The sequence below is a fragment of the Anomaloglossus baeobatrachus genome, chromosome 5 (genome assembly GCF_048569485.1).
Source record: "Anomaloglossus baeobatrachus isolate aAnoBae1 chromosome 5, aAnoBae1.hap1, whole genome shotgun sequence".
Classification (NCBI taxonomy): Eukaryota; Metazoa; Chordata; class Amphibia; order Anura; family Aromobatidae; genus Anomaloglossus; species Anomaloglossus baeobatrachus.
In genome coordinates this window covers 402,302,415-402,792,165 of record NC_134357.1, presented here as the reverse complement: position 1 = coordinate 402,792,165, position 489,751 = coordinate 402,302,415, and the positions used below count along the sequence as shown (strand labels likewise).

Below are 489,751 nucleotides of genomic sequence, written 5' to 3'. Positions count from 1 at the left end.
TATATATATATATATATATATATATATATATATATATATATATATATATATATACAGAAAGGCATAAAATAATGAATTATTGCAATAAACCCTGTCATGTGTGAGCAAATAAAGTGAAAGAGTATACACAGTGGGCTAAAGAGCCTATAATGTCACCAGTGGGATATATTACTGCACAACCCTGGATAAAGTGTCCTAGTCACACAGTAATGATCAAATCTTTATATGCTGTAAAGTATACATGAGTTCAAACCTGATGGAGAAAAGGCACCCGGATGATAGATGCCGGCAACTCAATGAGCATTTCACCCTGCTTCCTCAGGGTGCAGAGTGAGGAAGCATGGTGAAACACACATTGGGATGTGGACAGCTATCATCCAGGTCTCCTTTCTCCATTAGGTCTGCACTCGTATACTTTACTGCATATAATGATCACTACTGTGTGACTAGGACACCTATTCAGTGTGCGCAGTATTTAGGGACGGCTCCAGGTTTTTGTGGGCCTCGAGTGAGTCTCAGTGGGCCCAATTCACATGTAGACACGCACATCCACAGATACGTACACATACATATGTAAAGAGAAATTCAGAAAAACACATATATATATAGACATAAATCTATACATAGTCATGTATACTGATATACATAGATACCCACAACATGCACACAAAAACACATTAGACATATTTCTAATTTGAGGAAGCCGGCAGCAGCCTCACTCACCTCCCCCGCCTATCTCCATCCAGCTCCTCCCGGGCATGTGGCTGTGCCGCACTGATTGGTGACCATCACTAACACACATGGATTCACATTGACACTACTGTGTATACATCACAGGAGAGGCTGGGGACATACACATTACTGGGGGGCATACACATTACTGAGGAGGCGGAATGCAGCAATGGGGGACACACAGCTCCAGAGGGTGGCATACAGCTCTAGAGAGGGGAATTAAGCTCTGTGGTGGGAGGACCATACAGCTCTGGACGGTGGCATACTGCTCTGGGTATATGCAGCACTGGGGTGGGGGGACAAACAGCTCTGGGAGGTATATAGCAAACAGCTCTGGGAGGTATATAGCACTTAAGTGGGGGGTGTCATACAGCTCTGAGGGGGTATACAGCACTGGGGTGGAGGGGACATACAACTCTGGGGGTATAGTAGTATGCATCCCCCATATTCCACCATATAGTGTTAGGCAGCCCCATATTCCTCGTTATAGTATAATGCACCCAATATTCATCCATGTAATATAATGCACCCCATAATGCTCCACATAATATAAAGCACCCTCATATTTCTCCACATAGTAGTATGCAGACCCCATATTCCTCCATATAGTATAATGCACCCTTTATTGCTCCACATAATTTAATGAAGCCTCATATTCCTCCATGTAGTAATCTGTAGCCCCCATATAGCATTATGCAGCCCCCATATAGCATTATGCAACCACCATAAAGCACTATGCAGTTCCATATAATATTATGCACCCTCATCTAGTATACAGCCCCCATATCATTTAATGCACCCTCATAGTCCTTTAGCCACCGTGATTAAATACATACTCACTTCTCTTCGTTCCCCTGCTGCTCAGGTGGGCTCAGCGTGTCCACTGTTCTGCCGTTCTGCACATATCTCAGCAGCACAGAGGCATGAAGTAGTGATGTCATCACACTCTGCTGTGCTGCGGTGTCAGAGCGCAGACAGCGTGACAATACTGAGAGAGGGAGCTTCTCACTTACATCATTGCCTTCAATTATATCGGCAACTACGATGCCAATACAATTGAAGGTGAAATCCTCATTGGAGGGCCCGGTGCCAGCACTGGCACTAGGCCCCCCTGACTCACTGGCCCCATATGCCACTGGCTGCCGACTGCGAGTGGGTCCCCATGGCGGTCCAAGGGCCTGGAACTTGTCCAGGTGTGCCAGGTGCTGGCGTCGACCCTGGCAGTAATATATCACACTGGTGACATTATAGGCTATTTAGCCCACTGTGTATACCCTTTCACTTTATTTGCTCACATATGATAGGGTTTATTGCAATATTTCAATATTTTCTGCCTTCTAATTTACATGTATAGGTTTATAATTATATTGTTACTTGACCCATGCCATTGTCCAACAGACATAATCTAATTTACAGTAGAGGTAGGTTATCCCAATTGTTTCTAGTTCCTGGAATGGTATGAGGAGTTTATCTGAGCCCCGTGTGATACGAATCTAGGTTATTATAATATCATTTTTGGGTATACCACCTTGTACAAGCTTCCGGTTGTAAATATTTATGGATCAGAAAATAACTTTGGATCAGAAAATAATATAGGGAATATAACTGCCTTTTTATATAAATTGGTCTGTGCAGTATCAAAATAGGGTTTCCTACCTTATCCCTATATTAGGGTCAGGGAGAGGGAAAGCCGACGTGGAACGGGGGCGCCCGGTAACTTATGGCGTCATACCCTCCGTTGGTAGGTAGGGATACACCCCTTATCTAGGGCTGTGATAGGCAGGGGAGCGGTGCTAAGTGAGAGTATCTATATATATATATATATATATATATATATATATGTATATACATCTCCTTGTATGATCTTACAAGGTTAATCTGATCCATTTTTGTCATCTATATGTTTGTGTGTCTGTTTGTCGATATTTGGTATTTTAATGAATATTAATAAAAATTGGATATTTTAATTAGGGTTGAGATCACATGTTAGTCCTCTGAGTACTCTACACACCTATAAATTTCTGTTAATTTTTTAATTTCAGCTTGTATTTTAATTTTGTCCAATAAAACATTACGACTTTATTTACGACTCTCGGGTTTCATGTACCTTTTGTATTTGTAGTGGATAAGTGTTTTGATTATTAATAGGCGTGGACCCTCAGTTGTAAATATAATAGTCATATATATATAAATATATATATATATATATATATATATATATATATATATATATATGTAATGGAAAGATATATGTTTATGTATCAATACATTATATGTTGCGTAGCTAAATGAGAATAAAAATAAAATGCACATGTGCCACAACAATTCCTCCCTTTTTCTCATTTACAAACATTTCTTCCGTTAGCCATTTCTCACTGCTCTAAGGGGTACTTTGCACGTTGCGACATCGCTACTGCGATCTCATCGGGGACAAATCGAAAGCGACGCACATCCGGCGCCGGTAACGATAAACGATCGCAAAAGCGTCGAGTATCGTGATTTGTGTAGTGTCGATCATTTTCATAATGTCGCACCGATAGGAGATACGATGTTGTTCCTCGTTCCTGCGGCATTACACATCGCTGTGTATGAAGCCGCAGGAGCGAGGAACATCTCCTTACCTGCGTCCCATCTGCAATGAGGAAGGAAGCAAGTGGGTGGGATGTTTACGTCCTGCTCATCTCCGCCCCTCCGCTTCTATTGGCCACCTGCCGTGTGACGTCGCTGTGACGCCGCACGACCCGCCCCCTTAAGAAGGAGGCGGGTCGCCGGCCTGAGTGACGTCGAAGGGCAGGTAAGTGCGTGTGAAGCTGCCGTAGCGATAATGTTCGCTACGGCAGCTATCACAAGATATCGCATCTGCGACGGGGGCGGGGACTATCACGCTCGGCATCGCTACAATCGGCTAGCGATGTCGCAGCGTGCAAAGTACCCCTAACAGTTAGGAGGGGTTTTACCATGCACTGATAAATATTTTGTCAGTAAATATAACCATATTTATATTTCATTACAGCAAAATTAATAATTGTAACCACTATGTAGAGTGCCTTGAAAAAGTATTCATACCCTGTAAATTTTTCCACATTTTCTCATGCTACATACTGTAGTGACATAGGTTGAAAAAGCCTTAAGGCTACTTTACACACTGCGATATCGGTCCCGATATCGCTAGTGTGGGTACCCGCCCCCATCTGTTGCGCGACACGGGCATATCGCTGCCCGTGCCGCACAACATCGCCCAGAGCCGTCACACATACTTACCTGTCCGGCGACGTCGCTGTGACCGGCGAACCGCCTCCTTTCTAAGGGGGCGGTCCGTGGGGCGTCACAGCGACGTCACTGAAACGTCACTGAACCGCCTCCCAATAGCAGCGGAGGGGCGGAGATGAGCGGGACGTAACATCCCGCCCACCTCCTTCCTTTCTCTTAGCGGCCGGGAGGCAGGTAGGGAGAGCTTCCTCGCTCCTGCGGCGTCACACGCAGCGATGTGTGCTGCCGCAGGAACGAGGAACAACCACGTTACTGCTGCAGTAACGATAATTGAGAATGGACCCCCGTGTCGCCGATTAGCGATTTTGCACGGTTTTGCAACGATGCAAAATCGCTTATCGGTGTCACACGCAACGGCATCGCTAATGCGGCCGGATGTGCGGCACAAAATCCGTGACCCCAACGACTCCGCATTAGCGATGTCGCAGCGTGTAAAGCCCGCTTTAGGCCTTTCAGCTTCAACCCTTGCTCCAACAATTGTAAACAAATGTTGTCACTAAATTGTCTATAACCCACAATGTTGTGTATACTGAGGAAATTATCTATTTTTCAATTCTTTTTATTGACCACACATGTACCGTATTTTTTGGACTATAAGACGCACTTTTTCCCCCCCAAATTTTGGGGGAAAGTGGGGGGTGCATCTTATAGTCCGATCGCTGCGGTGCGGTGGTGGTGGAGTAGGTGAAGGCGGGTGCGGTGGTGGTGGAGCGGGTTATCAGATGCAAGAGCAGGCTGTAGCAGCGATACCCTGACCACGTGGGCCTGCTCATTTGATATGCACGCCCATCATCCTGCCCATCATCTCTCAGCCCTTTATCAAAATTGGGGGAACCGCACGCCCATTTTTTTTTCTTTTTTTTTTTTTAAATTACCCCCATACAGTGTCAGCAGCAGATCCTCATCCCATAACAGTGTGTCATGACCACATTTTTTGCTTAAAAATTTTGTTTTCCTATTTTCCTCCTTTAAAACCAGGGTGCGTCTTATGGTCCGGTGCGTCTTATAGTCCGAAAAATACGGTATTTATACATATAAATGAGATCTCCTCTGAGATGTCTTTTTTTCTAAGCTAAAGAAGCCCACTCATCATAATCTAGTTAACCACCTTTGAACTGAAACTTAAGAACATCTCATATATAAAGCTGAGTGTATGTGTACATGGCCACTAAAGGAATCTGCACCGTCGCATTTACAATCACAAAATTTTGCACAGACACCTCATTTGACTCATCATAGACTATGTTTTGAGGGGGAAATATTACCCCGCACTTTACAGTTATTCACCAAAAACCTGCTTACATTAAAGTCAATGGAGCTGGGAGTTACAGGTCATTAATAGGAGCTCTGATTGGTTGCTATAGGCAACGAAGGACATTCTCAGTATAAGAAGCTTATGTGTGAGGTAATATGATTTCAGTGGAGAGATAGACAGGAAAAGAGACAGACAGACACAGAGACACATAGAGATAGAAACACACAGAGGCACACATACAGAGACACACCCAGAGACAGAGACACACAGAGACAAGGACACACACAGAGATAGAGACACACAGAGACACAGACAGAGACACACAGAGACAGAGACACAAAGACAGACACACAGAGACACAGACACATAGAGACAGAAAAATAGAGACAGAGACACATAGAGACATAGACACATAGAGACAAAGACACACACAGAGACACAGACACCCAGAGATAGAGACACACACAAAGACACAGAGACAAAGACACACAGAAACAGAGACACACACAGAGACACACAGAGACAAAGACACACAAGGAGACAAACACAAAGAGACACAGACAGACACACAGAGACACAGACAGAAACACACAGAGACACAGGGAGAGACACATAGAGACACAGACAGACACATAGAGACTGGTTACTGTAACCATGTTGGCTACTGGAATTACTGTGGTCAGCCGCAATGTGTCAATGGGCCTTATATAAGACCTGGTGATGTGATGCTTGACCCACTGTCCTCTGGAGTCAGTTTAGGGAGAGTTCTTGTAGGAGGGATAATTGACTTTTGAGCAGGAATAGACAGTGTTTAATTGCTATTCAACTAATTGTATACCGCTGCTGCAACATTAAAATAAAAGTCCATTTCAGGGCTACATACTTTCCTTTCTTTAGTAAAACCCCTGTTACCTGCATTCAGAGTAGGGATAGCTGGTGGAAGAGGGAACGTTAAGGATGATTAGAGGTATATACAGTAGGCAAGGTTTATTGCCTTACAGTCCTTCTATAATTATAATGCTGCTGCATTCAAGATGGACATGCTGTTCCAGTAGTTTTGAGGCATAGGGGAGAAGTGATATGGGGCGATAGTTTGACACAGAGGAAGGATCAAGGGAGGGCTTTTTGAGGATGGTTGTGATGGAGGCATGTTTAAAGCATGAAGAGAATACACCAGTTGTTAGTGATAGGTTGAAGAGATGGGTTAGGGTCGGGATGAAGACTGTGGTTAGATTGGGGATGAGGTGGGATGGGAGTGGATCAAGCAGGCAGGTTGTGAGATGTGATCTTGAGAGTAGAGTGGAAAGATGATCTTCCGTCATGGTGGAGAAGCTGGATTTGGAGGAAGAAGGCTGAGTAGTTGTGAGGAGTGGCTGTGGTGATTGTGGGCCAAAGCTTGCTCTGATGTTGTCAATCTTCTGCTTGAAGAAAGAGGCAAAGTCTTCAGATGAGATGAGAGGAGAGGGAGGTGGTGACGGGGGGCGGAGGAGAGAGTTGAAAGTGTTAAATAGCTGTTTAGGGTTGTGGGATATTCCCAACTTCCTCTGTACTCAGTCGCTCAACATAGTCCAGAATACAGACCAATGGGTTTTTAGGCACTGAGATTTATATGTCATTTCAATAAGATTAAGGACCACCACCCAGAAGGCAAATAAGCGAGGGCATTACCAGAACATATGAAGTATCCCTGCTTTCTCTCCAAAATTGCGGAGACAGTTTCAGTTAGTTCTTACCGTAGGCCATCCTTAAACATTATTTCTGGAGATTGATAGGCTCTATGAATGATATATAACTGCAAGAGTCTACTGGGCTCACTAAGTGAGAGGCTGGGGTCATACGCCAGGATCAAAGACCACCTTTCCTCAGAGATGTCCACAATCTCTGTCTCCAATTGATGCTTCACCTACAACGGGGATTTATCCAGAACAATATGTAACAAATTACTATAAATACTGGAAATTACTCCCTTGGTATCTCCATCCAAGCATATATTATCTATTACAATAGCTTTCTGTACTATCATGATTTTGATTCTACTCTGAGCTCTGTAGGCTTGCATGATTTGATAATATTGGAAGAGGTGACTATGTGGTAAAGGGAACTCCCCCTGCAGACACTCAAATGTTTTAAGCTTAGTGTCACATATTAGATCGGTACGGTACTGTATACTTGTCTTCTTACAGTTCTTAACCCTAGTCAACTTCAGAATCTCAGGCAGACTCACATTAATCCAAATAGGTGTGTATACTGTAGGATGTTGCGCTCCTCTTATCTGTTTAACTTTGGACCAGACTTTATTTAACAAACTCAATGTAGGATAGTCCCATAGCCCACTGAACCTGCCCGCCTCCAGGCTACTCATTGGCAGCCCCGTCCCCACTACCTTCTGGATAATGTTGCATACAGAACTGTCTGCCATGATCTCTCTCCAAACTCTCATATGCTGCCATTGAGTACATGAGAAATACAGCAATAGATTGGGAAGAACTGAATCTCCTTCATCTTTGGGTCTCTGCAGAGTCTCCAGCTTAATTCTAGCTTTACCCTTTCGCCAAACAAGATCATAGAATAAGGCATAAATTTTGTGAAATATATTTAAGAGTAACCATATCAGGGTATGATGTAATATATACAAAATGGGAGGCATGACTACCATCTTAATACAATTCACTCTGCCTACCACCAACTGTAATTTACACTATGCCACTATCTTCAATATGGCCATTTCCAATAAGGGGAATAAGTGACATTTTTCGAATTCAGCAAGAAAAAACGGGAAATTGTTATACCTAAATATTTAAACTGAGTAACCACTTCCAGCTGGGTATGTTGGACCTCTGAATGATCTACAGGGCCATCCAAGGACAACAATACTGATTTCGCCCAGTTTATGATATTGTTCAGTGTCCCCCCACAGTTTTCCAAGAAGAGTAAAAAATCATCTGCATATAATGCTAAATCTTCTTCAATATCCCAGTACCTGAATCCCACCAGCTCTGAAGAATTCCTAACTACTGCGACCAAGGGCTCAACAGCTAAGGCAAATAGCAGCAGGGAGCCTGTAAATGGGAATTTATAGTGCAGTAAGGGACAGGGAAGTGGGTGTGCTGATGATGGTGCACGCAGAGACTGAGGTGAAACTATGCCTGCTCCGGGATCACAACCAAAATGCTCATTAACGAGACCTAGCTTTCTGTTCCATTTTGCAGGGGTTGCAAGACACCACTTTTGAAGCCAGAGCATTGCAAACAGGTGGTCATTTGGATGGCAGATAATGCTTCCAGTATGTCTACCAGCATCATCCTGTCTTCTATGTGGTAACCTCATGTAGTGCACAGTAGGGGTTGTGCTCCTGGTGGCCTGTAATCCACCTGACAGTGGTCGAGCACTTACTGTCATGGTGGACACCCTTCAAGTTGCAAACACAGAAAGTTCTCCGATTAAAAGGGAATATAACCATGGGATATACGGTAGTGTTTTTTTCCTACTGTGGCTGCCCCTTTTGGTACATTTTGATGTTGGTGATTGTTGGTGAAATTAATCTTTAAATATAAAGCAACTCCGCTTTGATAATGAGCAAGTTTTTACTGGCGACAACAGACTGAATAACTATTTACAGGTACTGATAGCTGCTCAGTGTTTTCCATGCTAACAGTTGAGGATTGACCCACAACAGACAGGCAGACATCTGAGGGCAAAGTTTTCTTATTAGATCTCTGTATCTCTGGTGACGCTCACTCACTTCTCCTTATTTTGGACTGAGTTATACTTCAACTTTAAGGCAACTTTTCCTTCTAGTGATGCCGTTAGGAAATCCTCTCAAAATGGAGGACGTCAACTCCCTCTTTTTCCTCTCAACCGCCGTCTCCCATCTGACTCTATCCTTCACCATGTAGCCGGAAGTAGCTCCTCCCACTAGCATGTGACTCATACAGCTGCAGTCATTGGCTGACTGCACATGGGAAGCTTAACCCTCTGAGTGCTGCCTGTAGGCAAGTTTTCACAATATGCTACAGTATACAATATACATAGAAAATTACAGCATTTGTGTAATCTATACTTCTGATATCCCATGGAGATGGCCAGTTTGTGGGATACCACATCTACACACTTCAGTCTCACTAGCCAAGAGTCTGGACCTTAAAATCCTCACCCTGAGCCTCCTTCCTACCACTCTGAAGAGCTCTTTACATTTCCATGCATGCATTTTGGCCTCTCACCCTGCAGATTTCAAGAGAGAATTTATGACATGGTTTGTAGTATTGCCCAAATATTTGAGTAGCCACAGTCAGAAAAAGATGATGGTGGGAAGCAGCAATTAGAGTCTCAAGAGGTAGGTGAAGATGAGACACAGTTGCCAACAAGTGATGTTGTTAAGTCAACAAGTCAGGAGGACCAGAGTGTGAAAATGGAAGACGCGGTGGTGGACAATGAAGTCACTGACTCACACTGGACAGGTGCCATGCAGACCGAGGACAGCAGCACACAGCGGGACAGACCTGCAGCCCTGCTACAGTCAGGAAGAGGCAGTGAGGTGGCCAGAGGGAGAAGGCAAGCAAGTGTTCCCCATAACACCCAGTCTGGCGCTTTTTTAAAGAATGTGCAGACAATAAAACAATGGTCATTTATAACCTTTGCTGTACCAGGATTAAAAGGGGCTTTAGCACTACCAGCCTGACCACCACAAGCACGCTCAGGCACAAGTTATCAAAGGTAATAATACATACACAAGAGGAATGAAAGCTATTTTCCCTCAATATACTATACAAACTTTATTTAAATTATACAAACATGAAATTATATTTGGCATGAAAATAATCCCAATTTCAATAATAACCCAAACATTTGATCAACAGCTAAACAGTGGGCCACACAATTTCCATGTAAGAACATATATCACATGTCTCTATAGTAGTTGCAACATTCCATATCTGTATGTCCTGGGCTGGACAAACAGAAGCCACAAAAAGGCCTTTTGATGAAAATTATATTATTAACTATATCTATAAATCACTTGTAAGGCCGCATCTGGAATATGGGATCCAGTTTTGGGCTCCACATTTTAAAAAGGACATTCAGAAGTTAGAGTCAGTTCAAAGGCAGGCAACTAGACTACTACAAGGAATGGAAGCCTCCCATATGATGAGAGGTTGAAAAATTTAGGTATGTTTAGCTTAGAAAAAAGACGTCTCAGAGGAGATCTCATTTATATGTATAAATACATGTGTGGTCAATATAAAGGACTGGCACATGACTTATTCCTTCCAAAAGCAATACTTAGGACCAGGGGGCATACACTGCGAGTGGAAGAAAAGCGATTCAGGCAGCTAAATAGGAAAGGGTTCTTTACAGTTAGAGCAGTCAGACTGTGGAATGCCCTACCACAAGAGGTAGTAATGGCAGATACTATAACAGCTTTAAAAAAAAGGGCTGGATGATTTCCCCAGTACACAAAACATTGTTGGTTATAAATGACTTAGTGACAAAATGTAGAACTGGTGGAGGAAGGTTGAACTAGATGGACCTAGGTCTTTTTTCAACCTAAGTAACTATGTAACTATGTAACTACCAGATGGCAGTACAGATAACCATAAATGTTGTCTATCATATACAGTGGAACCTTGGTTTACAAGCATAATCCGTTCTGGGAGTGTGCTTGTAAACCACACAAACACACACACATATTATGCTCACCTTACCTTCCATTCCATCGCCGGCCTCCCGGTTCTTATAGTTCACCGATACAGAATGTGTATCGGGTAACCATCGCGACTGATGCCGGAGCTTCCACTGCCAGAGCACTGACGTCAAAGGCAGGAGCCGCTTGCCTTTGATTGGCCAGCGCACTGCCTTTGAGTAGCAGCTGACAGCGGAAGTTCCTCCCTTTTGACGATGGTTACCCGATCCACATCCTGTATCAGCGAACTACAAGAACCATGAGGCCGGTGATGGAACGGAAGGTAAGGTGAGCATAATATGTGTGTGCTTGTGCAGACTGCAAGAGCGGGTCAGAGTGCGGTTAAAGTATGGAACCAGAAGTGTGTGCGGAGAGTATTTCCTCGTACAGCAAAGCTTGCTCGTAAACTGAGTTACAAATTTACAGCAAGCTTTGCTCGTATAGTGAAGTGCTCGCAAACCGGGTTATTCATAAACTGAGGTTCCACTATATAGCATTGTAGAGAAAATAAAGTGCATGTGCTCTGTTCAAAATATTTGCTACTACAATAAGCCTATAAATAGTGGTATCTGTAGTCAAGCCCGTATGGAATATTATAACATCAAATTTAGACCATATCAGAATCCATTTTTATTATTACTGATTGCCCTCTCATACATAATCAGATCCACACGTGTGGTAAAAATAAGGGCAGCAATAATTACTTATAGTAAGTTCAATCTTCCAGCTGTTGACCCCAATGTGAATCGCTTTTTTAAGAGGCATAATTAAGATCCTTATTTCAGCATTTAATTATGGCTCCATTTCCTGACGTATATGCTATTTCAGCCAAATAGCGCTACCATGGGTGGGGCATGTGCAGTTGGAACTTAGCCACGCTCAAATTTTAAGAGGGTAAACAGGCTGCCCTCAGTCAAAATCTTTAAAAGAGTCATCAGGCGGCCTATGTTTCATATTTTTAAAGGGTCATCAGTAGACCCTTGTTCCAAATTTTAAGAAGGTAAAGAGGCGGCCCTCACTAATATTTTTTAGAGGGTCATCATGCAACCCTCGCTCTTAATTTTTCTAGAGTGTGTATGAAGCCCTTATTCATAATTTTTTCAGGATATTTATGAGGCCTATCTCTATAATTCTTTTACGTATGATATATACCCCCAGGGGTTAAGGTTTTTCCTCCTTTGCAATAAGTGCATAACCATAACTTACAAATGTGAAAAAAATGTGTATTGCAGTCCTTCATTCCATTTTTTTGCAGAACTTGCACCTAATGTATAGGCTTTTATCAGTCTAGGTGTCACACTACCTAACAATTTTAACAGAACATGTATGAGACCCTCATTTATGTATAATACAGGGTGTATCAGGGTCCCTCTTGTTCTAATGTTGACAGTTTCTGCATTGTCCGCATGTGTTTTGTGAGTTTCAGAGTCCCTCCTTCAGTTTCTTTTGTTAGAATTGTTGCTCTGTGTGGGATCTCTTCCAATATAGGCTGTCTGGGAATGCAGGCTATGTAGGGGCCTTATGTTTAAATTGCTGATCTGTGAAAGAACTATGCAAATCTTGACTGCTGGACTGTTTGGGTGAACTGGGAATACAGGCTAAGTAGGGGCCTTTTGTTAAAATTGCTTCCCTGTGGAAGAACTCTGCAAATCATGACTGTAAGGGTGAACTGCAAATGCAGACTATGTAGGGCCCTTTTGTTAAAATTGTTGCTCTGTTGTGGAACTTTGCCAATGTTGGCTATTGGGTCAACACTGAAAACCGACTACATAGGGGCTTTTTGTTAAGATTGTTGTTCTGTGCGGGAACTCTGCCAATCTTGAATGTGTGGGCGAACTGGGAATACTGGCTCTGTAAGGGGCATTTTAAGAATTGTTGCTCTGTGGGACAATGCTAACATTCTTGACTATGTGGCTGAACTAGGAATACCGGCTCTGTAGGGGCATTTTTTCAGAATTGTTGCTTCGTGGAAGAACTCTGCCAATCTTGGCTGTCTGGGAGTACTGGGAATAAAGGCTATTTAGGGAGTTTTGAGATGTGTTGCCCTGTGGGGGAATTCTGACAGTCATAACTGTGTGAGTAAATTGGAAAAATAGGCTATGTAGGGGCCTTTTGTTAATCTTGTTGCTCTGCAGGAAAAATATGTCAATCTTGATTGTGTGGGTGAACTGGGAATTTAGGATATTTAGTGGCCTTTTGTAAATGGTTGCTCTGTTGGAGAACTCTGCCAGTCTTGACTGTGTGGGTGCACTGGGAATATAGGGTCTGTAGGGTCTTTACAAAGAATTGTTGTTCTGTGGGAGAACTCTGCCAATTTTGACTGTGTGGGTAAACTGGCTGTACAGGCAATGTTGCTTTGTGGAGGAATTCTAACAATCTTGACTGTGTGGGTGAACTGGTAATACAGGCGGAGGGGGCTTTTTGAGAATTGTTGCTCTGGGGAGGAACTGTAACATTATTAACTGTGGGTGAACTGGGAATACAGGCTCTGTAGGCCCTTTTTCAGAATTGTTGTTCTGTGGGAGAACTCTGCCAATTTTTACTTTTTGGGTAAACTGGATATACAGGCTATGTAGGGGTATTTTTGAGAATTGTTGCTTTGTGGAGGAATTCTGACAATCTTGACTGTGTGGGTAAACTGGGAATACAGGGGCCTTTTTGAGAATTGTTGCTATGTGTGGGAATTATAACAATCTGGACTGTATGGGTGAACTGAGAATAGAGGCTCTGGAAGGGGATTTTTGATAATTGTTCCTCTGTGCGGGAACTCTGCCAATCTTGACTGTGGGGGTAAACTGGGACTGTAGGCTATGTAGGGGCCTTTACAAAGAATGGTTGCTCTGTGAGAGAACTCTGCCAATTTTGACTGTGTGTAACCTGGCTATATAGGCTATGTAGGGGTGTTTTTGAGAATTGTTGTTGAAGTAGTCTCTGCCTTGTAGGAATCTTCCAGTCTGTAAACATAATTTTCCATGTCTTCCCTTGTTGGCATGACCTTTATGTGGGTTCTAGGGTCCTCCTACACCGTTTCTTGCTGTAAGGGTGTTTCATGAAAGTCCTTTCCTTGAAAACAAGGCAAGGAATTTCACAGGACAACAGAAGAGAAATCCACTGCTGGAGAAATGGAAGAATCCATTGCTGTCCATGCATGTTGGAGAAAGGGAGGAGATGCCAAACATTTGAGTCAAAAGTGCAGTTGATTGAGGGCTATTTTGATCTTGTGTATGCCGAAGATCGTCTAACTGCTATCTTAGGTTCACACTTACAATGTCATCAGTCGCCGATGCTGGAACGGTCAGATACCATCAGTGAAGACAACACCATCTACATGGGTGACAAGGGAGGAGGTGTGTCCCCGGAGAACCTCACCTCATCATTTGAAAGAGAGAAGGAATGCTGAGACGGGGATCCTCCAGCGCGAGCAGCGAGGAGGCTGTGCTCTTAAGAAAGTGTGTTATGCCCACTGGTACGGCTGAAGACAAATAAAAATAAAGGTAAATAGTAGCTGGCAATGTGCTCTTCTTCCTTTTTGCTGGCATTCGCAATAGTTTAGAAGTAAATACAGGACCAGGAATGATGTATAACCGGTCCAGGGACAGGAAGTGTGGTTCACGCAACCTTACTCCTCCATAGCCAGGCCACACCTCATAATTTGATAATCTACATTCATAATCACCAGTTTCTGTAACCCTATTCCAACATGCACAGCGGCACTGCTAGTTGTGCAGACGCAGTTCGAACTGCGCCTGTGCAAGTGACATACACATCACCGCAGCTTCTGGGCATGAACTGTGCATGCGCAAGTAGCGGTGATGTCACCGCTCTTCCCACACACGTGAAGTAGCAGCAGCGACTGGTACTGCGCCAGCACGGTAAGAGTGGTGACGTCACCGCTACTTACGCACACGCAGTTCGTGCCCGGAAACTGCGGTGACACACGTCACCGCAGCTTCCGTGCACAGATGTTCATTTCACTGCACTTCCGATGTGATAACATCGAGCCTATTTCTAGTATGTCAATATTTACACGGGTATTTTAGGAAGGTTAAAAGTAGAATGTCAAGCTGAGCTGGACCTCCACATTTACATTTTCCTATAATACTTGCTAAAATAATAAGTACAATTAGTTACAGTATCTCTCATGACAACCACCAATACATCTCTATTATTGGATTCCAATTTGAAGGTCAGAGGTAGGAGGCACAGACAATGGAAAAAAAATGTTTGTTTTAATTTTATCCCATTAAAATTAACTACAAATATATGTTAGGAACAAATCTATCTGGCTCTTGACTACAAGTTCTGGAGGATGAACATCATGTGTATTGTGAGCAACAGTCATGTCCCAAGCATCAACCACAGCAACAGGAAGATTTCTGAAGATATCTTTCAAAATCAGGTTGTTGATATAAGCATGGAAGTCACTGAATCGCTCTGAATCAAGACCATCATTTCTTGTATTTTCATTTTTGATGATCACCTTGGTATCTGGACTCCTCAAGAAGAGACGAATCAAAGCTTTTTGCACATGAATAACTCTCCTGATAAAAAGCTGGACTGGGAAAAGCCTGAAGTGTTGACCCAAACAAATGACAATTACATAATGGGAACCTCCTGCTAGTCGGTCTATCTGCTCATGGACATAAGCCTCATCTTTGACTGTGTAAATCTGACTTGAAACAATTGGATGGCTGTGCATCTTCCACTGTAAATGAATATTTCTTTTTTGATCCATTGCTACTAACAAAGTATCCAGTCCTTCTCTATGTAGATCAAATGTCTTGAGATCTGTGAAAAAGAGACAGAAAAAGTTTACATGAAATGAATTAAGACCACATAATACTACAGTCATAACCATGTTGTAAGAACAATATATCCAGTATAATATTAGCCTTTTTGTTTTTCAAAGTCAAGTTGGATCATGACATTACTTAGCTCCGGTCTCTTCTTCAGGCTCAATATAACACAAAATTTTATATATTGAGCCTGAAGAAGAGACCTGAACAGTCTCGAAAGCTTGCTATTAGTACCAACTTTTCAGTTAGCCATTAAAAGGTATCAACCACTGAGGACTTCAGTTCTTTTAAACAATTTTTTATCTCTACTGGCTAACACGGTACAAAGATATATATATATATATATATATATATATATATATATATATATATATATATATATTACTTAGCTCTACAGATGAACAAGTCAATTTGATGTGAATCAAATTTGTTTTGAATTTTAAGAAATTTGCTTGATTTGGTATATTAGAACAATTTAATTAGGAATTGTCAAAAAATGCCAATTTCCATTTTATACAAAACAGAACATTACATAGACTTAATGCCTTACAACTATTACATCACATTTAATCTATGTACCTAAGTAACTTAAACTGAGAACAAAGGACATCTGAAGCAGCATCTTCAAACTAGATTTCACATATGCCTGTGGTGTTGTGTACATTGTACAATATCAGCACCTTTGATTTTCCTGTTTATTTTCAGCTCTTGCTTACTTATACTATGTCTGCCATTTTCTGGTTTCTCGACATGTACATAGACATGATATTTGCTCATACTGAGGGAAGGAGGTTGTTGGCCAAAATCTCTTAATACATGACCCCATCTATGCTCCCTTCAATGTGGTGCAATCCGTCCTGTCCCCTTTGCAAAAAAGCAACTCCAAAGTATGATGTTTCCACCCCCATGCTTCATTGTTGGGACGGTGATCTTGGGATTGTACTTCTTCCAAACAAAGCGAGTGGAGTTGATACCAAAAAGTTCAATTTTGGTCTCATCTGACCACATGTCCTTCTCCCATGCCTCCTCTGGATCATCCAAATTTTCATTGGCAAATTTCAATTGGGCCTGGACATGTGCTGGCATGAGCAGGTGACCTCACGTACCCTGCAGGATTTTAATCCTTGATGGCGTAGTATGTTACAATCGGTAATCTTTGATTCTGTGCTCCCAGCTCTCCTAAGGTCATTGACCAAGTAATCCAATGTATTCTGGGCTGATTCCTAACCTTTCTCAGAATCATCCCTACCTCACAAGGCGAGATCTTGCATGGAGCCCAACCCAGATTGAGTAAGATTGACAGACATCTTGTGTTTCCTCAATTTTCTAATAATAGTGCCAACAGTTGTTGTCTTCTCATTAAGCAGCTTGCCTATTGTCCTTTAGCCCATGCCAGACCTGGGGAGATCTTTAATCAGTTCTCGTGGTACCCCAGCTGTGACCTCAGGTGAACTGACCTGAGGTGAACTCATTGACCTCACCTCAGGTGAATTCATTGAACTCGATGCATTATTAGGCTATGTCCGCACTTTGCGTCGAGGTAGTTGCAGTTCTAAATGCATTCTTTGGCAGAAATGGTTTTTGCCAAAGTTGCTTTTGAACACAAAAACTCGGTAAATACGCGTGCGTTTTTACCACGTTTTAGCCGTGTTTTTAGCGCTTTTTACCTGCTTTTCCATTGCTTAAAGTCAGATTCGTTTTGATTTAATAGACACTACTAAATAAAGTTTTAACATACAAAAACTAAGAAAAGAGGAAAAAAAAATGAAAACAAATATAATTACTTAAATCATAAAGATAATAGATATATTTAATATGATTATAGCGTTTTTATACTATTTATGGCTAAAATAACAATAAATTAATATTTTTCATTAATTTAATTGTCGGACTATGTGTGTGTGTAAAGGGACATATCATTCCATTATTTTGATGTCATAAACGCATGCGTTTATGTAGACCAAAACGCATGTTTTCAACAGTTAAAAAGCATGTAAAACGCTGGAATTTTGATGTAGCTTGATTTTTGCAACTTCTCATTGACTTCAATGTTAGCAAAACGCAGCCCAAATGGCAAAATCAATTGACATGCTGCTTCATTGAACGCTGAGTTTTTGCCCAAAATTATACAAATTAAACACAGCATTTTGAACGGCAAAGTGCGCACAATAAATCCCCTTTTCCCATAGACTTTGCTTGAAAATCAAAACGCATGCCTTTTGGCATGAAAACACTGGGTTCAAAACGCTGCGGAAACGCAGGTAAAAACGCAAAGTGCAGACATAGCCTTATTGAATTAGGCTATGTGTACACATTCCGTATTTCATTGCAGATATAACCCCTGAAATTACCTCCATTGCCACCGCACCAGGGCAATCGGAAAAAGAGGGGTAAAGCACCAGAATTTGCGGATCTAATGGATGCAACAATCCTGGGGTGGCTGCGGGCTGCAATTTTTAGGCTGGGGAGCACCCAATAATCATGGGCCTCTCCAGTCTGAGAATACCATCCCCCAGCTGTCTGCTTAATCTTGGCTGGGTATCAAAATTGAAGGGTCCTCACAATGTTTTTTAATTATTTATTTAAATAATTAAAAAAACACGCATGGGATCTTTTGTATTTTGGTACACAGCGAAGATAACAGACAGCTGGGGGCTGGCATTCTCAGTCTGGGGAGGTCCATGGTTATTGGGCCCTCCCCAGCCTAAAAATAGCAGCCGCAGTCACCCCAGAATTGTCATATACATTAGATGCTCCAATTCCGGCGCTTTACCCGTCTCATGACTATAGCGGTCCACTTTATCTGCACTGGGTATTAAAATATGGGGGACCCTATGCCATTTTTTCCAATGATTTATTGATTTTTACACTCCACTCCAGGAACGCAGACAGCTAGTGTGAGGGAAACCAATCACAGATGCCGACACAGAGAGTGGGCAAGGGATGCAGGACTGCAACCATTCACAGACGCTGTTACAGAGCGTGGGTTGAGGAAGCAGTGCATATTCATGAACTGATCAGACCAGGAAGCAGTGTGACAGCCGCAGGAAACTGTAAGTATAATTCTCATGCTTTAATGACCACACATAATTTTATTTTTTTTTTCACTGCACCTCCCAATTACAATAATGCCAGTCGCAAAGGTGGCTACGGCATTACTGTACTTGGCAAGCAATCCCCGCATGTTTAGTGGCTGAAAATCAGGTGCCAAACATGCTGGGAGGGGACTCAAAACTCACAAGGCAAGAACCAAAATACTCATTGAGTAACGGATATCTCGAATACCTTAATATTGGTGCGAGTAACAAATAACTAATAGTGCCAAATATATTTGATGATCATTAGTCATTATTAGTTTATTTTCTACATTTCTATGGGCAAATTAAAATAAATCTTAAAAAACCTGTTTAAATTGGTTATCCCAAGTTTGAAAGTTATCCCTTGTCTCCTGTACAGGGGATGACTTTCCTTTGCTACGAATCTGACTGCTGGGACACCTACTATCCTGAGAAATGTATTTTTGAAGATCATCTTGTAAACTGAGCCGTGGTCAATCATATGCACGTCGTCATTCATATGTGGCTCTTCAAATAACTTTTTTAAGAGTGTCGTAAGGGGCATAACAATGTAAACTCAAGATTCACTGATTGGAACTGAAAGGTATTATATAGTGTGTGGGCTGATGGGGATTGTATGCCAGAGCTGCTTTTTGGTCTCAGTCAAGCCCTAGGGTGTAGTGATCGCATCTTCACTTACTGTGAGTACAATTCTGGAGTTACAGATCAGTGCATGCTCTCAGCCATAATGCAGACAAACAGCTGCATAGGACATCGATGTGGCCTGCTCAGCCAGGGTCTGACTGTCTGCTATAAGAACTCCACTGTCTGCCAAGCGCCATGTGACGGATATGTGTGTTCTCCATCTGAATACTAAAGATATCATCTGTGCATGCACTGCCATCGTGGAAAAACTATTCTGATGGACGAATTAAGCAATTTAAAGCTAAATAAAAGACCATTGATCAGGCTGCAAAGGTATGCCTGTTGCAGAAAAATGTTGCATTTGTGAAATTCAATTGTATTATTTTTTCCAATACATTTTAGGTGGGATGCTTTATTTCGTTTGTTGTGATAAAACTTTTTAAATAAGCTTGCAACATCTAAATCGCTTACATGTCCTCCATGTACCAATCTCATATGTGTAATTAGTTAAAAATCATTGATTGTAACTTGATACATACTTAATATATGTAAATATTAAGTAACAAGTACTTGATATGCTTAATATATATATATATATATATATATATATATGTACAGTGGATCCTTGGTTAATGAGAACAATCCGTTCTGGGACTGTGCTTGTTAACCAAGGTACTCGTTCGGCAAAGCAAGATTTCCCATAGGAAATCATTGCAATGCAGACAGTTAATTCCACAACTTGATAAATGTCCCATCCTGGTCCCCTATTGTGCCATTCCACACACATACAAAAATGCACAAACACACACAAGCACACACAAACACGCACAAGCACACACACACACAGATTATGCTCACCTTACCTTCTGTTCCCTCGCCGGTCTCCTGGAACTTTGAGTTCGCCCGTACAAGATGTGTATTGGGTAACCAAGGCGACCGATGCTGGACCTTCCGCTCCCAGTGCGCAGACGTCAAAGGCAGGAGCCGCTCGCCTCTGATTGGCCAGCGCGCTGTCTTTGAGTAGCGCCTGACAGGGGAAGTTCCTCCCTCATCGTGATGGTTACCGGATACACATCCTGTAATGGAGAACTACAAGAACCATGAGGCCGGCGATGGAACGGAAGGTAAGGTAAGGTGAGCATAATATGTGTACCTTCCGTTTGATCGTCGGCCTCATGGTTCTTGTAGTTGGCCGCTACAGCATGTGTATCGGCAAGCATCGCAACGAGGAGGACCTTCCCCTGTCAGCCGCTACGCAAAGGCAGCGCACTGGCCAAACAGAGGCAAGCGGCTCCTGTCTTTGACGTCAGCGAGCTGGGAGCGTAAGGTCCAGCATCGGTCGCGATGGTTACCCGATACATGCAAGTTCCAGGAGGCCTGCGAGGGAGTGGAAGGTAAGGTGAGCATAATATGTGTGCGTGCGTGTTTGTTTGTGTGCTTGTGTGTGTTTGTGTGGACTGCAAGAGCGGGTTAGAGCATGGTGGATGTACGGAACCGGAAGTGTGTGAGGTGAGTATTTTGCTAGTATAGCAAAGCTTGCTCGTAAACTGACTTACAAATTTACAGCAAGCTTTGCTCGTTAGGCGAAGTACTCGCTAACTGGGTTACTCGTTACGCAAGGTTCCACTGTGTATACATATATATATATATATATATATATATTTAATAATAATAATAATCTTTATTTCTATAGCGCCAACATATTCCGTAGCGCTTTACAATTCAGGAGGATCATATACAAACAAGTAACAGTTATAGAAATACAATATTTAGAGGGAAAAAAAAATACAACCCTGCTCGTGAGAGCTTACAATCTACAATGAGATGGGGGGAGAGGCAAGGTTCAAATGCTTATTTACAATGACAATCCAACCATCTCACGGAAATGGGGCTGGATAATGGTTTCCTGGACCAGTGGGCCCGAGCCTTGAGATGCCTTTGGGTGCCATGGAGTTTGATGTGGAGCTATGTTGTGAGAGGTTGTAGAGGGACTATGTGAATCGAATCTGATTAGGGAGTGTGATAGGCCGCCCTAAAAAGATGCGTCTTTAGGGTGCGTCTGAAGCTGAGTAAGTTGTGATTTGTCCTAACTTCTTGGGGTAGAGCATTCCAGAGGGTTGGTGCAGCTCGGAAGAAGTCTTGGATCCGGGAGTGGGAGGTTCGAATTAGTGTGGATGTTAGTCGAAAGTCGCTTGCAGAGCGTAGAGAACGGGTGGACTGATAGACAGAGAGGAGGTTGGAGATGTAGGGGGGTGCTGCACTGTGGAGAGCTTTGTGGGTGAGAACAAGCAGTTTGAATTGGATCCTATGATATATGGGCAGCCAGTGCAATGACTGGCACAGAGCAGAGGCATCCGAGTAGCGGTTAGCCAGATAGGTGACCCTGGCTGCTGCATTAAGGATTGACTGTACAGGAGAGAGTCTAGTTAGGGGGAGACCAATTAATAGAGAGTTACAGTAGTCCAAGCGAGAGTGGATCAGGGCCACGGTGAGGGTTTTTGTCATTTCCATAGTGAGAAAGGGGCGGATTCTAGAGATGTTCTTGAGGTGCAAGCGGCAGTTGCGGGCAAGAGATTGTATGTGGGAGGTGAAGGAGAGATTATTGTCAAGTATAACCCCCAGGCAGCGGGCTTGCGGCCTAGGACTTATCGTTGTGCCACACACAGAGAGGGAGATGTCAGGTTGAGGAAAGTTGGAAGATGGAGGGAAAAGAAGAAGTTCAGTTTTGGAAAGGTTAAGTTTCAGATAGAGAGCAGACATGATGTTACAAAGTGCAGTCAGGCAGTCACTGGTGTTTTGTAGTACAGCGGGGGTGAGCTCAGAGGAGGAGGTGTATAGCTGTGTGTCATCAGCATAAAGATGGTACTGAAAGCCAAATCTGCTGATGGTCTGACCAATATTTATACATACATATACACACACAAAAGTATACACACACAAAAGAACAACTATTATAATTGGCAAGCGGTAAGTGATCGTTCCAACCAAGTGAACGATCTGTTTTGACTTTACTATGCACTAGTTTGTGTAAGACAAATACCTTATTTTTCGGATTATAAGGCACACTTTTCCTCCCCAAAAAAATGAGGGGTGTGTCTTGAAATCCAAATGCACCTTACCGGCAGGTGGTGGAGAGGGGTCGCAGGAGGCAGGCACTGTGCTAGGGCCTGTGCGACAGCGGGCTGTGCTGGGGCATGTGCGTCGGCGGGCTGTGCTAGGGCCTATGCGACGGCGGGCTATGTTGGGGCCTGTGTGACGGCAGATTGTGCTGGGGTCTGTGCGATGGCTGACTGTGCTGTGGCCTGTGTGGCAGTGGGCTGTGCTGTGGCCTGTGTGGCAGCAGGCTGTGCTGTGGCCAGTGCAGTGGTGCGCTGTGAGGGATGTAATCCTGAAAATGTCGTCGGTGCAGGGTTCAAATAATAGCGCCCATAGACAGTCCATATGCAGATGGAGCTCTCGGCTCAAGATCTCATCTGCAGATGCACCTCCTCCGGCCCATTGATCTCCCAGCAGCGGACTAAAGGAAAATGGTCCCCGGAGGTGGCGTGTTAATAGATAAGATCTCGACTTGTCATTGAGCCGATAGTTCAATCTGCACATGCGCCGACTCCGGGTACCATTTGTTTGAAGCCCGCATGGCCGACAGTTTCTGGAAGTTGCCTAGCTCACAGCATTTGGGACACTTGCCGCCTGCAGCATCACCCTGCTCCACCACTGCCCTTGCCTCCTGTGACCCCGCTCCACCACTGCTGTCATCCCCTCACCTAAGAAACCACTGGATTGTAAGACGGACCCCTTTTTTCTCTAAGTTTCAGGGGCATCTTATAATCTGGTGTGTATTATAAATTGAAAAATACGGAAGTTTATCAACTGCTGTATCTGGTAATTCCAAATCACCTTCAATTATATTCCAAAAAAGGTGTTGAAAAATATTTTTTTAAAGAAAGGCCGACTTGCAATTAAACTGGAATAATTATACAGATCTCCTATCACATCTACCTTTTCCTGTGATAGCACAGATCAGATTTTCTCATTTCATAATACTAGCTTTGATCTATTTCAGTTCATTTCAGTATGGTGTCACTGTAAAAACTGTCCATAAAGGACTACTTTATTAACATAAAATGGGTAATATCTATGGGTAATATTGTTACTCTATTGATCTAAAGGGTGCTTTACACGAGAGGATCTATCGTGCGATAGATAGTCAGGGTCACGGTTTTTCTGACGCACATCCGGCATCGCTTGTGACGCCGGGCTGTGTGACACCTCCGAGCGACGCAGTATCGCTTACAAATCGTGAGTCGTGTACTCGTCGCTCGGTTTCATAATCTCATTTAATTAAAATGGCGCCGTTGCTCATCGTTCCCGGGCCAGCACACGCCGCTCCGTGTGACACCCCGGAAACGATGAACAGCAGCTTACCTCCATCCCGCGGCACCCGCCGGCTATGCAGAAGGAAGGAGGTGGGCGGGATGTTTACATCCCGCTCATCTCCGCCCCTCCGCTTCTATTGGCCAGCCGCTGTGTGACGTAGCTGTGACGCCGAACGTCGCTCCCCCTTCAGGAAGAGGATGTTCGCCGCCCACAGTGATGTCGCACAGCAGGTAAGTGCGTGTGACGGGGGTTAACGACTTTGTGCGCCACAGGCAACTAATTGTCTGTGATGCACAAACGACGGGGGCGGGTACAATCGATCGTGAAATTGCACGATAGATCGTACCGTGGAAAGCAGGCTTTAGAGTAGCAATCACATCCTTAAGTTTTATTTTCACTCATTCTTAATATTCACTGGAATTTATAATACTCTTCCAACTTGTGACAATCCCTCATCCTCACTAACTCACTACTGTCAGCTAAATCTGAAGAAATGCTTCCCATTAGAGGACGAAATACTAATGAAGATATTCAGACAGTGAAACAATAAGATCTTACTGAGAAAAGTACCACTTAGGGGATGTTGGGCTTAGAGGAAATAGGCATTCACCTAATACTATTCCGCAGTATTCTTGAGTAAAAAATGTAATTAGTAATTAGTCATGGAATATCTATTTTGGGATTCATACACATTCTGAACCCAAAATGTGATGACTTAATTTAAGCATAAAGTTATAATTACAACATTACTGTCTTTGTTTACCGATGTGATGACTTTTTATCATTGCTAAGCAGGTAGCTCTCATTAACTCAGACTATTAATATCTTATATGTACAGATGTGCGAATATATTAGAGTGAAAGTGTATTCTACTTGAATTGTACAAAAATCCACGTTCAACAAAATGTGAATTTTTTTGTAATTCGCTTAGAGCATGTCAAATACCATCAACAAGTTAAAAAATATTACGAAAAACACTTAAACTCACCATACGGCTCACCACTTCTCTACAAATCTTCTGATCTCTGCCAATCACACTGAGATCCCTAGGATGGTTCTGTGTTTGCAAGTTTGTGACATCCTAATTTCATGACCTTTCAAGCTTTCAAGAATTTCAGTGCGAGTGGCTAGGTCTAGGATTAGATGGGTGATGGTGAGAAATGGAGGGACAGAAGTTATGAGCAGCAAGGTGGTGCACCAACAGAGACCTCAGACCACAAAAAAAGACATTAAGACTTCCGGCTCCTGCGCTGATCATGTAGGACACAGGACGCCTGAGCTCTGTCATTCCCTGCAGCTCTGACATATATACCGGACAACCCACCAGCCTCCCCCGCTCCATACCACCGGTGAGTGAAGTTGCTACATGCAGGGAAGTTCATGGGGAGCCGTGGAGATAATCACTTGAAACAGCGCGGTGAACTTCGCTCTCCCCCTCCCTCTCAAGATCTGGCAGCGTGATAAAGATGGCGCCGGAGCCTGCCCTGCACTAAAATCAGATCTGTACACAGAGAGCAGGACGCAGCTGACGGCTTACCTTGCACTCACTCCCCCAGCACTAAACAGTTAACCGGCAGCAGAATAATAAATCTCCTGGAGTCCTGATAAGATATCAGCAGCAAACAAGGCTACTGACAAGTTCTGCAAAGAGCAGAGTTATTAAAGCAGGGAATCCCTGGGCCCTTACCCCATCCTGTCCAGACCTGTGCATAAGCAGGTGCTGAATCTCTAGGCATACAGAATCAATGCAAAGCTCTGGAGAAAGTAAAAGAAGCTGAAGGAGGGAAGTTTAAACATACATCCCTGCAAAGTTACAGGACAGTGAGAATTCATATAACTCTGGCAGGGGGGAGAAAGGGGTGAAAGTGAGAATAAACAAAAGGGGGAGCAGAATCAAGATTTGTCTGACAACCCACACTAAATCAGTGTCAAAACTTACGTCCCTTCATTCACTATTTGATGGAAAGATACCTGCTGCGCAGCAGCTCCAAAACACAAAATCCTCATACATCCAGCGTACAGTGTGAAAAAAAGATTGTGACTGCCCATACAGAATTAAGTGTCCCTTGGTCACCTGAAAATACTCATCAGATGGAGATGGAGGATTCCCAGGGGACCCCGAATGTATTCAAAACAATGGAGGGTATGGATTATAAGCGTCTGGCTGATGAAGTCGCCAATCGTTTGCTACCTGACATCTCCGCTACAATTAAAGCATCAATAGCAACAGCTCTCAGTGCCATACAGAACCAACTTGATGAGACGGTGGAACAGGTTGCGGCTATGGAAACCAGAATGTCGACGTTAGAGGAGGACTTCAGCTCTGACCACACTACAGTCATGCGTCTGGCCAGGGAGAATCTGATCCTGAGGGACCGTGTGGACGATCTGGAGAACCGCTCCAGAAGAAGCAATTTGCGCATTGTCGGCCTGTCTGAAACATACCCGGTTGGTGAGCTACGTACATTGTGTGAATCCACTATTCCTACAACCCTGGGAGTAGCAGGAAGGAGAAAAGTGGAAAGGGTGCACCGCACTGGTCCGCCAAGGAGAGGTGATGAGAGTGAAAATAACAGACGCCCAAGACAAGTCATAATGAAATACTTGGACTTCTCCGATAAACAGGAAATATTACAGGCATACAGGAAATTGAAACATCCCTTGGAGGTGAAAGGCTCGCGCATCTTGCTCTTCGAGGATTTTTCTGCGGAGGTCACACGGCAGCGGAGGGCATTCTCATACATATGCTCTGCCTTATTTAAGAGAAATATACGCTTCCAGTTAAAGTACCCGGCAACGTTGATTATCAGACATCAGGATGGATCCTACAATTCTTTCTCAAGTCCAAAGGAGGCAGAGGCCTTTATTGAGCGGATCAGCAGTCCTCGTGACCTCAGGAATTCTCCAGTACAAGGGCGCAACGACTCACTGAACCAGAGAGTGACCAAAGGGAGCTCTGTGAAGCTCGCTACAGCTTCCCCGAAGGACCGGAGACAGCAAAACAAGGAACTTAAGGGACCCTGAGACAAATAGACAAATGTCGGATGTGTAAAGTTCAAGGTGGGACACCTGTTTTTGATTTAGGCTGGAGAAGCCGCAGTGGAAAAAGTTCAAGAAATCTGAGGCGGAGGAAAGGAAAGAGAACTTTTTTTTTTTTTTTTTTTTCCTTCTCTCTTTCTTTGTAGGTGGGACAGTCCTTTATATTGGTTAAATGCTATACAAGTATAAGGTTGACTGAGCTTGGAAAGTGATCAGAAAAAAGTGAAGTCTGAGTATTTTGGTATAGTTGGGGGGGGAGGGGAGGGAGATGTTTGAAATGTTTGGGGATTTTGGATTCAAGTGAAGTAGCAAAGATTTTACACAGAGTTATTATTATGACTACTACTCTCATTATTGCAAGTGAGCACTATGTTCAATTGTCTAATTGGTTGAATTTTTTTTTGGCAAGGGAGGGCAGCAAAAACATGGTAAACGAAAGGCAGGATTTCCATTTATTACATGTGCTTTATGAGAATAGTCACCTGGAATGTTAAGGGGTTACGTTCCCCCCAAAAAAGAATTAAGATATTACGCCACCTTAATCGCCTCAAACCGGACATTGCGCTCCTTCAGGAAACTCATCTGGAAGGTTCAGACATGCAGAGGATGGGGAAATTGTGGGTTGGAGGAGTCTATGGGTCATCTTCAGTTAAAAGGAAAGCAGGGGTTATTACATTAGTCAGTAGGAGATTACAACATCAAGTCCTGGAAACATATGCGGACACGGAAGGTAGGGTTCAGATGGTCTCAGTGGAGATTCCTGGAGGAATTTATAAAATCTTTAATATTTATGCCCCGAACGAAAACAACAAATCATTCTTTCAACGACTTGAGGCCAAAATTTTAGAACATGCCCATTTTAATCTAATAATTGGGGGGGATTTCAACTCGGTGGTATCTGTGCTAGAGGACAGGAAAAATGCTAAAGGCCCCCCAAATGTACCGCGTGGCCATGATAAAGTTATGCATCCTCTGTTAAATGCCACGGTCTTATGGGATGCGTGGAGACTATTGCATCCTCAGGATAGGGAATTTACGCACTATTCACATGCTAATAGCTCCTGGTCTCGCATTGACTACTTCCTTATTTCAGGGAACCTGGTACGTGCGCTCCACTCAGCTACTATCCAGGATTTGGTGATTTCTGACCATGCCCCGGTGGTGCTAGACCTAGCAAACATTTATCCCAGAGGAACGGACTATCTGTGGAGATATCCTTCCTTCCTTAAAGATAACGAAGATTTTTCCTTGAAATTAAAGGAATGGTGGACGGAATTTATGGTACATAATGATCAACATAAAGACACACCTATGTTATTATGGGACACGGCGAAGGCAGTGTTACGGGGCAGAACGATAGCACATGTTTCCTATTTGAAGAAAAAGGCTCATCTTAAATTTACTGAAACCTCCCATAAATTGAGGGAAGCATATACTTCTTTTCAAAAGCATCCTGATAGGGACCATAGAGATAGATGGGTAATAGCCCAAAGAGCTTTTAATGGGTGGGCGGAAAAACGGGAACAAATGGCTAGGTCAATGCAAGAAGCTACATTACATCGCTTTGGAAATAAAGCAGGGAAAATACTGGCCAACTTAGCGAAAAATAGGATTATAACTCAGGGACCCATGCAAATAAAAAATCAAAAGGGGGAGATACACAAAAACCCTAAGACAATAATTGAGACTTTAGGCACGTATTATAGAAACCTTTATTCGTCGGAAAAGCGAGACAAATTTCCCGATAATAATCTTTTATCTAAAGTGACACTACCTCGACTCACAGAAGAGCATCGCACTTTTCTGAATGCCAAAATTACGGGGGAAGAAGTATTGGGGACAATCAACTCCATGCATAATTATAAAGCCCTTGGCCCTGACGGATTTACGGGAGAATTCTATAAAACAGTAAAGGAAGAGATCTTACCTACATTACTAGAGCTGTATAATAGCATACTAGACGGTAATGCGTCTTTCCAAAATAATAACCAGGCATATATAAAATTGATCCCTAAACAGGGGAAGGACCCGAAGGATCCGGGTTCGTATAGGCCCATATCACTTATCAACCTAGATATGAAGATAATGTCAAAGATTATGGCAAATCGTCTAGCTATAATTCTTCCCCAACTGATTTCCCCAGCACAGGCCGGTTTCATTCAGAAAAGATCAGGGACACTAAATATTAGAAAAGTTCTTCTTGTCCTGGATAGGGTTAACCTTCGGCCTCTGAAAGGAGAATCTCCCGCTTTGCTTACAATAGATGCCGAGAAAGCCTTTGACAATATTGAGTGGTCATGGCTTTATAGAGTTCTAGATGAAATGCGTTTTTCGGGGTCATTTTATACCTACATTAGAGAAATTTACACAAATCCGAAGGCTCAAGTTTACATTCCAGGATATCTGTCAGCCCCTTTTCCGTTACTGAAAGGAACCAGACAGGGTTGCCCCCTTTCCCCATTACTTTTTAATCTGGCTCTGGAACCATTGGTACGATTGTTATCTACACATAGCACCTTCCAGGGTATTTCTGTAAATAATAGACAAATTCAGTCAGCTTTTTTTGCGGATGACATTTTGCTTTTCCTTTCGAATCCAGCTCAGCAGGTCCCCGAGATTTTACATATTTTGCGAGAGTTTGGAGCGTACTCAGGCTTCAAGATTAATGCGTCAAAGTGCGAGCTCCTATACCTGGGAGGGACAAATGTTCAAACACGGGAGCAGAACCCTTTTGAAGGAATTACAGTGGCTAAGTCATATATCACATACTTGGGAGTTAAAATAGGTAAGGTTCCGGCAACCCTTTATAGTCTAAACTATCCACACCTTCTGAGCCAAATAGAGCAAGATCTTAAAAGATGGCACGACCTTCCATTGAACCTAATTGGTAGAGTCCACCTAATTAAGATGATGTCGATATCAAAATTAATGTATCATCTTCAAACACTTCCCCTGCTTCTCAAGCATAAAGATATTGTCCAGCTAAATAGAGCTTTTTCACACTTCATTTGGAGGGGAAAACGCCCTCTTATAGGGCTTAAGAAGTTGATGGCATCTAAGGTTCATGGAGGTCTGAGTTTGCCGAACATTCGGGGTTACAATATAGCCTGTTTGACTAGATATATATTGGATTGGATTAAAGGCTCTAGGCATTATTCAGCGTTGGAGCTTGAGAGAGACTATGCACAGCCTTGGGATCTGGTGGCATTGCTTCATACTAGGCAGGCTAATCTCCCAGTGAAAGTCAAGCACTCTTCCTTATTTAAAGACACGATTGCAGCGTGGAAGGCGTTGAGGAAAAATTACAAACTTCCCCATAAAATATCCAAATACTTGCCTATATGGGGGAATCCAGAGTTTGTGCAGGGGACAAGCAATAAGCTGTTTGAAGAGTGGAAGGTGAGGGGTATAAGGACTGTTGCTCATCTCTTGCACACCTCAGAGCCTAGATGGTTGAGTAGAGACGAAATTATAGCGCAGTATGGCCTGGGGCCTAACCAAGTAATCCAATATGACCAAGTGAGATATAGTATTATGACTCAGTTGCATGATGTGACCCAGGAGGTAGTATTTAACTCTTTTGATTGTCTGGTAACGAACTCAATAACTTCATCATCCATCTCTTTTCTTTATGGAGCCATGCGTGATCTATTAATAGGACAGCACCCGGAAGGTTTATTTAAACCTTGGGAAAAACAATTTGAGGACCCGTCTATGGGGGTAAAAATTAGGGGAGGGTGGAATGCTCTTCGTAAATCAATTTTAAATGAGAATTGGCGAGAAACCCAATTTAGAATTATGCACAAGGCAATTTATGGTTTTAATCTCCCTCCATCAGCAACAAAGCCAGACAGGCTTACATATTGCCCTAAGTGTAAGAGTAGTGGGACTGATCTCCTTCACGGGTTGTGGTCCTGCCCCCATTTGAGTCCATTATGGTCACAGATCAAAAGTTGTATACAAAAGGTGTGGGGTCTTGAAGTTCGGCTCTCACCTGGGTTCGCTATTTTTCACCATTGGGAGGAGGGGAACGATACCAAAGGGAAGATGACTAACCCACCCAGACTTATACATGTGATACTTCTGGCAGCCAAGAGAGCGATACTAAACAATTGGTTGGAGTCTAGGGTCCCCGCGATTGAAGAGATCTTGGGTCAGCTCATGCATCTTCTTGAAATTGGAGAAGGATTGGATGCAGAAAGGAGGGCGGATAGAATTTTGACAGCACTTTAACAAATGGAAGAAATTCATACTGGCCTATTGTACTCGGGAGGAGATAGTCAGGATTATGTCACCTTTCAAAGACACAGTCTGGTATCATACTGAAAAATTGAAGGATACATTGGATGGCTTGGAGGTGGGGGAGGAAAGGCTGAAAGCTGACTAAAAGGAGAGGGGGAAATAACCGATTTGAGTGGGACTTCTTTATTGTATGTCATTACCATGTTCACAAGGGTTCAATGGGGGGAATGATAAGAATGATGGGTTAAGGGGTCGCTGCTTTCCTTTGCTTTATCTTGCCATGTTACGGTTATTGATTTTAAAAATTGGTATGGAATTTGGGATGATCAAACATGACAATGTAATGTTGAATTTGCAATGCTGAATTCGCTTATGCCAGTGTTATGTTATTGAAAAATTTAAATAAAAATATAGTTAAAAAAAAAAAAAGACACCCCCATTAAACCCCCAGTCTGTTTTCACCTTTTTGACCAGGCCAATTTTTTCAATTCTGACCAGTGTCACTTTACGTGGCAATAACTCTGGGACGCTTCAACGAATCTCAGTGGTTCTAAGATTTTTTTTTTATATGACAAATTGTACTTCATGACAGTGGTAAATGTAAGATAATATTTTTTACATTAATTTGTGAAAATATCGCAAATTTGGCAAACATTTTGAAAATTTCACAATTTTCAAAATATGAATTTTTATGTCTTTAAACCAGACACACAAAATAGTTAAGAAATAACATTTACCACATGTCTTCTTTACAACAGCGCTATTTTTTAAACTTAATTTTTGGGGGTAGAAAGTTAGAAGGGTTAAAAGTTTATCAGCAATTTCTCATTTTTCCAACAGAATTTTCAAAACATATTTTTAGGGACCACGTCACATTTGAAGCGACTTTGAGAGGCCTAGGTGACAGAAAATACCCAACAATGACACCATGCTAAAAAATGCACCCCTCAAACTGATCAAAACCTTAAGTGTATTAACCTTTCAGCCCTTCAGGTGCTTCAAAGGAATTAAAGCAATGTGGTAGGGAAAAATAAAAAAGTTTACTTTTTCCCATAAAAATGTTATTTTAGCCCCAAATTTTACATTTTTATAAGGTTAACAGGAGAAAAAACACTACACAATTTGTTGTACAATCTCTGTTGAGTATGCAGATACCTTGTATGTAGAAGAAAACTACTGTTTTGGCACACAGCAGGGCTTGGAAGGTAAAGAGCACCATTTGACTTTTGGAACAAAAAATTGGCTGGAATTCTTAGTGGATGTCATTTCGCGCTTGCAGATCCCCTGATGAGCTTAAACAGTGTAAACGCACACAAGTGACCCCATTTTGGAATCTAGACCCCTGACTAGAATGTTATCTGGCGGACCACCATATAGCAATGTTATCTGGCGGACCACCAGCTGGATACCAAAAACAGGCTCTGTGGAACTCTTCCAATCTTGGCTGAGTGGGTCAACTGTGAAAACAGGCTCTGTAGGGGCCTTTTTTAAATTGTTGCTCTGTGAGAGAACTCTGAAATCTGTATCTATGGGGCACTCTTAAAATGTTTAGTTTATTGATTTACTTCCTATGTAACTGTAGAGCCCCTGAAGCCATCAGGGACCTACAAGATTCTGCATCCCCACCAGGATGCAGTGCCTACCCCCTAGGGACCCGGAAGACCAGTGCCGGTCACAAACAAACACTCCAGGTAATCCCAGTTTTCCGCAACAATCCACTATATAATAGTACAGGGCTAGGGTCAGACCAATGAATGGCCGCCTAGAGGTGGAGCCAGTCCAGTCCACTAGTTTACCAGGTTGGAGGGGTGGACTGAGGAGAGACAGTGAGACAGTGAGATAGTCTGAGGGTGTCGAGGAGTAAAGGTGGACAGGAGGAGATGCACTGACACGGGGGTTGACAGTAACCTGGTGCCCAGGAGGGTAGTTGACGGTAGAGTATGATGGAGTACTCCTGGAACTACACACCAACAGGGTACAGGACCCTAGGACAGGTAGAAGCTCCAGGCTAGCCTGTTAACACCTGCATAGCGAGGGGACCATCAAAGACCTCGCTGACCCTAAGAATCTGAGACTCAGTAGCAAAGAGAGAGCCGGGGACGGATCCAGAGACTCCAACCCCATAGGTGTAGATAGAAACTCCAGCAGCAAAGTCCAATGGATAATAAAATCAAATTTTCTTTATTAATTCATTTTAAAAAAACATAAATAAAATATCCAGACAGGGTCCTATGCAAGAGAGGACGCGTTTCGAACCAGATGGTTCTTAGTCAGTCTCTGAGACTGACTAAGAACCATCTGGTTCGAAACGCGTCCTCTCTTGCATAGGACCCTGTCTGGATATTTTATTTATGTTTTTTTAAAATGAATTAATAAAGAAAATTTGATTTTATTATCCATTGGACTTTGCTGCTGGAGTTTCTATCTACACTTACTTGGATTGCCGGTTTTCCTTTCCGTGCACAAGTCCTGGATGTGGTGGTTCCCTCTTCGGCTACAGGTGAGCGGACATCGTACTTTTCTCTTGGTTCCAACCCCATAGGGTTCACGATACTGTCAGGTGGACAGCAGTGGAAAGAAACACCACCGGACGGGGACCATCAGTTGCTCTATGCCACGGGGATCCACCAACCAGAGACAGGTGCAGGGCAAGAAGGCACCAGATTACTAAACTGGCACTGGGACTATGGAAACCTGGAGGTGAAACCAGCCGGCCTCGGGTAACCAGTTAGCACCAGCAAAAGTGAGTAAAATCCCAGTTACACTGAACTCTTGTGTGGACTACCTTCTTCCGACACCTGTTACATTGCCTACCCTCTGGGGCCTGGCTCTGCCTGCGGAGGGCCTATCATCCAGGCTGCCATTAACACCAACCCCAGTAATGGACATTGTGCAGCGGCGACTCCATCCACATAGCCGCAACATCGCAAGTGGCGTCACGTATGAACACTAATCTAATCCCCTGTAAATATTCCCCTTTTACAAAAAGGGCCCAGGGCATGGAACCGGGCAACAACCACCAAAGTGACATTCCACAGTTATACACCGCCCGGGACCTAGTACCCCATAACGCTGGGTGCGACATAACCATGATTGCTATGGTGACAGAACCCCTTTATGTTATTTCCATGTCCACATTTGTATTTTGCTTCCTTTTGCATCCTCCTAGCCCTTATTACAACCATTTTACAGCCATTTTACAACACAGAAGTTTGGGTCTTCATTAACTTATATGGGTTCGGGGTCCGGGGTCAATTTCAAGAACCAAACAAACTTTTAATTAATGTCCGTCCGAACTTGGCAAACCTGAACATCCACTTGTTCGCTCATTCTTATCAAAATGTCTTGGTGGGCCTAGTCACTGTGTGAAGGAGACCTTACTCTTGAGAAGACCTCATAAGGTTATGGGTTATTCAAATTGTACCTCTTATTTGCCCACTTGATTTATAATCCAATTTTACATCCATCCACATTATCTTACCTGTAAAATTCTGTACTAGATATGTAAACCATTGTCGTACAGTTGAGTCTCCCATGAAGTAGATCATTTTGTCACTTAAACAATTGTATCTCTGCTCTTGGGTAGTAAAGTTGGAAATGCTGCAAAACACAGGTTTCCAGATATTTTGTAGCACAAACCCACTGGGAAACGGCGACTCCATTCCAACCTTACATTGTTCCAGAGCCAGGGGAGAGGAAGCTGAAGGAATGATAAGACAAAAAAATCAACGGGAAATCTTTAACCAATTCAAGCTCTTGTACATGTATATCAGCATGCATAGATAAGGAGGCTGGTTTTACTACTGAATAGTCTCTCTCTGGTCACTAAAGGCCCCTTTACACACTGAGACTTCCTAGCGATCCCACCAGCGATCTCGACCTGGCCGGGATCGCTGGAAAGTCTCTGGTGAGCTGTCAAACAGGCAGACCTGGCCAACGACGCAGCAGGGATACGGACCTGCAGAACGACCTAGCTGGTCGTTGGGGACGTGTCAAAGCAGCTATTTGAAAGGGAAGTCGCTAACGAAGTCGTTGTAACGGTGTCAAACATACCGATGCATGCTGCGCAGTGGGAAACAAAGGACCAAAAAATGTTCCTGAAAGATTTGTAGCGATCAGTGACCTCACAGCGGGGGCCAGGTCGCTGCAATGTCACTGGGGAGGTTACTATTACGTCACAAAACTGGTAACGTTACAGCGATATCGCTAGCGATGTTGCAGTGTGTAAAGGGGCCTTTAAACCTTGCTACAGATCCTTGATAGAACAATACGATGCAATAAGGATGTCAATCCACACAATGTAAAAATTCGAATTTCCTCCATCTTCCTATTTGTTTAAGAGATATAATGGGTATCACCATGTCATTAAAAGTCTGAACTGTTAAAATATTGTTATTTATCCTGCACAGTGAAACACAATAATTAATTTTTAATGCACAGGAAGAAAAAGCCATTAAAATAACTTGAACATTAATGGCCCAATTGAATTTTTTTTTAATTGCAACCCAAATATATCATTAGGGTTTGTTTACACATACTTAAAGTCTTTTTGTAGCATATTTTTTGCAGCATATACAAATGAATGAAAAAAAATAAGTAAAAAAAGTGCAAAAACCAATTTAAAAACACTTAAAAAACACATTTCCTTCTAACACCCTGGTTTTTGGTGCAAAAAAAATGCTGTAATTACGCCCCATGTGAACATACACTTGATTAACTTTTTTTTGTGAATGTTATATGCAGAATTAAATGATAACAATGAAAATGACAATTAGTCTGATAACAATGAAAATGACAATTGGTAAAATACAAAAAATATGGCTCTGAAAGAATAAAGGAGTTTAATAGAAAAAAAATACAGAGGTGGACATTTGGAGACATTATAAGATAGAAAAATCCCTTTAATTTAAGGCATTCCATATTACATGAACTGTATATGATTTTCAGGAAAATGTAAAGGAATTTTCTAAATCCCTGAAGGAAAAGGCTATGAAGTAACTTAGAAAAGTAATCCTCGGTTATTCAATTCCCCATAATTCCAGCGCAGACACTCAAGAGGTTCCCGTCAGTCTTTATGGTCATGCGCTGTACTAGCATGATAGGTTCACACTGGCATGTGACCACTGAGCTCACTGATTGGTTGCAGCATTCAAGAGCTGGCACTTTTGCAAAGAAGAACTGGCATTGATGACCTCCAGACTGTCTGCCCTTGATCAATGTTTATTTCTAGTTCAGATTCAGGTAGTTTTTCCATCTGTTCAAACAGTTGAAACTTTGGTTCCCAAAATACAAGAACCTTTACTTACCTACCCTGCAATAGAATGGAAAACGTCAAAGTTAACAGTAAATGCATATTTTTTAGAAACTATAAACATAATGTATCTAAAAATGCAGACTTTATTAAAAGGAACCTGCCACTTTGGATATTGCTATTAACTTTCAGATTTAGGGTTAACACTATAAGTACCAGAGAGGGGTCATTTAACATTTATACCTTTGCAACCCAGAGACGGGTCGAATGACCTGAAGGATTTTAGCTAACATCCTATAATCACCGTCTTTTGTTCTGTAATTAAGGCCATTTCTGTCACACCACAGGAGGTTGTTGTTTACCATTGAGTTTAGCCATTTAGTTTCTAGTTAGTTCTATTCAGTTTGGACTAAGGGTAATTTGACCCTCATTCGGGACTTCAGGGGGGAGCTCAAAATTTCTGGGACTTCTAGTGTTAATCTGTAGACTGATAGTGTGAGAAAGTTGCCCGGCTGCAATACCCAAATGGCACTTGGAAGAAAATTAACTTTAATACTCCCAGGAGCCACCAGCTTTTAGTCACCACTCAGTACATTCTGATTTTTGGCTATAAGCATACTCTTACACTTTGACAGCTTGTGGTGTGGTGACCAAAGCTGCGCCAGAAGACCTGTTTGACCGAATGCTGGTGGCTCTTGAAAAAATAAAGTTAAAGGGATCGTCCACTACTTGGAAAACCGATTTTCATTTCACATGTTTGCCACACATTAACATGAAAAAAGCATATACTCACCTCCGGTGCCGCTGCCATTCCAGCGGGCTCACGTGACGTTACGCGAGACCCGCTGCAAATCCCCGTCGGCTTCACTGTCCCCACTTTCAGATGTATGAATAATCAACAGGAAGTGAGAGCTGTGACTGGCCTCCTCCTTGGTGCTGCACTTTCATTATAGCAGCCAAGCAGCTTCATAAAGCTATTAACCTGTAGCGCAGGGGTCTCAAACTCGGCTGGGTGTATGGGCCGCACATACAAAAAAAATAATTTAGACTACAGGTCACAGATTACAAAGTGACATTTTTATTAGTACCATATATTTTTTCCTCTACACCAGGGGTCTCAAACACGCGGCCCGCGGGCCGCATGCGGCCCCTCAGGGTAGTTTGTGCGGCCTCCAGGCCCGTGCCCCTGTTCACTATAGCGGCAGGTGCAGGGGCCGCAGCCACTGTCTGCACTGTATGTCAGATGAATGTGTTGCAGGCACTGCACTCTCGCGCCGGCAATCCAATCATCACATAAATCACTGACAGTGACACTCACCTGCCGCGATAGTGACCAGGGGCACGGGCCTGGGGGCCGCACGAAGCAGAGATGAGGCAGCGGAGGGAGCGCGGGACAGGTGAGAAGAATGGTGTGTGTGTGTGTGTGTGTGTGTGTGTATGTGTGTGTTGGACGTTAACCCCTTAGCGACCTATGACGTACTGGGTACGTTATGGCTCCCTGGTACTTAAGGACCCATGATGTACCCAGTACGTCATGGCGAAATCGCAACCCCGGTGGCTACGATCGCTGCAAATACCTTAGATTCGGGAAGGAGAAGACCTCAGGAGGGGTGGTGTCTCCTCCCCGGACCTACGGAGACTGTGATTGGCTGACGAACACCGCTCAGCCAATCACAGCCACTAATGTTTCAGCCATTGAAAATCGCTGAAACATTGAAATCCAGCCAAGATCAGTCCAGCTGTAGCCCTGATCATTGGCTGGAGCTGGGTGACCTGTGTTTCACCCGCCCCCAGCTCTGATTGGAGAGACCGGCCTTGTGACCGATCTCTCCAATCACTGGATCTGGGGCCGCAGACCACTCCCCTCAGCTTCACTCCAGCGTCTGTGGAAGGTGAGGGGAGCTGCTGACCCATTACTACAGGATGGGGAGAAAGTGCGCACATTACTATGGGATGGGGATAAGGCTGGAGACATTACTATAGGATAGGGACATTACAAGGATGGGCACATTACTATTGGATGGGGACATTATTACTATAGTATGGGGACATTACTATAGGATGGGGACTAGGATGGGCACATTACTATAGGATAGGGACTAGGATGGGCACATGACTATAGAATGGGGACAAGGCTGAGGACATTACTATAGGATGGGCACAATACTATAGGATGGGGACATTACTATAGGATGGGGACAAGGTGGACACAGTACTATAGGATGGGGACTAGGATGGGCACAATACTATAGGATGGGAACATTACTACAGGATGGGGACAAGGTGGGCACATTACTGTAGAATAGGGACATTACTACAAGGGGACAAGGATGGGAAACATTACTATAGAATAGGGATAATGCTGGGGACATTACTATAGGGTGGGGACAAGGTTGGCACATTACTAAAGGATGGGCACATTACTATAGATTGGGGACAGTACTATAGGATGGGGACATTGGTACAAGGGGACAAGGATGGGGAACATTACTATAAGATGGGGGACAAGGATGGACACATTACTATAGATTGGGGACATTACTATAGGATGGGGACAAGGATGAACACATTACTATAACATGGGGACAAGGATGAACACATTACTACAAAATGGGGACAGGGATGGGGAACATTACTATAGGATGGGGACAAGGATGAGCACATTACTGTGGGATGGGGACTAGGATGGGGTACAATACTACAAGGGGACAAGGATGGGCACATTACTGTGGGATGGGGCACAATACTACAAGGGGACAAGGATGTGCACGTTACAACAATATGGGGAACATTACTAAAAGATGGTCAAAATTTCTATATAGTGCTAATTGTAAGACTATTAGTTACAAGAAAGGGATAAATGTGCACGTTTGCTATAATGAACAAGTGAAAATGTTCAAAATCAGTGATCCCAAGGTGTGTAAAAAAAAATATATTATATATGGTACCAATAAAAATGTCACTTTGTCCTGCAAAGAATGCGGCCCCCCAAATTATTTTTTTTCCTCTGTGCGGCCCATACACCCAGCCGAGTTTGAGACCCCTACTCTACACCTTTGGATCACTGTTTTTGAACATTTTTTCTTGTTTAACAAACGTGCACTTTTTGGTTTAAATATAGACAGTGGATGCGGAAAGTATTCAGACCCCTTTAAATTTTTCACTCTTTGTTTCATTGCAACCATTTGGTAGATTAAAAAAAAAATCATTTTCTCATTAATGTACACTCTGCACCCCATCTTGAAAGAAAAAAAAACAGAAATGTAGACATTTTTGCAAATTTATTAAATAAGAAAAACTAAAATATCACATGGTCATAAGTATTCAAACCCTTTGCTCAGTATTGAGTAGAAGCACCTTTTGAGCTAGTACAGCCTTGAGTCTTCTTGGGAATGATGCAACAAGTTTTTCACACCTGGATTTGGGGATCCTCTGCCATTCTTCCTTGCAGATCCTCTCCAGTTCTATTAGGTTGGATGGTGAACGTTGGTGGACAGCCATTTTCAGGTCTCTCCAGAGATGCTCAGGGTCATGGGGCTCTGGGTGGGCCAGTCAGGAATGGTCACAGAGTTGTTCTGAAGCCACTCCTTTGTTATTTTATCTGTGTGATTAGGATCATTGTCTTGTTGGAAGATGAACCTTCAGCCAAGTCTGAGGTCCAGAGCACTCTGGAAGAGGTTTTCTTCCAGGATATCTCTATACTTGGCCACATTAATCTTTCCATCAATTGCAACCAGTCGTCTTGTCCCTGCAGCTGAAAATCACCCCCATAGAATGATGCTGCCACCACCATGTTTCACTGTTGGGATTGTATTGGGCAGGTGGTGAGCAGTGCCTGGTTTTATCCATACATACCGCTTAGAATTATCACCAAAAAGTTCTATCTTCGTTTCATCAGACCAGATAATCTTATTTCTCATAGTCTGTGAGTCCTTCATGTGTTTTTTTGCAAACTCTATGCAGGCTTTCATATGTTTTGCACTGAGGAGAGGCTTCCGTCGGGCCACCCTGCCTTAAAGGCCTGACTGGAGGAGGGCTGCAGTGATAGTTGAGTTTGTGTAACTTTCTCCCATCTCTCTACTGCATCGTTCGAGCTCAGCCACAGTGATCTTGGGGTTCTTATTTACCTTTCTCACCAAGGCTATTTTCCCACAATTGCTCAGTTTGGCTGGACGGCCAGGTCTAGGAAGAGTTCTGGTGGTCCCAAACTTCTTCCATTTAAGGATTATGGATGCCACTGTGCTCTTAAGAACCTTGAGTACTACAGAACTTCTTTTGTAACCTTGGCCAGATCTGTGCCTTGCCCTAGTTCTGACTCTGAGCTCCTTGGCAGTTCCTTTGACCTCATGATTCTCATTTGGTCTGACATGCACTGTGAGCTGTGAGGTCTTATATAGACAAGTGTATGACTTTCCAAATCAAGTCCTATCAATTTAATTAAATACACAGCTGCACTCCAATGAAGGAGTAGAACCATCTCAAGGAGGATCACAAGGATATGGACAGCATGTGATTTAAATATGAGTGTCTGAGCAAATGGTCTGAATACTTATTATGACCATGTAATATTTCAGTTTTTCTTGTTTAATAAATTTGCAAAAATGTCAACATTTCTGTTTTTTTCCTGTCAAGATGGGGTGCAGAGTGTACATTCATGAGGGAAAAAATGAACTTTTTTGAATTTACCAAATGGCTATAATGAAAGAAAGAGTGAAAAATGTAAAGGAGTCTGAATACTTTCCGTACTGTATATAAAAACGTATTTGATGGTAAAAAAAATAATGCTTTATTTTTTGTCTACATTTTATCTTTCTTGTAAGTCATATAGTTTTACAATTAGTTTTACCATATAGTAATTTTTGCCAACATCTTTTAGTAATATCCCCCATCCTGTTCCTGTTCTTGAAGTAATGTACCCATCCTGGTCCAAATTCTGTAATAATGTACCCATTCTTGTCCCCATCCTGTAGTAATCTGCCCCATCCTTGTTCCCATTCTGTAGTAATGTGCCCATCCTGTAGTAATGTGCCCCATCCTTGTTCCCATCCTGTAGTAATGTGCCCATCCTGTAGTAATGTGCCCCATCCTTGCCCCCTTTTAGAAATGCGCCCCATCCTTGCCCCCATCCTCTAGTAATGTGCCCCAGTTTTGTCCCCTAATGTGATCCATCCTTGTCCCAATCCTGTAGCAATGTGCCTATCTTGTAGTAATGTGCCCCCTCCTGTAGTAATGTGCCCAATCTTGCAACCTTTTTACTAATGTGCCCCATCCTTGTCTCCATCCTGCAGTAATGTGTCCAATTCTGGTAGTAATGTCTTCATTACTGATCCTCTTCTTGTAGCAATGTCACATCCTGGTCCCCTATTGTGCCATTCTTCACACACACACACACACACACACACACACACACACAGACACACACACACAGACACACACACACACACGCTAGCAATGTCCCAACCTGGTATCCCTATTGTGTCATTCTACACACACACCAACGTTCCATCCTGGTCCCCTATTGCTACATTATACACACACACACACACACACACACACACACACACTGACACACACACACACACTAGCAATGTCCCATCCTGGTCCCCTATTGTGCCATTCTACACACACACAGACACACCCACCCACAAAACATTCTGCTCATCTGTCCTCTATTCCCTCGGTGTTCTCTACCCTGCTCTTTGGGGCCCGCAAGCATGAACCCCCCTTGACAATCACAGCCACTGTCAGCGCTTGTTATAAAATTCAGATGAATGTTTTGCTGCTTGTCTCTGATTGGCCAGTGGCTGCCATTGGAGTAGTGCATATCAGGAAAAAACTGTGGAGGAAGAAAGCGCAAAATAGGGTCTTATCTGGTGGACAAGAGATTAAAATGTAAAGAGACAGGTACTCACCTGTTTCAGTTGTGACAGGCACAACTCCTCTGCGAGCATTTAGGCAGAAAGTGCATATGGTGGTCAGCTGCAGCCCCGATGGGAAGGTAGATCACAAGATGTATGAGAAAAACGGGTTTGATGCTGCGCTAAAAACCACAACTCCAGGGGATTTGATGAAATCCTTTTCTTTATTTGCACGGGTCAACGCGTTTCGAAGGCACAGCCGCCTTCTTCATCAGGACAATACAAAGCAAAAAAGAACAGCATAACACATGTTGCTGTACACAGTGAGATATATAGTAATGAACAAGCAACAGGAATGACGTCAGAAGACCAGTGACTAATCGCCACGTGGAGTTCTCAGAGTAGAGAAAAAAAAAGGCGGGTGTAACTGTGAGATGAGAAAAAAGGAAAAAAAAAAAAAAGGGGAAAAAAAGGGAGGGTGTAACCAGTATTGGTCTCAAAGGTGCTGGAAAAATACATTGATAACATTAAATTAATGAAAATAAATTGTGAAAAATATATATATGCACATGTATGTATATCTGCAAAAAAATACACATGCATAAAAAGCTGCAAAGATATGAATTTATATAAATAAAAATGAATTAATAAGAAATATATGAAAAATGTACAGTGAACACATGAAGGTATCTGATATATCCATATTCTTCTTCAAAAAGGAGTGATAACTGTTAGATAAAAATATTGTTTAAGGGGTTTAATTTATTAGATTCATTAAAGTAACCGATAAAGTATATTTGGTGCAGGACTATTGTGGTTGAACAAGTGTGGAGAACCCTTATCTAGATCGAGGTGAAGAAAGTTCAAACAAGACCGTGGGAAAAAAAGATACTGAGCATGTGTGAGCTGACCCAGCTCATTATCACAGGGACCCGCTCGCAAGGGTAATGTGCGGACAGAGCGTGGGAAAAAGGAAAAAACACATGTGTAAAAGGAAAAAATAAACGCAGCAAAGGGAAGGATTAAGAAATATGCCTGCGAAGGCTAAAGATAGGGAAAAAGGGGGGGGGAGGAGGAAGAGAAGGTCCTACATTGAATCAACTGTAGGAAACCAGTTGAGATGTGTTCGTAAAATGGTAGGACATGTCCTGCAGAAATGTGGCCGACAATAGTAAAATGAGCACGGGGAGCTATGAAGGTGGCAATGCAAACCTCAAATTTAGAATAATGACATATATGTCTACATAAAAATATATCATATAAAAATATAAATATATATAAATATATCATATAAAATGATTTCATCCTTAAAGAAAACACACTAAAATGTGGAATAAAAGGGGGGGGCAAAAATATGGAAACAACTTACATAAAAACTATATATATATCCATGTGCACATAAATATCGTGTATCCGCATGTGCTCCTATATGCTAATTTCGGCATATAGTAGTGAAAAATGATAAAAATATTATTATTATTATAAAATTCAGGCGATGAAAAATATATATATATGGATAATGAAACATGTAAAACATGAATACATATATATACATATAAAAACATACAAAAACGCATAAATGTATAAAAATATAAAAATATAAAAATTGATGTTAGGTTAAATTAATAACGAAAATTAATAAAAGAGGTCCGTAAGTTCATTGAGGCCATGGGGTTTCAAAGTATCAAGTTTATGAATCCAGAATGTTTCTTTTTTACTAAGTAGTTCCATTCTGTTGGGTGTATCCGGTGGAATTTGTTCAATGGGGGTGATCTTAAAGCACATTGCTTTATTATGAAACACGGCACAATGCCTTGACAGGCCATGCAACATGAACCCTATCTTGACATTATGCCTGTGAGAATTCAACCTACAGTGTAAGGGCTGGCAAGTCCTCCCCACATATTGTTTGCCGCAAATACAATCTATCACATAGATAACATAATTGGACTGGCAGGATAAATGGTCCTTAATGGGAAAATTCTCAGTCCCTTTAAACGAACTGAAGGATGACCTGTTGGGACAGATGCTTCTGCAGCATAGGCAGTTCTTTGTATTACATCTGAAGGATCCCGAAGGGGAAATAACAATTTCCCCTTTCTGTACTTTTTTCAGTCTACTTGGAGCAATGATGTTTTTTATAGTCGGGGCTCTCCTAAAAGTAATACCAGGATGGATTGGCAGAACTTTTTTGAGGATGGGGTCATTCAGAAGTACCGCCCAGTGATTACAGAGAATCTTTTTGATATTGAGGTTGTCGCTGCTAAAGGTGGTGATAAAGTTAAAAGCGAAAAAACTCGCTGGCTGATCTCTGGAATCTGGCATTTTATCCAATTGCAGGGATTTTTTGGAAGCGAGTAGATCATTCTGTTCAAGCAATTTGGTGGTATTATAAGCTTTATTCAGTAAATAATTGGGATATTTCTTTTCAAGAAAGCGGTTTCTCAAGATATCTACTTGGGCTTTAAACTCTAACCCAGAGGTGCAATTTCTCCTTATCCTCTTATACTGGTTTACGGGTATATTCTGCAGCCATTTATTATAATGTTCACTGCTGTAATCAATATAACTGTTGGCATCAACCTGCTTGAAAAAAGTTTTTGTACATATTTTCTTGTCCTGATGGTAGATAGTCAGATCCAAGAAATGAATCATGTTCTCATCAATAGTAGGTGCAAACTCTAAACCCCATACGTTATTTTTCAAGGAGCTCAGAAATAGGTCAATATCACCGAGCTCCTTATCCCATATAAGGAACAAGTCGTCTATAAATCTTTTATAGACGACTATGCCTTTAACGAAGTCACCATCCTGTATATGTAGAATTTCAAACAGTCCCATGAAGAGGTTTGCATAAGAGCAAGCTGCTTTGGACCCCATCGCCGTACCAAGCCGCTGATGGTATAACTGCTCAGAGAAGGTGAAATAATTATTTTTCAATATAAAACCCATAGCCTCTATAAGGAAATCTTTCTGTAAGGCAGGGAACCTATCATCATCTTTGAGAAAATATGCAAAGCTAAAAAGCCCCAAATCATGGGCTATATTAGAATATAAAGAGGCCACATCTACAGTGACAAATAAGTAAGAGCACTTCCAGGGTATGTCCCTAATGATGTCTATGAGATGTGAAGAATCCCTAAGGTGGCTACTAAGCTTCAGAACTTGCGGTTGCATTAGCTGATCGACGTATGCCGCTAAATTTGCTGTCAAAGAGTTGATGCCCGAAATTATGGGGCGACCTGGGGGATTACAGGGGTTTTTATGCAGTTTGGGTAGATGATAAAAAAATGCTACATTATGATTATTATTCTGCAGGAATTTTTTCTCAGATGAATCCAGTATATTTTTATCAACAGCCCTCTGTATCAGGTTTTTATATGCTAATACCGCATGCTCATAATCATCCCATTCAACAATATGATAATAGGTGGGATCGGATAATATCCTTAGCGCTTCCTTGACATAGTCACCCCTGTCCTGGATGACTATGCCCCCCCCTTTGTCGGCAGATCTAATTACAATGTCTTTATTTTCCTTCAGATTTTTTAGTGCTAGTCTCTCTCTTTTATTCAGATTGTGTTGTAACACTTTTTTTGTGTTCATGAGTTTTTTAAGGTCAGTCAGAACCAAATCGCTAAGGTTTTAATGTGGTGCCCTTTACTGCTCGTCGGGTAAAACCTAGATTTGGGTTTTACACTGGCGTGGAAAAATGGGGGATCTACCCGTGGGGTGGATACATCAGTATTGGAAATTGGCAAAACATTACTATTTAATAAAAAATGTCTTTTCAATGTCAATTTTCTGATATAATTTTGTACATCTAAAAACACTTCAAAATCTTTCGATCTTTGGGAGGGACAAAAAGAAAGTCCCTTGCGTAATACTGAGGTTTCCCATTCATCCAGATGATAATTAGAGAGATTGAAAATATTATTGGTGGTTTCTGTAGATTTTAGTTTTAATTTTAAATTAGCCTGATCTCTTTTTTGCTGGAGCCGGCATCCTGCTCGGACTCCTCTAGTGTGTTTTTTCGTTTTTTTGTTGTTACAGATTTTGGAATGAGGAAATCCGTTATAAGACTCTCCTTGTTGGTTCTGGCTGGGGGTAAAAAAGGAACCAGTGGTGAGATTTTCAGCGTGTTATCAATGGTTACAATTTTATTGGTAGGGGGATTTTGAGATGAAAGGGCTGGAAAGCTCTGTACACCCGATATATCTGGCATCCCCGGTGATGATGGTAAATCTTCATAAGTGGAGAAGCTTAATAAATCAGTAAATTCATTACTTTGAGTGTCCAAGTTATTCTGCTCTGATTTATTAGCACATTGCAGATCAAAGAGATCTCTCTCTTTTCTGATCTTTTCAATTTGTAATCTGATCCTTGCCAGATGTTTTCGTGTCTCTTTGAGATCATTAACAGAGGAGTCATCATGCGAAACACTGGTGCTATTAGCATCGCTGGTGACAGATAGGGAAGATGCGATAGTATTAACACACTGAGGAACAGTAGCACGTGTAAATACTTCATCTGCCAACTGATCAATCGTGTCTGGAATTTTTTTGTATGATTTAATATTAGCAGTATGATTTTGGACACCAGGTAAGGGGGGGTACCATGGTTTTGTGAGGGTCAGATCCCTTGGTTGGGTGTGATTTGGAAGGCTTGCGGTATTTACTATTAAAATAATTTTTCCCATTTGTGGAACTATACCTCCTAGAAACGGAACCTCTGTCATTATCAGAAGGGTTAGAAAGTGCCTCTGTATGTGTAGACATACTCTACACATACAGAGGCACTTTCTAACCCTTCTGATAATTGATGTTAGGTTAAATTAATAACGAAAATTAATAAAAGAGGTCCGTAAGTTCATTGAGGCCATGGGGTTTCAAAGTATCAAGTTTATGAATCCAGAATGTTTCTTTTTTACTAAGTAGTTCCATTCTGTTGGGTGTATCCGGTGGAATTTGTTCAATGGGGGTGATCTTAAAGCACATTGCTTTATTATGAAACACGGCACAATGCCTTGACAGGCCATGCAACATGAACCCTATCTTGACATTATGCCTGTGAGAATTCAACCTACAGTGTAAGGGCTGGCAAGTCCTCCCCACATATTGTTTGCCGCAAATACAATCTATCACATAGATAACATAATTGGACTGGCAGGATAAATGGTCCTTAATGGGAAAATTCTCAGTCCCTTTAAACGAACTGAAGGATGACCTGTTGTGACAGATGCTTCTGCAGCATAGGCAGTTCTTTGTATTACATCTGAAGGATCCCGAAGGGGAAATAACAATTTCCCCTTTCTGTACTTTTTTCAGTCTACTTGGAGCAATGATGTTTTTTATAGTCGGGGCTCTCCTAAAAGTAATACCAGGATGGATTGGCAGAACTTTTTTGAGGATGGGGTCATTCAGAAGTACCGCCCAGTGATTACAGAGAATCTTTTTGATATTGAGGTTGTCGCTGCTAAAGGTGGTGATAAAGTTAAAAGCGAAAAAACTCGCTGGCTGATCTCTGGAATCTGGCATTTTATCCAATTGCAGGGATTTTTTGGAAGCGAGTAGATCATTCTGTTCAAGCAATTTGGTGGTATTATAAGCTTTATTCAGTAAATAATTGGGATATTTCTTTTCAAGAAAGCGGTTTCTCAAGATATCTACTTGGGCTTTAAACTCTAACCCAGAGGTGCAATTTCTCCTTATCCTCTTATACTGGTTTACGGGTATATTCTGCAGCCATTTATTATAATGTTCACTGCTGTAATCAATATAACTGTTGGCATCAACCTGCTTGAAAAAAGTTTTTGTACATATTTTCTTGTCCTGATGGTAGATAGTCAGATCCAAGAAATTAATCATGTTCTCATCAATAGTAGGTGCAAACTCTAAACCCCATACGTTATTTTTCAAGGAGCTCAGAAATAGGTCAATATCACCGAGCTCCTTATCCCATATAAGGAACAAGTCGTCTATAAATCTTTTATAGACGACTATGCCTTTAACGAAGTCACCATCCTGTATATGTAGAATTTCAAACAGTCCCATGAAGAGGTTTGCATAAGAGCAAGCTGCTTTGGACCCCATCGCCGTACCAAGCCGCTGATGGTATAACTGCTCAGAGAAGGTGAAATAATTATTTTTCAATATAAAACCCATAGCCTCTATAAGGAAATCTTTCTGTAAGGCAGGGAACCTATCATCATCTTTGAGAAAATATGCAAAGCTAAAAAGCCCCAAATCATGGGCTATATTAGAATATAAAGAGGCCACATCTACAGTGACAAATAAGTAAGAGCACTTCCAGGGTATGTCCCTAATGATGTCTATGAGATGTGAAGAATCCCTAAGGTGGCTACTAAGCTTCAGAACTTGCGGTTGCATTAGCTGATCGACGTATGCCGCTAAATTTGCTGTCAAAGAGTTGATGTGTATGTGTAGAGTATGTGTAGACATACTCTACACATACAGAGGCACTTTCTAACCCTTCTGATAATGACAGAGGTTCCGTTTCTGGGAGGTATAGTTCCACAAATGGGAAAAATTATTTTAATAGTAAATACCGCAAGCCTTCCAAATCACACCCAACCAAGGGATCTGACCCTCACAAAACCATGGTACCCCCCTTACCTGGTGTCCAAAATCATACTGCTAATATTAAATCATACAAAAAAATTCCAGACACGATTGATCAGTTGGCAGATGAAGTATTTACACGTGCTACTGTTCCTCAGTGTGTTAATACTATCGCATCTTCCCTATCTGTCACCAGCGATGCTAATAGCACCAGTGTTTCGCATGATGACTCCTCTGTTAAAGATCTCAAAGAGACACGAGAACATCTGGCAAGGATCAGATTACAAATTGAAAAGATCAGAAAAGAGAGAGATCTCTTTGATCTGCAATGTGCTAATAAATCAGAGCAGAATAACTTGGACACTCAAAGTAATGAATTTACTGATTTATTAAACTTCTCCACTTATGAAGATTTACCATCATCACCGGGGATGCCAGATATATCGGGTGTACAGAGCTTTCCAGCCCTTTCATCTCAAAATCCCCCTACCAATAAAATTGTAACCATTGATAACACGCTGAAAATCTCACCACTGGTTCCTTTTTTACCCCCAGCCAGAACCAACAAGGAGAGTCTTATAACGGATTTCCTCATTCCAAAATCTGTAACAACAAAAAAACGAAAAAACACACTAGAGGAGTCCGAGCAGGATGCCGACTCCAGCAAAAAAGAGATCAGGCTAATTTAAAATTAAAACTAAAACCTACAGAAACCACCAATAATATTTTCAATCTCTCTAGTTATCATCTGGATGAATGGGAAACCTCAGTATTACGCAAGGGACTTTCTTTTTGTCCCTCCCAAAGAGCGAAAGATTTTGAATTGTTTTTAGATGTACAAAATTATATCAGAAAATTGACATTGAAAAGACATTTTTTATTAAATAGTAATGTTTTGCCAATTTCCAATACTGATGTATCCACCCCACGGGTAGATCCCCCATTTTTCCACGCCAGTGTAAAACCCAAATCTAGGTTTTACCCGACGAGCAGTAAAGGGCACCACATTAAAACCTTTAGCGATTTGGTTCTGACTGACCTTAAAAAACTCATGAACACAAAAAAAGTGTTACAACACAATCTGAATAAAAGAGAGAGACTAGCACTAAAAAATCTGAAGGAAAATAAAGACATTGTAATTAGATCTGCCGACAAAGGGGGGGGCATAGTCATCCAGGACAGGGGTGACTATGTCAAGGAAGCGCTAAGGATATTATCCGATCCCACCTATTATCATATTGTTGAATGGGATGATTATGAGCATGCGGTATTAGCATATAAAAACCTGATACAGAGGGCTATTGATAAAAATATACTGGATTCATCTGAGAAAAAATTCCTGCAGAATAATAATCATAATGTAGCATTTTTTTATCATCTACCCAAACTGCATAAAAACCCCTGTAATCCCCCAGGTCGCCCCATAATTTCGGGCATCAACTCTTTGACAGCAAATTTAGCGGCATACGTCGATCAGCTAATGCAACCGCAAGTTCTGAAGCTTAGTAGCCACCTTAGGGATTCTTCACATCTCATAGACATCATTAGGGACATACCCTGGAAGTGCTCTTACTTATTTGTCACTGTAGATGTGGCCTCTTTATATTCTAATATAGCCCATGATTTGGGGCTTTTTAGCTTTGCATATTTTCTCAAAGATGATGATAGGTTCCCTGCCTTACAGAAAGATTTCCTTATAGAGGCTATGGGTTTTATATTGAAAAATAATTATTTCACCTTCTCTGAGCAGTTATACCATCAGCGGCTTGGTACGGCGATGGGGTCCAAAGCAGCTTGCTCTTATGCAAACCTCTTCATGGGACTGTTTGAAATTCTACATATACAGGATGGTGACTTCGTTAAAGGCATAGTCGTCTATAAAAGATTTATAGACGACTTGTTCCTTATATGGGATAAGGAGCTCGGTGATATTGACCTATTTCTGAGCTCCTTGAAAAATAACGTATGGGGTTTAGAGTTTGCACCTACTATTGATGAGAACATGATTAATTTCTTGGATCTGACTATCTACCATCAGGACAAGAAAATATGTACAAAAATTTTTTTCAAGCAGGTTGATGCCAACAGTTATATTGATTACAGCAGTGAACATTATAATAAATGGCTGCAGAATATACCCGTAAACCAGTATAAGAGGATAAGGAGAAATTGCACCTCTGGGTTAGAGTTTAAAGCCCAAGTAGATATCTTGAGAAACCGCTTTCTTGAAAAGAAATATCCCAATTATTTACTGAATAAAGCTTATAATACCACCAAATTGCTTGAACAGAATGATCTACTCGCTTCCAAAAAATCCCTGCAATTGGATAAAATGCCAGATTCCAGAGATCAGCCAGCGAGTTTTTTCGCTTTTAACTTTATCACCACCTTTAGCAGCGACAACCTCAATATCAAAAAGATTCTCTGTAATCACTGGGCGGTACTTCTGAATGACCCCATCCTCAAAAAAGTTCTGCCAATCCATCCTGGTATTACTTTTAGGAGAGCCCCGACTATAAAAAACATCATTGCTCCAAGTAGACTGGAGCAATGTTATTTCCCCTTCGGGATCCTTCAGATGTAATACAAAGAACTGCCTATGCTGCAGAAGCATCTGTCACAACAGGACATCCTTCAGTTCGTTTAAAGGGACTGAGAATTTTCCCATTAAGGACCATTTATCCTGCCAGTCCAATTATGTTATCTATGTGATAGATTGTATTTGCGGCAAACAATATGTGGGGAGGACTTGCCAGCCCTTACACTGTAGGTTGAATTCTCACAGGCATAATGTCAAGATAGGGTTCATGTTGCATGGCCTGTCAAGGCATTGTGCCGTGTTTCATAATAAAGCAATGTGCTTTAAGATCACCCCCATTGAACAAATTCCACCGGATACACCCAACAGAATGGAACTACTTAGTAAAAAAGAAACATTCTGGATTCATAAACTTGATACTTTGAAACCCCATGGCCTCAATGAACTTACGGACCTCTTTTATTAATTTTCGTTATTAATTTAACCTAACATCAATTTTTATATTTTTATACATTTATGCGTTTTTGTATGTATTTATATGTATATATATGTATTCATGTTCTACATGTTTCATTATCCATATATATATATTTTTCATCGCCCGAATTTTATAATAATAATAATATTTTTATCATTTTTCACTACTATATGCCGAAATTAGCATATAGGAGCACATGCGGATACACGATATTTATGTGCACATGGATATATATATAGTTTTTATGTAAGTTGTTTCCATATTTTTGCCCCCCCTTTTATTCCACATTTTAGTGTGTTTTCTTTAAGGATGAAATCATTTTATATGATATATTTATATATTTATATTTTTATATGATATATTTTTATGTAGACATATATGTCATTATTCTAAATTTGAGGTTTGCATTGCCACCTTCATAGCTCCCCGTGCTCATTTTACTATTGTCGGCCACATTTCTGCAGGACATGTCCTACCATTTTACGAACACATCTCAACTGGTTTCCTACAGTTGATTCAATGTAGGACCTTCTCTTCCTCTTCCCCCCCCCTTTTTCCCTATCTTTAGCCTTCGCAGGCATATTTCTTAATCCTTCCCTTTGCTGCGTTTATTTTTTCCTTTTACACATGTGTTTTTTCCTTTTTCCCACGCTCTGTCCGCACATTACCCTTGCAAGCGGGTCCCTGTGATAATGAGCTGGGTCAGCTCACGCATGCTCAGTATCTTTTTTTCCCACGGTCTTGTTTGAACTTTCTTCACCTCGATCTAGATAAGGGTTCTCCACACTTGTTCAACCACAATAGTCCTGCACCAAATATACTTTATCGGTCACTTTAATGAATCTAATAAATTAAACCCCTTAAACAATATTTTTATCTAACAGTTATCACTCCTTTTTGAAGAAGAATATGGATATATCAGATACCTTCATGTGTTCACTGTACACTTTTCATATATTTCTTATTAATTCATTTTTATTTATATAAATTCATATCTTTGCAGCTTTTTATGCATGTGTATTTTTTTGCAGATATACATACATGTGCATATATATATTTTTCACAATTTATTTTCATTAATTTAATGTTATCAATGTATTTTTCCAGCACCTTTGAGACCAATACTGGTTACACCCTCCCTTTTTTTCCCCCTTTTTTTTTTTTTTTTCCTTTTTTCTCATCTCACAGTTACACCCGCCTTTTTTTTTCTCTACTCTGAGAACTCCACGTGGCGATTAGTCACTGGTCTTCTGACGTCATTCCTGTTGCTTGTTCATTACTATATATCTCACTGTGTGCAGCAACATGTGTTATGCTGTTCTTTTTTGCTTTGTATTGTCCTGATGAAGAAGGCGGCTGTGCCTTCGAAACGCGTTGACCCGTGCAAATAAAGAAAAGGATTTCATCAAATCCCCTGGAGTTGTGGTTTTTAGCGCAGCATCAAACCCGTTTTTCTCATACATCTTGTGATCTATTGGAGTAGTGCAGAAAGAGCTTCACTCAGCGCAGTGCCAGTAAAACGTTCATCTGAAATAAAGCAGTGATGGTTGCAGCCCCTAAACCGGCCACGATCATCAAGAGGAATACGTGCCTGCAGGCTGCAAGAAGCAGCCTGAGCGGCTGTATATGGCGTGCAGGTGTGTTTGAGACCTCTGCTGTAGAGTAACACTATATCTAACTGCGGGTTAAGAGCAATATTCAATATTGCGGGTTCCTTTTCAATTTATATCTGCAGCGGCCTCGAAAAGTAACCCACTGTAAATTATATCTCTGTTCCAACAAATATAGATTGAGCCATCAATTTAATATGAACGTGAATTGGTTAAATTACATATGGAAATCTAGGTAATTTACAAAACACAACATACTTACTGGTACATTTCTGTACATCAACATAATCAGGGTTTGGGGGAATTTCCATTGCAATGTTTTCTCTGGGGGGGAGAATTATAAAGCAAGATTATTAAGAATATTGCTGAGCTCATATTTAGCAAAGTAAAAAGCTATAACATTTTTATTTTTTTAACTTTTTTACAATCCAAACAATGTTAAAAATATCCACAAGGAAGTACTAAATTAAAATTCTCATCCCAAAAAAATTGTACAAATTTGTGAGAATAATATTTAAAAAATAAAACAAAACAAAAAAACCACAACCCAATATTGTCATGGCACACGTGGCCACATATTAGTTCTCTGAGACCTGTAATTTTTTTTATATACCACAATATATAATATTGTGATACAGTATATATTGCAATTTACAGAATAAGTGTTCAAATAATTGCAGGTTCAAGTCCCCTCAAAGTTAAAAAAAATACAAAAGGTCAAATTCAAACTATTTTTCCATATTAAAAATAAATAAAAATAGTATAAAGTGAGCATTTTTTCCCATATCTGTAAAGGTCATAGTTCTATGGGCAACTAACAAAGAGAGACAAGGGAGACACACATCAGATACTGTACATCAGAGGCAAGGAACAATATCAAAGGTTTGGGACAGTTTCATTAGGCTGCTTTCACACATCCGTTTTTTTCTGTGCGGCACACTCCAGCGCTTTGGAGAAAAAACGCAACCGTTTTTTTTTGCCGCCGGTTGCGTTTTTTTTTGCATAGACTTTCATTAGTGCCGGATTGTGCCGCATAGGCTTGCGTTCGGTCCGGTTTTTGCCGTTTGCGGCAGATTTAGCCGATGCGGCGGCCAGATGGAAGGTTGCCTGGTGCGTTTTTTTGTCCGGCAAAAAAAAAACGCATTGCGCCGCATCCGGCCAATGCAGCGCAATTTGCAATGCATGCCTATGGACGCCGCATGCAGCGTCCTGCGGCAAACACTGCATCCGGCCGCCGCATGCGTTTTTTTCCACTACGCATGCTCAGTAGCGTACCACAAGTGGCAAAAACCAGACGGGCCGCATGTCAAAAACTTATGCAAAGGATGCGGTATTGTCGCCGCATCCGTTGCATAGGTTTTAGAGCCAGATTGGCCGGCTCTGCTAGAACCGGATGTGTGAAAGCAGCCTTAGACACTCCCAATGCCCAGGCCCTGATGCACAGGCTACTCTGACAAGGAGGGAAAAGTTTTGGAAGATGGTGAAGGAGTACCAAGCTGACCATACCACCATCTTCCGTGATTCCTCTTTGCTGTACAACTCTTCAGTATCTAAGTTGGACATGTGATATGAACTGTCCCTCTGCACCTTTGAGGTGCTGGCCTGTCCTGCCACTAGCGTTTTATCACATTGTTTTTAGTGCTGCTGGGGGCATAATAACTGACAGGTGCATCCTCCTGTCAAGTGACAATGCTGAGAGGCTGACTCTTATCAAAATGAACAAGGACTGGATTGACCCAGATTTCTCAATCCTACTGGATGACAGCAGCCAAACATCAAGTCAACAAAAATGTTTTTTTTGTGTTGCATTCCCATGCACCCCTTCCCACCCAAACAAGGGTCTTCTTGTTATTCTCTTGTCTCATGTCGCCCTCCTTTCCTCCACTATATCAAGATGGTCATGATGTGACCCTCACTCTTATGTGGTTCCCAACAAGTTTGATACCCAGCCATGATAAAACCTGACAGCTGGGGGCTGGTATTCTCAGGTTGGGGAGACCCATGCTTATTGGACCTAAAAATGGTAGCCTGCAGCTGCCCAGAACTGTCGCATCCATTAGATGCAACATTCCAGCACTTTACCAGGCTGTTCCCGTTGCCCTGGTGTGGTGGCAATCGGAGTAATAAGGGGTTAATGTCAGCTCACAGCTGCCACTAAGTCCTAGATTAGTACTGGGAGGCATCTATGAGACCCCAAAATATAATCTGTAAGTGAAAGTAAATAAACACAACATTTAAAAAATCATTTATTTGAAATTGAATATATAAAAACACCCTCTTTCACCCCTTTATTAACCCCCACTGCAGTTCCGATGCAATTCACAAGAGGTCCCATGATGATTCCAGCTCTGCTACACCTGAATTCACAGCGAATGTCATAGAACATGACCACCCGCTGCGTGCTTCAGGCAGTGACTGAGTGAGCGGCACGATCAGCTGTGACATCACTCAGGTGATTTGCCATCACAGCTGGAGGTTCCCATGGCCCTCCACCTGTGTCCGAATTTTCACTTTGTTATTCTGCAGCATTTTTATTGACTGTAAAAGTCCGGATCCACGTGGTTTCAAAGATATCCAGGTGCTGAACCCGGATCCGGGATTCCGGTTGCACGATCCGGATCCGGCACTGGGGAAAATAATTGAAAAATAAAGAAAAACAGAAATAAAACAGCTTTTCATACTTACCGAGTCTCGGTGTCATGGCGGCACACTGCTTCAGGGTCGCGCATTCACTTCCTGTACTGTGCATTGTATACACACAGCTTTCCGTGTTTTCCCCACCCACTGGCCATCCTCTCATCTGTGATTGGTTGCAGGCAGATGCACCCCCAGCCTGTGACAGTATCTGCCTGCCGTGCAGTCATCGCAGCTCAATCATTGTATGCACAGCCAGCGGTCGTGCTCTATGGCTGCTGGCTGTGTTATGTAGCAGATCTGAAGTGGCGTGGTACATCGTGTGGATTACGTCGGACCTGCAGGGTGTTGGGGGTTAATAAAGAGGTCAAGTAGGGTGTGTGTTTTGTACTTTATTCCAAATAAAGGATTTTTCTCTGTGTTATTTACAGGTTAGTGTCATGCAGGTATCTAATAGACGCCTGTGCTATCACTAACCTAGGGTTTAGTAGCAGCTGTGCACTGCTATTAATTCCTTATTACCCCGATTGGCACCGCTCCAGGCCAACGGGAAGAGGCGGTAAAGCACCGGGATTGTCACATCTAATAGATGTGGCATTATCGGGTGGCTGCGAGCTGATAATACCAACCCCCACCTGGTTTTATCTTGGCTGGGTATCAAAATTAAGGGGATCGTACATTGAGGTGTGAAGATCTCTATTAACTTTAATTAGTATGCGTGTGAACGTGCCTCCTGTAGGTGTGACAGCGGACATGACAGGGACAGGTGTCATGGAGATGGGAAGTAGGTTTAAGGGCGCAGCCTAAAACTTCTTGGATGTGATTTTGAGTACTTTGAGGGTTGCCGTTTTCAGAATGGTGTCCCTTTTGAGGTATTTTCTGTCACCTAGGCCTCTAAAGGTCACTTCAAACGTGATGTGGTCCCTAAAAAAATGGTTTTGTAAATTTTGCTGAAAAAATGTGAAATTCTTAATGAAGTTTGAACCCCCAACTGAACTTCCTAACCCCCCCAAAAATGTTTAAAAAATTGTGCTGTTGTAAACTATACATGTGGGAAATGTAATTTATTAACTATTTTGTGTGACATAACTCTCTGGTTTAAAGGCATAAAAATTGAAAATTGCAAAATTTTTATCAAATTTCCAATTTTTTTACAAATAAAAGCAAAAAATATTGTTCTAAATTTACCACTATCATGAAGTACAATATGTCATGGAAACCAGTCTTAGAATCACCGGGATCTGTTGAAGTGTTCTAGAGTTATAACTTGTCAAAGTGACAGTGGTCAGAATTCTAAAATTCAAAAATTTGGCCCGGTCATTAAGTACAAAATTGGCTTCATCCTTAAGGGGTTAAACAACTTACTCATCATGTCTGAATTTAGTTTCCATGATTACATTTTTTGCATAGTTGGTGACTATTTCAGCTCATAGTGGATCAAACAATAAAATCGTCTATTTTCTAAATACAGCTATTTACTACTTGGAAAATATTATATTTTTGCTGTTTCTTGTTTTCTAATGGACTTATGACCAGGCAAATGTTTTTATGTTTAATATGTATGCACATTATTTTTTCTATATTTTTCCAATAATTTAACATTTAGAGAGTTGAGGGGATTTTCATATATATAAAAAAAATTATACTAATTAACTACATCTATCCTCCTGCATTTATTGGTGTACTTATTAGGTTTGGATTGTTTGTGTTACTATTTTTAGTAATCTGTCAGGAGGTCTGGGAAAACCCAGAATGGAAGCACCAACGTCAGCAAATTTACATCCAGTATATTTGGGTCATCAATACCCTAATCTGTATACTTCTCAAGTTACTGTAAGTTAAGAATAATATAAATATATATATATATACATATATATATATATATATATATATATATATATATATATATATATATATATATATATATATATGTGTATATATATATATATATATATATATATATATATATATACGGGATATATATATATATATATATATATATATATATACACACTGTATATTAAAAAACACATCTGTACCTTTTAAATAGGATGTTTTCAAGTGGATTTAGAAATGAGAGATTCCTATTAAAGTACTGGAGGAAGGATAATGATCCACAGCTCAGAGAATCTGGTTTGTAGCAGTAAAATATTTCATGGTTTCCATATTCACAAATGTTTTTATCAGAGTCCAGCTGGAATCCACATTCACTTTTGACTTGTTGACCTCCATTCACAAAGGTTCCTATGAAGTACACAAGACCATAGTCCTTGTTCCTTGCTCTCCATAGAGCTGCAACTGCTTCACTTGGGTGGTAGAGTGCAATAGAAATATAAACTCTCCCCTCCCAAAACAAGGTGAAATAGACATGATAAGTTCCATTATTGAAATCTACAACTTTTCCAGATGCCGCTGCCTTGAGATTAGGTGTGGAGATCCTTACTTTCATGAAGTCTCCTCCATAAGATTTCCTGTTACTTAAATTGTCAAGCATGTCAACTTGGACAATAATGGTGTCTCCAACACAGTATTTCTGCTTGGGATGGATTATGGAGGCTCTGCTTCTACTGGCATTCGATGTTTTGTCAAGATCATTCAAAGTAAGGTTTGGAATTAGGGTGGATATCATATAGAACATTTCCGCACTTTTAAGTTCATCTTCTGATGAGGTTGAGGTGACCACTGAAAGGTGATTTACTTGATGCCTTCCAGGTTTTTTATGTTGAGTACATGTGGTTTTAAGCTGAAAAAAAAAAGGATTTTGGCGTTATCAGAGAAATCACATGTGATATAAGTATATATATATATATATATATATATTCAAAAAAATTGCCAATTACTGAATATTGGAGCACTGTACAAATTGTAAGGAATGATAGAACACAAATACAAATCAATTGGAAATTACTAAATGTAATTGAAATTGTGCCCTGTTACCATCAAATTCAGTAATATGGTTATTGCTTCTAGTGCTTGTAGCGCCCCTTAGACTGGTCGCTACAGGGTATTGTATTTTATGTATTCTATAATGTCCTTCCATCCTGGGCAGGAAGAGGTTAAGGTCTGGTACGTTTCGTTTTTACATCACACAGCCTTGCAAACACAGACAGCAGGTGCCTCACATAGAGACAAGGGGAATTTCCGGTGACCATAAAAACGGGCTGGAACATTCCTCAGGTGGGGTCATGAGCAGGAGTGAGTTACAAACAGACAGTTTAGTTTCACTTTACCTCAGAGCAGCTTGAGAGACCAGACAGAGAGGACGCACAGTGAACAGCTGTCTGTGGGAGCTCCCTCTCAGGGAGGAAGAGCAGCAGAACAACAAGGTCTAGACCGGATCCAGGTGGGTACTGGATTCTGCCAGTTAGGAGGTTCCCGGTCCATTAGCCAGCAGAGACTTGGAATGGGAGAGGTGGCCAACCGGGAAGGAGTTGAGAGCCTGGGACCGGTAGTCGTGGGGCATGGAGGAGAAGAGGATTACTGAGGTGAGGATTTCATTGCCCCCTTGAAGCAGCACAGCTTTGGGTGGCAGAGTAGCGGGTTCCAATTAAACCAGGGACAAGGAGAGGACAGCCACACAAGAGCTAAAAAGGAGAAAGCCCACAGACTGCCCAACCAGACTTTGACCTCTGCCCTGCCTGGGATCAACCAGAGCCCATCATAATAAGGACTAGCATCCTGGGTGTGACACAAAGACCTTTGAGTAAAAGATCTGAAACCTGCAACCCAGTGACTCTGACTCTGTTTGTCATCGCCTTGCGCTCCGGCGATTCCCAGTTCCCCGTTCTCCCTCCTGGGGGCTGCTCCGCCTGTGGGAAGTGATATCATTCTGGCTGCTCCCCAACATCTTCCCCGGCGAGGTACCCTGCAGCAGTGGCCTTATCCCTGGCTGCATACCACAGGTGGCATAGTCGACATCATCCGTTCCACCCTGGGAGGAAAGGTCATTGGAAGGGTCCGCAGTGGAGGAGGCCGGGACCCCAGTCACCACCATAACCGGTGACATCCTCTCCAGGAACAATTGTTGCTTGCCCCGTTTACTGTGCACCACGGGTAAACTGAATCGGGCCAGGCCACAACGTCTGCAAACCACTGGCCCGGCGACGGGTATACAAGATTCGGATTGAAGCTCCTAACTTGGGTCCTGTGGAGTGTCACATGCTCATAGCAAAATGAGTTGTAGCAAAGTAACTTTTCCATTTCTAATGTGCACTGCAGTAATTTACCAGGCAGCAACAATGTTGTGTGGGTTGACATATATGACCACTGCACACAACTACTGGTGCATAAGTGACATATTGACCTTACTGATGAAGCCATTGATTGACAAAAGTGGTCACTTGCTGAGATATGGCCATAATTAAATCGTTGGCTGAACACTCAGACATTGTAACTGTCCAGGAGACCATATCGCCAAATTAAACGAGACATTGATGGTCCAGAAAAAAACTCTACTTAAAGAGTATCTGTTAGCAGGTTTTTGCTGTTTAATCTGAGAATAGCATAATGTAGGGGCAGAGAGTCTGAGTTCAGGGATGTATCACTTACGCTATGTGTTGTCATTTCAATACAATCAGTGTTTTATCAACAAGACATTATCACTAGTAGACTACATGTCTTATGGAGACAAGTCAGGCTAATCTGTGTACTCCACCGCAACCACTCATTGTCAGCTTACTGAAAATTTACAGTATGCAGGAGGCTGAAAGTGAGGGATATACACAGCTCAGAAGTCTGAGGGGTACTTTACACATTGCGACATCGCTAGCATCGGCTAGCGATGTCGAGCGCGATAGTCCCCGCCCCCGTCGCACATGCGATATCTTGTGATTGCTGCCGTAGTGAACATTATCGCTATGGCAGTGTCACACGAACATACCTAGTCGTCGACGTCGCGGTGACCGCCGAACAATCCCTCCTTCAAGGGGGAGGTGCATTCGGCGTCACCGCGACGTCACCGTGACGTCACTAAGCGGCCGGCCAATAGAAGCGGAGGGGCGGAGATAAGCGGGACGTAACATCCCGCCCACCTCCTTCCTTCCGCATTGACGGTGGACACAGGTTAGGAGATGTTTGTCGTTCCTGCGGCTTCACACACAGCGATGTGTGGTGCTGCAGGAACGACAAACAACATCGTATCTGCAGCAGGAGCGACATTATGAAAATGAACGACGTGACACAGATCAGCGATTTTTGACTGTTTTGCCCTCGTTCATCGTCGCTCCTAGGATTTACTCATTGCGATGTCGCTACCGGCGCCGGATGTGCGTCACAACAACCGTGACCCCGACGATATTTCGGTAGCGATGTCGCAACGTGTAAAGTACCCCTTAGTTCTGCTGCATCTACATCAGACAAAGCAGGGATTCCATCAAAGCTGCACAAGCAGTCTAGTGAATGATACATCTCTGGTATTAGGGTCTACATTACGCTGCTCTCAGATTCCATAGCAAAAACCTGGTGACAGGTTCCCTTTAATGCAAATCCCAAAAAGTGACTTTATTACAATCTATTAAGATTATTTACTATGGGTTTATTATACACCAGAGTAATGCTGTTCGCTGCTTACTCAATAAGATCAAGAAAGGAAGGTGCCTTTCATATTCTTGAATTAGAGACATATATCATAGAGGTTGTCTAGTCTCATACCAATCTGATGATGTGCCGTTTCAGTCATTTGACTGCTGCAGCCAATCAATGGCTTCAAAGGAAAAGTGACCAGAGAATAAAACACCATCACTTCCACCCCGGATGCAGACTGCTCAATCATGGAGAGTAACACCGGTTACATACATCTTATGCTTAAGCCATTTGTTGCTGCATATAAAGTTTTTGATCAGCCTGAACATCCCCTTTAAACCTAATACCCAAAATGAAACTTTTAATTTCCACTGCACAGATGCAAAATCTTTGTAAATGCCTTCACCCAACAACCATATGAATCTAAATGTGCATAAATTTATTATAATGATCTGGATACAACAATTTTAAAAAGCAGAATAAAAATATAGTTTACAAAGCAGAATTTTATTTTCTTAAAGTATGACCCTAAAAAAAAGTATATATACCGTATTTTTCGTTTTATAAGACGCACCGGATTATAAGACGCACACCAAACTCAGAGCAGGAAAAGGTGAAAAAAATGAGGTCTGTCTTGTAATCTGGTGATGTCTTACCGGAGGGGGCAGTAGCGGTGGTGGAAGAGGCTGTGCTGGGGCAGCGACAGAGCCTGGGATTGAGGCGGAGGCTTGGGCAGTGTCGGAGCCTGGGGCTGTGGCAGAGACTGGGGCTCGAGCTGTGGAGGAGGCTGGTGCTGCCGTGCTGAGGCAGCTGTGCTTGGGTTCGGGCTGCGGCGGCTGCTGCAGCTGCGGCTGTGGAAGGTGAGGGCTTCAAAGAAATGGTGCCCGGAGTCAGAGTAGATTCATCTGTATGCTCAATGGCAAGCCGAGATTTCATCTGCGCAATCGCCACCTCCGGGTGCCATTTTCCTGAGGTCAACTGAAGGGAGATCAATGGGCTGAAGGCGGCATCTGCGCAAATGAAAGCTTGAGCCGAGAGCTCCAACTGCGCACGTGCCGACTCCGGGTGGCATTATTTGAAGTCCTCACCACCCGACCTGCAGCGCCTGTAAATCCACCACAGACCCCGCGCAGCAGCCCCAGGACCAGCCGCCGGAGACCACGCACAGACCTAGCACAGCCGCTGCAGCAGCTGGTAACCCCGCACAGGAGCTGCTGACACTGCACAGCCGCTCCAGCAGCAGTCTCCGCAGACCCCGCACCAGCCCAGCCACCACAGCCCCTGCACAGCTGCCGCAGCATTCCCCTGGCCCCTTGAGACCCCTCTCCACCACCCAGAAAATAAGATGCACCCCTCACTTTCCTCCCAAATTTTTGAGAGGAAAAGTGTGTCTTATAATCTGAAAAATATGGTATTTTTAATCTTTTTTTTGTTTGTTTTGTTATTACAATTTTAGATACTGTACAAATCTTTATTTAACATGGCAGACTTCTACAGTATTATGAATAAACAGGTTTTAAAAAATAAAAATAAATAAGGAAGACCCAGGTTGAGCAGCTAAGTTAGTAATCTGAAGCTATTGGGCCGAAGCCCTACAAAGCGCTTCATACCGGCATCCAGGGATGGTCTTTGCACCAGGCTAATCTAAAGAGGGGATGGGGATGTCTCAAGTAGTCAGTTCTCAGGGTTCTTGAGTCCCGTCCAACAACTATAGAAAACTGAAGTAGATCGCTGGACCAGGATCCTGCAAATAGATACACTCCTCTCTAAGAAGGAAGAGAGTTTGTCTAAAAATGTTTTCAAATAAAATCATATAAAATTGTCTGTTCTACAGTCATGGCTGAAAGTGTTGGTACCCTTGAAATGCAGTTAGACATCTTGTGCTAAACACATTTTTCTTTTGTGTGCATTGGCCAAACAAAATTGTTGGCAGCCTCAATTTATTTGGTTGCACACTCTTTGGAATAAATAACTGCAATCAATCACTTCTTATACCCATCAAAAAGCTTCTTACATCTCTCAACTTGAATATTGGACCACTATTTCTTCGGAAACTGCTCCAAGTCTCTCATATTTGAAGGGTTTCTTGTCCCAACAGCAATTTTAAGATGTCTCCACAGGTGAGCAATGGGATTTAGATCCAGACTCATTGCTGCCACTTCACATCTGTCCAGTGCTTTGTTTCTATCCATTTCTGGGTGCTTCTTGAAGTATGTTTGGTGTCATTGTACTGCTGGATTACCTTTGATGCAAACCCAGCTTTCTGACACTGGGCACTTCTACATTTTGACCTAAATCCTTTGGTAATCTTCAGATTTCATGATGCTTTTCACACAGTCAAGACACCCAGTGCCAGAAGCAACAAAACAAGCTCAAACATCTTTGAGACGCCACCATATTTGACTGTAGGTATGATGTTCTTTTCTTTTTAGACCTCATTTCATTTTTGATAAAAAAGTAGAATTATGTGCTTTACCAAAAATCTCTATCTTGGTCTCATCTGTCCAAAGACGTTTCCCCAGAAGGATTTTGGCTTACTCACAGATGCTTAGCACTTGTTGGCCCTTTTGCCTTCACTCTGCGGTCCAGCTCATCCCAAACCATCTCGATTGGGTTCAGGTCTGGTGACTGTGGAGGCCAGGTCATCTGGCGTAGCACCCCATCACTCTCCTTCTTAGTCAAATAGCCCTTACACAGCCTGGAGGTATGTTTGGGGTCATTGTCCTGTTGAAAAATAAATGATGGTCCAACTAAACGCAAACTGGATGGAATAGCATGCCGCTGCAAGATGCTGTGGTAGCCATGCTGGTTCAGAATACCTTTAATTTTGAATAAATCCCCAACAGTGTCACCAGCAAAGCACCCCCACACCATCACACCTCCTCCTCCATGCTTTACGGTGGGAACCAGGCATGTAGAGTCCATCCGTTCACCTGTTCTGCGTTGCACAAAGACACGGTGGTTGGATCCAAAGATTTCAAATTTGGACTCATCAGACCAAAGCACAGATTTCCACAGATCTAACATCCATTTCTTGTGTTCTTTAGCCAAAACAAGTCTCTTCTGCTTGTTGCCTGTCCTTAGCAGTGGTTCCCTATCAGCTATTTTACCATGAAGGCCTGTTGCACAAATTCTCCTCTTAACAGTTGTTCTAGAGATGTGTCTGCTGCTAGAACTGTGTGTGGCATTGACCTGGTCTCTAATATGAGCGGCTGTTAACCTGCGATTTCTGAGGCTGGTGACTCGGATAAACTTATCCTCCACAGCAGAGGTGACTCTTGGTCTTCCTTTCCTTGGGCGGTCCTCATGTGAGCCAGTTTCTTTGTAGCATTTGATGTTTTTTTTCCACTGCACTTGGGGACACTTTAAAAGTTTTCCCAATTTTTTGGACTGACTGACCTTCATTTCTTAAAGTAATGATTGCCACTCATTTTTCTTTACTTAGCTGCTTTTTTCATGCCATAATACAAATTCTAACAGTTTATTCAGTAGGACTATCAGCTGTGTATCCACCAGACTTCTGCACAACAGAACTGATGGTCTCAACCCCATTTATAAGGCAAGAAATTATTAAACTTGACAGGGCACACCTGTGAAGTGAAAACCATTTCTGGTGACTACCTCTTGAAGCTAATCAAGAGAATGCCAAGAGTGTGCAAAGCAGTAATCAAAGCAAAAGGTGGCTACTATAGATGAGCGATGTTCATTTCGAACCATTTGCCAATTTCAAATTCGAGTTGTTTTGGGCGGTGTTCGAGTCGTTCGACGAACTCCAACGATTTGCTTCACATTCGACAGTTCGAGTTAACGTTCGATAACGGTTTGATCACCAAAAGCGTGGCTTTTCACAGTAAGGCTATGTGCGTACGCTGTGTATTTGCATGCGTCCTGTGTCCACAGCACAATCCCTCTCTCTTTCCTACTCACCGATCAGCTGCACGGCTGTCACAAAGCTCCAGCGGCTTTTCCTCTTTTGAAAATGGATGCCGTTCATTATTCAATCTGGTATTCCCTGCTTTCCCCGCCTACCGGCACCTATGATTGGTTGCAGTCAGACACGCCCCCACGCTGAATGACAGCTGTCTCACTGCAACCAATCACAGCCGCCGGCGGGCGGGTCTATATCGTGCAGTAAAATAAATAAATAAATAATTAAAAAAAAAACTAAATCTGCGGTTCCCCCCAATTTTGATACCAGCCAAGATAAAGCCACATGGCTGAAGGCTGGTATTGTCAGGATGGGGAGCACCACGTTATGGGGAGCCTACCACCCTAACAATATCAGCCAGCAGCCACCCGGAATTGCCACATCCATTAGATGTGACAGTCCCGGGACTCTACCCGGCTCATCCCGAATTACCCTGGTGCGGTGGCAATTGAGGTAATAAGGTTAATCATGACAGGCGTCTCCCCGAGATACCTTCCATGATTTACCTGTAAGTGAAAGTAAATAAACACATACACCCGAAAAATCCTTTATTTGGAATAAATACAAAAAAACACCCTCTTTTACCACTTTATTAATCCCCAAACACCCATCCAGGTTCGAAGTAATCCACATGACGCTTTCAGCTCTGCCACATCAAGCTGACAGGGAGCGCCGTAGAACATGACCACTCTGTGTCAGCTCCACGCAGCAACTGAAGTGAGCCGCGCTGTCACCGGAGACTTCACTCAGGTAGTGCCTACGTGTGTGCGAGGATGATGATGGGTGTGGTAGTGCCGGTGTCTGTGCGAGGATGATGATGGGGGTGGTAGTGCTTGTGTGTGCGGTGATGATGATGAGTGTGGTAGTGCCGGGGTGTGTGCGGTGATGATGATGATGAGTGCGGTAGTGCCGGGGTGTGTGCGGAGATAATGATGAGTGTGGTACTGCCGGGGTGTGTGTGGTAATGATGATGAGTGCGGTACTGCCGGTGTGTGTGCGGGGATGATGATGAGTGCAGTACTGCCGGGGCATGTGCGGGGATGATGAAGTGTGCGGTAGTGCTGGGTTGTGTGCGGTGACGATGATGAGCGCGGTAATGCCGGGGTGTGTGCGGTGATGATGATGAGTGCGTTTGTGCCGGGGTGTGTGCGGTGATGATGATGACTGCGGTAGTGCCGGGGTGTGTGCGATGATGATGATGATGAGTGCAGTAGTGCCGGGGTGTGTGTGGTGATGATGATGAGTGCCGTAATGACTGCGTGTGTGTGGGAATGATGATGAGTGCGGTAGTGCTGGGGTGTGTGCGAGGATGATGATGGGGCGGTAGTGCTTGTGTGTGCGGTGATGACGATGAGTGCGGTAGTGCCGGGGTGTGTCCGGGGATGATGGGTGTGGTATTGTCGGGGTGTGTGCGGTGATGATGAGTGCGGTAGTGCCGGGGAGTGTGCGGGGATGAGGATGAGGATGAGTGTGGTAGTGTCGGGGTGTGTGCGGGGACGATGATGGGGGCGGTAGTGCCGGGGTGTGTGCGGTGATGATGATGATGAGTGCGTTAGTGTCGGGGTGTGTGCGGTGATGATGATAACTGAGGTAGTGCCGGGGTATGTGCGATAATGATGATGAGTGCAGTAGTGCCGGGGTGTGTGCGGTGATGATGATAACTGAGGTAGTGCCGGGGTATGTGCGATAATGATGATGAGTGCAGTAGTGCCGGGGTGTGTGCGGTGATGATGATGAGTGCCGTAATGACTGCGTGTATGCGGGAATTATGATAAGTGTGGTAGTGTTGGGGTGTGTGCGGGGATGATGATGAGTGCGGTAGTGCCGGGGTGTGTGCGGTGATGATGATGAGTGGGTGAGTGCGGTAGTGCCAGGGTGTGCGGTGATGATGATGAGTGCGGTAGTGCCAGGGTGTGTGCGGGGATGATGATGAGTGTGGTAGTGTTTGGGTGTGTGCGGGGACGATGATGGGGGCGGTAGTGCCGGGGTGTGTGCGGTGATGATGATGGGGGCGGTAGTGCCGGGGTGTGTGCAGGAACTATGATGGGGCGGTAGTGCTGGGGTGTGTGCGGTGATGATGATGGGGGCGGTAGTGCCGGGGTGTGTGCGGGGATGATGAAGTGTGCGGTAGTGCTGGGTTGTGTGCGGTGATGATGATGAGCGCGGTAGTGCCGGGGTGTGTCCAGGTACGATGATGTGTGCGGTAGTGTCGGGGTCTGTGCGGGGATGATGATGGGGGCAGTACTGACGGGGTGTGTGCGGTGATGATGATGAGTGCGGTAGTGCCGTGGTGTGTCCGGGGATGATGGGTGCGGTAGTGTCGGGTTGTGTGCGGGGATGATGATGGGAGCAGTAGTGCCTGCGTGTCTCTCTCTATCTCTCTCCCCTCTCTCTTCCCCCTCTCTTCTCTTTCTCTTCTCTCTCTCTTCCTCTCTCTTTCTCTCTCACTTCTCTCTTCTCTCTCTCGCCTCTCTCTCTCTCCTCTCTCCTCTCCGTTCTTTCTTTTCTCACTCTCTTCTCTCTCTCTTCTCTCTCTCTCTTCCCTCTCTCTCCTCTCACTCTTCTCTCTTTTCTCTCTCTCTTCTCTCCTCTCTCTCTTTTCTCTCCTCTCTCACTTCTCTCTGTCTTCTCTCTCTCTCTTCTCTCTCTCTTCTCTCTCTACTGTCTCTCTTCTCTCTCCTCTCTCTCACTTCTCTCTGTCTTCTCTCTCTCTTCTCTCTCTTCTCTCTCTACTGTCTCTCTTCTCTATCCTCTCTCTCTTCTCTCTCAGATCTGTTAATGATCAGCTGATGCAGTCACCTGACGGCATCAGCTGACACTATAAGTCGAGCGGTGAGGCCGGCTTTTTAACCGCCCGGCTAAACTATCAGCTGATGCTGTCGGACAGGAGTCTGCACAGAAGTGTGTAGATTTTTTTTTGCACTGACGCATCAGCTGCTGGTATGAAAGCCGTTTATACAATAAGCTGCTGTGTCATGTGATTCAGGCCCTTGAACCTGACACATCATCTGATCGCTTTGCCTTCCAGCAAAACGATCAGATGATATTGGATCCGGATTGGATGGGGCGGGACCCTTGACCCAAAATTAATGTGGAGGAGGATTCTTTATTTCAATAAAGATGGAGTCACTAATTGTGTTGTGTTTTATTTCTAATAAAAATATTTTTCTGTGTGTTGTGTTCTTTTTTTTTTATCTGTACTAGAAATTCATGGTGGCCATGTCTTATATTGGCGTGAAACCATGAATTTCGGGCTTAGGGCCAGTTGATAATATACAGCTAGCCCTAACCCCATTATTACCCAGCAAGCCACCCGTCACCAGGGCAGCTGGAAGAGTTGGATACAGCACCAGAAGATGGCGCTTCTATGAAAGCGCCATTTTCTGAGGCGACTGCGGACTTCAATTCGCAGCAGGGGTGCCCAGAAAGCTTGGACACCCTGCGCTGCGGATTCCAATCCCCCGCTGCATAGTTGTACCTGGCTGGACACAAAAATTGGGCGAAGCGCACGTTTTTTTAATTATTTCATGAAATTCGTGAAATAATTGAAAAAAAGGGCTTCCCTATATTTTTAGTTCCCAGCTGGGTAAAAATAGGCAGCTGGGGGTTGGGGGCAGCCCGTAGCTGCCTGCTGTACCTGGCTAGCATTCAAAAATATGGCGAAGCCCATGTAATTTTTTTTGGGGGGGGAAACTCCTCATACAGTCCTGGATGGAGTATGCTGAGCCTTGTAGTTCTGCAGCTGCTGTCTGCTATCTGTCTGTATGGAGGAGAGCAGACAGCAGCTGCAGAACTACAAGGCTCAGCATCCTCCATCCAGGACTGTATCCTGGAGGGAGAAGCAGGGGGAGCAAGGCTCAGCATATTTCATCCACTAGTCTATGCAGGAGAGCAGACAGCAGCTACAGAACTAAAATGCTCAGCATAGCATGCTGCATCCAGTAGTGTATGCTGGAGGGAGAGACAGGGGGGGAAGAACTACAAGGCTCAGCATGCTACATTCCCTAGTGTATGCAGGAGAGCAGACAGCAGCTGCAGAACTACAAGGCTCAGCATACTTCATCCAGGACTGTATGCAGGAGTTTTTTGCCCACCAAAAAAATGACGTGGGCTTTGCCATATTTTTGTATGCTAGCCAGGTACCGCAGGCAGGTATGGCTGCCCCCAGCCCCCAGCTGCCTATTTGTACCCGGCTGGGAACTAAAAATATAGGGAAGCCCTTTTTTTAATTATTTCATGAATTTCATGAAATAATTAAAAAAAAAAACGACATGGGCTTCGCCCCATTTTTGTGTCCAACCAGGTACAACTAGGCAGCTAGGGATTAGAATCCGCAGCACAGGTTGGCCCGAGCTTTCTGGGCCCCTCTGCTGCAAATTGCAGTCCACAGCCGCCCCAGAAAATCGCGCTTTCATAGAAGCGCCATCATCTGGCACTGTATGCAACTCTTCCAGCAGCCCTGATGCCGGGTGGCTTCCTGGGTAATAAAGGGTAATACTAGCTTTGTTTTACTAGCTAGTATTAAGCCAGAGATTCTTAATGTCAGGCAGGTTTGACGCGGCCATTAAGCATCTCCAATAAAGGGTTAAAAAAAAGACACCACACAGAGAAAAAATACTTTAATAGAAATAAATACACAGACACACTTAGAGACATGTTTATTACTCCCTCTCACCCCTCGACGATCCTGGTCTTCTTTCTCCTTCAACCCATGCAGCTCTGCTACATTAGACAGCACTGCATGGGAGGAAGACGCTGTTGCTCCCATGCAGTCTAATCACTCTGTAAGTGAGCAGAGGCTACGGGTTTTAAGCGGTGACATCACCGCTGCCACCGTTGCAATAGTAACCTGACAGGCGGGTTACTATAGCAACGGTGATCTCCGATCACCTGATTCCCGGCGCCGCTATTCACCGGCTGTGGCCTCCAGTCCCTGCATGTTGGCTGACTCTCTTAAGAGTGCCGACATGCAGGAACGGGGAGCCAAGCATGTGCCCAAGCATCTCGCTGGTACACGGAGATGCTCGAACCGGAGAGATGCACTGACAGGACCTAGCATGATGTCTAGCCATGTGACTTGTCTGTAGCTAATGAGATAATACCCACGTGACTGGTCACATGCTATTGCTATGAACGCACGGAAGGTCCTATCATCAGTACTGGTTACCGGGAGGGTGATGATTGGAAGGAGAAGCGGCAGGAGACAGAGTATGCAGGACGCGTCGCGGGGACCTGTAAGTATAATGGCAATGTTTATTAACTGTATGTGTATATATATATATATATATATATATATATATAATGTGTTTGTATGTGTTTGTGTTTGCCTGCCATTGTTTTCAATGGGGTTCGAAGATGTTCGTCGAACGTTCGACGGACAGACCTGCCGTTCAACGAATCGAACCAAACTCGAACACTAGGGGGGTGGCTCATCACTAGTGGCTACTTTGAAGAACCTAGAAAATAAGACATATTTTCAGTTGTTTCACACTTTTTTGTTAAGTATTTCATTCCACATGTGTTAATTCATAGTTTTGATGCCTTTAATGCGAATCTACAATTTTCAGAGTCATGAAAATAAGGAAAACTCTTTGAATGAAAAGGTGTGTCCAAACTTTTGGTCTGTACTGAACATGTGCAGTTCCCTTTTTGACCCACGTGCTGTTTTTTTTCTTTATTGGTGTTTGTTGGATTTCATATTTTGATAGATCGGGCATTCCTACAGGCAGCGATACCAAATATGTGTATTTCTTATTTTTTTAATTGTTTTATTCTCAATGGTGCGAAAGGGGGGTGATTTGAACTTTTAGTTTTTTTTATGTCTACTGTTTTTTAAAACTCTTTTTTTACCATGTTTATTGATTTTACTAGTCCCACTAGGCGACTTTATGAGCACACTTTATGTATCGCTTCTCCTGATCAGAGCGATGCCTCACCAGTCATGGCCTCTCATGTGGCCTCTAGGGAAAATTAATTGCCCACCCCTAATCTATACATATTAAGGACAAATAACAAAATGGATGGAAACTGTGCTGATTTACAATGCATTCATCCAAAGGAAACAGCTTGCAGTCCATATAGAAACAGACACACATGTAGATAACAATAAAAACACAGTTTACGAAAAGGGGAAATGAAAAAGCACTATGCAAACATGAGTATATCTTAGTAAGATAAGTTGCTCTGCGGATATACAACAGACAATATTTCTGTCTATGCACATTAACCCAGGACACTGATCCTCCAGGAATATGTTAAATTCTTGGATTGTCATACGACAGAAGGCAACAAATTTCTCCAGATGCTTGAGAGGTTCATACACAGACAGTGAAAGTGCGCTTTGGAAGACTATGGGATGAACCTACAACTTTCTCCTCCTTGCTAGAGATGAGTGTATCCATGGAAGTTCGGTTTGTCGTGGACAGCTGAACTTCAAATTAACATCGGTTTGAGACCTGGACTTGACCTGAACCTCAATGGAAGTCACTAATTGGGCAGTTCAGGTCACCACAAACATGTATCCAGCCATAAACAGATCACTTGAAGGAGCGGGTGGGTGAGGTTTATCCATTTTTGTCTTGGTGCACACGACTTCCAATCACGCTGTTGTTACCCCCAGTGTGAGCCGTTCAAACACGACAAGTGGCTCACACTGGGCTGAACACGAAGCATACCTGAGCACAGCAATGTTTGCGCAGTTGTGTTCATATGTAAGGCACCCAAACTCCGAATCCAAACTCTGTTTTTTTAAAAAAAAGTCTGTGTTTGGTACGAACACTAAGCACCGAACCTCGGGTTTGCTCATCTTGTCTGCTGCCTTTCCTCGCTAATTCCCAAACAGTTACAGCACTAGGTGTCATGGTGTAATTAGGCATTTTCCAACAAACAGAAAAGCCCAGTGTTGGAGCAAACATAAACAACAACATGTCAAGTGATTGGTGACAGGAGAAACTAACCTGATTGTTTAAATATAAACCGCTCCTGACACTACCTCAACCAGCAGCTGTGTGAGTAGCATTATCACATTTGGTGCTAGAGTCCGGGCAGCGTCCCAGAGGACACATGTGAGTAGTATCATCACAAAGTATAGAAGGACTGTTTTGAAGTTAACCTATATAACTGCTCTAATCCACACTATACCTCCTCCAGCAGCTATTCCTACACTCAATGCATGTGTGGCGCCCCTGAGGCTTCAGTCACCACAGAGAATTGCACTCTAATTTGGGTGTAATGCTAAATCCGGATCCTGAGGAAGTCAGTCCCAGTTTCACCATTTACATACTTAAATACACACCAGGTTGCCCTGTTCCCACTGGGTTAGGGTCGGGTAATAAAGGGGTCACCAACAGAGTGGCATTTACAGGATGCCCTCAAACAGCTTAGTACCTGGGTACCTGGGAGGGAGGAGGAGCAGCCAGCAGGGGGAGTCAGGAGTCAACACAACAGTTAGAGAGTTCTCCAGAAGAAGAGGAAAGGAGCAGATGTGTCACACTGGTGCTCCGGTGGGAAGGAGGAAGAGTTCACACGGTTGCCATGGGGAGAGGGCATCTGCTCCCCTCGGAACCGGCACCACACAGAGCGGTAGGACCCTAGGGAAGATCATACTTCACATTGGTTTTTCAGAATCTGCCTGAACGGAGAAAGTTTCAAGCTTCCCTGTCCACACAGCACCCGAAAGCCCAGTGCCAGATATGTGAGGCCCCGGATCCTAACGCCGGACCCCATATCGGAACCGTGGCACCTGCATGTAGGGACAAGAGTACTACTCTTGAAAACCCGGGTCCCCATGTAGCTTCAAGCCAGGGGATCCACTGACAGGCGCTATAAGGAGGGAACCCATCGAACACCACACTGGACTGATCTCTAAAGGGATTCGGGTTCAACGGAGCCCATCATAGTAAGTAACCAGTATTACTTGGATGAGCGGCACATTACAAAAGTGAGTAAACAACCTGGAACCGCAGCCATAGACTCTGTCTCTTTATTACCGGTACTGCCGCTCCACGCCTTGGCGCACGCCATTACTACTCCCCTCATCAACCTCCCCGGGGCCCTCCCTACCTGTAGGGAGCGATACCATCCAGAGCTGCTACCACCATCTGCCCCGAAGGACAGTGACAGCAGCAGCTGCTGATTCCCTGTCCGCATACCACAGGTGGCATCACGACATTCACCTCACTACTACCCCATCATCTCCCCAAGCCATCTTCTGTATGCCTTGGGGCAACGGAGCCGGGCTAGGCCGTCCGTGACAACGACAGTCGACGGCTCGACGTCGAGTAGGTTAACCGCTTGCCCCGTGGGGTGCTACACATGTAACAGCGGTTTTACTAGAATAAAGAACAGTAATTAACCCTTAAAAGGATCTTTTGGTTTTAGGTTGCAACAGCAGTATAAGTATAGAAGGACTGTTTGGCAATAAACCCTGCATATATGTCTGCTGTAAAATAAGTTGTCCATCTAGATCAACACTTCCTAAACTGCAGTGTGATGAGCATTGATTGCGCCCCCAGGTCTTATATAAGACCTGATGATGCAATGTGGCCGCAAATCACAATAATGACAGTAGTCAACATGGCTACGGCATTACAGTGAATGACAGGGATTCTCCGCATCTGGTTTGGCTATTAAAAAGCAGCAAAACATGCTGGGCGGGCCTCGAGCATTCGATCGAGCACGTGCCATACTCGATTAAGTAACAAGCGTGCTCGAGCACCCTGATGCTCAGTCGAGTATCGAGCAGTGACGAGCATGCTCGAACATCACTATGGGTATTACATTTAGAGTGTAACGGTCATTTCAATTTGTATTTCATCAATCAATAGTTGACATAGAAATAGGAAACTTTGTAGTATATCTCATTAGAGCCAGGGGCGTAACTACCGCGGTCGCAGGGGTCGCGATTGCGACCGGGCCCGCAGGTTAGGGGCCCGTGCAGCAGATCAGCAGCCGGCTTCTGTCAGTGAGAAGAGCTGCGCTGTTCGTGCATTTTCAGTAGCAGCGGCCGGGCAGCGTGAGCTCCGCCCCCTCCTGTTTCTGCATGGGATTACTATACACTGTGCTGCCGTGCCGGCCTCTGCAGGAGATAGATCAGGTGAGGGCAGCAGTGCAGTGACCGGCAGCACTTACCGTGTCCCTTTGTCCCAGCAGCGCAGGCTGTATATACTCTGCCTCCCTCCCCCTTGCTCTGTGCAGTCACCGACAGCGTCCGATCGTATATATAGTTATGTGCGACCATGTGGAGAGGGCTGAGCTGTGGCAGGAAAGTGCATCTGACCTTTACGTTCTATGTTATCTTAATGTAAACCGTTCAGGTGCTGCTTTGGACACTTTGGGATTTGGGGGGGGGGAGGATGAGGCTGATAAGGTGATGGGGGCCAGCCCACAGAATCAGTCACACTGTGGGCAGTGGGGGAAGTGTGCAGCAGTTTGATGAAAGCAGCACAGCCAGGTCCTGTTCCTAAATACAGCTAAATTACTGTGCACTGCTCTGCTACATACACAGATGACCTTGTGCACACGTGGCTTTTTTCATGCGTTTTTCCTTGCTTTTTTAATCATAAGCAAAGAAAAATCATCCCAGCAAAGTCTGTGAATCCTCACTTGCTTTGCCCATGCTGTTTTTTGCAGTTTTTGTTGCTGAAAATAGAAGCAGTGTGTCAGTTGTTTCTGTATTTTTTCCTGGTTTTTCACCAATTAACTTCAATGGAGTCAGTGAAAAATGCAGGAAAAAAAATGCATGTGTAATGCCCACGTTGAATATTTGTGTGTTATCTTCTTTTTTGACGACACTGGGGCTCCCTGCAGCCATTTGCTCATCTCAGTCTTTACTGCAGGATATTGCTTCTGGGAAGTCTGGTGATATCACACGGTGAATCGAGTTCATGCCTGCGGATCACCAGGGTGTCCTGCAGATCCGCTGCCATGAACTCAGTTCACCTTGTGATGTCACCAGGGTTTCCTGCACCTAGGCCATGTGGTCTTTACCGCGGGACCTTGTTGCAGGGAACTCTGCTGACGTAGGTGCCCTGGTCTGTGAGGCGATGCATACCTCAGTAAACCGGGGTCATCATGGTGATGACCCAGGGTTGCCATGGCAGCAATCGGGTCCCTGCATCGATTGCAGCATTTAGAGGGTTAAACTGCCGAGAGCGGCACGGGTACTGCTCCTGGCAGCGAGAGCCAGGTCCTGGCTTTGAGATCAGGTGACCGCAGGGGATACAGCTCTTGAACCCCCATGATCGCCATGACTAAAAAACGCTCAAAAAGAAGTAGGTGAAAAAACACGCAAACGCAATAAAAAATGCTTGTTTTTCAGTTGCTTTTTTCATTCCAAACATGTGTTTTATGTGCAGATTTTCTGCACATAAAAACGCAATGTGGGCACATAGCCTAAAGTAGATTTGATGCAATATGTCCTGGGAGCGTGTTTTATCTTTACAAAACATGAGCTGACTTCAGCAACCAATAGTTGGTGGATGGAGTGATGAGAGCAGGCAGGGGCGTAACGATCACACACGCAGAGATTGTTACCAGGTCCAAAGGTACAGGGGACACGCCAACCCCAGCTCCTACTTCAGCTGGATATGCATCTGAGGGCGCACATCCAGCTAAAATGCATCACAGCACATAGACCCTCTGGGTCCCTGCACTGTGATACACGCTGCCAGGCAAACAGTGGCTGGGAGCTGACATCCATACAATGACTGGGGGCAGCGCATGGTAGTACTGTCATGCGCTATGACACGCACTCCAATGTCAGCTGCAGGCCACTCCACGCTCGCTACAGAGGACAGTTAGTGATGTGGGAGCAGAGGCAAGATGAGTAGAATTTTTTTTAAATTATTAGAGACAGTCCCAGACCATATATACCAGGATGAGGAACATATACTGTATATCAGGATGGGAGACATATATTAGGATGGGCCCAGGATGTGCAACATTTTTACTAGGATCGGCCCAGGATTGGATAAATATATACCAGGATGGGGACGTTATATACCATGTATACCAGGATGGGGACATATATACCAGTATGGGGGACATATGTACCAGGATTGGGAACATTACTGCATAATGAAGGGGGGGAAGGGGCAATTAATATGTCTTTATAGGATTTAGAACGCTACAGGTACCCGTTCATCTGACCAACGTCCGAAGGGGGGCCCAGGTCCAACTTTCGCACCGGGGCCCATCGCACTCTAGTTACGCCACTGATTAGAGCGATATGCTTTATATACTGATCTTTTATATTGAAAACTCTCAATTCATCAGCTAAACCTGTCTTCAGTGGATACAGACTTTCCTGTTAGTGAGATATGACATGTGGGTTGCTATTAATATCATTCTATGTGAAGGGGAAGTGAGGAGATTTGCTTCTAGATCTTCTCTCTCCCTGTTGTCATAGAATCTTATCAGCAGCAACTATCATCTCCTGTCTCAGTAATGGGATAGTTTGTACTCACAGAAGAGAGATTTCTCTAAGATAAACTACAAAGTTTCTTATTTTCATGTGTACTATTGATTTATGAAATATCATTTAAAATGATGGTTACTCTTTAACCCTTTTGTTCCGAAGCCTGTTTTCACCTCCTGATAAGGGCAATTTTTTTTCAATTATGAACTTTGCATGCGGTCCCCCAAGTTCAGAGCAGGGCCCTCACACACAGAGCTGGTGTACACATAGATTTTGCTGCCGGTAGCTTCCTTCTGTATAAATCCAAAGCCCTACTCTAGGTCTACATGCCAAATGATCCTATGAGTAACACAACCGCCCACCATTAGGGAGCGCCAGCTAAGCTCAAATCCAAACTTCCCTCTGCTTCTTCCTCCGGATCACCCTGGCTAACCAGTTCACCTGTTCGGTATTCGGGGATGGAGACTTCTCCACATACACGGGGGTTGGAGTCTTTTCGTGGCCAAATGCTCACTTATGCTTTACAATAGCCTCGGAGGCACTTCCTGTCCCAGCACATCTTTTTGGGGGTCTGGTCCCTTCATGACCATTAACACCTGCAATTGTTTAATTCACGCTCCCCGGCTGCAGGGCCCAAAGGGTTGTGGCAGGGCCGCCGCCACTGCCACTTCTTTTGGCCGCAGGGACCAATCTTCCAGGGCTCACTTCTAGAGCTTCAGACCTCCTGGCCACTCTTAATCAGCCTCAGTAGTCATTTAGGTGAGCCAGTCTTGCCAGCTGCTTTGGCTGCGACCACCATGGGTGTGTAACCCGTACCAGCGGCCGTTATTCCATGTACTGTTCTCTCCACATCTCCCTCAGTGCTTGCTTCAGAAATGATGCTGGTCTGTGCAGATGGGGGGAGTCTCAATTTTTTGGTTCACACCTTCCAGGGTGGGACCTCTTCTGGTTCCTCTGCCTTTTTTTCCAGAGCCGCCGCCAGTTCCCCCTCAGTTTTCTGGGACTGGTCAGCTGGTCTTCAGTGTGTCCACCAGGGACGAGCTCCACTGACCACTGGGCATCTTCTACCCATAAGCCCAAGCACAGGCGGGACTCATCTGCATGCCCTTTTCTCATCCCAATGCCAATGATGGGCGGGACCATGGTGCCATGGTCTACCATCTTTGTTTTTACATCTATCACTAGTCCTTTCCGTCTAAGCCTCTTTCCTGCATCTGCCTCCATCTTGACCTGCTCACAGCACCACTTGAAGGAGGGAGGTGCGAGGTCGCACAGGCGCTGCGCTCCTTCACTAAGAGGTTCCTGACTGAATATGTGCATGTACCTGGAAAAGATGTGTGACACCCAGCTACCCCTCAGGGGCTCTAACAGGACACAGGAGTGGTACTTGCACCTAGGCCCATGTTCTCTCCTTCCCTTGCTCGAAATCACTCTGCTGCTCGGCCCTCAAATATAGTTGCACCACTCTCTTTTCTCCTATTCCAGCTACTGTTAACCCTATCTTATCTAAAATTGTGGCTAAAACTCTTTCCCATGTGCCTGTGTTAACCTAAAATATCCACTAGATGGCAAAATTTCTATATTACTTCTTTATACCATCTCACTAGTACATATAATTTATAAATTCACATCGCTCTATCATACAGTCATATGAAAAAGTTTGGGCACCCCTGTTAATGTTAACCTTTTTTCTTTATAACAATTTGGGTTTTTGCAACAGCTATTTCAGTTTCATATATCTAATAACTGATGGACTGAGTAATATTTCTGGATTGAAATGAGGTTTATTGTACTAACAGAACATGTGCAATCCGCATTTAAACCAAATTTGACCGGTGCAAAGGTATGGGCACCTCAATCAATTTCTTGATGTGAACACTCCTAACTACTTTATACTGACTTACTAAAGCATTAAATTTGTTTTGTAACCTCATTGAGCTTTGAACTTCATAGGCAGGTGTATCCAATCATGAGAAAATGTATTTAAGGTGGCCACTTGCAAGTTGTTCTCCTATTTGAATCTCCTATGAAGAGTGGCATCATGGGCTTCTCAAAACAACTCTCAAATAATCTGAAAACAAAGATTATTCAACATAGTTGTTCAGGGGAAGGATACAAAAAGTTGTCTCAGAGATTTAAACTGTCAGTTTCCACTGTGAGGAACATAGTAAGGAAATGGAAGATCACAGGTACAGTTCATGTTAAGCCCAGAAGTGGCAGGCCAAGAAAAATATCAGAAAGGCAGAGAAGAAGAATGGTGAGAACAGTCAAGGACAATCCACAGACCACCTCCAAAGACCTGCAGTATCATCTTGCTGCAGATGGTGTCAATGTGCATCGGTCAACAATACAGCGCACGTTGCACAAGGAGAAGTTGTATGGGAGAGTGATGCGAAAGAAGCCGTTTTTGCAAGCACACCACAAACAGAGTCGCCTGAGGTATGCAAAAGCACATTTGGACTGGCCAGTTACATTTTGGAAGAAGGTCCTGTGGACTGATGAAACAAAGATTGAATTGTTTGGTCATACAAAAAGGCGTTATGCATGGAGGCAAAAAAACACGGCATTCCAGGAAAAGCACTTGCTACCCACAGTAAAATTTGGTGGAGGTTCCATCATGCTTTGGGGCTGTGTGGCCAATGCCGACACCGGGAATCTTGTTAAAGTTGAGGGTCGCATGGATTCAACTCAGTATCAGCAGATTCTTGACAATAATGTACAAGAATCAGTGATGAAGCTGAAGTTACGCAGGGGATGGATATTTCAGCAAGACAATGATCCAAAACACCGCTCCAAATCTACTCAGGCATTCATGCAGAGGAACAATTACAATGTTCTGGAATGGCCATCCCAGTCCCCAGACGTGAATATCATTGAAAATCTGTGGGATGATTTGAAGCGTGCTGTCCATGCTCGGCGACCATCAAACTTAACTGAACTGGAATTGTTTTGTAAACAGGAATGGTCAAAAATACCTTCATCCAGGATCCAGGAACTCATTAAAAGCTACAGGAAGCGACTAGAGGCTGTTATTTTTGCAAAAGGAGGATCTACAACATATTAATGTCACTTTTATGTTGGGGTGCCTATACTTTTGCACCGTTCAAATTGTGTTTAAATGTGGATTGCACATTTTCTGCTAGTACAGTAAACCTCATTTCAATCCAGAAATATTACTCAGTCCATCAGTTATTAGATATATGAAACTGAAATAGCTGTTGCAAAAACCCAAATTGTTATAAAGAAAAAAGGTTAACATTAATAGGGGTGCCCAAACTTTTTCATATGACTGTATATACATAGAATACAAGGCGATCACAAATATGTACATCACTGAAGGGGGCGAGGTGGCCACCTCCTACAAATCCTCAGCCAGTTTTTAATCTTTATTATTTATCTTTTCTGGCCAGTCTTTACCAATTGCGCTAGTCACATGATCTCATGTTCTATTCTCCTTTACATCTCTCTATTACACTTTTTGCTCCTTTGTCCAGATTTCAACCTTTGATTTCTTTTTTCTTCTGGCTTTCTTGGGAGTCACTCTTTTCCTTCACTTATTTTTCATCTTTTACTTTTTCATTTATTAATTTTTTCATCTTTTCATTTCATTTTATTTTTTACTTTTAATTTTATGTTTATGTTGCTTTTGTCCAAAAATAATTAACAGAAAAAGGACATAAATTCAAAGAAAAAAATAAAAAAAGGCAAAAAAACTCACCAGAAAAAAGCCTCCAGCCAGCTCAGGTCAAAATAGCAAATGCAGTCGCAGGATGCAGCCGGCCCCTATGATAAAGATATGGGTAACACAAGAGCAGAATACCGGTTTTAACAGCCACCCTCAACCTACCAAATCATGGAGGAGATGGTTGCTGGTATTGAACATGCAAACTAATGAGGTTTTACATAGGGTACCAGTCACACAGATATGTGCAATGCACAGTGTCCGTCTCACAGCCTATTGATGATGCCCTTCTATTAGATCAGGCGGGCTGCCCAGCACTATATAACTGCACCACCCAGGACTGACACCTTGGAGGGCCCGGCTGCATCCTGTGAAAAATTGTGCAAAAAAAATGATATACAGTAAAATGATAATAAATGTGAGGTATTGGTCCATATTTTGTCCAAAATACATAAGCTCGTAACCGAAACGTCAAGGGTCTCCATGCTTACGAGTCCCTATACTATATTCAAAATAAATCACCAAAAATGACATAAATTCAAAGAAAAAAAAATCACAGCCCTCTGTTTATACAATGTGTATGTTTTTATTTTAAGTCTTTCCATGACATTTATATAAGATTTATTTACATATCTTTTCTTTTGTACACAGTGAACTGATGAAGGTCTGTTTGAGACCGAAACGTTTTCATGCTATGTTTTGGATTGCTAGTATATCATTAGAAAATCACTATTGTTTTTTTCACAACATTGGAATGCCTGGTTTATACCTTTTAAATTTTGTGCTTCTAGGGAAATGCACTCGATAAACTCACCTCCTCACTACAAAAGTGCCAAACATGTGGATGCCGTATGTGGTTTAGGAGGACTGTGGAGCTCAGAAGGGAAAGGGGCATTTGGATTTGGGAGCACAGATTTTTCTTTTTTGGGGGAGTCATAGCACTTTTCCAGAACCTTTGTGCTACCAGTAACATGGAAGCCCCTTATATTTCCATTTATAGATGACGGACCTGAGTGGGGACTTGTTTTGGGGCACATTTTACACAAAATTTTGGATTACATTTATACCGTGCTCTACGCTAAATTGGGAACGAAAGAGTGAAGGAATGGCATCTTCCAAGGAGCGATAAGTAAGATTTAAAAAAAAAACAACAACTTTATTCAAAGCATTTTAAAATCATTAAAAAAGCTGCAGCATGACAACAGGTGTTATCATGCGGCATTTTTTTTGTGATTTTAACCTCTTCACTCTTGGCGATTGTCCGTTTTTGTTTTTTGCTCCCCTTCTTCCGAGAGCCATAACTTTTTTATTTTTCAATCAATCTTGCCATATGAGGCCTTGATTTTTTTATGAGAAAAGTTGTAATTTTAAATGAAACCATGAATTTTACCATATAGTTTACTGGAAAATGGCAAAAAAATGTCAAATGCGGGAACATTGCAAATACAGTGTGATTGCACGATTGTTTTGAGGGTATTTTATTCAGCGTGTTCACTATATGATAAAACTGATGTGTCGGTCTGATGCCTCAAGTCAGTATGACATATACACCAAACATGTATAGGTTTACTTTTATCTAAGGAATTAAAAAATTTCAAAAGTTTGTCCAAAAAAAGTGGCGCACTTTTTGCGCCACTTTCCGCGACCCGTAGCACTCTCATTTTCCAGTATATAAAGCTTAGTGATGACTTATTTTTTGCGTCTTGTGCTGATGTTTTTAATTAAACCATATTTGCACAGATGTGCTGTTTTGCATTTTGTGCAAAATTTACAACGACCAACAAAAACTTAATTTTGGCATTTGGAATTTTTTTGCCGCTACATTATTCACCGATCAGATTTTATATTTTAATAGATCGGCCATTTCTGAAAGCGGCAATACCAAAAATGTGTATATTTTTTATTTTTTTTAAACCATTTAATTTTCAATGTCAAATGGGGGGTGATTTGAACTTTCAGGTTTTTTTCATTTTTTAAAATTTTTTAAATCTTTTTTTTACTTTTATTTTTACTAGTCCCTCTAGGGGACTATACAGATCAGCAATCTGATCGCTGATTCATTTCTACTAATCAGAGCTGTGCAGCTCTGATCAGCAGAAATGCAGTGTTCCTGTTACAGCCGCTGCTCTGTTGGCTGTAACAGGAACAATGTCACAACAACAGGAGTCATCAGATGACCCATCACTACCATGGCAACCATCTGCTCCCCCTGATCGTATCAAGGGACCTCAGATGGTGGAGGAGAAAGGTGATTTCCCTGCCGCAGCAATATAAATCGCGCTGTCAAATTTTGACAGTGTGAACTAAGAGGTTGACAGGTGCGAGTGGATTGCAGGTCCGAACCTAGGTTTTCTCTTGTACCCGCAGGGCTACTGTCGATAACTTTAAGCTGCAAGTTGACAGGAGTTGCTCTAAGCCCATGTGACTCTGCATGCAATGCAATCCTGTGGAACCACCGGTCCCAGCAAACTTCACTTTGTAGAGCACCAATGCTTCTGCAAAACGTGGGGCACTTGGAACCAGGCCAGTTCTGTTTCAGGAGGTTACGGCGGCAGGGCCCGACTCCGTAACCCTGGCGATGTCGTTTAAAATGAGTGCAGTGGGGGACATTTACATGGGATGAGTCGTGACGCCACCCTTGGTATGCGGCAAGATATGTTGCCGTCGCTGCCATTCAGTTGCTCTGGGGTCGATAGTGAGGCAGCTGAGTTGGTGTTGCTCTCCACAGGTAGAGCTGGGCCCCAGGGCTGTTGGTGGTGCATGATGTGTGAGTAGTAGTAGTCGTTAAGAGGGACAGCGCGGGACTGGCGGAGTCGATAAAAAGTCCACAACATAGGTGGATGCAGTCACAAGTTCTTTACTCATGGTTTGTCAATTCCAGGTTGTTACAGCCGGTCAGAGACTGCCCTTGGAGTGCAGAGTCCTGCTGTGATGTGAGACAGCCGATCCCGGGTGGTTCGGAGGCCTAAAACTGATGTTCCTTTCGGTAAAAACCTTCCCAGGTCGTCTTCCTGCGCTGGCTTCGCCCTCCTGCCCTGCGCCCACACATAGAGAGTTCCGAGCCGGTGTCCGCGGACCCTGTTATGGGTAGCTTGTTTGTCCTATCCCTTGGCCCTCTGTGGTCACCTTTTCATGTATGTGGATGTGGCTTCGGTACTTGAAGTTGCCGTAGCCTCTGGTTTGCTAGCTGAGCCTGGTTGTTCTCCACTAGTCTAGAGGCCAGTCTCCTTTGCGGCCTAGTGCCTCCACAATGGTACCACAGCTGTGGATGCAAGCCCACGGCTGGATTTCTCACTTCCCGTGACTCTAAGATCCCTCTGATGAGCTCCTGGCGCTCCATTTCTCAGGACCGCTCACCTCCACTGCTCCTTCATTCTGCACTCACTGTACCTAGTCTCCAACCCCTCACTAACCAACTCCACCTCCAGACTGGTTTTGGGACTGAGCTCTCCCAAGGAAGCAAATCACGCTCACCACGGCCTAATGGAGTGTAGCTAAATCAGGAGTGTGTGTCCATGCAAAAGTCTGTAACCTCATCCTTACCAGGAATGGGGTCCCAAAACTCTGAACGAGCTGCAGTACCTCTGTGGCGACTGGACCCTCAGGGGCGCCGCATATATTGTACAATGTTTTCAAAGTTTTCTTTATACTTTTTTACCTTGTGTGACACCCTGGCAAAACCAGGTTGTCACAGAGGCTGCACAAATCTTCCAGGTGCCGGACTCCATCCTCCTTGGCATACCACCAACCCACACCCAGGTACAAACACAAAGGATGTGCTGTATTCTACCAAGGGGGAATGTGACGCCCTGGCAAAACCAGGTTGTCACAGAGGCTGCACAAATCTTCCAGGTGCAGGACTCCATCCTCCTTAGCATACCACCAACCCACACTCAGGTACAAACACCAGCCAGTAAAGCCTAGTCACCCCCCATGACAATAGGGACACACCAGTGGGCGGGACCAGGCGGATTGGAGCGCCCACCTAGGGGTCCTGATGTGTTCTGGGAGGGAATAAGACAGTCTAAGTGTGGAGAGTTGAAGTGAAAGGAGTGTGGAGTGAAAGCGGAGTCAGGGGTTGGGGCCCCTGCACTACCGGACTACGGACTAGGTGGCAGACGGCAAGCAGGACCACAGGCGACGGAGATCAGGTTGCGGGAGACCTTAAGTGGACCAGGGCAGGGTTGTAGCCCGCAGGTGCTGACAGCGGGAATCCGGTCCAGAGGCCGTGCACAAACGGGGTGCCTGGACCCTAGGGCAAGGAAGGTTGCAAGACCCTTGTCAATTAGCCAGCCGAGGGCAAGATTCTATGTCTTGTCGCACCAGCAAGCCCAGAGAGCGAAACGGAAGCCCAATGCAGGTGATAGGGTGTCGGTCAGACCCCACAGAAATCCCAAGGGTCAGATTTCGCGGGCCACAGCTCCCAACATTCAAGGTTACTGGGAGTGGACTTACACCGTTTCAAATGGAGTTGTCCTGTTGAAGACACAAACACTGAGTGCAGGAGGAAGGGACCCCTGTTTGCTGTACCAGGGTGTGGGACCTGAATACAACCGCTGGAGGTTACCGGTCACTGGCAATTTGTTTTACTACTGGACTCTGTGTGAATTTCCTTGGAACTGGAGTACACCATCCTTGCCCGGTCCAACCCTGCATGACACTCTCCGCAGCGCATTTCCCCGTTCACCTGGGCCCCGGGACAACACCTCCTCTACCCGTAGAAGAGATACCATCCTGCTGCCCCACTCCATCAGCCCCAAGCGCCCCATCTCCAGGCAGCGGCGATGCTACCAACTCTCACCGCAACCCACGAGTGGCGTCACTGACAAACTTTCCCCCTGTAAATACATTCTTTCTACGGTTGTGAGGACGGACGGCTGCATGAGCCTGGGTCCGGCTGCCACTCGAGCCACAGTAACAAACCCAGATCCGAGCACACCCTTGCAGTGGTCTGGCCCCCATCTGCAACAACCCGAACTTGGCGTCACGAACAGGATATTTGCCCCATCCACTAACCTGGGTGAAGTGCGCCTTTCCTTGACTGTTAAACCGCGAAACGCTGAAATTTTCGGACCGCCGCCATCTTGCCCACCAATTTTGGTGCCAAAAACAACAACCTCGCCATCTTCTTCCCCAAAAAGAGCGCAATATATGAAGCCCCGCCCTCTAAGAACGCAGGCGGAACATGGTGATTCCCAAAGCAGTAGGTTGAAAAGGAAAGTGGGTCGAGAGATTGCTGTTGAAAACCAAGGGGGAGGGCAGGAAAAAGTGGCATGTGATCGGAGAAGATAAAGTGCAGGGACACCAGGATTCTGCAGAAGTCTGTTCCTGAACACCAACGCAGCAAGATGTCTCAGTAGCCTGGCAAGCGGAGAGCTCCGAACTGCAGAGTGGATTGAGGAACAGACAGAGAGGATGTGCCGGAGGATCCAGGCCCAAGCCCACTTTATCTTGGCGAGGTGGACGACGGAGATGAAGGGTCTGGCTGCAGCTATCCAGACGCGCTAGATGGAGATGGCCTCGGAGGAGCAGGTAAGCAGTCACCCACGCCCCTATGTTCCCCAGGAACCAGCCTGCCCAGCTGAGGGGTCCAGCCTGCCTCCGTCCGCCACGTCGCCTCCCTCGTCACCCGTGTCTGCAGCCAACGCTCCGACCGACCCGTTGCCTCGACCGGTGGCAGCGGAACCTGTATCATCTGCGGAGGAGGACCCAGTAACTGGAACCTCGGGACTTGCATGCACCACCGCCTCGGCACCTGTCCCGGCCCCGAGCCAGTCCGCAACCCCGATGACATCTTCCCTGGCCCCGAGCCAGGCCGCAACCCCGATGACATCTTCCCAGGCCCCGAGTCAGACTGCACTGGTGATGGCGTCGGCTTCGGCAGTCCGCCTGGCCACAACGGAGGCAGCACCCGACCCAAAGTCTACCCCGGCAACAGATCCAGCCACTCCCAAGTATCCCGTCCTGGCTGAGGAGCAGCCGGAATGTACCTGCAGAGAAGCAGAGCAGGCCACTGATCAGTGGGGCCCACGGCAGTACGTGAGGTCGGTTGTAGCCGGCGCCGAGGGTATCCGAGTGGGCCTGCATCCTGAGCAGGAGGCGGAGCATTGAACCCATGCCCCGTACTGGGAGCGGCAGCAGCTATGCAGGGAGATCGCTGCTAGAGAGAAACGCAAAGCAGATGTGCTCGCCCGCACTTATAAAGAGAAAGACCACCTGTGGCAGGCTACCTTCTGGGTCTGGGGCCCGACATACCGAGGGTGAGTCCGCCATTTCGATCCCCAAAAAGGATGGGGATTCATATATGAGCCGGGACTGGAAGCTGAAATTTTCGTGTCCTGGAGGGATGTAGCCCCTCACCTGCCAACTGGCCATCCAGACAGGAATCTGGAACCCGGAGATATGGTCAGTTACACCAGGCATTGTGGAGAGCGGGAGTGGTTTGCCCTTGATGTAAAGAAGTGGATCGTGGTCAACGAGAAGCCATGCCTCGCCTCCCACCGTCACCTTTATGAGCAAAAAGATGAGTAGGTAGCGGATTCGGCTACCCCCCTTTCCTGTTTAAAAAACAGTTTATCCCCATTTATTTGTTGAATGGACCAAAGCCTCTGGACTGGTAGAGGCCACCCAAAAACTCTGTTCGGTCTCTGTACATAACCCCCATCTACCTTCTTGTTTATCCCACCACCAGAACTGCAACACCAGCTGGAGAGGACTGGTTGGAGGAAGAGCCTGCGGTAGAGTCGGCCGAGGCCCAATTACCAGCAAAACCGGTGGCTAACCTCCAGGCCAGAGGGTTCTGGAACTTTGGAATCCTTTGGGGTGGACTGGTGGGTAAGGAACTTTTACCCGGACACTAAGGACACCAACAGGAACTCGGGGCGGTGTGACACCAGTGATAGTGTATGCACCGGGGGGGTTCAGGTGTTTTGGGTGGCGGGTCAAAGGGAGAAAGAGATATTGTTTTGCAATGTTTAAGAAGTGTGCCTCCCTATAAGGGAAGAAATGTTCATGTTTTACTATGTGTTTTACCGTTTTTTACATTTTCTAGATGCAGTAAAATAAACATCAGTGGCCGGACAGCCCAAGGATGGGCTGTATTCTACCAAGGGGGAATGTGACGCCCTGGCAAAACCAGGTTGTCACAGAGGCTGCACAAATCTTCCAGGTGCAGGACTCCATCCTCCTTAGCATACCACCAACCCACACCCAGGTACAAACACCAGCCAGTAAAGCCTAGTCACCCCCCATGACAATAGGGACACACCAGTGGACAGAACCAGGCAGATGGGAGCGCCCACCTAGGGGTCCTAATGTATTCTGGGAGGGAATAAGACAGTATAAGTGTGGAGAGTTGAAGTGAAAGGAGTGTGGAGTGAAAGCGGAGTCAGGGGTTGGGGCCCCTGCACTACCGGACTACGGACTAGGTGGCAGACGGCAAGCAGGACCACAGGCGACGGAGATCAGGTTGCGGGAGACCTTAAGTGGACCAGGGCAGGGGTTTAGCCTGCCAGTGCCGACAGCGGGAATCCTGTCCAGAGGCCATGCACAGACGGGGTGCCTGGACCCTAGGGCGAGGAAGGTTGCAAGCCCCTTGTCAATTAGCCAGCCGGGGGCAAGATTCTATGTCTTGTCCCACCAGCAAGCCCAGAGAGCGAAACGGAAGCCCAACGCGGGGGATAGGGTGTCCGTCAGAACCCACAGAGATCCCAAGGGTCAGATTTCGCGGGCCACAGCTCCCAACATACAAGGTTACCAGGAGTGGACTTCCACCGTTTCAAACGGAGTTGTCCTGTTGAAGACACACACACTAAGGGCAGGAGGAAGGGACCCCTGTTTGCTGTACCAGGGTGTGGGACCCGAATACACCCGCCGGAGGTTACCGGTCACTGGCAATTTGGTTTACTACTGGACTTTGTGTGAATTTTCTTGGAACTGGAGTACACCATCCTTGCCCGGTCCAACCCTGCATGACACTCTCCGCAGTGCATTTTCCCGTTCATCTGGGCCCCGGGACAACACCTCCCCTACCCGTGGAGGGGATATCATCCTGCTGCCCCACTCCATCAGCCCCGGGCGTCCCATATCCAGGCAGCGGCGGTGCTACCAACTCTCACCGCAACCCACGGTTGGCGTCACTGACAAACTTTCCTCCTGTAAATACACCCTTTCTACGGTTGTGAGGACGGACAGCTGCACGAGCCCGGGTCCAGCTGCCACTCGAGCCACAGTAACGAACCCGGATCCGAGCACCCCCTTGCAGTGGTCTGGCCCCCGTCCGCAACACTTGTCCCTGATGAGACATCAACTTTCTCTGCCCTGATCACTGATCTAATGCTCCAAAATGCTTTGGCATTGCAGGGCATCAAATCAATGCCTCATACACGGGCAGAAGGCGTGTCAGGTCTTAATCGTAGAAGGACCTCACAGGCTACCATTCCCGGGTTGGCTTGCAGCCATATTAGTCCTAGAGTCACCATGTAGACCACCGACACAACACGATTTCAATCACGTTGCGCAGAGTGAAGGAAAGAGGGGGGCCCCTCCCTCTACAAGCTGTTGTCAATATTGGCAGCTACATTAGAGAGGTTAAATGCTAGCATTCATCATGGGTATAATAGCAGAGTGTCAGCTGCCTGTGAGCCAGCACAATCATATCGCTGTATATGTACAGCAGTTTGAAGGAATGCACCTCCCACAGCGCCATACATGTATACATACATGTATGTACATCCAATGTTGTGAAAGGGATAAATATGTAAAATCCACCATTATCGCCTTTATCGACCAGTTCTCCGCCTGGCTTCTACACTTTCTCTCTGCTGACATCCCCACTATCATCATGGGTGACTTCAACATCCCCACTGACACCCGCCAGTCAGCGGCCTCCAAACTCCTCTCCCTCGCCTCATCTTTTGGTCTAACTCAGTTGTCCGCCTCTGCCACCCACAAAGATGGCCACACACTAGACCTTATCTTCACCCGTCTCTGCTCTCTATCTAACCTCACTACCTCCCCTCTCCCCTTATCTGACCACCATCTGCTGACCTTTTCAGCCCTGTCCTCCTCACCTGCCCCCCCTGTCCAGCACATATCACACCCCCGCAGAAACCTTGCACACATCAACATACACACCCTTTCTGACTCTATCCTACCGCTGTCCTCCATATCTTCACTCCACGACACAAACAGTGCCACCATTTTCTACAACGCCACTCTCACATCAGCTATTGATTCAGTCGCTCCTCTTGTGAACGGCAGAGCAAGACGAATCAATAGACAACCCTGGCACAACAGCCTCACTAAAAAACTACGGCAAGTGTCTAGAGCCGCAGAGCGGCGCTGGAAGAAAACGCACTCCCAGGAAGACTTCACCACATTCAAAAATGCAATTCACACATTTCGCTTGGCCCTTACCTCGGCTAAACAGAATTACTTCAAAAACCTCATATCCTCTTTAACACACAACCCCAAACAGCTATTTAACACTTTTACCTCCCTCCTTCGCCCACCGCTGCCCCCTCCAACCTCCCTCATCTCCGCAGAAGAATTTGCCACATATTTCAAAGAAAAGATCGACCAAACCAGACAAGTCTTTTCTGCTGAACCACCACAACCCCTTTATATAACAGACCACTGCCCCTCCCCCATAAACTTCCTCCCCACTATCACCGAAGGAGAGCTTGCACATCTTCTCTCAAAAGCGCACCTCACTACATGCGCACTTGACCCCATCCCATCCCACCTCCTCCCCAACCTCACCACTATCCTTATTCCCGCCTTATCCCATCTCTTCAACCTATCTCTAACAACTGGTACCTTCCCTTCTGCCTTTAAGCATGCAACAGTCACACCTATCCTAAAGAAACCTTCCCTCGACCCAACCTCTACTACCAGCTATCGACCCATATCGCTACTCCCACTTGCCTCAAAACTCCTGGAACAGCATGTCCATGCTGAACTTTCCTCCCACCTCTCCTCTAACTCTCTCTTTGACAACCTACAGTCCGGCTTCCGTCCACATCATTCCACTGAAACTGCCCTGACTAAAATCACAAATGACTTACTTACCGCCAAAGCTAACAACCACTTCTCTGTACTCCTACTTCTAGACCTATCCTCAGCCTTTGACACTGTTGACCACTCCCTGCTACTACAGATCCTCTCTTCCCTTGGTGTCAGAGACCTCGCTCTCTCTTGGATCTCTTCATACCTCTCCAACCGCACTTTTAGTGTCTCCCATTCCCACACAACCTCTTCATCCCGCCATCTCTCGGTTGGTGTCCCTCAAGGCTCTGTCCTGGGACCCTTACTTTTTTCTATCTATACATTTGGCCTGGGACAACTCATAAAATCCCATGGCTTCCAGTACCTCCTATATGCTGATGACACTCAGATCTACCTCTCTGGTCCAGATGTCACATCTCTGCTGTCCAGAATCCCAGAGTGCCTATCTGCTATATCTTCCTTCTTCTCCTCTCGCTTCCTAAAGCTCAATATGGCCAAAACTGAACTGATCATCTTTCCTCCATCTCCCCTGCACTCTCCACCTGATCTATCCATTACAATTAATAACATCACGCTCTCCCCAGCACCCAAAGTTCGGTGCCTCGGAGTGACCTTTGACTCTGCCCTGTCCTTCATACCGCACATCCAATCCCTCACCACCTCCTGCCGTTTTCAACTCAAAAATATCTCCAGAATCCGCCCTTTTCTCAATCCCCAATCTACAAAAATTCTAGTGCACGCCCTCATAATCTCCCGCATCGACTACTGCAACATCCTCCTCTGTGGTCTCCCTGCTAACACACTCATCCCTCTCCAGTCCATCCTTAACTCTGCTGCCCGACTGATCCACCTCTCTCCTCAATACCACCCCGCTTCTCCTCTCTGCAAGTCCCTCCACTGGCTCCCAATCTTCCACCGTATCCAATTCAAATTACTAACACTGACCTACAAAGCTATCCATAATCTGTCTCCTCCATATATCTCTGAACTAATCTCTCGCTACACTCCAAAACGTAACCTCCGGTCCTCCCAAGATCTCCTTCTATCCTCCTCTCTCATTCGCTCCTCATGCAACCGACTCCAAGACTTCTCCCGAGCATCCCCAGTCTCCTGGAACTCACTGCCTCAACACGTCAGACTATCTACTACACTCGCAAGCTTCAAACGGAACCTAAAGACTCATCTGTTCAGAAATGCCTATAACCTTCAATGACCTCACTGCTTCACCACCGTGCGGAGCTGCCGCCCCACCACCGTGCGGAGCTGCCGCCCCACCACCGTGCGGAGCTGCCGCCCCACCACCGTGCGGAGCTGCCGCCCCACCACCGTGCGGAGCTGCCGCCCCACCACCGTGCGGAGCTGCTGCCCCACCACCGTGCGGAGCTGCCGCCCCACCACCGTGCGGAGCTGCCGCCCCACCACCGTGCGGAGCTGCCGCCCCACCACCGTGCGGAGCTGCCGCCCCACCTACACCCCACCTACTGTCTCCTCCCCAAAATCCTTTAGGATGTAAGCCCGCAAGGGCAGGGCCCTCTTCCCCCTGTGCTAGTCTGTCTATTGTAACGTGTACATGTATTCTGTATGTAACCCCCTCATGTACAGCACCATGGAATCAATGGTGCTCTATAAATAAACAATAATAAATAATAATAATACATAGTTACATAGTTACATAGGTTGAAAAAAGACCTAGGTCCATCTAGTTCAACCTTCCTCCACCAATTATACATTTTGTCACTAAATCACTTACAACCATCAATGTTATGTGTACTGAGGAAATCATCCAGCCCTTTTTTATAAGCTGTTATAGTGTCTGACATCACTACCTCTTGGTAGTGGTAGGGCATTCCACAGTCTGACCGCTCTAACTGTAAAGAACCCTTTGCTATTTAGCTGCTGAAATCGCTTTTCTTCCACTCACAGTGAATTTCCCCTGCTTCTTAGTATTGTCTTTGGAAGAACTAGGTCATATGCCAGACCTTTATATTGACCACACATGTATTTATACATATGAATGACATCTCCTTAGAGACGTCTTTTTTCTAAGCTAAACAAATCTAACTTTGTCAACCTGTCATAATATGGAAGGCCTTCCATTCCTTGTAGTAGTCTAGTTATCCGCCTTTGAACTGACTCTAAGGGATACTTTGCACACTACGACATCGCAAGCCAATGCTGTGATGCTGAGCGCGATAGTCCCCGCCCCCGTCGCAGCTGCGATATCATTGTGATAGCTGCCGTAGCGAATATTATCGCTACGGCTGCTTCACATGCACTCACCTGCTGTGCGACGTCGCTCTGGCCGGCGAACCGCCTCCTTATTAAGGGGGCGGGTCGAGCGGTGTCACTGCGACGTCACACGGCAGGCGGCCAATAGGTGCGGAGGGGCAGAGATGAGCGGGATGTAAACATCCCGCCCACCTCCTTCCTTCCGCATAGCCGACGGGAACCGCGGTGACGCAGGTAGGAGATGTTCCTTGCTCCTGCGACTTCACACACAGCGATGTGTGCTGCCGCAGGAGCAAGGAACAACATCAGACCGTCGCGTCAGCGTAATTATGGAATTCGCCAACGCTACACCGATGATACGATTATGACGATTTTGCGCTCGTTAATCGTATCATCTAGGATTTACACACTACGATGTCGAGAGTGATGCAGGAAGTGCGTCACTTTCGACATGACCCCACCGACATCGCACCTTCGATGTCATAGTGTGCAAAGCCCGCCTAACTTCTGAATGTCCTTTTTAACATGTGGAGCCCAAAACTGGATCCCATATTCCAGATGTGGCCTTAGGCGGGCTTTGCACGCTGCAACATCAGTAACAATGTGTTACCGATGCTGCAGCGATAGTCCCGCCCCCGTCGCACGTGCAATATCTAGTGAAAGCTGCCGTAGCGATTATTATCGCTACGGCAGCTTTACACGCACATACCTGCCGTGCGACGTCCCTCTGGCCGGCGACCCGCCTCCTTCCTAAGGGGGCGGGTCGTGCGGCGTCACAGCGACGTCACACGGTAGGCGGCCAATTGAAGTGGAGGGGCAGAGATGAGCAGGATGTAAACATCCCGCCCAGGCTCCGTCCTTCTCATTGCAGCCGGCGGCAGGTAGGTGAAGTTCCTCGCTCCTGCGGCTTCATACACAGCGATGTGTGCTGCCGCAGGAGCGAGGAACAACATCGCACCTGTCGCTCCACCGGCATTATGGAAATGTCGGAGGCTGCAGCGATGATACGATAACGACGCTTTTGCGCTCGTTCATCGTATCAAAAAGGTTTTACACGTTGCGATATTGACTGCGACGCCGGATGTGCGTCACTTTCGATTTGACCCCATCGACATCGCACGTGCAATGTCGCAACGTGCAAAGCCGCCCTTACAAGTGATTTATAAAGGGGTAACAATATGTTGGGATTACTGGATCTAATCTCTCTTTTTATATACCCTAAAATCTTGTTTGCTTTAGCAGCTGCTTTTTGACATTGAGTACTGCTGCTCAGCTTATTTGTAATCAGAATACCCAAGTCCTTCTCCTGTTCCGTAGTCCCGAGTTTACTTCCATTTAATGTATACGCAGCTATAAGATTACTCCATGCTAGGTACATTACTCTGCATGTATCAGCATTAAATCTCATTTGCCAAGTATCTGCCCAGTCTTACATCTTATCCAGATCGTTTTGTAATATTGTGCTATAAAGGTCCGTTTTTAACATCCTACTAGAGATGAGCGAACCAGTCGCGGTTCGGCTCGAGGTCGGTTCGCCGAACGGAGCTCCCGTTCGAATTCGGTTCGTCGAACGTTCGACGAACCGAACTCGAACTGCATAGGAAACAATGGCAGGCAATCACAAACACATAAAAACACCTAGAAAACACCCTCAAAGGTGTCCAAAAGGTGATAACCAACTCACAGCACAACACAAACACATGGGAAAGTGACAAGGACATATACTCATGCGAAAACAAAAGAGCTGGACAAGGAAAAAGAGGAGGAGACACAGATATATGAGTATATGCAAGGAAACATCGATGCCATTACTGTGCAACTTGAGCCCTGCTCATTTTAGGCTTCCAGTCTGGATAAATTGCCTGAGCTCGACAAGTACGCCTTGGGGATCTTGTCGTGTCCTGCAGCCAGCGTTCTCTCGGAACCTGTCTTCAGTGCTGCTGGGGGTCTGCTGGCAGATAAGCACACGTGTCTGTCCACTGACAATGTGGACATGGCTCTCAGAGTCTCAGAGGACTTTTCTTCCCCTGGGTCAGCCAGGGGAGGCGAAAGGCACGCGTATTTTTGAGAGTGCTTCATGCAAAGCATCTTTTTCATTTTGAATAGGGGTGTCAAGTGATGCCAGTCAAGTGGGGTGTGTGTGGCCCAATTAGTGGCAACGAGGAAGACTGTGGTTGGAGTCCCCTCGCTGTGTTTCTAAAAGAACCAAGATGAACAAGTCATGGCTCTCAGAGGACTTTTCTTCCCCTGGGTCAGCCAGGGGACGGGAAAGGCACGCGTATTTTTGAGAGTGCTTCATGCAAAGCATCTTTTTCTTTTTCAAAAGGGGGGTCAACTGATGCCAGTCAAGTGGGGTGTGTGTGGCCCAATTAGTGGCAACGAGGGAGACTGTGGTTGGAGTCCCCTCGCTGTGTTTCTAAAAGAACCAAGATGAACAAGTCATGGCTCTCAGAGGACTTTTCTTCCCCTGGGTCAGCCAGGGGAGGCGAAAGGCAAGCGTATTTTTGAGAGTGCTTCATGCAAAGCATCTTTTTCTTTTTCAAAAGGGGGGTCAACTGATGCCAGTCAAGTGGGGTGTGTGTGGCCCAATTAGTGGCAACGAGGGAGACTGTGGTTGGAGTCCCCTCGCTGTGTTTCTAAAAGAACCAAGATGAACAAGTCATGGCTCTCAGAGGACTTTTCTTCCCCTGGGTCAGCCAGGGGACGGGAAAGGCACGCGTATTTTTGAGAGTGCTTCATGCAAAGCATATTTTTCTTTTTCAAAAGGGGGGTCAACTGATGCCAGTCAAGTGGGGTGTGTGTGGCCCAATTAGTGGCAACGAGGGAGACTGTGGTTGGAGTCCCCTCGCTGTGTTTTACATGATTTTCGAAGGGCATGACATGCCTAAGAGGTTGAGTTTCATCATCTGCAACTTGTTGGCAACAGAAAGGCTGCCTTTACACCCTTTTGAGATTGAGGATTTTCGAGACCTTATGCCCATTGCAGTGCCCCAAGAGCCGATGGCCAGTCGTCACTCCTTCTCCAAGAAAGGCGTGCCCGCGCTACCACAGCAGGTCGCACACAACCTCATCGATTCCTTGGGAAGCTCTGTGTGTGACAGGGTGCATTTCACCACAGATACTTGGACCAGTAAGCAGGGACAGGAGAGTTACATGTTGCTGACTGGGCACTGGGTAACTATGGTGAGAGATGGAGAAGGGTTTGCTGTACAAGTCTTGCCGTCCACACGACTTGTGTGTCAATCCTTCATCTGTATGTACAAGTTCCTCCACTGCTTCTGCCTCCTCAACCTCGTGTGGGTCCTCCACCTCAGCCCAAACCCTGTGTGGTCAGGCCACCTGCGTTGTAACTGCGCCCAAGGAATCCCACACACCTCCTTACTATGCTGGCAGCAGAGCTCAAGGCCATCAGGCGGTCAAATGTTTACTTTGAAATGTAGGGGAAATGTGAGACACCGCTGAGGAATTGTGGACGGTTAGCTCTGGAGAGTGAGACCGAGTTTCATCAATGGTTGTCTCCACTCAACCAGCAGCCAGGGAAGGTCGGGTGCGACAATGATGCAAACCAGTCTGCGACCCTTCTTCAGGGCAATGTGGCACACGTGCCTTGTATGGCTCACGTGTTGAACCTGGCTGTCCAGCAATTTTTAAAACACTATCCCGGCCTACATGGCCTTCTGCAGAGGGCACGGTGTAACACCTGCCTGGATCGACACACTCAGATGGGCTGTAAAGGATAGGCTAGAGGCAAGCCACTCACCAAGATGGACACCCAGAACCCTGAAACCCTTTAACCCCTATACAGTGATTTGGAATTACACAGGGCCCAAGTTGATCAATACCTGTGGAAGGCTGCAGCTCCAGACAATAGTAGTCATGCAGGGTCAAAAACATTAATTGAGGACGAGGAACAGAATGGGATGGCGAGGACTTAATCACAAAACAAGCAGAGGTGAAATGCGGATCGGCCAACGAGGTACATAAACAGCAAGCAGGAAAAGTAGTCAGGTAACAAGCACACAAACTCATAAAACTGAACTGGGGGTAACAGTAACAAGAGGTTCATAGCTTTGTCTGGCAGTGGTCTGCAGACAGGAGGGGCCTAAAAAAGGGTGTGGTGTCTTCCCATTGGTTGTAGCTGAATGATGGTACTTCATCTGTGAGATACCCACCACCTACATTCAGCCTGTGGTTCTGTATCTGTCAAGGTAACGCAACCCAGTGGGTGACCATAACCTGCGTCCACCTGCGCCGCTGGCATCGACTCCTTTCCCATCATCAGCACTATGCACGAAAGGAACACGTTGTCACCTGGCAACCGGAGTACAAATTGATTGAGTGGACTACGTTGGTGACTTAACAGCTGTGTGCGGCAATGATGCAAACCTGTCTGCGGCCCTTCGTCAGGGCATTGTGACACACGTGCCTAGTATGGCTCACGTGTTGAATCTGATTCTCCAGCAATTTTTAAAATACCATCCCGGCCTACATGGCCTTGTGCAGCGGGCACGCTGCTATGTGCTCACTTTCATCCTTCGCACCCAGCAGCTCAACAACTTTCATCGCTCCTGAAGTCTTAGGGTCTGGCGGTTAAATGCCGGAAATGCGATGTTCCGACACGCAGGAATTGGAATCTGCACATGTTGCAGTGTCTGTGGCAGCACCGCAGAGCCCTGCTGAAATACGGTATGATGTATACCCTGGGCTAACTTGATCCAGAGGTGGTGCAGATCACCCTGCTGGAGTGGTGTCAGATCAAGGACCTATGCACCCTTCTACACAGTTTACAAATGTCGACGAAGATGTTTAGCACTAGCGATGCCATTCTCAGCGTGACAATTCTGGTCATCTACAAGATGGAGCACACTGTAAGCATTATTCGGAGTCAGGTGTTGGTCCAAGAGGAAGGGGAGGAAGTACAGTAGGAGTCATATGCAGAAGGGATAATAAGATGTACAAGGTCCATGCGTTGAGCGGCACCTAGGCGGCAGTCATGGTGGGGGATAGGGGTTAACAAGGGCGCATAGTATCAGCAAAAATTGTTGAGGAAGGTGCAGGAGCCCATGAAGAAATGGAGGACGAACTTGCGATGAGCATGGAAGACTCAGCAGATGAGTGAGAGCTTGCTCACATTTCGGTTGTGCGAGGTTGGGGGGAGAGGGCAGAGGAAGGAGGCACGATTCTCACCTCTCTGCCACCAACAAACCAAGGACTTGGTCCTCCTGGATGCACAAGACACATGAGCGCCTTCTTGCTGCACTACCTACAACATGACCCTCGGATTGTACGAATTCGAAGTAATGCTAACTACTGGGTTGCCACACTGTTAGATCCCCGGTACAAGACAAAATTTGGCGAAATAATTCCAGCCATAGAAAGGGACGCACGTATACAGGAGTATCTGCAGAAGGTGGTACGGATTCTTAGATCTGCTTTTCCAGTAAACACCAGTGCTGCACAGAGTGAATCTCAACGCTTTGTCATGGATAGGAGGAAATGGGCTTTTACTTGTCCACATCTGAGGGACCGAGGGCTGGCTGCTGGGCTGAGATGGCATTGAGTTCGGTGTCCCTGCAGAGTTGCACTTTTGGTCATATACCAAATGAGTTGCAAAAGGACAAATGCTGGTGGAAAGGGGAACAGGTGTGTTGGAAAGGGGAAAAAATTTTTTGTCCGTGGGTTTGGTGGTTAAGCAAAAGTAACATTTGATGAAGAAACACCATCTGTTACGGTGGGACTGGCGGATTTGGATAAGGTGGTATATACTATGTTACCGGTATATAACGAAAATTAATAAGAAAAGAAAGAGAAAGGTAAATATCCCCATCAGCAGTCAATGTCCACCGTGCTCCCAGATGGAAAAGGAGAGGTTGGCAAATGGAAGGTTAGGTGGAGGATACAGATCTGTGTGGCTATGAAACTAATAGTTGCCTGAACCGAGATAGACGCCACTCGGATCTTGAGACTGCGAGCCCTGTTAGCGTCACAGGGTCCACACGCCCACCCAGCCCAGGAACTCCCTGTTAACATCACAGGGGCCATTCAGTACGCTGACCGTGTGCATTGGGGCCACACCTGTGGACAGCAGGCGCATCAGCAGCAGCAGGCCTGTTAATGCCACTGGGCTGCACAAGCAGGACTTGTAGGACAGGAGCTGGTCTTAACCGTTCTGCGTTACCAACTGTGGTGGCGGCCTGCATCGACGCCCTATCCCTGCCTACCTCTGGCCTAAAGCCGCAATGGGTTCAACACATGGAGGTGTGCTCTTTCGGAGCATAATAGAAGACTGCGCACCTCCTTGTTGGCTCCAGCCCCTTTTATAACCTGGGTCCGCCCCAAACCAGGGTGGACCACAATGCACCTCCTGGAGACAAAAGCAGAGTGACACGTCATGAGTGGCATAACTAGCGTCCTATTTGGAACCGCAACTTCAATAATGACCTCATGGCTGCCACGACACAAACACCTCACTAGTCATCGTCTGACCATCAATAATGAGGTGACAAGTCATAGGGGCGGGCGTGGGAGTGGCCTGGCCACATCGTCAGGACACCTGATGCCCTGTGGTCTATATGGACCCCCCCACATCAGGGGCAGGGCCAAAGAGTTCATTACCGGACCTAGTTTCTGATGCAGTAAGTGCCTGAGCATGGTCAGTTGCATGAAATAGAGTCTCTGAAAAAAGACTATCAGCTTTAGCATGGTGTCTCGGCACAAAACAGGACTTAGACCCGGCACGGAATGCAAGTACCTGTGCAAAGAGGCTTTTCACACTAAGTGTGGGAGCATGCGCTGTATCCCGAAATGAAGACTTAGCCTCAGGAATGGCACAGTCAGGCTGAGCATACTCACTAGGCAAAACACTGTAGTTAGGCTGCAGCTGGGGTAAATCGGCACACGCATGCGCACTAGCTGCCTCTCCACACTTACACGTGGAGGAGAAATTGCTCTTCGGGTGTGGACTTGGAGATGCTGTCTATGAACAGAAGGAAAAGCTAAAGGAAGCCTCACTTTCTATCCTTCCGAATTATCAAATGCAGAAATGAATTCCCTGAGTTTGCTATAACATTAGCGTAGCAAAATGTGCATGAGGGTGTCATGTAGAGGTGCTAGAAATAGCTTGGCACCAGTGGGACAATAATGAAATACAACATCCAGTTCTATGATGCCACTAAATGGCAGTATTTTTTGCTATCATTATAGCTTATTAAAAACAGAGCAGGAGGGTGTCCTGCACAGGTGCTAGAAATAGCTTGGCACCAGTGGGACAATTATGGAATACAACATCCAGTTCTATGATGCCACTAAATGGCAGTATTTTTTGCTATCATTATAGCTTATTAAAAACAGAGCAGGAGGGTGTCCTGCACAGGTGCTAGAAATAACTTGGCACCAGTGGGACAATAATGGAATACAACATCCAGTTCTATGATACCACTAAATGGCAGTATTTTTTGCTATCATTATAGCTTATTAAAAACAGAGCAGGAGGGTGTCATGCAGAGGTGCTGCACATACATTTACACCAGTGGGGCACTAATGGAGTACAACAGCCACTTCTTGTATGCCACTAAGTTTACTCAATTTTTGGTATTATAATGTCTTAGTAAGTAACAATGAGTTTGAGTGTGCAATGCAGGCAGACGTACTGCAAATATCTTTGCACTAGTGGGACTATACAGAAGTCCAATAGCCACGTTTAGGATGCCACTAAGTTCACTCAGTGTTTGCTAGTATAATGGCTTAGTAACAATGAGTTTGAGTGTGCAATGCAGGCAGACGTGCTGCAAATATCTTTGCACTAGTGGGACTATACAGAAGTCCAATAGCCACGTTAAGGATGCCACTAAGTTCACTCAGTGTTTGCTAGTATAATGGCTTAGTAACAATGAGTTGGAGTGTGCAAAGGGCAGGAGGGTACAGTGGCAGGGTTGTGGGTCTCTGAGTAGAGGAAAGAAAGCCTGCCTTTCTATCCCTCCTAATGGGGAAATGCAGAGAGGAAATCCCTGACCTTAGCTACACAGACGCTGTCATCTTGTGTAGCTGTTAAACTCTGTTTTCACGGACCTGTCACCTATGGCTCTGACCCTGCCGGTATTAGCCCTTAAAAGGACTGATAGAAAGTGCTATTCCTAAGCTGTCCAGCGTTGTGTATGGAGCGTATACAGCAGTATCGGCGATAGGAGCTGCGCCAGTGATGTCTGACACCAAGGACGCAGAAGGCAGATAATGGCGTGCTGGAGGAAAATGTCCGGTTTTATAATGCAGGGACATGTGACATGGACATCCTATCCCACATGCCGTTGCTTCTCTGGCTAAAAGTCCACTTAGCTGTGTGTGTGTCTGGGATTGGCTGACATGCTGGCCCTCCCCACTACACGCGCGCGCTTAGGGAAGGAAGACAAGGGAAAAAAAAAAAAATGGTGATCGCCATTATCCAAACAGCAGTGATCTGAATGCGCTGTTCCCGCACACTATACACTGAAATGTCATAATAGTGTGAGTCACAGCGTGACTTACACTATTACAGCGGAAAGCCAGCTAGGAATTAGCTGGTTTTTTTGCTGCTAGAACCGTTTTCAAACGTATCTAGAACTATCGAGCTTTTGCAAAAAAGCGCGAGTTCTAGTTCGATCTAGAACAGCCCCCAAAATCACTCGAGCCACGAACTGGAGAACCACGAACCGCGAACCGCGCTCAACTCTACATCCTACATAGTTTGGTGTCATCAGCAAAGAATGACACTTTACTATCAATCCCATCCACAAGGTCATTAGTAAAGAGATTAAAAAGATTTGGTCCTAGCACAGATCCCTGCGGCACTCCACTGCTGACTATAGCCCATTTAGATAATGTACCATTTATGACTACTCTTTGTTTCCTATCTTTTATCCAATTCATTACCCAGTTGCATATAGTTTCTCCTAGTCGTTGCTTCTGTTACAAGCGAGTCTAAAGGCCCCGTCACACTAAGCAACATCGCTAGCAACATCGCTGCTAACGAACAACTTTTGTGATGTAGCTAGCGATGTTGCTGTGTGTGACATCCAGCAACAACCTGGCCCCTGCTGTGAGGTCGTTGGTTGTTGCTGAATGTCCTGGGCCATTTTTTAGTTGTTGCTGTCCCGCTGTGAAGCACAGATCACTGTATGTGACAGCGAGACAGCAACAACTAAATGTGCAGGCAGCAGGAGCCGGCTTCTGCGGAGGCTGGTAACCACAGTAAACATCGGGTAACCAAGAAGCCCTGTCCTTGGTTACCCGATATTTACCTTTGTTACCAGCCTCCGCCGCTCTCACTGTCAGTGCCGGCTCCTGCTCTGTGCACTTGTAGCTGCAGGACACATCGGGTTAATTAACCCGATGTGTGCTGTAGCTAGGAGAGCAGGGAGCCAGCGCTAAGCATTGTGCGCTGCTCCCTGCTCTGTGCACATGTAGCTGCAGCACACATCGGGTAATTAACCCGATGTGTGCTGTAACTAGGAGAGCAGGGAGCCAGCGCTCAGTGTGCGCTGCTCCCTGCTCTCTGCACGTGTAGCTCCGTGCGCTGGTAACCAAGGTAAATATTGGGTTGGTTACCCGATATTTACCTTAGTTACCAAGCGCAGCATCTTCCACTCGGCGCTGGGGGCTGGTCACTGGTTGCTGGTGAGCTCACCAGCAACTTGTGTAGTGACGCTCCAGCGATCCCTGCCAGGTCAGGTTGCTGGTGGGATCGCTGGAGCGTTGCAGTGTGACATCTCACCAGCAACCTCCTAGCAACTTACCAGCGATCCCTATCGTTGTTGGGATCGCTGGTAAGTTGCTTAGTGTGACTGGACCTTAAGAAGATGAGATACAGCGGTCTGTCGATTACTGAGCTCAATGCCCTCAATATTCGTGGATGAATGCCATCTGGCCCGGGGGATTTGTCAATGTTTAATTTACTCAGACGAAGGCGTACTTCTTGTGTTAAATTAATTATATCGGGTGGTGAACTTTGATTTTTGACTTGTTGAATGATCCCTGGAACAGTCAGTCAGTTCCTTGGTGAACACGGATGAAAAGTGCCTGTTTAATATCTCAGTCTTTTCTTTGTCCTCTATAACTAGCTTGTTATTATATTTTAAGGAGCCAATACTATCCTTTGTTTTCCTTTTGGCATTAATGTATTTATAAAAGATTTTGGGATTTATTTTAATGTCTTTGGCGATTTTTGTTTCAGTCGCTAATTTTGTTTACTTGATTTCTTTTTTACATTTCCTATTGATATCTTTAAACTTCTGAAATGCTATTTCTGTATTCTCAGCCTTCAAGATTTTAAACACCCTTTATTTTTGTTTTATTATACTTTGTACAGTCTTATTTATCCATAGTGGTTTTGGAACTGTACGATTTGCCAAAGCCCTTAGCTCACTTATTTGCACATCTATTCTGTTTGGTTCAGTTGATGAGGTTGATGTTTTAACTTGAACCCACATACAGAGTCGTAATAGTTGTGTAAAATGTTAACGTTATTAGGCTGTTGAATGATAAGTAATATTTCCTTGGTTAGACAGGTTAAAAAGTTGTTGAAAGCATGTTAAATTATCTTGTGAAGAACTTACCTGAAAATGAAGGATGAAGCTGAGTAAGGTGATGAAAAGGACTGTAAAACCCAAAATTATCTTAAACTGTTTCAAGTTAGATTTGAACATTCTATAGATTTTCCTAAAAAAAAGAAGAGATTAGGCAGTTGTTAAATAGTACAGAGAAGGCGAAGCAGATGTTTCCTTGCAAAATCAAATAATTATTTAATAAGGAGCTGAAAAACTTCAGTAGCACCTAGTCTCTTAGGCTATGTGTCCACGGTAGAATGTTGCTGCGGATTTTTCTGCATGAAAATACGCGACTTTCGCGGCAAATCTGCACCTTTTCTTTGCCGCGGATTTATCGCGGATTTACCGCGGAATTGCCGCGGATTTTGATGCAGATTTTTTTTCCCCCATTCTATAGCCAAAATCCGGATCAAAATCCGCAACAATAATTGACATGCTGCAGATTTTTCCGGATCAAAATCCGCGGCAAATCCGCCGCGGAAAAATCCACAGCATGGACACAGCATTTCCAAAATGCCATTGAAATGGCTTGGAAGTGCCGCTGCTGCAGATTTTCGGAAAATCCGCGTCTTTTCCGCGAGAAATCCGCGACAAAATCCGTGCATTTTCCGCAGCGTGGGCACATAGCCTTAGATTTTGGGCAGTGTCATGCCTGCATGGTGGCTGGGATGTGAATGTCACTTCATTCTGTACTGCTCCTCAGTCCTCACACAATTGTTTAATTTTGTAGGGTAAGGACTGAGTTCTTTAGCAGCTTTGAAATGCTCATTTTATTAAAAGGCAAAGAAGCTTTATAAAAGGATTATAGTGTTCTGACAAAGGTTTTCAAATTAAGTACACCAGCCTTGTCAGATGTAGTTTCTCGTCCATCCAACATGAACCTTATAACGCTAGAGTTGCTGGCAGGCTGTCATTCGGTGTTCAGCTTTGCACTCGCTGGGTGTCATAGCGGCACCAGACTCTATTCACACCACAGAGTCTGACATACAACCTGAGGTCTCTTAGTCGCTTAGCCTGACTCGGATGTCTTCTATCTTAGCTTCACTACTATCCAGTCCAGCAGGGGTTAATTCCTGCTGGCTTTGTGAACTGCTGTTAGGAGCTCAGACTGCTTTGACCACTCATAGCCACCTTCACGTTTTATAAGGTACTAGATCCGGTTGCTCCTAATTGAACATAGCTCAGTGTCGCTTCAGCGATGATCTGTCATGTGCTTTCTTGTGTGGTGTGGAAATATCCCTGTTGGTAGTTTATTTCTTCCCTGTGTTTTATTTCTTCCAGGGCTCGTATTGTCTTTCCCCTGTGTCTGATTGCAGTGTACATGTGTTTTGGGTTTTCCCTTGTCTGTGGTATTTGCGGGCTTTGCTTTTCAGGTCCCTGCCCTCTCCTGGGGTGAGGGAGAGTGGATGTTAGAGCAGGGTTCGGACAAGAGTAAGGGGCACTTTGCACACTACAACATCGCAAGCCAATGCTTGCGATGCCGAGCGCGATAGTCCCTGCCCCAGTCGCAGCTGCGATATCATGGTGATAGCTGGCGTAGCGAACATTATCGCTACGGCAGCGTCACATGCACTCACCTGCCCTGCGACGTTGCTCTGGCCGGCGACTCGCCTCCTTATTAAGGGGGCGGGTTGTGCGGCGTCATAGGTACGTAACACAGCAGGCGGCCAATAGAAGCGGAGGGGCGGAGATGAGCGGGACGTAAACATCCTGCCCACCTCCTTCCTTCCGCATAGCTGGTGTGAGCCGCAGGACGCAGGTTGGAGATGTTCCTCGCTCCTGCGGCTTCACACACAGCAATGTGTGATGCCGCTGGAACGAGGAACAACATCGTAACATTGGTCATTTCCAAATTATGGAAATGACCGACTATACACCGATGATACGATTACGACGATTTTGCGCTCGTTAATCATATCAAAAAGGCTTTACACACTACGATATCGCCTGCGACGCCGGATGTGCGTCACTTTCAATTTGACCCCACCAACTTCGCACCTGCGATGTCGTAGTGTGCAAAATGCCCCTTAGGGTCACGATGGCGGTCCAGATCTAGGTACCATCAAGCTTACCTCTGGGATAAGGGATAGGGCAGAGTCCCTAGCCTGAGGGAATATTTAAGGGACCCTGCTTCAGTTACCCTTGGTTGTCAAGTGCTCCTTTCTAGAAATGCTAGTGTGCATAAGTTACAAAGTTCCTGCATTGGATTCTGACAGTCACAAATGACTACTTCCAAGGACTTTACTACATATGTGTGAGGTTTATACCCATGAAAGTGATTGACAATTGTTGCTAAGGTGGGTATTGGATAACTTTTAGTACTTTTGTTCTTGACTACTGTCTGCCCTCGCCAGGTGTCTTGAACTGCTTGAGTCTAGGGGCAGATGTTTTGCTACTTGACTATATTATCCTAAGAATTAACCCCTTCACGACCGTCCGATTTTGCGCTTTCTGGGGGTTTTTTTTCACAGTTCTTCCAAGAGACGTAACTTTTGTATTTTTCAGTCAATATGGTCATGTGGGATATCGTATTTTGCAGAACGAACTGTACTTTTAAATGAAACCATGAGTTTTACCATATATTGTACTGGAAAACGGCAAAAAAAATTCCAAATGTGGAAAAATTTATGGTAAAACTAATGTGTCAGTGCGAGTTCGTCGACACCAAACATGAATAGGTTTACTTTTATCTAAAAGGTTAAAAAAAATCAAAAGTTTGTCCTAAAAAGTGGCGTACGTTTTGCGCCATTTTCCACGCCCCGTAGCGTTTTCATTTTTCAGGATCTTTGCCTCAGTGATGGCTTATATTTTGCGTCTCAAGTTGATGTTTTTAACTGTACCATTTTTGTGCAGATGCTACGTTTTCATCGCCTGTTACTGCATTTTGTGCAATCTTTGTGGCGATCAAAAATAACTAATTTAGGCATTTGTAATATTTTTGCCACTACTCCATTTACCGATCAGATGATTTTACAGTATATTTTGATAGATCAGGCATTTCTAAATGCGGCAATACCAAATGTGTGTATATTTTTTAATTTTTTTAACCTTTTAATTTTCAGTCACTATCAATATATATAATTGCCTTATTCTGCATGTCTGTCTGTCTGTCTTGCTCCAAAATGACGTCATTACAGTGACAACCGTCGCATTGGCCACTCGGCTCTACCTAGCCCCGCCCCCGCACGCATTGGCCGCTCGGCTTGGCCCGGCCCCGCCCCCCGCACGCATTGGCCGCTTTGGCTCGTCCGGGCCCCGCCCCGTAACATGTTGCCCGCTCGGCCCCGCCCCCGGCACACGTTGGCCGCTCGACCCCGCCCCCCCGCACACATTGGTCACCTATTAGACACCTCCCCCCAGGACTACTCCACCTGTTAGACAGTTCCCCCCAGGACTACTCCACCTGTTAGACACCTCCCCCCAGGACAACTCCACCTATTAGACACCTCCCCCCCAGGACTATTCCATCTATTAAACACCTCCTCCCAGGACTACCCCACCCATTGGACATCTCCCCCCAGGACTACTCCTCCTATTAGACTCCTCTCCCCCTACTCCTCCTATTAGACTCCTCTCCCCCCAGGACTACTCCTCCTATTAGACTCCTCTCCCCCAGGACTACTCCTTCTGTTAGACTCCTCTCCCCCAAGACTACTCCTCCTATTAGACTCCTCTCCCCCCAGGACTACTCCTTCTATTAGACTCCTCTCCCACCAGGACTACTCCTCCTATTAGACGCCTCTTCCCCCAGGACTACTCCTCCTATTGGACACCTCCCCCCAGGACTACTCCTCCTATTAGACACCTCCTCCCAGGAATACTCTTCCTATTATCCTCCACTCCCCCCAGGACTACTCCTCCTATTAGACTCCTCTCCCCCCAGGACTACTCCTCCTATTATACTCCACTCCCCCTGGACTACTCCTTCTATTTTACTCCTCTCCCCCCAGACTACTCCTATTATACTCCTCACCCCCCAAGACTGCTCCTCCTATTATACTCCTCTCTCCCCAGGACTGCTCCTCCTATTATACTCCTCTCCCCCCAGGACTACTCCTTCTATTATACTCCTCTTCCCCCAGGACTACTCCTCCTATTATACTCCCCTCCCCCCAGGACTACTCCTCTTAATATACTCCTCTCCCCCCAGGACTACTCCTCCTATTATCCTCCTCACCCCCCAGGACTATTCCTGCTAATATACTCCTCTCTCCCCAGTACTACTACTCCTATTATACTCCTCTCTCCCCAGGACTACTCCTCCTGTTATACTCCTCTCCCCCCAGGACTACTCCTCCTATTAGACACCTCCTCCCAGGACTACTCTTCCTATTATCCTCCTCTCCCCCCAGGACTACTCCTCCTATTAGACTCCTCTCCCCCCAAGACTACTCCTCCTATTATACTCCACTCCCCCTGGACTACTCCTTCTATTTTACTCCTCTCCCCCCAAACTACTCCTATTATACTCCTCACCCCCCAAGACTGCTCCTCCTATTATACTCCTCTCTCCCCAGGACTGCTCCTCCTATTATACTCCTCTCCCCCCAGGACTACTCCTTCTATTATACGCCCCTCCCCCCAGGACTACTCCTCTTAATATACTCCTTTCCCCCCAGGACTACTCCTCCTATTATCCTCCTCACCCCCCAGGACTATTCCTGCTATTATACTCCTCTCTCCCCAGTACTACTACTCCTAATATACTCCTCTCTCCCCAGGACTACTCTTCCTGTTATACTCCTCTCCCCCCAGGACTACTCCTCCTATTAGACTCCTCTCCCCCCAGGACTACTCCTCTTATTATACTCCACTCCCCCTGGACTACTCCTTCTATTTTACTCCTCTCCCCCCAGACTACTCCTATTATACTCCTCACGCCCCAGGACTGCTCCTCCTATTATACTCCTCTCTCCCCAGGACTGCTCCTCCTATTATACTCCTCTCCCCCCAGGACTACTACTCCTATTATACTCCTCTTCCCCCAGGACTACTCCTCCTATTATACTCCCCTCTCCCAGGACTACTCCTCTTAATATACTCCTCTCCCCCCAGGATTACTCCTCCTATTATCCTCCTCACCCCCCAGGACTATTCCTGCTATTATACTCCTCTCTCCCCAGTACTACTACTCCTATTATACTCCTCTCTCCCCAGGACTACTCCTCCTGTTATACTCCTCTCCCCCCAGGACTACTCCTCCTATTATACTCCCCTCCCCCCAGGACTACTCCTCTTAATATACTCCTCTCCCCCCAGGACTACTCCTTCTATTATCCTCCTCACCCCCCAGGACTATTCCTGCTATTATACTCCTCTCTCCCCAGTACTACTACTCCTATTATACTCTTCTCTCCCCAGTACTACTACTCCTATTATAAGCCTCTCCCCCAGGACTACTCCTTTTATTATACTCCTCTCTCCCCAGGACTACTCCTCCTGTTATACTCCTCTCCCCCCAGGACTACTCCTCCTATTATACTCCCCTCCCCCCAGGACTACTCCTCTTAATATACTCCTCTCCCCCCCAGGACTACTCCTCCTAATATCCTCCTCACCCCCCAGGACTACTCCTGCTATTATACTCCTCTCTCCCCAGGACTATTCCTCCTATTATACAGTTAGGTCCAGAAATATTTGGACAGTGACACAAGTTTTGTTATTTTAGCTGTTTACAAAAACATGTTCAGAAATACAATTATATATATAATATGGGCTGAAAGTGCACACTCCCAGCTGCAATATGAGAGTTTTCACATCCAAATCGGAGAAAGGGTTTAGGAATCATAGGTCTGTAATGCATAGCCTCCTCTTTTTCAAGGGACCAAAAGTAATTGGACAAGGGACTCTAAGGGCTGCAAATAACTCTGAAGGCGTCTCCCTCGTTAACCTGTAATCAATGAAGTAGTTAAAAGGTCTGGGGTTGATTACAGGTGTGTGGTTTTGCATTTGGAAGCTGTTGCTGTGACCAGACAACATGCGATCCAAGGAACTCTCAATTGAGGTGAAGCAGAACATCCTGAGGCTGAAAAAAAAGAAAAAATCCATCAGAGAGATAGCAGACATGCTTGGAGTAGCAAAATCAACAGTCGGGTACATTCTGAGAAAAAAGGAATTGACTGGTGAGCTTGGGAACTCAAAAAGGCCTGGGCGTCCACGGATGACAACAGTGGTGGATGATCACCGCATACTTTCTTTGGTGAAGAAGAACCCGTTCACAACATCAACTGAAGTCCAGAACACTCTCAGTGAAGTAGGTGTATCTGTCTCTAAGTCAACAGTAAAGAGAAGACTCCATGAAAGTAAATACAAAGGGTTCACATCTAGATGCAAACCATTCATCAATTCCAAAAATAGACAGGCCAGAGTTAAATTTGCTGAAAAACACCTCATGAAGCCAGCTCAGTTCTGGAAAAGTATTCTATGGACAGATGAGACCAAAATCGACCTGTACCAGAATGATGGGAAGAAAAAAGTTTGGAGAAGAAAGGGAACGGCACATGATCCAAGGCACACCACATCCTCTGTAAAACATGGTGGAGGCAACGTGATGGCATGGGCATGCATGGCTTTCAATGGCACTGTGTCACTTGTGTTTATTGATGACATAACAGGAGACAAGAGTAGCCGGATGAATTCTGAAGTGTACCGGGATATACTTTCAGCCCAGATTCAGCCTAATGCCGCAAAGTTGATCGGACGGCGCTTCATAGTACAGATGGACAATGACCCCAAGCATACAGCCAAAGCTACCCAGGAGTTCATGAGTGCAAAAAAGTGGAACAGTCTGCAATGGCCAAGTCAATCACCAGATCTTAACCCAATTGAGCATGCATTTCACTTGCTCAAATCCAGACTTAAGACGGAAAGTCCCACGAACAAGCAAGACCTGAAGGCTGCGGCTGTAAAGGCCTGGCAAAGCATTAAGAAGGAGGAAACCCAGCGTTTGGTGATGTCCATGGGTTCCAGACTAAAGGCAGTGATTGCCTCCAAAGGATTCGCAACAAAATATTGAAAAAAAAAATTTTTTTTTTGGGTTTGGTTTATTTGTCCAATTACTTTTGACCTCCTAAAATGTGGAGTGTTTGTAAAGAAATGTGTACAATTCCTACAATTTCTATCAGATATTTTTGTTCAAACCTTCAAATTAAACGTTACAATCTGCACTTGAATTCTGTTGTAGAGGTTTCATTTCAAATCCAATGTGGTGGCATGCAGAGCCCAACTCGCGAACATTGTGTCACTGTCCAAATATTTCTGGACCTAACTGTACTCCTCTGCCCCAGGACTACACCTCCTATTAGACTCCTCTCCCCAAGGACTACTCCTCCTATTATACTCCCCTCCCCCCAGGACTACTCCTAATATACTCTTCTCCCCCCAGGACTACTCCTCCTATTATACTCCTCACCTCCAGGAAACTCCTCCCATTATATTTCTCTCTCCCCAGGAATACTCCTCCTATTATACTTCTCTCCCTCCAGGACTTCTCCTCTTATTATACTCCTCTCCCCCCAGGACTACTTCTCCTATTATACTCTTCCTATTATAGTACTCCTATTATACTCCTCTCTGAGGAGTGCACAACATGGGGGATGGAGCATGATGGGGGGTGCGCAGCAATCGGGGATGAAGCACGATGGGGGTGCGCAGCATGGGTGATGGAGAATGATGGGGGTGCGCAGCATGGAGGATGGAGCACGATGAGGGATGCGCATCATGGGGGGATGAAGCACGATGGGGGGTGCAGCATGGGTGATGGAGAATGATGGGGGTGCGCAGCATGGAGGATGGAGCATGATGGGGGTCCACAGCATGGTGGATGGAGCACGATGGGGGTGTGCAGTATAGGGGATGTAGCACGATGGGGGTGCGCAGCATGGGGGATGGAGCACGATGGGGGTGCACACCTCCCCCTAAACACAGACACACACACACCGCCACACACGCAGCGCACAACACACCACACACACACTGGGAACCACAAACACCACCCTACACAGGCACCCACACACACAGACAACACCGCACACACACAACACACCCACATACACAAACACCGCGGTACACACAAATATATGCACACACCGTGCAACACATACACACTGCACAAAACATACCTCCCCAAAACACACACACGCACCCACACACATACACAAACCGCGCAACACACACAGCACCACACACACACAACGCTGCAGACACACAGCGCTCCACAAACAACGCAACACACAACGTAATACACAAACAACACCACTCTCACACACCCCCACACCCAGACAACACCCAGAACATTTACAGCGCCCTACACAAACACTTGGCAACTATACACAACAACATCTATATATATATATAACAAAAATCATACATTAACTACACAATAAATTCTAGAATACCCAATGCGTTAGAATAGGGCCACCATCTTGTTCTATACATAAAGTAAAAAAAAATCAACAAAAACTGCCATTAGCCAACAGGTCAAAGAGCAAATGCACTACTAGCAGGATGTAGCCGGCCCCCTATGATAAAGGTAGGGGCAACACAGGTGCAGAATACCAATAAGACAATCACAATCAGCCTACCATATCATGGAGGGGGTGGTTGCTGGTATTAAAGCTGCACACAAATGGGATTTGCATAGGTCGTCAGTTACACAGGTATGTGTGATGCACAGTGTCTGGCTTATAACCTATTGATGATGCCCATACGATTAGATCAGGCGGGCTGCCCAGCACTATATAAGTGCCTCAACACACAAGACAGACACCCCAAAGGTGATATTAAATAATAAAGTGAGGTATTGGTCCATATTTTGTAGGTTCAATTTTGTAGGTTCAAGCAAAACAATTATATATGGTGCTGACCTGACATTACATTTGTTCTGTCCTATAGTTGGTGCTGAATACATGGTTCTGGTGCTTTATTTACGTAATGACTGTGCTTCTGGCACTGCATTCATGTAGTGACAGTGGTTCTAGCATTGCATTTAAGTACTGACCGTGGTTCTGGCACTGCATTCATGAACTGACGGTGGTTCTTGCACTGCATTCATGTACTGAATTAAATTCTGGTCCTGAATTCATGTACTGATGGTTGTTCTGTAATGAGGATGAGGTATCTAGATGTAGCGTTCTCCCAGGAGTGAATTCAGAACTAACAATGTAGTTTTCTAGTAGGATTTATTAAAAACTTGATCCAATTGATACTTGATCAAAGCCAATGGAGGTTAAAATGCATTAATATTAAAATATAAAATGTTTCAGCTGATCATCGTCAGTATACTTCATGAAAAACACATCTATTTATATAGTTACGTCCATTTCCTTCCTAGTTCACGTCAAAATGTGATTTTAAGGGGCGAGATACTACTGCTCCTTAATTATGAAACTACAAGCAGCTAATCTCATTATCCAGACATTTTTATAGTGACAAAAAATTATTAACTTGTCATATATATGCTAACCCATATAAAGAGCGGAAACAATTTTCTCAATGATATCCCACCAGCACAATTAAAACTATATACACAAATATAAAACATATACATGTAAGATTTTATTATTAAAAATAGTGTTTTTTTAAAAAAAAAAAATACAAAAAAGATTATTTTTTTTCTTCTTCCCAAATTTCCTCTTTCCTCTTCTTTTTCACCTTTTGTATTAATATGAATTGTATATGTATGCTCTTCATAAAAAATATATTAAAATTATTTTTACAACTGCTCTACTACATCATTAAAACCATATGGTTTCAGGCTTTCTATTTAAAGTTTTCTTCCTATTTTGGACCTTGCTGGAAATTCTAATGGTGTTATTTTAATTGCCTCAAAATTTCACTTTTGTTTTATGGTTAAATGTCTTGACAGACTCTGTAATAAATAATCATTTTTTTGTATTGTGACAATGTCCATTCATTCTTGCTCGCAGAGTTTCTGTTGTGCGGCCAACATATTGTAGACTGCACATACAATCAAAAATGTAAATAACAATCAGAATTTCAAAACAATTTTTGATGAATTTGGAAAATTCTCCTATACTATTGGATTTTAGAGTGTTCACCTCATGGTTGATTATTTTACAACAGCAACATTCTTTTTAAATTAAATTTTTTCACTATCTTCTGTTCATTTTCATTGCATATATCTAAATTGGTGGATTACCTATCTTTTTTCAAATTTCTTGGGGCAATAATGTTTCAATAGTTGTGCCTCTGTAGAAAGTAGTTGAATGCAGTTGTGGCACAAAACTGCAAGCAAATCCTTATGCCAGGAAAGTCAATGAGAATCCTGAAGTGTGGTTTCTCCTTGCAGATTTGGTGCAGAAAATAATCTGAAGCATGTCAATTTTGTCAGCATTTTTGCCTGCATTTTTCACCCTTTGAATTCAATAGAAAAATGCATGAAAAATGCATAAAAACTAGGCAAAAACTTGCATTTTTGTGCTGCATTTTTCCTGTCATGAGACGAAGAGATTTCTGCAACCAAATACTCAGCATGTACACATACATTTAAGCTCTAATGATAGGGATATGACAAATGAAAGACTGTGAAACTCACATATAATCTAAATAGACTAAAGGGAATTTAAAAAGTTTGTCACAGGATAAGATCCTTCACGCTTTTGTGTAAACAGCAAAAATGCATATTGTATTGCGGGAGGGTGACCAGTGCCCTGCAGCTCCCCTGAAGACGTCATGGTTATTTTGTATATTTATATAAAGGAGAACTGTTGTTTATATGTGTGTGCTCTAGGGTGCACTGTTTTCAGGCACCACTAGGTGTCACTGCTCCCTGGTCCCTTAACGTGGGGTTGGGATGGAGAACAGGGCTGAAGCAGTTAAAGGTTAAATCTGCCCAGCAACAGTGAGTTGACAGTTGCAATTAGTCAGATAGGGACACCGTGGAGTAGACAAAAGAAATTGTACCTGGGGGAGGTATAGTTAGAGAAGCCTAGAGTAATTTGGCCAGCCCCTCAGGATCACCCCAGGAAACACAGATCAAGTGGGAAAAGGAAACGCTTCAATAGCCAGGTGCAGAAATAGGCACAGACCGGCCCTGAAGTTGTGAGCCTTGATTCTAGTGGAATTTCCAGGAGGTAACTGACTGCAATAGGACCGGTCTAGATGTGAGGTCACATAGACGTGGGCGAGCGGGTCGTCACAGATACAGTGGTGTAGGAACTCCGTCCAGTGGTAACTCACATATCTGTGGGAGGGAATGCGGCTAAAGCCATGTGGGACTCCATGATTTTACTAGCTGCCACTGTGGTGTTGCTGGGGGAAACAAGCAGTCCGATAGTAGATGGAGAGATGTGCAAGAAAATGTGAAATGAAACCAAACCGTAACATGCCTGTAACGTTCCAGCTATGTGCCTGCAGTGGATGTAACATGCCTGTAACGTTCCAGCTATGTGCCTGCAGTGGATGTAACATGCCTGTAACGTTCCAGCTATGTATTTGCAGTGGATGTAACATGCTTGTAGCGTTCAAGCCATGTGCCCGCAGTGGATGTAACATGCCTGTAACGCCCAAGTTATGTGCCTGCAGTAGATGTAACATGCCTGTAATGTCCAAGCCATGTGCACACAGTGGATATAACATGCCTGTAACATCCAAGCCATGTGCCCGCAGTGGATGTAACATGCCTGTAACGTCCAAGCCATGTGCCTGCAGTGGATATTACATGCCTGTAACATCCAAGCCATGTGCCTGCAGTGGATGTAACATGCCTGTAACATCCAAGCCATGTGCCCGCAGTGGATGCAACATGCCTGTAACGTCCAAGCCATGTGCCCGCAGCGGATATAACATGCCTGAAACATCCAAGCCATGTGCCCGCAGTGGATGTAACATTCCTGCCTGTAACGTTCAAGCTATTTGCCGACAATGGATGTGTTCCACAGAAACTGTGTGAGGTATTCAGTAAAGAAGTGTTACACATTATCCTGCACTTCGTGTCTGAATTTGTCCGGAGGAGGAGACGCTGCGGTGTCCCTGGTTGTACTGCAGGGGTGGCAGGAGTGAAGCACTGAAGAGAGACGCTGCCTGGAAGCAATGGCATGCCTCTGCCCACAACTACAGCCCCCTGCCACCTCCACAACATTATACTAGTATAACTTCTGATTTTCAAGATCACATGAAGAGGTTATGGCTGAGTCTAAGAAAATGTTGACACAAAACAAAAATATTTTGTTTTCTTCTAACAAAATTCTGTCAGCTTTTTTGGTCAATCAAATAAAAAAAATAATTGATGCAAGTTTGGTATTGCAGTAATTGTACACATGGATAGTGAATTTTCCAGTTTTGACTGCACAATAACTGGCTTAAAAAAATCCAATCTTTGACGTCAAAATTACATATTCTTTTTTCACCATTTCATTCCACTTGGACTTTTTTCACTACTTTTCAGTACTTTGCATAGATGGGTAGTGTCCCATGATATCAATATGCTGTGTCTTATATACAGTGCCTACAAGTAGTATTCAACCCCCTGCAGATTTAGCAGGTTTGATAAGATGCAAATAAGTTAGAGCCTGCAAACTTCAAACAAGAGCAGGATTTATTAACAGATGCATAAATCTTACAAACCAACAAGTTATGTTGCTCAGTTAAATTTTAATAAATTTTCAACATAAAAGTGTGGGTCAATTATTATTCAACCCCTAGGTTTAATATTTTGTGGAATAACCCTTGTTTGCAATTACAGCTAATAATCGTCTTTTATAAGACCTGATCAGGCCGGCACAGGTCTCTGGAGTTATCTTGGCCCACTCCTCCATGCAGATCTTCTCCAAGTTATCTAGGTTCTTTGGGTGTCACATGTGGACTTTAATCTTGAGCTCCTTCCACAAGTTTTCAATTGGGTTAAGGTCAGGAGACTGACTAGGCCACTGCAACACCTTGATTTTTTCCCTCTTGAACCAGGCCTTGGTTTTCTTGGCTGTGTGCTTTGGGTCGTTGTCGGAAGACTTGTTGGAAGATGAAATGACGACCCATCTTAAGATCCTTGATGGAGGAGCAGAGGTTCTTGGCCAAAATCTCCAGGTACGCCGTGCTATCCATCTTCCCATGGATGCGGACCAGATGGCCAGGCCCCTTGGCTGAGAAACAGCCCCACAGCATGATGCTGCCACCACCATGCTTGACTGTAGGGATGGTATTCTTGGGGTCGCATGCAGTGCCATCCAGTCTCCAAACGTCACGTGTGTGGTTGGCACCAAAGATCTCGATCTTGGTCTCATCAGACCAGAGAACCTTGAACCAGTCTGTCTCAGAGTCCTCCAAGTGATCATGAGCAAACTGTAGACGAGCCTTGACATGACGCTTTGAAAGTAAAGGTACCTTACGGGCTCGTCTGGAACAGAGACCATTGCGGTGGAGTACGTTACTTATGGTATTGACTGAAACCAATGTCCCCATTGCCATGAGATCTTCCCGGAGCTCCATCCTTGTTGTCCTTGGGTTAGCCTTGACTCTTCGGAGAAGCCTGGCCTCGGCACAGGAGGAAACTTTCAAAGGCTGTCCAGGCCGTGGAAGGCTAACAGTAGTTCCATAAGCCTTCCACTTCCGGATGATGCTCCCAACAGTGGAGACAGGTAGGCCCAACTCCTTGGAAAGGGTTTTGTACCCCTTACCAGCCTTGTGACCCTCCACGATCTTGTCTCTGATGGTCTTGGAATGTTCCTTTGTCTTTCCCATGTTGACCATGTATGAGTGCTGTTCACAAGTTTGGGGAGGGTCTTAATTAGTCAGAAAAGGCTGGAAAAAGAGATAATTAATCCAAACATGTGAAGCTCGTTGTTCTTTGTGCCTGAAATACTTCTTAATACTTTAGGGGAACCAAACAGAATTCTGGTGGTTTGAGGGGTTGAATAATAAATGACCCTCTGAATAAACTTTTCTCAATTTAAAAAAAAAAAAAAGAAATAACATTCTTTTTTGCTGCAGTGCATTTCACACTTCCAGGCTGATCTACAGTCCAAATGTCACAATGCCAAGTTAATTCCCAATGTGTAAACCTGCTAAATCTGCAGGGGATTGAATACTACTTGTAGGCACTGTATATACAGTTGACTAATATAAATGCATGCAATAGTATTTAAGTGGTTTTTCGAGAAGAACATGTTCCATATGTAGCAGAGTTAGGACTATATACTAGGTTACCAAATACTGCCATCTAGTGGTCGGCTTAGGTCAGCGCTAGAGGTAGTTTTAGATAAGACAGGGTTAAGGTAGTAAAAGGGAGGAGTTCCAGGTGGCAGGGCAGATGGCTAGGTGAGAGAGCTTCAGAGCATAGAGAGTCAAGATGTTGGTTCAAGAAAGAGGACGTGTCCTCGGTGCTAGGGCCAGTCAGAGAGCACTGAGGTAACTTTTGGGGGTCTGGAGCCTATGGCTCACCCTTGAAGGTTTAGAGAGTCATCTGGCTAAAGAAGCCGCCGAGGCCCAAAAGCGGTAAAAGGTGTGGGGAATAAGGGAAAAGAACTATTGTATACAGCAAGAGGGCACCACCTTAATTGCCCAGGGATCGCCAATATAGTGCGTAAAACCAAACTGTACAAGACTAAAGAAGATGTACTACAGAATACGATCACCACATCAAAATAATCATAAATATATTAATCTTTATAAGAATAAATAATTATAAATTCAACAAGTCACACCAAAATCGTTAAAAACAACTAAAAACACACACACCATTGTATCAAAACACCCTTTTTTTCCCCTCTTTGTATTTAACACATCATAATACCAATCACAAAAAATGAATTGATTGAAGTATATAGGCATGCATAAAAAAGCACAATAACGGCTATATGGAATAAATACGTTGCCTGCTTGCCCTCTAGGCTGATAGTTGATGCCACTGTGGGGCCCAGAATGAGGCCAACCAGTTTACCACACAAAACTGTCAAGCAATCATGATGTGTGTAAGGTGAGACAATTTAAGGGCAATACAATGAATATAAAGCATAACAGTAAATAAATATTGCAGACTCAAAAGTCTCCCACCTTAAACCTGGCAGCCAACAGCAATCAAGAACACGATACGTGTATTAAAATCCTAATGAATAACATATGCTGCCAAAATAGGCCACATGCTAAACATAGGAAAAATTCTCAAATTAAAGTAAATTATATTAACAACAATGTTTTAATCAGTGTCATACACTACTCATACCATATAATCACGAGAAAACCAGAGTATAGTGTGCAAACAATAACAAATTTTAACAACTTTTTGAAAAGCTCACAGACAAAAATCATTAAAAAATTTGTGTTTTAAAAACAGCCATGTAAATGGGGATATGGTGATTCATCATATATAGGTAAGTATGCTGATCCAAAATAGCACATCGGTAACAGAGCAAGGGGAAAATAAAGAGATAAAGTAGCAAGAAATAAACACAAAGTGCAACATAGACTGTCAATGACCCCCCCTTTCCCTTCTCTCCTCCTTGCTTCAAATGGAGATAGCACATGTAACTAGCAAGGAGGTTTGACTATTAAAAAACACTTCCATAAGGTTATAGTACAAATTAAGTACATACCAAGTATTGTAAGTATAGGAAGACATGAAACCCTAGTCCCTCAAAGTAAAAAAGGAATATAGATAACAATAGGAACAGAAAACACATTAGCTAAAGTGCATTGTGCAGGGCAATATTCAGGGCAAGTCCCGCTACATGAGAGCCTCCCCATAAAAGGACCCATGGACCCCCAACGGACGTTTCGCTAGGGTATTGTTGCTTCTTCTCGTGTGGTCCTAAGGGAATTTTGATCATCAGGAGTTGGCATATATTAGGGTTTTTTGCATCCTGCACCCAGTGATATATTCTATCCTTTTGTGTCTTAGTTAGCCAGGCCTCTCTTTGCTAAAGTCTTTTCCTAACCAACTGAGTATTGTTTGCTTCTTACATCATCGTCAATATATATTGGGGGCTGCTCTGAGGTAAGTTAGGATTCCTTTCTTCATCTTTAAGGCTAGCTAGTTTCTTAGGTAGTGATGAGGTATCTAGGTAGAGTAGGCACGTTCCACCGCTATTTCTAGCTGTGTATATATAGTCAGGGGGTTTCTGCCAGTTAGTTTCCAACCACTCTTGTGCTCTATTTTTGGGGTTTACCTGTTTTTTTCTTCCTAGACTCTTGGGGTAGTAGTTCACAGTTCTTGGGTTGCCTCTATCCCTGGATAGAATGGAGTTTGCCCTTGAATTAGATATTTAAGGGAATGTCAGCGGTCTCCTGACCATAACAGATTCCCTTTCCTTTAGGGAGGAGAGGGTTAATGCCAGTTTGCCTTCCAGCAGCTCCTGACTCCTGGTCAGGTGTTTCCAGTTGGGTCCACGCCCAGGTCATATAAATACCCTCTACTTCCACCAGAGGGTGCCAGTTATTTTCATCATTTGGTAGCTTGGCCACAAGGAGAAAGGAGCTGGTGAAACCCTCTCTCTGAGACTTGCATTGTGGGCTGCAGCATTGGTGCTTGCTGCAGCAGTTCTAGGTGTGCTGGTTGTACGTTATGAATGTTGGCCAGTAGCCTGTTGTCTTTCCCCCCCTTTTATGTTTTTTCCCATTGTGCACTGTTAGTGGCTCCTTTGTGTGTGGTTGCCAGGTGTACGAGTTGTTGTTGTTGTTGTTGTTACTCCTTTTTTGTCTGTATTTCTCAGTGGGGTTGTATACTTTTGTTCTTGCCCCTACCCCCCCAGTTGGTGGGTTGTGGAGGGGGGCTCTTATAATCAGTGACAAGGACAGGAGATAAGGCCTAGGTTGGGGGCCTGGACATACCTATATTCAAGGGAACCTCCAGGTGTTAGGCTATGTGCCCACATTGCATTCTGTCCCTGCACAAATATCAAATCGCTGCAGAAACAGTCCGTAATGTAAAGCCGATTTCATGTGCTCTGGATGCAGCCTCTCCCATAGACAGAGCGGGACCTGCATCCAAAGCGCATGAAAGAAGTGACATGTTGCTTTTTAGAACGCAGCGCTTCAGCAGCAGCCGAAGCGCTGCATTCTAATACGCAACGTGGGCATGGACTAGGCACAATCTTCATAGATTTTTCTGGGGACACAGTACGCATGCAGTTACGCTGCGGTGCAGAACGCAGCGTAACTGTATGAAAATATGCTACGTGGGCACATAGCCTTGGGGTGAGCGCAAGGGCCCCAGCCTTAATTCCAGTATAGGCTTCCCTGTGTTCCCTTGTCTCTTCGTGACAGACACCAATAATCTGTACAATTTAAAAAAAAAAGTTTGGGTAGAAAAATAAAAATAAATAACTTATAATGTGGTTGCCTAAATATGAAACACCCTAACCAAGACTTCGTTGAAGTAGCCTTTTAGTTTGTGACAGCATTCAGTCTTTTTGGGTAGTCATTTAACAGTATGATACCTATAGGCCCTCCCACTGTTCCTTGCAGTAGCATTCCTAATTTTTCACATTATGAAGGTATCTCTTGCATACAGCGCCCTCTTCAGGTCACCCACAGATTTTCAGTTGGATTCAGATGTGGGCTCTGGCAGCCATTCCAAAATTGTGATATTTTTCTTACTAATGCTGAATTTGCATTAAAGAGTTTGAAATGAGTAGATTAAAGTCCTAGCAGATCTCAGACTGTTATATACATCATTTCAGGGCAATTGGAGAACTTCTGATTCATCGTGAAGCAAATTTTAGGGAAAAATTTTGCAAAGATTCACTTATCTTTACTTAGTGTTCCAATAATATATTAGAATTATCAGTAAATCCCCAACATATTAGTTATCCCTGCACAATGCTTAGATAAATGTGAGAGTACTAATTATACCTTTACAAAACACCTTGTCATTAGATTTACTAGGCTTAGGGCTACACCCTTCTTTTATTATATCATACGATGACTGTTATATACTGTATTATTAACAGAAACACTATAAGGTCAATGACGTGAGACCTGCTTGTTAAATTCTAAAACAAAATTTAAGGCGGCGTCATGGTGACTTAATACATGTGATTTCTGTGATATATGGGTATGTAATATAAGAATAAAAAAAAACAAAAAAAGAAAACACAATATCGCATTAGATTTTCATATGATTTTATGGATAGAAAACCAAATAATTAAAAAGCTATCCCCAATGAATTAACAGGCAAAAAAATATGCTGTAGTTGCACTAAATTACATAGGTATATTTGGGCCACCCAACCAGATAAATAATCAATTAGGTCTAAAAAGAAATAAAGCCTAGTCTGAAGGGATGGCTGTGAAGTGGACATCCAAGGGGTCTGCCGTAGAGGCCATTACAAGTGTGTTAGAGGCCACATGATATTTCATTGGGCCAGCTGGATCACGTGAACACGAAAGTCAATGTCTTGAACGTTTTTTTAATGATCTTACCAAACATGGAAATGACTTTACACTGTGCAAAATAAAAATTCAATATTTAGCTTTAGAATTCCAGATGTTATATTCAATACAGTAAGTAAAGCTACAATTTCTATTACAAGTCACATCCAAATAGCAATGTGTTATATTATATTTGTTTCTATAATTTTTTTTGCAGAGTGTTTCTTATTTAAGTAGCTGGAAGCTGTATTCCATTCATATGTACAGTAGTGATGAGCGAGCATGCTTGTAACTACTCGGTACTCGCACGAGTATCGCTGTACTCGGGCTGCTCGGCGGGGACCGAGTAATCTCGCGATACTCGTGCTGTACTCGTGGTCTTCATTTCTGCATGTTGGCGCTCTTTTGAGAGCCAGCCCTCATGCAGGGATTGCCTGGCAGACCACTGCAATGCCACAGCCCTGTTAGTTGTGGAATTGCAGTGATTGGCCGGCCTGCACAGCGTGACCGAGCCTTTATATCGGCCGGCGCGCTGTGCTCTGCTCACAGCTATCCAGACTGTCAGTGCAGGGAGAGTGTCGCTGATTCAGGGAAAGCTTTGCGGCCCTTTATAGCTTTTTCAGTTGCAGGGCTGCAAACAGTGTGACCAAAAGTCCTTCTCAGGACTATTCTAGTTGTATACAGGCAGGCAGGGTATAGCCAGGTCGGAGTACAGTAGCAGAGTCCTTCTCAGGACTATTGTTGCTATATACAGGCAGGGTATAGCCAGGTCTGAATACAGGCTAGTGACCAAAAGAGTCCTTGTCAGGACTATTGTACCAGTATACAGGCAGGCAGGCAGGCAGGGTAGTGGTGACCGTATACCAGCCTTCATCATATCTGGGGCTGGTGTACACAGTGTAAAACAGTCCAGATAGTGTCTGACTTGTCTGTAATTGTCGCTCCCCAAAAAAACCTGTTAGGTTCTTATTGCGTCCGTGCTTGGTTTTTAAAACCGCACGTGTGTGCCTGTTGGTGGCAGCGTACAGGTGCACTTGTGTGCAATTTCCAGAAACTTTGATATAACGCACAAGTAGTGAATATACACGTCAGCAGTGCACAGCATTGCAAAATGCGCAAGGGCATTGGCAAGGAACAAGGAAGTGGACGTGATGGGGGTGCAGGCAGAGGCCGAGGTCGTGGGCAAGCTCTAATTTCGCCACAACAAAGGGCCACATCTAGTCGCTCGCACGTCCTGTCCCAAATTCTTGGGGACCGCAGCAGTACACCGCTCTTGAACCAAGACCAGTGTCAACAGGTTGTTAGTTGGATAGCGGATAATGCTTCCAGTCAGATTGGCACCACCACAAACACTCTGTCTTCCACACGGTCAAGTGTCAGTAGCCGTGATACTGCACCGCACATTTCTGAACCTGATCCTCCTTCCTACCACCAGGCTGAGTACACGTCCTCCTCGGACATTAATGATCCCACACTTGGACACTCGGAAGAGCTGTTCACGTTTCCATTCACACATTCTGGCCTCTCGCCAGCTCATATTGAAGTGGGTCATGAGGAGATCGTCTGTACAGATGGCCAAATATTTGAGCAGCCACGTTCTCACGAAGTTGGCAACGTGTCTCAACAAGTGGTGGACGATGATGAGACACAATTGTCAGGAAGTCAGGAGGAGGAGCAGGGTGCGGAAGAGGAAGACGACGTGGTGGATGATCCAGTAACTGACCCAACCTGGCAGGAGGATATGCAGAGCGAGGACAGCAGTGCACAGGGGGAGGGAGGCGTAGCATCACAACAGGCAGTAAGAAGCAGGGTGGTGGCCCCAGGCAGAAGTCAGGCAACCGTTCCCCGGAACAACACGACGACACAAGGTGCCTGTACAAATGTTAGGTCTTCCCGAGTCTGGCAGTTTTTTAAGTTGGATCCAGATGATTCAAAAAAGGCCATTTGCAACACCTGCCGTGCCAGCATCAGCAGGGGTACCAAAACTAGCAGCCTGACCACCACCAGCATGATCAGGCACATGTCAGCCAAGCACCCGACTTTGTGGGAAGTACAACAGAGTCGAGGAGCAGTGCTTGCTGATGTCACTGCTACGTCTTCGCTGGTTGTGCATGCGAGCCAATCCTCTGTCCATGCTGCCTGCGAACAAGCCTCCTCCACTCCTGCACCTGCAGTTGCCTACGCAGAAAGAACACCATCATCAAGCACGTCCTTGTCCCAGCGCAGCGTTCAGTTATCCATTCAGCAAACCTTTGAACGCAGGCGCAAATACACTGCCAACACCCCACATGCCACAGTTCTAAATGCTAACATTTCGCGACTGCTTGCGCTGGAAATGTTGCCTTTTAGGCTGGTGGAGACAGAAGCATTCCGTCACCTGATGGCGGCAGCTGTCCCACGTTACTCGGTCCCCAGCCGCCACTATTTCTCCCGGTGTGCCGTCCCCGCGTTGCATAACCACGTGTCACAAAACATCACACGTGCCCTGAACAACGCTGTTTCACCCAAGGTCCACCTAACCACAGACACGTGGACAAGTGCTTGTGGGCAAGGCCGCTACATCTCGTTGACGGCACACTGGGTTAATATTGTGGAAGCTGGGACCCAGTCTGAGCGAGGGACGGAACACGTCCTTCCCACACCAAGGTTTGCAGGCCCTACCTCAGTCAGTGTTTCACCCACACTCTACAGCTCCGGAATGTCATGCTCTTCAGCCTCCTCCTCCTCCTGCGCATCCTCATCCACTGTGCCCTCCACACCAGTCACAAGCTGGAAGCACTGCAGCACTGCCTCGGCGAAGCGGCAACAGGCTGTGCTGAAGCTAATCTGCATAGGTGACAAACCCCACAATGCAGAAGAGCTGTGGACAGCTCTGAAACAGCAGGCAGATCACTGGCTCACACCTCTGAACCTAAAGCCAGGAAAGGTCGTGTGTGACAATGGCCGGAACCTGGTGGCGGCTTTGAGGCGAGGCCAGCTGACACATGTTCCATGCGTGGCCCATGTGCTCAACCTCGTGGTTCAGCGGTTTATAAAGTCATACCCAGAGCTGTCTGATCTGCTGGTAAAAGTTCGCCGCCTGTCTGCACATTTTCGAAAGTCACCTACTGCTTCAGCCGGCCTTGCCGGCTTTCAGCGCCGTTTGCATCTTCCGGCTCACAGACTGGTGTGTGATGTCCCCACGCGTTGGAATTCAACTCTGCACATGTTGGTCAGGATATGTGAGCAGAAGAGGGCAGTTGTTGAGTACCTGCATCACCTAAGCCGTCGGGAAATGGGTCAAACTCCACACATAACACCTGAGGAGTGGAGATGGATGTCAGACCTATGTACCATCCTCCAAAACTTTGAGGACTCCACCAAGATGGTGAGTGGTGATGACGCCATTATTAGCGTCACCATACCGCTACTCTGCCTTCTAAAACGGTCTCTGCTGAAAAACAAACATGATGCATTGCAGGCGGAGCGCGATGAGTTGCAGCAAGAAACAGTAGTGGGTGTGGGTGATAACACACAGCCCAGCCTCGTCTCATCACAACGTGGAGGACTATGACGAGGAGGAGGATGAAGACATGGAGCAACTCTCCGGCCAAATTGAGGATATGACATGCACACCAGTCATATCCTCGGTTCAGCGTGGCTGGCCAGAGGACAGGGTAGATGAGGAGGAGGAGGAGAAGGACAGCATGTTCAGTCATCTTGTTGGTCAGGCTACTGAAGTCCTGGCTGTTAAGAGTCTGGCGCACATGGCTGACTTTATGGTAAGCTGCCTGTCTCGTGACCCTCGCGTTAAGAACATCTTGGCCGACAATCATTACTGGTTGGTAACACTGTTAGACCCACGCTACAAGGAGAACTTTTTGTCTCTTATTCCCGTGGAGGAGAGGTCAACCAAAATGCAGCAGTTCCGGAAGGCCATACTCACGGAAGTAGGCAAAGCATTCCCCTCACAAAACGCTAGCGGCATAGGTCAGGAATCAATGGACAACCGAGGCGTACAGCCGAGAGAGGCACAAGTCCAATCCGCCAGAGGTAGGGGAACAGTCTTTAAGATGTGGGACAGTTTTCTCAGCCCCTCACGTACCACAGCCCCTGAGGTGCGGGGTAGTGCCACAAGAAATCCTAAGTTTGCCCAGATGCTGAAGGAGTACCTTGCAGATCGAACAACTGTACTCCGACATTCCTCTGTGCCTTACAATTATTGGGTATCTAAGCTGGACACGTGGCATGAATTGGCTCTCTACGCCTTGGAAGTCCTGGCCTGCCCTGCTGCTAGCGTTTTGTCAGAGCGTGTTTTTAGTGCCGCAGGTGGAATCATTACAGATAAACGCACCCGCCTGTCAACTGAAAATGCTGACAGGCTGACTCTGATCAAGATGAACAAGGGTTGGATTGGGCCAGACTTCACCACACCACCAGCAAATGAGAGCGGAATTTAAAGTTTGCCATGTACCTCCACTCACCCATGGGTACACACTTCTGGACTTTGGATAATCGCTGGACTGCTCCTCCTTCTCCTCATGCGCCACCATGATGATGACCGTTACAAATTGCAATACTTAGGCCTTTGTTTCAGGTATACCCCCAGTGGTAAATTTTTTCGCCCATTCTTTGCAGAATGGACATTACAACGACAGGAGACCCGCTCCTTTGCAATGGGAACAATGTTTTGAGGCCCTCATGCACGTCTCTACCCAGGGACAACATGGAGCCTCCCAATTTTTGGCTGCCCTGCCTAAGGGCTATACTATAATACACCCACTTCCTTAAAATGGACACTTAATGTTTTGAGGCCCTCATGCACGTCTCTACCCAGGGACAACGTGGAGCCTCCCAATTTTTGGCTGCCCTGCCTAAGGGCTATACTATAATACACCCACTTCCTTAAAATGGACACTTAATGTTTTGAGGCCCTCATGCACGTCTCTACCCAGGGACAACGTGGAGCCTCCCAATTTTTGGCTGCCCTGCCTAAGGGCTATACTATAATACACCCACTTCCTTAAAATGGACACTTAATGTTTTGAGGCCCTCATGCACGTCTCTACCCAGGGACAACGTGGAGCCTCCCAATTTTTGGCTGCCCTGCCTAAGGGCTATACTATAATACACCCACTTCCTTAAAATGGACACTTAATGTTTTGAGGCCCTCATGCACGTCTCTACCCAGGGACAACGTGGAGCCTCCCAATTTTTGGCTGCCCTGCCTAAGGGCTATACTATAATACACCCACTTCCTTAAAATGGACACTTAATGTTTTGAGGCCCTCATGCACGTCTCTATCCAGGGACAACGTGGAGCCTCCCAATTTTTGGCTGCCCTGGCAAAGGGCTATACTAAAATAGACCCACTTCCTTACAATGGGCACTTCAGGTTTACAGGCCATCATGCACGTCTCTATCCAGGGACAATGTGGAGCCTCCCAATTTTTGGCTGCCCTGGCAAAGGGCTATACTAAAATAGACCCACTTCCTTACAATGGGCACTTCAGGTTTACAGGCCCTCATGCACGTCTGTATGCAGGGGCATTGGTGAACCTCACAATTTTGGACTGCCCTGGCAAAGGAAAATACTACAAAGACTCACTTCCTCAAAATGGGCACATTAGACTCAAGAGGCCTTCATGTACGTCTCTTCTCAGGGACATCGGAGTGCCACACAATGTTTTCACGTAAAATCTTTCATGTATTAATCTCAAAAAGTAACATACACCAGCTCTATCTCACTAATGGGTATGTGCCCTTAACATTTCTGCCATGAAAAATCATTTTGGGGTCATTTTGGAAGGTTTTCTGGTGAGTCCGTAAAAATGGCGTGAAACGCGGACAAAATTGTTCACAGCTGTGACTTTTGAGTGATAAATGCTTCAAGGGGTCTTCCCCATGCTGTTGCCATGTCATTTGAGCACTCTTCTGAGACTTTTGTGACATTTTTAGGGTTTCTCCATGCTGCCGGGGGGTCATTTCACAAAAATACTCGGGTCTCCCATAGGATAACATTGGGCTCGTTGCTCGGCCCGAGTACACGAGTATCTTGGGAGGCTCGGCCCGAGCTTCGAGCACCCGAGCTTTTTAGTACTCGCTCATCACTAATGTACAGTAAATGTGGTAAGGAGTAACTGAAGAGCATGCATTAGTACACATTTATAGAAAACCTGGCACTCACATTATTATTTATTATAGCGCCATTTATATAAAACGAAAATCAACTTGGCACCTGCGCATTACAGCAGTGGATGCCTCGATGCAAACATAGCGCTTGCTCTTCCTAGGGCTCTTCCTTAAAGGTTACCAATGCACACTGATGAAGGTCCAGTGAGGACCGAAACGATTGTGCTGGTACTGTTTTGGATTTCCTCAAAATAAGTTATCAAGTTGATTTTCGTCTTTTCTGAGTGCCAAGATCTCTCTGCTCAATTTATTGGACTGGATTCTAGTTGTGCACCACCTGCAGAAGTGCCATATTTTCTATACCATTAGTACACATTTATTATATGATTGTAGCAGGGTATACAGTGCCTTGCGAAAGTATTCGGCCACCTTGAATTTTTCAACCTTTTCCCACATTCCAGGCTTCAAACATAAAGATAAAAAAATTAAATTTTATGGTGAAGAATCAACAACAAGTGGGACACAATTGTGAAGTTGAACAAATGTATTGCTTATTTTAAACTTTTGTAAAAAATAATAAACTGAAAATTGGGGCGTGCAATATTATTCGACCCCTTTACTTTCAGTGCAGCAAACTCACTCCAGAAGTTCATTGAGGATCTCTGAATGATCCAATGTTGTCCTAAATGACTGATGATGATAAATATAAGCCACCTGTGTGTAATGAAGTCTCCGTATAAATGCACCTGATCTGTGATAGTTTCAGTGTTCTGTTTAAAGGACAGATAGCATCATGAAGACCAAGAAACACAACAGGCAGGTCTTCAGGCTCCTCTCTTCTTCTTGTCCTACCACTTGCCCTACTGATCCCTTTCCCTCACACCTACTCCAGTCCCTCTCTCCGGTTGTCACTACTCACCTAACTAAAATCTTCAATCTCTCTCTCTCCTCTGGCATCTTCCCCTCCTCCCTCAAACACTCTATCATTACTCCATTATTAAAAAAACCTTCCCTTGATCCGTCCTGCACAAGCAACTACAGACCAGTCTCCAATCTCCCCTTCATCTCCAAACTCTTGGAGCGCCTGGTCTATTCTCGCCTCACCTGCTACTTTTCCACCCACTCTCTTCTAGATCCTTTACAGTCTGGCTTCCACCTTTTACACTCAACAGAAATTGCCCTTGTCAAAGTGACCAATGACCTATTGACAGCAAAACGTAACAGTGACTAGTCTCTGCTTGTCCTTCTTGACCTCTCTGCCGCCTTCGACACTGTTGATCACCATATCCTCTCTATGCTCCATTCTATCGACCTAAAGGACACTGTTCTTTCCGGGTTCTCTTCCTATCTTTCTGGCCGCTCATTCAGTGTATCATTTGCTGGCTTCACATCTTCTCCTCTTCCTCTCACTGTTGGGGTCCCTCAAGGTTCAGTCCTTGGCCCTCTTCATTTCTCCCTCTACACTGCCCAATTGGAATGACCATCAGGAGATTTAGCTTTCAGTACCATCTTTATGCTGATGACACACAACTATACACCTCATCCCCTGAGCTCACCCCCGCTGCACTACAGAACACAAGTGACTACCTGACTGCAGTTTGCAACATCATGTCTGCTCTCTATCTGAAACTAACCTTTCCAAAACTGAACTTCTTCTTTTCCCTCCATCTTCCAACCTTCCTAAACCTGACATCTCCCTCTCTGCGTGTGGCACAACGATAAGTCCTAGGCAGCAAGCCCGATGTCTGGGTGTTATACTTGACACTGATCTCTCCTTCACCTCCCACATACAATCTCTTGCCCGCTCCTGCCGCTTGCACCTCAAGAACATCTCTAGAATCCACCCCTTTCTCACAATGGAAATGATAAAACCCTCACCGTGGCCCTGATCCATTTGTGCCTTGACTGTAACTCTCTATTAATTGGTCTCCCCCTAACTAGACTCTATCCTCTACACTCCATCCTTAATGCAGCAGCTAGGGTCACCTATCTGGCTAACCGCTACTCGGATGCCTCTGCTCTGTGCCAGTCATTGCACTGGCTGCCCATATATCACAGGATCCAATTCAAACTGCTTGTTCTCACCCACAAAGCTCTCCACAGTGCGGCACCCCTACATCTCCACCCTCCTCTTTGTCTATCTCTCCACACTAATTTGAACCTCCCACTCCCGGATCCAAAACTTCTTCCGAGCTGCACCAATCCTCTGGAATGCTCTACCCCAAGAAGTTAGGATGAATCACAATTTACAAAGCTTCAGACGCACCCTATAAATGCATCTTTTTAGGGCGGCCTATCACACTCTCTAGCTGAACTAAAGTCACATAGTCCCTCCACAACTTCTCAGAACATAACCCCACGTCAAACTCCATGGCACCCAAATGCATCTCAAGGTTCTGGCCAACTGGTCCAGGAAGCCATTATCTATCCCCCATTTCCTTGAGATGGCTGGATTGTCATTGTAAATAAGCATTTGTACCTTGCCCCCTCCATCTCATTGTAGGCTGTAAGCTCTCACGAGCAGGGTTGTCTTTTTTCCCTCTAAATATTGTATTTTCTATAACTGTTACTTGTTTGTATATGATTCTCCTGAATTGTAAAGTGCTGCGGAATATGTTGGCGCTATGGAAATAAATATTGTTATTATTATTATTATTAATATTGGTGTGGAGAAGTATAAAGCCGTATTTCGTTACAAAAAGATTTCCACAACTTTAAACATCCCAAGAAGCACTGTGCAAGCGATCATATTGAAATGGAAGGAGTATCATACCACTGGAAATCTACCAAGACCCGGCTGTCCCTCAAAAATGTCATCTCAACGAAGGAGAAGACTGATCAGAGATGCAGCCAAGAGGCCTATTATCACTCTGGATGAACTGCAGAGATCTACAGCTGAGGTGGGAGAGTCTGTCCATAGCACAACAATCAGTCATACACTGCACAAATCTGGCCTTTATGGAAGAGTGGCAAGAAGAAAGACATTTCTCAAAGATATCCATAAAAAGTGTCGTTTAAAGTTTTCCACAAGCCACCTGGGAGACACACCAACATGTGGAAGAAAGTGCTGTGGTCAGATGAAACCAAAATCAAACTTTTTGGGCACAATGCCAAAAGATATGTTTGGCGTAAAAGCAACACAGCTCATCACCCTGAACACACCATCCCCACTGTCAAACATGGTGGTGGCAGCATCATGGTTTGGGCCTGCTTTTCTTCAGCAGGGACAGGGATGATGGTTAAAATTGATGGGAAGATGAATGGAGCCAAATACAGGCGCATTCTTGAAGAATACTTGTTGGAGTCTGCAAAAGACCTGAGACTGGGATGGAGATTTATCTTTCAACAAGACAAGGATCCCAAACATAAAGCAAAATCTACAATGGAATAGTTCACAAATAAACGTATCCAGGTGTTAGAATGGCCAAGTCAAAGTCCAGACCTGAATCCAATTGAGAATCTGTGGAAAGAGCTGAAAACTGCTGTTCACAAATGCTCTCCATCCAACCTCACTCAGCTCAACCTGTTTGCAAAGGAAGAATGGGCAAGAATTTCAGTCTCTCCATGTGCAAATCTGATAGAGATATACCCCAAGCGACTTGCACCTGTAGTCGCAGCAAAAGGTTGTGCTACAAAGTAGAAACTTAAAAGGGGATGAATAATATTGCACGCCCCAATTTTCAGTTTATTATTTTTTATAAAAGTTTAAAATAAGCAATACATTTTGGTCAACTTCACAATTGTGTCCCACTTGTTGTTGATTCTTCAACATAACATTCAAATTTTTGTCTTTATGTTTGAAGCCTGAAATGTGGGAAAAGGTTTAAAAATTCAAGGGGACCGAATACTTTCGGAAGGCACTGTATTATTCTCTGAATTGCTCCAGCTTGTCAGAACAATTATACTTAGCAGTTCTGTCCAGCTAGACTTGTCCAGCTCCTTGTGTGACCGACTCTTCTCAGCGCTACTAGAGTGTCATGCGCTATCGGGATCTGCACACACGGATTACTTCTATTGCATCAGACACTGTTCATATTGCAATGTCAGACAGGCAACCTGGTCTCTCTGAAGTGCTCAGCTCGGCTGAGTTGTTTCACTTCTCCCAGCCTTGCAGGAGTTAATCCTTTTTGGAGCAGTGTGCTACTCTTCTGAGAGCCAGATTGCTAATTACCTTCCTTCTATTTTAGGCTGGAGTGTATAGTAGGAGACTGCAGAAGATAGTCTCTGCTTGCAGTTGTTTTGTTTTTTTGATTCGTGATGTTTGTGAGTACCTGATGTGAATTTCTCCTAACCCTTTTGGTTTATTCCGTTGTTGTTTTGTCTCTCCTCTGTGCTTATTTGCAGTGTGAGTGTGTTTCACTTTGACACCCTCGTATGTGTCTTGGGGAGGTTGTTACTTTGGGTCCAGCTCATCCCAGGGTTGAGGGTACGGGGTAGGTTTTAGGGCAGGGCCCAACAGGAGAAAGGGCCAGGGTGAAGACCTAGATCTTCCTACCATCAAGGGTACCTCCAGGGTCAGAGTGAGCGCAGTGCCCACAGTCTTAAGGTCAGCTTAGCACCCCTTGACATAGCGGTGATTGATAGGTCTCTCCCTAAGTATACGTGAGGGAGAAGCCAGTCAATCACCTGCAGCAATGCTGAGAAGAGCCAGACTAGTCTTCTCTCTGGCTATGGTCCCAGCCCAGATTTTCTCAGTATATTTTCTATGAAACAATGACACATTTCAGAGAATAATATGCCTGGCTCCAATTCTGAAGTCAGGCTGCGATTCATGCTGCCCAAAGTTTGGAAAGCATGAATCGCCTGACAGGTTCCCTTTAACCCCTTACTGCTAAAGTCTGTTTTCACTTTCCTGACCAGGCCAAATTTTACCAGTGTCATTTTATGTGGCAATAACTCTGCAACGCTTCAAGAGATCCCAGTAATTTTGAAACTTTTTGTGTGACACAGAGTACTTCATGATAGTGGTAAATTTAGGTCAAAATTAATTACGTTTATTTATGAAAATATTGTAATTTTGGCAAAAAAATTGAAAATTTTGCAATTTTTAAACTTTTAATTTTATGCCTTTAAACCAAAAAGTTATGTCATATAAAATATTTAATAAATACTGTAACATTTCCCACATGTCTGATTTACATCAGCATAATTTTTGATACTTTTTTTTTTTTTTTAGGAAGTTAGAAGGGTTTAAAGATAATTATCAATGTCTAATTTTTCCAACAAAAGTTCCAAAAACAATTTTTTTTTAAAGCCCACAACACATTTAACGAACCTATATGCCGTAAAATACCCAAAAGTGATAACATTTTAAAAGGGTATTCCTCAAAGTGCTCAAAACCACATTTAATAAGTTTATTAACCCTTTAGGTACTTCACAGGACTTAAAACAACGTGGATGGAAAAAAATATAAATTTTACTTTTACTTACTAAAATGTTAATTTAGCTCCAAATTTTGCATTTTCAGAAGGGTACCAGGAGAACCTAGACCATTCAGTTTGTTGTACAATTGCCCCTGAGCACGCCGATACCTCATATAGTGGAAAACTACTATTTGGGGACACAGCAGGGCTCGGAAGGGAAGGAGCACCATTTGACTTTTCGAATGCAAAATTGCCTGGAATCAAAAGCAGACACCTTGTCACATTTGGAGAGCTTGTGATGTCCCTAAATACGGGAGAGCCCCTACAAACTGACTCCATTTTGGAAACTATACAACTCTAGGAATTTATTTAGAGGTGTGGTAAGCACCTTGAACTCACAGGTGCTTCACAGAATTTTATAACATTGAGCCATGAAAATGAAAACATACAATTTTTCCACAAACATGTTGCTTTTGCCCCAAATTTTTAATTTTCACAAGGGTAGCAGGACAAACTCACCTGAGTACGCTTAAATCCCATATATGGTGGGAAACCACTATTTAGGCGCATGGCAGGGCTCAGAAGGGAAGGAGCTCCATTTGACTTTTGGAGTGCAAAATTGTCTGGAATAGATAGTGAACGCCATGTCACCAGTGCAGAGCAGTGATGTGACTAAACATTGGAAATCCCCTACAAGTGATCCATTTTCGAAACTACATTCCTCAAGGAATTTATTTAAAGGTGTGTTAAGCACCTTGAACCTCCAAGTGCTTCACAGAATTTTATAATGTTGAGCCATAAAAAAAGAAGTGTTTCCCACAAAGATGTTGCTTTTCAGCAAAATTTTTAATTTTCACAAGGGTAGCAAGATAAAATGGACCATACAATTTTTTATGCAATTTCTCCTGAGTATGCTAATACCCCATATGTGGTGGAAATCTACTGGTTGTGTGCACGGCATGGCTTGGAAGGGATGAAGCACCATTTGACTTTTGGAACTCCAAATATGCAATCCCCTGATGTGCCTAAACAGTGGAAACCTCCACAAGTGACCACATTTTTTAAACTGCATCCCACAAGGAATTTATTTAGAAATGTGTTGAATATCTTGAACCCATAGGTGCTTTATAGAATTTTATAATGTTGAGCTGTGAAAATGAAAAAAAAATACATTTATCTCACAAAAATGCTGGTTTTGCTCCAAATTTTTAATTTTCATAGGAGTAACAGGAAAAAAATTGACCATACAATTTATTGCACAATTTCTCCTGAGTACACTGATATCCTATATGTGGCATATGGTGGAAAACTACTTTTGGGCGCACGGCAGAGTTCAGAAGGAAAAGAGCGATATTTGAATTTTAGAATCTCATTATGGCTGGAATAGATTGAAGATGCCATGTTACATTTGAAAAGCCCTTGACATGTCAAAAAAGCAGAAACCCCCACGAGTAACCCAATTTTAAAAACTACACCTCTCGAGGGATTCATCTAGGGGTGCAGTGAGCATTTCTAATTATCAGGCGATTCACAGAATTGTATAACAATGGGCTAAGTAAATAAAAATGTCCCCTTTTGCATAATTAAATGTTGATTTGGACCCATTTTTAATTTTAAAAAGGGGTATTAGGAGAAAATAATTGTTACAATTTGATACACAACTTCTCCTGAGTTCGCCAACACCCATATGTGGTCAAAAACTACTTTTTATACACACGGTCTTAATTGGATTCAGAGAACCACACGAAAGGAGATGGGGTCAGCTGATAGAAAAGCACTGTTTTCCCCTCATGAGGCTAAGTAGTACATTACTACTTAGCAAGTCTGATGACTGGTCTAATGTATTGCAATGCACATGTATTGCAATAGATTAGGTCTGTCAGTATGATACTGGCAGAACACCTGTTAGACCATGATCTTGGTATAGTCTAACAGGCTACCGTACCTGACAGATCAGGAGGTCATTATTTGACCTCCTGTTGTTATGGTAAGGATATCATAATGTCACGACGAGGAGGAACCGATTGAATAAGAAAGGGAGCCTCTTTTCCTCTCTCAAGCCTCTAAATGCTGAGATCACTATTGCCCAGCATTTGGGGGGCTAAACAGCCAGGGGCGGTGAGGGCACTGGCTGTGACAGCCGTAGCACAGCTATCAGTTATGCCTAGCTTCCGGTGGTGATCACACCGGAATACCCATTTGCAGAAACGCAGTGGAAAGTAGGATGTAACATTATGTCCAATTTTGGGAATGGCTTAAAGAAATTTTTCTGTATCTATTCTATAACAACATTATCTAAAAGTTCATTTTCCTCTGAAATTAAATCTTTTAGACTTTCCAGTCTTTGGCTACATTCTGACAATGAGGTTCTGGTGAGTTTTCGATGTTGCAAAATTTCTGGATAATTTGTGCACCTCTTATGTAAATTAGGTTCCTTTTTATGTATGTTTTTGATTGCGTATTTTTACATGTTTTGAAACTTAGTTTTTTGCCACTTGTTGGTGTGTTATGTTTTCAACAAAGCTGCTTTGCCTTTGATACTTCCTGGTATTTGGTTTTGACAGAACTTTATTGATATAGTTATGTGCGCATTATATGCACTTTTTATTTCAAAGATATGAGTTTTTTCTGGCATGTGTCACACGGATCACACCACTGTGTGATCCATTGGACATCAGTGATGCTGGAGAAAAACGGACTTGTCTCCGTGCGGAACACACGGACACGCGTATGCACCGCATGGAAACATGTCAGTGAAAAATCACTGATGTGTGTGCAGACCCATTGACTTTAATGGATCTGCGCTTGTCCGTGATTCCGGTGCGCATAAAAACAGTAACACATGTACCAGAATCACTGACGTGTGAAGGGGGCCTTAGGCGGTGTTTTTTCTGAGGCGTCTTCTTTGACATCTTTGCAGTCATTTTTCCAGTAGTTTTTTTTTCTTTTTTTAACTGTATATATCAACTAGGGAACGGAATTCAAATCGAAGATGCCTCAAGAATAATCAGGTCACTTCTCCAAAAGGCTTTCTAAAGTGGGCTTTACACACTACGATTTTGCTACAGCGATGTCGTTGGGGTCACGGAATTTGTGACGCACATCCAGTCGCTGTAGCGATCTCATTGTGTATGACGACTAGGAGCGATTTTGGATCGTTGCAAAAACGTCCAAAATCGCTCCTTGTTGACATGGGGGTCCGCTCCCAAGTATCGATGCTATCGCTTTGCCGAAGTTGTTCCTCGTTCCTGCGGCAGTGCACATCGCTGTGTGTGACCCCCGTAGGAACGAGGAACATCTCCTTACCTGCCGCCGGCCACAATGCGGAAGGAAGGAGATGGCCGGGATGTTCGTCCCGCTCATCTCCGCCCCTCCGCTTCATTGGGCGGCCGCTTAGTGACGTCGCTGTGACGCCAAACGGACCGCCCCCTTAGCAAGGAGGCGGTACGCCAGTCACAGCGACGTCGCTATGCAGGTAAGTATGTGTGACGGGGGTGCCGGATTTTGTGCGCGACGGGCAGCGATATGCACATTTCGCACAAACTATGGGGGCGGGTCGCATGCTAGCGATATCGGTACCTATATCGTAGCATGTAAAGCCACCCTAAGCCTGAAGCAGTTCACAGAAGCTCAAAAAGTCTGAACATATGCACAGCAAATCTTTTTGATATTATAGTGGTTTTCACAGTTCTTTTTAGCCTTTTCTGAAGCAATGTTACCTGCAGATTTAAGGTAAAATCCACTGTTAAAGAAAGTTACGTGCACATACTCTAAAGGGGGCTTTACATGCTACGACATCGCTAATGCGAAGTCGTTGGGGTCACGGAATTGGTGACGCACATCCGACCGCATTAGCGATGCCGTTGCGTGTGACACCTATGAGCGATTATGCATCGTCGCAAAAACATGCAAAATCGCTCATCGGTGACATGGGGGTCCATTCTCAAATATCGTTACTGCAGCAGTAACGAAGTTGTTCCTCGTTCCTGCGGCAGCACACATCGCTCCATGTGACACCGCAGGAACGAGGAACCTCACCTTACCTGCATCCCGGCCGCTATGCAGAAGGAAGGAGGGGGGCGGGATGTTACGTCCCCTCCGATTCTATTGGGCGGCGGTTCAGTGACACAGCTGTGACGTCGCTGTGACGCTGAACGAACCGCCCCCTTAGACAGGAGGCGGTTCGCTGGTCACAGCGACGTTGCCAGGCAGGTAAGTACGTGTGACGGGTCTGGGCGATGTTGTGCGGCACGGGCAGCGATTTGCCCGTGCCGCACAACAGATGGGGGCGGGTACCCACGCTAGCGATATCGGTACCGATATCGCAGCGTGTAAAGCCCGCTTTAGGCTATGTTTACACAGGATGTTTTTGCTGTATTTTTTTTGTGGTAAAACTGTAGCAAAATCTTGTATCTTGGCAGGAAATAACCTGCAGTTTTGATGTGGTTTTTACAATGTTTTTGCACTTCCTCATTGATTTGTATGGAGGTAAAAATGCGGCAAAACAGCTGAAAGAAGTGACAGGCTGCTTTTTTATAAAACACAGCAAAAACCAAGCAGGTTTACATTTCAGTCAAGAAGACAAGCGTAAGTGTTTGTGTGGCACCCCTGAGGCTCTGGTCGCCACAGGGTACTGCACCCCAATCAGGGTGCGATATCTATCTCAGGTAAGGAGGGGGTTAATCACCGGTGTTCCCCAGTCACACACTGCACACAGCTTAGGAACCTTTACAAAGCGTGGGTTGGCTCAGGGTAGGCAGGGTGGTGGCCGTATGAACATGGACTTCCCGGTCCCTGAAGCCAGCCACCTGGGGGGCGGGTTCCACTTGTAGTATAAATAGGCACTACACACGCACATCATGGCCAGTCAGACCCGTTAGGAATGTAGTTCTGGCGATACATCTCTGGAGAACTTGGACTTCACAGGGCCTAGGAGCTTGGAGTGGGAGCTCAGCCGGGGTACCTAACTGTGGAGGGGGACACCCTCGAAATAGGAATCTCACTCTTTCTCTCTCTCAAAACACTGGTGGTGACCCATTTACCGTATCTGGGATGGACCAAAGCCCATCATGGCAGTGACCAGTGTGACCGGGCTGGCAACTGAAGTTGTGAGTAAACTACACCCTGAACCCGCAGAGACTGTGTTGGCTCGTCCTTACTGGTGCCGCTGCCCAACGCTTAGGCGCCAACTGCCATTACTACCTGTCAAGGGGTCTTTCTCCCATATCACACAATCAACAGAGTGAGAGATGGTGGTACAATCCAAAGAGCATTTATTCCAAGCAAATCAAAATGGTCCATAACATAATCCACAAAACAGAGGGTAAAATTGTCCAGTAGTGGCATAAATGTCCCCATCTCTCTGAGAAGTCTCAACTTTTCCCAGAGGATCAATCCTTCTTCCTTAAAGTTCTCAAATAGACTGGCCGAATCTCCCAGGTAAGCAAAAAGGTTACAGTATGTTGACTCTAGGCCACATCCAGGGACGGAAGCACCTCAAGAGGCTATAACCTTGCACTATAGGGGGTGATTACTTAAAAACAATAGAAATGTACACAGAAGCAGTACAAAAAATGGACAGTGAACCAGGCTAAAATAGGAATATGTACAGCAAGATACACCTCCCCCATATCCCACCATCACAACCTCTCCCTCCTTCTGAATAAGTGAGTATGCCATGAGGTCTACATAGATCTCTGGACATCTCTCTTAAGTCCATGTTTCTCAGCTGTGAATAGTCTATGGTTCTTCTTGCCGGGACAGTCCATCAGCATTCTGGTGTTGACTTCCACGCTTGTATTGGATGGAGAAGCTGTAGGTAGCCCCTTGTACAGTGGTAGGGTTAGAAGGACAAACTTCCCTTTGTGTCCTCCTTCACTCAAACTGTGTTTCCTGCACCCACAAATTGACATTGTAGATCTTCCACTTCATTTCCTAGAAGTATCTGCAGGCAGGCCACTCATCACCCCAACCACACATTGCTTGATCCCAAAACCAAAGTACAGATCTACAGTCGCCTTTTGGGATATTCCTCCTTTGTCCTCCAGCCAATTCAATAACAATCCCTGGTCCATGATGTATTGCCTCTGGCCGAACCACTCGAGGATTAGCTATTGTGAGAAATGCCCCGGAGTCAAAAAATCCAAATCTCTCTGTCCATCCAGCACAACCTTCTGTAAGTGCTTACTTTGATGGTAGTTCGGCTGTAGAGAATGAACAGGTCGATGGTATCGCTCCGCCTGTGGGAGCAATACCATCCCAACTGCCTTAACACCTGCCCCGGAGAGGAACCCGGCACCATCAGCTATTCCCTCGCCGCATACCACAGGTGGCGTCACGATAAACTCTTTTCCAATCACCCCGCTTCTCTTCCCCACCATTCAACTGTAAGCCTCGGGGCAACGGAACCAGGCAAGGCCACCCCGTGACAACGCCTTACCCAATCCGAAATGGCCCGGCGACGAGTAGGTTTAACCTCCTGCTTCGTGGGGTGCTACATTTGTGCATGAGATTTCTGGAATCTCATAGGCTTTGCTGGTACTGTAAAAGCACAGTTTTATTTGCATGAATCTGCATAAAACTAATGAAATAAAACATACAAAATAAATGCCCTGGTGAATATAGCCTTATTGTGTCTACCGTAATAAAAAAATCCATCTAACAATCTTTGTTGACATTTTTATATTTTTATATGGCTCATTAAAATAACATGTTAAGCTGAGATTTGGCAAAAATTCACTTTAAAATCCAAAACAACAATGTTCAATAAGAGCAAAAAATATATCTTGGATGCTTTTTGCAACAATGTCTCCAGTACTTAGCTAGCTCGCTAAATCTCTTTTTAATAATATGACTAGTTATAAAGTTATAATGTCTGAAAACTTTGCCTTTCACCCTTTGAAACTAGTTTAATAATGAAAAATAAATAAAATTGTTCCCCATAATTTGCTTCATAAAAAAAACATGAAAGAACTGAGGCTATGTAGTAGAATTCATTGTGGCATCGCTGTTACTTGCAACTTTCTATAGGACTATAGGTAAATTACCAAGTGGTTTGTTTAGAGCATTATCAGTATACAGTGCCTGTGCACTGGGAATATAACTATATGGGCAAAAACAGAAAACAATATCACTCACCTGTCGGAGTCAGATGGAAAAGTCTTCAGAGTGAAGGAAAATATTATAATAGAATGGTATGCTGATTTATACAGACAGGGAGGTGCAACTACAACTCAGGAATGTACACTGTTGGGCGACACTCATCAGGCTTGTAAAATGTGTCCTAATTTAAACTTTGTATATTAATGTAACATATGATTTGTCAATATTTTCCTAGAATTTTATTTTTAAACTTTATTTAAAGGGAATCTGTCACCAAATTTTTGCTCCCCCATCTGAGAGCAGTATAATGAAGAGACACAGATGCTGCTTCCAGTGATATGTCACTAACAGGGTTGTTTCCTAAAATCAATGTTTTCTCTGCTGCAGATCTAGCAGTTAAACAGAGCTCAATATTATGCTGAACTACCTACAGCATGCCAAGTAGTCCTCTAATGATAATCTTCTGCTGCTTAAACAGTGATTTTATCAAAGCTACACTAAACAGCTCAGTAAGTGACACATTGCTGGAATCAAGATCTCTCCATCTACATTATTCTGCTCTCAGATTTGTGGCAAAAACCTGGTGACAGATTCCCTTTAACCCCTTCACGACCTAGGACGTAACGGTACGTCCTAAATCATGAAAGGGTGATCACCCCTGGCTTCTGCGGTGAGCCAGCGGTGATCCCCACACATGTCTACTGTTTTGAACAGCAGACATGTGTGCCTCGCAGGTGCAGGTGGATCCGCCTCACACTCCTCACACTCTCAGACGCTTGGGAAGAATTCTCTAGGGTAAGCCAACTCTGTTCCCACATCAGTTAGGACTAACCCATTACGTTGATGGTTAGGGGCCTGGTCACTAAAGTCCTGTCCTCCGACTGCCTTCAATTTTCTAAGCCGACTTCGTTTGAGGGTCAGTCGCTAGTATTCACATCATTCACATTGGTAAACACTTGTCATGGTAAACACTCAAGGATAACGCTATCTCATCTCCAGTCTTCTCTGCTGCCTCAAGTCATCCACTGTATGTGAGATTCATGGCCTACAGACTATCTTTATCAAAGCTTTTGCTCACTAGGTGTCACAAGGACTATGGTGATAGCAGGAAATTGTGGCTCTTTAGCTTACTCTCAGGCTAGGAGCCCTGTGATATCCCTAATCTCAGGGATACTCCTAAAGGTGAGGATGCCTAAGTCTCCTTCTTGGCCCTACTCCTGACCAATGATGATCTTGTAACCCCTCCCCCATGGGTACCGAGATAGGAGTGTGATTTAACCAACAGAAACCAAATTGGAAACCAATACTCTGTCAGACAGCGTGCACATAACAGAAAACAGTAGAAGATCGTTTTTTAAAAGCCGCACTAATAGACCAAATTGGACTGATGATAGAATTAATGTTTCTTTATTTCATGCAGAGGTCCCTTCATCAGGACAACAGGCAAAAACATCAAATCTGCTGTTAGCATGGACAAGTCAGCATTTTATCCCATAGCGTTGTACAGTCAGGTCAAAAGCTGCAGCCCCGGGTATGGCAGATAACAGAAAACAGTAGAAAACGGGTTTTCAAAAGCCGCGCTAATAGACCAAATTGGACCGATGATGGAATTAATGTTTCTTTATTTCATGCACAGGTCAACGCGTTTCAGGAGTGCTCAGCTCCCTTCATCAGGACAACAGGCAAAAACATCAAATCTGCTGTTAGCATGGACAAGTCAGCATTATATCCCACTGCAGTGACGTAATAGAAACACCCACATCGAAAAAAACTTGGCGGATCTTTCACATTTAAAATAAAACGTGAAATATTATTATTATTATTATTATTATTATTATTTATTATTATAGCGCCATTTATTCCATGGCGCTTTACAAGTGAAAGAGGGTATACGTACAACAATCATTAACAGTACAAGACAGACTGGTATAGGAGGAGAGAGGACCCTGCCCGCGAGGGCTCACAGTCTACAGGGAATGGGTGATGGTACAATAGGTGAGGACAGAGCTGGTTGCGCAGTGGTCTACTGGGCTGAGGGCTATTGTAGGTTGTAGGCTTGTTGGAAGAGGTGGGTCTTGAGGTTCCTCTTGAAGCTTTCCACGGTAGTGGAGAGTCTGATGTGCTGAGGTAGAGCGTTCCAGAGTATGGGGGATGCACGGGAGAAATCTTGTACACGATTGTGGGAAGAGGAAATAAGAGAGGAGCAGAGAAGGAGATCTTGTGAGGATCTAAGGTTGCGTGCAGGTAGGTACTGGGAGACTAGGTCACAGATGTAGGGAGGAGACAGGTTGTGCATGGCTTTGTATGTCATGGTTAATGTTTTGAACTGGAGTCGTTGGGCGATGGGAAGCCAGTGAAGGGATTGGCAGAGTGGCGAGGCTGGGGAGTAGCGAGGGGAGAGGTGGATTAAGCGGGCTGCAGAGTTTAGGATAGATTGGAGGGGTGCAAGAGTGTTGGAAGGGAGGCCAGAGAGCAGGAGGTTGTGTGTCGCCCTGGGCAAGCCAGGGGACACAGGTCACAACACCACCACACCCCACACTCCAGGTAGGCACATCTGCTAACCAGAAATCCTTGTTGCCTTGCTCCAGGAGTCTGTTGATGCACACCAGGGGGTGGGCCAGGCGGTTGGCTCCGCCCTTCGAGGAGCTCACAGCTCTGGAGGCAGGAAGTAACCAGGCAGTTAGAGTCCAGCTAGGGACATGAGAGAGTGAACAGGAGTTCTGTCAGGGAGGAGGAAGTGGAAGGAGTGAGGAGCAGCCCAGGCAGGGGCTAGAGTAAACAGAGAAGTGAAAGTGGTGAAAGTAGAGAAGTGCAAAGGAGAAAAGCAAGTAGAGTGACAGAAGGAAAGAAAGCCTGAGAGCCCAGCTTTGTGAGGGCCAGAACAGCAAGGTCAGCAACGGCGGTGACTGTTTGGAGGGGGACCGTTTGGAAGTTCCTGGAAGGACCCCGTTGGCTGTGTGCCCGGTGGTCTGGAGCAGTGTTCCGAAGGACAGTCAGCACCAGGGCAGGGGCCTCTCGGACCCCGGCAAGGCTAGGAGTCGCCAAATTTGCCAAATCCGTCAGTGACGGGGACGCAGATCCCCCAGCAACCAAGTCCCGATTGACGGCAACAGCCCGACCATTACCGGGGAGACACCGCCACCGCCAAGGCACAAGTTTCCCCAGGGCCAGCGCCTGCGGGCAAAGTGTAGAGCTCCTCCGGCCCAGATTGCAGTCGGGGAGCGGGTAACCGGAGGGAATCCACCGCTACCATCAGACAACATAGGTGCAAGGAAGAGAAACGTCACCGTTACCTACCGGGAGTGCAGGTGCAGCCGTCTGTGGGACCGTCCTACCAGCCGTTGGTTTACCGTACAAACTGTGTCCGTGTGTCAGGCTGAGTGAGTACCATAGTGCCGCAAGGCACAGCGCTGCCCCCGCATCCCTGCGCCCTCCAGGCCCTACACTCCACATCTCATCACCGGGCCCCGGGATCACCAACCCCTACCCACGGAGGGGCAACACAACACCTGGCTGCTCCGCATCACCATCCCCGGGACCCCCACACTGAGCAGCGGTGGTGCAATCACCACAACCGTGGGTGGCGTCACGAACTATAACAATCCCCACACCCAACAAACACCCCCTTTCACTCACGGGCGAGGAGTGTCGCTCGAGACACCCCGGGATCCGGCCCACCGCTCGAGCCACCAAGGAGCAGCTGCCGGACCCGAGCAGAAGGGGTGAGCGCGGTGTGCTGACACCCTCCTCCCCGCCCGCGACAGTTGCAGTAGTCGAGGCGGGAGATGATGAGGGCATGCACTAATGTTGTTTAAAATACATTATTTTAAATGTGAAAGATCCCGCCAAATTTTTTTTGATGTGGGTGTTTCTATTCCTCCTGGCCGCAACACCATTTTGGACCAGTATATTGACTCATTTAGATACTCAGTAGACTGCTGAGACCCCACAACCAAACCAACCCCCCATGCCCGAACAAAACACACGTTTGTAATAAAACAAGTAAACTTTATTGGAGAGATAATCAAGTGCAAACATATAAAACTCTCATCTTTTGCTGGGTTGAGGTCGGTCACAGCTTTTACATTAATTTGTGCAAATGTCAAAGCCAACTTATACTGCTGTCAAGACGAGGCGTAATGCCAGGCCGGTCACCCGGCGCAATCAGCCTTCGCTTGACACCACCATTCCAGAACTGACCGCCACGGAGGAGCAAAGTCCCTAGACAGCGCTCCGACCCCCACCCATTAAAAGAAGTGCCTGCTCAATGCCATCTTGAAGGCCTGATAAAAAAATATCGATGCCAATGTCCGACAAATGGACGCCATCCGGCAACATGAGGCTGGAGTTGTCCCCTTCCAGCTGCCTATGTCTGACGACTACACCACCCTTAAAGCGGATGAAACGGGACATTCTCGCGTTTAAAGTACGGCGTGACCGCTCAACCGCTGCTGCGTCGCGAGCCCCCTGCCATGCAACGCGGGGAATTACTTCTGACCAAATGAGGACCAGCTCGGGAAAGAAACCGTGGAATTTATCCACATCAGACCTCATAGTAGTCAGGAGCTCTGCAAGCCAGTAGGAACAAAGATCATTGCCCCCGGCGTGTATGAGAAGAATCACCGGGGACGCAGCAACTTGAGCAATGCCGACTACCTCCGGGAGAACCTGCGGCCACATCAGGCCTCTGATGCCCCTCCAATGCACGTCGAGGCCACGAAAGCCGAGATGCCTTCCACCCGGACGATACGCCGCTCTCTGGCCAGCCCAAAAAATATATGAGTGGCCCAACAGCCACACCGCCGGCCGTGCACCGCCTATGGAAAGAAACAGAATTAGTAAAGCAATAAATCAGGTCGAATGTAGCGCGCAAAGCAAGAAGAACGCCATCTACCAATGCGCTGAATCTCGGAATTGGACAAACCAGCTCTCGCGGCCTCGGTAGCCGCACCTATCCGAAAGGAGTGTGTACCAAATTCAGTAGGCGTCAAGCCAAACAATTGCAGGCATTTACGAAAGAGGGCCAAAAACTGGAACTTTGTGAGTGGTGAACCATCCTCGTGAGATAAGAAGGACACACCAGAGCGACGCACAGCTAGATAGTTGTTTACCAAAACAATGGGGCAGACAGGGCCAGGGATAGCGAATAAGGGGATCCAAGAGCCCCTGCCAGATGGGTCCGTTTTGGACTTACGGATGCGGATACGCAAACCCCCACTGCAAACTGTAACATCATTGTGCCGGAGGCCACCGGGACGGTGCTTCGACAAAGACAAAAGCTCACCAATTCGCAAAGCGCCAAAAAAGGCCAATCCAAAGGAAACCGCGAAAAGGGCGGATTCAAAGGGGGATGAGCAAAAATTACGGACGGCCCCAATGAGGCGAGCCAACAGTGCAAAAGAAATGGGCTGTCTATGCTCCCGGCGGGGGGTCAACCGACACCAACCACGAACGGCCCGACTGATAATAAAAGATTTTGTGACGTCCGACCAGCCGCGAAGCTTGAAATGGAAGGCGATGCCAGTTAAACGATTCCGAGCCACGGACCCAGAAAAACCAGAATCACGCAAATGAATCAAGTACCGAACTGTAGCTGCCAAACGGGCAGGTTCTGAACTGTCAATCGGGGGGTGCCCCGCAAAATTCAGCCATTCCGACCATGCCTTACCATAAGCTTGCCACGTCGCAGGAGCCACAGAAGCTCTCACCAACGGAATCAGTTGCTGAGAAGGAGGTTCCACATACTGACAGGGCAGGGCAAGCTGTCCGGCTGAGCGCGAGGGCAAAGCTCTCGGAATTTCTGTAAATGAAAATGAGAAAGAGCATCAGCAGCGGAATTGCAAAAACCAGGGACATGACGGGCACGAAACCAGATGTTAAGTTCCAAACATCTAAGGACTAATGACCTGAGTAATTTTATGACCGGGGGGGACGAGGAAGACAAATGATTAATTGCATGAACTACACTCATATTGTCAGTCCAAAACAAAATGCGCTTATTCCGTAGAACAGTTCCCCAAATAGCGACAGCCTCCACTATGGGAAAAAGCTCAAGCAAGGTTAAGTTGGAAACCCAGCCTAAGGCATGCCAGGAATCTGGCCATCGTTCAGCACACCATTGGTCATCAAAAATCACTCCAAAACCAAGTGACCCAGAGGCATCAGAGAAAAGGGATAGCTCCTCATTAGTTATTTCCTCCTCCTGAAAGCATGTATGACCGTTGTACTGAGAGATAAACTCAGTCCAAACAATCAAATCAGCGCGCAGCGGTGCCGAGATCCGAATCCGGTGGTGGGGGAGCCTGACACCCCTGGTGGCGAGGGCCAGGCGACGAGAAAAAATACGTCCCATAGGCATGACCCAGCATGCAAACACCAGAAGGCCCAGTAAAGATTGCATTTGGCGTAAAGTAACGCTACAAACTGAACGAAAACCCTTGAGCAATGAAAGTAATGCAGAAACTTTGTCAGATGGGAGGCGAAAAATCATGGCCTCAGAATCGATTTCAATCCCCAAAAAGGATAGTGTTGAAACCGGACCAACTGTTTTTCCTTGTGATAAGGGGACGCCAAATTTTTCCATGAGCCGGCAGAAATTATCCAACAAAAATTGACAGTGTGAGGAATCACCTGGTCCTACAAAAAGAAAATCATCCAAGTAGTGAGTGATGGAATGGGAGCCAGACTCCCATCTCACCACCCACTCCAAAAATGAACTGAAAAGTTCAAAATAATAGCAGGAAATCGTAATAATAAGAGCCATCAACAAACCATCCCAGTAAATGGTGACAGTCGGGGTGAACGGGGAGGAGGCGAAAGGCCGACTCAATGTCAGATTTTGCCATCAACGCACCCCTTCCGGCCTGTCGAACTAGCGAAACCGCTCTATCAAAAGACACGTAAGTCACGGTGGCATCTGCTTCAGATATGCCATCGTTTACTGATGATCCTTTGGGGTAGGACAAATGCTGAATCAGGCGAAATTTGCCCGGTTCCTTTTTGGGAACAACACCCAAAGGAGAAACCCTCAAGTTGAAAAAGGGGGGTGAAGAAAATGGGCCTCGAATCCTGCCTTCTGACAATTCGCTTTCCAACTTCTGTAGTAACACATGATGAAACTCAGTAGCCGATTTTAGGTTCTGAGCAAACGAGGGGTCCCTACAAAAATTAAAAGGGATGAAAAAACCGAAAGTAAAACCAAAACTCAGCTGGGCCGCCGCCTCTTTATTGGGGTACTGGTCGAGCCACGGCCCCATCGCGAGGACGCTCACTGACGTCCTTATCCGGCATGCTGGATGTTTTTGCAGGCAATTTTGCGGATGGACGGGTACACTTGGCTGCGGTATGAGGTCCACCGCAGGCGGAGCACTCGTGCTTGAATTTACAGAGGCCAAAGAAACGACAGTGGCCTTCATTGAATGACCAGCACGCGCCAGGTCTACGACTGGCCACTGAGCCGGAGCCGGCGGTGGTGCTAGGGGCCGCTGAATGAAAGGGCTGATAAGCCTTCTGGGCCAGCATCAGTCGCAGCCATGTGTCCGTGGCTTTGACCCCCCAGCCTAGCTGGGGTTGGAGGGCTAAACGACGACGAAAATCTTCGTCGTAACGCCACCAGGCAGATCCCCCGTGCGACTTGTAAGAATTGTATATGGTGTCGAGATAAATGAACATCTCGGAACAGCGCTCAGGGTGCTTCTGACCCATTACGCATCCCATAACACAAAATGCTTGCAGCCAGTTGTTAATAGACCTGGCTACTTTTGGCCTCCTTTCAAAAGGACGATCCGCCGATCACCGCTCTTTATCAACTGTATGTTGATCGGTGGAAACCAAGGACCATATATCAATATAGTCATTGGCCCATATTTTTTGAACAGTCTCCTCGCTCAAGTGGGATCCCAAAGGGGTAACGCCGCAGAAGAAAGCGTCTCTGTGAATATCCGCGCGAGGAGGGGGGAGAAGGAGGGGGGTTGGGTCAGGTTGTTTTGAAATTTGAGTATTAAATGAAGGGTTAACTAGTATTTGTCCCCCCGCCGCAGGCTGTAAATTTGCTAAAAGTGCTTTAAGGGCTGCTGACATACCCGCACCATCCCCCCATGCCCCAGAGTAGTGGTACTCACCAGCATCTTGAATAGGGGCAACATAAGGCTCCAGTGGTGGATCAACGAATTCCACGGGCTGCGAACGCGCTGTGGGAGGACCCGACTCCCTCTGCGGGTGATGGTGACATCGGCGATGATGCCCATGAGGCACGACGGAGGCGTCTGAAGAATCTGATGAGGCGGAAGGAGAGCGCCACCTCGATGAGCGAGAGCGGCGGCTCCTCCGAGAGGACCTGGAACGGCGGGAATGGCTATGTGTTCCATGCGACCTAGCAGGGCGCTCGTATCGCTCGGGGGTGTGCGATGACGCAGATGAATGTGTTGCTGAGCGTTCGCGGCGGCCGCGGCGGCTACGACCGCGGGCCAGAGCTTCAGCATTCATCTGTTCCAGAGCAATCATGGGGGCCTGTGAAGTGTGGACTAGTGGGAACAGATCAGATGGGGGGTGGGCAGACACAGCTGGCTGCACACCCGCAGATCCCTGCATCATGGGTGGCAAGACCAGCATCTGGGGGTTAATGTGTGCTGAAGGGCTTATTACTGCCCCAGCACATAAAGCAGGTTGGCTTTGAACAATATTTGCCTGTGCTGTTTGTGAAGGCTGGGTGGGAGGGGTAGGAGGCAGTGGGGGCACAGCGTCTGCAGTCTCCTCTATGGATGAGGAGCTGCAGCTGTGATGTCCTCCCATAGTTGGTGGCAAGTGGAATAGTGGTGGTTCAGGGTGGCAGGGGTTAACAGCTGCCGACCGCGGGTCCGCGTTACCGGAGGGACAGAGTCGGCGTGCGGCAGCCGCGGTCGGGAGCTGGGAGGAAGTGGGCGGAGCTTGTCGCAAGGCGCGCGCACGAGTGCGCATGCCCCGTGACGTCATTGTGGATGGACTCAGGCGCTCCGGCGGGCGTGTACGCCGAGCGGATCGCCTGCCGCCGGAGATAACCGCCCGAGCCTCAGGAGGGAGGGGACGCATCTCAGCTAGGATGGAGGTAAGCCATGCATCCCCTTCCCTCCCGATCCTGTCCCTGATCACAGCGGCAAGCGCGTCGGCCATCTCTCACCAGAATTACTGCTGTGTCTGGGTAACCAGCAGCACAGCAGCTTCCAGGTCTCACGGATGAGGAGAGACCGAAACCAGGAAATAGGGGGATTTTATATGGGAAACTGGAGGAGAAGAAAACACTGGGATTGGACACGGACAAGGGGGCGGACGGTTCGGGCATGGGAAGGAGGAATTAACCCCTTCAGACCGGGCTCAGCAGTCAGGGTGCATCCAGCTCAATATTACTGATATGCCCCACACAGTCCACGATATTGGACAAAAAAAGCAAAAGAAACATCTAATATCAGTGTGCAGGACAGAAGGGCAATTCACAGCCTGAAGAAAAACAAGGAGATCACTATTAAGCCAGCAGATAAAGGGGGCATCATTGTTCTCCTGAATACAACGGACTACATTAAAGAAGCAAACAGACAACTTATGGATATACAGTACTACACCAGACTGGATGATGACCCAACCCCAAAATATATGAGGGAGTTGAAAAAAGTCATCAGATGTCTGGGTACAGATTCCACAAACCTTCTGGATCTAATATCTGAGAATCCAAGGATGGGAGTTTTCTATATGCTACCCAAGATTCATAAGCCAGGTAACCCAGGGAGGCCGATCATCTCAGGGGTGGGAACGCTCACTGAAAAAAATCTCTGGGTGGGTAGAAAATGTCCTTAAGCCACTGGTAAGGAAGACCGCCAGCTATATACAGGACACCACTGACCTTTTAAAAAATCTATCTACAATAGGTCCTCTACCCGAGAGTACCATCTTAGCCACCATGAATGTGGAATCCTTATACTCTAACATCCCACATGAAGATGGACTAACCGCCTGCCAAATGTTTCTTGAAGCTAATGGGATCCCTTCTGAGTCTGTATTACGACTCGTCAGATTCATCCTCACACACAACGTTTTCTCTTTTGGCGAGGAGCTATATCTACAACGCACAGGAACTGCTATGGGGAGCAAAATGGCACCACAGTATGCCAACCTTTTCATGGCTAAACTGGAAAATGACTTTTTAGCATCCTGCAACCTCAAACCATTGGCCTATTTCCGTTTCATCGATGACATCTTAATAATCTGGACCGAATCTGAGCAAGAGCTTCTAAAATTTCATGAAAAACTCAATGCATTTCATCCAACCATAAACTTGACATTGGACCACTCAAAAACAGAAATCAACTTCTTGGATACCACCATCAAAATTCAAAATGGCTCAATCCAGACATCAGTGTATCGGAAGCCTATTGACTGTCCCACATACCTCAGATGGGACAGTTTCCATCCCAAACACATTAAAAAGTCCATTGTCTACAGCCAGGCCCTCAGATATAATCGTATCTGTTCCAGCCCTGCAGACAGGGATGAACACTTAACCCATCTTAAAAAGACATTTCTAAACCAAGGCTACCACCCCACCTCCATTGATGATCAAATCATTAGAGCCACAAGGACCCCTAGAAGTGAACTGCTTCAATACAAACAAAAAGAGGAAAATAGTCGAGTACCTCTGGTGGTGACCTACAACCCACAGCTTGAGGTGCTGAGAAGTACGGCCAAGAAACTTCACCACATTCTACACAAGGATGACCGATTAAAAACAATATTCAAAGATCCTCCATTGCTGTGCTACAGGCAACCTCCTAATTTAAGGAGCATCATGATCCGAAGTTCTATGCCCTCAGACACACCAAGAGGAACTTATCCTTGCAATGTAAAGAGCTGCAAAACCTGCGCTCACGTAGAGACCAAAGACCAGATACAGATCCCTAAAACACAGAAGGACTATAAGATTCCTGGAACATTCAAATGCTCCTCTTCCAATGTGGTGTACTTAATCCTGTGCACTATATGTCCTATTGGGGGCCTCTATGTTGGAGAAACAGGACAGAGACTAAGAGCAAGGATGAGATCTCACCGCCACACAATTACGGACAAAAAAATCCATTTACCTGTGGCCAAACATTTCTGTGCTCCAGGACACAAAATAAACCACATGAAAGTTGTCATATTAAAAGGCAACTTCAGATCACAGAGCCATCGCAGGGTCTGGGAATACAAATTCATCACAATGTTTAACTCTGTAGACACAGGACTCAATCTCTCAGAAGGATTTATGACTCATTATAAAATCTGAGAGGTCAGCTCCAGAGACTCACCAGACCTCTGATCCCACATGGATATTGGGACAATAAAACTCACACCACTAATTAAAGCTATTTTAGGGGTGCTTCACACACAGCGAGCTAGCTGCCGAGATCGCTGCTGAGTCACGCTTTTTGTGACGCAGCAGTGACCTCATTAGCGATCTCGCTGTGTGTGACACTGAGCAGCGATCTGGCCCCTGCTGCGAGATCGCTGCTCGTTACACACAGCCCTGGTTCGTTTTCTTCAAAGGCGCTCTCCCACTGTGACACACAGATCGCTGTGTGTGACAGCGAGAGAGCGACAAATGAAGCGTGCAGGGGAGCAGGAGCCGGCGTCTGGCAGCTGCGGTAAGCTGTAACCAAGATAAACATCGGGTAACCAAGGTGGTTACCCGATATTTACCTTAGTTACCAGCCTCCGCAGCTCTCACGCTGCCTGTGCTGCCGGCTCCGGCTCTCTGCACATGTAGCTGCTGTACACATCGGGTTAATTAACCCGATGTGTACTGTAGCTAGGAGAGCAAGGAGCCAGCGCTAAGCAGTGTGCGCGGCTCCCTGCTCTCTGCACATGTAGCTGCATTACACATCGGGTTAATTAACCCGATGTGTACTGTAGCTAGGAGAGCAAGGAGCCAGCGCTAAGTTAAGCGGTGTGCGCTGGTAACTAATGTAAACATCGGGTAACCATACCCGATGTTTACCTTAGTTACCAGTGTCCGCAGCTTCCAGACGCCGGCTCCGTGCAATCGCAGCGTCGCTTGCACGTCGCTTCTGGCTGGGGGCTGGTCACTGGTCGCTGGTGAGATCTGCCTGTTTGACAGCTCACCAGCGACCATGTAGCGATGCAGCAACGATCCTGACCAGGTCAGATCGCTGGTCGGATCGCTGCTGCATCGCTAAAGTGTGAAGGTACCCTAAGGATTCACTTTCCAAGCTCAGTGTTTGTTTATTTAAATGTCCTTTTACTATGCATCGCTCTGCCCTGTTTTGTGTATATATTTGTGTTTCTTCAGATATTTTGTCATACCATGCCTGAGGAAGAGACCTGAGATGTCTCGAAACCTTGCTTTATAACATCATATTTTATTTTAGTTAGCCATTAAAAGGTATCACAACTACAAAATTTTAATTTTGTTTCTCTCACTGAGAGCAATCAATCATTTTTCAACTGGCTAACACGGTACCAAAACCTTTTTCTTTTAACTGTTTCTATTACGTCACTGCAGTGGGGTATAATGCTGACTTGTCCATGCTAACAGCAGATTTGATGTTTTTTGCCTGTTGTCCTGATGAAGGGAGCTGAGCACTCCTGAAACGCGTTGACCTGTGCATTAAATAAAAAAACATTAATTCCATCATCGGTCCAATTTGGTCTATTAGCGCGGCTTTTGAAAACCCGTTTTCTACTGTTTTCTGTTATCTGCAATACCCGGGGCTGCAGCTTTTGACCTGACTGTACAACGCTTTATAGGAGTTGTGACTGGCACAACTTCTATAGGTGAGTTTAATATTATTTATTACTCCTTTCTATTTGGGGTAAGACCCTATTTGCGCTTTTGTCCACAGTTTTTCATATAGACAGCATGCACACACAGAGGTATAAGACAATAAGTGATAAGAAGGAAAACAAGACCAGGGTGGAAACAACAAGACAATGGGGAAATTCCCAACAACTCTAAGAATCTCTTTCTCCCGCAAGTCTGGGACACCACAACACACAGAGACCAACACAGAATAGACTGTAGTTGATGTGGGTAGAAGATTTCCTTCGGCATAAATATGAAAGTAGCAGATGTGATTTGCTTCCTTACAAATGTGACCAAAAAAGCCTAACAAGCAAACTAACAGAGGTTAACTTTTACTAGCCTGTCTATGAGCGGACATCAGTTCGACGCCCAAGTCGGCTTGTGTTGATTACAGCCACCAGAGAAATCATCAGATCACTCTTCCAGAATGAGTTATCAACTAACCCGTCCCATTGTGGGCAAGTCTTAAAACTTAACCACTGCTTACCCTATAGTCTGGTAACTTCCTATATAAGTGCCATACAACACATTACTTACTGTACTGCACATTACACATCACATTATCAACACCACATATCACTGGAACACATTACATTCACAGTCCACATGACACATGACAATATGTGTAAAATGACAAAAAAAGATAGCTGCACTCTGAAATACTAAAGCATGCAAACTGTGAATGTAAGAATATAGACTTGCTTAAGGAAACCTAAGAAAAAATTGAGATATTTAGCATACAAAATGGCAATTTCTATTTCGGCTCAGTAGCCTCATCAAGGCAATTTAATATTACTGGGAGCCTACACTGAACTGAAGCCACTTTCTGGGTTTAAAAACCTCCATGTGTATGGACGAATAGTAACCTGCCAATAGAGAATAAAATCACCTGTGACTTATGGGGGAGGGTGCACAGTCAGAAAGCATAACCCCGTAATCTAGACAAAAACACTGACACTATTCCCAAAATGCAGTCTGAACAGGTGCAAAACTGAACATGACATATAATGACAAAATAAACAGTTGCACTCTGAAATGCTAAAGCATGCAAACCATGAATGACTAATTTACTGTGCAAAAATCCCTTCACTTGGTGTTGAGCTCTTTTGATTTGAAGAGGGTATATTCCATATTGGAAGTTCCTGATTATATCCGTCTTTAAGAAAGCAAAATGCAACATTTTCTGGTTAATAGAACAAACAAAATTCAATTGGTTGGGAACATTTTACATTACAAAAACATAAAGTGTAAAGTATTCTAAAAACAAAATTAGGTCACACTGCAGATCCTGCCATGTGCATAACCTTGTAAAGTTAAACGTTTTCATAATTGCCATAATTATTTGGCTCTCTTTTGCCTATATGATTATCATATCAAAAATAACCAGCAGACAACCCATTATACAACAATCATCAGAGTAATTATAATGATTTGACCAAGGAAAATCGCTATAAATACAAGAACAAAGAAAAAGGAAAAAGCGATCAAATAGCCAATTATTGAAAGTGAAAAAACTTTATTAGTCAGGTAAAAAATAGGGATGATGACATGTGACACAAAAAGACAAAATTGGGGCACAAACTAGGGGGGCCCAGATTATAATAAAGTCATAAATTGTGCCTTGTTACAAGCAAGTGTTAATGCTATTACAATTATACACATATATTCCAAGGAAAATCATTTGAAAATTCATATTGAATATCAATTAGCAAGACAAGGTATACAGGGTACAGCATATACAGGTGGAGCCACAAAAAATAGGAGGTTGGATAAACAATCTGAGTAGATCTTGAACATGTGGCCATAAGCAAAAAACATGCAGTGATATTTACCAATTCAAATAAATAGTGGCCCACACTGATATATGGTGTACAATGCACCAAGAAAAACACCAGTCAAAGAGCATAGAATTAACACATAAAGGTAAACACCAAGGGTTTAGAGTAGTATATAAGAAAACCTATTCATAAGACGATCGCCCACCAGATAGGTTAAATAATGTATAAACAACCCATTGAGGAGATGACTGCTCACCTAGCAGACTGGTATAGGGAGGCCATGTGGAATGGCGTCCACCCCAACGTCTGTTTTGGCTAGGGAGCCTTCATGAAAACCAGTGCACAGGATATCCAGTACACTGGAAAGAGTGTTGGATCCTGTGTGTCAATGGTGTTGATGGCCATACCCGGGGCCTGGCACACCAATGCAGTGAACAGAGCACACAGTCTTTGGGTGTGCAGTGGTTAACTCTGTTTTTACTGTCGCCTCTCGTACTGGTGTTCTACAGTATTCCCCATGGTGTTGCTGTAGTGGAGGGAAACTTTACTTATTTAGCAGGCAAAAGGTACACAGCCATAATTGGTATAAAATTGTTCAGATGACTTTGCTCCACAGACAAGCAGATAGTGACAGATGCAGAGAAAACAGTCACATATGAGGTATGATAGACAGCAAGTGCATTCAGAGCCTATCCTGCTGTCCAAGCTGACACAACAGAGCTTTCGTCTATCCCACTGAAGTGGCATTCTCCGGCAATCTCCAAAATTCCAGTTCCGGCTAACCTTCATGGTGTTGTAGGTTTTCCTGTGGTCCCAGCTTCTTTTTGGGGGACCACTCTACCACTCCCATACTCCTCGTACGTCCACAACTTATAGTTTCTTGTAGGCTAAGAGTTCTGTGCTGACCAGGGCATTCCATCTGCCTAAAGAGGCGCAAGTCTTTAGAGATCCTACAAGTTGCTTCAGACAAGTCTGTCTCCAATTGGCCAACTGGAGCTGGGGTTAGAGTTTACCTACATATTTATGGTGTGTTCACGTGCTGATCCCTAACTGTATGCTAACCTCTTAATAACCACTCATACATCTTTTAATGGCGGCAGTTAGGGGTATTTACCAGGGATGAGCAGACCCGTGGATGTATGGATTTAGTCAAAGTTTTGGTACCCGGACTCGAACCCGGACCCAAACCCCATATAAGTCAATGGTAACCCTCCATACTTAAATGCTGCAAAATGGTCCTAGTAAGAGATAGAGGGCTGCAAAAGGAAGTGAATGGGGTAAGAGCAAGAAAACTATACATACACAAACATAAGACGGCCGTCAGACTGCTGTACTCACCCTCTGTTTAAACAATATTAATATTCACTGTTTCTCCCACCCTCTGTGCCAGCATCTGTGATTGGTTGCAGTCAAACTGCTTTACACGGCCCCCACTGTTTAAAAAAAAATAATATTCATTGCTTCCCCCTCCCACCCACTTTACCAGCATCTGTGATTGGTTGCAGTCAGTCTGCTGTGTTCATCCTCCTAACCCGAGTGTGACAGCTGCAAGTGTAGTTTAAAAAAAAATAATTTTAAAAAATGACGTGGGGTCCTCCCTTATTTTGGTACCTAGCCAAAGGTAAAGCAGCAGCTGCGGGCTGATATCAGGTGGAGAAGGGACCAATATCCATGGCCCTTCCCACTCTGATAATACCAGGCCCCAGCTGTCAGCTTTACCTTGGCTGGTTAACAAAAATGAGGGGACCCCACATATTAAATAAATAATTGAAGAAAAAAAATGGATCCTTTTAGGTTTGATGTCAGCTTACCAGCTTGATATCAGCTCCCAGTTGTTGCTTTACCTTTGCCTGGTTATCAAAGTAGGAGGGACCCCATGTAATTTTTTTTATTATTAATAATGACTGGGGATGGCAGTGTAATGCTAGAAAACCATACTCAAATTAATGGGGACAGTAAAGAACAGCTGTTAACATTTGCTACTATAGCTGAGCACAGCGTTTAGGCGCTGCTCTAATGAGAGTATTAGTAAGTACCTCGCAAATGTTAATAGCTGTTCATTACTGTTTCTATTAATTTGAGCAATGTTTTGTAACATTTACTGATTTCCCTGCCCTCTCCAGCCAATAATAACAATAAAAAATTAACTGTTCAGCTGGGAAATCCGTGTTCGAGTTCAAGGCATGGATATTAGGTGTCCGGTATGAACACCGAAATATACCATTCGGGTTCGTTCATCATTAGTATTTATTCCTCAGCTCCACATTTTAATGGCGCTGAGGAAAGTGAGATAGCTGAGACCCTTGAGAACATGATCGGGGCCAATTTTCACTCCGTCATCCCAACAGGGCTCCAAGGTACGGTTTCTGGGACAAAAGCGGCCATATCACCAACTTTCCAGACAGGTAACAGTTTCGGAGGATAAGGAACCATCTGCCCAGCAGAATGGTCAGGGAGTTAGGTCAGGGGCATCACTGCAGTGGCTGGGGAGATACAGAGGAGCCAGCCCACAAACCTGCAACTAAGGATAGCTCATTGTTGTCTCTGGGAGGCCTGGAACACGAGCCAATACATACTGTTATTCCTACGCAACGACCCTCTAGTTGCAAGGATTCTGACCAGTACTGATTAATGGGTGGTGACCATGCTTGATCCGCACTACAAAGACCATGTAGCATCACTACTTTCGCCTCTTGAGTAAATATAAGTCCAAGCTGTGTAACACTGTAGTTATGCTATTCTCATTAAACATTGGGGGCTCGGTGGAACAACCAGGCGAAGAAGGAAAAGTAGAAGAAGGAGGAAGTGAACAACTTAGCGGTTGAACCTGTAGCACCCAGGGGGTGTCAGGCACAGGGGTGTCTTGTACCTACGTTACTCGTCACTTGGCTGGTGTCATGATCCGGAATGTCGCAGTGGCCTGCCCGGCTTCGTGCCCCGAGGTGTACACCAATAAGGAGGGAAGATGGTGGGGGTAGTAGTAGGGTGAATGTCATGACGCCACCTGTGGTATGCGGTCAGAGATTTAGCCGCTGCTGCTGTCCTCCGGGGCGGATAGTAGTAGAAGCCTGAGATTGTATAGCTCCTCACAGGTGGAGCGGGCCCCAGGGAGGATAATGAGGGGAGTAGTGATGGCATTTCGCACCAAGGCGTGGGGTGGCGGCGCCAGTAATCAAGAGTCAGAGCCAATTGCTACGGTTCCAAGTGTCTTTACTCACTCTTTGTGCTGTGCCGCTTACCCTGATAGTACTGGTCACCCGCTGTGATGGGCTCCGTCGAACCCGAATCCCTTCAGAGATCAGTCCGGTGTGTTGCTCGGTGAGTCCCTTGCTCCTAGCGCCGTGTGTGTTGGATCTCAATGGCTTAAAGCTATTTGGGGACCCCAGTTCGTCTTGTGTAGTACTCTTGTCCCTATTTGCAGGTACCGCAGCTCCGCAGTGGGACCTGGTCCAGTCCAAGGCCCCGGATCCTATCTGGTACTGTGCTTTCCGGCTCTTTGTGGCCAGGGAAGCTTGAAACCTCCCTGTCCCGGCAGATTCTGGAGAACAAACTTGAAGTGTGATCTTCCTTAGGGTCCTGCACCCTGAGTGTGGCGCCGGTTCCAATGAAGCAATGAAGCTCTTCCCTCAGCAACCGCGTGAACTCCTGTGTCCCACCAGAGCACCTGGGAGACACGTCTGCTCCTTAGCTCTCCTGCTGCAGAACTCTCTCTAACTGTTGTGTTGGCTCCTAACACCCCCTAAGTGGTTGCTCCTCCCTCAGGTCCATGTCACTAGTGGATGGTGCCCTCCATGTTTGAAGAATACCTTAAGACCCTACCCTAGCCTGGTCCCCATTGGGGAGGGCAACCTGGTTGTGTATTTGAGTGTGTAAGTGGTGAAACTGGTACCAACCTCCTCAGGATCCGGGTGCAGCATTAAGCATTAAACCTTAAATCTGGTGCTATACTTTGTGGCGACTGAAGCCTCAGGGGCGCCACACACCGGCCACACTTATGGAGGGAGGGTCATCATGGTCACAATTTGGCAACAATTCATGTGCAGCCCTCCACACCATCCAGCAACATGCATTTCCAGGAGACAGCGTTTAGCAAACATGGTAGAAGAGTGCTGTCTACTGGTTCTGCACCATTTAATTTCTGGGTGGCATAATTGAATACATGGCATGAACTTGCACAACATGCCTTGGAGGGGCTGGCCTCCCGTGCTGCAAGTGTACTATCTGAATGTGTGTTCAGCATGTCAGATGGGGTTCATCACAAACAGGGCTATCTGCCTGTCCTCAGCTAACGTGGGCAAGTTGACATTCATTAAAATGAATATCATCTATTGCACCAGACTTGTCCATACCTTTGGCTGAGTAGACAAATAGACCACTCACAAACAGATATTGCTATACTCTATTTGCCATGCCCAGTGTTTTGGAGAAAAATACAGTAATCTCTAAATAGTATATCCCATTCAAAACCCAAATAAATAAATGGTTTGCTGCTTCCTCCTCCTTCTCCTCCAAAAATCTATTGTGCAACTGTATCTGTGCCCTTAATTTTTTAGGAAAAAATACCTATTGCCACTTCTCACCTAGGTTTCTGGCCTTAATGTTTTGGAAAAACTATGTAGCGCCCTAGAAAACCAGGTATAGGTGCAGATTTAAGCCCCCACACTACACCAGTCCCCAAAGGGTTACATCAGCCAACCTGAAACCCTAGTCACCCCCCTCAGGGCAAGACAGGCACATCAGTGGGCAGGACCAGGCGGTTAGGAAACGCCCACCTAGGGGTCTAGACAGCCCAGGGCAGTCAGTTTATGTGAGTAGTTTAGTTAAGTTGGAGGTGAAGTGCAGAGTGAAGGTGCAACTGACAGGTGGGAAGACGGCTAGGGGATCCAGAGTGGACCGGGACAGGGTTGGAGCCCTCCGGTGCAGCCATCGGAGAACCGACCAGAAACGCACAGAGGGGGTACTTGGACCCTGAAGTCAGGACCGGCACCTATCCTAGCTAACTAACAAATTGAGGGCAGGATTATAGGTCCTGTCCCAACCTAAGTCCCGAAAAGTAGACAACCACCCACCGAGAGGGATAGGGCAACCTCCAGGTCCCATAGATCCCACGGGTCAGGGTCTGACGGGCACGGCTCCCAACAAAAGGACCGGGAGCGGACTCCTGCATTACACACCAGGGAGTCCCATCACACAAAGCAGTGCAGAGGAGAAAGACTTTAGCTACCATACCCGGGTGTGGGACCAGATACACCCGTCTGCGGAAGCCGGCCACCATCACCTTGGTTTACCACAGGACTTGTGTGCTTTCTTCTACTGTGAGTAACATCCCCGGCCAGGCTGGTTGCGCCGGCCCCTGCACTCCCAATACTCGGCACAGAGACACTGGGCCCCGGGGCATCCATCCCTACCCTCGGAGGAGTTAACATCCAGCTGCCATCACACCTCCCCGGGTCTCCCATAACTGCAGCGGTGGTGCCATACTTCACCACACACCGTGGGTGGCGTCACAGACAACCTACAACCAACCCCGTACAAAAACGTCCCCCATTTTTTATTCGGAGTGACTGCATGACCCCCGGGTCTGGAGAGCCCCTCGAGCAGTACCGTGAGACCCGAATCCGAGCAGTGGCGGTTGCTGGTGTGGGGGCGGCACAACTACCGCTCGCCATTTTTCACCAGAGTCTGTGGCCTTACTTTTTGGGAAAAAAATACCTCTTTGGAACAATTATCTCTTGCCACTTCTTACAAGGTTATTTGGCCTTAATTTAAAAAAACAAAAAACAAAAAAAAACTACCTCTCGCCACATCTCACAAGGGTGTGTGGTCTTACATTTTTGGAAAACCTAACTCTTGCCACTTCTCACTAGGGTCTGTGGCCCTAATTGTTTGGAAAAACTACCTCTCATGACTTGTCACCAGGGTCTGTAGCCTTATTGTTTTTTTTTATCTACCTCTTGTCACTTCTCACCAGAGTGTGTGGCCTTAATTTTTGGTAAAAACTACCTCTCACCACTTCTCACCAGGGTCTGTAGCCTTAATTTTTGGTAAAAACTACCTCTCACCACTTCTCACCAGGGTGTGTGGCCTTACCTTTTGGGAAAACTATCTCTTGCCACTTTTCATCAGGGTACTTGGCCTTAGTTTTTAACAAACTTCTTCTTGTCACCAGTCTTCAGCCAGGTCTGTGACTTTAGTTTAATTAAAAAAAAGGAAAAAAAAATAGTCACTGTGCACCAGATATTGTGGGCTTTATCTGTCAGAAACCTATAACTGAGCTGCAGCAGGCACAGTGTTGCAGAACTCTGAAACATCTGTATTACAGCACTGTACATTAGGGTTGGAACTCGGTTAATGTTGACTGTGAGGGTAAACCGAGTAAAGAGGATATTTTGGGGCCTTTTTAAAATAGGTTGTCTAGAAGGGGGGGTCTGAACATGTTAAACGACAATACTCCTCCAACTGATGACAGCTTGTTGTTGCCTCTAGGCAGTATGGCTAACGTGAGCAAATCCTTGGTGCATTTCGTGCTATTACATTAAGGTGCCATGGTTACTTCCATCACTGAAGCATGGCCAAGTCACTTCTTCATCATGACTACAATACCACCAAACCCAAAAATAGACACAAAGTCTTAAGGGTACTTTACATGCTGCGATATCGCTAACGATTTATCGTCGGGTCACGGTGTTTGTAACGCACATCCGGCGTCGTTAGCGACATCGCAGAGTGTGACACGTACGAGCGATCTTAAACGATCGCAAAAGAGACAAAAATCATTGGGTTTGGAGAGGTCGTCCAAACACCAAAAATTGTTGTCTGCTTAGTAGCGATATTGCTCCTCGTTCCTGCAGCACTGCACATCGCTGAGTGTGACACCGCAAGAGCAACGAACATCTCCTTACCTCCGTCCACCGGCAATGAGGAAGGAAGGAGGTAAGCGGCATGTTCCAGCCGCTCATCTCCGCCCCTCCTCTGCTATTGTACAGCTGCCGTGTGACGTCGCTATGACGCTGCACGATCCGCCCCCTTATAATGGAGGCAGCTCGCCGGCAACAGCGACTTCGCAGGGAAGGTGAGTCCGTGTGACGGGTGTAAACGATGTTGTGCGGCACGGGCAGCGATTTGCCCGTGTCGCACAAGCGACGGGGGCGGGTACACTCGCTAGCGATATCGGTACCGATATCGCAGTGTGTAAAGTACCCTTAAGTCCATCATTCAAAGCTATCGTATTCAGACAGAGCTGCCCGCTTTGAACAATATTTTTTCAAAATAAATGCTTTGCATTCCCAGGATAGATATTGAACAGCATGGGGGAGCGGCTTCAAGTCTAACAAACAAGACAGTGTGTGTACGTACAGCATGCCACATCTGTGAAAGCTAATACTGTGTTGCATCATGCAGCTTTCCGTATCTGTCCAAAACTGCTGCGTACAAGCAGCGTAATACTGTTCCCACACTACAACAGTACTAAAAAAAAAAACAAAAATGGAAATGGAGTCTTAAGGCCGCTTTACACGCTGCGATATCTGTGTCAATATCGCTAGCGAGTGTACCCGCCCCCGTCGGTTGTGCGTCACGGGCAAATCGCTGCCTGTGTCGCAGATCATCGCTAGGCCCCGTCACACATACTTACCTGCCTAGCGACATCGATCTGGCCGGTTTACCGCCTCCTTTCTAAAGGGGGCGGTTCGTTCGGTGTCACAGTGGCGTCACTAAGCGGCCGAACAATAGAAGCAGAGGGGCGGAGATGAGCGGGCCAAACATCCCGCCCACCTCCTTCCTTCCTCATTGCAGACGGCCGCAGGTAAGGTGTCGTTCCTCATTACTGCAGTGTCACACATAGCGATGTGTGCTGCTGCGGGAACGACGAACAACCTGCGTCCTGTAACAGCAACGATAATAAAGGAATGACGCGTCAACGATTAGGTGAGTAATTTTGATCGTTAACGGTCGTTCCTGCGTTTCACACGTAACGACGTCACTAACGAGGCCGGATGTGCGTCACGAATTCCGTGACCCCAACGACATCTCATTAGCGATGTCGTTGTGTGTAAAGTGGCCTTAAATCCATTTATTCAAAGCTGCTGAATTCAGACAGATGTGCTGTGTTGCGGACAAGGGACAGACCACGGCAGGGGGGATGCTCGAGACGCTCGGATCTGGGGTCGTGGCGGTGGCTCGAGGGGAAGCCGGACCCGGGCCTGAACACCCGTCTGTCGCCCACAAGTGAAAAGGGGGGTTATTATATAAGGAAGGTTTTGTCAGTGACGCCACCCGTGGTGTGCTGTGATTGTTAGTGACATCGCCGCTGCCGCTGGGGGTGATGCCCGGGACTGATGGAGTGGGGCAGCTGGATGTTATCCCCTGAACGGGTAGGGGAGGTGTTGTCCCGGGGCCCCAATGCAGGTGGGATGCTGCTGTGGAGCGCAATCTGCAGGGTTGGACCAGATGGTGTTGGTGTACTCACAGTTGCTGAAAAAATTCACATAGTGTCCAGATGGTAAACCAAATTGCCAGTGACCAGTGACCTCCGGCGGGTGTGTTCGAATCCCACACCCTGGTACAGCAAACAAGGGTCCCTTCCTCCTGCACTTAGTGTTTGTGTATACAGGTAGGGGGATGCCCCGGGACTCGATGTGGGATGCCGTGGGATGCAGGGGTCACTCTCGTACCCGTTGACAACTGGGTAAACCAACTCTCTGGGTGCCGTTGAGGGGTGAGGGGAGCTCGTCCGGGTCCCGTCCCCTATAGTGTTGCCTGGTGATCTGTGACCTGCCTCCTGGCACTAAGTTTAACTTCAATGTGGTGGCCCAGTAGTCTGAAAATTGCCGGGCCCCGCTCCCCACTGTGCCTAAGTGTGGGAGCTTGCTATCAGGGCTCACGCTTGGGATTTTCTGGACCGTTTTGGGTTGGAAAGTCCTATCCCCCTCGTTGTTCTAATGCACCGATTCTGGAGCGGGTGGAAATGGATCATAAAGGCTCCGTTCTCCTCAGGTGAATTGTCGGGTTGCCTGAATCTTCTCCCCGACCTAGGGTCCGTGTACCCCGTTGTGCCTTCGGTCCCAGAACGGTGATAGTGCTAGGCTGCCGGCTGTCCTCCTAGACAGTTCCAGGCACCTTGCCACAATACCCTGTGACCGGGGGTTCGACTCCTCTAGGTTTAGACCACCGTCTGCAATCTAGACAGCTTCTCGTAGGAGCCACCGCTCCCGACCTCCTCTCACTCATCCTCTCTGACTACACACTCTGACTACACTCCTCACTTCCCCTCCCTGACCCCCCAGGTGGGCGACTCTATTCCACTCAAACTGTCCACTGGTGTGCCTGGTGGGTGTAGTGCAGGGTGTATCTAGGATTTGATTTGCTGTTGGAGGCAACACCATTAAGATAGGGACCCAGAACCAACAGGGAGGTGGAATACTGCATGGGAGGATAGGTTGTGCAGTACCCTGTGACGACCTGATAGTCCAGGGGCGTCACATTCCCCCTTGGTTATACGTAGCTCGTCCTCGAGCTACAGGACATCCCGAGGTTTATTTTTGTAACTGAAAGGAAAAAGGGGTAACATTTTATTTACAGTTTACGTCCCACATTAGGGAGGCACATCACTTAAACGTTACTTTAACTTTTAGAGTTCATCTTTTACCATGGAACGCTACCGGTTATGCTAGTAGTGGAGGCTCAACCTGCTCTGTTGCAGCCTCTTCCTGCGACAGTCCAGTCCCAACGTCCTGGATTCCATCAACCCGCCACCCAAACAACCTGACCTGCTGCATTCCTATTGTGGGTCTGTGACCAGGTGAAGGTCCCGGGTGTTGAAAAGGCGACTCTGGTGGGCACAGGAGATGCAACTATTGACAATAACACAAGTCCGTGCTGGCCGTTACCAGTCCCGCAGCCATGGTCCATTTTTACTGCTAAAATATATATTAGGGAAATGAGGTCCTTGCACCTGGTGAAAACATTATATAAACTTTTTCTAATCTGGTGAGATTCTCTGTTGATTAAGCGTGATATAATTATTCAGCATTTTTTTCTTTTTTTATAAACACCATTATTCATTATTATTATTATTATTCAAGAAAAATAAACTATAAAAAGTAATAAAGGAAAACACAGATTTTTCTTAACATTCCTAACTTTAAATAGCCGAGTCCCGCAGCCATGACTCCCTGTGGCTACGCACTAGGGACGCCGGCAAGAACTTTTCTTCAACCATCATGTGCTTGGTGACATCCAGGGCATACCAGCCCCGCTCTCCATAATGCCGGGTGTTCGTAACCATATCTCCTGGCTCCAGGTTCCGCCCAGGGTATCCCCTGGGGAGGTGCTGTCCCACATCCCGCTGGGACACAAACACCCCAGCTGCGAGGCACGCTTCCTGGATGAACCTCCATCCCTGGTCGGGGTTGAAATGATCCACAAAGCCACGGTACTGCGGCCCTCAAACTCGGGAAGTGGCACTTCTCACCTACTCCTTCTCTTTTTGGGTACGTGTGGCAATCTCCCGTCGTCGCCGGTCTCGTGTTGTCATCTCCTGGTGTAGCTTACACTGGTGTCGTTCCCAGTAGGGGGGCGTCAGCGTTCGGCCTCGCCTCCCTTGCTGGCATGGGTTGTAGGTGTACTCCTGCAGCCCTAACAGGCGCTGGGATGCCGCGCGGCAGCGGAACTGGTAGCGGAACTGGTAGCTCCTTAGGTTCCGCCTCTGCCATTACAGGAAAAGGGACCGACTGCTCCACAGCTGGGGGTGCAGAGTCCGGGTGATGCGGCCAGGTCTGGTCAGGCCTGTGTCGGGGTGACCGCTGTCGTGGCCTGGTTGGGTGACGGGGTCGGGAGCTCTGCAGCTGGCTCCTCGTAGATTGGGGCTGAAGGTTCCGCTGCCGTAGTTGGGATAGGTAGCTCGGCGTCCGCCTAGGATGGGGGTGGCGGTGGTGAAATGCTTGCCGTGAGCGGGGATGGACCGGATCCCACAGCCGCATCGGCCGGATTAGTGGAATTGTAGCGCCCTGGAGAATCAGGTAAAGGCACATTTAAGCCCCCACATAACACCAGTCCCCAAAGGGTTACATCAGCCAACCTGAAACCCTAGTGTCGCGGGCGGCAGGGCGCTGCGCTTGCTAACGCTCGTGTCCAGCGCTGCTGCTGCTGCTCGGTGGCTCGAACGGTGGGCCGGATCCGGGGACTCGAGCAGCGCTCCTCGCCCGTGAGTGAAAGTGGGATGGTTTGGTTTGGGGATTTTGTCCGTGACACCACCCACGGTTGTGGTGAGGTTGGGACACCACCGCTGCTCTGGACGGGGATCCCGAGAGCGATGACAGGGAGCAGCTGAGATGTTTTTCTCTCCCCTCGGTGGGTAGGGGGATTTGGTGGTCCCGGGGCCCGGTGATGGTGACTGTAAGGTGGATGGCGGGGTTTGGCGAGGTGCAGGGTCGCGGGGGCGGCAGCGCAGTGCCCGGCGGCATGGTAGTACTCACTCAGCCAATGACGCAGACGGAGTCTAGGATAAAACAAACGGCTGGATGGACGGGTCCCGCAGCCGGCTGCGATGGTCACTCCCGGTAGGTTGGCGGTGACTGTCTCTCCCTGCACCTGTACTGTGTGTTCGGCTCCGATGGCTTCCCATCGGTAACCCGCTCCCCAGCGGTGTATTTGCCAGAGGAGCCCCTTTTTGCCCGCAGGCTCTGGCCCTGGGAACTCTAGCTGTGGTGGTAGCTGTATTTCCCTTCACGGTTGAACGGTTGCCTTCAGTCGGGTCTTTGCTGCTGGGAAACCCCAGAGGTTCCCGTCGCTGACGGATTTGACCGGTTTAACGGCGACTCCAAGCCTGGTCGGGGTCCGTAGGCCCTGCCGAATAGTGCTGGCTTCTCTTCGCTCCCCGGTCCGGTACCGGCGGGCCACCGCCCGTCCCCGGTCCTTACGGTTGTGCATCAATCGGCCTCGCCTGCAGACGGTCACCACCGTCTGCCAACCTTGCTCTTAGGTGCCCGGGCCACGTACCCGGACACGGTCAGTCTGCTCCACTACCACTTCCCTCAACTCTCTACTTCAACTCCCTAACTCCACTCTGACTTCCTTTCCCGCCTCCAGGACTGTGAACTCCTCAGTGGGTGGGGCCAACCGCCTGGCTCCACCCCACCTGGTGTGGACATCAGCCCCTGGAGGGAGGCAACAAGGATTTGTGTGTGACTGATGTGCCTAACCGGGGTGTGGGGTGTGTTGTTGCAGTACCTGTGAAATCCTGGCTTGTCAAGGGCGCCACATTCCCCCTTGGTTAAACGCAGACCGTCCGCGGGCTGCCCATCCATCACCGGTTTTATTTTGAAAAAGGGTAAACCATATAAAACATTCAACATAAGCATGTTATAACTCTTCCCTTAACGGGAGGCACTTCCTTTAACGTTACTAAAATACATTTTTATTAACGGCAACGGCTTCCGTTCTCTCCCGCCCAAACAACCTGGCCCTGATGCTGCCCCTAAGAAGTGGGCAGCACCCCTTGCCCCAGTCCATCACCAAGCTGCCCGAGCGGGTACGGTCCCTTTCAGGGGACCCACGTCCATGGGGGACCCCGGTCCAGGTGGTGGCCGGGCCCCAGCCTACTCCACTGCGAGCCCTTCCTCCAATCTGCCTCTCCGGAGGCGGTAACGGATGTATGCCAACAATTATTTACATGCCACAAGTTTGTGGTTGCCCTGCAAGTTCTCGGGCGTGTCCGTAAGTAGTTCCTTACGCAAACGGTGCAGAAAGTCCCAACGGGGACTAGTTGCCGGCAACGGCCGGTTCAATCACAGTTGCAAATCAGATAACATCTTTGGCTAATTTAATCTTATCATTCGGTTACTTAACGGTACTGGTGATCCCAATGGGGATAACTTGCGGCGGAGAGACCGCTGACATCACTACTCACTTTCATCCCCTTCACCCGGCCTCGGGTAGAAGAACACGGGTACCAGCCCCTCCAGCGCATGGCAGGCGCGACGGGGAAGGGCCGCCCGGTATCCGTTATTTCCGCTCCGTGGGATGTAAGTGGCCTCCATGTCATACAAGGCGACGACTCCTTCGTCTTCCGAGACAGGTTCGGTGTCAGGCCCGGAGTCACTATCGTCTGCTCCTGCGCCAGGCGGGTTGCCGCCAGCTGCCGCAGTCTCCGGGCTCGCCACTCTTTCTGTTGCCGCTACGGGGGGCCGCAAGCCAGATGGACCAGCAGCGGCGGGGTGCCCAGGCACCGAAGACGGGGATAGTATGGGGGCCAGGGGTAGACTGGGTCCCTCAGTCGCAGCGGCCGGTCCCTCAGGGACACAGGGGCGTGGGTCACTCACCAGCTCCTCCATCATAGCCTCCATCCCGTTCACCCAGGCGACCGCAGCCACCTCCTCCACCTCCGTGGTCCACTGCTCCATCAGAAGGCAGATCTGATTCTGGTAGCGCCGGCAGATTCCCGCAGTTCGGGCCCTAAGCCAGGCCGCTGTTCCGGGCACCGTCTCCGTCTCTGCGTACCTGGACGGGGCGGACATGTTGGCAGCAGTACCTTCCAGGAACCAAAGATGGCCGCAGAGTCCTGGTGTCTTTGCTTTTATAGCCGTGTCCTACATGCGGCCAGACGCCATCCGTCCCCCATTGGATCTTTTCGGCACCTCCTCTTTAGGAGCGGAGCTTTGGCTTTCGCGCCTCCATTGCTCGGAAAGACGCTCGAGCGGGGAACTTTTCGCGCCCAAGATGGCGGCTTCCGAAAATTTTCGGCCGGACACCTCCGGCGGGACACAAGGTGCACTTCTACTGGTAAGTAGAGAGGTCCGATCCTGTTCGTGACGCCAAGTTGGCGCGGGCGGCGGGGCGCTGCGCTCGCTAACGCTCAGGTTCGGCGCTGCTGCTGCTACTGCTCAGTGGCTCGAGCGGTGGGCCGGATCCAGGGACTCGAGCGGTGCTCCTCGCCCGTGAGTGAAAAGGGGATGGTTTGGTTTGGGGATTTTGTCAGTGACGCCACCCACGGTTGTGGTGAGGTTGGGACACCACCGCTGCTCTGGACGGGGATCCCGGGAGCGATGACAGGGAGCAGCTGAGATGTTTTTCTCTCCCCTCGGTGGGTAGGGGGATTTGGTGGTCCCGGGGCCCGGTGATGGTGACTGTAAGGTGGATGGCGGGGTTTGGCGAGGTGCAGGGTCGCGGGGGCGGCAGCGCAGTGCCCGGCGGCACGGTAGTACTCACTCAGCCAATGACGCAGACGGAGTCTATGATAAAACAAACGGCTGGATGGACGGGTCCCGCAGCCGGCTGCGATGGTCACTCCCGGTAGGTTGGCGGTGACTGTCTCTCCCTGCACCTGTACTGTGTCTTCGGCTCCAATGGCTTCCCACCGGTAACCCGCTCCCCAGAGGTGTATTTGCCAGAGGAGCCCCTTTTTGCCCGCAGGCTCTGGCCCTGGGAACTCTAGCTGTGGCGGTAGCTGTATTTCCCTTCACGGTTGAACGGTTGCATTCAGTCGGGTCTTTGCTGCTGGGAAACCCCGGAGGTTCCCGTCTCTGACAGATTTGACCGGTTTAACGGCGACTCCAAGCCTGGTCGGGGTCCGTAGGCCCTGCCGAATGGTGCTGGCTTCTCTTCGCTCCCCGGTCCGGTACCGGCGGGCCACCGCCCGTCCCCGGTCCTTACGGTTGTGCGTCAATCGGCCTCGCCTGCAGACGGTCACCACCGTCTGTCAACCTTGCTCTTAGGTGCCCGGGCCACGTACCCGGACACGGTCAGTCTGCTCCACTACCACTTCCCTTAACTCTCTACTTCAACTCCCTAACTCCACTCTGACTTCCTTTCCCACCTCCAGGACTGTGAACTCCTCAGTGGGTGGGGCCAACCGCCTGGCTCCACCCCACCTGGTGTGGACATCAGCCCCTGGAGGGAGGCAACACGGATTTGTGTGTGACTGATGTGCCTAACCGGGGTGTGGGGTGTGTTGTTGCAGTACCTGTGACGTCCTGGCTTGTCCAGGGCGCCACACTAGTCACCCCCCTCAGTGCAAGACAGGCTCACCAGTCGGCGGGACCAGGCAGTTAGGAAATGCCCATCTAGGGGTCTAGACAGCCTGGGGCAGGAAAACAATCAGTTGAGAGTTAGTTGGAGTTCAAGTGTGGAGCTTAGACCTGTGTTGGGGTCTGAATCTCAAAATCTGACAGGTGCCAGGGTCGGAGCCCTGACACCTTGGCTAGGCAGCAGACGGTAGCCAAAGTCTGCAGGAGATGGGAAGACGGCTATGGGGATCCAGAGTGGACCGGGACAGGGTTGTAGCCCGCCGGTGCAGCCACCGGAGAACCGACCGGAAACCGTACACACAGAGGGGGTACTTGGACCCTGAAGCTAGGACCGGCACCTACGGCCTAGCTAATTAACCTATTGAGGGCAGGATTATAGGTCCTGTCCCAACCTAATGGCTGCTTTACACGAGTCGATCTATTGTGCGATGCATCGTTGGGGTCACGGATTTTGTGACGCACTTCCGTCATTCGTAACGACATCTCCTCATGTGACAGCTCCTTGCGAGTCCAACCGATGCCTAATCGTTTGAAATTCGGCCATCGTGTACTCATCGTTTAATTCCATAAAATCGGTCAGTTTAGTCTTAATGAACGACACATTGCAAAGTGTGACACTGTGTAATCGGCCATCCTCGTAGTTGTTTGTGACGTCAGTAAACGTTCAGGGCGTATTTGTGGTTTTAAATAATCACGCCTAATCTAATCGGATTGGTTGTAGCAGATGCGTTGTGATTGGTTATTACTGTTATAAAATACGCAGCTGTAGTCATGATGTGTGAACATTCAGCCTTGGCGTCATGCACAGTGTTTTATAGTGCATTATTCCTAATTTGTCTTACGTTTGTTTGTTCGCTGGATTTTCCGCCCTCACTCCTTGTTATCCCTTTTTTGTGGTAAGTTGTTATATGCCAATCTTTCCTTTTTGGATCAAAATCGACATTAACCAGACCACAAACAACAAACAAGAATGATGCTAAGGACACACGAGGCAACAAAGACAGACGCAGAAGAGAAACAATATATATGGGATCTAACCAATAAACCACATTAGCAGAACTGGATTGAGCAGGTCAGAAGAACTCAGGGCGTGCAACAATCCAGACAACGTCACGGAGGGCTGTATAGTTTGCCTAATTACGCCCATACAAAAGACAGATTGACCAAAGGAAAACATGTGTGAAGCCTTTTGGACGTCCGCCATGGCCAATCAATATATCGATGAGCGCTTTGTGGTCGTTTGACAACACTCAACGTGTGACACATGGACAACTACCTATCAGCGATACAAACAAAAAAAAAAAAAAAGACTTTGCCAAAGAAATCGCACGATGGATCGACTCGTGTAAAGCAGCCTTAAGTCTCGAAAAGTAGACAACCACCCACCGAGAGGGATAGGGCAACCGCCAGGGCCCTTAGATCCCAAGGGTCAGCATCAGACGGGCACGGCTCCCAACAAAAGGACCGGGAGTGGGAGTCCCATCTACAAAGCAGTGCAGAGGAGAAAGACTTTGACTGCCAAACCCGGGTGTGGGACCAGATACACCCATCTGCGGCAGCCGGCCACTATCACCTTGGTTTACCACAGGACTTGTGTGCTTTATTTCACCGTAACATCCCCGGCCAGGTCGGGTGCGCCGGCCCCTGCATCACTAATCCTCAGCACAGAGACACTGGGCCCCGGGGCATCCATCCCTACCCATGGAGGGGTTGACATCCAGCTGCCATCCCACCTCCCCGGGTCTCCCATAACCGCAACGGTGGTGCCATACTTCAACACACACCGTGGGTGGCGTCACAGACAACCTACAACCAACCCCGTACTAAAACGTCCCCATTTTATTCGGAGTGACCGCGCAACCCCCGGGTCCGGAGAAATCCTCCAGCCGTACCGTGAGATCCGGATCCGAGCAGCGGAGGCTGCTGGCGTGGGGGCGGCACAGAATCAATTGGGACTGGGTAACCGCTTACCCGCTCCTCACGTGCGATTTTGATCTCACGGGCTCGCACCGCCACTGCCAGGCTCCTCATCTCTTCCCTCCAGTGGTCCAGTATGAAGAGGAATTGCGTCTGCATCCTCCTGCAAAGCTTCTCCGTCTCTTGCTCGATCCAGGTCGCGGTCCCAGGAGCAGCACGCTCCGGTGACCAGTCTCGCGCAGTCACCATCTTTCCTCTGCGGGGTCCAGGAACGTTATGGCAGAGTCCTGGCATCCCTGTTTCTCTTCCGCTGCTACATGCCGTCACGCCCCTCGGTTTTTGCCCACCACTCACTGCTGTGCTGTGGCCCTCTAGGAACTTCCGGCTCCGGGCAGACTCTCAGGACGAAAGGCGGGGCTTCTGCCTCATGCGCCCTTGGTTGAGAAGACGGCGTCCTGGCACCATAGATGGTGGAAGATAGCTTAAATGACGGGAAACGGGATTCTTGACTCGCAGTTTGAACTCTCAAGGCGCACGTCACCCAGGTAAGTGGGTCCTGCTCGTATCCTGTTCGTGACGCCAGGAATTTGAGGTGTGCCGCCCCCAGAGAAGCAGCCGAGCTGCTCGGGTCCGGGTTCGCTGTGGTCTCCGGACCCGGGGTCGTGCGGCAACTCAAATGAAAGGGGGTATTTACAGGGGAATTAATATAGTTCGTGAGGCCACCCGTGGTGTACAGTAAATTGGGAGTACCGCCGCTGCCGTTGGGAGTACCCGGGGTGGTGAAGTGGGGCAGCAAGGTGTCGTAACCCTCCACGAGTAGGGAGTTTCCCCAAGATTCGATGTGGGATGCCGTGGGATGCAGGGGTTAATCTCGTACTCACTCAGTCAATAAGCAGACGCTGACAACCGGATAAACCAACTCTCTCGGTGCCACTGCCGCTGAGGGGAGCTCGTCCGGGTCCCGTCCCCTATAGTGTTGCCTGATGATCCGTGACCTGCCTCCTGGCACTAAGTTTAACTTCACCGTGGTGGCCCAGTAGTCTGAAACCTGCCGGGCCCCGCTCCCCACTGTGGCTAAGTGGGGGAGCTTGCTCTCAGGGCTCACGCTTGGGATTTTCTGGACCGTTTTGGGTTGGAAAGTCCTATCCCCCTCGTTGCGCTAATACCCCGATTCTGGAGCGGGTGGGAACGGATAATAAAGGCTCCATTCTCCTCAGGTGAATTGTCGGGTTGCCTGAAGCTTCTCCCCGACCTAGGGTTGTGTACCCCATCGTGCCTTCGGTCCCGAAGCGGTGATAGTGCTAGGCTGCCGGCTATCCTCCTTGACAGGTCCAGGCACCTTGCCACAATCCCCTGCAACCGGGGGTCCGACTCCTCTAGGTCCAGACCACCATCTGCAACCTATACAGCTTCTCGTAGGAGCTACCGCTCCCGACCTCCTCTCACTCACTCTCTCTGACTACACACTCTGACTACACTCCTCACCTCCCCTCCCTGACCCCCCAGGTGGGCGACTCTATTACACTCAAGCCATCCACTGGTGTGCCTGGTGGGTGTGGTGCAGGGTGTATCTAGGATTTGATTTGCTGTTGGAGGCAACACCATTAACATAGGGACCCAGAACAAATAGGGAGGTTGAATACTGCACGGGAGGATAGGTTGTGCAGTACCCTGTGACGACCTGATAGTGCAGGGGCATCACAGATATTTGTGGTAACCATGAAACAAATGGATACCACACATACTGGAACATGGATGTGTAAAGGAGAATTTAACCTGTTCCTGTAATTGTTTTAATCTCTACTTTTTGTTCCCCCGTTTAAGCCGTTCCTTTGACCTCATGATTGTCATTTGGTCTGACATGCATTGTGAGCTGTGAGGTCTTATATAGACAGGTTTGTGCCTTCCAAATCAAGTCCTATCAGTTTAATTAAACACAGCTGGACTCCAATGAAGGAATAGAATCATCTCAAGGAGGATTACAAGGAAATGGACAGCATGTGACTTAAATATGAGTGTCTGAGTAAAGGGTCTGAATACTTATGACCATGTGATATTTCAGTTTTTCTTGTTTAATAAATTTGCAAAATTTCTACATTTCTGTTTTTTTCTGACAAGACGGGGTGCAGAGTGTACATTCTTGAGAAAAAAATGAACTTTTTTGAATTTACCAAATGGCTGCAATGAAACAAAGAGTGAAAAATTTAAGGGGTCTGAATACTTTCCGTACCCGCTGTATATTAGGGCTGAAGAGAGTGCCTGTAGTTATAGCCTGTGAGCATCAGTCAGACAGAAAGAAGATTCTACCAGACAGGAATCCAGATAAAGAGGCATAATTATTTCCCGGGAAGTGACTTATAATTAGTAACAATAGTGGGGCAGTGTAAAGGCTCCGTCACACACACAGATAAATCTTTGGCAGATCTGTGGCTGCAGTGAAATCATGGACATAATGTTCCATTTGTACACAGCCACAAAGCTGGCACTGATTGTCCACAATCTCACTGCAACCACAGATCTGCCAAAGATTTATCTCTGTGCAGTGCTTTTGTTTGTAAAAAAATATTTTCCGGTACTCATCTCAGAGGTGAGGAGCGGGGGTGGGGTTCTCGGGTGCTGTCAGGCGCCGCCGGCCGAGATTGAGGCGCGGGAGGGGGGTGCCGGTGCCAGTGGAGAGAGTGGACGATCATGTGAGCACAAATATGAGATTTGTATACTTGTGGCCACATTCTGGTTTGATGTGTCAGCAGTCTTTTGTTACAATCAATGAGGTGGATGTGCAGTACCCGGCCGCAGACACCATCAGAGGACGGAGCAGATCCAGAAATAAGCATTTCCAGCCACCTGCACCATAATCAGCTGATCAGTGGGGGTCACATTGCGCTCGCATCAGAAGCAATGTGCAAGTGGGACCAAAGCCTAATGATAAGACATTGTCAGTATCACAAATAAATATTTACATTCAGGTACCTTTATAGATGACTTGTCTTTGAGTCATTTCTTTCTATTCTTCATCTTGTCCTGATGCCATGATGACTTTTCACATTCACATCTCGTCTCTGCAGATTTCCATCTTCTCCGGTCTTCTGCAGCACATCCCGAGACGATGCCCCTAAAAGTAGCAGAGTGATTATAATATAAATATCTGCCCTACACTGTGCCCCAGAATGAATAATGGCCCCTCATAGTGTTCTCTGCACAAAATATGACCCACACTGTCCCTCTTATGGTACGTGCCCTCCATATTCCCTCTCTTTCCAAACTGAGCCTACTGTTTACATGCCCTTTACACTGTGTCCCCTTATACTGCCCAGTCTTTATACTGTGCCTTTATCACACTCCCCCTCCTTGCTATAACCTAACACTGTCCTCCCATTCTGCCCCCTCTCCATACCGCCCCTCTCCACTACCCAGTCTTTGTTCTGTGCCCCTCACATTCTTCTCATCCCTTACTGTATCCTCACTACCTCCTGTGTGTCCATATACTTTTCCTCCTCACTCCCCATCCTGCCCACTTGCTCCTCAGACCATGTCACTCTTTATTCTGTGACCTCAAAATTTCTTTCCAGTTTGCTCCACATCCTCTCTGTCCCCATGCATCACCCCTCATCCTCTCTGTCCCCATGCATCACCCCTCATCCTCTCTGTCCCCATGCATCACCCCTCATCCTGTCTGGCCCCATGCATGAAACCTCATCCTCTCTCTCCCCATGCATGAAACTTCATCCTCTCTCTCCCCTTGCATGAAACCTCATCCTCTCTCTCCCCATACTGTGTCCAAAGATACTTCCCCCTCTCCATCCTCTCTTCCCACCACACTCTGTCCATACCTGCCATGAATATTAGGAAAAAGGAGATATTTAGCAATCGCATTGATCAATGTAACTGAATGTGAACACAGCTCCGCCCCTTTCGGCCATGTTTTTTCCATCTCCTATATAAGAAAGTCCTTGGTTACCCCTCTCCACACACAGCAGTTTTTAATTGCAATGAGATGACACACAGTTAGGGTCATAGAGCTAGGGACCCCAATATAGAGATATACCTTGATGAGGTTTTGGGTCTCAGTTACATTGATCAATGTGATTGCTAAATATCTCCTTTTTCCTAATATTCATGGCAGGTATGCAATTCATTATTCACATGTTCAAGTTAGCAAGTGGCATTTTTCATTGTATGCTTCAATATTTTTAGGTATGCTTATAGCATTATACTATTATCTAAGTTTGATGTGCAACATGACAGCATGTGACCAGAGCTTGTCGCGCTGCCATTGTACTGTATACACTGTACTGGCGTGCGCCGAACCAACAATCCGGAGAAAAGACGGATGTGTGAAACTAGCCTTACTGTTAGTCCTGAGACTGCTGTGGGCTGGACAAGATCACACTGTATCGGTGGTGGATTGTGAGGTGTCAACCCAGTGTAGAAGATTTCAGAGAAGGAATTCTATGTCTTAGGCCCGCAACACATCCGTGCCTCTGGTACGTGTTTGATACGTTTTTGTCCGTGTGGTTATTACGTGTGTGAGTTTTCCCACATGGACAACATGTCCGTTTTTGGCGGTCAGCACGCAGGCACGGACCTGCTAAAGTCTATGGGTCCGTGCCTGCACAGATGGCACACGGAGCATATCCGTGTTCAGCACGTTTCGTCCATAAGCGTTTTTAAACGAGCGATGTTGCTCTTTTTTTTCTTTTTTTTAAAGTCAGTATACTTACCTTTTTTTATGATGTTCTCAGTCATACTTACATTGGCGCTCGGTCTGTTTATTCCCCCGGCTCATACTTACCAATCCCCGATCATCAGCGCGGCGAGGAACAGCTTTGCCAAAGTTACGCGGCTTCAATTAATTTGAAAATGCTGGACGCTCATTAATCTCGTATTCCCTGCTTACCCCGCCCACAGGGGCCTATGAATGGTTGCAGTTACACACACCCCCACATTGAGTGGCAGCTGTCTCACTGCAACCAATCACAGCAGCCGGTGGGTGGGTCTATACTGTGCAGTAACATAAATAATTAAATAATTAAAAAAAGGCGTGCGGTCCCCCCCAATTTTGATACCAGCCAAGATAAAGCCATACGGCTGAAGGCTGGTATTCTCAGGATGGGGAGCCCCACGTTATGAGAAGCCCCCCAGCCTAACAATATCAGCCAGCAGTAGCCCAGAATTGCCGCGTACAATAGATGTGACAGTTCTGGGACTTTACCCGGCTTTTCCCGATTTCTCCTGGTGCATTGGTAATCGGGGTAATAAGGAGTTAATGGCAGCAACCCATAGCTGCCATTAAGTCCTAGATTAATCATTGCAAGCGTCTATGAGACACCCCAAATGATTAACCTGTAAGTTAACGTTAATAAACACACACAGTGAAAAAATCCTTTATTTGAAATAAACACTAACAAATACCCTCGTTCACCACTTTATTATGCCCCCAAAAACCCATCCATGTCTGGAGTAATCCTCGGAGGTTCCGCGTCGCTTCCAGCTCTACTACATGAAGGTGACAGGAGCGGCAGAAGAACACCGACACTCCTGACAGCTCCACGCAGTAACTGAGGTGAGTAGCGTGATCAGCGATGACGTCACTCAGGTTACTTGCGGCCACCGCTGGATCCTCCAACTGTGACAACAAGTCGCCCGAGTGACAGCAATGAAGTCACAGGTGAGTTGCGGTCTCGGGTGGAGGATCCAGCTAGCCGCGGGTAACCTGAGTGACTGCAGCGCTAATCGCGCTGCTCACTGCAGTCACTCAAGGGATTAGCGGTCACCAGTGATTCCTTCACGGGTGACCGCTAATCAGTACGCGACACAGACAGAGCCGCGGTATAACAATGAAGTCAGGTGAAGTTCACCCGAGTTCATTCTCATCGCGCAACTCTGTCTTCTGTCAGTCGACATGTATCAACGACATTGTGCATCACACACGGAACATTTCACACGGACATTACACGTACGCATACACAGCCATTCCACACGCACACACGGCTCGCATACGCCATCACACGGATGTCATAAGTATGGGAGAAACGCCCATAAAAACGGAACACGGACCCAAAAAACGGAACGTGTCACACGTACGTTTTTTAAGCGGAAGTATGTTTTAGGCCTTAGGAACATCAACTGGAAAGAAAGCTGCTGCAGTCTGTTTGCAGGAAGTAGTAAAGATTGATTTTGCTATAATGGATTCAAATGATTTTGTGATCATCATTAAGAAGAAATGTAAAAGGGCTATGTATAATCATCTAAAAGGAAACTCTTTCAATGTCATCTGTAAATGCCGTCCAGTATGATGCTATTTATGCTATTTATTGTTTTTTCAAACTTCAAGTACCTCAGTAAGAGAATATAATGGCCTCTTGAACTTCCTTGCCAATTTTTTCCATCACCCAGAGGCCAATGCAATGCCACTGACATCATCGTTGGGGTCACGTAATTCGTGACGCACATCCGGCCTCGTTTGCGACGTTGTTGCGTGTAACACATACGAGCGACTGCTAACGATGTAAAATACTCACCAAATCGTTGATCGTTGACACGTTGTCCATTTCCCAAATATCGTTCCTTGTTCTGGACGCAGGTTGTTCGGCGTTCCTGAGGCAGCACACATCGCTACGTGTGATAACCCAGGAACAACAAACAACACCGTACCTGCATCCTCCGGCAACAAGGTGGGTGTGACTTTCCTGCGGCTGCTCTCCGCCCCTCCGCATCAATTGGACGCCTGCCATATGACGTCGCTGTGACGCACGAACCGCCCACTTAGAAAGGAGGCTGTTCGGCGGCTACTACGACGTCGTTAGGAAGGTAAGTATATGTGACGTGTAGCAGCGAGTTTGTCTGCCACGGGCAACGATTTGCCCGTGATGCAGAAACGACAGGGGCGGGTGCGAACGCTGCCGACATTGCTAGCGATGTTGCAGCGTGTAAAGCCCTCTTTACACTTATATCCCCCTCAAAAATGATCCCATTGCTTTCTATTAAAAAAATTAGACACATTGTTACAGGAGGGTTTTAGGGAAGGAGTGTTTGATCAGAAAACTTATGATTATTTGGTAGATAATTCACCTGTTATTCCAATTTATCACTCCTTGCCAAACATCAACAAAGGTGTCCCCCCCCCTTTTTTAGGCCCATTATATTGGGTATCGGGTCTTTAGGTGAAAAAGTGGGGGAATGGATTGATTTCCATCTTCAACCGTTTGTAAAGGAAATACCGGGTTTCATACGAAAGACTAAAATCTTAGTATCTAGTTTACAAAATATTAAAGGGGAACCGGTTTTTCATGGTTATCTTGTGACATCGTAAATGTGTACCCAGTGGTGTAACTAGAGTTTTATGGGCCCGGGTGCAAAGTTCAGACCTGGGCCCCCCCTCCACATACACCGACACTTGGGGTACAGGATAATGACACTGACACTCAAGGTACAGGATAATGACGCTGACATTTGGCTCTTACCCACAGCACCCAGATTTCCCATGATCTGAAATCCCTCTATCAGCACCCAGCTTTCCTATGTTCTGATATCCATCTTGTCCTCGGCACCCAGCTTCCCCATGCTCTGCTATACATCTTTCCCTCAGCACCCAGCTTTCCCATATCACAGCATGGGAAAGCTGGGTAGCTGAGGGAAAGAGCCCTTTTCCCTCAGCACAAAACGTTCCCATCCCGATTGTATCTTTGTCCCCCCTTGTATATAGTTCTCCAAAGCCAGCCTCTCCAGGCCTCCATGTATAATATAGCAGCCAGCCCAGGCCTCCATGTATAATAATGCATCCAGCTTCCCCAGGACTCCATGTATAGTAATACAGCCAGCCTCCCCAGGCCTCCATGTTTAATATAGCAGCCAGCCTCTCCAGTCCCCCATGTATAATGTAGCAGCCAGCCTCTCCAGGCCGCCTCGATGTTTAATATAGCAGCCAGCCTCTCCAGGCCTTCAGGTATAATTTAGCAGCCAGCCTCCCCAGGCCTCCTTGTATAATATAGCAGCCAGCCTCCCCAGGCCTCCATGTATATTGCAGCCTCTCCAGGACTCTATGTATAATATAGCAGCCAGCCTCTCCAGGCCTCCATGTATAATATAGCAGCCAGCCTCTCCAGGCCTCCATGTATAACATAGCAGCCAGCCTCTCCAGGCCTTCATGTATAATATAATAGCGAGCCTCCCCAGGCCTCCATGTATACAGTAATGCAGCCTCCCCAGGCCTCCATGTATAATGCAGCCTCCCCAGGAATCCATGTATAATGCAGTATCTCAAGGCCTCCATGTATAATGCAGTATCTCCAGGCCTCCATGTATAATGCAGCCTCTCCAGGCCTCCATGTATAATAGTGCAGCCTCTCCAGACCTCCATGTATAATGCAGCCTCTCCAGGCCTCCATGTATAATAATGCAGCCTCCCCAGACCTCCATATATAATGCAGCCTCTCCAGGCCTCCATGTATAATAATGCAGCCTCTCCAGACCTCCATGTATAATGCAGCCTCTCCAGGCCTCCATGTATAATAATGCAGCCTCCCCAGACCTCCATATATAATGCAGCCTCTCCAGGCCTCCATGTATAATAATGGAGCCTCTCCAGACCTCCATGTATAATGCAGCCTCTCCAGGCCTCCATGCATAATGCAGCCTCTCCAGGCCTCCATGTATAATGCAGCTTCCCCAGACCTCCATGTATAATGCAGCCTCTCCAGGCCTCCATGTATAATAATGCAGCCTCTCCAGTTCTCCATGTATAAGGCAGCCTCTCCAGGCCTTCATGTATAATGCAGCCTTTCCAGGCCTCCATGTATAATGCAGCCTTCCCAAGCCTCTGGCCACAGTGTACTCACTAATTTATATAAAAAAAAAACAAAAAAAACCCCAAGTACTCACCCTCTCTCTACCTTCCACCACTGCTGTCCTCACCTCTCTCCTCGTTCCCCAGCCGCTGCTCTGTCCTCACCCCTTTCCTCTTCCACTGCTGCTCATTCTCTCCTCTCCTCATTCTCCCGGTGCTCCGGTCGGCGTCCTCCGGTCCTGCGCACTGTGCACTCAGCACAGCAGTCGCACGGGAGTGACGTCACCGCGCAGGTACAGGGGGAGAATGATGATGCATAGCGTGGCACCGGTCCCCGGTGCCGCCGCTGACAACAAGCAGGGGGCCCCGGTGTCGGCGGCGGCACCAGGTCATATAGCGGCTGCGTGGTCTGTGACAGATCAGCGCAGCTCCTCTCTCACTTAAAGGAGATGGCTGCTGAGCTGCCTGGTGGCCGCCGGACCCCTTACCTCCCGGGTTCGGTCGCAATGGCGACCTCTGCGACCGCGGTAGTTACGCCTCTGTGTGTACCCTTCTTTACCACATCATATTGCTTTATTAAACAGTTTGAAGTCTTTTTTTTTTTTTAAAAAAAAACATAGTACCTATCCAGATGAGACTCAATCCTTTATTGTCCAAGCCACTAGTTTTTTACTTACACATAATTATTTTTCATTTGATAATAGTTTTTACTTACAAAAGTGTGGCGTAAGTATGGGGGGGAAATGTTCCCCCTCGTTAGCAAACATTGTGGTGGCCATATTTGAGGAACAGTTTATTTTTAATGAAAATAATATTTTTTGGGATAAAATTTACTTTTTTTGTCAGATATATAGATGATTTAGTGTTAATCTGGATGGGTACAGAAGAGGAGGCAGTTATGTTTATTAACTACATCAACATTAACCCCTTCAACTTAAAATTTACCCATGTTTTCGATAAAAATTAAATTAATTACTTAGATGTCACCTTAAAAGGTAATCATGATGTCATAAGTGTGTTACCATATAGGAAAATAACCAATAGCAATTCAATCCTGAGAGCTGACTCTTGTCATCCACAACATCTGATCAATAATATCCCGTTAGGTGAGTATATTAGAAGTAAAAAAAATTGAGATTTTTCTTATTGAAGCTGATAAAATAAAAAAGCGCTTGCGGCATAGAGGCTATAAGACCTGGAGTCTGAATAGGGCACAAAATATTGCTTGCAATTTAGATAGAGAAATCCTATTGCGAGAAAAAAACTCTAAAAAAAAACACTTTGAGAAGTTCAAATAATATTGCATTCACAAAAGAATTTTCTCCCAAATATAGCGATATAGTGAACATCATAAAGAAATATTTCCCCATTCTTAAACATGATATGGTTTTCAATAATATTCTACAAGAAAATACAGTCAGATTTGTACCTAAGCGTGCCCCCACTTTGGCCAATTTACTTTCACCTAGTTTACTGTTGAGTGACAACAAACGTAGTAAACATACCTGGTTGTCCTGCATAGGTTTCTATGGCTGTGGACATGCACAATGCACTGCCTGCGGTTACGCTACTAAAAGTAAAATTTTTACATCTAATAGCACTGGAGAAGTGTTCACATTGAGGAATTTCATAAACTGCAATACATGCAAGGTGATAAATTTGATTGAGTGCATTTCATGTAAATTGCAATATGTGGGTTGCACGGTTACACCGTTAAAAAAACGTATCAAATGACACTTCTCTGATACTACCAATGTGATTGCAGTTAATGTGTCAGCAGTATCATGGCATTTTAAATTTTGCCATAATAGGGACATTTCTAATTTCAGATTTATTGGTATTGAAAAAGTTTTTAAACCTATAAGAAATGGGGATATAAAAAGGAAAGTTCTCAATCGCGAATCTTATTGGATCTTTAGGCTTAATACCAGGTCACCTAATGGATTGAATGTGAGACAGGACTTAATTTTGCAATAATTTTGTGTACAATATCTATGCTAATTTAAGATGTATTTATCATCTTGAGTTATTTTTTTCATGGTTGTAACCTTTTCTCTGTGTGTTTTATTAATACCCACAGTTTCTTTATTCAATTCCCATATACCTGCACAAATCTGCACTTTGGATATGCAAATTAAGGGAGTTTCTACTTACCAATTAATGACTTCACAAATTAATTAGCTCCCGCAGCAAGATGTAAGAAATATAAAGTTTCTGTGTTTTTTTATTTGTTATCCATGACTGAGGCTACCTATAGCTGAAACGCGTAGGATGGTTGTTCCTATAGCCTAGCCCTGTGGCTGCAACATGCTGTACTGTATTTTAACCCCTTCAGCCCCAAGCCTATTTTGACCCTAAAGACCAGGCCATTTTTTGCAATTCTGACCAGTGTCACTTTATGAGGTTATAACTCTGGAACGCTTCAGCGGATCCCAGTGATTCTGAGATTGTTTTTTCGTGACATATTGGGCTTCATGTTAGTGGTAAATTTAGGATGATATTTTTTGTGTTTCTTTGTGAAAAAAATGGAAATTTCGCGAAAATTTTGAAAATTTTGTAATTTTCAAACTTTGAATTTTTATGCTCTAAAACCAACGAGACATATGACACAAAATAATTAATAAATAACATTTCCCACATGTCTACTTTACATCAGAACAATTTTGGGAAAAAAAAAAAAATTTAAGGAAGTTATAGGGGTTCAAAGTTTATGAGCAATTTCTCATTTTTACAACAAAATTTACAAAGCCACTTTTTTTAGGGACTACATCACATTTGAAGCGATTTTGAAAGGTCTACATGACACAGAACACCCAAAAGTGACACCATTCCAAAAACGGCACACCTCAGGCTACTCAAAACCACATTCAAGAAGGTTATTAACCCTTCAGGTGCTTCACAGTAACTAAAGCAATGTGGAAGGAAAAAATGAACATTTTACTTTTTGCAACAAAAATGTTAATTTAGCCTCAAATATTGCAAATTCACAAGAGTAGCAGGATTAAATGAACCCCCAAAATTTGTTGGGCAATTTCTACTGAACACGCAGATACCTCATATGTGACGAAAAACCACTGTTTGGGCGCACGGCAGGACTCGGAAGAGAAGGGGCGCCATTTGACTTTTTTGAACAGAAAATTAGCTGGAATCGTTAGCCGCACCATGTTGCGTTTGGAGAGCTCCTGAGGTGCCGAAACAGTGGAGCTCCCCCACATGTGACCCCATTTTGGAAAATAGACCCCTCATGGAATTTATCTAGATGTTTATTGAGCACTTTGAGCCTCTGGGGGCTTCACAAAAGTTAATAGAGTTGAGCCGTGAAAATAAAAAACATTTTTTTTGTTTTTACTACAAAATTGTTACTTCAACCAGGTAGCTTTTTTTCACAAGGGTATCAGGAAAAATTGCACCATAAAATGTATTGTGCAATTTCTCCTGAGTACGCAGATACCTCATATGTGGTGGAATTCAAATGTTTGGGCGCACAACAGGGCTCGGAAGGCAAGGAGCGTCATTTGACGTTTCAAACGCAAAATTGTCTGGGATAATTAGCGTATTCCATGCTGTTTGGAGACCCCCTGAGGTGCCGAAACAGTGGAGCTCCCCCACATGTGACCCCATTTTGGAAACTAGACCCCCATGGCATAGAAAAAAAAACCAGCGGCAGATGGGGGGGCAGATGGGGCGGCAGCAGATGGGGGGGCAGCGGCATATAAAGGGAGCATCTGTGATTGGGAAAGGGCGCAGTGGATGCAGGAGCGGCAGAGGATGGGGGGAGGGGGGATGGGGGGATGGGGGGGATGGGGGGGGATGGGGGGGGGGGGGGATGGGGGGGGATGGGGGGGAAGGGGAGTGGGAGGTGAGATTGGGGATAGTTACCCTACAGGATGGATCTAGGTAGCTGGATCACAGGAGATGAAGGAGGCAGCAGATCGGGGAGGGTGAGAGGTGGGGGAGGGAGCGCAGCGCAGATCACGGAGGAGACAGGTGAGGGAGCGCAGATCACGGGGTGACAGGTGAGGGAGCGCAGATCATGGGGTGACAGGGGAGGGAGCGCACATCACGGCGGTGACAGGTGAGGGAGCGCACATCACGGCGGTGACAGGTGAGGGAGCGCACATCACGGGGGTGACAGGGGAGGGAGCGCACATCACGGGGGTGAAAGGGGAGGGAGCGCACATCACGGCGGTGACAGGGGAGGGAGCGCAGATCACGGGGTGACAGGTGAGGGAGCGCACATCACGGGGTGACAGGGGAGGGAGCGCACATCACGGCGGTGGCAGGTGAGGGAGCGCACATCACGGCGGTGACAGGTGAGGGAGCGCACATCACGGGGGTGACAGGGGAGGGAGCGCACATCACGGGGGTGACAGGTGAGGGAGCGCACATCACGGCGGTGACAGGTGAGGGAGCGCACATGACGGGGGTGACAGGGGAGGGAGCGCACATCACGGGGGTGACAGGGGAGGGAGCGCACATCACGGCGGTGATAGGGGAGGGAGCGCACATCACGGCGGTGACAGGGGAGGGAGCGCACATCACGGCGGTGACAGGGGAGGAAGCGCGCATCACGGCGGTGACAGGGTAGGGAGCGCACATCACGGCGGTGAAAGGGGAGGGAGCGCACATCACGGCGGTGACAGGGGAGGGAGCGCACATCACGGCGGTGACAGGGGAGGGAGCGCACATCACGGCGGTGACAGGGGAGGGAGCGCACATCACGGCGGTGACAGGGGAGGGAGCGCACATCACGGCGGTGACAGGGGAGGGAGCGCACATCACGGCGGTGACAGGGGAGGGAGCGCACATCACGGCGGTGACAGGGGAGGGAGCGCACATCACGGCGGTGACAGAGGAGGGAGCGCACATCACGGCGGTGACAGGGGAGGGAGCGCACATCATGGCGGTGACAGGGGAGGGAGCGCACATCACGGCGGTGACAGGGGCCGGGCAGCAGATCGGTGGGGACCGGTGGCACTGTGGCAGATGGAGGGCGGCGGCGGCGGATCGGGAGGTGTAGGGGTGAGTGTGCGGGCAGCAGATACGAGGGGTGGGGGTGCGGGTGGCAGATCGCGGCGGAGGGCAGCGGCGGCGGCGGATCGGGAGGTGTGGGGGTGAGGGTGCGGGCAGCAGATATGAGGGGTGGGGGTGCGGGTGGCAGATCGCGGTGGAAGGCAGCGGTAGCGGCGGATCGGGAGGCCGGTTTCATACAGTGCAATGGCAGCGCGGCAACTTTCGGGTCCCATGCTCCGGTCTCATAACAGCATGGGACCGGAGCTTGTCGCCCTGCCATTGCACTGTGTACACTCACTGTGCTGGTGTGCTGCAGGGACGATGACGGGGGCAGTCACCGGCAACAGGTCCACTGTGATTGGAGAAATCGGTCACAAGGCCGATCTCTCCAATCAGAGCTACTGGAGCTGGGGGAGGGTGATCCAGTGAGGTCACCCAGCTCCAGCCAATGGCCAGTGCTATAGCTGCACTGGCCAGGGCTGGATTTCAATGTTTCAGTCACTTTAAGTGGCTGGAACATTACAGTGGCTGTGATTGGTTGAGCGGCGTTCGTCAGCCAATCACAGCCTCCGTAGGTCCGGGGAGGAGGCACCACCCCTCCTGAGGTCAGGTACAGGTCCCCTCCTCCCCGAATCTGCGGTTTATGTTAACCGATCGCAGTCACCGGAGGCTCCGGTGCCGCGATTACGCCATGACGGAAAGATCCGTCCTTGGTCGTTAAGGCCCAGGGCACCATGACGGATCTTTCCCTCCATGGTCGTGAAGGGGTTAACGTGTCTACAATAAATGGGACGATTTAAGAAAAATTCTCCTATCCACAGTCGCTGGACTATCTTCTGTTATTTTGCGTACAAGTCTATGGGTGCGAGAGAAACATTGCATTACACTTGCATTACACCGCATCACCTTGCAATGGAGGAGATAGGGAGATTACTCCCTCCCTCTCCTCCGCAGCGCCGCCCCCCTCCTGTGCAGCTGTGCTGTGATCACAGGATTGCAGCACAGTGGAATGACAGTCGCATGACTCTCGGCTTACACTCCAGAAGAGTGAGCGCTGAGTGTCATGTGACTGATTCGCATTAATTTCCGTGTGGCCACAGCCTAACAACCAGACCATATTTTATACATCCAAATGGTCATTAAGTTTATTATAAACCTGAAAACTTGGTTGAACTAGTTACATCACACATACATGTAAGATATTTAATCATAATTATGTACAATACATATTAAATATTATGTGCATGCCATGTAACTGATCTGTATAGATAAAGTTCTCTGAGTAATAATATCTACAACAAAACAATATGAAATTCCATTATTTGTGGCCATAGTTCCAAATATTGGCATCCAGACTTCTTGTATTTAACAGAGGTCAATCTGATATGTGCATCCTGACTGCAGAAAGTAATATCATGCTGTAAAGTCTTGAGTTACGAGATTAAACACATTGCTTTCCAGTGAAGTTTGCCACTTTCCCCAATGTCGCTGGATCTCAGCCTGTACCTGAAGGAAATACAGATAGAAATAGGATCAAGAGAGAAAGATGACAGAGAATTGAAATATAGTAACAAGAAGGAGACAGTTGCACACTGCAGTGCTAAGATATGTGGAATAATGGAATATAGACATGCATTACGTACTACTCTGAAAAAACATGTAAAAATTGAGATACTTAGCACCCAAAATTGGCCAGATTTTATGTGAGCCCAACAGCCAGCAACAAGCAACCTAAATTTTGTTGGGCCCCTGTCAAACCAATGCCTCTGTTTGGGTTAAAAAAAAAACCTACAGTATATGCGTGAACAGTAACTTGCAAATGGATAATTAAAATCGCCTGAGGCTGAAAAGCAGGACTGCTCAATCAGAAGGCATAACCCTGTAATCTAAGAAAAAGACTGATGGCACATCATACCCTTCTAATGTGAATAGGTGGAAACTGAACATGAAACATAGCAACAAAAAGGAGACAGTTGCATACTGAAGTGCTAAGATATGTGGAACAATGGATATGGGAATATAGACATGTTTTACTGCTATGAAAAAAGATGTAAAAATTTAAATACTAAGCACACAAAATTGGCCAGATTTTATGTGAGCCCAACAGCCAGCGGCAAGGTGACCTCATTTTTGTTAGGTCCCTATCAAACTAATGCCTCTATTTGGGTTAAAAAAAACCTTACAATTTATGGGCAAACAGGAACCTGCAAAAAGAGAATTAAAATTGCCTGAGGCTGAAGAGTAGAGGTGCTCAATCAGAAGGCAGAAGGCCCTGTAATCTAAGAAAAAGACTGATGGTACATCATCCCTTTCTAATGTGAATAGCTGCAAACTGAACATGAAACATAGTAACAAAAAGGAGATAGTTGCACACTGAAGTGCTAGGATATGTGGAACAATGGATATGGGAATATAGACATGCATTACTGCTATGAAAAAAACATGCAAAAATTTATGTTTGGACCCATTGTTGTGGAGCTGAACCGTAGGGATCAGAAGTCAGTAGGGTCTAATAGAAGTGTCACAAGCCTGAAAGTGAATGCCTGAGAAATAATGGACCTCAAGAAGTACTGCAGCCAAAAAGTCCTTCAGCAGTAGCATATGAACACAAACTGATCTGTAGGGGATGAAAAGGAGGCTCCCTCTCAAGAATACAAGGGACAATTGTGGTAAGTGACCAACTGCAGTAGAGAAGAATTAGAGGTGAAAGAGGGAGGCTTCCCATTTGTTGCTATGGGAGAGGAGCAAGAGCCAGTTGAGCAGATGTGTTTTTCAAGTGACAGGGAAAGTATGGCATACGATGCGACAGACTACAACACAAGGGGTACACCAGGGACACTTTAACAATGGTGGGCCCTAGCGCTAGTGAGAGGGAAGATGGACATTTCCTCCACTTACCTGCAACTGTACCCTGCACTCCTAGCCAATCCTTGTACAGGTTCCCCATTTGTCGCTCAGCAGGAACCTGAAGCCATGAGTGACCCTACAATACTCCTGGCTAGTGAGTGGGCAGGTAAGAATCACTAGTCCCACCACTGCACTAAAACAATACATCAGGGAAGGAAGACAGAAAGGGGATAACACAATGACAGAGCCGCAGTCAGCACCAGGACTGCAGCCTACACAGCAACTTTCAGAGAGGGCTCCACCAGCTCCTTCCACCTCCAGGCCAAGCATCCAAAGGAGTAAGAGAATAACCGGCACCCTATATATAGGGACTAGGAGTGGTCCAAACCAGATACACCTGGGAAGATAATGAGCATGCTTGTTGGCAAGGAATACTGACATAGAACCTGTCACTAGTCTCTACAACAGAGAGACAACTGTGGCAAGATGCTTTCAAGAATAATAGAGCACTTCAGAGCCAACACTGATTGGCTGCAGGGATCACATGACCTAAAAATGTCATGAGTTCCCAGGGATAGGTACTGTCAACACTGCTGTAACTGCGTCGGCACTGGAGGTGGGTGTAGGTGTTATTTTGTTGGGGGGGGAAACATACAGATTGAGAAGGGCTTCTCCGAGTAGAGGGCAACCCCTTTAAGTTTGGAAGTACAACGACAACAACTGACAATGGAGGACTATTTGCATAAGGTTATGGAGGCCAATAGGAAGCTTCAAGGAATGTTCCCTTTACTTATCAGTTCTTCTAACTTTAAGGGCTGTCAATATTACCTTTAAAAGCATATGGGACATTATCAGAGGTGGTCCCCGGTTGGGATGCTTCTCTGTGGTCCAGAACGGAGAGATCCTTTCTTAAAGCCTGCTTTACACGTTGCAATTTTCCATACGATATCTTATGCGATTTGCAACGCCCCCATCGTATGTGCAGCACATTCAATTTGTTGAACGTGCCGCACATACGATTAACCCCCGTCACACATACTTACCTACCATACGACCTCGATGTGGGCGGCGAACGTCCGCTTCCTGGAATGGGAGGGACGTTTGACATCACATCGACGTCACGCGGCAGCCGGCCAATAGAAGCGGAGGGGCGGAGCTGAGCGGGACGTAAACATCCCGCCCACCTCCTTCCTTCCGCATTGTGAGCCGGGAGCCGCAGGAGGCAGGTGAGATCTGTTCATCGTTCCCGGGGTGTTACACACTGCGATGTGTGCTTCCCCGGGTACAATGAACAATCTGACGTTCAATTCGTCAGGAATGAACGACGTGCATGCGATGAACGGTTTTTCGTTCAATCGCAATTGCACGTCGCTGTCGCATGCTACAACATACCTTACGATGCCGGATGTGTGTCACTTACGACGTGACCCCGCCGACACATCGTAAGATATCTTGTAGCGTGTAAAGTGGGCTTTATACTTGCTCCCACTGGCACATCAATGCATTATATGTTTAACCATTCATTTAAATTGTCACCAAGTTTACAGCAAGTCTATTGTATTTGCCGCTTTAGTAAAAATATATGGTTAGACACGATTTCCCATTGATGATAATAACTGAACTGCCTTCTATTTTCGATGCAGACAGACTTTCATGAAACAAGTCCTATCCAGGATCCCATACACATACAATTTATGCAGCATTACCTGCCTGGTTTGTAAATGATAAACGTACTGCAAATTATTTAATAAAAATTAGAGAAATGCACTCCAAACAGCATTACTACACTATAAACACGTTTTACTGTGCAGAATTTTTAAAATACAATTTCAATAGTACCATATTTTTCGCTTTATAAGACGCACCTGATTAGAAGACGCACCCCCAAATTTGGTGAAGGAAAAGAGATTTTTTTTTTAATGTTACCGTAAATGGAGTCTATCTTATAATGCCAGTGTCCGTCTAAAAAATCATATAGGGTATATGTCCCTCATAGCCCCCCATCCTAAAATTAGCCCCCTCAATCTGGATATGGCCCCCTTAGATTGAATATAGCCCCCTTGTGCTGGCACACGTTCCCCTGTGCTGCCTATGGCCCTCTATGGATTTCATACGTTCCCCTGTGCTGCCTATGGCCCCCTATGGATTGCACACATTCCCTTGTGCTACCTATGGCCCTCTATGGATTGCATACGTTCCCCTGTGCTGCCTATGGCCCCTTATGGATTGCACACATTCCCCTTTGCTGCCTATGGCCCCCTATGGATTGCATACGTTCCCCTGTGCTGTCTATGGCACCCTATGGATTGCACACATCCCCCTTTGCTGCCTATAGCCCCCTATGGATTGCATACGTTCCCCTGTGCTGCCTATGGCCCCCTATGGATTGCATATGTTCCCCTGTGCTGCCTATGGTCCCCTATGGATGGCACACGTTCCCCGATGTTAGATATCGCCCCCATGCTGCTGCCCATAGTAAAATAAAACACTCTTTCCTTACCTCCTCCAGCGCTGATCTCCCTCCTGTCTCCCTCCGTGCATCTGTTCCTCCACTTCCTGGTTCTTTGTGCCGGTCATGTGAGCAGCACAGCATAGTGAGATCATCGCTGCATGCCTGCCTGATCACAGTGGAAGCAGGGACACCGGGGAGAAACGCTGGAGGGGGTAAGTAAAGCTTTTTTATTTTAGGATGAGCAGCAGCATGGGGGCCATATCTAACACAGGGGGGGCATGTGCAATCACAGGGGGGCGCAGGCTCATATAATATGCACCGCTCCCCCAGTCCGTCACTGTGGAGTGATTTTAGCACCATGGTGATGGACAGCGGCAGTGTATATTATATGAGCGGGAGCAGGAGATCAAAGGCTGCAGCCCGCAGCTTCACCTGCCCCCAGCAGCACTCCAGAGCGGACCCTGCAGTGTATATATATATATATATATATATATAAATATATATATATACACCCCCTCCCCCCCCCCCGGATATTCGGCTTATAAGACGCACCCCCTACTTTCCCCCAAAATTTGGGGAAACAAAAGTGCGTCTTATAAAACGAAAAATACGGTAATTTTATAGTTCGTATATTGCAATATCCAAATGAACTGTCCTTAATCCTTTTGCGGCAATTATAAGTATTGTCTTTGAACACCGCTATCTCCAATATCAAATCCAGACTCCAAGACGTAGCAAACGCAGACGTAGCCAGTTCCAAGCCAAGTGAACTCCCTTAGGCAACATTTCGGGGCAATGCCCCCTTTCTCAAGCATCATTCCCTCGAAGTTGGATCTCGCTGCTCCTGTGTTTTTTCTTGGAGTCTGGATTTGATATTGGAGATACAGTATCTGTGTTCTAAGAAAATTGCCTGTAAAGGATTAAGGACATTTCATCTATATATTGTAATATACTAACTATGAAATTACTGTTGAAATTTTATTTTAAAAATTCAGTGTTTCTAGCATTTAATGCTGTTTGGAGTGCATGCCTGTCATTTTTGCTATGCTTTATGGTTAGGAAGAATCCATTGCTCCTATCCTTAACTCCTATGTATTACCTTTCAAAAAAAAACTATTTAGAACAAATTATTTAATGACATTTAAATCTCAAATTATTACACAACTGAAATGAATTAAGTGTTTAGCAATGCCAGTTCTTACCTCCCCATTAAGGAAGCAGTATAATAAAGCCACAATGAAACCCTGTGGGGGGAAGCATAAAAAAGTTATTTTTAGCAAGAAAAAAAAAAGGAATAGACACAACTCCATGCAGTTCAACCTCTTTCAACCTCTATCAAACTTGCCAATTATACAGCCCACTTATAGATCAATTATAGTTCAAATTGCTCTAAAGAAGATTATATAAAAAAGTTTTTAAAGGGAACCTGTCAGGTGCAATATGCACCCAGAACCAGGAGCAGTTCTGGGTGCATATTGCTAATCCCTGCCTAACTGTCCCTGTATACACTAGCATAGATAATGGGATCTTTAGAAAAAGTATTTCTAAACATCTTTTATCATACGCTAATGAGCGCAGGTGTTGAGGATAAGAATTGAGTAGCTAAAAATACTTAACTCAGCCATTTCATAGACTCAGGTATATAGTTTAGTAGATGTAAGCTAACACACATATTTATGAATGCTTTGTTTCTTACTAACACGTATATAAGTATATTGCATATTTAGTGATTTTCCTTAACACAGTATATACCAGCATATGTAACTTAAAGATGGCTGCCACATCCTGTCTACACCCAAGATGATGAACAAAGGAGAATTCCTAAAGTATTGATTGACCAATCCAGCAGAGATTATGCAAATTCCTATACGTCCTGAGTCCAGCTGGTGATACTTGATTGGACTATACTTTGTCTACACCCCTTACTTCTCCTGAACTGAATAAAGTTTCAAACAATAAAGAGAGCCAGAAGCTTATGCGTCTGTCATGGAGACAGTTATAACTGACTTGTAGTCCGTTATTTAGTCTCGTGTGCACACATGACATTATAATTTGGAACAGCAGTCAGATCCCGAGAGACCCCTTGAGTCTCATTATCATCATCTCAACACAGGGACTAGACGCAAGGGCATTAGTTCCTGTGTTAATTCTGCCCTCTTAGCATGGCAGCACACCAACAGGGTCGTACTAACATGTTATTCAATGCAGCATCACCAGCGGTGACGAGCGTATCCGTGTCCACTATCACCGCTGATCAGAAGTCCTGTCACTTCCGGTCATACACACTAGACCTCTCTGAAGCTGGGACACATACACCCGACTTCATACTGCGCATGACCGGAAGTGCAGAGCATTCAGATCAGCGGTCATAGTGGACACAGGTATGCACGTTACCACTGGTAATGCTGCATTTACTAGCAAGTTAGCACACCCCTGTGGGCGTGTTGCCATGCTAAGAGAGCAGAATGAGCGCAGGAACAATTGCCCTTGTGACTAGTCCCTTTGCTCATTAGCATATGATAAAAGGTCTTTAGAAATACTTTCTCTGAAGATCTCTTTATCTATGCTAGTATATACAGGGACAGTTAGGCAGTGATTAGCAATATGTACCCAAAACCTCTTGTGGTTCTGGCTGTATATTGCACCAGACAGGTTCCCTTTAAACCATGCAAAGGTAGTCAGATAATTTCCATGAATCAGTTCTAATATCCTTTCCCATTCTTGCTATTTATAACTTAATACCGTTAGTTAAAACCTCTAACATGTACAGATATATAGTATATCACAAAAGTGTATACACCACAGGGTCCACACACCCAAACCAGGAAATCACCTGTTAACACCACAGGGGTCCTGGGGTACACTATCCGTGTTCATAGGGGGCACACCAGGTCAGTCGGCGCAGCAGCTGCAGCCCAGTTAACTCCACTGAACTGCTATAACAGGACTTTAGTGATAGGAGAGGAAGCACGGGCGCCTGACCCTAACGTGCTGAGTCACAAAGTCTTGGCGTGACAGGCACCGGACGCCTAGCCCTACCTACCGCTTCCAGAAATAGTGGCTGTTGCCACAATGTGGCTCTATCATGTAAGAACATGTAAAGACTGTGCACCATGGTGTGGTCTCAAGGCCCTTTTAACGTCTAGGTTCCGCCCCAGACTGAGTGTGAGCCACAATGGCACCTCAAGGGGCCAATAGCGGAGTGCCACGTTATCAGTGATGTCACCAGTGGCCTATCCGGAACCACCACGTCACTGATGACACAAAGGTAGCACCGCCCCAAACACCTTACCAGTCATTGTCTAATGACCAATGATGGGGTGCCAGATCAAAGGGGCGGGACTCCGCGAGCCAGTCCGAAGTGGTCACGTTATCAGGACACCTGCCGCTGTCCAGCCTATTAGGACCTGCCACCTCATGGACATGCCCAGTGAAGTCCTTACCTGACTTAGCCTCTGATCCACTAATGCGGGCATCACACGGTACGATATATCGGGCGATATGTTGGCGGAGTCACGACGTAAGTGACGCACATCCGGCATCGTTTGATATATTGTAGCATGTGACAGCTACGAGCGACGGTGAACAAGCAAAAATACTCACCTTATCGTTGCTCGTTGACACGTCACTCATTTTCAAAAAGTCGTTCCTCCTTCTGTGCTCCGGTTGTTCATTGTTCCCGGGGCAGCACACATCGCTCCGTGTAACACCCTGGGAACGACGAACACAGCTTAACTGCGTCCCGCCGGCAATGCAGAAGGAAAAAGGTGGGCGGGATGTTTACGTCCCGCTCATCTTCGCCCCTTCGCGTCTATTGGCCGGCGGCTGTGTGACGTCACTGTGACGCCGAATGTCCCTCCCCCTTCAGGAATTGGATGTTCGCCGCCCACAGCAAGGTTGTCCGGGAGGTAAGTACGTGTGACAGGGAATTAACGACTTTGTGTGCCACGGGCAACTAATTGCCTGTGATTCACAAACGACAGGGGTGGGTACGATCGCTCGTGCGATTGCACGATAGATCGTCCCGTGTGACGCCCGTATAAGTGCCTGAGCATGCTCAGTAGCCTGAACAACAGACTTAAGGGGGCTTTACACGTTACGATATCGTTAATGTTTTGTTGTCGGGGTCAAGTTGTTAGTGACGCACATCCGGCGTCATTAACGATATCGCAGCGTGTGACACTGACCAGCGACCTTAAGCGACCTCAAAAATGGTGAAAATCGTTAACCAGGGAGAGGTCGTCCCAAACTCAAAAATCGGTAAGGGTTGTTTATCCAGGTGATTCATCGCTCATGCGGCAGCACACATCGCTATGTGTGTCACTGCAGGAGCGAGGAACGTCTCCTTACCTGCCGCCGGCCACAATGCGGAAGGAAGGAGGTGGGTGGGATGTTACGTCCTGCTCAACTCCGCCCCTCCGCTTTGATTGGCCGGCCGCTTAGTGACGCTGCGGTGACTTCGCTGTGATGCCGAACGTCCCTCCCCCTTGAAGGAGGGATTGTTCGGCAGTCACAGCGACGACGACGACTAGGTAAGTATGTGTGACGCTGCCATAGCGATAATGTTCGCTACAGCAGCGATCACAAACAATCGCATGCGCGACGGGGGCACGTACTTACACGCTCGCTATCGCTACAAATTGCTAGCGATATCGTTACCGTGTAAAGCCCCCTATAGTCTCAGAAATAAGACTATCAGTCTGACTATGCTCAGAAGGCAATACACAGGACTTGGACACAGAACAAAGTCCAAGTACCTTAGCAAAGAGGCTTTTCGCACAAAGTGTAGGAGCATGTGTAGCACCCCAGTGGTCATGGGAGCCACAGTGGCATTGTTCTCTTCACATGGAGGACAGTGCTATGCCTGGAAGCAGTGGGGCAGGTCTCAATGTCAGGTACCATTGCACACAAAACTTCCTGACTCAGACCAGAAGGGGGAGCTCAAGTCCTGGTTGGGACGAGCCTCCCCTGTGCATTCTGACATTCTGGGATGGGAAGGAGTTAGTCAGAGGAACAGGAAGAGAAACCTCAGAACCCTGGAGGAGAGGAAGGAGACCAGTCGCTGTAAGAGAGCTGTCTACAAGCTTTCCAGGATTGAGCACATTGTACAGGACACAGGAGTCCTAGATTACTGGGTACTAAAGGCTTAGTAGTAAAACCCGGAGGGCAGGAGATTCCATGATTTCTGGCCCACCAACAAAGCCCTAAGGTGAAGTAGCAAAATAGAGCATGGGGCCGCGGAGGAACACGTGGGCCCCATATCCGGCTCCCACTGCCCGTCAGAGAGGGACATAGAACTAAGCAACCAAGAACCAGGGTCCTAAAGTAGCTGTAAGCCACGGACATCTGACATCCAAAACGCATAAAGGAAGGCCTCCAACGTACCTGGCATAGAGACATTCCTTCCTGCTACCAGGCTGACTGGACCACAGTAACCTCGGGACTACAACCTGTTACCAGTAAAGGTAAAAGAAAAATACCAATCTGTGTCATCTGGTTTCTGTCGGCGCCCTCAGCCCTGCACCCCAACTCACCACTACTACCTCTATCATCTCCCTGGGGCCCGCTCCACCTGTGGGGAGCAGAAACATCCCAACTGCCACTACTATCTGCCCCGGAGAACAGTGACAGCAGCGGCAGCTGTCCTCTGGCCGCATACTGCAGGTGGCGTCACAAAATTAAACCTACATTACCACCCCCTCCTTTATTGTACACCTCGGGGCCACGAAACCAGGCGAAAGGGGCCACCCCATGACACCCCCAGACCCGACATCACCAGGCCTGGCGACGAGTAATTTAGCCTCTGCCCCGTGGGTGCACACATGCTCAGTAGCCTGAACTGAGGACTTAGCCTCAGAAATGGTACTAACAGGCAGAGCATGCTCACTAGACGAAACACTTGACATCAGCTCCGGCTGGGGCAAATCAACACACGCATGCGCCCTAGCCGCTTCTCCACACTTAGACGTGGAGGAAGAAGCAGCCAGCTGCATGACCCGAGGCACGGCCAAAAATGGCAGCCGATGCATGGGCGTAACAGGAACTACGGTATGAGGAGATCATGACAAGATTAAGGGGATTGGCAGAGGAGTAGTTAAGGTCACGGTCTGGAGTCAGAATACCAGGAGGGTAGCGGATCAGAGAAGAGGGACAAGGCAAAAAGAAAGATGAAACAAACTCAATGATCAGATATCATGGTATGTATAGTATCATCCATTTAGCCGATATTATGTTAGAAGGGTTCTGTTGGCCTTCTGGTGATGTGAGTGAATGTGTTCTGTTCATCCCTTTGCTACAACGCCAAAAATCTATCTCTTGTAAACATCGGATTTATGAAGAACCCCAATATTCATATCTGGACACCGAAGTTACAGTGTCTACCAAAGAAAATTTTATGAGAGGAAGCTTATTCCTGGGAAAGTAGTTCTCCTCCTCTACGTAAATTAATCTCAGTCTTGCTGTCTCTTTCTCAACCACTGATGTTTTAATTACCTGTCCACAACAGGGGATTCTAGTCAAACAGGGACCATATGTAGTGTTATCGCTCCCTTTCTTCCTACAGTCATAAATAGTTTCTCTTTCCTTAGCTATACATAATTCCATATGTTAAGTGTGGGGGTGGATATGTCCTCTTTAGAGACCAGAAAGATCTCTTATGAATTTTATTATTTTTCTATGACAGGCAGAATGAATTACTGAGAAATTACATCTAAATTGTTTTTGTTTTAACTGGGTAGTATCTCATGGCCACAAGAAAGCATCAAAAGTGTTCATTTATACAGTAGGTCAAAGTGAGTGAAAATTTCTTACCTGTTGTTATGGATATGATTGCAAATCTATAAGATGTCTCATAATTATCATTATGAATACTGAAGCAGGCAAACACTCAACCTGTAAATTAATTCATTATTCCCATATAATTTTTTTTCTTTATTCATTAGGTATATATAAAAAAACACCACAGTGTAAATATAAATACGGAAAGTGACCAAAAAGTCAATTCACAGTATCAATTGAACGTGCATAAAAACACAATACATAGATTGATTGTCACAATACATAGATCGATTGTATAGGGTTCACATAGCAGGTAAACACAGCTAGCAAAAACTTAGCTTGAGGACTGTAATCAGGCTGTGTCATATACTGGATGATTCATTAAACTGTACAGTCCAAAAGAGGTCCAAGTTGCCATATAAATCCAGGCGGTTATATGCTAGTATTGTCCATGCATCCTCAATTGCAGCGTGAACCATCAATCATCACATAAGTCTCCACCTCGACGCGTTTCCCCACATATATAAACGTGGTTCATCAGGAGGCTATAAGGTAAATGCAGTCTATCAGAGATCTGATAATGAATATAGTACAAGCACAGTAATTCACAATTAAATCTACAAATCAAGTGGCATGGATATAGAGAGACAAAACAATAAGGTACTTGCCCATATAGGTATAACATCAGATATGCAGGTCCATGGCGCCAGGAATCCACCAGAATCAGCAGTGGTGCAGACAATGCTGCAGAGATGAACACCACCACGGTCCACAGAGGCGTCATGGAGCTGCATATCATGGTGGGGTTTAAATAGCCCAAAAACCTCATATTCAGGTGTGGGCCATTCAAACAATCAACCAATCAAACAGCGCCGTCAGAATCGCGGGCGCGCATGCCCAGTACACCGCATTCAATGCGTTCGCGCGTGCGGTACGGAGGCAGAGAAGGATCACACTAAAGAGATATAGAAGGCATTACAGCGCACGCGCAGGGACCTGAGAAGATGTAACGCCCACTGCCAATTGCGGAGATCACATGGCACAGGGGGAAGATAATGTAAAAAGAATCCCGCGCATGCGCAATCACATGTAAATGGGACTTAGGATATCCAGCAACATATTGAACATATGGGCTGTTTGCGGTAAATCAATCATTTCATACAAAGATATAGTAGAATCACCTGTGTTATAGGGCATTAGCGCTACATCCAATGGGGTTCCCCGCTTACAACGCTGATCATATCAAACAATCAAACAATCATTGCTTTAAAGATACAGATGACATTAAATAAGATTTACAATACAAACTAATAGATGAGAAATAGGCCTTTATATAGGAATTAGATGAAATTTATAGTACCCTATACAGTGTCCACCGTCCCAAATATTAATCCCCAAGGGCAAAAAAGATGATACAGAAATAATGTCCATCAATATGGACTATTCCCAAAAAGGGAAATTTTCTTCCAGAGTAGGGCATTTACTTTATCTTCTCCCTGTGTCATGTGATCTCCGCAATTGGCAGTGGGCGTTACATCTTCTCGGGTCCCTGCGCGTGCGCTGTAATGCCTTCTATATCTCTTTAGTGTGATCCTTCTCTGCCTCCGTACCGCGCTCGCGCATTGAATGCGGTGTACTGGGCATGCGCGCCCGCGATTCTGACGACGCTGTTTGATTGGTTGATTGTTTGAATGGCCCACACCTGAATATGAGGTTTTTGGGCTATTTAAACCCCACCATGATATGCAGCTCCATGACGCCTCTGTGGACCGTGGTTGTGTTCATATTTGCAGCATTGTGTGCACCACTGCTGATTCTGGTGGATTCCTGGCGCCATGGACCTACATATCTGATGTTATACCTATATGGGCAAGTACCTTATTGTTTTGTCTCTCTATATCCATGCCACTTGATTTGTAGATTTAATTGTGAATTAGGGCTGGTTCACACTAAGCGACAGCGACAACGAGGTCGCTGTTACGTCACCATTTTCTGTGACGTAACAGCGACCTTGTAAGTCGCTGTTATGATCGCTGCTTAGCTGTCAAACACAGCAGCCGAAGCAGCGATCATAACCGCGAGAGCAGGGAGCCGCGCACACTGCTTAGCGTTGGCTCCTTGCTCTCCTAGCTACAGTACACATCGGGTTAATTAACCCGATGTGTAATGCAGCTACATGTGCAGAGAGCAGGGAGCCGCGCACACTGCTTAGCGTTGCTCCTTGCTCTCCTAGCTACAGTACACATCGGGTTAATTAACCCGATGTGTACTGCAGCTACATGTGCAGAGAGCCGGAGCCGGCAGCACAGGCAGCGTGAGAGCTGCGGAGGCTGGTAACTAAGGTAAATATCGGGTAACCACCTTGGTTACCCGATGTTTACCCTGGTTACAGCTTACCACAGCTGCCAGATGCCGGCTCCTGCTCCCTGCTCGCTTCATTTCGTCGCTCTCTCGCTGTCACACACAGTGATCTGTGTATCACAGCGGGAGAACGGCTTTGAAGAAAACGAACCAGGGCTGTGTGTAACGAGCAGTGATCTCGCAGCAGGGGCCAGATCGCTGGTCAGTGTCACACACAGCGAGATCGCTAATGAGGTCACTGTTGCGTCACCAAAACCGTGACTCAGCAGCGATTTCGGTAGCGATCTCGCTATGTGTGAAGCACCCCTTACTGTGCTTGTTCTATATTCATTATCAGATCTCTGATAGACTGCATTTACCTTATAGCCTCCTGATGAACCACGTTTATATATGTGGGGAAACGCGTCGAGGTGGAGACTTATGTGATGATTGATGGTTCACGCTGCAATTGAGGATGCATGGACAATACTAGCATATAACCGCCTGGATTTATATGGCAACTTGGACCTCTTTTGGACTGTACAGTTTAATGAATCATCCAGTATATGACACAGCCTGATTACAGTCCTCAAGCTAAGTTTTTGCTAGCTGTGTTTACCTGCTATGTGAACCTTATACAATCAATCTATGTATTGTGACAATCAATCTATGTATTGTGTTTTTATGCACGTTCAATTGACACTGTGAATTGACTTTTTGGTCACTTTCCGTATTTATATTTACACTGTGGTGTTTTTTATATACCTAATGAATAAAGAAAAAATGTTATATGGGAATAATGAATTAATTTACTGGTAATATAATATTCCTGAGACCCTGAGTCTAATTCCTAAAAACACTCAACCTGCACATGAACCCCATGCAGCTGACCCCATCTTGTGAGAAACAGGTAATTAAAGAGATGAATTAATTATATCAAGGGAAAGAAAACGACTTCTGACCCCTGATGAACAAGGATGCCCTGGTGTGGACAGGTAATTTAGCTGATGCATCTGCTGTAAGCAGATGAAAAACCTGGGCTTTTTATAATTAGAGGAGAAGCATTCTTCTTCAGGATTCAGCTCTCCATATTCAAAGCATATTTGGTAGACACTTGGCCACCGGTGGTCAGTGATGAATATTGGACTGTGCATAGAACCTACAGTTATGAGAGATATATTTTCAGCATTGTGACAAAATGACGAATGTAATGTATATTTTAAATATAATTCTAAGGCCTGAGCATCAGATCCAAATTAATATCGAGCAGCAGGATGATAATATGCATATATTTCCTATCTATAGAAAGGTAAAATCGTGATAGAAAACATGACCATGATATCTTCTGCCTGAGACCTCCAGGGGTGAAGATATCCTGAAAGTTGGGGGATCTCATAATTTTCTGGAGACTGAAGCCACATTCCATGACCAGCCCTATTATGAGTCACCAGAGGGTAGGAATATGTGTGTAACTTGTGTGAATAAAAGCAAATGTCAAGTTATGATCATTGTTCAATGCCAGGAAGGTACATTGCCATATGGGGTTATTTCACATTCCATTGGAGTCTTTCACTCCATAAATCTGAAGATATTGCAGTGATATCAGTTGAGTAACTCTCTTTTGTTTATCCCTTTTGTTTTATGCAATTGTACTGTGTTGTTTTGTCCCCCTTTGAAACACTTTTTTATATTTTTATAAAGACTTCCTACTTGTCATAGTAAATATATAAAATGTAATAGTTTTGTTCCTCTTCCTCTATAACTGCATCCCCAAAGTCATATGCTATCTTAAGTGGTGTCCAAACGACCTGTATAAACAATTGGTGGTGGAAACTAATATTTTCCTTGGACTATTGTGGAGCTGAGCAGTGACCATACTGAGGTGCGTGTGTATATATATATATATATATATATATATATATAAAATATTCTTTGAAATCGGTTGCATATATACTGCGCTCACTGTCCATTCCCCAACACTCAGCCTAGTAGTGAAAAAAGATGCGGCCTAGTCCATTACTCATGAGTTAATTGCTGCTTCAAAAGAACCCTACTGCCTGACCCGGAGTTCTCAAGGAACTGAGATCTGGCAACTTAGGAAATATAAAAAAGTAAAAATAAAGAAAACAAGAATAAAGCAGGTTCTTTATACTTACCAGACTCCGGAACGGCTATGACTGCTTCAGGGGGCGCTCACTCTACTTCTGGTGCCACTCATTATCACTCATCCATATGCACTTCTTTCACCACCCATGGGCAGTCCTGGAATCTGTAATTGGTTGCAGTCAGACATGCCCCCAGCCTGTGCGACAGCGTGTCTGACTGCTTTCAATCACAAACCCTGTCTGTGGGTCCCTATTGTGGTGTAAAAAATAAATAAATTTGTTTTAAAAAATTGGCGTACCATCCCCCCATATTATGATACCCAGCACAGATAAAGCATATGGCTTTAATAATCTGTAAGTGAAAAGAAACAAACACAAACAATGAAAAAAAATCCTTTATTTGAAATAAAATATAAAAAAACACCCTCTTTCACCAATTTATTAACCTCTAAAACTATTCTAATGTAATCCACACGAAGTCCCACAAAGATTCCAGCTCTGCTACATATGAACTGACAGCGGTCAGGCACAGAACATGACCACCCACTGTGAGCTTCAAGCAGAGAATGAGCCGTGAGATCAGCGGTGATTAGAGTTGAGTGAGTACCTAACTATTCGTACTCATTATACTCATAACGAGAACTGTCTAATACTCACGTATTCATTCCGAATAGAGTGTGCAATGCAAGTCAATAGGGAAAAAGTTGCAAAGTAACGAATAACCCGAATGCTGTACTATTCATGCGAGTAGCAAGTAGCGCGGTGGCATTTGGGTTACACGTTAGTTTGCAAGTTTTCCCCATTGACTTGCATTGCACAAGCTATTCGGAACGAATACGCAAGTATTAGACAGTACTCGTTATGAGTATAGTGAGTTTGAATAGTTAGGTACTCGATCAACTCTAGTAGTGATGGCCCTCAGGTTATTTGCAGTTACAGCTGGAGGTTCCCATGGTCCTCCACCTGTGACTGCAGGTATCCTGACCCCAGCTAGCCTCAGTAAACTCAGCCACCTCACCTTAGGTGAGGTCACTGATTTCAAAGCTTTGCATCTCATGACAGAAAATCATTATTTGTTTTTTTTTTTGCTAAGAGATGCAGATTCATATTCCTGCACCCAATCTACACCTCTTGGCAAAAAAAAATGCATCACTACAGCACTATGATATCAAACAGAGCTATGGAGAAAAAGCGCAAATAGGGTCTTAACTGGTAGACAGGTGGGTATAAACGGTAAGAAAGGTACTCACCTGTTGAAGTTGTGACAGGCACAACTCCTTTGCAGGCATAAAGCAAAGTAATGCATAAGGTGGTCAGCCGCAGCCCCGAAGATGCAATAGAAATCACAGAGTAGGTGAAGAAGTTGGGTTAAATGCTGCGCTAAAAACCACAAATCCAGGAGATGTAGTAAATTCTTTCCTTTATTTTCACAGGTCAACGCGTTTCAAAGGCATCTCCGCCTTCTTCATCAGGACAAAATTATGCTGTTCCCCCTTCACAGCCACAGAACCACATAGCTAAACTGCATTGTGCTTTGCTACATGAAGGACTATGGGGTGCATTAGATGATATGGAGGATTATGTGAGGCCCATTAAATTTTATGGAGGACTATGGTGAAGCATTATACTACATAAAGGGCTATGTGGGGCCCATTACTATATCTAGGACTATGTGAAGCCCATTATATTATATGAAACGCTTTGTGGGCCCTTTATAATATTTAAAGGTCTATGAGGGAGTCTTTATACTTTATCTAGACTTATTTGAAGGTCATTATACTGTATGCAAACAATTATACAGTATGAAGGTTTGTGTGTCATCTATCATACTGTGCAGAGGGCTGCGTGGAGGTCACAGTTGGGGATCTTACTCAGTGCACCATTTATTGCTGGGGTAGTTGAAGGAGGGGTACAGTAGGGCCATCATACTGGGCCTGTGGAGGGTACTGTGGAGGAATTTACAGTAGGGTATCATACAGTACTTGAGGGGCACTTTTGTTGCCATCGTACTTTATAGCTGTAATGAAAGAAGAATCTAGGGGCTTCAATAGGAGAAAAATTACTTTGTTAGGGTTGCAAAGTAATGAAATTTGCTCTTCCGTGACCCAGCCGAATATTTATTTATTTATTTGGGGGGGGATAAGAAATCATGGGGCCCCATAGCAGAATTTCTATGTACGTCCCTGGGAGTATAAGAGTAAGGTCAGGGACCTTAGATGAGAATCCCCACTTCAGTGGTAAAAGAAAAAAAAACTCTGGGGAGGTTCTTTAAGAAGTATATTACCTTGTATTATACCCTGATATTAGCACATTTTACCATACAATTGGTGGTCTTATATTTATTTTTGTGTAGCTACATAGTGAACCCCAAGAATGATTTTCGCTGGTGGGCCCAGGATACTTCAGACTGACACTGGCGGTAGTGATGCAATTTTTTTTATCAGGTGTAGATTGAGTGCTGGAATATGCTGTAAAAATGTCAGCCCCTATGCTGCGTCAATGGATAAAAAAAAAAAATCGCAGTTTAATGAGGTCAACTGAGGTCAGGTTACCTGCGATCACAGGTGGAGGGCCGTGGGAACATCCAGTTGTGATCGCAAATAACTTGAGTGGCGTCACTGCTCATCGCGTGGCTCATTCTGTGCCTGAAGCTAAAACCAGACGGTCATGTTCTATGGCTGCTTGCTGTCACTTCAGATGTAGCAGACAGGGTCTGTAATTCTAAGCAGTCAGACATGCTGTCACACAGGCGGGGGCGCATCTGACCGCAACCAATCACAGATGCCAGGCCTGCTGGTGGGCAGGGAAAGCAGTGCATATGCATAAGTGATAATGAAAAAGCACCAGAAGTAGAATGAGCGGCTCGGAAGCAGTTTCAGCCGCGCTGGAGTCTGGTAAGTATAACGCGCTTACTCCAATCCCTCTATCCCTTTTACCACCATTTTTAAGCGTGGGATTCTGGCCCCCATAGACTTACAGTCATATGAAAACGTTTGGGCACCCCTATTAATGTTAACCTTTTTTCCTTATAACAATTTGGGTTTTTGCAACAGCTATTTCAGTTTCATATATCTAATAACTGATAGACTGAGTAATATTTCTGGATTGAAATGAGGTTTATTGTACTAACAGAAAATGTGCAATCCGCATTTAAACAAAATTTGACCGGTGCAAAAGTATGGGCACCTCAACATAAAAGTTACATTAATATTTTGTAGATCCTCCTTTAGCAAAAATAACAGCCTCTAGTCGCTTCCTGTAGCTTTTAATGAGTTCCTGGATCCTGGATGTAGGTATATTTGACCATTCCTGTTTACAAAACAATTCCAGTTCAGTTAAGTTTGATGGTCGCCGAGCATGCACAGCACGCTTCAAATCATCCCACAGATTTTCAATGATATTCAGGTCTGGGGACTGGGATGGCCATTCCAGAACATTGTAATTGTTCCTCTGCATGAATGTCTGAGTAGATTTGGAGCGGTGTTTTGGATCATTGTCTTGCTGAAATATCCATCCCCTGCGTAACTTCAACTTCGTCACTGATTCTTGCACATTATTGTCAAGAATCTGCTGATACTGAGTTGAATCCATGCGACCCTCAACTTTAACAAGATTCCCAGTGCTGACATTGGCCACACAGCCCCAAAGCATGATGGAACCTCCACCAAATTTTACTGTGGGTAGCAAGTGCTTTTCTTGGAATGCCGTGTTTTTTTGCCTCCATGCATAACGCCTTTTTGTATGACCAAACAACTCAATCTTTGTTTCATCAGTCCACAGGACCTTCTTCCAAAATGTAACTGGCTTGTCCAAATGTGCTTTTGCATACCTCAGGCGACTCTGTTTGTGGCGTGCTTGCAGAAACGGCTTTTTTCGCATCACTCTCCCATACAGCTTCTCCTTGTGCAAACTGCGCTGTATTGTTGACCGATGCACATTGACACCATCTGCAGCAAGATGATGCTGCAGGTCTTTGGAGGTGGTCTGTGGATTGTCCTTGACTTTTATCACCATTCTTCTTCTCTGTCTTTCTGAAATTTTTCTTGGCCTGCCACTTCTGGGCTTAACAAGAACTGTACCTGTGTTCTTCCATTTCCTTACTATGTTCCTCACAGTGGAAACTGACAGTTTAAATCTGAGAAAACTTTTTGTATCCTTCCCCTGAACAACTATGTTGAATAATCTTTGTTTTCAGATCATTTGAGAGTTGTTTTGAGGAGCCCATGATGCCACTCTTCATAGGAGATTCAAATAGGAGAACAACTTGCAAGTGGCCACCTTAAATACCTTTTCTCATGATTGGATACACCTGCCTATGAAGTTCAAAGCTCAATGAGCTTACAAAACCAATTTAGTGCTTTATTAAGTCAGTAAAAAGTAGTGTTCAAATCAAGAAATTGATAAGGGTGCCCATACTTTTGCACCGGTCAAATTTAGTTTAAGTGCGGATTGCACATTTTCTGTTAGTACAATAAACCTCATTTCAGCCCAGAAATATTACTCAGTCCATCAGTTATTAGATATATGAAACTGAAATAGCTGTTGCAAAAACCCAAATTGTTATAAAGAAAAAAGGTTAACATTAATAGGGGTGCCCAAACTTTTTCATGTGACTGTATATGGGAACCGGCGTCCAACCAGATATCCGGGATCAATTCTGGGCTGGAACTGTTTTTCTCTTTTAATCCAGTTAATCCTGCGGATCCTGGTTATCTGCGAGTCCGGTCATTACTAGTATCAACATGTTATAATGGATATCTGTGGCTGCTATTTGATTTTGCACCTTGGTCTGTTCATTTGTTTCCACTGGCTTAGTTCCTTCTTTGGGAGACTCTCATATTTTCTCACCTTGGACACTCATTATTTAAATGTTATTTATAGAACCAATGTAAAGATTTGTTTCAGACAATGTTTTTACTTTGTGACCTGGGTCTGTTTTTTACATGCTACACATTCCCCTAATTTCTCTTTTGAATATAATTTAATATGTACGGTATATATCTTTGAATTGATGTACCAATACAAGGATTTTTATATTAATGATTGTAAAAGAGACTTTTTATTTCAGTCGGATCTATACAGATAGATAATAGATAGAGCTAGACAGAGTGAGCAACAGACATATCATAAAATTGCACACTGTAGAGCTAAATGGACAGCTTGTTATGATTAAAAAAATAAATAAATAAAACGCTGTGGGGTCCCCCCTTTGTTTGATAACCAGCAAATGTAAAGCAGACAGCTGCAGGCTGATATCGCCTGGCTGGGAAGGTCCATGGTTATGGGGACCTTCCCAACCTAAAAATACCAGCCCACAGCCGCCCCAGAAGTGGTGCATCATATTAGATGTACCAATTCTGGCGCTTTGCCTCGGCTCTTCCAGATTTGCCCTAGTAAGATAGCAATCGGGATAATGGTAGTTGGATTTGACATCAGCTTTGTAGTGTCTCCTGGCACCAACTCTGGTGTTAGTAATAGAGAGGTGTCTATCAGACACCCCCATTATTAACACAGTAAGTGAAAAAAAATACACACACACGCAAATACTTAATTTGAAAGAACATTCCTCCACACTTTCCCTTGTTCACCATTTTATAAAAAATAAAAATAATAATAATATGCAGCTCCACCGTAGTCTAAAGCTTCCGCTGTAGTCCATGGAATCCGTTGAAGTCCACAAATGGAAATCTGAAAGACATAAAAAGAGAAAAATAAAAACAAGACACTGTCCCTCATTCACAAATTTATTAGAAATCCAAATTCCCAACTCCGACAAAGTTCTGTGGTTCCCATGGTGTTCCCTGATTACCAACATTAAAGACTATGGAGCCTCAGAACGAGGCTCCATAGGATTTGAGCAGCATTCAGTCCCAGCTCACGCTGAGCTCCATGAGTTCCGGGACCCTGATGAGCGATGACATGCCTAACATCACCCCTCATCAATGTCCCAAGTCTCCCCGACGTCTTCACCTTTTAACAATGCTGCTCCACTCCTGTGCTGTCATCTTCTGATCGCAACTTTTGACTGGTCAGATGTCAAAAGTTACATCACAAGCCCTGAATGCAAGTCTATGAGAGTCAAAACAAGGCTCTCATAGACCCACATTGAAACGTGACTTCCAGCTCACTACATGAAACACTGGAGCATCTAGCAGGTCACAAACTGGGAGAGATCGACTGGTGTGGCAAGGTAGAAGATGAAGATGGCGGCAGGTAAGTATGTCAGTAGAATCAGGTAACTCAGATTTAAAGCACTACTCCAGCGTGAAAATAATAAAAAAAAATACTGCAGTAGAGCTTTAAAAATAAAAACATGGCTCTCTGAGACCTTGCATAAACTAATGGGGCTTGAATAAAATCACTCTGAAAGACCATAATCCATTACCCCTCATTTCTGAACTATTTAAAAGGATTACAAGTGAATACTAAGTTGGACCTGCATGGTGCTTGTAACCTAATACGCATCAAAGAGGGAGATGAATGAAAGACAGCGTTCAACACCTGCGATGGTCACTATAAATATCTAGGAATGTCTTTTGGTTTGTGCAATTCACCAGCTGTGTTCCACCACTCTGTGAATGAGATATTTCATAATGATCTGTATCAGTATGTATGGAACAGGTCAGAATCTGCTGTTCAAGTCATTCAAGAACTCAAGTCTTATTTTTCGACTGCTCCAGTCTTGCACCAACCTGATGGAGGGACCATTTTTCCTAGAAGTGGATGCCTCTGCTGTAGTGAGCAGTTCTCTAGGAAAATTCATCTACAGCAAGAAATCATCCCTGTGGATTCTTCTCCAGAAAATTCTCTCTAGCAGGGCAGAATTATTGCATTGGTGACCGTGAAGTCTTAAGCCGGCTTTACACGCAACGACATCGCTAACGAGATGTCGTTGGGGTCACGGAATTCGTGACGTACATCCGGCCTCGTTAGCGACGTCGTTGCGTGTGAAACACACGAACGACCTTTAAACAATCAAAATTACTTATCTAATCGTTGATCGTTGACCGGTCGTTCTAATCCCGATTATCGTTGCTGGCGCTGGACGCAGGTTGTTCGTCGTTCCTGCGGCAGCACACATCGCTACGTGTGACACCGCAGGAACGATGAACAACATCGTACCTGCGGCTACCGGCAATGAGGAAGAAAGGAGGTGGGCGGGATGTTACGGCCACTCATCTCTACCCCTCCACTTCTATTGGGCGGCCGCTTAGCAACGCCGCTGTGACGCTGCACGAACCGCCCTCTTAGAAAGGAGGCGGTTTGCCGGCCACAGTGACATCACTAGGCAGGTAAGTACGTGTGATGGGTGTTAGCGATGTTGTGCGCTATGGGCAGCGATTTGCCCGTGACACACAACCGACGGGGGCGGGTGCTTTCACCAGCGACATCGTTAGCGATGTCGTTGCATGTAAAGCTCGCTTAAGCCTTAAAACTAGGCATTAAAAAATGGTGGCATCTTCTTGAAGGAGCTCAGTTCCCAGCGACTGTCTATAAAACCTGGATTATCTTCAGTCTGTTTAGAGGCTGAATCCCCACCAAGCTTGATAGTCGCTCTTCTCACAATTTGATTTCATCCTCGCCTATTGCCCAGCTAAGAAAAAAAGCTGAAGCTCTATCCAGTTTCTTTGATTTGTTTGATGTTGCTGCTGATGATGCACCCTCACATGTAATTGTACCTGATCGTATACAGTTAGGTCCAGAAATATTTGGACAGTGACACAATTTTCGCGAGTTGGGCTCTGCATGCCACCACATTGGATTGAAATGAAACCTCTACAACAGAATTCAAGTGCAGATTGTAACGTTTAATTTGAAGGTTTGAACAAAAATATCTGATAGAAATTGTAGGAATTGTACACATTTCTTTACAAACACTCCACATTTTAAGAGGTCAAAAGTAATTGGACAAATAAACCAAACCCAAACAAAATATTTTTATTTTCAATATTTTGTTGTGAATCCTTTGGAGGCAATCACTGCCTTAAGTCTGGAACCCATGGACATCACCAAACGCTGGGTTTCCTCCTTCTTAATGCTTTGCCAGGCCTTTACAGCCGCAGCCTTCAGGTCTTGCTTTTTGTGGGTCTTTCTGTCTTAAGTTTGGATTTGAACAAGTGAGATGCATGCTCAATTGGGTTAAGATCTGGTGATTGACTTGGCCATTGCAGAATGTTCCACTTTTTTGCACTCATGAACTCCTGGGTAGCTTTGGCTGTATGCTTGGGGTCATTGTACATCTGTACTATGAAGCGCCGTCCGATCAACTTTGCGGCATTTGGCTGAATCTGGGCTGAAAGTATATCCCTGTAAACTTCAGAATTCATCCGGCTACTCTTGTCTGCTGTTATGTCATCAATAAACACAAGTGACCCAGTGCCATTGAAAGCCATGCATGCCCATGCCATCACGTTGCCTCCACCATGTTTTACAGAGGATGTGGTGTGCCTTGGATCATGTGCCGTTCCCTTTCTTCTCCAAACTTTTTTCTTCCCATCATTCTGGTACAGGTTGATCTTTGTCTCATCTGTCCATAGAATACTTTTCCAGAACTGAGCTGGCTTCATGAGGTGTTTTTCAGCAAATTTAACTCTGGCCTGTCTATTTTTGGAATTGATGAATGGTTTGCATCTAGATGTGAACCCTTTGTATTTACTTTCATGGAGTCTTCTCTTTACTGTTGACTTAGAGACAGATACACCTACTTCACTGAGAGTGTTCTGGACTTCAGTTGATGTTGTGAACGGGTTCTTCTTCACCAAAGAAAGTATGCGGCGATCATCCACCACTGTTGTCATCCGTGGACGCCCAGGCCTTTTTGAGTTCCCAAGCTCACCAGTCAATTCCTTTTTTCTCAGAATGTACCCGACTGTTGATTTTGCTACTCCAAGCATGTCTGCTATCTCTCTGATGGATTTTTTCTTTTTTTTCAGCCTCAGGATGTTCTGCTTCACCTCAATTGAGAGTTCCTTAGACCGCATGTTGTCTGGTCACAGCAACAGCTTCCAAATGCAAAACCACGCACCTGTAATCAACCCCAGACCTTTTAACTACTTCATTGATTACAGGTTAACGAGGGAGACACCTTCAGAGTTAATTGCAGCCCTTAGAGTCCCTTGTCCAATTACTTTTGGTCCCTTGAAAAAGAGGAGGCTATGCATTACAGAGCTATGATTCCTAAACCCTTTCTCCGATTTGGATGTGAAAACTCTCATATTGCAGCTGGGAGTGTGCACTTTCAGCCCATATTATATATATAATTGTATTTCTGAACATGTTTTTGTAAACAGCTAAAATAACAAAACTTGTGTCACTGTCCAAATATTTCTGGCCCTGACTGTAGTTGCTGAAATATCTTCTATCTACATTTCATTACTTAAGTGACGTTCTCTGGTTTCAAATGCACGCCGCTGGATGGTCTTATCTTGGGATCATTCATCTCTCCTCTGTAGTCACTGGGAGATAAATGTACCACTGAACTTCTTTCCCATTTCTACTGGTGGCCCAAATGGGAACAAGACATCAAGTAGCTCATAGCATCCTGCCATCAGTGTGCACAGTTCAAACTCTCTCCTCAAGCACCTCTTGGTCTTCTTCAGTCTCTTACTATTCCACAAGAGTCTTGGACTGATATCTCTATGGACTTTGCTACTGACCTTCCTGAAGTGCAGGGTTTCACTACTATCTGGGTTGTAATGGACAGATTCTCTAAAATGTTTCTTTTGTGGAAGGCGATAGCATGGGCAGGAGGAATGTGTGAGGCGACACTATGGGTAGGGGGAATATGTGTGGACACAGTATAGGCAAAGGGGGCTGAGAGTGTGTGAGGAGACAGTATATACAGGGTGGCTGTGAATGTGTGTGGAGGCAGTATTGGCAGATGGAGCTGAAAATGTTTGAGGAGGCAGTATTGGAACAGGTATTATTATTATTATTTATTATTATAGCGCCATTTTTTCCATGGCGCTTTACAAGTGAAAGAGGGTATACGTACAACAATCATTAACAGTACAAAACAGACTGGTATAGGAGGATAGAGGACCCTGCCCGCGAGGGCTCACAGTCTACAGGGAATGGATGATGGTACAATAGGTGAGGACAGAGCTGGTTGCGCAGTGGTGTACTGGACTGAGGGCTATTGTAGGTTGTAGGCTTGTTGGAAGAGGTGGGTCTTGAGGTTCCTCTTGAAGCTTTCCACGGTACCGGAGAGTCTGATATGCTGAGGTAGAGCGTTCCAGAGTATGGGGGAGGCACGGGAGAAATCTTGTACGTGATTGTGGGAAGAGGAGATAAGAGAGGAGTAGAGAAGGAGATCTTGTGAGGATCTGAGGTTGCATGCAGGTAGGTACCAGGAGACTAGGTCACAGATGTAAGGAGGAGACAGGTTGTGGATGGCTTTGTATGTCATGGTTAATGTTTTGAACTGGAGTCGTTGGGCGATGGGGAGCCAGTGAAGGGATTGGCAGAGTGGCGAGGCTGGGGAATAGTGGGGGGAGAGGTGGATTAAGCGGGCCGCAGAGTTTAGGATAGATTGGAGGGGAGTGAGAGTGTTGGAAGGGAGGCCAGAGAGCAGGAGGTTGCAGTAGTCGAGGCGGGAGATGATGAGGGCATGCACTAATGTTTTTGCTGATTCTTGGTTAAGGAAAGCACGGATCCGGGAGATATTTTTCAGTTGTAGTCTGCATGAGGTGAAGAGGGCTTGGATGTGAGAATTGAAGGATAGAGCAGAGTCGAGGGTTACTCCAAGGCAACAAGCTTGTGAGACTGGGGAGAGTGAGCAACCATCAAGTTTGATGGAAAGGCTTGTTGGAGGAGATGAGTGAGGAGGAGGACAGACAATGAACTCTGTTTTGTCCATGTTAAGCTTTAGGAATCGTGCAGAGAAGAAGGATGAAATAGCAGACAGACATTGTGGAATTTTGGTTAGTAGAGAGGTAATGTCAGGTCCAGAGAGGTAGATCTGTGTGTCATTGGCATAGAGATGATACTGAAAGCCGTGGGACTCTATGAGCTGTCTCAGGCCAAAGGTGTAGATGGAGAACAGCAGGGGTCCAAGAACTGAGCCTTGGGGGACACCAATAGATAGGGTGCGAGATAAGGAAGGGGTGTGAGAATGGGAGATGCTGAAAGTTCGGTCGGTTAGGTATGAGGATATCCAAGATAGGGCCAAGTCTGTGATGCCCAGAGATGAGAGAATCTGTAGTAGGAGGGAATGGTCTACTGTGTTGAAGGCAGAGGACAGGTCCAGGAGGAGGAGGATAGAGTAGTGTCACTTGGCTTTGGCGGTTAGTAGATCATTGGTGACTTTGGTTAGGGCAGTTTCAGTAGAGTGATGTGGTCGGAAGCCAGATTGTAGCCGGTCAAAGAGGGAGCAGGAGGAGAGGTATGAGGACAATTCAAGATGGACATGCTGTTCCAGTAGTTTTGAAGCATAGGGGAGAACGGATATGGGGCGATAGTTTGACACAGAGGATGGGTCAAGGGAGGGCTTTTTGAGGATGGGTGTAATGGAGGCATGTTTAAAGCATGAGGGGAATACACCACTTGTTAGTGATAGGTTGAAGAGATGAGTTAGGGCTGGGATGAGGACTGTGGTGATGTTGGATGTGATCTTGAGAGTAGAGTGGAAAGATTGTTTTCTGTCATGGTGGAGAAGCTAGATTTGGAGGAAGAGGACTGAGTAGCTATGATGAGGGGCTATGGTGATTGTGGGCCAAAGCTTGCTCTGATGTTGTCAATCTTCTGTTAGGTAGCTGGGAATGTGTGAGTAGACAGTATGAGCAGGGGTTAATGTGTTAGAATACAGTATGGACAGAAGGAGCTGGTGATGTGTCATGAGAAAGTATAAGCAGGGGGGCTGGAAATATGTGAGGAAGCAGTAAGGAGGTATGTGGATGGAATGTCTCAGGAGACAGTATGGACAAAGGTGACTGGGAGTGTGTTTTGAGATAATATGGGAATGGGGGCTTGGAATGTGTGAGAAGACAGTATGGTCAAGAGGGCTGGGGGTGTGTGATGAGACCGTATTATCAGGTTACCTGGGAATGTATGAGAAGGAAGTATTGGCAAAGGGAGCTGTAAATATTCGAGGAGACTGTATTGGAAGAGGTGGTTGAGAATGTGTAAGGAGACAGTATGGGCAGGGGTGAATGTGTTAGAAGACAATATGGACAGAATGGATGGCAAAGTTATGTATGGGCAGGGGGCTCGTGATGTCTGAGGAAAGAGTATGAGTAAGGATCTTGGTAATGTGTGAGGAGACAGTATATGTGTGGTGGCTGAAAATGTGTCAGTATTGGCTGAGGGAGCTGGCAATATTTCAAGAGACAGAATTGACAGAGGTGGCTGGGAACGTGTGAGGAGAATTGTCTCCATACTTATAAGCATGGGAGGGAGTGTGAAGAGACAATAGGGTGGGGGATGTATGAAGAGACTTGACTCTATAGTGAAAATTGAGGGTGATGTGTGAGGAGACAATATGGGTAAGGGGGTTGGAAACCTGTACAGACAATTGTCTCCGTACTTATAGACATGGGAGGAAGTGCGAAGAGACAATATAGGCAAAAGGATATGTGAGGAAACTTGTCTCTATAGTTATAGGTGAGGGTGATGAGACAGTGTGGGTGGGAGGATATGAGAGAACAGTATTCGGAGAAAAGTGTTAGAGGGCACAGTAAAGCGACTGGGTAGTGTGGTGGCAGTATACAAAAAGGGCGCTATAGAAAGAGAACAGCATGGGGGATAATGAGGGCACTGTATGGATGGTACAGTAGGTCGAAGAAGGGAAGAAGTGTGAGAAGGGGGCACAGCATAGTAACTGGGAAAAATATGGCAATAATGGGTGAGGTGGCCAGTGTGAAGAGGGACAGTATGGAAAGTAGAGGACAGTATAAAGGCCATGTACCATACAAGGGATAGCGTCGAGGTCATATGTTGTGCAGAGAGAAAAGTGAGGGGCAATTATTCGGTGGCACATCATAGGGCAGATATTTGTCATGTAGGAGCATTATAATGACACTATTATTTTTAAAGGCACCATGTCAGGATGTGCTCAAGAAGATCAGAGATAAGAGAAGTCTGTAGAGATGAACGGTGGATGGGAAAAGTTATCATGATGTCTACCCAAGATAAAAAAGAAAATAAATAGAACTACTCCAAGCAGATAAGATTTCCCCGTTAAGATACATGTATGTAAATGTCTATTTGTAATACTAACTATATTTCATCAGGTGCTGTTGTTCCTGTATGATTTGTAGTCTGATGATGACTGGTAACAATAACTCCCAGTATCACTTTGCATTGTTAAGGACACATTAGATGTTGAAGGTTCATGCAACTCAATTTAGTATGGGACTGACTTGACATTATAATTGATCGCTGTACAAAGCTTGGTGCTGTAGTCATGTACTCATGGTGGTTCTGGTGATGTATTTCTGTACCGATGATGGTTCTGTTGATATATTTCTGTACTAATGATGGTTCTGGTGATGTATTCTTGTGCTGATAATAATTCTGGCCATTTATTTCTGTATTGATGTTAGTTGTGATGCTGTACTTTTGTACTGTTGGTGATTCTGATGCTATATTTCTGTAATTTTGAGGTTCTGCTGAAGTATTACTTTACTGATGGTGGTTCTCATAATGTATAGCTGTACTGATGGTTGTTCTGGTGCAGCATTCCTGTTCGGCTATTGGTTCTGATCCTGTACAGGATGAATCAATCCATAATTTGTCAGATAAAGTGGTATATGGCAATCTTAATAAATAATTGTGCTGTCTGACAAGTTATAGATTGCTACGTCTATATTTGTTAGGACCAATAATGATAAAATTCAGCACTGTAGCATGCCACTAATATACTGTCAGGATTCAGTTTTGCTAGCAAGTTCCAGCCCTCATCATATGACCACTCATGCATTTTTCATACACAGACACTTGCTGAAGAGCTCCCCTTACTGCTTCTCTCAATGAAATAGGGACTGTAGCTTACCACTGAATATCGAGAAAGTCAGAAAGAGCAGCCAGTCTGCACATGACTGTAAATGTGCAAATCATATATGAGTGGTCAGAACTACTCAAACCACTTAAGCTGTGTATAGGAGGGGGCACCAAACTGATTTTTTTACCCCTGGTGCAGGAAAATCTATATTCGCCTCTGATCTACAATCGATAAATATGTTATCCTTCTAAGGAGAAAATTTTAACCCTTTAAAGGAAACCAGTCACCAGGATTTTCGCATATAACCTAAAGTAAGTGCTATATTGGCACTATCAGGCAGATTCTCTACGTACCTTTAGTGGTCGGATTGGATGTTTAGGTTTTGAAATCCAAGAAAGTAAAGTTTATAAAATCAGCATCTTTTTGAGTGACAGCAGCTGAGGATCAGATAATATCTGGGGGGTATTCATAGTTATCCCCTCCCCGTTAGAATTAGCCTAAGTAATATACAATCAATTTCCTTTTCCACTAGCAGGACTTGTGTGAGGTCATTCCCATGTGACCAGAAGGGATTGGGCTTCAGCCAACAAAGCTATTATCTAATCCTCAGCAGCTGTCACTCAAGAAGCTGCTGATTTTATAAACTTTACTTTCTTGGAATTCAAAATCTAAACATCCAAGTTGACTACAAAAGGTATCTATAGAATCAACATGATAGTGCCAGTATAGCACTGGCTTTAGGCTATATAGGAAAATCCTGGTGATCGGTTCCCTTTAACGTGTTTCCAAAGCATTCTATGAAAAGTTCATACAACTGATCATGAGAATAATCTTTAAATCAAAATATGTTATTTAGAAGGTTTGGCATTAAGATCACTATTGTCTTTCAGGATGCTTACTTAAAAAAAAAATATGAGAAATATGAAAAATGTTATTGTATGAAAAATATCAATATGATCATAATTAATATTTAGTACATCCAAAGACATTGAATATAGCCTACAATCACAATGCTATATTATGTTATGATGATCACAAAAATAATACTAAACAAAAAGAATCACCTGATTTGATCCGAGAACAAGTTCAAAATATAATCTGGCCCAGACACCAATGTGCTCAGGAAACAAGGCAAAAATTACATAATGAATTCCAAACAAAGGGATCAGTAGAAGGGTAGATTTTGCCAGTCTCCTATGAAAGAGAAGACAAAAAATAAATAAAAAATAAAGATATTGGAATTATCATCATTTTAAAAATAGCAACTGACACCAGAAAACATACCACAATTTAAAATACATTTGTCCCTACTCTCCCTTCAACCAACACAAAATCTTATACTGCATGAACAGACCATCTATGTGAACTACATACCCAAATTGATGCAGATAATATGGGTCACAGCCAGACAGTCCCTCTAAGCCGACGTACGTTTTGCAAAGCTTCTTCCAGGGGCGTGTCAGAGTGGGGGATTGCCCTTTTATGCAGCCCATTGCCAAATGGAATTCCGATATACCGAATTATGTGATACTGAGGGGTAATGCCCTCATTCAGGTCCTAACATCCACAACAATCTCCGTTATGAGAGATATTCTCAGTGTATGCCCCACTTCACAGGTCCCTCCAACTTCCTCTGATGCACGTATGGGGACCGCACACGTGGAACGCATGCGGTCACCTAATAGGCATGGTCAGGGAGTTCGGAGGCTCTTGCCCAGCGCATGCACACAACCCATCACAGGGAACTCAGTACAGAATATCATAGCACTACAAGAAAAAAACCCACTCGAAATTCATGTACAGCATTCTATGTACCATACAGAGAGTAAGTTTATTGTGAAAAGTGTAATCTCATAAATAAACTAACTATAAAAAGCACATTTTAAACATCAGGCACGGCATCTCCTTCCATCCCGGGACATTTAAACTCACTGTACATCAGCAAATCTCCAGTGCTCTACCCCATAGCGCACCATACGCTACTGAACCCAGCACTTTGCCTCACCTGGTGTCCCTGGGCTCTTCTCCTGTGGTAAGTAACAATGTGGTACACGAGGTCTCTTGTTTCTTTGTACCGCAGTTCTTACCATTCTCCTGCCATTTGATTTCATACGCTTACCGGCTCAATAGTTTCTATGTTTTCATATGTTTTACTGGTTACCTGTACCTTTGTCACTTAGATTGTGCTCACAGAACATTACCGCCCTGCTGTACCTTCTTTTTTTCATTTTCATACCACCATTTTATATTTTTATTTTTTGTAATATTGGGTGTGCTAATGCTGTACTTTTCAAACTTACCTTACCTTTTCAATCCACACCTTGCTTTGTCTCACTCTTGCGTATATATATATTTGAATATATGGGACGCCCTGGCCTATCAGGTCGTCACAGGGTATTGTGCAATCTGCCCTTCTGCACGGTGTCCACTCTCCTTGGTTACGGATCCTGGTCCTTTGGTGTTGCTAACAGCTTGGCAAATCAAAATCCTAGGAACACTTCCGACTTTAACCTACCAGACACACCTTTGGGGGGTCTGAAGGGAATAGGGCCGCCCACATGGGGGGTTGGTGAGGGGAAAGTGAGGAAAGTGACAGTTGAGCTTGGAGAGTTGAGCAGTGGAGAGTGAAAGGAGAGGAGGTGGAGTGGTGACTCTTGTGAGGAGAGACCACGGAGGAGAGCTCCTGTCTACTAGGTGGCAGACGTTGGTCTGGGCCTGGTAGGAGCTGGAACCCCGGTCACAGGGGACAGTGCAAGGGGCATGAACTGCCTAGGTGGGCGGCCGGCAGCCTTGAGCTATCGCCGGTCAGGGGCCAGGGCACGACGGGGTACGTGGACCCTAGGCCGGAAAGTAGCTTCATGCGTTCCGGTAATTTACCCGACGGAGTGAAGACTTCAAATGTCATCCCCAACCCGCCCCAGAATCGGGGTACTAGCGCACCGATGGGATATGACTTTCCCAATACAGTCCAAAGAAATCCTACGTGTGAACCCTGAGAGCAAGCTCACTCCGTTAGCCATACGGGTGAGCGGGACCCAAAGAGTTTTACACCCATGGGTCCAACAGAGACAGAGGTGCCAAGGACAGGGCCACAGGCTGACAGCAACACCAAGGGCACTGACCCAAGCGTGCTCCCTACAGGGCTGCAGTGGTGCTCAGAATTCTGGTTTACAGGCTGTCAGTGTTGTTATTCCTGGACCGAGTGAGTACACTGAAATACCCCTGTTCCTACCCCAGCAGCACCCATTCACCAACCATCCGACGGGCCCCGGGACACAAACCCCCTACCCATGGAGGGGTTAAAATATCAGGCTGCCACACCATCGCCACCGGGCTCCCCAACCGCAGCGGTGGTCCCTCACATTGCCACGCACCGTGGGTGGCGTCATGAACTTCCAATCCCCCTGTACATAGTCCCCCTTTCATTGAGTGGCCGCACGACTCCCGGGTCCAGAGACCCCTCGAGCCACCGCGGATCTGGATTCGAGCAGCCCGGCTGCTGGCACGGAGGTGGCACATATATATGCACAGTGGGTACGGAAAGTATTCAGACCCCTTTAGGTTTTTCACTCTTTGTTTCATTGCCATTTGGTAAATTCAAAAAAGTTAATTTTTTTCTCATTAATGTACACTCTGCACCCCATCTTGGCAGAAAAAAACAGAAATGTAGACATTTTTGCCAATTTATTAAACAACAAAAACTGAAATATCACATGGTCATAAGTTTTCAGACCCTTTGGTCAGACACTCATATTTCAGTTACATGCCGTCCATTTCCTTGTGATCTTCCTTGAGATGGTTCTATTCCTTCATTGGAGTCCAGCTGTGTGTTATTAAACTGATTGGACTTGATTTGGAAAGGCACACACCTGTCTATATAAGACATCACAGTTGACAGTGCATGTCAGACCAAAAGGGAATCATGAGGTTAACGGAACTGCCCAAGGAGCTCAGAGACAGAATTATGGGAAGGCTTAGATCTGGCCAAGGTTACAAAAGAATTTCTGCAGTACTCAAGCATCCTAAGAGCCCAGTAGCCTCCATGATCCTTAAATGGAATAAGTTTGGGACCACCAGAAAGCTTACTAGACTATCCAGCCAAACTGAGCAACCATGGGAGAAGAGCCTTGGTGAGAAAGGTACATAAGAACCCCAAGATCACTGTGACTGAGCTTCAGAGATGCAGTAGGGAGATGGGAGAAAGGTCCACAAAGTCAGCTATCACTACAGCCCTCCACCAGTCAGACCTTTATGGCAGAATGGCCAGATGGAAGCCTCTCCTCAGAGCAAGACATATGAAAGCCCGCATAGAGTTTGCAAAAAACACACGAAGGACTCCCAGACTATGAGAAAGAAGATTCTCTGGTCTGATGAGACGAAGATAGAATTCTTTGGTGATAATTCTAAGCGGTATTTATGGAGAAAAAAAGGCATTGCTCATCACCTGCCCAATACAATCCCAACAGTGAAACATGATGGTGGCAGAAGACAAGAAGACAATGACCCTAAGCACACAGCTAAAATAACAAAGGAACAAAGGAGAGACTTCAGAACAACTCTGTGACCATTCTTGACTGGCCCAGCCAGAGCCCTGACCTAAACCCAATTGAGCATCTCTGGAGAGACCTGAAAATGGCTGTCCACCAATGTTCACCATCCAACCTGACGGAACTAGAGATGATCTGCGAGGAAGAATGGCAGAGGATCCCCAAATCCAGGTGTGAAAAACTTGGGTTGGTTGTTGCATCATTCCCAAGAACACTCATGGCTGTACTAGCTGAAAAGGGTGCTTCTACTCAATATTAATCAAAGGATCTGAATACTTTTGACCATGTGATATTTCAGTTTTTCTTGTTTAATAAATTTGCAAAAATTTCTACATTTCTGTGTTTTATTATGTCAATATGGAGTGCAGAGTGTACAACATTAATGAGAAACAAATGAACTTTTTTTAATTTACCAATTTACCAAATGGATGCAATGAAACAGAGTGAAAAATTTAAAGGGGTCTGAATACTTGCCATATCCACTGTCTGTATGTGTGTGTGTATATATATATATATATATATATATATATATATATATATATGTACAGTTAGGTCCAGAAATATTTGGACAGTGACACAAGTTTTGTTATTTTAGCTGTTTACAAAAACATGTTCAGAAATACAATTATATACAGTCAGGGCCAGAAATATTTGGACAGTGACACGAGTTTTGTTATTTTAGCTGTTTACAAAAACATGTTCAGAAATACAATTATATATATAATATGGGCTGAAAGTGCACACTCCCAGCTGCAATATGAGAGTTTTCACATCCAAATCGGAGAAAGGGTTTAGGAATCATAGCTCTGTAATGCATAGCCTCCTCTTTTTCAAGGGACCAAAAGTAATTGGACAAGGGACTCTAAGGGCTGCAATTAACTCTGAAGGCGTCTCCCTCGTTAACCTGTAATCAATGAAGTAGTTAAAAGGTCTGGGGTTGATTACAGGTGTGTGGTTTTGCATTTGGAAGCTGTTGCTGTGACCAGACAACATGCGGTCTAAGGAACTCTCAATTGAGGTGAAGCAGAACATCCTGAGGCTGAAAAAAAAGAAAAAATCCATCAGAGAGATAGCAGACATGCTTGGAGTAGCAAAATCAACAGTCGGGTACATTCTGAGAAAAAAGGAATTGACTGGTGAGCTTGGGAACTCAAAAAGGCCTGGGCGTCCACGGATGACAACAGCGGTGGATGATCGCCGCATACATTCTTTGGTGAAGAAGAACCCGTTCACAACATCAACTGAAGTCTAGAACACTCTCAGTAAAGTAGGTGTATCTGTCTCTAAGTCAACAGTAAAGAGAAGACTCCATGAAAGTAAATACAAAGGGTTCACATCTAGATGCAAACCATTCATCAATTCCAAAAATAGACAGGCCAGAGTTAAATTTGCTGAAAAACACCTCATGAAGCCGGCTCAGTTCTGGAAAAGTATTCAATGATGGGAAGAAAAAAGTTTGGAGAAGAAAGGGAACGGCACATGATCCAAGGCACACCACATCCTCTGTAAAACATGGTGGAGGCAACGTGATGGCATGGGCATGTATGGCTTTCAATGGCACTGGGTCACTTGTGTTTATTGATGACATAACAGCAGACAAGAGTAGCCGGATGAATTCTGAAGTGTACCGGGATATACTTTCAGCCCAGATTCAGCCAAATGCCGCAAAGTTGATCGGACGGCGCTTCATAGTACAGATGGACAATGACCCCAAGCATACAGCCAAAGCTACTCAGGAGTTCATGAGTGCAAAAAAGTGGAGCATTCTGCAATGGCCAAGTCAATCACCAGATCTTAACCCAATTGAGCATGCATTTCACTTGCTCAAATCCAGACTTAAGACGGAAAGACCCACAAACAAGCAAGACCTGAAGGCTGCGGCTGTAAAGGCCTGGCAAAGCATTAATTAGGAGGAAACCCAGCGTTTGGTGATGTCCATGGGTTACAGACTTAAGGCAGTGATTGCCTCCAAAGGATTCGTAACAAAATATTGAATCTAAAAATATTTTGTTTGGATTTGGTTTATTTGTCCAATTACTTTTGACCTTCTAAAATGTGGAGTGTTTGTAAAGAAATGTGTACAATTCCTACAATTTCTATCAGATATTTTTGTTCAAACCTTCAAATTAAACGTTACAATCTGCACTTGAATTCTGTTGTAGAGGTTTCATTTCAAATCCAATGTGGTGGCATGCAGAGCCCAACTCGCGAAAATTGTGTCACTGTTCAAATATTTCTGGACCTAACTGTATATAATATGGGCTGAAAGTGCACACTCCCAGCTGCAATATGAGAGTTTTCACATCCAAATCGGAGAAAGGGTTTAGGAATCATAGCTCTAATGCATAGCCTCCTCTTTTTCAAGGGACCAAAAGTAATTGGACAAGGGACTCTAAGGGCTGCAATTAACTCTGAAGGCATCACCCTCGTTAACCTGTAGTCAATGAAGTAGTTAAAAGGTCTGGGGTTGATTACAGGTGTGTGGTTTTGCATTTGGAAGCTGTTGCTGTGACCAGACAACATGCGGTCTAAGGAACTCTCAATTGAGGTGAAGCAGAACATCCTGAGGCTGAAAAAAAAGAAAAAATCCATCAGAGAGATGGCAGACATGCTTGGAGTAGCAAAATCAACAGTCGGGTACATTCTGAGAAAAAAGGAATTGACTGGTGAGCTTGGGAACTCAAAAAGGCCTGGGCGTCCACGGATGACAACAGTGGTGGATGATCGCCGCATACTTTCTTTGGTGAAGAAGAACCCGTTCACAACATCAACTGAAGTTCAGAACACTCTCAGTGAAGTAGGTGTATCTGTCTCTAAGTCAACAGTAAAGAGAAGACTCCATGAAAGTAAATACAAAGGGTTCACATCTAGATGCAAACCATTCATCATTTCCAAAAATAGACAGGGCAGAGTTAAATTTGCTGAAAAACACCTCATGAAGCCAGCTCAGTTCTGGAAAAGTATTCTATGGACAGATGAGACAAAGATCAACCTGTTCCAGAATGATGGGAAGAAAAAAGTTTGGAGAAGAAAGGGAACGGGACATGATCCAAGGCACACCACATCCTCTGTAAATCATGGTGGAGGCAACGTGATGGCATGGGCATGCATGGCTTTCAATGGCACTGGGTCACTTGTGTTTATTGATGACATAACAGCAGACAAGAGTAGCCGGATGAATTCTGAAGTGTACCGGGATATACTTTCAGCCCAGATTCAGCCAAATGCCACAAAGTTGATCGGACGGCGCTTCATAGTACAGATGTACAATGACCCCAAGCATACAGCCAAAGCTACCCAGGAGTTCATGAGTGCAAAAAAGTGGAACATTCTGCAATGGCCAAGTCAATCACCAGATCTTAACCCAATTGAGCATGCATTTCACTTGCTCAAATCCAGACTTAAGACGGAAAGACCCACAAACAAGCAAGACCTGAAGACTGCGGCTGTAAAGGCCTGGCAAAGCATTAAGAAGGAGGAAACCCAGCGTTTGGTGATGTCCATGGGTTCCAGACTTAAGGCAGTGATTGCCTCCAAAGGATTCGCAACAAAATATTGAAAATAAAAATATTTTGTTTGGGTTTGGTTTATTTGTCCAATTACTTTTGACCTCCTAAAATGTGGAGTGTTTGTAAAGAAATGTGTACAATTCCTACAATTTCTATCAGATATTTTTGTTCAAACCTTCAAATTAAACGTTACAATCTGCACTTGAATTCTGTTGTAGAGATTTCATTTCAAATCCAATGTGGTGGCATGCAGAGCCCAATTCGCGAAAATTGTGTCACTGTCCAAATATTTCTGGACCTAACTGTATATGTATATGTGTGTGCACATTGTGTACTTATCATTTCTAGTGTAATTGATCCATCATTATTATAGATATTCCAAATAGAATATGTGGTCGACTTTGATACTAGAATCTATTTGCGTACAAAAAAATATTTTTTGTGTCTACTTACCTTATTCTTGTGTTCCTTTTTGGCTTTATTTCAACCAACTGTCTGATTTGTATATGAGGTTTTTTGATTATATATTTACTGATTTATTTTTACATGTTTTTTTACTGTACTGTCAGTTTGATAAGAGTCAGATAGACCAAAGCGCCATATACTTGGCACACTTTACACTTGAGCTGCGTATTAAAGATTTAATTTCCATCGCAATTTGAGTGTCAGATTCTTTTTGCACATTGACATGGATTGGATCCTATCCGAGCACCACCATTCAGATTGGAGTGCCGTATTTCTCTTCTTCTCTACCAGTAAGTCTACAGTTAAAAAGCATACAGCAAAAAGAAATAGTTTATTTGAATAAAGACTCCCAAAGACTTCCTTGTCCACCAATTTATAGAACGAGGCTCCATAGGATTCAATAGGTATCATGGGACATTACACCACTGGATGACATCAGAATTAAGAGGATTTCTTTGTAATTAGTGAACTGGTAAACGAGGGAGTATGGGGGAATCTTAATTCACCATTGGATTACTTTGGAACTGCGAGGATTATTTAATTTATGAATTTGTGAACAAGGAAGTGTGGGGGAGTCTTTATTCAAATAAACTATTTCTATTTGCTGTGTGTGTTTTTTTAATTGTACACTTAACGGCTTAGTAATGGGGGCATCTGGTAGATGCCTCTCCATTACTAACCCCTAAGCTTTATGCCAGCTGTCAATTCACAGCTGACATCAACTTCAGAAGTATTACCCTGATTGCAATTTCACCAGGGCAATCAGGAAAAGCCAGGCTAAGCACCAGAATTAGTGCATCTAATGATTGCGCCACTTCTGGGGCAGCTGCAGACTGCTATTTTTAGGCTGAGAAGGGCCAAATACCCATTGGCTTTCCCAACCTGAAAATACCTGCCCCTAATGTCTGCTTTATCTTAGTTACTTATCAAAAATAGGGGGATCCCACACCGTTTTGTTGTGTTTTTTTAATTTTTCATAACCAACCAAGCAAAAGCAGACATCTGAAGTCTGGCAGTCTGCTGTCTGCTTTACCTGTGCTGGTTATCAAAAATAGGGAGACATCAAGTCATTTTTATTTATTTTTTAATTTATTTTGTTCACAGCAGTGTACAGGCTTTTTCCCCAAGCCGAAAAGCTTGTTGATTGGCTGCGCTGCAACTCAGTCACAGACTTCCATGAAAAGTCCATATTCTAGTTTGAGCCCCAGACACTAGGTGTCCGGTACAAACCCCAAACTTTACAGTTCAGTTTCGCTTACCCTAGTACTGGGGAAGCTTTTTATTTTATTTTATAGACCACATATTAAATCTTAATTAGGGATGAGTGAGTAGGAAAATACTCGGACTCACTATACTCGTAACGAGTAGGTCCTAATACTCGGGTACTCGTTACGAGTAGCGAGTCCAATGCAAGTCAATGGGAAATGCGAGTAATTGTGTGCTGGACTCTATAAAGCAGTCTGGCAGCTGAGTAAAAGGCTGAAATGGATGCATGATTGTTTAAAAGCTGGGCGGTAAAAAGATGCCGGCTTTTTTAAGCAATCAGCTGATGCATGCTCCCCGCCCGGGCCCTTCACTCACCGCTCCCTGGTGCTGCGCTCCCCGCCCGGTCCTAACTTAGGATCAGGCGGAGAGGTGGCGGGGGAGCGAAGCACCGGGCAGCGGGGAGGGAAGCACCAAGTGGGGGACCGAGGCAGCGGGGAGGGAAGCATTGGACGGGAAAGGCATCGGTGAAGTCTCTCTCTCTCTCTGTCTGTCGGTCTCTATCTCTATTGGTCTCTCGCTCACTCTCTGTCGGTCGGTTTCTCCCTCTCAACCCATCTCTCATACTCACTGTTCACCGATGTGGTGCTGCACAGCTGTCACACTGCTTTTACCTACAAAAAATGTTACTTTAGCCCCAAATTTTACATTTTCACAAGGGTATCAGAAAAAATGCTTCATACAATTTGTTGTGCAATTTCTCATGAGTATGCCTATACCCATATGTGTATACTATTTGGACACAATACAGGGCTTCGAAGGGAAGGAGCGCCATTTCACTTATTGAACTCAAAATTGGCTGGAAGAGATCCATTAATGTGCCAAAACAGTGGAAACCACCCACAACTAACTCGATTTTGGAAATCAGACCTCTCAACTAATTTATCTAGATGTTCGGTGAGCTCCTTGAACTCCCAGGTAGGTGCTTCACAGAATTTTAGAACATTGAGCCATAAAAATGAAAACATACTTTTGACTTTCAGGCTCTATACAAGGGGCTACTGATAAGTCTTTGGCTTTGTGTTCTTTTTTGTTTCTATGGTAACGAATGTTATATTACATGACAGCCTTATGTGTCTAATATAGGTTTTCAAACTTTTGTGTTTGTTGCTTATGGCAACAGTGTGCTACGCACGCGGGAAAACAAAATGGTGGAGTTTAATGCAATATGCACAGCAACTGAGAACAGAGGACTGATAAAATTATTGTTTCTGCAAGGAAAGTCCGCAAAGGATATTCAGGGTGATATGTTGCAGACATTGGGGTATCAATGCCCTTTATATTCCACACTTAAGAACTGTGTTGCCAAATTTAAAACAGGCCACTTCAGCACCAATGATGAGGAACGTCCTGGATGATGAGAGTGGTTGTTGTTCCAGAGATCGTCAATGCTGTGCACAACCTCATCATTTCCAGACTGATAAGAACTTCCTAGATTGACTGGTCACTATGGATGCGACCTTGATTTATTTGTATGACCCTGAAAACAAGGAGCAGTCAAAAGAATGGAGACACACTCGTTCAAAGAAGTTCAGGGTGCAAAAATCAGCCACTAAGGTGAAGGCGTCTGTGTTCTGGGATAAGGAGGACGTGCTGCTAGTGGACTACCTTTAAAAGGGTTCCACCATCAATGCAAGGTATTACATTGTACTTTTGGACCAATTGAAGACAGCGCTGAAGGCCAAAAGGCGTGGCAAGCTGTCCAAAGGAAACTTGTTCCTTCAAGATAACTCCTCCTCTCACACTGCATAAGCGACCACAGCAAAACTGACAGAGCTGGGCTTTCAGCTGGTTGATCACCCACCTTATTCACCAGATCTAGCTCCTCCAAACTATCATCTGTTTCCAGACCAGAAGAAACACCTCAAGGGTACCAAATTTCACACCATTTCTGATGCCGTGGCTACAGATGCCTGGTTTTAGGCACAACCAAAATCTTTCTTTTTGCTAGGCTTACAGAACTAGGAATACCAATGTAAGAATTGTGTTGACATCAGTGGAGAGTATGTGGAATACATGTAAAGTTTCATCATCCTATCTCGTTTCTTTTTGGGTAAAGCCAAAGACTTATCAGCAACCCCTCGTATCTCACCATCCTCTGCAGCTTTGTGAGACTACTTTCAATTTATAGATAATCATCTTGGCTATCTCCTACATAAATTTGACTTGCAACTACTTAGCATATGTGTAGTTATGCAGATTCTTGTCAAGTCACTTCACTGTTACTATTTTGTTTTTTTTAAATCTAAATTTAAATGTTTATTATTTTATTAGTTTTTTTTAATCCAACTTTGGCTTTCAACATTGCCTGAATCCTTCTTGGTATTCTCTCAAATGCTGAATTGTCCAAGCACTTTGAAATGGAATCCCAACGAAAGGATGAATTGAGTGAATGGTCTCTAGATAAAAACAGTGATAGGAAAATTCCCCGACAGAGAGACAACCGGTGGATTTAAAAGTAGGAAATGTTCTGTCAGCTCGATGCTGAAGAATCCTGATAGTAGCCCCCGTAGCATACTTGATAATCCATAGTCAGACCAGACAGGAGATTTTAGTGTATAGGCCCTGTCACACTAAGCAACATCGCTAGCAACATCGCTGCTAACGAACAACTTTTGTGACGTTGCTAGCGATGTTGCTGTGTGTGACATCCAGCAACAACCTGGCCCCTGCTGTGAGGTCGTTGGTTGTTGCTGAATGTCCTGGGCCATTTTTTAGTTGTTGCTGTCCTGCTGTGAAGCACAGATCGCTGTGTGTGACATCGACAGAGCAACAACTAAATGTGCAGGCAGCAGGAGCCGGCTTCTGCGGAGGCTGGTAACCAATGTAAACATCGGGTAACCAAGAAGCCCTGTCCTTGGTTACCCGATATTTACCTTTGATACCAGCCTCCTCCGCTCTCACTGTCAGTGCCGGCTCCTGCTCTGTGCACATGTAGCTGCAGCACACATCGGGTTAATTAACCCCATGTGTGCTGTAACTAGGAGAGCAAGGAGCCAGCACTAAGCATTGTGCGCTGCTCCCTGCTCTGTGGACATTTAGCTGCAGCACACATCGGGTTAATTAACCCGATGTGTGCTGTAACTAGGAGAGCAAGGAGCCAGTGCTAAGCATTGTGCGCTGCTCCCTGCTCTGTGCACATTTAGCTGCAGCACACATCGGGTTAATTAACCCGATGTGTGCTGTAACTAGGAGAGCAAGGAGCCAGCGCTCAGTGTGCGCTGCTCCCTGCTCTCTGCACGTGTAGCTCCGTGCAGTGGTAACCAAGGTAAATATCGGGTTGGTTACCCGATATTTACCTTAGTTACCAAGCGCAGCATCTTCCACGCTGCGCTGGGGGCTTGTCACTGGTTGATGGTGAGCTCACCAGCAACTCGTGTAGCCACGCTCCAGCGATCCCTGCCAGGTCAGGTTGCTGGTGGGATCGCTGGAGCGTCGCTTAGTGTGACATCTCACCAGCAACCTCCTAGCAACTTACCAGCGATCCCTATTGTTGGTGGGATCGCTGGTAAGTTGCTTAGTGTGACGGTACCTTAAGTGTATCTGACTACAGTATTAACCATAGGAGGTGGTCACAGAGAGGGAGGTCTGACAAAGTTACTTATCTTTTAAATGGAATTACTGAATCAGAGATTGCATCAGTAACTAAAAAGGGATTGATGACAGACAGACTGTGTTTTGAGGCAGAAGTTCAAAGTCGATAGAGAAGATTCTATGGTCAGGTTCTGAAAGGTGCGGGCAGGGCGGTATGTAAGATGGTGATGCTGGTACCGGTAGTACTATGAGATTCATTAGGGTGTGTCTGCCTATTCACATACCTCTACTCATGGGTGTGTCACTTATGTTATAATGGTGTCTGTTTGTTTAGTACATGGTCAGTGTGGGAAGGCTGTGATGCCTTTAGAAGGAAGCATTAGCTTGCCCTGACCAGGGCAATGTGTACAGGTTGTGACAGCCCTGGAAGGAATCCTCTGAGAGAAGAGAGGGTTTGCTTCTTCTGACTGGGGTCAGTATGTGGATACTGCTGCATCTCCTTTCGGATACTTCTAGGGAGAAGTAGTATCTACACCGAAGCGGGGGTACTGCAAGTGAAACGTACTGAAAACCGTATACATTTTCCTTTAAGCCGGAAGAGGATTTGTGCTATGTTGCTGAAAAGTGGCTTATATACTTGTCATGCCTTCATAGAAATGCATATAATTATTTTATTATGCCATGTAATAAGATAACATTTAGTAATTGACATTGATACTGATGCTGTGATATCCAACAGCGCCATCTGTTGACAATGCTGTCTTACTGCAGTTACTTTAATATTTCACTGGTTACTGGGCAATGAAAATTGTTCTACCAAGGCTTATGTAGTTACCCATCAGACTTTGCATAGGCTCTGCCCCTTCTTCTCCTTCAGCAGCCATTTCAGTTACATGGACATAGACATTTGCATGCTGATTATCTCTCCAGATTTCTGCTCCTTATGTTTGCCTCTACATAACACAGTCGGTGAGTTATGATCCCCTGGTGTGGGCTCATCAAATTATAATGTAGTTGCTCTGTTCTGCAAGTATTATCCTGTCATTAAGCTAATATGTATTCGCCATGTAGTGCATTTACCCTGCATGTCCTGTATCAAATGGAATGCTATGTAACTCCTCAGATATGTTGTATGTTGTACTTAGTATTTTCATTTATTTCTTATAGTTTTACACTGATCTCATTAATAAAAGTTGTAAAGGACCCCCAGCGTCCGAGTCAATGCATTGATGGGAAAGAGTTAAGCTGTCTGTCAACTCGTCTTCCAAAGCACAGATTGAGGGTGCCAGAACAATACTGTTAAAATATACAAGCAGAACTTTTTAAGATAAAGTGCTCCTGTCACTATTTTAAGAAGCAAGCTAAGTGAATAACCCCAACAATTTCTTCTTTGCGTTATGGACAGTTCACCATTTTTATTGGTTATCCTGATATCTTGGTTCTGCTCACCAAAAAGTTGGATCTTTGGGTTCCTACTTCATTATATTTTTAGGATTTGGGGACCTATATATATATATATATATATATATATATATATATATATATATTAGAGGTCGGGCAATCAAAGTTTGCTATTAAGCCCCATGATTTTTATGATTGCCCCTGATTATAATCCACCCATACCATACTTCTATGTGCTGTACAAGGAGATTTAATTGTCTTCTGTCAACCGCTTGTCAGAGCCAAGAATGTATTAACACCCCATAAGTAATCTGTTACATTATATTGCTCTTTTTATAGAGGTGAATGTTCTTGCACAATAATATAAAGACGCATATTAATTATATGTTATACTTTCCACAAATGTATTGAGTATCTTCCTAATTAGTTTCATATTTTTATAGTGTGCCCACATCATCAGCCCTGCGTAGAGGTGACGTAAATCCCGTAAATCCATCTAGCTATTATTTTTCTGTAGGATGATGAATATAGTAAGGGGTATTTGTAGTGTAGAGGATTATAAATATACGCCGCCCATCACTCCCAGGGAGTCACACAACTTTCTTACATTAAGGGATGAGAATCCGTGAACAAGCAAACGTTCATTAGCGGTTATAGGCCCATCAATCGATGTGTATATAGTCAATTAGCGCGCGTTAACAGGCTGAGATTGGACTGTGTCAATGAATTATACATTGCATAAGATTTTTAAAGGGAATCTGTCAGTGGGATCATAGGAAGCTGAATAAAATGATACTTTGATATCTGTGATCCGATGTCTTATTCAAAAGAAATCCATATTCTTAATATGTAAATGAGCTGTTAAGATCTATGGGCCAAAAACTGTCTTATTTTTTGGTGGTCATTTGAAGTCGGAATCCGCTAAGGAGTGGGTAACAACTCACCTGCCGCATCAACTAGCCCTGAAGGGTTAAAATATTGGGGTCAAAGTGTTGCCTTGGGCATGAAAAAATACTGGATGTAAAATTCACACTGAGTGAACTACATATCTTCCATTTTGTCTTATCTATATATATATATAATTGCCTTAGTCTGTCTGTCTGTCTGTCTTGCTCCAAAATGACGTCATTACAGTGACAACCGTCACATTGGCCGCTCGGCTCGGCCCGGCCCCGCCCCCCACACGCATTGGCCACTTGGCTCAGCCCAGCCACGCCCTCCACACGCATTGGCCGCTTGGCTCAGCCCGAAAACGCCCCCCCGCACACTTTGCCCGCTCAGCCACGCCCCCCACACACTTTGCCCCCTCGGCCACGCCCCCCACACACTTTTCCCGCTTGGCCATGCCCCCGCACACTTTTCCCGCTCGGCCACGCCCCCGAACACTTTGCCCACTTGACCACGCCCCCACACACTTTGCCTGCTTGGCCACGCCCCCCGCACACATTGGGCACCTATTAGACACCTCCCCCCAGGACTACTCCACCTATTAGACACCCCCCTAGGACTACTCTTCCTATTAGACACCTCACCTCCAGGACTACTCCTCCTATTAGACTCCTCTCGCCCAGGACTACTCCACCTTTTATACTCCTCTCTCCCCAGGAATACTCCTCCTATTATACACCTCCCCCCAGGACTACTCCTCCTATTAGACTCCTCTCCCCCAGGACTACTCCTATTATACTCCTCTCTCCCCAGGACTACTCCTCCTATTATACTCCTCTCCCCCAGGACTACTCCTCCTATTAGACTCCTCCCCCCAGGACTACTCCTCCTATTAGACTCTTCTCCCCACAGGACTACTCCTCCTATTAGACTCCTCCCCCCAGGACTACTCCTCCTATTAAACTTCTCCCCCCAGGATTACTCCTCCTATTAGACTCCTCTCCCCCCAGGACTACTCCTCCTATTATCCTCCTCTCTCCCCAGGACTACTCCTCCTATTATACTCCTCTCCCCCCAGGACTACTCCTCCTATTATACTCATTTCCCCCCAGGACTACTCCTATTATACTCCTCTCTCCCCAGGACTACTCCTCCTATTATACTCCTCTCCCACGAGGACTACTCCTCCTATTATACTCCTCACCTCCAGGACTACTCCTCCTATTATACTCCTCTTTCCCCAGGACTACTCCTTCTATTATACTCCTCTCCCCCCAGGACTACTCCTCCTATTATACTCATTTCCCCCCAGGACTACTCCTCCTATTATACTCCTCTTTCCCCAGGACTACTCCTTCTATTATACTCCTCTCCCCCCATGACTACTCCTCCTATTATACTCCTCTCCCCCAGGACTACTCCTCCTATAATTCTCATTTTCCCCCAGGACTACTCCTCCTATTATACTCCTCTCCCCCCATGACTACTCCTCCTATTATACTCCTCTCCCCCAGGACTACTCCTCCTATTATACTCATTTTCCCCCAGGACTACTCCTCCTATTATACTCCTCTCTCCCCAGGACTACTCCTCCTATTATACTCCTCACCTCAAGTACTACTCCTCTCTCCCCAGGACTACTCCTTCTATTATACTCCTCTTCCCCCCAGACTACTCCTCGTATTATACTCCTCTCTCCCCAGAACTACTCCTCCTATTATACTCCTCTCTCCCCAGTACTACTTCTCCTATTATACTCCTCTCTCCCCAAGACTATGCCTCCAACACACACACACTGCACAAAACATACCACCCCCCAAAACACACACACGCACCCCACACACACACCCACACAAACCGCGCAACACACACAGCACCACACATACAACGCTGCAGACACACAGCGCTCCACAAACAACGCAACACACACAATGCAACACACAAACAACACCGCTCTCACCCCCCGCCACACCCAGAACATGTACAGCGCCCTACACAAACACTTGGCAACTACACACAAAAACATCTATATATATATATATAACAAAAATCATACATTAACTACACAATAAATTCTAGAATACCCGATGCGTTAGAATCGGGCCACCTTCTAGTATAATTAAAACTACATATAGTGTTAAGTAAATGTTACAGTTCGTAACACATACACATATGTCATACTGTCACATGTGAGATATATTGGTAAATCCATTTGTATACCCCATAGTGATATATACTTTTCCTCTTTCAGTATGCTGATATTTATTGGATCTAGATAAAACAACTTATGGTTGATTGATTTCATAATGATTGTGATTTTGTGATTTATTCTTGATTGTAAAGTTGACTGGTGGAGCGATATAACTATTCCCTCTTTTTAGAAGAAAAATCCAGCACTGGGTATAAATTTAAAAGTCCATCTTTTTATTTAGAATTCATTAAAATCCAGCCCATGAAGTGCCATCACAAGGAACCATATAGGAGCAGAACAACGTGCTTCGACGCTCAGGTCTTAATCATGTTCTTATTCATATTCCCTCTTTTTGGGATATACCGCCGGCTGGGCCACTAAATTGTGAGATAATTTGTAATTTAGACCCTTAGGGTTTCCTTTGTTTATTTATATAGATATTTATTTAAATAAATTTTTCGAAACCAATAAAAATTAAGATTTTAGGAGTATTTTTTCTGTCCTTAGTCACTTCCTTACCACCAGCCTACCGACCCCTAGGTGGACAGCCCTATTCCAGCTAGACAGCCCACTGATGTGTCTGACAGGGTGTGGTGTGAGGTGCGATTGGGATTTTTGGATGCGGATGGAGGCAGTACCATAGGTTGGAAACCCAGAACCAAAAGGGGTTGAGTCCTGCACCACAAGATAAAGAGGGTGCAGTACCCTGTGACACCCTGACTAGTTCAGGGGCGTCACAATCACATTGCCGCTCCACTCATATGCAAGTCTCATATTTAGTCATGTGACAATTCACTTCTCTTTCTACTTCTGTTTTTCAGTGAAGACTGAGAGAGTTAGGCTGGGGCCACACGGGGCACTACTGCGATGCTCGCATGAGACTTGGCTCGCGCTGGTAGCACAGCAGGAGCCGAGTGTCATACGAGTGTGCCTGCATCTGAGGTCCGATCATGTGAGCAGACCTCAGCTGCGGGGGGGCGGGCTGGCACGGAAGAGGGGAGGGAGGGATCTATCTCCCTCTCTCCTCCGTAGTCAGCTATTGCCATTCTCGCACTGCACTGGCAGTACACCAGTGTACCGCGAGTGCAGTGCGATTTTTCTCTCGCCCCATTCACTTGAATGGGTGCGAGACAAAGAGTCTCAGCTTAAAATCGCAGCATGCTGTGATTGTTTTCTCGGTCCGATTAGGGCTGAGAAAATAATCGCTCATGTGTGCTGACACACAGGCTAGAATTGGTCCGAGGGGAATGCAATGTTTTATCACACTCCACTCGCACCGATATTCTCGCCGTGTGGCTTAGGCCTTAGGAAGAGCAGCTTGTCAGCACCTGTCTAATATGCAAATCATATATGAATGAGCGGTCACATGATGACTACCCAAACCGCGGGGCGGGGGGGGCCCAAACAGGATTCTTGCCCCGGGTGCCAGAAAGCCTAGATGCACCTCTGGCTAGAAGGGCTACAACCGCATGAAAAACCGCACCAACAATTGACATGCTCCAGGTTTTTTCTGCACCAAATCTACAAGGTAAAAAAGAAGCCATATGAGCGCAGCACTTCAGGATTCTCATTAACTTTACTGGAATAAAGATAGACATGAAGATTTGGGCAACAAACTGTAAGATAAACCACCAAATCTCCATAAAAAAATGCACCATGCGCACAGGGCCTAAGAGGGGCAATGGCCTTTGTGTTTTGGGTTAAGACACACTGGTGAATATAGAAAGAATCTGTGTATATTGAGTAGAATAAAAAAAAACCCTATATTTCTTGTACTATATTAGTCACAGTCCCACTCTGCTACTCACTACTTTGACTACATTACACGCACAGCTCTGCTATGCACAGATTACACTCACTTCTGTTTCTTAGGCACCTTCACACGTAAGTGATTATGGTACATATGTGACAGTTTTTAGACGTACCAGAATCACGGACATACGCAGACCCATTAAGATCAATGAGTCTGCGCACACATCAGTGATTTCTCACTGAGCGTGTCTCCATGCGGCGTACCCGCGTGTCCGTGATTTCCTTACGGAGACAAGTTCCTTATTTTCTGGCATCACTAATGTCCCAGTCCACACTATGGTGTGATCTGTGAAACACGTACCAGAAAAACACGTACATTTAAAATGAAAAGCTTTTTAAACTCACTCATCTCCAGCGATGCTGTGTTTAGCCGCTGCTGTCTCTGCTTCCAGGCCGACTAATTATACTTATACATATGCACTGCACCGCCGACGCGGAAGTAGCTGCAGCAGTGAGACAACAGCAGCCGGACACAGCATCATGGAAGATATCAGCACCACGGACAGCAGGAGAGTGGACAGGTGAGTATAATATAATAATAATAATATTTATTCATTTATATATATATATATATATATATATATATATATAGTATTGATAGATAGATATATATATATAGATATATATATAGTATAATAAGTGCCTGTTCTCCGTGTATTATCACAGATAGCACACGGAGATCACACGTGTGCCAAAATCACAGCACACGGAGGGACACACGCACCTTTATCACATCAGTGAAAACCATCTGTGTTCTTCACTGACGTGTGAAGGGGGCCTTAAGCCTGCTTTACATGTTACGATTCTGCATACGATATCATATGCGATCGTAACCGCCCCCATCGTATGTGCGGCACGTTCAATTTTGTTGAATGTGCCGCACAAATGATTAAGCCCCATCACACGTACTTACCCGTCCATACGACCTCGATGTGGGCGGCGAACGTCCACTTCCTGGAGTGGGAGGGACGTTCGGCGTCACATCGACGTCACGCGGCAGCCGGCCAATAGAAGCGGAGGGGCGGACCTGAGCGGGACATAAACATCCCGCCCACCTCCTTCCTTCTGCATTGCTGGCCGGGAGCTGCAGGACGCAGGTAAGATCTGTTCATCATTCCCAGGGTGTCACACACTGCGATGTGTGCTACCCCGGGTACGATGAGCAATCTGACGTCCAATTCATGAGGAATGAACGACGTGCATGCGATGAACGTTTTACCGTTCAATCTCAATCGCACGTAGCTGTCACACACTACAATGTACCTTACGATGCCGGATGTGCGTCACTTACGACGTGACTAGCAAAAGTATAGAAGGTTATAAATAGCATAATCTTACAGGTAGATAGAAGAGCGACCAAGATTATTAGAGGAATGGGTGGGCTGCAATACCAAGACAGGTTATTAAACTTGGGGTTAGTTAGTTAGGAAAAACAAAGGCTTAGGGGGATCTAATCACAATGTATAAATATATGAGGGGACAGTACAGAGACCTTTCCAAAGATCTCTTTACACCTAGGCCTGCGACTGGAACACGGGGGCATCCGCTACGTCTTGAGGAAAGAATGTTTAATCATAATCACAGATGAGGATTCTTTACTGTACGAGCAGTGAGACTATGGAGCTCTCTGCCGTATGATGTTGTATTGAGGGATTCACAAGTAAAATTTAAGCAGAGCCTGATCGCATTAATTGAAAAATATAATATTACCAGTTATGTATATTGGATTTTATGACAGGGTGTTGATCCAGGGAACTAGTCTGATTGCCGTATGTGGAGTCAGGAAGGAATTTTTTTCCCCATTGGAGCTTATTTGACACATTGGGGTTTTTTTGCCTTCCTCTGGATCAACATGTTAGGCTACGGGTTGAACTAGATGGACTTAAGGCTACTTTACACACTGCGATATCGGTCCCGATATCGCTAGTGTGCGTACCCGCCCCCATCTGTTGCGCGACATGGGCATATCGCTGCCCGTGCCGCACAACATCGCCCAGAGCCGTCACACATACTTACCTGTCCGGCGACGTCGCTGTGACCGGCGAAACGCCTCCTTTCTAAGGGGGCGGTTCGTGCGGCGTCACAGCGACGTCACTGAACCGCCGCCCAATCGCAGCGGAGGGGCGGAGATGAGCGGGACGTAACATCCCGCCCACCTCCTTCCTTCCGCATAGCGGCCGGGAGGCAGGTAGGGAGACGTTCCTCGCTCCTGCGGCGTCACACGCAGCGATGTGTGATGCCGCAGGAACGAGGAACAACCTCGTTACTGCTGAAGTAACGATTTTTGGGAATTAGGACCCGTGTAGCCGATTAGCGATAAATCACGCTTTTGCGACGATTTTACATCGCTGAACGCTGTTACACAAAGCTATATCGCTAACGATTGCGGAAGTGCGTCACCAAAACCGTGACCCCAACGACAAAATTCGGGCGATATCGCAGTGTGTAAAGCCCGCTTTAGAGTCTCCCTTCAACCTTAAAAACTATGAAACTATGAAACTATGAAACCCCTCCGACACATTGTAAGATATATTGTAGCGTGTAAAACGAGCTTAAGACACAGTTTATTAGCGAACACATTACCAACACAGCTCTCCTGTGCTTACATCATTCTACACACATTCTAACTTTTGTCAAGAAATATTTGAAGTAATATAATGGCAACACAGCAGAGCTAAGATTGCTGCACATAGAAAACATAATATATCCATCAGCTCTGTGCTCTTTAATGAACACTGGTTCTGTTTGTGAAACAATAAAAGCAGCTCTGACTTCCCCCCCTCCTCCAGTGACTGATGGAGCTTCTGGTCAGTTAGTAGTTTGTGCACATTGTATACACCCTAGTGTAACTAACTTACCGGCCATTGAAACAAGAAGCACAGCTGGATTTCTCACTCACTCAGCCTCTTCCTCCTGATTGCCGACTGCTGTCCACGGTTGGAGCCAGAGACATCTTGCTGCTACTACAAGATGCCTGGAGAGAGGAGTCAGAGCTGCGCCTCCTTCTTTTGAGCTGCTCCCGTCCTGTCACAACATCAAAGGGCCTTCAGAACTGCTTAAGTGGCCCACATCAGGGAGCGGCCCCTCTGACAAATGCCAAAATTGCCCTATGGCCAGTCCGGCCTTGATTAGGCGGCATTCATGCAGGTAATTGTATAGGATTATACCTGACACTTTTCCTGATGCTCTGAGGACATCATCTGGAATTCTGGATACTTTTTTCCATTTACCAATTCTACCTCAATCTACCTTATTGTTTTACTCTGAGTTATTATTTACCCTGACTTTAAATTATTGCCTAGAGGCATATTTTAACTGTATTATTCATCTGATAATATGTATTCTGACTGAATATTTTGTAAAAAGATGTACACAGGCAGAAATACCCTTGTCATTGCTACTTTTCTTAAAGTGGGACAAGTGCTCATTCCATACCTTAGGGCTTATTCAGACGACCATTCCATTTGTCCTGCTCAGTTCCTTTATTTTTGCGGACCTACTGACAATGACAAGACCATGTTTTCATTGTGTTTTGTGTAGGAATGGATGGGACACGGAAGAGCTTCCGTGTCCATATATCTCTTCCGTTATTATGGAACATGTCCTATTCTGTTTCGCAAAATGCGGACTGTGACCCAGTACAAATCAATAGGTCCACAAAATACATGGAAGCCACGCATAAGCACTCCATGTGGCTTCAGTCTATGGGTGCCCCTGCTAGCCCGGCAGCGGTCACACATCAGTGTGTGAGCAGCTGCGGTGATGACAAGCGCGAATGTCAGGAGGTCAGCTAAGTTCATTGCCTGTGTTGATGAGCTCTGCTGAACTCGTGACGTCAGCGCTCGTCACTGAGTTCCATGGTCCGCTGTGTTCTCACATCAAGTATCATGGGCTGAGACTGGTGCTAACATTCGCGTGAGAACACGGCGGTCATGGAAGATAAGTGCTGACATCATGAGTTCAGAAGAATTCATCACCTCACGTAATGAACTCAGATAACCTCATGACGTTGGCGCTCGTCATCCCATGCGGTGACCTGGCCTGACCTAATGATGTTAGCTCAGGTCACTGCACTGCTCTCCCAGCCAATGTGGAACATTCTGTTTTTCATTGACTGGAACAGTGAATATGGATCATCGTGGGACCTTCAAAATGGATTACGCCGGACCCGGATTTGTTTTATCTTTTAACTAAATTGGTGAAAGAGGGAATGTATTGGGGATTATTTTTTCAATAAAAAATTTTTTGTCGTTCATTTTTTTTCTTATTACTCATTTGGTTAGTGATGTTGGGTATCAGATAAACGTCATGACACCACTAATGCAAGGGCTTGATGCCAGGTGACATTACACAACTAGTATCATCCCCATATATTACCCCGTTTGCCACCACACCAGGGCAACCGGATGAGCTGAGGCGAAGCGCCAGGATTGGCGCATGTAATGAATGCGCCACTTCTGGGGTGGCTGCAGAATGCTATTTTTAGGTTGAGGAGGATCCAATATCCGCGGACATACCTACTCTGAGAATACTAGACCACAGCTGTCTGCTTCACATGAGCTGGCTACAAAAAATAGGGGTGGACTCCACGTCGTTTTTGGGGGGGAAAAAATAATGAATTTGTGGCTAAAACAAGGATAAACACCCTTTAGAGCCACATGAAAGGCACTAAAGGGTGCAAGATTACAAAATGTATGGGAGTGGGACATTATATCTATCCATCTATCTATCTTTCTAGCTTTTGACTGTATGTAACCCTCCTTCCATTTTTTTTGCGGATGGCGCAGAGCCCGTATATGGAACAGAACAGAACAAATGCGGTTATCAAACGGATGCATACATATGTGGAAAAACAGGACCGTTTTTTGCAGACCGCAAAAACGGGACAATCGTGTGAATGTAGTTTTAGCCTGTATGGTCCTGGTGAATGTAGAGTGGCTTTCTGGTAATTCTTTTTAGAACCCAGCACCAAGGACACATGCTACATCACCACCCTTGTTGACAGCACCGTAACTTGGGTTGCCCAGGGCATGGCAAATATTTGGAGCTCCTTAACCAATGAACTGTTGGCACCATCTGAGACGCTTCTGTAGCATCCCAGGGGATCGGTGAAGATACTCGTCACTGGGCCGGTGAGGATCAGAGGATGTCATGGGTGTCCCTGCCCGGTTTAGTGACCCCGAGGTGTACACGGAGAAGGATGGGTGGAAATAAGGATGATGGTAGAGGCTGTTGTCATGACGCCACCTGCGGTATGCAGCCAAGTAATTAGCCGCCGCTGCTGTCTCTATCCTTCGGGGCAGATGGTAGTAGCAACCGAGGTGTTTCTGCTCCCCATAGGTGGAGCGGGCCCCGGGGAGGATGATGAGGGCTGTAGTGTTGGCGGGCACCGAGGCGTGGGGCGGTGGCACCGGAAATGACAGGCAGACACAGTGTTTGCGGGTTCCAGGTGTTTTACTCAAAGTCTATGCCGCTCGCCTTGGAAGTACCGGTCACCCACTGTGATGGGCCCCGTTGACCTGGGGTAAGTTGGAAGAAGCCACCGGTGTTTGGAAAATATCCTTTCTAAGAGTTGCCACTACTGTAGTGAGGAACCCGGGCTGAACGTTCCGTGGCAAGCCACATGCCCCGTGAAAGAAGAAAAAGGAAGAAGGTAGTGGTGGTGTCTTGTCGCCAGAACAGAAGTCCGGGGTAGACTGACTGAAGATTGTGTATAGTGGCTCCTACTTCTACCCCAAGTGGAACCCACCCCCCAGGTGGCTGGTTCAGTGGCCGGGAAAGTCCCATGCTTCGTGATGGCCACCATCCTATCTACCCTGGGCATCCCCCCAGTTGGAAGGCACCTTACTGTATGTAAAGTGTGAATGTGGAACACCAGTGATTAACCCCCTCCTTACCTGAGGTGAATACCGCATCTTAAATAAGTTGCAGTACTCTGTGTCGACTGGAGCCGCAGGGGTGCCACACTTCCACCAGCCCAGTATTGAACTCCTTACCCAAAAGTACATATATTGTAATTTGAGAAATATACTTATGTGGTTATATGTTGAGGTTTAAAATCCCATTTTGTCTGTTTTGTTTTGCATAACCAGTTCCAATAAGGCACTCAGTGAATTTCTCCAAGAATTAGTGACACTTATCGCAGGTGTCCATCACTTGACAATGGGGTGCTGTGAGCGAAATTTTGTACCACTATGGACTTTATCTCACAGGGCAATTGTCCCCTCTGCCCCTCCCCGATTCTTGTGACACTCCTGGTTTGCTTGAAACATGAAGTTACATTCTATGTGTAAATGTAAGTTGTCTCAATATTACTCACATGTACTGCTGCTTGTAGTTTTTACTGATATCTGGACATCGAATTTTTTGCAGAAGAATTCGGATCACATTTAGAAATATGATGAAATTCAGCTAAAGAGTAAGAGAAGACAGGAAGAAATGATATCCCTGTAGATTGTTCATTCTAATTCTCGGTCTGCAGAATTACATTTCTTTAGTTTTTACTTTCAGAACTTGGAATTAGCTACTTCCTTTTGTTATGACTCATAAAACATGGCTCCCTTTATTAAAAAAAAAATTAAAGCACCACATCTATCTATAAATTGTTTATCACTAATGATGAGCAAGCACTGAAATGTTGAAGTGCTCGTTACTCGAATTGGGCAAGTCGTCTGTTCAGACGTGCGCAAATTGAGTAAAGAGTATAATGAAAGTCCATGGGAAATTCAAGCATTTTTCCAGCAGACCCTCCCAGGAGGTGAAATGGATAAAAACAGCAGTGAAATGGAATGGTAACAGCAGGTGGAAGATATCTGAATGCATCTCTGACTCCCAGGTCGTTGACAGGAACAATGTTGTCACTTTTGCGGAGTTACAATAAAATATACAAAACCAAAGGTAAAATAGATTTTACAGGAAAAAAATGTTAGAGAACATTATTTCCTGTATAATGATTTGTATAAAAGGCAAATTTAAAAAAAAAAAAAAACAAACCTTCTCTATCCCTTAAGCAGGCTTTACACGCTGCGACATCGCTAATGCGGAGTCGTTGGGGCCACGGAATTTGTGACGCACATCCGGCCGCATTAGCGATGCCGTTGCGTGTGACACCGATAAGCGATTTTGCATCGTTGCAAAAACGTGCAAAATCGCTAATCGGTGACATGGGGGTCCATTCTTAAAAATCGTTACTGCAGCAGTAACGAAGTTGTTCCTCGTTCGTGCGGCAGCACACATCGCTCCGTGTGACACCGCAGGAACGAGGAAGCTCCCCTTACCTGCCTCCCGGCCGCTATGCGGAAGGAAGGAGGTGGGCGGGATGTTACGTCCCGCTCATCTCCGCCCCTCCGCTGCTATAGGGCGGCGGTTCAGTGACGTTTCAGTGACGTCGCTGTGACGCTGCATGGACCGCCCCCTTAGAAAGGAGGCGGTTCGCCGGTCACAGCGACGTCGCCGGACAGGTAAGTATGTGTGACGGGTCTGGGCGATGTTGTGCGGCACGGGCAGCGATATGCCCGTGTCGCGCAACAGATGGGGCGGGTACCCACACTAGCGATATCGGGACCGATATTGCAGTGTGTAAAGTAGCCTTTAGGCTATGTTCACACATACAATTTTATCAATTGCTTTCAATGATGAAAAAAGCATTCACTGGTAAATATAATTTTAACATTTTACTACCCTATCTGTGCATGTGGTGAGTGTGACATGGTCAGACACATCCTGTTTAATATAAGAAGGATGAACTCTGACATTCACAAAGCCTATGCAGACAATGCAAGAACTGACAAAAATCAGAAGGAAGAGGGATTCCGATACACACTGTATTAGACATAAAGAAGGGCCTCATAAACATTTTGTTAAAATTGTTAGGTATTTAGACTCCAGACTCATAAACCCTATGCACTCAGTGCAAGGGCTGCCATAAATTAGGAGGGACTGCAATACACCCTGGAAAACATGTAAGGGAATTTTAGAGGTAGGCCTCTAAAAATTATGTAGTAGAGCATCATAAACACCCTGGAAAAATTTAATCAGTCAGGGCCGCATCATGACCCTGTTGATATGGTGGACGAGGACATCAAAAACAAAAAAAAACAAGAAATGTATACCCTTGTCTGAGTGGGAAGGGGTGCATGGGAATACATGAGGAAAAAAAGGAACATTTTAATTGGCTTTAGGTTCCACTGCTGTCGTTCAGTGAATTTGAAAAGTTTGGGCCAATCCAGGCCTTGTTCATTTTGATTAGAGTCAGTCTGTCAGCATTTTCCATTGACATGCGGATACGCCTAGCAGTTATTATTCCCCTGGTGGTTCTAAAAAACAGCAAAAAGCTAGCATCAGGGCAGGCCAGCACCTCCAAGACTTAGAGGGACAGTTCATGCCACTTGTTAAGCTTGGATACCCAATAATTGTACGGCACTGAGGAATCAGGGAGGAAGCTGGTACGATCTGCTAGGTACTCCTTCACCATTTTCATAAACTTTTACCTTTTTTTCAGAGTATCCCGCAAATCAGGGCCTTGGCGCTGGGAGGGTCTAATTAAACTGTCCCAGAAATTTGATAGTATTCCCCTGCCTCTGTTGGTCCTGCTCAGTGTCTCCCTCCTCTCTACTCCTTGGTTGTCCAAAGAACTATGACCTCTGTCGCCAGTCTTGTCAGATGGGAATTTTTTGAACAATTCTTGAACTATGGCCTTCGGACATAGCACTATTTTAGTAGCCCTCTCTGCTGCAGGAAGGAGATATATCTAGTTCTCCTTGTAGCATAGGTTGAGAAATGTGAACAACCAGTAATCCCTGTTGGTCAAAATGTGTATAACGCAAGGGTCATGTGACGCCCTGGACTATCCAGGTCATCCCAGGTAGTCACACACAACACCACACCCCCTCCCGGTTAGGTAACACCAGCCAAACTAAAACTCTTGTCACCACCCTCCAGGTTTGATGTCCACAACAGGGGGGTGGAGCCAAGCAGTGGGCTCCGCCCACCGAGGAGTTCACAGGCCTTGAGGCGGGAAACACAGGAGTCTAGCTCAGGCTCTAGAGGAGTCAAGTTCAAGGAGGAGTGTATAGCAGACAAGTTCACAGGCAGACCTGCGCTCAGGCCTGCCAAAAACTACTCCGGTGGCTGGGTCGGAGCCCAGTCACCATTGGCAAGGAGGCAGACGGTGGTGGCTGCCTGCAGGAGACCGGAAAATGACCGGTGGAACCGTAAGGGACCGGGACAGGGTAGTGGCCCACCGGAACCGAACCGGGGAGCCAACTGGATACCGGAGCACCAGGCAGGGTACTCAGACCCAGTACAAAGCCCTGAACTGACAAGGCAAAGTCGAATCAACTGATTATGGGCTGGACTTAAGGACCTACCCCACACAAGTCCCTTTGGAAGACAACAGCCCAACCATACAGGGTAAAGACACCGCCAAGGCACAGAGACCCAAAGGGCCAGCGTCTGCGGGCAAACGGGCTCCTCCGGCATATACAAGTCGGGAGCGGACTACCGGTGTCTAGGCATTGGAGTCAAAACATTTACACACAGAGGTGCAGGAGAAAGGCGGAAACCACCAACCTATCTGGAAGAAGCTGCAGCCGGCTGTGGGCCCCGTTAATCACTCCATTTGGTTTACCAGAGACTCCAGTGTCTTGTGTCAGAGTGAGTACACCACTGCCATCAGGCACCGCACCGCACTGAACCGCACCGCACTGCACCGCAACACTTCACCCTGCACCCCGGCCGTCGCCTACCGGGCCCCGGGACCAACACCCCCTACCCACGGAGGGGTCAACACCTAGCTGCGCCATTACATCATTCCCGGGAGCCCCCATGCCTTCACCGCAGCTGTGGTGTCCATAATCACCACAACCCGTGGGTGGCGTCACAAACTATCATCCCAAACTAAATACCCAAATCCCCGTGTGTAGCGCCAACTCCCTTGCAGAGCGACGTGAGAGGCTTGAGCCACCACCCGCAGTACGGGCACGGATCCGAGCGGCTCGGCGGTCGCAGCCGAGCCCGCGGGGCGGTACAGTCACAGGAAAACCAATGGGACATAAAGTCTGCCATGTGTGCCAGACTCACAACAGACAAGACTTCCCTCACCCCATTTCGAGGACAACTCTCTATTTCCTCCTCCACCTCTTTCTCTTCCTCCTGCTCCTCGTCTTCAGGCCATCCACCCTGAACAGATGAGAAGTGGGTGTTGGTAGTACCCTTTGTAGCACAGGCAACCATATCCTATTCCTCCTCCTTTTCCTCAGCCTTCTCCACCTCGTTATCACCCAATCCGAGCTGAGAAGATGAGATGTGGCTGGGCTGGTGAGTATCACCCTGTGTACTTTCTTTCCCCATCTCCACCTGGTCCACATGCATAGCTTCCTCTTTGTGAGTAGCAAGCATTTCAGTAGACGCAGAAGCAAGATGGTTACGCTAATTATGGTGTCATTGCTGCTCACCATCTTGGTTGATTCCTCAAAGTTTTGAGAACTGCACAGATGTCAGACACTCATCTGTTCTTATATGCGAAGGCTGACCGGAATAGCAACGCTGAATGTAGCCAGGCACTTTGGTGTTGGTTGGGTGAATTGGAGTGTCTGTCATTGTGGGGTGCAGTCATAGTGCTCGGCAGCCTGATCTAATACTATGGGCATCATCAATAGGCTGTAAGCCAGAAAGGGCACCATTCTTACGATGAGATCACCACCAGAACATCCAAAACAGACTGGAACACAATAAGAAAAAGAAATGTGTCAAGAAATGGGCGATCACCATATAAATAATATGATTTTATTAGATAATATTACAAGTAATGAGCCAACAAACATTTTAAATCACTTAAAGGGAACCTGTCAGCAGAAATTTCCCCTAAAACCTAACAGATTCCCCCTCTGCAGCTCCTGGGCTGCATTCTAGAAAGGTCCCTGTTATTATTGTGCCCCCTTTCTGACCAAAAAAAAGAGTTTATAAAGAGGTACCTTTTTGGCTTCGGATTCTATAAATGTGACACGGGGGCGGGCAGCCTGATGGCCGTTATTCTGCCCCCTGGTCCTGTATGCCGCCCCCATCGCTGATTTCCATACTTTTGGACGCCGCCCACTGCTCCAGCCATCCCCGCACATGCCCAGTGCCAGTCTCAGGGGACTGAGCACTGTGACTGCTGGTGACGTGTGCGCAGGCAAGTGATTATGGGCGGGACTGTGACTGTTATCAGCAAGTACCCGCCCATAATCTCGTGAGCGCGCAAACCTCTCCAGTGGTCACACTGTGCTCAGTGTAGATGCTAGACTGTATGGGCTGCTTCCAGGGATGACGTCCCTTTGTCACGTGATAGGGGCGTGTTCAAAATACTATCATGTGACAAAGGGACATCATCCGTGGAAGCAGCCCATACAGTCTAGCATCTACACTGAGCACAGTGTGACGCTGGAGAGGTTTGCGCGCTCACGAGATTATGGGCGGGTACTTGCTGATAACAGTCACAGTCCCGCCCATAATCACTTGCCTGCGCAGACGTCACCAGCAGTCACAGTGCTCAGTCCCCTGAGACTGGCACTGGGCATGCGCGGGGATGGCTGGAGCAGTGGGCGGCGTCCAAAAGTATGGAAATCAGCGATGGGGGCGGCATACAGGACCAGGGGGCAGAATAACGGCCATCAGGCTGCCCGCCCCCGTGTCACATTTATAGAATCCGAAGCCAAAAAGGTACCTCTTTATAAACTCTTTTTTTTGGTCAGAAAGGGGGCACAATAATAACAGGGACCTTTCTAGAATGCAGCCCAGGAGCTGCAGAGGGGGAATCTGTTAGGTTTTAGGGGAAATTTCTGCTGACAGGTTCCCTTTAAAAAGCCGAACGACTAGAAATGCATGGATATCCCTTTACGCAGCTTGTATGGGTCATTCAGGCTACGTACAGGTCCTCCTGATGTTACAGAGTTATCTCCTAGCACCGTTCTTTATCTTTGGTAGTAGCTAATTTTATCATCCGGCCTGACTCTAATTCCATATATTGTCTATATTGTCATGTATTTACATGCCTATTTTATTGGAAATGTATCTTTTTTTGGTGGTGTCAGCAGCTATCATTCCATTTTTTTGATGCTTCAGGGGGGTCCATTCAGCAGCGACATACCATTGGTGCAAACTGTGCGGCTGCACAGGGGCCCAAGAGGTCAAGGGGAGCATTTCTACCTCCAAAGTAGGAGGAATTGTGCATTATGAGGAGCTTTTGGGCTGAAAAGGGTGACTCGCCCACCCCAGGGCCTTAGGTGACTCGGTGTCAGGCCGGACTAGTCCGGGGTAGTCAGCGGTGGCGGGGCCCGATTCCATGGCCCTGGTGGGGTCAGTTAATGTGGCGGTATTGGGGGTGATGATAGAGTTAAAGTTTATATAAGATTCGTGACGCCACCTGTGGTAATTTGCAGCTATGGAGCCGCAGCTGCTGGAAGGGACCTCCGGGGCTGTTGTTATGGCAGCTAAGGTGTTTCTTGCTCTCCACAGGTAGAGCGGGTACCCCGGGTGAACCTTTGGTGCTTGGTGAAGTCTATGGTGTTTGTGGGCGAAGTGCAGGGCCGACAGGGCAGTGGAAAGGAACAGACACAGACAGTAATTTCCTTTTACCTTCTCCTTTACTTGTCCAACCAGTGAAGTCCAGGGAGCCTGTTACAGGTGGTAATGGCGATCCGGTGGCCTGGAAGCAGTCGGGGGTCTCACACTGGCCAGGTGAGTAATGAGGCCTGCTCCCTACGCTCTGTTGGTGTAAACTGGGTCCCACTGTTTCATTATACTGAGACCCGTTCTGCTGCTCTCTGAGGTGATTTGTTACCTCTCCCATATGGTGGGCTGCGTGGACTGTCAAGGGTGCCGTTCTTTCTTTCTGGGCTCCCACCTCCGGTACTTGAGTGGCCCTGAACTCCGATATTCAATTTCTTTAGCTACGACGTCGGGGTGAGCTGGCTGCGCTCCACTCCCAATGTTCTCCTCCTTTTTGCCTCTCTGTGGATGTGTTTTCCTGGGCCGAGCGATCCGGCTCAGCTCCCAGCTCACACACCATACTACTCGAGTCCTTGTCTCTCTGAACTCTCCTCACAGACTGACTAACTCCTCCCCCAGGTCAGGGCTTAAGGAAGGCTCCCTGGAACTCCAGGTTTAGAGCTCCCTCTGCTGGCCTGGGAGAGAAACTGTGTTGAATGATGGTACTTACTGGCCAATGGATTTCCCCAACTACCTCCAGGCTCAGCATTAACCCTTTTGAGGAGGGCAACACTGCAGTGGTGACCAGACCGCTGGGGCGCCACAAAGGCCCTTATAAAATTCTTGCACACTCTTCTGTCTCTTACCGCTAATGAGTCCATTATTCTAAGATGTCTGTGTTATCTTTAATTCCTTGTTTCTGTGGGTTATGTTGGCATTGTAAATTTATATCCATATCCGACCCTGTATTATCAACTTCAGCTATTGTTCATGGGATACCGTCATTTGCACTTTATTATGAGTGCTTTTCAGGATTCAGTTCTAGTCCTTTGGCCCTTTAAGTGATTTTACATGTTAAGTAGCTCTTTGCTTGTTATATTGTCTGATAAAATCATGTTATTTATATGGTGATCCCCAGTTTCTTGACACATTTCTTTTTCTTGTTGTGTTCCACACGTACAGTTAGGTCCAGAAATATTTGGACAGTGACACAAGTTTTGTTATTTTAGCTGTTTACAAAAACATGTTCAGAAATACAATTATATATATAATATGGGCTGAAAGTGCACACTCCCAGCTGCAATATGAGACTTTTCACATCCAAATCGGAGAAAGGGTTTAGGAATCATAGCTCTGTAATGCATAGCCTCCTCTTTTTCAAGGGACCAAAAGTAATTGGACAAGGGACTCTAAGGGCTGCAATTAACTCTGAAGGCGTCTCCCTCGTTAACCTGTAATCAATGAAGTAGTTAAAAGGTCTGGGGTTGATTACAGGTGTGTGGTTTTGCATTTGGAAGCTGTTGCTGTGACCAGACAACATGCGGTCTAAGGAACTCTCAATTGAGGTGAAGCAGTACATCCTGAGGCTGAAAAAAAAGAAAAAATCCATCAGAGAGATAGCAGACATGCTTGGAGTAGCAAAATCAACAGTCGGGTACATTCTGAGAAAAAAGGAATTGACTGGTGAGCTTGGGAACTCAAAAAGGCCTGGGCATCCACGGATGACAACAGTGGTGGATGATCGCCGCATACTTTCTTTGGTGAAGAAGAACCCGTTCACAACATCAACTGAAGTCCAGAACACTCTCAGTGAAGTAGGTGTATCTGTCTCTAAGTCAACAGTAAAGAGAAGACTCCATGAAAGTAAATACAAAGGGTTCACATCTAGATGCAAACCATTCATCAATTCCAAAAATAGACAGACCAGAGTTAAATTTGCTGAAAAACACCTCATGAAGCCAGCTCAGTTCTGGAAAAGTATTCTATGGACAGATGAGACAAAGATCAACCTGTACCAGAATGATGGGAAGAAAAAAGTTTGGAGAAAAAAGGGAACGGCACATGATCCAAGGCACACCACATCCTCTGTAAAACATGGTGGAGGCAACGTGATGGCATGGGCATGCATGGCTTTCAATGGCACTGGGTCACTTGTGTTTATTGATGACATAACAGCAGACAAGAGTAGCCGGATGAATTCTGAAGTGTACAGGGATATACTTTCAGCCCAGATTCAGCCAAATGCCGCAAAGTTGATCGGACGGCGCATCATAGTACAGATAGACAATGACCCCAAGCATACAGCCAAAGCTACCCAGGAGTTCATGAGTGCAAAAAAGTGGAACATTCTGCAATGGCCAAGTCAATCACCAGATCTTAACCCAATTGAGCATGCATTTCACTTGCTCAAATCCAGACTTAAGACGGAAAGACCCACAAACAAGCAAGACCTGAAGGCTGCGGCTGTAAAGGCCTGGCAAAGCATTAAGAAGGAGGAAACCCAGCGTTTGGTGATGTCCATGGGTTCCAGACTTAAGGCAGTGATTGCCTCCAAAGGATTCGCAACAAAATATTGAAAATAAAAATATTTTGTTTGGGTTTGGTTTATTTGTCCAATTACTTTTGACCTCCTAAAATGTGGAGTGTTTGTAAAGAAATGTGTACAATTCCTGCAATTTCTATCAGATATTTTTGTTCAAACCTTCAAATTAAACGTTACAATCTGCACTTGAATTCTGTTGTAGAGGTTTCATTTCAAATCCAATGTGGTGGCATGCAGAGCCCAACTCGCGAAAATTGTGTCACTGTCCAAATATTTCTGGGCCTAACTGTATTTAAGTGACTGGCACCCTCTGTAAGTCTCATCTCTGAGTGGCTATTTCATCAGTATTTTCCACCTGTGCTGCCCCCACCTTTATCATGTGGTCTGCTGCATCCTATTAGTGCATTGGTAAGCTGACCTGATGTTGATAGGGCCATTTCTTTTTCAGTGATGTTTTTTTTTTTACTTAATGTCCTATGAGAGCCATAGTAACAAACAAGTATATATAATCTGTTTCACCAATTGGTACTTACAAATATAGCAACTAATATTGGGGTCTTGATTATCCACCAGTAAATGTTTTCATAGTCATCCCAGCACCTACATGACAGAATGAAGCAGATATTAGAACTAGAGATGGTATGATACCAAGCACCAGAAGATGGCACCATTAATTCTGTTATGTTCCATGTGATTTAAATAAAGGCTAGATAATAATTTATCATTTTTCCAAACTCATCCATTTTTGCCAACTCCCCTGGAGACTGCTAGAAAAAAAGATGTCCTCTTCTCGTAACAGCAGGCAGATCTACCAGGTGCATTGTGTCCTCTTGTGTTATCTTCGTCTGCACCCACGACTGAGGGGCAAAGCTAGGACAGGCGTCCGGGCATTGTGTCTGGGAGTGTCCAGGAATGAAGATGATGGCAAACTGTCGGACCAAGGTGAGGAGAGTTTCTCCGGTCTGGACTCAGTGTGAATTATTTTAGGGGGCCAGGTCTGGGAGTTTGCTTCCGTGTGGAACGTTTGGGGTCTGTATTACTTTAGAGGGTCATTATAATTTTAGGGGGACTAGGATCTAAATTTAGGGGGTCTAGCCTGTGGTCTGTATTATTTCAGGGGGTCTAGGGCCTGCATTAATTTAAGGGTCATGGTTTCGGGTTTTCATCTAAAAAGTGTTCTCTGACGTCTCTTAGTTTAGGGGTCTGTATATACTTAAATAGGGTCTAGTCTGTTCTATTTAATTATTTATGAGGAGGATATGGTGTCGGGTCTTAGGTACGTTTTGGGGTTTGAAAGCATATCTCATATAACATTTTTAACAAGGCACATCTACTTAATATTTCTGCCAAGCCATTGGTTGTTTCGGGGCCAGGTCCCTCTATGCCCTTTGTTCATTCTTGACATTCTATTCCCTGCAATCTCGAGAGAAGAAACCGTCTGGAATTGCTGGCATACAGGAGGTTAAAGGTGTTTTTGTCTTTTTCCCCAGAGATTTGCAATGACCTCTGCTGAGGTCAATCCCATGTGACCAGAAGGGGCAGGGTCTCCACTAACATAGCTGATACCAAGAAGCAACATTATTTTTCTAAGTTCATGTGGGCATGGAGTTGATTATAAAAGAAGCAAGTGTCTGGGGGTAAGACCCCCAGATGAGGAGGTATGGGGGGGGTGAAGCCCCCCTTTGAATCATTATAGTGGGTAGGAGGAAACATCACCATGCCCACCAACCAAGCAGGACATGCCCACTAACCAAGGTGGTCACACCCAAGGTCCTTCTAGCCACCGGGATATACTCACAAACATTAGCGCTATATTGGAATTAGCATGAATAAAAGATAGGAGGAGGAACAGGCAGAGGGGTGGAAATAACTATGAAAACCCACCCCAGCTATTATCTGCTCAGCAGCTGCTGCCAATCAAAAAGCTACTGATTTCACAAACTTTAGTTGCTTGAATTTCAAAAACTCAACATCCAATCTAACAAGTAAAGGTATGTATAGAATTAGCATGATAGCACCAGTATAGCACTGGCTTTAGTTTATTTAGGAAAATCCTGGTGATTGGTGCGCTATAAATTTGTGGATTAAAAGAAAAAGGTTTTGGTACCGTGTTAGCCAGTTGAAAAATGATTGATTGCTCTCAGTGAGAGAAACAAAATTACAATTTTGTAGTTGTGATACCTTTTAATTGCTAAGTAAAATAAAATATGATGTTATAAAGCAAGCTTTCGAGACATCTCAGGTCTCTTCCTCAGGCATGGTATGACAAAATATCTGAAGAAACACAAATTATTATTAATTATTATTATTATTGTTTATTTAAATGTCCTTTTACTATGCATCGCTCTGCCCTGTTTTGTGTATATATTTGTGTTTCTTCAGATATTTTGTCATACCATGCCTGATGAAGAGACCTGAGATGTCTCGAAAGCTTGCTTTATAACATCATATTTTATTTTAGTTAGCCATTAAAAGGTATCACAACCACAAAATTATAATTTTGTTTCTCTCACTGAGAGCAATCAATCATTTTTCATCTGGCTAACACGGTACCAAAACCTTTTTCTTTTAACTAAAAATGGAGGATACCAGAATGTACCGCAGAACTTTGAAACTAAAAGATCTTCTGAAGAAGCTGGCACAACTGGACAGTGACATCTTCTTTTTAAACAGATGCAAGAAAGAACATTTAATACCCAAAGGACTAAGCTTAAGGAATCCTATTCGGAAGCTAATTAAGGATTCACTTTCCAAGCTCAGTGTTTGTTTATTTAAATGTCCTTTTACTATGCATCGCTCTGCCCTGTTTTGTGTATATATTTGTGTGTCTTCAGATATTTTGTCATACCATGCCTGAGGAAGAGACCTGAGATGTCTCGAAAGCTTGCTTTATAACATCATATTTTATTTTAGTTAGCCATTAAAAGGTATCACAACTACAAAATTTTATTTTTGTTTCTCTCACTGAGAGCAATTAATCATAAGTTTGTGGATGTAACATGAAACAATATGGAAAACTTCACGGGGCACAAATTATTTTTCAACTCACTGTACAGGTACGTGCACATGGTCTGGAGACACTGCGAAGCAGTGTCAGCCATCCTGCGGGGCTGTCCGCAGGAGACCGCAAAGGCCCATGCCTATGATCAGCGTTGGGCCGCTGTGGTTTCTCTATTCTCCCTGCAGAGAACATTCGTGGCCCCGCAGCAATAAATTGACATTCTGCAGCTCATGAAGCTCAGATCAGTTTATGCTGTGGGCAAATCAAGGGCAGTGGGAATGGGATTTCTAGAAATCCCTTTCACTGTGCTTCTATTATAAAACGCAATGTTTTGGACGCTTCTATTATAAAACGCAACGTTTTGGGACACTTCTATTATAAAACGCAACGTTTTGGACATAGAGATAAAACACTGCATCCATAACGCTGTGAACCCTGATCATGGGCACGCAGCCTAATAAGAAGAGTACAATCTCAGAGACACTCCACTTAAAGGTTTTCCCATGAACAAAGTTCATTTTAAAGTTGATTTTAGTCAATAGATCTTGGAATAATAATAATTTCCACAATTCGATGTGTAAAAAGAAAATGTTCCTGTTCTGAGATTATCTTATACATGTGTCCCTACTATGTACTGTGTAATGGATGTGTCATGTGTATGGTCTGCTCATACCAGATCTCCTGGGCCAGAGTGGACACTAAATAAAGTATACAGATATCACAGCATGGGATCACAGCTGATAAAAATTTTCCTGCTTGTTTTTATAAAAAGTTTTACCTTAAAGAAAGAGTAATTTGAAATCGCAAGCTGTAATGTATATATACTTTATTACTTTCTCCCCAGCCCAGAGATCTGGTATGATCAGACCATGTTCCTGTACGGTCAGACACGGTCATTACACAGTACATAGTAGGGGACATATACTGTATAAGATTATGTCCGAACAAGAACGTTTTTTTTTTAAACACATCTAATTGTGTAAATTATTAGTATTCCAAGATAGATATATTGATTAAAATGAACTTTGTTCATGGGACAACCCCTTTAAAGAGTCACTCCCATCTACATTTTTATTAAATGTGTATAAATGCATGTAATGTAGGGTGAGGGTATTAATATACTCACTTATCACTGCTCTCTCCAGGGTGCAGCGCCGGTCATCTCATCTTCTCAGTGACAACGCCTTTCTGCACCCTCCAGGTCATGCAGTTCTCTGCATTACCCAGAAGTGGATTTCACAATGTACACCTATGGAGCATCAGAATGAGGCTTTATAGACTTACATTTTAATAGAGAATTCTGGCACACGTATAGTGCATAGAGTGCGGGTAGTTGCAATTACGGTGACGTCACTGAGAAGTGTATAAGTACGAGTCTGGATCCCGGAGAGAACTGTGGTAGGTGAGTATATTAATACCCTATAGATAGGAGTACTTCTTTAAATACAAGGATCTGTTCTGTTCAGGTTTCTGTTTTCCTTGATATAGACACAGAAACCAAGAACTTTAAATGAACCACAGGGGACTTCCATTAGCCTCTGAGCTAATCTATAGAGTAAAGCTTTTAAAAAGACATTGAGTAAAACCATAGGGAGTACCAATAATGATCCAGGCATATAGTGATACACTAGAGTACACACCATAACCATAGATGTATTCCCAAACCCTGAAGTGGGGAAAAACAAAGGTACTGCTTTGTCTGCCAAAAAGGCCCACTAATTGGCCAAGGGGCTTGGACGGGGGAAACTAACACCAAACCTACCATTCATGGCAAAACCCAGCACTATAAACGGACCCATTTCCCACCTTGCTTTGATGCTTACTAAGTTCTACTGTCATGGGTGCATCACGTATGATGGACAGTCCTGTAGTTTCCAGCTGTAGAAGGTTGCAGCGTTTGGCTACACAAGTTGCTCTCTGACTTTTCTTTTTTCCCTACTTGGGGTTTATCCATTTCAATTTAGGACTTCCTAACTTTTTCAGCTGTTAAATCTTCAGCACTTCCCATTGTGTCTTTAAACCCGCTCATTCCCCCTTACTCAGTGCTGGTGATAAGTCTTAATAATACCCTTAATAAGTCTTCAGTGGAAGCAGTCGGCTTGTATTCATCTGGAAAGACTTTGTTGTTGTTGCAGTTCCTCTCCCTGAGTCATCTGGAGATAAGTTATTAGTTTACTTTCCCCGTTTGTGATTCCTGTGTATTCTTTAGAGTTTAGTGAGGTTGACTAAGCACTCATCCCATCTGTTCCCTCCCTAGAGCGAATTTCAGGGTCAGCCAGGGTCAGGTATCAGGCTCAGTGCATGGGTGCAGAACCTATCTAGGGTGGTGAGGAAAGCCAGATGCCAGCGGTAGATTTGGTCAGGAGTCACCATCTCTCCCTTCCCTAGACACAGGGTTTCCCTTCCGTTTCGCTGTTTGCTGGGTACTTCCCCGTACCTAGTGTGACATCTATGTCTACCACTATTATCAGATCTTAAAGAAGACATGTCACTTGCTCAAAAATTCTAAATATTTTATTAAATACCTTCTAAAAATTCCTGAGCTCCCCTGAATCTGCTAATTTTTTTCCAATTTGCACTGCATCATTTCATTGCAGGAATATTAACATTTGTTTGTTCTGGAGTGTACTATGTGAAATCTCTGCTTCACTTTCTTTCTGAAGGCCACTTTACATGCAACGACATCGCTAACGAGATGTCCTTGGGGTCACTGAATTCTTGATTAACATCCGGCCTCGTTAGTGACGTCGTTGCGTGTGAAACGCAGGAACGACTGTTAACGATCAAAAATACTCACCATATCGTTGATCGTTGACACGTTGTTCTAATCCCAAATATCGTTGCTGCTGCAGGTACGATGTTGTTCGTCGTTCCTGCGGCAGCACACATCGCTATGTGTGACACCGCAGGAACGAGGAACATCACCGTCCCTGCGGCCGCCGCAATGAGGAAGGAAGGAGGTGGGCGAGATGTTCGGCCCGCTCATCTACGCCCCTCCACTTCTATTGAGCGGCCGCTTAGTGACGCCGCTGTGACGCCGAACGAACCGCACCCTTAGAAAGGAGGTGGTTTGCCGGCAACAGCGACGTCGCTAAGCAGGTAAGTCCGTGTGACAGGTGTTGGCGATGTTGTGCGCCACGGGGCGGGTACACTCGCTAGCGATATCGATAGCGATATTGCAGCATTTAAAGCACCCTTTACTGGGTGTTTCTTTAGCGTCTTCTCTGGGGGGGTTCCCCTTCCGCAAGATGCTGCCAATTACACCTAGGGACCATATATGACTGCTACAACAGCTGCTGAACTGTGAGTGGCAGCAACTGGGAGAGACGTGTGAAAGCACTCCAAAAGTAACACATTTAAGTGCACTGCAATGGAGAAAGAGCACAAAAGAGATGCAAAATCAGGGGAGCTCAGGGATTTTTAGAAGATATTTATCTCAATTTTTTGAGCAAGTAACATGTCCTCTTTAAAAGACAGATATAAAAGTCATTCCAAAAAGCTCAAAAAACTAGGGCAGTTTTTAAGTAGTCATTTGCTTTTGGAACTTAACAGAAATGTAGTGAAAAATGCAAAATTCTCACCCAGTGTTATCAAAGCTAATCCGTGTCTTAATCCACACTGCAATGGTAAGGGCTGGAAGTCCTGCAAGAATAAGCAACTGGTAGAACAACTCCAAAATATGGACAACAGACCCCCTCTAAATCTTAACAACGCCACACTATAATTCTATGTGTAGTAAATTTATCAAATTTATCAAATAATTCAAACAGTAAATTTATATTCAAGAATTGGGGAAAGATCCTTATTTATCCCCAACAAATATATACAGTATACAGTATACAGTATATATATATATATATATATATATATATATAAAATATATATATATATATATAAATGTAGCGCCCCTGAGACCATCTGAGGGTGCTGCAAGGCTCTGCACCTCCACCAGGATGCAGGGCCTATCCCCTTAGGGACCCAGAACCCCAGTGGCAGTAACACTAAAAACCCAGGTGATCAAAGTTTTCCCTAACAATCACCCATACAATGGTACCTAGCTAGGGCGGGACCATGGATGGCTGCCTAGAGGTGGAGCCACTCCAGTCCACTAGTTGACCAGGTGGGAGGGGCAGACTATGGACAGAGAGAACACAGGAAGTCAGTAGTCAGAACTGCAGTGACTGTGGAGAGTAGTTAGTCTAAGTCGGAACAGTAGTGACTTTAGAGGTGTAAAAGTGGAAGTAAAGTGACATCCTGACTCGGGTTAACAGTGACCTTGTACCCAGGAGAAGTGGTTGCTGGTGGAGCACTCCCGGAACTACGCACCAACAAGGTACAGGACCCTAGGACAGGAAAGAGCTTCAAGCCGACTTGTTAACACCTGCACAGCAAATTGGATCATCAAGGACCTTGCTGACCCTAAAGAATCCGAAGACTCAGTAGCAAAGGGAGAACCAGGGACAGGACCAGAGACTCCAACCCCACAGGGTTCACGCTACCATCAGGTGGACAGAAGTGGACAAACCACAGAACGAGGACCCCCAGTGTTCTATACCATGGCGACCCACTTACCAGAGACAGGTGCAGGGGAGGAAGGTACCAGAGAACCAGTCTGGCACTGGGACAAAGGGGACCTATAGGTGAAATCAGCCGGCCTCGGGCAACTAGTTAACATCCCAAGTGAGTAAACCAGTGAATACCTGTCTGGACTCCATTCTTCCGATGCCTACTGCACCATACACCTGCTGGGGCAATACCCAGGGGCTACCATACTAGCTGCTAATACCACTAGCCCCAGTAGAGACATTCTGCAGCGGCGGCTCCCTATAGTTAGCCGCAACACCGCAAGTGGCATCACAAATAAACTTTATTCAACCATCCCCTGTAAATGTAACGCCCCTGTAAACGGGTCGTTACAGGGTATTAAATGTTACCCCATTTTTCCCGGGCAGGAGGAAGAAGAGTCCCCACAACACACACTCACATCACACTGGCAGGAAGGAGTTAATAGCTTTTGCAGCATGATGTTTTGAGTCCATGACTCATCCTGTCTCGTTAATGAGCAGGTGCCTGGACACAGGCAGGTCCCCATGACAACCAAGGGGAGGGGGGACCTGAATTGGAGTGAGTTTAGTGCAGAATACACAGAAAGTTTGTCAGAACGTCAGAGGCTGCAGCAGAGGGCAGACTTACACAGGACAGCTCCCTGCTGAGGAGATGCCACGAGACCAGGGCTGATAACACCTAGAGGAAGGGAATGGAGCTGAGGACTGGAGAAAGTTGTACCCGGTGGCGGTTGGTGTGTGTCCGCTACTGGAAGAGAGACAGACAGAATGGCGGCGGGTCCCCAAGATGCTCCATGCCACGGGGATAGCATTATCGCACCGAAGGAGAGAGGGACCCCCAGATCACTCCACCGGCCCCTTCCTCCTACCTGCCCGGGACCGACCAAAGGCTACAGGTGGCGAGGACCAGCACCCGGGTGCGATGTGGAACGGACTTTAAATAAAGAACAACTGGAACCGCACTCCATGACTGCTGTGAGTAATGCCGCCGCCCTGTGCCCCCGGTGTCCCTGAGGACTGTTGCCCTGGGTCTCATAAACCTCCCGGGGCGACCCCGCTCCACCTGTGGGGAGCGATTCCATCCGGCTGCCCATAACACCTGCCCCGGAGAGAGACTGTACACCGGCGGCGGAACACCTCGCCGCAAACCCCGGATGGCGCTGCAAGCGTCCCCCATCCCCGTCCCGTACCGTTTCCTGGGGGAGAGTGATGGCAAGCTCTCCAGGAACCCCGTTACCCTCCTTTCATCCCCCTTGTAACACCGGACTGACTGTCGGACTTTAATTTTATTGAAACCCGCCGGGGGTCATGGAAGCCGGGTTGGGCCACTCACAGCCTGACCCTGGTGACCGTGCGAGCCCTGCAAGCCCCGGCGTGGGCGTTTCATAAATATCCCCATTACAAAAAGATCCCAGGGCAAGGAACCGGGTAACGGCCACCACTGTGACATTCCCAAGACGTACACTGCCCGGAACCGAGTACCCCATATCCCTGGGTGCTACATATATTTATGCAAAGAACGGAAGGTCAGACTTGAGACTGCCAAAGAACACAGCCAATGGGAAGAGACAGCTTGGTCTAAGGTATTGTGGTCGGATTAATCCAAGATCAATCTGTTTGTTAGTGATAGCAGGTACTATATATACATTGCCCAATTGGAAAACATAGTGATATAACGTACCAAACACCTACAGTGGCAATGTCATGGGTTGGGGCTGTTTTCCTGCATCTGCCATTTTCCCTCTGCATACAATTGATAGAACTATGAATACTACCATGTACAAGGATATACAGAAGAATGTAATGCTGCCACATGGTAAAACCAAAGTAGGTAGGGGTTGGAAATTCCAGCAAGACAGTGACACTAAGCACACATCCAGTTTAGTCAAAAATTTGTTAGCAAAGAAAAATGTTTGCCTGTTGTAATGGCCAAGCCAATCACCTGATTTACACCCTATAGAGCACCTTTGGGATGAGTTGGTGCCCGGACCCATAGCAATAAATATGAATTGTTTGCTGATTTGCAAATTGAATGGAGCCAGATCCCTCAAGATCCCATGAATATCTTGGTGGCTTCAATGCCCCATTGGTATGGTACAGTAATTAAAGCAAGAGGTTATGCTACAAAATACTATGCTATAAACAACAAATTACTTTCTATGTTAGAGGTGCACGTTTTTTCCACCCTATAGATTTTGTAAGACTTTAAGCAACTTTCCCTATTGTAATTCTTCTAATCTGATCCCAAGTATGAGAAGACACTCACCCCAGCCAATGATGATGTACCACCAAAAATACCTCTTCTGTGAAGTAAACGTGAGGGTGAGAAGAGTGTGCAGGTACATTCCTTCTACCAGAAGCCAAGAGAAATTTGCAAGGATGGAATACTGGAAGAAAACCACAGCCGCCTTACAGTTTACCTGGAACGAGTTTTGGAGTATAAGAAAAGCTTGGCTACATTTTTTGCAAAAACAGTACGACAAAGGTCCACCACAGTCTGTGTGTGGTATGCAGCTCAGCCCCATTACATGGTCTTTCTAAGTAACGTAAAGTCCTTCAGGGTGAGAGACATTTTTTCAAGCAGCCCCCCACTTTGGCCAATATATGATAATCCTTTTCTTAGATACTTGAGTAATGTTTTAATGTTTTATATAACCGAACACATTCCTAAAGTCACCCTAAAATGAACTGTAATGAATTTAGAAATATGCACCATAAAATATTTCAGCAATATCATGTAGTAGCAATAATAATGTTGTATATCAGTATTTATACTTAGATTTACCATGACTCAAACATATATTTACCGTAGACATGGTGCAATGATCAATATCCTCATCCGCAAATAGGATGGCGTCTTTAATAAATACGGCAGCTCCACGTATGATAAAGGATATAAAAAGGTTCATGTGGATGTAATTTCTGGGGCAATGAAGTTTCCTGTGGTTAAAAAAAACACCAAGGAGGTTACCAAGTTATTCAGTTTGGTAAAATGAAGGTTTATAACAATGTGCAAATATATGAAAAGACAGTACAGAGAACTTTCTATACGCCTAGAGCTGAGACGATGACAAAAGGGCATCCACTACATCTAGAGGAAAGACGGTTCAATCAAAATTACATGCAGGAGTTATATATCCCTATACTGACTCACAGCGGCCCTGGAGTATGCACAGATAGACAATGAATCTGAGGACGTACACCCAAGATTGAGTGTGCATGCCTGAGGAGCAGTTTCTCAATGCACAAGAGCGGGATTAGTTTGGTGATTGGTGTGACATCAGGGCAATCCAGGACATCAATTAGATTGCGTGGATGTGAATATTGTGAACAGTACTATTGTGTCGCCCTGGGCAAGCCAGGGGACACAGGTCATCACACCACCACACCCTACATCCCAGTTAGGAACACCACAGCTAACCAAAAATCCTTGTTGCCTTCCTCCAGAGGCTGATGATTCACACCAGGGGGGTGGGCCAGGCGGTTGGCTCCGCCCACCGAGGAGTTCACAGCTCTGGAGGCGGTAGAAACCAGGCAGATTAGCCCAGGCAGGGCTCGAGTGAAGATAGCTCAGGGGGAGCCTGAGTGAGGAGTTAAGTGGAGGAGTAGACAAGTAGTGAAAGTAGAAAGAAGTAAAGTGGTAAAGGAGGAAAGCAAGAGTGGTGACAGAAAGAAAGCCTGAAGTAGTCCAGCTGTGTGCAGGACAGGTCAGCAAGGTCAGCAACGGCGGTGACTGTCTGGAGGGGGACCGTGTGGAAGTTCCTGGAAGGACCGCGGACGGGTAGTGGCCCGGCGGTCTGGAGCAGTGTACCGAAGGACAGTCAGCACCAGGGCAGGGGCCTGTCGGACCCTGGCAAGGCTAGGAGTCGCCATAATTTGCCAAATCCATCAGTGAAGGGGATGTAGATCCCCCAACAACCAAGTCCCGATTGAAGGCAACAGCCCAACCAGAGTAGGAGAGACACAGCCACCGCCAGGGCACCAGTCTCTCAGGGCCAGCGCCTGCGGGCAAAGAGTAGAGCTCCTCCGGCCCAGCTTGAAGCCGGGGAGCGGGTTACCGGTGGGAATCCATCGCTACCAACACAGAAACAAAGGTGCAAGGAAAAGGGACATCACCATCACCTACTGGGAGAGCAAGTGCAGCCGTCCGTGGGAACCGTCTTTCCAGCCGTGTGGTTTACCGTAAAACTGTGTCAACGTCTCAGGCTGAGTGAGTACCACAGTGCCGCAAGGCACAGCGCTGCCCCCGCGTCCCTGCGCCCACCAGGCCCTGCACCTCCCTCACTATCACCGGGCCCCGGGATCACCAACCCCTACCCACGGAGGGGCAACACAACACCTGGCTGCTCCGCATCACCATCCCCGGGATCCCCGTATTGAGCAGCGGTGGTGAAATCACCACAACCGTGGGTGGCGTCACGGACAATAAACTATTCCCACACCCAACAAACCCCCTTTCACTCACGGGCGAGGAGCGCCGCTCGAGAACCCCCGGGATCTGGCCCACGGCTCGAGCCACCACTGAGCAGCAGCCGCCGGACCCGAGCAGAAGGGGTGAGCGTAGTGTGCTGACACCCTCCTCCCCGCCCGCGACAACTTGGCGTCACGAACAGGATCTTACCGCTCTGCCGTCTGGTAGAGGTGCGCCTTGTTACCGCCGGACGTATCCGGCAGAAAAATTTCAGAAGCCGCCATCTTTGGCGCGAAAAGTTCCCGCTCGAGCGTCTTCTCGAGTAGTAGAGGCGCGAAGGCCAAAACCCCACCCCAAGAGAGGAGGGGCCGGAAAGAGCTAAGGGGGACGCGATGGCGGCTGGACGCATGTGAGTGTGGCGGTGCAACAAACACACTGGGACCCCCCCGGTCCACCGACCCTAACGGGAAATGTCCGCCCCACCTAGTTCTGCAGAGACTACCGAGCTGGTGTCTGGAACAGCGGCATGGCTGAGGGCCCGGGCGGCGGAGATCTGCCGTCGCTATCGGAGTCAGATTGGCGGGCTGATGGAGCAGTGGGCCGCGGAGGTGGAGGCGCTAGTTGCTGTGGCACGAGTGTATGGAGTGGAGGCCGTGATGGAGGAGCTGGAGAGTGACCCACGCCCCTGTGTCCCCGAGGGACCGGCCGCTGCAGCTGAGGGACCCGGTCTGCCCCTGGCTCCTGTGTTACCTCCGTCCTACTCACTCGCGTGCTGCACCGCACCCGGCCCGTCGGGTGTGCCTCTCTCTGTGACTGCGGCGGGGGCAGAAGATAGCGACTCCGGGCCTGACACCGAGCCTGTGTCAGAAGAAGAGGAGGGGGTCGTTGCCCTGCCTGGCATGGAGGCCACTTATGTTCCCCGCACCGGGGGCAACGAGTATCGGGCGGCCCTTCCACGCCGTGCTTGCTATGCACTGGAGGGGCTGGTGCCCGTGTCCTTCCACCCCGAGCCAGGTGAGGAGGACGAAAATACCCAGTAGGGCAGCGGATGCCCGTTGCACCGTCCCCATTGGGACCACCATTTTGTTTGTTTAAAAGTTTGAAAAAGTTCTGAAAATGATGAAAAATGATTACCGAAGTTTAACCTGATTATCTGAGTGATTTGCAACCGGCCGGAGCCGGCACCGTTGTCCCCGTGGGGACCGTTAAAAAAGTTGTTTTGCATGGAGGACTATCCATGGACAAGCCCGAGAACTTGCAGGGCACCCACAAACGTTAAGTGGCTTGTAAATAAGTTGTTTGCCGTTACCGTTTCCGCAATGCCGCCTCCGGAGAGGCAGGTTGGAGGGAGGGCCCTCAGCAGAGCAGGCTGGGGCCCAGCCACCAAAGGAACCGGTGGCTACCCTCTGGAGGGAAAGGACAGATCCCGCTCGGGTACCGTGTGCTGGACTGTGGGTCAAGGGGTGCTGCCTGGGCTTTAGGGGCAGCATCAGGGCCAGGTTGCTTGGGTGGGAGAGAGCGGAAACCGTAACCGTAAACCGTTTGCAACGTTTAAGAAATGTGCCTCCCGTTATGGGAAGATTCATTAAAAATGTAAATATGTTATTTTACCCTGTTATCTTTTACAGAAAAATAAAACCGGTGTTGGACGGCAGCCCGCGGACGGTCTGCATTTTGCTAAGGGGGAATGTGTCGCCCTGGGCAAGCCAGGGGACACAGGTCATCACACCACCACACCCTACATCCCAGTTAGGAACACCACAGCTAACCAAAAATCCTTGTTGCCTTCCTCCAGAGGCTGATGATTCACACCAGGGGGTGGGCCAGGCGGTTGGCTCCGCCCACCGAGGAGTTCACAGCTCTGGAGGCGGGAGAAACCAGGCAGATTAGCCCAGGCAGGGCTCGAGTGAAGATAGCTCAGAGGGAGCTTGAGTGAGGAGTTAAGTGGAGGAGTAGACAAGTAGTGAAAGTAGAAAGAAGTAAAGTGGTAAAGGAGGAAAGCAAGAGTGGTGACAGAAAGAAAGCCTGAAGTAGTCCAGCTGTGTGCAGGACAGGTCAGCAAGGTCAGCAACGGCGGTGACTGTCTGGAGGGGGACCGTGTGGAAGTTCCTGGAAGGACCGCGGACGGGTAGTGGCCCGGCGGTCTGGAGCAGTGTACCGAAGGACAGTCAGCACCAGGGCAGGGGCCTCTCGGACCCTGGCAAGGCTAGGAGTCGCCATAATTTGCCAAATCCGTCAGTGAAGGGGACGTAGATCCCCCAACAACCAAGTCCCGAATGAAGGCAACAGCCCAACCAGAGTAGGAGAGACACAGCCACCGCCAGGGCACCAGTCTCTCAGGGCCAGCGCCTGCGGGCAAAGAGTAGAGCTCCTCCGGCCCAGCTTGAAGCCGGGGAGCGGGTTACCGGTGGGAATCCATCGCTACCAACACAGAAACAAAGGTGCAAGGAAAAGGGACATCACCGTCACCTACTGGGAGAGCAAGTGCAGCCGTCCGTGGGAAACGTCTTTCCAGCCGTGTGGTTTACCGTAAAACTGTGTCAACGTCTCAGGCTGAGTGAGTACCACAGTGCCGCAAGGCACAGCGCTGCCCCCGCGTCCCTGCGCCCACCAGGCCCTGCACTTCCCTCACTATCACCGGGCCCCGGGATCACCAACCCCTACCCACGGAGGGGCAACACAACACCTGGCTGCTCCGCATCACCATCCCCGGGATCCCCGTATTGAGCAGCGGTGGTGAAATCACCACAACCGTGGGTGGCGTCACGGACAATAAACTATTCCCACACCCAACAAACCCCCTTTCACTCACGGGCGAGGAGCGCCGCCCGAGAACCCCCGGGATCCGGCCCACGGCTCGAGCCACCACTGAGCAGCAGCCGCCGGACCCGAGTAGAAGGGGTGAGCGTAGTGTGCTGACACCCTCCTCCCCGCCCGCGACACTATTACTGAAACCATTGAAAGTGCCACCCATATGACTGAAAGACATGGTCTGCTATACAATTGCCTACTGATAAAAAAATATTGTTTTTTTTACATTACCACTGGAACATTTTGCTTCAGAACAACATTTTAGTAATGTACATTGCATCACTAAAAACATTGAGGGCAGTTTACCATTGAAAAATGACATAAGTTCCCTTTAGGCCCTGTGCGCACTAGGCGTTTTTACACGCGGATTTACCTGCGGTTTTGCTGCGGAAATTTCTTGAGAAATGTTTGAAATCTTTCTGCAGGCATTTCCCAGCAAAACCTATGGGAAAAAAAAATAGCTGTGCGCACACTGCTTTTTTTTCTCAAGAAAATTATTTGTGAAGATTTTCTTGAGAAAATTTCTTGAGAAAATGTGCATGTCACTTCTTTTCCGCAGGTACCTGCGGAATACCCCCGGTATTTCACTCCATTCACTGTAATATAATCGCGAAATTCCGGGGGTATACCGCAGGTAGCAAATGATGTGCGGTATACCCCCAGTATAGCCGCGATTTACCTGCGGTAATGTTCATCGCTGCCTGCGGTTTTGCAGGAAGTGATGTCATTATGACATAAGAAGAAGCAGAGCCGAGTAAACCCAGACGTCACACTCCCTGGACGCCGCACAGAAGCACTTCCGTGTGACCTCCAGGTGCCCATGCAGTCTGTGTCCCGCTCCGGCCCCGCGGCTGCCTGCACTCCATTGTCAGTGTCTGCCCGCAGTATCAGCAGCTTGTCACCCTGCAGCGCAGGCAGACACTGACACACAGCAGTGCGTGCAGATGCGGGGATGACGGGCGCTGCTGTCAGGAGGTGAGATGAGATCATTACCTGCTGTGACAATCTCCTGCCTCCTGACGTCACCGCTGTCACTGCCATCTATGCCCGCGGCCCGAGACTGTCACTGGCGGTGACGTCGTGGGCTCTCGGGATACTGCTGAGAACGCGGCGGGCATAGAAGGCAGTGACAGCGCTGATGGCATTACTGCAGGAGATCATCACTGCAGGTAATGATCTCATCTAACCTCCTGATGGCAGTGCTCGTCATCCCCTGCAGTGACCTGGGCTGACCTATTGATGTTAGCTCAGGTCACTGCATTACTCTCCCAGCCAATGGGGAACCTTCTGTTCTTCATTGACTGGGACAGTGACTATGGTATGGATCGTCGTGGGACCCCCCCCCTTATTGGATTACGCCGGACCCAGATTTTATTGTTCTTGTCAATAAATTGGTAAAAGAGGGAATATGGGGAGTGTTTTTTCAAATAAAACTTTTTTTGTTATCTATTTTTTATTTCTTACTGACTGGGTTGGTGATATCAGGTATCTGATAGACGCATGACATCACTAACCCTAGGGCTTGAAGCTAGGTGACATTACACATCTGGCATCAACCCCATATATTACCCCGTTTGCCACCACACCAGGGCAACGGGATGAGTTGGGGCGAAGCGCCAGGATTGGCACGTCTAATGGATGCGCCACTTCTGGGGTGGCTGCAGCCTGCTATTTTTAGGCTGGGGAGTGTCCAATAACAGTGGACCTCCCTAGTCTGAGAATATCAGACCCCAGCTGTCCGCTTTACCTTGGCTGGTGATCCAATTTGGGGGGGACCCCACGTTTTTTGTTTTAAATTATTTATTTAATATAAAATAACAGTGTGGGGCGCCCTCTGTTTTGGATTACCAGCCAACGTGAAGCTGCCAGCTGTGGTCTGCAGGCTGCAGCCGTCTGCTTTACCCTAGCTGGCTACAAAAGATGGAGGGACCTCACGTCATTTTTTTTTTTAATTATTTATTTAATTTTTGGCTAAATACAAGGATAGGCACTCTTTAGTGCCACATAAAAGTCACTAAAGGGTACCAGCTTAGAATATGCAGGGGGGTGGGATATTATATAGGTCTTTCTCATTTATCTATCTATTCATCTATCCATCTTTCCCTCTATCCATTATCTGTCTATCTATTGATTATCTATCTATTATCTATATTATTTATTGCAGTTCAGCATAAAAAACCGCAGGGACCATCCTGCGGAAATACTGCGGCAAAATCGCGGCAAAAACGCATGGTGTGGTTATCTTCAACTCCCAGAAGTTTCTCAAGAAATTTTCTTGAGAAAAATCACTTTTCTAGTGCGCACATAGCGTTAAATGGGGTTGGCTATTTCTGAACACAACCACATCCCCAATTATGAGTGTGTTCACACTTATGCAATCACATTATTTTATTTTTTGTTATTTTTATATTTCTCCTATTTTCCGTCTGTTTCTCAGTGAATTTGCACAGTTTACGGGTAACATGAGAGGTGTACAAAGTCGGGAGTACACTCAGACATGGAGGGAAAAAGTTGGCGACATTGCAGTATCTATATTTTTCCACTCTTCAAGAATGACCTTTTTTACAGCCTGGATGATGGATGGAGAGGGATGACAACTTGTCTCTTCATAATAACCCATAGGTATTCGGTTCAAATCAAAGGACACTAGTCCACTGAATCACCTTCACCTTGTTCTTCAGAAATGCAACACATGAGTGTTTTGGTTCATTGTTATGTTGGAAAAGTGCATGCTAGAAAAACCTTAGAATTTCTCATCACTAATTTTTGAATTGCTGCCTATTCTTCACTGGATATCTATCTAAAATCCAAAATTACACAGAACTCCAGAAAATATTTCCAAAAGTAGTGACATTCATTAGCCCATACGTGGCAATGTTGTGGCTTAAAAAATAATGAGCTTTTCTCAACCTTTCCTGGAGTCCTGTCAAATTTTGGACTTTACATGTTGGAGCCAGTGATTCGGTGATTGGAAACGTGCACCCTGTGGATGATTTCCTTCTGTCACTTTATTTGCTGGTCTGTCTATCTATTTGTACATCCATTTGTATACCTGCCTGTCTGTCTTACTTTGTATTTATATAGTTTTTATCTAATTGGTTGTCAAACAAGAAAAAAAAGGAAGAGAACTTCACCAACATCCGTTCCCAAAAAAATGACTCTGCTGTTTTTGCATGGATAGAGACGAACTTCTTTCTTTTGTTCTGTTTGATATCTTGTAGAGTTGAGCGATTACCTAACTATTTGTACTCGCTATACTCATAATGAGTACTAATACTCGCATATTCATTCCAAATAGCGTGTGCAATGCAAGTCAATGGGGAAAAACTCGCAAAGTAACGAGTAACCCGAATTCCGCATTATTAGTGCAGGTAGCGAGTAGTGCGGAAATCGGCTTACTCATTCCATTGTGAGTTTTTCTCCATTGATTTGCATTGCAAACGCTATTCGGAATGAATACGTGAGTATTAGACAGTACTCGTTCCGAGTTTAGCGTGTACGAATAGTTAGGTACTCGCTCTACTGTAATGTCTTGGCTTTGGCTACTAGTACTTTTTGCATTATCCCGTTGGTGCGATCCAGTTGTACGTTTGTGGTACCTATTGGTTACTTTTTGTCATTTTCTCTTAGCTATCCAATACTATCTTATACACATTCTAATGGTGTTTTTCCTTTATTTTGTTGGACTCACTGAACACTTAATAACTAGTGATGAGCGAGTATGCTTGTTACTACTCGGTACTCGCACAAGTATCACTGTACTCGGGCTACTCGGCGGGCACCGAGTAATCTCGCGATACTCGTGCTGTACTCGTGGTCTTCATCCCTGCATGTTGGCGCTCTTTTGAGAGCCAGCCCTCATGCAGGGATTGGCTGGCAGACCACTGCAATGCCACAGCCCTGTTAGTTGTGGAATTGCAGTGATTGGCCGGCCCGCACAGCGTGACCGAGCCTTTATACCGGCTGGCGCGCTGTGCTCTGCTCACAGCCATCCAGACAGTCAGTGCAGGGAGAGTGTTGCTGCTTCAGGGAAAGGTTTGCGGCCCTTTATAGTTAGTTCCGGAGCAGGGCTGCAAACAGTGTGACCAGAAGTCCTTCTCAGGACATACAATAAGTTGTATACAGGCAGGCAGGGAATAGCCAGGTCGGAGTACAGTAGCAGAGTCCTTCTCAGGACTATTGTTGCTATATACAGGCAGGGTATAGCCAGGTCAGAATACAGGCTAGTGACCAGAAGAGTCCTTATCAGGACTATTGTAGCAGTATACAGGCAGGCAGGCAGGCAGGGTATATAGCCATTCCTAGTGGTGACCGTATACCAGCCTTCATCATATCTGGGGCTGGTGTACACAGTCTAAAACAGTCCTGATAGTGTCAGACTTCTCAGTAATTGTCGCTCCTAAAAACCTGTTAGGTTCTTATTGCGTCCGTGCTTGCATTTAAAAACCGCACGTGTGTGCCTGTCGGTGGCAGCGTACAGGTGCACGTTTTGCACAAACTATTATATAACGCACAAGTCTAGTGAATAATACACGTCAGTCAGCAGTGGCTGATAGTGTCAGACTTCTTAGTAATTGTCGCTCCTAAAAACCTGTTAGGTTCTTAGTGCGTCCGTGCTTGCATTTAAAAACCGCACGTGTGTGCCTGTCGGTGGCAGCGTACAGGTGCACTTGTGTGCGTTTTTCACAAACTATTATATAACGCACAAGTGTAGTGTATAATACACGTCAGTCAGCAGTGTCTGATAGTGTCAGACTTCTCAGTAATTGTCGCTCCTAAAAACCTGTTAGGTTCTTAGTGCGTCCGTGCTTGCATTTAAAAACCTCACGTGTGTGCCTGTCGGTGGCAGCGTACAGGTGCACGTTTTGCACAAACTATTATATAACGCACAAGTCTAGTGAATAATACACGTCAGTCAGCAGTGTCTGATAGTGTCAGACTTCTCAGTAATTGTCGCTCCTAAAAACCTGTTAGGTTCTTATTGCGTCCGTGCTTGCATTCAAAAACCGCACGTGTGTGCCTGTCGGTGGCAGCGTACAGGTGCACGTTTTGCACAAACTATTATATAACGCACAAGTCTAGTGTATAATACACGTCAGTCAGCAGTGGCTGATAGTGTCAGACTTCTCAGTAATTGTCGCTCCTAAAAACCTGTTAGGTTCTTATTGCGTCCGTGCTTGCATTTAAAAACCGCACGTGTGTGCCTGTCGGTGGCAGCGTACAGGTGCACTTGTGTGCGTTTTTCACAAACTGTTATATAACGCACAAGTGTAGTGTATAATACACGTCAGTCAGCAGTGGCTGATAGTGTCAGACTTCTCAGTAATTGTCGCTCCTAAAAACCTGTTGGGTTCTTAGTGCGTCCGTGCTTGCATTTAAAAACCGCACGTGTGTGCCTGTCGGTGGCAGCGTACAGGTGCACGTTTTGCACAAACTATTATATAATGCACAAGTCTAGTGAATAATACACGTCAGTCAGCAGTGTCTGATAGTGTCAGACTTCTCAGTAATTGTCGCTCCTAAAAACCTGTTAGGTTCTTATTGCGTCCGTGCTTGCATTTAAAAACCGCACGTGTGTGCCTGTCGGTGGCAGCGTACAGGTGCACTTGTGTGCGTTTTTCACAAACTATTATATAACGCACAAGTGTAGTGTATAATACACGTCAGTCAGCAGTGGCTGATAGTGTCAGACTTCTCAGTAATTGTCGCTCCTAAAAACCTGTTAGGTTCTTAGTGCGTCCGTGCTTGCATTTAAAAACCGCACGTGTGTGCCTGTCGGTGGCAGCGTACAGGTGCACGTTTTGCACAAACTATTATATAACGCACAAGTCTAGTGAATAATACACGTCAGTCAGCAGTGTCTGATAGTGTCAGACTTCTCAGTAATTGTCGCTCCTAAAAACCTGTTAGGTTCTTATTGCGTCCGTGCTTGCATTTAAAAACCGCACGTGTGTGCCTGTCGGTGGCAGCGTACAGGTGCACGTTTTGCACAAACTATTATATAACGCACAAGTCTAGTGAATAATACACGTCAGTCAGCAGTGTCTGATAGTGTCAGACTTCTCAGTAATTGTCGCTCCTAAAAACCTGTTAGGTTCTTAGTGCGTCCATGCTTGCATTTAAAAACCGCACGTGTGTGCCTGTCGGTGGCAGCGTCAGGCTCCATATTGTCCCTGGATAGAGATGTGCATGAGGGCCTCAAAACATTGTTCCCATTGCAAAGGAGCAGGTCTCCTGTCGTTGTAATGCCCATTCTGAAAGAATGGGCGAAAAAATTTACCACTGGGGGTATACCTGAAACAATGGCCTAACTATTGTAACGTCATCATGATGGCGCATGAGGAGAAGGAGGAGCAGTCCAGCGATTAGCCAAAGTCCAGAAGTGTGTTACCATGGGTGAGTGGAGGTACATGGCAAATTCCCGTTACAAACTTTAAATTCCGCTGTCATTTGCTGGTGGTGTGGTGAAGTCTGGCCCAATCCAACCCTTGTTCATCTTGATCAGAGTCAGCCTGTCAGCATTTACAGTTGACAGGCGGGTGCGTTTATCTGTAATGATTCCACCTGCGGCACTAAAAACACGCTCTGACAAAACGCTAGCGGCAGGGCAGGCCAGGACTTCCAAGGCGTAGAGAGCCAATTCATGCCACGTGTCCAGCTTGGATACCCATTAATTGTAAGGCACAGAGGAATGTCGGAGTACAGTTGTTTGATCTGCAAGGTACTCCTTGAGCATCTGGGCAAACTTAGGATTTCTTGTGGCACTACCCCGCACCTCAGGGGCTGTGGTATGTGAGGGGCTGAGAAAACTGTCCCACATCTTAAAGACTGTTCCCCTACCTCTGGCGGATTGGACTTGTGCCCCTCTCGGCTGTACGCCTTGGTTGTCCACTGATTCCTGACCTATGCCGCTAGCGTTTTGTGAGGGGAATGCTTTGCCTACTTCCGTGACTATGGCCTTCTGGAACTGCTGCATTTTGCCTGACCTCTCCGCCTCGGGAATAAGAGACATAAAGTTCTCCTTTTAGCGTGGGTCTAACAGTGTTACCAACCAGTAATGATTGTCGGCCAAGATGTTCTTAACGTGAGGGTCACGAGACAGGCAGCTTACCATAAAGTCAGCCATGTGTGCCAGACTCTTAACAGCCATCACTTCAGTATCCTGACCAACAGGATGACTGAACATGCTGTCCTCCTCCTCCTCCTCCTCCTCCTCCTCTACCCTGTCCTCTGGCCAGCCACGCTGAACCGAGGATATGACTGCATGTCATATCCTCAATTTGGCCAGAGAGTTGCTCCATGTCTTCATCCTCCTCCTCGTCATAGTCCTCCACTGCACGTTGTGATGAGACGAGGCTGGGCTGTGTGTTATCACCCACACCCACTACTGTTTCTTGCTCAAACTCATCGCGCTCCGCCTGCAATGCATCATGGTTGTTTTTTGAGCAGAGACCATTTTAGAAGGCAGAGAAGCGGTATGGTGACGCTAATAATGTCGTCATCGCCGCTCACCATCTTGGTGGAGTCCTCAAACTTTTGGCGGATGGTACATAGGTCGGACATCCATCTCCACTCCTCAGGTGTTATGTGTGGAGTTTGACCCATTTCCCGACGGCTTAGGTGATGCAGGTACTCAACAACTGCCCTCTTCTGCTCACATATCCTGACCAACATGTGCAGAGTTGAATTCCAACGCGTGGGGACATCACACACCAGTCTGTGAGCCGGAAGATGCAAATGGCGCTGAAAGCCGGCAAGGCCGGCTGAAGCAGTAGGTGACTTTCGAAAATGTGCAGACAGGCGGCGAACGTTTACCAGCAGATCAGACAGCTCTGGGTATGACTTTAGAAACCGCTGAACCACGAGGTTGAGCACATGGGCCACGCATGGAACATGTGTCAGCTGGCCTCGCCTCAAAGCCGCCACCAGGTTCCGGCCATTGTCACACACAATTCCTGGCTTTAGGTTCAGAGGTGTGAGCCAGTGATCTGCCTGCTGTTTCAGAGCTGTCCACACCTCTTCTGCATTGTGGGGTTTGTCACCTATGCAGATTAGCTTCAGCACAGCCTGTTGCCGCTTCGCCGAGGCAGTGCTGCAGTGCTTCTGTGTCGCCCTGGACAAGCCAGGGGCCACAGAGCACAACACTTACACACCCCACACTCCCTTCAGGCATATCATAGTCAAAACACAAAATCCTTGTTGCCTTCCCCAGGGGCTGTTGTCCACACCAGGGGGTGGAGCCAGGCGGTTGGTCTCCACCCACCAAGGAGGAGGGAAAACACAGGCAGTGAGAGTTAAGCTAAGGAAGTGGAAGGAGGAAAGTAGTAGAGAGGAGAAAAGTGACAGCAAAGAGCCTGAAGTTGGTCCGGGTGTGTGGCCCAGACAGGACAGCAAGGTTGGCAGGATGTGGTGACCGTCTGCAGTGGAGGCCGATTGGAGTCTGCCGTAAGGACCGTGGACGGGTGGTGACCCGGCCGTACCGGACCGGTATACAAAGAGAAGCCAGCACCATTGGCAGGGGCCTTTCGGATCCCGGCAAGGCTTGGTGTCGCCGTGAATTTGCCAAATCCGTTAGTGAAGGGGACCTCAGGGTTTCCAAACAGCCAAGTCCCGATACAAGGCAACCGTCCAACCGTGAAGGGGAGACACCGCCACCGCCAAGGGCAACCGTCTCCCAGGGCCAGCGCCTGTGGGCAAAAGGGGCTCCTCCGGCCCATATCCAGGTCGGGGAGCAGGTTACTGGTGGGAAACCATCACTACCAACACTGAACTTAGGTGCAGGGAGAGACAGTCATCACTAACCTGCAGGGAGGAACAACCGCAGCCGTCCGAGGGACCCGTCCATCCAGCCACTTGTTTTACCGTGAACTGTGTCATCATCATTGGGCTGAGTGAGTACCTCCGTGCCGTGCGGCACAGCACTGCCCCTGCGACCCTGCACCTCATCAGGCCCCGCAACCCGCCTGTCATCCATCTCTACCCCATCACCGGGCCCCGGGACAACCAACCCCCCTACCCACGGAGGGGAGAAATAACAACAAAGCTGCTCCCTGTCACAGGCTCCCGGGATCCCCGTCCAGAGCAGCGGTGGTGTCCACACAATCACCACAACCGTGGGTGGCGTCACGGACAATATCCCCAAAACCCAAACGACCCCTTTTCACTCACGGGCGATGAGCGCCGCTCGAGTCCCCGGGATCCGGCCATCGCTCGAGCCACCGAGCAGCAGCAGCCGTAGAGCAGCGGCAGCCGGACCCGAGCAGTGGGAGAGCGCTGCGTCCCCTCCTCCGCCCGCGACACTTCCAGCTTGAGACTGGTGTGGAGGGTAAAGTGGATGAGGATGCGCAGGAGGAGGCTGAGGAGCATGACATTCCGGAGCTGTAGAGTGTGGGTGAAACCCTGACTGAGGTAGGGCCTGCAAAACTTGGTGTGTGAAGGACGTGTTCCGTCCCTCGCTCAGACTGGGTCCCAGCTTCCACAATATTAACCCAGTGTGACGTCAACGAGATGTAGCGGCCTTGCCCACATGCACTTGTCCACGTGTCTGTGGTTAGGTGGACTTTGGCTGAAACAGCGTTGTTCAGGGCACGTGTGATGTTTTGTGACACGTGGTTATGCAATGCAGGGACGGCACACCGGGAGAAATAGTGGCGGCTGGGGACCGAGTAACGTGGGACAGCTGCCACCATCAGGTCGCGGAATGCTTCTGTCTCAACCAGCCTAAAAGGCAACATTTCCAGCAGAAGCAGTCGCGAAATGTTAGCATTTAGAAGTGTGGCATGTGGGGCGTTGGAAGTGTATTTGCGCCTGCGTTCAAAGGTTTGCTGAATGGATAACTGAACGCTGCGCTGGGACAAGGACGTGCTTGATGATGGTGTTATTTCTGCGTGGGCAACTGCAGGTGCAGGGCCGGAGGAGGCTTGTTCGCGGGCAGCATGGACAGGGGATTGGCTCGCATGCACAACAAGCGAAGACGTAGCAGTGACATCAGCAAGCACTGCTCCTCGACTCTGTTGTACATCCCAAAAAGTCGGGTGCTTGGCTGACATGTGCCTGATCATGCTGGTGGTGGTCAGGCTGCTAGTTTTGGTACCCCTGCTGATGCTGGCACGGCAGGTGTTGCAAATGGCCTTTTTAGAATCATCTGGATCCAACTTAAAAAACTGCCAGACTCGGGAAGACCTAACATTTGTACAGGCACCTTGTGTCGTGTTGTTCCGGAGAACAGTTGCCTGACGTCTGCCTGGGGCCACCACCCTGCTTCTTACTGCCTGTTGGGATGCTACGCCTCCCTCCCCCTTTGCACTGCTGTCCTCGCTCTGCATATCCTCCTGCCAGGTTGGGTCAGTTACTGGATCATCCACCACGTCGTCTTCCTCTTCCGCACCCTGCTCCTCCTGACTTCCTGACAATTGTGTCTCATCATTGTCCACCCCTTGTTGAGACACGTTGCCAACTTCGTGAGAACGTGGCTGCTCAAATATTTGGGCATCTGTACATACAATCTCGTCATGGCCCACTTCAACAGGAGCTGGCGAGAGGCCAGAATGTGCGAATGGAAACGTGAACGAACAGCTCTTCCGAGTGTCCAAGTGTGGGATCAGTAATGTCCGTGGACGTGTACTCGGCCTGGTGGTAGGAAGGAGGATCAGGTTCTGAAATGTGCGGTGCAGTATCACGGCTACTGACACTTGACCGTGTGGAAGACAGAGTGTTTGTGGTGGTGCCAATCTGACTGGAAGCATTATCCGCTATCCAACTAACAACCTGTTGACACTGGTCTTGGTTCAAGAGCGGTGTACTGCTGCGGTCCCCAAGAATTTGGGACAGGACGTGCGAGCGAGTAGATGTGGCCCTTTGTTGTGGCGAAATTAGAGCTTGCACACAACCTCGGTCTCTGCCTGCACCACCATCACGTCCACTTCCTTGTTCGTTGACAACGCCCTTGCGCATTTTGCAATGCTGTGCTCTGATGTGTATTCACTAGACTTGTGCGTTATATCCAAGTTTTTGCAAAACGCACACACAAGTGCAGCGGAAAGCTGCCACCAACAGGCACACACGTGCGGTTTTTAAATGCATGCACGGAGGCACTAAGAACCTAACAGGTCTCTATCCAGGGACGTGGAGCCTCAAAATTTTTGGCTGCCCTGCCAAAGGGCTATACTACAATAGACCCACTTCCTTACAATGGGCACTTCAGGTTTACAGGCCCTCATGCACATCTCTATCCAGGGACAACGTGGAGCCTCCCAATTTTTGGCTGCCCTGCCTAAGGGCTATACTACAATAGACCCACTTCCTTACAATGGGCACTTCAGGTTTACAGGCCCTCATGCACTTCTCTATCCAGGGACAACGTGGAGCCTCCCAATTTTTGACTGCCCTGCCAAAGGGCTATACTACAATAGACCCACTTCCTTACAATAGGCACTTCAGGTTTACAGGCCCTCATGCACGTCTCTATCCAGGGACAACGTGGAGCCTCCCAATTTTTGGCTGCCCTGCCTAAGGGCTATACTACAATAGACCCACTTCCTTACAATGGGCACTTCAGGTTTACAGGCCCTCATGCACGTCTGTATGCAGGGGCATTGGTGAACCTCACAATTTTGGACTGCCCTGGCAAAGGAAAATACTACAAAGACTCACTTCCTCAAAATGGACACATTAGACTCAGAGGCCTTTATGTACGTCTCTTCTCAGGGACATCGGAGTGCCACACAATGTTTTACGTAAAATCTTTCATGTATTAATCTCAAAAAGTAACATACATTAGCTCTATCTCACTATTGGGTATGTGCCCTTAACATTTCCGCCATGAAAATTCATTTTGGTGTCATTTTTGAAGGTTTTCTGGTGAGTCCGTAAAAATGGCGCAAAACGCGGACAAAATTGTTCACAGCTGTGACTTTTGAGTGATAAATGCTTCAAGGGGTCTTCCCCATGCTGTTGCCATGTCATTTGAGCACTCTTCTGAGACTTTTGTGCCATTTTTAGGGTTTCTACATGCTGCCGGGGGTCATTTCACAAAAATACTCGGGTCTCCCATAGGATAACATTGGGCTCGGTGCTCGGGCCGAGTACACGAGTATCTTGGGATGCTCGGCCCGAGCCTCGAGCACTCGAGCTTTTTAGTACTCGCTCATCACTATTAATAACTTTTAATGTTCTTCAGATTCTTTAACTTTCTACCTATTCCCTCTGGTTATCAAACATTCAGCTCATTAGCAGTTCTACTTCAAATTCTAGATAAACACTATGCTGCGGCCTCTTATTGTGCTCATTTATCAATGTCTAAAGTTTCACATTTTAGAGAAAAGAGACTCAATGAAATTAAATAGGAAGAAAGCTTTCAATTAATACCCTATACAGACAGCAGATAAATGTGGAAAGTATCAAAAGTAAAAATCTAATGAGGAGAAATTCTGAGACAATTTAGAGACTTCAGTGTAGAGAACACATTGCTCTCATATTCAAAGAGAAGATATTGCTCATCTATCAAGAATCATGGCCAAGTATTATTACATAGTTACAGTGCTGGCCAAAAGTATTGGCACCCCTATAATTCTGTTAGATAATACTCAGTTTCTTCTGAAAATGATTGCAATCACAAATCCTTTGGTATTATTATCTTCATTCAATTTGTCTTCAATGCCAAAAAAAAAATTGTCATAAAGCCAAATTGGCTATAATTCCACACCAAACATAAAAAAGGGGGTGGAAAAAAGTATTGGCACTGTTTAAAAAATCATGTAATGCTTCTCTAATTTGTGTACTTAACAGCACCTGTAACTTACCTGTGGCACCTAACAGGTGTTGGCAATAACTAAATCACACTTGCAGCCAGTTGACTTGGATAAAAATTGACTCAACCTCTGCCCTGTGTCCTTGTGTGTACCATATTGACCATGGAGAAAAGAAAGAAGACCAAAGAACTGTCTGAGGACTTGTGAATCTAAATTGTGAGGAAGTATGAGCAATCTCAAGGCTACAAGTCCATCTCCAAAGACCTGAAAGTTCCAGTGTCTACAGTGCGCAGTGTCATCAAGAAGTTTAAAGCCCATGGCACTGTGGCTAACCTCCCTAGATGTGGAAGGAAAAGAAAAATTGACAAGAGATTTCAACGCAAGATTGTGCGGATGGTGGATAAAGAACCTCGACTAACATTCAAACAAGTTCAAGCTACCCTGCAGTCCAAGGGTACAACAGTGTCAATCCATGCTATCCGTCGGCGTCTGAATGAAAAGGGAGTGTATGGTAGGATACCCAGGAAGACCCTACTTCTTACCCCGAGAAATAAAAAAGCTAGGCTGGAGTTTGCCAAAACTTACCTGAGAAAGCCTAAAACGTTTTGGAAGAATGTTCTCTGGTCAGACGAGACAAAAGTAGAGCTTTTTGGGAAAAGCCATCAACATAGAGTTTACAGGGAAAAAAAAGAGGCATTGAAAGAAAAGAACATGGTCCCTACAGTCAAACATGGCGGAGGTTCCCTGATGTTTTGGGGTTGCTTTGCTGCCTCTGGCACTGGACTGCTTGACCGTGTGCATGGCATTATGAAGTCTGAAGACTACCAACAAATTTTGCAGCATAATATAGGGCCCAGTGTGAGAAAGCTGGGTCTTCCTCAGAGGTCATGGGTCTTCCAGCAGGACAATGACCCAAAACACACTTCAAAAAGCACTAGAAAATGGTTTGATAGAAAGCACTGGAGACTACTAAAGTGGCCAGCAATGAGTCCAGACCTAAATCCCATAGAACACCTGTGGAGAGATCTCAAAATGGCAGTTTTGAGAAGGCACCCTTCAAATCTCAGGGACCTGGAGCAGTTTGCCAAAGAAGAATGGTCTAAAATTCCAGCAGAGCATTGTAAGAAACTCATTGATTGTTACCGGAAGCGGTTGTTCGCAGTTATTTTGGCTTAAAGGTGTGCAACCAAGTATTAGGCTAAGGGTGCCAATACTTTTGTCTGGCCCATTTTTGGAGTTTTGTGTGAAATGATCAATGATTTGATTTTTTGTTTCATTCTCTTTTGTTTTTTTTCATTGCAAGCAAAATAAATGAAGATAATAATACCAAAGAATTTGTGATTGCAATCATTTTCAAGAAGAAACTGAGTATTATCTGTCAGAATTGCATGGGTGCCAATACTTTTGGCCAGCACTGTATTGTACATAGGTTGAAAAATAGATTGTCCATCAAGTTTAACCTGTGTCCACCATTATACATTCTTTGTCACTAAATTATCTATAAATTACAATTCCATTTGTGCTGAGGAAAGCTTGACAATTACATAATACATTTTCTTCCTGCATATCTAACCCAGCAACCGGCCTGGAGCTCTCTGTGCATGGCGCCCTATCTGGTATTCCTCCTACTTGGTGAGGTTATCATTTTCCTCTTCTCTTTTCCCTACATTAATTTTTGATGATTAGTAACACTGACTTGGATGTTGCCTTAAGCACCCCATACACATTAGACTAATGTTAGCTGAACCCGACGATATTAATGGGTTCAGCTGATTGCCAATGTGAATGAGGACTAAGGACAACTGATTTACAGGGGAGATAAGGATCTGGTATGTCCGATTTCAGTCTACCGATCATATTGTCTCCCAAAGAAAAGCCTCCATCCGAACTGTCTATCAGTGGCTCACCACCCTCTGAAGACGTCCATGTTGATAGCTGCTGTGGGAGATGTGAGTGCAGCTCCATCACTATGCTTCTATCTCCACCACTGCTGCTGCTCCTGTGAAAGAAGACATCGTCAGGGGGCAGAGACATGAAGCAGTGAGTGACACCAGTGCCGCCACATAGGTTCTAGCACCGGCCTCAAATGAATCTTCATAAAGGGTGGGCGTCAGTGTCACTCATCGCTTCTATCTCCACCTCCTAATGATGTCTTATTTAATAGAAGCAACGGTGGCGGTTGAGATAGGAGCAGAGCGCTGGCACTGTACTCACATCTCTCACAGCAGCGTAAACAAGAAATTATAGTAACTGCAGCACAGCGCACTGGTGATGTACTTTTCCAGGAAGAGCGCTCAATGCTGTGGGGAGTGAATGCAGCCCCAGCATCATCTCACGTCCTGTTTGAGACACCTCTCAAACAAAACATCAAAGTAACTGCAGCAAAAAACACATTTAAGGATTATCTAGAGAAGGAGAAATGTAGAAATTGTGTAATAAAACAAATTATAAATGTTTAGGGTGTGAGGATATATATATTTAGAAAATACTTTTTAGGTGCCAGATCACCCCTTTAAGCCCTACCAATACCATTTAGCAATTGTGGTGTAACCCTAAATTAAGCTTAATTTTTTTTCTGTAAAAAAATATTGTGCTGCATTGCTGCTGCTTTCTAGTGCACGATGAAGAAAAAAAATCTGTACTTGTCACTGATAGTGATGAGCGAATGTATTCATCACTATTCACAGAATAGTGCGGTATTCGGGGTATTTGTTATATAGCGAGTAATGGTGTATTTCGCTATATGCGGATGTCCCACCCAGCATGTTTGACGGCTGATTTGCAGCCACTAAACATGTTGGGCTTCTTAACACAGTAAACACAGCAAAGCAGCAGCCATCGTGGTTGTGGCATTACTGTGGTTGGATAACCGCGCAGCATTATAGGGTCTTTAAAAGACCTTCCGGCGCATTTAGCACACATTGCATCCGGAGCTAACATTGTATAAGTATAGGGATAGCGCGAGCAGTTGATAGGGAGAGTGTAGGCCTCTTAATAACACGAAAAGCCCTTTTCAGGGCTGTCTATAGTGTAGGTCAGTGTAGTGTAGGGAGGGACAGATTTCCGAGTAGGGACAGTGTTTAAAGCGGTGTGTGTTACTACCTCCATAGTACCGTCCAGAAACCAGAATATAATAGCCCTTTTAAGAGCTGATAGCACTGAACAACGTCACAGCAGGGAAGGAGAGATTGTGGATGTCACAAACCACCGGGGGGGTCACTCAGAAATCCCCCGCGCTGGCTACCAGTACGTCACAATCGGGGGGTAACAAGTGGGGGGTCACCCCTCCCTTATACCTCCCGACCGACAGACAGAGCACGTGACGCGCTCCCTAGCGCCCCTCTTATAGTCAGGCCAATTATGGAATTGCCCGACAATAAGCAAGGAGGCCGCTATACTACTTATGCCGATTATTGAAGGGTCCCCGGTGAGAGTAAGGTATATATTCCCCCGACCTCCGCGGGCGGAATATATAAAATCTCCCCGAATCTCACTGGCCTCCCCACAATAATCCTTGGCACAATTCGCTGCCACCAACCGCTTCACGGTAACTATTAGCCGAACACACAGACGTGGGATTCAAGATCGAGATAACAGAACAGCCCAAGATTAATTATATAATTTAATCGCCTAAAGCACACTAGAAACTACAATATATACAATAGGGAATCTACAGAATATACATATGTCAGAGTACAGTTACAGATAAAGCATGGTTTACAAACAGATATGCAATTCAATCAGTTACCTTGTGTGTCTGGCCACAGGGGGGCGCTGTAGACCAGGTTTCTAGGATTCTTCCTCACAGGTCTTTCCCAACCAGGCCCCCGAGCAGAAGAACGCTGGAAAATGGCCGAAGTAGGGTTATCAACCTGGGCAAATCCAGGTCCCCTCCTACCTTAGTGACCTCACAGGGAACACTGCTCCACCCCTGGCATGGAGTCACAGTAATATCCCAAAAGGGGCTATTACCTGCAACTCCGGACTGGGAGGTCCGATCGGGATGGTTCTGGTGCCATCAGATCCGCCCGGGTCCCCTCTGCATTTTGAGTCCAAGCACGACTCATTTACCGGACTCCTACTAGCAGTTCTCTATATCTCGCCGCCCCAGGGTGCCATATACACTCCGATGATATGCCCAGATTCGGCTCGAAGTCCCGATTCTAACGATGTAGGGGGTGTATGGCTGAGACGCACGGTAATATCATAACTGGGTATGATATTACGGAGCCAGCAGTATGCTCTCCTGTGGTGATTGCCTCAAAAGGGTGTTGTCAGGTCACTGTCCACTTTCTTTGATGAGCGGACACAGCTCCCAGGGGCTCTTCCTCTCTCTCTTTGGTTTAGAGGCCTGAGGGAACACTAATCTCCATATCACAGGAGATGGCTGCTGGAGGTGTGACACCTTCACAGATGCTGGACATCTGAGACAAGAAGGGAGGGGGGCACTGCCAGGGAGTGATGAGAGCAATTATGACTTCTCGTCATAATTCCTCTTCATATCCCAGGCTTTACCTCACACCTCCCCCCTTTTGAGGGCGCTAGGGGGCAGCACCCTCCGGTGTTCCCCCGTGCGCCCGTCCGCGACCTCTCCTTGTCGGGACAGCCCGTCTGCGTTACCGTGGTCACGGCCCCTTTTGTGGCGAATGGTGAAGTCGTATTGCTGGAGCGCAAGGCTCCATCGCAACAATCGCCCATTCGTCCCAGAGACGGTGTGCAACCAGCTGAGGGGATTGTGGTCCGTCTCCACGATGAAGTGGCGCCCGTATAGATAGGGTTGCAGACGCTGCAGGGCCCACACTATGGCCAGGCACTCCTTCTCCATTGTAGAATAGGCCACTTCCCTTGGTAACAGCTTCCTGCTCAGGTACAAGACTGGGTGCTCTTGGCTCGCAGAGTCCACCTGGCTGAGCACCGCACCGAGGCCGAAGTCACTGGCGTCGGTCTGTACTACAAACGGCCGCGTGAAGTCGGCTGCCTGTAGCACGGGCGGGCTGGACAGGGCGTCCTTTAGGGCCTGGAAGGCTGTCTCGCAGTCCATTGTCCAATCGACTGCAGAGGGCAGCTTCTTCTTGGTGAGGTCCGTCAAGGGCTTGGCCAGGCTACTATAGCGTGGAACAAACCTCCTATAGTACCCAGCGGTCCCCAAGAAGGACATCACCTGCTTCTTGGTCCTGGGGGTGGGCCAGGATGCGATGGCCTCCACTTTCTCAGGCTCGGGCTTCAGCGTTCCCCCACCTACCCGGTGACCGAGGTACTGGACCTCGCTCATGGCCAGCTGACACTTTCCCGGCTTGATGGTCAAACCTGCCCGGTGGATCCGCCTGAGCACCTGTGCTAGATGCTCTAGGTGGTCCTCCCAGGTGGGACTGAAGACGGCAATGTCATCCAGGTACGCGGCCGCGTACCCTTCAAGTCCCTTGAGCAGGGTGTTGACCATCCGCTGGAAAGTGGCAGGGGCATTCCTCATCCCGAATGGCATCACCGTGGACTCGTACAGTCCAAATGGGGTAATAAAGGCAGAGCGTTCCCTGGCCTTGCGAGTCAGGGGGATCTGCCAATATCCCCGGCTCAGATCCATGATGGTCAGGTACTGAGCCCCGGCCAACTGATCGAGCAGGTCATCGATGCGTGGCATTGGGTACGCATCGGCGACCGTGACCGCATTGAGCCCCCTGTAGTCCACGCAGAACCGAGTGGTTCGGTCCTTCTTAGGGACGAGGACTACAGGCGAGGCCCAAGCGCTGTTGGATGCCTGGATCACCCCCAGCTCCAGCATCTCGTCAATCTCCTGGCGCATGTGTTGCTGCACCTCCAGGGAGACCCGATATGCTGAACGCCGGATCGGGGGATGATCCCCAGTGTCCACGTGATGGACAGCCAAGTCAGTCCTTCCGGGCTGGTTGGTAAACAACCCCCGGAAGGGGTGTAGGGTGGCCCACAGCTGGGACCGTTGGTCCTCCAAGAGCTGGTGGCCAACCTCCACATCCTCAATGGATCCGCCTGCCCTAACCTGGGCTAGCATATCCAAGAGGGTTTCCGCTTCTCCCTCCTCGGGCAGGTTGCACACGGGGAGCGCACATGCCTCCCGCTCATGATGTGCCTTCATCATGTTCACATGGAAGGGCTTCCGCCTTCCACGGGCAGGGTCCAGGGTGACCAGGTACGTCACAGGGTTGAGCTGCTGGTACACGAGGTATGGGCCTTCCCAGGCTGCCTGAAGCTTGTCCTGTGGTACGGGGACCAGTACCCACACCTCTTGACCCACTTGGTAGGTCCTCTCACAAGCGTTCTGGTCGTACCAACGCTTCTGATCGGCCTGGGCTTGAGCCATATTGTCGTGTACCAGTTGCGTCAAGGCCTGCATTTTGTCCCGGAAGCGCATGACATACTCGATAACCGACACTCCAGGGGTGGCCAAATCCCCTTCCCAAGCCTCTTTCACCAGAGCCAGGGGGCCCCGCACACGTCGCCCGTACAGGAGCTCAAACGGTGAGAATCCTGTTGAGGCCTGTGGAACCTCCCGGTAAGCAAATAACAGGTGTGGGAGATACCGCTCCCAGTCACGCCCATGGGAGTCGACCAACATCTTAAGCATCTGCTTTAAGGTGCCATTGAACCGCTCGCACAGGCCATTAGTCTGTGGATGGTACGGGCTGGCCACCAGATGTCGCACCTGGACTTGCTTACAGAGGGCCTCCATCAGCTGGGACATGAATTGGGTCCCCCGGTCAGTGAGCATTTCCTGGGGAAAACCCACTCGGGAGAAAATCTCCAGCAATGCGGTGGCCGCCTTGTCAGCCCGAATGGACGACAAGGCCACTGCTTCTGGGTACCGGGTGGCATAGTCCACTACCGTCAGTATGAAGCGTTTCCCGGAGCTGCTGGGGATGGCCAGCGGGCCGACCAGATCCACAGCCACCCTCCTGAAAGGCTCATCGATGATTGGCAGAGATACCAGTGGGGCTTTGGGGCGTGGCCCCGCCTTCCCCACTCTCTGACAGGTTTCACACGAACGGCAGTAGGCAGCCACATCGGCCCCCATTTTTGGCCAGTAGAAATGCTGGTTTAACCTGGCCTTGGTCTTAGCGATCCCTAGGTGTCCGGCCATCGGAATCTCATGTGCGATCCGCAACAACTCCGTCCGGAACGGATAGGGTACCACCAACTGTCGGTCCCTGGGCCACGCCTCCGGTGAACCCTGCTGGACCGTGGCCCGGTACAGCCGTCCTTGGTCCCAGACCACTCGCTCCGGGTCCGAGTCCGAGGGAGGCTGTGCCGCCTGCTCCTTTAGAGCTTTCAGGCTGTCGTCAGCTTCTAACGCTGCCTGAAACTCCTGACTAGATGTGGCCAGAATCGACGAGACTGTCCCATCTTCAGTCAGTACCCCGGGACCTGTGTCCTGGCCTCCACCTGACTCGGCTGCCACTTGGTCAGAAGGGGAAGAGCTATCGGACCTCCGGGAGGCCCCTTGGCTTCCAGCACTCCCACTGCGGGTGACAGCGGCCACAGCCGCTGCGACCGTGGGTCGTGCCTGCTCCTCCTCCGTTCCTGACCAAGTCGCCGGTTCAGGCAGACCTACCTGGCTTCCTGACACCCCGGTTGTGGGGGAACCCTGCACCGAGATCTTACCTGGGAGCACTTCCGCTCCTGGACCGGCCCCAATCTCACCTGCCTGTTCCCCCCCTGCAGCAACAGAACCCCGCTGTGAAATCTCTGGGGACCCCACATTTGCTGTGGTAGCCCCCACCCCACACACTGGTCCTCCCCCTGCAGCACCCTGCTCTCTGCTTATCCCTGCAGAGGGCAACAGATCCCAGCTCACAGGCTGGTTACTTGTAGAGGCATTGTCACACCTGTCTCTGACCCCCTCCCCTCCTGTCACAGCTGCAGCTGCGTGTGTGTCTATGGTGTCTGTGCAAGCAGAAATATCGGAGTTCACTCCCTCCTCCCTTACATCATTCATAGATAACACATTAACATTGTCAGGAGTCATGTCAGTACTGGCTGAAGGTTCAGCCCTTGGGGGGGGCCCAAACTGGGAGGTTATCTGCCCCAAATCTGTCCCAAGTAGCACGTTTGCAGGGATCCGATCAGTTACCCCCACCTCTCTCACCCCTCGCCCTGCGCCCCAGTCCACATAAATGTCAGCAACAGGCAGCGCCGGGTCAATGCCTCCAATCCCGGAGACAGCGAGGGTTTTTCCAGGGATCAAGTCTTGGGGGGACACCATCTCAGGCCGCACCAGAGTCACCTCCGAGGCGCTGTCTCGCAGTCCTATGGTCACAGACTGGCCGACGGTGACAGGTTGGAAGCTGTCCAGGGACCTACCACCACCCCCACCCACACAATACACCTTGGGCGGCCCTTGGGACGGGGACGGAGCCGGGGCCTTGGGACGCTGAGGGCACATGGCCTTGAAGTGTCCAGGTAGGTTGCACTGGTGGCACCGTCTTGGTTCTGCCACGGGCCTGGAGAGGGGAGTTGAGGGGGACACCCCCTGCAGTCTAGGGGCAGGTGGGGCAGTCGCAGAGTTCATCTTACCCCCTCTCCAGGTGCTGCTGGTGGCTGCTCTCCTGGCTTCAGGAGCCCGATTGTTGGTGTAGTCATCTGCCAGGGCAGCTGTAGCCGTGGACCCCTTTGGCTTCTGGTCTCGGATGAACTGGCGGAGATCCTCAGGGCAGTTCCACAAGAGTTGCTCCGTGATGAACAAGTCCAGGATCTCCGGTCCGGTGGAAAGCTGCAGGCCTTGGGTCCAGTGGTCGGCAGCTCGGGCAAGTGCCCGCCTGTGGTCAGCCCAGGAGTCCTTTGGTCCCTTCTGTAGGCTCCGGAACTTCTTGCGGTAGGACTCCGGGGTGAGGTTGTACTGTTGGATCAGGGCCCGCTTGATGGTGTCGTAGCCCTGATCTGCCTCAGCAGGCAAGTCCCCAAGGATATCCAGGGCCTTACCCCTTAAACGGGGGGTCAGGTATTTGGCCCACTGGTCCTTGTTCAGATGGTGCTGCAAGCAAGTCCGCTCAAAAGCAGTCAAGAAAGAGTCCAAGTCTCCATCCTTCTCCAGCACTGGGAAGTCCTCAACACGGACCTTTGGAAGTTTGGTGTCTTGAAGGTCACGTGTGGCTGATGAGGGCCGGAGCTGAGCTAGCTGCAGCTGGTAGTCACGCTCTGCCTGGCGCTCTTCACGCGCTGCCTGCCGCTCTGCCCTGCGCTCTGCCATGAGTATCTCGTAGGTATCCCGGTCTCCAGCCTGGAGAAGGGCCATAGCCATTTGAAGAAGGCTATCCGAGCCTCCCAGGCTCGGTGGAATGGCACGTGGTGATCTGCGGCCCGCTGCGGAGCCTGGTGCTTCACTGTCCATTGCAGAGCGGAGGGCTGGCATCTGGCTCGTTGAGGAACCTTGGGCGAGCTCCTCCTCATCTTGTCCAGCAGTCCCAGGTTGTGCGATGTCCTCTGCAGAGCTGTTCTCTGGCGTCGGGCTCCTGGAGGGCTCGTGGACAACCTCCTCATCGTCTCTGGCCTGAGCATCGGCCATTCCTTTGGCTTTGCTCCTGGTGCTATCAGCCATTGTTGCAGACTTTGGTCACTGACACAGAACTGACACCTGATGCCTCCACACACCTTACAGTATCTGCACTCTGACACTCTAGTGTTGAGCTAGTCTGAAGACCCCAGCAGCCACAGCTGCTGCAGGCAGTCTTTAGTGTCTGGGAGTATGGGTCTCACACTCACACACACTATTATCTCGATCCCACCGCTTGCCACCAATATGTCACAAACCACCGGGGGGGTCACTCAGAAATCCCCCGCGCTGGCTACCAGTACGTCACAATCGGGGGGTAACAAGTGGGGGGTCACCCCTCCCTTATACCTCCCGACCGACAGACAGAGCACGTGACGCGCTCCCTAGCGCCCCTCTTATAGTCAGGCCAATTATGGAATTGCCCGACAATAAGCAAGGAGGCCGCTATACTACTTATGCCGATTATTGAAGGGTCCCCGGTGAGAGTAAGGTATATATTCCCCCGACCTCCGCGGGCGGAATATATAAAATCTCCCCGAATCTCACTGGCCTCCCCACAATAATCCTTGGCACAATTCGCTGCCACCAACCGCTTCACGGTAACTATTAGCCGAACACACAGACGTGGGATTCAAGATCGAGATAACAGAACAGCCCAAGATTAATTATATAATTTAATCGCCTAAAGCACACTAGAAACTACAATATATACAATAGGGAATCTACAGAATATACATATGTCAGAGTACAGTTACAGATAAAGCATGGTTTACAAACAGATATGCAATTCAATCAGTTACCTTGTGTGTCTGGCCACAGGGGGGCGCTGTAGACCAGGTTTCTAGGATTCTTCCTCACAGGTCTTTCCCAACCAGGCCCCCGAGCAGAAGAACGCTGGAAAATGGCCGAAGTAGGGTTATCAACCTGGGCAAATCCAGGTCCCCTCCTACCTTAGTGACCTCACAGGGAACACTGCTCCACCCCTGGCATGGAGTCACAGTAATATCCCAAAAGGGGCTATTACCTGCAACTCCGGACTGGGAGGTCCGATCGGGATGGTTCTGGTGCCATCAGATCCGCCCGGGTCCCCTCTGCATTTTGAGTCCAAGCACGACTCATTTACCGGACTCCTACTAGCAGTTCTCTATATCTCGCCGCCCCAGGGTGCCATATACACTCCGATGATATGCCCAGATTCGGCTCGAAGTCCCGATTCTAACGATGTAGGGGGTGTATGGCTGAGACGCACGGTAATATCATAACTGGGTATGATATTACGGAGCCAGCAGTATGCTCTCCTGTGGTGATTGCCTCAAAAGGGTGTTGTCAGGTCACTGTCCACTTTCTTTGATGAGCGGACACAGCTCCCAGGGGCTCTTCCTCTCTCTCTTTGGTTTAGAGGCCTGAGGGAACACTAATCTCCATATCACAGGAGATGGCTGCTGGAGGTGTGACACCTTCACAGATGCTGGACATCTGAGACAAGAAGGGAGGGGGGCACTGCCAGGGAGTGATGAGAGCAATTATGACTTCTCGTCATAATTCCTCTTCATATCCCAGGCTTTACCTCACAGTGGATTAGGTAGGGAATCAGGACTTGTTTCCACAATATTTAGGGGTTCACAGCCTCCCTTGTGGCGTCCAGATCAGCCACATTAATACGTTGCTAATGGCTTTTGCAAATAATTACAACACAGTACTCTAGCAATCAGTTCTGCCTGATACAGTAAACGCACCAGCCCTGTTTCCACAATATTTAGGGATTCACAGCCTGCCTTGTGGCATCCAGATCAGCCATATTAATACACTGCTAGTGGCTTTTGCAAATACAAAGCAGGACTCTACCATCGTGTGCTGCCTAGTACAAGGTACTCACTTGTACTTTCTCCACAATATTTTTGGGGTCCAAGTTTGCTTGGCTTAGGCTATCAACATCTGCAAATATGTCAGCAAAATCCAAAATGACAAAAAAAGGCAGTTGTTAAGTGACGTGGACGTGGCGTGGTGTTGTCAGTGGTGGGCGACAAGGCACTGAGTCTGTGTCAGTTCAGAAAAAGCTTGATGCATCCACAATGTTCCTTGCCAAATTTCCCGGTCTAGAACACAAATGTGTATAGAAGCCAGCAGAGCGAGAGCTGATTCTGTCTAGGATTGCAGACAAGGTCTCTTCACATTTGTCAAGCAGCAACCAAGTTTTCACGACCACACGGTCTATTGTGGATGCACAGAAGGCTGGCACATCCAATCCTCAACCTGATCCTCCTTCCTCTCCCCTTCATCAGTCACAGGAGACATATTACCCCAAGCTTGGCCACTCGGAGGATCTGTTTTGTACATACCATTTGGTTGGCTCTGGCCTCTTTTCGTGCAGCATTGAAGAGAGACTTGAGGAGGTGGCATGCGTTCATGTGCAAGAATTTGAGGATCTACGGCCAGAAGAAAGCCACTTTGAGGAACATGATTTACTGTCTCCAGAGGTGGAGGCTGATGACAATGAGATACAGTTGCCATCAGGTCAGCCTACAATCTCAAGTGGGCAGGATGATGAGAGGGAAAACGAGGTGGTTGATGATCATGAGTCCACTGATATGACCTTGGCCGTTGACATGCATAGCCAGCAGAGCAACACAGAGGAAAATGGATATGTAGCACCAGCATAGGAACTAATGGGTAGCTGTTTGCCCAGAGGGAGAACTGAGTCAGATGTTCCCAAGAGCACCCCCACTGTGGCCCAAGTCATGGCAAGAGGGTGTTCAACTGCTGTCTGGAAGTTTTTTCTGAAAGTCTTCAGAGAAAAACATTGTAATCTGTAGCATCTGTCATACCAAGTTGAGCAGAGGCCAGGGCAACAGCAACCTGAGCACCATCAGTATGCGGAACCACATGGCAGTCAAGCTCCCCACTAGGTGGGCAGAACACTATGGTACCAAATTTGTGTCTGCGGGTCAAACCACTGCCATGTCGCCTATGCTACGTCCTTCACAATCTGCTGTCTAGGAAGCAGGCATTCATACATCCTGCCCACAAGGGGCAATTGCACAGACACAGCAAACATCAACCACATCCACTTCCTTGTCCCAGGAAAGCGTCCAGTTGTCCGTGCGTGAGATCTTGTAAAGGAAGTGTAAATACTCAGCCATACACCCACACACACACAAAACCTAAACTCACACAGATGTTGCCGTTTAGGCTTGTGGGAACACAGTGTTTCCGTGATCTCTTGGCTGTGGCTGCCCCAGGATACAGTGTTCCTAGCCGCCACTATTTTGCCTATTGTGCCATCCACATTACACAAGCACATGTTTAAAATAATCTCAACTGTGATCTGACAAACGCCGTAACTGGGAAGATCCACCTAACAACTGACAAATTGTTGTGGACAGGAACGATACATATCTGTCACGGCACATTGGGTGAACCTGGTGGAGGCTGGGTCAAAGTCGCAAACTGTAACAACACACATCCTACCCACACCAAGAATAGAGGGCCCAACTTTTGCATCATCATATGCCACTTCCTGTCTCCCCTCCTCCTCCTGCTCCTCATCCTCTGCTGAATTACACTCCCCATCACTGCTAAGTTGGGAGCTGTGTAGCAGCGCATCGCCAAAGCGGCAACACGCTCTGCTGAAGCTGATCTGTTTAGGTCACAAACCACACACTGCAGCAGAGCTGTGGCAAGGTATAAAAGAGCAGACAAATCAGTGGCTCTCCCCATTGCACCTCCAACCTGGCCTGGTTGTTTGCGACAATGGGTGTAATCTGCTAGTGGTTTTAAAGGTCGGCAAGCTGGTACACGTGCCATAAAAGCCTCACGTGGTGAACCTAGTTGTTCAGAAATTTATGAAAACATACCCTGGTCTTACAGTGCTGCAAAAGTGCTTTCATTTGCCAAGTCACCGACTCAAGTGTGACCTGTCCACGCGGTGAAACTCTACATTCTATATGTTGGCGAGGATTACTGAGCAGCAGAGGGTAGTAGCTGAATACCAGCTTCAACATGCCCATCAGACTGAGAGTCAGCCACCACACATAACTGTTGAGTGGGTGTGGATCGCTGACATTTGTGAGGTTCTTCAGAACTTTAAGTACTGCACCAAGCTCGTGAGTGGTGATCAGGCTATTATCAGCTTATCCATCCGGCTGCTGTGTCTGTTGAAACAATCAATGTATAATCTCAGAGAGAAAGCTTTGAGTGCTGAGCATGTGGCTATGGAGCCAGATTTCCCCATGAGTGATACTACCCAGCCAATTTTCTGAGGCAACATTGGGTGATGATGAAGAGGATGAAGAGGAAGAAGACTTGCTTTTCTGTGCTACCCAGGGGACTCCCAATGCTACACAGGTGACTCTTAACCCCAGCTTCATGTTTGTCCAGCATGGTTGGGCTGGAGAGGAGGAGGAGGAGGAAGCGAGTCAGCATGAGGAAAAATGTTCCTCCTGGTGGGGACACAGAACCTTTGCCTGTTTGCAGCTTGGCCCACATGGCACAGTTCATGTGTAAGTGTCTGTGGCAAGACCCTCACGTGATACACATTTTATCCAACAACCTATACTGGTTGTCCACCTTTCTGGACCCATGGTACAAGGAGAAATTTCCTTCTCTCATTTTGGAGTCACCAAAGGGTTGCACAATGGAATCCTTCAAGAGGGTTATTGTAGATCAGTTGTTGAAAACATCATCTTTAGACAATGCTGGCGGTAGAGTTACCGACTCTTTTTAGCACCAAGGATCAATGGGGAGAGACACCAACACCAGGTCCAAAAGAGGTGGGGGGGGGGAAATGTGTGCAAACTGGGCCATTTTCAATAAACCAGCACATCAGCAAGGTCTCTATGTGCCTGTAACAATGTCAAGGAGGGAGAAGTTGCACAACATGCTCAAGTGGTACTTAAGTGACCATACCTGCGTCCTTTTTGACGCCTCAGTTCATTTTAATTATTGGGTGTCCAAGCTGAACACTTGCCCCGACCTCTCCTTATACACTTTGAAGGTGCTGTCCTGCTCAGCTGCTAGTGTAATGTCAGAGCGTGTTTTCAGTTCTACTGGGTCAATCATCAATGATAGGCGCTCACGCCTCTCCACAGGAAAATGCAGAGAGACTTACTCTGATAAAGACTGGATTTCTCCACAGGCTGCAATCCCTCCAGATGAGAGCAAGCCAAACTAAATTCCACAAAATGTTAATTTTGACTACTGCTGTTAATGTCCACACCTTCCCATATAAAGCCGTTTCTTTCCTGCGTCAACCATGAGTTAGCCCATAGGGGTAATTTTTGTAAACACTACGCACATTGTGCAGAGGAGGACAAACCAGGACAATACTCCTACTCCAGCCTAACTACAATTTGTCATTGGAGGCCCTTCTGATAGGGACTTCCTGTGTCGACCATGACTTAACCCATAGGGCTAATTTTTTTAAACAATGCACATCTGCATGACAACCACATCTGTTCTGTTCTGTATACGGTCTGTTTTACATCCGTCTGTCTTCCGGGTTTTTTCGTGGACCACAAATAAAAATGGAAGGAGGGTTACAAACAGTCAAAAGCTAGAAAGATAGATAGCTGGATAGATAGATAGATAGATAGATAGATATAAGGTCCCACTCCAATGTATTTTGAAATCTTGCACCATTTAGTGCCTTTTATGTGGCACTAAAGGGTATTTAGTTTTGTTTTTAGCCACAAAGTAATTATTCCCCCCCCCCAAAAAAAAACCCCTATTTTTGGTAACCAGCTGAGGTGAAGCACATAGCGGCAGCCTGCAGACCGTGGCTGGCAGTTCCACCTTGGCTGGTAATCCAAGACAGAGGAAAAAAATTAAAGGACTAATTTAAACCTAAAAACGTGGGCTCACCCCAAATTGGATCACCGGCAAGGTAAAGCAAAGAGTTGTGGTCTGGTATTCTCAGACTAGGGAGGTCCATGGTTATTGGAAACTCCCTAGCTTAAAACTAGCAGGCCGCAGCCACCCCAGAAGTGGCGCACCAATTAGATGCGCCAATCCTGGCGCTTCACAACAGCTCGTCTCGTTGCCCTGGTGTAGTGGCAAATGGGTAATATATGGGGTTGATAACAGCTTTGTAATGTCACCTGGCATCAAGCCCTGGCATTAGTGATGTCACGGCATCTATCAGATACCTGATGTCACTAACCCAGCCAGTAATAAAAAAAAAATAGACAACAAAAAATTTTTATTTGAATAAACACTCCCCAAAACATTTCCTCTATCACCAATTTATTGAAAAGAAAAAACAAATCCAGATCCGGCATAATCCAATAAGGTGGTCCCACGATGATCCATACCATACTCACTGTCCCAGTTAATGAAGAACAGAATGTTGCCCATTGATTGGGAGACCAGTGAATGGACCTGAGCTAACATTATTAGGTCAGGCCAGGTCACTGCAGAGCATAACGAGCGCTGACGTTATGAGGTTAGCTGAGTTCATTACCTGCAGTAATGAACTCTGCTGAACTCATGACGTCAGCGCTCATCACTGAGTTTCATGGCTGTCGCATTCTCATGCAAACTGTTCCATGAGCCCGTGACGTCACCGCTAGTCACAGTCTCAGGCCGTCCGCGAGACTTGATGTGAGAACTCGGCGTCATGGAAGTCAGTGACGAGCGCTGACGTCACGAGTTCAGCAGAGATCAGAGATCATCACAGTAGGTAATGATCTGAGCTAACCTCCTGATGTCGCTGCTCGTAATTCCGCAGCTGCTCGCACACTGCTGTGTGAGTCACTGCAGGGCTAGCCAGGGCAGTGTGGCATAGACTGTAGGGGCACCGATAGACTGAAGCCACACGGACGTTCTACCATGTGGCTTCAGGGAATCCCAGAAGCCATATGTGAGTCAGAAATGTATGCAGGCATATTTTCCAGGCTCTCCCCATTCAGTTTTATCACTTTCCTATCCATTACAGCCTTTTCCTCAGGCCCCCAGACCTCTTTGTTGGGTCCAGCAGCAAATAACTCATATTTCCCATTGACATGCATTGTACTCGCTATTTGTAATGAATACACAAATATTACAAAGTATTCGTTATGAGTATAGCCAGGGGTGGGATTCAGCCGGTTCTGTCCGGTTCTGGAGAACCGGTTGTTAAAATAGCAGCCGGTTCCCAGAACCGGCAAGAAACAGCTCTGGAGATCCGGTTCCCTGCTGTATTCATTTGTGTTAGTGTCTCTTTAAGACTCTAGCACAAATCAATCTGCATACCTCCGTGCCGCACTTCCTGGTTCAGTGCAGCCTGTTGGCTCCCTGACCCGGCGTGCAGTGACGCGATGTCGCTGCAGACAGGTCACGGCAGTGAGGGGAGGGAGCTCCTCCTCCTGCCATCTGTCAGCGTCACTGTGACTGCAGAGAGCCGCGGAGGAGGACGGGAGACAGAGGAGAGGCCGGTGCTGCTTGGATCAGGTAAGCCGCTCAGTGAGCCGAAGCTGCAGGGAGAGGGGCCGCATAAGATGGAAACTGTTACTATATGTGGCTATATGGGGAGAGGAGGCCATAATAGAATGGTATCTGCAGGGGGAGAGGAGGCCATAATGGAATGGTATCTGGAGGGGAAGAGGAGGCCATAATGGGATGGTATCTGCAGGGGGAGAGGAGGCCATAACGGGTGGTATCTGCAGGGGGAGAGGAGGCCATAATGGGATGGTATCTGCAGGGGGAGAGGAGGCCATAATGGGATGGTATCTGCAGGGGGAGAGGAGGCCATAATGGGATGGTATCTGCAGGGGGAGAGGAGGCCATAATGGGATGGGATCTGCAGGGGGAAAGGGGACATAATGGGATGGGATCTGCAGGGGGAAAGGGGCCATAATGGGATGGGATCTGCAGGGGGAAAGGGGCCATAATGGGATGGGATCTGCAGGGGGAAAGGGGCCATAATGGGATGGGATCTGCAGGGGGAAAGAGGCCATAATGGGATGGGATCTGCAGGGGGAGAGGAGGCCATAATGGGATGGGATCTGCAGGGGAGAGGAGGCCATAATGGGATGGGATCTGCAGGGGGAAAGTGGCCATAATGGGATGGGATCTGCAGGGGGGGAGAGACCACATGGGATGGGATCTGCAGGGGGGGAGAGACCACATGGGATGGGATCTACAGGGGGGGAGAGACCACATGGAATGGGATCTGCAGGGGGAAGGTCGTCCGTTCCAATTTAGCAATAATTTTTAATAATAATTTTTTAAAACTGTAGAAAAACCATTTAATACAATAAGACCGACAGTGACGGGAACAACTGGTGCTGGACAGGAGAGTGACGATAGAGGAGGGGAAGAAGGGGAAAGAGATGATACTTTAAATTACTTGCATTTTTGGTTGAGGAAAGTGCGTGGAAATGGGTGTGGCTAACAAAATGGGTGTGGTTACCGAATGGGTGTGGTTTTCAAATGGGCGGGGTTTACAGAGAACCTGTTGTTAAAAATTTGAATCCCACCCCTGAGTATAGCAAATACAAATATTACGGTATTCACTCATCTCCAGTCACTGATCAATTACACTGAGTCATCAATTAAATCTCTGCATTATTCAAAGATTACTATGCTCATTTTCTTCACTGCTACATTTAGACAACACATTACTGTCTGGGGTATTTTTCCAATATTTTTGTGCTTTGTTTTCCTATATCTTGCTGTGAGCTCTGATCTGACATCCACTCACTATCCTAAATCACAATAAAATGGTTGCTGCAGTGTAATAGCCTCTATGATAGTACCTTCTGACTTGCTATACCATGTGATGTGATGGCTTCTGCGTATTAAGCGGAAGCCTATACAGTCACACCTGAGGTCATGTCAACATTCTGTAGATGATGCAATGTTTAAAAATGCGGAAAACACAGTGACCATTTTTGGTGATTCCAATTGCAAATTGTTCATATTCAATGGAATGAATGAAATTCATGAAATTGAACTGGAATTTGATTGTCATAAAATCAATTTGCTCATCTGTACATGCCAGCCATGAAATAATTGGCTAAGCATGTAATGTTTGATGTTCCACAAACCTTACTAAGAATGTCTTCAATCTCTTTCCTTGCTGGGGTGAAAAAGCAGTGGTTCTTCTCTATGAGATACAGAAGCCTTATGAATCACAAATAGAGATGGGCGAACCTGCACACGTTCAGGTTTGGCAAGTCTGGTTTGGGATCTACTTTACTTTGAACTTGAGCCTGGCCCTGAATCTCACATAAGTCTATCGGTACCTGAACTTACGTGTTATAAAATTGTGTTTGTATGGTCTAGGGGGCTACAAAAGAAAGCAAAACTTGGATTAAGGCAGGACAATTATATTTACAAAGTTTTTGCACAGCAGTCACACTGCTTTTGGGTACAGTCATTAAACGTTATGATTATTTATTTCTTTTCTCACCCTCTGTGACAGCGTCTATGATTTGCTGCAGGCAGACTGTGCCCTCACCCTCTGAGCCAGCATCTGTGATTTATTGCCCTCACACTAGCTGTCTGTGTCTCTAAAATAGAGTGTAAAAATAAATAGGTTACTGGAAAAAATTAAGTGCGGTCCCATGTATATTGATACCAAGTGCAGATAGTGAACACAGTTGAAGGCTGCAGCACACAGCTGTGTGCTTTATCTTGGCTGTGTATCAAAATATGAGGGACCCCAAGGAAAGGTTGTTTTTTTTACTTAAATAAATAATTTAAAAAAACTGGCATGGGGTCCCCCCAATTTTCATACCAAGTGAAGATAAAGCAGACAGCTGGAGGCTGGTATTCTCAGGCTGGGGAGGCCCATGGTTATTGGACCCTCACCGGCCTAAAAATAGCAGCCCGCTGCCACCCCAGAATTGCCACATCCATTAAATGTGCCAATCCTGACACTTACACTACTCCTTCCGATTGCCCTGAAGCGGTGGCAATCAGGGTAATATAAGCTAATAATAACAGCTGTGTTATGTCAGAAAATCCCAGTTGCCACAAAGCCCTGGATTAGTTATTGTCTAAGTAAAAAAAAAAATGAGCACAACACACAGAGAAAAAACAAAAAAAACCCACAAAAGCATACAAAATGTATCACGTTTGTGGTGCATTTTTCTACCAGGAGATGTAGATTTGGTGCAAAAATTTCTGCAACTTACAAATACCTACATAATCCAGTAATCTAGCAGTGAGTTCACCTAAGGTGAGTTCACTGAGCTCAATGAGATCAACTTAGGTGAGCTTACCTGAGGTCACAGCTGGGGTACCGTGGGAACCTACAGAGGTGACCTCAGGTGAACCCACTGCTCTCATAGCTGTGACTCAGTTAGTGTGTCCCGGATGTTACAGTCATCAGTCATGTTTTCTATTGTGACCGCCAACTGCAACCTCAGCATGTAGCAGAGTCGGAAGCATTGTGGGATGTCGTGGTGTGGATTTCATTGAACCTACAGGGATGTTTTAGTGGTTAATAAATTGGAGAAAGGGGTAGTTGTTTTGTTTCTTAAATAAATGATTTCTCTCTGTGTTTTATTTATCTTTACTTACACAATTAGTAATGGGACTATCATACACCCCTACCCATTACTAATCCAGGGCTTCGTGGCAGCTGTCATTTTCTTAAATCACAGTTCTCATTATTCCCTTATATTACCCCGATTGCCACTGCACCAGGGCAATCGTGATAAGCTAAGTGCCATTTATAGTCTGAAGAGGGCCCAATAATCATAGGCTTCCCCAGACGGAGAATACCAGCCCCTAGGTGTCTGCTTTACCATGGCAGGGTATCAAAATTGTGAGGGGGCAGGAAAGGTTTTTTAATTATTTAGTTAAATAATTTTAAAAACCATGTGGGGTCCCTCGTATGTTGATACACAGCCAAGATTAAGCATCCAGCTGGTGGCCGCAGCCTCCAGCTATCTGCTTTATCTGTGCTCGGTATCAAAATATGATGGACCCTACCTCATTTTTTTTCAACTATTTATTTTCACACTCCACTTAGGGGACTCTAGACAACTAGTGTGAGGGCAATAGTCATAGACACTGGCACAGAGGCTGGGGACACGGTCTGACTGCAGCCAATAACAGATGCTGGCACAGAGGGTGGGCAGGGGAAGCAGTGAATATCCATAAGGTTTAATGTGAGTGACCCGAAAGCAGTGTGACAGCCACACAGAAACTCGGTAAGTATAATTATCCTACTTTAATCGCCATTTTGATTCATTTTTCCTATTTTTTTATTTATTTTTATATTTATATCTGAGTGTTTGAACCCGAACAGTAACATGGACTTCCCTGAAAAGTCAGGGTTAGGCTACTTTCACATTTGCATTGAACAGCATCCGTTGCATTGCGTTGTGTGACGGATGCAACGGATGTGTTGCATTTAGTGGCACAACGGATGCAACGGATTGTACAAAACAACGGAATCTTTATTTTTTTTTCTGTCGTTTTACCTGCAGCAGACTATCAGCTGATCGCTCACAGCAGCCGGTCGCCGGGTGATCAGCTGATCGCTCACAGCAGCCAGTCGCCGGGTGATCAGCTGATCGCTCACAGCAACCAGTCGCCGGGTGATCAGCTGATCGTTCGGCCGCCGAGAATGTGTGAGGGGGCGGAGTGCGGGGGTGGAGTGCGGGGTTTGTGGAGCCGAGCGGGACCATGGCACTGAGGACGTCAGTGCAGCGAGGAGTGCAAGACTGGGGACAGGTGAGTGTGAGTGTGAGTGTGTGTGTGTGCGTGTGTACACGTGGAGTGAAGTGCGGGAGGGGGCGGAGCCGAGCGGGAAAGTGTCGGGCTCCCTGCACCCGTAGCTAGGGTAAATATCGGGTAACTAGGGAAAGCGCATTGTTTAGTAACCTGATGTTTACCCTGCTTCCGAGTGCAGGGAGCCAGAGAGAGCATGCGCAGCGAAATCCTATGGATTGCGCTGCTCAAAAAACGTTACATGCAGCGTTTCCTCCGACCGACGCAGCGTCAAAATAACAATGCTGCTTCATGCAGCGGATGCAACGCAAGACCATCTGTTGCTATCCTTAGCTAATAGAAGTCTATGAGGAATATAACGGTTTCCTGCAATGGTTACCGTAATTCCTCAAGGCTGCGGATTGCAACAGAAGTCATCCAACGCAAGTGTGAAAGTAGCCTTAGTGGTCCATGCACGGACACTAAGTGTAAGGTACAGACCGCAAACAATTTAGTTCAGGTTCGCCCATCACTAGTCATAAGAGTTGAGTAGTCTTAAAGCATTACTCCAGCGTTTTGGGGGGGGGGAGGGGTTTCACCGCTGGTGTAATGCTTTAAATCTAAGTCCCCTGCTCTTGGTCTTATACTCACCCTCTGGCGGCTTCAACTTTTACTGACGTTGCTGAGGTCCCACGGCACTATCTTGTGCCCATAATGTCTGACTGGCCGGAAGCGCTCAATGCAACTCTATGAAATCCATAATCAGGCTCTCAGAGTTGTATTGAGTTGTGTCCTCCGGTGCACTACATGAAACACAGAAGCTTCTGTCAGGTCACAAATTTCTGGATACTGAGCGGAGTGACATTTTAAAAAGATGAAGACTGAGACAGGTGAGTATAAAACAGGGGGCAAAGGGTTTACATTTAAAGCACCACTTCAGCACTGAAATAAAAACAAATGCTGTAGTGATGCTTTAGGGAGGATATTATTTTAAATGATGAATATGTACATAGCAGAATATAAAAACCCAATATGGTGCACCCATGTATAAAACATTGATGTACAAGGGTAAATGAATTATGGTAGCAAGTAGAAAGAAAAATATATGAAGATTTCATTGACCAATGAAACTAAAAGAGATGTAAAAGTTTTAAAAAATATTCTCATAAATACTTGGTATATATGGTAAGATGTACACGTGCAGCTCAATAAATGAGAATATCCTAGAAAAGTTCATTTATTTCAGTAATTCAATACAAAAAGGGAAGTGCATATATTATATAGAGTCATTACAGAGTGATCTATTTCAAGTGTTTTTTCTGTGGATGATTATGGCTTACAGCCAGTGAAAGCCCAAAAGTCATTATCTCAGAAAATTAGAATAATTACCACAAAACACCTGCAAAGGCTTTCAAAGTGTTTAAAATGGTCCCTTAGTGTTGTTCAGTAGGCTGCACAATCATGGGGAAGACTGGTGACTTGACAGATGTCTAGAAGGCAGTCATTGTCACACTCCACAAGGAGGCAAAGCCACAAAAGGTCATTGCTAAAGAAGATGGCTGTTCACAGAGTGCCGTATCCAAGCATATTAATAGTAAGTTGAGTGGAAAGAAAAAATGTGGCAGAAATAGGGGAACAAGCAACCAGGATAACTGCAGCCTTGATAGCATTGTTATGAAAAGGTTATTCAGAAATTTAGTTGAGATTCACAAGGAGTGGACTGCTGCTGTAGTCAGTGCTTGAAGAGCCACCACACTCATGACCAACAGACAATGCCAGAAGCCTCTTACCTGGGTCAAGTAGAGAAAGAACTGGACTGTTGCTCAGTGGTCCAAGGTGTTTTTAGATGAAAGTGAATTTTGCATTTCATTTGGAAATCAAGGTCCCAGAGTCTGGAGGAAGAGTAAAGAGGCACACAATTCCAGCTGCTTGAGGTGTGAAGTTTCCACAATCAGTGATGGTTTGAGGACCAATGTCATCTGCTGGTGTAGGTCCACTGTGTTTTATGAAGACCAATATCAACACAGCCATCTACCAGGAAATGTTAGAGCACTTCATGCTTCCCTCTGCCAACAAGCTTTTAGGACATGGAAATTTCATTTTCCAGCAGGACTTGGCACATGTCCACACTGCCAAAAGTACCAATACCTCGCCTGACCTAAACCCCATAGAGAATCTATGGGGTATTGTCAAGAGGAAGATGAGAGACATCAGACCCAACAATGAAGACGAGTTGAAGGCTGCATTCAAAGCAACCTGGTCTTCCATAACACCTCAGCAGTGCCACAGGCTGATCACCTCCATGCCACGCCGCATTGATGCAGTACTTCATGAAAAAGGAGCCCCAGCCACCTATTAAGAGCATTTACTGTACATATTTTTCAGCAGGCCGACATTTCTGAGTTAAAAATATTTTTTTCAGTTGGTCTTATATAATATTCTAATTTTCGGAGTTAATGACTTTTGGGTTTTCATTGGCTGTAAGCCACAATCATCAACATTAACAGAAATAAACACTTGAAATAGATCTCTCTGTGTGTAATGAATGTAATATGTGTTTCCCTTTTTGTATTGAATTACTGAAATAAATTAACTTTTTGATGATATTCTAATTTATTGAGATGCACTTGTATATTACCCAAAGACACCAGGGACCTATGCTGTAAGTGAACACAAGAACATTATATTCTTATCATCTCTGAAAATAAGTACTTCATATTGACAGAATGTAACAGTGAAACTTCTGGGAGGATTAGAAACAACCACTAGATCCCACACCAATAGTGCTGCCTCTAGGCCAAGCCTAATTATGTGGTTGTCAGTCACTCTTGATCCTGAGGCATTAAATAGGCCAAGAATATTCTCCGAAGATTAGCATATGACTTCACAGTTTGGTCCCTCTCCCCTTCCACTGAGGCTTAACCACTTTATTATCACTTACGTTTCCTGTCTGTCAGCCAAGGAAAGAATTAAGACTTTGACTCTATTTGCATTTAAAGAGCTGTCGGGGTTCATTATACACTTCCAAAAGGGGAACATGGTGTTCATATTGCTTAGCGAGTCATACAGTTTAATCCCATGGTTCATTACATAATACACCTGTGATTCCTTGAAGATTACACCAAAGGAATTCAAGGTTGTAAACTTTGTCAATCAGGCATCTAATTCAACATACCGGTGGGAAAGGGAAACCATGATGTTCAAACTAAAAATATTCTCAGGAAGGAACAGCTCTAGAGATGAGAAAATCAGAGCCATGAATACTTATTTTCTTATCAGCGTTTCTATTTCTCTACATATTAAGAAGCTCCTAATGAAAAAAGGTTCCCTAAAAATAGTTCTCAGCTAATGACTCTGTTCCTCTACCTAATCTTCATAACATAACTCATCAACAGATCAGTTTTCTTCTAATGTTCCAGGAGCCTACCGGGACATAAGAATGCATGTGGACTGATTGGCTCCTGATTGAAATGACTGATAATTACAAATACAATATGAATTAACCTGGATTATAAATGAGAAGAAGACCTAGTAAATGCAGGTTGACCAGAAATTCAATTTCATTGTGATATCTAGATGTAGTAGAGAATGTATTCAGTGGAGATTTATAGCAAAGGTGTCTGGACACTTTAGACAGATGCTGGATAGGGTTAAGCAACCACTGAACTAATGTTCATTTTTTAGAACTAATGAAGCCATACACATTATAATTGATATCGGCATTTAACCCTAGAATGCGTAACCATAGAAATCTACCATAGAAAACAAGTAACCTAGCAGGCCTGCGAGGCCCCAGGTAAGCGTTCTAGGGTTAAGGGAACCTGTCAAAAGATTTGTCCCATATAAACAGCAGCTACCCCCAGTAACCTCTTATATACAGCTTTGTAGAATACTGTATATAAGTGCCCAGGTCTCTCTGTATAACATAAAAAAAACCTTTTATTCACTCACCTGCAGGGAGGTTCGTTTCGATGGGTGTTGTCTTGATCCTACACCTTCTCTCCCTACATAGTGTGGATGATGTGTCTTACGTCTTCCACACACAGTCCACCATTACACTCTTGTGAACGCGCACTTATCTCAGCCCTACTGAGGGCAGAGCAAAGCACTGTAATCCGCAGGCACCAGGAAAGGTCAAGGAATACCCGCGCATGCATTACAATATTTTGATCTGCCCTTAGCAGGGCAAATAAAAGTGCGCGTGTGCAAGACCACAATGGAGGACACTGTGTGGATGATGTAGGACACGTCAACCACGTGAAGCAGGGAAGGGAAGGCGGAGATCATAAGAAGAGGGTAGGCACCAGATCAAGACCAGAGACGTCTATCGGAACGGACCGCCCTGCAGGTGAGTATAATAAAAGCTTTAGAATGCTGTATATAAGGGCTTAGTGGTGATGGCTGCAGTTTATATGGGACAAATCTGGTGACAGGTTCCCTTTAAGGTGGTCTTACAGTTTCAATACATGTTGCCTGGATTGTCTAGATAGAAACTATGCATTTGGGCTTTTTCATAGACAAGCAAGATCAGTTTGGCCAAGTATGCATGTGTTTTTGTGAACGTGCCCAGGGAGCAGTCATGGACGAGGGCGTCACTTCACTCACTCCGAAATGCTTCAGACAACCGGAGAGGGGGGTAGAACCATGTCCCATTAATGACAGTATCTTAAGGCCAGAAAACTCTGTTTTGCTCTCTGCTGTACGAAGTGCAGCACCACTACGTCTAGTATCCTCAATTGAAAGTCCACAGGAGAGCTCCAAAACTTCATTTTCTTTAATTCCTCTTAAACTTCAATATCTCTTCAATCTCTCTTAAAGTACTATACAGTGACCCTGAGGCAAGTGACATCTTGTATTAATTTACAGTACTGCCGCACTGAGAGGAATTAGACAAGTTACCATAACTTTACATGCAAGTATATATCACACATTAGAAATAAAACCAGTGACATCTTTAGACGGGTACACGACTGTAAGTCCACACCCTTACATTTTCAATAAGTAGGGGGAATGTTCTTCCAGACATATTTGGTTGTCTTCACTGACAATGGAGGGATTAGGTGTTGAAACTCAACCTGGCCTATCTTTCTTTCCTTTAACATCATCTGTTTGATAGATGTGGTATCCCACAAAGTGGCCATCTCCATGGGATACCAATAGTATAGAATGATTACACAAATGCCGCAATTTTCTATGTATATTGTATACTGTAACATGTTGTTAAACCTACTGACATGCAGCAGTCAGCAAGTTAAATATCCCCTGTGCATTCAGCCAATGATGGCAGATGTATGAGTGGGAGGAGCAAACTGCGGCTACCCAGTGAAAAATTGAGTCAGTTGGGAGACGGCAGTTGAGAGAAACAAAGGGGCCAACATCCTTCATATTGGTAGGATTTCTAAAGCACCACTAGAAGGACATGTTGCCTCAGAGGAGAAGCACAGCTCAGCCCAAAGGAAGCAGTACTAAGCTATAGTTATCAGGTAGACAGTCTATGAGCTAATGAACCAATCTAATAGGAAACTTTTTCCCTCACAGGTCTGCCTGTCTGCATGCGTGGGTCAACCTTCAACTGTGAGTGTGGAAAACACTAACCAGCTATCACTTACCAATAACAATAGCTATCCAACCTGTTGTCACCAGTAAAAAACTGTTAATTTCCAAGGCGTAGTTGTTTCATGATTAAAGATTGACTTCACAACTATCACCACAGCAGACTCCGCCAAGAGTGTAGCCACGGTGAAAAAAACACTAATTCCACAGTTATTTTGCTTTTTATTGGGGAGCTTTGTGTGTCTATAACTTGGAAGGAATCCATCGTGACAATAAGCTCTGCCACCATGAGGTTTAAAGGCCACCAGGAGGACAACACCTGCCATGCCCACACGAGGTTACCACAAAAGGGTACTTTACACACAACGATATCGCTAACGATATATCGTCGGGGTCACGGTGTTCGTGACGCACATCCGGCGCCATTACGATATCGTTGTGTGTGACTAAAAGGAGCGATGATCAACGATCCCAAAAACGTCAAAAATCGTTGATCGTTGACACGTTACTCCTTATCATAATATCGTTGGTGGTGCATGCCGCTGGTTGTTCGTCATTCCTGCGGCATCACACATTGCTATGTGTGAGACCGCACGAACAACGAACATCTCCTTACCTGCATGCACCGGCAATGAGGAAGGAAGGAGGTGAGCGGCATGTTCCGGTTGCTCATCTCCGCCCCTCCTCTGCTATTGGGCGGCCACTTAGTGATGCCGCAGTGACGTCGCTATGACGCCGAACGCACTTCCCCCTTGAAGGAGGGATTGTTCGGCGGTCACAGCGACGTCGCTGACAAGGTATGTGCGTGTGACTCTGCTGTAGCGATATTGTTCGCTACGGCAGAGATCAGCAAATGTCGCACGAACGACGGGGGCGGGTGCTATCGCGCACGACATCGTTAGCTATCGCTAGCAATGTCGCAGCATGTAAAGCACCCTTTAGGCTTTATTTTATGCAAGAAAAATTGTATTCTTTTTTAGGGAACTATGGGGATACATGTACAGTTAGGTCCAGAAATATTTGGACAGTGAAACAATTTTCGCGAGTTGGGCTCTGCATGCCACCACATTGGATTTGAAATGAAACCTCTACAACAGAATTCAAGTGCAGATTGTAACGTTTAATTTGAAGGTTTGAACAAAAATATCTGATAGAAATTGCAGGAATTGTACACATTTCTTTACAAACACTCCACATTTTAGGAGGTCAAAAGTAATTGGACAAATAAACCAAACCCAAATAAAATATTTTTATTTTCAATATTTTGTTGCGAATCCTTTGGAAGCAATCACTGCCTTAAATCTGGAACCCATGGACATCACCAAACGCTGGGTTTCCTCCTTCTTAATGCTTTGCCAGGCCTTTACAGCCGCAGCCTTCAGGTCTTGCTTGTTTGTGGGTCTTTCCGTCTTAAGTCTGGATTTGAGCAAGTGAAATGCATGCTCAATTGGGTTAAGATCTGGTGATTGACTTGGCCATTGCAGAATGTTCCACTTTTTTGCACTCATGAACTCCTGGGTAGCTTTGGCTGTATGCTTGGTGTCATTGTCCATCTGTACTATGAAGCGCCGTCCGATCAACTTTGCGGCATTTGGCTGAATCTGGGCTGAAAGTATATCCCGGTACACTTCAGAATTCATCCAGCTACTCTTGTCTGCTGTTATGTCATCAATAAACACAAGTGACCCAGTGCCATTGAAAGCCATGCTTGTCCATGCCATCACGTTGCCTCCACCATGTTTTACAGAGGATGTGGTGTGCCTTGGATCATGTGCCGTTCCCTTTCTTCTCCAAACTTTTTTCTTCCCATCATTCTGGTACAGGTTGATCTTTGTCTCATCTGTCCATAGAATACTTTTCCAGAACTGAGCTGGCTTCATGAGGTGTTTTTCAGCAAATTTAACTCTGGCCTGTCTATTTTTGGAATTGATGAATGGTTTGCATCTAGATGTGAACCCTTTGTATTTACTTTCATGGAGTCTTCTCTTTACTGTTGACTTAGAGACAGATACACCTACTTCACTGAGAGTGTTCTGGACTTCAGTTGATGTTGTGAACGGGTTCTTCTTCACCAAAGAAAGTATGCGGCGATCATCCACCACTGTTGTCATCAGTGGACGCCCAGGCCTTTTTGAGTTCCCAAGCTCACCAGTCAATTCCTTTTTTCTCAGAATGTACCCGACTGTTGATTTTGCTACTCCAAGCATGTCTGCTATCTCTCTGATTGGATTTTTTCTTTTTTTTCAGCCTCAGGATGTTCTGCTTCACCTCAATTGAGAGTTCCTTAGACCGCATGTTGTCTGGTCACAGCAACAGCTTCCAAATGCAAAACCACACACGTGTAATCAACCCCAGACCTTTTAACTACTTCATTGATTACAGGTTAACGAGGGAGACGCCTTCAGAGTTAATTGCAGCCCTTAGAGTCCCTTGTCCAATTACTTTTGGTCCCTTGAAAAAGAGGAGGCTATGCATTACAGAGCTATGATTCCTAAACCCTTTCTCCGATTTGGATGTGAAAACTCTCATATTGCAGCTGGGAGTGTGCACTTTCAGCCCATATTATATATATAATTGTATTTCTGAACATGTTTTTGTAAACAGCTAAAATAACAAAACTTGTGTCACTGTCCAAATATTTCTGGACCTAACTGTATAAATGGATATGAAACACATATAACTTGTTTTTGTTTTGTTTTTCAATAGCAATATAGAAAAAAAGCTATTTTTTTTTGTTTTGTTAATATCTCTTACTTTTCACATTTCACACCATATAACCTGAACTGATTTTTCCACTCATGTAAACACCTAATAGGTTTAGACTTTTTTATTATTATTTTGTAGTGGGAAGTTTTTACATTTTATTACTTTTTAAAAATTTTTGCAGATTTTTTTTATATTGTGTATATTTCTTTATTTGTTCTCCATCATCAATGAACTCTAGGAAACATTTATTTTTTATTTTATTGATTTTTGATTTTTTTATGTACTGTAACTGGGGCATTCATAACAGCACCAATTACAGGAGAAAGCGGGACACTGCAGAGATAGAAGTCACTGGTAGAGCTGATCTGGATCTGCTAAGGCTGGACATCCAGCTATCGTGATCGCCAGAAGCATCTGCAGTGTCCATTTTTCTGTACACTTTATAGTTCAAGAAGTGCTATGTAGCTAGAAAAATTGAAGACGTAAGTGGTAATAAACTGCTTCTGCCTTCTAATAATAGTGTCCATATATGTCTGACACCCAAGGAACTAACCAACTCATGCAGGACTGAAGGGGTTTTCAATCTGCACTGCAAATTTAGAATAGTGCAAGGCTAGTCTAGAAACCAAAGCTAAAGATTTATGGCACTTAATCATTATGGAAATAAAGGGTAACTGTATTGGTATCCAGAATACATAGAAATACAGTCTATTCAGTCAACTCAGGAAACTAGGCCTGTTGCTACATAACTGCTACCAACAGTATTGGCGACATTAAGGAGAGCACTATGCATCAGCCACTGTTGTCACCAGGCTAGCGTTTGATGTTGGTGGTGTTGTGGGGGTGGCTCAGTGTGGTAGTCATGGGCAAGGGGCTCCTTAACAGTCCTCCTTCTTTGGTCCACGCCTGGGCCACTTCCACAAACAAAAAGGAAAGGGATAGGTAGCAGTGATTACGCCATCGTGCAGACCAGGATTCTTCCACTGGGGATTAATTGACACAGACTCGAGGTTCTTTTTTGACAGTTTTTACTGTAAGTTTCACACAGTACTTCCATCATATCGATACTGTGGGCACAATATTTCAACACGTTCTGTATAGCATAATCGACCTCAAGGTAGACTTTCACGTGTGACTGCTTCATAAGTCCTGGTACTACTGCTGCTATTTGACCATCATTTTCCTCACTGCCTGACACCACAGTCCTATATGATAACATCATAAAGTCCTTACTAGCCAGGGTCTCTTCCAATTCACAGGAATCCGGTCTCTATAACGGTTTCGACTGGCTTCAGACTCGCCTCGTCTACTGCGGTTTCGGTGCTGACCTATTTACTTAGGTTTGTGCCAAGCCTCCACTTGAGGATCAGTACCGCTGGAGTCAGTCCACTGACTGGGAATCCTCTGTAATGTTTGGGCCTGGTACTCACAACTGCAGGACGGAGATGACCCTCTACCCATCCCCGATTGAAGCCCTTCCCATGTGCTCTGCTCCTGGTTTTACCCTGAGGGTAAGGTCTCGAATGCCACAAACACTCACTTTCTTCTGCCAAATGTATCTGTTGAGATTTCACAGTTCTCCTACTTGCTATACTACACACTGGTATAGCTATATATGTATAACGATGAACAGATCTTACCTGAGTCCTGCAGCTCCCGGCCAGCAATGCAGAAGGAAGGAGGTGAGCAGGATGTTTATGTCCCGCTCAGGTCCGCCCCTCCGCTTCTATTGGCCGGCTGCCGCGTGACGTCGATGTGACGCCGAACGTCCCTACCACTCTAAGGCTGGTTTCACACTACGTCTTTTTAACATCCGTTGAAAACGTTTTTTTAACGGAAGTACGGATCCTGTGCAAATCCGTTTTCATGTCAATGCTTTTTCAATCGACTCGCGTCCACCTGCGTTTGCGTGCGTTTTCGTCCGTTAGACGCAGGATCCGTCCTCTTGTGTTATTTTAACATGTTTCAAAAACGCAACATGTAGCGTTTTTGAGCTCCGTCCAAATACTGCAAATTGCTGGATCCTGACTATAACGCACGCAAACGCAGGTGAACGCTGCATGCTGATAGACAGGATCCTGCTTTTGGACTGAGCATGCCCAGAGTTCGATCTCGATCGATCGATCGATCTCGATCTCTCTCTCTCTCTCTCTCTCTCTCTCTCTCTCTCTCTCTCTCTCTCTCTCACATTATTATAATTCAACGTGACCAGTATCATCAGGGCAGGGATGCACAAGCCTAGTCACCCTCTTACACTGTTATAGTGTGGGTAGGTGTGTCTAGTCAATACAGAACTACCCTACATTTTGTGATTGGTACAGTAACAAGCCCCTACTACTTGGATAACATAATTTATCCAGTCATTGTGCTTTTGCATGAACATCCCAGGCCTAATTTCATCTTCATGGGCGACAGTGCTTCAGCTCTTCGAGGTTGCATCCTTAGGGAACGGCTACTGCAGTATGGGGTACTTCAAATAGAGTCCCCTGCACTTTCTCAAGACATGAATCCCATAAACACCTATGCAATCAGCTGAGTCGCAATGTGGAGCCTCATAACTCAGTACCCCACAGCCACAATAACCAGAGAGCTGCCCTTCAAGAAGAGTGGGGTGCCATGCCTCCACAGACAATAACTCCACTTATGAACAACATAAAACATCGGTGTCAAGCTGTAATTGATGCTCAAGGCCACAAGACAAGTTATTGAGACATTGACATTTTGGGGGGACTTACCCACCACTGCTGTTGGCGGGGATGTGTTTAGCACTCATGCTGCCCTAGACACTTTGGTTTTTAACATAAAACCTCATGTTTTTCTTGTATGCAGATTGATGTTGCAAATTTTAATTTTCTGTATTAATTCTACAGTGCCTACAAGTAGTATTCAACCCCCTGCAGATTTAGCAGGTTTACACATTCGGAATTAACTTGGCATTGTGACATTTGGACTGTAGATCAGCCTGGAAGTGTGAAATGCACTGCATTTTTTTTAAATTGTGAAAAGTTTATTCAGAGGGTCATTTATTATTCAACCCCTCAAACCACAAGACTTCTGTTTGGTTCCCCTAAAGTATTGAGAAGTATTTCAGGCACAAAGAACAATGAGCTTCACATGTTTGGATTAATTATCTCTTTTTCCAGCCTTTTCTGACTAATTAAGACCCTCCCCAAACTTGTGAACAGCACTCCAACATGGGAAAGACAAAGGAGCATTCCAAGGCCATCAGAGACAAGATCGTGGAGGGTCACAAGGCTGGCAAGGGGTACAAAACCCTTTCCAAGGAGTTGGGCCTACCTGTCTCCACTGTTGGGAGCATCATCCGGAAGTGGAAGGCTTATGGAACTACTGTTAGCCTTCCACGGCCTAGACAGCCTTTGAAAGTTTCCACCCGTGCCGAGGCCAGGCTTGTCCGAAGAGTCAAGGCTAACCCAAGGACAACAAGGAAGGAGCTCCGGGAAGATCTCATGGCAGTGGGGACATTGGTTTCAGTCAATACAATAAGTAACGTACTCCACCGCAATGGTCTCCGTTCCAGACGAGCCCGTAAGGTACCTTTACTTTCAAAGCGTCATGTCAAGGCTCGTCTACAGTTTGCTCATGATCACTTGGAGGACTCTGAGACAGACTGGTTCAAGGTTCTCTGGTCTGATGAGACCAAGATCGAGATCTTTGGTGCCAACCACACACGTGACGTTTGGAGACTGGATGGCACTGCATACGACCCCAAGAATACCATCCCTACAGTCAAGCATGGTGGTGGCAGCATCATGCTGTGGGGCTGTTTCTCAGCCAAGGGGCCTGGCCATCTGGTCCGCATCCATTTGAAGATGGATAGTACGGCCTACCTGGAGATTTTGGCCAAGAACCTCTGCTCCTCCATCAAGGATCTTAAGATGGGTCATCATTTCATCTTCCAACAAGACAACGACCCAAAGCACACAGCGAAGAAAACCAAGGCCTGGTTTAAGAGGGAAAAAATCAAGGTGTTGCAGTGGCCTAGTCAGTCTCCTGACCTTAACCCAATTGAAAACTTGTGGAAGGAGCTCAAGATTAAAGTCCACATGAGACACCCAAAGAACCTAGATAACTTGGAGAAGATCTGCATGGAGGAGTGGGCCAAGATAACTCCAGAGACCTGTGCCGGCCTAATCAGGTCTTATAAAAGACGATTATTAGCTGTAATTGCAAACAAGGGTTATTCCACAAAATATTAAACCTAGGGGTTGAATAATAATTGACCCACACTTTTATGTTGAAAATGTATTCAAATTTAACTGCGCAACATAACTTGTTGGTTTGTAAGATTTATGCATCTGTTAATAAATCCTGCTCTTGTTTGAAGTTTGCAGGCTCTAACTTATTTGCATTTTATCAAACCTGCTAAATCTGCAGGGGGTTGAATACTACTTGTAGGCACTGTATTCCAATTAGCTAAATTAGGTTATTTTTGTTTTTTTCAGTCCACTTTTTACATGCGCTTTTATTGCATTTTGGACGTTGCAGTTTTCGTCTTTTTTCGGGAAAGTCATGTTTTAAATAAAATTGCTTTGTTTTTGATACTTCTTGGTATTTTGCTTTGACAAAACTTTATTGAATCAGTCATGCGTGGATTACATTTGTTTTCAGTACGTCTCCGCAGCATATGCATTTTTTACTTGTGGATTTTCAGCATCTACCGCAATCCTAGGGGGAAAATCCCCAAATAAATTAAATTGACACGTTGCGAATTTCAAAAATATCCCTCAGGTTAGTTTACTCGGCTTTAAAAAAAAAGAAAAAAAAGAAAAAAAAAAGATAAGACTGAGTTCACATGTCCAGAAATCATCCATTAGAACGGATCCAGCAGCATTCCCTTGGCTAAAAAAGTTGGGCAGCCAGAACTTATTAGTCCACTTGGAAGAAATTGATTGGCTATTTAGCCATCCGTTTTTTCTTTCATTTGTAAAGGATCCATTTTTTCCTTACTGGATCAGTTTCAAATGGACAATAGATAGCCATTTTCCATAGACTCCAATTATAAAAAAAGGATCCTGCATTGATTGACATGTGATCTTAGCCTAATGCGGGCGTCACAAATGACGATATATCGTGCGATATGTCGGCGGGGTCACGTTGTAAGTGACGCACATCTGGCATTGTTTGTTATATCGTAGCGTGTGACAGCTACGAGCGACGGTGAACGAGCAAAAATACTCACCTTATCGTTGCTCGTTAACACGTCGCTCATTTTCAAAAAGTCGTTTCTTCTCTGCGCCGGTTGTTCATCGTACCCGTGGTAGCACACATCGCTCCGTGTGACACCCTGGGAATGACAAACACAGCTTACCTGCATCCCGCCGGCTATGCGGAAGGAAGGAGGTGGGCGGGATGTTTACGTCCCGCTCCTCTCCGCCCCTCCGCTTCTATTGGCCGGCCACTGTGTGACGTCGCTGTGACGCCGAACGTCCCACCCCCTTCAGGAAGTGGATGTTTGCCGTCCACAGCAACGTCACTCAGCAGGTAAGCATGTGTGACGGGGGTTTAATGACTTTGTGCGCCACGGGCAACTAATTGCCCGTGACGCACAAACGACGGGGGCGGGTGCGATCGCATAAGTTTGGAATCTCTCTGTGTCACTTTGTAACCACGATGCTATAATGGACTATCTGTATCATATTTCCAACGTAGAAATGTCCCGGATGCATCCCACCCCAGCAGCGGTCGAACCGCTCGGACCCGGACGTCGCTACTCGTGGCTCGAGGGTCTCTGGCCCCGGGGGCTCGGGGTCCCACCGAAACGTGATGGGGGGGTTATTTACAGGGGAGTTAGGTAGTTTGTGACACCACCCATGGTGTGCGGTAATAGGGAGCACCGCCGCTGCCGTTGGGAGTACCCGGGTTGATGGAGTGGGCCAGCCAGATGACGTTACCTTCCACGGGTAGGGGAAGGCCCCGGGACTCTGGATGGTGGAATGGGGTGCAGGGGGAAGCGCAGGCTTGCTGGTTGCAGTAGTTAATCAGGTACTCACTCAGCACAGAAGCAGACGCTGACAACGTGGTAAACCAAGTATCTGGCACAGTATTTTTAGAGTGTCTAAGTGGCCCGTCAACTTGGAGCTTTCCGGGCCCCGCTCCCTACTAGGAGTAGCAGAGGAGCTGGCTCTCAGGAGCTCACGCTTGGGATTTCAGTGGGCTGCTTTGCTGGAAAGCTCTATCCTCTTCATTGCGCTACTGCCCCGATCTCTGAGCTTTGTGGGAACAGTCCATATAGTCCCTGTCCTCCGCAGGTTAATTGCCGGGTTGCTTGAAGCTTCTCACCGACCTAGGGTCCATGTACCCTGACATGCCTTCGGTCCCAGCCCGGCTATTGAACTGCGGCTGCTGGCTATCCTCCAAGACTAGCCAAGCGCGCAGTTCCAATCTCCCGCAACCGGGTCTCCGACTCCTCCAGGTCCAGATCACCGTCTATGACCTAGGCTGCTTTTCCCATGGAAGCTCCAACTCCCAACTTCCTCAAGCTCCTCACAGCTCGAGAGCTACCACTGAACTCTCTGCTCCCCTGGAGCCGACTCACTTGTCACCTCCCACCTCCCTGACTGACCCATAGGTGGGCGGCCTTATTCCAGCTTAGCAGCCTACTGGTGTGCCTGACAGGGTGTGGTGCGAGGTGTCACTAGGATTTGTAGATGCTGGTGGAGGCAGTACTGCAGATGGGAACCCAGAACCATGGGGGGTTGAGTCCTGCACTAAGAGTAAAGAACATGCAGTATCCTGTGACAACCTGACTAGTCCAGGGGCGTCACAGAAAGATACCACTGATTATTGACTGAGAATAGATTTTCTCCTTGCGAATAATTATCTGTAGCATATTTACAATGTAGAAAGATACCCTTACGTTAAACAGGTTGTTCGGTCTAAAATGATAGGTCTCCAGTCCCACTATGTGTCACTCTATGTGATTGCAAACACAAGAATCCTATCAGCAAACGCACTGGGAACATGCACAGCACACAATTGCGTCACGTGGCCGCCATTCCCAGCATAGAAACCTGCGAATCCTCACGCGCAAAATGCATGCTCTGGAAGGATTCTTAAATCTGCAGTGACACTCCATAACGAAGCTAACGAGAAACGTTCGTTAGGGTGGTGTGTGGGTCTGCCTCGGCACAGGTAATATACTTGGAGCTCTGGATCTCTGCTTTGCAAATAAACCATAATATTGACTCCTTTCTTATGACTAATATTGTTACCTCTTGTACATAATCTTGTGATGGCACACATAATACATTTCCTTGTACATTGAGCAATCATAGCAGGATTCAATTTATTACTCTATTAGGGCTTTGTATTTGTACCTATTATCAATTCTACACAGCTTGACTCCATATTGACTGAATATATTGAACATCCTGGATAAATTTTATTAGACAAATTTATCTCAATTCTGGGCATAATTAATATATGAAATTTAGTGTAATGAAATATTCATTATTATGCATGTATAATTATATGGTTTTCTTAATGCTGATTTTTCATGCTCCTTACAATAACCGAGGTAGACCTTTATTATCACACCTCATATTTTTAAATCTGTCTTTTTCTGTATATGTTTTTTAATCCTATTGCAATAAAGATTTTGATACCTTTTTGTTAAATTTGGTCTTTTGAGTGATTTATATAGAGTTTCTGTGTTTTACACTCAGAGACCATTGACTGACAATCTCCTTGTGAATAATTATCTGTAGCATATTTCCAACGTAGAAAGATACCCTTACGTTAAAACAGGTTGTTCGGTCTAAAATGATGTCTCCAGTCCCCCTATGTGTCACTCTATGTGACTGCAAACTCAAGAATCCTATCAGCGAACGCACTGGGAACATGCACAGCGCACAATTGCATCACGTGGCCGCCATTCCCGGCATAGAAACCTGCGAATCTTCACAAGCAAAATGCATGCCTGGAAAGATTCTTAAGTCTGCATGACACAAAGAGGAACTGCAGACTTATCACCTTAGACCGGACAATCCCATTAACCTAAGGGAAATATGCTACAGATAGTCCATTGTAGCATCGTAGTCACCAAGCAACAGAGTGACTGCAAACTTGTGGATTTAGCCCTGTTCACCCCTTTAAGCTATAATCCACCAACAAAGTTCTGCTTGGAGCCATATTGGATATCACATAGCTTTCTCACATACAGATTAATTCAAACAACTGAATTGGACACATTATATATCCTGGGGAGACTTTGGGTATTGGGGTACAATTAGGAACAATGTGATTGGTGTTTGGCCACAATTCACTCTCTGTAGCTGCCCAATGGTGTAAGAACAGGACAAAAGAGCAACAGGTCTTAGTATACAGATACTGAACAATCTTTGCACCGGAGGAACTGCCAGAGTAAAGTGCCAGGGTGGGGGCAGAGTGGCAGAGTACAGTAGAGTAGCAGGGCAGAGTGTCAGGGCAGGGTAGAGTGGCAGGGCACAGTGGCAGGGTAGGGTACAGTGGCAGGTAGGGTATAGTGGCAGGGCACAGTGGCAAATCACAGTGGCAGAGCAGGGCACACTGGCAGGTCAGAGCACATGCTGTATATAAGAGCCAAGGCCGCTGCGTAGAACGTAAGAATCACTTTATAATACTCACCTAAGGTGCGGTGCAGACTGGTCGGATGGGTGTCTCCATTCTCCGGTATCGGCGCCTCCTCTTTCAGCCATCTTTGTCCTCCTTCTTATGAAGCCTGGGTGCATGACGCATCCTACATCATCCAGACTAGTTGGCATTGAAGTCCTGCGCAGGCGCACTACAATTCTTTGATCAGTCTGCAGCGCACTGCCCCTCAGGTGTGTATTATAAAGTGATTTTTACGTTCTACACAGCGGCCTGGGCTCTTATACACAGCATGTTAGAATGCTGTATATAAGAGCCCACTGCTAGTGGCCGCAGCTTATAGTCGCCAAAACTTGTGACAGGTTCCCTTTAACTCACAGTGTAGTCCTGTCTATGATGATAATGAGACTGCTGAAAAATCCTGACAAATAGAGAGTATGTGTCTTGTATTAAGCCTAGTGGACAGTTTGAAAATCTCAAGATGTTTAATGTTTTAAAATTGAATAATAATATTAAAAAATAATTTTAAAAAATCCTCAAACGTTTGAAAAAGTACATTTAACATAAAAGCCTGATATAAACAATAGGATTTCTGAAAATACATTGTCTTTAACATCGTCAGATTTACAAACTTCACTTTTTTTTCTGGATAGTTTATCTAAAAGTCATGAACAGACAATATTTTTTACAGACACATTGGAAAAGCACAATAAATTATTATGATGATAAATGATACAATCCTACAGCCCATAATTCTGAAATGCAGACATTACCTGCAATCACTGTAAACTGTAAAATGATGAAAAATACAGTCAAAATAATCTGTATAATTTTTTTCAACTTAAAAAAAAAAATCACAAATGCCTTAAAAATAATTACCAGACCTAAATTACCTACCTAAAGAGGGAGAAGATGCTGATGGCGCTGACCAGTGCTAGTAAAGAGGCAGCATACCCACATGTGTACAGGATCTTCACTGTGTAGAAATGGCCCTTCTGAAATATAAAATGACTGACTTTAACACTTTCGGAGTTACATAAAATAGGGGTTCACAGTTTTTGAGGACTGAAGACTAAAGATGAGCAGACCCGAGGAAGTTCATTTTGACGGGTTCAGTGGGACATTAGATAAGGTTTGGTTTGGGACTTGACCTGAACCCCAATGGAAGTCACTGATTGAGCAGTTTGGGTCTTCGCCCACATGCAGCCGGCCATAAACAGAGCACTTCCGGGGGTAGGGGTGTTCCTTTTTTTGTTTGGTGCACATTACAGCCAATCAGGTTCATCATATCATAATATCAGCTTAAAGCAGTCTGCTTTGCCTTTGCTGGTTTTCAAAAATGGGGGGATCCAACATCTTTTTTTATTATTATTTATTTATTTGGTTACTAACTGTAAATCTATCTATCTTTATATCTCTCTATCCAACTATCTATCATTCCACATTTGTAACATAATTACCATCTACTTCAGTGTCATGTGTTCTTTTTCCTTTATATGTCACACGGACGTCATACACGTACACATCGATAAAGCACAGGGAAGGATGTGCCACACATGTGGTTTTTATATGCACATGTCAAGGGGGCCTATCGCTGTGTGTGATAGCAATTAACACAGTACAGCAGAGCTGAGCTATGTCTCCTAACTAACACATATGCAGCTGTAGCTCTCTTTTCAAAGTGCTGTCATCTCAGCTGTACTCTCCCCTCTTACACGCTGGCTGCCTGTGAGGTGGAATCTGAAGAAGGGTTAGTTGTAATCAACCACAGGTTTTTTTTTTCCAAATGTTAAAGACACACCTGGTGGTGGTCCTTGCTTCATTGGTATCCACACAATATGATCAAATCTTTTGAAAATCAAAATCTCCAACTTCTCCGATTTTTCATAAAAATAAATTTGAGTGAAATTCAATACTAAAACACTTGCAATTGCTCGTAAAATACACATGGGGAAGAGAGAGAATCTCGGTGTTAGGATTCGCTTACAACCAGCGTCGGACTGGCTACCGGAGGAATCTCCAGTAATACCAGACCTGGCCGCGGTTACCTGAACTGAACTCCGGAGCTCTCAACTGAGCTCTGGAGTGCAGCCTGCAATGAACTCTGGGTTTGCTGTACTGAACCGTGAGCACCAAGTGACTGACTCCCTGACGATTGTGGTACAATTCATGACATCTGCAGACAGGCTCGGCTGCAATCCAGAGCTCAGGTGACAGCTCCGGAGTGCAGCCCGGCCTGTCTGCAGCTGTCATGAACTGAACCGCAATCGCCGGGGAATCAATCACTCAGTGCTCAGGGTACAGTCTAGGCTGCACTCCGGAGCTTAGTTGAGAGCTCCAGAGTTCAGTGCAGGTAACCGCAGCCAGGCCTGGTATTACTGGAGATTCTTCCAGTAGCCAGTCCGACGCTGCTCACAACTGCGTATAATCAGACCTATTTTCATCCAGAAATGTTGAACGAGTGAAATCCAATTGATGCTCAATATGTCATGCGAGTGTGCAATTTATTTATTTTTTTCCCCTCGTCTAGCATCATTGACGTGTTTTTTTTTCTCCGCAGCTATTATTCAACAATCTTTTACAGGACCATTTACAGTGTTCTATGCTACAGAATAATAATCTACCCATAAAATTAAGATGGCATATGGATAGTCCGTGAGATGCCCGTGTTTTTTTTTTCTCGCACTCATTGACTTACATTAACAAGTCAGCCATTTTACACGATCACACACAGCATGCTGCAATATTTTTCCTCAGGCTGTATACATTAAGGATAACATCACAGATCAGCACTTAATCATTGAAGAATATTGGTGCGAGTGCAATCCGATTTTTTTTATCACATTGCACTCGTCTGAGTTGTACACATATGTGAGCAAACCCTTATGCTGAAAAAAAGAGCTTACACTTCAGAGGCGAGAAAGAGAGGATCTTCCTGACCATAAGAGCTGACAATTTACAGGGGAGAGATAAAGAGAGATGATCGCATTGACTATAAGTTTATCCTCTACAGGAGAGGACCCTGATGGCCAAAATTGCTTGGACTCTACAGGAGAGAGAGAACCCTGCTCGTCATAAGTGCTTACACTCTGCAGGAGAGAGAGGACCCTGCTGGTGAAAAGAGCTGACACTCTGCAGGAGAGATAGGACCCTGCTGGTCATAAAGCTTACACTCTGCAGGAAAGAGAGAGGATCCTGCTGATCATAAGAGCATACACTCTACAGGAGAGAGAGGACCCTGTTCCCCATAAGAGCTTACACTCTGCAGGAGAGAAACACTTTCCTAGTGAGTCTAGAGATGGAAAATTACTCTGCTGTTCAAACTGTGCTCCACTGGGAACTGCAGTGATCTGTTATCATCCAGGGACTGATCACCACTGTACAATGTATGATAATCCATAAGATGTCAAAGTTGGAGGGTAGTTGGGGAGGCCCATGTGACAATGCAAAATGGTGTTTGCCTGCTTTCAGCTTCACCAAGGGGGGAAATGGTGCCGGACAGTTTTTTTGTTTTTTTTTGTGAACCCCGAATCAAATTTCAAAATGTTAAAATTCGTGTGAAATGATGAATTTCAAGAGATTCAACTTCAACTAGATCCTCTGTGAATCAATCTACTCATCTCTAGTGTCTGTATTATGGGAGAGGTGAGATGGTCTTTTTCCCACTATTTCTTCACTATAGCATATGCCTTAGGGGGGAAAAGAATGGATTTTTAAGAACAATGATGCCATAATATCACTATTTAGTTCTATATTGGTACTGTATGAAACTATATGGACACAGTATAGCAATGTTTGGCCTCAGTGGCTGTTACAGTATAAGCCTCCATATAAGCAAAATATGATGCAATGTTTCTTATTATGTGGGCACAATTCATTTCTTTTCCCTGGGTACCATTTAGCCCTATGTGGGCACAGTATACAACTATAACAATGTTAGGGTCTGTGATGGAGATAGCTGAATCAGGGTTATTATGGACTGAATGAACACTGCAGGGACAGTATGACACTATATGGCACTGTATTGCTTTATGTGGGCAAAGTACCGTATTTTTCGGATTATAAGACGCACTTTTCTTCCCAAAAATTTGGGAGGAAAATGAGGGGTGCATCCTAGAATGCAAATGTAGCTTACCAGGAGGTAAAAATGGGTGCTATAGTGGCTGTGGGGCGCTGTACTGGCTGCAGTGGGTGCTGTGCTGATTGCGGTGGGGCCTGTGCAGGTTGCGATGGGGGCTGTGTGGAGCGTGTGCTGGGTGGGTGGTGTGCTGGGTGTTTCAGAAGTTCTATTGGCGGTGCGGGCTTCAAATAATGGCGCCCAAAATCGGTGTGTGCGCAAATGGAGCTCTCAGATGAAGATCTCCTCTGTGCATGTGCCGGTTCCGGCCCATTGACCTCCCAGCAGCGGATTTAAGAAAAATGGTACTCGGAAGTGGCACGTGCGCAGATGAGATCTTGTCATTGAGCCGAGAGCTCAATTTGCGCACACACCAACTCCGAGCGCCATTTCTTTGAAGCACGCGCTGCCGAAAGAGCATCTGTGACACCCGCCACACTGCCCTGCTCCACACAGCCAGCATGGTGCCTGAAGCCAGCACGGCCCCCACCGCAGTCAGCACAGCATTCCACTACACCAGTACAGCCTCTCCCTCCTGTGACCCTGCTCCACCACCGCTGCCACCCCCACCTCGGGTAAGACACCACCACCGTATAAGACAGACCCTTTATTTTTACCTTGGGGTGCATCTTATAATCCGGTGCGTCTTATAGTCTTATAAACTGAAAAATACATGATATTGGATTCTGTTAGCCGTGTATGGTTTTCTACAAACTTTGGCACTGTTTGGCGGTATGTGGACGCTATTCAGCTGTTCACAAGTAGTGTGTATTTCTCTATTTATTAGTTGTTGCTCTCAGTTTCTGTTAAGTGGCAGATCATATTTGCAATGGAAAAAGCCAACACAAACACAAACTAAAGTCACATTTAATTAAATGTTGTTGATCCAATTACCCAGGCAGTGGGTTTTGCCCCCCTCTAGTGTGCATTACTTAGATCCATTACCTGCGATACTATCATCCCTATATACCCTCTCGCCAGTAGAAATACAGGATAAATGTATGGTATAAATATAATTAGATAATTGCCAGTTTCTATGGAAACAGCTGTAACATTTTGTATGACATTTTCTGTAACTGCACACGGAGAGGGTAACACGCTATCGTGCGCAGAATATACTTCATATCGCAGTCTCCATAATGCATTTTACTTTTATTGAAAACTATGTCAGGTTGATAAGAAGAAAATTAATTTCCTGCAGCTGTTACAATGGTTCCTTAAAGCAACATTTAAGAAAATATGCTAAAATACAAAGTAAATAAAATAACATTATATAGAGTACAATAAAAAAAATCCAATTTAAAATAATAAAGTAAAAATCTCTAAAATATTAATCTATAACTAAAGATCTATGGATCCAAAAACATATTTTAGTATTCAGTAGTTGCGCCCAACATGGTCTGAAATTAAAAACATACTAAATACGTATCTACCAATTAGAGATGAGCGAACCTCTGAAGGCTCGAGTTCGGTTCGTCGAACGGAAGCTCCGTTCGACGAACGTTCGATGAACCGTTCGACAAACCTCTTGAACCCCATTGAAATTAATGGCAGGCAAACACAAACACATAAAAACACATTATAAATGTACACATACAGTTAATAAACATTGCCATTACATTTACAGGTCCCCGCGACGCGTCCTGCACTCAGTCTCCCACCGCTTTTCCTTCCAATAATCGCTGCGTCCTCCCGGCAACCAGCACTGATGATAGGACCTTCCGTGACGTCAAAAAAAGCATGTGACCAGTCACGTGTCTATTATCTCATTGGCTACAGACTGGTCACATGGCTATGACATCATGCTAGGTCCTGTCATCGCATCTCTCTAGTTCGTGGTGATCGTTCCAGCATCTCCATATACCGGCGAAATGCTCTGGCACATGGTCGGCTTCCCCGTTCTGCTTCCCCGTTCCGTTATTCACCGGCTGCCACAGCCGGTCAATAACGGAGATCACCGTTGCTATAGCAACCCACCTGTCAGCGGTGACGTCACTGCTTACAGCCTGAAGTCTCTGCTCGCTCACTCACTGAGTGAAAAGACTGCACGGGGAGCAGCAGTGTCTTCCTCCCATGCAGCGCTATCTGATGTAGTAGAGCTGCATGGGTTGAAGGAGAAAGAAGACAGAAGACCATGGATCGTGGAGGGCTGACAGGGAGTAATAAACATGGAGTCTCTAAGTGTGTCTGTGTATTTATTTCTATTAAAGTATTTTTTCTCTGTGTGGTGTCTTTTTTTAACCCTTTATTGGAGATTCTTAATGGCCGGGTCAAACTTGCCTGACATTAAAAATCTCTGGCTTAATGCTAGCTAGTAAAACAAAGCTAGTATTAACTCATGATTACCCAGCAAGCCACCCGGCTTCAGGGCTGCTGGAAGAGTTGGATACAGCGCCAGATGATGGCGCTTCTATGAAAGCACCATTTTCTGGGGCGGCTGCAGACTGCAATTCACAGCAGAGGGGCCCAGAAACCTCAGGCCAACCTGTGCTGCGGATTCCAATCCCCAGCTGCCTAGTTGTACCTGGCTGGACACAAAAATGTGGCGAAGCTCATGTCGATTTTTTTTTTTAATTATTTCATGAAATTTATGAAATAATTTAAAAAAGGGCTTCCCTATTTTTTTTGTTCCCAGCCGGGTACAAATAGGCAGCTGGGGGTTGGGGGCAGCCGTACCTGACTGCTGTACCTGGCTAGCATACAAAAATATGGCGAAGCCCACGTCATTTTTTTGGTGGGCAAAAAACTCCTGCATACAGTCCTGGATGGAGTATGCTGAGTCTTGTAGTTCTGCAGCTGCTGTCTGCTCTCCTGCATACCCTAGTGAATGGAGCATGCTGAGCCTTGTCGTTCTGCAGCTGTTGTCTGCTCTCCTCCATACAGACAGACAGCAGCTGCAGAACTACAAGGCTCAGCATACTCCATCCAGGACTGTATGCAGGAGTTTTTTGCCTCCCCAAAAAAATTATGTGGGCTTTGCCATGTTTTTGTATGCTAGCCAAGTACAGCAGACAGCTGCGGGCTGCCCCCAACCCCCAGCTGCCTATTTGTACCCGTCTGGGAACCAAAAATATAGGGAAGCCCTTTTTTTTTAATTATTTCGTTAATTTCATGAAATAATTAAAAACAAAATGATGTGGGCTTCGCCCAATTTTTGTGTCCAGCCAGGTACAACTAGGCAGCTGGGGATTGGAATCCGCAGCTCAGGGTGCCTAAGCTTTCTGGGCACTCCTGCTGCAAATTGCAGTCCGCAGCCGCCCCAGAAAATGGCGCTTTCATAGAAGTGCCATCTTCTGGCGCTGTATCCAACTCTTCCAGCTGCCCTGGTGAGGGGTGGCTCGCTGGGTAATAATGGGGTTAGGGCTAGCTGTATATTATCAACTGGCCCTAAGCCCGAAATTTATGGTGTCACGGTAATATTAGACATGGACACCATGAATTTCTAGTACAGATAAAAAAAAACCACAACACACAGAAAAATATTTTTATTAGAAATAAAACACAGCACAATTAGTGACTCCATCTTTATTGAAATAAATAACCCCCCTCCGCAGTAATCCTGGGTCAAGGGTCCCGCGCCGTCCAATCCGGATCCAATATCATCTGATCGGTTTGCTGGAAGGCAAAGCGATCAGATGATGTGTCAGGTTCAAGGGCCTGAAACACATGACTCAGCAGCTGATTGTATAAACAGCTTTTATATAATCAGCTGATGCATCAGTGCACTAAAAAAAAGAAAGAAAGAGACAGAAAGACAGAAAGAAAGACAGAAAGAAAGACAGAAAGAAAGACAGAAAGAGAAAGAAAGACAGAAAAAAGAAAGACAGAAAGAAAGACAGAAAGACAGAAAGAAAGACATAAAGAAAGAAAGAATGAGACAGAAAGAAAGACAGAATTAAAGAAAAACAGAAAGAAAGAAAGAAAGTCAGAAAGAAAGACAGAAAAAAAGAAATACAGAAAGAAAGAAAGAAAGTCAGAAAGAAAGACAGAAAGAAAGAAAGACAGAAAGAAAGACAGAAAAAAAGAAAGACAGAAAGAAAGAAAGAAAGTCAGAAAGAAAGACAGAAAGAAAGAAAGACAGAAAGAAAGACAGAAAAAAAGAAAGACAGAAAGAAAGAAAGAAAGTCAGAAAGAAAGACAGAAAGAAAGAAAGTCAGAAAGAAAGACAGAAAAAAAGAAAGAAAGAAAGAAAGAAAGAAAGAAAGAAAGAAAGAGAGAAAGAAAGAGAGAGAGAGAGAGAGAGAGAGAGAGAGGGAGAATGAATGAATGCAGCCTCATTCCGTGAAGCGGATCACAGCTGATGTCCGGCTACTCCCCTCTGTGCATAATTAAAATACAATTATAAATAAGGAATAATAATTAATTAATTTAAAATTGAAAATAAAAAAAAATCTTTACCAAGACAGCCAGGACTTGAACTCGTGAAGTTATGCTTCTTAGGCGAGCGCTCTATCCATTCAGCCACTGGTTCCAATGAGGAACATAGGCAGATTTTGTAGTCTTGAGGTCTGCAATGCAGACTGAAGTCTGAGGTGACAGCGCGATTCTCTTCATGTGCTACGTGGAGCAGACACAGAGCACTCGTGTTCTGTAGCAGAGCTGACAGTGTCATCTGGATTACTTCGGACCTGGAGGGGTATTTGGAGATTTTACTAAAATGGTGAAGGAGGATGGGTTTTTTTTGTCTTTTATTCGAAATAAAGGATTTTTCGCTGTGTGTTTCTTTACTTTCACTTACAGTTTAATCATGGAAGCTATCTCGGGGAGACGCCTGGCATGATTAACTGATTATTATGTATAACCCAAAAATAATGATAATAGGAGAAATTTTATAGAAAACCAAGAGAGAAAAACTCCTAAAATGTATACCTTTATTAATTAATTATTAAAATGTATCAATATAAAACGAAATTGCTTTTACGTAGTTTTTATATAAAAACACAGAGATTAAGTGCGTGTAGAGAGGTGATAGATCCGATTCGTGGGAGCAGTGTTTATTATTTTCCTATTCTCAAGGTAGGGACAACTCAGATAGTTGCACTTCTTACTCCAAATGGTTCTTATGGGGAGATGGGGGATACACTATCTATCCCTCCCTTTCCCCTACCTACCAGCGGAGGTGCACCATACGTTATTGGGTACCCCCCGCTCCACGTCGTCTCTCCCTATTTTCTCCCTGCAGCTAATCAGTTGCAACCGGGAGACCCGCCACCAAAGAAAATAGTGCAAATAGTCACAAAGCTGTTCAGCCGTACATAAAATATGTGCCAGCCAATATTACAGAAATTAGTGCAAATAGTCACAAAGCTGTTCAACCGTACATAAATATGTGCCAGTCGTATTGTAAATATTCCATATATCTCAGACCAATGAAAAATGTACTTTTTATATAAATACGAATTCCCAGCAGGGATAACTTATCTGCCAGAATCATCCGATAGTCTATCCCGTAATCCCGACTCGTTTCCCCCCTATACATTTTTCTTAGGGGTTCATCAGGGGAATAACTGATCCGAGGTTTGTTTCTATAAAAGATATAAATATATCTCTAACATAATGCATTCTAAATTCTTACAGTCACAATAGGTTCTCAAAAAGGAGTGCCTTTTGAAATCATTGAAGTATATTGGGGGAGCATACCTGGAGGACAAAATAGATGTCCGTAATCACAACATGGCATCAAAAGCCCATAATAGGGTCAAAACGTCCAATGTGTAGTCACTGGCTGCATTCAGAGTCCTGCAGGTCCCATAGTGTCGGCTGCCATGTGCTACCCCCTCCCTTATCCATCCCAGTCCTTTATATAGATGGACTTCTAAACGTTCCCGGCTCCCAGATGTCACCCCGGAAATGCTCCACTATGTCACTTCCGTTTCCGTTCCATGGAGTCGCATTGTTGCGCACCATGGAAACCAACCGGAAGTTATCTTAAGGTCACTTCCGCACCTGTGCAGTGTAGTGCGTTCCACGACGCAAAACCGGAAGTCACTAATCACGCCACCTCCGTACATGCGTGGTGCAATGTGGTTCACAGTGCCGGACCGGAAGTGACTGTTTACATCACCTCTGGTAAACGGAATCCTCCACTCCTTCCCAGTCTGCCTATTCTGCATATGGTATCGTCATCCCCAGTCATGCGCAGTGGACACATCACGGAGCTTTATAGACGATATCCATCCATACCATTCCGTATAGGTTACGGCAGGACAGCCTCTCCATGTATAGCTCCCAGAATTGGGACTATAACTCCCTGTGGTTCAGAGACAGGGCAAAAAACATATACATAGGGAGGCGTCCTATTCAAATGAAAACTCCCTATACTGTGGAGGATGGAGAACCCTAGAATCTGCGGACAACTCCTTATGTCAGCACTTTTAGGTGTTGCACCCTATGGTTACCCAAGGCCATATAAGTTTCTACCAATGGCAATTTAATATGTTAATGTTATCCAGCCAGAAACCATATCGTAATCCTGGCCAAATTGACCACAGGTCCATATAAGGCTTTCTAAGGGATGGAGGCTACTCTTAGAGAGAACCTTTGATCTAAATGCACACAAGATAAATAAATATATAGATACAACCCTGATCAGGAATATATCCGGTCAGGGAAAAAGAACTTGGCTATGTTATTTATGTAATACCTCTCAGACCCAGCATACCCAAATAAAGAAGGGGGGGCCCACCTGAACGCCTCTAAATGAAACTAATGAAGCTAAGACCCTCATTAAGTCCCTTTGGACTGACTGTATCAAGTAAGAAAGTCCACCGTGCCTCTCTCTGTAGTATTTTGATATCCCAGTTACCCTTCCTGATTGGCATAAGGACAACTTCGATTCCCTGAAATCGTATACTTTTTGGGTCTCCTTGATGGCATGTATTAACGTGTCTCGCTATGGGTGTATCTCGTTTATGCGAGATATCCCCCAGATGTTCCCCTATGCGGACACGTAATTGGCGTCTTGTCTTCCCAATGTAACGGAGTGGACATGTACACGTGCACCTATATACTACACCTTCGGTCCGGCAATTGACAAAATCCCTAATGTAAAAAACTCTTCCTGATTGATGATTCATGAAGGTTTTATTTTGATCAATAAAAGGGCAAAATTTACAAGACCCACACCTAAAGGTCCCATGGGGCTTCCTTTCCAACCATGTGCCTGATGATTTTTCTGCCACGTAGTGGCTATGTACTACATGGTCTTTGATGGTCTTACCTTTTCTATATGTAATACTCGGGTAAGGTGTAATACAGTCACTTATATCGGGGTCTGATCTTAATATCCCCCAATGCCGTCTCAAAATGTGCATGATTTTAGTGTTCTCATCATCATAGGAGCCAATCAGTCTGGTAATCTGCTGCTGTTCATGTTTGGGGTTAGTGGTTAGTAATGTCACATTTTGAGACGGCATTGGGGGATATTAAGATCAGACCCCGATATAAGTGACTGTATTACACCTTACCCGAGTATTACATATAGAAAAGGTAAGACCATCAAAGACCATGTAGTACATAGCCACTACGTGGCAGAAAAATCATCAGGCACATGGTTGGAAAGGAAGCCCCATGGGACCTTTAGGTGTGGGTCTTGTAAATTTTGCCCTTTTCTATATGTAATACTCGGGTAAGGTCTTGTAAATTTTGCCCTTTTCTATATGTAATACTCGGGTAAGGTGTAATACAGTCACTTGTAAATTTTGCCCTTTTCTATATGTAATACTCGGGTAAGGTTTTGTAAATTTTGCCCTTTTCTATATGTAATACTCGGGTAAGGTGTAATACAGTCACTTATATCGGGGTCTGATCTTAATATCCCCCAATGCCGTCTCAAAATGTGCATGATTTTAGTGTTCTCATCATCATAGGAGCCAATCAGTCTGGTAATCTGCTGCTGTTCATGTTTGGGATTAGTGGTTAGTAATGTCGCCCTCTTTTTCCCCCAGGCGGACTCAAAAGCTGTTTTTAGTACATGTACTAAAAACAGCTTTTGAGTCCGCCTGGGGGAAAAAGAGGGCGACATTACTAACCACTAATCCCAAACATGAACAGCAGCAGATTACCAGACTGATTGGCTCCTATGATGATGAGAACACTAAAAGCATGCACATTTTGAGACGGCATTGGGGGATATTAAGATCAGACCCCGATATAAGTGACTGTATTACACCTTACCCGAGTATTACATATAGAAAAGGTAAGACCATCAAAGACCATGTAGTACATAGCCACTACGTGGCAGAAAAATCATCAGGCACATGGTTGGAAAGGAAGCCCCATGGGACCTTTAGGTGTGGGTCTTGTAAATTTTGCCCTTTTATTGATCAAAATAAAACCTTCATGAATCATCAATCAGGAAGAGTTTTTTACATTAGGGATTTTGTCAATTGCCGGACCGAAGGTGTAGTATATAGGTGCACGTGTACATGTCCACTCAGTTACATTGGGAAGACAAGACGCCAATTACGTGTCCGCATAGGGGAACATCGGCGGGATATCTCGCATAAACGAGATACACCCATAGCGAGACACGTTAATACATGCCATCAAGGAGACCCAAAAAGTATACGATTTCAGGGAATCGAAGTTGTCCCTATGCCAATCAGGAAGGGTAACTGGGATATCAAAATACTACAGAGAGAGGCACGGTGGACTTTCTTACTTGATACAGTCAGTCCAAAGGGACTTAATGAGGTTCTTAGCTTCACTAGTTTCATTTAGAGGCGTTCAGGTGGGCCCCCCCTTCTTTATTTGGGTATGCTGGGTCTGAGAGGTATTACATAAATAAGATAGCCAAGTTCTTTTTCCCTGACCGGATATATTCCTGATCAGGGTTGTATCTATATATTTATTTATCTTGTGTGCATTTAGATCAAAGGTTCTCTCTAAGAGTAGCCTCCATCCCTTAGAAAGCCTTATATGGACCTGTGGTCAATTTGGCCAGGATTACGATATGGTTTCTGGCTGGATAACATTAACATATTAAATTGCCATTGGTAGAAACTTATATGGCCTTGGGTAACCATAGGGTGCAACACCTAAAAGTGCTGACATAAGGAGTTGTCCGCAGATTCTAGGGTTCTCCATCCTCCACAGTATAGGGAGTTTTCATTTGAATAGGACGCCTCCCTATGTATATGTTTTTTGCCCTGTCTCTGAACCACAGGGAGTTATAGTCCCAATTCTGGGAGCTATATATGGAGAGGCTGTCCTGCCGTAACCTATACGGAATGGTATGGATGGATATCGTCTATAAAGCTCCGTGATGTGTCCACTGCGCATGCCTGGGGATGACGATACCATATGCAGAATAGGCAGACTGGGAAGGAGTGGAGGATTCCGTTTACCGGAGGTGATGTAAACAGTCACTTCCGGTCCGGCACTGTGAACCACATTGCACCACGCATGTACGGAGGTGGCGTGATTAGTGACTTCCGGTTTTGCGTCGTGGAACGCACTACACTGCACAGGTGCGGAAGTGACCTTAAGATAACTTCCGGTTGGTTTCCATGGTGTGCAACAATGCGACTCCATGGAACGGAAACGGAAGTGACATAGTGGAGCATTTCCGGGGTGACATCTGGGAGCCGGGAACGTTTAGAAGTCCATCTATATAAAGGACTGGGATGGATAAGGGAGGGGGTAGCACATGGCAGCCGACACTATGGGACCTGCAGGACTCTGAATGCAGCCAGTGACTACACATTGGACGTTTTGACCCTATTATGGGCTTTTGATGCCATGTTGTGATTACGGACATCTATTTTGTCCTCCAGGTATGCTCCCCCAATATACTTCAATGATTTCAAAAGGCACTCCTTTTTGAGAACCTATTGTGACTGTAAGAATTTAGAATGCATTATGTTAGAGATATATTTATATCTTTTATAGAAACAAGCCTCGGATCAGTTATTCCCCTGATGAACCCCTAAGAAAAATGTATAGGGGGGAAACGCGTCGGGATTACGGGATAGACTATCGGATGATTCTGGCAGATAAGTTATCCCTGCTGGGAATTCGTATTTATATAAAAAGTACATTTTTCATTGGTCTGAGATATATGGAATATTTACAATACGACTGGCACATATTTATGTACGGCTGAACAGCTTTGTGACTATTTGCACTATTTTCTTTGGTGGCGGGTCTCCCGGTTGCAACTGATTAGCTGCAGGGAGAAAATAGGGAGAGACGACGTGGAGTGGGGGGTACCCAATAACGTATGGTGCACCTCCGCTGGTAGGTAGGGGAAAGGGAGGGATAGATAGTGTATCCCCCATCTCCCCATAAGAACCATTTGGAGTAAGAAGTGCAACTATCTGAGTTGTCCCTACCTTGAGAATAGGAAAATAATAAACACTGCTCCCACGAATCGGATCTATCACCTCTCTACACGCACTTAATCTCTGTGTTTTTATATAAAAACTACGTAAAAGCAATTTCGTTTTATATTGATAAATTTTAATAATTAATTAATAAAGGTATACATTTTAGGAGTTTTTAACTGATTATTACCCCGATTGCCACCGCACCAAGGCAATTCGGGATGAGCTGGGTGGAGTCCCGGGACTGTCACATCTAATGGATGCGGCAATTCCGGGCGGCTGCTGAGTGATATTGTTAGGGTGGTGGGCTCCCCATAATGTGGTGCTCCCCATCCTGACAATACCAGCCTCCAGCCATGTGGCTTTATCCTGGCTGGTATCAAATATTATTTATTTATTTATTTTACTGCACGATATAGAGCTTCCCGCCGGCGGCTGTGATTGGTTGCAGTGAGACAGCTGTCACTCATCGTGGCAGCGTGTCTTACTGCAACCAATCATGGGCGCTGGTAGGCGAAGAAAGCATGGAATAACTGATTGAATAATGAAGCGGCAGCCATTTTCAAAAGAGGAAAAGTTGCCGCAGATTTGTGACAGCCGTGCAGCGAGGCGCCCGTGATCGGTGAGTAGGAATTGGAGAGGGATTGTGCTGGGGACGCAGGACGCATGCAGATAGCAACGTGTGCACATAGCCTTACTGTGAAAAGCCACGTTTTTGGTGATCAAACCGTTCTTGAACGTAACTCGAACTGCCGAACTTTTAGCAAAAAGCTCGAGTTCGTCGAACGTCTTGAACACCCCCCAAAATCACTCGAACATGAAATTGGCGAATCTCGAACCTCGAACATCGCTCATCTCTAATACCGATGTCATACTGATTTCCATATCCTACAATGGTCTTATTGCTTCCTCTACCCGTGGGCGCAGTGTAAAGAATTATTGGCCACCGCAGCCTCATTGCTGTAGTCAGTGATCAACTGCAGCTGTGTCACATGTAATCACAGTCATATGAAGAAACAATGGGCAAAGGGATGGTGGGGTAGGGTATTATTTTTTTTTAACCCAACCACAACCAAGGACGTATATATACGTCTCTGGCCATGTCGTCCCTTTAATGCAGGCTTGTACAGCAAGCCCGCATTATTCCCCACACGTCTGCTGATCTAATCAGCCAACATGTTCATCTAACAAGCACAGGTGGATCTCCGATTAACCCCTTAGATTGCACTGTCGAACTCTGACAGCGTGATCTAATGTGCTCCGGCAGTGATCACACTGTTCCCTGATGCAATAGACATTCCAATGACAGGATGACAGGGCGCCAAAGGGTTGGCATTACAGCATGGGGTCAGATGATGACCTCTGTTGCTGTGATGACATGCTTCCCGTAAATATGATCAAAGCGCTGACACTCAAAAGACATCAACATTTCTGCTTATCAGAGCGATGCTCAAACATGGCTTTGATCAGCAGAAGCGATCGGACAATGCAGGCATAAAGTACTAGTATAATCAATAAAAAAAGTAAAAGAAAAAAGAAAAAAAGAGAAAAAAGAAAACCTAAAAGTTCTAATCACCCCTATTTTGCCCCAATGAAAATGAAACAATTATAAAAAAATACACATTTTTTTATCTGTGATTTCTGAAATCTATCAAAATATAAAATCAACTAATCTGATGGCGTAGCAAAAAAAAATAAAAAAACACCAGAATTATGTTTTTTTTAATCACCGCAACATTGCATTAAATGGGATCAAAACATCGCATCTACCCAAAATGGTATAATTAAACATGTCCGCTGAAGACGCAAAAAAAAGCCATCACTGAGCCCCAGATCCCGAAAAATGAGAACGCTATGTGTCTCGGAAAATGGCAACAAAAGCACAATTATTTTTTTTACAAACTTATGAATTTCTTGTCACCACTGAGAGAAAAGTAAAACTACCGTATACTGTTTGCTATCTACAAACTCGTACTGACCTGTTGAATCATATTGCCAGGTCAGTTTTCCTATATAGTGAACACGATAAATAAAAAAACAAAAACAATTGTGGAATTACACTTTTCTTTGCAATTTCTCTGCATTTGGATTTTTGTTCCCATTTTCCAGTACAATATGGGGCAGAGTGAATGGTGTTGTTCAAAAGTACAACTCGCTCCAGCAAAAACGAACTGTCATATGGCTATATTGATGGAAAAATAAAAAAGTTAAGGCTCTTGGAAGAAGGGAAGGAAAAAACAAAAAGGAAAAACGGAAAATAGACCAGAAGTACATCTGTAGAATGTGTTGGGCCTGATTGTAAAGAAAAAAATGTCTGGACAACCTCTTTAACCCTAAGGTAACATACATGAAAACAAGGAGTAAAGAAATATTGTGATTTATCTCACACATGTGATAAACCTTAGATTCCTCAAAGTACCGCATTAAACTCTGATGACAGCTCTAAGCCCCTTGGAATAGCAGTTTCATCAGTAAATTATCTAGAATGGCTTTCAATGAATAGATATGCCTTCTCAAGAGTTTATTTGTTGAATCATCTCCTTTCAAAAAGTATTTACTACCATGAAGTGTGTTTTGCAGAGACAGTGTTGGTACACAGTTTTAGGCCTCTGCCACACTCACGTGAAATTCACGCACGTGCCGAGAGACACGTATTTTCCCTGCGTGTTGCGTGCAGGTAAGTACGTGTCTCTGGTACGTGCGTGACACGTGTGTTCTACGTGTGCTATCCGCGATAGCACACGTAGAACCGGTAATTATTATACTCACCTGGTCCTTCCTGATGTCCGCGCTGCTGTCCGTGGTGCTGATCCTCGGTCTCCAGCCCTCCTGTCTCCCCGCTGCTGCTGCTGCCAGGCAGGGAAGTGAATATTCAATGAGAATAATGAGCGGCGGTCGGCAGCAAGAGGCAGCAGCGGCAGAGACAGGAGGGCTGGAGAAGGTGAGTTAATGTTTTTTATTTTTTTCCCTGACATGTGTGTTTACTCCGGCGCGTGTCACACGGGACCGCATCCACACTACACCCGTGTGGTACGGGTGCGGGCCGTGTAACACCCGTGCTGCCGGAGAAAACACTGACATGTCAGCGCTTTGAAAATCGCACACACGTACAAACGCACACGGACACACGTTCCGTGTGGTTTTACGTGTGTGTGCCTGCTACCATAGGGTAGCATTGCTGTACATGTCTCCGTGCCGCTGGTACGTGTAAAAAATGACAAACACGTGCCGGAGGCACGGATGTGTGGCGCAGGCCTTACATAGTGCTGAGTACTGAGAATCAATCAAATATGTAAAGAGAAAGGACAGTACATCACTACTACTCTAAAGCCAGCTTTACACCTTACAATTAGGTGTGCGATCTCGTATGCGATGTGACACGCCCAGGTCGCATATGCGATTGAATGAGATTGCACGTAGGTCGTTCATTTGCTGTCACACGTGCGTTAGTAGTCTATGTTAAATTGATCAATTTTGTGTGCGATCCTTTAGATCATGTGTTCTGTGACGTATGCATTGGGCACCTTTTTTTTTTTTATTTATTGACTTGCCAAGCGTGTGTAATGTAGAGATGCGTTTTTACTATGTCATCTGCCATTCAGCTCTGCTACATGGCCGCTGACAGCAGTAATAGACAGCCATGTAGCAGCGGTGAATGTTAGTTCACAGCAGACACAGACAGAGCCGCACTGTCAGAATGAACTCGGGTGAACCTCACCCGACTTCATTGTCATGCTGCGGCTCTCTGTGCCGCGTCCTGATTAGCGGTCACTAGTGAAGGACTCACCGGTGACCGCTAATCTCCTGAGTAACTGAATTGAGCAGCCCTCTCTCATACTCACCGATCCCCGATCCCCGGCGCTGCACGGCATTCACACTGCTCCGGCGGCTTTTACTATTTTGAAAAAGCCGGCCGCCCATTAAACAATCTCATATTCCCTGCTTTCCCCGCCCACCGGCGCCTATGATTGGTTACAGTGAGACACGCCCCCACGCTGAGTGACAGGTGTCACACTGCACCCAATCACAGCAGCCGGTGGGCGTGTCTATACTGTGTAGTGAAATAAATAATTAAATAATTAAAACAAACGGCGTGCGGTCCCCCCCAATTTTAAAACCAGCCAGATAAAGCCATACGGCTGAAGGCTGGTATTCTCAGGATGGGGAGCTCCACGTTATGGGAAGCCCCCCAGCCTAACAATATCAGCCAACAGCCGCCCAGAATTGCCGCATACATTATATGCGACAGTTCTGGGACTGTACCCGGCTCTTCCCGATTTGCCCTGGTGCGTTGGCAAATCGGGGTAATAAGGAGTTATTGGCAGCCCATAGCTGCCAATAAGTCCTAGATTAATCATGTCAGGCGTCTATGAGTAAAGAGAGAGGAGAGACATTGCATATGAAGCACAACCCACAATGAAATATACAAGAACCTTTATTAGCAGTACAAAATACAATTTAAAAACAATTAAAACATGTAGAAAAAACAAGATCCTGTACCCACAGGTGTATAATAATTATCATAATTCAACAAAGTACACTAGTGAAGCCAAGCCACAAATAGAAAATAAATTGCGAACTGGTAGACTATATACAAGAGGCCAAAAGACCAGGAGTATCACATGCAGTCGGAATGAAAGATGACTACAATCAGTCCTGGAAACAATAGCCAGAAACCATACAATTTAAATAGCTCTATATAAGGCTAAATCACCTATAATACCTCTGGACCTGCAGTATAAATCATTGTGTGATCATAAGGGCATCATAGCCCTGCTGGGCAAAAAGCACAGGGCCCACAAATTCCTGGCAATCCAGGGTTGAAACCTGTTCCCTGGGGAGGGAGGAGGGCTCACCTGCATAAAGCCCAAGGGAGTAAAAAGTGGAGAAGCCTGTGCATGCCTAATGGAGCAGCATAAAAATATAGAAGATTGCTGCAGAGTCCAATAGAGGAGAGCATGAACAGTGTGGCAAGGGCACACAAGGGGTACAGGGATCACCCCACGCGTATCGCCGCCGCTGCGGCTTCGTCAGGGAAGTAGAGAGCACTGCAGCCCAGGTTCATATATAAAGGAGAGAAACGAAGGTTACTCACAATCAGGTGTGTTGTTGCTGGCGCGTGGTCTGGACCAAGTGTTTAAAGGCGCAGGCGCGCGCACGTGCGCAGTGTGTCCCAGCAGAGAGTGAACATCATGACAGCGTCCAATTGTCATGGACGCGGGCGCATGCGCAGAAGAGGATATAGCGAGGCAGGAGGCTCAAAAAGGTGTAAGGCGTTTATAAGCACAATATTGAAGTGCAGAAAAAACTGCACTAACGGCAGTGTAGTCATGTGGATGCATGACAGCAATTTAGCGCCGAGGGAAAGGGAAGGCTCCGGCTATAGTGAAAAACTGTAGTATATATAAGGCATGGAGGACGGAGAGGAGGGGAGGGAGGGGGGCGCAGCAAGGCGATGTAGCATGGCAGCCCAACATAGTGCATAGTGTCTATGAGACACCTTCCATGAATAATCTGTAAATTACAGTAAATAAACACACACACCCGAAAAAATCCTTTATTAGAAATAAAAAACACAAACACATTCCCTGGTTCACCACTTTAATCAGCCCCAAAAAGCCCTCCATGTCCGGCGCACTCCAGGATGATGCAGCGTCGCTTCTTCATTTGCTGTGTGGAGGTGACCGGAGCGGCTGTGTCTGCTGCAGCTCCGGTCACCTCCATGCAGCAGCGCTGGATGCGACGCTGGACCATCCTGGAGTACGCCGGACATGGAGGGCTTTTTGGGGCTGATTAAAGTGGTGAACCAGGGTATATGTGTGTGTTTTTTATTTCTAATAAATGATTTTTCGGGTGTGTGTGTTTATTTACTGTAATTTACAGATTAATCATGGAAGGTGTCTCATAGACGCCTGACATGATTAATCTAGGACTTATTGGCAGCTATGGGCTGCCAATAACTCCTTATTACCCCGATTTGCCAACGCACCAGGGCAAATCGGGAAGAGCCGGGTACAGTCCCAGAACTGTCGCATCTAATGTATGCGGCAATTCTGGGCGGCTGCTGGCTGATATTGTTAGGCTGGGGGGCTCCCCATAACGTGGAGCTCCCCATCCTGAGAATACCAGCCTTCAGCCGTATGGCTTTATCTGGCTGGTTTTAAAATTGGGGGGGACCGCACGCCGTTTTTTTTAATTATTTAATTATTTATTTCACTGCATAGTATAGACACGCCCACCGGCTGCTGTGATTGGGTGCAGTGTGACACCTGTCACTCAGCGTGGGGGCGTGTCTCACTGTAACCAATCATAGGCGCCGGTGGGCGGGGAAAGCAGGGAATACGAGATTGTTTAATGGGCGGCCGGCTTTTTCAAAACAGTAAAAGCCGCCGGAGCAGTGTGAATGCCGTGCAGAGCCGGGCCGGGGATCGGGGATCGGTGAGTATGAGAGAGGGGGTAAGAGGGATAGACTGACATGGACAGAGAGAGAGGGACAGAGATAGTGACGGACTGACAGAGATTAGTGAATGACAGACATTGTGAGGCGCTTCAGAACGCAGCTTTTCAGCTGCGCTCTGAAGCAGACCTTTTTTAAGCTGCGGTGCAGAGCGCACACCTGCGCACATAGCATCAGACACCGAAATCGCATGAGGGATGTCACACGTTACAATTGACTAGGTTCATACAACAAAACGTCCAATGTATGAGGAATAAACGACGTGTATGCGATCACCGTATTTTCGTTCAATCTTGATCGCACGTAGGTGTCACACGCAAATACGTCACGAACGATGCAGGATGTGCGTCACTTACAACTTGACCCCGACGACGGATTGAAAGATTTATTGAAGTGTGTAAAGCAGGCTTAAGACATTAAGGTCAGTCAATCTGATAATTCTTAAGCCTGCTTTACACATTGCAATTTGTTGAGCAATCACGTTTGCGATGTGACACGCCCAGATCGCATATGTGATCTAATGAGTTTGCACGTAGGTCGTTCATTTCCTGTCACACGTGCGTTAGTAGTCTATGTTAAATTGATCAATTTTGTGTGCGATCCTTTAGATCATGTGTTCTGTGACGTATGCATTGGGCACCCCTTCTTTTATTTTATTTATTGACTTGCCAAGCGTGTGTAATGTGTAGGGATGCGTTTTTACTATGTCATCTGCCATTCAGCTCTGCTACATGGCCGCTGACAGCAGACACAGACAGCCATGTAGCAAAGCTGAATGGCAGATGACAGCAGACACAGAAATAGCTGCACGATCACAATGAACTCGGGTTAACTTCACCCGACTTCATTGTCATGCTGCGGCTCTGTCTGTGTCGCGTCCAGATTAGCGGTCACCAGTGAAGGACTAAACTCCTGAGTAACTGAATTGAGCAGCCCTCTTTCATATTCTCACCGATCCCCAATCTCCGGCGCGGCGCTGCACGGTATTCACACTGCTCCGGCGGCTTTTACTATTTTGAAAAAGCCGGCCGCTCATTAAACAATCTCGTATTCCTTGCATTCCCCACCCACCGGCGCCTATGATTGGTTGCAGTGAGACACGCCCCCACGCTGAGTGACAGGTGTCTCACTGCACCCAATCACAGCAGCCGGTGGGCGTGTCTATACTGTGCAGTGAAATAAATAATTAAATAATTTAAAAAACCGGCATGCGGTCCCCCCCAATTTTAAAACCAGCCAGATAAAGCCAAACGGCTGAAGGCTGGTATTCTCAGGATGGGGAGCTCCACGTTATGGGGAGCCCCCCAGCCTAACAATATCAGACAGCAGCCGCCCAGAATTGCCGCATACATTAGATGCGACAGTTCTGGGACTGTACCCGGCTCTTCCCGATTTGCCCTGGTGCGTTGGCAATCGGGGTAATCAGGAGTTATTGGCAGCCCATAGCTACCAATAACTCCTAGATTAATCATGTCAGGCGTCTCCCCGAGATACCTTCCATGATTAATCTGTAAGTGACAGTAAATAAACACACACACACGAAAAAATCCTTTATTAGAAATAAAAAACACAAACATATACCCTCGTTCTCATCTTTAATAAGCCCAAAAAAGCCCTCCATGTCCAGCGTAATCCAGGATAGTCCAGCGTCGCTTCCAGCTTTGCTGCATGGAGGTGACCGGAGCTGCAGAAGACACCGCCGCTCCTGTCACCTCCACATGGCAACTGAAGACAGCCGCGCGATCAGCTGAGCTGTCACTGAGGTTACCCGCGGCCACCGCTGTATCCAGTGACAGCGGGTAACCTCAGTGACAGCTCAGCTGATCGCGCTATTCCCTTCATTAGCTGCGTGGAACTGACAGGAGCGGCGGTGTATTCTGCAGCTCCGGTCACCTTCATGCAGCAAGCTGGAAGCGACGCTGGACAATCCTGGATTACGTCGGACATGGAGGGCTTTTTCGGGTTTATTAAAGTGGTGAACAAGGGTATATGTTTGTGTTTTTTATTTCTAATAAAGGATTTTTTCGTGTGTGTGTGTTTATTTACTGTCACTTACATTAATCATGGAAGGTATCTTGGGGAGATGCCTGACATGATTAATCTAGGAGTTATTGGCAGCTATGGGCTGCCAATATCTCCTTATTACCCCGATTGCCAACGCACCAGGGCAAATCGGGAAGAGCCGGGTACAGTCCCAGAACTGTCGCATCTAATGTATGCGGCAATTCTGGGCGGCTGCTGGCTGATATTGTTAGGCTGGGGGGCTCCCCATAACGTGGAGCTCCCCATCCTGAGAATACCAGCCTTCAGCCGTATGGCTTTATCTGGCTGGTTTTAAAATTGGGGGGGACCGCATGCCGTTTTTTTTTTTATTTAATTATTTATTTCACTGCACAGTATAGACACGCCCACCGGCTGCTATGATTGGGTGCAGTGAGACAGCTGTCACTCAGCGTGGGGGTGTGTCTCACTGCAACCAATCATAGGCGCCGGTGGGCGTGGAAAGCAGGGAATACGAGATTGTTTAATGAGCGGCCGGCTTTTTCAAAATAGTAAAAGCCGCCGGAGCAGTGTGAATGCCGTGCAGCGCCGCGCCGGTGATCGGGGATCTGTGAGTATGAGAGAGGGGGTAAGAGGGATAGACTGACATGGACAGAGAGAGAGGGACAGAGATAGTGACCGACTGACAGAGATTAGTGAATGACAGACATTGTGAGGCGCTTCAGAACGCAGCTTTTTAGCTACGCTCTGAAGCGGACCTTTTTTAAGCTGCGGTGCAGAACGCACACCTGCGCACATAGCCTCAGACATCAAAATCATATGAGGGATATCACACGTTTCAATTGACTAGGTTCGTGCAACAAAACATTCAATTTTAGACAAAGATACAATGTGTTTGCGATCAACGGTTTTGCGTTCAATCCTGATCGCACGTAGGTGTCACACACAGACACCTCACAAACGATGCCGGATGTGCGTCACTTACAACTTGACCCCAACGACGGATTGTGAGATATATTAAAGCGTGTAAAGCGGGCTTTAGATCGTTGAGGTAGTGTTCAAGTGTAGTCATGAAAACCATCAATTGCTATAATGAAACTACCGTAGCTCTCAGGAGGACCACCCTAGGAAATGCTTCTGCTGCAGAGGATAAGTTCCTCAGAATACTCAGAATACACAAATTGAGAACACCTCAGATAAAAGCCCTCAAAAATTATGAACAGACATCACATAGCAAACACATCTCAACATGACGAGACTGCAAGAAGCAGGCCTTTATGGTCAAACTAGCTGTACTACCTGGCTTCGCCTGGGTTAATAACTGCTGTTAACAAAATAGAATGTATTATCAAAAATTTATTCTGCACACAAAAACCGCAAAACAAATAGAAATGTAATTATTAAAAGGCAAAACCTAAGCTAATAGAAGCATTTCACAACATATATTTCAACACCTCAGATATTCCACACAGATTTAACTAAATTGGCCAAGTAATGTGCTCCATCTGTCGCTTTGCAGGTCTGTCTCTTTCCAGGTCTGTCTTTTTCCAGGTCTGTTTCTTTCCAGGTCTGTCTCTGTCTGTCTCTATCCCCGTCTGTGTCTTTTCAGGTGTCTCTTTCCAGGTCTGCCTCTTTCCAGGTCTGCCTCTTTCCAGGTCTGCCTCTTTCCTCATCTGTCTCTCTCCCCATCTGTCTATCTCTTTCCCCGTCTGTCTCTGTCTGTCTCTTTCCCCATCTCTCTCTTTCCCCGTCTGTCTCTTTCCCCGTCTGTCTTACTCCGTCTGTCTCTTTCCCCATCTGTCTCTTTCCCCATCTGCCTGTGTCTGTCTGTCTTTTTCCTTGTCTGTCTCTATATCTCTGTTTCTTTCCCCATCTGTCTATTTCCAGGTCTGTGTCTTTCCCCGTCTGTCTCCCCGTCTATTTGTCTGTGTCTTTTCCTGTCTCTCTCTTTCCCCATCTGCCTGTCTCTGTCTGTCTCTTTCCTTGTCTGTCTCTATTTCTCTGTCTCTTTCCCCATCTTTCTCTATCAAGGTCTGTGTCTTTCCCCATCTATCTTTGTCTGTCTCTCTGGCTGCCTCCTCCTTCCTTGTCTGCCTGTCTCTGTCCCTGTCTGCATGTCTGTCTGTCTCTTTCCCCATCTGTCTCTTTCCTCATCTGTCTCTTTCCAGGTCTGTCTCTTTCCAGGTCTGTCTCTGTCTGTCTCTTTCCCCGTCTGTCTCTGTCTCTTTCACCGTATGTCTCTGTCTGTCTCTTTCCCTGTCTGTCTCTATCTCTCTGTCTCTTTCCCTGTCTGTCTCTCTCTGTCTGTCTCTGTCTGTCTCTCTCTATCCGTCTCCCCACCGACATCTTATTACCTCACATATAAGCTTCTTATACTATGAATGTCTTTTGTTCCTATAGCAACCAATCACAGCTCCTACTAATAACCTGTAGTTCCAGGCTCCATTTACTTTAATGGAGGCATGTTTTTTGGAGCGTAACTGTAAAACGCGAGGTTACATTTTCCTGTCAAAACATAGTCTACGATGTTCCATGGGTCGAATGAGGTGTCTGTGCAAAATTTCGTGATTGTAAATGCGATGGTGCAGATACACTTTTCGTTTCACTTTTTCCCCATTATGTAGATAGGGGCAAAATTGATTGGTAAATTGGAACGCGCGGGGTTAAAATTTCACCTCACAGCATAGCCTATGACGCTCTCGGGGTCCAGACGTGTGAGTGTGCAAAAGTTTGTGGCTGTAGCTGCGACGGTGCAGATGCCAATCCCGGACATACACATACACACACACACACACATATACATACATACACACATTCAGCTTTATATATTAGATTGCTACAAAACAGTAACTATTGAGAACTTAGTAGGACCAAGAACAATGATCCAAACACACACACCTCCAAGCTGTTTAAAAGCTATGTGACAAAGAAGGAGAGGTATGGAGTGCTGTGACACAGCCTCCACCAGGGGCGTAACGACCGCGGTCGCAGCGGTCGCCATCGCGACCGGGCCCGGGCAGTTTGGGGCCTGCGGGGACCCGACAGATCAGCAGCCAGCTCCTCTCAGTGAGAGAGAAGCTGAGCTGATCTGTCACAGTGCACGCGCCCACTATATGACCCGCTGCCGCCCCCGACACCGGGCCCTCCTGCCCGATGTCAGCGGCGGCACCAGGGCCCCCCTCCCCCGTCACCGCGCACAGTAATAATGAAGCATAGAGCGGCCAGCGCCGCTCTGCATCATCATACTCCCCCTGTGCCTGCGCGGTGACGTCACTCCTGTGCGACTGCTGTGCTGAGTGCACAGAGCGCAGGGAGGGAGGACGCCGACCGGAGCACCGGGAGAGAGAGGAGGACGAGCAGCAGTGGAAGGAGGAGAGCAGGGAGTACAGCAGCAGTGGAACAAGGAGACGTCAGGACAGAGCAGCAGTGGAAGGAGAAGATCGGTGAGTACTTGTTTTTTTTTTTTTTATATATATAAAGTGAGTACACGGTGGTCAGAGGCCTGGGGTGGGGAGGCTGCATGATACTGTACATGGAGGCCTGGGGTGGGGAGGCTGTATGATACTGTACATGGAGGCCTGGGGTGGGGAGGCTGTATGATACTGTACATGGAGAACTGGGGTGGGGAGGCTGCATGATACTGTACATGGAGGCCTGGGGTGGGGAGGCTGTATGATACTGTACATGGAGGCCTGGGGTGGGGAGGCTGCATGATACTGTACATGGAGGCCTGGGGTGGGGAGGCTGCATGATACTGTACATGGAGGCCTGGGGTGGGGAGGCTGTATGATACTGTACATGGAGGCCTGGGGTGGGGAGGCTGCATGATACTGTACATGGAGGCCTGGGGTGGGGAGGCTGCATGATACTGTACATGGAGGCCTGGGGTGGGGAGGCTGCATGATACTGTACATGGAGGCCTGGGGTGGGGAGGCTGCATGATACTGTACATGGAGGCCTGGGGAGACTGCATTATACTGTACATGGAGGCCTGGGGAGGCTGGCAGCATTATTATAGATGGAGGCCTGGGGAGGCTGGCAGCATTATTATACATGAGCCCTGGGGAGGCTGGCAGCATTATTATACATGAGGCCTGGGGAGGCTGGCTGCATTATTATACATGAGGCCTGGGGAGGCTGGCTGCATTATTATACATGGAGGCCTGGGGAGGCTGGCTGCATTATTATACATGGAGGCCTGGGGAGGCTGGCTGCATTATTATACATGGAGGCCTGGGGAGGCTGGCTGCATTATTATACATGGAGGCCTGGGGAGGCTGGCTGCATTATTATACATGAGGCCTGGGGAGGCTGGCTGCATTATTATACATGGAGGCCTGGGGAGGCTGGCTGCATTATTATACATGGAGGCCTGGGGAGGCTGGCTGCATTATTATACATGGAGGTCTGGGGAGGCTGGCTGCATTATTATACATGGAGGTCTGGGGAGGCTGGCTGCATTATTATACATGGAGGCCTGGGGAGGCTGGCTGCATTATTATACATGGAGGCCTGGGGAGGCTGGCTGCATTATTATACATGGAGGCCTGGGGAGGCTGGCTGCATTATTATACATGAGGCCTGGGGAGGCTGGCTGCATTATTATACATGGAGGTCTGGGGAGGCTGGCTGCATTATTATACATGGAGGCCTGGGGAGGCTGGCTGCATTATTATACATGGAGGCCTGGGGAGGCTGGCTGCATTATTATACATGGAGGCCTGGGGAGGCTGGCTGCATTATTATACATGGAGGCCTGGGGAGGCTGGCTGCTATATTATACATGGAGGCCTGGGAGGCTGGCTGCTATATTATACATGGAGGCCTGGAGAGGTTGGCTGCATTATTATATATGGAGGCCTGGTGAGGCTGCATAATAAACATGAAGGACACCTTATACATTGAATATAGAGGTGTAATATACATAGAGGTCTATGAGGCTGCATTATACTGGAGGTCTATAGGGCTGCATTAAAATGGAGGTCGGGGGGGGGCTGTATAATACAAAATGAAGGGACACCTTATACATGGAATATAGGGGTGAATTATACATGGAGGAGTATGGGGCTGCATAATACCATCTGAAGTTTTATGGGGTTGTGTTATAATACATATAGGACTATGGGGGCTGCATTATAATATATGGAGGACTATGGAGGCTACCTTATACATGGACTATGGAAGTGCATTATAAAACATGGAGGACTATGTGGTGCAGTATAATATATGGAGAACTATGGGGTGAATTTTAATACATGGAGAACTATGGGAAATGCATTATAATTGAAGGGCTACTTTATACATGGAGGATTATGGGGGTGCATTATAATATATGGAGGGCTATGTATCTGCATTCTAATATATGAAGGGTTATGTGAGACCCTTTATACAATTATTTGGAAGGCTATGTGGGGGCTGTTATAGTATTTTGAGAACTTTATACAGGGGGGACAAAGATACAAGTATGGGATGGAAATGTTTTGTGCTGAGGGAAAAAGGCTCTTTCCCTCAGCAGCCAACTTTCCCATGCTCTGCTATACATCTCTCAGCACCCAGCTTTCCCATGTTCTGATATACATCTCTCAGCACCCAGCTTTCCCATGTTCTGATATACATCTCTCAGCACCCAGCTTTCTCATGCTCTGATATGGGAAAGCTGGGTGCTGAGGACAAGATAAATATCAGAACATAGGAAAGCTGGGTGCTGATAGAGGGATTTCAGGGTGCTGTGGGTGAGAGCCAAGTGTCAGCGTCATTATCCTGTACCCCGAGTGTCAGTGTCATTATCCCTTACCCCATACCTCCCAACCGTCCCGGATACAGCGGGACTTTCACGCTTTACGTTGTTTGTCCCGTTGCCACGATCGGGACGGCCGGCTCCCGGGCTCCGCCCACCCACTCTCTCTCCGCCTCCCTGCTTTTCCCTCCTACCATCCCAGTAGACGTGGCATAACAGAGAGGAGCGCTGCCTGTGCTGCTGCTGGTACAGTAAAATCTCCCCAGCGCTGATTTCCCTCCCTCCCCCCCCTCACCCCCGGCCGGAGCCTCTCTGTGCGGTCGGCCGGCCGCCTGTCTGTGTGGGCGCCCCCCGGCCGCCTGTCTGTGCGGGCGCCCCCCGGCCGCCTGTCTGTGCGGGCGCCCCCCTGCCGCCTGTCTGTGAAGGCGACCGGCCACCTCACTGTGTGGGCGACCGGCCGCCTCACTGTGGCTCCCTGCGTTTCCATGCTGGAGGCCCGCCGGCTGCCTGCGTGTCCATGCTGGAGGCCCGCCGGCTGCCTGCGTGTCCATGCTGGAGGTCCGCCGGCTGCCTGCGTGTCCATGCTGGAGGCCCGCCGGCTGCCTGCGTGTCCATGCTGGAGGCCCGCCGGCTGCCTGCGTGTCCATGCTGGAGGCCCGCCGGCTGCCTGCGTGTCCATGCTGGAGGCCCGCCGGCTGCCTGCGTGTCCATGCTGGAGGCCCGCCGGCTGCCTGCGTGTCCATGCTGGAGGCCCGCCGGCTGCCTGCGTGTCCATGCTGGAGGCCCGCCGGCTGCCTGCGTGTCCATGCTGGAGGCCCGCCGGCTGCCTGCGTGTCCATGCTGGAAGCCCGCCGGCTGCCTGCGTGTCCATGCTGGAGGCCCGCCGGCTGCCTGCGTGTCCATGCTGAATGGGTGTGGATGGGGAGTGGATATGGGCGTGACTGTGAAATGGGTGTGGTTAGGGGGCGTGGCCTAAAAATTTGCCGCGGCGCGCTGAGCGCGCCGCAAACTTTGTCCTTCTTTTCCTTCTTTAAAAGTTGGGAGGTATGCCTTACCCCAAGTGTCTGTGTATGTGGAGGGGGGGCCCAGGTCTAAACTTTGCGCCGGGGCCCATCCAACTCTAGTTACGCCACTGGCCTCCACAATCACCTTATCTCCACCCAACTGAGATTGACTGGGATGACTTGGACCATAGCGTGAAAGCAAAGCAGCCAACAAGTGTCCAGCACCTCTGAGTAATCCTTCAAGACTTTTAGAAAGCCAATACAGGTGACTATCTGATGTAGCTGCTTGAGAGAATGCAAATGGGCGTAAAGGTGTCATCAGAGTCAATGGGGGTACTTTGAAGAAACTAAGGTATAACTCATATTATGATCTTCTTCACATCTTTCATTTTTATGCAGTAAGTGAAATAAGTATTGAATATGTCATACATTTTCTAAGTAAATATATTTCTAAAGGTGCTATTGACATGAATTTCTCACCAAATGTCAGTAACAACCCATCAAATCCACACAGGCAAAGAAAGCAAGCCATAAATGTCTATAAATTAACTTATATGTACTAATGATAAATGACAAAGGCGAAAAAGTATTGAACACGCCTATTGAAATTTATTTAATACTTCATACAAATTCCCTTATTGGAGAAGACAGCTTCAAGACACCTCCTGTATGGAGAAACTAGTCGCATACATTGCTCAGGTGTGATTTCGCACATTCTTCCACACAAACACCCTTTCAAATGCTGAACGTTCCATAGGCTCCTTATATGAACTCTGACCTTTAGTTCCTTTCATAAATCTTATATTGGATTCAGGTCAGATGATTGGCTCGGCCATTATAACAGATTTATTTTCTTTCTTTGAAGCCAATTGAGAATATCCTTGGCTGTGTGTTTGGGATCATTGCCTTGTTGAAATGTCCACCCTGGTTTCATTGTCATCACCCTGTTAGATTGAAGCATATTTTTTATCAAGAATGTTTCTGTACATTTGTCCATTCATCCTTCTTTCAAATATATGATGTTTGCCAGTGTCATATGCTGATAAACAGCCCTACTCCATGATGTTTTCACCTCCAAACTCCACAGTTCGTATAGTGGTTATGGGGTGATATGCAGTGCCTTTTGGCCTCCAAACATTATGTGCATAATGTGCATTATGGACAGTTCCATTTTGGTCTCGTCTGACTCGACTACATTATCCCAGTATTTCATAGACATGTCTAAATGTTGTTGCGAAAACTTTAAACGCACTTGTACATGCTTTTTCTTTAACAACAAAGTCTTGCGTGGTGAGCATACATACGTACAGGCAATGGAGATTGAGTGCATTGCTTATTGTTTTCTTTGAAACAATTATATCTGATGATTCCAGGTCTTTCTATAGCTCTCCACTGGTGGTCCTTGGCTCTTGGGCAACTTTTCCGATAATTCTTTTTCCACCTCTTTCTAAAATTTTGTGGAGAGCACCAGATTGTACCTCGTTAATGGTGAAATGCTGTTCTTTCCACTGCTGGATTATGACCCCAGTAGTGATCACTGGAACCTTCAGTAGTTCAGAAATTCTTCCTTAACTAATCCCATCAGTATGTTTTGCAACAATAAGGTTATGAAGGTCTTGAGACAGCTCACTGATATTACCCATCATAAGATGTTACTTGTGTGGCACCTTGGTAATGAGACATCTATTTATAGGCCATCAGTTCAACCAGTTGATATAATATTTGACTAAGTAGCAGGATTGCTTTCTAATTACTTATTCATTTCAGCTGGTGTCATGACTTTCCATGAGTTTTGGTACCTGTATATCTTCTTGTTTTCAATACATCTTCCTTGTGTCATTTCTCATTATTATACATAACTTAATTTATGGACATCTATGATTTGATTTCTTTGCTTGTGGGGATTGGATGGGTTGTTACCAACAACTGATGAGAAATTCATGTCAATAACCCCTTTAGAAATATATTTAGTTAGATAACACAGGTATGCAAAATTTGGGTTCATGAAAAAATTACCAAACAATTTTTTTAGGGACCATATCACATTTCCAGTGACTTTGAGAGGCCTAGGTGACAGAAAAAAATCCATAAAATACCATTCTAAAAACTGCACCCCTCAAAGTACTCAAAACCACATCCAAGACGTTTAATTAGCCCTTCAGGTGCAATGTGTAACTAAAGCAATGTGGAAGGGAAACATTTAAATTTTCCATAAAAAAAGTTACCTTAGTCCTACATTTTGCATATTCACAAGGGTAACAGGAAAAAAATGCAGCATACAATTTTTTTTGCAACTTCTCCTGAGTAGGCCGATAATCCATACAGTATGTGGTGGAAAACTACTGTTTGGATGCACAGCAGGGCTCGGAAGGAAAGTTTTGCCATTTGACATTTTGAATGCAAAATTGGCTGTAATTGTTTGCGGACACCATCTTGCATTTGCAGAGCCCCTGATGTGCCTAATCAGTGGAAACTCCCCCAAAAGTGACCCCATTTTGGAAACTAGACCCCTTACAGAATTTATCTATATGTGTGATGAGCACTTTGAACCAACAGATATGTGTGATAAGCACTTTGAACCACCAGATGCTTCATAGAATTTTATCAGTTAACTCTGAAATTAACAAATATCAAATTTTTCCCCCAAAAATGTTCTTTTAGCTCAAATTTTCTTATTTCCCAAGGTTAACAGAAAATATTGCCCCATACTATTTGTTGTGGAATTTCTTGTAAGGATGCTGATACCACATATGTGGTGGAAAACTACTGCTTGGGAGCACAGTAGGGCTTGAAAAGGAAGGAGCGCCATTTGACTTTTCAAATGCAAAATTGGCTGCAATCGTTAGCAGACGCCATGTCGCATTTGCAGAGCCTCTGATGTGAATAATCAGTGGAAACCCCCCACAAGTTACCCCATTTTGGAAACTAGATCCCTTAAGGAATTTATCTAGATAGGTGGTGAACACCTTGAACCGTCAGGTGCTTCACAGAATTTTAATAGGCTGAGCCGTGATAATAAAAAATCACATTTGTCCCATAAAAATGTTGTTTTATCCCCAAATTTTGTATAATTACAAGGCTAACAGGAGAAAATGCACCATACAATTTGTTGTGCTATTTTTATCTGATTACTCTGGTAACCCATATGGGGGCATGGCAGGGCTTGAAAGGAGTGTTATTTGAATTTTGGAGCACCATTTTGGATGGAATAAACAGCAGACGCAAACTTACATTTGAAAACCCCCTCATATGTCAAAACAGCAGAAATCCCCCCCAAATAAGCAACTACATCATTAAATTAATTCAGGAGAGAGCACATTAACACCACAGATGTGTCAAAAAATCTTATTTTTTTGGGCAGAGAAGTAAAAATAATTACATTTTTTACCACTAAAATAATTTTTTAACCCCAGATTTCCAATTTTCACAAGGGGAATATGTAAACAAGAGCACCATTATGTTACAAAATGTGTGTGTGGCGCCCCTGAGCCTTCAATCGCTACAGGGTACTGTACCTCACTTAAGGTGTGGTACTCATCCTGGATTCAAAGGAGGTCGGTACTGGTTTCACAACACACAAACTCATACATGCAGTCAGGTTGCCCTTCCCATTGGGGACCAGGCTAAGGTCGGGTCTTAAGGTAGTCACCAAACATGGGGGGCTGCCACCCACTAGTGACAGGGAACATGGGGAGTAGCGGCCACCAGGTGGAGTTAGGACAACAGAAGGGATTCTCCAGCAGGAGAGGAAGGGAGCGGACGGGTTTCTCGGTAGCTCCTGTGGGACATAGGAGACAATTTGGTCGCCGAGAGGAGAGCTTCATTGCTCCCTCGAGACCGGCGCTGTGCAGGGTGCAGAATCCTAGAGTGGAACAGAGTTTAAGTTGGATCACCAGAATCTGCAGGACAGGGGGATTGTACGTCCCTTTGACCACCACCAGTTCCCGGAGCACAGTGGCACATAGGTTCTGGGGTTGTGATCAAAAAGTCCAACCCCACGGCAAACCCGTGTCTGCTGCACATGGGATGGAAGCTAAAAAACCTACAACTGATCGGGAACCCTAAGTAGCTTTAGGCCACGGGGATTCATCTTAAAAGCGCAAGAAGGAAGGGCCCACGGACTACCGGACTGTTACTGACCTCCATAGGATTCGGGATCGGCTGGGGCCCATCACGGTAGAGACCAGTAACCTGAGGTTGCATTGCAACTGTGAGTAAAAAGACCTGGAACCTCAGCAGCTGACTCTGCCTCTTACTGCCGGCGCCGTCACCCCACGCTTCGGTGCTAGCCACCACCACAACCCTCATCATCTTCCCCAGGGCCTGCTCCACCTGTGAGGAGCAGAACCATCTTAGCTGCAACACCAGCAGCCCCGGAGGACATCACCCGCAGCGGCGGATAATCCCTGGCCGCATACCACAGGTGGCGTCATGGGACAATCTATTTTATTGTAGGCCCCGGGGCCATGAAGCTGGGCAGGGCCACCCGTGACATCCTCAGACCCAACATCACCGGCCCGGTGACGAATATTTATACCCCTTGCCCCGTGGGTGCTACATATGTATGTATCTGGTATGTTGGTGCCTGTATATATGGAATGGGCCTGTATCTGTGGGTACATGGTATATGTGAATTTATGTGTATATTTGGCAAGTGTGAATCTGCCTGTGATAAATATTCTTAGCTGTGTGACTGACTTGTTTATGATATAGTGTGTGCAGTAATAATTGTGCACTTGTTGTGTCTGTTTGGGCTTCTCTGATGTATATGTTCAATTTATGTCCTGGTCTTTTGTGATGTGTGTGGTGTACTCTCATGTTATGTTTATAAAATGTAAACTTTATATGTGTGATGTGTGCACTGTGCTTATGACATCTCTCATGTTTGGGCTGTGCTTGTGTGATGTATAAAACTGTGTGCTGTGCTTGTGTGATGTGTTAATTGTTTGTGCTGTCCTTGTGTGATGTGTCTGAGGCATGCGCAGTATTGATGTGACATGTAGAAAGTGTGCGCTATGCTTGTGTAATGTGTCGAATACGTGAGTTGTGCTTGGGTAATGTGTTGATTGTGTGTGTTGTCCTTGTGTGTTGTGTCTGATGTGTGCACTGTATTGATGTGACATGTAGACAGTGTGCACTGTGCTTGTGTAATGTGTTGAATGTGTGAGTTGTGCTTGTGTGATGTGTTTACCGTGTGCGCTTTACTGATGTGACATGTAGAAAGTGTGCACTGTGTTGGTGTGATGTGTTGATTGTGTGTGCAGTCCTTGTGTGATGTGTCTGATGCGTGCGTTGTATTGATGTGACATGTAGAAAGTGTGTGCTGTGCTTGTGTAATGTGTTGAATACGTGAGTTGTGCTTGGATAATGTGTTGATTGTGTGTGCAGTCCTTGTGTGATGTGTCTGATGCGTGCGCTGTATTGATGTGACGTGTAGAAAGTGTGCTAACTACTTGCCTGATATGTGCATTGTCATGTTCTGATATGTGCATTGTCATGTTCTGATATGTGTCCAACATGTTATTGTATTAAATAATGTTACTGAAAGTGATTTTCTGTTTTCATTCTATTAATGCCCTTAGGCTTGTGCTAGGGAAAAACAATACAATCAGGATTTCTTAAGCCTGCTTTACACGCTGCAATATATGTTACAATGTGTCGGCGGGGTCACGTCGTAAGTGACACACATCCGGCATTGTAAGGTACATTGCAGTGTGTGACAGGTACGTGCGATTGCGATTGAACGTTAAAACGTTCATCGCATACACATCGTACCTGTCTCTAGAATTGCACGTCAGATTGTTCATCGTACCCGGGGTAGCACACATTGCAGTGTGTGACACCCCGGGAACGATGAACAGATCTTACCAGCATCCTGCGGCTCCCGGCCAGCAATGCGGAAGGAAGGAGGTGGGCGGGATGTTTATGTCCTGCTCAGCTCTGCCCCTCCGCTTCTATTGGCTGGCTGCCACGTGACGTCGATGTGACGCCGAACGTCCCTCCCACTCCAGTAAGTGGACGTTCGCCGCCCACATCGAGGTCGTATGGAAGGGTAAGTACATGTGACGAGGGTTAATCGTTTGTGCGGCACGTTCAACAAATTGAATGTGCCACACATACGATGGGGGCGTTGCAAATCGCATACAAAATCGTATGGGAAATTTCAACGTGTAAAGCAGGCTTTATTCTCCTCAGGACCAGCAATTCCTCTTTGCTACTGCTCTGGTTTATGTTTGCAGGCTGTAGCTGTGATGTCAAGACTAAAACATGTGACTGCTGGAGCCAATCACTGAGCTCAGCTGTCACGCCAAGGTGGATGGCACAAGTTGCTGAGCCCTGTGATTAGCTAAAGTGGTCACGAGTGAAATTATCACTGCAGCCTGTAAAGATGGACAGAGCCATAGCAGAGAGACATCACTGGGCCATGGGTAACTCTGATTTTATTATTTTTTTCCTAGCACAAGACAATGAGCACACACAAAAAAAAACTTAAAATGGAAGACCCCTTTAAGAAAGGGGGGAGGGATACACAATTCTTGCACAGGGCCCCTTTGCTCCCAGTGTCCACCCATGAATCTCAGCCTTGTTAAAATTTTGGAAATTGTTCTTATTTGCAGTGAAATATTGATAAAATCTTTCTTTTCAGATTGGGTGTATTCATTTATGCTGAGCACTTTATGTACACAAAGACAAAGTCAAGTCATGTCCAAAAGTTTTAGACAAATGTGCAAAGAATGCTGCAAAGTAAGAATGCTTTCAACAATATTTTTAAAATATTTGGTCTGACCACCTTTGCCTTTAATACAATGGGTTTATGAGGGATCGATCCTGTCAAACTAATTTGATCAGTTTCTATGAAGAGGTAAGTTCAAGCCTGGACCAGGGAAATGCAGTGGATGTTGTGTATATGGACTTTTCAAAAGCTTTTGATACGGTGCCACACAAAAGGTTGGTACATAAAATGAAAATAATGGGGATAGGGGAAAATATGTGTAACTGGGTTAAAAACTGGCTCAGTGATAGGAAACAAAGGGTGGTTATTAATGGTACATACTCGGACTGGGTCTCAGTTCATAGTGGGGTACCACAGGGGTCAGTATTGGGCCCGCTTCTTTTCAACATATTTATAAATGACCTTGTTGGGGGCATGCGGAGTAGAATTTCAATATTTGCAGATGATACTAAACTCTGCAGGGTAATCAATACAGAGGAGGATAATTTTATATTACAGGGAGATTTATGTAAATTGGAGGATTGGGCTGAGAAGTGGCAATTGAAGTTTAATGTAGATAAATGTAAGGTCATGCACTTGGGTAGAGGAAATAACATTTATGATTATGTACTTAATTGTAGAACACTGGGTAAAACAGACACAGAAAAAGACTTGGGTGTATGGGTGGATGGTAAACTTCACTTTAGTGGACAGTGTCAGGCAGCTGCTGCCAGGGCTAATAAAATAATGGGATGTATTAAAAGAGGTATAAGTGTTCATGAAAAAAATGTACTTCTACCTCTGTACAAGTCACTAGTGCGACCGCACCTAGAATACTGTGTACAATTCTGGTCACCGATATATAAGAAGGACATAGCTGAACTGGAGAGGGTGCAGAGAAGAGCGACCAAGATTATTAGAGGAATGGGTGGGCTGCAATACCAAGACAGGTTATTAAACTTGGGGTTATTTAGTTTGGAAAAACGAAGGCTTAGGGGGGATCTAATCACAATGTATAAATATATGAGGGGACAGTACAGAGACCTTTCCAAAGATCTTTTTACACCTAGGCCTGCGACTGGAACACGGGGGCATCCGCTACGTCTTGAGGAAAGAAGGTTTAATCATAATCACAGACGAGGATTCTTTACTGTACGAGCAGTGAGACTATGGAACTCTCTGCCGCATGATGTTGTAATGAGTGATTCACTACTAACATTTAAGCAGAGCCTGGATGCGTTTCTTGAAAAATGTAATATTACCAGTTATGTATATTAGATTTTATGACAGGGTATTGATCCAGGGAACTAGTCTGATTGCCGGATGTGGAGTCAGGAAGGAAATTTTTTCCCCATTGGAACTTGTTTGCCACATTGGGGTTTTTTTTTGCCTTCCTCTGGATCAACATGTTAGGCTACGGGTTGAACTAGATGGACTTAGAGTCTCCCTTCAACCTTAAAAACTATGATACTATGATACTATGATACAATATCAAAGCAGCAATTCTCTTAGATATACTTGTTGATACTTTTTGAAGAAACTCAGCAAGGAGTTTGTAGTTTGTTCCAAACATCTAGGAGAACTAACCACAGATCTGTGGATGTAGGCTTGTGTAAATCCTTCTGTCTCTTCAAGTGTTTCCACTCGGACTGATGCTGAGAACAGTGCTCTGTGTGGGGCATAGTATCAGTTTCAGGAGTTCTTGTTTTTCCTTATGCTGAAGACATTTCTTAGGCCGGTGTCACACGTGCGAGTGCCTCGCGTGTATCTCACACAAGTCTCGCGTTTCATCACCTGGCACGGACTCACACTCTCCTCACAGGAGCGGGTCGGTTGCATGCACCTCTATGCAGCTGAGACGCTTGTGTCCAGAGAATGTGTGGCCATGCCGGGTGATGCAATGTGAGACTCGCGCAAGATACACGCGAGGCACTCGCAAGTGTGACACTGGCTTAATGACATTGTCTGTATGTTTGGGATCATCGTCCTGCTGCAGAATGAGTTTGGATCCAATCAGACTCCTCCCAGGTTTGTATTACTATTTTTATTTTTGAAAATCGGTAGTTAACAACAATTAAAACAAATGAATAGATTAGATTACACAGAAAGATTAGGTGGATTAAATTAGGTAGATATGTTTTTAACTTGCCTTTTCATCTGTCTCATAGCTGGTGTTAAAGAAGCAAGCCTTCAGGTACGGAGGGGAATGAGCAGTCCAGCCATTGCCAGTGCAATTCCTCATGATGCCGACTGTAGAAAAAAAAATTGAATTATTATATTGGAATCATAAACCTATTAATTTTGGAATAATATAAGAATGAGCTAAACTAGAGTAGTAGCCAAATCCCCCCATCACCACCAAGAATAGGCACTTGTTCCCAAGAAATTTAGAAGAAGGTATAAAAATATGCTTATATTTCAAAGTTTTCTCATTTTAAGATTTATAATATATAATTTATAATTGCTAAATAGATATAATAAATAATAGAAGTTCCACAACCATGATCCCTGTGAAGACCTGAAAGAAGAGGAAATGCCAAAAGGTGCATGGTGTGATACTTTTGACTTTGATTTAAAGGTTCCAACATTGCCTATTAATTTACAATATGGTGTGACATCAAGCTGTGGGACAAGAGGACAGTTAGGGTCTCAGCTACCATAACCTCCTGACTTGTCTAAATGAGAACTCCTAAATTGTAGTTAGGCTATACAGATGATTTCATTGGTGGATAATTTGCATAGCTTCCAGTAAAAAGAACGTTTGCTTCAAAATATAGATGCAAAGTGGAGAAATAGACCAAAACCTGTCACTATGCTGTTTCTGCATTTATGAGTGGTGCCAAGGCCAGGTAGGGCAAAGTTGTCACCTTACCGCATCTCACCTGCTTCTTTGGCAAATTACCTGTGCATTTCACCTTGGTGAGGTTCCCGATACAATAAGTAAATCCTAGTACTTATTTGAATGAAAATTTTGCCCTTACAAAAACATGATCACACCTGCATGATTGGCAATTAAACATTTGCTGTCAAGTTGGTGTTTACAAATGTTCGTGTCTGAAACTGTTTAATAAAATCAAGCATCTGAGCAGGGCTTTTCAACATCATTGATGAGGAACAAAATCACCTTACTTAAGTAATCCATGTGTATTAATTAGTGATGGGTGAGAGTGCTCTCCACTGCTCAATACTCGATCGAGTATCATTGTGCATGGGACCACCCGATCCTCCATCGAGAATCTCTGGTGCTTAAACACCTTGCTCGAGTCCCCACCCCACATGTTTTGCAGCTGTTTTTCAACCACAAACATGTGGGAATTGCCTGCCAATCATGGTAATGCTGTAGCCATGTTGGTTACTGGCATTGCTTGGCTGGCTGCAACGTGTCAGCATGTCTATGTGCCGCCCTTGCAGCGGTCGAACCGCTCGGATCCGAGGGTTGCTGCTGTGGCTCAAGGGTCGCCGGACCCGGGGACTCATGACCATTTCAAATGAAAAGGGGGTATTTACAGGGGATAAGAGTTATTGACGCTACCCGTGGTATGCGGTAAGGGGAGTACTGCTGCTGCCGATGGGAGAACCCAGGGGAGATGAAGTGGGGCAGCCAGATGACGTTCCCTCCACGGGTTGGGGAGGCCCCAGGACTCTGGATGATGGAGGTGGTGGGGAGCGTGGTGCAGATTGGAAGCGGTGGAGGACAGCGTACTCAATCAGGCAGTGTTGGTAGTGCTGCGGCCACAAAACAGACTCTGCCACAAAGGTAAACCAAGTCTCTGGGTGCCGCTGTCACTTCAGGGGAGCTTGTCCGGGAGTCCGCTCCCTTTGGTATTGCTGATGGTCTGTACCTTGCCTCCATGCACTATATTTTAGTATCCGTTGTGACCCCTATGCTTGAAGCTGTCGGCAATACCCTGCGACCGGGTCTCCGACTCCACCGGTCCCAGACCACACCGTCTGCGACCTAGCCAAAAGTCCCCAGAGAGCTCCAACTCCCAGCTCCTCACTCTTTGGGAGCTACTACTACTCTGACCAAGCTCTGCTCTCCACTTCCTCTCTCTGACTTCCTCCCTCGACACTAGTCTGCCTGACCCCTAGACGAGTGGCCCTTTTCCAGCTAGACCACCCACTGGTGTGCCTGACAGGGTGTGGTGTGAGCTTTGACTAGGATTTGCATGCTGATGGAGCAATACCAAAAGTTCGGATCCCAGAACTATGGGGGGGTTGAGTCCTACACCAGTCAAGATAAAAGAGTGCAGTACCCTGTGACACCCTGACTAGTTCAGAGGCGTCACATCTATATAAGACCAAATGTCGTGATGCTCAGTTCACTTTACCCTGTAAACAGTATAGGGATAGCTATTGCAGGAGGAATAGGTGGGGATTAGAGGCATATAAGCAGACATTAAAACCTTACATTTGCCGCAGCAACCTAAAACCAAAATTCTCTTGTCAAAGATAAATCTGTTCTATTCCATATAAATAACGCTGTTTGCTGCATTCAGTGTAGGCAGAACTGCTGGAGGATGGATAGGTTAGAATTATAAGCATATTGTAACGTCCTGGAAGTGGATCCACGGGACCGAGCACCGGACTCCCCCAGAGAGGCAACCAGGAGCGAACCCCTATACAGAGACTGTCCGATCACCCCTCCAGAGGGCATAGATGAACACTAGGGGTACGGAGTACGGGTCCTTCAGAAGTCTGCACGGTAGTGACTAATAGTCCAACGGGAACCGTATGTAGGACGAATGACTGGAACCGGGTACAGGTGCCGAGTAGTAACAGTAGGCGAGGTCCGTATCCAGCGGGACGTGCAGGCTGAAGTATCCAGGTGGAATCCAGGATCGATGACTGGTTCAAGCTGACGGAAGATAGCGGGATCCACAGCAGACAGTCACCAGGACACCTCCTGGGAAACCGGCAAGCTGGACACAGTCGGGACAGCAGACAGGCACTGCGGAAGAGACAGGGTTAATCTGGGTACAAGGCACAGAGGTACCTGAACACCTAGCTACAGGAACACATTGAACAGGCACCGCCCACATGGAAAATGAAGTCTTAAATACCCTGTACCTGTAATCAGCCATATCCTGTTCCAGGGATACTGGCCCTTTAAGAAGAGGCGAGTGAGCTTGCCCGCGCCCTAATGCGCATGCACGAGGCCCGATCAGTGCAGGAAGCAGAGAGGAAGGTGGAGGAGATGCAGGGGAGCCAGGCACAGAGTCCTGGGTCGCAGTGGGACGCCGGGACCAGCGGACGGGAGGCAGGAGGACGCACAGGAGGGGGAGTGAGAGGGACAGCCATGGGCAGGAGGACCGGGGACCGGAGCGGTGAGTGACAGGCGGCGCCGGCATCCGGGGAGCGTCACAGTACCCCCTCCCTCACGCCCCCCTCCCCGCAACCGGGACAAGAACTCGCGTAGCAGAGGAGCATCAATGTTCTCCCGGGGTTCCCAGGACCGGTCTTCGGGACCGTATCCCTCCCAATCAACAAGAAAGAACTGCTTACCCTGCACTCTCTTCATGGCCACTATGTCTCTTACCGCATACACATCGTCGTCGGCAATGGGAGGAGGAGGAGTACCGGTATCAGAGGAGTAGGGACCAAGGATGACCGGCTTGAGCAAGGACACGTGGAAGGAGTTAGGGATATGCATCGTGGCTGGGAGCCGCAGTTTGTATGAGACCTTGTTGATCCTGTTGATGACCTTGAAAGGACCGATGTACCACGGACCCAACTTGTAAGATGGAATCTTCAACCGGACGTAATTGGAGGAAAGCCACACCAAATCCCCAGGAGAGAAGCGAGGAGGATCAAGGCGTCTCTTGTCCGCATGTTTCTTCATCTGGGTGGAAGCACGTTCAAGGGAGGTTTTGACAGTACTCCATATATTAGAGAAGTCTCTGGACAGGGAATCTGCAGCGGGAACATCAGAAGTAGAGGATACTGGTAATAGGACGGAAGGCTGAAGACCATAGACAATATGGAAGGGAGAGCTGGAGGAGGATTCACAGACGTGATGATTATGGGAGAACGCCGCCCAAGCGAGTAGCATGGACCAGTCATCATGATGGACGTTGATGAAGTGTCGAAGGAAGGAAGTCCGGACCTGGTTGACACGTTCGACTTGGCCATTAGACTTGGGATGGTAGGCCGAGGAAAAGTCCAGAGACACTCCCAGATGTTTACAGAGCACCCTCCAGTAGCGCGAGGTGAACTGAGTTCTCCTGTCGGACACTATATGCAAGGGAAAGCCGTGCAGCTGAAAGATGTGCTGAATAAAGGCATCGGCAAGTTCCAGGGAAGAGGGTAGGCCGACCATGGACGAAATGAGCCATCTTTGAGAATCGGTCCACCATGACCCAAATGACTGTATATCCAGAAGATAAAGGCAAGTCCGTGATAAAATCCATGGCAATGTGTTGCCATGGAACGGAGGGAATCGGCAGAGGCAGGAGACGACCATAAGGCAGGTGTTTGGGCGTCTTGTTCCGGGCACAGGATGGGCAAGCGGAGACAAAGGAGACGACATCCATTCCTTATGGAGAGACATTGAAGGACCTTTAGTCTGTCGGTCTCCGTGACAAAGGTCTTCCAAGGGGGTATCTGTGCCACCGGCACCGGGAGCCACCGGGATGACCTTACTGGGACAGATGATGGACTGGTTCGTCTCTTCCTCTTGCTCTACCGGAATGAAGGACCGGGACAAGGCATCAGCCCGCACATTCTTGTCCGCGGGCCAAAAATGTAGTTGGAAGTCAAACAGACTTTGAGCGGATCGCAGATACTCCAGGTTTTTATGGTCGGTGTAGATGATAACTGGGTATACCGCACCCTCCAACAGGTAACGCCATTCCTCCAGAGCCATCTTGACAGCCAGGAGTTCCCGATCGCCAATGGTATAGTTGCGTTCCGGGGCCGAGAAGATTTTGGAGAAGAACCCGCAGGTGACCAACTTCCCGGTGGACCATTTCTGCATGAGCATGGCCCCGACTCCTGATGAGGAGGCGTCCACCTCCAAGGTGAATTGTCGGTTCAACTCCTGTCTGTGGAGAACAGAAGAGGAGGCAAACGCCCGTTTCAAGGAAGAGAAAGCGGCGTCGGACTCAGGTGACCAGTCTTTCGGATTGGCCCCCTTCTTGGTCAAGGCGGAGAGAGGCGCTGTCAGAGCAGAGAAGTGGGGGATGAACTGGTGATAATAATTGGCAAAGCCTAGGAAGCGTTGGATGGCTCTCAGTCCGGAGGGAGGAGGCCACTTGAGAATAGAAGACACCTTCTTGGGATCCATCTGCAGGCCTGTGTCGGAAATCACGTAGCCAAGAAAGGGAAGGGACAGCCGTTCAAACACACATTTTTATACTTGGCGTACAGACGGTTCTCCCTAAGCCTTTGCAGAACGAGTCATATGTTTCTTCTGTGGGTCGGCAAGTCCGGGGAATAGACCAGGATATCGTCCGGATACATGACCACACAGATGTAGAGAAGATCCCTGAAAACATCATTCACCAGTTCCTGGAAGACAGCCGGGGCATTAAAGAGACCGAAGGGCATCACACAGTATTCGTAGTGCCAATCACGGGTGTTGAATGCCGTCTTCCATTCGTCTCCAGGGCGAATATGGACCAGGTTGTAAGATCCGCGAAGGTCAAGTTTGGTGAAGGTAGGGGCCCCCCTGAGCCGATGGAATAGCTCCAGGATGAGAGGAAGAGGATATTTATTTTTTACTGTGATCTGGTTAAAGCCCCGGTAGACGGTATAAGGGCGTAAGTCACCTTCTTTCTTCTTGACGAAGAAAAACCCCACTCTTGCAGGAGAAGAGGATCTCCTGATGAACCCCCTTGCCAGGTTATCTGCAATGTAATCCGACATGACCTGAGTCTCGGAAGGGTACAAGGGATAGATCCATCCACGGGGAGGAGTAGTGCCCGGCAACAAGTCGATGGCACAGTCGTAGGGTCGATGTGGCGGTAACACCTCTGCCTCCTTGTCGAAAACGTCCACAAAAGACCAATACGCGGAAGGCAGTCCTGGTAGGGACTCCGGTGCCGGAGACTGATGGACGGGTCGTACAGACTGCAGACAGTTCTCGTGACAAGACGGGCCCCAACAAGTAATCTATCCAGAGTGCCACCTGACGACAGGTTCATGTACTCGTAACCAGGGAAGGCCCAGCAGAAGTGAGTGAGCCAGTTTAGGGAGGACATATAGAGCAATCTTTTTGGTATACAGAGCACCAATACGGAGTTCCACGGGTTTGGTAATAAACAACTCGGATTCGGATAGGGGTTACCCATCCACGGAAGCGATCCCAAGGGGTTTTGAAAGCGGGATGACAGGTATCCGGTATTTGTCCACCGTAGCCTGTTGGATGAAAATGTCCGCTGCCCCCAAATCAAGGTACGTCTCCGCCGTGAACCAGGTCTCCTCCGTCGTCACTTGGACGGTCAGCGTAACCGAGTCTGAGAGGGTTCCGGTACCTAGGGTGGCCTCTCCTACCAACCCTAGGCTTTGGAGTTTCCCGGCCTCTCGGGACAGGAACGAAGCAGGTGTGTACCGCTTCCACAGTAGAAGCACAGACACTTGGCGAGCCGCTCTGCTCGGCATTGTTCAGCTTGTCCCAGATGGTCAATTTGCATAGGTTCGGGAGTAGAGTTGCCTGGTGGCGCTGACTGAGGAACGGTGGACCTCTGCGGAGTGGAGGCGTGACGTGTTGGTCGCCTCTCCTGGAGTACTTCCTTGGACCGACTTCCTTGGACCGTTCCTGGAAACGGAGATCAATCCAGGTTGCTAGAGAGACCAGGCTGTCCAAGGTAAGAGGAACATCACGACAGGCTAACTCGTCCTTGATTCGGCCGGAGAGACCCTCCCAGAGGCTGCTGTCAATGCCTCGTTGTTCCATCCTAGCTCAGAGGCAAGCCTCCAAACCGGATGGCGTACTTGCCAACCATTAGGGTTCCTTGGCGTAGCCGGAGGAGCGAAGAGGCGGCCGTGGTGGTACGTCACGGTTCATCAAAGGTGTTACGGAAGGCCTCAAGGAATCCCTGGATGTCGGTAGTCACCGGATCTTCCTTCTCCCACAAGGGATTTATCCAGGCCAATGCTTCACTCTCTCCAGATGGGACATCAGAAAGGCCACCTTTGCTTGATCAGAGACAAAGAGGCATGGAAGCAACTTGAAATGCAGCGAGCATTGATTTAGAAAACCTCTACAGGTCTTGGGGTCCCCGGCGTACCGGGGCGGAGAAGCTAGGCGGAGTCTCGTGGTCGAAGAGGAAGCCACTACGGAAGCCGCTGCCATGTTCTGATCTGACAGGGATGTGGCTGTTGCTTGGAGATTGTATAGACGGGTGTCCACTGATGACATAAAAGTCCAGCATGCGAGATTGGGTCTCGCATTGTCGTACCAGTTCTTGTCCATGGCCTGTTCAAACTGTAATGTCCTGGAGGTGGATCCACGGGACCGAGCACCAGACTCCCCCAGAGAGGCAACCAGGAGCGAACCCCTATACAGGGACTATCCGGTCACCCCTCCAGAGGGCCTAGATGCATGATAGCCGGAACACTACGGGTACGGAGTACGGGTCCTTCAGAGGTCTGTACGGGAGATGACTAATAGTCCAACGGGAACCGTAGGCAGGACGGATGACGGGAACCGGGTACAGGTGCCGAGTAGTAACAGCAGGTGGGGGATCCAGCGGGACGTGCAGGCTGAAGTATCGAGGTGGAATCCAGGATCGGTGACAGGTTCAAGCTGATGGAAGATGGCGGGATCCACAGCAGACAGTCACCGGAACACCTCCTGGGAAACTGGCAAGCTGTACACAGTCGGGACGGCAGACGGGCACTGCGGAAGAGACAGGGTTAATCTGGGTACAAGGCACAGAGGTACCTGAACACCTAGCTACAGGAACACATTGAACAGGCACCGCCCACATGGAAAAGGAAGTCTTAAATACCCTGTACCTGTAGTCAGCCATATCCTGTTCCAGGAAAGCTGGCCCTTTAAGAAGAGCAGAGTGAGCGTGCTTGCGCCCTAATGCGCATGCATGGAGCCCGAGTGCCGGAGACCAGTGCAGGAAGCAGAGAGGAAGGTGGAGGAGATGCAGGGGAGCCAGGCACAGAGTCCTGGGTCACAGCGGGATGCCGGGACCGGCGGACGGGAGGCATGGAGGACGCACAGGAGGGGGAGTGAGAGGGACAGCCACGGGCAGGAAGACCGGGGACCGGAGCGGTGAGTGACAGGCGGCGCCGGGATCCGGGGAGTGTGACACATATAGGCAGGTATTAGAGCCTTACAGTCCTTGCTGCTGCAACCTAAAACAAAAAGTCCCTTGTCAGGGACACCTATTCTATTCCATATTAATACAGTTTTTACTAGCATTCACTGTAGGACTAGCTGCTGGAGGAGGCATAGGTTTGGATTACAGGCATATAGGCAGGGATTAGAACCTTATAGTACTTGCTGTAAAGCCGAATGTCATTGACCATTTGAAACTGCACTGCCTTTGGGGGCACAAGAAACACACTCATTCATGGGATATATCTTCCACAAGTCCCAATCCAAAAGTCCCTTCTTTTAATTTCTGGCAGCCCTTGCACATAGTGTATAAACTTTACTAGTCTAGGAATCCCTCTCCTTAATAATGAGAAAAAAATATTCTGAGGCCCTCCTCCACGTGTCTTCCAGGGTGTATTGCAGTCACTTCTAATTTTTGACAGCCTTTGCACACAGTGCACAGGCTTTACTAGTCTAGGAGTCCCACCCCTTAATAATGAGAAAAAAGATGTATTCTGAAGCCCTGCTCTATGTGTCTTCCAGGGTGTATTGGAGTCCATTTTTTTAATTATTGGCAGCCCTTACTCACAATGCCTATGCTTTACTACTCTAGGTGTCCCACCTCTTAATCACGGGGGAAAAAAATATTTTCAGGCCCTCCTCTACATGTCTTCCAGTTTGTATTTCACTCCTTCCTTCTAATTTTTGGCAGACCTTACACACAGTACATAGATTTTACTAGTCTAGGAGTCCCACTCCTTAATAATCGAAAAAAATGGTATTCTGAGACTCTCCTCTTTGTGTCTTCTAGGGTGTATTGGAGTCCCTGCTTCTAATTATTGGCAGCCCTTACACACAGGGCAAAGGCATTACAAGTCTAGGAGTCCCATTCCTTAATAATGGAAATCATTTTTATTGTGAGGCCCTTCTCTATGTGTCTTCCAGTGGGTATTGCAGTCCCTTCTTCAAATTATTGGTAGGCCTTGCATACTGACATAGGCTTTATCAGTATCGGAGTCCCACTCCTTAGTAATGGTAAAAACTATTTATTCTGAGGCCCTCCTCTATATGACTTCCAGGGTGTATTGCAGTCCCTCCTTCTAATTTTTGTCAGGCCTTGCACACAGAACATAGGCTTTATTAGTATAGGAGTCCTATTCCTTGTTAATGGAAAAAAAATGATTCTGAGACCCTCTTTTGCATGTCTTCCAGGGTGTATTGGAGTCCCTGCTTTTCATTTTTGGCAGCCATTGCACATAGTTCATAGGCTATCGAAGTGTCACAAGGAGGTTTTTGCAAGCATCGCCAACTGTCATAGTGACTTCAGGATCTGTTAAAACTTCAGAAGCTTGCACTCTGCCTGCTATCTTCTCTGATGTCTTTGGACAGTGCAGGGAGATTTGGTCGTTGGCTAGCAAGAGTTAATATCTGCTGCGCTGCTTGTTACCTGCCTTTGGTCTCATACTGTGAGATAGCCAGTCATATTTTGTCTCATCCTATATACAGTATGCTTGCTGGACACTTCCATTAGTGCCAGCTATAGTTTATATACTGATCTGGAGAGGTGGTGTGATCAAGGCTTAGGGCGGCTTTGCACGTTGCGACATTGCACGTGCGATGTCGGTGGGGTCAAATCGAAAGTGACGCACATCCGGCGTCGCAGTCGATATCGCAACGTGCAAATCCTTTTTGATACGATGAACGAGCGCAAAAGCGTCGTTATCGTATTATTGCTGCAGCCTCCGACATTTCCATAATGCTGGTGCAGCGACAGGTGCGATGTTGTTCCTCGCTCCTGCGGCAGCACACATCGCTGTGTGTGAAGCCGCAGGAGCGAGGAACTTCAACTTACCTGCCGCCGGCTGCAATGAGAAGGACGGAGGTGGGCGGGATGTTTACATCCTGCTCATCTCCGCCCCTCCGCTTCAATTGGCCGCCTGCCGTGTGACGTCACTGTGACGCCGCACGACCCGCCCCCTAAGGAAGGAGGTGGGTCGCCGGCCAGAGGGACGTCGCACGGCAGGTATGTGCGTGTAAAGCTGCCGTAGCAATAATAATCGCTACGGCAGCTTTCACTATATATCGAACGTGCGTCGGGGGCGGGACTATCGCTGCAGCATCGGTAACACATTGTTACTGATGTCGCAGCGTGCAAAGCCCGCCTTACTTTTGGTTGAAGTGCATTATTGCTGTGAGTGGTTGTGGTGTTAACCCATGTTATTCTTTTGTTCCTGTTTTACTTCTGTTGCCTTTTTCCTTTGTTTTTTTACTGTTTGTTCCTGTGAGTTAGCAGTTTGAGTTTTGTTTTTTCCCTGTCTGTCTAAGCCATGTGCCCACGGGAGCTTGCTTCTGCGTGTTTTGCCGCGGAAAACCTGCGGCTTTATCTGGATTTTCCAGATAAATCCGCAGGTTTTAGCATGTACAGACACTCCCCATGTTATCCTAGGGGAGATGTGGGGTGTCTGTGTCCACGTTGCGGAATGTGCGACTGCGGAATATGTTGCGGATATCCCACAGCCGCACATAACTGCATGTCAATTATTCCTGCGGATTTACCTGCGGATGTTCCCATACTTACCTGTCTTGATTGCAGACACCCAGTCACTTTCTCTCGGTGCACGGGAGGCTGGAGCACGGTGAATCCATGAGCAGGAAGGAGGAGGTGGGCGGGGCCTGCACGAGCTCCGGTCATGTGACAGCCAGAGCTAGTTCAGGCCCGCCCACCTTCTCCTGCACAGTGTAGAGAAGTGCTGTGTGATGGAGGTAAGTATGAACTCCCCAGATCACTGCAGCACTTGTTCTGCATTGAGGATGCAGAGCTGAAGCCATGGTACTGTATCCTCAATGCAGAATGCCCGCAGGATATCCGCAGGACATTCCGCAAATAAACCGCAGCACAAAACAGACAAAGTTGTGCTGCGGTTTTCTGGGAGCTCCTGCAGAATGTCCTGCGGATATAACCGCAGGACACTTTCCCCCGTGGGCACATAGCCTTAATCTCTGTTGCCAGCACACTCCTTACCCTTCCTGCCCCCTTGTTTTGCAATTGCTACTTCTAATTTTTGGCATCCCTTGAAAACAGTTCATTGGCTTTACATGTCTGGGTTTCCCACTCCTTAATAATGGGGAAAAAAATATTCTGAGGCACTCCTCTATGTGTCTTCCAGGGTTTATTGGAGACTCTACTTCTAATTTTTGGCAGTCCTTGCACACAGTGGATAGACTTTAGTAGTCTAGGAGTCCCACTCCTTAATTATGGGAAACATTTTTTTTCTGAGGCCCTCCTCTATGTGTTTTCCAGGGTTTATTGCTGTCCCTCCTAATTTTTGTCAGGCCTTGCACACAGTGCATAGGCTTTATGAGTTTCGGAGTCTCATTCTTTAATAACTGAAAAAAAATGCATTCTGATGCCATCCTCTACGTGTCTTCCAGAGTGTATTGGAGTCCCTCCTAATTTTATCAGTCCTTGCACAGAATGCATAGGGTTTACTAGTCTAGGAATCTCTCTCCTAAATAATGGAAAAAAAATATTCTGAGGCCTCCTCTGTGTGTCTTCTAGGGTATATTGCAGTCCCTCCTTCTAATTTTTTTGCAGCCCTTGCACACAGTGCATAGGCTTTACTAGTCTAGGAGTCCAGCCCTTAATAATGGGAAAAAATGTATTCTCATGCCCTCCTCTACATATCTTCCAGGGTGTACTGCAGTCCCTCCTAATTTTTGTCAGGCCTTGCACATACAGTGCCTTGAGAAAGTGTTCGGCCCCCTTGCATTTTTCAACCTTTTTCCACATTTCAGGCTTCAAACATAAAGATAAACATATTAATGTTATGGTGAAGAATCAACAGCAAGTGGGACACAATGGTGAAGTTGAACAAAATGTATTGCTTATTTGAAACTTTTGTAAAAAATAATAAACTGAAAATCGGGGCGTGCAATATTATTTGGCCTCTTTACTTTCAGTGCAGCAAACTCACTCAAGAAGTTCACTGAGGATCTCTGAATGATCCAATATTGTTCTAAATGACTGATGATGATGATAAATATAAGCCACTTGTGTGTAATCTAGTCTCCATATAAATGCACCTGCTCTGTGATAGTCTCAGTGTTCTGTTTAAAGCACAGAGAGCATCATGAAGACCAAGGAACACAATAGGCAGGTCCGTGATACTATTGTGGAGAAGTTTAAAGCCGGATTTGGTTACAAAAAGATTTCCACAACTTTAAACATCCCAAGAAGCACTGTGCAAGCAATCGTATTGAAATGGAAGGAGTATCATACCACTTGAAATCTACCAAGACCCGGCCGTCCCTCAAATATTTCATCTCAAACAAGGAGAAGACTGATCAGAGATGCAGCCAAGAGGCCCATGATCACTCTGGATGAACTGCAGAGATCTACAGCTGAGGTGGCAGAGTCTGTCCATAGGACAACAATCAGTCGTACACTGCACAAATCTGGTCTGTATGGAAGTGTGACAAGAAGAAAGCCATTTCTCAAAGATATCCATAAAAAGTGTCATTTAAAGTTTGCCACAAGCCACCTGGGAGACACACCAAATATGTGGAAGCAGGTGCTCTGGTTAGATGAAACCAAAATCGAATTTTTTGGGCACAATGCTAAATGACATGTTTTGCTTAAAAGCAACACAGCTCATCCCCCTGAACACACCATCCCCACTGTCAAACATGGTGGTGGCAGCATCATGGTTTGGGCTTGCTTTTCTTCAGCAGGGACAGGGAAGATGGTTAAAATTGATGGGAAGATGGATGGAGCTAAATACAGGACTATTATTGGAAAAAACCTGTTGAAGTCTGCAAAAGCCTTGAGACTGGGACGGAAACAAGACAATGATCCAAAACATAAAAAAAAAATCTACAATGGAATGGTTCACAAATAAACGTATCCAGGTGTTAGAATGGCTAAGTGAAAGTCCAGACCTGAGTCCAATCGAGAATCTGTGGAAAGAGCTAAAAACTACTGTTCACAAACGCTCTCCATCCAACCTCACTCAGCTAGAGCTCTTTGCAAAGGAAGAAGGGGCAAGAATTTCAGTCTCTCTATGTGCAAAACTGAAAGAGACATACCCCATGCCACTTGCAGCTGTAATCGCAGCAAAAGGTGGTGCGACAAAGTATTAACTTAAAGGGGCCTAATAATATTGCACGCCCCAATTCTCAGTTTATTATTTTTTATAAAAGTTTAAAATAAGCAATAAATTTAGTTCAACTTCACAATTGTGCCCCACTTGTTGTTGATTCTTCACCATAAAAGTAAAAATTTTTATCTTTATGTTTGAAGCCTGAAATGTGGAAAAAGGTTGAAAAATTCAAGGGGGCTGAATACTTTCGCAAGGCACTGTAGTTCATAGGCTTCAGGAGTCTAGGCCATCCTTTTGCAAGACTCAAAAATATACAACTAAACAATAGGGTAAAGAGTTTTATTAATCCCCTATACATTGTTCATGGTGTGCAACTTTCTTTATCCTATTGTTTAGTTGTAAATTTTTGAATCTTGCACCTTGTTCACACCATTGGTGTTCCAGACGTCCATTCTTTAATTAGTATGCATTTTCTGTCTGAGAACGCTACCCCACCCATAGCCATGTGTTTTGTTTCACATATATAGCTTGGTCCTTTGCTTCCCATACAAAGCAAGTTTTTTAACTGCAGGTGAGGTTACACATAGGTTAGGGATCCCAAAAATAGAGATTACCTTGGCATTTGATTTTGGGGCTCCTTTGCATTGATCAATACAATGGCTAAACATCTCTCATTCCTATTATTTATAGCAGTAATGCATATACCATTTTCATGTTTTTCATTTTTTTTCAGATAGTCCATTGTATTTGTCAGTCTAGTATTCCCATAGCAGTTTTGCTTTCATTATTCCCCTATACATTGTTACTGGTGGGCAACTCTTTATCCTATTGTTTAGTTGTATATTTTTGAGTTTTGCACCTTGTTCACACTATGGTGTTCCAGACGTGCACTCTTGGTGAAAAGTCATCTTTAAGGTACAATCTGTAACAGAGTCCCCACCTACTAGATGTGACAGAAGAACTTGTGTATCCCCTCAGAAACTCAGCTGGATTCTTTGTACTCCCAATTGTATAAATTATTTCTGGGATCCAGTACAAGAATGGATGGGACATGTTGTAAATATTTATGGTAGAAATTATTCACAATAACTGTTTCTGATTGTGATTACCTCTATTCCCTCACAAACAGGAGAGCATAACGTGACATTCCTGGGTTCCAATTCAAAATCTGTATCAAGGTTTCCCCTTACCAGGTATATTTATAATCCTGGGGTCTTCCTATGTGGCATAGGTAGTTGTGGGATCCCCATTCAAGCAACTGAGCCAAGATGTGACTGCAAACACTGACCCCCATACTACCTGTGTCACCGTAAAGCACAGAAATATTTGTCCTTAATAAGAAATATTCTGGATAACACAGTTGATAGGTCTAACCCGCTGGTTTTAGATTTAATTTATAAATTCTAGCGTGTTATTGAAACCATGCTCTCTGCTTCTTACGCACTCTGCCTTCGCGGTGATGATGTTCTAAGATAACCAAACGGATTAATGCATTTCTCAGCTTGCTTTAATAATCCATCCGAGTGATGTGACCTTTTCTATAAAACTGTATAACATGCTGGGAAGAATGACTTTACACTACAAAGTTCCTGTTTCCTATACACAGAATGATGGCCCTTTTACATGACATAAGTCATGCTTTGAAGTATATATTGCCTGCTATCATTGAGTATCAGCCTAACCCTAGTTGCTTCATATTGAAAGTCTCCAGTCTAAAGGTTGCAGACTATATACTTCATATAATAATAATAATAATAATCTTTATTTCTCTAGCACCAACACATTCTGCAGCGCTTTACAATTTAGAGGTTCATGTACAAGTAAGTAACAGTTATAAAAACATACAATAATTAGAGCCAAAATGACAACTCTGCTCGTGAGAGCTTATAATCAACAATGAGGTGGGGTGGGGAGACAAGGTACAAGTTCGTATTTACAATGGCAATCCAGCCATCTCAAAGAAATGTGGGATAGATAAAGGCTGCCTAAACAAGTCAGCCAATCTTTGAGATGCTTTTGGGTGTGGTGGAGATTGATGGAGAGTTATGTTGTAAGAAGTCGTGGAAGGACTATGTGAATTAAATTTGATTAGGAAGTGTGATAAGCCACCCTAAAAAGATGTGTTTTTAGGGAGCGTCTGAGGCTGAGTAAGTTGCAGTTCTTCATAGGTTCTTGGGCTAGAGCATTCCAGAGGATTGGTGCAGCTCAGAAGAAATCTTGAAGCTGGTAGTGGGAGGTTCAGATTAGCACGAATGTTAGGGGTACTTTGCATGTTGCGACATCGCTAGTGCGATATCGTCGGGGTCAAATCGAAAGTGACGTACATCCAGTGTCGGTAACGACGTTGCAACGTGTAAAGCCTAGGAGAGAAGATGAACGAGCATGAAACAGTCAAAAATCAGTGATCTGTGTCACGTCTTTCATTTTCATAATGTCGGTGCGTCCGCAGGTACGATGTTGTTTGTCGTTCCTGCAGCTCCACACATCGCTGTGTGTGAAGCCGCAGGAGCGACAAACATCTCCTTACCTGTGCCTGCCGTCCACCGGCAATGCGGAAGGGAGAAGGTGGGCGGGATGTTTACATCCTGCTCATCTCCGCCCCTCCGCTTCTATTGGCCGGCTGATTAGTGACGTCGCGGTGACGTCGCTGTGACGCCGAACGCACCGCCTTCTTGAAGGAGGGATTCTTCGGCAGTCACAGCGACATCGCTGACCAGGTAAGTGCGTGTGAAGCTGTCATAGCGATAATGTTCGCTACGGCAGCTATCACAAGATATCGCATGTGCGACAGGGGCGGGTACTATCGCGCTCGGCATCGCTATCATCGGCTAGCGATGTCGCAGCGTGCAAAGTACCCCTTAGTCGAAAGTCGTTTGCAGAGCATAGAGAATGGGTAGGGTGATAGACAGAGATGAGGGTGGAGATGTAGGGGGGTGCCGCACTGTGGAGTGCTTTGTGGGTGCTTATAGTTATTTCATGTGTAAAACATATACTACATACTGCACATACCTAATACACAGAAACATTTTCAAAATTGAAGTTTAATGAAGATACGGTTTTACCATGTGGAGACAACCAGGTAGACACAACCCGACCTTATATGCCAGACAGTAGTCCTTTGGAACAAAGGTATGAAGGCATCATTGCCACTCTCCCATACCAAAAATGTTTAGCTAGAGAATTAGGGTTTGGGTGATTGAAGGATATGAAATACTTATCATTGAACCATATGGACTTGTCACGTTTCCTCTGCTCAATGCATGTTGAAAGCAATGAGTGACTGTTTGCTGTACTATGGACTCAGGGCGTACTTAGCTGTCAGTTTACTGAGTGACAGCTCAGTCATCCAATCTGATACTGGGATGTGCTAGGTTTCTTCATGTGTTCACTGTTTCTGTGATTGCCCAGCTATTTAACTGAGCATTTAATCCCATAACACTGTCAGTCATAGAATTCTGCTCAGTGGTGCTTGTTGGCCTAATTTAACTGTGTTCTGATCTATTACTGCCAGACCTTGGACTTGGGGGTTTCCATCAGATCATCAAACCTCTCACTGATTTCACATGTAAAGATGGCAGATCATAGGGTCTGCTCGCCAAATGCTGTTGACGCCTTTACTAATTTGAAAACGTTTGTTATGTCCGCTTCTGTTCATATCCAACCCAAACACCAGAAGTCATTCATTGTGGAGGTGCATACTTCTAAAATCTGAGTAGGGGCTTTATTGTTTCATGGTCCCAAAATGTTGACCAAATTGCAGCCATGTGCCTTTTTCTCTAGGAAATTATTATCTGCTGAGAGAAATTATCATCTTGGGAATCGTGAATTGCTCACTGTCAAATTAGCTTTTGACAAATGGAGATTTTTTTTTTTGGAGGGAGCTATTTATCAACTCACAGTTGTGACGGATCATAAAAATTTAGCTTATATTGAATCAGCCAAATAGTGAACCCAAAGACAGGCCAGATGGTCCTTATTTTCCAATAGATTCAAATTTTCTATTATGTTCAGACCAGGGTTTAAAAACACTTTGTCACTTAGCCTTGATTCCATTTCTCTTCCAGACCCTCCATCCTCCATTATTCCTCAGGGTATTGTGGTTTCTATGGTGTCTTTGGGGTTGGAAGCAGAGAGCCGTGAAGTCCAGTCATTAGCATCTTCCACTACTACAGTGTCCAAATTGTTTGTTCCTGTGTACCTGAGATTATGTCTGCTGCAGGAATTTCTAAATTCTGTTTTGTGTGGTCACCCTGGGGCTACTACCCAGAAAGCTATTCTTAGACTCTTTTAGTGGTCATCTATGCTCTATGATATTAAAGATTTTGGATCCACTTGTGAAACTTGGACACGCGCTAAAGTCTGTCATAGTCGGCCGGCCATTGGCTCAATTGCAAATTCCAGAAAGACTATGGACTCATTTGTCCATAGATTTCATTACTGATTTGCCTTTGTCTGCTGGGAAAAATGTGATTTGGGTGGTAGTCAACCGATTCATTAAACAAGTCCACTTCATTAAGATATCAAAGTTACATAATGTGGAAATGTTTTCCAAATTGTTTATCAATCATGTGGTAAGATTGGATGACATTCCTTTAAACATTGTATCTGATAGAAGGGTGCAATTTGTTTCCAAATTTTGAAGAGCGTTTTGTAAAAAATTGGGGTTGAATTTTCATCTTCCTCTGCCTATCACCCTGAAACCAAAGGTCAGACAGAAAGAACAAATCAGTCATTGGAGAAAATTTTAAAATGTTTTGTTGCGGCTCAGCAGGAGGACTGGTCCTCATTTTTATCTCTTGTTGAGTTCGCCATTAATAGTCAGGTCAATCGGTCCACTGGAACCTCATCTTTCCGTTGTAAGTATGGTTTACATGCCCATTTTGGTGAATTTTCTCGGATGAGTTCTGGGTGTCCTGGAGTAGAGATAGCCTTAAAAAAATTCAGGGATGTCTGGAAGGAGGTTCAAGAAAAAATTGGCATTGCCCAACTTCGTAAAAAATGAATGGCGGATAGGAGTCATTTGGCAGTAGAGATGAGCGAACCGGTCGCGGTTCGGCTCGAGGTTGGTTCGCCGAACGGACCTCCCGTTCGAGTTCGGTTCGTCGAACGTTCGACGAACCGAACTCGAACTGCATAGGAAACAATGGCAGGCAATCACAAACACAGAAAAACACCTAGAAAACACCCTCAAAGGTGTCCAAAAGGTCACAAACAACTCACAACACATGGGAAAGTGACAAGGACATATACTCATGCGAAAACAAAAGAGCTGGACAAGGAAAAAGAGTAGGACACACAGATATATGAGTATATGCAAGGAAACATCGATTCCATTATTGTGCAACTTGAGCCCTGCTCATTTTAGGCTTCCAATGTTGATAAATTGCCTGAGCTCGCCACGTACGTCTTGGGGATCTTGTCGTGTCCTGCAGCCAGCGTTCTCTCGGAACCTGTCTTCAGTGCTGCTGTGGGTCTGCTGGCAGATAAGCACAATGTCAGGTTTCCGGGTTTTCCAGTCCTCTTTTGAAAGAGCTTGCCCTCGGTTAACATGGAGTTTTATGTTCTGTTGCCCTACTTCCTGTCCAGCTGCTTAAAAGGCCGCCTCTAAGCCTAGTCCAGTGCCTGAGTATACTGCTTGCTGTGTGCTCCTGCTTTGCTGCTGCTGCTACTTGATTACCTTTGGATCCTCCTGAAAATCTACCGACCGACTCTGGACCACACCCGGTTTCTTCAAACTGTGCCCGGACTCCGTCTGCCATCTTTGGTCAGCACGTCTGCCCGGTTTCTTCTGGTTCATAACCATTCTGGACTTTCATCCCGTACGGACACTTCTGGACTTTACCGCTTGCCCCTTGTGTCCCGGCTGCGGCGCATTTAGGCCTTCCGGGGTTGATTGCCGGACAGTCCCTGTATAGGGGTTCGCTCTGGTGGTCTCCCTGGGGGAGTCCGGTGCGTGGCCCCGGGAATCCCCTTCGCTCCGTTTCGGAAAGGTATTTTCATGTGTTTGTTATACTGTGTATTTCCGTTGTGTATCTACCGTGGTTACATATCATAAACATCTTGTACCACAAACTCGTCTCTGGCTGTCATTGCCCTAACGCTATCGAAATCCTCAAAACATACAATAGTATTACATTATACTCAGGCCATAAGAGGATTTCGCTGGGGCAATGACTGAGACACGAGGAGTAGATCAGCTCTTTTCTATGATTAACTCCTTGCAGCAGGAGATGGAGGTGGTGCAGACTAAACTTAGAGATGTGGAGGCACAGCTGGGCCATGATCACCAGGTACTGGGTCCGGCTATACAGGACTTGCAAGTCAGAGTGGAGGCTCAGGAAGCCGGCCCCACTACGTCCGTATCAGCTGCCGGTATGCCTAGGTTACCCCCATTCCGTTTCAATGGTGACCGTAGTCAGTTTCGTGGATTTGTGAACCAATGTATACTGTTTTTTGATGTACATGCCGATTATTACCGTTCTGACCGGTCCAAAGTGTTATGTATAATTATGTTATTAACCTCACGAGCACTGGCTTGGGCTAATCCTATGATAGAGAACCGGGACATCCGTTTAAATCACCTAGATGATTTTCTGACCGCAATGGCGCAGATGTTTGATGATCCGAATCGCCGTGCTACCGCTGAATCGGCTCTCCTTTCCTTACGTCAGGGAAAGCGTTCTGTCGTTGAATACGCCACTGAATTTAAGAGGTTAGTGGTAGACACCGACTGGGGAAACAATGCATTATTGTCTGTTTTCAGAAAGGGGTTGTCCGGTACCATCAAGGACGAGTTAGCTCGTTCTGAATCTCCAGGGGATTTTGAACTGTTTCTCCAGCACTGTGTGCGTATTGATACCCGCTTGACGGAACGTAGACAGGAAAAATGGGCAGCTGTAAACCGTGTAAACAACTTTGCATTTCCTTCCAGAGAACCCGCTCTCAGGACGCCACGGGAGGCCGAGGACGTTCCTATGCAAGTGGACTCTCTGCAAAAGCGAGAGACCAATGAACGTCGCGAACACCGGCTCCGTGAGCGTTTGTGTTTCTATTGCGGTCAATCGGACCATTTCTTGATCGACTGCCCGAAACGTCCGAATCGCCCAAATAAGGTATTGGCAGCCATGGCAGAGTGTGACAACACGGACGCAGAGTCCGATATCTCTGAGGCAAGTGGACACTTGGATGCGGTATTTCCCTTGACTGTAATGTCAACCTCACCGAAGGACTCGGAAGGGAAATATACCCATTGCTCGCTCCCCATTCAGATCCGGTGGGAGGGACAGCTAATACCTACCTCTGCAATGATAGATTCTGGGGCAGGGGGAAATTTCATGGACTCCTCTTTTGCCAGGAAACACGGTATCCGGACTCAGCAAAGAGCCTCACCGGTTACCATGGAGACGGTAGACGGATCTCCGTTAATCTCTGGACCAGTTGATCGGGAAACCGTACCGCTAGAATGCGTCATGAAGCCAGGTCAGCAGGAGACTCTTGTTTTCATGCTAATTTCTTCTCCTCATTTTCCGATTATTTTAGGTATTCCGTGGCTACGGTCTACAAATCCGGTCATCGATTGGGAAACTAAGGAAATATCCTTCCCACCGCAGAGTATTCCGACCATTAGTCCAACTGTTCCGGTTCCAGTAACACCGAATGCGGAGGGCACTGTACAGGTACCTGTTCTACCCCCGGTGTATAACGACTTTGCGGACATATGCGACAAAAGAAAAGCCGATCGGCTTCCCCCGCATAGACCGTATGATTGCCCCATAGACTTACTCCCAGGGGCGGAGATCCCGTTTGGTCATGTCTACCCGTTGGCGGCACCTGAGCTAGAAGCACTAAAAAACTACATTGATGAAAGTCTAGCTAAGGGATTTATTCGTCCGTCTACCTCACCAGCAGGGGCACCCATCTTTTTTGTGAAAAAGAAAGAGGGGACTCTAAGACCCTGTATTGACTACCGGGAACTGAATAAAATAACCATCCGGAACCGGTATCCGTTACCATTGATTCCTGAGCTATTGGAGAGGGTCCAACAGGCAAAAATATTCACCAAATTGGACCTCCGTGGGGCATACAATCTACTCCGCATACGTCCCGGAGACGAGTGGAAGACCGCGTTCCGATGTCGGTATGGACATTTTGAGTACCTAGTGATGCCTTTTGGACTTTATAACGCTCCCGCGGCTTTCCAACATCTAGTTAACGATATTTTTAGGGATATCATGGACCAATTCATGGTGATTTATCTGGACGATATCCTAATCTTTTCTGATTCCCTACAGGAACACCAGGAGCACGTCAAGACCGTACTTACCCGGCTGAGGGAAAACCACCTGTACATCAAACTGGAGAAATGCGAATTCCATTGCTCACAGATACAATTCTTAGGTTATGTCATCTCTCCTCAGGGACTGAACATGGAGTCTGGCAAAATACAAGCAATTCTAGACTGGCCGGAACCGGGAAACATCAAAGAGGTACAACGCTTTGTCGGTTTTGCCAACTTTTACCGACGTTTTATCCGTAATTTTTCAGAGATCGTTCGTCCCATCACTCTGTTAACCAAGAAAGGACAGAAGTTTGTGTGGTCCGCCCAGGCCCAGGAAGCCTTCCATCGTCTCAAGGTTTGTTTTACCTCAGCGCCTATATTGGTACATCCGAATCCCGCACTTCCCTTTATCGTGGAAGTCGACGCTTCCGACTACGCATTAGGGGCCATCCTTTCTCAAAGGACTGGGGACAAGAGTCTCTTACATCCGTGTGCTTTCTTTTCCCGCCGGTTGTCCCCTGCAGAAAGGAACTATGACATTGCGGACAAAGAATTGTTAGCGATTATTTCCGCTTTCAAGGAATGGAGACACCACTTACAGGGAGCCGCGCAGCAAGTGATAGTACTCACAGATCATCGTAATCTGGAATTTCTTAAGTCTGCCAGGTGCCTGTCTCCACGGCAAGCCCGTTGGAGCCTATTCCTTAACCAGTTCAATTTTGTCGTTACATACCGTCCAGGTTCACGTAATGGGAAAGCCGATGCCTTGTCCCGAATCCACGCCGTGGACTCCGTGCCTGGAACCCCGTCTCAGACCGTGTTATCGGATGCCAATTTCGTTGGAGTAATCCAGGACCAGGACTTGTGGAAGGACATCAAGCTGGCCTATGATGGTGACGTATTTCTTGCTGCCCCCCCGAATGATGTAACTCTTGTTCTTCGGAATGGTGTGTGGTTGAGAGAGCGACGCATTTATGTCCCGGAGGCCGTAAGACTTCGGGTTCTCAAGTTGGTCCATGACTCCGTGTTGGCTGGTCATAGGGGGGTACAGAAGACGCAGAAATTTCTGAACCGTTTTTTCTGGTGGCCTACCTGTTTAAAGGACGTAAAGGACTATGTCCACTCATGTGTGGTTTGTGCCCGGTGCAAGGTCCCTCGTGTGGCTCCTACAGGACTCCTCCAACCGTTACCCGTGCCATCTCGCCCTTAGGGGTCTATCTCAATGGATTTTATTGTGGAGTTGCCCGTCTCAGGCGGTCACAATACCATTTTAGTGGTGGTGGATCGGTTGACTAAAGCTGCTCACTTTATTCCGTGTGCCGGTCTTCCCTCAGCCGCAGAGACAGTGGATCTGGTTATCCAGAACGTATTCCGATTGCATGGGGTACCAGACGAGATCATCTCTGACCGGGGCGTGCAGTTCACGTCTAGGTTCTGGAAGGGGTTTTGTACGGCACTCCAGATTGATGTCTGTTTGTCTTCTGCATACCATCCTCAGACAAATGGGCAAACCGAACGGACCAATCAAACCCTGGAACAATACCTTCGCTGTTATGTCAGCCATCTGCAGGACGATTGGTTGAAGATGCTTCCGTTGGCGGAGTTCTCGTATAACAACACTCAGAGCAGCTCCACTAAGGTAACGCCCTTCTTTGCTAACTTGGGTTACCATCCGACTATTTTGCCTAGGTCACCGGTTGCAGTCTCAGTGCCTGCGGTGGAGGACAGATTGACAGAGCTACGACAGAATCTGGAGGTTCTGAAGGACACTGTGGCTACAGCTCAGGAGCGTTACAAGAGGTCGGCAGATGCTCACCGGAAACCGGCACCCATGTATAAGGTAGGGGACTCTGTATGGTTATCCACCAAGAACCTGAGATTGGGTGTCCCTTCGCAGAAGCTGGGACAAAAATTCATCGGTCCGTTCAAGATCACCGGGATCGTGAGCCCTGTGGCCTGTCGGCTACGGTTACCGCACCATCTAAAGGTACACCCGGTCTTTCATGTTTCTCTCCTCAAATCCGTCTCTCCCAATACGTTTCATGGTCGTGTCGTGCCTCCTCCTCCGCCTGTGATGGTCGACGGCGAGGAGCAGTTCGTGGTTGAGGACATTATTGACTCCCGGCTCCATTGTCGTCGGCTTCAGTATCTGGTACGTTGGCAGGGGTACGCCCCCGAGGACGATTCCTGGGAACCGGTGGGTAACATTCGAGCACCCCGGAAGATCGCTCAGTTTCATCGACGGTACCCGGACAAGCCGGGCCCTGACCCGTCCTGAGGCCGTTTCTGGGGGGGGAGTAATGTCAGGTTTCCGGGTTTTCCAGTCCTCTTTTGAAAGAGCTTGCCCTCGGTTAACATGGAGTTTTATGTTCTGTTGCCCTACTTCCTGTCCAGCTGCTTAAAAGGCCGCCTCTAAGCCTAGTCCAGTGCCTGAGTATACTGCTTGCTGTGTGCTCCTGCTTTGCTGCTGCTGCTACTTGATTACCTTTGGATCCTCCTGAAAATCTACCGACCGACTCTGGACCACACCCGGTTTCTTCAAACTGTGCCCGGACTCCGTCTGCCATCTTTGGTCAGCACGTCTGCCCGGTTTCTTCTGGTTCATAACCATTCTGGACTTTCATCCCGTACGGACACTTCTGGACTTTACCGCTTGCCCCTTGTGTCCCGGCTGCGGCGCATTTAGGCCTTCCGGGGTTGATTGCCGGACAGTCCCTGTATAGGGGTTCGCTCTGGTGGTCTCCCTGGGGGAGTCCGGTGCGTGGCCCCGGGAATCCCCTTCGCTCCGTTTCGGAAAGGTATTTTCATGTGTTTGTTATACTGTGTATTTCCGTTGTGTATCTACCGTGGTTACATATCATAAACATCTTGTACCACAAACTCGTCTCTGGCTGTCATTGCCCTAACGCTATCGAAATCCTCAAAACATACAATAGTATTACACACACGTGTCTGTCCACTGACAATGTGGACATGGCTCTCAGAGGACTTTTCTTCCCCTGGGTCAGCCAGGGGACGGGAAAGGCACGCGTATTTTTGAGAGTGCTTCATGCAAAGCATCTTTTTCTTTTTCAAAAGGGGGCTCAACCGATGCCAGTCAAGTGGGGTGTGTGTGGCCCAGTTAGTGGCAACGAGGGAGACTGTGGTTGGAGTCCCCTCGCTGTGTTTCTAAAAGAACCAAGATGAACAAGTCATGGCTCTCAGAGGACTTTTCTTCCCCTGGGTCAGCCAGGGGACGGGAAAGGCACGCGTATTTTTGAGAGTGCTTCATGCAAAGCATCTTTTTCTTTTTCAAAAGGGGGCTCAACCGATGCCAGTCAAGTGGGGTGTGTGTGGCCCAGTTAGTGGCAACGAGGGAGACTGTGGTTGGAGTCCCCTCGCTGTGTTTCTAAAAGAACCAAGATGAACAAGTCATGGCTCTCAGAGGACTTTTCTTCCCCGGGGTCAGCCAGGGGACGGGAAAGGCACGCGTATTTTTGAGAGTGCTTCATGCAAAGCATCTTTTTCTTTTTCAAAAGGGGGCTCAACCGATGCCAGTCAAGTGGGGTGTGTGTGGCCCAGTTAGTGGCAACGAGGGAGACTGTGGTTGGAGTCCCCTCGCTGTGTTTCTAAAAGAACCAAGATGAACAAGTCATGGCTCTCAGAGGACTTTTCTTCCCCTGGGTCAGCCAGGGGACGGGAAAGGCACGCGTATTTTTGAGAGTGCTTCATGCAAAGCATCTTTTTCTTTTTCAAAAGGGGGCTCAACCGATGCCAGTCAAGTGGGGTGTGTGTGGCCCAGTTAGTGGCAACGAGGGAGACTGTGGTTGGAGTCCCCTCGCTGTGTTTCTAAAAGAACCAAGATGAACAAGTCATGGCTCTCAGAGGACTTTTCTTCCCCTGGGTCAGCCAGGGGACGGGAAAGGCACGCGTATTTTTGAGAGTGCTTCATGCAAAGCATCTTTTTCTTTTTCAAAAGGGGGCTCAACCGATGCCAGTCAAGTGGGGTGTGTGTGGCCCAGTTAGTGGCAACGAGGGAGACTGTGGTTGGAGTCCCCTCACTGTGTTTCTAAAAGAACCAAGATGAACAAGTCATGGCTCTCAGAGGACTTTTCTTCCCCTGGGTCAGCCAGGGGACGGGAAAGGCACGCGTATTTTTGAGAGTGCTTCATGCAAAGCATCTTTTTCTTTTTCAAAAGGGGGCTCAACCGATGCCAGTCAAGTGGGGTGTGTGTGGCCCAGTTAGTGGCAACGAGGGAGACTGTGGTTGGAGTCCCCTCGCTGTGTTTCTAAAAGAACCAAGATGAACAAGTCATGGCTCTCAGAGGACTTTTCTTCCCCTGGGTCAGCCAGGGGACGGGAAAGGCACGCGTATTTTTGAGAGTGCTTCATGCAAAGCATCTTTTTCTTTTTCAAAAGGGGGCTCAACCGATGCCAGTCAAGTGGGGTGTGTGTGGCCCAGTTAGTGGCAACGAGGGAGACTGTGGTTGGAGTCCCCTCGCTGTGTTTCTAAAAGAACCAAGATGAACAAGTCATGGCTCTCAGAGGACTTTTCTTCCCCTGGGTCAGCCAGGGGACGGGAAAGGCACGCGTATTTTTGAGAGTGCTTCATGCAAAGCATCTTTTTCTTTTTCAAAAGGGGGCTCAACCGATGCCAGTCAAGTGGGGTGTGTGTGGCCCAGTTAGTGGCAACGAGGGAGACTGTGGTTGGAGTCCCCTCGCTGTGTTTCTAAAAGAACCAAGATGAACAAGTCATGGCTCTCAGAGGACTTTTCTTCCCCTGGGTCAGCCAGGGGACGGGAAAGGCACGCGTATTTTTGAGAGTGCTTCATGCAAAGCATCTTTTTCTTTTTCAAAAGGGGGCTCAACCGATGCCAGTCAAGTGGGGTGTGTGTGGCCCAGTTAGTGGCAACGAGGGAGACTGTGGTTGGAGTCCCCTCGCTGTGTTTCTAAAAGAACCAAGATGAACAAGTCATGGCTCTCAGAGGACTTTTCTTCCCCTGGGTCAGCCAGGGGACGGGAAAGGCACGCGTATTTTTGAGAGTGCTTCATGCAAAGCATCTTTTTCTTTTTCAAAAGGGGGCTCAACCGATGCCAGTCAAGTGGGGTGTGTGTGGCCCAGTTAGTGGCAACGAGGGAGACTGTGGTTGGAGTCCCCTCGCTGTGTTTCTAAAAGAACCAAGATGAACAAGTCATGGCTCTCAGAGGACTTTTCTTCCCCTGGGTCAGCCAGGGGACGGGAAAGGCACGCGTATTTTTGAGAGTGCTTCATGCAAAGCATCTTTTTCTTTTTCAAAAGGGGGCTCAACCGATGCCAGTCAAGTGGGGTGTGTGTGGCCCAGTTAGTGGCAACGAGGGAGACTGTGGTTGGAGTCCCCTCGCTGTGTTTCTAAAAGAACCAAGATGAACAAGTCATGGCTCTCAGAGGACTTTTCTTCCCCTGGGTCAGCCAGGGGACGGGAAAGGCACGCGTATTTTTGAGAGTGCTTCATGCAAAGCATCTTTTTTTTTTTCAAAAGGGGGCTCAACCGATGCCAGTCAAGTGGGGTGTGTGTGGCCCAGTTAGTGGCAACGAGGGAGACTGTGGTTGGAGTCCCCTCGCTGTGTTTCTAAAAGAACCAAGATGAACAAGTCATGGCTCTCAGAGGACTTTTCTTCCCCTGGGTCAGCCAGGGGACGGGAAAGGCACGCGTATTTTTGAGAGTGCTTCATGCAAAGCATCTTTTTCTTTTTCAAAAGGGGGCTCAACCGATGCCAGTCAAGTGGGGTGTGTGTGGCCCAGTTAGTGGCAACGAGGGAGACTGTGGTTGGAGTCCCCTCGCTGTGTTTTACATGCTTTTAGAAGGGCATGACATGGCTTGGAGGTTGACTTTCATCATATGCAAACTGTTGGCTACCAAAATGCTGCCTTTCCAACAACTGTGGTTATAGGCAATGAGGAACATACTGATGAAGATGAGACGCAGATACCCGATTGGGATGACAACTTAAATATTCGGTCAGGGCAAGAAGAAACTCGGTCTGAGGGGGAGGGGAGTGCAAACACAACAATTGATGATGAAGTTCTAGATCCCACCTACTGTCAACCCACAGTCAGACACTCGAGGAGGTCAATAGAGGCGGTGGAGGAGGATGCAACCGACATCGAAGTAACCTGGCGCCTTCCTGGACACAGTCGGAGCACTGGTAGCACGTCTACAACTGCATCCTCAGCCACCACTCTGCCTCTGAGCATTATTCGGGGTGGATCAACAGGTCGCATGGCCTCTAAGCCTTACCTAGCCTGGTCCTTTTTTGACATAAAAAAAGATCGGCCAAATTATGTGATCTGTAACATTTGGCATGGTTATCTTAGTAGAGGTCAAAACCTCAGCAGTTTGACAACTTCTTCCATGAATCGTCACATGAATACATATCATATGGCCTGGTGGGAAGCTCACCGTGCTGCAATGCGGCCTAGTGGAGCCAACCATCCACCGCCTGCCCCTTCCAGGGCATCCGCGCGCTCGTCATCTTCTAGGACTGTGGGGACAGCTGTCACACCTGTTTTTCCACCCACAACTTCCACCACTGTAACCGCAACAGGCAGTTTGCTTGGTAGGTCGTCAGTTGGTTTGGAAGGGGAAACAAGTGAGTGTGTACAGCTCTCTCAGACATCGATAGCACCAACTTTGGATGAAGGCAACATCATGTCTCCGCCTGCACTTTCCTCACAAAGCTGCATTTTTCCAGGGACACCCTACTCAACACCGTCTACACACAGCAGCCAGATCTCTGTCCCTCAGATGTGGTCAAATAAAAGGCCACTTCCTGCGACCCATGACAAAGCGAAGAGGTTGACTCTATCCCTCTGTAAGCTGTTGGCTACAGAAATGCTGCCTTTCCGCCTAGTGGACACACAGGATTTTAGAGACCTTATATCTGTCGCTGTGCCCCAGTACCAGATGCCTAGTCGCCACTACTTCTCTAAGAAAGGTGTGCCCGCGCTACACCAGTATGTCGCACACAACATCACCGCTTCCTTGAGAAACTCTGTGTGTGAACGGGTGCATTTCACCACCGATACTTGGACCAGTAAGCATGGACAGGGACGTTACATGTCGCTGACTGGGCACTGGGTAACTATGGTGATAGATGGTGAAGGGTCTGCTGCACAAGTCTTGCCGTCCCCACGACTTGTGTGTCAATTCTATGTCTGTCCAAGTTCCGCCACAGCTTCTGCATCCTCCACCTCATCTGTGTCCTCCACCTCCGCCCCAAGCCTGCCTGGTCAGGCCACCAGCGTTCTCACTGCGCAGAAGGAATCACGAACCCCTCATTACTATGCTGGCAGCAGAGCGCAACGGCATCAGGCGGTCTTTAGCTTGACATGTCTTGGGAATAAGAGTCACACAGCTGAGGAGTTGTGGTCAGCTCTGCGGTCCGAGTTTAATAAATGGTTGTCTCCACTCAACCTGCAGCCTGGTAAGGCCGTGTGCGACAATGCTGCAAACCTGGGTGCGGCCCTTCGCCTGGGCAAGGTGACACACGTACCTTGTATGGCTCACGTGTTGAACCTTGTCGTCCAGCAATTTTTAACACACTATCCCGGCCTAGATGGCCTTCTGAACAGGGCACGAAAACTGTCAGCTCACTTCCGCCGTTCAAGCGCCGCAGCAGAGCGACTTGCATCGCTCCAGAAGTCTTTCGGCCTGCCGGTTCATCGCCTGAAATGCGATGTGGCGACACGCTGGAATTCAACTCTCCACATGTTACAGCGACTGTGGCAGCACCGGCGAGCCCTGGTGCAATACGTCATGATGTATAGCCTGGGCCAACGAGATGCAGAAGTGGGGCAGATCACCCTGATGGAGTGATCTCAGATCAAGGACCTATGCACCCTTCTGCACAGTTTCGACATGGCGACGAATATGTTTAGCGCTGACAATGCCATTATCAGCATGACGATTACAGTCATTTACATGCTGGAGCACACGCTAAACACTATTCGTAGTCAGGGGGTGAGACAACAGGAAGGGGAGGAACTACAGGAGGATTCATATGCGCAAGACACAACAACATCACCAAGGTCCAGACGTTCATCATCACCAACGCGGCAGGCATGGGACCATGGGGGACAGGGATCAACAAGGGCGCATGGTAGCAGGCGACATGTTGAGGAAGGTGCAGGAGGACATGAAGATATGGAGGACGAACTGTCCATGGACATGGAAGACTCAGCAGATGAGGGGGACCTTGGTCAAATTTCAGTTGAAAGAGGTTGGGGGGAGATGACAGAGGAAGAAAGAACGGTTAGCACCTCTATGCCACAAACACAGCGTGGACTTGGTCCGCATGGCTGCGCAAGACACATGAGTGCCTTCTTGTTGCACTACCTCCAACATGACCCTCGTATTGTCAAAATTAGAAGTGATGATGACTACTGGCTTGCCACACTATTAGATCCCCGGGACAAGTCCAAATTTTGTGACATAATTCCACCCATAGAAAGGGACGCACGTATGCAGGAGTATCAGCATAAGCTGTTACTCGATCTTAGCTCGGCTTTTCCACCAAACAACCGTGCAGGTGAAGGGAGTGATTCTCCCAGTTGTAACTTGACAAACATGGGACGGCCTCGTCATCTTCAACAGTCTACCCGTACCAGTAGGACCGTATCTGGTGCTGGTAACAGCAATTTTATGGAATCTTTTCATAATTTTTTTAGACCCTCCTTTGCAAGGCCACCAGAGACAACAAGTCTGACACATAGTCAACGGATGGAGAGGATGATACAGGAGTATCTCCAAATGAACATCGATGCAATGACTTTGCAAATGGAGCCTTGCTCCTTTTGGGCTTCAAATCTAGAAAAATTGACAGAGCTCTCCAGTTACGCCTTGGAGATTTTGTCGTGTCCAGCTGCCAGCGTTGTCTCTGAACGTGTCTTCAGTGCTGCTGGGTGTGTGCTGACAGATAAGCGCACGCGTCTGTCCAGTGACAATGTGGACAGACTGACGTTCATCAAAATGAACAAGTCATGGATCCAGAAGGAATTTACTACCCCTGTGTCATCCTGGGGAGAGTAAATGCTTGTGGATTTGGAATGTGCTTGATGCAAATCAAAACATCCTGTTTGCAACTAGGGCACAAGTGCTGCCACTGATGGGGTGTCTGTGTGCCCAATTTTGGGAAAAAAGGTAGACTCCGCTTGGAGTAACCCTTGCTTGCTGTGTTTTTTAAAAATGATACAAGATGAACAGATCTGAAGGCAAGATGAAGGCAACATCATGTCTCCGCCTGCACTTTTCTCACAAACCTGCATTTTTCCAGGGACACCCTACTCAACACCGTCTACAGACAGCAGCCAGATCTCTGTCCCTCAGATGTGGTCAAATAAAAGGCCACTTACTGCGACCCATGACAAAGCTAAGTGGTTGACTCTATCCCTCTGTAAGCTGTTGGCTACCGAAATGCTGCCTTTACGCGTAGTGGACACACAGGATTTTACAGACCTTATGTCTGTGCCCCAGTACCACATGCCCAATCACCACTGCTTCTCCAAGAAAAGCATGCCCGCGCTACACCAGCATGTCGCACACAACATCATCACCACTTCCTTGAGAAAATCTGTGTGCGACAGGGTGCATTTCAACACAGATACTTGGACCAGTAAGCATAGACAGGGTCATTACATGTCACTGACTGGGCACTGGCAAACTATGGTGAGAGATGGAGAAGGGTCTGCTGTACAAGTCTTGCCGTCCCCACGAGTTGTTTCAATCCTTGTTCTGTATGTAGAAGTTAATACACTGCTTCTGCCTCTTCAACCTCGTGTGGGTCCTCTACCTTGGCGCAAACCCTGTGTGGTCAGGCCACCCTTCCTTGCAACTGCGCACAAGGACTACCACACACCTCCTTACTATGCTGGCAGCAGAGCTCAGTGCCATCAGGCAGTCAAAGTTTTACTTTGAAATGTATGGGAAATGTGAGTCACACCGCTATTCCAGAGAATAGTAGTCAGGCAGGGTCAAAACATTAATTGAGGAACAGGAACAGAATGGGACGGCCAGGACTTAATCAGAAAACAAGCAGAGGTGAAATGCGGATCGGCCAACAAGGTACATAAACAGCAAGCAGGAAAAGTAGTCAGGTAACAAGCACACAAAATCATAAAACTGAACTGGGGGTAAAATTAACCAGAGGTTCATAGCTATGTCTGGAAGTGGTCTGCAGACAGGATGGGCATAAAAAAGGGTGTGGTGTCTTCCCATTGGTTGTAGCTGAATGATGGTATTTCATCTGTGAGATACCCACCAGCTACATTCAGCCAGAGATTCTGCATCTGTCAAGGTAATGCAGCCCAGTGGGTGAGCATAACCTGCGTCCACCTGCGCCGCTGGCATCGACTACTCTCCCATCATCAGCACTATTCATGAAAGGAACACGTTGTCACCTGGCAACCGGAGTACAAATTGACGGAGCGGACTACGTTGGTGACTTAACAGCCGTGTGCGGCAATGATGCAAACCTGGCTGTGGGCCATCGTCAGGGCAATGTGACACACGTGCCTTGTATGGCTCACGTGTTGAACCGAATTCTCCAGCAATTTTTAAAACACCATCACGGCCTACATGGACTTGTGCAGCGGGCACGCTCACTATGTGCTCACTTCCATCGTGCGCACACAGCAGCTCAACAACTTTCATCACTCCGGAAGTCTTAGGGTCTGGCAGTTAAACGCCGGAAATGCGATGTTCCGACACGCAGGAATTGGAATCTGCACATGTTGCAGCGTGTGTGGCAGCACCGCAGAGCCCTGCTGAAATACGGTAAGACATATAGCCTGGGATAACTTGATCCAGAGGTGGTGCAGATCACGCTGCTGGAGTGGTGTCAGATCAAGGACCTATGCACCCTGCTACACAGTTTTGAAATGTCGACGAAGATGTTTAGCACTGGCAATGTCATTCTCAGGGTGACAATTCTGGTCATCTACATGATGGAGCACACTGTAATTATTATTCAGAGTCAGGTGTTGGGACAAGAGGAAGGGGAGGAAGTACAGGAGGAGTCATATGCGGAAGGGATAACAAGATCTACGAGGTCCAGATGGTCAGCGGCACCTATGCGGCAGTCATGGTGAGGGAGAGGGATTAACAAGGGCGCATAGTATCAGCAAAAAGTGTTGATGAAAGTGCAGGAGCCCATGAAGAAATGGAGGACGAACTGGCGATCGGCATGGAAGACTCAGCAGATGAGTGAGAGCTTGCTCACATTTCGGTTGTGCGAGGTTGTGGGTAGAGGACAGAGGAAGTATGCACGATTCTCACCTCTCTGCCACCAACACACCAAGGACTTGGTCCTCCTGGATGCACAAGACACATGAGCGGATTCTTGCTGCACTACCTACAACATGACCCTCGGATTGTACGAATTCAAAGTAATCCAGAATACTGGGTTGCCACACTGTTAGATCCCCGGTACAAGACAAAATTTGCCGAACTAATTCCTGCCATAGAAATAGACGCACGTATACAGGAGTATCTGCAGAATGTGGTACGCAATCTTAGATCTACTTTTCCACTAAACACCAGTGCTGCACAGAGTGAATCTCAACGCTTTGTCATGGATAGGAGGAAATGGTCTTTTACTTGTCCACATCGGAGGGACCGAGGGATGGCTGCTGTGCTGAGATGGCGTTGAGTACGGTGTCCCTGCACAGTTGCACTTTTGGTCATATCCCAAAATGAGTTGGAAAAGGACAGATGCTGTTGGAAAGGGGAACAGGTGTGTTGGAAAGGGGAAAAAAATTTTGGTCCGTGGATTTGGTGGTTAAGCAACTGTAACATTTGCTGAAGAAACAACATCTGTTACAGTGGGACTGGCAGATTTGGATAAAGTGGTATATAATCTGTGACCGCTATATAACGAAAATTAATAAGAAAAGAAAGAGAAAGGTATATATCCCCATCAGCAGTCAGTGTCCACCGTGCTCCCAGTTGGAAAAGGAGAGGTTGGCAACTGGAAGGTTTGGTGGAGGATACAGAGCTGTGTGGCTATGAAACTAATAGTAGCCTGAACCGAGTTAGACGCCATTCGGATCTGGAGACTGTGAGCCCTGTTAGCGTCACAGGGTCCACATGCCCACCCAGCCCAGGAACTCCCTGTTAACAACACAGGGGCCATTGAGTACGCTGACCGTGTGCGTAGGGGCCACACCTGTGGACAGCAGGCGCATCAGCAGCAGCAGGCCTGTTAATGCCACTGGGCTGCACAAGCAGGACTGTTAGGACAGGAGCTGGTCTTAACCGTTCTGCGTTACCAACTGTGGTGGTGGCCTGCATCCACCACCCTATCCCTGCCTACCTCTGGCCTAAAGCCGCAATGGGTTCAACACATGGAGGTGTGCTCTTTCGGAGCATAATAGAAGACTGTGCACCTCCTTGTTGGCTCCAGCCCCTTTGATAACCTGGGTCCGCCCCAAACCATGGTGAACCACAATGCACCTCCTATAGACAAAAGTAGAGTGACACGTCATGAGTGGCATAACTAGCGTCCTATTTGGAAACGCAACTTCAATGATGACCTCATGGCTGCCATGACCCAAACACCTCACCAGTCATCGTCTGACCATCAATAATGCGATGACAAGTCATAGGTGTGGGCCTCTGCAAGCCATTTGGGAGGACACCTGATGCCCTGTGGTCTATATGGGACCCCCACATCAGGGCCAGGGCCAAAGAGTTCATTACCGGACCTAGTCTCTGATGCAGGAAGTGCCTGAGCATGCTCAGTAGCATGAAATACAGTCTCTGAAAAAAGACTATCAGCTTTAGCATGGTGTCTAGGCACAAAACAGGACTTAGACCCGGCACGGAATGCAAGCACCTGTGCAAAGAGGCTTTTCACACTTAGTGTGGGAGCATGCGCTGTATCCCGAAATGAAGACTTAGCGTCAGGAATGGCACAGTCAGGCTGAGCATACTCACTAGGCGAAACACTGTAATTATGCTGCAGCTGGGGTACATCGGCACACGCATGCGCACTTGCTGCCTCTCCACACTTAGACGTGGAGGGGAAATTTGTCTTGGAGATGCTGTCTATGAACAGAAGGAAAAGCTAAAGGAAGCCTGACTTTCTATCCCTCCGAATTATGAAATGCAGCAATGAATTCCATGAGTTTGCTATAACATTAGCGTAGCAAAATGTGCATGAGGGTGTGATGTAGAGGTGCTAGAAATAGCTTGTCACCAGTGGGGCACTAATGGAATACAACAGCCAGTTCTATGATGCCACAAAATGGCAGTATTTTGTGCTATCATTATAGCTTATTAAAAACAGAGCACGAGGTTGTCATGCAGACGTGCTGCACATAGATTTGCAGTAGTGTGAATAGACAAAAGTACAATAGCCACGTTTAGGATACAACTAGGTACACTGTGTGTTTGCTAGTATAATGGCTGAGTTTAAAAAAGTTTGAGTGTGCAATGCAGGCAGACGTGCTGCAAATAACGTTCCAATACTGTGAATTGACAAAAGTCCAATAGCCACGTTTAGGATACAACTAGGTACAGTGAGTGTTTGCTAGTATAATGGCTGAGTTTAAAAAAGTTAGAGTGTGCAATGCAGGCAGACGTGCTGCAAATAACGTTCCAATACTGTGAATAGACAAAAGTACAAAAGCCACGTTTAGGATACAACTAGGTACACTGTGTGTTTGCTAGTATAATGGCTGAGTTTAAAAAAGTTAGAGTGTGCAATGCAGGCAGACGTGCTGCAAATAACGTTCCAATACTGTGAATTGACAAAAGTACAATAGCCACGTTTAGGATACAACTAGGTACAGTGAGTGTTTGCTAGTATAATGGCTGAGTTTAAAAAAGTTAGAGTGTGCAATGCAGGCAGACGTGCTGCAAATAACGTTCCAATACTGTGAATTGACAAAAGTCCAATAGCCACGTTTAGGATACAACTAGGTACAGTGAGTGTTTGCTAGTATAATGGCTGAGTTTAAAAAAGTTAGAGTGTGCAATGCAGGCAGACGTGCTGCAAATAACGTTCCAATACTGTGAATAGACAAAAGTACAAAAGCCACGTTTAGGATACAACTAGGTACACAGAAAAGCCCGGACGCCTGCCCTGAAGGGGCTCAAGGGAGGGCAACATGACTGAGGAGGGATGCTAGGCCGGAGGGTTAGCAAGGGGTTAAGGTGTAGGGCATTTTGTGCGGGAAAAGTGGGAGGTGGAGTTATAAGGGCTGTGGGGCCATGTAATTGGTCAGCGTGTTGTCAGTGGTAAGTGAGTATATATAGGGCAAAATATGTGGTGGGAGGTCATTCGCTACCTGGAAGACGTCCGGAATTGTCCCGCCCACCCGCCCATTTTCAAGAATTCTGGAGATCGACATGGAGAGACGAAGAGGATTGACCTTGTCGGAGAAGTCGGCGGAAAGGAGGGGGGTATTTGAAGTCGGTGGATTGCACAAAGAGCGGGGGGGAACCCAGTGCAGGAGCGGGTTACCCCTGGTGGTGCAATGGTATAGTTGGTGGGTCCCTGCTGTGCTCGGTCACAGCGGGACATGTTAACGTGGGACCCTGCTGTGCTGGGTCACAGCAGGGCATGTTAATGTGCTGGGTGTCCTCGAGCCGGTGTGGTGCGGCTGAGGGCACATGGTGGAGCAACACTCGGCTGGGTGTCCTCGAGCCGGTGTGGTGCGGCTGAGGGCACATGGTGGAGCTGGTGTTGCAATCATGTACAACGGGACTCTTCACTTACCCCCCCTCCTTTGCTTGTGGTTGATGTTTTATGGAGTTATTACTATATTTATGAATAAAATGTTATTGATTATTTTGGTGATAATAAACGAGGCTGCTGTGGCCTTTTACATCCAACGTCACGCAGTCTGTGTCTTATTTTGGTTGAGAGGCGGTAAAAGGTGGATAGCTGGTTTGGGTCAGTACGGTAAGATAGGGCCGACAGTCAGACTTTCCTAAGTCATGTGTGTTTGCTAGTATAATGGCTGAGTTTAAAAAAGTTAGAGTGTGCAATGCAGGCAGACATGCTGCAAATAACGTTCCAATACTGTGAATAGACAAAAGTACAAAAGCCACGTTTACGATACAACTAGGTACACTGTGTGTTTGCTAGTATAATGGCTGAGTTTAAAAAAGTTAGAGTGTGCAATGCAGGCAGACGTGCTGCAAATAACGTTCCAATACTGTGAATTGACAAAAGTACAATAGCCACGTATAGGATGCAACTAGGTACACTGAGTGTTTGCTAGTATAATGGCTTAGTAACAATGAGTTGTAGTGTGCAATGCAGGCAGACGTGCTCTGCAAATGTCTTTGCACTAGTGGGACTATAGCAAAGTCCAATAGCCACGTTTAGGATGCCACTAGGTACACTGAGTGTTTGCTAGTATAATGGCTTAGTAACAATGAGTTGTAGTGTGCAATGCAGGCAGACGTGCTCTGCAAATGTCTTTGCACTAGTGGGACTATAGCAAAGTCCAATAGCCACGTTTAGGATGCCACTAGGTACACTGAGTGTTTGCTAGTAAAATTGCTTAGTTTAAAAAAGTTGGAGTGTGCAATGCAGGCAGATGTGCTCTGCTAATGTCTTTGCACTAGTGGGACTATAGCAAAGTCCAATAGCCACTTTTAGGATGCCACTAGGTACACTGAGTGTTTGCTAGTAAAATTGCTTAGTTTAAAAAAGTTGGAGTGTGCAATGCAGGCAGATGTGCTCTGCAAATGTCTTTGCACTAGTGGGACTATAGCAAAGTCCAATAGCCACGTATAGGATGCCACTAGGTACACTGAGTGTTTGCTAGTAAAATTGCTTAGTTTAAAAAAGTTGTAGTGTGCAATGCAGGCAGACGTGCTCTGCAAATGTCTTTGCACTAGTGGGACTATAGCAAAGTCCAATAGCCACAGATAGGATGCCACTAGGTACACTGAGTGTTTGCTAGTATAATGGCTTAGTTAGAATGAGTTGGAGTGTGCAGAGGAAAAGAGGGTACAGTGGCAGGATTGTGGGTATGGGTAGAGGAATGGAAGCCTGCCTTTCTATTCCCTCCTAATGGTGAAATGCAGGGAGGAAATCCCTGACCTGGGCTACACAGACGCTGTTGCTGTTTGCAGGACCTGTCACCTATGGCTCTCTGACCCTGCCGCTTTGAGCCCTTAAAAGGACTGCTAGAAAGTGCTCTCCCTAAGCTGTCTAACGCTGTGTATGCAGCGCATACAGCTGTATCGGCTATAGGACTCAGGAGGACGGAGCTGCGACACTGATGTCTGACACCAAAGACGCAGAAGGCAGATAATGGCGTTCGTGAAGAAAATGTCCGGTTTTATAATGCAGGGACATGTGACATGCAGATCCTATCACACATGCCGTTGCTTCTCTGGCTCAAAGTCCACTTAGCTGTGTGTGTGTCTGTGATTGGCTGACATGCTGGCCCGCCCCACAAGACGCGCGCGCTTAGGGAAGGAAGACAAGGAAAAAAAAAAAAAAATGGCGATCGCCATTATAGAAACAGCAGTGATCTGAAGGCGCTGTTCACGCACACTATACACTGAAATGTGATAATAGTTTGATTCACAGAGTGACTTACACTATTACAGCAGAAACCAAGCTATGATTTAGCTGTTTTTTGGCTGCTAGAACCGTTCTCGAACGTTTCTAGAACTATCGAGCTTTTGCAAAAAGCTCGAGTTCTAGTTCGATCTAGAACATGCCCCAAAATCACTCGAGCCTAGAACTGGAGAACCACGAACCACGAACCGCGCTCAACTCTATTTGGCAGGCCCTGTCTTCAAAGTAGGAAATAAGGTTTGATTATCTTCCAAAATATTAAACTGAAGGTGCCAGCAACGAAGTTTGGTACTAAAATTATTGGCCTGAATGAGATTCTGGAGGTGGTCAATCCGGTTGGCTTTAGATTTAAACTCCCCCAGCCTCTTCATACCTTTAATGTTTCTCACAGATCCCTGTTAAACAAATTCGTCCCTTCAGTGTTGTCACCCTTGTCTTCACCTTCTCCTGTGTCTGTTGATGGGGGTTTAGAGTACGAGGTGCAGAGGATCGTGGATTCTTGGAGTCAGAAATTCTCTCCAATATTTGGTTCATTGGAAGGGTTACGGACCTAAGGAGAGATCCTGGGTTCCAGCTCATTCTGTGAAGACCGATCGTTTGGTCGGGGCCTTCCTGGGAAACTTGAGAGTCCAGTGAACTCCCTAGAAAAAGAGGTACTGTCCTGATTCCTTCTCTCAGGGCATCATGGACGCAATGATTGACTCTTTGCTCTACTATGGAATCAGAGTTTGCTGAGCTGTCAAGTTTGGTAGGTGACAGCTTTTTCATCCAATCTGATACCGGGAGGTGCTTGGTTTCTTTAGGTGTTCTGTTTCTGTGATTGCCGAGCTATTTAACTGAGCAGTTAATCCCAGAACAGTACCAGTTGTAGCATTCTGCTCAGTGGTGCTTCTTGGCCTAGTATATCTGCGCTCTGTTTTTTTTATATTTTGCTGCCAGACCTTGGACCTCACCTGACCTTCCATTTATCTTGTGCCTTTGCTCTGATCCGCTATACTACATGTATTCTGACTACAAACCATGACATGACTATACCTCTGTCTATCCCCAGAAATCTTGACATGCTTTAATGGTATCTGCCTCACAAATTGTCCGCGTAGTGACTAGCGTCACAGACTACTTTACGAGGGTCATCGCAATTAAGTACCCGTGGAAAGAAAAAATCATGACTTAACATCATGACCCTTAGTATTACCCTTTTTCCATTCTTTTTATTCATACTCTAGGGATTCTCGCTTTCTGGCAGTGGCACATGCAAGCACAAAGTCTTTATGGAAAAGAGGAACATTTATTATAGTTCATAAACTTTCAGCAAATAAGCAAAAAACAGACTTTTCTGGCCCAAACGTAAAAAATAAACAAAACAGTCCATAGAGCAGATACGGATTAACAGAGTGGGCAAAGTTAAATCCAAACTTAGCATACCTCTGGCAAAGATTGACCAGTATAACCACTTTCACATACAGACCACATCTGAGGAAGCACTGCTGAACTGAATTAAATAAGCCATTCCAAGACCTGGAAAGGGAAGTAACGCAGCAACAGATCCCACTCAGATCTTTTAAGCCATTCCAAGACCTGGAAAGGGAAGTAACGCAGCAACAGATCCCACTCAGATCCTTCAGCTGCTCCCGGAAAATCCGGGACCATTAGAAGAAAAAACTTTTCAGCAGTATCTCTACTGGAGTCTGCTTTCCGAGATTCACATCACCGAGGCTAGGCACTTCGGTCATACATACACTCCATCCAGAACTTGTCCGGCTGCAACCTTACAATTTATACATGAATCCAAGAAAGTAATGTTTGAAGAAGGAATAGGACAGTAAATTTGGTACATTGGGTTGAAGAATTCTAAACTAGGTTAGAATTTAGATCAGGAATAGAAAATGTTCTGACAAGTCACAAATCACCAAATTTTTCTACTTCTGCATAAGCGTAACAATGTTTTGAACTTTTAACTTTCAGATTTCAGATCTTACCATTCACTACAGCTTTAAAAGTTAGACTACCTTTATTTTATACATAAATTTAAGTTGCAACTATTTAGCATATGATTAGTTATGCAGATTCTTGTCATATCAAAGCATTGTTACTGTTTTGCTCCTAAAAATCAAAATTGTAATTTTTATTATTCTGTTAGTATTTTGTAAAACCACCTTTGATTTTCAACACTGCCTGAATCATTCTGGGCACTGCCTCGATCAGATTGAGCAAGCATGTCTAGAACAAAATCTGATCCCAAGTCTCTTCTACACGGTCCCAATGTTGGTGCATACTGGTCGACTCACTTGGGTATGTATACAGCTTTTACTTCAACTCTACCCACAAGTGATCAATTGGGTTGAGGTCTGGAGACTGTGGGGGCCAATCCACTATTATGGAGTATACGAGACTTCACTGTTGTGTTTGTCGTGCAAGAACTGATAGCCCTTCTGATGAGCCGACTTGTTGACTACGATATTTTGCCTGGACATCCACCTCTTGACTTTTGAATTAACGAATGGTCTTCATTTAGTATTCTTCCAACAACTGTCATGGGACTCACATGATGCAGTTTGTCAATTTTCTTGGCAGAGAGACTGATATTTATGAGTTGGATGGTGCTCTTAACTGTCCTTGAGAAGTCTTCTTCATGGCTCCTCGATTCAAACTAATAACCTTTTGCTTGAGAATCAACCTAGTAATACATTGAGCTATTAGGGAATGTGAGAACAGGTTGTAATTTGTAGTATACAGGAACAAAAATATTTTTAAACCACCTGGAGCAAAACAGTAACAATGCAATGACATGACAAGAATTTACATATTTAATTATATTCTAAATAGTTGTATGTCAATTTATGTATGAGATAGCCAAGATGATTGTCTATAAAATGAAGGTAGTCTCATGCTCAAAGCTGTAGTGGATGGTGAGATATGGAGCCTGAAAGTCAAAAGTTCAAAACATTATTACCCTTTTGCTCATTAGTGTACATTGCTACTTGTAATCTCTATTTTGTACAATCAACACTCATAATGCATTTACTTAGATTTTATTGCAATTACATTTGATAAATGGAACTATGGGGTGAATTTGTTCCCATAGGAAGAAAAATAAGTCAACATAAGAGCCTAAGCTCTTAATTACAACATTTTACACTATTTAAAAAAAACAACACAAAAAAACCACATTCTTAGGACTTCATGTACAGGAGCTCCAGCATTGGATGTGTGATTGTCCCCAGGTCTTGTATATAGTACCATAAGTTAGAAAAATGTGAAACCAGGAATGAAAAACAGACAAGAGAACAATGATAATTGAATTTAGGCAAGAAATGGACCACCTACCTTTTGTCTTCAGAAATATCTGAAGACTTTCAGGACAATAGACAGTTGCAGTCTCTCCTAATGAAGCTGCATTCCAACAATTAACACCATCCCACTCAGTCGGACATCCTGAGAAAGAAAAAAGTTTGTATTTGATAAGTCAGTCATGGTATTTTTCTCTATAGAAGGTTTCCAAATTTCACAAATTGTACAATGCCAATACTTGTAAAACAAAAGAATGCAATGATTTGATTTCTTATAGTGATATTTTATTCATAAAAGAACATAGAACACATTTCAGATGTTGAAAGTTGGATGTTAAAAAACAAAAAGCGATTTTGAATTAGATGACAGCAACACATCTCAAAATCTTATGAAAGTGTTAACAAAAGGCTTGAAAATAAAGGGTACTAAGAAAAACAATTGGAGGGGTAATTTTCCATTAAGTCACATGACTGTATAAAAATCGCATGTTAGAGAGAAAGAGTCTTTCAGGTACCAACAGGGCAGGGCAGACAGGAACCAGGCACAAGCAGGACAAGACGGACAAAGGGACCTGACAACTAACTGGCTAGGGAACAAAACCACTAACTAACTGAACACATGGATCAGGCACCTCCCCTAGTGGGAGAGTGTCTTAAATACCCAGTGCCTCTCAGCAATAGGCTAAAAGGCACTACCAGGGAATGACACCCTGGCTCTTTAAGAGAAGCCCTATGAGCACTCCAGGAGAACCTATGCAGTGCGCACAAGCCCTGGGAAGGGGAAGCACCCATGTGGAGGACCGTAGAGACACCAGATAGCGTGGTGAGAGCCGGCCGCGGTGGTGAGTAAAGCTGGGGTCATACTAAACGACAGCGACAACGACGTCGCTGTTACGTCACCATTTTCTGTGACGTAGCAGCGACCTTGTAAGTCGCTGTTATGATCGCTGCTTAGCTGTCAAACACAGCGACGCAGCAGCGATCATAACGTCGCTACATGTGCAGAGAGCAGGGAGCCGCGCACACTGCGCTGGCTCCTTGCTCTCCTAGCTACAGTACACATCGGGTTAATTAACCCGATGTGTACTGCAGCTACATGTCACAGTGCAGAGAGCAGGGAGCCGCGCACACTGCTTAGCGCTGGCTCCTTGCTCTCCTAGCTACAGTACACATAGGGTTAATTACCCAATGCGTACTGCAGCTACATGTGCACAGAGCAGGAGCCGGCACTAGCAGCAAGAGCGGCGGAGGCTGGTAACGAAGGTAAATATCGGGTAACCAGGGAAAGGTCTTCCCTTGGTTACCCAATGTTTACAGTGGTTACAGCTTTCCGCAGCTGACAGACGCCGGCTCCTGCTCCCTGCTCGCTTCATTTCGTCGCTCTCTCGCTGTCAAACACAGCGATGTGTGCTTCACAGCGGGAGAGCGACGACGAAAAAATGAAGCAGGACATTCAGCAACGAGCAACGACCTCACAGCAGGGGCCAGCTCGTTGCTGGATGTCACACACAGCGACAGCGACGGGACGTCGCTGCAACGTCACAAAAAATGGTGACGTAGCAGCGACGTCGTTGTCGTCGTCGCTGTGTGTGACACCACCTTTAGTGCGCTTCCCTGCGGGGAGGAGAGGGAGGGGTGCAGGAACACCAGCGCTACAACAATAAGATATTCAGAAGTAAAACAAGAGCAGAAAGGAAGTGCAAAACAACAGGGGTACACTCCACAACCAAACCAGGCAGAAGCATCACTAAACACAACTTTCACTAGAGAGAGTCTTAGACAACACCACACAGATCAACACAGAATAAACTATAATTGGCATGGGTACAAGGATGCCAACAGTATAAATATGAGGGGAGCAGATGTGATAGGTCTCCCCACAACATTATTGTTGTTATTATTATTATTTATTATTATAGCGCCATTTATTCTATGGTGCTTTACATGTGAAGAGGGGTATACATAGTAGGGACAAGTACAATGATCATAAACAAAACAAGGCACAGACTGGTACATAGTTAAGAAGGAGTGGGGAGTGGACCCAACACCACAATCCAGTTCATTAAAATATCAAAATTTATTAGATATTTAAAATCGAACGGATCCAAAACTTAAGAGAACACGCATAAGGGCACCTTACGCGTTTCAGACAATAATAAAAACAAGTCCTTAATCATAGGTGATTGGTACAGGAGGGGAGAGGACCCCGCCCGCGAGAACTCAGTCTACAAGGGATGGGTGAGGATACAGTAGGTGAGGGTAGAGATAGTCGTGCGGTGCTATAGTGAACTGAGGGTTACGACAGGTTGAAGGCTTGTCGGAAGAGGTGAATATTCAGGTTCCTTCTGAAGCTTATCAAGGTAGGCGAGAATCTGATATGTTGTGGCAGAGAATTCCAGAGTATGGGGGATGCACTGGAGAAATCTTGAATGTGGTGGTGGGAAGAGGAGATGAGAGTGGAGTAGAGAAGGAGATCTTGTGAGGATCGCAGGTTACGTGCGGGTAAGTACCGGGTGACGAGGTTATAGAGGTTAAGGAAAAGACAGGTTGTGGATGGCTTTGTAGGTCATGGTTAGGGTTTTGAACTGTAGTCATTGGGCAATGGTAAGCCAGTGAAGAGATTGGCAGAAAGGAGAGGTCGGGGAGTAGCGGGAAGACAGGTTGGTTAGTCGGATGACATACTTTAGAATTGATTGTAGGGGTGCAAGAATGTTAGAAGGGGGGCACAGAGCAGGAGGTTGCAATAATACAGGCAAGAGATAATAAGGGCATGTACTAGGGTTTTTGCCGCTTTTTGGGAAAGGAATGTACAAATCTGGGCAATATTTTTGAAAGAAAAAGCAGAGTCTAGAGTTTCTGCCAGGCAGCAAGCATGTGGGACTGGGGAGAGTGAGCATCCATTGACTTTGATGGATAGGTCAGGATTGAGTGAGGAGGAGAAAAGATAATGAATTCTGTTTTTTGTCCATGTTCAGTTTTAGAAATCGAGCATAGAAAAAGGATGAAATAGCAGACAGACATTGTGGGATTCTGGTTAGTAAGGAGGTGATGTCAGGTCCAGAGAGGTAGATCTGCGTATCATCAGCGTAGAGGTGATACTGAAAGCCATGGGACTCTATGAGCTGTCCCAGGCCGAAGGTGTAGATGGAGAACAGCAGTGGTCCAAGAACTGAACCTTGAGGGACACTGACAGATAGGAGCGAAATGAGGAAGTGGTGTGAGAGTAGGAGACGCTGAAAGTTTGGTCGGTTAGATACGAGGAGATCCAAGATAGCGCCAAGTCTGTGATGCCCAGAGACGAGAGACTCTGTAGTAGGAGGGAGTGGTCTACTGTGTCAAAGGCAGAGGACAGGTCCAGGATGAGGAGGACAGAGTAGTGTCATTTGGCTTTGGCGGTTAGTAGGTCATTGGTGACTTTAAGGGGTACTTTGCACGCTGCGACATCGCTAGCATCGGCTAGCGATGCCGAGCGCGATAGAACCCGCCCCGTCGCACATGCGATATCTTGTGATAGCTGCCGTAGCAAACATTATCGCTACGGCAGCTTCACACGCACTTATCTGCCCTGCGACGTCGCTCTGGCCAGCGACCCGCCTCCTTCCTAAGGGGGCGGGTCGTGCGGCGTCACAGCGACATCACACAGCAGGCGGCCAATAGAAGCGGAGGGGCGGAGATGAGCAGGACGTAAACATCCCGCCCACCTCCTTTCTTCCGCACAGCCGCTGGAGGCAGGTAAGGAGATGTTCCTCGCTTCTGCAGCTTCACACACAGCGATGTGTGCTGCCGCAGGAACGAGGAACAACATCGTATCTCCTATTGGTGCGACATTATGAAAATGTCCGACGCTACACAGATCACTGATTTTCGACGCTTTTGCGATTGTTTACGCATCTAGGCTTTACACGTTGCGATGTCGTTACAGGCACCGGATGTGCATCACTTTCAATTTGACCCCAACAATATCGCAGTAGTGATGTCGCAACGTGCAAAGTACCCCTAACATATGATTAAAGGAGCAAACAAACTACCAGAGATTAACGCTTGCTGGTATGCCCATGAATCAGCACACAGCAGGTCGATGCCAGAGTCTGTCTGTGTTGATCCCAGACATCAGAAAAACCATCAGGCAGAGTATCAGAATCTGCAATTTGAGTCCAATGCCACTATGACAGATGGATAAGTTTATGCAAATGTCTGTTTGACAATAATATCATCAAACAATTCAGAAATTCTGGAGAAATCCATGTGCACAAGGGACAAGTCCGACAGTCATTCTTGGATGCTCATAAACTATGGCCATTCAGGCAACATTGCATTAAAAACAGGCATGATTCAGTCATGCAAATCACTGCATATGCTCAGGAATACTTCAAGAATCATTGTCTGCGCAAGCAGCTGCCTGGAATGGGAAATAATTGTGAGAGAATATATTCCAGTTTGTTCCTGGGATATTCCTGTTGTCTCATAACTTCTCTTCACCTTAGTGATCAAATAACACTGTGGGGCAGAGAAGTTTTACATTTCTTTGTTTGTTACACTATTTAAATACGAGCTATGCATTAATAAACCAGAAATCCTTCTTAGCACACTATGTTAAAGGAAAGGTGTCGTCCAAAAAAAAAAAAACTCAATAACTGAAAAAATGTAAAGTATTAATGTTTTGCTTAAATATTCTTATTTGTTTTTAATCGTGCAAAATATGAAAGGAAATTAAAAGTTTGATATCTTCCACTCGTAAACACTAGGGGGAGCAGCTGCTGAAATCCTACAGAAATCCTACTGTAGAACTAGCTCACATTACAGCTGCAGTAAAAGTGGGCAGGATCTCGTCTCCTGTGTGTGATGTCACAGCCCCCCCCCCCTCCCAATCTGTGTGTTTCCAAAGGATAAGGGAAGATGAAGTTTAGGGACACATTTCAGAGCCATTTTGTTGGTGACCACAAATGTCTAAAGTGTCACCAAGGACAGCTGCATAGTGCTCTTCACATAGCGCTCTGCACGCCCCGATCCAGCAATGCTCTGCCGCATGCACGCCCATCCATAATGTTCTGCCACATACACGCCCGCAATGCTCTGCTACACGTACGCACACAGTGTGTGTGTACGGTGTGTATATACTGTGTGTGACCGAGCACCCAGCATGAGGCAGCGGAGCCAGTGTGTGTATATAATATATACTGTGTGTACTCTGTGTATATACTGTCTGTGTGACCGAGCAGCATGAGGGTAGAGGAGCCAGTGTGTGTATATACTATATACTGTGTGTACAGTGTGTATATACTGTGTGTGTGACCAAGCAGCAAGAGGGAGGCGGAGCCAGTGTTTGTATGTAGCAGCATGGGGACAGCAATGCTCTGCCACATGCACGCAATTCTCTGCACAAATGCAATGCTCTGCACGCACGCAATGCTCTGCATGCACGCACGCAATGCTCTGCATGCACGCATGCAATGCTCTGCACGCACTCAATGCTCTGCACACACTCCTGCACGCAATGCTCTACACGGATGCATGCTTGCACGCAATGCTTTGCCACATGCACGCAAACCTGCACGCAATGTTCTGCACGGACGCACGCAATGCTCTGCACGCACGCAATGCTCTACATGCACGCATGTCTGCATGCAATGCTCTGCACGGACGCATGCCCGCATGTAATGCTCTGCATGAACGCTAGCACGCAATGCTCTACCACATGCATGCACGCCTGCATGCAATGCTCTGCATGCACACACGCAATGCTCTGCATGCATGCATGCATTGCTCTGCCACATTCACGCACACAATGCTTTGCATGCACACACACAATACTCTGCTACATGCACACACAATGATCTGCATGCATGGACATACACACAATGCTCTGCATGCACACACACAATAGTCTGCATGCACATGCGCACACACACACACTCAATGCTCTGCATGCACACATACATATCTCTACATGCACACACAATGGTCTGCATGCACACAGACACACACACACACAATGCTCTGCATGCACACACACATCTCTACATGCACACACACATATCTCTGCATGCACACAAAAACACACACAATACTCTGCTGCATACATACGCAATGCTCTGCATGGACACGCACACACAAACACAATGCTCTGCATGCACACACACATAGCTCTTCATGCACAAACACACAATTCTCTGCTGCATGCATGCCGCAGCGGCGCGGGGAGAGCGGGACTGGGTAGAGCAGGGGAACGGGGTGTCATTAGAGACGGTAACAGCGGGGGAGGGGCGGAGAATCGGCGCCCTGTACTCACACATCTTGGCGGTTGACAAGGGAAAGTGGAGCAGACAGCATATGCTGTGAACTCCACAATCATGGTGCTGATCTCCTTCCTCTGCTGTGATCTTGACAGCCCAGGTCACACCTCCAGGTCACAGCAGATGCCTTCTGTATGTTACAGTACAGAGTCGGAGCCCGACCACGGTCTTCTATGCCCTGGCCGCTGCCATAAAGGAAGTGAGTAACTGTCATTAATCCCAGCAAATCCAAAATAGCAGCACCCAGTGCTTCAGTAACATTAGAATTAAATAAAAACTTAATAAAAAGTGAGTTTTATTTTGTATTAAAAATACTTGATTTCATGATCACTATTATTAATACAAAATAAAAAAAAAAACGGCACCTTCATAGTGTTTTCTGATTTCCCAAGATCTCATAAACATATTTGGACTTCAAAAGGCATAGAACAGAGTGGATTATACTCACAGAAATTTTTGGCACTCGAACAGGAACAAGACCCATGTTATACCATCCAAACCTTAACTGACCATGGATTCTCCAGTAAAAAGTGAAAGCTAAAAATGTAGTTCCTCCATTCAGGGTGAGCTATTTTTCATTAGTCTGATCCAAGAACTGAAGAGATACCAATGTCTTTGTGAACTGTGTGAAAATGATGGGATTAGTGTGTAAGTGTGAAATATAGTGGTACTCATACTTGGAAGACTTCTAGTGTTGCTGTATCTTATTTGGCTGCTGAGAAAGATGATCTCAACAGAAGGGGTGTCGGGTAAGTGGTGTTATATAGGGTTTGAATGTCTTGGTATATATCTATGTGCCGCCCCCGTGCCAGCAGCCGAGCTGCTCGAATCCGGGTTCTTAGTGGCTCGAGGGTCTCCGTACCCGGGGGTCATGCGGCCACTCAAATGAAGGGGGTTATTTACAAGGGATATATATAGAGTTCGTGACACCACCCATGGTATGTAGTAATTAAGAGTACCACTGCTGCAGTTGGGAGTACCCGGGGATGATGGAATGGGGCAGCCAGGTGTTAGAACCCTCCACGGGTAGGGGGAATACCCCGGGAATTAGTGCTTGGAGGAGAATGCCGTTGAGTGCAAGGGGGGTCACTTTGGTACTCACTCAGTCCATTAAGCAGACACCGACAACTGGTAAAACAAGTCTCTGGACACCGCTGCCGCTGAGGTGAGCTAGTTTGGGTCCCATCCCCAATGGTGCTGCCTGGTGATCCGTAACCTGCCTCCTGGCACTAAGTTTACTTCTTTCTTGGTCCCGGTAGTGTGAAACTTGAGGGGTCCCGCTCCCCACTATGGCTAAGTGTGAGCGCTTGCAGTCAGGGCTCACGCTTGGGATTTTCTGGACCGTTTTTGATTGGAAAGTCCTATCCCCCTAGTTGCGCTGATGCCCTGATTTTGGAGCGGTTGTAGAATGAATCTTGAAGGCTCTGTTCTCTGTGGGTAAATTATCGGGTTGCCTGAAGCTACTCCCTGACCTAGAGTCTACGTACCCCGTCGTGTCCCAGTCCCAACCCGGTGATGGTGCAAGGCCCGCTGGTTGTCCTCCCCCACAGATCTGTGCCCCTTGCCACGATCCCCTGTGCCCAGGGGTCCAACTCCTCTAGGCCCAGACAACACTGTCTGCCACCTAGATTGTTTCCCATGAGCCCTGCTCCCGAACTCCTCTCACTTTCACTACCAGACTCTCTACTCCTTGACACTCCTCACCTTCACTCCCCAACCCCCCAGGTGGGCGACTCTATTTCACTCAAGCCGTCCACTGGTGTGTTTGGTGGGTGTGATGTAGGGTGTATCTAGGATTTGATTAGCTGATGTAGGCAACACCATATGGTTAGAGACCCAAAATCAAGAAGGAGGCGGACACTGCACGGAAGGGCAGATTGTGCAATACCCTGTGACGACCCAATAGTCACATTTCCCCTTGGTTAAACGTAGCTCGTCCTCGAGCTACAGGACATCAGAGGTTTATTTAAATTTTTTTTTTTTTTAAAACTGCAAAGATAGAAAAAAGAAAAACATTTTTATTACAGGTTTCATCCCACATTAGGGAGGCTTTTCACTTAAACGTTAGGTAACTTTTGAATTCATCATATCAACAATGGAGTGCTACCGGTTATGTTAGTAGCGGAGGCTCAACCTGCTCTGTTGCAGCCTCTTCCTGCGACAGTCCAGTCCCAATGTCCCGGATCCCATCAACCCGCCACCCAAACAACCTGACCCTCTGTATACCTATTCATGGGTCCGTGACCAGGTTAAGATCCCGGGTGTTGTAAAATAGACGACTCTGGTAGGCACAGGAGGTGCAACTATTTACAATGACACAAGTCTGTGTTGGTCACAACCAGTCCCGTGACCATGGTCCATTTTTACTACTAAACACAGGTGCAAGATACAAATAAAAGGGTCCCTACACCTGTTATACACACCATTACACCATTTAATTTTTCTTAATCAGATGACTTTCTCTATTGATTTAAACATGGTTGATTAAAACTCTTATTTTTTTGTTATGACTTTACTTTATATGAAAAATAATAAACTTTGAAAAATAATAAAAGAAAACACAGATTCACTAACAGTTTACACTTCTACAAATGACATTAGATGACCGGGTCCCGTAACCATGCTTCCTTGCGGCTACACACCACTGACACCGGTATAAACTCTTCTTCCATCATTACTTGTTTGTTAACATCTAGGGCGTACCAGCCCCGCTCTCCACAATGCCGCGTATACGTGACCATATCTTCTGGATCTAGATTTTGCTCAGGGTGTCCCCTGTGGAGGAACTGTGCCACATTCCGAGGGGACACAAACACCCCAGCGGTGAGGCCTGCCTCCCGGATGAACCCCCATCCCTGTACGGGGTCAAAACGATCCACAAGACCACGGCACCGTGGCCCTCGGACTCGGGAAGCAGCACTTCTCACCTGCTTCTTCTCTTCTCAGTTGCGGGCGGCAAGCTCCCGTCGTCGCCGGTCTCGTGTTGTCATTAGAGTTGAGCGATGCTCGAATCGAATGGTTCGCTAATTTCATGTTTTCAGTGATTTTGGGGGGTGTTCGAGTTGTTCGACGAACTCGAACGATTTGCGTAAAGTTCGGCAGTTCGAGTTACGTTCGAGAACGGTTCGATCACCAAAAGTGTGGCTTTTCACAGTAAGTATGTGCGCACGTTGCGTATCTGCATGCGTCCTGTGTACCCAGCAATCTCTCTCTCTTTCCTACTCACCGATCACGGGCTCCTCGCTGCACGGCTGTCACAAATCTTCGGCGGCTTTTCCTCTTTTGAAAATGGCTGTCGCTTCATTATTCAATCAGGTATTCCGTGCCTTCCCCGCCCACCGGCGCCCATGATTGGTTGCAGTCAGATACGCCCCCACGATGAGTGACAGCTGTCTCACTGCAACCAATCACAGCCGCTGGTGGGTAAGTCTATATAGTGCAGTAAAATAAATAAATAAATAATTAAAAAAAAAAAGCGGTCCCCCCCAATTTTGATACCAGCCAGGATAAAGCCACACGGCTGGAGGCTGGTATTGTCAGGATGGAGAGTGCCACGTTATGGGGCGCCCACCACCCTAATAATATCAGCAGGCAGCCGACCGGAATTGCTGCATCCATTAGATGCGACAGTCCCGGAACTCTACCCAGCTCATCCCGAATTGCCCTGGTGCGGTGGCAAAGGGGTAATAACGGGGTTAATCATGGCAGGCGTCTCCCCGAGATACCTTCCATGATTAACCTGTAAGTGAAAGTAAATAAACACACACAACGAAAAATCCTTTATTTGGAATAAAAGACAAAAAAACACTTCATTTACCTCTTTATTAATCCCCAAACAACAATTCAGGTCCGAAGTAATCCACACGACGCTGTCAGCTCTGCTACATGAAAATGACAGGGAGCCCCCATAGAACACCAGCGCTCTGTGTCCTCTCCACGCAGCACCTGAAGTGAGCCGCGTTGTCACCGGAGACTTCACTCTGTAATGCAGAGGTCAAGATGACCAAATCTTCCTATGTTTTTCATTAGAGGCAGTGGCTCAATGGTTAGAGCTACTGCCCAGGAAGCATTAGTTCATGATTTAAGTCCCGGCTGCCCCGGTAAAGAATTTAATTTATTTTTAATTTTAAATTATAATTATTATTTATTTATAATTATAATTTAAATTAATAATGCACTGAGGGGAGGAGCCGGACCTCAGCTGTGAGCCGCGGGCCACACCTCTAAAATCGGAGCAGTTCACGGAATGAGGCTGCATTGCTCTCTCCTCTCTCTTCTCTCTCTCTTCTCTCTCTCCTCTCTTCTCTCTCCTCTTCTCTCTCTCTTCTCTCTCCTCTCTCTCTTCTCTCTCTCCTCTCTCTCATCTCTCTCTCATCTCTCTCTCCTCTTCTCTCCTCTTATCTCCTCTTCTCCCTCTCTTCTCTCTGCTCTCTCTCTTCCCTCCTCTTCTCTCTCTCCTCTCCTTTCTCTCTCTCTTCTCTCTCCCTCTCTCTTCTCTTTTCTCTCTCTTTTCTCTCTCTTCTCTCTCTCTCAGACCTGGCGATGATCAGCTGATGCGGTCACCTGACGGAATCAGCTGACACTATAAGTCGAGCGGTGAAGCCGGCTTTTTACCGCCCGGCCGGCTAAACTATCAGCTGCTGCTGTGGGACAGGAGTCTACACAGAAGTGTGTAGTTTTTGTGGGGTTTTTTTGCACTGATGCATCAGCTGATTGTATAAAAGCTGTTTATACAATCAGCTGCTGTGTCATGTGTTTCAGGCCTTTGAACCTGACACATCATCTGATCGCTTTGCCTTCCAGCAAACCGATCAGATGATATTGGATCCGGATTGGACGGTGCAGGACCCTTGACCCAGGATTACTGCGGAGGAGGGTTCTTTATTTCAATAAAGATGTAGTCACTAATTGTGTTGTGTTTTATTTCTAATAAAAATATTTTTCTGTGTGTTGTGTTTTTTTTTATCTGTACTAGAAATTCATGGTGGACATGTCTAATATTGGAGTGACACCATGAATTTCCAGCTTAGGGCCAGTTGATAATATACAGCTAGCACTAACCCCATTATTACCCAGCGAGCCACCCGTCACCAGGACAGCTGGAAGAGTTGGATACAGCGCCAGAAGATGGCGCTTTTATGAAAGTGCCATTTTCTGGAGCGGCTGCGGACTGCAATTCGCAGCAGGGGTGCCCAGAACGTTTGAGCACCCTGCGCTGCGGATTCCAATCCCCAGCTGCCTAGTTGTACCTGGCTGGACACAAAAATTGGGCAAAGCCCACGTCATTTTTTTTTTTAATTATTTCATGAAATTTATGAAATAATTAAAAAAAAAGGGCTTCCCTATATTTTTGGTTCCCAGCCGGGTACAAATAGGCTAGCATACAAAAACATGGTGAAGCCCACGTAATTTTTGGGGGGGGGCAAAAAACTCCTGCATACAGTCCTGGATGGAGTATATTGAGCCTTGTAGTTCTGCAGCTGCTGTCTGCTGTCTGTCTGTATGGAGGAGAGCAGACAGCAGCTGCAGAACTATACGGCTCAGCATGCTCAATTCACTAGTGTATGCAGGAGAGCAGACAGCAGCTGCAGAACTACAAGTCTCAGCATGCTCCATTCACTAGTGTGTGCAGGAGAGCAGACAGCAGCTGCAGAACTACAAGGCTCAGCATACTCCATCCAGGACTGTATGCAGGAGTTTTTTGCCCCCTCAAAAAATGACTTGGGCTTCACCATATTTTTGTATGCTAGCCAGGTACAGCAGGCAGGTACGGCTGCCCCCAACCCCCAGCTGCCTATTTGTACCCGGCTGGGAACTAAAAAAATAGGGAAGCCCTTTTTTTAATTATTTCATGAATTTCATGACGCTGCTGCTCCCGTGCAGTCTAATCACTCAGTGAGTGAGCAGAGGCTGCGGGCTGTAAGCAGTGACGTCACCGCTGCCACCGTTACTATAGCAACGGCAATCTCTGATCATGTTGTTCCCGCGGTGCCGCAGATCACCGGCTGTGGCAGCCAGTCCTTGCATGTGGGCTGACTCTGTAAAGAGCGCCCGCATGCAGTTACGGGGAAGCCGACCATGTGCCAGAGCATCTCGCCGGTAAACGGAGATGCACAAAGGAGCACCGCATACCGGAGAGATGCATTGACAGAACCTAGCATGAAATCTAGCCATGTGACCAGTCTGTAGCCAATGAGATAATACACACGTGACTGGTCACATGCTATTTTGACATCACGGAAGGTCCTATTATCAGTGCTGGTTACCGAGAGGACGCAGCGATTATCGGAAGGAAAAGCGGCGGGAAACAGAGTGCAGGACGCGTCGCGGGGACCTGTAAGTGTAATGGCAATGTTTATTAACTGTATGTGTACATGTATAATGTGTTTTTATGTGTTCGTGTTTGCCTGCCATTGTTTTCAATGGGGTTCGAAGGGTTTCAGCGAACGTTCGACGAACGTTCACCGAACGGAGCCTCCGTTCGACGAACCGAACCGAACTCGAACTCTAGGGCTGTGGCTCATCTGTAGTTGTCATCTCCTGTTGCAGCTTTTGCTGGTGTCGTTCCCAGTAGGGGGCATCAGCATCCGGCCTCACCTCCCTTGCTGACATGGATTTTAGCTGTATTCTTGCGGCCTCAACAGCCATTGGGTTGCCGCGCGGTGGCAGGACCGGTAGCTCTTCAGGTTCCACCTCCGCCATTGTGGGCAATTAACCCGACTGCTCCGCAGCCGGGATTGCAGAGTCCGGGTAGTCCGCCTCTAAGGACGAGCCCAGTGATGTGACTGAATCTGATCGGGCGAGTGTCGGGGTGACCGCTGTTGTGACCTGGTTGGGTGACAGAATCGGGGGTGCTGCAGCTGATTCTTCACAAACGGGGGCTGAAGGTTCCGCTGCCATGGTGGAGATAGGCAGCTCGGCATCCGCCGAGGACAGAGTTGGTGGCGGCGGAGTGCTTGCCGAGAGCGCGGGCGGTCTGGATCCCACAGCCGCATCGGCCATATTAGGGTAATCAACTGGGACTGGGTAACTGCTTACCCTCTCTTCACGTGGGATTTTGATCTCATGAGCTCGCACCGCCACCGCCAGGCTCCTCATCTTTTCCCTCCAGTGGTAAAGGATGAATAGGAACTGCGTCCGCATCCTTCTACAGAGCTGTTCCGTCTCCTCCTCGATCCAGGTCGCGGTCCCGGGAACAGCACGCTCCAGTGACCATGCTCCAGTGACCAGCTCTGCTCAGCCACCATCTTTCCTCTGCGGAGTCCAGGAATGTTATGGCAGAGTCCTTGCGTTCCTGCTTCTCTTCCGCTGCTACATGCCGTCACACCCCCTTGGTTTTCGCCCACCACTCACTTTAGAGCCGTGGCCCTCTGGGAACTTCCGGTTCCTGGCTCACTCTCAGAATGAAGGGCGGGGCTTCTGCTTCGCGCACTTTGGTGGAGAAGATGGCGTTTTGGTGCCAAAATATGGCGGAAGATGGCGGAATTGGCGGGAAACGGGACTTTTGATTCGCGGTTTCGACTTCTAAGGCGCAAGTCACCCAGGTGAGTGGGTCCTGCTTGTATCCTGTATCCTGTTCGTGACGCCAGGAATTTGAGGGTGTGCCGCCGCCGTGCCAGCAGCCGAGCTGTTCGGATCCGGGTTCTTACTGGCTCGAGGGTCTCCGGACCCGGGGATCGTGTGGCCACTCAAATGAAGGGGGTTATTTACAAGGGATTTTCTAGAGTTCGTGACGCCACTCGTGGTATATGGTAATTAGGAGTACCACCACTGCAGTTGGGAGTAACCGGGGATGATGGAATGGGGCAGCCAGGTGTTAGAAGCCTCCACGGGTAGGGGGAATACCTCGGGACGTGCTTGGAGGGGAATGCCGTTTGGTGCAAGGGTGGTCACTTTGGTACTCACTCCGACAACTGGTAAAACAAATCTCTGGACACAGCTGCCGCTGAGGAGAGCTAGTTCGGGTCCCGTCCCCAATGGTGCTGCCTGATGATCTGTGACCTGCCTTCTGGCACTAAGTTTACTTCTTTGGTGGTCCCAGTAGTGTGAAACTTGCCGGGTCCCGCTCTCCACTATGGCTAAGTGTGGGAGCACTCAGGGCTCACGCTTGGGATTTTCTGGACTGTTTTTGATTGGAAAGTCCTATCCCCCTCATAGTGCTAGTGCCCCAATTTTGGAGGAGTGGAGAACGAATCTAGAAGGCTCCGTTCTCCGCGGGTAAATTATCGGGTTGCTTGAAGCTACTCCCCGACCGAGGGTCCACATACCCCGTCGTGCCTTGGTCTCAGCCCGGTGATGGTGCAAGGCCACCGGCAGTCCTCCTTGATAGTTCCGTGCCCCTTGCCACGATCCCCTGCGGCCAGGGGTCCAACTCCTCTAGGCCCAGACCACTGTCTTCCACCTAGATTCTTAACCCATGAGCCCTGCTCCCGACCTCCTTTCACTTTCACTACCAGACTCTCTACTCCTTGACACTCCTCACAATGCCTCCCCAACCCCCCAGGTGGGCGACTCTATTCCACTCAAGCCTTCCACTTGTGTGGTTGGTGGGTGTGGTGCAGGGTGTATCTAGGATTTGATTAGCTGATGTAGGCAACACCATTTAGTTAGGACCCAAAACCAAGAAGGAGGTGGATACTGCACGGAAGGGCAGATTGTACAATACCCTGTGAGGACCCGATAGTCCAGGGACATCACATCACATAGAGAGAAATGTGTGCCAGCACTTAAACAAGCTTTAAGGCTATGTGCGCACTAGAAAGTACCTTTTTCTTAACGAAAATCCAGACCCTCTTAAAGATTCCCGCACCCGCGGTAAAAAAAACGCACCAAAACTGCAGCGAAATCCGCATGCGGTTTTACCGCGGATTTACCGCGGATTTTCCGCAATTTTGTTCTGCGGATTTTTACCATTATTTATGGCAAAAACTGCAGGTACCTGCAGAAAAGAAGTGACATGCTCATTAATTCCACAGAGGAAAATCCGCGGGTAAATCCGCGGGTATAAAAAAAAGCAGTGTGCGCACAGCATTTTTAAAACCCATAGGATTTGCTAGGGAATGACTGCAGCACTATTAGGGGGGCTTTACACGTTGCGACATCGCTTTCGAAATATCGTCAGGGTCACGTAGTTACTGACGCACATCCGGCGCCGGTAGCAACATCGCAACGTGTAAATCCTAAGTGCGACGATAAACGATGGCAAAAGCTTCGAAAATCTGTGATCTGTGTAGCGTCGTTCATTTTCATAATGTCGGGTTGACCGCAGGTACAATGTTGTTTGTCGTTCCTGCAGCTCCACACATCGCTGTGTGTAAACCGCAGGAGCGACAAACATCACCTTAGGGAGAAGGTGGGCGGGATGTTATGTCCCGCTCATCTCCGCCCCTCCGCTTCTATTGGCCGGCCGATTACTGACGTCGCGGTGACGTTGCTGTGACGCCGAACGCACCTCCCCCTTGAAGGAGGGATAGTTCGTCAGTAACCGCGACGTCGCCGAGCAGGTATGTGTGTGTGACGCTGCCATAGCGATAATGTTCGCTACGGCAGCAATCACCACATATCGCATGTGCGATGGGGGCGGGTACTATCGCGCTCGGCATTGCTAGCCGATGCTAGCGATGTCGCAACGTGTAAAGTACCCCTTAGACACATTTTCTGCAGCAAATCCGTGGCAAACCCGCGCCAAATTCCGTGGTAAATCAGCAGCGTGCGCACATAGCCTAAGGGCCGTTTTACATGCTGCAACATCGCTAGCATTTGCTGGCGATGTCGAGCGCGATAGCACCGGCCCCCGTCGTATGGCAGATAAGTGGTGATCGCTGCCGTAGCGAACATTATCGCTGCGGCAGCGTCACACGCATATACCTGTTCAGCGACGTCGCTGTGACCGCCGAACAATCCCTCCCTCAAGGGGGAGGTGCGTTCGGCGTCACCGCGACATCACAGCGACGTCACTAAGCGGATGGCTAATAGAAGCGGAGGGACGGAGATAAGCGGGAAGTAACATCCCGGCCACCTCCTTCCTTCCTCATTGCCAGTGGACGCAGGTAAGGTAAGGTTCCTCGTTCCTGCGGTGTCACACATAGTGATGTGTGCTGCCGCAGGAACAACGAACGACAGCATACCTGCAGCTGCAACGATAATTGGGATTGGACCCCCATGTCACCGATTAGCGATTTTGAACGTTTTTGCAACGATTCAAAATAGGTGTCACACGCAACGACATTGCTAACGCGGCCGGATGTGCGTCATAAATTCCAGGACCCCCAGCGTGTAAAGTGGCCCTAAGGCTATGTGCGCACTTTGCAGTTCTATTCAGCGTGTAAGTCACTGCGTGTGCATCTCAGAACGCAGCCGAAAAAGCTGCGTTCTGAGACGCATTCGGCAGAACGCAAAGTGCGGACATTCCTCCAGAGAATTCATGCGTTCTGGATGCTTTCTCTGCCATAGACAGAGTGGGAAAAGCATCCAGAACGCACATTTTTCACAGTACGCACCCACTCGGCTTTGCAGCATCCCCATAGACTTGCAACAGAGCCGAGTGGGACCGCACTGTCACTGTCATGGCTGGCTGCGGGACAGTGCCGCGCGATCAGAATGAACTTCATCTGATTTCATTGTGATCGCGCGGCTCTGTGCGTGTGCCCCGGCTTGATTAGCGGTCACACGTGAAGGACTCACCTGTGATCGCAAATCCCCTGAGAGACTGCAGTTAGACGGCCGATCAGCTGTGTCGTCACTCAGGTTACTCGCGGCCACAGCTGCAGTCCTCCACCTGAGAGCAGTGGCCGCGAGTAACCTCAGTGATAGCACAGCTGATCGCGCGACTCACTTCAGTTGCTGCATGGAGCTCACAGGAGCGGCAGTGTTCTAGTGTCGCTCCTGTCAGCTTCCGATGTAGCAGAGCTGGAAGCGTCGTGGGACCTTGCATGGATTACGTCGGACCTGGAGGTGTTTTTGAGGGATTAATAAAGTGGTGAAAGAGGGTGTTTTTTTGTCTTTCATTTCAAATAAATGATTTTTCGGATGTGTTTATTTACTTTAACTTACAGGTTCATCATGAAAGGTATATCGGGGAGACGCCTGCCATGATTAACCTAGGACTTAGTGGCAGCTATGGGCTGCTGCCATTAACTCCTTATTACCTTGTTTGCCACCTCACCAGGGCAATTCGGGATGAGCCGGTAAAGTCCCGGGACACCAGGGCAATTCCGGGCGGCTGCTGGCTGATACTGTTAGGCTGGGGAGCTCCCAATAACGTGGAGCTCCCCATCCTGAGAATACCAGCCTTCAGCCATGTGGTTTTACCCCGTCTAGTATCCAAATGGGGGGGACCGCACGTCGGTTTTTTTTTCATTTATTTATTTATTTTTTTTACTGCTCGATAGAAACACGCCCACCGGCGGCTGTGATTGGTTGCAGTGAGACAGCTGTCACTCAGCATGGGGGCGTGTCTGACTGCAACCAATCATAGGCGCCGGTGGGCGGGGGAAGCAGGGAATACGTAATGGATTAATGGGCGGCCGGCATTTTCAAAAGAGAAGAAGCCGCCAGAGTGTGAACGCCGTGCAGCGCTGCGCTGGTGATCGTGGATCGGTGAGTATGAGAGAGGGGGTGGGAGGTAGAGACCGACATGGACAGAGAGAGATAGAGACATAGAAAGAGATAGAGACATAGAGAGAGAGAGAGACCGACCAACAGACTGACCGACAGAGAGAGAAAGACGAAAGACCTGCCTTTGTTATGTTAACCCCTTCAGCCCCCAGCCTGTTTTCACCTTAAAGACCCGGCCATTTTTTGCAATTTTGACCAGTGTCACTTTGACAGGTTATAACTCTGGAACACTTCAACGGATCCTGGCGATTCTGAGATTGTTTTTTCGTGACATATTGTGCTTCATGTCAGTAGTAAATTTAGGCCGATATGTTTTGCGTTAATTTGTGAAAATTTCGGAAATTTGGCGAAAATTTTGAAAATTTCGCAATTTTCAAAATTTGAAATTTTATGCCCATAAATCTGAGAGATAGGTCACACAAAATAGTTACTAAATAACATTTCCCACTTGTCTGCTTTACACCAGCGCAATTTTTGAAAAAAAAAAAAATTCCGTTAGGAAGTTAGAAGGGTTCAAAGTTCATCAGCAATTTCTCATTTTTCCAACAAAATTTACATAAAAAAAATTTTTAGGTACCACATCACATTTGGAGTGATTTGAGAAACCTAGGCGACAGAAAATACCCAAAAGTGACCCCATTCTAAAATCTGCACCCCTCACTCTGCTCAAAACCACATCCAAGAAGTTTATTAACCCTTTAGGAGCTTCACAGCAACCAAAGCAATGTAGACGAAAAAATGAAAATTTTACTTTTTTAACACAAAAATGTTACTTTAGCCATAAAAATTAGTATTTTCACAAGGGTATCAGGAAAAATGCATCATAAAATGTATTGTGCATTTTCTCCTGAGTACGCAGATACCTCATATGTGGTGGAAATCAAATGTTTGGGCACACGGCAGGACTCGGAAGGCAAGGAGCACCATTTGAATTTTTGAACGCAAAATTAGCTGCACTCATTAGCGGACGCCATGTCGGGTTTGAAGACTCCCTGAGGTGCCTAAACAATGTAGCTCCCCCACAAGTGACCCCATTTTGGAAACTAGACCCCTCAAATATTTTTTCTAGATGTTTGATGTGCACTTTGAACCCCTGGGGGCTTCACAGAAGTTTATAACGTTGAGCCGTGAAAAGAAAAAAAAATTTTTTTACCACAAAACTGTTGCTTCAACCAGGTAGCTTTTTTTATCACAACGGTATCAGGAAAAAATGCACCATAAAATGTATTGTGCATTTTCTCCTGAGTACGCAGATACGCCATATGTGGTGGAAATCAAATGTTTGGGCACACGGCAGGACTCGGAAGGCAAGGAGCGCCATTTGAATTTTTGAGTGCAAAATTAGCTGCACTCATTAGCGGACGCCATGTCGGGTTTGAAGACTCCCTGAGGTGCCTAAACAATGGACCTCCCCCACAAGTGACCCCATTTTGGAAACTAGACCCCTCAAATATTTTTTCTAGATGTTTGATGTGCACTTTGATCCCCTGGGGGCTTCACAGAAGTTTATAACGTTGAGCCGTGAAAAGAAAAAAAATTTTTTTTACCACAAAACTGTTGCTTCAACCAGGTAGCTTTTTTTATCACAACGGTATCAGGAAAAAATGCACCATAAAATGTATTGTGCATTTTCTCCTGAGTACGCAGATACCCCATATGTGGTGGAAATCAAATGTTTGGGCACACAGCAGGACTCGGCAGGCAAGGAGCGCCATTTCACAGCAAAATTGGTTGGAATTATTAGCGGACGCCATGTTGCATTTGGAGACCCCCCTGAAGTGCCTAAACAATGGAGCTCCCCCACATGTGATCCCATTTTGGAAACTAGACCCCTCATGGAATTTATCTAGCTATTTAGTGAGCACTTTGAACCCCTGGAGGCTTCACAAACGTTTGTAATGTTCAGCCGTGAAAATATTTTATTATTTTTTTTACCACAAAATTGTTTTTTCAAACAGGTAGCTTTTTTTTCACAAGGGTATCAGGAAAAAATGCACCATAAAATGTATTGTGCAATTTCTCCTGAGTACACAGGTACCTCATATGTGGTGGAAATCAATTGTTTGGGCATACGGCGGGGCTCAGAAGAGAAGGAGCGCCATTTCACAGTAAAATTGGTTGGAATTATTAGCAGACGCCATGTTGCATTTGGAGACCCCCTGAGGTGCCTAAACAATGGAGCTCCCCCACATGTGATCCCATTTTGGAAACTAGACCCCCCCCCCCCCATACAAAAAAATTAGTTTGGCGAAATAAAAAATACAGACATCAGTAAAAAAAAAAAAATGAATAAAAAAAAAAAAAATATGAGCGCCTGCCACTAAGACCAGTGCCAAACGTGAGAGCAATGCACGAGTCTCGCATCGCATCATCCACTCCAGTCTGGAAGCAAGCAACTGCGCTGGATAATGCGATGCGAGAGGGCGGGGCGGCAGATGAGAAAGGGCGCAGCGGATGGAAGATGGGAAAGTGCGCAGCGGATGGAGGAGCGGCAGAGGATGGGAAAGGGCGCAGCGGATGGAAGATGGAAAATGGCGCAGCGGATGGAGGAGCGGCAGAGGATGGGAAAGGGCGCAACGGATGGATGATGGGAAATGGCGCAGCGGGTGGAGGAGCGGCAGAGGATGGGGGGGGGGGGAGGTGAGATGGGGATACCTACCTTACAGGATGGATCTAGGCAGCAGGATCACAGCAGACAGAAGAGGCAGCAGATGAAGGAGGCAACAGATTGAGGAGGGTGAGAGGGGGCAGTAGATGAAGAGGATGGGAGAGAGCAGGCAGCAGATCGGGGAGGGGGGCAGAGTCTGATGGGAGAGAGAGATGGCTCATGGAGGAGGGGGGGCCCCAGAACATGGAGGGGGGAGGGGGGAGGGTGGCTTGCAGCACATGTGGGGGGGGGAGGGTGGCTTGCAGCACATGTGGGGGGGGGAGGGTGGCTTGCAGCACATGTGGGGGGAGGGTGGCTTGCAGCACTGCAAGCCACCCTCCCCCCCCACATGTGCTGCAAGCCACCCTCCCCCCCCCACATGTGCTGCAAGCCACCCTCCCCCCCACATGTGGAGCACTGCAAGCCACCCTCCCCCCCACATGTGGAGCACTGCAAGCCATCCTCCCCCCACATGTGGAGCACTGCAAGCCATCCTCCCCCCACATGTGGAGCACTGCAAGCCACCCTCCCCCCACATGTGGAGCACTGCAAGCCACCCTCCCCCCACATGTGCTGCAAGCCACCCTCCCCCCCCACATGTGCTGCAAGCCACCCTCCCCCCCACATGTGGAGCACTGCAAGCCACCCTCCCCCCACATGTGGAGCACTGCAAGCCACCCTCCCCCCCACATGTGGAGCACTGCAAGCCACCCTCCCCCCACATGTGGAGCACTGCAAGCCACCCTCCCCCCACATGTGGAGCACTGCAAGCCACCCTCCCCCCACATGTGGAGCACTGCAAGCCACCCTCCCCCCACATGTGGATCGGAGCGGCGGCCGGGACAGCGGTGGATCGGAGCGGCGGCCGGGACAGCGGTGGATCGGAGCGGCGGCCGGGACAGCGGTGGATCGGAGCGGCGGCCGGGACAGCGGTGGATCGGAGCGGCGGCCGGGACAGCGGTGGATCGGAGCGGCGGCCGGGACAGCGGTGGATCGGAGCGGCGGCCGGGACAGCGGTGGATCGGAGCGGCGGCCGGGACAGCGGTGGATCGGAGCGGCGGCCGGGACAGCGGTGGATCGGAGCGGCGGCGGGGACAGCGGTGGATCGGAGCGGCGGCGGGGACAGCGGTGGATCGGAGCGGCGGCCGGGACAGCGGTGGATCGGAGCGGCGGCCGGGACAGCGGTGGATCGGAGCGGCGGCCGGGACAGCGGTGGATCGGAGCGGCGGCCGGGGACAGCGGTGGATCGGAGCGGCGGCCGGGACAGCGGTGGATCGGAGCGGCGGCCGGGACAGCGGTGGATCGGAGCGGCGGCCGGGACAGCGGTGGATCGGAGCGGCGGCCGGGACAGCGGTGGATCGGAGCGGCGGCCGGGACAGCGTGGATCGGAGCGGCGGCCGGGACAGCGGTGGATCGGAGCGGCGGCGGGGACAGCGGTAAATCGAGCGTGGCGGCGGGGCGATCGGAGACAGGGGCGAGCAGCTGGGACAGGGGCGGGCGAGCGGCGGGACAGGGGCGGGCGAGCGGCTGGGACAGGGGCGGGCGAGCGGCTGGGACAGGGGCGGGCGAGCGGCTGGGACAGGGGCGGGCGAGCGGCTGGGACAGGGGCGGGCGGGCGGGCGAGCGGCTGGGACAGGGGCGGGCGGGCGGGCGAGCGGCTGGGACAGGGGCGGGCGGGCGAGCGGCTGGGACAGGGGCGGGCGAGCGGGGGCAGCAACTTACCGATGGGCACCCGCAGAGCTTCGGCTTCCAGGGACGGTCACAGGCCGCAGATCCACATTGATTGGAGAGAGCGGTCACAAGACCGGTCTCTCCAATCAAAGCTGGGGGCGGGTGAAGCATCGATCACCCAGCTCCAGCCAATGGCCAGTGCTACAGCAGCACTGATCAGGGCTGGATTTCAATGTTCCAGCCATTTTCAATGGCTGGAACATTACAGTGGCTGTAATTGGCTGAGCGGCGTTCGTCAGCCAATCACAGCCTCTGTAGGTTCGGGGAGGAGGCACCACCCCTCCTGACGTCAGGCAGAGGTCCCCTCCTTCCCGAATCCACCGTTTAAGTAAATAAATTTCACTCCCCGGGGCTCCGGGACCGCGATTTCGCCAGGACGTACTGAGTACGTCATGGGTCCTTTAGCACCATGTCACCATGACGTACTCAGTACGTCCAAGGTCGTTAAGGGGTTAAATAAAAACATGTGGATCGCAATAATAATGCAATGCAAGCGCACTGCTTAACATTTTGGCAGCGATTTACTACAACTCATTGATTTCAATGGGTGTAGAACGCAGCCAAAATGGCAAAAACAATTGACATGCTGCTTTTTTGAACGCATGGTTTTTGCCCAAAATTATGCAAATTAAACGCAGCGTTTGGAAACGCAAAGTGCGAACAAGAAATTCACATTTTCCATAGACTTTGCTGGAAAATCAAAACGCATGCCTTTTGGCATGAAAACGCTGCAGTTCAAAACGGACCTAAAAAGCAGCTGAAAACGCAAGTGGAAACGGAAAGTGCGCACATAGCCTAAGGGTGTTTACCTGAGGGAGTTTCAGGCAAGTATTGGAGTTTGCCATAGTAGATGGAAAAAGAAAACCCAAAGGAAAGACAACAAAGAGAGAGTAGTCAGAGAATGTAAAAGCAAAAATGCTATAACAGATTGTAAAAGGAGGTTGAAAAGCCTGGAATTCCCCCAGTGGCAAGTCTGCATGTATTCAAACAATGGCTGTTCATGAGAGAGCAGCATTATTGATTAAAAGACAATGTTCTAAACCTGAGCAGTCAAGGAATATGATGGAGGAAGTGATTAGAGGGGAGGTGTAGAGAAACCACTATAGGTGGTAGAATACTATGTGGATATTTTGACAATAACCTGGACAGATGGAGGCTACATGCACACGCTGCAGTTTTTTCTGCACACAAACTGCAACCAACACTGCAACCAAAACTGCAACCAAACTGCAACCAAAACTGCACCATGTCAGTTAAATCGTCCCAAAAATACTGTACATACTGCAGCAGAGATTTATTATTATACAGCCAGATTCGACCCCGTCACCATGGGGGCTATTTTGTCTCAGAGCCATTCCTACGGTTCATGCCATGTTTGAAAATGCCATAGAAATTGTTCCTGATTACAAGGTTACACAATATTCATACACTATGTGCAGAGTTATTAGACAAATGAGCATTTTGATTACATGATAATTTTTATAAATGTTGTCCTACTCCAAGCTGTATAGGCTGAGAGCCAACTACCAAATAAATCAGGTGATGTGCATCTCTGTAATGAGGAGGGGTGTGGTGTAATGACATCAACACCCTATATAAGGTGTGCTCAATTATTAGGCAACTTCCTTTCCTTTGGCAAAATGGGTCAGAAGAGAGATTTGACGAGCTCTGAAAAATCCAAAATTGTGAGATGTCTTGCAGAGGGATGCAGCAGCCTTGAAATTGCCAAACGTTTGAAGCGTGATCGCGGATCAATCAATCGTTTCATGGCAAATAGCCAACAGGGTCGCAAGAAGCATGTTGGGCAAAAAAAGTGCAAAATAACTGCTCATGAATTGAGGAAAATCAAGCATGAAGCTGCAAAGATGCCATTTGCCACCAGTTTGGCCATATTTCATTGCTGCAACGTTACTGGAGTATCAAAAAGCACAAGGTGTGCCGTACTCAGGGACATGGCCAAGGTAAGGAAGGCTGAAAAATGACCACCTTTGAACAAGAAACATAAGATAAAACGTCGACTGGGCCAAGAAATATCTTAAGACTGATTTTTCAAAGGTTTTATGGACTGATGAAATGAGAGTGACTCTTGATGGGCCAGATGGATGGGCCAGAGGCTGGATCAGTAAACGGCAGAGAGCTCCACTCCGACTCAGACGCCAGCGAGGTGGAGGTGGGGTACTAATATGGGCTGGTATCATCAAAGATGAACTTGTGGGACCTTTTCGGGTTGAGGATGGAGTGAAGCTCAACTCCCAGCACAACTGCCAGTTTCTGGAAGACAACTTCTTCAAGCAGTGGTACAGGAAGAAGTCGGTATCGTGCGGGTCAGTATTTTTCAAATATTTGTAGTGAGTCTCTTTCTGACTGAGCACTCCACACTAAGACCAGGCTGTGTGCATAACCTTTATAGCAGGAGTCTAGCTGCCCATACATGGAGGTTTGTGGTCCAAATAGTGGCATTTGCCCAGACACGGATGTTTTTAACCTAGATAGTGGCATTTAGGTTAGGTTCCCAGATTACAGAGATTACCTTGCCGTTGGTTCCAGGCTTACATGCTTACAGGCTTACATGCATTGGCCAATACATAAACCAAATATCTCTTTTTCATGTATTCCTATACCAGTAATGCAGTACCAAAGTTCCCTTTATACATTGTTGGCTTTTTAGTGTGCAGCTGTATGCATTTTCTAGTTACTATGTTTTTTTCAGTTGGCACCTATACACACTTACTGGATGTGCGGGTCAGTTTTTTTCAAATAATTTTCTTGGCTCTTTGCCTCATCTATGATGACAATGACAAAAACAACTGTTGCTGAGCAAGGAACGAGGAGCACTCCTCATGATTATCTGAAACAAAACAACGCAAATATGTCGCGGGCGGAGGAGGGGACGCCGCGCTCTCCCACTGCTCGGGTCCGGCTGCCGCTGCTGCTGCGGCCTGCCGCTGCTCGGTGGCTCGAGCGATGGGCCGGATCCCGGAGACTCGAGCGGCGCTCCTCGCCCGTGAGTGGAAGGGGATTGGTTTTTGGGATGGTTTATTGTCCGTGACGCCACCCACGGTTGTGGGGATTGGTGGGGTGCAGGGACGCGGGGGCAGCGCTGTGCCTTGCAACACTGTGGTACTCACTCAGCCTGAGACAGAGACACAGTTCTCGGTAAAACACACGGCTGGAAAGACGGTTCCCACGGACGGCTGCACTTGCTTTTCCCCAGTAGTTGACGGTGACGGTCCCTTTTCCTGCACCTAAGATGATGATGGTTGCGATGGGTTCCCACCGGTAACCTGCTCCCCGACTTGGTTATGGGCCGGAGGAGCCCTACTTTGCCCGCAGGCGCTGGCCCTGAGAAACTGGTGCCCTGGCGGTGGCGGTGTCTCTCTGTTACGGTTGGACTGTTGCCTTCAATCGGGACTTGGTTGTTGGGAGACCCAGAGGTCCCCTTCACTGACGGATTTGGCAAATTCACGGCGACTCCTAGCCTTGCCGGGATCCGAAAGGCCACCCCAAACCGCCGGGCCACCACCCGTCCGCGGTCCTTCCAGCAACCTCCAAGCAGTCACCCCTGCGGACTATCACCGCCGTCTGCTGACCTTGCTGTCACAGTCCGGGGCACACACCCGGGCCAACTTCAGGCTTTATTACTCTCACTTCTCTACCACTTCACTTCCTTCACTAGACTGCCTGTGTTCTCCCGCCTCCAGGGCTGTGTACTCCTCGGTGGGCAGAGCCAACCGCATGGCCCACCCCCTGGTGTGGACATCAGCCCCTGGAGGAAGGCAACAAGGATTTTTGGTTAGCCTAGTTGTTCCTAACTGGGGTGTAGGGTGTGGTGGTGTTGTGACCCGTGACCCCTGGCTTGCCCAGGGCGTCACATTCCCCCTTAGCAAAATGCAGACCGTCCGCGGGCTGCCCGTCCAACACCGGTTTTATTTTCTGAAAAATATATAAAAGGTAAAACGGTAAACATAACAACTTATGACATCATCCCACAGCGGGAGGTTCAGTACTTAAACGTTGCAAACGGTTTACGGTTACGGTCTCCGCTCTCTCCCACCCAAGTAACCTGGCTCTGATGCTGCCCCTAAAGCCCAGGCAGCACCCCTTGACCCCAGTCCAGCACAAGTTACCCGAGCGGGATCTGTCCTTCCCCTCCAGAGGGTAGCCACCGGTTCCTGTGGTGGCTGGGCCCCAGCCTGCTCTGCTGTGGGCCCTCCCTCCAACCTGCCTCTCCGGAGGCGGCAATTGCGGAAACGGTAACGGTAAAACAACTTATTTACATGCCACTTAACGTTTGTGGTTGCCCTGCAAGTTCACGGGCTTGTCCATGAGCAGTTCCTCATGCAACTTTTTAAACAGTCCCCACGGGGACAATGGTGCCGGCAACGGCCGGTTCTCTCAATCACGGTCAGACAATCTGGTAACTGTTCGGTTATCATTTTTGCTTATCATCTTTAAAACTTTCAAAACAAAACTCAGTGGTGGTCCCAACGGGGACGGTGCAACGGTGATCCGCTGCCATTACTGGGCATTTTCGTCCTCCTCACCCGGCTCGGGGTGGAAGAACACGGGCACCAGCCCCTCCAATGCATAGCAAGCACGACGTGGAAGGGCCGCCCGATATCCGTTGTTTCCACTTCGGGGAACATACGTGACCTCCATGCCATGCAGGGCAGCGACCCCCTCATCCTCCTCCGAAACGGGTTCGGTATCAGGCCCAGAGCCACCATCGTCGGTCCCTGCGTCAGGCGGGTGGCCGCCAGCTGCCACAGCTTCCAGGCTTGCCACTCTTTCTGCCACGGTCACAGAGGGGTATACGCCCGACGGGCCAGGCGCAGTGCGATGCACGAGCAAGGAGGATGGAGGCGGCGTGGGGGCCAGGAGTAGACCGGGTCCCTCGGCCGCAGCGGCCGGTCCCTCGGGGACACAGGGGCGTGGGTCACTCACCAGCTCCTCCATCATGGCCTCCATTCCATACACTCGCGCAACAGCAGCTATCGCCTCCACCTCTTCGGTCCACTGCTCCATCAGTTTGCAGATCTGGCTCCGGTAGTGACGGCAGTGTCCGGGCCCTCAGCCATGCCGCTGTTCCGGGCACCATCTCGGTAGCCTCCGCATAACTAGATGGGGCGGACATTCCTTGCCAGGGTCGGCGGACTGTGGGGGTCTCAGCATTTCTGCTTTTATAGCTGCGTTCACATGCAGCCAGCCGCCATTGCGTCCCCCTTAGCTTCTTTTCGGCCCCTCCTCTATTGGGGCGGGGTTTTGGCCTTCGCGCCTCTGCTACTCGAGAAGACGCTCGAGCGGGAACTTTTCGCGCCAAAGATGGCGACTTCAGAAATTTTTCAGCCGGATACCTCCGGCGGTCACATGGCGCACCTCTACCCAACGGCGGAGCGGTAAGATCCTGTTCGTGACGCCAAGTTGTCGCGGGCGGAGGAGGGGACGCCGCGCTCTCCCACTGCTCGGGTCCGGCTGCCGCTGCTGCTGCGGCCTGCCGCTGCTCGGTGGCTCGAGCGATGGGCCGGATCCCGGAGACTCGAGCGGCGCTCCTCGCCCGTGAGTGAAAGGGATTGGTTTTTGGGATAGTTTATTGTCCGTGACGCCACCCACGGTTGTGGGGATTGTATGGACACCACCGCTGCTCTGTATGGGGATCCCGGGAGCGGTGACAGGGAGCAGCAAAGTTGTTAGTTCTCCCCTCCGTGGGTAGGGGGTGGTGGTCCCGGGGCCCAGTGATGAGGTGGGTGATGAGGGATGGCGGGGCCAGTGCAGGGCTTGGTGGGGTGCAGGGACGCGGGGGCAGCGCTGTGGTACTCACTCAGCCTGAGACAGAGACACAGTTCTCGGTAAAACCCACGGCTGGAAAGACGGTTCCCACGGACGGCTGTACTTGCTTTTCCCCAGTAGTTGACGGTGACGGTCCCTTTTCCTGCACCTAAGATGATGATGGTTGCGATGGGTTCCCACCGGTAACCCGCTCCCCGACTTGGTTATGGGCCGGAGGAGCCCTACTTTGCCCGCAGGCGCTGGCCCTGAGAAACTGGTGCCCTGGCGGTGGCGGTGTCTCTCTGTTACGGTTGGACTGTTGCCTTCAATGGGGACTTGGTTGTTGGGAGACCCAGAGGTCCCCTTCACTGACGGATTTGGCAAATTCACGGCGACTCCTAGCCTTGCCGGGATCCGAAAGGCCCCTGCCCTGGTGCTGACTGCTCTTCGTATACCGCTCCAAACCGCCGGGCCACCACCCGTCCGCGGTCCTTCCAGCAACCTCCAAGCAGTCACCCCTGCGGACGATCACCGCCGTCTGCTGACCTTGCTGTCACAGTCCGGAGCACACACCCGGACAAACTTCAGGCTTTACTACTCTCACTTCTCTACCACTTCACTTCCTTCACTAGACTGCCTGTGTTCTCCCGCCTCCAGGGTTGTGTACTCCTCGGTGGGCGGAGCCAACCGCCTGGCCCACCCCCTGGTGTGGACATCAGCCCCTGGAGGAAGGCAACAAGGATTTTTGGTTAGCCTAGTTGTTCCTAACTGGGGTGTAGGGTGTGGTGGTGTTGTGACCCGTGACCCCTGGCTTGCCCAGGGCGTCACAAATACTGCTCCAAAATTTTCATTAATGCATTCTGTTTGTCAATTAGACTAAGGATGGAAAGCCAACGAATGAGGTAGTCTCATCCCTAACCGAGAGCGAATCCCCTCCAACAGGTGGCAATAAACTGAGGTCCTCTATCAGAAACAATATTAGAAGTGACTTCATTGAGTCTGAAAATTTCACATACAAACACCTGGGCTAAAATTGTGGTAAGGTGATAAAATGGGTCATTTTAGAAAACCTATCTACCACTACAAAAATGACTTTCTTATCAGCAGAGGTAGGTAAATCAGTAATAAAATCCTTGGAAATGTCTGTCCTAGGTTGATTAGGAACACTTAAAGGCTGCAAACATCCTGAGGGATAAGACTTAGGGGTGCTTCACACACAGCGAGATTGCTGCTGAGATCGCTGCTACGTCACGGTTTTTGTGACGCAGCAGTGACCTCATTAGCGATCTCGCTGTGTGTGACACTGAGCAGCGATCTGGCCCCTGCTGCGAGATCGCTGCTCGTTACACACAGCCCTGGTTCGTTTTTTTTATTGTTGCTCTCCAGCTGTGACGCACAGATCGCGACAGTGAGAGAGCGACGAAATGAAGCGAGCAGAGAGCAGGAGCCGGCATCTGGCAGCTGCGGTAGGCTGTAACCAGGGTAAACATCGGGTAACCAAGGTGGTTACCCAATCTTTACCTTCGTTACCAGCCTCCGCCGCTCTCACGCTGCCAGCGCCGGCTCCCTGCTCTCTGCACATGTAGCTGCAGTACACATCGGGTTAATTAACCCAATGTGTACTGTAGCTAGGAGAGCAGGGAGCCAGCGCTAAGCAGTGTGCGCGGCTCCCTGCTCTCTGCACATGTAGCGACGTTATGATCGCTGCTGCGTCGCTGTGTTTGACAGCTAAGCAGCGATCATAACAGCGACATACAAGGTCGCTGCTACGTCACAGAAAATGGTGACGTAACAGCAACGTCGTTGTCGCTGTCGCTATGTGTGAACCCAGCCTTACATACCTTTGAGCGCGCATAGTTTGCACACACAGACACATAGGATAAAACATCCCTCCAGATTCTGGGCCACCAACAGCAATGCAATATGAGATCAGGAGTACCTTTCGCCCCAGGGTGACCAGCCAGAACAGAATCATGATACAACCCCAGAACCTTAAGACAAAGATTCAGGTGAACAAAAGACTTCTTCACCAGAACCCCAGATGGCCCCTTACCTTGAACCTCAGATTCCACATCAGTACTAAGTACCGACACCACTATTCTCTTCTGAAGGATGGGAACGGTTCTTCAGAGGGCTCACCCCCCCCCCCCATCTTCCCAGAAAACTCCTGGACAAAGCATTGGCTCTAATGTTCTTAGAACCAGGGTGGTAAGTATCGAAAAAATTAAACCTATTGAAAAACAAGGGCCACTGACCTTGTGAAGTGAAGGTTGAGGTACGACTGCGGTGCAAAGCACAACTATGACGAGGTCACAGAAACAAGGGTATGCTTTATTTACAGGCAGGATGTAAAACAATGATTAAGGGAATATTATGAAGAAACACTGAAATCTTACTAGCTGGGATCGGCCAACAGCACGTTGTCTCAATTATCACAAACAACAGAATATATGTTTGAAACAATTGTCTTTCCGTTCCTTTTGCTTTGCTTCTTTATTTTTATTCAGGTGTTTTCACATCCTCATTTTGTTTGCCCTATCACATCTTGGGAAGGACTATTTATACCCACTTTGCACATACTTTCCTTGTTGGCTATATTATAAGATATATGAATATTTGGAGTACCCTACAGTTAAGGATTGTCTTGTTGAATTATTTCTATTGCTTTTCCAGGTGGTTTATTTGTGAGTTTCCCTTCCCAGCATTTTTCCCATTCTATTACGTTTAGGATTTTCAGTGGTTTCCATGTATTCCGTAAGGTTTTTCGTTTTTTTCTTGTTTTCCTTTATCTCCCCTGTATGACTGTGTGAACACGTTCTTAGCCCTGTGACTCACCCTCTGTTTGTGTGCACTTCCGTTTTGGTAATTGTTGTTTTGTGTTACACTTTGTTTATAGTTGATGGTGCAGTTAAGGACATTCAGGGTCAGCCGACATTGAGTCGGGGCATCATTGTGTAATCTTAGGGTGCCAACCTCTGCCACCTGGCAGGGACACATCTGGATCAAATGTAGGGCTTCTCCTAGTTTGAATAGGGAACTGTGGATTGCAGGTTTAACATCTCTCCTGATTCTTTCATCCCTGTGTGCATGATAGGGCTCAGTCTTAACATGTAGTAATCAAACAATGTAAAGTCTTGACTTTAGCTACACTTCTGTCACTGGATTCAAAAAGGGGAAAAGAAAATTTGTAAGGTGACCTATTTTTTACATTCCTTAACAGTGGAATAAATAGTATACATACATACAAATGATGATTGCCTAGGGTTTTTGCCATGTCTTAGATGAGCCCATTACTAATGCAGTGTTCAAGTTTTATGTTGATAGATCCAGATAGCAAGATCTTGGTTGATTTTACACTGAAGTTATAGAACATGAGGTATTACATGCTGTACCACTCTGTTCACCTGTGGCACAGGAGGCAGAGCTGAAGGCACTCAGGTGGCAGAGTAAAAAGTCAATGTGTATCTAGACAGTATATTTTTCCTAGCATCAAATGGTAAACCGATAAAAAAAATGCAAAGTGTAAAATCCCTAATACAGGCTGTCCTGTTACCAAATAAGCTTGACATAGTTTAGTTTATTTATTTTTATTTATTTTACTCACTTATATAGTGCAATTAATTCCACAACACTTTACAGATGTGATCATCAGTGTCCCCATTGGGGCTAACAATCTAATTTCCCCACCAGTATAGGCCCAGTCACACACAGAGATAAATCTTTGGCAGATCTGTGGTTGAAATCATGGACATATTGTTTCATTTGTACACAGCCACAAACCTGGCACTGATTGTCCACAATTTCACTGCAACCACAGATCTGCCGCAGATTTATCTCTGTGTGTGACAGGGCCTTAAGTCTTTGGAGTGAAGATAAAGCCAACACCCAAGCTGACACTAATGAAGCCAGATGAAAGGCTTTTGCAAGATGCAGCTGCCAAGGAAGCAGGAAAGAGACCAAGAGACTGATATCAATACAGATCATGACTTCAGTGGCACCTGTCACTCCTGATATTAAATCCTTGGAGAAGCAAGCGGTTTGACAGAAAAAGCAGTAGGAGACACAGGGAGCCCAGCTGACTGAGCAAGGTCTGTGGAAAAGGGTGGTAAGATTAGTCTGCCACAAGCTCTCTAATCCATGATGACTCAGGTAAAGCATGAACTAATGCATATGTCAAAAAAAGCTATTTTACTGCTGTAGACAAGGTATGTGTAGTGCCAGGGTCCTGTACCCTTGTGGCTAGGTGCACCCAGTCTTGTATGACCTGTGCCTGACACAACATAGTAAAAACTGTAAAGACCTTGCAGATACACACTCCTCGTCCGCTCTACCCATTCCAGAGATTGCAGATTGACTATATACAGCTACAATGAGTTTGTGCTTGTTTGTGCTGAACTGTTTTCAGGTTTCCCTGAGGCATATCCAGAACAGAAAGCTATGGCTATGGTTACCACTCAAAAACTCATGAATGACATGGTATGTAGTGTGACGCAGTAAAGGGTATAGTGGTAGATGGGTGATATAGTCCATCTAGCAAATCTCTTTTGCACTTTTGAGCAGCAAGGAAGGAAGACAAACCTGGTCTGGACCTTCTCTGCTATTCTAGGCTTTTGGTGAAACACCCAAGGTGCACAGCTACAGGATTATCACAGCATAAATAGGCAGCCAGAACTTCTCAATGTGTTGGGGAGTTTGGCAGGAAAACTGGTCTGGAAAGCTGAAGCAGGTTCTGTGGGAATGATATCCCTGAATGCACTGGCACCAGCGGGACCTGCACTATACTGTTTGACAAGCTGGACTTTTTCTTTGCATATCTGTCTGAAGTGAGGTCTTGTATTTTCTGTTTGATGTCAGTGTGAATAAAATACTGACTTTTTGGACTGAAAACCTGTGTGTGCCTCTTTACTGCATCCCTGTCTTTGCCTACCAGAGCTGATTCCCTACAGTAGATATGGGGTTCCTGAAATATTAGAAAGTGATAGAGATACGCATTTTACAGGGGAGGTCATGCTGGAGATTTTGCAGTCTCTGTGAATTGAACAGGCTTTCAAAACTCCTTTCCATCTACAGAGTAGAAGGAAAGTAGAAAGGCTGAAAGAAACATTAAAAGTTAAAAATCCAGAAGGCAAAGGAGGAGACTGGTAAGCCAACGACTGAATGCTTGCCATTAGCTTTTTTTCCAATAAAATACACTCCAGGTAGAGAAAAACATTTCTCTCCATATGAGATACTTTTAGAGGTAGCATGTAGCAGAGCTTAGAAAGCTGACCCTGCCCACACCACAGCTTTCTGTGCACATTGTATATTGTCAGTAAGCTGCTTATCAGTGCTGGGGCTGGTCCAGGTTTCATGTGGGCACCTAGAATGGCAGTGATTATCTCCTGCTGTTAAAATACTCATTCTATTCAAACAACACACACCCCAATAAGTGACACATCACTAAAATCAGTGTCTCAGCCCTTATCTTATGCTGCCCTCAGATAACACAGCAAAAACTTACTCAAAGATTCCCTTTATTAAAATAAATTAATGTAAAGATGCCCAAAAACTGTGTGGCAAAAATATAAACATATGCATACATTCTGTGTTGGCACACTGTAATTAATGAATACTCCACTAACGTAATACACATATGTTAAAACATAGGATGCTAAATTAATATTTGATCAAAAAGTACAAAAGTCATACAGCAAAAAAAAGAAAATTATACAACGCTTTGAACAAAAGACTTCAAAAGAAATTAAGTTTTCAGGCAGCTGGTATTGTTACCTTCAGCTGTGTTGCTGAGTATTGTCTCATTCTCTGATCTCATTCTCTTATAACATTCAGCCTCTTCCTTGAGAACCTGAAGGACCAGTTCACATTCGGGGTGTGTACAGCTCACCTAATGAAGACAGAAAGTACAGTTAAATTCAAGAGGAATAGTGTACTTCTAGCATATGGGCTCACAACATGGGATGAGAGCTAGAACACGCTTGAATTTAATTTCCTATTGCAAATTCTACATATGTAGCAAAGCTTATCATGACTCAAAATGTGCACACTAAATTAACTATCACAGAAAGCTACCACACATAAGGCGCCTTCAGACAAGCCTATATTGAGTTCATGTACTGTCTGTGTGCACCACAGACGCACATGAAGGGCACGTGGACCCATTACAGCCAGTGTGCCAGTGCATATGGTCAATTTTTAACGTGGACCAATGGTTTGCATGCAGCGTCGGACTGGCTACTGGAGGAACCTCCAGTAATGCCAGGCCTGGATTCGGTCGGGTATCTGCATTGCACTCCGAAGCTCTCACCTGAGCTCTGGCGTGCAGCCTAGACTGTACCACGAGCGCCGAGCGATTGATTCCCCGGCGCTTGCGGCTCAGTTCATCTCAGCTGCAGACAGGCCGGGGTGATCTCCGGTGCTCTCACCTGAACTTCGGAGCCCGGCCTGTCTGCAGCTGTCATGAACTGAACCGCAAGTGCCGGGGAATCAATCACTCGGCGCTCGCGGTACAGTCTAGGCTGCATGCCGGAGCTCAGGTGAGAGCTCAGGAGTGCAATGCAGATACCCGAATCCAGGCCTGGTATTACTGGAAATTCCTCCGGTAACCAGTCCGACTGTCAGAGTTCCGGGATTTCCAGTTCTCTTTTGAAAGAGCTTGCCCTTTGTTAACATGGAGTTTGCTGTTCTGTTGCCCTACTTCCTGTCCATCTGTTTAAAAGGCCGCCCCTAAGCTTAGTCCAGTGCCTGAGTATACTGCTTGCTGTGTGCTCCTGCTTTGCTGCTCTTGGTTCCTGATTGACATTTGGATCCTCCTGAAAAACAACCGACACCGACTCTGGACTTCACCTGGTCTCATCAAGCTGTGCCCGGACTCCGTCTGCCATCTTTGCTCAGCACTTCTGCCCGGTTCCTTCCGGTTAGTAACCACTCTGGACTCTCATCTCGTACGGACATTTTTGGACTATACCTATTGCCCTTTGTGTCCCGGCTGCTGCGCATTTAGGCCTTCTGGGGTGATTGCCAGACAGTCCCTGTATAGGGGTTCGCTCTTGGTGGTCTCCCTGGGGGAGTCCGGTGCGTGGCCCCGGGAATTCCCCTTCGCTCCGATCCTGGAAGGTATTTCCTGTGTTTTATGTTCTACTGTGTTTTGTTCCGTTAATGTACATCTTGTTGGTTACATATTATAAACATCTTTACACCAAGAACTCGTCTCTGGTTGTCATTGCCCTAACGCAATCGAAATCCTCAGTACATACAATAGTATTACATTATACTCAGGCCTAAAAAAGGGATTTCGCTGAGGCAATGACTGAGACACGAGTAGATCAGCTTTTTTCCATGATTAACTCCTTGCAGCAGGAGATGGAGGCGGTGCAAACTAAGCTTAGAGATGTGGAGGTACAGCTGGGCCATGATCATCAGGTACTGGGTCCGGCTATTCAGGATTTGCAAACCAGAGTGGAGGCTCAGGAAGCCGCCCCCCCTACGTCCGTATCAGCTGCCGGTATGCCTAGGTTACCCCCGTTTCGTTTCAGTGGTGATCGTAGTCAGTTTCGTGGATTTGTTAACCAGTGTATACTGTTTTTTGATGTACATGCTGATTATTACCGTTCTGACCGGTCAAAAGTGTTATTATTAATCATGTTGTTAACCTCCCGAGCACTGGCTTGGGCTAATCCTATGATAGAGAATCGTGATATCCGTTTAAATCACCTGGATGACTTTCTAACAGCAATGGCGCAAATGTTTGATGATCCGAATCGCCGTGCTACCGCTGAATCGGCTCTCCTTTCCTTACGTCAGGGAAAGCGGTCTGTCGTTGAATACGCCTCTGAGTTCAAGAGGTTAGTGGTAGACACCGACTGGGGAAACAATGCGTTATTGTCAGTTTTCAGAAAAGGTTTGTCCGGTACCATCAAGGACGAGTTAGCTCGTTCCGAATCTCCAGGGGATTTTGAACTGTTTCTCCAACACTGTGTGCGTATCGATACCCGCTTGACGGAACGTAGACAGGAAAAATGGGCAGCTGTAAACCGGGTAACCAACTTTGCATTTCCTTCCAGAGAACCCACTCTCAGGATGCCACGGGAGGCCGAGGATGTTCCTATTGTTAGAGAAGCCATCTTGTATCTTTTTGGTATAGATCGAAGTCCAGTATAGAAGTTATAGAAGTTCATTGTTTTCTAATATAGTTATGCAAAGAGTTATGAAATCGTTACGCAATCTATTATGCAAGTTTGGAATGAGTAATTGATGTTCTATTTCACATCTGCTATGACTATTCCACATCTGCTATTCTTTTATTGTTTATACGGTCATCTTGACCTGGCGCTTGGTTGACAGGGTTGATTGAACACATCTCTTAAAACACTTTTTATTACATATCTTTGGCTTGAAATATTAATCCTTTTCTGGCATTGAAACATTGATCCTTTCCATATGTGATGATATCATGAATAATTTCCAAATGACTATATTTGGAAATTCTGAAGTTGTATAATCATATCACGTGTCTCATATTGTGTAATCGGTTTGAAAGGTATAAAAGAACCATCAACTCTAATAAAGGCAGAGCTGATGAACCACTATATACTTGAGTCTGTCATATGGTGATTTAAGCGTGCTCTCACAACCGGCCGGTCCGTCCCAGCTACCTGAGAGGAAACAAGACCCCGGCTTTAACACTATGCAAGTGGACTCTCTACAAAAGCGAGAGACCAACGAACGTCGTGAACACCGGCTCCGTGAGCGTTTGTGTTTCTATTGCGGTCAATCAGACCATTTCCTGATTGACTGCCCAAAACGTCCAAATCGCCCAAATAAGGTATTGGCAGCCATGGCAGAGTGTGACAACACGGACGCAGAGTCCGATATCTCTGAGGCAAGTGGACACCTGGATGCGGTATTTCCCTTGACTGTAATGTCAACTTCACCTAAGGACTCAGAAGGGAAATACACCCTTTGCTCGCTTCCCATTCAGATACGGTGGGAGGGACAGCTAATTCCTACATCTGCTATGATAGACTCTGGGGCAGGGGGAAATTTCATGGACTCTTCTTTTGCCAGGAAACACGGTATCCAGACTCAACAAAGATCCTCACCGGTTACCATGGAGACGGTAGCCGGATCTCCATTAGTTTCTGGACCAGTTGATCGGGAAACAGTACCCCTAGAATGTGTGATGAAGCCAGGTCAGCAGGAGACCCTTGTTTTCATGTTAATTTCTTCTCCCCATTTTCCGATAATTTTAGGAATTCCGTGGCTGTGGTCTACAAATCCAGTCATCGATTGGGAGACTAAAGAAATATCCTTCCCACCGCAGAGTGGTCCGGCCATTAGTCCAACTGTACCGGTTCCAGTAACACCGAATGCGGAGGGCACTGTAAAGGTACCTGTTCTACCCCCGGTTTATCATGACTTCGCTGATATATGCGACAAAAGAAAAGCAGATCGGCTTCCCCCGCATAGACCGTATGATTGTCCCATAGACTTACTCCCAGGGGCAGAGATCCCGTTTGGTCATGTCTACCCGTTGGCGGCACCTGAGTTAGAAGCACTAAAGGATTACATCGATGAAAGTCTAGCCAAGGGATTTATTCGCCCTTCTACCTCACCAGCAGGGGCACCCATCTCTTTTGTGAAAAAGAAAGAGGGGACTCTGAGACCTTGTATCGACTACCGGGAACTAAATAAGATAACCATCCGGAACCGGTATCCGTTACCGTTGATTCCTGAGCTATTGGAGAGAGTCCAACAGGCAAAGATATTCACTAAATTGGATCTCCGTGGGGCATATAATCTACTCCGCATACGTCCCGGAGACGAGTGGAAGACAGCATTCAGATGTCGGTATGGACATTATGAGTATCTAGTGATGCCTTTTGGACTTTGTAACGCTCCTGCGGCTTTCCAACACCTAGTCAACGATATTTTTAGGGATATAATGGACCAATTCATGATGATTTACCTGGATGATATCTTGATCTTTTCTGATTCCCTACAGGAACACCAGGAGCACGTCAAGACAGTACTTACCCGACTGAGGGATAACCACCTGTATATTAAACTGGAGAAGTGCGAATTCCATTGCTCAAAAATACAATTTTTAGGATATGTCATCTCTCCTCAGGGACTGAACATGGAGTCTGGCAAGATACAAGCAATTCTAGACTGGCCGGAACCGGGAAACATCAAGGAGGTACAACGCTTTGTCGGTTTTGCCAACTTTTACAGACGCTTTATCCGTAACTTTTCAGAGATCGTCCGTCCTGTTACTCTGTTAACCAAGAAAGGACAGAAGTTTGTGTGGTCCGCCCAGGCCCAGGAAGCTTTCAATCGTCTCAAGGTTTGTTTTACCTCAGCACCAATACTAATACACCCGAATCCCGCACTCCCCTTTATTGTGGAAGTCGACGCTTCCGATTATGCATTAGGGGCTATCCTTTCCCAAAGAACTGGGGACAAGAGTCTCTTGCATCCGTGTGCTTTCTTTTCTCGCCGGTTGTCCCCTGCAGAAAGGAACTATGACATTGCGGACAAGGAATTGTTGGCGATTATTGCAGCTTTTAAGGAATGGAGACACCACTTACAGGGAGCAGCGCAGCAAGTGATAGTTCTCACAGACCATCGTAACCTGGAATTCCTTAAATCTGCCAGGTGCCTGTCTCCACGGCAAGCCCGTTGGAGCTTGTTCCTTAACCAGTTCAATTTTATCGTTACATACCGTCCAGGTTCACGTAATGGGAAAGCCGATGCCTTGTCCCGAATCCACGCCATGGACTCCGTGCCTGGAACCCCGTCTCAGACCGTGTTATCTGATGCCAATTTCGTTGGAGTAATCCAGGACCAGGACTTGTGGAAGGACATCAAGCTGGCCTATGATGGTGACGTATTTCTTGCTGCCCCCCCGAATGATGTGACTCTTGTCCTTCGGAATGGTGTGTGGTTGAGAGAGCGACGTATTTATGTCCCGGAGGCTGTAAGACTTCGGGTTCTCAAATTGGTCCATGACTCCGTGTTGGCAGGTCATAGCGGGGTACAGAAGACGCAGGAATTTCTAAGTCGTTTTTTCTGGTGGCCAACCTGTCTAAAGGATGTGAAAGACTATGTCCACTCATGTGTGGTTTGTGCCCGGTGCAAGGTCCCTCGTGTGGCTCCTACGGGACTCCTTCAACCGTTACCCGTTCCATCTCGCCCTTGGGGATCCATCTCAATGGATTTTATTGTGGAGTTGCCAGTCTCAGGCGGTAACAATACCATTTTAGTGGTGGTGGATCGGTTGACTAAAGCTGCTCACTTTATTCCATGTACCGGTCTTCCCTCAGCCGCAGAGACAGTGGATTTGGTTATCCAGAATGTATTTCGACTGCATGGGGTACCAGATGAGATCATCTCTGACCGGGGCGTGCAGTTCACGTCTAAATTCTGGAAGGGGTTTTGCTCGGCACTCCGTATTGATGTCTGTTTGTCTTCTGCATACCATCCTCAGACAAATGGGCAAACCGAACGAACTAATCAAACCCTGGAGCAGTACCTACGTTGTTATGTCAGCCATCTGCAGGATAATTGGTTGAAGCTGCTTCCTTTGGCGGAGTTCTCGTATAACAACACTCAGAGCAGCTCCACTAAGGTAACGCCCTTTTTCGCTAACTTGGGTTACCATCCGAATGTTTTGCCTAGGTCACCGGTGGCGGTTTCGGTGCCAGCGGTGGAGGACAGAGTGACGGAGCTACGACAGAATCTGGAGGTTTTAAAGGACTCTTTGGCTTCGGCTCAGGAGCGTTACAAGAAGTCGGCAGATACTCACCGGAAACAGGCACCCATGTATAAGGTAGGGGACTCGGTGTGGTTATCCACCAAAAATCTGAAATTGGGTGTTCCTTCGCAGAAGCTGGGGCAGAAATTCATCGGTCCGTTTAGGATCACCGGGATCGTGAGCCCTGTTGCCTGTCGGCTGAGGTTGCCGCACCATTTGAAGGTACACCCGGTCTTTCATGTTTCTCTACTCAAACCTGTCTCCCCTAATACGTTTCATGGTCGTATCGTGCCTCCTCCTCCGCCTGTGATGGTTGACGGCCAGGAGCAGTTCGTGGTTGAGGACATTATTGACTCCCGGCTCCATCGGCTTCAGTATCTGGTACGTTGGCAGGGGTACTCCCCCGAGGACGATTCCTGGGAACCTGTGGGTAACATCCGAGCGCCCCGAAAGGTTGCTCAGTTTCATCGGAGGTACCCGGACAAGCCAGGCCCTGATCCGTCCTGAGGCCGTTTCTGGGGGGGGGAGTACTGTCAGAGTTCCGGGATTTCCAGTTCTCTTTTGAAAGAGCTTGCCCTTTGTTAACATGGAGTTTGCTGTTCTGTTGCCCTACTTCCTGTCCATCTGTTTAAAAGGCCGCCCCTAAGCTTAGTCCAGTGCCTGAGTATACTGCTTGCTGTGTGCTCCTGCTTTGCTGCTCTTGGTTCCTGATTGACATTTGGATCCTCCTGAAAAACAACCGACACCGACTCTGGACTTCACCTGGTCTCATCAAGCTGTGCCCGGACTCCGTCTGCCGTCTTTACTCAGCACTTCTGCCCGGTTCCTTCCGGTTCGTAACCACTCTGGACTCTCATCTCGTACGGACATTTTTGGACTATACCTATTGCCCTTTGTGTCCCGGCTGCTGCACATTTAGGCCTCCTGGGGTGATTGCCAGACAGTCCCTGTATAGGGGTTCGCTCTTGGTGGTCTCCCTGGGGGAGTCCGGTGCGTGGCCCCGGGAATTCCCCTTCGCTCCGATCCTGGAAGGTATTTCCTGTGTTTTATGTTCTACTGTGTTTTGTTCCGTTAATGTACATCTTGTTGGTTACATATTATAAACAGCTTTGCACCAAGAACTCGTCTCTGGTTGTCATTGCCCTAACGCAATCGAAATCCTCAGTACATACAATAGTATTACACCGACGCTGCATGCATGGGAAAAAGACAGCATTCTTCACTTTGGTCGAGAATAATGCAAGAAATGTAAAGGCAGCTCCTGCATCCGTCTGGACAAACACATGGAGGTGCACATGGCGCCAGTCATGGCTGCAATTTGCGGTCGCGTCTTCCCGATTTTAAACACTGCCACCTAAACCTGGTTTTAAAGAACCACTCCAGTGTTTTGTTTTATTTTAGTTCACTGCTGGATCAGTGTTTTAAATCTAAATCACCTGCCCCCTGTCTTATACTCACCTTCTGGCGTTTTCACTGATACTCACGTTGGAGTCAGGCACTTTGTAATCTATCGGCAGCTCCAGTGTTTTATGGAGCATGCCAGAGGTCACAAATCAATACAACTCTATGAGTGCCTCATTCCTACTCTCATAGACTTATATTGAGAACTTCCAGCCAGTCAGAAGTTACGGGCATAAGAAGGCACTGCAGGACAGAAGCGGTGCCAGAGCAGGACGAAAACACAAGGGTAAGTATAAGACAGGGGGGAAGTGACTTGGATTTAAAGAACCACTCCAGCACTGAATTAAAAAAAAAATGCCTCATATCAGATGCTTTGTTGTGGATAAATCATCTTTTATCAATTTATATAAATGAGATCTTCCAGGTTATGGGGCGGATGCTGCCTGGAAGATAACTCCGCATCCAGAGTTTATTTTAAATAAAAGTGGTGTTACCAGTGTGAGACAAGTAACTGACAGAACAGGAGAAATTAAATTTTATTTACTTCTTTCAAACACATTTTTTTCAGCTCCGTGAGCTCTGTTTCATTGGAACAATATTGCAACACTGTCTGCCTGTGAGATGGAGGCTGAATCTTAGAGGAACCTGCAGATGTGTCAGTTAAAATCACACATAGATCTACAGTGAGGGCAGAGAGCGGCCATTACACATCACCCTGGTAACGCCTCTTCTTTTTAAAATAAGCTCTGAAGGTGGAGTTAATCTTCCAGGCAGCATCCGCCCCATAGCCTGGAAGAGCTCATTTACATGAAGTGATAAAAGATGATTACAATAAGGCTTCTAATATGGGGCAGACAGGTAGGATTTTTTTTCAGCATATTATACCTGTATGCCCATATTAATAGTTTAGCTCAAATATGGTCACAGATTACCTTTAATATTGCAAAAGCCATTGACCAATGTAAAGTTAGGTGTTGAATTGAAATTTTTTGTGTCGTGATATGCCAGAGCAGTGCTGAGTCAATTTAACCATTGTTTGTATACTACAGACCTACAACTAACCACCAATGGCTGCCTAGCAAGGGAAGATCTCCCTGAAGTCAACAATCCAATGTCTATGAGGGAATCCCCACTTTTCTTATTTATTTTTTTAGATTGTGTTCCCACCAACTTTTGGTTATATAGTTGTAGCAAATAGCTGCTATTGTCGCGGGCAGGGAGGGCGCTGCGCTCACCACGCTCGGGTCCGGCGCTGCTGCGGCTGCTGCTCGGTGGCTCGAGCGGTGGGCCAGATCCGGGGACTCGAGCGGCGCTCCTCGCCCATGAGTGAAAGGGGTGGTTTGGGTTTGGGGAGTCAGTCTGTGACGCCACCCACGGTTTGTGGTGAGGCTGGGACACCACCGCTGCTCTGAATGGGGATCCCGGGAGCGATGACAGGGAGCAGCCGAGATGTTTCTTTCCCCTCCGTGGGTAGGTGGAGTTGGCGGTCCCGGGGCCCGGTGAGGTGACGGGGGAGGCAGGGTTGGCGAGGTGCAGGGTCGCAGGGTCACAGGGGCAGCGCGGTGCCAGATGGCACGGTGGTACTCACTCAGCCAAGAATGGATACAGAGTCTCCGGTAAAACAAACGGCTGGATGGACGGGTCCCGCAGTCAGCTGCTGTGGTCACTCCTGGAAGGTTGGTGGTGGCTGCCTTTCCCTGCACCTGTTGTGTGTCTTTGGTCCCGATGGCTTCCCACCAGTAACCCGCTTCCCAGCTTGGATATGTGCCGGAGGAGCCCCTTTTGCCCGCAGGCTCTAGCCCTGGGAATTCTAGCTGTGGCGGTAGCTGTATTTCCCTTTCTCGATTTAGATGGTTGCCTTCAGTCGGGTCTTTGCTGCTAGGAAACCCCGGAGGTTCCGGTCGCTAACGGATTTGACCAGTTTAACGGCGACTCCAAGCCTGGTTGGGGTCCGTAGGCCCTGCCGGTTTGTGCTGGCTTCTCTTCGCTCCCCAGTTCAGTACTGGCGGGCCACCGCCCGTCCCCGGTCCTATGGTTCCGCGTTGATCCGCCTCTCCTGCAGACGGCCACCACCGTCTGCCAACCTTGCTCTCGGTGCCCGGGCCACGTACCCGGACACGGTCAGATTTCTCCTCAACTGCTACTTCCCTCCTTCTCCTTCACTCTCCCTAACTGTTCTGACTTCCTTTCCCGCCTCCAGGACTGTTAACTCCTCAGTGGGTGGGGCCAACCGCCTGGCTCCACCCCACGTGGTGTGGACATCAGCCCCTGGAGGGAGGCAACAAGGATTTGTGTGTGACTGGTGTGCCTATCTCGGGGTGTGGGGTGTGTTGTTGCAGTACCTGTGACGACCTGGCTTGTCCAGGGCGCCACACTATCATCTAAGTTGTTTTTCTGACATCACTAGCTACTTAAGTCTATAGTTGTCTGTCCATCTCTACATAAGGGTCTCATATTCTGGTCAATAATCCAAACCTGAATGCATTGAAAAAGACTGTGTGCAACCAACAAAAAGAGGCCAGACAATGAACTTGAGGCTAAGATCATACGACCGTAAATTCTCTCATGTGACACAATTGGGTTTATTATGTTCATGACACTGGGATTAAACTCTGATTAGAATTGGATTCAAGTGTCAGCATAGTGTGATCTGACTCTCTTGGGTGAGAGAATCATAGCACATTGTGAGGAGAAGCTGGAGAATAAAATTTCTCCATTTTCTCCATTGTGTGAGGGCGGTGTCACACGCTTCGATATATCGGGCGATATGTCGTCGGGGTCACCGATTCCGTGACACACATCCGGCATCGTTAGAGATATCGTAGCGTGTGACAGCTATGAACGACTGTGAACGAGCAAAAATACTCACTTTATCATTGCTAGTTGACACGTCGTTCATTTTCATAAAGTCGTTCCTTTTTCTGCGCGCCGGTTGTTCGTCGTTCCCGAGGCAGCACACATCGCTACATGTGACACCCCGGGAACGACGAACACAGCTTACCTGCATCCCGCCGACAATGCGGAAGGAAGGAGGTGGGCGGGATGTTACGTCCCGCTCTTCTCCGCCCCTCCGCCTCTATTGGCCGGCCGCTGTGTGACGTCGCTGTGACGCTGAACGTCCATCACCCTTCAGGAAGCGGATGTTCGCCGCCCACAGTGAGGTCGTTCAGGAGGTAAGTACGTGTGACGGGGGTAAACGACTTTGTGCGCCACGGGCAACAAATTGCCCGTGACGCACAAACGACGGGGGCAGGTGCGATCGCTCATGCGATCGCACGATATATCGTACCGTGTAATGCCGCCCTGAGACTGTGGAAAACTGACTGCACTGGGATGTCATCCATAGGTTTCTGCTGTTTTCACATATCAGAGAGTCTTCAAATGCTACATGGCATCCGCAATCTTTTCTAACCAAAATTACACTGCAAAATTCAAGTAGCGCCCCTTTGCTTATGACATTTCCTGTGTGTCCAACAGTGGCACATGATCACATTTGGGGAATAGTTGTTCAACACATCTTTTGGTCCATTTTCTCCTACTACTCTTGTGAAAATGAAAAAAATTGTCACTAAAGCAACATTTTTGTGAAAAAAAAATAATTTTTAATTTTCACATCTCAATGTTATGAATTCTGTAAAATACCTGTGGGCTCAAAATATTCACCACACACTTTGTTGAATTTCTTTTAAGGGGTGTAGTTTCCAAAATGGTGTCAGTTGTGAGGGGGTTTGGAAAAAATGTCATGGTGTACGCAATGTATTCCAGCCAATTTCAATAGCACTCCTTCCCTTCTGATTAGAGTGGATCGGATGCTGTACGTTTGAACAAAACTTGCGCGAGCAAAGCTGTGTTCAGGTATGCTTGGTGCTCAGCCCTGTGCGAGCCGCTTGCAGTGTTTTAACGGCGCACACTGGGGATAACAACAGCATGATCACATGAAGTGTGCAGCAAAAAAAAAAGTTTGATAAAGATGAGAAAACAAATCCAGAAAATCACTTTGTCTGATTTGGCATGATTTTTTTTTGCAAATTATGGTGGAAAATAAGTATTTGGTCAATAAGAAAAGTTCATCTCAATATTTTGTTATATATCCTTTGTTGGCAATGACAGAGGTAAAACGTTTTCTGTAAGTCTTCATAAGCTTGGCACACACTGTTGGTTTTATGTTGGCCCATTCCTCCATACAGATCTCCTCTAGAGCAGTGATGTTTTGGGCCTGTCGCTGGGGGTTTTCAATAGAGATGAGATCTGGAGACTGGCTAGGCCACTCCAGGACCTTCATATGCATAGAGGCTAGGCCACTCCTTCATTGCCCTGGCAGTGTGCTTGGGATCACTATCATGCTGAAAGACCCAGCCACGTTTCATCTTCAATGCCCTTGCTGATGGAAAGAGGTTTGCACTCAAAATCTCACAATACATGGCCCCATTCATTCTTTCATGCATATGGATCAGTCGTACTGGTCCCTTTGCAGAGAAATAGCCCCGAAGCATGATGTTGCCACCCTCATGCTTCACAGTAGGGATGATGTTCTTTGGATTCAACTCAGCATTCTGTCTTCTCCAAACACGACGAGTTGTGTTTCTACCAAACAGTTCTACTTTGGTTTCATTAGACCATATGACATTCTCCCAATAGTCTTCTGGATAATACAAATGCTCTCTAGCAAACTTCAGATGGGTCCGGTCATGTACTGGCTTAAGCAGGGGAACACGTCTGGCACTGCAGGATCTGAGTCCCTGGCGGTGTAGTGTGTTACTGATCGTAGCCTTTGTTACAGTGGTCCCAGCTCTATGCAGGTCATTCACTAGGTCCCCCCATGTGGTTCTGGGATTTTTGCTCACCGTTCTTCTGAACATTTTGACCCCACAGGGTAAGATCTTCCGTGTAGCCCCAAATCGAGGGAGATTATCAGTGGTCTTGTATGTCTTCCATTTTCTTATTATTGCTCCTACAGTTGATTTAATCACACCAAGCTGCTTGCCTATTGCAGATTCAGTCTTCCCAGCCTGGTGCAGGGCTACAATTTTGTTTCTGGTGTCCCTCGGCAGCTCCTTGGTCTTTACTATAGTGGAGTTTGGAGTATGACTGTTTGAGGTTGTGGACAGATGTCTTTTATACTGATAACAAATTCAAACAGGTGCCATTACTACAGGTAATGAGTGGAGGACAGAGGAGCTTCTTAAAGAAGAAATTACAGGTCTGTGAGAGCTAGAAATCTTGCATGTTTTAGGTGACTAAATACTTATTTTCCACCATAATTGCAAAAAAAAAAATCTTGCAAAATCAGAGAAGGTGATTTTCTGGATTTGTTTTCTCATTTTGTCTTTCATAGTTGTGGTCTACCTGTGATGTCAGTTGTAGGCCTCTCTCATCTTTTTAAGTGGGAGAACTTGACAATTGGTGGCTGACTAAATACTTTTTTCCCCCCACTGTATATTATGCCCGAACCCTCCTGTATATCCCCAAAAAACCTTTTCAATAGCTTCCGAGTTGAATGCAAATATGAACAATCCAGTCTGCTGGGCATCATTCCAGCGGATCCTGTTCCTCGTCTCCGCTGGTAATTGCCGTTCTCCCGATATGATTGATGTGGATGATACGACCTGTATCATTCGCATAGCTGGAAAAACTCTTACACCTGCGTAGGGAGATCACAGTTTACGCAGACACACTTTGTTTTGCCCTGCTGCAGGTGGAGTAAAGTGCAACTGCGTAAACCGTAATCTCCTTGCGCAGGCGCAAGATTATGTTGGCTATGTGGATGATCTAAGATGCGTCAATCACATCTGGAGGATGGCGATTTCCACTGGGAGAGGAGGGCAAGAACCACTGCAATGACACAGGAGCTATCCTAAAGGTTATTTTGGGGATATGCAGAGAATCAGAGCATAATATACTACTTTTCAGAATGCAGCATAGGTGCTAAGGAAGGTGGTAGAATTAGATCATACACTAAAAAACTGGTAACAGGTTCCCTTTAAATATTGATAAATCTATGTTTGGTTAACTTTGTTTTCCCATTGCGTGACAAATGATCCCTAGACCTAATGATAGACTTACGGGTTCTTGCTTTACTTGTCGTGCCGGGAGTTGTAGTATCAGGACCTTGATATGTTGTACCTGTTTAATTCTAAACTATAGTAATTTAAAGTGAGTTGCTACCTTTCCTGACTGCATCGTGTGGGTGGTATGCCAAAGACAGTATATATTTAGACCACAGTGCAGTGAATTAAAATAAGGAAAACCATGATGAAATAATTATGAGGGTTGACAATATTGTAATAAGCAAAATGAATTAAATTATAGTTCAGGCTTTAACAGTTTGTTCCCGTACCTCCACTCCCACACCACTCTTTTTATCTAACAGGTACATGACAAGTGCTGTCAAAAAGTTAAAAACATGGAGTTTTTAAATTAATCAAAGCACAGCTCATTAAACTCCTAAGAAGAAGAGATGTGCACCTGAGGCGGAACAAAGACCCCTCTGCTACATAATGAGACACTAGTATTATAAAGTATATCAGGAAAGTGAGTACACCCATCACATTTTTATAACTATTTTATTATATCTTTTCATTGGATAACACTGAAGATATGACACGTTGAAACAATGTAAAGTAGTCCGTGTACAGCTTGTATAACAGTGTAAACGTGCTGTGCCTTCTAAATAACTCACACACAGACATTAGTGTCTAAACTGATAACAATAAAAGTGAGTACACCCCTAAATGGAAATGGCCACATTGTAAACAAAGTGTCAATATTTTGTGTGGCCACCATTATTTTTATTCACTGCCTAAACACTCTTGGGCATAGAGTTCACTAGAGCTTCCACTCCTCCATGGCGACATCATGGAGCTGGGGAATATTAAAGACCTTTAGCTCCTCCACCTTCCATTTTAGGATGTTCCATAGATGCTCAATAAAGTTTAGGTATAGCACCTTTATCCTCAGTTTCTTTAGCAAGGCAGGGGTCATCTTGAAGGTGAGTTTGGGATTGTTATCATGTTGAAATGCTGTGCTGCGGCCCAGTTTCTGAAGGGAAGGGATCATGTTCTGTTTCAGTATGTCACAGTACTTATTGGAATCCATAATTCCCTCAATGAACTGTAGCTTCCCACAGCCGAAAGCACTCATGCAGCCCCAAACCATGACACTCCCACCACCATGTTTGATTGTATTTCAAGATACACTTGTCTTTTTACTCTTAGCTTAGTTGCCACCACACACAATCTGAACCAAATAAGTATATATTGGTCTCATCAGACCACAGGATTTGGTTCCAGTAATTTATTTCCTTAGTGTGCTTGTCTTTATTACCTGCAAGCTTTCTTGAGCGCCAATCTTTCAAAGAGTCTACCTTCTGGAATGACAAACATGTACACCAATTTGATGCAGTGTGCACTGAGCACTGACAGGCTCACCCTGCCCCTTTAACCTCTGCAGAAAAGCTGTCAGCACTCATATGTATTATTATAAGGAGACAACCTCTGGATAGTATGCTGAACACGTGCACTCAACCTCTTTGGTCAACCATGGTGAGGCCTGTTCTGAGTGTAACCTGCCTTGTTATTCCACTGTATAATCTTGTCCATCATGCTGCAACTCAGTTTTAGGGTGTTGGCAATTTTCTTATAGCCTAGGCCATCTTTATGTAGAACAACAATTCTTGTTTTCAGATCCTCAGAAAATTATTTGCCATGAGGTGCCAAGCTAAACTTCCACTGACCAGTATGAGATAGTATGTGAGTATTAACACCAAATTTAACACACCTGCTCCCCACTCACACCTGAGACATTGTAACAGTGAAAGTTGAACTCATTGCTCTCAGTGAAAATGCAACCTGCTTCCAGATTGCCATGTGGCCATGTCTCACAATCAGACAGTCCAGCAATCTAGCAGCAGGTTACACTTTCACTGAAAGCAGCAAGTTACACTTTCACTGAAAGCCCCAAGTATTAACTACGGTGACCTGACTGCCGGATTGCCAGATTTCTGTGCCGCTGTGTCCCACAATCTGGCAGTGGGTTCACCAGTGGTCACACTTGGTAGTGTGTGAACCCAGTTGTGACCTCTGGTAACCTGACTTGACATCATTGCTTCTCACAGTCAGGTCCCCTGCTGCCTTCAGTGTGTCCCAGGAGATGCAGTGTTCAGTCACATTTTCCATCATTGCAGCTTCTGGATGTAGAAGAGCCGGGATTGATGTGGCACATCGTGTAGATTACGTCTGACCTGAGAGGGTGTTTTTGAGGTTAATAAATTGGTGAAAGAGGGTGTGAAGTTTTTTTTTATTTAAAATAAAGGATTTTTGTGGGTTTGTGTTTTCTTTTTACTGACAGGGTTGGTAATGGGGAGGGTCTCAAAGATTACCAATTCAAGGCTTGTTCATTACCAACTCATGGCTTGATGGCAGCTGTGATTTTTTTTTGACAAATTACAGCTGTTATTAAGCCCTTATTACTCTGATTGCCACTGCACCAGGACAATCAGGATGAAGCGGGTGCAGCGCTGGAATTGTTACATCTAATGGATGCGACAATTCCAGAGCAGCTACAGGCTGCTATTTTTAGGCTGGAGAAGGTCCAATAACCATGGGCCTCCCCAGCCCCCAGCTGAAAATTTTATCTTGGATGGGTATCAAAATTGGGACGACCGCACGTCGTTTTTTTAAATAATTTTTAAAAAGCCACATGGGGTCCCTTGTATTTTGGTACAAAGCTGGAAGCTGCAGCCTGTAGCCATCTGCTTAATTTGTGCTGGGTATCAAAATGCGGGAACTCTGATACATTTTTTCCAACTATTTATTTATTTTTAAACTCTACTACTTGGCCCTGTCAGCTAGTGTGAGGGCAACAAGCACAGAGGGTGGGCGGAAAAGCAGGACAGCAACCAATCACAAACTCTATTACAAAGGTAGGTGGGAGGGAGGCAGTGCATATACATGAACTTTAATGAGTGGACCAGGAAGCAGTATGACAGCCTCGCCTCGGGAAACTCAGGAAGTAAATTCTCCTGCTTTAATCCTAATACTCGGACAACATTATTCCCAGAAACCAAATGTGAGTCATTGGGCATATTTTTTTTCATTGGGAATGGAGCTAAGATATCAATTCTTACAGGTCGTGTCTTTTTTTTAATTTTATTTATTTTTTCTTGTTATTTTAATATATTTTTCATTTATTTCACATGCCCCATAAGTAGAGATGAGCAAGCCTCTAGAGGCTCGAGTTCGGTTCGGTTCGTCGAACGGAGGCCGCGTTCGAGTTCGGTTCGGCGAGCCGTTCGACGAACCTCTCAAACCCATTGAAAACAATGGGAGGCAATCACAAACACATAAAAACACATTATAAATGTACACATACAGTTAATAAACATTGCCATAACACTTACAGGTACCCGCAATGCGTCCTGCACTCTGTCTCCCGCCGCTTTTCCTTCTGATAATCGCTGCGTCCTCCCGGTAACCAGCACTGATGATAGGACCTATCGTGACGTCAAAATAGCATGTGACCAGTCACGTGTCTATTATCTCATTGGCTACAGACTGGTCACATAGCTAGACGTCATTGCTAGGTCCTGTCAGTGCATCTCTCCGGTACGCGGTGATCGTTTGTGTATCTCCGTGTACCTGCGAGATGCTCTGGCACATGGTCAGCTTCCCCATTCCGTTATTCACCGGCTGCCACAGCCGATCAATAATGGAGATCACCGTTGCTATAGCAACGCGCCTGTCAGCGGTGAAATCATTGCTGACAGCCATCAGCCTCAGCTCACTTACGGAGTGAAAAGACTGCACGGGAGCAGCAGCATCTTCCTCCCATGCAGCGCTGCTGATGTAGCAGAGCTGCATGGGTTGAAGGAGAAAGAAGACAGAAGACCATGGATCGTGGAGGGATAAGAGGGAGTAATAAACATGGAGTCTCTAAGTGTGTCTGTGTATTTTTTTCTATTAAAGTATTTTTTCTCTGTGTGGTTTCTTTTTTTTAACCCTCTATTGAAGATTCTTAATGGCCGGGTCAAACTTGCCTGACATTAAGAATCTCTGGCTTAATACTAGCTAGTAAAACAAAGCTAGTATTAACCCATTATTACCTAGCGAGCCACCGTCACCAAGGCAGATGGAAGAGTTGGATACAGCGCCAGATGATGGCGCTTCTATGAAAGCTCCATTTTCTGGGGCGGCTGTGGAAAAGAGAGAGAGGAGAGAGAAGAGAGAGAGGGGAGAGAGAGAATGAAGAGAGGGAGAAGAGAGAGGAGAGAGAAGAGAGAGAGAAGATAGAGAGGAGAGAGAGAAAGAGAGAGAGAGAAGGAAAAAGAGAAAAAGACAGACTGAGGAAAAGAGAGAGAGAAAAAGAGAGAGAGAGGAGAGAGGGGGGAGAGAGAGAAAGAGAGAGAGAGAAAAGAGAGAGAGAAAAGAGAGAGAAAGAGAGAGAGAGGAGAGAAAGAGAGAGAGAAGAGAGAGAGAAGAGAGAGGAGAGAGAGAAGAGAGAGAGAGAGGGAAAAAGAAAAAAGAGAGACTGAGAAAAAGAGAGGGGGAAAAAGAGAGAAAAAGAGAGAGGAGAGAGAATAAAAGAGAGAAAGAGAGAGAGAAAAAGAGAAAGTGAGAGAGAAGAAATAGAAGAGAGAGAGAGAAGAGAGAGAAGAGAGAGAGGAGAGAGCAATGCAGCCTCATTCCGTGAACTGCTCCGATTTTAGAGGTGTGTCCCGCAGCTCACAGCTGATGTCTGGCTCCTCCCCTCAGTGCATAATTAAATTAAATTATAATTATAAATATCTAATAATTATAATTAAAAAAATAAATAATTAAAAAATTATTTTCCGTGACCAGGATTAGTACTTGCAACCTAATGCTTCTGAGGCACGCGTTCTATTCACTGAGCTACTGACTCTATTGATAAAGATAGGCACATGGAGCTGATACAGCGTGATGGTGTTCTACGGTGCTGCTGCATCTTCAGGGAGCAGAGCTGACAGTGTCGTGTGGATTACCACACGACCTCGAGGGGTTTTTGGGGATTAATAAAGAGGTAAATGAGGTGTTTTTTTGTCTTTTATTCCAAATAAAGGATTTTTCGCTGTGTGTTTATTTACTTTCACTTTCAGTTTAATCATGGACAGTATCTCGGGGAGACGCCTGGCATGATTAACTCATTATTACTTCGATTGCCACCGCACCAGGGTAATTCGGGATGAGCTGGGTAGAGTCCCCCGGGACTGTCGCATCTAATTGATGCGGCTATTCTGGGCGGCTGCTGGGTGATATTGTTAGGGTGGTGGGCTCCCGATAACGTGGTGCTCTCTATCCTGACAATACCAGCCTCCAGCCATGTGCCTTTATCCTGGCTGGTATCAAAAATGGGGGGAACCGCTTTTTTTGTTTTTTTTAATATTTATTTATTTATTTTACTTCACGATATAGACGCACCGGCGGCTGTGATTCGTTGCAGTGAGACAGCTGTCACTCAGCTTGGGGACATGTCTGACTGCAACCAATCATGGGCGCCGGTGGGCGAGGAAAGCACGGAATAACTACTTGACTAATGACGCTTCAAGAGGATAAATGGAATATCAGTGCAATTACGGACAACGCGTTTCAGCTAACAAAAGCCTTCATCAGGTGTAATCTACATTGCTGGTATTAAGAAAATCTAATTTATAGACTGATCTGTCTATGTGTATGATGTAGGCGGGTATGAGGAACATGGGTGTGTACTTCCAATTAGATTATCACTCAACCTCAAGAGGTAAATGGTGGTTCTTGTGCTGAAATCCTTATATGGATCATGTGTAGGGGCAAGCAAATATTGCTGCTATGCATGAATGATACAATTTATGAATGAAAAAGAATAAAAATTCTAATTGTTAATAAGGAAAATTTTGGTGTTTAAAATATGCGGTGATATAAAACACATAATAAATTATTCAGATTAAAAACACAATTTTTTTTTTTTTTCTCTCTCCCCTTCCCCTTTTGCTCTCTCCCTTTCCTTCCTTTTTCCTTTAGAGAATAGTTTAAAACTCATGCACTTATATAAAAATCACTTCCAGATATATTGCATTTATAAATAGGAGACAAAGAGAAAAAAAAAATATATACATATACATTTAGACATTCTCTATCACATCGTTCAAACCATCTGGGTATAAGGTTTTCAGCTTAAAAATCCAATAGGACTCCTTCCTATTTAATTTTTTAAAACTGTCACTATCGTCCTCTGCAATTCTTTCTACAGGGGTCACTTTTATATCAAAATTTTTTTGATGTTTGATTAACAGGTGAGTTTTAACTCAGACACTACATAGTTCATCTTTAGACGCCATTTTAGTCCAGCCGACACCCAGTTCCCCATTTTTGTTTCAGCAGCCACAGCCACTGCTCTGTTTATTGCTGACATAGCAGGGACTGCAGAGGGGGGAGACAGGGACCTGAAACACACACACTCCATTTTTGGTCATATATGCAGTTTTTCCCACTAATGAACTTTTTCCCACAGTATTCCCACTAATGAACCTTAGCAGAGGTTATTGCTGATAGTCCTGTGGAAACCTTTTCCCCTCACTTTTGCATGTTTGTTTTTGCTGTATCTAGTATACCGTTTAGTAGACCATATAGACTGCTCACTATTAGTCCTGGTGGACAGTGAATATTTTTCTGCCTATGGCAGTTGCTGCTTAGCCTGGTTTGAGATATTCTCACTTGTATGTTATCCTACCTGGTATCTTGCACAAGAGTTCCCTGATAGAGAAGGTGGAGGTTCATGTGGTCCAAAGGGGACATTGATCATCAGGAGTTGACATATATTAGGGTTTTCGTTGGCAGCACCCAGTAATCCTTTGTGTCCTAGTTTGCAGGGTCTGACAGGAGAGAGGGATACGCTGGAGGCCCAACCCTGACCACCATCAGGTCTACCGTCGGGATGAGGGAGAGTGCAGGGCCCCCAGTTACAGGGTCAGCACAGGAGAGGTAGAGTAGATACGCTCCACTGCTTTTTCCTAGTTGTGTATATATAGTCAGGGGGTGCTGCTTGCTAGTTTCCAAACACTCTTGTGCTCTTCTCTTTCCCTGGGGTTTTAGGGGATCTTAGTTTTTAGAATTTCAGTGTTCTCCTGACCCCAAAGTTACACCCATTGCTCTTTCTTACAAATCTAGGTATAGTCCTTTGTATCAGGTCTCCGAGAGCCCATATGCAAACAACTACAGCTGGTAACTCCTGAGTTACAGTCACAGTCACCTGAGTTACAGTCACAGTCACCTGAGCTACAGTCAAAGTCACCTGAAGAGTATCATCACGTCATCTCCAGCCCAGAAGTCATTCTACCTGTTTGCCATGGGGGAAGATAGCAGTCCTTTGAACACTACTCAGCCAGATTGAACACCTACCGAAAGCACCAGTTGAAGATCAGTGCCCGTATGACATCATCGCTCCCTGACAAAGTCACCAACTCCCGGTGTGGGGTCCTTAATCCTGCTAAACTTCTCCCTCTTCCAAGGGGGGAGTGTCCCACCTCTGACACCTTGGTGGAAGAGGTAGTCGACTCTGGCATAGCTGGAACTCTGGATTCGATACAGTGACGGATACACCTTTGGACCCTGACTTAACCCCTTTGCGGATGGATCAAGATGTGCATCAAGAAGACGGTTCCACATGGGTATGGTGCTGGTAGCAGAAGACGCTGTGCTGATAGAGCAGTCGCTACCCGCATGCCTGTCTGTGAAGAAGCAGATGTATGTGCTCTCGCTGAAGCCTGCAAGATGGCAGCCAGCATCTACTCTGTGTGGAGGACAAGAGACTTGATCACTGCCAATGGAACTGTACGCCGCCATGAGGCCATAGAAGAACGGATGGAAGCTTTGCTATTGCCAGACAGAGTCGCGGTGAGCAGGGTTGAGGCCTACATTGGAGGAGTCAAGGGAAGCAGTAAGAAGTGCCCTCACTGACAGAACATCTAAAGAAGCCCCAAGACCACTTACCACAGAAACAGTCAGTCAATCTGTGCTTTTTGAATGACCCCGATGTGAAGAAGAAAGGAAAGATGGAAAGTCTTGAGAAAATGTTGTCCTCACCCTACAAGAGCAAGTCTCAGAAGAAGAAGAGGACTGGGATAGGGTGCAACTGTGGGCTCCCGGAGACCATAGAAAGTGGCTAGTGACCTGCTTTCACTGCCAGCCAAAGAGAGATGGCAGGCCTTGGACACAGAACTGACTCTACACACCCCATACCAGCCACAGAATAGAGGGAAGGTTGGGAAGATGGGGCAGTGTAGAAAGCAAGGGCATGAGAGTCTTCCCCTTGCATTGTTCAGTGTCAGACACACCCCAGCAGGGACCACTAGGTTGAGACCCTATGAAATCCTGTTTAGAAGAACCCCCAGATACTTCAACTAAGCTTGTTGTTTGTTTAAACATTTGCCTAATATACGTTTTGAGTTTTCTCCTCCAGATCCAACCAGATCTAGATTTTTCTCTCTTTCCTTTTCCTCTCTTTTCTTTTCCTCTCTCTCTTCCTCTCTTTCTCTCTCTTTCTCTCTTCTCAATCTTACTCTCTCTCTCTTTCTCTCTCTCCTCTCACTCTTTTTCTTTCGGATGAAGATCCATGCATTCCACTACAAAGAGATGTCGGACCTGCCTGAGACCAGGAGATGGCTGTCTTCCCTCTTCTACCCGATACTTTGTGCCAGGACGATGATATCTAAGCATGTGGACCAGAAGACGACTGTGCATCCCACCTTTGATGATGTCCCACCATTACCGCTTGAGGACTGAGGAGCATGAGACTTCGAGTGAAACCAACCCTGATAAATATTAGCCCATTAGAGGACTACTGTCACGTTCCCCCTTCCTGAATAACGTGTTCCAGCGGAATATAGCCATGAGGACAGTCTAGAGAATACGGTCAGGATCTGGCTTCCTATGCATAGTCTGTTGGGTGGGGAGATTCATCCACAAGGGATGGGGTATCTCGTATGTGAGTGAGGTAACCATCGGCATTAGGACAGATCAATAGACTCGGGAAAAGTAAGGAAAGACTTTTTGGCTATCTCCAAAGGGGGGACTGTTATGGACAAGATTATGAATTATTATGAGTATATAAGAGTTACATGGAGATATCCATAAAGAACAGGATTTAAGATGCTGTTTCAGACTGTGTACCCCACCTAGTTCTGCATTTGGACATAAAACTCAGACAGTCTGGGCTATTCATGTGACGAGTGAATCATGCTGACATTGCTTAATATAAATGAGGAACCAAGCACATTACAGTAAATTGTATATCACAGAATAAGCTGTTCTACTTTATCCAATAGGAGACGTGTTACGTATTCTTGGCACCTAGCCAAGAAGCCGGTTATATATATATCTGTACAAACTTCCGGAATAAAGGAGTCTTACTTTCTATTTATATCTGAGCACGTCTCTAGTGTGAGTGAAAGAGAGTGGTTATGCATGCTACCACGGGTGACTCATAATTTGGACTGCAGACAGTTTAAGAGGGATGCACGACTGAATGGCATCAACCTAAATTAAGGCCTTATCAGAACTGTCGAGCTTTTAGCGAACCTCGAACATCGCTCAACTCTACCCATAAGGTCTTAAAAAACCTTTTGTGGGGCATTTTAACATTTTATTGCTGATTTTCACTGTACCTGAGGGTGGTATATTAGCCCCAGTTTCAGGGGAAATTCAACTTCCTACGTGCTTAGCAGAACTAACTTGGACTGTTAAGAACTAGCAGTTCCTATTCCCTCACTATTCCCACTGATCGCATGACCACTGGGTACAGAGGAGGAAGCATGGTCAGTGCTTCCTTATCTAGATACACAAGTGTTGGTTCAGAGTTATGTATACAGCCATGCCAATTTGTTATGTTTGCCTAACATCTCATCTCCACCAAACAGGACAAGCTTGCATCTGTTATAGTTTTGGAGAAAAATGTAATCATTTCATTTATGCGCGAAATGCCTTAGAAATGAGCAACATCTCCATTTGTACCAGTATACAATGGACAAAGAGATTCATGCAATTATTTAAAATTATGTGACTGCATGCGTTCCATGGTAAGCAACCAGGAAGTTCTTTTCATAGATGGTTGGGTGGCTGATGCATGCGTCATATTCACCCCTGTCAGCGCAGTAGGCCGTGGCTTATTTTCTTGTCACGGGCAGTGTGTGTGTGTGTTCTGTGGCCCCCAAACTTCCTGGAGCACCCTCACGTGACTGCTTGTGTATCATGCGTGCGGTTCAAAGTGCACAACCAGGAAGTTACTATTTGTCTGGGGAGAAGCAGACCACGCTATGAGCCTAAGATACCTGGACTACAATAAATACACCTGCTACTATTCACCACACTAATGAAGTATGCTGATAGATTACAGCACATTATATATGGCTATGGTTTCCCCCACCCTGACACGCCCCTTGGAAAAAGCTGGTGCAAAACGGATGTCGGGGTGGAGGGACACCTGTTTTGGTTATGAGACCGCTGACATTCCCAGAAATCACTTATTCAAGGGTAAATTCCTTCCCAATCCAGGGATAGAGGCAAACTAAGAACTATGAACTACAACTCCAAGAGTCCACGAGGAAACAAACAGATTAATCTCAAAAATAGAGCACAAGAGTGGTTGGAAACTAACTGGCTGCAATGCCCTGACTATATATACACAACTAGAAATAACCATGGAGCGTGCCTACTCTACCTAGATGTCTCGTCACCGCCTAAGAAACTAGCTAGCCTCAAAGATGAAGAACGAATCCTAACTTGCCTCAGAGCAGGCCCAAAGGGATAGTTAAAGCTCCCCAATATATATTGACAATAATATAAGAAGCAAACAATACACAGTTGGTTAGGGATAGACTTGAGCAAAGAGAGGCCCTGCTAACTGAGACACCAAAGATAGGATAGATCACTGGGTGCAGCAAGCAAAAACCCTAATATATGCCAACTCCTGATGATCAAAATTCCCTTAGGACCACACGATCCTCCATCCACTACATCAGGGAATTCTGGTGCAGGGCACCCGGCAGTATTAGCATCCAAAAGAGTTTGTCACAAAAATGGCTTAGTAGCAACTGCTATGGGCAGAAATGTATTAAATGTTCAACAGAACTAATAGTAAGCAGTACATAGAAGTACAATACTAAATACAACAAAAAGCAAAGATGCAAAAATGGTGGGAAGAAAAAGCTTGACTGGATTTTCAGCAATGTCCCTTTGTTAAAGATCATTAGTGGGAACACAATGGAACATAAACACATATTTGAGTGAAAAACAATGTTCAGACAGAGAGATAAACTCCATGAAGCGTTTTTTCACTGAAAATGAACAGTTTTCAGAGCATTTCAAAATGAATGAAACAGAATGACATAAACATTGTACACAAGAGAAAAATGCATGAAAAACCATTACATAGTTGCATGGGTTGAAAAAACACCTAAGTCCATCTAGTTCAACCTTCCTCCACCAATTCTACATTTTGTCCCTAAATCACTTATAACCAACAATGTTGTGTGTACTGAGGAAATCATCCAGTACTTTTTTGAAAGCTGTTATAGTGTCTGCCATTACTACCTATTGTGGTAGGGCATTCCACAGTCTGACTGCTTTAACTGTAAAGAACCCTTCCTATTTAGCTTTTCTTCCATTCGCAGTGTATGCCCCCTGGTCCCTAGTACTGCCTTTGGAAGAAATAAGTCATGTGCCAGTCCTCTATATTGACCACACATGTATTTATACATATAAATGAGATCTCCTCTGAGACTTCTTTTTTCTAAGCTAAACATATCTAACTTTTTCAACCTCTCATCATATGTGAGGCCTTCCTTTCCTTGTAGTAATCTAGTTAGCCACCTTTGAACTGATTCTAACTTCTGTATGTCCTTCTTAAAATGTGGAGCCCAAAACTGGATCCCATATTCCAGATGTGGCCTTACAAGTGATTTATAGAGGGGTAACAATACAGTACATTGGGATCCCGGGATCTAATCTCTCTTTTTATACACCCTAAAATCTTGTTTGATTTAGCAGCTGCTGCCTGACATTTTGTGCTGCTGCTCAGCTTATTTGTAATGAGAATACCCTAGTCCTTCTCCTGTTCTGTAGTCCCGAGTTTACTTCCATTTAATGTATACACAGCTATAGGATTACTCCATCCTAGGTGCATTACTTTACATTTATCAATATTAGATCTCATTTGCCAAGTATCTGCCCATTCTGACATGTTATCCAGATCTTTTTGTAATATTGTACTATCAAGGTCAGTTTTTCATATCCTACATACTGTAGTTTGGTGTCATCAGCAAAGACTGATACTTTACTATCAATTAATAAAGAGATTAAAAAGAATCGGTCCTAGCACAGATCCTTGCGGCACCCCACTGCTGACTATAGCACATTTAGAGAATGTACCATTTATGACTACTCTTTGTTTCCTATCTTTTAGCCAATTCCTTACCCAATTGCATATAGTTTCCCCTAGTCCTTGCTTCTGGAGCTTTAGTATAAGGCTATTATGTGGTACAGTATCAAATGCTTTGCAAAGTCCAAATAAATCACATCAGCTGCATTACCAATATCCAGGTTTGCACTTACCCCCTCATAGAATCCCAAAAGGTTGGTTAGACATGACTTATCTTTCATGAATCCATGCTGTCTGTCAGTTATTATATTATTTTCTGCAATATATTTTTGCATGTCATCCCTTAAAATGCCCTCAAAAACTTTGCATACTACTGATGTCAGGCTTACTGGACGGTAGTTGCCTGGATCCACCCTCTTACCTTTCTTAAATATCGGTACCACATTAGAAATGTTCCAATCCTGAGGCACCAACCCTGTTACAAGTGAGTCTAAAAAGATGAGCTACAGTGATCTGTCGATTATGGAGCTCAATTCCCTCAATATTCGTGGATGAATGCCATCTGGCCCGGGGGATTTGTCAATCATTAATTTACTCAGACACAGGCATACTTCTTCTTGTGTTAAATTAATTATATCGGGTGGTGAACTTTGATTTTTCACATGTTGAATGATCCCTGGAACAGTCTGCTCCTTGGTGAACACTGATGAGAAGTGCCTGTTTAATATCTCAGTCTTTTGTTTGTCCTCTATAACTAACTTGTTATTATATTTTAAGGGGCCGATACTATCCTTTATTTTCCTTTTTGCATTAATGTATTTATAAAAGATTTTGGGATTTATTTTAATGTCCTTGGCGATTTTCGTTTCAGTAGCTAATTTTGCTTGCTTGATTTCTTTTTTGCATTTCCTATTGATATCTTTATACTTCTGAAATGCTATTTCTGTATTCTCAGCCTTTAAGATTTTAAACGCCCTCTATTTTTGTTTTATTATACTTTGTACAGTCTTATTTATTCATAGTGGTTTCTTTTTATTCCTGGACATTTTATTACCAGAGGGTATAGGTTTTTTACAGGACTCTAGTTTTCAGAACAGTTTTCAGAGCATTTCAAAATGAATGAAACAGAATGACATAAACATTGCAAACAAGAGAAAAATGCATGAAAACCATTCAGTTACAGGAAAAAAGACAAAGTACTTATCATAGGCTCCAAAAAGTAGGATCAACATAACTACGAAAAAAGGCAACAATTGCATCCAAAAAGCAGACAAACTGCAGCAGACAGCACTGGAGATCTCCAAGGAAAAAAAAAACAAGCTGGAGCACAATGGAGAAATCTCCAGTGGGTCACAAGCACACAGCCAACATGACAGGAGGACCCCGGTGTTCAAGACATGTTCACAGGAACTAGATTGAAACAGGAAACAATATCACCGGCGTCAGTTTGAGAGAGAATCCCTTCCTTTATACACAAGGGCTGGACATGATTGGCCCACTGGGATTAAAGCCAGGCCCTGCATTTGCCTTAGTGACAAGCAAAGAGCCTGACACACTTCCAGCCCCAGCCACTAGAGAGAGCCCAGAAACATCCTCAGGAAGAATCTTCTTAACCTCTCCACAAGCTGTAACAGCCAAGCTAACAGAAACACCATCCCTAGTAGACACCTGACCAGGAGCTCCTTGCACTAACCCTTGCCAATATGGTGTTGATTGCTATTTCAGTATCAGTGCAGATGTAAATTAACTTTCAATATAGAGCATTTGTTACTGAACATATTGAACCTCTCTATTGATTACAATAGTGGCCCAATTATGGTGGGATATTTGTATATATAATGCAGAGCATAGTGTTATAGTGCATATATTTAACGCAATTCTGGTAATTTAGACAGTTTACTTACTTCCTTTAAAAGGCTATCTACATCTATGAATAGTCCCCACTTAGTACTGTTGAGGAGAGCCATAAGATGAAATACTTAATTAAGCACTGGACATAGAGCAGTGTAAGAAGTGTGTTCAATTAAATCAATTCTCTATACATAAGCCACTCACTCTTCAGAGGAAACAAAGATGGCCCCCGATGACTTCACAGACCAAACCATCAGCATGGATCCACCAGATGATGTCCCTGCCATCATCATGGTTTCATCCACTGAAGTCAGACCCGCCAATCAACAGCAACACACATCTCCCCATTGGTTAGCACATAAACTGTCCCACCAAATGGGCATATCTGAACTTGTGTACGCCCCTAGCCTATATCAGAGACCGCACGGGTTCTCCTGCTCTGTTCGGTGCCATTTTTACTGTGACCAAGAAGAGATTTCATATCCGACTGTGTCTGGTGTGAATTCTTTACGCATGCACTTGATCTATAACAATTAGGCCAGGCAGTAGGCAACTAGTGATCTCTGGTTAAGAGTTCACCCTAACATTATTGGCTCCCAACGTGGGGCCAATAGACGGAGACACCTGAAATCCTGATGAACCGGCAAACCGGCAACTGGAATGGCATGACGTGCTGGACACCCCAGGAATTTGATCACCTCCTAACGAGAGTTCGGTAGGTCTGCTGATTTTTCAGACTCTGTAGTCTTCCCGTGGTCTCGGTGGGGTGTGTGGCACTGATTGCCTGACTGTGTCCGGTTTGTTGGGGTATCTGTTGACGGGCAGACGGGTCTCACGGCTATTGGCCATATTAATCTCAGAAAAACCGTCACATATTCAGTTGGTTTTGGGGGAGGAACAACCTGTAGAGCAGGATTTTTATCTCACCTTGGATCTATTGTGAGTCAGCTGTGAAAAAGCAGGCCAAACATGTTTTTTTTCCCACATTTAATTCATTGTAAATTATATTGGAAAACGTAATTGAAACTATTTTTTTTTTATTTTACTAATTTTATCCCAATAATTACAATAATTTGGTTAAAGGTATGTGGATGATTTATGGCATTCTGTGTTTGATATATAATGTATTGAATCATCTGTTTTCTTTTTATAGAAAGAAAGATTGTAATGCAGATTTCTGTGGTCCAAGCAAAGGTTGAAAAGCCATTGAAATAGTTTTCCATTATAAGGTTACACATAACACGATATTTATAGTGTTCCCGATTAGGTACAATTTACACAATGTGACTTTTATGCCTAAATGTAGAGCTCCGGGGCCACACATTTTTTTAATCTAATTATGTTTTGGATAATAGATTCAAAAAGGGGGGGAAAGATGATGTGGAAAATCACACATTATTTAAGGTTTTAATGTGTTCATCAATTGAGTTTTTCTATTACGTTTTCTTTATATTTGTATCTGTATTGAAGGATACAGCAGACATACATATATCTCATGATTGCTCTGATGTAACAAGAATTGTCAGGTTTTGAACATGCCTCAGATGAGCCCATTGCTAATGCAGATTTTGAGTTTTTCCGTAGAGGGATCCACATACCAAGATGCTGGTTGATTCTACACTGGATATGCTGAGGTTACGCAACATGAAGTAATAAAAATCGAACCACTTGCTCCTCTCCTATCGGAATAGGACAACGAGATGAAGATTTGCAATCCATGTGGTTCGTAGAGCGGAGGGGGGTAAGATAGTCAAATGTAGATTGTGATGTGATAAACCTATAAAGACCATAGAGTGGGTGTGAGCCCCTGTGTAGGCTCCTGTTATCAATAACTGATAGAGCCGGTGACTGATGGAGCTGCTTGCACAGGTGCAGACAACAAAGAAGCAGTGAACGGGCCTAGAGTTGAGAGTTCTTTAGCAATGCAGACCAGTACCAGTACCTGGGTGGCTCCTGTCACGTCCGTGACATTGGTCACTTCTTGTGTTTTAAATCCCTACAGAAACAAGTGATTCAGCAAGGAATGGAGTGTGAGACGCAGGGAGCCAGCTGACTAAGGAAGGTCTGTGGATAAAGGGTGGTAAGCTTTCTCTGCCATGAGCGCTCTACTCAATAATGGCCCAGGTAACACATGTGACAAAGGTGTTGGGATGGACAAGATATGGGCGGCACCACTGCTTCAGTACCCAAGTGGCCAGACACATACAGTCTTGTAAGACGTGTGCCTATGAAGGTAGAAAAACTGTAAAGACCTCGTAGAAACACCCTCCTCACCTGCTCTACTGCTCCAGTGATTGCAGATTAGTCATGTACATCTACCATGAGTAGGTTGATGTGAGTTTTGTGCATGTTGTGTGAATTTCTTTTCAGGCCTGCTCTGAAACATATCTAGTATGGAAAACATTACTGCTGAAAAACTCATGATGCTGGTGGTATGTAAGAATAGAGTTCCAAAAAGTGGTAAAAGTACATATTCTGTAGCAGAGGTCATTATAGAGATCTTACAATATCTGGGGATTAGCAGCTCATTTTGGACAGGTTAGGAAACTGGCTACACTAAAGGTCCTCACCTGAGGATGCCCCTGATGAACCCATCTGCCACTGTGAAGAGGGGAGAAATGCGTTGGGCTTCTTTCATGCTGAGTGTCTGAAAAATATGCGTTTATTTTATTAGCCTAAGTGTGAATTGGACAGCGGAGGGTCTGTGATTGGACAAGATCTCCTCATGACTTTACCTGGCCTTATTATTATTATATTTATACAGTGGGTACATGTTATACATGTGAGATATTTAGTTTCTTTTAGGGTTTGGTCCTTGAATTTGCTGTATCATATTGATTTAAGCTACCAAACAGCTATGTAAAATACAGAGTTTGAATATTTAATCTTTGGGAATGAATTGGATTTGTATAATTGCATATTGACGCCTCTTTTATCCCCTGTATCTCACCGTTTATATATTCCCTCACTGACATTAGCAGCACGTATTAGCTTAGCAGTGTAGGGATAGGAAGGATGAGCCGTTTGGGAGCGGGGACGCCAATTCACCTTATAGGGTGCCGACCTCCGCTGCGAGGTAGGGAGAGTTTAGGGCTATTGCCCCAATCCCTGCCCCCTCCTTTATTGGAATATTTAATTGTGTCTATAGTTACATGGGTGTATGTTGTTTGGAATTTTAATGATTATAACATAAAAGTGTAATGATTCCCAAGATAAGGGTGGACGCTGGCAAATCATGTAACAAATTTTCCTTTTTCTTAATAATTAGATCTTTATATAAGATATTTTTTGGTTTAGCACCTAGAACTTGATTATATTTCTCACAGATACTTCAGATACAGTGTGCTATCCTGACCAGTGATGTACGAGCCTTATACAACTGCCTATATAGTATGTTAAACATGTGTATCCTCCAATTCCAGATCCTAAATCAGTGTCAGGAGCATGTGGTCTCAAGCCAGGAGACTGGGTGATCCTAAAAAGACAAGTCAGAATGAGCCCTGAGTCAGAATCAGATGGACCAATCCAGCTTTTCCCGACCACAGCAACTTCCATGAAGCTTGAGGGAAAACCCATCTGGAGACAGCAGCCCCTGTAAAGAGTCCATCATACCAGCAGAATGAGGGTCACAACACACATAGTGCTGGATTATCTCACATAGAACCTTATGGAGAATTTCTAGATTGGGGATGAAACATGGGAAATAACCATGATAAGGGAACAATGGGTACAGGAACATTACACAAATAAGGGCTCATGGTGGGAAAAATATTATCTGACCTGAACCAACCAATTATTTTAAGGGTTTAAGGGACTTTTTAAGGATAACATACACTTGTAGGTAACTGGCATTGTCTTATTTGTTGGTATTTGAAGCCGTAAAAGTGCTACTCTGTGTTACTGAAGGTAATCGGATCCATGCATAAGGGAAATCTTGTTAAAGGCCTCCTGGTGGTAGACTATGGACCCAAGACAAGAAAAGATCCATTAGTGTTGTGATACAATCAGGTGTATTCAGGTAGAAAAGTCTCAAAGACGCGGACAGCACTCAGATGTTGACTGAGAATCAGTCTATCAGAAACAGTAATGCTAAAAGCTGCAGCATAACGGTAAGAAGCTTATTCTTACAATTGCCTTACTCTTTCTAATCGATTAATCTCAAAATCTGGGTGAGCTCTTCAGCATTAAATAGTCTGTTCTAAGGACTGGTTCGTTACCTGTGCCTCTGTGAACTGTGTGTGCGGGATGTGATCAACTCTCTGATCAACAGTCTGTACCAGTGGGGGCAAAGGCTTGGCATTGCTTGTATAGCGGATAGCAAAACGAAAAAAGTTGTGTTAGATGACCACGGTAGGGTCAGAAGGTTAATAAAGTGTTTAGGGGGGACTGTTGAGGAGAGCCATAAGATGAAATACTTAATTAACCTCTGGACATAGAGCACTGTGAGAAGTGTGTTCAATTAAATCAATTCTCTATACATAAGCCAGTCACTCTTCAGAGGAAACAAAGATGGCCCCCGATGACATCACAGACCAAACCATCAGCATGGATCCACCAGATGATGTCCCTGCCATCATCATGGTTTCATCCACTAAAGTCAGACCCGCCCATCAACAGCATCACAGATCTCCCCATTGGTTAGCCCATGAACTGTCCCACTAAATGGGCATATCTGAACTTGTGTACGCTCCTAGCCTATATCAGAGACCGCACGGGTTCTCCTGCTCTGTTCGGTGCCATTTTTACTGTGACCAAGAAGAGATTTCCAACTGTGTCTGGTGTGAATTCTTTACGCATGCATTTGGTCTATAACAATTAGGCCAGGCAGTAGGCAACTAGTGATCTCTGGTTAAGAGTTCACCCTAACAGTACATGTGTAGGTTCTATTATAGTGCAATATATATGGATTATATCTATGGCATGTTAATGAATGTATTTTCGTGTTAATTGATCCACATCCCTTCTATATTGGCTGGTGCTTTATTACCTTTATTATGTAATCTTGTATTCCTTGATAGTATACCATACTATCAGTGGAGGTTATTTAGAATAGTTTTGCCATAACACGTTTTGGGTTGAACTTATATAGTCATTGTTCAAATTTATTAACAATAGTAAGATCATTATTTTAAGTTGTATATGAAAGATTAGCTCTAATACTGTGACCTGGTATAAGTGGTGTTCCCTCATAGGAATCTCGTAGTTATTGACTTTTTTTAAATTATTAAATGTAATTTAATATTTTAAATAAATGCATGAATCTCTTTGTCCATTGCCTTACTGGTACAAATGGAGAAGTTGTTATATATGATTATGGAATGCGCAATGTAATTAATTTCTTGGACTTGGTTGTAATACACTTCTCTGTTTGGACTCTGGCTGTGTCTGACAGCTGGCTCCCTGACACCACAGCCAAATCGTCTGTAAGTTGCTTGTTCTACATAGACGTTTTAGAATGTCAATGCAGAGTATAGTATAGACAGTCTGAAAATTTATAGTCCATTGGCAATCCAGAAATATTTAACCTGTTAGCCGCGCCCCCTTAGTAAAGACTATACAATATAGCGCAAAATAAAAATGCCCATATCCCTGGAACTGTATGGCGGAATTAAAGAAACAAAACAAGAAAGTTGAAGAGAGCTCAGCATTGAGACTAAAATATGAGCAAAATGTGGCCCTTTTTCACGTGGTGACAGTGGCCTAAGTAGCGTAATGCATTAGAGATCCGTCTTATTGTCCTGACTACAATGAGTCTCGACTATTTGAAGATTACAATTAGGATCAAATATTACCCTTTCATGAAAGGTGTTCCATCTCTCACATAGAGTATGTGCAATTACTGTGGTCATGGACAGGGAACTCGGGTCTGCTATTCTGGTAATAGTAGTAGAACTCAACGTGTAGACTCTTATTGATCTAACATTTATTGACTATTTGGTGGATTGGTGCTGCATATTTGTGCTTGCAGTACCCCTTAAATAATGGGGACTATTTAACTAAAAAAAAAAAAACAGCTCCACTGTCATCCAAGGATTGTGAAGTTCAGCTCCTGTCACTTGTCTATTGTTGAGCTGCAAAACCATACATAGGTCATCATTCATTAATGATATAATTTTGTTTGCCAGTCTTAAAGAAGCCAGTGCTGGAATATGATGCACAAGTTCATTAATAGGCATGCCTCATTTAAATGGAAGCTATCATCAGAAAATGACCTATTGTTTAAATATGGTTGTTGTATTAAATATTTTTTTTTATTTAGGATATATTATTTTCCTTACCACAATCTGTAGTAAAACTAGAACTCTTCTAATTTTCATAAATAGCCACAATGACCAGATCCTGAACCTAACTGTTGTATTGAAGTGTCTAATGAAATGACCCTTGTACAAAGGTTATTGTGAATGAAGGAAGAGCAGGGTCAGCTGGGACATCACCTGTTGTGATTAGTGGATTCTGTGTTATCAGCTATTTATAGTGATGTTAAAGGGAACCTGTTACCAGTTTTTTGCCCTATAAGCTGCAGCCACCACCTAACATGCTGTATATAAGAGCCCAGGCTAGGGGTATAACATAAAAAGCACTTTATAATACTTAACTAACGGACACGCAGTGGGCCTCATGGGCGTCTCCGTTGTGTGGTACTGGCTCTTTTGGCCATCTTTGTGCTGCTTCTTCTCTAGCCGCGGTGCATGACGGGTCCGATGTCATCCACACTTGCCGGCATTCAGATCCTGAGCAGGCGCACTTTGATCTGCCCTGAGCAGGGCAGATCAAAGTATTGTAGTGCGCATACGCAGAACCGGCGAGTGTGTATGACGCAGCCGCGTCATGTACCCAGGCTTCAGAAAGAGGACGAAGATGGCCGAAAGAGGCGGTGCTGGCACCGGACAAAGGAGACGCCCATAAGGCCTACTGCAGCGACCGTTAGGTATTATAAAGTGTTTTTTATGTTATACCCCCATCCTGGGCTCTTATATAGAGCATGTTATAATGCTGTATATAAGAGCCCGGTGGTGGTGGCCGCAGCTTATAGGGTAAAAAACTGGTGTCAGGTTCTCTTTAACTAACATTGTAATCCTGCCTCTGCTGATAAGGAGTCTGCTGAAAGGGTAAGATGTATGAGACTGAAAAAGCTCCAGTGGCCAATGTGAAAATTGCAAGGTTATTAACTTTGGTCTTTTTAATCATAATGTACAAAATTGCCAATTTGTTTTAACCCCTTTATGACCTCGGACCTACTTTTACATCCTAGGTTGTATCTGTCCTTTTTATGCCGGCTCAAGCGGCAAGCCCACATTACTCCCCTCATATGTCATTGCTGATCAGATCAGCAAACCTTTGCAGTTATCAGGTGCAGGTGGATCAGAGATCCTCCTGTGACTGTTAACCACTTAGATTGCGCTGTTGAACTCTGACAACGTAATCTAACGCGCTCTAGCGGGGATTGCGCCTTTTCCCATCACCATCGGCGGCCCCGTGATGTAATCACATGAGGCGCCAATGGGTTGTAATGACAATGCAGGGTTAGCTGATGACCTCTGTCGCTGTCATGACGTGTATCTTGTGAATGGTGGCAGAGTGCCGACATTCACACATCAGCATTTCTGCTGTACAGAGCGATGCTGAAGCATTGTTCTTATCAGCAGAAAAAATCGGAAAGTCCAGATTTCAAGTTCCCTAAGGGGACTAGTAAAATCAATAAAAAATGTCAAATAAAATTTTAAAAAATATGAAAAAATAATAAAAAACCTAAAAGTTCAAATCACCCCCTTTTACCCCATTGAAAATAAAACAATAAAATGAAAAATACACATATTTGGCATGTTCTATCAGAATATAAAATTAAATAATCTGATCTGTAAATGGCGAAGTGAGAAAAAAAAACACCAGAATTGCGTTGTTTTTTTTGGTCGCCGCAACATTGCATTAAAATGTATTAACGTGATCAAAACATCACATCTACCCAAAAATGGTATTAATCAAAACTGTAACTCAAGATGCAAAAAATAAGCCCTAACACAGCCCCAGATCCCCCAACAATAAGAACGCTACGGGTTTTGGAAAATGGTGACAAAAGCGCAATTTTTTTTTTGTACAAATTTCTGTTGGTTTTTTTTCACTACTTAGATAAAACTAAAACTTTACATGTTTGGTATCTATGAGCTCGTACTGACCTGGGAAATCATAATACTAGGTCAGATTTACCATATAGTGAACATGGTAAATAATAATAAAAAAAAAACAATTGTGCAATTGCACTTTTTCTGTAATTTCAGCTCACTTTTAATTTTTTCCCATTTTTCAATGCAATATATTGCAGAATGAATGGTGTCATTCAAAAGTACAACTCATCCCGCAAAAAATGATTATTTTGGCTATGTGGCTACCGTATATTATGGCTATAATATATTATGCTATATTGTATTATATATTATGTATTATGTATATATTATGTATATTATATACTGTATATATTATGTATTATGTATATTATATATTATATACTATAAATTATTATATTATATTATAGCTATATGTATGGCTTCATTTGGCTATATGGCTATTTGTTACATGTATTTTTTTAACCCTTCACTACTGGCAATTTTCCGGTTTTTGTTATTGTTTTTTCCTTACCTTGTTCCAAGAGTTATGGCTCTTAGAACAAGGGGAGGAAAAAGCAATAACAAAAAAACGGAAAATTGCCAGTGGTGAAGGGGTTAAAAAAATACACGTATCACAAAAACCTAATTTAAGCAATAGATTATTTCCTAATGATGGCTTTCTTTGAATGAGTTCAGCATCACCGCCTGAAATGTACAACTGGGGCCGGTGAAGATTTCTCTTGTAATTTGCCCCACCTTTGTGGAGTGAATTATGATGACTTTCTTGGGCACGCTTGACAATGCACCATCCCGACTATGCCGACTTTTGAAAAAGTTGATGGGGAAGGCTGGAACAAGCAGCAAAAAAAAAAAGCCAAAAAGTTTTGTACAACTTCAAGAGGCACAAAAATCATGTATCATTTTAACAGTTTTATACCAGAATTCTGGAAAACATGGAATGATGAATCAGGGCCATTGTCTATGAAAAATAGTGACAATGTAGATAAAAAGATGAGACTGAGCTGCAATACTATTCACCGCCATGAGGGGCATTGTTTGTGCAAAACAATAACTTAAAGGGATTGTCTGGTGAAAACACAGTATCACCTATTTAGATAACTTGTTGATTTTAGCCCCATTAGAGCAGTAGTGTGCATGCTCAACCGTTTCTTCATTCACTCCCTATGGGGCTGTCGAGTCCTGTGCTCGGCTTTGTCCAGCAGCCTCATGATGACTTTGTTTAGCACCGATATGACCTCCACTCCATTTTATAGCAGTGATAAAAGTGCCCCTTTGAAAATAAAAATGACCTGATTTGGTGCAGATCCCAGTGGTCCTGTGGATAGGTGATAACATTTTTTTCAATGGACATCCCCTTTAATTTCCTTGCCTCATGCAATTTGTATGGAAGCTCAAAGAGTTAATTAAATGAGGATGGTAGGGTTATCTTCGAAGATATTATCATTTTGCAGCAAATATTTTGTGCCTTATTTTCTGTTCCCTTTAAAGACACCTTCAGAAAGTTTCCTATACCAGGTGGCCAAAAAATAGATGTCCCTCTTTTCGTCTGTGTCTTGATCTAATAGATATCAGCTAATCCCTTAAATTGATTGTGGTTCCAAACTCTCCATCAAAGGGTTAAGAGACGGAGAACACCCACACATATAATATACCCATACATGAATACAAAGAAGAGAATCACACACTTACCACCCCAGAGAAGAGCAACAGAAGGAGACAATAGATATTACCATGGACTCTTCGGAAGTCATTTGATGGTAGAGGGTGAGACATGTCAGGACAGTGAGGTCTTCTGCAGATAATGTTCCTGTAAGTCCTTTTATCAATAGTAACTGTAGCACTCAATGTAGAAAGTCAAAATGAAGAGATGTTCTTGTTCTACATAAAGTAATACAGAATATTTATATGTTTGTTTCTGATAAGAGTGCAATCCCCATTGAAGAAAGCTTTAGGTACTTCTCCATCTCCATCTCTCCTGTGCCTGGTCGTTCTCTGGAATGCTACAGCTGTCATCTCAGCCCAGGTAGTGCTATCTCCTCCTCCCTGGATGCAGGACTCTCTCCTCCTTCCTAATCCTTCTCAATTGAATGTATCTGTTCTCTGGTCACAGCATCTCAGAGCTCCTCATCTGGCTCCTTACCTCAGTGAGATGTCTCTGGAGACTGAAGAGCTAAGACAGAGGATGTGAGAATTTAGTGATTTCACCCAGTGAGCGGTGTGGAGAGGTGGCTGCATCCTAATAACCATATTAGATTGCACAAAGTATTGATTGACTTGATCTTCTGGACATAAATGATGAATGAAGCTGGTTATACATTGAAGATAGAGGAGCTGATGCTCTGGATCTTCAGCGTTTGCCTCCTCTGTTACTTTGAATGTCTTTTTTTTACATTTTATTATAATGTTGCTAAGTTTACTGCTCAAAATTACAATTCCTTATGTACAGTGATGACTGACACGGGAGCCGCAGATGAAAAAATGTAGGAGGAATGTTAATATTTAAGATAACTTAGACAGATTTAAAGGGGTTGTCAAAATTTGGTAAATAGTTAAAATTGCAAAGTGTTTGTAGAAACAAACAACTGCCATTTACCTCTTAAAAATCCTCTTTCTTCTCAAGAACAAAGGATTTTTAATTCTGTATTGTACAGCTCCTTGTCTAGGTTGTCTAGGTTGCCGGTCAGCCTTGCACTTTTAGAGTGACCGGTTACCTAGTTAATTAGAGAGATCCACTAGCAGGCTCTATGCTGTACAGCAAGCGCCCGTCTAAATCTGGTCAGATCACTGGATTATTATTTATTATTATTATTATTATTATTATTATTATTATTATTATCCCCGACGATCCTCATTCCCAATGCTCTTTTCCAATGCTGCAGAGATAAATCTGCATAGAAGAACACAGTTCAGGCTGTGGTGTAATCATGTTGCTGATCCAAATTGTCAGAGGAGCCAGAAGAAAAGAAGATGAAAACAGACCCTTAAAGAGGTTGGCCACTACTTTAATATTGCTGGCCTATCCTTAGGATAGGTCATCAGTGTCTGATCAACTGGGGTCCGACACCCTGAATTCCCGCCGATCAGCTGTTCTAGGTGCAGCTGGTAGACGGAAATGCTCAGTTCCAGAGTGGCCTCATCTGTTAGCGACCAAGGTCAAGTACGGTACATTTGCCTCTCATTCAAATCAATAAGAGGTGGATGTTCTGTACTTGGCCACGGCCACTATCAGAAGACAGAGCAGCTCCAGAACTGAGCATTTCCGCCTACTGGCTGCTGCCACCGCCGGCACCAAAAACAGCTGATTGGTGGAGGTGTGTTGGACCCCAGATGATCATTGATGACCTATCCTAAGGAGAGGCCACCAATATGAAAGTAGTGGCCAACCTCCTTAATTAATACAAGTCTGGCAAACTTGCGGGAGCTTAAACGCTACCACATGCCTATTGCAGTTGTACCTTTCCAAATATATACTCCATATAGAAGCCTCTAGAGGAAAAAAAGCACCAAAACAACACAGTTCAGTGGCGTCTTTAGCTGCACAGTGGCATACCTCCCAACTTTTGAAGAAAGGAAAGAGGGATAAAGTCTGCAGCGTGCCGCGGCAAATTTTGACCATACCCCTAGCCACACCCATTTGTCAATAAGGGTCATTCAGCTGATGCTCAGACTGTTCATTCATAGTTATAGCAGCCAGAATTTTCTTATATTTATATGTGTCACTATATGACATATTGCCTATTTGTGTCTACAAGGCCGTGTTCACATGTTGCATAAATCCTGTGTTTTTTGTTTCTGCCGCTGTCTGCACCAAACTACACAATAACAATCTTCTCTGATTATTCCATTGTTGCTGCATTTTTTCTGCCTTTTCTCCATTATTTAATGCATTTTTGGTTCAGATGTGAATCTGCGTTTTTAAGTGTTTTTATTGTACAGAGAACTTTTTCCAGTATTTTTTTAAGCTCCACATAGAAACCTCCAGAGAAAAAAACCCCCGAAACTGCAGAGTTCAGCGGCGTCTTTTCATGGAATCACATCCACTTTGCTTGGACAATTAAACACAGCGGAATAAATGTGCAAAAAGCAGAAAAAAAATGCATCATTTACACTACATGTGAACAAGGACTAATTGTCCAAGTAACGTGGATGAGACATCATGAAATTTCTGCCCCTTTTGCATCTAAAGACGCTGCTGAACTGTGCGGATTTGGTGTTTTTTTCTTTATAACTTTCAGGATTCACATCTGCACCAAATATTTATCAAATAAGGGGGATAATGCATAAAAAATACCGCAAACACGCAATAATCAGAGAAGATTTGTTATTGCACTTGTGGTGCGGACACCTGCAGAAAAAAACGCAGCAATTACGCTATGTGTGAACACGGGCTCAACAACACATTTTTCTGGGTTTTAGTTAAGAAAAATAATAAATTGCGCCATTTTTTTACGCCATTTAACGATCACCATAAATATTTGGATCGCTGTGTTGTTTGGGTTGTTACGATTACAGGGATACCAAATATGTCCATGTTATTTGCTGATTTGTTATGTTTATTATTTTATAAAAAAAAAAGTACAATAAAATTACATGATTCTATTTTTTTATTATTTTTAGTAATTTTATTAGAAGAAAAAAAAAATCTCTTTTCCTCTCCCTCTAGAACACAGAACATAGATAGAGATGATGCTCTGTATAATGGAGCTCTGTGTCTAGTGTAATCTGCTGTGTAATCAGCTGGACGCATGGTGGAAAGTTGCTGGTTTGAATCCAAAGTGGTGAAAATAAAGAAACATTTTTTATATATATATTTGTATTTTCTTTTCTCATTTCTTTATAGTAGTTTTATGGGTACAAATGAATCTGACTCATTCACCTACAAAGAGATGCAGTATCTATCTATCTATCTATCTGTCTGTCTGTCTATCTATCTATCCATGTATCTATCTATCTATCTAGCTATCTATGATTCTATCTACCCATGTATCTATCTATCAATCTATCATGTATCTATTATATATCTATCCCTCTGTCTATTATCTATCTATCATGTATCTATTATCCATCTATCCATCATATATCTATTATCTATCTTTGTTTCTTTATTTTATTACATTTTTTATGGGCGCCAGTAGAAGCCCGTGATCAACACCAGTAGAAGCCTGTGATCAGCGCCAGTAGAAGACTGTGATCAGCGCCAGTAGAAGCCCGTGATCAGCGACAGTAGAAGTCCATGATCAGCGCCAGTAGAAGCCCGTGATCAGCGCCAGTAGAAGCCCGTGATCAGCGCCATTAGAAGCCTGTGATCAGCGCCAGAAGAAGCCCATGATCCGTGCCAGTAAAAGCCCGTGATCAGCGTCAGTAGAAGCCCATGATCAGCACCAGTAGAAGCCCGTGATCAGCGCCAGTAGAAGCCCATGATCAGCGCCAGTAGAAGCCTGTGATCAGCACCAGTAGAAGCCTGTGATCAGTGACAGTAGAAGCCCGTGATCAGCACCAGTAGAAGCCTGTGATCAGTGACAGTAGAAGCCCGTGATCAGCACCAGTAGAAGCCCGTGATCAGCACCAGTAGAAGCCCGTGATCAGCGCCAGAAGAAGCCCATGATCAGTGCCAGTAAAAGCCCGTGATCAGCGTCAGTAGAAGCCCATGATCAGCACCAGTAGAAGCCTGTGATCAGCGCCAGTAGAAGCCCGTGATCAGCGCCATTAGAAGCCCGTGATCAGCGCCAGAAGAAGCCCATGATCAGCGCCAGTAGAAGCCCATGATCAGCGCCAGTAGAAGCCTGTGATCAGCGCCAGTAGAAGCCTGTGATCAGCACCAGTAGAAGCCTGTGATCAGTGACAGTAGAAGCCCGTGATCAGCACCAGTAGAAGCCCGTGATCAGCGCCAGTAGAAGCCCATGATCAGTGACAGTAGAAGCCTGTGATCAGCACCAGTAGAAGCCTGTGATCAGCACCAGTAGAAGCCTGTGATCAGTGACAGTAGAAGCCCGTGATCAGCACCATTAGAAGCCCGTGATCAGCGCCAGAAGAAGCCCGTGATCAGCGCCAGTAGAAGCCCATGATCAGCGCCAGTAGAATCCTGTGATCAGCGCCAGTAGAAGCCTGTGATCAGCACCAGTAGAAGCCTGTGATCAGCACCAGTAGAAGCCTGTGATCAGTGACAGTAGAAGCCCGTGATCAGCACCAGTAGAAGCCTGTGATCAGTGACAGTAGAAGCCCGTGATCAGCACCAGTAGAAGCCCGTGATCAGCACCAGTAGAAGCCTGTGATCAGCGCCATTAGAAGCCTATGTTCAGTACCAGTAGAAGCCTGTGATCAGCACCAGTAGAAGCCTGTGATCAGCGCCATTAGAAGCCTATGTTCAGTACCAGTAGAAGCCTGTGATCAGCACCAGTAGAAGCCTGTGATCAGCACCAGTAGAAGCCTGTGATCAGTGCCATTAGAAGCCCGTGATCAGCGATAGTAGAAGCCTGTGATCAGCGCCAGTAGAAGCCTGTGTTCAGCGCCAGTAGAAGCCTGTGATCAGTGTCAGTAGAAGCCATGATCAGCACCAGTAAAAGCCTGTGATTAAAGCCACTGGAAGCCTATGAACTGCACCACAACAGGTACCTGACAAAGACCAGTCTACATGGTCCAAAGCCATGCAGTTGCTTCCTGCGTAGAGTTGGGGACATAGGCCACACTTCAGTGAGCGAAGTCGGCCAGCCTGTTTTAGTGTGTGAGGAAACCCTTGATTTGGACTTGTGACCTGGCGAGTAATGTCTTTCACTCCGCTAGGCCCTAGACACTGTATAGTATTGTAAGACATGTAAACTACAGTAACAAATAGAGTGAGACAGATGTTTCCCTGCTAGAGAGATCTAGAGTACGATAACACCGACAGTGACCACTACTTAGCGATAAGAATAATAACTTGTCAGTAATATTGAGATTGTGATCTGTATTTGGGTGTTGCTTATTTCTCGCTGTTACTATTGCTATATCAATATCTTACATTTAGGCTATGTTTACAAGTTGCATTTTGCTGCATTTTTTTCTGCAGCAAAACTTCATCTCTTGGCAGTAAAAAAAAGCTGTGGTTTTTGCTGCATTTTTTTTGTGCTTTTGGTGCAGGGCCGGCGTCAGCACCCGGCATACCTGGGCAAATGCTGGGACCCTGGAGAGTCGAGGGGGCCCACTCGGCCTCGTCAGTTCTGCTGCCCCCGGGCCGGGCCCACTCGCCTTCAGTTCTGCTGCACCCGGGTCGAGTTCTGGGGACCGCAGTCCTCGTCAGGAAACTGTGGCTGCCGTCCCTTTAAGGCGTGCAGACCACAGCGTTCGCTGCGTCCTCCGGGTTAAACTTCATCTATGGGCAGAGCTACCACCCGGCATCCTGCTCAGTCCCACAGATGAAGGAGGTGCAGTGCCATCCAGTGACCCCCAGAACAGCGCTTCTCCCCATCGCTGTGTGGGCCCCATCTCCATAACCAAGCATGCATGCATGCATGCAGCAGAGCTGTGTGTATGCATGTATGTATGTATGCAGCAGAGCTGTGTGTCTGTATGCATGCATGCACTAGAGCTGTGTGTGTCTGTATGCATGAATGCAGCAGAGCTGTGTATGTCTGTCTGTATGTATGAAACAAAGCTGTGTGTGTCTGTCTGTATGTATGCAGCAGAGCTGTGTGTGTCGGTCTGTATGTATGCAGCAGAGCTGTGTGTTTCAGGTCTGTATGTATGCAGCAGAGCTGTGTGTGTCTGTCTGTATGTATGTAGCAGAGCTATGTGTGTCTGTCTGTATGTATGCAGCAGAGCTGTGTGTGTCTGTCTGTATGCATGCAGCAGAGCAGTGTGTGTCTGTCTGTATGCATACAGCAGAGCAGTGTGTGTATGTATGCATGCAGCAGAGCTGTGTGTGTCTGTCTGTATACATGCAGCAGAGCTGTGTGTGTCTGTATACATGCATGCATGCAGCAGAGCTGTTTGTGTCTGTCTATATGTATCCAGCAGAGCTGTGTGTGTCTGCATGCAGCAGAGCTGTGTGTGTCTGTTATTTTGCATGTATGATGTATATCTATGTATGTCAGTGTATATGACTGTATAGATTTGTCTGTTTATATGTATTTTTGTGAGTTTGTCTTTAAATATGTATATGCATGTGTGTGTCTGCGTGTGGATAGGGCCCATTGGGACTCTTCCACCCGGGGCCCACAAAAACCTGGAGCCGGCCCTGTTTTGGTGTGTCATTTGTCTACAGTACAAGTTTAAATAAAGTTAGTTTCAATCACCACAAAAAACAGGAAAAATGCATCAAAGCCGCAGCAAAAAACACAAATTATTATCTATGAAATGTTATATCAAAGTCAAGAACACAATATCGAACAAGAATACAGTGAAAATGCATAATCCATAATAGCAATATATAATAGGCAATATAGAAGGTAGATTTGCACAAAATCACATATTAAAAAGTAAAGTGCAAGTGCATGTGCAAATTCCCCAATTATAGCAGCAGGGGAGATGTAGGCTGCATAAAGATAGTATTGGTCAAAGTTAGTCAAACACTATTAAGAGAAAAAATTCTGACCTGCACTATAATGGGGGAATAAAGCTGTAAATGTATGGGAGTTAACCACCACTCCTCATAATGAGAAACCCCAATATATGTTCCGCTTTCTTACCAGATTGCCATGAAAAGAACCAGCTTCCTCAGGGTCAGAATTTTTTCTCTTTATAGTGTTAACGAGACAGACGGGGAATGAGACAGACAGGGAACGAGACAGACTGGGAACGAGACAGACGGGGAACGAGACAGGCAGACAGACACAGAGATAGAGAGAGACAGACAGAAACAGAGATAGAGGGAGACAGACAGACACAGAGATAGAGACAGACAGACACAGAGATAGAGACAGACAGACACAGAGATAGAGACAGACAGACACAGAGATAGAGATAGACAGACACAGAGATAGAGACAGACAGACACAGAGATAGAGATAGACAGACACAGAGATAGAGACAGACAGACACAGAGATAGAGAGAGAAAGACAGACACAGAGATAGAGAGAGACAGACAGACAAAGAGATAGAGACAGACAGAGAGACAGACACAGAGAGAGACAGACACAGAGAGAGACAGAGAGACAGACAGACACAGAGAGAGACAGAGACAGACAGACACAGAGAGAGACAGACAAAGAGACAGGGAGAAAGACACAGACAGACATGGATAGAGAGAGACTATGACAAACTCACAGAGACAGACACACACAGAGACACACACAGAGACAGACACACAGAGACAGACACACAGAGACACACACAGAGACAGACACACAGAGACAGACAGGGCAATGGTAATTTCAGGCTCAACCACTTGATTTAGGTGCTAAGGGGAAAAGAGTCATAAATAGTATATAACCCCAGCACTCAAAATGAAAGTAAGAGAATTTTTTGTGATGCAAGTGAATTTATTGACACACTGCAAAAGTGAACCTAAACCAGACCAACACCGACGTTTCGGCGTAGAGCCTTTCTCAAGGTAGTTGCCTGCAGAGGTGTGAAAAATGACAAAATGAGTGCATGTATATACAGGTGGGACACAGAATATATACAGAATAAATACAAAAATATTTACAAAAATGTACATGTAGGGAAAGAACATACATCAATGGTTACAGCTGGATGACACGGGTCACAAAGGACAACCGAAATGCATAAAGGGAGGCAAGGTTCTTTCACAATTGCAGGGTGTGCTCTAATAACATAAGGGAGATAAAAGTTAGTAGGCATGTTTCAGACAAGGAAGTACCATGGGGAAAAAGGACAAATGGATTGTCAAGCAAAAGGTACAAGCCAAAGTCAATATCCTGTGGTGTGGAGAGCAGAGCAAGCGTAGCCAAGGAGGAATATGGTAGTAAAAGAAATGAGACATGTATAGAAGAAGAAAAAAGAGGAAGAAAGAGCCAGAGGGAGAAAGAGCCAGAGGGAGAAAGAGCCAGAGGGAGAAAGAGCCAGAGGGAGAAAGAGCCAGAGGGAGAAAGAGCCAGAGGGAGAGAGAGCCAGATGGAGAAAGAGCCAGAGGGAGAAAGAGCCAGAGGGAGAAAGAGCCAGAGGGAGAAAGAGCCAGAGGGAGAAAGAGGCAGAGGGAGAACGAGCCAGAGGGAGAACGAGCCAGAGGGAGAACGAGCCAGAGGGAGAACGAGCCAGAGGGAGAACGAGCAAGAGGGAGAACGAGCAAGAGGGAGAACGAGCCAGAGGGAGACAAACAGAGACAGACAGACAGAGACAGACCGAGACAATCAGACAGAGACTGGGAGAAAGACAGAGAGACAATTATTATCCCGGGCAACACCCGGGTACTACGGCTAGTCTAATATATAAAGCTGAGTGTATGTGTGTATGTGCTTGTATGTATGTCCGCTAAAGTAATCCGCACCGTTGCATTTACAATCATGAAATTTTGCACAGACACCTCAAGTGACTCAGGGAACGTCATAGACTATGTTATGACGGGAAAATGTAACCCCGCACTTTACAGTTACTCTTCAAAAAACCTGCTTACATTAAAGTCAATGGAGCTGCGAGCTGCAGGTTATTAATAGGAGCTGTGATTGGTTGCTATAGGAACAAAGGACATTCATAGTATAAGAAGCTTATTTGTGAGGTAATGTGATGTCGGTGGGGAGACAGAGAGAGACAAGGAAAGAGACAGACAGAGAGAGACAGACAGAGAGACTGATACACAGACAGAGATAGACACAGACAGACAGACAGAAATGGATAGAGACAGAAACACACATGGATAGAGACACACATGGATAGAGACATACAGGGAAAGAGACAGACAGGGAGACAGACACACAGAGACAGAGAGACAGACACACAGAGACTGACAGACACAGACAGACATAGACAGACACATGCACACACACACACACACATAGACAGACACACAGACAGACAGAGGTAGACAGAGACAGAGAAAGAAACAGACAGACAGACAGAGACTGGGAGAGAGACAGAGAGACAGGTACTATCCCGGGCAACGCCAGGTACTACAGCTAGTATAATAATATTTATTCACTTATATAGCGCTATTAATTCCACAGCACTTTACAGAACTTATCATCACTGTTCCCATTGGGGCTCACAATCCAAGTTCCCTATCAGTATGTCTTTGGAATGTGGGAGGAAATCGGAGAACCTGGAGGAACCAACACAAACACGGGGAGAACATACAAACTCCTTGCAGATGTTGTCCTTGGTGGTATTTGTACCATTGTTGGTTCAATCACAACCTCATTGTCTGCATGTTGCCTCTGATCACCTACTTTACACAAGCATCCAGAAACAAGTTCCCTTTAATAATAAAAATGTACACAGTAAGCTACTATGCACCATGTAGTGCTGACTTATAGCAGAATGTTATCCCCTATGTCTATGTTATCCCCTATATCAAGGTTAAAAAATTGGAATAGGAGACAACTAGCTGATTGCATGGGATCCGTCCACTGGGAGCCCCATCGATCCCAAGATTGCTGCTGTGAAACCCTCAAAAACAAGTCTCTGCATCCTTGTCTTGAATAAAGCAGATCTCGGCTTCCACTCTATTCTATTGTTTATGATTTGTTTATTGTGTATGGTTCTGCCAAGTAAATCAGTAAGTTATTTCCGGCAGTCCCATAGACAATAAATGGAGTGGAGGCCAAGCATGCGCACCTCTTCTTCATTCAGGATGCTGATGCAGAGATCCAATGTCGGACAATAACATCAACTCTGGGGGCTCACTATTCAGCTTCATGCAATTATTACATTACACACATTCACAAATGTATTCAATAATATACGGTACTGGGTAGTTTGTTAATTGAAGGATGAGATGCTGCAATTGTCTGTATAAAGTGAATCAAGTGTATTGTACTAACTACTGCTCATATACAAGGATTGAGGACCCATTCCTGCTTGGGGCCCACCAGGAAATGCTAACCTGTGGGCCAAGATGAGTGGCAGAGACCTGTTCTTGGGTTCCAGAGCCCCAATATTGTTGATTGCAAGGCATTCATTCACTTGGATCCCAGCAATTCCAAGTTATTCCCTAAACTATACATTGGGTATGTTATTTTAAAAAGTCTGAACTGTGAATCTGAAGAACAAAGCCTCAATTTCTATGAAGATACAAGTGCAGCTCAATAAATTAGAATATCATCAAAAAGCTAATTTATTTTAGTAATCCAATACATAAAGGGAAACACATATATTATATAGAGTCAGTACAAACAGAGTGATCTATTTCAAGTGTTTATTTCTGTTAATGTTGAAAAGTATGGCTTACAGCCAATGAAAATCCAAAAGTCATTATCTTGGAAAATTAGAATAATTACCATAAAACACTTGCAAAGGCTTCCTAAGCGTTTAAAATGGTCCCTTAGTCTGGTTCAGTAGGTTTCACAATCATGGGGAAGAATTTGAGAGATGTCCAGAAGGCAGTCATTGACACACTCCACAAGGAGGGTAAGCCACAAAAGGTCATTGCTAAAGAAGCAGGCTGTTCACAGAGTGCTGTATCCAAGCATAATAATGGAAAGTTGAGTGGATGGAAAAATTGTGGTAGAAAAAGGTGCACACGCAACCAGGATAACTGCAGCCTTGAGAGGATTGTTAAGAAAAGGCCATTCAAAAATTTTGGGGAGATTTACAAGGAGTGGACTACTACTGGACTCAATGCTTCAAGAGCCACCATGCACAGATGTATCCAGGACATGGTCTACAACTGTAACATTCCTTGAGTCAAGCCACTCATGACCAATACACAACGCCAGAAGTGTCTTACCTGGGCCAAGGAGAAAAAGAACTGAACTCTTGCTCAGTGGTCCAAGGTGTTGTTTTCAGATGAAAGAAAATTTTGCATTTCATTTGGAAATCAAGGTCCCAGAGTCTAGAAGAAGAGTGGAGAGGCCACAATCTAAGCTGCTTGAGGTCTAGTGTAAAGTTTCCACTATCAGTGATGGTTTGGGGAGCCATGTCATCTGCTGGTGTACGTTCAATGTGTTTTAATAAGACCAAAATCAGTACAGCTGTCTACCAGAAAATTTTAGAGCACTTCATGCTTCTCTCTGCCGACAAGCTTTTGGAGATGGAAATTTCATTTTAGAGCAGGACTTGGCACCTGTCCACACTGCCAGAAGTACCAATACCTGGCTTAATAACCACAGTATCAATGGGCTTGATTGGCCAGCAAACTCACCTGACCTAAACCCCATTGAGAATCTATGGGGTATTGTCAAGAGAAAGATGAGAGACAGCAGACCTAACAATGCAGACGAGCTGAAGGCTGCTGTCAAAGCAACCTGGGCTTACATAACACCTCAGCAGTGCCACCGGCTGATGGCCTCCATGCCACGCCGCATTGATGCAGTAATTCATGCAAAAGGAGCTCCGACAAAGTATTGAGTGCATTTACTGTACATACTGTACTGTACAGCAAGCCCACATTTTTGAGTTTAAAGTCATTTTTCAGTTGGTCTTATCTAATATTCTAATTTTCTGAGATAATGACTTTTGGGTTTTCATTGGCTGTAAGCCACAATCATCAACATTTCCAGAAATAAACACATGAAATAGATCACTTTGTGTGTAACGACTCTATATAATATATGCGTTTCCCTTTTTGTATTGAATTACTGACATAAATTAACTTTTTGATGATCTAATTTATTGAGAAACACCTGTATATAATTGTAGTTATACTGGATGTTGTAGTTTATACCACTGATGTAGGAGAGATTGGTGTATCACTGATATACAGAGTAGTAGATATTGGTGGAATACTGATGTAGACTTTTTGCAAAAATAAAATAAAGTATATGTATTAAAGATATTAATTCTTTAACCACTGAGCCTGTAATAATGACTGTTTTAGAATTTGTGTAGGACGCAGAATGGAGGCATATAGAATAAATATACAAATGTATTATTAAAACTTTGTAAAACATCCAAAATCCCTTTGGCAATTAATCGTTATTTCCAGCTTTCAATACATCTCCGCATGAATTTATATTGCCCAAGGTTTCATTTTCCACCTCATCTGCATAAACATTATGAGCAAAGAGCAATCATTGGGGAGCAAAAGCAATTTTATATTGTTTACTTTGATATTTAAGCAGTTGCTTGCATAAAAAAGAAACACCAAATCACTTTGGTAATTTTGTTTGGTTTACAGTGCTCCCCTACTTCAACTTCCTTTAGACTTGAAAGAAAATATGGTTTCCATTTCTTAAACTGCTAGCAGTACTTTCTACTCAGTGGATGTCCAACCTTTGGCACCTCTGCCAGTGCTGAGAAGAGACAGCAACCCTGGTTTAGTGCTGCGTCCATTTCAAGGCTTTTTACACTCCTAAGGTCAGGGCCGGCTCCAGGTTTTTGTGGGCCCCGGGCGGAAGAGTCCCAGTGGGCCCCATCCACACACAGACACCGATACGAACATATACATATTTAAAGACAAACTCACAAAAATACATATAAACAGACAAATATATACAGTCATATACACTTACAGACACACACACACACACAAGTCTGCTGCATACACACAGACACACACAACTCTGCTACATACAAACACATACAGCTCTGCTACATACAGACAAACACATACAACTCTGCTACATACAGACAAACACATACAACTCTGCTACATACAGACAAACACATACAAGTCTGCTACATACAGACAAACACATACAACTCTGCTACATACAGACAAACACATACAACTCTGCTACATACAGACAAACACATACAACTCTGCTACATACAGACAAACACATACAACTCTGCTACATACAGACAAACACATACAACTCTGCTACATACAGACAAACACATACAACTCTGCTACATACAGACAAACACATACAACTCTGCTACATACAGACAAACACATACAACTCTGCTACATACAAACACATACAACTCTGCTACATTCAGACAAATGCACACAACTCTGCTACATTCAGACAAACACAACTCTGCTACATACAGACAAACATACAACTCTGCTACATAGAAACACATACAACTCTGCTACATACAGACAAACACATACAACTCTGCTACATACAGACAAACACACACAACTCTGCTACATACAGACAAACACATACAACTCTGCTACATACAGACAAACACATACAACTCTGCTACATACAGACAAACACACACAACTCTGCTACATACAGACAAACACATACAACTCTGCTACATACAGACAAACACATACAACTCTGCTACATACAGACAAACACATACAACTCTGCTACATACAGACAAACACATACAACTCTGCTACATTCAGACAAACACATACAACTCTGCTACATTCAGACAAATGCACACAACTCTGCTGCTCTGTGGGGCCCACACCCGCGGCTTGGCGGGGACAGCACCAGCGGCACTGGCAGCACCCGCGGCTCGGCAGGGCCCACACCCGCGGCTCGGCAGGGCCCACACCCGCGGCTCGGCGGGTACAGCACCCGCGGCACTGGCAGCACCCGCGGCTCGGCAGGGCCCACACCCGCGGCTCGGCAGGGCCCACACCCGCGGCTCGGTGGGTACAGCACCCGCGGCACTGGCAGCACCCGCGGCTCGGCAGGGCCCACACCCGCGGCTCGACGGGGCCCACACCCGCGGCTCGGCGGGGCCCACACCCGCGGCTCGGCGGGGCCCACACCCGCGGCTCGGCGGGGCCCACACCCGCGGAATCGGCGGGTGGGGGCATTGGCAGGGGCCAGGGCATACATCCAGGGGGTAGAAGCAGCTCACCGGGGCCTATAATGGGGAGGCGGGGAGGGCACTTACCCGATTAGGTCACGGTGGAGAGGGGGCCCACACAGCGCCGGACAGAAGCTCGCCTCCTTCATCTGTGGGACTGAGAAGGCGGTAGCTCCGCCCACAGATGAAATTCAAACGAGGATGTCTGCGCGCCTTAAAGTGACGGCGCCGCAGATTGCTGCCGAGGACTGCGGTCCCCGGAACTCGGCCGGGGACCGCAGAACTGTAAAGGCGAGTGGGCCCCGGCCAAGGGACAGGAGAACTGACGAGGCCGAGTGGGCCCCCCCGGCTCTCCAGGGCCCCGGCATTTGCCCGGGTTTGCCGGGTGCTGACGCCGGCCCTGCCTAAGGTGTTCTTGGTTCCCTGATTTTGCCGGAGGAAACTGCTGCCGGTGTAAACAGGGGCACAGGGGACGCTGTAGTCATGGTCTGTGTCGTGTCTAAATGCAGCCTCCTGTCTCTTCTACAGGCATGTTGTCGAGCCAGTTGACGTCTGGGGTTCGTCCACTTACGTGCCACTGGAGATACTTTGGTTCCTTCTCTTCTCTGGGGTCAGATTCAAGCAAGGAGACAACAACAATCAGGGTCTTTTTTCTTAAACACAACTTTACTTGTTCTTCAGCAGGGTTTCTCATACAGGTTACAGTTACTTCAAATCCTTCCTCTCTACTTCTTCCTTTATCTGTTCCTTTCATTCTGTGCCCTCCTGCACTATACTGAACTTCTTCTATCGGCTGCGTTCTGCCACTGCAGACTGGTCCAACCATGACTGTCACCTAGGGTCCCAACTCTGCACTGTTCCGTGTTCTGAGGGTCCCCTATGTTCAGCAAGCCCGTCAACAATGGCACCTGCTCATAGGGGGACTGGTCCGACCCTGGCCCAATTCACACCCTGCTGCTCAGGCAGCCACCTTCTTCTCCCTGATCTTTTCCCTGTCCCGAGGACTTAGTTCCCAAGCTCCTCACAGGGGCTAAACATTTCCCTTAACCCCTGGTGCACCTGTTGTGAAATGCAGCTGAGGTACCCAGCTATTGCATTGCAACCAGCACTGTTTATTTACTACCACTGTCTCCATATCTACCTGCTGAACCTGAATCTAACATTGCTAACACCTTATCGACTTCTGCTCACTTGTCCTTATGTTACACTAATCCTTATTTAAAACATTCAGACTCTTTACACAGTAAAGTCTTTCCTATCATAAAATACCTTATATAAAACACATTATCCTTTATACTCTTAAACGCATACGTGTCGCCCCCGCGTCGGCAGCCGGCTGCTCGGATCCGGATCCGCGGTGACTCGAGAGGGCTCCGGACGCAGGGGTCGCACGGCTCCTCAAACAAAGAAGGGTTATATACAGGGGATGGTGTGGAAAGTTCGTGACGCCACCCATGGTGCGTGGTAAGGTGGAGTACCACCACTGCAATGGGGAGTACCTGGTGGCGATGGTGTGGGCAGCTAGGTGTTTAACCCCTCCACGGGTAGGGGGGATGACCTGGGACTCGGTGATGGTGGCGGGGGTGTGCCGTTGGGACGGTAAGGGTCACTTGCATACTCACTCAGTCCAATAATACTGACACCAACAACTGCAGTAAACCAAAGTTCTGGACACGGCTGCCGCTAAGAGGGAGCACGCCTGGGTCCCGTACCCATTGGTGTTGCCTGTTGGCCTGTGACCTTTTCCCGTGGCACCTTGTCTTCTAGTTGGTCCCTTTAGTCTGAAACTAATTGGGTCCCACTCCCCAGTATGGCTAACTGGGTGAGCTTGCTCTCAGGGTCCATGCTTGGGATATTCTAGACCGTGTAGTGGAAAGTCCTATCCCCCTCGTTGCGCTAGTACCTCAATTTTGGAGCAGGTGGAGAACGGATTTTGAAGGCTCCGTCCTCGTCAAGTAAATTGTCAGGACGCCTGAAGCTGCTCCCTGACCCAGGGTCCACGTACCCCGTCGTGCCACGGCCACCGCCCGGCGATGGCACAAGGCCGCCGCCTGTCCTCCTCGACAGTCCGTGCCCCTTGTCACGATCCCCTGCGACCGGGGTCCAGCTCCTACCAGGCCCAGACCAACGTCTGCCACCTAATAGGTCCAAGGAGCCCAGCTCCTGACCTCTCCTCTTGAGAGTCACTGCTCAACTCCCTCTCCTGACACTCCTGACCCCCCCTGACCAACCCACCAAGTGGGCGACCCTATTCCACTCAGGGCGTCCACTGGTGTGTCTGGTGGGTGTGGTGCAGAGTGTTCCTAGGATTTTGATTAGCTGTTCTTGGCAACACCAATGGTTAGGGACCCGTATCCAAGGAAGAGGTGGATATTGCACAATACCCTGTGACGACCTGATAGGCCAGGGCATCACACATATAGACATACTTATGAACACTAATATATATATATATATATATATATATATATATTACTTTAAGACACACATTGCATTAACTTAGCATTCAACATGACACTGTATCCTTTCGGCCACTAGATGGCATCGGCCAAACTTACAATAATATCAGCATAAGGCCCCTTTCACACGTCAGTGATTCTGGTACGTTTGTGCTTTTTTTTAAACGTACCAGAATCACTGACATACGCAGACCCATTATAATGAATGGGTCTGCTCACACATCAGTGATTTTTCACTGCACGTGTCTCCGTGCGGCGTACCCGCGTGTCCGTGATTGCCGCACGGAGACATGTCCATTTTTTTCTGGCATCACTGATGTCCCACGGACCACGCAGTGGTGTGATCCGTGAGACACGTGCCAGAAAAAAATGTGCTTTTAACCCCTTCAGCCCCCAGCCTGTTTTCACCTTAAAGACCCGGCCATTTTTTGCAATTTTGACCAGTGTCACTTTGACAGGTTATAACTCTGGAACGCTTCAACGGATCCTGGCGATTCTGAGATTGTTTTTTCGTGACATATTGCACTTCATGTCAGTGGTAAATTTAGGCCGATATGTTTTGCGTTTATTTGTGAAAATTTCGGAAATTTGGCGAAAATTTTGCAATTTTCAAAATTTGAAATTTTATGCCCATAAATCTGAAAGATATGTCACACAAAGTTCATCACCAATTTCTCATTTTTCCAACAAAATTTACAAAAAAAAATGTTTTAGGTACCACATCACATTTGGAGTGATTTGAGAAACCTAGGCGACAGAAAATACCCAAAAGTGACCCAATTCTAAAATCTGCACCCCTCACTCTGCTCAAAACCACATCCAAGAAGTTTATTAACCCTTTAGGAGCTTCACAGCAACCAAAGCAATGTAGACGAAAAAATGAAAATTTTACTTTTTTAACACAAAAATGTTACTTTAGCCATAAAAATTAGTATTTTCACAAGGGTATCAGGAAAAATGCATCATAAAATGTATCGTGCATTTTCTCCTGAGTACGCAGATACCCCATATGTGGTGGTAATCAAATGTTTGGGCACACAGCAGGACTCGGAAGGCAAGGAGCGCCATTTGAATTTTTGAGTGCAAAATTAGCTGCACTCATTAGCGGACACCATGTCGGGTTTGAAGACTCCCCGAGGTGCCTAAACAATGGAGCTCCCCCACAAATGACCCCATTTTGGAAACTAGAGCCCTCAAATATTTTTTCTAGATGTTTGATGTGCACTTTGAACCCCTAGGGGCTTCACAGAAGTTTATAACGTTGAGCCGTGAAAAGAAAAAAAATTTTTTTTACCACAAAACTGTTGCTTCAACCAGGTAGCTTTTTTTATCACAAGGGTATCAGGAAAAAATGCACCATAAAATGTATTGTGCATTTTCTCCTGAGTACGCAGATACCCCATATGTGGTGGAAATCAAATGTTTGGGCGCACGGCAGGACTCGGAAGGCAAGGAGCGCCATTTCACAGCAAAATTGGTTGGAATTATTAGCGGATGCCATATTGCGTTTGGAGACCCCCCTGAAGTGCCTAAACAATGGAGCTCCCCCACAATTGACCCCATTTTGGAAACTAGACCCCTCATGGAATTTATCTAGCTGTTTAGTGAGCACTTTGAACCCCTGGAGGCTTCACAAACGTTTGTAATGTTCAGCCGTGAAAATATTTTATTCTTTTTTTTACCACAAAATTGTTTTTTCAAACAGGTAGCTTTTTTTTCCACAAGGGTATCAGGAAAAAATGCACCATAAAATGTATTGTGCAATTTCTCCTGAGTACGACGATACCTCATATGTGGTGGAAATCAATTGTTTGGGCGTACGGCGGGGCTCAGAAGAGAAGGAGCGCCATTTCACAGTAAAATTGATTGGAATTATTAGCAGACGCCATGTTTCATTTGGAGACCCCCTGAGGTGCCTAAACAATGGAGCTCCCCCACATGTGATCCCATTTTGGAAACTAGACCCCCCCCATACAAAAAAAATTAGTTTGGCGAAATAAAAAATACAGACATCAGTAAAAAAAAAAAAAAAAAAAATGAGCGCCTGCCACTAAGACCAGTGCCAAACGTGAGAGCAATGCACGAGTCTCGCATCGCATCATCCACTGCAGTCTGGAAGCGAGCAACTGCGCTGCATAATGCGATGCAAGAGGGCGCGGCAGCGGATGGAGGGGCGGCAGAAGAGAAAGGGCGCAGCGGACGGTGGCTGGGAAAAGGCGCAGCGGATGGAGGAGCGGCAGAGGATGGGAAAAGGCGCAGCGGATGGAGGAGCGGCAGAGGATGGGAAAAGGCACAGCGGATGGAGGAGCGGCAGAGGATGAGAAAAGGCGCAGCGGATGGAGGAGCGGCAGATGAGAAAAGGCGCAGCGGATGGAGGAGCGGCAGATGAGAAAAGGCGCAGCGGATGGAGGAGCGGCAGATGAGAAAAGGCGCAGCGGATGGAGGAGCGGCAGATGAGAAAAGGCGCAGCGGATGGAGGAGCGGCAGATGAGAAAAGGCGAAGCGGATGGAGGAGCGGCAGATGAGAAAAGGCGCAGCGGATGGAGGATGGGAAAGGGCGCAGCGGATGGAGGAGCGGCGGAGGATGGGGGGGTGGGAGGTGAGATTGGGGATAGCTACCTTACAGGATTGATCTAGGCAGCAGGATCACAGCAGACAGAAAAGGCAGCAGATGAAGGAGGGTGAAAAGGATGGGAGAGAGCAGGCAGCAGATCAGGGAGGGGGGCAGAGTCTGATGGGAGAGAGCGATGGCACATGGAGGGGGGGAAGGCAGCACATGGAGGGAGGGGGGGGAGGCAGCACATGGAGGGAGGGGGGGGAGGCAGCACATGGAGGGAGGGGGGGGGAGGCAGCACATGGAGGGAGGGAGGGGAGGCAGCACATGGAGGGAGGGGGGGGAGGCAGGACATGGAGGGAGGGGGAAGGGAGGCAGCACATGGAGGGAGGAGGGAGGGGAGGCAGCACATGGAGGGAGGAGGGAGGGGAGGCAGCACATGGAGGGAGGAGGGAGGGGAGGCAGCACATGGAGGGAGGGGGGAGAGGAGGCAGCACATGGAGGGAGGGGGGAGAGGAGGCAGCACATGGAGGGAGGGGGGGAGAGGAGGCAGCACATGGAGGGAGGGGGGGAGAGGAGGCAGCACATGGAGGGAGGGGGGGAGAGGAGGCAGCACATGGAGGGAGGGGGGGAGAGGAGGCAGCACATGGAGGGAGGGGGGTAGAGGAGGCAGCACATGGAGGGAGGGGGGAGAGGAGGCAGCACATGGAGGGAGGGGGGAGAGGAGGCAGCACATGGAGGGAGGGGGGAGAGGAGGCAGCACATGGAGGGAGGGGGGAGAGGAGGCAGCACATGGAGGGGAATCAGCACATGGAGGGGAATCAGCACATGGAGGGGAATCAGCACATGGAGGGGAATCAGCACATGGAGGGGAGGCAGCACATGGAAGGCGGCAGCCGATTAGGTGCAGTGGCAGCCGATGGAGGCGGCGGCCGATCGGGTGCAGCGGCGGCTGAAAAAGGTGGGTGCGACTGAAAGGGGACGGTGGCGGCGGGGACAGCGGCGTGTAAAGCGGCGTGGCGGGCAGGGACAGTGGCGGGAATAGCGGCGTGGCGGGCAGGGACAGTGGCGGGAACAGCGGCGTGGCGGACAGGGACAGCGGCGGGAACAGCGGCGTGGCGGGCAGGGACAGCGGCGGGAACAGCGGCGTGGCGGGCAGGGACAGCGGCGGGAACAGCGGCGTGGCGGGCAGGGACAGCGGCGGGAACAGCGGCGTGGCGGGGAGCAGCGGTGGATCGTGGGGAGCAGCGGTGAATCGGTGGGCAGCAGCGGTGGATCGGCGGGCAGCAGCGGTGGATCGGCGGGCAGCAGCGGTGGATCGGCGGGGAGCAGCGGTGGATCGGCGGGGAGCAGCGGTGGATCGGCGGGGAGCAGCGGTGGATCGGCGGGGAGCAGCGGTGGATCGGCGGGGAGCAGCGGTGGATCGGGGGGGGGGCTATAACTTACCGATGGGCACCTACAGCGACCGCTCTCATCAGCTTTCACGGACGGAGTGAAGCTGAGGGTAGCGGTCACATACAGGTCACTGGCACAAGATCCACAGTGATTGGGAGAGATTGGTCACAAGGCCGATCTCTCCAATCAGAGCTGGGGGCGGGTGAAACAAAGTTCACCCAGCTCCAGCCAGTCATCAGTGCTACAGCAGCACTGATTATGGCTGGATTTCAATGTGTCAGCCATTTTCAATGGCTGACACATTACAGTGACTGTAATTGGCTGAGCGGCGTTTGTCAGCCAATCACAGCCTCTGTAGGTTCGGGGAGGAGGCACCACCCCTCCTGAGGTCAGGCAGAGGTCCCCTCCTTCCCGAATCTACCGTTTAAGTAAACAAATTTCACTCCCCGGGGCTCCGGGACCGCGATTTCGCCATGACGTACTGAGTACGTCATGGGTCGTTTAGCACCATGTCACCATGACGTACTCAGTACGTCAAAGGTCGTTAAGGGGTTAAAATAAAAATCATTTTTACTCACCCGGCTCCAGCGATGTCCTCTGCAGCCCGTGCAGCTTGCTGCTTCTGAGCCGGCTCATTACTGTCGGGTATATTCATGATGCACGATACAGCCGACCCGGAAGCAGCTGCTGCGGGGGTCAGCGCCGGCCGGATACTGCACCGCGGGAGCGATCAGCACCATGGAGAGTGGGAGCGGGCACACGTGAGTTAATCTCTAAGTGCAATCACGGGTCACGGAGAACGGAGCCCGGATTGCACTTAGACAACCCACGTGTGCCGTGATTAACGGCACACGTAGGGACATATGCGTGTTTTACACGCCAGTGAAAAACGTCAGTGTTTTTCACTGACGTGTGAAACGGGCCTTAAATATTATAAAACATTTTGGTCGAGGTCTTCAGGGGGACGTTCTTCGTTCACCGACTACCTCCTTACACCGGCCCCATTCATTTGAATGATAATGCTGCTGCTCCCTTCACTGTACATAATGTATGGGGAATATCGTGAGGAGATGGAGGACTCGCCTGAAGTCGGACACCCACAGGTCAGTGAGTAATGGCATAGATAAAAAACGGCATGAAATTTCAGGCGTTTTTCATAGCTTTTGTGCCTTTTTTGTCATTCCTTATTTTTTTCTATTTTTCAAGTTGTAGAGTGAAACCTAAAAGAAAATATCAAAAAGCCATCCCTACAGCGTGCTGCATATACTTAGAATAGACATGCGAAAGATTGCTACAGCACACGGTATATGCAAACTTATGAATTTTAAAGGAAATCTTCTCACTCCTTGAGAAAGCCTTGAGCAAAACGTACATTGGAGTCTATATGCTTTTTACTCATCTGATATTTTATTTGTTATGTTCTTGTGAGTTTATGTTTAACCCCTTCAGACCACCCCCCACCCCCACTGTTTTCACTTTTATAACCAGGCCAATTTTTTCGGTTCTGACCAGAGTCAATTTATGAGGTTATAACCTTGAAATGCTTCAACATAGCCCATTATTGAGATTATTTTTTCAGGACATACTGTACTTCATGTTATTGGTAGATTTAGGAAAATATTTTTTGTGTTTATTTGTAAAAATATTGGAAATTTGCTGAAAATTTAGCAATTTTTTAAAGAATTATGTAACACAAAACAGTTACTAAATACATTTCCCACATGTCTACTTTATATCAGTAAAATTTCTGAAACATATTTTTTTGTTAGGAAGTTAGAAGGGTTCAAAATTTACCAGCAATATCTCAATTTTTCCAAGAAAATTTACAAATCATTTATTTAGGGACCAAATCACATTTGAAGTGACTTTAAGAGGCCTAGGTGACAGAAAATACCCAAAAGTGACACCATTCTAAAAATTGCATCC

At 46.1% G+C, this 489,751-nt stretch overlaps 2 protein-coding genes across 4 annotated transcripts; both read right to left on the bottom strand.

Annotated features, from left to right (window-relative positions):
* Nucleotides 1-14,941: 14,941 nt before the first annotated feature.
* Nucleotides 14,942-140,359, bottom strand: LOC142311634 (NXPE family member 4-like). Its single transcript, XM_075350200.1, has 6 exons — nt 140,334-140,359; nt 103,410-103,512; nt 58,080-58,783; nt 53,669-53,730; nt 34,571-34,789; nt 14,942-15,722 (listed from the first exon to the last, which is right to left on the bottom strand). Exons 2-6 carry the CDS (start codon nt 103,497-103,499, stop codon nt 15,184-15,186), a joined length of 1,614 nt encoding a protein of 537 aa, XP_075206315.1. The 5' UTR covers nt 103,500-103,512; nt 140,334-140,359; the 3' UTR covers nt 14,942-15,183.
* A 46,398-nt stretch (nt 140,360-186,757) lies between these two features.
* LOC142310214 (vasoactive intestinal polypeptide receptor 1-like) lies at nt 186,758-467,812 on the bottom strand. 3 transcript variants are annotated; one of them, XM_075347702.1, is made up of 14 exons: nt 467,350-467,812; nt 429,940-430,054; nt 396,155-396,262; nt 354,767-354,867; nt 317,162-317,259; nt 261,093-261,225; nt 260,552-260,705; nt 257,302-257,362; nt 251,253-251,319; nt 242,029-242,120; nt 217,164-217,293; nt 207,791-207,848; nt 192,141-192,182; nt 187,058-187,145 (listed from the first exon to the last, which is right to left on the bottom strand). In XM_075347702.1, the coding sequence occupies exons 1-13, from the start codon at nt 467,431-467,433 to the stop codon at nt 192,148-192,150; spliced, it is 1,236 nt and encodes a 411-aa protein (XP_075203817.1). In that variant the 5' UTR covers nt 467,434-467,812; the 3' UTR covers nt 187,058-187,145; nt 192,141-192,147. The 3 variants fall into 3 exon arrangements, with proteins under 3 accessions (XP_075203815.1, XP_075203816.1, XP_075203817.1); XM_075347700.1 differs by lacking the exon at nt 207,791-207,848 and having other exon boundaries at nt 186,758-187,145; XM_075347701.1 differs by lacking the exon at nt 207,791-207,848 and having other exon boundaries at nt 186,758-187,145; nt 260,552-260,672.
* Nucleotides 467,813-489,751: the final 21,939 nt, after the last annotated feature.

Excerpts from the sequence above, each read along its gene's own strand:
- LOC142311634 (XM_075350200.1), bottom strand. The coding sequence starts at position 103,499 with ATGTTCAAATCTAACTTGAAACAGTTTAAGATAATTTTGGGTTTTACA. Across the intron at positions 58,784-103,409 it reads GCTTCATCCTTCATTTTCAG|CTTAAAACCACATGTACTCA; the intron begins GTAAGTTCTTCA and ends TTTTTTTTTCAG. Across the intron at positions 15,723-34,570 it reads TCTAGTACAGAATTTTACAG|ATCTCAAGACATTTGATCTA; the intron begins GTAAGATAATGT and ends TCTTTTTCACAG.
- LOC142310214 (XM_075347700.1), bottom strand. The coding sequence starts at position 467,433 with ATGTCTCACCCTCTACCATCAAATGACTTCCGAAGAGTCCATGGTAAT. Across the intron at positions 430,055-467,349 it reads TGTTGCTCTTCTCTGGGGTG|GTGAGCTGTACACACCCCGA; the intron begins GTAAGTGTGTGA and ends TGTCTTCATTAG. Across the intron at positions 354,868-396,154 it reads GATATTTCTGAAGACAAAAG|TCGGCATCATGAGGAATTGC; the intron begins GTAGGTGGTCCA and ends TTTTTTCTACAG.